Source organism: Sus scrofa, chromosome 1 (genome assembly GCF_000003025.6).
Source record: "Sus scrofa isolate TJ Tabasco breed Duroc chromosome 1, Sscrofa11.1, whole genome shotgun sequence".
Classification (NCBI taxonomy): domain Eukaryota; kingdom Metazoa; phylum Chordata; class Mammalia; order Artiodactyla; family Suidae; genus Sus; species Sus scrofa.
This window is the reverse complement of record NC_010443.5, coordinates 67,212,590-67,789,305: the sequence shown is the minus strand read 5'-3', so window position 1 is coordinate 67,789,305 and position 576,716 is coordinate 67,212,590. Positions and strand designations below refer to the sequence as shown.

Here is a 576,716-nt window from a genome sequence, read left to right as displayed (position 1 = left end):
AGGCAAGGACAGCTCACACGTCAGACTTCATCCTGGAATCTGATAAAGGAAGAGAAAGGAAGTGATGCTTGGTACTCTGACCAGATCCCCTCTTCAGAGCAGAGACACCCATGCCCCGGCTGCTAGGAAGGTTACCGACAACGCACAGCTGCCTGCTCACTTGGAATGCCCTTGGCTGCCCTTGCTAGCCATTGACTCAGTGATGCAGGGACCAAGACTTGGCCTGATGCCCCTGTTGGGAACAAGTCTAAAGGGCCTTCTTCACTTTCTTATAGGGCTCTCTCCAGAGACTCTCCTCATAAACCAACTTTCTCCCAATTGGTTCAATCTCAAGTCTGTTTGCAGAGCACCCATAACAACTCCCTTTCCGGGGGCAGGGGGGGGGACTGAAAAGAGCTCAATTACAGAAAGGAAAAAATTAAGTTTTATAGCAAGAAATAGAAGGTTGGGATCCAGGACCACTTTGAATAAAATACCATTAGTAGATAGCACTTTGCCAGTTACTAAAGACACACATATATTCTCATTTGATAATTACAATAGCCTGGTGAAATGCATTTTACTATCACCATTTTATAACTTAAACATCTGAGAAAGTAGACTGAATACTATGATTTATGGAGAACTTTTCAGTCCTACTCTTAAGATTCCTCCTCTAACCCACTGACTCTCTCTAAAACTCTACGGTTTATCAGATTCCTATAGAAGAGTTAAGGAAATGTCTATTAATTTCTTTAGTGTAAATTATGTCACTTTCCCCACAGTTTCTGAGAGGTAGTTTTAATGGGATTTTTGGGGAGATGGTGGAGGGAGAGATCGGAATGAAGGATAATCCTCTCTCCCCAACCCCTGTACCTCACAAACTGGGACATCCTACATCTTCAGTCTCAACCTCCCACCATGCCCCATCTCATAGCCAGGCTTAAACTCTGCTCCTCAAATATGTCCAACTCCACATTTTACTCAGGAACTTAGTCTTCTCTGTGTGGAATGCACTTCATACCCCTTTGTGCTTAGAAAACTCCTATTCACTATTTAAGAGTCATTTTTTGAGTTCTTTGGAGTACTTTTTCCTAAATTTTCCAGATAGAGTTGATCTCTTATTTCACTACTCCCATTCTTTATTTTATCTCTCTGTTCCTTATTCATTCTCTGTTATGGCTCTGAAAACATAGTCTTGGAATTATCTGCTTAAATGCCCAATCCAACCATTAAACTCTGAGGGGGCAGAAGACAATCTCATTCGTCTTTGAGTTCCCAGGGTTTTGTTCATTTTCTGGTAGGTAATGTGTTCTCAGTAAATGTTTACAGAACAAATGAATGAATAGGGACTGGGGTGGGTAAAAATCCACAGAAGGATTGCATGGAGGCAGTTTAAAGGATTAAACTGGGTTTTGAAAAGTTAGTAGAAATGTTAGGGTGACGAGGATAATTTTTAATCACATGGTTTATATTACCACATTTTTCTTTATTAATTTTAGTGGTTTTGAAGTTACATATAAGACATATAATGCATCTGAACTTCATAAAGTAGACAGAGAAGGAAAGGGGGAAAATGAAAGTCAGACAACAGTAGAAGGTACTCTGTCAATAGGCTACAGAAGCTCCATCTTATATATATCCACAGCCAGACAACAGCAGTGACTGATTTACAAAAAAATTACCTCATATAAGAGTGACTTTTTAAAAGTTTGCCATAAATTTAACTCTTTATGATTACAAGAGGTTAGAAACATACAACATTCAGAATTGACTTTGGGAAAAAAATGATCATAAGAAAAGGAAAGTAAATAAAAACTAAATAGAATCTTTTAGCAGAAATGTATAGTAGTTTCTTCTTCAATTCAAGACAAAAAAGAAGATAAAATTACCATTAACTCCAAATACAAAATTAAGCTTCTGACACTTAAGAAAATATTTTAAGGTGTTATCATACTGCTAGATTCTATAGATGAAAAATTATATTTTAATATATAACATGTATGTGCAATTCCATGAAATATCTGAATTGTGTGTGCAGTGTTTTTCTATTCCTTAAATCAACCTGTTCAGAAAAATATCAAGGAAATTCAACATTTGATAATTATTATTTTCTCCTGAATCTTGCTTTAAGTATTGCTTGGATAACACTTTAAGAACATTTTAGTAATCAAACTGTTAGTTATTATTCACATGGAAAATATAAAAGTTAAGTAAAATATCCATTTGCTGCTATAAATTAATGGTTTCTAAGTAACACAATTTGAAGTTCTAAAATTAAATTACAGGAGGAATGTGTTCAATAATTAAAGAAACACTTTGAAAGTAGCTGTATTAGTCTAATTCTCTTGAGCATAGCACCAACTCATTTTTATAATCTAAGATTTATCCCTTTGTTTCATCACATTTTGCTAAGTATAACTTAAGACTGCCACTATCTATATATGAACCAACCAAAATGTCTGCACAACTTTGCATAATGATTAAGCCATGCCTAACAAAGCTACTGACCTTGGGAATGGTACAGGAGAGTGCTGTGAAAAATGTACCTGTAACACTTCATCTTAGCTAGTGTTAGTATAACCCAGTTTACTTAACTCCTAACCCACTAAATCTGAGGAGCTTGGTATGAGTTTACCCCCAAAAGGCTATGGCTCTTAAGTTAAAAATCAGTGACTCAGGAGAACTGAGGATCATTAATGAATCATGACTTCTCTATTGCATATATAAAGTACAATTTGGTCATCTTTAGGACATCATTCTAAAATACAGTTGACCCTTGAACACAGGTTTGAACTACATGGGTCTCTGTAAGTTTTTTTAATAGTCAATACCACAGTGCTACACAATTTGCAGTTGGTTGAGTCCAAGGATGAGGAAACAAAGATATGGAAGGCCAGCTATAAATTACATGTGGACTTTGATTTCAGAGAGTGTGGGCCCCTAACCCCAGCACTGCTGAAGATTCAACTGTAATTATAAAAATTTTTTGGCAACTTAAATATTAAGTCATTTACATTTAAAATATGTAATCTTATCAAATTCACCTTATTTACTTCATGGAAACACTAAAGAACAATGCTACCTTTGCACTGTCTCAAAATTTATGGTCCAGTGCTAAATAGGGAGCTGAATTTCCTTCATTTGCTTTCTCCTCCCTCCTCCCAGGTATGTTCCCCATCCTTCTCCACCATGCTCTGTGACCTCTATCCTTTGCCTTCTAGATTCTGCTTGGGTTTGGCTAATGAAAAGCACCAGTAGCCAATCAGAGGGTGGAAGGAAAAGGAGATGAGGGTATTCATTCCCCTGGGCCCCTCTCTGCCAGGAGCATGGCAGCGGTGGCTCCATTTCTCTGTCTAAGCCCACAGCTCATGCTGGCTCCCTCCTCTTCAGCTACAGCCCTCAGGATTCTGGTAACGACTCCTTTCTTTACAGATCCCCTACGGTTGTTAGCCTTGTTGATTTACCTTAATTTTGCCCACATGTTACAGTCTGTTCATTAAATGAGCCCAATTACTAGACTGCCATTTATTTCCTGACAGTATCCTAAGTACAAAGTAATAAAGCAGAATACATACGATTTTAGAAAAAAGAAATATTTCCTTCCCTGCTTTCTTCCTGTTAAACTGAGTTACCCTTTTAGATACTATTTCAGTTTATTAAGGAGAAACAGTACTTTTAAGAAGAAACTATATTTCTCAAACATAGGGGACCATGAATTCTATTTCTATGGTAAACTGCAAGCATCGTAGTCCCCTGATTCCTAGAGATGAGTATAGTAATGTGCCTCTATTAGACAATCAGTGAATGGTCATTGGTTTCAAACACTGAAATCTAACCTAAGTAATTTGTATAAGTGATTATTTTATGATACCAACTACCTCAGTAATGTTGCCTGGGATAAAATTAAGTAAATCATTTGGCCAAAAAAAATTTCATATTATCAATCAAATAGGAAAGCACACATAGTAGTTTCAAACTCAAAGCTTTTAAAATATCTGGACCACCTTTGGGAATTGTCAGTGAGATTGAATACGACAAGTGTGTGGAAAAGAGATCACAGTTTTTAATCAAATACAAGTCTAGTAACTGCATATGTTTACTAATGGACAGAATTTTAGTTTTTAGGTGTGAATTAACATTATATATGTTTTTAAGAAAAATGTGTTAAGAAACAGTTAGATCTAATTAAAACAGAGCCTTTTAATCTCCTGAATTTTTTATTATCATTAGAAAATTACACATGGCTATCTTCTTTCAGTAATTATAAGAGATAAATTGGAAGGGAAAAATATACATAAATAAGTCAAATAATGTTATTCCATAGCAGATTCAAATAAACATTGAATTGTTTTTCTTATTCATCATTCTTATCAGCTAGGTTATAAAAACTTATTTGCACAGCCTAAAAATAGAAAATCTGCAGAAATCGAATCTTGCAGAAATTTATTTAACTTTTCATTATGTAAATCGAAGAAGCAGAGCACCCACACATTTGACAAATGAAGATTAAGTACCCTATTTGTTTTGGTTAGTTCACTCTTTCACAAGCCATAGTCCTACAAGTGAGAAGGGCCCCATTCCAAGTGGAAAAACACTTTTAAGTCCAGAACAAGTGAATCTGTCCATCTACAGCCTTGCTTTACTGAGGAAGTCCAAGAGACAAAGAGACTGCCAAGCCTAGGCTATTAGGACATATGTTACCCCAGATGCATTTGAGAAAGTCAAGGACATAAACCGTCTGAGACAATGGAGAAGTTTTATAACCTGGTCTATGAATAATAAGAAGTTACAATTGGGAGTTCTCATCATGGCTCAGTGGTTAACAAATCCCACTAGGAACCATGAGGTTGCGGGTTTGATCCCTGGCCTTGCTCAGTGGGTTGAGGATCCGGCATTGACATGAGCTCTGGTGTATGTCGCAGACGCAGCTCGGATCCTGCGTTGCTGTGACTCTGGCATAGGCTGGGCGGCTACAGCTCCGATTCGACCCCTAGCCTGGGAACCTCCATGTGCCACGGGAGTGGCCCTAAAAAAGGCAAAAATACAAATTAAAAAAAAAGTTATAATTAATTACTCTATGACAAAATACTCAAGCCCCAGACCTTAGAAATGTTATATTCTGGCTTACAAAGTATTATCTTATGAAAAACAAATATAGAGATGGGATTAAGATGAAGGACTGGAGTTCAACTTCTCTCCTAAAAACAACAAAATTTACAAGTAAAGGCTGAGCAATCTCCACCCAAATGGACCAGAAACCTTAAAACAGATATCCTACTCCAGAAGACAAAGAAGAGGCCGTAGGAGGAGCGACTACAAAATATAAACAACCCTGTGGGAAGCCCCACAGACTGGAAACTAACTGGTTCACAGAGACTCACCTACAGGAGTGAGAGTTCTGAGCCACACATCAAACTCCCACATGTGAGTATCTGGCACTGGGAGAAAAAGCCCCCAGAGCATCTGGCATTGAAGGCCAGTGGGATTGTGCACAGGAGCTCCACGGGACTGAGGGAAACGGAGACCCCATTCTTAAAAGGCGCACATGGACTTTCAGGTAGACTGGGTCCCAGGGCAAAGCAAACTCCATAGGAATCTGGGTCAAACCTGACTGCAGTTCTGGGAGGACATCCCAGGAAAACAGGGGTGAATGTGGCTTTTTGTGGGGGAAAGACATGGGAAGAAAAGCTCTTGGGAATATTCAGCAGCATGCCTTTCTCTGGAAGTGGCCATTTTGGGAAAATCTGGCCCCACCCATCAGTGCTAAGAAGCCTCAGGGCAAACAACAATCCAGGTAGGGATCACAGTCCCACCCTTCAGTAAACAGGCTGCTTAAAGACTCCTCAGGCACCCAGTTGCCTCTAATCCCATCCAGAGACTGAACCCCACCCACCAGAGGGATAGGAATCGGCTCCACCTACCAGTGGGCAGGCATCAGTCCCTCCCATCAAGAAGCCTACAGCAAGCCCCCAGACCAGCTTCAGCCACAAGGGGGGCAGACACCAGAAGTAAGAAAGGCTACAACTCTATTGTCTGCAAATAGGACACCACACCAAAAACACATAAAAGATGTTCAACATCACTCATTATTAGAGAAATGCAAATCAAACCCACTATGAGGTACTACCTTTCACCAGCCAGAATGACCATCATCAAAACGTCAACAAATAATAAGTGCTGAAGAGGGTGTGCAGAAAAAGGAACCCTATTACACTGTTGGTGGGATTGTAAATTGGTGCAACCACTGTGGAAAACAGTATGGAGAGTCCTCATAAAACTAAAAATAGAACTACCATTTGATCTAGCAATCTCACTCCTGGGCATCTATCCAGAGAAAACCATGACTTGCAAAGACACTTGTACTCCCATCTTCATTGCAGTACTATTTGCCAAGACATGGAAACAACCTAAATGTCCATCGACAGAGGAGTGGATCAAGAAGTGGTACATATACACAATGGAATATTACTCAGCCATTAAAAGGAATGAAATACTGGCATTTTTAGCAACATGGGTGGACCTAGAAATTATCATGCTAAGCGAAGTCAGCCACACAATGAGACACCAACATCAAATGCTTTCACTGACATGTGTAATCTGAAAAAAAGGGGTGGGGGGATGCACTGGGGTTATGGGATGGAAATCCTATAAAATTGGATTGTGATGATCATTGTACAACTATAAATGTAACAAATTCATTGTTATAAAAAAATTAGGAGTTCCTGTTGTGGTGCAGTGGTTAACGAATCCGACTAGGAACCATGAGGTTGCGGGTTCGGTCCCTGCCCTTGCTCAGTGGGTTAACGATCCGGCGTTGCCGTGAGCTGTGGTGTAGGTTGCAGACGTGGCTCGGATCCCGAGTTGCTGTGGCTCTGGCGTAGGCCGGTGGCTACAGCTCCGATTCGACCCCTAGCCTGGGAACCCCCATATGCCGCGGGAGCGGCCCAAGAAATAGCAACAACAACAACAACAAAGACCAAAAAAAAAAAAAAAAAAAAAAAGACCAAAAAAATAAATAAATAAATAAAGAGAAAAACAAATATAATAATTGATAGAACATTGTAAATCAACTATAATAAAAAATTTTTTAAATATATCATAATAAAAATCTTCAGAATGATGAATCTTATCCATTTTGGAGTCACTAAAAAAGGAGTTTTCCTTACATGGTGGAATCTAACTCATCATACAAAAAACAATAATTTCTTACATTAAAAAGCTGTCAGAATTCTCAAAATTCTATAATATAAATTTGTATTGTTTTGCCTTTTTAAAGCCACACCTGCAGCATATGGAGGTTCAAAGGCTAGGGGTCTAATTGGAGCTACAGCTGCCAGCCTGTGCCACAGCCACAGCAACGCAGGATCCAAGCCACGTCTGCGACCTACACCACTGCTAGCAAGGCCAGGGATTGAACCCACAACCTCAGGGTTCCTAATCAGATTCATTTCCAACTGCACCACGACAGGAACTCCAGTAATATAAATTTTCAAGGTAGACAATTATATTCAATACTGAAGATTGTGAACATTAATGCAGAGAAACATTTCAAATGTCAAATTGGAAAAGCATTTGTTCTAAGATAATTCTTTAAAACTTTCTAATGAAAATGTATAGTTCTTTTTTTCTCAATCTGTAATCCTGGAAAGCAAATTCTAGTTCAAGAGTTAATAAAATTGTTTTATAGTGATATTTTAAAATAATATGTATTTTTTGATAAAGTAAAATACAGAAAAATGTAAAGAAGGAAAGAAAAAAATCTATAACAAACCAACCAAAGACAGCCACTGTTTACATTCCAGTACTGACTGTGCCATTTGAGTCCTGTCTTATTTAACATCATATCATCAGTATTTTCCTATGAATTAGAAATATCATAATTTAACTATTATGTTACACCTTAATTTGTAACCAAAGTTTTTTAATTAAAGTTTCGTCTACATTTTGAAAATCTCTTTACAATTGACTTATAATACTGATAGAAGGAAAAGTAACATTTTTAGGATACTTGATAAAAGCGGTGATTAATGCTCTTAAAAGAAACACCCCTTGTTTAAAAAGATCATTTTCTGTGATTTTATATTTCAAAATTCACAGGAAAAAAATAAAATATACTCAAAATACTGAACACTCACCATAAGAACAAAGTTTACAGGATAATTATTAATTAAAAAGCACTTTTAGGAGTTCCCGTCGTGGCACAGTGGAAATGACTCTGACTAGGAACCATGAGGTTGCAGGTTTGAACCCTGGCCTTGCTCAGTGGGTTAAGGATCTGATGTTGCTGTGAGCTATGGTGTAGGTCGTAGATGCGGCTCAGATCTGATGCTGCTGTGGTTGTGGTGGAGGCTGGCAGCTGTAGCTCCCATTCAACCCCTAGCCTGGGAAACTCCATATGCCATGGGTGTGACCCTAAAAAGCAAAAAAATAAAAATAAAATAAAAAGCACTTTTATTTGAAAATCATTTCTGAATTATATATTGGCTATTCTTGGCAAAGAAAAATTACACTGGAAGGAGTTAAACAGTCAAGAAAGAAGAATTTATTCAAGACTAATGCAATATAGGTGAGAGGTTGAATTTGACCCATCCCTCCACACCCCAGACAAAACGCAGGAGAGTTTTTAACTGCTGGGGTGAACTAGTGGCAAAGTATTGAAAGACATCAGAGGAGAGGTGGTCAATGAGATTAGGCCATGTATATCTACCAGTTGGTACTTATGGAAGGTAGGCTCCTACCCTCCCAGAGAGACTGAGATTTAGAGAACCATCTTTTTAAATAATTCCATTCAGAGATGTGGTGCCTGGGTCCTTGAGAAAGGCAGTCCTCAGTTGTAGGTTTACATCTCAAAGCGGCAGAGAAAGAATTTACAGTAAGTTGTCTAATGTAAGCTCTCTGAGAAAAGGAAGGTTGAGAGCCCAGAGTCAGGAAGAAGCCTGTGTAAAGTTAGCTCAAATTGAGGGGAATCTTAATGGCATCTGGGTCACTATCACCAATATGGACATTCCCCATTGGACTGGATGGCTGGTTTTAAGGATATGAAAATCCAAGAGGAAATATCTGTCTTGAATAATATCAGTTCCTATTAGTTTTTTTCTTATGACTAAACAACAAGAAAGGACATTGAGTAGCTGTGGTGGACTGAATCCTTCTAAAGATGTGTAAACACAACCAGAACAAAGCACTTAACCCATTTCTACTGGTGATCTCAACTACATGGGATAAAATTCCCATAGACCACCACTGATCTGTGATGTGAATAAGAAATAAACCTGTTGTGCAATAAATTCTACATATTTGGGGAGATTTTGTTACCCAGTAATCACCCCCTCCTTCTTTAGCCTGGAAGAATTAGTAGTAATTCAAAAGGTGAACACAAAAAGAAAGAAATACACTCTCTAAATTTCAAGGCAAGTTTCCAGTGAAATTTTCCACTACAAGGACCACCAGTTGCTTCTAAATTAAATTATTAAACCAAATAATATTCAAAATCTAGAACAAAAGGTCTATTTTCCACAGCTGGTAACTAGCCATACTTTAGAAAGTAGATCTTTATCATGGGCTGATCATTCCAGTTAGTGAAACATAAAAATAGTTGTACAGAGGAATAAATGCTGAGGGAGGGGAGGTAAAACATTCGTCCTATATATATAAATTAGATGTATAATATATATAAATGTATAATATATATATTCAGAACCAACATGTAAATATATTACTTAAAATTCCTCTAATTAAGGACTCATAATTGTAAGTAAAATTTATCTTTCTTAAAATAGACTGGTAACATTTTAAAAACAATCAAATTTGAATAGTGCTGGAGTCTTCTACAGAGTAAAAAGTAAATAAGGTCTTTTGAAGTCTTTTGAAAATATTAAGAACTTTGTTCAAATGTCTATTCATGCAACAGACAATTCTCTTTAAAAATGTCCATCTAACCACATTTTACCAAACAATTCACCCTTTTGCCCAACTTTATGACTTTAGCTCTACATAAAAATTTATACAATTTTCTTGGAGAATTCACCATTATTAAAAGAGTAAAAACATGCTATAAAGAATTGGGTAGTAACATACAGGTCTAGCCTTTCAGAAATCTATTTCTTTTGAAAAATCCCTTTTACAAAGCATACTTTGATTTATTATTATAAATCATAACATGGCCAGCGAGAGTTAAAACTTATCTTTTTTTTAAAAAAACTATGCTTTTTAATGATCTAGGAAAGCTAGGCCTCCAAGATATCCAAAACCATGGTAACCCCATGTAAATTACTAATTATACCTCAAACTCAGGTATCCTTATCATCTTTTCTCCAAAAGCCTTTTCTTTTTGGCTGTGTTCCATCTTTAAAAATGGCATTGTTATCTTTTCAGGTATCCCCTTTACCTCAGTCACTCTGCTGTCACCCCCTCATAGCCAAGCTCCAAGTCCTGTTAAGTCTGTATATGTTATGTCATCTCCCCACTCCGATCCATATTACTATGTTATCTCTCTTTAAAAAAAATACAAATTGAAATCACAATAAGCTATAATTCTGGACCCTCCGAAGGATAAATAAGGACGAAATATACCAAGTGCTTCAATGATGTAGAGAAGCCAAAACTTATACAAAAACTGGTGGAAGTATAAATTGATACAATGTGATTAGAAGTCATTTTGTCGTCAGTCCCACAGCTAAATAGGTACACACTCAGACTCTTCACTCAAAGGAATATTCCCTAAGTGGCAAGGAATTTGTTCACATGTAAGTTTCTTTGCTCTCTGAGATAAGCATTAACAGATGAGAAGTAACCATTAGAAGTAACCATTTTTTTTTTTTTTTTTTTGTCTTTTGTCTTTTTGTTGTTGTTGTTGTTGCTGCTATTTCTTGGGCCAGCACCCGCGGCATATGGAGGTTCCCAGGCTAGGGGTTGAATCGGAGCTGTAGCCACCGGCCTACGCCAGAGCCACAGCAACGCGGGATCCGAGCCGCGTCTGCGACCTACACCACAGCTCACGGCAACGCCGGATCGTTAACCCACTGAGCAAGGGCAGGGACCGAACCCGCAACCTCATGGTTCCTAGTCGGATTCGTTAACCACTGCGCCACGACGGGAACTCCAGAAGTAACCATTTTTAACTAGGCTACCAAAAGGACTTAAAAATATACTTTTTATTTCTTCAACATACTCAGAACTGTAGTATAATATTTTGATTATATTCAACTGTAATAAACTGCATTAAATACATAAGCTATATACATCCAACTTAATTTAAAATTAGTACCCTTCTGCACTTCCCGTTGGCTTTCTGGAAACTGCTCAGGCTATTATGACTAAATTGCTTGTGTTCACTACTTTATTTTTCTACTTTTGTCAGTATCCGGGGTTTTTTTCCCCCGTCTCAATTTCATCTATTTACCAGTTATTTTGTATAGTTTCCTTTTACACCAAGATAATTTATGTGTAAAGAGGCAGAATGTAAAGTTAAAGTAGCTCCTTATTTTTGCTGGAAATTTTAAAAATAATTTAAAAGGTAAGGCCACATTCAGAAAAAAACTAATAGATGTTATACTATAACCAAAGCTTTTATTTCTATTCTAAATAGATTAAAAACTAGCTTTTTTTGCAAATCAGTATTTGTCATCATTTGGATTTTTGTAGCTTCTTTATTCATATGAATATAAAAATTCTTATAGTTTAGCATTTGATCTTAGCTCTAATCTTCATAAAATAAGGTGAATCAATATACAGAAGAAGGTTGCCCCAGAGGCAGATGCCTATAAATAAACCATCTCTTTTTTTTTTTTTTTCACTTTTATCACAAAACACAAAGCATCTCTCATAGCTGGAATAATTTTCATTTTCATTGTCATGATGTACTTATGCATTAGTTTGAACTACTTGTGTTGAAAGTAAGTTGAACAAGGGGGTGGGGTAAAAAAAGAAAGTTGAACAATCTTAAATGTATCAATTCCCCTAATTGTGACAGGAAGTCAAATAACATTTGCTTTATTGCAATGGGATAATCCAGGATAATTTTTTTGTCAACACATCCACTGCAAAGAACAGATTTCAGTTAGAGTACTTTATCTAACTGCTTTTGTTTGTAAGCATTCTGAAAGTCACACGACATTTCACTGTCAGATCATTAATCTGTACTTTTCCTTAATACTCATTACAGCTCTGTGAACATGTCATAGCTCATAAAAGATACTGCATAACAAAAAAGCATAGACCACATGAAGACCTGTGTTAACTGCATGTTGTAGTCAAGGGCATAGTTCAGCAAGCTTCCCTTAGGTCTCCTCTGTGTACCAGGGACAGTGCTGATGCTATCAGAGAAAAATGAAAAAGAAGCAACAGTTTCTGATCTTAAGCTACCAACAGCCTAGATGAAGAATGACAATGAATTACAAAGCAATGAAAATGTCCTCAAAGGGTTACTTGCTGGAGGGCCCCAGAGCAAAAAGTGACTAACTTGGGTGATTTGAAAACTCCCTGGAGATAATCTGCAAGGTGGGTCCTATAAGACTGGCAAGGTTCCTTGCACTAGGTCCTCTCTTAGTTCAGAGAGAGGAACGGAGGTTCCAGGCAGAGGAAAGACAGGGCGGATCCCCCAAAAATGGAATCTCCAGATAAGAAAAGAGTATCTTGTTCTAACACAAAATATCCCACAAAGGATAACACTTTTTTAAGTTTGTAAATCAAATAATGGCAGCAGAGCACTCCAGTAATTCAGCATGTATTTGGATTGGAGAATTCTGAAGGAATTTATCTCCTGCCAGAAAACTGAATTTATTATTAAAGCCATTAAGGAGAGGCGTTTAAGCAGAACAATTGCAAAGTGTGTCTGTCAGTGCACTTTGAAAGCCGCTAAAGGGCCTTTTCCTCTGGGCTTAATAATCCAATTAAAGGCTACAGAGTTAGACCTCATGGAAGGAAAAAACACGTTCTTCTTTTTGTTCCAATTTTTTTCCTTTTGTCCCACACTGATATTTCAAGTCCATTTATGTTGAATACAGGATGGTCTTAAGTCTCTTCAACTGTGTGATTGGCTTGGCCTAAGCATGAGATGAGGGTAAAAGAGTTGGGGGTTGAGGGGCAGGAAGCTATTTCCTGTAGCATTTCATTAGCTGTTTTTTATTTAGGCTGAGTTATTTCTTTTTAAAAAGTAGCCAATGTTACTGAGAGCAAGTTGTCAGTAATCTTTCACGGTTTGTGTTCAGATGGGGATATATTCGAATCCTCAGTGAATCACACCTGATAATATCTTCCCCACTGAGATTTCAGCAACAAATGCAAAATGTGTTTGGTATGCAACATTGCACAGCATTAGTATAAGAAAGGACTAGGTTATTCACCCCAATATGGTGTGTTCAGAACACTTCTTTATTGTTCTTAAATCTAAAGTTATTTTTTAAACTATAGAAATCAGAATGTCCATAATGATAGATTTTAATAGTTTTTTTTTTTTCCTTTTTATGATTAAACCTGCAGCATATGAAAGTTTCTAGGCTAGGGGTTGAATCAGAGCTGCAGCTGCAGACCTATGCCACAGTCACTGCAATGCCGGATACGAGCCACATCTGCAAACTAACTCGCAGCTTGCAGAAAGTGCTAGGATCCTTAATCCACTAAGCGAGGCCAGAAATCAAACTCCCATCCTCACAGAGACTATTAACCCACTGAGCCACAATGGGAATTTTGTTAATTCAGTTTTTAGGTAAGTTCACAAAGACAGTGTCCCTAAAACTAACACATCATCTCTTCTTCCTGGGGATCCTTATGCAGAAAATACCATACATATAGGCATAATCAAACTGTCATATTAGGTAACACATGCTACAGTACTATTTCCCTGATTAGAACTTGAAACACTCCTACCTGCCTCTCCTAAGCAGCTCCAACATTATCGTGAACCAATGTGTCCCTTATTCAGTCTCACTACTTTTCTGTCTCTTGAACACACTGAATAATCCCCACCTCAGGACTCTTGTACCTACCATTTCCTTTACCTGGAATAATCAGATAATCTTTCATCAGACTCCCACCCCCTCACACACATACTCCCTCTGTGTGTTGTGGGGGACAGATCCCCCTTGGAACTCAATTGCCATATGGAATAAAGTGTTCCAATCAACAGTCCCAGCAAAGGTCGCAGCCAACAGCCAGCATCAACTGCCAGACACACGAGCAAGTCTGCAGATGATTCCACTTTCCAGCCTTTGAGCCACTCCAGATGATGCCAATTTGAGCAGAGATAAACTATCTCCTGCCCAAATTGTGAGCAAAATATATGTTGTAATCATTTTAAGCCACAAAGTTTTCAGGGTAATTTGCTATGCAGCCATAGCAACTAGAACAGAATTTTGGTATATACATTGTACAGAATACACACACACACACACATACATGTACTGTGTATATATAGAGTCAAACACATAGCCATATACACATGTGTGTATACAAAATAATTAAGCCACACAAGAAACACATGATTGTTTTTGTGTTTTCATAGACAATACAGTTTTTTCCTTCAGTATTCATATATTCAAGTATTCTTCCTTTCCAGTGTTCTGTATTTTCTCCTTCAGCTTCATGCTTTCATTTATGATCATTTCTTTTGCTTAAAGAATATCCTTTAGTATTTCTATTGGTTTACTGGTGACTTTTTTCACTTTTTTTTTAATGTCTTAATTTTTGAAGGACATTTATTGAGTACAGAGTTATTGATTAGAAGTTATTTTCTATTGAGAACTATGTCTAGATACTCATGTTGCAACAGAACAAAGGGTGGGGGAAAAATGTAATTGTAATGTATACATGTAAGGATAACCTGACCCCCTTGCTGTACAGTGGGAAAATAAAAAAAAAAAAAAGTTATTTTCTTTTAGCACTTTGAAGAGACTATCCCACTGTCAGTCTCTGTTGAAAATAATATCCCTTCTTTCTCTAATTGCTTACAATATTGCCTCTTTGTCTTTGGTTTTCAGCAGTTTAATTACACCACCAAGTATGATTTTCTTTGTATTCATTCAGCTTAGAGCTGATTGAGGCTTCCTGAATGTAGTTTAAATCTTTTTTAGTGATTACCTGTTCAAATGTAACTTTTGCCTCATCCCGTCTCTCTGTGCTCACTCTGGGACTAAACTTAACACATGTATTGAAACTTTTCATCATGTCCCATATAACATATATGTTCTTTGTGTTATCCATTCTTTCACCTGTTCTTCAGTCTGGATATTTCCTTCTGACCTATCTTCCAGTTCATAAATTCTCTCTTCTGCTGTGACTAATCTAATGATAAACCAGTCATCAACTTCTTAATTTCAGTTATTGTCTTTTCAAACAAGAATTTCTAGGAATTCTACTTATTATTTTTCTTACAATTACTACTTCTCTTTCAAAATACTCACTTTAATATATTTAACTTATAAAGCATATTAATTATGTTGCTTTAAGTTCCAAGTGTTATAATTTCATAGTTCCAGTACTTGAACTTTCTGTAGGTATGTTTTGTTGTCTATTATTTTTTTCTCTTGGCTTTCATTCTGTTATCTTTTTAGACATCTAGTTACTTTATTTTTTATTTTTTAATTTTTTTTTGCCATTTCTTGGGCGGCTCTTGCAGCATATGGAGTTTCCCAGGCTAGGGGTTAAATCGGAGCTATAGCTGCTGGCCTATGCCAGAGCCACAGCAACGCGAGATCCAAGCTGCATCTGCGACCTACACCACAGCTCACGGCAACACCAGATCCATAACCCACTGAGCAAGGCCAGGGATCGAACCTGCAACCTCATGGTTCCTAGTTGGATTCATTAACCACTGTGCCACAACGGGAACTCCCAGACATCTAGTTACTTTAGATTGAATGCTAAATACAGTGAAAGTTCTGAATGACATTATTTTACATCCAAGAGGATTTACAATTGCTTTTGGCAAGTGACTAGGCTAGAAAGAAATTCCATAATGTAATCAGGCATTGAGCTAATTTAAAATTGGGCCTCCATTATTTTGAGGAATGGTTTATTATTAGCATACCATTTTTAGCCCTTTAGGGTTCCAACTAAAAACCCTGAGCATTTATCAGGGCCTCTCCTCCTTCGAGAGGTTCAAACTCTACTAGCACCCAGAGACTAAAATCTGCCCAATTTATCCTCTAAGCCAGGATTTTAACTTCAGTTTCTCAGCTGCCACTTTTGAATCAGCAAATGCCTCAAGGGGAAAATTGATTCCAAATGTTGGATTAATTTCTAGATATTTCCTTATGCATCTTCACTATCTTGATATTTCTCTGGTGCTATTAAATATATTTTTTTATTTATTGCAACTTTATAGTTATTCCCAGTGGGAGGGTTGGTAGGAAACAAATTAGACAGTCATTACTGAAAATTGAACACTGGATGACTTATTCTTAAGTATTAAATGACTGCAAAAATAATACTCTGCTCAGAGAGGACTTATTTCACCACAAATTAACAAAATCACCTGATTCTTATTCCTTTACTTTTTATCATATCAGCTTGTTTATTTCCTTTATAGCATATATCACAATCTGAAATTATCCCATTTAATTATTTGTGTATTTATTAATGATTTTTAAATGATATGTTTTATCCCAAGTAGAACACAAATTCCATGATAAGAGAAGCATGACTTTCTCTTCTTTTTTATTGGGGGTGGGGCACTGCACCCACAGCATATGGAAGTTCCCAGGCTAGGGGTCAAATCAGAGATGCAGCCACCAGCCTACACTACAGCCACAGCAATGCCATGCGAGCTGTGTCTGCAACCTACACTGCAGCTCATGGCAACGCCAGATCCTTAATCCACTGAACGAGGCCAGGGGTCAAACATACATCCTCATGGATACTAGCTGGGTTTGTTACCACTGAGCCATGATGGAAATTCCAAAACCTGACTTTCTTGATTATTTCTATCCCCAATGCCCAGCACTATGCCTAAAATACTGAACATTATTATTTGAATGAATAAATAAATGAATAAATTACTTGATAATCAGCCAGGAGATTCAAAAGGTGCTTAATATATAGATAACTATGTATGCATGTACATATGCAAGGGGATAAGGAGAGGGACAGAGAGAATTAAATAGCAAGGACTCTGAAATATATTGTTAATGAATTCACTCTAAATAAGCTGAGGTACTCAATCTGCCTGAATCTCTGAACCATGCTCAAGAGGACAAGGACATTTAAATGAAGTTTGTTTTTACCTCTTCTAATATTCAGGGAGAAAAATGTCCTGCAACTAGCCTGAAACTGTGTGTGTGTGAAAAATGCGAAGGGTCAGTTCTTGGAGTCTGCTTACAAAAGCCGTGTCAGGGTGGGCTGTATAGCTGGTGATAAAGCATTTCAAATCTGTGCTAGGTTGGTGCCTCAGTGAACCTCTTCTCCACACCAAAGGGGAGGTAACATTTAAGTACACCACAGCTACAATTATTTCTAGGTATTAACCAAAGACAAGTCTTCCAGAATGGGGATGTTTTACTTTACTGTTCTCTTATATCTCAATGAGTAACAAAAAGATGTTAGAGCCAATCTAATATGTACTGATTACTACAGGAAGGCTGACGGAGGAAATAAGACATAAAACATCTCATCTTTCCATTATTCTCTTCCAGTCACAAAATCCACCCTCAAACCTATTAAAAGTAGAGCTTGAGCTAATGCCTGGACATAAGCCAAAAATCAAAATTTTAGAATAGAGGTCATAAACTGGCAACCTATGGACTGAACTGACCCACAGGTATGTTGTGTTTGACTGGCACAGTGTTCTTAAACATTTGAATTCAATGCCTTTGCATTGGAAATGTGTCCTTCATTTTTCCAAATCTCCCCTACTGCCTAGTATTTTATAGCAAGCATGAGTCACTCAATTATGATGCATGCCTGGCCTCTACAGGCATTTCAGATTGCAACCTCAATTTTAAAAATGTATGCACTCAGGGTTTTTTTAAAAAATAAATGAAATTATCTTTTAAAAAAGAAGTGCACTAAATTAGTTTGCAAAGTATTCAGACTGAACAATAATTATTATAATTTTTATTCCAAAGGAAATACTCAAAATATTCAATCACTTAGATGCCAAGATAACTAGAAATACACGACATTAAGTTAGAAGATGGATAACTTGGGTTCCACTTTGTTTTTGTCAGATTGTCAAAGTCCTCCAAAATCATAAAAGTTATACACACTATAATTTTTATCTTTATGTCTTTTTAGGGCTGCACCTGCAGCATATGTAAAATCCCAGGCAAGGGGTCGAATCAGAGCAGTAACCTCTAGCCTACACAATAGCCTCAGCAATGCAGGATCCCAGATGTGTCTGTGACCTCAGCAATGCAGGATCCTTTAACCCACTACATGAAGCCAGGGATCAAATCCACGTCCTCGTGGATACTAGCTGGGTTCATTAGCACTGAGCCACAATGGAAATTCCCACATCATTATAATTTTTATTCTAATTTAGTTTTATCGTTTATCCATAAAATAGGAATAACAAAACCTCCAGTGGAGTGCAATAAGAAACATTTGTGGCCAAGAGCCTGTGGGATGGCTGGCTGATGCTCATGATTTGAGTGAGCTGGGCTCAGTGGGGCTCAACCATGTGTCTGTTGGAAGGTTAAATGGTAACAGGCTGGTTTAAGATAATCTTAGTTAAGACAACCAGTCTCTAACATGTAGCAGGGGCCCCGAAGAGAAAACAGAATAACACAAGCCTTCTTGAGGTTTAGGCTTAAGGGCTGAATATCACCCCATCATGAAATTGGCCAAAGTAAGCCACAAGGCCAGGCCAGATCCAAGGGGTAGGGAAATAGACTTCACCCTTTGATGTAAAGTCACATCTCAAAAGTCACATTCCAGGAAAGGATGGAAAACTGAGGCCATTTAAAAAATTGATCTACCGAAGTAGTCTTTTCTAAATCTTTTTCCAATATACCATGAGATCCTTAGAAATAAGCAATGCCCTCAACCCACTTCTTAGGAATGTTTTCATGTTTAATAGCATAGTATTTTAATGTTGCTTTGGAGTCCAAGGTTCATGTTTTAAGAATATTTGAGATTTGTAACTTTGAATTGCACATTATATAAAAACTAGAGAGGCTTAGAAAACAAAACAATTTTGTGGCAGAACCAGAAATAGGTATTTCTGCAGCTACCACTCTGATTTTCCTTAAGCCTTCTTGGGGGTGTGTGTGTGTTCATAAGAAGGTTATGTTCCACCTGGAATATAAGAATTCCTAAGAGCTCTTCCTGCTTCCAATCTGGAAACCCCTCTGACACATCTTGCACACAACTGCCAAAGTGACCCTTAAAATGATACCTGATTATATAATTCCACTCTGTAAACTCTTCAATGATGCCCATTCCCTTAGGATAAAGTCCAGATCCTCTGTTCAGCATTATACATATGCACACACCTCTCACCACCCAGAACCATCTGGTTTCTTCCTACACCTAACCTCATCTCCTGCTATCTCCACATACTCCTTATGTTCTAACTGCACCTCAACATTCTAAGTATGTGCTATATTGTATCAAATCTTTCAGTCTTTGTGATGCTGTTCTCAATTCATTGCCTATGAAATTTATGCAAGTTTTTTAAATGTCTAAGATGCAGAGAAAGAGATACTTAAATACACCTGTTAGTAAAAGTCTAAATTATTACCAACTTTCTGGAAAACAATTTGGCAGTCTATAAATCCTTTAATTTTATATTAAAATATAAGATTTTCCATTTTTAGGGGGAGGGCATTATAAACCTTGCTCTTCTTGCTTCAAATTCTACTCTAAATATTAGAATAGAATGAGAATAAAGGGAAATTAACTGAAATTTACTGGTAAGAAACATTATTAAATAAGATTCTACATAATTAATGCATATTATATAGTCTAAAAGTCCAGAAATATACATTTTTAAGCACTGAAAAACTTAAGCTTTACTCCTAAAAATGACATTTTTCCAGTATCTCTTCCAAGCATCAGAACATATATTAAAAGAAAGCTAAAAACCTTGTAACCTATATGAGCAAGAAATGGCCCTAAAAAGCCAAGCTATTACCAGAGATGGCCTTCGAGCAATCCTGTTCCTCCTTGGACCCTCATTAAAGTTTATTTTTTATAAGATGCACATTGAAGGTCAGTCTGCTATACCAAGTAAATTGCATGTGGATGCCTATTCCCACTTGGTTGTGAGGCAGACTTGGACCAATCCCCAAAATAAAACAAGTTCACTGTTTTTGAGAGGGGAAGGAATGTTGCTTAGCATCTAAGTGAAGTCTGCAGTTTTGCTGCTGAGTCCCTTCTGATGAGTCAGGTGGACAGGATGAGCTGCAAAAGTATGAGTGATGGGCAGATGATGAACTAATATGACCAGAGTACTCAGAGAGAGACGGTAAGGCATCTGCTGACCCCCTGGCTTGGTTCTTACAAATCCATGTGTTGTCAGCTAAATGGGGAGAGAAGGAGCTGACTCTGCCTACTTTCTGAACCTGACCCCACACACCCTCATTCGCCCCCCCTACACTCCATGGGGTGACCTACTTAATCAACCCTTAAAACATGTCTGTTCAATGAAACCCTTGGATGATAGACGAACAAAAAACTATTTTTAGGCAAGACTTAAGGGAAGTACACACTCCAAAGTTTATTCAGATCAAAGAGAAACAAGTTGCAGACCTACAGTTGGCATTGATTTTTTTCTATACTTTCATGGTTTTATAAAGCACTTTTCATAACTATAAATAAACAATTCACTTTGGAATATACGCTATGAAGTGTGGACATTTGAGGAAGGCACTTAACAGATAAATAATTTACTTTTTTACTATTAGCCAATGTATTCCACAGTGTTGAGAACTAGAAGTTAAGAGCTTAGGGACCAAATGTAAGCAGCAGATTTCTTAACATAGTGTCTGACTTCAGATATACTCATATAGAAAACCATTATTAATTATATGGCAAAGTATTAGTAGTAGTATTATAAAGGGATATCAAAAAAGGGGGGGGGAATACCTCTCTACTCTCAGAGAAAAATGCACCAGTATGGGTAGACACTAACTTAAAATACGATTAATGTTAAAGAAAAAAAAAAAATCACTGAATGGCGTTTAGAAGGAAAAAAAAACCTAAAATCTATTCATCTTATGTATAGTCTATTACCATTTCTATTTTTTAGAATTAAATAGATTTTCCATTACCAATGCAATTTAGGACTCATGTGATTTTTTTTTTTTAAACTCTGAGGATAATCTACTATGTATTTAACTGAAGTTGGAAATAGAGCCATCCCAAAAGCCTTAACAATACTCCAGAAAAGCTGGCCCAATGCAGAGGAAGCCCAGCTCACTAAATTTGGCTGTAGGATTGTTTTCTCTATTTCTGAGTTAGGGCTATGTATTAATCACATATGAGGAAAATACAGCAGTTAAAATTATTCAAAGAGGGAAAATCTTCCCATCCATATATTTCAATATTTTTGGCATTATATGATGTTTGCTATTTTCAATATTTTAACACAAATGGATACTCCTGTTCCCCAGTGTAGTAGGCAGAATTCCAAGATCAGCCCCCAAATCCCACCTGCTGATATGTAATACTCTGTATAATCCTTTCTTTCAGTAGAAGCAGGACCTGCAAATTTGATATGATATCACTCCTGTAACTAGATTATGTTATATGGAAAAAGTGAAAGGATTTTGTACATGTAATTAGGGTCCCTAATCAGGTTAATTTCGTCAAAGAGAGGTTATCCTAAGTGGGGTTGACCTAATCAGATGAGCTTATTATTAATGAAAACAAAAACAAAACAAAACAAAAAAAACAGAAAGTAGAAATTTAAGACAGGAGAAATCAGACAGTCCAGCTGGCCTTGGAGAAGCAGACAGTCATGATGTGAACTGGATTTGGGCAGAGAGTCTCTGGGAGCTTAAGTCCTATGGCTGCAAGTCATGGAATTCTGCCAGCAACCTGTATGAGCTTGAAAGAGGACTCAAGCTCATACAGCCCCAGCTGACAACTTGATTTTATCTGGGTGAGACCCTAAACAGATTAAATTCATACCTTCACTCCTAATTCACATAAAATGTAAAATTATGAGGTATGTTGTTTTAACCCACTAAGTTCGTAAGTGATTTATTATAGAACCATGAAAATGAATACACCCAGTAACCTATAGGTTGAATTCCATGGTATATTCTTGAGGGGAAAGGACATGAGAAATCTAACTTTTGGGGAGTTCCCATTGTGGCTGAGAGGGCTAAGGACCCAACATAGCATCTGTGAGGATGCAGGTTCAATCCCTGGCCTTGCTCAGTGAGTTAAGTATCTGGTATTGCCACAAGCTTTGGTGTAGGTCACAGATGTAGCTTGGATCTGGTATTCCCATGGTTCATGTGTAGGCCTCAGCTGCAGCTGCAATCCAACCCCTAGCCAGGGAACTTCCATAGGCCTCAGGTGCAACCATTAAAAAGAAAAAGAAAAAAAAAAAATAAGTCATCTTACTTTGGGGATTCAAGGATTCTTCAATACCTGCAGATCAATGAGTGTATTATATAACACATTAACAAATTGAAGAATAAAAACCATATGGTCATCTAAATAGATGGAGAAAAAACTTTTGACAAAATTCAATTTTTTGACAAAAAACTTTTGAAAAAATACCATTTCTGATTAAAAAAAAAAACTCTCCTGAAAATAGGCATAGAGGGAACCTATATCAACATAATAAGGCCATATATGACAAACTCACAGCTAACATCATACTCAACAGTGAAAACCTGAAAACATTTCTGCTAAGATTCTGCATAATCTTGGAAGTCCTAGCCACAGCAATCAGAGAAGAAAAAGAAATAAAAGGAATCCAAATTGGAAAAGAAGAAGCAAAACTGTCACTATCTGCAGATGACACGATACTATACATAGAAGATACTAAAACTATTAGAGCTCATCAATGAATTTGGTAAAGTTATAGGATACAAAATTAATACACATAAATCTTTTGCATTCCTATTCCCAAACAATGTAAGATCAGAAAGAGAAATCAAGGAAACATTCCCATTTACCATCATATCAAAAAGAATAAAATTCATAGGAATGAACTTACCTAGGAGACAAAAGATCTGTACTCTGAAAACTGTAGGATGCTGATGAAGGAAACTGAATATGACACCAGCAGATGGAAAGATATGTCATGTTCTTGGATTGGAAGAATCAATATTCTCAAAATGGCTATACCACCCAAGGCAATTTATAGGTTCAATGCAATCCCTATCAAATCACTAATGGCATTTTTTACAGAACTAGAACAAAAAATTTCAAAATTTGTATGAAAGCACAAAAGATCCCAAACAGCCAAGGCAATCCTAAGGAAAAAAAAAAAAAAATGGAGCTAGAAGAATCAGACTCTCTGACTTAACACTATATAGCAAAGCTACAGTCATCAAAACAGTATGGTACTGGAGCAAAAGCAGAAACATAGATCAATGAAATAGGTTGGAAAGCCTAGAAATAAACCCACCCACCTATGGCCAATTAATCTTTGACAAAGGAGTCAAAATGTACATTGGAAAAAAAGCAGTCTCTTCAGTAAGTGATGTCAAGAAAATTGGACAGCTACATGTAAAACAATGAACTTAGAACATTCTCTAAAACCATACACAAAAATAAACTCAAAATGCACTAAGGAACCTAAACATAAAGCCGGATACTATAAAACTCCTAGAGGAAAATAGGCAGAACACACTTTGACATAAATCATAGCAATATCTTTTTAGATCCACTTCCCAGAGTAATGAAAATAAAAATAAATAAATGAGACCTAGATAAACTTAAAAGCTTTTGCCCAGCAAAGGGAACAAACAAACAAACAAAAAACCAGGAGAAAATCTTTGCAAATGAAGCAACCATCAAGGGATTAACCTACAAAATATACTTACATCTTTATATATAAAAAAATCACAATCGAAAAATGGTCAGAAGATCTAAATAGACATTTTCCAAAGAAGACAGACAAATGGCCAAAACTCACATGAAAAGATGTTCAACATCAATAATTATTAGAGAACTACAAATCAAAACTCTAAAGAGGTATCACCTCGCACTGGTCAGAATGGCCTTTATCAAAATGTCTACAAACAGTAAATGTTGGAAAAGGTGTGGAGAAAAGGGAACCCTTCTACACTGTTGGTGAGAATGTAAATTGGTACAACTACTATGGAGAACAATGTGGAGTTCCTTAAAAAAACTAAATATAGGGAGTTCCTGTTGTGATGCAGCAGAAACGAATCCAACTAATATCCATGAGGATGCTAGTTTGATCCCTGGCCTTGCTCAGTGGGTTGGCAATCTGGCATTCCCAAGAGCTGTGGTGTGGTTCACAGACATGGTTCAGATCCCATGTTACTGTGGCTGTGGTGTAGGCCAGCAGCTACAGCTCAGATTCAACCCCTAGCCTGGGCACTTCCATATACCATGGGTGCATATGAAAGCAAAAAAAAAAAGCGAAAACAAAACAAAAAACCCAAAAACAAAAACCTGAAAAACTAAATATAGAACTACCATATGATCTAGTAATCACAGTCCTGAGCATAGATAATTCAAAAAGAAACATGCACCCAAATGTTCAGTGAAGCACTATTTACAACAGCCAAGACTTGGAAGCAACCTGATCATGGACAGAGGAATGAATAAAGTGTGGTACATATATACAATGGAATAAAAAGAACAAACCAATGCCACTTGCAGCAACATGGATGGACCTAGAGATTATCATATTAAATAACATTAGTCAGACAAAGACAAATACCATAGGATATCACTTACATGCAGAATTTAAAAAGTGATACAAATTCACTTATTTACAAAATAGAAACAGACCCACAGACTTTGAAAACAGACACATGGTTACTCACTTCAAAGGGTTGGGTAGGGGTAGAGATAGCCTGGGATAGATAATGGCAAAGGCACAATTTTGTATATGGAATGGATGATCAATGAAAACATGGGTTGCTAAAAAGGTACCTGCTGTACAGCACAGGGAAATCTACTGAGTGTTCTGTGAGCATCTAGATGGGAATGGATATTTGTATATGTATGCTGACTCATTTTACTGTAAAGCAGAAATTAAAACAACACTGTAAATCAACTATGCTTCAATAAAATTAAATAAAAAAGGAATCTAACTTTTCATCCAATTAGCTATATAAATACTTTCCTGATTAGAGAAATTAACTTCTCCTTGTTTCCTTGCCTACATCTTTATAATTTACAGAAGGACTGCATATGGCTTTAAGGAACAGTTCCCATAGTCCATTCATTTCTTCAGACATCCTTCACATGCTTGAGAATATGGCCAGAACCAAGATGGGCAGAAAGTGTTTTGCTGGCACAAAGTGGTCCACTTTTCAGTGCATAGCACTACATGGGACTTAGGTACTGTTGCCCAGTCTAAAAGTAGGTTTGAGATTTAACCATCCAATTTAGCTCACTAGGATGGATACCACTGACCAGGATTGAAACAATGGATGTAGACATATTCTAGACAGTCATTTCTAAATAGAAGGTAATGTACAAATTCATATAACTTTGAAATGGGCGTCTGAAGTTGTAAATGTAGATTCTGTCTTTGCCACTAATTCACTGTGTCATCTTAGGCAAGGCCTGTATCTCTGTACATAATTTATACAGCTGTGCTAATTAGTAAAGAAAACTCTCCAACGTCCCTTCTAGGATAAATGTTCTAAGAATACATTAGTTCATACCTATTTCTTTAAGTAGGGTTGAGCCTACACTAGCTCAGATGATTGCTTTGGTCTACCCACTGGAAATACTGTTTTATTTTTATTTTATCTAAACGAAGAGCATCAATGATGAAAACAACTCAGAGAAGTGCCATTATGGCCACTTTGGCATCTACCCAGCTAGTATCCCAGGTCATAGTAGAAAGAAAACATGGGTTGCTAAAAAGGAGAGGTATGTAAAGACACCTAAAGAAGAGAGGAAATTGGGGTAAAAAGAACATAGGCTGTGATACAGCACTTATAAATGTAAAGTGCAATTTCTACCAATTCCCCCAATCTTATTTCCTACCAGAGAAGGAATTCCAGAAATGAAATTATTCAAGAGACCCATAACAGAGGCCTTTATGTAGATCCCAGTATCTAAGAAACCTATGAACAGGCCTCTAGCCTACCTATAAAATTGAATTCAGAGTGTCCCTGGAAACATCTATGGGATACGGAGAATCTTGAAACATCAGATTTCTCTTACAAGAGAAGGATTAGTCTCTGAGAGATGCCTTGAAATGATAATTTATCACCAAGATCCTAGAAGGCAGAGTCAATGTTTAATATATTTTTTACATTATCTAGAATACAACTGCATAAAATATTAGCTCCTAATAAATGCTTTTCAAAATCCTACTGTAGACAACATACCATTTAATAAGAAATCTGTAAATAACCCAGGAAAAAACAATTCGAACATCTGTCCCTTAGAAACATCAGTGAGCATCTCCGTAAAAGCCTTAAAATAAGTTGACAGTGAATGCCTAGGGGGACATAGGGTAACTATGATGTCCCTTAAAGAAATCTAACTCCCAGGATCCTTATAGATCTCAGGGTATGTAAACCAAAAGCAAACTACCTGAAACTTTCACTAGCACCAATTTCAAATGATCTGGTAACTAAAAGTGAAATAAATCTATTTATATTAACAAATGTTTTAACCCAACACAAAGTCCATTGAAGATATAATTCATACCTATGACTTTAGAGTTCTTGGTGAGATAAAGAGGCAAAGGAGGGGGGAGTGTCTAAGGCACAGATACTAACAATATTATGAAGAACTAAGACAAAAATTTTGAATTTCGTAGTGTCAATCAAAAATATAATTCAATAGAGGGAAAGATGTTATTTCCCCCAGATTTTAGCCTAGCTTTCTATAGTAGATAAAAGTAAACGCTATATTGAGAAACTCTTTTGTGGAAGAAGGTGCTAAATCTCCAATTACATCTCTGAGAGGGAAAAAAAAAAAACCTCAATAGTTACTCATCACAGAAAATGACACATATTTTGAGATCAAGAGTCAGCCACCTGCCTGGTACATAGAGTGAGAGAAAGATAAAAAAATCTATCTTACAGTCTGTGATAATGTAAGTTTGATAAGAAAAATGACAGAAGATTAATACATAGCATAGCTGCATGGTCATAGCTAAAATTAATGGCCTTCAGAGTTCTTTTCTGACTCTCTCATGAGTGTCCAAAAAAGTCCTTTTGAAATCTACAAAGTTTCACATTGCATTTTGGAGTCACAAGGCAAAAAATTCAATTATGAAATGATTTTGCAAGCCATCTTAAATTTTATAGAGTACAAATCACATGTATATGTGTATACAGATATGTGTGCATTCATATGTGTAAATAATTTTATAAAAAATTCTTATCTTTCATACTCCACTCTTTTAATCCTTATGGTCTTAAGCTTTGAATATCATGATAACTAATCATTAAGAGTTCAGCCTGTGAATATAGAGACAACAAAATCCAATGACAAAGATAAACTGCAGGAAGACTAGAGAAGGATAGAAAACTATTTTGAAAGCAAAATTTAATGAGAACTAGACATCAAAAGGGGAAATAAAATGATCATTGTATATATTTGACAGGAATATAAAGAAGATTATACATGCTCATAAAGAATCTGAACTCTAAGAAAAATGCAGAGAAATCTGGAAGCTGAATGACAAGGATTTGCTGAGTTTGTTTGTTTGGCTGCACGCACAGCATACAGAAGTTCCTGGGTCAGGGATCAAACCTGAGCCTCAGCAGTGACCCAAGCCAAATCCTTAACCATTAGGCCACCAGAAAACTTCTAGTTGTTCATGGTATACACTTTCTTGCCAGTAGAGAGCTATCTTTAAGTGAACAGAATAATTAATGAGTCATAGGACATTATACTTTGAAAGTTTATCAATTTAAATGCTTCAATTAAAACTTTAAGTGAAAGGAAACAGTTTTTTGATTCATTGCTAAGCCGACTTTATGCCTACAAAAGTGTACCACCATTCCTCCTTTGCAAGATTCTCATCAAATAAATATATGTATTTACAAGCAGCGCCTTGGAATGTTACCGAGGAAAAATTCAGTGGAAAGGAAAAGGTTAGGAACAAAATGGAGGGTGTGTTACCATTTGTGGAAAGAAAGCAGAGCATATGTCAACATGTGCCAAGACCATCCTAAGAAGGAGTTATGAAAAACTAGATCTAGCAGATTAGGGATAAAAGCTGCAGGGTGACTTACTTTAACTGTATACACTTTATGTTCCGGCCTAATGTTTTACCATGAGTACACATTACTTTTTCAAACAATTAAAAAGAAATAAAATGGTATGTCTCTTACATGCAGTAGGGATTAGGAAGAAAGCAGAGTGTACAGACCCACCCCACATACAACTATAGAATCACATCTTTCATCAGGAGGTCTGGATGCCCACAAAACTCATGTACCCAGACACAGTCTTTATCCCCAAAGTGAATGAGGCAGAAAAGGCCTCTGGATTTGGCTGCAGCTTCATCATAACCAGCTGCCAGATCACTAGGTCCTCACCTGTAACCTGTAAGCAGACATTATCTACCTCATTCTCACAAAATCCCTGCAAGGTAGGTATTCTTTTCCGCCTTCTAAACAGAGGTTTGGTGAAGTAAAGACACTTTCCCAAGGTCTCACAGATCCCAAGCGGCAGAATGAAGAATCCCTCAGGATATCTGGCCCCAAACCACCACGCTCCCCTGCTGCTGGGGAGATGGGGGTGCAGGTATTAGGAGCAGCACACCAAAAAAAAGTCAAGGTGGAAGCTGACAGCCAACAGGCTGGAGTGGAGAAAGAAAACAACTTCAGATTCATAGCATCCTTCAGAGCTCAGCATGTGTGGCTGCATGTGTGGCATGTTTAAGTTCCCAGGTTAGGGTCTGAATCAGCTGCCAGCCTACACCACAGCCGCAGCAACATGGAATCCAAACCACGTCTGTGACCTACACCACAGCTTATGGCAACACTGGATCCATAACCCATCGATCGAGGACAGGGATTGAACCCCCATCCTCATGGACACTAGTCAGGTTTGTTACCACTGAGCCACAATGGGAACTTCCTATTTTCTTATCTTTCTGGAAGCCAGAATCCAAAATGAGTCTCACCAGGCTAAAATCCAGGTGTTAGCAGGGCTGCATTCCTTCCAGAGCCTCTCGGGGAGAATCCGTTTTCTTCCTTGTTTTACAGTCCCTTCCATCGCCAAGGTCAGCCAAGGTCAGCCAAGGTCGTTGGCATCTCTCTCTTGCTGCATCACTCTGACCCAACTCTTCTGCCTTCTGCTTCCTCTCATGATTATATTGAGCCCACCTGGATAATCCAGGCTCATCTCCTTATCTTAAAGTCAGCTGTTTGGCAACCTTAATTTCATCAAGTGCCCTTATTTCTCCCTTACATAACAAAAAACACTCATAGGTTCCAGGGATTAGAATGTGGACAGCTTTAAAAGGCCATTATTTTGCCTACCACATGTCTTTTTAGGAAAAAATTTCATCAGTAATGTTAACATGAAGTAGCTATCAGCACTTTAATTATATGGAATATTTACATAGATTCCTTGATGGTGCTGGGGTAGGGGGGAAGCATTTTTTTGAATATTAGGTTTATTTTGAAAAAGAAAATCTATATTGTCTATGATAGTACTTACATATTTGGGAACCTGGCTAAATTATATAAATCATTATAAATAATACTATGTGATGGGTATTGTAAATGTTTAAAACTTCACATTTTCCTGCTGCCTCAGCATCCACATGAACAGGCTGTGAGCACCCCATCCAGGGAACCAGGTGCACTAGTACAATGGGCTGGCCCCTGCACCAGACTCCCCTTCCTTCCCTCTCCTGACTGTGCAGAGGGACATTCAAACACCAATGAAATCCCCTTATGCCTTTTATTTGCCTGCTCCACCTTGAGCCACAATAAAGGCAACTTGCCCGTGGAGGGCTCACTCTCTTACAACTGCCCACCTCCTGGGCTGAGCCTGCTCCCTCAGGCTCCCCCATATGATCCCCTGTGTGTGGCATGTGTGCTTCCCTTTTCTAGGACCTGGAAGTGTAATAAATCCTTTAATTTCATTTACTTCTCCAAGTGTAATGCCCAGGGATATATTGGAATGATCCTTAAAGATCTCACAGGTGGGAATTTCCTATTTACAGAACAGGGACTCCTTTATAACATGCCTCTAATGTTCATAGCAATCAGTTGAAGAATTCACTTTATAAAATAACTGGCACTGATGTTGTCACTTTCTCCATAATTTTACCTGTGTACATCAGACATATTCATATGGTTGAGAAGTCTCTTCCAGGCTTACCCAGAATGAAGGCCCCCACAGGCTCACACCTGTTCTCACATCATCACTCTAGAACTTCCTGCCTAGACCCAACAAATCTGTTTCCACATATTGGTAGAAGAGCTCAAATATTTTAAAGGTCCAACTGGTCAATGGTTCTATATTTAGTTAATTGACCATCTGCCCTTATAGCCATCTGCTAAAAGACAAAATGGCACCAAAGGTAAAAGAAAAAAATTGACTAGTGGGAAAATTTACTTTTTAAAGCATCTAGGCTCTATTAAAGATAAAAAGTGAAAATATTTTTAACCTGACATAGTGTCCATGAGGATGCAGGTTCAATCCCTGGCCTCACTCAGTGGGTTAAGGATCCAGTGTTGATGCAAGCTATGGTGTGGGTGGCAGATGCAGCTCAGATCTAGTGTCACCATGGGTGTGGTGTAGGCTGGCAGCTACAGCTCTGATTCCACCCCTAGCCCAAGAACTTCCATATGCTGTGGTGCGGCAATGAAAAGAAGAAAGAAAATATTTTTTAAAGATATAATAAAATCATCAAAATTTGTACTTTTATAGCTAAGAAAAATGGCTAAAGAGATGGCAGATGATTGATCCCAAAACAATTGAAAAAAAAAAAAAGATCCAGTATGAGTATTTAGTATATGCATGTGTGTTCCAGTTACAGCAGTTTGCCTAAACACTAAGATATGCAGCAAATCACAATTTGTCAGGTGTGGAACTGTAGCTTACAGTTATTAGTTTTGGTTCAATGCTTATAACCTTAGGAACAAAGGCATTACATTCTATGCACATTTAAAAAGCAATTTCATAAACTTAAAATGCCAACAGTTTCTCATAAATGTTGCTGTAGTTATTTTAAATCACATAACAATATTCCAGGAAAAGGGTGACTTAACTGTTAAGCCCAAGTCCAGTTCACAGAAAACAACAGCATGACCCAGAGCTGGGAGACTCTTTCTTAGTTTTGTTTTTGTTTTTCAATCAAGATGTCTGTTGTTGTTCACTTATTATTACGGTTTCCAAGAAGCCATCTTTAGGCAGGCATAAAAAAAAATGATTCAATTGATTTAAAGAATACCGACTAATGTGGACAATTAATAGACTAGGAACATATACAAAAGGTTTCTAAAAAATCTCCAACCTGATTCTTACCTACCAGCATAGGAAAATAGTAAGAGATTATTTTACATTCAAATTAGTTCCTATTTCATTGTTAGCCTGTATACCGCTTCCTTCAGGAATCCTGTTTTCACAAGTGAAAATGAGAAAATATGATCTATGCAAATATGAAGAAAGCCTAAAATAATAATCTGCTAAAGGCTTTTTTCATAAAAGCTTCAGAATTTCTGAATAAGCAAACATATTTTCCTCTCCAAACAATCAAGTTTTTTTGTTGGTTTGTATTTTGTCCTTTATGAAGTATTCTTATTACCTAGGTCTACAGTGACAGGGAAATGAAATGTATTTGGATAGCTTTTTCGTGCTGTGCATAAGAATCTCACCTACAATGATGCGCTGTACTTTCTATAACCAGCCCCATTCTTAGGTACTGGCCATGGTATTTGGGTTTGCAGGGTTCAGGAAGCCAAAGAACAAACCACTTCAGTCCCCAGCCTAAGCTCACTGGGTCAAGGTATACTAGGTAAACAAAATGAAATCACTATTTCATAAAGAAATAATTGAATACTATTCTTCAAGTTTTACCATATATTTGAAATTTTTCACAATCAAATGTTGGCACAATTAAATATTGGCAAAAAAGGGTCAAATATAAGTATATTCATATAGTTCACCTAATAGCGTTTCCTAATTTCATACCTTTGTATTTCTGAAAGTAGACTCAGCCTTCTGTGCTGTGATCCCTAAGTTCTAGCTACTTCTGCTTAATGAACCAAAGCTGAGATCCTTTCTGGTGGCATCTACCATGCTACTACCCCAAACCTGTGTAAAACATAGCAGTGAAGTTGAATGGACAGGATCTCCTTGTGCCTCCAGCTACATTGGAAGCCACACATCCTTCCAATTGACTTCCCACATTTCAGAAAAACGCCACCTATGCTTCCTGTGCTCAAGGGGCCCCTGATCATCAGTACAGAGGACATCCAGGCTTTTGTTGCTAAGTACAAGCTCCGCCTGGTAGTCTCTTCACACAATTATCTAAATGTGTTGGATCTACCTGGTTCTCGGTGTGCACCTCCTCTTCAGCTTAACTCTTACACTCCATAAAGTCCCTAGAACACAACCTCCAAACTCTCCCCAGTTCAGTCTTTCCTTCTGAAGTAGCACTAGCTTTATGATCCTTTTAGATATGCCTGTTGATTGTGAGGATTTGTTCAATGTATCACTGCACACAGAGTTGAAATAGGTATATCATCTATTTTGAGAGGTTATAGTCCATGTTTTCAAAATGGCTGCACCAACTGGGGAAAGGGAAGATAAGCCAACTGGACTATTTATTAAACATTCAATCCTTTATTGAGCCAACAATCTACTATGATGGCTTGTCAAAAAAGCTAGCTTATCCAGAGTTCCCTAGTGGTTCATCAGATTAAAGATACAGCAATGTAACTGCTGAGGCACAGGTTTGATCCCCAGCCCTGGAATCAGGCACAGCCAAAAAAATACCCAACCAAACAAACAAAAAAGCTAGTTTATCCTCATAAACTTCTGAGGATTCTTAATGAATTCCAAAATAAGGATTTCTTTCAGTTAAAGTACAAATTTCAATTTGTAATTTTTACTTGTTCCATTCACATTAAAGGTGAATAATAATATTACAAGCCTTCTAATAAAAATTTGCAATCCCTAACTCAACACATTCCCCCCTTAAAATTTTCAACAAAAAGAGGAAAATTCTGCCAACTGTCTTTGCTGATTATTCTATAATTTAAAAATACAGTGTTTATTTTAGTGAAAAACTACTTTCATGATGCTTACTACATGCCAGGAGCTTTCTAAGTACTTCACAATATTCATTCATTGAGTCCTCATAATAAGCTATAAGGCAGTAATTCATACTTTCTAGCTAGGAAATTGAGCAGAGAAAGGTCAAGTAAGTTTTGCCCAAGGTCACACAGCCAGTAAGTCATGCAGCAAGGATTCTAACCCAAGCAAATCTGGTTCAAACCACAGTTACGACCACAACAACGCATATATATTTCTAAGCAGTAATCTTAAACTGCTATTTATTAATTTTAACATTTTTGACAATATTGATTTTCTACGATGAAAAATTAGGATAATTTTTCACACAAAATGTACACAGGAAACACAAATACACACACTCACATACACACTCACTTCCCCCCATCCATTCTCCCAATACAAGTATCATATTTTTCTTAAATTACTGTCTAGTTTACTTTTATTTTATTTATTTATTTATTTTTAGGGTCGCACCTGTGGCATATGGAGTTTCCCAGGAGAGAGGTTGAATCTGAGACATAGCCATCAGCCTACACCATAGCCATAGCAATGTCAGATCCGATCCATGTCTGTGACCTACACCACAGCTCACAGCAACACCAGATCCTTAACACATTGAGCGAAGCCAGGGATCGAACCTGCATCCTCATGATGCTAGTCAGATTCGTTTCCACTGAGGCACGACAGGAACACCCTAGTTTACATTTTTATAACAGCTGATCATTCAGTGCCCATTGATTACATTTCCTATTTTATTTTTTATTTTTTTAAAGATACAGTTTTATTTTATGTATATTTTTTGGCCATGCCCACAACATACAGAAGTCCCCAGGCCAGGGATTGAACCCATACCATAGCAGTGGCAATGCTAGATCCTTAACTACTAGGCCACCAGGGAACCCCCTAACTTGACTATTTTAAATGTGTACAGTTTGAACTGGGTTTAACATGTTTTGACAAATGAGTAAACATATCTTGGAAAGTAAACTATTAATTATAAAACAAATCTACAAATTTCTTGAAAAAAATCTTTTGTAAATAAAGTTTCCCTTAGTTATACTGTTTATTTCCTTAAAAACTTATGTTTCAAATAAACTTCCATCTAGCCTGCTTCCTAATAAACACAAATCCTAAATCAGTGAAGTCTGTAGTCATAACACTACATTAAAATGACTACAAGGCGTTAAAATATTTTAATTAATAAGTTCACATATCAACTATTCATTCCTTCTTTCTCAAAATCACTTTTCAATTTTCAACTTCAAAGCAAAACATGAAGTAAGTCTTAAATACATGTTGATAAAAAAAAAGTTTAATGTTATATTTCCTTATGTCAGAAGTTATCCAAACTACAAATCCCAACATTTTATTTATAGATAATTTTTTCTAGACCATGTTATTGTAAGTACCTCACCCACTGTGGAAAGGTTCAGTAGAATTGAATCTCGTATTCAAAACCCAGTGTTCCTGCGGTGCAAGCTTTGAAAATATTAACATTTTTCCCTCAGTATCAGCTCAACACAGTAAGGGAAAATAAACCACATGGCATAATTCATTCTGTCAGGAAGAAATCCATCAAGTCATCCTGGACAGTAGAGATTCAGCAATAGGGCATGAGTAATTGATCAGGCTCAGGAACCCACAAAGAAGGTTTAAATCACACTATATATAGCAAATTGGCATTTAAGGGGGGGCAGCCCACTGACAAGTACACTATCTATACATGTATTCTGTACCCTCTGTATAGACTGTAACTTTTAGATATAGAGGGTAAATTTAACAAATTTATCAAAAAGAAAAAAAAAGAAAATGCGAGGACTTGATTCAATAAGTTTTTAGCAACTAAACAAATAATTTTAAAGTTTAGTCACCAGCTCTGGTTTCCCCACAACTACCTAATTCTGATCCCTAAAACTAAATACATTAACATGTTTCATAGGCTTCACCAGCAGACACAGGCCTAAAAGGAATAGGTAATATACCTTGTGAGGCTGGTACCCTTGATGGAGATATAATTACAAGTTCAGAATCAGTGACTCAACAACAGCTGCATGACTTCAGGTCACCTTGTTGTCCTAGACCTATCCCACTACCAGGTTCAGTTTTATTTTTAGTTAACAGACTTGGGACCTGGAACATGCATCTGAGTGAGGTTGTTCTTCTGAAGTGTGTCCTACATAGCAGTGGGTGGGATTCTGACAAGTCCTGGGGTTCCATGTTGCCAAGTTTAGCTTGGCAATAAATGGAGAAGCAACTATTCAAATGACCATTCTTAAGAATTTGATAGAATTACTCTGAATATTTATATGCATTTCTTTAAAAAGAGGAATTGTATGTAACTTACAAAAACACTCAAATGTAAAGATAGGTAAAGAATTAACTACAAGGATATGAATGAGGTTTCTACCCTGATTATAATGGAATAACACAGTCTAGATTCACCTTCCTAATGTAAATAACTAGAAAATGGGACAAAATACTTGAAACAACTTATTGGACAATAAGCAGCACAGACAACAGGAAATCTTCTTTAAATTTAAAGACATGATAAATTAAATAGAGAAAGATATTCAGGGAGTTTTTGGTTATAGTGCAGCAGAAATGAATCTGACTAGGAATCATGAGGTGGTAGGTTCAATCCCTGGCCTCGCTCAATGGGTTAAGGATCCTGCGTTGCCATGAGCCTGTGGTGTAGGTTGCAGACGAGGCTTGGATCTGGCATTGCTGTGGCTGTGGCACAGGCCCCCAGCTGTAGCTCTGATTTGACACCTAGCCTGGGAACTTCCATATGCAGAGGATGCAGCCCTAAAAAGCCAAAAACTGGAGAGGCTGTTTTAGTACCACATGCAAAAGACTTATGAACAAGGATTTTTATTTTCTCTAAATGAAGAGTAGCACTGATGAAAACAACTCAGAGACATGCTTAATAAGTTCTTTAACATAAACCCAGTCAGTATCCCAGGTCATAGTGAAAAGAAAATATGGGCAGCTAAGAAGAAGAGGGAGACAAAGGCACCAATAGGATAGAGGAGAGAGGATAAGAAGAACAAAAGCTATGAGACAGGAATTATAAATGTAAAGGGCAATGACCATCAACTTCCCAATCTTACTTCCTTCCAGAGATAAAATTATTAAAGGCCATTATGTAGAATCCCAGTATCTATGAATAGGCCTCTCCCTTACCTATAACATGAATTCAAAAGGTCCCCAGAAACAACTAGAGGAAGCACAGAATCTTAAAGATAACTCAAATTCCATTTATATTAGAAAAGACCACCCATATGAGAGAAATACTGAAAAACCAGTATATCAAAACATGTGGGATACTGCCAAAATAGTGCTTAGAGGGAAACTTAAAAGCTTTATGTAATTATATTAGAAAATAGGAAAGGTCCAAAATATATTACTTAGCCTTTCACCTTTAAAAATGAGAAAAAAGGAGTTCCCATCGTGGCTCAGTCATTAACGAATCCGACGAGGAACCATGAGGTTGTGGGTTCGGTCCCTGGCCTTGCTCAATGGGTTAAGGATCCGGTGTTGCCATGAGCTGTGGGGTAGGTTGCAGACGAGGCTTGGATCCCGCATTGCTGTGGCTCTGGTGTAGGCCAGCGGCTACAGCTCTGATTGGACCCCTAGCCTGGGAACCTCCATATGCCACAGTAGTGGCCCAAGAAATAGGCAAAAAGACAAAAAGAAAAAAACAAAACAAACAAACAAAAAATAAATAAATAAAAATGAGAAAAAAGAAAACCAAATTAAACCCAAAGCAAAAGTAAAGAAAGAATGCAAATAAGATCAGAAATTAATGTAAGAGAAAAGGTACAAATGACAAAGAAATTTACTGGACAGAAAACTAATTTTTTAAAATATTCAATGAACACTGGCAAACACCTAGCAAAATTGATTAAGAAAAAAGATTAAAGACAATGATCAAAATCACGCAAAAAAGTAGGGATATCACTATAGACTGTACAGCTATCAAAAGGATAAGAAAATATTATGAACAACTTTATGACAATAAATTAACAACTTACATAAAATGGACAAATTAAAAAATATCTTACCAAAACCGACTGGAGAAAAAATAGATACCTAAGTAGCCTGATTTGTATTGAAAGAATTAAAAAAATTAATAAAAGCTTCACACAAAGAAAAGGTCCAGGTCTATTAGATTTTAAGGGCAACTATTTTTTTAATTGTCTTTTTTTTTTTTTTTTTTGTCTTTTAAGGGCCACACCTGTGGCATATGGAGGTTCCCAGGCTAGGGGTCGCATCCAAGCTGCACCCACTGGCCTACGCCAGAGCCACAGTGACTCGGGATCCAAGCCATGTCTGTGACCTACACCACAGCTCATGGCAACGCCGGATCCTTTAACCCACTGAGTGAAGCCAGGGATCGAACCTGCGTCCTCATGGATGCTAGTCGGGTTCGTTAACCTCTGAGCCACAACAGGAACTCCTAATCATCAAATTTTTAAAATTTCTACCACTCAGTATTTTTTTTTAATTCAAGGAGGGTGATAAAGGGAAATGTTAGTCAAGCTGAAAACTCATGCAAATAAAAGAGTGGTATATGATGTAAAAGTTTTTTTTTCAAGTAAAAAAACCAAAATAGAATTCTGTTAAACATAAAACTGTTACCTAGCAGTTATTTTTTGAAATTCCTTCTCCTTCCTCAGTTAAAAGCTCCTGAAAGAGGCTCTATCTTTCCTGTCTTTTCCCAGCAGCATCCAAATGAGTCATTTGTGTAAAGTTGGTAATCAATTAATATTTCTTTAACAGAATAGAAAATTGCTGCTAAACATTAGAGAAGAGCTGGTGAAACACTGCACCTTATCTGTCATCTAAAAGCACAAAAACCTGCTAATTTCATTCATTTAGGGCACCTCATGCTACTTAGTGCACCTTCTGCTGGCATAGTTGTTAAAATTCAAATGAGCCATTAAGTAACTGCCACTCAATTCCTTTTTACAAGAATGTAGTGCTTTGGTGGCTTCACATAACCAAAGAACTATAGCAGTTAAGTAAAGCAACTAGAATACTTTTGTAAATAGAAAAATATAATTATCAGTATTTCTTTTTTTTCAACTAAATATTTGAAAAACTGTAGTTCTGCTACCAAGGGAAATACTAAATGGAAGCCTCAAAGAATTATGCAATATTAGAAGCCAAAACAAAATTATACAAGTATAGAGACAGGTGATATAATTTTTTTTTCTCCATTCATGTCACGGATCGAAAGGTAGATAACTTTGAGAAGTTTATCAGAAATAGAACTGGCTCCTTCAAAAGCTAGAAAAAAAGAAATCCGTTATTTATGAGGAAGTTAAGATTAAAAACTCAGCAGATTGTGCCAAACATTTTTCAAAATATGCTTTTTAAATCACTATTCTGAAGCACAGAATTTTGGAAAAAATTGAAAGAAGATTCATAAGAAGATCCAGCCTTTCCCCAATAACATGACATTTCCAAATATAGTGATATCCATACTCATTAACTGTAAAGATTAATTTTCTTTACATTTGATACTGGAATCTTTCTGACTGATGTAGATATTATGTACATTTAAAATTGGCTCAATATATAAAATAACTATATGTCCCTGCATTAACATTATACCTTGTACATACCCTCTTGACAAGCTTAGACACCAGTAGTTTCTTGTTAATATAGACCAGAATATTTTCTGGAAGAGAAAAAATGCAAACATATCCAGTACCTAGCACTGTTTGTAGCACATGGTAGTCACTCAGTAAATATTTGCAGAAGGAAGGGGGGAACAAAGAGGGAGAGATAGAGGAAGGGAGGGAGAAAGGAAGGAAGGGAGGGAAAGAAAGAAGGGAAGAGAGAAAAAGAAAGAAAGAAAGAAAGAAAGAAAGAAAGAAAGAAAGAAAGAAAGAAAGAAAGAAAGAAAGAAAGAAAGAAGGAAGGAAGGAAGGAAGGAAGGAAGGAAGGAAGGAAGGAAGGAAGGAAAGAAAGAAAGAAAGAAAGAAAGAAAGAAAGAAAGAAAGAAAGAAAGAAAGAAAGAAAGAAAGAAAAAGAAAGAGAAAGAAAGAAAGAGAAAAAGAGAGAAAGAAAGAGAGAAAGAAAGGAGAAAGAGTCAAATAAATCTTTCTAGCTCTATTCAAAATAGATGCCTTGCAGTTGTAATGGTAAGTTATAATCTAAGTAAAAATGAGTCATTAAAAATGAAAGCAACTTTTTAGAATGAAGGCAAATTCTTCACTGAAGGCATAAATTAATTACTGCAATTTTATTTTAGATTCCTCTAAATAATTTCTTTCCAGTCTTGAACAAACTTCCATGGGTTTAATTAAGACTTTTCCCCCATTTTTAAAACTTCCTTCCTTAATTATAATATTTCCCTTGGTTTTCCTTACAGGTAGTTCTGGAACTGCAAAATTTTAGATTCATGTATTGCCTATCACTGTTACACAAATAAGTGGTATTTGTTGGGAGGACCTCATCTTCCAATGACAAATTATTTTTATTTGATTGATATTTTAAAGTTCTCTTTGGCTCAACCAGTCTGCCTCAAGCTTTTAAGACAATCAGGAATAAATTTATGTGAACTTTGGATGTTACCAAAACTTAAAGGGAAATTATAATATAAGCGAAGAGTTTAGAGAGAAATGAGGCTATTCTGTATACAGATTCAAGTAGGTCTTTCTTCTTAGACAGTATCTGGCCCTATACTGCTGCTGCTTCTTTTTTTAATTTTTTTTTATTTTTCCTTTTTTTTTTTTTTTTGTTTGTTTGTTTTAGGGTCTCCCGTGTAGCATATGCAAATTCCCAGGCTAGGGGTTGAACTGGAGATGCAGCTGCCAGCCTACGCCACAGCCATAGCAACACCAGATTTGAGCCACATTTGCAAGCTGCACCACAGCTCACAACAACACTGGATCCTTAACCCACTGAGCTGGGCCAGGGATCAAACCTGCATCCTCATGGATATTAGTTGGGCTTGTTACCACTGAGCCGCAACAGAAACTCCCGGGTCTGGTCCTATTAAGAGAAGTTTCTCTCCATGGCCTTCTTCCTGCAGCTCTGAGACTGCAAGCTCACTTAGCTTTCCAACCTAAATGCATTTTCCAAATCATCTTTACAGGAAATACAATACACTGACTGGCTTAAGTTAATATTAGCTGTAGCAATAGCAATACTATCTCTCATTGTAAAGGACCTAATTTACTTTCTGGTGCACATTATTCTTTTGTAAGGCTGAGGGTCTATAAGTTTTGTTCTGGGACTGGTCACTTGTCACTGGCTATTCAAATTTCAGAGCAGCAGAAAAAAAGAAAAGAAACCCTGAAGGACAGAGAAGTAATACCAGGCTTTCTTGACCATCAACTTATTTCTCACTAATACAGTATTTGCTTTACCTGTGAGAACTAGGAAAATTTACCTCCCACACATCCGTTCTTGAGGTTATACTTTTAACAAAGTAAGGAGTTCAGGAAGTGGTGGATCCAACTGAGGAAGCAGGAAATGGAAGCTCCAGGGTAATCAAGGCTTTAGGAGCAATTCAAATAGATTGTAACTAAAAGACCCTGAGAAAGAGTGGTTTCCCAGAAAAAAAAAAAAAAAAAAAAAAGGAGACTTTGTGCAATAGGCACTATAACTGAGAGGCTATTTAAACTCGAGGACATGGCAAAGATTCAATTTTTTAAATCAACAATAAAAAAGAAAGCCATCGGAGTTCCCGTCGTGGCGGAGTGGTTAACGAATCAGACTAGGAACCATGAGGTTGCGGGTTCGGTCCCTGCCCTTGCTCAGTGGGTTGAGGATCCGGCGTTGCCATGAGCTGTGGTGTAGGTTGCAGACGCGGCTCGGATCCCGAGTTGCTGTGGCTCTGGCTTAGGCCAGCGGCTATAGCTCCGTTTCGACCCCTAGCCTGGGAACCTCCATAAAAAAAAAAAAAAAAAAGAAAGCCATGTAGGAGTTCCCTGGTGGCCTAAAGGTTAAGACTCAGCACTGTTACTGCTGTGGTGTGGGTTAGATCCATGGCCCAGGAACTTCCATGTGCTGTGGGCAAGGCCAAAAAAACAAAAGAAGAAGAAGAAAGATGTGTAGATTTTGGGGGAGGGGGATCAAATATGTACAAGAAAATAAAACATGGATATTACACAATTGTTTGAAGTGTTAAAAAAATAATCGATTTGACTTTGTGGCTGGGGAACATCCTCTTTTGAGTAATGCAGGAGTGATCATTTTGGATTCATAATGAAAGATATAATCCTTAGCGATATTTAAATTATTAAAAATGTAAACATTGTGTACTGGATTTTGGTTTTTATTCATTCATTGGCTCTATTCCAGGCACCATTCTAGGAACTGATTATAATCAATTTTTTAAAAACCTTTAGAGAAAGCATAGAAGACTTATTTTGATTACAGAACTGAATTAAATGTGACAGTGCCATAGCAATTACAGCTAGAGACAGTGGGAGATGTATTTGATAGGGAGGGAAGGTAAAGAGAAACTAGACGGGACTCTGCAATGATTAAGGTAGGGGAACAATAAAAGGAAGTAAACATATACTGTTTAAAATTCCCATAAGTAATAAAATCTGGAGTAGGAGAAAGAGGGGAATGTAGAATTTGGTGGATTAAATACTAATCATGCATAGGAGAGAGTCTATAGCTACTGTCTTGATCAAGTTGATTATCAAGAACAAGAAACATAAGTATGTTACTTAGAGGTATAATTAGAGGTTTTCCAAGTTCCTCCAAAGGACTGCTGAGTTGTTCATTGATTTTTGGATTGAATTTGTAAAATCGTCTAAGACTAATGACATGGTTTTCAATATGAATTGTATATCCATGAATAAGATATATATTTATACTGATTCAGATATTTTTGTGTTCTTTCATAGAGTTTTTCAGTCTTTTCCATAAAGATCTTGTGCCTGAGGGCCCTCTGGGAGTCACCACTGTGCTAAGAGCTAAAAAAAAACCTATTTTATCCTATCATTCCCCACTGGTTGTAGGATCTCCTAACCAGCTGGCTGGCCAGGGCAGGGTAACATGTTCAACTTAGAGTGATTGCCATTTCAGGGAAAATGAGAATATCTGTTCAATTTCTGTTTTGTATATTGCATGATATTTACTTGAGTTTCATTAAAATTAGAGCCATGGTCTACACTTTGCCCTCAGAATCTGATCTACCCAAAAGAGAGCCAGGGTCCAGGTCTGAATTTATTTTCATTTATCATCTAGTCTCTCTAGACACAAAAACTGGGGAAGAAAGTCCTGATTAAAATAAATTATCCTAAGGGAAGAGAAGGAGTCAGGATCTAGGGGAGAAAAAGAGGAGAGGTAGGGCTGGATTCCAGCCCTTAGGGTGTGGTGGTCTCCACAGCTCCAGAATAAAGGCTGAGCATTAAACCTGGAATATTTCCCCAAAGCACAGCCCCCCTCACTTTTCCTCAGTGGTTTCTCCAACCCTATTCTATTCTAAGAACACTATACCAAAAACCTCAACAAAAGATAAAAGTCCAAATTGGATCAAATGGCTAATCAACATAAGAAAAGATTTTCAACCTCTTTAATAACTTGAGACCTTTCCTAAGGGTTTTAGGGGATTTTTTTTCTCCCCTAAGGGTTTTTAACAAGTGAGGAAGGTAGTCAGAATCATTTTTAAGTGAGGGCACATAAATTCAAAACAAAATTGTAATTCAGCAGATATTCTTGAGTAGATCTCAAGATGTAAATGCATACTTGAGGATTTTTTTAAATACCAGAAAAGAAGTTATTAAACACACACACACACACACACACACACACACACACACACACGTGCATTGTTATTTCAGCCCTTGAAAAATGGCACAATATAACACAATATAAAGACTAAAACCGTATTTCATTAACAAAACCCAGGTGTCACCAACCCAGCATCTTCTCTGAGCATATGCTGCTCAGTGCTCTGGAGCTTCCTGACCCAGCTCAGGCCTATTCCAGCCCTAAGTATTTGGCAGCCCTATACTTTCCAGAAAGTAGCATCCTTTCCCTCAAGCTTGAGCCTTACCTGCATTGTCTAATGGCAATCTCTATTTAAGAACTTGTTTTGCAGGCATTTTCCACTCTAAAACTGATGTTTTAAATAAATCAAAAAACCGACTTTGAAAGTAGCTCAAAAACCAAACTTTGAAGTTAGTCTGGCTAGAGATTGGTCTAAGGACTCTGGGTTGTGCCTGCCCATCTCGGTAAACTGAATGGCAAGTTAAATGCTAAGGTCACCCTGACATTAAGACCTTGAAACCCCTACATTCCACACCAAACATTCTTTTCAGATCAGGTGGTAAAGTGGATTAAGGTCACTGGTGTAGTGCTGGTTCAGTCCCTGGCCCTGGAAATTCCACATGCACATAGGCAAAAAGAAAAAAAAAAAAAGATAATAGAATTTTTTCAGACCAGCTAGCCTTTTGTAGTACTTAGAGATGGACAGGATGACTATTACTATGTAATTTAACTATTTTTAAGTATTTTAAGTATTTGAATATATTGAATACTTTAGAATGTATCCCTCTGTATTTTTGTTCAGTGATATGAGGTGGGGAGAGCACATCACTATATACTTATAAAGTAAGTAAAATAATTAATATTATGGACCTATTTGTCCTATTATTATAAAGCATCTTTGGTCTCTGGCCACTGAACAGACCTTAAGAAATATTTTTTCCAGATATTGCAACATTAGAATTAAGAACATGAAGAATAGTACAAGACATGAGAAAAAAAGTAAGCAGATAAGTGAATAAAAGTGAGAAGTGAGAGTAGGTGAAGAGACATCCAAGAGGGTTTCAAAAGATAGAATCAGAGAGTTAAAAAGAATAAATAATTTAGAGAGAATCCAATACTTTTGGCTTGAGCAAACACTTTTTGTGTACAGCAATACCACAGGTAAAAATCTATTCAGAAACATAATTTGGGGTGATGTGTAAAGGAAATACATTATTTAGTTTTGAGTAATTTCGAAATGGTTGTGGCCCAGGTAGGCAGAAATATCTTGTAGATAGTTAGAAATGCATCTATAATTCAGGAAAAATTGGGTTTAGATAATTTTTTTTTCAGTTTGAGGTAGATTTTACAAACCATAAATTCAATCATTGTAAATGTATAGTTCAATGATTTTTAGTAAATTTTGCAATTGTGCAATCATTGTGACATTCCACTTTTATAACACTCCCACCTCTAGTCCCCCACACAGATATTGATATTATGCAGGCTGTATAGTTTTAGAAATTTCACAAAAATTGAGTCACATAAGATGTATATTTTTGTGTCTGGCTCCTTTCCTTTAGCATAATTATTTTATTGTTCATCCAGTTTGTTTCATGTGTCAAGGAGGAAGAAATTTTCCTCTGCCCTTCTAGGTTATTCTGACTGCACTAAGAATTAAATTGAGGAGTTCTCATTATGGCTCAACAGGTTAAGGACCCAACTTTGTATCCATGAGGATGCAGATTCAATCCCTGGCCTTGCTCATTGAGTTAAGGATTTGGCATTGTCACAAGCTGCAGGTTGCAGATACAGCTCAGATTTGGCCTAGTTGTGACAGTGGCATAGGCCTACAGCTGCAGCTCTGATTTGACCCCCAGCCCAAGAATTTCCATATGCAGGTGAAGCCGTAAAAACAAAAAAGAAAAGAAAAGAATTAAATTGGTATGTGGCAGATTAACGGGAGAAAATCACACAAAAGTTGACTAGAGTGGGTACATGGGAGAGACCCAGGGAAATTGAATAACTTGCTAAAATGACTGAAGTCTTCACTTCAAATACCATCTTCAGCTAAAGACAAAAGAACATGTTGGGGACAGTGTTTTGGGGCTTTAAAGGGAAGGCAATCCATATGGAGATGGAAAAGCAAATGTTTGGTAAATAAACATTTGCTGGGCCAGGCAGAGACAGTGGGACACAGAGAGGAATTGACAGACCTTGCTAGGTTTTTCTCTGTCTACTACACCCAGTTCATATCAATAGTTATCCATGGAAATAGCTCCTTTCTTGGAACAGTCCCTCTCTATATAGTCTTTTAGGGAGTTAGGAGGAAAGCCAAAGTTTCTTCCTAAGTCTTTGGGGCTTTGAACATGTTCAACTTGAAATAATCCACATGCCAAAAAGAGATATTTTGAGACAGCAAATTCTGTTCCTCTGAACAGGTATTCGTGCCTTTTCATTGCTGAGTAGTATTTCATGCCATAGATATAATGATTTTGTTTATTCATTCCATGTTGATAGACATTGACTGTTTGGTTATTATAAACATTTGTAAAAGGTTTTTCTGTGAACCTACATCTTCATTTCTCTTAAATATGTAGGAGTAGAGTTGCAGGGTTGTATAATAGGTGTCTGTTTGACATTTTAAGAAACTTCCAAATTGCTTCATTAAGTTATTGTATCATTTTACATTCCTACCTATAAAATATGAGGATAGAGATATACATTGGATTGTTATCGGTACATTAGCAGTAGTATAAATATGGATGTGATCACCCAGCATACTGGTCATAACACTAGCCTTTTGTAATGCTGAGAACAAAAGGGAATGTAGCAAAGTAAAAGCTGTTTTTTAAAGCTTCTGCCTGAAAGTAACATATACCAGTTCCACTCACAGTTCTTTGGTCAATCTTGTCCCATGCATAAGCCTGACTTTAATGACAGGGAAAAGTACAATCCTCCTCCCACGAGGGGAGAGGAAACAGATATTGGTGAAGCTGAAGTATATTTTACCACATTTGGAGAGATGATAAATAGCCAGAAATGAACAAAGACAAAACACTGTGGAGTGGGGTTTGTACCCCCAAAGGGTTCCCCCCCAACCCTACCACACTGTGGCCTTGTGGTGAGAGTGGCAGCCCTATTAATCTCTAGGTCACCTTTGGGGTCCTTCTTCCCATGCCTTGAAGAATAGCACAAACTCACAGCTGAATGGTTCTATGGTCTGGTCCTTCAGGGTCTAAGAAACCCAATAGTCTTTTTCTGCACAGTTTTTTTCTGTTTCCTTTTCCCAGCTGTCAGTCTTTCTGTCACTATAGTCTCCTCTCTATTCCTGCCTTTTGTTGAGATGGTTGCTAAAATCCTTAGTTCTCACCCATACTAATCTCCATATCCAATCTATCATACCCTTAGTGTTCTCTTCTGAATAGCTTTCTCATTTTTCATAATATGGGTAGGTTGAGAACTTGCAAACCTTTAAGGATCTAATTCCTTTTTGCTTACCCAGTTCATCTTTAGTTTATTTCCTTCTTCTCATGTTTTACAATTAGCAGTCAAGAGGAACCAAGCTACTCCTTCAACACTTTCCTTAGAAATCTCCTTTGTTAAATATTTCACTTCATCACTTGCAAGTTCTACCTTCCACAAAAGACTTAAAAAAAGAAAAAAAAAAAAAAAGAACACAATTCAGCCAAGTTCTTTGCCACTTTATAATAAGGATTGCCTTTCCTCCAGTTTCCAATGATATGTTCCTCATTTCTGTCTATTTCATCAGAATGGCCTTTATTGTCCATATTTCTACCAACATTCTGTTCATGGTTACTTAGGTATTCTCTAAGAAAATGAAGCTTTTCTCTACAGATCTCCTCTTTTCTTTGTGAGATCTCACCAGAATCAACATTAAAAAATCTGTTCACGGCAATTCAGGCTATTTCTAGCATGCACCTCAAAATTCCACTTCTTACCTACCTAGGTTTCTACTTATTACCAGTTCCAAAGCCATGTCCACATTTTTACAGCAGCACTCCCACTTCTAGGTGCTAATTTATTAGTCCATTCAGGCTGCTAGAACAGAGTCAATGGGTGGCTCATAAACAACAGAAATTTATTTCCCAGTTCTGGAGGCTGCAACTCCAAGATTATGGTCAGGTTCTGTGAGAGCCCTCCTTTAGGTTATAAACTGCCAACTTCTCATTGCATCCTTGCTTGGCAAAAAAGAAAGGGAGAGAAATCTCTGGGGTTTCTTTTATAAAAGCATCAATTCCATTCATAAGGGCTCCTCCTTCATAACTGAGTCATCTTCCAAAAGTCCCATCACCTAATACCATCACATTGCGGGTTGGGATTTCAACATATGAATCTGAAAGTTGGGGGAGGTAACACAAACATTCAGTCCATAACATCCTGAATTGTTTTCCCCATCTGTAGCAATAGAGAAATTTCTATATCTCATGAGATCCTATAATGATCAGTATGGAAAATATCATTAAAATTCTCTATACTAGAGGACTGAAAGTATGTTTTTCTAATATAGAATAGAAGCAGTTTTATTATATCTTAGTAAAACTTGCAGATTTCTGTGGGATTGCTTAAACTTCAAAATATACCAGAATATAGCCCTAATATATGGTGATACCACAGTACATGATTCCTGATTCATATAGTGTTAGATTTGATTGGGCATTAAATAAGCTGAGGACCATTTCTGATAGAAAAAATTTGTCTTCCATTTATTTCTCCTCCAATATCCAGAGGTTGTCAGTTTGTAACACTCTGTTTGAGATAAACAGACTGAACTAGATGATTATCCCAAAGATCTGGAGTTAGAAAGACAAGGAGTCATGATTTGAATGTTCAAAGCATTAAAAGCCCAGTAATTACTACATAAAAGAAACATCATTTTAAAACTCATCACTGGCTCAGTGAAATACACTTAAGAATCGTTTTCTACACTACTCATGTTTGAACTTGCCTGTGTAGGGGAGCAAAATTTGCCACCCCAAAATGCATCTCTTTGGCACAAGTATTAATTTAGGCTGACTTTTTTTTTTTTTTTTTTTTTTTTTTTTTTTTTTTTTTTTTGTCTTTTTGCCTTTTCTTGAGCTGCTCCCTTTGCATATAGAGGTTCCCAGGCCAGGGGTCAAATCGGACCTGTAGCCGCCGGCCTACACCACAGCCACAGCAACATGAGATCCGAGCCGTGTCTGCAACCTACACCACAGCTCATGGCAACGCCGGATCCTTAACCCACTGAGCAAGGCCAGGGATTGAACCTGAAACCTCATGGTTCCTCGTCTGATTCGTTAACCACTGCGCCATGACAGGAACTCCCCTAGGCTGACTATTTTTAAGAAAAAGAAGACTCAGAAAGTCTTCCTTTTTAGGGGTTCCTGTAGTGGCTGAGTGAAAATGAATCTGACTAAGATCCATGAGCATGCAGGTTCCATCCCAGACCTCACTCAGTGGGTTAAGGATCCGGCATTGCCATGAGCTGTGGTGTAGGTTGCAGATGCAGCTCGGATCTCATGTTGCTGTGGCTGTGGTGTAGGCCGGCGGCTACAGGTCCGATTTGACCCCTGGCCTGGGAACCTCCATAAGCCATGGGTGCGGCCCTAAAAAGACAAAAGCAAGAAGGGAAGGAAGGAAGGAAGGAAGGAAGGAAGGAAGGAAGAAAGAAAGAAAATAATAAAGTAAAATAAAATACATTACAAATGTCTTCAGCCTCTCCAAGAAAATTAGTTTAAAAAGGAAAAAAAGTTTTCCTTTTTATCTCTGCCTTAGCTGCCTAAAGAATTCAGATAAAGGGTCTGTTCCAGGAATAGAGCCATGCCAGAGATATCTGCAGAGAATGTGGGCTAGGTGTGGTCAGAGAAACTCAAAGATCAGAGTCTGCTCTGTATCCCATTGTCTCTGCCTGGCGCAGCAAACACTGGTTTACCAAACATTTACTTTTGCATTTCCTTGCCAATTGCCGCTCCTTCCTTTGTCATCTGAAATGACTACCTTCTCAACTTTCTCTTTTGTTTTTAACTGAAGATGGTTTCTAAGGTGAGGGTTTCAACCATTTGGGTGAGTTACTCCCTGTTCCTGGGTCTCTCCTATGTAAACATGTTTTTTTGTTTTGTTTTGTTTTGTTTTTCATTTTTGTCTGTTTGCCTTTTGTGGGGCCGCTCCCGCAGCATGTGGAGATTCCCAGACTAGGGGTCTAATCAGAGCCACAGCCACCGGCCTACACCACAATCACAGCAACGTGAGATCCGAGCCGCGTCTGCAACCGACACCACAGCTCATGGCAACGCCGGATCCTTAACCCACTGAGCAAGGCCAGGGATCGAACCCGAAACCTCATGGTTCCTAGTGGGATTCGTTAACAATGGGAACCCCCATGTATACATGTTTTTAAACTTTTGTTAAATTTTCTCCTGTTGGCCTGTCTCGTGTCAACATAAGACCATCCGGAAAAAGCTAGAAGGGTACAGGAAAATCTCCTCCTCCCTGACACCTGCATCATATGTGGACTTTCTTTGACATTGCTTCTCACCTATACAGATAGAGTTAGTCACTGATGCTAGTGAAAAGGAGATATTTTGTTTCGAAAACTGTGAGGTGCCATTTTGAATATCACCGCATTTAGAAATGGAAAAAATTGAAGTCAAATGCCTGAATATGATGAACAGACCACCCACCTTCCATCTTTGACGAAGGAGTCAGAAGTCATTTGCAACCAAGTACCATGCTAGGCAATTTCAAAATAAGAAAATTAGTATATATTTCATATCAAACCATCTAAATATAGAGTCAAATACACTCTATGTATAGGAGATTTCCGGCAGTTGTTAGCCAGAGACTTGGGGAGAGATGTCCATTTTAGTCAGTCTTATCCTGTGACAATGTATGTACCAAGATGGGAAAAGATACAGCTGAATCCCACTTTCCTGCTGATTTACTGCCACTCACAAAGCTGACAGGACATTGCACTCAAGGCATCAATATTAATCATTCCACGGCTGTTCTCAATTTACCTCTTGAGTGTCCCAAAATGTTAATAGCATATACTGGTCCAGAATGCAAAAAGGAAAGTTTGGAGTAAAGATTTAAATATTTATTAGGAAAGATAAGATATTGATGATATTATAAGTTACAAACCAAAGTGAAAATGGCCTTATATATAAAAAATGGACTTGTAAGACAATTATATTTTTAAATGTCATAAACTACGTAGAGAACTACAGTGATTAAATAGCATTCTTATATGTATCAGATGCTGCTTATAAGAATTTGTATGAGTATTTACATGAGACTGAGGAAATTCTTTGACAGTTAGTTGTTACAAGAATAATTCTGCAAACAAGTGGAAGTTTATTATTGCACCGGTTAAGAAAACACAGCTTGATTTGTGGACTTAGACCTTCCCTATGTACAAACAGTAAAGAAGAAAAATGAAAAATTCCTTTTCCTTTTTTTAGAAAATGAAATAGTTTCCTATTATCTCCATTTGTTCGCCTACCTAAATTTTCTTTTAGCAATGGTGGATAAGTGTTAAAAGAATAATTTTACCCCAAATTACCCACATGAAGACTGGAAAAGAAAATTCAACACAGACCACTCTCTCTCTAGTCTACAGAAAGTTTATTGGCCCCCAAATTAATTTTGGATACAAAAATTGATTATCTTCCAAAGCGGCTTTAAAAAGTCTGAGGGAAAGTAAAATTTTGGATGGTAGATAATTCACTTAATCTGCTTCTGAGCTTTTTTATTTTCCCACATTCACAAAATAAAAATAATATTATCTTTTTCATAAGAGCTGCTGTAGGATTAAATATGATAACATATATTTTTTGATTTTTTAAAATGTTTATGGAAATCACGGCACCTAAATGTTATTATTATTTTTAAAACATTTATTTATTTATTGCTTTTTAGGGCTGCACTCATGACATATGGAAGTTCCCAGGCTAGGGGTTGAATGAGAGCTACAGCTGCTGGCCTATGCCACAGCCACAGCAACGCTGGATCCAAGCCATGTCTGAGTCCTACACCGCAGCTCAAGGCAATGCAGGATCCCCAACCCACTGAGCGAGGCCAGGTATCAAACCTACATCCTCATGAAAAATAGTTGGATTCATTTCCGCTGCACAACAACAGAAACACCTGCACCTAAATATTATTAACTATAAGACCAGGATTGTGTTAAGATACACTGAAAAATAAATTACATCATATAAATATGACAATATATATTTAAAAAATCTGTACAAATAATGCTCACCTTGTCTGGAATAAAAAGTATGGAGTTAGAAAGAAGAATAATTCCTAACAAGAATGTGTATGGTGATGGCCTAGTTTCTCTGCTTGTTGGCTACCTAGTTGGCTGACTGAGGGGATAAATGGATAAAAGGGGATAAATAAACTTCACTCTCCTCACTCCTTTGACCTCCTACTGGGCTCCCATTGCCTGACTAGAAGTCAAAGGACAAGATGGTCCATGGATGTCTCCATATTAGATCAGTCCTGGGTTAAAAGAGAAAGATAAAGAGTGAATTTAGAAGGACAAATGGAAGATACTTGATACATTATATTTTTCATTGATGTTTCTTAAACACCGTGAAGATGGGATACAGCTCAGGAAAACTTTTTTAAAACTCTTTATCCTCTCTCCTATCAACCTCTCACACAACAACTCCTACCATGCTACTGTCTCCCAAACTACCAGAAAAAAAGGACTCTGGAAATTCTGCCTGCCTAACCCCATTCAGACTTTCCCTCTTCTCCCTCTTCTGCCTCACAACAGCCCAGGAGTCCAGCAATGGCAAAAATCTCCCCAGAAGAGATGGACTTGTGTACCTTTCCCCTCTTCCTCATGAATGAATGGAGGATGAGAACCATGTTTTATTCACTTGTGTTCTTGAAAATAAACCTCATATACAGCAAGTACCTACTAAGTATTTCTGGAGTTACAGTGAATAGCTTTCCATGTGCTTAAAAAGAGATGGAAGAATATACTTCTTTTTTAAAGCTTAGGGTAAAAGAGTTGGTTTAGGCTAGGAAAAAGATATTTGCTGAAACCTCAAGTTCTGTTGCTATTCATAAATAAGAAAATTTGTTCAAATTTATTTTATTAAGTAATTTACAATACAATTAATTCTAAGAATTAAAACATGAAGCCCTCTAGAGAAGAAAAACAATGACAGCAGTGTCTGGGGTAATTGGGGAATGTAATTGTGAATTTGCACAATAGACAAATAGAACTCCTGAAGAAATTCATCCTGCTAAATGTAGTTATTAGCAAAGCACATATTAATCTTCTTGTGCCAGATAAAACTCCATACTTAAACCTCTACCTAGTTGATTACTTAGCTGACAGAGTTGTAATTACGGTTGCAAATTTTTAAAGAAATGTCAAGATATTGAAGTGGCCCGGTCTAGAAGTGTAAAAGTTATTTGTTTAAGTTAAGCCATTTTACTAGGTAATGCCCTTTTCAGAGAAAAAGAGTGACAATGAGAACAGTACATCTTACAACTAAATTTCTGGACTCTTTTCAAATATCCCCTCAACCTAAATCTGAACTTCCAAAGGGAAGGGCATCTAATAGCACCTAACACTAGGTTCTCTAAGGAATTGGGGCTCCCTAATAATTTAGCCCCATTTTAACACAGCAATATATATTTCAGGGTTCAATGACACTATTTTTAATTCTCCAGATTAAGTCTGACCTTTGCGCCCTGTTCTTTTTGGTCACTCTTACACCACCACCATCCACAGAAGAATAGGATCAACTGTGTTAATTACTGCCTGTAAGAAGACATGAAGATTATTATTTCCTATGTCTTCAATGTCTATTTTTATACAAATGTATATTGTTCAGAGTAATAAAACAGGCTTGTTTTATAAGTACACTGATGACCACAATAAGGTGTATTGAATCATATATCTGAATCTGGCTACATGGAAAATTTGTACAAGCATAAGGACACATACAACATCACACACACAAAAAGGAGAGATCCTATAAGTAAAATGTTTTAGGTAGTCAAACTGTTCACAGATCGTGAGAAAAATGATCCCTTTCTCATAAATAGGCCTGAGGATGTGCATGATTCAGTAATTATTCAGACACAGGATTAAGGTGATAAGGTTGCAAGTCCCGAAAAGGGTTCCTCCAGGTGTATGACCAGTCATTTATAACGCAGGGTAGCTGCTGGCTACCAGGGAACATGTTAGTCACAGTTCTAGCTTTAGACAACGCTGGCTTATTATAAATGCCTGAGTGAGAAAGAGAATTTCCACTTGGACTAACCATGAAAATCTCCAAAATTTAACCTTAGGCTGTCCCAAGCAATTATGGATATATATGGCTATGGATTTATTCATTTTTAAAAAAAACAAAAGTACAAAAAAACATCATCCTCAAAATTAGTTATTTGACACTAGTGAAGGTTAAACCACGAGAGAGGAGTTGATAAAAAATAATCAGAATCACTAAAAAAAAAAAAAATCACAGTAAAAGTGAAAAAGTCCATCCCAAATCATATATTTTTATATGTCTCTAAAGAATGATGATGGTGCGTGGGGAAACATAATTGAAACATAATTTTGAAATACAATTGAAAACTTGGGCCCAATTCCACATTTTCTTGTATTTTTCCCCACTAAAGATTTTTGGTTGAGTTCTGTTTCCTTTGCTACTTTCTCCCGCCTGAAGTCATAATCTTCCAATTGTAACATAGAAAATCTTTTTTGTAAAAACCAATTGTGATACCTTAAACATAGGACTACTCTTTGAGATTTGAAAAAGCAGCAGGAAATGACAGTCAAAAGTTTATTTTTTAAAAATCCCGCAAAGAACTAAGCAAGAGAAATTCAGAGAATATAATGTAGAAGCAGAAATGACCTTCCAGAGAATGTCTAATTTTCCCAAAAAGATTTCATGGGTTCTGTTAGGCCACTTTCACAAAATATAATCAGCCAGGACTCATCTTGGAAATAATGACAAAGCTTCAGAATGCAGAGAATTTAAGGCCCAGGAACTGTTTAAAACTCACAGGTCTAAAGAAGGGCACTGTTCCAAATAGAAATTTCTCAGAACTAATTTCTTAAAAATGACTGAGTAAATATTAGTAAGTCAAGCTATAAGGTAAATATTAAGGAATTAGACTACCAACAATAGAAATGTTATAAGCTTTCATGAAGATATAGGCTGCCTCTATTCAATGTTTTTTTAACAGTTATAGAATTGGCAAACCAGGAAACAAAAAACTGACCCATATTGAACTATGCAATAATTTTGAAATGAAGAAACATTTAAACTATGTTGCTTGCATGACACAATGAAATCATTTTTAAAAGTCCCAAATTAAAACTATGTGATATCTACTGCTCAAACATGATACAATCCAAGTTATTCAAGAGAACAAGATCATTCGAACACACACACACACAAAATATATATATAGATAGATAGATAGATTGTTGTGGAATTAAAATTAAAATATACATGAAAGTACTTTATAAATCTGAAACATCATTATTCACATGAAATGAATTGTAATAATCATTTTTAGGGGGTTGACACAAGTCATCACACAGCAGCTTCTGAGGTATTTCATACAATCACCTTATTTTGACTCTTTCAATCCAAATGTGTTATATTCTCTTTTGCTGATTGGCTCAGGAAATTTTCTTTTTTACTTTTAATACACTGTCTTGGTAATATTTTAAGGATGTTACACTAGAGGGGGGAAGATCTACTTTTTTTAAATTAAAGTATAGTTGATTTATAGTGTTGTGCCAATTTCTGCTATACAGCATGGTGACCCAGTTGTACACACACACACACACACACACACACACACACACACACACACACATATATACACACACACATTCTTTTTCTCATACTATCTTCCATCATGTTCTAACCCAAGAGATTGGACATAGCTCCCTGTGCTATACAGTAGGACCTCATTGCTTATCCATTCTAAATATAACAGTTTGCATCTACCAACCCCAAATTCTCCATTCCTCCCACCCCCTCCCCCCTCCCCTTTGGCAACCATAAGTCTTTTCTCTATGTCTGTGAGTCTTTTTCTGTTTTGTACATAGGTTCATCTGTGCCATATTTTAGATTCCACATATAAGTGATATATAGTATTTGTCTTTCTCTTTCTGAGTTACTTCACTTAGTATGAGAATCTCTAGTTCTTATCTAACTCATCTAAAGGCTTACAACTCTCTTAGTTTAGATTTCCCTGAAAATAGAATCTGAGATGAGTGCCTGTATACAGGTGAATTTACTATAAAGAAAAAGTAAGACAGGGAAGGACTGATATAGGCATCAGGGGCTCCGTTACACCAGCATTTCTGGGAACATAGATGCCTGCTTAAAGAGCACTAGGCTGGAACTTTAATGACTTGAGCCTCCACTGCTGTGCAACAGTTAAGGCTATGTAGGATTAGGTTCCTATTCCTGTGTAATAAATTACCACAAACAGAAACTTAAAATAACACCTGTGTGTTAGGCCACAGTTTCTGAAGGTCAGAAGTCCAGGCATAACTTGATTCTTTGCTCAGGGTCTCAATGGACTGAAATCAAGGGGGTGACTGGGGCTGTGGACTCATGGTCCTCTTCCAAGCTTACTGGTCACTATCAGTATGCACTTCCTTGTAGTTGTAGGACTGAAGTCCCTACTTTCCTGACAGCTGTCAGGTCAAGACTGTTCTTGGGTATAAGAACCTGCCCATGTCTCCTTTCACATGGACCCTCACTAGGCAGGCAGCTCACCAGATGTATGTTTGCTTTCTTCTAAACCAGTAAGAGCACATCTTTCTGACTTTTCTGCCACCAGTGGCAAAAACTCTTTTTTTTTCTTTTATGGCTGCACCTGTAGCATATGGAAGTTCCCAGGCCAGGGATCAAATCAGAGCTTCAGCTAAGGCCTACACCACAGCCATGGCAACACAGGATCCCAGCCCCATCTGTGACATACACTGCAGCTTGTGGCAACGCAGGATCCGTAACCCACTGAGTGAGACCAGGGATGAAGCCTGCATCCTCACGGAGACGTCATCAGGTCCTTAACCCATTAAGCCACAACTGGAACCCTAAAGACTGTTTTTAAAAGGTTCATTTGATGAAGTCAGACAATATCCATGTCTCAAGATCAACTGATCAGGACTTTAACTATATCTGCAAAAATCCCTTCACAGCAGCATCTAGATTAGCAGTTGATTGAGCAATTGAGAAAAGGTATGAACGCGAGGGGCCAAGCCCTTGGGGAGCATGTTAGAATTTTGCCCACCTCAGACTGAACTCACAGGTTAGCTGAGGGGATATGATGTAGGATACCAAAATCATCTGCTGTGGCAATTTTTTAAAGTGAGTTTGTTTTTTGCTTAACAGTTTAAGTAGAGAAGCCAAAATCTAGCTAGCAAGGTGGGTCTCAATTAAGAAGCATCTCCTTAAGTCTGGTTTAGGGAATTAATTGATCAGACTTTTCTGATACTTGAATAAAGAACTAAGTAGGGTAGATGTCAACACCCATCATAACCTAGGTTTTCAATTATTTTCTTTGATATTTTCTACATGGGTGCTTAAATGACTATACCTGTTAAGTAAGAACAATGTCATAAAACTGATTGCTCTGAAGAACTGTGCAACTAGTAAAGAAGGTAAAGTGGGAGATTTTTGAAGATTTACTTCTCCTTTATCCTGTATTGTGAGCATTATTTGAATGAATTACAATGGACTCAATTTTTTCATCCATAATTGTTACATTTTATCTAGCTTATTAAATCTAACATTTAAATTAAAAAACCCAGTTACTATAAATTAAATATCTGCCAATTTTATGGCTATGAGCACATGCTAATCTTCTTGCTGGAAGATGAGTGGTGCAGATTGCAAGAAACCAAGCTATATTTAGAAGCACATTACTAGAGCTGGATATTTAAATTTGAGCTCTGCTAGATTTTGTATGAAGTTCTTTTCCATTTTGTAAAAAGTATGTTCAACAGTTCCTCTGATTGCATAATTTAACTCACGAGAAGCCTAAGTGGCATTCCCTAATTCTATGCAGACAATAGCAATGTTGTGTTTGTAGTTTCTGACACAAAATTGCAGCCCTCCGATTTTTCTGAATTCATTTCCAGCTGCACGTGGCATCTCTGGGAATCTCTCCTGTGGCTTCCTGAGCAGCTCACTGACTTAGTGAGGAACAAGAGAGAAGCAAAGGGAAATACCAAACGCAGAGGGCTGTCTTTACTCTCTCTGCACCCTGATCATTCTCCTGCTTCCTGGCTTGAAAGAGGGAGTGTCATGCATATGTGTGAACACTTAGTATATGCCAAGCTCTATGCTGAGACCTTGATTCATATGTTTTTCCTCATTTAATCTTCATAAGAACTTTAGGATATAGGCACTAGTGATAACCTCATTTTCCAGATGAGGTTACAGAAGAGCTTATGTGACTTGCATATGGCTAACAACACAATTGCACAGCTAATAATAAGCTAATAGGGCTTCAAACCCAAGCAGCCTAATTCCACAGCTGGTGTTCTGAACCTCTATGCTATACCATTAAGAAGATGGTGAATATGGAGTTTGCTTGTGATGCAGCAGGTTAGGTATCCAGCATTGTCAACGCAGCAGCACAGGCCCCAGCTGTGTGGGGTCAGTTCCTGGCCAGGGAACTTCCACATGCTGCAGGCACAGCCAAAAAAAAAAAAAGAAAGAAAGAAAAAAAGAAAAGAAAAAGGAAAAAGAAGGTGTTTAACAGATTAATTTTCTAAAATTGCTGCTCAAGTTCCAAAGAAATTAGTAAATTTTTCTTCAGGTCCTAAAAGCCAAGATGACTGGAGGATACAGATTCACAAAGTATTATAAAATGCCACACATAAATTTGCCACCAAATGCACTTTAATATGATGCATTTGAAGATCCCGAGGCTTCTTTTTCTCTTATACAACATGCCATTTACTGAGCCATAGGCAAAACTTTTATTATCAAATGTTGATTTCCCAAATGGAACAATGAGTATAGAATTATTTTTACCTTAAAATAAAATAATGTGACTACCAGAGTAACTGTCTCAAGATCAGAATTTATATTCTACCCATTTTTTCCCTTAAATGTCAGTTACTTTTGAAAAATAAGACAAAAGTTGTCTCATATCTCATGTATTCATACCTGAGAAGTTCTCAGACCTCTGGGTCCTTCTTTCCCAAGCTCACTAGCCAGGTCCCATTGCCTTCACAGAGGCAGGATTCATGATGACTTTTAAGGGTACGAAGGCAAAATGATAGAAAACTACTGATGTGTGCATTTACTATCATTTGTCAGAGAAATTTTCGTCTTGAAAGTTGGTTCTTATTTGGAAGGAACAAAGTGTCCAGAATTAAAAGACTACCAAATGGTGATTCAGAGTCCAAATGTCTTGATTCACATACTCTAAAAGCAGAATGATAAGCAAAGTCTTAAAATTCCCCATATGGATTCTGTAGGCTAAATGAGGTTCACAACTGAACCACCAAATGCATCAGGGATAAATTTCACCAAAAGAATTGCTTCCAAATTTAGTGTTAGAAACTTCCAATTCACATGTTATACAATTTTGCATAACATCGCGGAACCAACATTTGAGCTCCTGAATCTCTTTTTTCTTTAAAGGATCCTGATATCCTGGGACCGTAAGGGATAGTCCCATAGCTGGGAAGGATCACGCATATTCTAATGTGTCATTTGGTTCAACCCTCACTGAGTTCTCAGAGCTTCTCACAAAGTTCAAAATCATTCACCTCCTTTCTCCTTTTGCAATGGATAAGTTTTACTCAGTATAGATAAATTTGGGGGCTTAGTGTTAATATACAATCATAATGTAGGAATAGAACTTTTCATTTCTCCCCCAGACTGAGTAAAACATATACACATTCAAAACAAAAAATATGGGATCAGTGAATTAAATATAATATTTAAGATACTTGCAAATTAAATGCTTAGCATGAGTGATCTGCATCATACCAGAAAACCATAAATGCACATAATTTGTGCAATTTCATTTTATTGGTTCTAAGAGAAACAGTGAGTGTAAGAAAATGATCTTTTTGTTCTTTTTCTTTTTTTTTGTTCCCACAGCATGTGGAAGTTCCCAAACCAGAGATCAAACCAGTGCCACAGCAGCAAACTGAGCCACAGCAGTGGTAATGCCAGATCCTTAACCCGCTGAGCCACCAAGGAACTCTGACAATGATCTTTTAAGAAATTATAATCTACAAATAAATCATTAATACCATAATTCCATGAGAGTTATATATAAGAAAATTTCTCTTAAATTGCAGAAAAAGTTGTTTTGTTGAATTTTTTATTCTATTTATTCTTTAGAGTAGCAATTCAAAGTGCAAAGTCTAAAATATTATAATCTCAGGTATTACAGTGAAATGACAAACCATATATCAAATTTTAAATCATAGAAGGATGCCTGATATACTACAATTTGTTGCATTTTGGATAGAGCAAAAGTCTTTTTCTGTAAAAGATAACTTATAGGCAGTTTTCTCATTTGGTTTAGTGTTTATACATTAAGTATAATTCTGATATCTTTATTATTTGATGCCATATTAATCCTTATTTGAGTATTTTTCTGGAGACCCCTGAATCATGAAGGAGTCATACTTCTGATTCAAGCTCCCATCTAGAAACCAAGGAAACAGCCCAGCAAGCAAGTCCAATTGGAATATGAAAGAAAAAATAAATATATACATAAAATAAATATATGTAATATATATTTGTATAAGATATATAACATCGTTATATAAAAAGATAAAAGGCAAATTGAACAAATATTATATTTTCCTCACTGGACAGATAATCCAGGGAAGTGGGAGATGCAGTATTTGTGACCCTGGCTTTAAATGACAGGCCTAAGTTTAAAACAGGCAGGATGAAAGAAAGTGCTTAGCTATAGGGTCTGGCAAGTACAGGCCCCATTTCTGCCACACCCCAGTTTTGTGACCTTGAGCAAGTTAATTAACTTGAAAAACCTCATGTGAAAAATGGAGAATAAAAACAGATTCTACACAAAAGATTGTATTTATCCAAAGCAGGGTTTTCAAAACTTGCCTAGTGATAAAAATCACCCGGAACATAGTAAAAACATAGATTTCAAAACCCTTCTTCTGGAGAACAGGATTCAGAAGGTCTGAGTCAGGGCTCTCAAATCAATATTTTTTAGCTAAGTACCTCATATGATCAGTATCATCAGGCAAATTTGGGAAATATTGCTATATTGTACAGTTCATATCCCATTCAGTTAATGTTAGTGCTTTTCTGTTTATCAAAACTGATGTTCTAGAGACCCACAGGGAGGAAGCTGGGCACACTTCCTGGTCACAAGTCAGTTTTCTCTTCCCAGTCACATCCCTGAACTACAGTTCCCAGGTCTCTTTGCTTCTCAGTGACCTAAGGCAGAAACAATTTGTCTCTTTTTTTTCTTCATCTCCTTCCATCCAGTCTGATGGCTGTGTATACTCTTGAAAGGTAATCTTGAAACCATAAGTTAAAGATGTCAAACCCAAGTGGATAAAGAAGATGTGGTACATATACACAATGGAATATTACTCAGTCATTAAAGGAAAGAAATAACGGCATTTGCAGCAACATGGATGGACCTAGAAATTATCATGCTAAGTGAAGTCAGTCAGACAATGAGACATCAACATCAAATGCTATCACTTACATTTGGAATCTAAACAAAGGACACAATGATCTTCTTTGCAGAACAGATACTGACTCACAGACTTTGAAAAATTTACGGTTTCCAAATGAGACAGGTTGGGGGGTTGGGGGATGCACTGAGGGTTTAAGATGGAAATGCTATGAAATTTGGTTGTGATGATTGTTGTACAACTATAAATCTATAAATGTAATAAAATTCATTGAGTAATTTTTTTTTTTTTGTCTTTTTGCCGTTTTTGGGGCTGCTCCCGCAGCATATGGAGGTTCCCAGGCTAGGGGTCCAATCGGAGCTGTAGCTGCCAGCCTATCCCAGAGCCACAGCAACGCTGGATCCGAGCCTGGTCTGCAACCTACACCATAGCTCACGGCAACGCCGGATCGTTAACCCACTGAGCAAGGGCAGGGATCGAACCTGCAACCTCATGGTTCCTAGTCGGATTCGTTAACCACTGCGCCACGACGGGAACTCCTCATTGAGTAATTTTTTAAAAAAGAAGAAAAGAAAGGATTAGCCAGCAGCAGGGAAAGAAAATTTACTTGCGGAAAAGTAAAAGTAAACAAATTGGTAAAAAGAGTTCCTACTACCATGTTACTGCAAATGTGAGTCATGTTATTCATCAAATAAGGAAGTTTTAAAATGCACGTGGGGAGTAATTTTTGAAGTTTTATAAATATTTACATATTTCAAAAAAAAAAAAAAGTCAAACCCACAGTTTACAAATTACATGGGTTTGTAAACGGTTTTGAAGCATGAGGTCCCCTACAAGCCCACCCTGGACTGCAACATGAAGAGGAATAAAGCTTTACTGTGTCAAGCTGCTGACTTTTGGAGCTGCTATACAACCAGCATCACATATCTAACACACCCACAGTACATCATCTAGGATTACTGAAACTACCCTTACCTCCTTCATTCAGGTTTCCAGTCTCGAAAATCCAGCTTGCATACCACTGCCTGTCACTAATCTTAAAACCGCATTTTCCTCACCTCACTTACCTGTACAAACCTACATTAATGACTTCTTTGATTTACCTCCTCAGGTCAAAATTCCTCACTTTTGTTTTAAAGACCCTGAGTATCCCATCCTAACTATCTAAACTTTATTTCTAGAGGATGGGAAAAAATTAAATGCCTAAGAAAAATATAGAGAACTAGGGAGATATAAAGAGCATTCTTTCTTTGTTTCACTTGGTGCCAGAACCATGCAACATAACATACCATTTTTCTGTTATCTTGCATAAGATAGCTCTATTTCTTCCCCTGGACAATACCATTAAACGTGAGGTCCATGCCTCACACTTCCTTTTTATCCAGTATAGTCTCTGGCACCACGCTAAACACAGTAGGAATTTGATAAAACCTTCCTCCTGGATTGTTGAGCCAGGTTCCTAAGATTTTACACCTCATTTCTTAGTTGAAACTATGTATTTCTGAAACATAGTACCTTACTCAAAGTGCTGGGATAATGTGAGAAACTGGGAGAAAGTATTCTAGTGAATGGCAGGCAGTGGAGTCAAAGCTGGGTGGTTTCTTTGACTGCAGATGCATACTGAGCTGGTCTGCCGTACAAAACACATTTTAGTTCCAAGTATTCTGATAAGCAGTTATTTGTTCCCAGTTACTTAGAAGTTTTGGTACCAATATAGCAATTACCCAAACCCTTAGAATTTTTAAAAATGGATTTTAGAGGGGAAAAGAACCTTAAAAATGATCTAATTCATCACCTTCATTTTCACAGATGGGAAAATGGCATGGTAGAAAAAAGGTCTGACAAAAAGCCATGTATCCATGTTCTGTTCTCAATCCCACATATGTGGTTTGAGCAAGACATTCAGTTTCCCCCAGCCTCAGTTCCTCATCTAAAAATTAGGGGAACAGGATGATATTTAAAGCCACTTCTAGGGTGTGTGGTAGCTCAGTAGATTAAGGATCAGCATTGTCACTGCTGTGGCACGGGTTTGATCACTGGTCCCAGAACTTCCACATGCCATGGGAGTGTCCAAAAAATAAAAAACAAAAATAAAACCCTTTCTAGTTCTGGGATTCTATCCCAGATTCTATTAGATATGCTTAATTTGTTTATTAAGCAATTTTTTAAGAAAAGAAAAATGTTAATTTATAAATTCATATAAATAATAAGATTTCTCTATTTACACAATAGATTTGGAAAATGTCTTAATACAAAGATTTGAAAAACTCATACAACATGCTGGGTTAATAAATATACTAGGATATTCTACTTAGCAAAAATATGGCAAAACTAAGTTAATGAACCCTTAGTTTAAATCAATAAAAATGAATTACAACCAAAACTGAAATTATGGACTGTTCTTTTAGAATTTGCAGTAATAGATTTTTGCCTGTACTGCTATATTTAAATCTATTTTTGAGCATATAATGAGTGAGCTTTCCCTAGTACCTAGGTTATGACATGGACATAAATTAGGTCCATAAAGAAAACAAACTTTTGCAAGTCATCACATAAGTACTTAGTGCATAGAGTAAATGAAATCACAAAATGATACCCATAAGATTTTTGGAGGGTAAAGTATGCATCTTGGGGTTTTTGTTTTTTGGGGTTTTTTTAAGGGCCACACCCACAGCATATGGAAGTTCCCAGGCTAGGAGTTGAATCAGAGTTACAGCTGCCAGCCTATACCACGGCAATGTGGAATCTGAGCTTCATCTATGACCTACACCACAGCTCACAGCAATGCAGGATCCCTGACCCACTGAGTGAGGCCAAGGATCGAACCTGCATCTCTGTGGATACTAGTCGGATTTGTTTCCTCTGTGCTACAACGGGAACTCCCAAGTATGCACTTTTTATAGTGACTTATTCCAATAATATTCCCTACAAACTAACTCCATATTTAATATAAACTGTATTACTCAGGTTTCTGCCTGAACTCTTCTACCCCTTGAGATCTAAGTAAAATTATCCCCCAAGCCCCTCTCCTGATGCTGCAGCCGGTACAAGCCCCAATTCCTCCTAAGGTTTTCTGTGAACAAAATCACACAACCTTTGCCTTCTCACAGGTGGACTCTGTTTTGCTTCCCAGCAACCCAAATGTGAAATTCAACAGCCATTTCACCCATTTCCACAAAAGCTACATCAAAGCATTAATGAGACTTGACACCTTCCTGAGGATCAGGGATCCTGAGGAGGAATCACACAGCAACTTTAAGATCTTTTACTAGATATTCTTTTCCCTTCAACCAACCTGACCTCAGAGAGCCTCCGTTGGCAATTCAAGATGAAGCATACTTCTCTCATCTTTCTTCATACTGAAGAGCCACAGCAACGACAAATATCTATTTCCTCATCCCAGAGAGAGCAACTCAGCCTCCTTTTCTAAAACTTTCTTCAATTCTCAAGGCCTTGGAGCCTATCAAGATATTTTTCCAAAAATAAAGGTTCTCTTCTCTTGAAGACAAAATTCTTTTGGTTGAAAGTTACTGAAAGCAATAAATTAGTTTAAGCCGCAAAGGGAGAGTTATTGGCTCAGGTAACTGGGAAGTCGAGTGGATTGCAGAACTTAAATCAGTGCCATTTAGACTTTCCCACTGACTCCCTGGCTTTTTTCTGGATGTTGGTTCTGTTCTCTCCTCCTGCCCATGCTATAGGAGATTTGGCAGCTGGCAGTGAGGGTTCATTTCATGAGGCCTCAAAATTTAAGAGAAAGAAGAGACTCGTTTACTCTGTTATTGCCATTCTTGAGAGGCAGTATGTATCCAGACCCAAAGTTTGAATCAGGCGTTAAGACTGATGAACTCCCTTGCCACCACAGACACACAGACACACAGGCTTCTCACTTATATAAGGAAGCTTTCTAGAGAGACCAGGGCTGACTTTCCATGCCAGTCAGAAAATGGCTTGAAAGAGCCAAGAATGGAGGCTGGCTTGAGGCTTTAATTGTGATTAGGAGATGGAACCAGAATGAGGCTGCCTGTGCATGGGCAGGTGTTTGCCTGGTTTAAATTTCCCACCAGCACCAAAGAAGAAGCACTGGCCTTTCTTATCATCTTGCCCAGATGTGAAGCACAAGGGATGAGGAAGGGGTAGGCTGAAAACTTTGTCAGCAGTTGAACACCAATATAGGGAGTCAGACTATTTATTACAATATATCAACTTAAGCCACATGTCCAACTATCAGAATCACTGCTGCATCTGGAAGGACACAATTCTATAATAGATCTTATGCTCACATCTGTGGCCTTGGGAAAAGATGTGGAAATTGACAGCCCCACAAAATCCAATGTAATAGGTAGTGAAAAAAGAGCAGATCCTCAAAGAAAAGATATATACTCTTTCTATAAAAAGTTGAGGCAGCAGGCAGAGCAGAATAATGATAATAATAAGTCCATACTAAATAAAGAGATTGTAGTGCTACCTTATAAGATTTTCAAAAGTCCCTACCTTGTGATGTGTGATTGGTTGCACAAATAATCAGCAGAAGTACATAATGCAACAGCACTAAAGTTTGGATTTAGAATGAATTAGTTAGGAATGTAAAACCATTCATTAGCTCTGGGGACTTGGGCAAAAGTAAAATAAGAAAAGGAAAAAAGGAAAAAATTAAGATTTTTAGAAAGTGCTGAGTAAGTGCCAAGTGGCATGCCAACTGCTTTACACAGATTACCTCGTTTAGTCTCCCATAAGAATCCCATGATTTGAATACTGTTATAACCTCCACTTTATACACATAAAACTGAAGGTTAAAAAAGTTAAATAACTTCCCCCAAGTCCTACCACTAGAAAGCTTTGGTTCCTGATATTACTCAAGTGCAAAGCCTTCAGGATTAACCACCATGGCTTAACTTCTCTAAACCTCAGTTCATTCCCCTGCAAAATGAATAATGAATAAATAAAAAAAAATTAGCTCTGAAATCTTTACTCATCAACCAGTCCTTCAAATTTTAAAGAGAAACTTTGAGCTTTTTTCATTATATTATGTAAAGTAGATTCCATCTCTTCTTCATTCCCTACTGCCAGCTTCAGTCTGGTTCCCAAAGATCTCACCTTCAAGCCCAAACACTTCTCAAAGCATATTTTTCAAATTATGATAATTCCCTCCCTGAGAACTGTGCTTATCATTTTTCTCTTATGAAAAAATGATCAAAATTAAAATGATAAAGAACAATGGCATTATTATCACCCTCTCACATATGTGACGATGAAATCAATTTTTTACAATAGGGTTAGGCAAAATCAACTAATCAAAATGACCATAAAAATCCATCTGAACCGCCAATTGGGACTGACATTTAATTTGTAATGTAGTCAGTCCAGTAGAGTCAGATCTTCCATCGACACTGAAAGATACCTCTTTTTTTTTTTTTTTTTTTTTTGTCTTTTTGCTATTTCTTGGGCCACTCCCACGGCATATGGAAGTTCCCAGGCTAGGGGTCTAATAGGAGCTGAAGCAGCTGGCCTACACCAGAGCCACAGCAACGCTGGATCCGAGCCGCGTCTACAACCTACACCACAGCTCACGGCAACGCCGGATTGTTAACCCTGAGCAAGGGCAGGGATCAAACCCGCAACCTCATGGTTCCTAGTCGGATTCATTAACCACTGCGCCACGATGGGAACTCCCTACCTCTCTTTTTGATTGAGTCAAGTGGAATACTGGGCTTGTGTTTAAAAAGTCATGTATGAGTGGATCAAGAAGATGTGGTACATATACACAATGGAATTTTACTCAGCCATTAAAAAGAACGAAATACCAGCATTTTTAGCAACATGGATGGACCTAGAAATTATCATGCTAAGTGAAGTCAGCCATACAATGAGACACCAACATCAAATGCTTTCACTGACATGTGGAATCTAAAAAAAAGACAGACTGAACTTTGCAGAACAGATGCTGACTCACAGACATTGAAAAACTTATGGTCTCCAGAGGATACAGTTTGGGGGGTGGGGGGATGTGCTTGGGCTCTGAGATGGAAATCCTGTGAAATCAGATTGTTATGATCATTATACAACTACAGATGTGATAAATTCATTTGTGTAATAAAAAATAAATAAATAAATAAAGGAAAAAAAGTCATGTATGAAAAATACATACCTTTAGTCACTAAAATTACACTAAACACAGAAACAAACTCACAGTGTGAGAGGCATGAAGAAATTAGGATTCGTTGTGGTAAGAGGAGATTCAATGTGCCTTAGAATAAATATGAAAGAGATGAGATCATATGGGGATTTTAGAAAGACTGTTGTTTCAATGTGGGAAACAACTGAGAAGAAAGAGACCAGCAGGAAAACCATTGCAGAACTTCAAATAGGAAGACAATGGCAGTACAAACTCAAGTAGCAGCAGTGGAGGCAGAGAGAAGGAACTGATTCAAGTGTTCTTAAGATAGAAGATATGATAGAACTTGGTATTTGACTGGAGGTAGAGGTTGAAGGAAAGGAAAGAGTGGAAGATGAAGACTGGGCATTGGGATGATTTATGTGTAATACTACCAACACAGAAAACACTGAAACAATTACTTGCTATGTGCTATTGCTCTTTTGATACCATACTAATCGTTTAACCAATAAAATTCATAGGTATTCTTTTATATAAACTTCTGCCAAGATAATGTATCCCAATCCTTTATTTGGTACACAATTTTTTAACCTCCTGTTCCAAAATGTGGCGGTTCTCAATTTTGATGCTTTCATTTGAAAATGTGTGAACCATAATGAAATATGAGAATGGTTAAATTTATGGATAAATTTAAAATTTTATAGTCAGTTCTTTTTTTCTCTTTTAGTATAGATAAGTCCATCTGTCATGTGGATGAGGGAATAGAAATTTGTACATGACTCCATGGGGTAGAAACAAGACTGAAACTATGAGCTACAGGAAGATCAATTTTAGCTCTTATATAAGGACAGCTTTTCTAGTATTTGTAGCTATACGGAAATGGAATGAAATAATAAATGTTCTGTCTCTGATGGTGTTTAAGAGGATTTAAGCACTGTCAAAAGAATTAGACCAGATGATCCTTCCAAAAGAAATATTAATGATGATGATGATAATAGTTAGCAATACTATACAGAAGCCAAAATATACGCTCTCATTAAGGTGTGCAAAAAAGAAAGTCTTTGCTTACCATAATTTGACATTATCTTCCTCTAGAACTGAAATCCTGATGATGGCATTCAGTTTAATAAAATTATCTTCTATCACATTCTTATCCTCTTTGAAAAAGATTCTCAAACTTCACTTTCTTAACGTTATGCTAGAGATATAGCTGAGCATAAAAATACACAGAGAAGCAGGGGTAGGGAGCTGCTGCTTCTTGTGCGTTCTCCCAATTCTCACTGGACAAAGCAAAGATATCCCTAATTGGGTCTGATTATCAGGTGTCCACAGTGACAATCTATGATAGGTGGGTACCCTCTGCTGGCTTTGGTAGAAGACCATTGTACTCACAACTGCAGCTGAAATCTATGGTCCTTGTCATATTCTCCTGTCACTCTGACATCTCTTTATCCTTGCCCTAAGGTATCTTCATGTCTACTAGTTCTATCCTGGAACATGTGGATATTCTGGCTGCCTTGAATGTCACATTCAATGTCAGGGTGATTTAAAGAGAAATCTTAGGACCATACAACCTGCATCTCCTTCCACTGATGTTACTTTACTGCTCCTGTACCATGTTGGCTGCTACACTGCACTAGAAAGAAAATTTCTCATGAGTTCCCCTTGTGGCTCAGCGGGTTGAAAACCTGACTAGCATCCATGAGGATTCAAGTTTGATTTCTGGCCTTGCTCAGTGGGTTAAGGATTCGGCATTGCTGCAAGCTGTGGCATAGATCTCAGATGCGGCTTGGGTCTGTCGTTGCTGTGACTGTGGCATAGGCTCCTATTTGACCCCTGGCCTGGGAACTTCCATATGCCATGGATACGGCCCTAAAAAGGAAAGAAAGGAAGGAAGGAAGAAGGAAAAAAAGAAGGAAAACTTCTCTGTGAAGCTTGCAACCTCCCTAGGATACACATGAGAAACTGAAGCATTAGTCTGAAAATTTTTGGATTCATACAAATATATCTGGAACTTTTACCTGCCTCTCCCCATTCCCAGGGTTTCTCTAAGAATAGTCAAGACCTTGCTTCTTATCTTTGCTCTTCTGACCTCTTTCTGTTTGGCTCTTTTTATCAGTCATCTGTTGCCACAGTAATGCTGTGAGGAAGTCATTTCAAAAACTAAAGTGACTTAACCATCACATGTTTTCACTCATGCACTAGCAGGCTAGGAGTTGGGAATTGTGGAACCTAGACAATTTTGGATTGTGGAACCCAGCTTAACTGTCCTATCTCCAGGCTGAAGGTAGATCCAAATCAGTTCCTTCTGTTTCTTACCCTCATTGGTACAGTGGACTATCCAGGTCACATTCTTCTCAGGACCATGGCAGAGGTTGCAAGACGTCAAGCTCAACCACATGAACATATTTCAAGCTTGTGCTTATGTTACAGTGGTTAGCCTTTGCATTGGCCAAAGTACTTTCTGCCTCTATGCGGCCCAATCAGGTCGCATGACCAAATCCAACATGAGTGAGGTAGTGATGAGAACTCCATCCATGGATATGAGGAAAAGGCCTGTAAATATATGTGAACACTAATCTAAGAGACTACACTCCTCCTTCCAGCAACAGAGAAGTTCTCTATTTCCTCTTTCTGTCTGACAGTAGGAAACAGGAAGTGACTCAACCATAAAACATTGACCCTCTCATTTACTTTCCCATGGAAGAACCCCACTGGATCACTGAGAAAAGAAAAAGTACTGGGTAATATTTCAAATATACTGTCCCCAAAGCAACTGCTAATACTATTTAGTCCAGGTCTTTGGTAATCCATTTACTACTTCAAATCATTTAATTATTACCACAATCTAGTGTAACAATTTGTTAGTCTTTATTTCACAACTATGCACAAGGATAAAGTTCAGAAATCTGACCAAGATCACCCAGATGAGTGAAAGAAACAAAACTCAAACCAAATTCTACATGACTCAATCATCTGTTACCAGCAAGAATTCAAGTTCAGCAGGAAAAGCCAGCAAAATACTTTGTAATCCCTGCAAATGTGCCAGTTAGAGAACTCTAAGTCATTAGACTTGAATGGCTAAATCTTAACATTTCCTATAGACTTACTGTTTCATTGAGCATTCATTATATTGCCTTAATGGTCATTGGCATGCCGCACATTTGTTTTGCCTAGTAACCTCATATTTTGCTCCAAAATTCATGGTTCACAAGTCAGAAACTAGGACATCTCTTTATTTAGCATCATGTAGTTTCCAGATAAGAGGCATTGCCATCTGTCATGGTAACTTTATATCTTAATTTAGGAAAATCAATAGGAGCAATAGGGGCAGAAGTTCTAGCAGTAACAGAGATCAGGAGTGAAAATGTACTTGTGTGAAACAAATAACAAAAAGGCCATCCGCAAGACACACACTCACACACCATAAATACCAGAAGTCCCCAAATCTTCCACCATAACTTACTGTTATCATGAGGTGTGAAATCAGTAATGACAACAGCAATGATTCAAGTTAATTGAATTCTGAGCTCCCTTATTGTTATCTTCACACTCCAATAGGTGCTCAGGCCTCTTTCTCTGACTGAAATCACTATATAATACCTTCCACTCTCTCCTTCCAATGTGCATAATACGTAAGAAATCAAATCAAATCTTGTGCCCTTTGCTCACTTTTTCTGCAAAACCATCATCCTCACTTCAAAATAGTACTTTTCATGTTATGCATCAGGTATTGACCTAGACTCTGGAATAAAAAGGTGAACAAGAGAAACAAGTCATTGCTTTGCAGAGTTCATATTCTAGAAATACACTCAATAAACAAATGAAAGATAGTCTCATGTGGCAATAATTGCTATAAATTATGTGATGATGGTTAAGATGGGAGTAGCAATGTTAGATTTGGACTAAGGAAAGATTTTCTATGAATGAACATTCATGAACACAGCCAATATTCTTCTTTGGTAAGAAATGACTCCCAAATCTCAGCAGGGTTGTTTGCTCCAAGTCAGAACAATCCTCCAAGGTAAATGAAATTTTTACAGTGATTTAACAACACAGGCTAGTGGGGTCTCTACTTTCCTGTAACAGCACCATCTGTCTTTTTTCTTTTTTTTTTTTTTTTTTTTTTTTTTTTAGGGCTGCACCTGTGACATATGGAGATTCTCAGGCTAGGGGTCAAATCAGAGCTACAGCTGCTGACCTACACCACAGCCACAGAAATGCAGGATCTGAGCCATGTCTGTGACCTACACCACAGCTCATGGTAATGCTGGATCCCCAACCTACTGAGCAAGACCAAGGATTGAACCCACATCCTCATGGAGACTAGTCGGGTTCATTAACCACTGTGCCATGAGGAGAACTCCAGCACCTTCTGAAAGAGCCCATTTCTTCACCTGATCTGGCAGGGAAAGGAAGACTGGAAAGCAGCACAGTCAATGGTTTTTCATTGTCATTTCCCCTTATAGCGCTTTGGCCAGAAAATAGTCACAGAGCCCTTCCCAACACCAACCATCACTGGTATTCTGCCCTCAAGATGTACCCTTTAACTTGGTACACAAGGACCAACTTAACTATGAACTCCCTTGTTTATCTCCCCAACCTCTGCCCCTCTTAAAGCAGAGGGGAGGCATGTTCACTTCACACTTTAACTTCTAATTCCTAAAACTCTTCCTGTTACCATTCACCTCCCTCACTTTACTCTGGGATAGTTTTTTATTTGTGTTTCATAACCCAGCCTACTTGTCCTCTCCTCTGGAGACTCTTTTCTGACTCCCCCAAGTTGGGTTTGTATCCCCACTTGTGTTCCTAAAACTCTACACTTACCTATTGTCACTTTAATACTTGAATCTCTCCTTGGCTTTCTATCAGATTACAAATTTATGAAGCACATAACTGTGTCCTCCCAATTACTCTACCCCAAGACAGTTTCTTAAAAACATGAGTTAGGAGTTCCCGTCGTGGCGCAGTGGTTAACGAATCCGACTAGGAACCATGAGGTTGCGGGTTCGATCCCTGCCCTTGCTCAGTGGGTTAACGATCCAGCGTTGCCGTGAGCTGTGGTGTAGGTTGCAGACGCGGCTCGGATCCCGCGTTGCTGTGGCTCTGGTGTAGGCTGGTGGCTACAGCTCCGATTCAACCCCTAGCCTGGGAACCTCCATATGCCGCGGGAGCAGCCCAAGAAATAGCAACAACAACAACAACAACAACAACAAAAGACCAAAAAAATAAAAAAATAAAAAAAATAAAAACATGAGTTAGTTAAATAATTACTGAAGAAAAAACGAGGAGAAAAATACACTAGTAAAAGATGCTGGATTTTTAAGTCTCATTCAAGAAAAAAAAAAAAAAAAGGAAAGAATCATGAGAACAAACAAGAAGATTCAAGAAGAAAGAGAACTGGAATTTTTTGAGTGCCTATCATATGTCAAAGTACTGAGCTAGAAATACTATAGATGTACAGTTGAGGTTTGAACATAATGAATTTGAGATGCTATTGGAATAATAATTAGAATATATGCAAAAGACAGTTGAAATTGAAATCTAGTTGTCACGTATGAAGACACGTAGATTGAGATTCATCCATACTAATGGCAGTAGGACCCAAACAGTGTGGATCCCTGTGTTTCAAACTCTGTATAACAATATTTGACAGAAATAAAGTCTAGTCAAGTCAACGGCCAGCAAGCATTGGGTGATAGTAAAAAAATAATAAAATAAAATAAAATAAAATAAAATAAAATAAAATAAAAATGCACATCTGACATCTTAAAGCAAGATATAGTCTAGAATTCCAAAGTATATATTCTATGGCAAATGAGAGATAATGGGAAAAGTGTGAGACTCAGATTAATTCTGTTACACTTTTCATTGATGTTCATCTTGAATTTACTGTCTTGAATATGCCCCATACCACTTTTACATTGCCCATAATTCCATTATGTATTAAAGGTATCACCTTTTCTTTTCTTTCTTTTTTCTTTTGCTTTTTAAGGCTGCACCAGCGGCATATAGAAGCTCCCAGACCAGGGGTAAAATAAGAGCTGTAGCTGCTGGCCCTTATACCACAGCTGCAGCAACACTGGATTCGAGTCACGTGTGCCACCTACACCACAGCTCACAGCAATGCCAGATCCTTAACCTACTGAGCAAGGCCGGGGATTGAACTCTCATCCTCATGGATACTAGTTGGGTTTGTAACCTGCTGAGCTGCAATGGGAACGCCCAGGTACCACCATTTCTGAAAAGAGTCAATCTTATCTTTATGAAAAAGAGAGCCCCTTGTGATCCTCAGGGTTATTTTTGACACTCCTCTCCGTTGTACCACAGAATAACATTGTTAATATCCAAAATATTTTTTTTCTTTTTAGGGGGCGCACCTGCAGCATGTGTAAGTTCCCAGCCCAGGGATCAAACCTGCGTCATAGCAGTGACAACACTGGATCTTGAACCCACTGAGTCACAAGGAAACTCCCCCAAATATTTAATTAATGTCTCTTGTAATTAAAATAACAGCTTTTCCAAGAGCTTAATTAGACCATGAAATAAAGAGAAGCAACCCACTACAAGAATGTTCAGTCTTTCAGAGTCATTGACTACCAGACGTCACCAATGAGAATCACATGCAAACTGATAAAGATTTCCATAATGGATCAATCATAGGTAATAAAAGAGTACCATTTATTAGAAACAATCCATCTACTTTATGGCTACAGACAGCAGCAAAACAGTAGTTTATCTAAGAACTCTAAATAGACAAATGAAAAGGAGTAGCTCTTGGGTATAAAACTGCTTATTGTGAAAACGTACTAGTCTCAAAGGGCATGCTGTATTCATATCTAGACTTTATTTATTTATTTGTCTTTTGTCTTTTTTTTAGGGCTGCACCTGCGGCATATGGAGGTTCCCAGGCTAGGGGTCTAATTGGAACTATAGCTGCCGGCCTATGCCAGAGCCATAGCAACTCCAGATCCAAGCCATGCCTGGGACCTACACCACAGCTCACTGCATCGTTGGATCCTTAACCCACTGAGCAAGGCCTGGGATCAGACCCACAACCTCATGGTTCCTAGTTGTATTTGTTTCCACTGCACCATGATGGGAACTCCTCATATCTAGACTTTATACATACAGGACACCAGATTGCTTGTTTATGGTTATAGATTTTTCATACTACTCAGTGACGTAAAATACCTAGTGTTTCCAGATATTTTATATAGCATAAAAGCATTGTAATTCATGGATCTTGAGTTACAAAAGGAAGATAGCTCTCCTTTGGTCTTTTAAGCAGTAATTGGCCATGTTTCAGCTAAAAGCCACAAAACCAGAAATACTCAGACGGCTTATTTAGGGTAACAGAGTACAGGGTAGATTTTGTCTGCCTCAGTGATTGTAAGGTCCTGAAGACTTCATACGGTTAAGTCTCATCTGGCAAATATGCTTATTGAGTCTCTGAATTTCTCTTCAGGCCTTCTTCAGTAATTCTCGGATTCCTTAAAATACTTCTGTAATCTGTCTATTTTAGGAGTACATAAAAAACGAGATAGTGTATATTTTTTTAACTAACATCTAAAACCTCTACAGAAACTCTCATAGGATTCTTCCCTGTAGCCAAGATTCTCAGCTGGAGTCTGTGGCAAATTCTTTCCAAATGATTTTCCTGTTGGAAAACTCAGGCAGCTAAAAATCTTAGCAAAACTTCAGGCATACCCCCAAAAGAACTGTGTAACTCTGCGCTTGAGAGCTTGATATCCTTTTAGAATAAACCTAAGGAGGGAATTTCTGCAAAACTTTTGACAACCATGACAACAACAACAATGCTGATATCCAATATCTATTGAATGCTTATTATATGCAGGCATTGAGCTAAGGGTCACAGGGTTCCCTACACTATTGATATAACCACCTTTGAGCGAGGTACTCTGATTTTCCCCTGAAGAACTATCGGGGGGAGTAACTTACCCAAACTCAGCCTGCTAGTATTGGTGTAGCTGGGGGTCGAACAATCTAATTTCAGCTGCACTTCTTGCTACATGTACTGATTCTTACTTGTGAAGGAGCTAAATCCCACTTATACCTCAAAATCAATTCAGACTCCCCCAGTAATCCCATCTGCATCGTGTTCTGGATCTAAAACTTAGCTAAGTGTCCCTCTTCTTTGTTTTCCCAAAGCACATTTGCATTCCCCATTTACCATAATTTTTCTCATTTTTAAAATTATCTATTAATTTCTCAGTGTCTCCCACTAGATTTAAATTTCTTCAAGCCAATAGCCTTAACCTGGAAGTGATTTTTGCCCCCTGCCCCCAGGGCACATTTGGTAATGTCTGAAGACACTTTTGTTTATCACCAGTGGGAGAGATACTGGCATTTGGTGAATAGAGGCCTGTGATGTTGCTAAACACTTTACAATGCACAGGACAGCCTCCTGCTAGAAATATTTGGCCTCCAATGTCAATAGTGTTGAGATGAAAACACATCTGTAAGGCAGGACCAACTGTATATTATTAATTTTTTTAAGGTTTTTATTTTTTCTATTATAGCTGATTTACAATGTTCTGTCAATTTCTGCTGTACAGCAAAGTGACCCAGTCATACATCCATATACATTCTTTTATTATTAATATTTTTTCATGGTCACGCTCGCAGCATGTGGAAGTTCCTGGGACAGGGGATCAAACTAGCACCACAGCAGTGACCCAAGCCAGAGCAATGACAACACTGGATCTTTAATAAGCTTGTACCACCAGGGAACTCCTATCTTATTAATCTTTGTATTCATCACCCAACATGATATCTGATACATAATAGGTACTCCATAGACGCTTGCTGAATAGGGCTCAACTGTGGTTAGAAAACGATGCTCCATTTTCTATTAATTTGAAAATGCCTTCCCTAAACCTCCCAGATTGAGTTGGCTCTCCATTCTCCACAAGATATCATTATCTTAAGTCAACTACCATACTGAAGAAAATCTCTCTGCTTTTACATATTTGTTAGATGGTAACCTGTTATTGGTCTCAGATATCTTAGCATCTTGGTCCCTCCTTATACAAAGCAGTTTTATTTTATCTTATCTTATCTTATTTTTGTCTTTTTAGGGCCGCACCCACGGCATATGGAGGTTCCTAGCCACTGGCCTACACCAGAGCTACAGCAAATCAGATGTGAGCAATGTCTGCGACCTATACCACAGCTCATGGCAACACCGGATCCTTGACCAGTTGAGCGAGGACAGGGATTGAACTCGCAACCTCATTGTTCCTATCAGATTTGTTTCTGCTGCACCACGATGGGAACTCCATACAAAGCAGTTTTAAAAGATACTAAAAAAAAAAGAATGTATAGAGAAATACTTACCATAATTAGGTGACTTGGCATCTCCCTCCCAAGGATATGTAGTCTCCTCTTCCAACATTCTCCAGGAACGCAGGCACAAGGAGACCTACAGTCAGCAGAGGGCAAAATCATTTGGGGTGAAGGCTGGCCCTGATGTGCGGTACTCTATTTTCTGTTTTTCTATTATGTAATCTGCAACATCCTGTTGTATATAAGCTGCAACAGCGGGCCCTAGTTAGGTTTCTCTCAAACTGACGTTGCTCCCCATTGAGGTTGTGATTTTATATTTACTGTTTTTCCCAGATCTGAAAAAGCCTGTCACCAAAACTGGGGTCAGGACACTCTGCAGTAGGGGCTTTCTTGGCTTTTCTTGCAGAGGTACCAGAGTTTAAGCAAACATTCCCATGAGAACCTACTAAAGAAAAAGCTGTGATTTTTTTCTCATTGAAAAAAAAGTGAAATAGGATCAAGGGCCATAATGGGAAGCTCTTGTTCAAGAGTAAGAAAGTGAGTCTTATAAAAGGCATTGAAAAAGTGTCTGTTAAATCTTACTGGGTTATTAATATAACCTACTCAGCTTCTTCTCATTGATGTTTTGTTTGATAGCAGTCTAATATTCTAATATTGGTAGAATAATGGTAATCTCACATCCCTCATATTTTTTGATGAATTATGACCTACAGTACTTTTTCCTTAGCTTAATATCTCAGTCTTCCATGTGCTGCTCAATCATCCTTTCTGATCTAAGACTTAATTAAGATGTTACTTTGGTGTTTTTAAAGCACTTTTAGATAAATGACCATTTGTCATTAGATTATTCTTTACATAGAAGAAAATGCCATTACAACTTCCACTTTTAGTTACAACAAAGTAGCTACTAGGAAATCAAAATTCATACCAAAAGCAACCAGAAAAGCTGGATAAAACATTTTTAACAAAGATTTTGAAGGTATTGAAGGGCTTCAGAACAGCCAGGACTGGAGGGCACCAAGCATTCAAAGAAACAAGATGCTTATTGGAATGAGTTTGACACCTGGGCTCAAGTTTTCTCCTTTGAGGTATTTTCCAAATCTTTAAGACTCTAGAGCAAGAAACATGAGGCTCGTCAGTAAAGAAGCAGAAACCAGCTTCTGGTTGCAAGAAGCTGGGGGAATAAAACTTTTGAGTTCTGGTCTGACAAAGAAGCCAGGACTGAAGGGACCAAGAACCTGTATTGAAGAAAGAATAATTTTAATAAATGGTCCTGTAACTATGGCATACCTGTATGAGAAAAAAAAAAAGAGAGAGAGAGAAAGAGAACCTTGAAGTTTACAACATACCATTAAAAAAATCCCCTCTAGATGTACTTTAGGTTTAAATGTGAAGTTTAATACTAAAAGCTTCTAAAATATAACATAGGAAAATTAAGGATGGGAAAAAAATTTTAAGCACCTCAAAGGCACTAACCATAAAAGAAAATATTAATCAACTGGACTACATTAAAATTAAGAACGTCTATGTTTTTCAAAAGACACTTTTAAGAGAGTGAAAAAGGTTTAAGTCACAGAGTGGAAAAAAGTATTTTCAATTCATATATTCAAAAAGGACCTGTATCTAGAAAATAATAATAGCTCCTACAAATCAGTAAGAAAAAAAAAAAAACAGACAACCCAATTTAAAAAATGAACAAAAGACTTATACAGGAGCCTCATAAAAGATGATATCAAATGGAATAAACATGACTATATATCAAAATCATGACTTATCATGGAAATGCAAAGTAAAAGTGAGATAACAAAATGGTTACTATGTTTAAAAGATAGCACCAAATGTTCGTGAGATTGTGAATAACTCAAACTCTTTACATTCTGTTCTAAAAATGGGAATTGGTGCAACCACTGTTTGGCAACATATGCTAACAATACTACATGCATTACTCATGATTAAGTACTTCTACTCCCATGTATACACACTGCAGAGATGCAAAAATAGGTTTCTCTAAAGGCACTCATGATAATGTTCATTGTAACACTATTTGTAATACCCCAAAACAGGAAACAACACAAATGACTTTTAATAGTATAACTGCTTAATAAATTATAGTATCTTCAGATAAGGTAATAATAAATAAGAATAAGAATGAAATACTGTAATATTAATAATAAATAAGAATAAGAATAAAATACACACAACAACGATAATCTGAGTGAAGGAAAGAAAGCAAACACAGGAAATACAGACCATGCAACTTCATTTATTTAAGGTTCAAACATGTACAGAATTAGTTGGTGGCAAAGATGTCAGGATAGCAGTTTGGATGTTAGGAACTGGAAAGAGTGCAATGGAGGATGCTGGGTAATATTCTATTCTTGACCTGAGAAGTAGAAGTGTAACCACTAATGAAAAAGTTCACTGAGCTGTACACTATATTTTAGCACAAAGTTTATGCTCTAAAAATTCCATTTCACAAATCAGATGACAAAACAATGTTCATATCTTAGGAAAAGCTCAAAGAGGCTATATTAGGTAGTCAGGTTGCAAAAAGAAATGCCGCCCTCAATATAATATTTGTTTTGATTAAAAGAAAATCTTAATTTCTTTTTTCTACCACATATTTTCACCACTTGACATTACATTACATACTAACATTTATTGCCTGTCTCCCCTGACCAGCATGTAAACTACATGAAGGCAAAGATTTTGTCTATTTTATTCACTGCTGTATAGTCAGCATCTAAAATACTACATAAAAATTCCTTAATAAATCTTTGTGAAGGAATTATGGAATCAAACTTCTTATGGCCATTACTAGTCATTGATGCTTTCACTTAATTTTTCAATTTCACACACATGGAACCTTACAGAAAGCCCTCAATAATTCCAGGTCTTCAACAACTTTCATGAGGAGGGCAAAAAGTGCTTAAAAATTTAAACATTCTGGAAGATAACATTTAATCCTGCTTTATAGCTACAGTGAAGACACTATAGGAAGACCAGAAAGCATTATAAAACATTCTTTTGGTTCGAGGGAGTTTCTTGCCAACCAGATTCTTCTCTACAAGATTTTTAGTTGTTTAAAAGGAGAAAAGAGTTCATATCATTCAGATAAGAAGGAGGAAAATATGGCTTAATGGCCACTGGATAATGTAATGACTGGGACTAGTGTCCAGAGTGATGGGACCATCTGCTGACTAATATACATCCCTACCTAAACCACAGACGAAAGGTGAGTAATGGTGGAAATCAAAATAACATCCTCTTTATTAAACAGGTGATAAGAGTCCTCTCCTTAGACTGGGTGGCCCCAGAGCATGTGAGCTCTGGGCTCAGATCAGCAGCACAGAAAGGAAGCCAGACTGCTCAGAGGAAGTCTGTGCAGCCCACCAGGCCTGGGGTGAGCCTGGGAAATTGGCCCTGGATGGGTGAGTACAGACAGAAAAAGCAACAGTGGACATGGCATCACAGGTGACCATGAGTCATTTAATATCCAGGATAAAGGTGAGAAAAGTTGGAGCAGAAAGAGAAAGCTAACAATTAGAGCAATTGCAGGAGAAAGGGGAGATAAACATGCGTCCATCTGTATCCAGGGAGACAAAGCCCACTTACATAACTGGGATCTGTAAGGATAAAGAGAATAAAGAGATAAAGAGAAGGGGGAAGAGAAGAGGAGAAGGAATGAGGAATTCAGCAGGACAAATGCTAAGGCAGCTACCCTCATCAAGGGGGCAGAGCTAAATGCATGTTTATTGAACATTACAAGATCACTGATGTTTAGGTCAGCTATTTCATAAATTCAGTAAATAACTTCATTTGTGAAGCTAATTTGAAAGAAAATTAATAAGTCTCCAAAGAGATTTCTAGAAGAGCATTAGATTATATGGTTTTTATTTTTTTAATTTTAGTTGATTTATAGTATTGTGCCAATTTCTGCTATACAGTATAGTGACCCAATCATACATATATTTTTTTTCTCATACATTCTCTTTTTATCTTCCATCATGTTCTGTCCCAAAAGATTATACATATTTTCCTACACTGTACAGTAAGACCTCATTGCTTATCCACTCTAAATGTAAGAATTTTCATCCATCAACCCCAAACTCCCTGTCCATCCCACACCCTCTCCCTTCCCCTTGGCAGCCACAAGTCTGTTCTCAAGTCTGTGAGTCTGTTTCTGTTTTGCAGATAGGTTCATTTGTGCCATATGTTAAATTCCACATACAAGTCATATCATATATGTTTTTTAATTACTAAATTCTGGAGGACTGATGCCCAGTAAGCTTGTATGGCACAAGGCATATACCCTCCCTACCCAGAAGAGAGGAAATGGGAGTGTTACATGGAAAATTCCCTAAATAAGGGTGGTTTAAGGAGTGCCCATGATTGGGTCGTGTTTGACTGATATCCTGCACTACACCAGCAGAGTAAAACCTGATACATAAACCTACTTCATTTGTACCCTGAGTCCATGCAGTTAGGGTTTGGTCTTTCTTCATAGCATAAATATGGCTCAAACTCAGTATTGGAAATTTTGTTGGGTCAATAGACACTGCTAAGAATTCAAAATTAAAACTAATATCAGGACCTCTTAGAGGCTTCCTTTTTTAAAATGCAGGTTCACGTAAAACATACCCTAGGTAGGTTATTAAAGCTCTAAATGGGATTTTTTTTTTTTCCAGAGAAGCTAAAATGTTAATGAAATGTCATTACCAGGGGCAAGGGAAAGGAAAGGATTAAACAAACTACTGTTGTGTAACTCTGACTTAAGGGACAATATCCATGATGAACCTATTATCTCTTTTTCCAGGCAAGATATTTACTGAATCCACTTTTTAAACCAGCCAAAATTGCAAAATGCAATTCATTCTTTAAATAATTGGAAATCAGTATTGTGAATGGATTTTGATTGCTAGAAAAAAATGTTAGCTTTTTCTTATTAGCCAAGCACAGCTGAAAATGAAGATGGAAGACAAATAAAATATGGACTTGTTAATGGACCCTGGAAAAATAAATGAGCTTTTCTTAATTTCTTAGTGACTGTGGAGAGAGTGTTTATGTCACAATGAAAAGACAGCTCTGTCAAAGCTCTGAAAAGTAAGTAGGAAGCAAATAGAAACAGGAATTGAATTAGGTTATTTTTTCTCCCTAGGACTTTTCTAAAAAGACTTAAAAATAAAAAACTAAATAAACCCTGTATTCAGATGTGATTTTGCTTGTATTTGTTGAAGTCTTAAATATTCAGGAAATATACAGGCTCATTGATTTCAGAAGCAAATTGACTTTCAAGTTTTATAATTTGGTATAAAGAGTTGAATCTTAAATATAGAAATAGGAGTTCCCGTTGTGGCTCAGCAGAAACGAATCTGACTAGGAACCATGATGTTGTGGGTTTGATCCCTGGCCTCGCTCAGTGGGTTAAGTATCTGGCATTGCTGTGAGCTGTGGTGTAGGTCTCAGACACGGCTTGGATCTGGTGTTGCTGTGGCTGTGGTGTAGGCTGGCAGTTGTAGCTCCAACTGAACCACTGGCCTGGGAACCTCCATATGCCACAGGTACGGCCCTGAAAAAAAAAAAATCTAGAGATAGATCAAAAGGAAGAGCTCTGTTTCAGAATCAACCTTTAATTGTATGTAGAGATTGGAGTTGGTTCCTTAACTCTAAGCATTCATTTACTCATTTGTAAAGTAGAGGAAATAATAATATCTGACTCAATACTCATTGTGAAAATCAAATTAGATAACAAAATGAACAGGCTGTTGAAAGTGATTTTCCCTGTTTCTAGCATCTCATTCACTGGCTGAACATTTGCTGACTTGCAGGGGCTTCTATGCCCACCACTGGGCTGCCACCTAACTGAAGAATGATGAGGCTGTATACTGGTCAGGCTTCTCCAGAAAAGCAGACTAACAGATCAGTCAATCAATTGATCTATCTATCTATCTTTATATACATAAAAGGAGATTTATTATGAGGAATTGGCACAAATAATTATGGAGACTGAGAAGTCCCATGATCTGCCATCTGCAAGTTGAAAACCCAGGAAAGCCAGTATAAATCCTAGTCTGAGGGCAGGAGAAGATGAGATGAGATGTCCCAGCTCAAATAGTGAAACAGAAAAATAGGGACAAATTCCTCCTTCTTCTGTCTTTTAAGTCTGTTCAGGTACTCAACAGTTTGGAGGGTGCCCACTCACATCAGAGGGGAATGTGGTACTTTAGAGCACACCAATTCAAATGCTAATCTCGCCTGGAAACTGCCTTACAGACACACCAAGGAACAAGGCTGAATCCGGGAACCTGTGGACCACTCAAAGTAACACATAAAATTAATTATCACAGACTGATACTGAAAGAACTAGGCAACAGTCCCCCAAGAGACTGCAACGGGCTTAAACACAAAGGCTGGTGCTTGCTTCCTGCTTGGAGAATTGTGAATACAAAAGTCTGGTGAGAGAACCATAAGGTCCAGGCAAGAAAGAAAGTCACAGTGGGCAGTTTCCTGTAAATCAGGAGAATACCACAAAGGTACCAGACTTAAGCTGTCTCTAAATTATATCCTCCCAGAGGGTGGCTAGGATTAAGATGCTGTAGAGTACTGGAACTTAAGAAAATGCTTCATACCAGGTCAGTGAAGGAATTCGTCTCTGCTTCTGGGAATGATACTGTCTTAGTCCATTCAGGCTACCATAACACCACCACCAACAGCAAAAACAACAACAAAAACATTGACTGAGTAGCTCATTGGCTTATAAACAACAGAAATTTATTTCTCACAATTCTGGGGGCTGAAACACCAAGATCAAGGTGCCAGCAGATTCAGTGTCTGGTATAAGCCCACTTCCTGGTTCACAAATGTGCATCTTTTCTCTGTATCCACACACAGCAGAAGAAATAAGGAAGCTCTATGGGGTCTCTCTTACAAGGGCACTGATCCCATTCATGAAAGCTCCACTCAAGACCTAATCACTTCCAAAAGGTTCACCTCCAAAAGGTTCACCTCATGATATCATCACATTGGACATAAGGATTTTAATATGAATTTTGAAGGGACACAAACATTCATCTGTAGCAGATGCAACACAAAAGTGCCTTCTTCAGGACACACACAAATGACCAATGAAAATGCCCACACGTGAAGGCTTACCACACTGGGGACATTCACGATCTGATTGCAATAGTTCCAGAATGTCAGAAACTTGATGATTTTCCACTAATCTGCTCTTCTCTTGCAGAAGGAACAGGGTAGGAAGAGGAGTGAAGAACAGACCATCCTCCCTGCCCTCCCTGACCCACCACTGCAGAGTCTCTGCCTAATAGCCAGGCCTGAGCTAGGAAAAAAAAAAAAAAAAAAAAAAAAAAGGAAACAAAGAAAGAGAGAAAAAGAAAAGAAAAAAATCCTGGAATAGGATGTGAAATTAAAACTTCTTCTTGAACTATATTGGACTAGAAATCTTTAGGATCTGCTAATGATGGTGTCACAAATCAGGAAAGAGAAATCTAGTATAAGTGAGTGATTGAGGGAAAAAAAGGATCATTTATTCCATTGAATATAGTGGCCAATAAACTGGTTACATACAATAAGATCCTGCTATATAGGGCAGGGAACTATATCTAATCACTTGTAATAGAACATGATGGAGGATAATGCGAAAAAAAAGAATGTATATAAATGTATAACTGGGTCATTTTGCTGTACAGCAGAAATTGACAGAACATTGTAAATTATAATAAAATTGTTAAATAAACTGGTTACATAGATTATAAATGTATTTTTCAATATTAAAAGCATTATAGAAATGTTAAGATTTATATTTATTTGTGTTTGTAGTTATTATCACTTCACAAACACAGGTATAATGTGTGCTTACACTTTCCTTTAACTTTAGAAAGTGAACTACTATCAGTAAGCAATATTTACCATTTCAATCTTATCATTTGTCTTCCAAAAAATTTTTTTTTTTTTTTTGTCTTTTTGCCATTTCTAGGGCAGTTCCCTTGGCATATGGAGTTTCCCAGGCAAGGGGTCTAATCTGAGCTGTAGCCACTGGCCTACACCAGAGCCACAGCAACACCAGATCCGAGCTGCATCTGTGACCTACACCACACCTCACAGCAACGCCGGATCCTTAACCCACTGAGCAAGGCCAGGAATCGAACCCGCAACCTCATGGTTCCTAGTCGGATTTGTTAACCACTGAGCCATGAACCCCTGTCTTCAAAAATTTTAAGTGGATTTTCACATATATAAAATTTGAATGAGTTCCTTGTTATTTAAAGATGAAGCATCTTATCTTCTCACTTAGTAACTTTTTCATTAACATTGCTATCAACTATAACTATTACACTTCACCGGCTTTAGACTTCTTTAAGAAATAACTTCATGAATTTTTTCATAGTTTGCATTTATTACATGAAAAATAAAACCTCCCCTGTTTTGCAATTAATTTTTTCTGGCCTTTGATTAATGACATATACCTCCTTCGTAAAAATATCCTTCTTATCTTCATTCAATATTAAATCTCAGTGACACCTGGAGTCTTAATGTATGAATATATACTCTTCCTTTCACTACCAGGTACTGTCTTCAAGCAGAGGGAAGAGGGGCCACTGGTCTGAACCCTGCAAATGTCTTTTCCCCAGCTCCATCCTCCCCAGAGCAGACTATCCTGCAGGTGTGCACACCACACACTGAGAAGTGGCCAAGGGTGGGCTGATTGTAGGGGGTGTGTTAAGAACTTGGCTGGGAGTCAAGCTGACCACATGAGTGGGTCTAAGACTTTCATAAAGCCAGAGAAAGAAGAGAAGGAAGTGGGTCATCTCATTGGAATGCAGAACTTCACAGAGCCTGAAATTTCTAACTTCAAATTTAACTTTCCAAATCATTATGAAGGTCCGTTTCTCAAAGGAAGAGGATAGAAATCATTTCATGTAACAGTTTGTTGGGCTTGATTTGCAACTTTAAACAGTTAGCTGTTTGATGTATGGGCATCCATTTTTACTCTTTCCCTGGCCACATGATGTTAGGGGCAGGAAGGACTACCATCACCCTCCAAGTCACATGCCAGAAGTCAAGCTAAGGGGCACCCAGAGAGGCCCACTGAGAAGCAACAGTTCTTTTACTTCTTTTTCTTAAAGATATAATTTTTCTTACATTCTTGAAAAGCCAAGGAAATCCAAGTAGATATCATTCAATTTCACATAACAACAACTAAAAGGGAAAAGTGAATTCAAGAATTAACCATCCTTTTCATTTTTTTTCCCCTATTCCCTGAGTCCCTCTATTTACTGCTTGGATCTTTCACATTTCCAAGGAAATTCCTATTCTAATGCCATGATATCTTGTTCCAGATCACAAAGAGAAGTAGTGGTAAAATACAGCATATTCTCTTTGTCTTGAATTTATTTCCTCTCCAGAGTGTTGCCTAACCCACATTTAGGTAACTGACAGTATCTAATTAAACTACCCATGTAGTTTTAATTTGTTATGGCATTTTTCAATGTTCCTACCCACTCAGAGTTGGATGAAATGTTTTCCAAGTGTATCATTTTGTAAAGCTCTTCAGAGTGAAACACAAAATTAGTATAAGGTCATAAAAGTGTGATGGTAAACACGAAGTCCAAATTTATATCCAAAGTTTCTCAAATGATTTGAGAAAAATACTTTTGTTAATGTAAATTGTGCTTAGTGAAAATGCATGTCATTCAAACTTTAAAAAATTATTGTTGGAGTTCTCGTCGTGGCTCAGTGGAAATGAATCTGACTAGCATCCATGAGGAGGCAGGTTCAATCCCTGGCCTGGCCAGTGGGTTAAAGATCCGGCACTGCTATGAGCTGTTGTGTAGGTCGCAGATGTGGCTCAGATCTGATGTTGCTGTGATTGTGGTGTAGGCCAGCGGCTACAGCTCCGATTTGATCCCTCACTTGGGAAACTCCATATGCTGTGGGTGTGGCCCTAAAAAGCAAAAAAATAAAAATAATTGTTTAGGGAATTGCTTAATTGATATTATTTGCTTTGATTTTACAATGCTTCTGTTAAATTTTCAGGCCCATCTCCAAAACAGATCAACCAGTCGTTTGCTAATCGGTTTCCCTGTCAGTGACTGCCTGGTCTAAGAAATGTGGGTCCGACAACCCCTACTGAAGGAGCAGGGGTCCCTCTGACCCCTTCCCTTGGCCTGGCTGCCTGGGTAAGGATGATCACCTGACTCGAGCTGAACCAACTGGGATTTCTTTCAAAAATGGGTTTAAGAACTCAAGAACTCTCGTTAATCTCTGTTGGGCACCTGGCCTAATACAGGATGCAATGCCAAGGTGGGGGTAATGATGTTAGTCATGAGCAAATGGACCAAGGAAGTCTATCTGCAAGCAGAGAATCATGAAGCAGAGAGACACAAAGAGATCTCAGCAGAGCGCCCTTACAGCCCACATGACAGAAAGAGAAAAAAGACAGAAAGAGAAAAAAGAGAGTTAACTGCCTTGATTTCTGCTACACTCCTGATACTATTTCCACACCAAGTGACTGACAGCTACATTTGCTCCTTTGGGTTCTAAAAAGATTCCCTTGTATATTTACAATAAATTAGACATTTTACTTCTACTAATTTAAGTGGTATCTAAGAGCAATCTTCTTTCAATAAAGAAAAGATTTTCCCATATCTAATTCAGTAATTCTATGATGACATTTTGTATAACTCATATGTGGAAATGAAGTTAAACCAATCCTGCATAAGGATCCTATGATATAGGTACTATTAGAATTGCTACTTTTCAAATGAGAACATTGAGGGATAAAGAAGTTAAGTAACTTGTCCAATGTCATTCAACTGATATTTAAGGTCATTCAGTTAAGAACCAAACAAAGACTCCAGGATTCACACTCTTAAGAACGATATGATTTATAACAGATCAACCACTTTTCTATGATTCAAATAATCACATCTTAGAGAGGGCTGGTGGTAACTCATAACTTATTTAGAAATTGCATTAAGTAGAGTAAATAAAACAGTACACCCACTAGAAGCAGCCTGAGAAACTATTAGCATTTGGAATTATGTTAGATATGCAAATTAAAGTCATAAAACCTTTAACCTTCCTTTACAGAATGCCTCATTGACCACCCTTTCTCTGAGGAGTTACAAAGAAGACTGATATATGACAAAATCATTATGAAAATTAGGATATTTATTTAAATTTTCCAATGAATAAGCAAACATGAACTAGAGGGTAATAAGACCAAATATTTATTAAGCACTTAGAGCTTGAGTAACAGTTCTTACACTACTGAGAATCTCTTTCAAGGTAAAATAATTTCTATATATAGTCTTCCTTCATCTATAATATATATTTATTTAACATGAGATATAAGACGTTAAAATTACTGTGGGATTAAGGTGAAATTTTTAAAGTTTGTGTTTTGTTTTGTTTTTACTAAAATGGATGCCATTTTAAGGTAAAGCCAAATATAATCTCTGAAAGTAAGTTTTAAAATGTTAACGACCAAGAACATAACAATAATAAGCAATGCTATGTTTTGGATCGTTAAGAGTTACACAATAGGGGAGTTCCCATCGTGGCACAGTGGTTAACAAAGCCGACTAGGAACCATGAGGTTACGGGTTCGATCCCTGGCCTCGCTCAGTGGGTTAAGGATCTGGCGTTGCCGTGAGCTGTGGTGTAGGTCGCAGACGTGGCTCAGATCCTGTGTTGCTGTGGCTCTGGCGTACGCTGGCAGCTACAGCTCTGATTCGACCCCTAGCCTGGGAACCTCCATATGCTGCGAGAGCAGCCCAAGAAATGGCAAAAAGACAAAAAAAAAAAAAAAAAAAAAAAAAAAAAGAATTACACAATAGGGAATTCCTTGGTGGTCCAGTGTGAAGATTTGGTGCTTTCACCGCAGTGGTCTGGGTTCAATGCCTGGTCTGGGAACTGAGATCCCACATCAAGCTGCTGCAGAAGCAAGAAGCAGCCAAAAAAAAAAAAGAAAGAAAGAAAAAAAGAATTAGACAATAATAATCTGTTGTTTATAGTCTCAGCCCAACTCTGTGAGGTACAGAGAAATAGACAGCAAAATCCTTGCCAAGAAGAGTGTACAATCTGGCTTGGAAAACAAAAGGGACTTGTATGACACAAGCACAGATTTATAAATGATGCCATGTTTTGTTATTTATTTATACTCCCAACCCTTTAAAAATATATCTTGGATCAACTTCATATAGCAGTTTATAATCCCGCCATACATTATGTGGTACAAAAGAAACATCTAACAGGGAAGGGTGCAAATGGGGATGCGATAGTCAAGGATGGTATCTTGTAGCACGAAGGTAAGTCTTTACCTTATCCTGACAAGATGAGAAGTATTTCAAAAAGCAGAAAGAAGGGAATAATTCATTCAATTCCAGAGAAGCAGCATAAACATGTTTGGAGACAGGCAGTATTATACCATGGTCATCTTTCCAATAGCCATTCTTGCTGCCATGTAGGTTAGAAAATAATGTCTCCAGTTCCAGGAATGCACCAGGCCCCAAGCAACAAGGACAAGCCCATCTTTTTTTTCCACAAGTCACTGGTCCAGATTATCCAGGCCTAAGCCAATCAGTGAATGTTATCCACTGGTATAAATGGTTCAAAAGAGGACACAATTTTATTGTGAGAAGGGATGCTTTCTCACATTGGCCATAGTGAAGCTTGGGTCTCTGGTTTTCACAAGTATTAAGTATTGAAACATGAAAACTGTGTTTCTTCATAATCGTGGGAAATAGAGATGTTTTCTACTGAAGAAATATTGCCAGAATGTAATACCACTGATCTGTGATTCTATGCACAGTCCTTAGAATGTGATATCTATAAAAGGAGTTTTGTTTTCTGGTTGTATAATATTCTTATTGATAACATACATTAACAATAATGAAAATAGAGGGATTTTTAAAACACATAGTGGGATCTACTGTGTATAATACTGTCCGATCTTATCACTTCATTAAAAGTGAAACATAATTTTTTTGTCACTCTATCTCACAGAGATATCTTGAGTCAGTGTCTATAAAAAGAGTATGTTGTGGTGATGCACAATAAGCTTTTAGGAGAATATAAGCATAACTGAACTAAAATGAAAATCACTACTAAGCCAGTTAATGGCCAAATTTACACTCCTTTTCAATAAATATATTTTGTTAATGTGTTCCAGCTTCTAAAACATTCAGAAGACTAGTTATAAAGCTCAATAAGTCAATCAGAGTACCTCTGAATCATTTTCTTTTCCAACATATTTGAAACATTTGGAACAGCCCAACATAGACACAATAAAAAATAAAAGAATAACTTTATACAACTCCTAGTTCAAATAAGGAAAAGTACAATGTAACTCAACCATATTCTTTTGAAAGTCAGTTACAATATAACTTTAAATAGCTAAATTTCTTAATTTTCTCTTGAAATCTAAATAGTCCTTTCATAACGTACAGTCAGTGATTTTTAACTGAAATCTAGGTCACCCAACTGTCCTCTTTTTTTTTCCTATTCCAGTTTCCAAATCTCTGTTTCATCATTTCACTTTCAGTCAGCATAATACACAAAATCAATACTCAATTTGACAGATATAGGACTAATTTTAACAAATATTATCTCAATCAAACCTAACCTTATTCCATGGAGTTCCCGTCATGGCTCAGTGGTTAACGAATCCGACTAGGAACCATGAGGTTGCAGGTTCGATCCCTGGCCTCGCTCAGTGGGTTAAGGATCCGGCGTTGCTGTGAGCTGTGGTGTAGGTTGCAGAATGTGGCTCGGATCCTGAGTTGCTGTGGTTGTGGTGTAGGCTGGCAGCTACAGGTCCGATTAGACCCCTAGCCCGGGAACATCCATATGCCACAGGAGTGGCCCTAGAAAAGGCAAAAAAAAACAAACGAACAAAAAAAAAAACAACAACCTTATTCCAAATGTTATCTTTATTTTAAATGCCCTATATTACTTACTGTTTTGAAGTTCTTTTTATTTCACTCTCAACATCTCTCTGTCCTCACAACTAAAAGCGTATCAGATTTCCTTTTCTTTTTATTTTTTTCTTTCTTCGGCTGCTCTTGCAGCATACGGAAGTTCCTGGGCCAGGGGTCAAATCAAAGTGGCAGGCCTACACCACAGCCACAGCAATGCCAGATCTGAGCCACATCTGTGACCTACAACACAGCTTGTGGTGACACTGTATCCTTAACCCACTGAGTAAGGCCGGGGATAGAACCCACATCCTCATGGATAATAGTCTGGTTCTTAACCCACTGAGACACAATGGGAACTCCCAATCTTTTCTAATTTTTGATTTGGAAATTTTTGCCATTGAAGAAGCAGCAGCAGCAGATGATTATTTTTCCATCTCAGTTACATCTTTCAAAAAAGTTTGAAATGCATGGAAATAACTCCTTACCTACTGAAAAGAAGATTAACTAACCCTCATAGACCAACAGTTCTGGTTTATTAGACTTCCATAATATACTTAGATTTGAGGCAAATTTTAAAAGAAAAAATTTTAAAGTCAATAATAATTTCTTTCAATGTCTAAAAAATTAGTTTTCCTACTTTCTAATCTCCTCAACATGAACATGAAATCTAAAACGTTATAAGGAAGAGAAATCCTATTTTTTTAAAAAAGTATTTGTATAATATCTTACTGACCACCCCCCCAATATCACCCAACAACCTGTTAATAAAACCAAACCAAATTCATCCAGACTCACCACACTAAAGGAAAATATCAGCTCAACAAAGAATCTTAGCAGTGTCTCAGAAGAAGAATGTCAGAAGTGAGGTATTTATAAGACTTTGAAGTTTGAGGGCAAGTGGCAAAAGGTGAGTCTTTCAAGGACAGGGAATTATAAAAATTCAATTAAAACTGTGATATAATAGCATAGGATTGGTAGACATAGCAAAGTGAAGGTGTTGGAGAGACTCTTGGAAAGTAAACATCTGTTGGATAAGTGAGCAGTTTCCCCAGGTACACAGATTATTGTCTCCAATAAATTTATCTATAGGAAATTCCTGAAGCAAACAGTGAAGTTGTTTATTCATTTATAGCCCATAGTTCCCTCAGGCAAAGTTTTCTTGGAACAAACAACTAAGTCAGATTGATATCATTGGTTTAAAATCTTACTGAAATCCAGTTGCTACAGATGGTCTAATTCTCAGTGTTCCCGTTTGATCATTCTTCAGCCTGATCTGGAGTATGGATGGTTATTATAAGAGGAAAGGATTAAATACATGCTTGTAGAGCTATCATTATATATCAGGGTTCTGCTCATAATTTCAACAATTACACATATCATTTTTTCTTATTCTTTTTGTTGGATTACCATCTGATGAAACAGTGCCTATGAAAGAGGACTAAGATTCTAAAGGCATTATACAATGGAATATTAGCCATAAAAAAGAACAAAATAATGCCATTTGCAGCAACATGGATAGACGTAGAGATTATCATATTATATAAGTCAGACAGAGAAAGAAAAATATAATATGCTATCACTTACATGTGGAATCTAATAAAAATGATCAACTTTATAGTTACCAAAGGGGAAATGTTGGGGGGGGGATAAATTAGGAGGGATTAACATATACACATTACCATATATAACATAGATAACTAATAAGGACCTACGATATAGCACAGGAAAATCTACTCAATATTTCAATATTCTTTAATAACCTATATGGGGGAAGAATCTGAAAAAGATTGGATATATGTATAACTGATTTGCTATGCTGTACACCTGAAACTAACGCAGCATTGTAAGTCAATTATACTCCAATAAAATTTTTAAAAAAGAAATAAAGAAAAGTAAAAAAAAAAATTCTAAAGGTTATATATTTGAACATCAGAACACAGTCAAATGCTAATACCATGATCAGATTCTATAGTCTACACCTCAGCCAAAAGCCAAGGGGGGGGGGGTCTGAGGAAACCAAAAGAAGAGATTATATTTAACAACAACAACAAAACAAACCTCAAGCTAGATATGGGTGTTTTAGAAAATTTTCCTAATCTTAGAACTTTCTTTCTTTGTTTCCTGGAACTTCTTAGTAATATTAAAATTCTCAGGAATATCTATATGAATCTAAATGCAATATCCTTTTCTTCAAGTGGTACTTATAATACTTCTGTAGTTCAGTTAATTCAAGAGAAGGAGTTCTATGGATTTCTGATTCCCCTTTCAATCTCTGAACAACAGGAGGTTAAGATTTTCTTCACCACCCATGCCTCTAGCAAAGAGTGATATAAAGTGGCTTAAGGACAGAAGAAAAGCATCCCTAATTTCCCTTGAGTAGTTAAGATTTCAGATTTCAATAGAAGTTCAGTTTTTCTCCTTAAAACAAGATAACTAATTATCTCCTTTTCTAAGAGTGTCAACAGTGGAACAAAATATAGGAGGAGCTTAACAGAGACTACTGACTACCCTGAAACAGGCACCAATTCACTATGTTAAGATAAACCTGTCCAATTTGTTGGTAGTAGTCAGTAGGCTTTTGTGCCTCAAATTCAATACCTATGGTAGGGGGCTACCCAATAACAGGTTCTTAGGCAAAACACATGTGTGGATGCAAGTCTTATTATACAGTTTTAGCAGTATTCAAAAGGATTTAGGTGGGAAAATATAAAGATGTCATGAAATACATGAATGTTATATCTTATAACAAGGTCCTACAAACCTTGTTTGTAAGGTCTGTAAACATGAGGGGGTGGTGTTAAATAAATTACACAAGTTCCCTGAGTCTCACCTCTGTAAACATTCAGTTATATAGAAGTGTGCTCCTATGAGCGACACCTGAGTAATACAGAATCTCCCCTTTCTATCTTCCTAGGTATGGGATATCAGGGTGTTTTAGTTTTTGGCCATCTGCTTGATGTGTTACCCACCACAAACCCACACACGCAAAAACCAACAGGATTTCCCATTGTGGCTCCGCAGTAATGAACCAGGTTAGTATCCAAGATGATATGGTTTTGAGTTAAGGATCCAGTGTTGCTGTGGTGTGGGTCACAGACATGGCTCGGATCTGGCATTGCTGTGGCTGTGTATAGGCCAGCAGCTACAGCTCTGATTTGCCCCCTAGCCTGGGAACTTCCATATGCCACGGCGTGGCCCTAAAAAGCAAAAACAACAAAAACAAACAAAAAAAAATCCAACAACAATAACAACAAAAATCATACATTAGTAACTGAGTCAAATGACTGACTGAACCAAAATTTTTATTATAAGAAATTGGAACTAAAGGGAGCATTTTACCTAAATCCAATTCATGAACAAGTTGCATTCAGGTATTAGACTTATATTTAGGATTGAATAAGATTGCAGAAAACAATATTGATTGCAGAGAACTCATAAGTGACATAGTTAAAAAATAACAAGTGTGTTTATTTTTTAATTTTTATTTATTTATTTATTTATTTATTTATTGCCTTTTCTAGTGCCGCTCCCGCAGCATATGGAGGTTCCCAGGCTAGGGGTCTAATCGGAGCTGTAGCCACCAGCCTAGCCAGAGCCACAGCAACACGGGATCCGAGCTGCGTCTGCGAACTACACCACAGCTCATGGCAGTGCCAGATCCTTAATCCACTGAGCAAGGCCAGAGATCGAACCCACAACCTCATGGTTCCTAGTCAGATTCGTTACCCACTGAGCCACGACAGGAACTCCACAAGTGTGATTCTTTAAAATTCAGAATTTTAAAAGGAAAAAAGGCTTTAAAAAATAACAAAAGCATGCAGATTAAAGAATGACAATCTGTAGACTCTGATCCATAGGTCTGGAGCAGAAGCTGTCCCTTTCATGAAGTTTCTGAATAAGTTCAAGGCTTTACAAAATTTTCTAATAGTCCCATTAAAATGGGTGCCTCTATCACTGGAGAGGTGGACAGGAATTCCCAGGTTAGGAACATAAAATCAACAATGTGTTTGCTACTATAGGAACCACAGCTCTCCAGGAAGGAAATATTTCAATCCATTCTAAGAATAAGCAAACAGTGATCAGAAGGACATATTAAAAACCCATAGAAGGGGGAAGTTATTTGAACTCCTTTAAAAATGTTCACAGGGAGTTCCCACTGTAGCTCAACCAGTTAAGAACCCGACTAATATCCAGGAGGCTGCACGTTCAATCTCTGAACTCACTCAGTGGGTTAAGGATCCGGTGTTGCCATGAACTGCAATGTAGGTCGAAGACATGGTTTGATCCCCCAATGCTGTGACTGTGGTGTAGCCTGGCAGCTGCAGCTCTGATTCGACCCCTATCCTTGGAACTGCCATATGCCACAGGTGCAGCCCTTAAAAAATAAAAATTTCACAGGGATCTAAAGGCTTGTCTGTGTCCCATTTTTACACACATGTACTAGAGATTCCTCAGCAATCTCAGTAAAAATTTCTTTATCAATGTTGATTGACTGCAATGGTCAATTTTCCTGCTTTTGGTAGGCAATTTCACATGAAATTTTTAAATAAAGTCCAAGTATCACCACGTATCCACTGTGAAGTGTCAGAGATGATCTTCACGCAATTTACAAGTGGAATTTTTCCAGTAACTCTTCATATTCTGGAGCCAGTCCCTGAATTCCATAAAAGCTTTCTTCAACATCTCAAATGAGTTAGCTTCTAGGACTATTGTGGGAGCTGGAAACTTAATGAGGCATGCTTGCCATATTAATTAGCTAGGCCTTTGGGGAGGGGGCTCCATGCTATCTGTTTCTGCATACCTTCAATCTTTATGACAGCCAATCCCTTAGAAAGTATGAGAGCATTTAAAAATTATTTAATCTGTTGGAATTCCCATCGTGGCGCAGAGGAAAAGAACATGACTAGGAAACATGAGGTTGTGGGTTCAATCCCTGTCCTTGCTCAGTGGGCTAAGGATCCTGCACTGCCGTGAGCTGTGGTGTAGGTCGCAGAAGTGGCTAGGATCTGCCATTGCTGTGGCTGTGGCGTAGGCCAGCAGCTGTACTCCAATTAGACCCCTAGCCTGGGAACTGCCATATGCCTCAGGTGTGGCCCTAAAAAGCAAATAAATAAATAAATAAAAGTTACTTAATCTGTTAATCATTTTTACTGAGTTAACTGTTAAAATTAAAAAAAAAATCCTTTGTTGTTACTACCTCACATTCCTTAGGGATGTGGCCATGGAAAATACACTGCAGCAGCTTAGGTCACTGCTGTGGCCTGGGAACTTCCACATGCCATGGGGTGTGGCTGAAAAAAATATGGAAAGTGCTAATGATGTGAAGAATTTAGAACCCTTGTGCACTAGTGACAGGAATATAAAATGTTGCAGGGATCTTCATACTTTATGTTTATATTAATACATTTTCCTAAATGTTATATTACACTAAGTGAGGTAAGCCAAACACAAAAGAAAAAAAAAAAAACAACAACAAAAAACATTGCATGGTTCTGCAATATGAGGTACCTAGAATAGGAAAATTCATAGAGACAGAAACTAGGATAGAGGTGACTAGGGCTGAGGGGAACAGAAAGTGAGGAATTACTGTTTAATGGTGATATAGTTTCTGTTTGGGATGATGAAAAAGTTCTGGAAATAGATCATAGTGATGGCTGCAGGCACCTTGATCTTAAACTTCCTAGCCTCCAGAACTGTAAGAAATAAATGCTTGTTGTTTAAGCTACTCAGTCTATGGTATTTTTGTTATAGTAGCCCAAATGGACTAAGTTCTATGTGTATGTCTGTATATAAACATAATTACAATTTTTAAAAGTCTCCTTTATTTCCAAAGTATTCCAAAATCATGAACCACTCCAAAAGCCTACCTGCTATGGGTGTATATATTTAAATTTGTTTTTTGCCAGTTGGCAAGCTCTGGCAAGGACAAAAAATTTGACCATCTGAGCTAAATTTACTTTTTTTTTTCTTTTTTGTTTTTTAGGGCCGCACCTGCAGCACATGGAAGTTTCCAGGCTAGGGATCAAATCGGAGCTACTGCTGCTGGCCTACTCCACAGCTACAGCAATGCTGGATCCAAGCCTCATCTGCAGCCTACACCATAGCTCACAACACCACCAGATCCTTAACCCACAGAGCAAGGCCAGGGATTGAACCCACATCCTCATGGATACTAATAGGATTCATTACCATTGAGCCACAACAGGAACTCTGAGGCAAATTTACTTCTGATAAACAGTCAGCTCCTAGGAGTGAATTGAGATCTGTCATGACATATCTTGCCTAATACCTCCCAGTTTCAGAAGTAAGAGTTGACTCATCAACAAACAATACTAAACCAGGATTTTCTAGAGATATTTATAATAAATGTGTTGAAGGCGCAGTCAGTTCTTGAACAGACTGTAGACAGTAACAGGATACCCTTTTTTGGGCAATAAAGATGAGTAGAATTTAAAATACTCCAACAATGGATACAACATGTGAAGAAAACATGATGAAACTGCAAAGGAAGTAAGGCTGCTTGCTGAATAATGTCACCTATCTTTAGAAAGTAGTAAAGATTACACAGCATGAGATGCCATCAAGTTTAAGGAAGACCCTAAAACCAAGTGAATATAATGCTCTACTTGTTTGGTTGCTGCTGCTTAGACAAGGAGATAATGGGTCTAGGGAAAGGGTGAAATAAACACTTGGTCTGTGATGATTCCCATAGGTTTGCATCAGAACACTAAGGGATTATCCCAGGGCACTGATGTATAAATAGGTAGAAAGGTTTGTAGTCATGAAGACCCAGCGTATGAGACTTTTTGAAGAGGTTTTAGACTGTAGATGTTTTGCCTCTCTCTCTCTCTCTCTCTCTTTTTTTTTTTTTTTTTTCTTTTCAGAGCTGTATTTGTGGCATATGAAAGTTCCCAGGCTAGGGGCTGAATTAGAGCTGCAGCCATTAGGGCCTACACCACAGCCACAGCAATGTGGGATCCAAACCCCATATGTGACCTACACCCCAGCAACGCAGGATCCTTAACCCATTGAGTGGGGGCCAGTTAGTGAACCTGCATCCTCATGGATACTACTTGTGTTTGTAACCCACTGAGCCACAACATGAACTCCCTTTTTTTTATTTTACAATGTTGTCTACAATAAGCATGTATTTCATTTATGTGGTAAAATAGATTGTTTTCTTTCATTTATTTTAGGATGTAGAGCAATCATCCAAGTGATGGCTTTCAGGTACTGACTTATCACAGGGTACAATGAAATGAAGTTAAAAGACAGAGCCTGTTCTCTGATAATCTTTTCAAAACACAGATTAAGAATAATAAATTCAATCAGCATGTTATTTAAGAAAACTAAATCAAGTGACACTTTCCAAAGTTTTATGAGAATATATTTTTAAGCTTGGGTTTGGGAGTGGAGGGCCGATGGAGAGTGGATCAATGAACTTTCCTTTGACATTGGAGGATAAATGGAAAACATGTATGGTTCAGTAATGGGTTGACTAATAGGTTTTTAAGAAAAAAAATAGAGGTAGTTTTGTTCAATCTTCTCATTTTATGGATGGACCATATGAGACCTTACTACTATCCCCCTGTTTAAAAATCTACTAATTCTAGCTAGTTACTATTTTCTATTCCTAGATTAAGAACACCCACCATAACCCAGAACTTCATTGAGACTTGGGACATCTGTTAGCTATTTGTTGTGGTAAAAAAAGCATAAAGGGATGCAAAGGCAAACTGTACAATAATAGATGATGGTCACAAATGTGGCCCAAAATATGTCTGGATGAGCTTGTGATAGTTTTATTGTTAGAAACCTGCTCCCTTTCAAATTATGCCTGAGTGAGTTCTGATAATTTTCCCAGGTGCTCTCTCCCATGTGCCCTCATGTCCTCTCCTCAGCTTCTTTCTCAGACCAGCTCTGCTGCTTTGATGTTGATGACCTTTTTAAGATCACTTAACCATTGGTCACGATGCCCTCATCCAATGGCTGCCTCCACTACCATCACCTGGTCTCAGAGAAAGAACCCTGCCCATTCACTGTTTAGTTTATCATAAATGCTGACCAGGTATTTTTCTTTAATTCCCTATAGCACACCATCATCCTCTCATTACATAAGAAACTGGAATTAGTGCTATGTCTTTATTAAAGGTTCAGGGAGAGAAGGGATCTCTTAAGGGAACATACAACTGCCCCAAACCATCATTTGAGTAACTCATACAAAAGTAGTGCCACTGAATTTTTATTACAAAAATAAGAAAGTGAGGGGCTGTTAATCACATAACTCTATTTCCCCTACACCACTGCGTACTCTAGTGAGCAAATAAGATATGCTCTTTCCAATTGTCCAGAGTCTTATTTTCTCTTGGAGGCCCATTTCTTTGTCAGTAATTCATCTAAATCTTAAAATCCCTTTAAACCTGAGATAAAAATGCTTTTCCCACCACTAGGTTTTACTACTGTGGCTCCCTTCACATTCGCCATTTCAGAATTGTTTGAACATTTACATTTGCAACACTGAAGAATGGGTATTATATTGCAAGTTCTTACCTTACTTTGTTTCATTTATCTCCACAGCTAAATGGCTAACATTTCAAGGACAGGAACCACTATATTTCTTTTTCACTTCCCATAATACTTTGCACAATACCAGACACAGAGTTAGCTTTTGATACTCAAAGATTTGACTGAATTTGACTTATGGAACTGGGATAATTTGAGATTTGAGTTATGATGGCAACAGTATTCTTCAAATGTTTTTTTCTCTTTCTTTGGTGATTTAAGAACCTTAGCCCCAAATATAGGAGCGAACATAAATCACTGTAAACATTATCAGGAAACAATAAGGAATGGAGTCCAGGATGAAGGAGGAAATAACTATGTATACATATGATTAATTATTTGAATTTTTAAAATCCTATGTTATTTTCTTTCTTTATATAGCTTGCTTAAGCTCTTAATGACAAAAATCATATTTGAAAAATTTATTCTACTTTATTATCAGTCCAAGAAAACACATGGATCAGTAGTATCCTAAGCACATTAACCTGATGACTAGGGATTATCTTAAAAAACAGCAAATCTAACATTCATTCACTGGAACAAGGACAAATAGAATAGAAAAACTGTTCACCTCCAGATTCAGGCAATTAGTTTTAAATATGTCTAGATGAGTGCTGCTATGAGAAATAAATGCACTGAATAGTAAGTGTGAAAAAGATAAATTGCAGAAGAAGCTGAGGTGTAAGTAACTACCTTAACAGAAGGCACTTGAAACTAAATCCTTGCTACTATTATTGGAGGGTTCAAAATATAAAGATATATTAAATTTTATTTTTGAACTTCTATAACTGTCCCCATGGTAACAGTCCAGGACAATTCAGCTGGAAAATTTAAATTAAGAACCATAGGTTGGACAGAAAGAACAAATGTCCATAAATCCCTGACCTAATTGAGAAAATGAATTCTATCATTCATGTTAAAAAAAATAGCAATAGGCCTTCTGTCATGATTAGGAGATGGGGTAATCTGAAGACAATCCAATAACATTGTTTAAAAATGTGACTATAAAAATACAATGTGGCAAATATTCTTAAGATAATGCTTATCTTTCCCTGGAATAGCAGATATTCCTTTCTAAGTAAAAAGCCTTTATTTTGCTATTGCTACAAAAGTAATACATGCACATAGAAACAAAAAAATTAAAAACAGTGTGGTTTAAAATGAAAAGCAAGTCCTTCTTCCTGCCTCGCACTGCCAATTCTATTCCTCATAGACAACATTTTTTTTTTTAAGCTTTTTAGGGCCATACCCATGGTGTATGGATGTTCCCAGGCAAGAGGTCAAATTGGAGCTATATCTGCCAGCCATTGCCACAGCCACAGCCACGAGGGATCCAAGCCAAATCTGCGACATACACCACAGCTCAAGGCAATGCCGGATCCCCAACCTACTGTGGGAGGCCAGGAATCAAACCTGCATCATCATGGACACTAGTCCATGTGCCACAACAGGAACTCCCAATAACAATCTTTTAATACCATTTCTGGCTCTTGCTCTTCTACAGTTTACCTTCATTATCTTCCAAATAACAAGGACTATCTAGATTCTAGGTTATCTTCTAGAGGTTATCTATATAAGCATATAGCAATATTGCTGATATTTCTTTTATCAGTTGTTCTAACAGAAGAAAAAATGAGAAATTAGCTCATGCTTTCTGTTCTTTCTCTTCCCCATTCAGTCTTTTATTACATTATGATTTTAGTAGGTTTACTTGAAAATTTTAAGTAATCTGATTAAACATCTCATTCTTTAATTTATATTTCCTAACTCTTCACTATAAATATGAAAAATGTTAGTACTTCTGCACCTCAATCTACTTCTTTAAAACTCAGTCAGATATACTGTTATTTTACTGTCAAGGTATATAGAATTTGTGTATTATTCTCTAACAAAGATTAAGTCTTTCACTCTTTGTTTATAGCTTGATTCTGAAAACTGAAAATCAATAGAAAGCATTTCCATTATCATTCATTACAGAGTCACATTTTATGATTGGATTTAGAGAAAAACAAATCTAATCTAAAAAGTTGAACCATGTAAATAAAATATTTCAAGAGTATGGATCAAATGGATTCTCATGTTTACTTGACTCCGCCTCAAAACATCTGAAGAAATAATGAAGTTTTATTTTCCAGACTTTTTTAATTTTATTTTTTTTCTCTTTTTGCCATTTCTTGGGCCACTTCTGCGGTATATGGAGGTTCCCAGGCTAGGGGTTGAATCAGAGCTGTATCTGCCAGCCTATGCCAGAGCCACAGTAACTCGGGATCTGAGGCGCGTCTGCAACCTACACCACAGCTCATAGCAACGCCGGATCCTTAACCCACTGAGCAAGTCCAGGGATTGAACCCACAACCTCATGGTTCCTAATAGGATTCGTTAACCACTGAGCCACGACAGGAACTCCCTCTAGACTTTTTTTTAAAGTGAGAGACCTCAGATTGAAAGGCCCAAAAAGTACCAAAGAGAAGAAACAGGGAAAATCCAGCTTGAGACATATCAGAGTGAAGTTTATGAGCATCAAAGACAGAGAATATTTCAAAAGCTGACAAAGAGAAAGTACAGAGAATATATAAAGGAATGAGAATTAAACTGACTTCAGATTTTTCAATAGCAGCACTGGATGAAAGAAGATGATGGAGAAAAGTCTCCAAAGTATTAAAGGGTAAGAATTTTTTTTTTCTGGCCACGTTCACAGCATGTGGAAGTTCCTGGGCCAGGAATTGAACCTGCACCACAGCAGCGATTCAAGCCTCTATAGTGACAACAGGCAGATCATCAGCCCACTGAGCCACTGGGGAACTCCAAAGAGCAGGAATTTAGAATCTAGAATTTTCTCTGTAGCTATTAAAATGTAAAGGCACGATAAACTATTCTCAGATCTATAATACCTTGGAAACTTTGCTGCAGGAGAAATTTTCTTGAATTCTCAATTCTTACCACAATGGCTGATGCAAGGTAGGCACTTAATGAATACACAACAAAGAAAGGAAAAGGGTGGGAGGCAAAAGGAAGTAAGAAAGGAAGAGAGTAAGAAAACCTGAAAGTAAGCCCAATCATTAGTTTTCATGAAAACACAGAAACACTATTTCTTATGTGATTGAACCGTATTCACTACGTAAAGACTTATATTAAAAACAAATATGGACCTAAATAAGAGGAGAGACGTTCAAAAGATGTTGCAAGAGAAATCTGAAGTAAAGGCGATAAGATACTTTGGTAAAATTTATTGTTGCCTTTTTAAAAATCACTGAAACAAAAAAAAATCACTGAAAAAAAATCATTGAAACAAAAAAAATCACTGAAATTATTCAGCTGTGAAAAAAGCCTATGCTACGCACAAATGAACTTTGACATTATGCTAAGTGCAGTAAGCCAGTCACAGAAGAACAAATACTGCATGAATCCACTTATGTCAGGTATCTAAAACTGTCAAACTCTTAGAATCAGAAAGATGAATTGTGGTGCCAGGGGGTTGGGGGAGGGAAAAAGGGGAAAAAGAGTTTCAGTGGAAAAAGAGTTCAGTGGAAAAAGTTTCAGTTTTGCAAAATAAAAAAAATTTCTAGCAGTCTCTTGTACAACAATGTGTTTTCAGGTAACAATACTACACTCCACACTTAAAAATGGTAAAAAAAAAAAAAAGTAAATAGCACATCTTTTTTACCACAAAAAAAAAAAAAAAAAATCTGAAACCAGAGTTTTGTCTCTGCAATTCACTAGTAACATAAAATAGCTGACTTTTGAGTTCCTTAAGGAACACATGTTAGCTACCAGTTTGTTGTTGTTGTTGTTTTTAAATAACCAACAGTTTTTCTCCTATCTTCTTCTGGGTATTGATTACTCTTTCCTCACTATTTTGACTTCTGTGAGCCTAAACTAAGCCAATGAGACTTCCTTTCTCAGAGTTATGGACTTATCTATGCCCGCTTCTCCCCCAGTCCACCAAGTTCCAAGTTCATAAGTTGAAGCCCTAACATACAGTACCTCTGAATGATTCTATTTGGAAACAGTCTTTAAAGAGGTAGTTAAGAGTTATAAGACCATAAGCATGGGATCCTAATCCACTATGACAGGTGCTCTTAGAATAACACTCCAGGGGTGCACATGCACAGAGAAAGTTCGTGTGTAGACACAGCCAGAAGGTGGCCACCTGCAAGAGACAAAACCTACTGACACCTTGATCTTGGACACCTAGTCTCCAGAACATTGGGAAAATAAATTTATTCTGTTTAAGCCACCCAGCCTGTAGTATTTTGTTATGACAGCCCTAGCAAACACACTCAGAAATCATTTTGCCTTTTTTTTTTTTTTTTTTGTCTTTTTGCTATTTCTTTGGGCCGCTCCCGCGGCATATGTAGGTTCCCAGGCTAGGGGTCGAATTGGAGCTGTAGCCACTGGCCTACGCCAGAGCCACAGCAACGCGGGATCCGAGCCACGTCTGCAACCTACACCACAGCTCACGGCAACGCCGGATCGTTAACCCACTGAGCAAGGGCAGGGACCGAACCCGCAACCTCATGGTTCCTAGTCGGATTCGTTAACCACTGCGCCACGACGGGAACTCCAGAAATCATTTTGAACGAAGCCACAAACACCGAAGTTATTCGGCCAGATAGAGCAGCTAACATTCTAGGCTGGGAGGTGGGGAACAAGACAATACATACATATAAAACTCAGTGTCAAGAAGCAGCCAGTCCTATGAAAAAAACTGCATGAGAATAAGAGACTACAGTGATGAAGGATGAGGGCCTATTTTAAACTAGTTAGGGAAGTAAATATTGAGAATTGTGTTCGTTATGTGTTTTTCTACAAAGCCTCAAAGGAAGAAATTCTCTCTAGTATCAGCAAGAATTTTATGTACCTTTATGAGCAACTGGTTCATTTTTACCATGTTAAAACCATGACACTTGTAACTGTTCACATTACCCATCTAACATTTGTGATTTGCCCTTTTCAGCCAGGGTTACCTACAAAGGAAAGACAACTGGACATGCAGCAGACAATAGAAATGATGGAAGGTAGAAAACAGAGGGACAATATTTTCAAAGTGATGAGAGAAGAGATAATTGTAAGGCTGTTTGAAGTCATACCTTAAATGTAATTCACCTGGACCTAACAGCAGGTGTGCCCTTGTTATGGAGACGGCTAAATCAGGTTACTGATGTTGAACATCTGAATCAGGATAATAGCTGATAAAAGTACCATCTGTTTACAATACATATATAATCTCTAATCCTCAAAACAATCCTAAAAATAGGCTTTATTATATCTGTTTTATAAAACAGAACCAGAGACTCAGAGAAGTTAAATTACATAAAACCACTCAACTAATCAAAAGATCCACTATTATATTTCAGAGCCCACATTCTACACATTAAACCACTGACCTTTCCTAATTTGCTCTAAATTTATGTTCATCAAGCGAATTTCATATTATAACATTTATTCTTACATAAATTTTCTCTTCAGGGAAAAATTGCATACTGCCTTTTTCATAAAATTCACATAAGAAATAAATTTGAAATATTAGGGAATTTACATACATTTTATTTACACAAATATTTAGAAGCATGTCTATGATCAAAAAATTAAATGTGTTTACATTTACAGAGGCATGAATCTTAACAAAACCTGCTTTTTAATTTTATGCGTAAAATATCATATTTAATATATGAAGTACTAACCTACTAACCTATCATCAGAAAGACATGAAGACTGGGATTTTTCTCAGTAGAAATGAAATGTTAGTACCACTCCGCCTTGCTTTTTTACTTAATTTTTTTCTAATGCCTCTCCCACCTCCCACTTGCAAGATGGCTGGTCATGATTAAGCATTTAACTAAGCCATAGAACATTCTGATCCACAAAAAAATCAAAAGTCGTGTCCTTGGCCTTATTAGAACAGTTTCACAAATCACCATTATCCAAATTCACCTTTTAAAAATTCCAATAGCAATTATTATCTGTAGAATCCCTTTGGTAATTAATCATGTACTGCTTTGTGACAAACTTATTGTTTTCTTGAACTGTTACTTAACTACTTTGCTATTTATCTTGATGCTATAGTCCATCTAAACCATCTTCCTAAAGCACAGATGTTATGATCATGTCATTGCCCTGGCTCAAAAATTAAGAAAGGCACATTCTCAGGACTCCCTCTGGTGTCAAGCCCCCTGCTTCCACTGGATGGGTGCACTTTACAGATCATGACAGTGTTCTACCCACACTTTCTCTTTTCCTCCACAGAGCAAAGTCATGGACCGCCCCTTGCCCCCAAATGTCACATACTAATCCCCAAAACCTGTGAATATGTTACCTTGCATGGGAAAAGGGACTTTGCAGTTGTGATTCAGAATCTTGAGGAGTTCCCATCGTGGCACAGTGGAAATGAATCTGACAAGGAACCATGAGGTTGCAGGTTCAATCCCTGGCCTCACTCAGGGGGTTAAGGATCTGGCGTTGCTGTGAGCTGTGGTGTAGGTCACAGATTCGGCTCAGATCCAGCATTGCTGCAGCTGTGGCATAGGCCAGCAGCGTAGCTCTGATTCCACCCCTAGCCTGGGAACTTCCATATGCCATGGTGTGGCCCTAAAAAGACAAAAAAAAAAAAAAAAAAAAAAAAGAATCTTGACATGAAGAGATAAATCTGTATTATGTGAGTAGGGCCAATAAGATCACAAGGGTCCTTATAAGGGAAAGAGGAAAGCAAGAGAGTTGAGAGGCCAAGTCAGAGAAGAGGTGACAACAGAAGCAGAGATCAGAAAGAGAGATTTGAAGACTTGACGCTATTAGCTCAGAAGGTGGAGGAAAGGACCACAAGCCAAAGAATGTAGGAAGCCTCTAGAAGGTGAGAAAGACAAGGGACAGATACTCCCCTAGAGCCTCCAGAAGGAACCAGTCCAGCTGACATTTCATTGTAGCCTGTAGGACCCAATTTTGGACTTCTGACCTCCAGAACAGTAAGATAATAAACTTGTTGTTTTAAGCCACTAAACTTATGTTAATCTGTCATAGGAGTAATAAGAAACTAACACAGTAGGTGCAACCTATTACATTTACAATGGATAAGCACTGAGGTCCTAGTGTATACTGCAGAGAACTATACACAATCTCTTGGGATGGGCCATAATGGAAGATAATAAAAGAAAAGGAATGCATATATATGGATGACTGGGTCACTCTGCTGTACAGCACAAATTGGCATGACATTGTAAATCGACTATAATTTTTAAAAATTAAAATAAATAAATAAAACCTATTGCCAAAAGAAAGAAAGAAAGAAACTAATACAAAGCCATTTGAGGAAATCAGTCCCTTTTCTCATCTTGTAAAACAGAACTCCCATAACTGCTTAGGATTTGGGGCAGCCGAGCAAGGAGTTCACATATCAGAATAATGAACATGAGACATCTTTGCTTTTAAAGATACTCACCTACACTTTTTTTTCCCCCTCTCTCTCTGGTGTGCTCTTTCCCCTTTCCTCAAATTCTTATTTATCACAAATAGAAGCTAAGCTTTTCCCTTCATTTGTTTGACTCCTGATAATCCATGCCCTTAGGATCTCATTTTCCATGTCAAGTGATTTTTATCTAAGCATTTCCTCAATAAAATCAAAGGAACTCCAATACCAGCTGTTAAGATAACAGTTTTTTACATCTCCCTGTACAAAGTACATGAAACAGATATCTTATATATAATTTGTTTTTATCTCTCTGGATCCTTTCTTAAGAGTAGCTCAGCACATTTTTCTTTTAATTTACTTGAGCAGAAGTGCTATTATCTGAATTCAACATTACATTTTAGCTACATATATGGTTAGATAACCTTCTGCTGAAGGATCCTGGAATTGCCTTTGAATTTCCTGTCAGGAAGAGGGCAAAGGATCTAAACTTTGTAAGATATTACTTTTTTTTGCACTCTTTTAGTGCTGATAGTTACACAGAATTACACGCAACCTCACCAAATACTCTCTGTGACTAATGGTATATATTTTTGAAATGTTTGCCCATAATTTTGTTTTCTGCTTTTTTTACTTCCCTTATAAACTGAAACAAACAAAGCACTGTGAATTAGAATTACACCATGATCTAGGGTTTTTTTTTCAGATTAAGAGATATACCTGAGACTAAGAGACTACACTAAATTACACCAGCCTACGGGCCTGGGAAGTGATGGTTAGAAAGTCAGCAACAAAGCATGTGGTCAAAAATCATGCACAAATATTGGCAAAGTGTCAAGAATACCACAAGATACTATCATTAAGCCAATTTCTTGTCCTTATTTCCTAACTTTGTATAAAGCCAACAGCAAAACCATTGACTCTGATCAATATGAGGCAAGTCTAGGCTGCCTGGAGTTATTCTTATCTTTTGTATTTAGAAGAAAAGTGTGTAATTGGTTTGACAGGAAGAAACCAAAAATGTTATGTGATGTATACTACAAAGGAATTTATTTTATAAGCAGCTCTTTCCAACTCACGGTGAGGAAACTATGGCACAATAAGCCAAAGTTTGCATTTGATTTTATATTACCTGGGTAGGAACATCCTATATCAAGAGAAGGTTTTCTAGTATTTGATGCTAACATGCCCCATTCAGAATGGAGTTTTATTTTTGAGATTTAAAGATTGGAACAGTTGAAGCATAACTAATAGTAGTTAATTTGATACTCAAAATTTCAAAGGGCAGAGATAATATTTAATCATTTGCTTAAAATCCCATAGCTCAAGTAAATAGTAGAAGATGGCAAAAAATTACTTATTTCCAACTCACTTCCACAGCAGAAGACTCAAATTACATATAAAGGGCATCAGTCTTTTAAAGCCCTTATTGAAAAACTGGAAAGTTTCAACTCTTCACCAATTCCTCACATCTAAGCTCAATGAACACAATATAGAAACATGAGATTATTATCAAGATAAAAGGAAAGTCAATAACACAGAAAATATTCAATAGACATATGACAGTAGATCAAACGCTCTCAAATGAGCACATCTCAATGTTATGTACCACTTTGTGTGAAAATATGCTATATAGCAAGCATGTCCCGGCCTAAGTTACAGGGCCCTCCACTGGCATGCTCCACTGAAGCAACCATTCTCCTGTGCCAATAACCTATTTTTGGCTTTGGCTGCTTTCAAAGGGTTTTGCTTTTTTTTTTTTTTTTTTTTTTTGAATCATCTTCTACTCTATTGTCTCCTGTTTTCCCCTGCTGGGGAAGCAGGTATCACTGAGCATAATTCCAAGCGTGGTGCTGAGGAGTATGCTACCATAAGATAATTCATATTTTATTTATTCATTTACCTTTTTATAGGCATTAGAGCAGTTTCCAAGTTTTAGCTATTGCAAATAATCTTGCTATGAACACTTGTGTACATATCTTTGTGTGGATACCTGTTTTAATTTCTTTTGGTAAATTCCTAGAAATGAAATCACTGGATCATATGGAAAGTATATGTTTAATTTCTTAAGAACTGTCAAGCTGTTTAAAAGTGGTTGTATTATTTTATATACCCATGAACAGTATATGAGAATTCCATTTTCTATACACCTTCACCATATCATTCTTTTTAATTTTATCCATTCTAGTAGGTGTATAGTGGTTTCAATTTGCAATTCCTTAATTACTAATGATGTGGAACATTTTTCATGTGCTTCTTTTCCATTTATAAATCTTCTTTAATAAAGTATATTCAAATGTTTTTGCTTATTTTTGTGATTTGCTTGTTTTCTTACTATTAAGTTTTGAAAGTTCTTTGCATAGTGTGGCTATGTCATTTATCAAAATATGATTTGCAAATATTTTCCACCCAGCCTGTTTCATCTTTAATTCTTCAAGAGCTATGTCTCTTGCAAAGCAAAAGTGGTGAATTTTGGAACCCGGTTTCTCAATTTGTTTGCTAATGGATGGTAATTTTGTTATCCTAAAAAAACTCTCATGTCACCCAGTGTTTTCTCCTATGCTCTTCTGTATCTACTGATATAATTATATGATTTTTCTTATTTAGTTTGTTGATGTGGTGAATTATATTCATTGGTTTTCTTTTTTGTCTTTTTGCTATTTCTTGGGCCGCTCCTGCGGCATATGGAGGTTCCCAGGCTAGGGGCCGAATCGGAGCTGTCGCCACTGGCCTACGCCAGAGCCACAGCAACGTGGGATCCGAGCCGCGTCTGCAACCTACACCACAGCTCACGGCAACGCCGGATCGTCAACCCACTGAGCAAGGGCAGGGACCGAACCCGCAACCTCATGGTTCCTGGTCGGATTCGATAACCACTGCGCCACGATGGGAACTCCATATTCATTGGTTTTCAAATGTTAAATCAATTTTGTATTTCTAGAGTAAGCCCCATTTGATCATGATATGCAGGCATACCTCAGAGATAATATGGGTTTGTTCAGTACCAGACCACCACAGTGATAAAGTGAGTAATGTGATAAAGTGAGTCACATGAATTTTTTGGTTTCCCAGTGTATATAAAAATTATGTTTACACTATAATGTAATTAAGTATGCAATAGCATTAAGTCTAAAAAATATATAGACCTTAACTAAAAAATACTTTATTGCTAAAAAATGCTAAGCATCATCTGAGCCTTCAATGAGGCATAATAGTAACATCAAATATCACTGATCATAGATCACCATAACAAATATAATAATGATGAACAAGTTTGACATATTACGAGAATTACCAAAATGTGACAGAGACATAAGGTGAGCAAATGCTGTTGGAAAAAATAGTACTGAAAGTTTTGCTTGATGTAGAAGTGTCACAATCCTACAATTTATAAAAAAAAAAAAAAAAGCAATATGTGGTGTGAAGCACAATAAAAAAAATCAAGTGCAATAAAATGAGATATGCCTGCATTATCCTTTTTACATATTTTTATTGTATTTGCAAAAATTTTTGTTTATAGTGTTTCAACTATATTATGATGAATAATTACATGTAGTTTTCTTTTTTGGTTAACTTTCATTTTGTTACTAGAGTAATTTTTGCCTCATAGGATGAATTGGGAAATCTAATTATCTCATTTATTGGCATACAGTTGCTTTTTTTTTTTTTTTTGTCTTTTGTCCTTTTAGGGCTGCACCCCCCGCCATGCGGAGGTTCCTAGGCTAGGGGCCTAATCGGACCTACGACTGCCGGGCTATATCACAGCCACAGCAATGCCAGATCCAAGCTGCGTCTGCAACCTACACCACAGCTCACGGCAATGTCGGATCCTTAACCCACTGAGCAAGGCCAGGGATCGAACCTGCAACCTCATGGTTCCTAGTCAGATTCGTTTCGACTCTGCCATGATAGGAACTCCTCCAGCATACAGTTGCTATTAACTTTTAAATTAGAAATAAAAGCAAAAATAAACCAGTGGGACATAATCAAACTGACAAGCTTTTGCACAGCAAAGGAGACCAAAAGACAAAACCAAAAAGACAACTTACAGAATGGGAGAAAATAATTTCAAATGATGCAACTGACAAGGGCTTAATCTCTAAAATATACAAACAGCTTATACAAGTCAACAGCAAAAAAGCCAATCACCCAATGGAAAAATGGGCAAAAGACCTGAACAGACATTTCTCCAAGGAAGATGTACAGATGGCCAACAAGCACATGAAAAAATGCTCAACATCCCTGATTATTAGAGAAATGCAAGTCAAAACTACCACAAGATACCACCTCACACCATTCAGAATGGCCGTCATTAATAACTCCACAAATAACAAGTGCTGGAAGGGGTGTGGAGAAAAGGGAACCCCCCTGCACTGTTGGTGGGAATGTGAATTAGTACAACCACTATGGAAAACATTATGGAGGTAACTTAGAAATCTATACATAGAACTGCCATATGACCCAGCAATCCCACTCTTGGGCATATGCCTGGACAAAACTTTCCTTAAAAAAGACACGTACACCTGCATGTTCATTGCAGCACTATTCACAATAGCCAAGACATGGAAACAACCCAAATGTCCATCGACAGATGATTGGATTAGGAAGATGTGGTATATATACACAATGGAATACTACTTAGCCATAAAAAAGAACAAAATAATGCCACTTGCAGCAACATGGATAGAACTAGAAACTCTCATACTGAGTGAAGTAAGTCAGAAAGAGAAAGAAAAATACCATGTGATATCACCTATAACTTGAATCTAATATCCAGCACAAATAAACCTTTCCACAGAAAAGAAAATCATAAACTTGGAGAATAGACTTGTGGCTGCCAAGGGGAGGGGGTGGGAGTGGGATGGATTGGGAGCTTGGGGTTAATAGATGCAAACAATTGCCTTTGGAATGGATTAGCAATGAGATCCTGCTGTGCAGCACTGGGAACTATGTCTAGTCACTTATGATGGAGCAAGATAATGAGAGAAAAAAGAATGTATACATGTATGTGTAACTGGGTCACCATGCTGTACAGTAGAAAATGGACAGAACACTGTTAACCAGCTATAATTAAAAAAATAAAAATCATTACACAAATAAAAAATAAATAAATAAAAGAAAGAAAGAAAAGAACTGTCAAAGGTCAGAGATCTAAGTTGCTATTTGTATTTTTACGTAATATGGTAGGTTTCTTGACCTTGGAGAAATGGCCCTGGGCAGGTGGCACCCTATGCATCTTAGCAGTGCACTCCTCTCTCATCACTGAAGCTATATGCTTTAGGGGTTCCCCCTAAGATGGTTAAGTGGGTCTTTCTGTTGTGGTGGTCTATGTGGGCGGTCTAGCAGGCTTGGTTGGCCCCTGCCTCGGCTGGCCTTTACCCAGGTTGGTTGCCAGGCAGTATCCCGTGCAGATCATCTTGGCTGCTGTTTAGTGGGGCCTGGTCACAAAGTGGCTGGTTGCAGATTCCTAGGGGGCCTCACTGGTGGGCGGAGTCAGAGTCCTGAAGACTCTGGAGTTATTGCCCACCCATTGGCAGGTAAAGCCACATCCTGTGGTGAGTGCCTACTGGCAGCAGAGCTGGTTCCTGGAGTCTAGCTGCACAGTCCAGGGGTCCCAGAGCACATTCCAGATCCAGTTCCTGACACAGTTGGGTATGAAGTCTGCGTATTCCCCAGGTGGTATTGGCCTGGCAGTGGACAGGACCAGGGCCCAGATAGCCCCAGGATACAGTCTGGTCTGCATTGCAGGATAGTAGTTTCCTTGCTCTGGTTTCTTCCTCCTGGTGGAAGGTCTAGAGGCCTGTGTGGCTTCCTGGCAGGAGGGGCCGGTGCCTGCTCACTGCTGGGTGGAGATGGGTCTTGGCCTTCTGGTGGGCAGGACTGTGTCTAGGGGTATATCCAAAGGTGGCTGAGGCTCTTCGGTGTTTTTTGTTCTTTTTTTTTTTTTTTGTCTTTTTGCTATTTCTTTGGGCTGCTCCCACGGCATATGGAGGTTCCCAGGCTAGGGGTCTAATCGGAGCTGTAGCCACCGGCCTATGCCAGGGCCACAGCAACGCGGGATCCGAGCCGCGTCTGCAACCTACACCACAGCCCACGGCAACGCCAGATCGTTAACCCACTGAGCAAGGGCAGGGACCAAACCCGCAACCTCATGGTTCCTAGTCGGATTCGTTAACCACTGCGCCACGACAGGAATTCCCGCTCTTTGGTCTTTAACAAGCCCATCTGCTGATGTGTGGGACTGTGTCCCTGTGTAGTTGGGTGTTTGGCCTGAGGCGTCCAAACACTGGAGCTGCAGGCTGTTGGTGATGCCAGGTCTTGGCGCTAATGAGCTTAGATATCAGCCACCAGCAGCAGCAGGGTGCACATGGCAGGATGCATTCCCTTATGAAATGTTTATTGTTCTCTTAGGCTATAATTTGTTACGCAGCAAAAGATAACTAATATAATAGAAAGCATTCCTTCCACCAATATTCCATTGGTGAGAATTGAGTTACTTTGACCACATATAACCAAGAGAGTCTAGAAAGTGTAGTTTGTCTGTATACACAGTAAGAAAGGGAGACCAGCTTTTGGTAGACAGCTGGCATTCTTTGCAAAACACATTCTAATATCTGGACATTATCTGACCTGTGTTTCAGTTTCTCCAACTGTATTGTGGAAATGGAAACCCAAATTTTAGTGACAGCTACTTCTGTCATAGCTGACTCATGTTAAATGCCCACACTGGAACCAAAGAATGGAGGCCAAGAAAGCAGATTAACTACTGCTAGTACAAGGGGCAGTCATGGTACATAAATGGAGGACAGGGAAGCAGTTCTCAGGAGATGTGTGGATAGGAGGGCAAGGTAAACAATTGCATAGATATACACTCTTTCTCAATAAACATCTTTAGACTCAATTAATTATTAAACTGGACTTTTCTACAAATTAAAATATAAAACTGTTAATGAATCTGAGATAGATGCATATATCATGATATGGCTATTAAGATACTGTTAAGTAATAAAAGCAGATTACAGAATAGTCTGTATAAAATGGCTCTATTTATAAAAGCAAATGAATATAAATAAATACATATGCATGAAAAACTCTTGGAAAAAATGTACCTCAAACTGTTAACAGTTGTTGCTTCCAAGGACATTCACTTCCTCTTTACAATTTGTTATTGTTTGAATTTTTCTACTATTTGTTTTACACACACTGCATTATTTAAATTGGTTACAATAAATATCCATTACTTCTATAGGGATATGAAGTAATAAAAAGCAAAAAGAGCAATAAAAATATATTCTTTGGGGGAAAAAAAAGCAAACTTCTCTCTAAAATGCTTCACAAATCTTCTTGTCTCCATTGCATGCTACTTCCCTAGTTCAATCCTTTACCATTTATTACTTGAACCAAGATTCAGCAAACTCTTCCTGTTATGGGCCATATAATAAATACTTTACATATGCAGGCTATATGCTGTCTTTCACATCTACCAATTCTGCTGTTATAGCTTGAAAGCAGCTGTAAGTGATACCTAAACTAGGGGGTACAGCTGTTTTCCAATAAAACTTTATTTACTAAAACAAATGGTGGGCCAGCTCATGGGCCATAGTTTGCTGACCATTCACCTGACTACCTCAAATTATATCTCTGACTCCAATCCTTCCCCCTTCTCACTCAGGTTCTATAGATGTCCCATGGTTTTGCTTAAGTCTCATCTGCCTGGAAAGTCCTTAGATTTTTTTGTGAATCTGGATCATTTTTTAAGACCCTAAATAGCCTTCATGACCCCATAAATAAAATCGACTGTTCCCCTTCAGTGCTTTCACAGTCTCTGCACATACCTTGATTGGCACCTTGTATTGTGATGCTTTCCATATGTGCCTCCCAGTCAGACACAGGAGGGCTGAGACTATGCTTTTGAATTCCTGGAACCTAACATAAGACAAAGCAGAGAGTAGGGATTCAGAAATGTTTGCTGAGTGAATAAAGACACAGAGAGAGGTATCTCTTTTTGGCCTTTTCAGCTTTCAAATTAGGTGCAGAAAATTATTCCTTCTAGCAGTCCTTTTTCCCTCAGCAATCAGAGCAATCAATACTTGGCAGCTTGGATCTTGCTTCTTTCCTTCCTTTTTATATTTCTGTATGATTTAATGTCCAGACAAATAAAACCATATAGGTAACATCAGCTTTCTGAATCTAATTTGTCACCTGCTCCAAAACAATACTCTAAGCACTTACAAGTAATATCATTCAAGGGATTGGTTCATCTTTTGTCCTGTAGCTCAACTTACAAGGACTCTCCTCAAACCTGGTTTATCAGATGGTGAGCAACTTGACTACGGGGAGTATGTTTTTGAAAAGCTTAAAGATATTTAGTGTGTAAATGAATTTTCCTAGGGCACAGCCAGCAAATTTAGAATTTGCTTGGGACCTTTTCACAGGGCTTTTACATAGGAAAAATCCTACTTACATACAATCCACTATCACAAAGCCCCATATATTTATTACTCAACTTAATCCCCCTCAGCTCTTTAGATGGCTATTACCAGCAATTTCCTGATGAGGAAACTGAGGTTCAGGGTTGTTAAGTATCTCACCCAGTGTCTTAGTGAACAAGGGAGAGCCCTTTAGATTTAAATTGTATGTCCTTTTCTCATATGTGACTTACCCTCATCTTCCCTTGATTTCTAACACTTGTATGAAAACCTTTTGCATATCATTTAAAATGAGCTATTGAACTTCGCTGTCCAGTCCTGCAGCCTTTGCAGCTGACTTTCTGCTAAACAATATAGTTAATTATGCAAACCATTATTAAAAGTTTGCTTTTCAATCATTTTAAGAATGTTTAAAACAGACAATTAAGATGGTTTTAAGCACCACACTATACTGAGCTTTGTTGAGCTGTCCCTGGATCTTGGCTGACAGTGACATGGACTAGAGTGAGATAACCTACATTTGAAGACAGAATAAATATCCATCCACAGTCAAGGCAGGTGAGCAGCTAGACCTGAGCAGCCCAACATGGTTAGGGAAAGTTAACATCAGTTGCAATACTGCAAAATTCAACAAGAGATGGGAGGTCCAGTCCACGTACAGAATATGATCAAAGATCCAGAGCTCTACCCATCCTCCAAGATATCCCTAAGATAATAAGAGAAATCTACTCTTAGAGGTAGAACTGAATCAAGGAAAACCAAGTATGAAGCTCAGCTCCATGGGAGATAGCATACCCTTCTTAGGAAACAAGGCTGAGACTCAGGCACAAGGGAACCAGACAACACAAGGGGGCAAGAAAAAAGGCTGCCAAGTTAAAGTGACAGCAGCTGACTTGCTGTAGAGCCCCTCCCATTCTCTCCTCCTAAAGGCAGAGATGTTCCAGGCTGTCATGTAGGCTGAACTTCACAGGTGATGGATACAACCTTCCTGCTATGTAGATAGGAAAAACGAGCAGGGATTATAGTACTCATCTGTACTACTGTCTCTTCCAGGACACTCATCTCCTTATATACATCCCTGTACTTCCAGTTTGCTCTTGCCTGCCTCCCTTTACTCTTTCCTCCTCACTGTTCAAAGGCTTTGAGTAACCAAAGTATATTTTGGAGTATTTTTCTTAATTATTAAATAATGTTTATTGTTCTGAATTTTTAAAATAATTGACTATGTTATATTTCACTATGAAAAAATATAATTCAAATTATTTTTTTTCCTTTGGATCAACAGCTCTCTATAGAATTCCTAACCATGTATTAACCAACTTTTTATTCACCAGACTAAAAACTGCAACTAATTTAAATTGCACAGATTAATGGGATTTTTTTTGTTTGTGTTGTTTTGTTTGTCTTTTTGTATTTTAGGGTCGCACCCACGGCATATGGAGGTTCCCAGACAAGGCGTCTAATCAGAGCTGTAGCCACCAGCCTATACCTGAGCCACAGCAACGGGGGATCCGAGCCGCATCTTCGACCCACACCACAGCTCAAGGCAATGCCAGATCCTTAACTCACTGAGCAAGGCCAGGGATTGAATCCGCAACCTCATGGTTCCTAGTCGGATTCATTTCCTCTGCGCCATGACGGGAACTCCAGATTAATGTTTTTAAAATGTCTCTACACTCCACAAAAATTAAGAGTATACATGCTTCCTAAATATTCACAAATGATGAAAGTCTTATTATGCATTCACTTGATGAATTATTATGCACTGACAAAAATATTTTAGAATGCTGAAGCCAAGTATACAAATGTTCACATTTTAAAAATTAAAATTTGGGAAAGTTCCCGTTGTGGCTCAGTGGAAACGAATCTGACTAGGAACCATGAGGTTGTGGGTTCGATCCCTGGCCTTGCTTAGTGGGTTAAGGATCCGGTGTTGCCATGAGCTGTGGTGTAGGTTGCAGACTCGGCTGGGATCTGGCATTGCTGTGGCTGTGGTATAGGCCGGCAGCCGCAGCTCTGTTTCGACCCCTAGCCTGGGAACCTCCATATGCCAAGGGTGCAACCCTGAAAAAGACAGAAAAAAAAAAAAAAAAAATTTGAATCCATAACAAATTTTTATCATCACCTGGGCAAAAATATTAAGAGAGTATGGAAAAACAAAAATATGGTTTCACAGAGAGGCAAAAAGACTAATGGCGAATTATACATTATTTTTTTGGTGTTAACCAATGTTAGTTATGCAATTAATCATACTTTTAAAAATGAAATGTATATCCCTCACCTGTATTCTTTTTTATGTTTAACTTTTAATTACTTGAGAAAGTGGGCATAGAGGGAACCTACCTCAATATAATAAAGGCCATGTATGACAAACCCAGAGCTAACATCATTCTCAATGGTGAAAAGCTGAAAGAATTCCCCCTGAGATCAGGAACAAGACAAGGATGTCTGCTCTGGCCACTACTATTTAACTTTTAATTGCTTGAGATGAATGCATAAGCTCACATAACATGTAGTTGGTTTTACAGAGCCGCTACCCTAAAAATGCTCAGCTGTTTCACTGTGATGCTTCTAAAATAAAGCACTTCAAAGAATATAGTATCTTTGGGAAATAGAACTTCGTGTATCTAAAACAAAACAAAAAAGTATTTCCATGATAGATATGATAAAGGAAGGTGTCACTCAAAACAGATAGAACAGAGTATGTTCCAGGGAAATCTCTGTGACCTCCCAATCACCTCTATCTCCTAACTCTACCCTGCCCCATCCTCCTGCGATTTTCACTGGTGATTTGAAATTTTTCTTCAATCCTCAGTATTCTTGCACAGAATGCCAAAAGGCTTTTTTGCCCTTCCTCTGCTTTCTGATATGCCATTTTTGGCTTCTAATTTGAATGCACTTAAATCCTGCACAAAATTAAATTCCGATTATGCATTCACTTACCTTTTATTCCTTAAAAGTAGTTTTTCTTCCCCTGAGTTTAGAGTAGCAGGCTGATAAAGGCCTGCTTACATCTGCAATTTTATTAAATTAATACATATTCAATGGAAACATTCAGATATGATTATTTTACTATTCATAATACATAATTTGTTTCCTTTGAGAAATCTTTTATTCTTCCAACAAATAACTTCAATAAAATACAATAACATGAGATTGAATACATGGATAGACTTTTTTCATTATGAAGAAATATAAATGCTTATTAAAAATATGGTCTTTCCCCATAAGAACCTCTTAAACATCAGTTCTAAAATGATGAAGTAAAATAAACTTTTATAATAGTATTAAAATTTGTGGAAGCTTAAACTGGAATAAGATTCTAATATGAAAATGGTTATTTTTATTGTTTTTATCTTCATAGTCATTGCCAACATATTGTTTTAGCTGCTAGCTATGGCCTTGTTTTTATTTGTTTTTATTTGTTTTATATTTTTTATCTTAAGGCAAAATACAAAATGCTGACAATTTCTTTTAAATAACATCAAAGACTTTTGTATCGATACTAAAAAAAATCTGAGTGTTAATGAATATAAATTTGGAGTGTCAATTCTGAGGCAGGAACTTGCTTCATGTATTCAACAATATCAAGGAAGCAGCATGAGTAAAGCAAAGAGAGTGAAGAAAGTGGTGAGTGTAGAAGGCAGCATCTAAAAGATAACCAAGGGGCAAGACATCAGGCTACAGAGGTCTTCAGATATTATATATGTGATGAGAAGCCATTGTATTGAACAGGATAGTGATGTCTTGTTTTGTTTTCACAGGCTCACTCTGGTTGCTGTGTGGTAAGTAGACTGTAGGGTGAGCAAAAGTGGTATTAGGGTAATGAGGTAGCTTTGAGGTAAGTTGTTTTGCATGGGCGCTCAGGTATGGTTAGATTGTGGAGATACAGAAACCTACAGATAGACCCCTCATCAGGTTCGCATGTTGCTAATACTATATTCTGTGTATTTTATCATTTCTCTCTCTCAATCCTAATTCAAACAGTTCCTCTGAACTATCTGAGAGTGAGCTATATTCATCATACACTGTGACCCTTTACTTCTAAATTCTTCAGTGTGCATTTCCTGAGAGGGATCATTCCTAACCTTACATAACCACTGTAAAAATTCAACTTCAGTGAATTTAACATTGATACAGTATCTAACTTTTTCTAATTTACCATTCATATTCCAGTCTGGTCAACTGACCTAGTAATATCCTTTATAGCACTGTTCCCTTCCCATACAGGATCCAGTGTTATGTTTAGTTGTCCCGTTTCTTTAGGCTTCTTCAATATGGAACCTTTCAGCAAACTTTGTCTATCAAGAATATATCTTTAAGGTAGAGCCAACTAACAGGACTGAAAACATACAGATGGACGGATGTGGACTTTGAGGGAGATGAGGATGCCTCTAAGATTTTTGGCTTGAGAAACTGAATGGGTGTCATTTATTGTGATAACTAACACAGCAAAGATTGGGGAGGCACATAGTAGGAACAGAAACCGCTAAAGAGGTGCCACCTCTTTGTAAAGAGACTTACAGTTTTCACTCATGTCTTATTCTCCTCTCCTGAACACACTGGAGGATTTTACTTCCCCACCACCTTATACCTACCTATGGCTACATGATCAGTTTTGACAAATGGGTTATGTTAAAAAATTAGAGTTGGGACCCTCATGCCTTGTGATGATACCAGAGCTCAACAGGAAGAAGGCTTTCTTTCCTGACAATGAAAAATTATAAACTCTTAGTTTCCTATCACCCTCCCAACTTCCTTTTTTGTCTATATAAAGCATTCTCCTTCCCTCACCTTGTGTCCAGGGACATACACATGGCTCTCTGTGGTTGCACACCTTGAATTGCAATTCTCCGCTTTCCTGAATAAATCCATCTTTGCTGAAAAAACATGCAGCCATCTATTTGTACCAGGTCAGTGGTTGTAAGCTGCAGTGAAGCATTCTGTTCTCCTGTCTCATTGCTCAAGGAGGCTGCATGTTTTGTGTGGTGCAGCTGCAGGATCATGGAGGCGGCTCCATCATTCTGGATGGTTGAATTGCCACATGAAGAACACTCGCCCTGGAGAACTACCCAGCCCCACAGCATATGTTGTATGAGTGAATAGATATTTGTTATATTAGTCCACCAAGATCTGAGGGTTGACTGCTACCTCACCTGTCATGACTATGGGGTGGTAGGGGTGGTGTGAGTAGGTGTAACCTTCCAAGTGTGGTAACTTTCTTAAGTGAGGGTATTTTTCCAAAGGGTGCAGTTATGAGCACTTGGCATCCAAAACTCACAGCAGCTGGGGAAACATACACCCACCCAAGAAAGAAGTTCTGAGCAGGACATCAGCATCTTTTGTTTGTTTGTTTGTTTGTCTTTCTGCCTTTTCTAGGGCTGCTCCCGAGACATATAGAGGTTCCAAGGCTAGGGGTCTAATCGGAGCTGTAGCCACCGGCCTATGCCACAGCCACAGCAACGCGGGATCCGAGCCGCATCTGTGACCTACACCACAGCTCAGGCAACACCAAATCCTTAACCCACTGAGCAGGGCCAGGGACCGAACCTGCAACCTCATGGTTCCTAGATGGATTTGTTAACCACTGAGCCACGAAGGGAACTCCAGACTCTTCTCTTGAATGTTTTATTAGTGCTGTATGCCAACCTGATAGCTAGGCATAAACTGAGAAGAGAATTTAACCAGCCTTCAACTAGATATAGTCAATGACTCCATTTAAACAGACGAAATATAAAGTCTTACACATCATTGACTAGAATTCTCCTTGTTTGAAGATGAAGGCAGAAAAAAAATCGACATAGTATTTATGAAAGGGATTGCAGCAAACAGAAAAAACATTACATTGAACAAACAGTGGATCACTGAAAATCGTTTATTACATACAAAAGAACTGGTTGATTTTAATAGTTTTGAAATATAATTATATATCATAAAATTCATTGATTGAAATAACTGAATAAATGCTTATATTTGCATACACAACCATCATCACAATCTAATTTTTGACCATGACCATCATTAAAAAAGGTTACATCCCTACATACAGTCATTTCCCATCCCCATCCCCCTGCCCCCAGCACAGGGCCAGCACGTTGTATCACTTATCGGTATGTTTTAGCTCTTCTTTTTATTGCTTGTTACTAGTGAATGGTATCCAATTATAATTTTTTTTTTTTTGTCTTTTTTGCCTTTTCTTGAGCGGCTCCCGTGGCACATGGAGGTTCCCAGGCTAGGGGTCTAATCAGAGCCGTGTCTGTGACCTACACCACAGCTCATGGCAACACCGGATCCTTAACCCACTGAGCAAGGCCAGGGACCGAACCTGCAACCCCACAGTTCCTAGTTGGATTCGTCAACCACTGAGCCACGACGGGAACTCCCCAATTATAATTTGTTTACACATTTACCAGTTGATGAACTTTTGAGCAGCTTCCATCTTTTGGCTATTGTGAATAATGCTGTTATGAACATTCATGTACAAGTCTTTACATGGATTTTTACTTTTCATTTCTCTAACGTAGATATCTAGGACTGAAATTGTTGGATTATATATTAACTCAAAGCTTAACTTTTTCAGAAATTGCCAGACTGTTTCCAAAGCAGCTGCATCATTTTACCTTTCCATCAGCAGTGTATGAAGGTTCCACTTTCTTCACATCTTCTAACATTTGTTATCATCTTACTTTTTTTATTATGGCCATTGTTGTTTATACCTGTTTTGCTTATATATGTATTTGTAATTACTTGCTGTGTCTTTGTGAAAGCTTAAAAGGAGAAATTTTCCCATAGAGTGTATATGTCAGAATTTTGTAAAATTCACTCCAGTGATTGTTATATAACCAGGTCTGTTCATAGTTGTGTACATCTGAGACTTCACATTCAGGCAAGAACAATTGTTTTCTATCATTGTCCATTGATTGTACCTAGATTTAAAATTTTTAAATAATGCATTGATGAAATAAAAATCATACTTTAAAAAATTTATTTATTTATTTATTTTCTGGCCATACCTGTGGCATATGGAATTTTCCAGGCTAGAGATCAATTCCAAGCTGCAGCTGTGACTTATGCAGTTGCCTGCACCACCTCAAAGACAATACCAGATCCTTAACCTGCTGTGCTACAGTGGGAACCCCAACATTACATTTTTAAAGAACTTATTTTTAGGCAAACTTATTAAGTACTAATATACTAAAATTAATTATTTATCTCTATTTTTCTACATTCTTCTGCAAAATAAACTGACAATGTGAAACTGAGTCTCTCCTTCAGGTCTAGAAAATGCTATAATTCTAGATGACAAGCAATTCAATAAAGGGAATGAGGTAAACCCTTGACTCCTTTGTCATCGGTCCCCAGGTCAAGTCCTTCTTTATGAAATTCCACATCTTGCCAAAAGGTGGGGCTCTTGTATCCAGCACAGAAACTGAAAGTGACAGGATATTTTTTCGAATACTAAGGAATTATGTTCACTACAACCGGCATGGGTCTTTTGCTAGCAAGAAAGCTTTAGAGAGGGGGCTAGAGGCCTTTAGACAGTCTCTTCCAGTTAAATCGTCAACTTCTTAGAGACTCAGTTTCTTACCTGTGAAACCTAGTTAATAAAAGTGAGAATAATGGAGTTGTAGAAGAAGTGCTTAGCACAATGCCTCGCAAACAGGTGGTAATGGCAATGAATGTTAGCTATCATCCCTAAAAACCAACAGTGTTTGTCTTGCTGGCTGACCTGTAGTAGGTGGTCAATGTACAGTATATCAGTTGAATAAAGGTTGAATGAAACTTCAATCTACAGCGTTAGCTAAACATAGCTTTTAGTCCAAGCTTCTTGAGCCTAAGAAATCAGAATCTTATGCCTGACTTGAACCTTGTATTTTCTAACAAATGACTCTATACTACTGGCCCCACCTGTGATTTGATTGACTTCAATTGCTCTGGTCCTGCTAGGATGGCAGGCATTTCAGTTTCCAGCCTATTTCATCAACTTAAGTCCTGTGTCTTACTATATCTTAACTAGAAAAAATGACAACAAGATTCTAACTCATATTAAACTATGAATAGAGCTAACCCTATCAAAATAGTAACGGATATTTGAAATTCATAGTAAGTGGTACCTTAACCTCTCAATCTTTTAATTTCATTTTAAACCATCATGGTATTAGCTCCTCAAAGATGATTTCTCAACACACTCATGTAAAGAGAAAACTGTCCAAAATATAGAGAAATTTTAGATAATTTCATTCCTCTTTATGGAAGTTTTGAGGAAGAATTAACATTCTTTATAGGGGAGCCTTGTATACTTACCCAATCCTCAAGCCTCTAAATCACAGAAATGTTGCTAACTCAGCCTTTTTTTTTAGTCATTGTCAGTTCTGACAATATAATCACCCAGAAAACTGTTTTATTTTGTAGTTGTTGCCCAACTTTCAAAAGAATGCACTACAAGTCAGTAATCTTGGTAGAACCCTCGTATTTATATATATTGGACAATTGTGGGAAAGGAAAATGTGTAGTACTTCTGCTCCAATCTTAACTCTCTTGTCAAATATGTTTCACAATAATTCAGAATATTTAAAAAGATAAAAACTCATGAAATTAATCATTGAGAAACAATTTTTTGAAGAAACAATTTAATTTTAGGTTTTAGAAATAACACATTCTCCAGTGAGAAAAGATTGGCTTTTGCCCAAAGAGAAGGCCTGGCCTTTGCTGCTGTTTGCCTGAGGGCCTTGCGTAATACCAGCTAATCTAATAATACGATTTAGGGTGGGGCCAGGCCACATCATATAGTCTTAGGTTGAGGCCTGGCCACACCCACATAGTCCAGAGGGCGAACAATGTGACTTAGAGTGGGGGCTTTGGATCACATAGTATCAGTACACCAGAAAACTTGAAGTAAGTGGGCAATCATGCCTACATGATGAGCACCCGCCCCTCACCACCCCCCAAACAAAACAAAACCAAAACACTCAGGACACCAACCTCATGTGAGCCTTCCTGACTGGAAGCACTCTGTGCATGTTGTCACACATCAGTGCTGTGACAGTACTATGTCCTGACTCCACAGCTAGAAGACAACTCAAACTGCATTTGAAACCCTCCTAGACTCTGCTCTGTGTGTACCTTCTTTTGACTAATCTTAATCTGTATCCTTTCCCTTTAACAAACCTTAACCATGAGTATAACAGTTTTCCATGAGTACTTTGACTCTTTCTAACAAACTATTAAAACAGGTAGTTTGGGAACACCCTCCCCCGACCCTTGCAAACTTGTAATTAGAGTCAGAGTGAGGGGGGTTTTGAATAAGGACTGTGCCTCTAACTCTGTAGTTGACCTAAACTTCTCATAAGGGATCCCCAGATTTGTTTGAGTAAAAAAGTCACAGCAAGTTAACTTGACTGCCATTTTGGAAGTATCAAGCCGTACTAGGTTAATAGTACAGGATGGAGTTATACTGGCCTTGTCTACCCTTAAAGTAAGCACAACCTGTCTTTGAAGTTTAAAGATCAGTGACAACTCTGGTATATATTACTACATAATAAATGTCTTTTCTATATGTTTATAGGGCTTTCCCATAAGAAAAGACTTTAGATGGTGGAAATATCTCCAAATATCAACAAGCCTCACAAATTAAGGCCAGGGTAGCAACAACCTGAAAAAAAAATGTTAAGTAACATACTCTATTAATTTATTTATATGAATTTCAAAGCTAGGAATATAATCTATGTTGATAGAAGTCAGAATAGTGGCTCCTTTGGAGTGGCTGGAGTGGGGGGATGGGATTTGAGTACTGACTAAGAGAGTCATAAGAGTCATAAGAGTATTCCAGGGAGTTCTTTGACTTGACTTGGGTAGTAGTTGCATGAGGTGGTATACGACACTATACAATTAAGATTTGTACACTTTTGGTACATTTCTAGTTTTTCAAAAAGCTGTACCTCAACAACAATATGAAATCCTTAGCCACATAATAAAAGAAACACTGAGGATACGAGAAAAATATTTACTTGGTGTCTAATATGTGTCAGGTATCCTGTTAGTATTTGGGGATACAGCATAAAGTAAAAAATAGAAATGACACCTGCTTATAGATGACTGAATCAGCCATTTTTAGCCTTTAAGCAATTATCAGCAACAGCTTGCACTTTAAGATTCAACATGTCTTTATCCTCTAGGATCAACTCTATAAATAAACCTTTCATGATTTTGCATATGAAAGGTTTTATAAATAAATTCTATTTATTTTTATTTGTCCAGTTCAATCTATACAATTTCCACAAAGGTTTTTAATGTCTCACAGCCAGTGGTGTCTTATCTATACTTTGAATTCCTTTTGACTTACAAAATAATCACACAGCACAGCATTTAACTGTTCTCAAACAGTCTGTGGGTGTTAAATTTTTCCTCTACCCAAACTGTAAGTTCCTCTAAGCTCCTCGAGACTAACGATCATATCACATTTTTCTTTGGAAAGTTTCACACTGCTTAGCAAAGTGTGGGTTTTGTGATATATGCTTAATTACTTGTGGGCAAAAGGAATGAAAACTTCACTTTAACCATATTGAACACACTTAAGAATAGTTTAAACTTCAGGAAAAATTAATCCTTAAAGTAATTACTATTCAGGATTTCATTTTCCCATTTTTTTACTAGCTCACTTTTTACATGCTAGAAAGAGATAAAAGTTATTGTTGACATATTGTTCTGTTCCCTGTGGCTCAGTTCTGATAAGTGAAGAGAAGCTATTCTTATCTCTTTAGTACCAGTTTTTTTGCTTTAATGGAACAGGAAAAGCATTCTAGGTAAAACATTTGTCTCCAACAGTTCTTACCTCCTGATTATTTAACTTAGTATAGAGTTGTCTAAAATAAAAACTACATTTCCCAGCTTTCCTTGCAACTAAGTATGGCCAGGTGACTGCGGTAGGTGTACTTTCAGCTGTCTTTGGTTCCTCCTCCTCCATTGGACTGCTACTTGGAATAAGGTCATGACTGTGAGTCATCTTGGACTATTAAGTGAGGACAACACCCTAGAAATGTCAGATTAATGAGAAGGTTCCCATGTCCCTGGATGAATAATACATCAAGAAAGGACAATATTTCAGGATACCCATGTAGCCTGTAAGATGCTTAAGACATCCATTGTTTAAGCTACTGTTATTCTGGGTCTCATTATATATATAGCTTAACCAGTTCCCCACCTTATCCATGGGGTAATCACAGAATGGTGACATTTGGCACAGAATGATTCTTCCCTTCCCACACAATACTTTAAGGAATAAACCGTGTTTGGTTCCAAACTTTGGGTAGATTACTTGTTTGTATAAGAAAACCAAACCTAGCTTCTAATATCAAAAGGCTAGTTAAAAATGATTTGTTTTGAAGGTAACTACCTCTAATCTTTCCCCCCAAAGTCCCATTCACACACACAAACATACACTCATATGCATACTCACACTTAATCATGGAGTGTTACCTGGCATTTGGGTAATCAACTGGATGTCAAGTTAAAATAACTAAAAAGAACTGTGTGACTAGTTTTCATTACATATTTTATATTGACTTTGAGTATTGCTGCTTTTTAATATCTAATCTTGACTGCCTCCTTGAAATTGGCTTTTGTCTGCACTTTGTAATATTTTCTGAAAATTTAATGTATCTAATTATACTAAAGAGTTAAAAATATTAATCTACTGAACAATAATTCATAATTTCAAGGCTGCCAAAATATGAATAACTTTTATTTTATATATTCAACTTTGAAGTTTATATGGCTATACATATCTCAATACCTTAAACTCTTCCTGTATATTCAAGCATTCTATTTCTGTCCTCACAGAAAAATGTCCTTCTATCAGGGTTAAGAATAAACTTACCCATGTGTATCTTCAATATTATCTTACTCATCTCATCTTTTTCTTAAAGGTTCTTTCCTTCTATCACCCCGTCCTCCTTCTATCTCAAAAAAACACACACAGGCAAAAGTCTTTCTTGGACATTAATATTTCTTCCATGCATTTCTCTGCTTTTTTTAGACAAAAATGACTATTATCAGTGTTTTCATTTTCTCATTTCTCATTTAATCCTTACTTTATTCCTTACATGTGTCATGTGATTCCATCTTTATCAGGTTACTACAAGTGCTTCCATTTCACCAGTCACCTAAATCTCCAAGGACATTTATTCAGTCTCCACTTTCCTTGACTCTCTAGACATGCTGCACAGTCCTCTTCTGGGAATTTTTCTTTGCCTTTTTTTTTTTTTTTTTTTTTTTTTTTTAGGATTGATACCCTTTTCCAGAATTCCATGGTTTCCTCTGGTTTTTGCCCTTATTTTGACGGAGTGATATGGTAACTTCCTAAAACATCACAGAGAGAGGAAAGTGTTCCATTGTTTTTCATCCTACTTGATCTGAAAATATCTTTACTTTGCTCTTTTTGGTAACTGACAATTTGAATGAGTACAGAATTCTAGACTAAAAAAAATCTACCATTAAAACTTTGAAAATATTCTGTAATTGTCCTCTTGTATCCAATGCTGCTGATAGGTCTGATTTTTGTTCCTTTGTTGGTAAATGCCTTTTATGTTTGGAAACTTTTATAGGTTTATTATTATTATTATTATTATTATTAGTTTTTATTCTTGATTTTTTCTCACTTAAAAAAACAAAAACAAAAACAAAAAAAACCTCTTTCTCTTCTCCTGACTGAATATTAGTCAGCTGGATTGGCCCTGCAATGACTCCTTCTTTTTTTTTTTTTCATATTTTCTGTTTCTGTCTTTATATCCTCTGTTTTATATTTCTTTGATTTTTATCTTCAAAATTTCCAGTGAATTTTTTATTTAAGGAATCATATTTTTAGTGTCTCAGAGCTCTATTTCATACTATGGTTGCTCCTTTTTCAGAGTACTTTGTTTCTTACAGATCCAATATATTCTGAATACTGGAGTATATAAACCAGGGTGCTTTAAAAGGTTTTTTTTTTGTTTGTTTGTTTTTTAGTTCATGAATTCCGTTAACTGATTCCTTTAGAGTTAGTTATTCTGTTTGTCTTCCTCTTTCACAGTGGTGGTTTTCCTGATTTGCCTGTTGATTCTTCATTGCATATTCATACATATAAAGGACTCATCACTGATGTGGTTTTCCTTTACTTTTAGCAAGTAGGATGTCTTCCAGGTTTCTCTGCTGCGTGGAAATTGTGAATAGCTAGCTAGCTTAAGGAGGGCAGGGCCAGAAATGCTGAATATCATGTTTCACTTTAGGATGGGTAGGCAAGTAGTTGCTCTCTGGATGCTGGCCCTGAATGCAAGAATGATAGTGGTTTTGCTCTGTTTGCCAACATAAAAGTTTTCACTTCTCTACTATTTGTGCAATTAATTTGGAGGAGACTTTGGTGGCTTTTTGGTTTCTGTTTTTGTCTACAGGCAGATTTGTCTTTGCCTGATCTCAGTGTGCATGGATAAAAGAAAGAAATATGTGGTGATTGACTCAATTGTACCGTATTTAGAATAGTATCTCCATTTTAAGCCCTTATTCTCACTTCTACCCTTGCCATTCCCCCACTCAACTCACTTGTAGCCTCTTCACTAAATTCTTTTAGGCCATAATTTTGGGTATTGTTACTAGTCATATCACTACAATTATCTTTGTTTTCCAGGAAGTTACTGAAAAATTTATTTTCCTTCCCTTCTCCACCTACCATCTTCTCCCTAACATAAGCACCTATATACAAAGACATGTATCTTTTTTCTTTTATTTGTTCCTTGGTTTTTCTACTTCAACATTTTTATTTCAGGAGTGTCTAGGAAAGAACAGTTGGCAGATTTTATGCCAAGTCCACCATCTTGAACAGTAACCCAAGAATAACTCTCTATATTTTATAAGCATATATTTTGCCATTGGGTAAAACATATCACAGAATCCTCCCTAGCTGACCATCCCTTGGTCACATGACTACCTCTACAACATTCTTGTTAAAAGGGAAATAGAATCTCTACTAAGGTAATGGGAGTAGCTCACATTTCTTTAGCTTTTTTTTGGTACTCAAAAAATCCATTTTATTAATTAAGGAAGATAATAAAGGTAGTAGTTGGGTTGGCAACCAATAGTGTGTTCCAGGGTAGTGATTTTTTATTCCTTCCCAACATAGTTCATTAAAATTTTAATGAAGCTTATTTTTATTTTTTATTTTTTGGGCTGCACTTATGGCACGCAGAAGTTCTGGGCCAGGAAATAGAACCCATGCCACAGCAGTAACCAGAGCCACAGCAGTAATAACATCGAATCCTTAACATGCTGAGCCACCTGGGAACTCTGGGAAGCTTTATTTATTTATTTTTTTGGCCACGTCCAGGGCATGTGGAAGTTCTAAACCAGGATCAAACCTATACCGCAGCAGCTTGAGTCGCTGCAGTGCAGTGACAATGCCAGATCCTCAACCTGCTGCACCACAAGGGAAATCCCAGGGAAGCTTACTTTAGAATTAAGTCTTTTATTTATTTATTTATTTATTAAAAAAAATTTTGGCCAGGCCCACAGCTTACAGAAGTCCCAAGGGTAGGGATTGAACCCACACCACAGCTGCAACCCAAGCCACAGGAGTGACAATGCCAGATCCTTATCTCTCTGTGCCACCAGTGAACCCCAGAATTGGGTCTTTTATTAATCAGCATTCCCCAGCAGTAAACTGTCAGCCCCAAGTAAGAGACTGAACTGGGGTGTAGTTTAACCCCCCGTGTTGCAAGTGGGGGTAGGGAAGAAGCAGGATAATGAACTGAGAATAGGTAAAATCAAAAAAGGCCTATAAGCTAAGGCTGTGGGATGCTAGTGAGCTGAGCAGACCTAGTGATCTTACATACTGAGATACTAAGAGGCTGATGGGCTGTAAATAAGTCTGGACCTTATTTATTTACTTATTTTTTGACTGCACCCACAGCATATGGAGAGTCCTGGGCCAGGGATCAAATCTGAGGAGCAGCTGCAACCCAGCCTCACGGGATCCTTTAACTCATCGTGCTGGGCCAGGGATTGAACCTGTGCCTCCACAGCCCCGGTCGCTGCAGTCAGATTCTTAACACACTGTGCCACAGTGGGAATTTCAAGTCTGAGCTTATTAATACATCCTGTCTCATGAGGTGACAAGGCTGAGAATGAAGGGCTAATATGCTAAGGATGATGGAGCATAAAGAAGAGTGAGCCAAAAACCTGAATGACTTTGTTGAGCCACTGAAAATATGTTGAAAACACTCCATCCACCCTGAGATTTTCTGTTTTTAAGACAATTTTGAAATAATTAAGGCAATTTTAGTCAAATGATCTAGTTACATACATACACGTATTGTACATCTTGATATGTTTTCACATCAAACAATACAGATTCCACTTTAGAGATGCTCTGTAACTTATTTAAATCAACCTCTATTGAACATTTTTTGGTATAATACATTTTTATGTAAAATGAATTTTAATTGGTTGACCAACTACCCATTAATTTTACACTACTGAACTCAATATTGCCAAGATAATCATACAGTCCCATTTTGTCACTGTCAAATCCTGATTGTCCACAAGACTAAATTCCTTAAATTTAAAATTAAGTCTCTCCTTACAGACTAGTGTGTATTTAATTTTAATTTTATTGTCACTACCTTCTAGTAAGAACCTTCTACTGTAGACAAACAAGTTACTCACCTTAGAATGTACCCGCAGTCTTGTTTCCCTGTTTTTGCTCATGCCATATTTTCTGGATCATCTCCTTCTCTTCAGGAGAAAGCTTTTCATCAGACTGTCTTTCCATTAACATTTTGGAAAATTGACCAGGCACTACAAAGGGTACAAAAAGAGTTCTTAAAAATTCAATGGGAGTCCCTGTCGTGGCGCAGTGATTAACAAATCCGACTAGGAACCATGAGGTTGCGGTTTCGATCCCTGCCCTTGCTCAGTGGGTTAACAATCTGGCTCAGTGGGTTAACAATCTGGCGTTGATGTGAGCTGTAGATCAGACCCCTAGCCTGGGAACCTCCATGTGCCGCGGGAGCGGCCCAAGAAATGGCAAAAAGATAAAAAAAAAAAAGAATTCAATGAACTATATTTCCTTATAGATCAGGCCAGCCTAATAAATAATAAGATGCAAGGAAGCTATGTAATTTAAAATTTTTCTAGTAGTTACATTAAAAAAGTGAAAATAGGTAAAATTAACTTTAATACACTAACTCAATATATACCAAATATTATCTCAACATATCATCAACATAAGAATTAAGATATTTTACATTTTTTTCTTTGTACTAATTCTTTGAAATATGGTGTGTATTTCATATTCAATTTGGACCAGCCACATTTCATACTTGGCTAGTGGCTATCCTACTGAACAGGGCAGTTCTAAGTATAGTCTAGATGTCCTTCTTGTCCCTTAAGCCTCTGAACTGTGGTGAGAACAATCTGTCATGTGAGTTCTAAGAACATATTGTTAGTATCTCTCATTATCATATGACATCCCTAAATTATTTACTTTTCGATGCATTTGTCTTCTCTCATAGCTAACCTGTAAATTCTTTTAGGGCTGGAATCATGAACTAATAAACTCTCAAGGTTGTAAATATTTTTAACAAAACCACCAGCTAAGTCTTCTCTTGATTCATGGTGTCCCTGCAACTAGTTCCTCTTAAGTAAGCCTCTGGAATTTACTTAAAGTCAAATCCAGTCGTCAAGGCCTCCAAGCAACCTAAAGCAGACAACTTCTCTGGCTAGTGCTAGTAGGGCATCTTCTTTTTGGGATCTGAAATCATTTCTCTCAAGTCTGCATCTCTTGAACTCACATGAAACAAATCTATGCAACGTGATGAATTTTTAGTATGTGGAGATAGTCTCAGTAGCTTTCTCTCTTCTATGCGACTCTTCCCAAGTACAAAGAGTACTTCATCTGCCATGCTTTTGAGTGCTCCTCATCATTTTGCTCCTCTCTGAAATAATTCCCACTTCTCTGAGGTCTTAAGTGTTTGATCTAGAACTGAATACAGAAATCCAGAAGAAGTTTGGCCAGTGAAGCGGATAATTGGATCCCTATCGGCTACTTCACTAGAAAACAGGGTTCTACAGGGCGTCAAGACAGTCCATATGAGGGCAATGGAAGAGAAAAAGGGAACCATGATACATTGTTAACTCATACCGCCTCTGCATGCCATGCTTTAGTCTAGAACTGTACTCACATACACCACACAGTTCTTGAAGTGAGGTTTCCTTAATATCATCTTCCTGATTTTCAATTGAGCCAAGGAATTTTCAGGTTTTGTTTTTGTGGGGTTCATGTGAGAAAAGGACCGGCTGGAAGAGGAAACTTTAAACTCTAAAATCAGAATTTAGAAAGCTTAAGGAAAGTGGAACATGAGACCAAGGAACCATGTATAAAGACCAGCAGCCAGGATTTCTGGCTGGTGATGACGATGGCAATTACCCAGTTCTTCATTCACACTCAGGGCTTTCTCTCCTTTAACTGTAACAGGAATTACCTCCTCCACGTCTCCACTTTACAGAGAAGGGCGGAGAGAAGATGCAGCCGACTCAAGTAATTGCACGGAAAAACGCTCAGGTCCGACCTGGTGGGGGCACCCAAAAGACTCGGAGTCCCTGGAACGCGCGCGCACGCGCCCAATGCCCGTCCGGGGGCGCGCCCTCGCGGCAAGTCTGCTTCCTCTCAGCCTGGTTCGGCGGGCGAGAGGCGGGTCGGCGGCGCGCGCACCCGGGCGGGGTGGGGCTTGGGGGAGCCGACGTGCCGACGTTGGCGCCGCTGCGGGCGGGTGACGTGTAGGCGCGCGCCTGCCCTGCCCCCTCCCTCCTCGCCGGGGCTGAGCGTCTGTCCCGCGGTCGGGCAGTCCTCGCGGACCCTGCTGGGTCAGTGGGAGGGTGCCGGCCATCCCGGCGTGGGGTGCGGACGAGGACGTGGCGGGACAGCTTCCCGCTGGCATCCTCACCTCTGCCTTCCGCTCCCCAGCCGGCGTGGGAAGTAAAGATCAAACTGAAAGGGAGGAAGGCGCGGAGGCAGGAGCTTGCGGAGTGATGGGAAGCCCATGAACCAGGGCCAAAAGGTGAGGAGGTGGCACTGGGAGAAGGGGTGCAGTGGCCTGGGGAAGCCGGTGGCAGGCGGAGCCTCGAGGGCACGCGACGCAGTCGGGGTACCCCTCGGGCGATTCTCCTGCCCTGGAGGCAAGCCCAGACCTGTCATCCCTCTCGGGACCGAAGACTTGTCCGTGGTCTCCGATGGTCTCGTCCTACTCCTGAAATTTGTAGATGGGCCTGGGGATCAAAAATGAACCCGAGGCAGATGTTGCCAGGGTGTTAGGCCACAACGTGATGACCAGATGGGTGATTTTTTTTTTTTTTCCCTGTGCATGGGCTGTGTATTTTAATTAGGTTTTTTTTTTTTTTTTTTTTTGGTTACAAAGATGTGATAACTTTTTCGCTTTCTTCCGGTGGACTTTGGGAGTGAAATAAGCTTCCTTGTATTTTTTTACTTACACACTGAAAAGACTGGGTAGGGAGTGACCCATAGTGAATTGTGGGTGAATTTAGCAACCGAGGAGTCTAGAATGTTACTTTGAAGTAAGAGTGTTCTGTGTGCGAGTGTGCTACTGAGGTGTTGTGGATACCTGGGCATTTCTTTTAAATAGGCTTTTTGTGATACATTACTTTATCTGAATGCAGTGTGTTCATGTATTTTGCTATTCTCTGGTTTAAAAGAGGCTTCATTTTAGCAGTAACTAAAAGTTTGGTAAGTGGTATCACATGTGCAGTTCAAACTGGTAATCATATTTTTGTCTTTCTTGCCCTAAGTAAAATGAGCGTGAATAGGTGTTATCTGCCTCACCAGATTTCATATTTCATAGATGGAAATCATTTTTCTGATTTTCGAAGTGTTCTCAAAAGTCGAGAATTCAGTTTTTGATTCCTCCCTGTACTGTGCTCCTGTTCATGTATCTTTTATTTTGGTTGTAATAATATTCTTATTTATTTATTTTTGTCTTTTTGCCCTTTCTTGAGCAGCTCCCTTGGCATATGGAGGTTCCCAGGCTAGGGGTCTAATCGGAGCTGTAGCAGCCGGCTTATGCCAGAGCCACAGCAACACCAGATGTGAGCTGCGTCTGCAACCCACCCCACAGCTCACCGCAACACCAGGTCCTTAACCCACTGAGCAAAGTCAGGGATCAAACCCACAACCTCATGGTTCCTAGTTGAATTCGTTAACCACTGCGCTACGACGGGAACTCCTATAATAATATTCTTTTTTGTTTTGTTTTGTTTTTTGCCTTTTCTAGGGCCGCTCCGCGGCATATGGAGGTTCCCAGGCTAGGGGTCTAATCAGAGCTGTAGCCACCAGCCTACGCCAGAGCCACAGCAACTCGGGATCCGAGCCGCATCTGCAGCCTACACCACAGCTCACGGCAATGCCAGATCCTTAACCCACTGAGCAAGGCCAGGGATTGAACCTGAAACCTCATGGTTCCTAGTCGGATTCATTAACCACTGTAGCTCCACGGGAACTCCTATAATAATATTCTCGCGTTAAGAATGGCCCTTAGGGAGTTCCCATTGTGGCTCAGTGGTTAACGAATCCGACTAGGAACCATGAGGTTGAGGGTTCAATCCCTGGCCTTGCTCAGTGGGTTAAGGATCCCGCATTGCCATGAGCTGTGGTGTGGGTTGCAGACGCGGCTCCAATCCCACGTTGCTGTGGCTCTGGCTTAGGCCAGTGGCTACAGCTCCAATTAGACCCCTAGCCTGGGAACCTCCATATGCTGAGGGAGCGGCTCAAGAAAAGGGCAAAAAAAGGAAAAAAAAAAGATGGTCCTTAGAGATGCCAGTTAAGTGTAAGCTAAATATTTTAGTGAATTGTTATTTGAGTGAATTAAGTTTTCATTGCTTAACTTTGTGATCCCTGCTGAATAGATTTAGCTTTCAGTTGTCATTCATTTACTCATGTCTTCACATCTACTGGGCATTATGCTAGGCCTAGGGATTTGAGAGATGAGGATGTCTGTACTTACAGAACTTTTGATAGAGAATTCTAACTAGGGTTCCTCTTGGTGCCATGGATTGCTAGTTGACCTAAGCAGTCTTTTTGCAATAAGTTATTGTCAGTGTTTATATGTAAGTGATGTTGAAAGAGGAGCAGATCATTTTACTTACTTGAACACCATATCTTGATTTTGCCTTTGACCAAAAAGATACTTGTATTTTGCTAGTTAAGAGGAGTAAGTTTTCTTTTTGCGAAGTTGGCTTAATTAGCTTAATTATAAAGTTCACAGTTGGAAATCAGTTTCTGCCTGAAAAATAATACTTTGTTTCCAGTTTTACATTGGTCTGATTGATTTATTTTTTAATAACTTGTAATTCATAAGAGGTCTATGCCCAAAGCATATTCATCAGGAAAATGTATAAACTTGTTGATTGAAGTAAATGTGTTGCCCTATAGTACCTTCCATGGGGAGGTAGTTAGCATAAGCCCTTTCAGTACGGAATAGTGCCGATGTAGTATGGCACAGTTTTCAACTTTGAGCAGATATCTACCTGAAACTGAAATCTTAGTAAACACACATTTATGGAAAGAAAAAATGCATAATTACAAAGGAGGAGTGAGTAAGGTATCTAGTATGTATTTAGTAAGCATCCGAAGGCAAGCATTACGTGACTATAATCCTACATTGTTCTCTAAAGTTACCTGAAGTAGGGATTGGATCTTATTTCTTGTCTCTTTTGCCTGGTTTAGTACTAGAACACAGCTGACAGACCCATATAGATGTTCATTCATTCAGTATGTTCCATCTCATTTGAGTAGTATTTTGCTTGTAAATGGGCAAGCATGTATGTTTGAGTGAGTTTGTCTGCAGTTTGTCAGTGTCATTTTCCTGCTCTCCATTGACTATGATAATATCTTCTAGATTGTCCTAATTTATTTCTAAAACTATGTCCCTGTGATTCAGAGTTAATAAAATTAAATTCATGTTTGATTATTTTAATTTAATTAGATTATTCTGCTTGAAAAGAGCATTAAAAAGTCATTTTGTAATCCCTCATTTATAAGAAAATTGATACCTCAAAAAGTTACTGATTTTTTTACCATCAGACAAAAATTGGCATGTAAACTAATTTTATTTTTATTCTTCTTCCTGCTACATTCTGCCTCATCATTGTTATTTGAATAGAATCATTCTTGGGGAGCTTTATAAATTAAGGTAGATTCCCATTTTATCTTCCTGGTTTTGGAGTTTTGGGCTAGTTTTCCTCCACTTCCCTCTTCAAAGAAAATTCTTAGGAATTGCATTCATTATCAAAGATTTGAACCGACGTGGAAACTTAGGGTGGAATTTGTTAATTAATTAATTGAAAAATGTAATATGTAATAAATTTACAGGTTACAGTAAGCATTCTCAGGATATGTTTTAGTGAGATAATTGGCAAGAAATATTTATTTATTTATCTTTTTTAGGGCCGCACCTGCACCATATGGAGGTTCCCAGGCTGGGGGTCGAATCAAAGCTGTAGCTGCTGGTCTACACCACAGCCACAGCAGTGCCTGATTTGAGCCGCATCTGCGACCTACACCATAGCTTATGGCAATTCCATATCCTTAACCCACTGAGCAAGACCAGAAATCTGACCTGGGTCCTCATGGATGCTAGTCAGATTCCTTTCTGCTGAGCCATGACAGGGACTCTGAAATTTTTGTATTTGAAGAAGAGAGTTACATCTAGTTGTATAATGACTAAGCCAAAGATTGTCAAATTAATCATAATTTCTGGGGGTGGTGCTGTAAATGTAGTTTTCAATCCCATTCTTGGGTATCTATCCGGACAAAACTCTACTTAAAAGAGACACGTGCACCTGCATGTTCATTGCAGCACTATTCACAATAGCCAGGGCATGGAAACAACCCAAATGTCCATCGACAGATGATTGGATTCAGAAGATGTGGTATAGATGCACAATGGAATACTACTCAGCCATAAAAAAGAACAAAATAATGCCATTTGCAGCAACATGGATGGAACTAGAGAATCTCATCCTGAGTGAAATGAGCCAGAAAGACAAAGACAAATACCATATGATATCACTTATAACTGGAATCTAATATCCAGCACAGATGAACATCTCCTCAGAAAAGAAAATCATGGACTTGGGAGAAGAGACTTGTGGCTGCCTGATGGGAGGGGGAGGGAGTGGGAGGGATCGGGAGCTTGGGCTTATCAGACACAACTTAGAATAGATTTACAAGGAGATCCTGCTGAGTAGCATTGAGAACTGTGTCTAGATACTCATGTTGCAACAGAAGAAAGGGTGGGGGAAAAATGTAATTGTAATGTATACATGTAAGGATAACCTGACCCCCTTGCTGTACAGTGGGAAAATAAAAAAAATTATATAAAAAATATTTGGAACGGAAAAAAAATAAAAAGGAAAGAAACAAATATAAAAAGTAGAAAAAAAGAAAAAAATGTCTGTTTTCATGAGACTGCCCAGCGAGTCCAATATCACCAATTCATATTGTTGAAGAACTTTTACATTAAAGCATATGAATTCAGGAGCCTTTTAATTTTGGAGAATATCTATTCTGTTAAGCCAGAACTTTTTTGGGGGGGGGGCGCTTTTTGCCTTTTGTAGGGCCGCTCCCGCGGCATATGGAGGTCCCCAGGCTAGGGGTCAAATCAAGCTGTAGCCACCTGCCTACGCCTGAGCCACAGCAACAGGGGATCTGAGCCGCGTTTGCAACCTACACCACAGCTCATGACAATGCCATATCTTTAACTGAGCAAGGCCGGGGATAGAACCCTCAACCTCATGGTTCTAGTGGGATTCATTAACCGCTGAGCCACGGCGGGAACTCTAGTTAAGCCAGGACTTTGAAAAGAGGAATGTAGTTTATCTCAGAATTATGGAGTAGTTAGGGAAGCAGTTGCTAATGTTTTCCAGTGTTTTTCAAAGACTTGCTAGGTCATTTTCAAATTCAGTGACTAGCAAGTTACTCAGTTGTGTATAGCTAAGAAGCATGGCATATACATTTGATAAAGGAAAACTTGGAGTTCCCATTGTGGCTCAGTGGTTAACGAATCCGACTAAGAACCGTGAGGTTGCGGGTTCAATCCCTGGCCTTGCCCAGTGGGTTAAGATCTGGCATTGCCGTGAGCTGTGGTGTAGGTTGCAGACGCGGTTCAGATCCCGCGTTGCTATGGCTCTGGCGTAGCCTTAGCAGCTACAGCTCTGATTAGACCCCTAGCCTGGGAACCTCCATATGCTGCAGGTGTAGCCCTACAAAAGACAAAAAAAAAAAAAAAAAAAAAAAAAAGAAAACTTATATTCCATATTCCATTCCAAGTGAGGATATCCTTGTTTACTGATGAGGCTTCTACTTGCCTTTGTAGGAAAATTCTTGAAAGTGAATAAAATGCCCAACAGGCTAATCAGATGGAATGATATAAAAATACTAGGAGTTCCCTTGGTGGGCACAGCCAAAAAAAAAAAAGTGGAGCTCCCTTGTGGCTCAGCAGGGTTAAGGATCCAGTGTTGTCACTGCTGTGGCACAGGTTTAATCCCTGGCTCCAGAGCTTCCACATGCTGCAAGTGTGGGCAAAAATGTTAAATTCTACTCTTATTTATAAAAAGAAATAACTAAGTCTTCATCTTGATTTTAAAAACTTAATTATAAAGTTATACATAAATTATTTATAAGAAATTAATATGAGCACAGTACTCAGTTTGCAGAAATAATTTCAGTGCATCTTTCCCCAGTGTGCTGCTGTTCAAGAGTGCCTTTATAGACCATTTCCATCTACTTTCTCTGTAAAGGCTAGTATTCCTCCATCTTCTGCTATCTTGTCTTAGTCTTGCGGAAGTCAGTTGTGGTTCCTGCCTCCTTCCCGACCACAAATAAAAATAATCTAAGTCAAATAGATTTGATTGAATTACCTGGATTTCGCCACTTTTCTCTAAATCACTGCCATACTTCAATTCAGGAATCCACTGTCCCTTCTTTATCTCTTCTCTTGGATTACTGTAACAACCTCCTGGTTGGTATCATTCTGCTTCAGGTCTAATCTTCCTGTGGTCCATCCCCTTCACTGCAGTTATAGTAATCCTTATCAAACACAGCCCAAGTCAGAAACTCTTTGGGAAATTTTTTATTATCAGAACAATTTTTTTTAATTAAAAATTTTTTATATTACTCTGAATTTATTGCATTTATAGTTGTACAGTGATTATCACAACCCAATTTTATAGCATTTCCATCCCAAACCCCCAGCGCATCCCCCCACCCCCCAACTTGTCTCCTTTACTATTAGAACAGTTGCTGAATAACATGGCTTATAAAGCCATCCATGTCCTGGTTCCTATCTGTCCAGCTCATTTGTCACGTTACATAATTCTTGACGATGATGTTCCAGTCTCTTCAGTTCCTTGAATGTGAAATGTTCCACCCCTAAGCTGGAATATGTTGTCCTTTTTACCTGACTTATTCTTCATCCTTGAAGCCTCAAGTAAAAAAGCTGCTTTTCCTTCCAACCCCTTTTCTTGGTAGGCTAGTTGCACCTGTTTTGTGCTCCAATAACACTCATTACTGCCCTCCCTTCTTTTTCGCGTCACCTGCGGCATATGAAAGTTCCTGGGCCAGGGATTAAACCTGCACTACAGCAGCGACCCAAGCTGCTTCAGTGACAATGCTGGATTCTTAAGGCACTGTGCCACGAGAGAACTCTTTGCCCTCTTTTATAGCAGGCTTCTTTTGTATTGAGATGGCTTATTGGCTTGTTTTTCCCACCAGACTGTGAGCTTTACAAGGGCAAGTACCAGATTGATTTTGCTCACTATGGTCACCCAGTCTGGGGTCAAGCATGTAGGGGAAATGCTACTTAAGAAATACCAGTTCAATAAGTGAAAGTTATTCCTGCATTGTTCTACCATGATTTTCCTGCTGAGCCTTCTCTTACCCTAGGGTTTCTAACAACTACTAACTCCTCTTTTACCCTTGCTTTTGCTTTTCTGCTGTATTAAGTTGAGATTTGAAAAAGCTTACACAAATACTTAGAATTAAATTTTGTATATGTATATTCTTAGTTCTTTGAGAAGAACGGCATCAAGAATTGAGTAAATCACATTAGATTTTGATTTCTTTTGTGTTTGAGAAAATTTACTTGTTTGTAAAACCTGTTATGTCTTCTAATGATTTGAAATAAATCAAATCATTAATTTCTATGAAAAAATATTTTTTAGGTATTGAAATAAAGATGATAATCAGCTTAAAAAAATAAATGTGTAGGAATCCAGATCTGTACATACTGCCTTTTTTTGTGTGTGGAAGCTTTGGCCTCCCTTTATCCTTCCTGTCAGACCAGCCAGTCAACCAGCCATTATACAAATAGTTACTGAGAACATACTATGCCCCAGGCACTGTTTTAGGTGATGTAGATACTGCAGTGGACAAAACGAAGTTCCCACACTCCTGGGACTCTTATTCTATTGGAGGAACCTGACAATAGACACAGAAAATATGTGTCATGTTGTTAAGTGCCTTGAAGTAAAGTGGATCGGGTGGAAGAGAAGGATGAAGGGAAGGGTGTGGTTTTATACAGGGTGGTCAGGGAAGGTTTCTATGGTAGAGATGTTGGAGCAACGACTTGAAGGACGTGAAGGAGCTACCTATGTGGCATCTGGGAAGGAGGGATCTGTTTTGTGTAGGCCAGTGTGGCTGCCTACAAATGAGCATGGAGGAGAGTTATAGGGGATTGAATCAAAACGTAGGAGAAAACCAGGTGCCTTGAGGTTTTTGAAGTTAGCTCAGAGATATGGGGGAAACTTTTGGGGGGCATTGTGCAGAGGAGAGCCACAATGTTATTTGTTTTAGAAAAGAATCATTCTTGTTTATATGTGGAAACTACATTTTTAGGGAATAAAGGTGAAAATAAGGAGACTGGATAGGCCACGTCAATCAACTGGGAAGAGACGGCAATAATGAGGAGTGGTCAGGTCCTGGATGTATCTTGAAGGTAGAGTTGGGAGATGTTGTCGATGAATTGGATGGTAGAGCATAACTCCAAGTTTTTTTTGGCCTGAGCTGCAGTCAGAGTCGAGATGTGATGTATTAACGTGAGGTAGACTGCAGAACGAGGTTTGCAGTAAGAGATTAATTTTGACATTTTTAAGTTTGAGCTAGCTATTAGACATCTGAGTGGAGTTGTGGAAGAGGCAGTGGGTACCCAAATCTAGAGTATAGGTGAAATGTGCAGAATGGAGATAAGAATTTGGTGTTGGTTAGATTTTAAGTGATACTTAAAGCTTTGAAAGTGAATGGAAAGTGCCAGTAATGTAGGAGAAAAACCAATAGAGATTGTTGTCCTAGATGGCAAGTAAAACTACTGTCTAGAAGGGCTGGATCAATAACCCCTAAAGGAGATCAAATAAAGACTGGGAAGTAACAGTTTGGCAAGGTTGAGGTTATTTGTGACCTTCATAGCTCTTTTGGTGAAATAGTGGAGGTGAAGGCCTGATTCAGCTGGAGTTTTTGCTAGAGATAGGGATCAGACAAGTGAGGTGTTAATTGAAGACGGCTGTGGGATCAGCAGAGGTTTTTAAATATGGGAAATGCTATAGCATATTTTTAGGTTTTGGAAATCATCTTACTAGAGAAAAATATGTTACTAATAAGGAAAGAAGGGACAGTTCTACTCCAGCAACTTTATCACTATATCCCCACTTAATAAAATTTTCTTGAATGAATGAGTGATTAGATAAAAATATTTTTACCAGATGCGGTATTCTTTTTCTTTTCTTTTTTTTAAATCAGTGCTGAATAAGAAAGTGAGATAAAGAACACTTCAGTTAACACCTTTTTCAGAGCAGTTTGGGGGTTGATTAGGTTTCAGCCTTCCTTGGTTAGAGTAATTACCATCTTGAAGTTTACTTTTTCACTCTGGTGAATCAGGTGTTTCTCAAGTCTTTGCAGCTGCCTTTACAGATGGTCTGTTAAGGTGTGTCATCATTATGGACTGGTTTAATCTTTGCGTTCATTTTTTCCATTTTAACTTTTGAAAAGTTGATACCTATTTCAAAAATTTAGAGACCTCTTAATAGCTGTTACCCTTGACTTAAGAAGATACAGTGTTTAACAGAAGAGTGATGGAAGACAGATTTTTGAATATTCAGAGTAGGGTTGACAAGTAAAATACAGGATGCAGAGTTAAATTTGGATTTCAGGTGAACAACAAGTAATTTTTTTTTTTTTTTTTTTTTTTGGCCGTGCCTGTGGCATGTGGAAGTTCCTGGGCCAGGGATTGAACTTGCTGCAGTGACAACTTCAGATCCTTAAACAGCTGCGCCACAAGAGAACTCTAACAAGTAATTTTTTTTTAGCTTAAGTGTATGCCATTTAAGTATGTCCCAAATGTGCATGGGACATATTATACTAAAAAATTATTTGTTGTTTACTGGAAATTTCAGATTTAACACTGCATTCTGTAGTTTTAGTCTGCTAATCTGGCAACTGTAATTTAGAGAAAAGGATTGTATGATTGTATGATTTGTGTCTAAACACAAAGGTATCAAGTTTGGGTCTCTTGAAAATATAATCTTCATGGTATAGTCATACGTAACTCTGATGATCAAGAAGAGTGAGGCATCGTAAGAAACTGATGTTGCTGTGCCTGAATATTTTTAAAAATATCAGTTGAATATAGAGAAAGAGTATACAAACCAAGGACAAATAAAAGAAAATAGAATTTGTAAAACCTGTGATCCATCTCCTTGAAGAAACATTAAGGTTAGTAAAAACAATTTTTAAGCTACATTAACGGTGTGTTTCTTGGGGCAATTGCTAGGATGTTAAAAGAGAAAATAGGTTTATTTAACTATTTTATCTGCTGCTTTTATGCTAAGGAGAATGGAGAATGGACTCTGGATTGAAAATGGCAGAATAGATTGAGCTAAATGGAATTGTAGCACATTATGGGTGGTTAGTATTGAAAGAGCACCCAGATGTTCAAAGGTCAGTCGCTCAAAAGCCTGAGGATTTTCAGTAGTGTTTTCAGAACCTGCGATTTGACCTACATTCAGTTTGATTCTTTCATAACTCTTATCTCTCTTATTAACTTATGTGTTTATTTAAAACTTAATTAAAACTTAATTGTGGAACACTTCCAGAATAGAGGAAATTTCAGAAAATAATACAACAACCACTGATATACTTGACATGCAGATTTAACAAGTATTAATTTTTGTCTTACTTGCTTCAATTTTCTTTTAAAAATATTGATTTTTTTTCACTTTTGTCATTTTATTTAACTATTTTATCTGCTGCTTTTATGCTAAGGAGAATGGAGAATGGACTCTGGATTGAAAATGGCAGGATGGATTGAGCTAATTACCTTGAAGCTGGTGTAGATTGTTCTCGTGGATGTTTCTACATATTTCTATGTGACAGGATATAGACCAAGACCAAAGAAATGAGACTGATTAGCTTGGTGAAGAAAAAACTTAAAGTAGGGTGACAGGTTTCTCAACTATCTGGAAGTCACTCATGTGAAAAGAGTGCTTAAATTTTATAATTTACTATCATTAGGCAGTAGGGGTAGTTTTTTAAAAAGAGCTTTTAAGACTAGAAAGCAATATGTACTAGTTAGTGGCCCAGTTATTTTATGGTCTATACTTATATGGAAATTTAAAACATTAAAAAAATCATTGTTCAACTTATACAGATATATTTTTATTAAAAATCAACAAATATCATAGTTTTCCTGCTATCTTTATTGTAAAAATGGTTAACTAGGATTCTTCAGAGAAATGACTATATTACCATTTAAAAATTTGTTAAGGGCTCATGCTGTAATATTTAAGACATCAGGGAAGGTTAATTTTTAAAGTGTATTTCTCATGTCTGATGCTTTTTGAAGCATAGTGTTTCTTTCAGTCATTAAATTCTAAAAAGGTTGGAGGTGTCATTGACAAAACCTGATTTTCCTCTGAATTGTAATATATACATTTTGTTATATTTGTAAGAAAAATGGCTTAGAATTTAGAATATAAGAAAAGAATTGAGAAATATGGGCCTTTCAAATATCTTTCCGTTTAGGAAGCTGTGAGTAGCAGAGGATAGAGTCTGATAGGGAAGTGAGAGTTCAGCTCAGAACAAGGCACTGAAAAAACATTCTTCTGAACTATTTGTCAAGGTGCATTTCTGACTAATGGAAACAGAGAGTCCCCAGTTTTTGCAAGTAATTAAGTTTTTATTTATAAATACTGAAATGCACAATTCAGACAAGAATGTTAAGTAATGGTCATGGCAATACATTCTTTCAGAAAGAATAAGTAAAACATGTATTAATGTAATATAAAAGCATTTTAAAATTCTTTCTGTGTTTGTTCTAATTCATAATGCCCAATGAGTTAGTAATTTACCTGTTTTTATATTTCTTGTTTACCACATAATTTCATTTGAGCCCTGATTTTAGTGTCTAGATTTTCTGTACTTGAGAGAGATGGATAGAGATTTCATCTGCTCTTACCAGCTATGTGCCAACTCTTTTACATAGAGTTGATGTTGGGGTTATTTAAGAATTTCCTCTGCTATGCACAAAGCAATAAGTAAAGATCAAAGCTATCATCCCCTTTGACAAATACTTTTTTTGGATTTGGAGCATATAATCCTAGTTGTTTGGGTATAAAAACTTGCATCAGATTTCTGAAAGGTCACCAGTTGCATAGCTCATATTCAGATATGTAATGGTGCTTCCTGTAATTGTGATACAGAGGAACATGCACGTATACAAGGTCAGGAAAATCCTTCCTCTCCAAAACAGCTATGGCTGGCTCCAGAGCATCACTTGAGTTTTGGTTTGATGTATGAGGGTACTCTTGAGAGGAGGAAGTATTCACAGTTTCAATTCAGATTAATCTCTTCAAGGCTTGAATTCCTTGGGTCTGTCTTTCAGAGACTCATATATTAGGGTGTATTGAGAATTTTGCTTTTCTCAGACAATATGGGCCAGGACCTTTTCCATTAGAATTAAATGTGTGCTTCCTCCCATGTAGTGGGTCTGTTCCATGTGTTCTCTAGAGTAATGCATGTGATTCTTTGTTGCTTGTGGAGTGTTCTTTCTGACTGTTCCCCACAAGGATCAGCTCATAGCAACACCAACTAGTATCCATGAGCACGCAAGTTCCACCCCTGGCCTTGCTCAGTGAGTTAAGGATCCGGCATTGCTGTGAGCTGTGGTGTATGTAGGTCACAGACAGAGCTCCATTTTATTCTTAACAAGCCATCATAGATTTTGATTTATATAAAATGTGTATATGTATATACTTCATTATCTTGCCCTTTCTTTGTTCTCTGTGCTCCATGTGTTTCCCGACTTGATTGGAAACTATTAAGTGCAGTTGCTTCTTTCTTAAGAATGTGTTAGGCTCTAAAGTGACTTGTTGAGTGGAAATTATGAATAATTAAAATTTCCCTTGAAAATCCTTTAGGAGGACACCAGGTTGTCACAACATACTCTCAGTATATTGTGTACAGCCATGTTTCTCCCCCAAACTTGGAACATGTCACAATTTCTGAGGATGAAACAGGTGAAAAAGTTGGCTTGTGTTTAATGGCTATGTTATGTATCTTAAAATTTATTTATTTTGTCCATGCCCATGGAATGTAGAAATTACTGGGCCAGGGATCAAACCCTTACCACAGCAGCAACCCAGGCTGGCAGTGCTGAGTCCTTAACCCAGTGAGCCACATGGGAACTCCCATAAGGTTTTTTTGTTTGTTTTGTTTTTTGGCTATGCCTGTGGCATGTGGAAGTTCCCTGGCTGGGGATTGAACCTGAGCTACAGCAGTGACAACACTCAGTCCTAAACTACGAGGCCACATGTGAACTGTATATTTTTTTAGTTTTAAACATTGTAGTCATGCAAGATTTTCACAGTACAATATGCCTGTAAACAGACTAAGTGTGCACCGTATTCTCGTTGCTCATACCCATTCACTCTAGAGCATGTATTGAGTGTGTAAGGCAGGATCTCTAGTATTATTATGTCTGTCTCTATCTTATATTTGGACTGTTGTGTTTGAGTCACGTAATTGAATGCTTCTATGATATGACTCCAGTAAATTAATTGGTGGCAATAATGTACAATATAAGTAAGGAGTGCAAGTTCAGTGCAAATAAATACACAGTTTCTTTAGGATTTACCATAAAAAAATTGCCCTTTTTGAAATGGCATATTAGAGGATTATATACATATAATGTTTTACATATAATAAGGCTATTAATGCTGATGATGTTTTCTGAATTCTGGTCTTAACAGTATTAACTGTGTCACAACTCAAATTTTTTTTTTTTTTTTTCTTTTGGCTTTTTTTTAGGGCCGCACTGAGGCATATGGAGATTCCCAGGCTAGGGGTCCAATCAGAGCTATGTTTGCCAGCCTGAGCCACAGCCACAGCAATGCAGGATGTGGGCCACGTCTGTGACCTGCGGCACAGCTCATGACAACAGCAGATCCTTAACCCACTTAGCGAGGCCAGGGATCAAACCTGCAGCCTCATGGTTCCTAGTTGGATTCATTTCCGCTGGCCACAATGGGAATTCCTTAATTTTTTAGACAGGTGATTTAAAATATAAATATTTCAGCTTTTTATCTATTTTTATTTTTATTTTTTGTCTGAGCCATAAAGGAACTCCCAGCTTATTGTTTTTTTAAAGATAAGGTTTGTGGGGCATATAATTCTATTTTAAATATTGAAATCTTGAATTGTAATTTTTATTCCATTCACAACATACTCTATCTTTTCAGTCTTTTTCATCTCTTACCTAATTATACCACCCTCCTAATATTTACCTGGTATCCATGATCACAAACAAGTAATTGCTTGACTTTATACTCATTAGGAAGTATAGCTTATCTCTTCTGGAGCTTTTGTTATTTGTTTATACTTAAAAATACTGTAACTGTATTTTCCTAAAGTTGCTGTCAAGCAGTTGGACTCTTTTTAGAGTTGAGAAACATAGGTTTGGAATGAGAAGGAAAATCTTACAATTTTTAGTGTAGTGCAACAGAATAGTGTATACTAGAATTCTAGCTTACTGGTCATTGGTTAATACTGTTTCACAAAGGGGAATGTATTTTTGTCAGATTTTTTTCTTCCCTGTTTGAATGTTAAAAAAGGCAGTTAATTCCTTCAAGGCAGTCTCTTTTTTATCTGTACATACATCTAATCAGTACTAAAAATTCATTCAGATAACCATGGAGGGTACTTCTGGCCAACAGAAAAAAATTGACTTTTGCGGTTTTAATCTTTTAAGAATTATATTTGTTCTGAGGGTTTCTTTACGTATACATTTGTCATTTAGTAGGCTGTACTAAATGTGGAATAAAAATTACTATGGTAACAATTGCTTTGTAGGCCAGTTTATCTTGATGAGCATTCACTGTAGTCTTAAACATCAGAGATTTTAACCATGAGCATTATGACGTGTCTTTAAGACCTCCTAGTTGAGTGTCCTTTCCTTTCGTTTGGATCAGCACTCAATCATTGCATTATTTAGGCTCCACTGTCCTCCTACAGTCTCTGTGTTATAAAACCTTAACATATATCATACCAGCCTTTGCTTCTTTGCCGTATTGTTGCCATTCTAAATGTATGGTTTCCAGTATCAGATGAGCATTCATTTGCTACTTGAAAAATTCTTTTCTAACTTGTTAATCAGTTTCCTCTCATTATTGGTGATAAGGTCAAACTTTTGCCTCTGTCTTCAAAAATTCCATCTCATTTTTTGCATAGTCTTGGCAGATCTCAAAGAAAATAGGAGTCATTTTGGTAGAATTCCCTTTTTACCATGTTTTTTCTTTCTCCGTTCACCTTCTGCTTCCCAAATTACAGATGTATCTGCACTTCCACTCATCCATCCCTCCATGCTCATCCTTCTGTCCAAATCTTATCTTTAGACCCATTCTTTTTTTTTTTTTTTTTTTTTTTTGTCTTTTTGCCTTTTGTAGGGCCGCCCTGCAGCATATGGAGGTTCCTAGGCAAGGAGTCTAATCAGACCTGTAGCCACCGGTCTATGCGAGAGCCACAGCAAAGCCAGATCCGAGCTGCATCTGCAACTTACACCACAGCTCACGGCAACGTCATATCTTTAACCCAATGAGAAAGGCCAGGGATCGAACCCTCAACCTCATGGTTCCTAGTCGGATTCGTTAACCACTGTGCCACGACAGGAACTCCTTTAGGTTCATTCTTATCTCTCCTGTGTTCTCAGGGATCCTACTTGCTTAAGTCATAGTCTTTCTTCTGGTTATTCAACCTTTCTCTTTCTCTTGGCCCTTCTCTGATTATAGAATTATGTCACCTTGTTTCTGTATTTCCCAAAACTCTCAACCCGTATATTTCACTATTTTTTTTTTTGCCTTTTCTCTTTTTCTTCTCAGCCAAGTTCATTGAAAGAGTAGCTAATACCCATTTTATTTCCCCATTTTCTCCATTTCCATTTATCTTTCAACTCACTGAAATTTGCTTTCTCCCACCATTTTTTTGGAAACTATGTTTACTAAAGTCATCTGAGACTTGAGGGTGGTTGTGTACACTGGACTCTAGCATAGCATTTGAAAGTTTCTCTTTTCTCATGATACCACTTTCTTCATGACAGCTCTTTGCTGATCTCTTCCTTAGGACTCTGTCATTGGCTTTCTACTGTCTACCATGAAGAAATTTTTAGGAGTACATAGATGGATTTCGTGACATTCATGTAGCCTCTGAAACGAATTACAAAAATGTTTTTATGTGTGTATGTCTGTTTTCTTAGGGAGAGGGTCCCCAGGTTATATATAAATAATTTAATTTAAAGAGTTCATCTGTGCTTTTAACTACATTGAAGTGATAACACTAAATTCTGTATTTCCAGCCGAGATCTCTGAAAGGAAACCCCAAACTGTATATCCCACTTGGTGGCCCACCACCAAAACTTTCCAAAGCAGAATTAGTCTTCTTTCCTCTTCCAATATGTGCTCTATACCTACATACCCTACTGTTCTGCCTCTCCTGAACCAGAAATATGGGGGTCCCGCCCCTTTCTCCTTTATTGTCACTTCCTGTCCTTCAACTATATTCTCTCTCAAATATAAATATCTCTAAAATCCATCCATTTCTTCTTTTCCCTGCCTCAGTTGTATCCGGTATTTCTTGCCTGGTTATTGAAATAAATTAGCAACTGCTGTGCTTTTCTCTAGTTTGAACCTGCCTTTAATCTGTTCAGTACACTTAAATCGTAGTCATTTTTCTGTAGTGTGTTTTTTTTTTTTTTTTGTCTTTTTATGGCTGCTCATGTGGTATATGGAAGTTCCCTGGCTAGGGGTTGAACTGGAGCTGCATCTGAGACCTGTTCTGCACCTTGTGGCAACGCCGGATCCTTAATTCACTGAGTGAGGCCAGGGATTGAACCCACATTCTCACGGATACTATGTTGGGTTCTTAACCCATGGAGCTGCAATGGAGAGTCCAAATTTTTAAATCAGGATAAGAAGTCTTAAAATGAGACATATTATTGAGTCTCTGCTTACTTTTTTAATATTTCGTTAGTCTCCAAATGTCCTATTACATAGGGGTTTTTAAGCAATAATCTGTTATTTTGGTTTTCCTCTTAATATAAAGATGTATAATTAATATATGTATCTTAATATACCTTGTTATATCCTATACATATCTCTTAATACATATTATATATCTTATATATATCTTAATATATCTACATATATATAATCTTAATATATCTTAATATAAAGATATATTCCAAGGTAAAGAATTTTTATAAGCAATAATCTATTGTTTTGGTTTTCCTCTTAATATAAGGAAATATATAATATAAGGAAATATCTTAATATATCATAATATATCTTATATATATTTAATATATCTTTTATATATAAATAAATCTTAGTATAAAGATATATTCCAAGGTAAAGACTTTGGAAGAACTTTTTCTTCATTTTAAGGCTAACTCATTCAAGTCCTTTAAATCTCACCTTCCTTCTTAGCTACCTTCCTTCCTATCTTCTTATGTGTTTTTCTCTTGCCTTCCCACAGTTACCTGCATAGTTGTTACAACTGTTTTTCTTTCTTTTCAACTAGACTGTAAACTTGTAATTTAGGGCAACTGCAGTAATACTAAAAATGCTTTTCTTTTTTTAATCTCTAGAACCTTACATTGTTATCTGATATATAGTGGGTGATCTATAGATATTTGCTGATTAAATGAATAACCAAAGATTTAAAATTTGTTTTCTGAGTTTGACCATTATGCATTTGAAATACCCTTAAATATTGGTCATCTTTTTACTGGTACAAAATACAGTAAGTTTTGGAGAATAGAGTTCTGCAAACTCTGTCTATACCTAGTACCAAGCACAGTTCCTGTTAGACAGGAGATACTCAAATGTTTGTGAATGATTTATAGATGACTATGAGGAAATGAGCTGTTACATTTTACAGTGTTAGTCATTTAACTGGAGAAAGTAGATAAAACCAAATTAGAAAATCAGGTAATATGCTTGACTTCATTTTTTTGATAAGTATAGTTCATACTGATTATTTTGATGTGTACTCAGGGAGCTTTAAAATTTCTTTTTCTAGTATAGTGTATAACAGTGTACATGTTTTCTACTAGTGTAGTGTATAGCAGTATGACCTCATTCCCAGGCTCTACTGTTAGGTCTCAGAGTTTGGGTGTCAGAAGAACCTTGGTTTTTTAGGATTTTCTAGGTTTGTGAATTAGAATAGAAATCAATGAAGTCTTACTCCCTGCTTGTTTAAGAGAGGGACAGGGCATTCAGACTACTGTGAGGTATGTCAAAATGATGAAAGTCGTGTTTCCAAATACCCTATTAATTCCTAAGACTTTGCCTGAGGCAGAATATTCAGTATATCTTGTTCTGATGTTACATTTGAAAGCACTAACTGTGTGGTAAAAGGTAGGTTCAGAGGCAGAACATGGTTCAATTTAGTGTCAAGACCTTTCTTTAAAGACTTCTGACTTAATGTCAGTCATCATGAATAGGGTTCTAGTCTCTGCAATCTCTCAAACTAGGTAGAGAATTTAAACTCCAGTGCCCTAAGGCATCCACTGTGTGCTTTACTTCTCAATGGAATATATATATATTTTTTATGACCATGCCAGCATTTTTTTTTTTTTTTGGAAGTTTCTGCATTTTTCTTTTTTTTTAATTACTCAGTGAATTTTATTACATTTATAGTTATACAACAATCATCACAACCCAATTTTATACCGTTAGCATCCCAAACCCCAGCCCATCCCCCCACCCCTAACCTCTCTCCTTTGGAAACCATAAGTTTTTCAAAATCTGTGAGTCAGTATCTGCAAAGGAGTTCATTGTGTCCTTTTGTTAGATTCCATGTAAGTGATAACATATGATGTTGGTGTCTCACTGACTAATTTCACTTCGGATGATAATTTCTAGGTCCATCCATGTTGCTGTAAATGCCGTTATTTCTCTCCTTTTAATGGCCGAGTAATATTCCAATGTGTATATGTACCACATCTTTACTCACTCCTCTGTTGATGGACATTAAGGTTGTTTCCATGTCTTTTGTACATAGTGCTGCAATGAACATTGGAGTACATGTATCTTTTTGAGTCATGGTTTTCTCTGGATAGATGCCCAGGAGTGGGATTACTGGATCGAATGGGAGTTCTATGTTTAGTTTTCTGAGGAATCTCCATACTGTTTTCCACAGTGATTGCACCAATTTACAATCCCACCAACAGTGTGATAGGGTTCCTTTTTCTCCACACCCTCTCCAGCACTTACTGTTTGTAGACTTTTTGATGATGGCCATTCTGGCTGGTGTAAGGTGGTACCTCATAGTGGTTTTGATTTGCATTTCTCTAATAATGAGTGATGTTGAACATCTTTTCATGTGTTTTTTGGCCATCTGTATGTCTTCTTTGGAGAACTGTCTGTTTCGATCTTCTGCCCGTTTTTTGATGGGGCTGTTTGTTTTTTTGGTATAGAGCTGCAGGAGGTGTTTATATTTTGGAGAATAATCCCTTGTCAGTCACTTCATTTGCAAATATTTTCTCCCATTCTGTGGGTTGTCTTTTCGTTTTGTTTGGGGTTTCCTTTTCTGTGGAGAAACTTTTAAGTTTAATTAAGTCCCATTTGTTTATTTTTGTTTTTATTGTCATTATTCTAGGAGGTGGATCTGAGAAGATATTGCTGTTGTTTATGTTGTTTGGCCTATGTTTTTCTCTAAGAGTTTTATAGTATTCAGTCATATATTTAGGTCTTTAATCCATTTTGAGTTTTTTTTTTGTGTGGGGTGTTAGGAAGTGTTCTAATTTCATTTTTTTCCATGTGGCTGTCCAGTTTTCCCAGCACCACTTATTGAAGGGACTATCTTTTCTCCACCATGTATTCTTGCCTCCTTTGTCATAGATTAGTTGACTGTAGGTGTGTGGATATGACTACACCAGTGTTAAAGTTCCTGGACCAGAAATTGAATCTGAGCCTCAGCTGTGGTCTACACCACAGCTGCAGCAATGCTGGATCCTTTAACCTACTGTGCTGGGCTGGAGATTGAACCCATGCCTCCACAGCAACCCGAGCTGCTGCAGTCAGGTTCTTAACCCACTGTACTATGGTGGAAACTCCTTAATGGATGGTATTAACTGTGTTCCACCCATGGGGGAATTGAGAAAAAAGTCACTTAATTCACTTTCAATAAGACTTAATTTTCTTAGATCCTCATTGAGAAAGACTACTGCAAAGCAGATGGTGCACCTAACTCAAGCCACTAAATTCTTAATATAGATGGAAACTCTTTGATTACTATTTATTTGAGGCAAAATTGAATGGTGACTTCAGAATAAAAGATACCACCCAGTGGTTTTGAGTCTCGTCTTGACCTGTACATCACTGGAGAACTTGTTGAAAATATAAAATTCGTGTGCCCCATATTAGTACCATCTGATCTAATGACTCAGAAAGTTGGTGGTAAAGAGTAGGATGGTGGGGCTCAGCAGTTTGAGAAGCCCTCCGGATGACTTTGATGCACACTATAGTTTGAGAATCTCTGGGCTGTCCACTGACTCCTGCTTTTATTTCTTCTTCCAAAGGCTCCAGAAAGTATGTTATCTAGTGTTAGAAAGATCTAGATGTGATTCCCAGAAATGCTTTCTTAAATTCATTCCCAATGTGTAGTTGAAATTTATAGTTGAAATTTAAAGTCAGCTAGCTGGGAGTTTTTTGCAAATGGGATCATTTTACTTTTTTTTTTTTTTTTAAGGAAATTACTTTTATTTATTTTTATTGTTTTACAGCAAACTAATTTGGTCATCCTGAGCCCAAGAATGATTTCTACACCTTTAAAAGTGTTGGTTTTGTAGTCGTTGTTGTTAAAAAGGAAAAGAAAGCAAATATGTAACAGAGACTCTGTGACCTGCCAAACCTAAAATATTTACTCTGTCTTCTTCTGCAAAGTTTTTGGTCCTTGATCTATATGATACTTACTTTTTGACATTTGTTGAGATTTACTTTATGCCCTAGTATGCATAAACCATTTAAAATTGTCACAAATATACTTGCAAAAATGTTTTCTAATCATTAGATGCAGGTGTGTGTGTGTACCCATATATATGCACATGTATCTGTATATTAGGTTAACTAGTAATTTACTAATTTTAGTGCTCAAGTTCCTATTTCTTTGAATTTTTTGTTGATTCAGTCTGTTGAAAATTGATCAATTATTGAACTTTTTACATTATTCTGGAAGCTTAATTTATTTTGAGGCTATTTCATAGGGGAGAATATATAAATATATTAGAGATAATATATAAATAAGATAATGTCAAATTTTAATTAGTGCCTGTAAAGAGGATTGCAATTTTGTACTTTGATAGACAGTAACTGGGTAGCTGCCCTGTCTTGGATTGAGTGGTTAAGAAATGTCCCATCTCAGGAGATATCTTTTAAGCCAAGATCTCTGTGTTTAGGAGTCATTTATATGATCCTCAGAAGAGTATTCCAAGTAATGCAAATGCGTGAAGGTAGAGATATACTTGATATTTTAAGAAGGGAAAAAGCCAGTGAGACTGAAAGCAAAGGGTTAATGTGAGATGAAATTAATGGGCATAAAATAAAATTGCAGAAAAAGATGGGCAAGTGCTTTCATCTCTCTCATTATTATTGGCTGTAGTAACATAATATTTGAGGCCTATATTTGGGAATCTTTAGTATTCATTTGGAAGTGATATTAATAGTAGTACCCACATACAAGTGGTTGTTTTTGTTTTTGTTGTTTTTTTTTTTTTTTGCCACGTTGTGTGGAAGTTCCTAGGCAAGGGATCAAACCCTTGCCACAGCTGTGATCCACACTGCTGCAGTGACAGTGTTGGATCTTTAACCCAATGAAGCACAGAGGAGCTCCAAACACGTGGTTTTTTTTGTTTTGTTTTGTTTTGTTGTCTCTCTCTCTCTTTTTTTTTTTTTCGTCTTTTTGTTTTTTGCTATTTCTTGGGCCGCTACTGCGGCATATGGAGGTTCCCAGGCTAGGGGTCGAATCGGAGCTGCAGCCACCAGCCTACGCCAGAGCCACAGCAATGCGGGATCCGAGCCACGTCTGCAACCTACACCACAGCTCACAGCAACGCCGCATCATTAACCCACTAAGCAAGGGCAGGGACCGAACCCGCAACCTCATGGTTCCTAGTCGGATTCGTTAACCACTGTGCCACGACGGGAACTCCTCTTTCTCTTTTTTTTTCACCTATAGCAAGTATATTATAGCTAAACTACTTGGGTAGAAAATGCGTCAAGAGAATTTTTCAACATTGGTAGCAATTGCTTTTTAACTAACTGGTTTCTTTTTTTCTCGTACAGGCCAATCTGTTGAGTTTGATTACATCTCCCACCTCCTACCTTCAGATAAATATCATCTTGTTTTGTTTTAGTTTCAGGTTTCTCCTTGTATGGATCACTGATTGAATAATAGATGGCTTTGCCACGTCTCACAGGAGCCTTGCGCTCCTTTTCAAATGTCACCAAGCAAGATAATTATAATGAAGAAGTGGCTGACTTACAGGTAAATTTTTTAGATGACAGCCATTATAAACATGAAATATGGGCAAATATTTGACATCCTTTTTCTCAGTTCTGCATGTATTTTTAAAAATGTTAAGTTTTATCTTGTTTGGTGTTACAACCAAGAAGGAGAATGGGTGTATTGATATTTGCTATGGAAGTACTTATCTTAAGCACTTAAGACTAAGCTGTCAAAGAGAAGAAGCAGAACGATGATATTGAATCCTTGTTACTTTTTCTGTTCGAAAGGTTCCTACCTCAGTTAATTTGATCCAATAATTTAGTCTGGATCAACTGAATAAGTTTTTAGGTCTGGTAAAATTCTAATCAAACAGTCAGAAACAGTATATGTACTGTACCATGACAAATATGAATATTAATCTCTTAAACTCAGTGGCTGTCTTGTAATTGACTTCTGTTTTGTCCTTATCATTGATTGTGAATGTTATAGGCCTAAAGGTTCATGAACCTTACATATGAAAGAATGAGTCTTATAATAGAGTAGATGAAGAAACCGGCCCTATGCTGTTTTTTTGTTTTTGTTTTTTTTTGTCTTTTTGCCATTTCTTGGGCCACTCCCGTGGCATATGGAGGTTCCCAGGCTAGGGGTCGAATCTAGCAATGCCGGATCCTTAACCCACTGAGCAAGGCCAGGGATTGAACCCTCAACCTCATGGTTCCTAGTTGGATTCATTAACCACTGTGCCACGATGGGAACTCCTGCAAGAGAGCTGTTTTTTAAAAAACAGTAGTCACTTTGCTGATTCCTCATTTGACTCTACTGTAGAATATTAATACTGTTTCCTAGCGGGTTGGAATTTTATTACTTAAAGCCCTTACAGAGTTTTATCATTAGTGGTTTTACTTAAAGATTGATACTAGGAAGAAAAGATGTGTAACAGTCTTGAGGTAGATTTTTTTCCTCTAATGATGATATAGAATTTTGTTACACACAAAACAAATTAACCTTCTTTATGATTGGAACTATTTTACATTTTCACAGCAGTTAAAATAAGGATATATTATATACAACCAATTAATATATGCTATCTTATTTCCTTTCTTCACCTAACACCCTTTACAAGTTATTTTATGTTAGAGATACAACAGAAGATTTTAAAATTTGAAAGTATATAAGGACTACATGCTTGTCCTGTGTCATTTTATTTGATTCTTGTAGGCTTTTTTTTTTTTTTAGGGCCACGTATGAGGCACATGGAGGTTTCCAGGCTAGGGGTCGAATCATAGCTATAGCCGCTGGCTCATACCATAGCCACAGCAACTCGGGATCTGAGCCATGACTGCAACCTACACCACAGCTCACGGCAACACCGGATCCTTAACACACTGAGTGAGGCCAGAGATCAAACCTGCATCCTCATGGATGCTAGTCAGATTCGTTTCCGCTGAGCCATAACAGAAACTCCCCTTGTAGGCTTTTAAACAGTTCTTTTTCTCTTTGAGGAAAGAAAGTGGCAGATATAATGAGCCTTATTTTAATTTTTTTTCTTGGGAATTTCCAACATATTCAAGAAAGAGAAAAGTAGCATGAACCTTTGTGTACCTACCTGTGACCTATCATAACAACTTAATTCACCCTAGAGGCCAATCTTAATTCATCTCTACATTTGCCTATTTTCTTCTTCCTGGACCTAGATTAATTAGCTCTGTTTGAATTTAGAAAACTGAGGCAAGGAAAAAATAGAGAATTATAAAAGTAATAGGAATGTTATCAGTACAACAAAGAGGAAAGTTACAGTTTTCTTTCTGACCCACAACTTTTCCTTTGATCAAAGGACAGCATGAAGTTTAATCCATGGCCCAAGTCCATTGATATGAAGTAAACTTTTTATTGCTTTCTGTGTCAGTTCTTTTTTTTTTTTTTTTCTTTTTTTTCCCCTTTTTTGGCTGTACCTGTGGCATATGGAAGTTCCCAGGCCAGGGATAAAATCCTAGCTGGAGCTGTGTCCTGGGTCACAGCTGTAGCAACACTGGATCCTTAACATACTACATCAGCCCAAGGATTGAACTGGTGCCTCCACAGAGACAAACCAGATCATTAACCCACTGTGCCACAGTGGGAACTCCCCTGTGTCACTTCTTGAGAATTTGTAGTCTCAAGAAAGTGTATAGATAAGAATCTGTTGGATGCCTAAAGTGTTTTAGAATCAGACTTAGGAAAGCAGTGCTGATTTGAGTATGTTGTACTCATCATAGGAATTTTATTTTCTTTAAATGCCTTTCATTTAAAGCATGATATAAAACTTTTTTTTTTTTTTTTGTCTTTTTTGCCTTTTCTAGGGCTGCTTCCAAGGCGTATGGGGATTCCCAGGCTCGGGGTCTAATTGGAGCCGTAGCCACCCGCCTACGCCAGAGCCACAGCAATGCAGGATCCGAGCCGCGTCTGCAACCTACACTGCAGCTCATGGCAACACCGGATCCTTAACCCACTGAGCAAGGGCAGGGACCAAACCCGCAACCTCATGGTTCCTAGTCGGATTAGTTAACCACTGCACCACGACAGGAACTCCAATATAAAACTTTTTATACAGTATGGTCTAAGTTATGTTAAAAATGAGTAGGAGAATGGAAAAGAGGTACATGAGATGTTACCAATTGTTATCTGGATGTTGGACTTCCTGCCTTTTAGTTTGCTGCATTAAAATTATTTCATAATGAATATTCATTATGATTAAACAATACAAAAGAAGTTCTTATTAAATTTTTAAACAAATGGGATTTTTTAAAATCATATTTAAATAAAAATCCTCTTGGGAGCTATAAATTTGCATGTGAGTAGATACAATTTTAAATTCTTGTGTGTGGTGCCAAGTTGTATAATATAATGCAAAATATATATAATGAATGATAGATCTGAGAAAATTTTTAACCAGTATGTCTGTATTATGCTGTCTGTTTCAGATGAAGCGGTCTAAACTTCATGAACAAATTGTAGGTTTGGACCTGACATGGAAGAAGATAGTAAAATTTTTGAATGAAAAACTGGAGAAGAGTGAAATGCAAAGTGTAAATGAAGACTTAAAAGACATATTGCAGGCTGCAAAACAAATAGGTATAGTTATGTTTTGCTATTTTTTTTAAACCACTAAATTAAAAAGTAGATTCCTTTTAAGCTATTTACTGTATAACGAAAGGTTAAATTTTCCAGGAACGTATTCATAATTATGAGACAGTCTTTTCTATAGAAGGAGCTTATGATTCAGGGAGACAGAAGTAAACCAGTAATTATAATACTTTCAAACCTGAGGGATTTATAGGAATTTAGAGTTTTAAATCACTGTATTTATGGCAATAAGGATAAGGTAAATTAAAAACTTAATGTAATTGGAAAGAACCTTAAACACTATGTAGCTCAGTCTCCTATGGATTCCTGCCTAGCACACAGTGAAGGCTAGTACTAAAACTCAACTTTTCTTCAGTTCCTGTCACACATTAACATTCTCACCAATTGATTATATTTGAAGGACATTATAATTAGAAGTTATAATACCTATGCTTCACACAGGTTACTTCCCCAAGGTTGGAAAGAGAACAGAGCAAAATAAATGACTCTTTAATAAAACATCTGCGTTTTTTCATTGAAATTCATTGTTTCATTCCAGACTTTTTTAACTTAAAAGCATAGTTAGTGCTTCTGCTGGTCTAGATTTCAAATTCAGGTTTGTACTTTCCAGAATTCAGACAGATAACTCTCATCCTATGTGATTTGGCCATCACCTTTCTATCCTCAAGTCATCCTTGCTTGTGCTAATGGTGCTACCGCCACATGGCCTTTTCTTACCTCCTTAAACCCACCAGATCAGTGCCTATTTGGAGGTCTTTGTTCATTCTCTTCCCTGTGCTAAGAATGTTCTTCTGTCCTAATCTTAGAGTGGTTAGATCCTTTCTTGTTCTGAGCTTACCTAAAATTATTTCCTTAATGAGACCTTCACTGACCATCCAATCTCACGTTGTTAACCAGTCATTTTTTATCTTGTGACCCTTAGTTAACATTTTCTCCATAACATTTATTATCTAATATTTTGCTTGTTTGGTTATTGCCTGTGTTTTGCTACTGGGATGTAAGTTTCATGAGAAGAGGATCTTATTTTTTCTTGTTCAACACATTCCATCCCCAGTGCTTGAAGTAGTGCTTGGCATACTTTAGAGTCTTAATAAAAATTCACTTGATAAATAAATGAAAAAGTCTTAGGTGATTTCTTGGTAGAAGGAAGATTTAGATCCTTACCTTACCATATGCTGATTGGCAATTTTCTTCCTTTCACCAGCTTTGGAAGGTGTTCGTATTATATCTCATACACTTGAAGACTTTTTATTTATGATCATCAAATATTAGAATTTATTATTTGGATATTTTGACTTTGATGTATCATTTAATTATCACTGGTTTGTAATACAGTATAATGTTGAATTTAATGTTCTCTTAATTTTATTTTTTGCCACATTTTGTAGTTAGATGATCTTTTGAAGTTTAGGGGCTTAAGTAAGAATTGAGTTTTTCGAGCCTAGGGAGTATAGAGCACACTTTGATGCAGTTCGTGATAGCATTTGCTATAGAATCATACTTTATATCTTAAGAATATCAAGGAAGTTCATGTTCATTAGAAAACAGCAAAAATGAAAAGTCTCTCATCTACCTAGATTACTTTAAGTAAGATCTTAATCCTATTGGACTTCACTATCTCCATTTCTGAGGTGTTAGAATTGTTAGACAAGAGGAGGGGGTATCCGACTCAAGTACTTTTCAAAAACTATGTCCTTCCTCTTCTTTAATTCCATTATAAAAATAACTCAGAACACTTAGCAAAAACAGTATAAAATATTGAGCTTATTCAGTACTGTGACTAAGTTATTTCTTAATTAAATGATGTGGAAAGTAAGATTTTTAAGAAATAAGTTATTCTTTACATTACTTTCCCAGATATCTCTGATGAGTAAAAAATTACAGTTTTAAATAGCTAATTATTAAATGTAATCCCAGGAGTTTTGCCTCTTAGCAAAATGTCTGATTCATATTCAGGGACTAATCTATTGACTAATATGTTGAAGGAACTGATTATTTTTATTTTTTTAATTAAAAATTTTTTATTTTATATTGGAGTATAGCCGGTTTAGCATTGTATTAGTTCTAGATATACAGCATATTGATCCAGTTATACATACGTATATCCATTCTTTTTCAGATTCATTTCACATTGAGGTTATTACAGAGTATTGAGTAGAGTTCTCTGTTGAGTAGAGTTATATAGAAGGTCCTTGTTGATTATCTATTTTGTATGTAGTACTGTGTATATACTAATCCCAAACTTCTAATTACTCCCTCCCCCCGTCTTTCCCCTTTGGTACCATAACTTTGTGTTCTTTTTTTTAAATTTATTTTTTAAAGTATAATTGATTTACAGTGTTGTGCCAGTTTCTGCTCTACAGCATAGTGTCTCAGTCATACATATATATTCATTCTTTTTCTCATACTGTCTCCCATCATGTTCTGTCCCAAGGGATTGGATATAGTTCCCTGTGCTATATAGTTGGACCTTAATTGCTTATCCATTCTAAATGAAATAGTTTGCATCTATCAACCCCAAATTCCCACTCCCTCCTTCCTCCCACTTGGCAACCACATGTCTAAGAACTGATTATTTTGGGATGTAATGTCTCAAGAGAATATTTTCATGACAGATAAAATCTTAGGGTTGAATTTAGGGAAGTGCTTTGTATTATCTACTTTTAAATGGCACGTTTAAGTTGAATAACTATTAACTTTTGTAAACTAATAATTCACTAGTAGTCATCCACTCTCTGAATGAACATACTGCTGATACTGGAAATGAAATTAAAACTAGCAGCATTGGAAAGATTAGTCTTACGGAAAAATGTCTTTGTGATTTCTCATTACCTCTTTTACACAGGTAATGTTGCTGTAATTGTGTCAAGAAGGTGGAACAAGAGAAAAAAGAAAAAAGAACAAGGACTTAATATTTCAATTGAGTATTTTAGTGTGAGGCACTTGTTTAAGGTCATGTATATTGACCAGTTTGAGGAATAGTTATTTTAAGCTGGAGGGGGTGTCAGGAAACATCTCGTCTAATCCCTTCATTCTGTATGTGAAGAAACAGGGTACATGAAGTTTGAGTGAATCTCTTGGTTGACTTGTAGCACCGATAGGCCTAGATCCAAATTCTGAAATGGAGACATGATGGAAATCCTAGATTCTTTCCTTTTAGTCAAAGGTTCTGTTCTGTCAAGCCCACTTTTCAGCTATTTTTTTCTAATTTAATTTTTATTTTATATTGGAGAATAGTTGATTTACAGTGTTGTGTTAGTTTCAGGTGTATAGCAAAGTGATTTCAGTTATATATACACGTATATCTCTTCTTTTTCAGGTTCTTTCCCCACATAGATTATTACAGAATATTGAATAGAGTTGCCTGTGTTGTATAATAGGTTCTTGTTGGTTATCTATTTTATATGTAGTAGTGTGTATAGGTTAATCTCAGGCTCCCAGTTTATCTCTTCTTCCCCTCAGCTGTTCTTAAATTGTCTCCCCCTCATATTTGCCATTGCCCTAGGGCTTTTACGTATCATGTCTGAGCTACTGCAGTAACCTATTGCCTGAGCTACTGCAGTAACCTGTTGCCTCAGTCTTCCTCTCTTATTTCAACTTTTTCACTGTCACTAGACTGATCTTTGTGAAAAGCAAAGTTCCTTTTGATCTGTGCTTTACTCTTCATGACAAATTTCTTATAATGGGAGAAATTCACCTTTAATGAAGTGAAATAATTTACTTTTTCACCTTATAATTCCATCACGTGTAACCTTTTTTCACCTTATGATTCCTAATGTTTACTATCTTGCCTGAGCAGCACTCACTGTTTTTTCTCTCTGTCATTTATGTATTAGAATAACTTTCCCCATTATGTCCATCTAGTAAATGCTTCTCATCTCTGAAGAAATGACTTAGGCTTCATTCATGTCCTCTGTTACTCCTTCGTAATGTTAGTAGACAGTGATTTACTAGAAAGTCGTCTAGGAGTTCCCATCCTGGCTCAGTGGAAATGAATCTGATTAGCATCCATGAGGATACAGGTTTGATCCCTGGCTTCGCTCAGTGGGTTAAGGATCCAGCATTGCCATGAGCTGTGGTGTAGGTCACAGATGTGGCTTGGACCTGGCATTGCTTTGGCTGTGATGTAGGCCAGTGGCTACAACACCGATTTGACCGCTAGCCTAGGAACCTCCATGTGCCACGTGTGCAGCCCTAACAGAAAAAAAAGAAAGTCATCTAGTTCAAACATTTTTATAATACTTTCTCACTGGTTGATAATTATTTACCTCTTTCCCTTCCTTGATGGACTATGAATGCTTTGATGATACAGGGATTCCAGGAATCACAGTGTCTTTGTACTCTAGTACCCAGTATGGTGGAAAGGATGCAGTTAGATGCTCAATAAATTAATGAAGTTCTAAGAATCCAACTAAAAGTCAACTATGGTCTCTACTACCTCCAATGTTGGCAATGTTTTATAAGTGGCAGTTATAAAAAGTTTTTATAAGTTTTTAAAAACTTTTGTAATTTTAAAGCACTTTTCGTTCTCAGATTTACACTTAATATATTCCCATAATTTTTTACAATTTTATTCTCCCCTCAAGATTATTTTAATACTAAAACTTAGCTTGAGGGAGAAAATACTATAAATTATTTAAAAATAGTATTCTTGGCCCTTAATCTTAGTTTTTTTAAGTACTCATTGTAGATATAATGATCCCCTCCATGGACTTTGAAGGATAAGCACAGTAATATTAACTACAGGATAATATATTTCTCTTGGTAATGAAACTTTGTCAATACCTTTTGTGCTCTAAATAAAAACATTTTTGAAAATAAAGAGGTCAGCATTGAGAATGACAATAAAATGCATCATGTATTAGGCATGTATCTCTGTTACTTAGAGTTTTAAATGATCATTTCAGGAGACTTAAGATTTTTCAGAGTAGGTAGAAACTAGGATGGGGGTCAAGACTGGTGGAAAAGTCAGTAAAAGACCGGACAGTTCCCTAATAAGCTTGGTAATTATATCTCTATCCTAGGGTCAAACAGAATGATCTAATGACTTTACTTTGAATCGTGAATACAGATCAGGACTCAGCCTGCACTGTACTAATGAACTAGTTTTTGTTTTGTTTTGTTTTCTTTCAGTGTTCAAATTCTTTTGCTATACACAGACCTGTTTGTTTTGCCTTCTCTAATTTCTAACCCCTGCTTTATTTGGGTTTTGATGTTTTTGCTGTTTTTGAGAAAAGTATGAACCAAAGGGTAGGTTGAACAGGAGTAACTTACAAAGTGTGGTTTAGGGAATTTGGGTATCCATTATGTTTTTGAGTTGTCAACAAAATAAGATTTTACTATAAAAAATGAGGAATCAGGAGTTCCCATTGTGGCTCAGTTGAAATGAATCTGACTGGTATCCATGAGGTCACAGGTTTGATCCCTGGCCTCACGTAGTGGGTTAAGGATCCAGCGTTGCTGTAGCTGTGGTGTAGGCCAGAAGCTGTAGCTCCGATTTGACCCCTAGATTGGGAACCTCCATGTGCTGTGCATGCGGCCCTAAAAAGACAGGGAAAAAAAAAAAAAAAAGAGGAATCAAAACTGAGTGTGGAAAGCAGTTTATAAAGCAGTGACTAGAAAAAGGAGGTATAAGAAGATATTAGCAGGATCTGGCAGTTCTGTTTATGGAAGCGAGAGTAGGCATTTATAATAATAAAGGCCATATCTGGATATGGCTGGAGATTTTCAGAAGTATTTGTGGAAAACAGCTATCTTAAAAATTGTAGATTCCAAAGAAATTGAATTCTATTTCCCAAAATTTGGAACAACTCTCTGCTGAGAATAACTGGAAAAACTATAAAATATAAAGTTTGTTTGACTGCATCAGAGTACTACCAAAGCAGTGAAAAATTATGGGTTCAAGATCTGGAAGCAGAAATAAACTCTGAAAACATGATCCTGGTTTGGACCACTTTTTTCTAAAGGTGACTGTCCATTATGGAGGAGGAAGCCAGATGGAGAAGAGGAAGATAAGATGATGCCCAGAGTTTCTGATAGATTCAAAGGACCAAGATAACAAAAATGACTAAAATGGACAAAAGAGGAAATAGAAAATCTGAATATTTGAGTATTATAGAAATTGAATCTATGATTAAAAATCTTTACACAAAGAAATCTATATGCCTTTTTGGCTTTATTGGGTAATGTCATTTAATGCAATTTAAAAAGAGGGTATTGTTGATTAAAGGAGGTTACAGACATAAAATAATCAAATGCAATGTATTGTAGTTGATTAAATCCTGAATCAGAAAAAAAATCGTAGCGATATTTTGGGGGCCGTTGTAGAAATTTGAATATGTGTTGGGTATCATTGGGTAATGTAAGTAAGGTCTTAGGTGAGATAATGGTGTTTTGGCTGTGTAAAAGAATATCCTAAATCTCAGTGTTGATAATGAAATGTCATGAAGACTGTAATATACTGTTTGTGGATCCGCAAAAAAAGTACACGTGAGCTATGTGAAAGAGAGGGGATATAAGTGCATGTGAGTGAAAAAAATGTTGACTATTGGATTATTAAATGGGAAAAATAGTGTGATTCATGTAAAGCAATAAAAGTTTAAAAATCATGATTTTTTTAGTAGATGAAGAAAAAGGATTTTATGAATATCTAAAATCCAATTGTGATTAAAAAAATTCTGAACTAGTTAGGAATAGAACTTCCTTAATTTGATAAAGTACCTATTAAAAAAAACCCCTACATCAAACATTATATTTAATGATGCAGCATTATATTTAATGTTGAAAAAGATTCTCTTTTGAGATAGGGAACTAGAGAAGAATGCCTGTCATCACTTAAGTTTCTCACTGTATTAAAGGTCCTTGCTAATGTAATAAGGCATGAAAAAGAAAGAATATAAAGACTGAAACTTCAGTGAGTCACATAACCGTATCATTAGAAAATCAGTTTAGCAAGGTCAGTATGAAAATCAGTTTTATTTCTACTTACCAGCAGCAAATTTTTTTTTTTTTTTTTTTTTGTCTTTTTGCCTTTTCTAGGGCCACTCCCGCGGCGTATGGAGGTTCCCAGGCTACTAGGGGTTTAATCGGAGCTGTAGCCACTGGCCTATGCCAGAGCCACAGCAACGCAGGATCTGAGCTGCTTCTGCAGCCTACACCACAGCTCACAGCAATGCTGGATCCTTAACCCACTGAGCAAGGCCAGGGATCAAACCTGCAACCTCATGGTTCCTAGTAGTTGGATTCTTTAACCACTGCGCCATGACGAGAACCCCAACCAGCAGCAAATTTTAAAAAATGCCATATACAAAAGTATTAAAAATCGTCATATACCTAGAAGTAAACTTAACAAGAGGCGGATTTCCTCATGGAAAACTAAAGTATTGAGAGAAATTAAAGAAGACCTAAATAAATACAGGGATTGAAACACTCACTTTTACCCCAATTGATTTACATATTCATTGTCATCCCTCTCAAGATCTCAGCATGTTTGTGTTTTGGAATGTTTGTTTGTATGTAGAAATTGACAAGGTAATTTGAACATTACGTGGAAATTCAAAGGTAAAGAGTGACCATGTCAACCTCGCAGAACAAAGAGGGAAAACTTACTCTCTGGATGTTGACTTATAAAGATAAGTAGTCTGGGTAGTGAATTATTGATCCAAGGATAGACAAAATAGACCAGAGTGAAGATTTCTAGAAACTGACCTATGGATATTAGGATACTTGATTTATCATGAAGGCTTTCAAGTTGTGAGACACGGCTGATTTTTCAGTACATGGTGCTAACTTACCTGGGTGTACATATGAAAAAAATGCCTAAACAGAAATGAAATATGAAGCTCAAAACAGTAAATCTTTTTGGAATATGGACCAATTTATTGAACAAAAAACAGCATTCATAAAGGGAATTATTGGTAAATTAGACTGCATTCAAATTAATGCTTTTTATTCTTTCAGAGTTAAAAAGCAGGTCATGGAGTGGAAGGATATAGCTTCAACATAAAACCAAAAAGAGACTTGTATCTACATTAAATAAGAACTCCTATAAAGCAATAAAAAAAGGACAGATAGTCCTATATAAAAATGGGCAAGAACCTTGAACAACATTTCAGAGAAGATAATTGAATGGCTAATAAACATGAAAAGATAGATGCCCAGTCTTGTAACTAATCGGGGATATGACATTACATGCCCATGAGAATGGTTAAAATTGAAAAGACTGACGTACCAAGAATGTGAAGCAATTTCATCCACTGCTAGTAGAGTTTATTTGTGTAACTGCTTTGAATAACCTATATGATTGGACACGTGATATTTAGATCTTGGTACATATTACTCAGTGATATGTCCATAATTATCCAATATCAGTGTCTGCTCATGCACACAAAAGACAATGTGCATTCAAGGCATCATTATTTTTAGTAGCTTTAAAATGGAAACAACCCAATTCACTGTTAAGTAATGGCATAGATAAATTATGATACACAGATTACCTTATAGCAATAGTGAACCATAGTAAATGTGTAACATTGTAAATGAATCTTCATGTTCACTGAAAGGCAAACACAAATGAACAGATAGTATGATTCTATTTATATAAAATTAAGAACTAGGCATTACTAACCTCAGGTGTCAGAAATCAGGATAGTGGCTTCTTTTGAGGCAGTGGGTAATGACTGGGAATGCATATGGGAGAAATTTCTGGGAAGCTGATAATGTCCTATTTCTGGAAGTAGTTACCCAAATTATATAAGTGTGTTCAGTTTGGGATAACTCTTTGAGTTGTTTTGTATATATATCTTTTTATATTCAATAAAGTAAAAATTGTGGCTTTTTATGTTATTTTCAAGAAATATTTCAGACTGATTAAAATTTTAAAATATATAACAAATACTTGTGTAATCACCATTCAGCTTAATTAACGCTTGGCTATCTTTCCCTCGGATTTTTCTTTTAAAAAAAAATAAAATTGATATGATCAGAACTCCTTATATATCTTGTTCAGTCTTAGTAACTGATACCATAAAAATAATAAATTGGTATTTATCATTCTCATGCCTATTGATGTATTTTCATTACATAATTATACATTCATAAATATATGCTTTAGGAAAGAAAATAAATATAAATATCAAACTAAAGTTGCAGAGGCCAAGTAGATTTATTTATTCATCTGACAGTCTACCTCTAGAATTTACTAGCTTTATAATATCAGGGCTTAAGACTGCTAATGGCTTGGTCTTTTCTTCATCTTTGTTGCTTTTTTTTTTATCATGTCTGCTCCACTTCTAGCCAACATGTGTATTCTCTAGAAGAATCTGCTTTAGTTTTTTGAGAGTAGATTATGTTGCCAGATTTTCTGATAATTGAATCATCTTTGCATTCCTGGAATAAATTCTACTTGCTTTTAGTTTATTTTTAGATATACGGATGGCTCTAGTAAGCTAATATTTTGTTTAGAATATTTGTAACTATATCTTTTGTACCATCTTTGTTTTGTTTTCAGTTTTAAGTTTGTTGTCGTGATTTTTTTTTTTTTTCCTGGCTTTTTAGGGCCCCATTCGCAGCATATGGAGGTTCCTAAACAAGGGTTCAAATCAGAGCTACAGCTGCTGACCTATACCAGAGCCACAGCAAGGTGAGATCTAAGCCACATCTGTGACCTGCACCACAGCTCATGGCAATGCCATATCCTTAACCCATTGATTGAGGCCAAGGATCGAACTGGAAACTTCATGGTTCCTAGTTGGATTCATTTCCACTGCACCACAACAGGAACTCCCTCAGTTTTAGGTTTGAATAAAATTATTATCTTTATAGCCTATATAATTTCAATTTATCACTTAATGTATGTGGTACAAATTCAGTTCTTTCATTTACTAATTTATATCACTAAGCCTGTTTCCTCCTCTGTAATAAGGTGAAAGTAATTCTTTGAACAGTTGTGATGTGAAGCAGTGCTGCAAAGTGCCTGGTAAAATGGCTGTCAATGAATAATTCTGTTAAAACCTAGTTGTACCAGTAGCCGTTGATAAAATAGTGCACTGAGTGGTTAAATGTTATGATAGAGGTATGTTGCCCCAGTGATGTGGTGCAAAAAGGTCAGGAACTTCCTAGGGTAAATCAGGAAGGGATTTGTAAAGAGGGAAATTTGGGACAGAATTAGTTTGTGTTTTGAATGTTAAGGGACAGAAGTGTGTTACATTTATGTCCATTTCACAAGAGAAATTATAAAATAAAAGAGCTGAGTAGCTTAATGAAAATCATAAATGACTTTCCAAATATATCAGCCATTTAAACAGGTAGTTCAGATTACTTGGGAATAGGACAAAACAGCTATAAATTAAATTGCTCTTGTAGCAGTAGCAAGAGTTGGAAATAAGATCACTTCTTCACAGTTTGCTTTATCTTATCAATTTATTTTTCATTTACGAGTTATTATGACTCCCTAAGCATAAAGAAATTTTTACTGCATTCTTTGGTAGAGGCACTTTTAAATTTGCAGGTAAGTTTCTTTATAGTATTACCAAGTATAATATTACTAAGCACCTGATAAATGGATGTAGCACTTAGGTGTTTATCTTATTAAAAAAATTTCCCCTTGGAATTAAAAAAGTAAAAAATGTAAGTTTCAGTGAGCTATGAGATTTGTTCAAAGATAGAATTTCTATTTCTTGAGTGATGCTCAAAATATGGTTTTGTTATAGAAAGCTTTCGTTAGCCATTTGGTTGCTTGGGAAGTCAGGTTGTAATTTGATGCAGGATTTTTAGTAGTAGAAATTGCAATGTAATGACTGAATGCTGACTTAAAGTTTACACTATAAGTATACACATTTTGTAATGAATATATGTAAGATTAAATAGATGACTTTAAAACATGGAGACATGCCTTGGTCTTTGTTAAAACTCTTGTATTACTACTCTTTTTCTCTACCAAATATGTTTCTGTTTTCCTTTAATTGTTTGCTCACCCTGAAAGCAATGATTTTTTTTTTTTTTTTTTTTTTTTTGTCTTTTTGCCTTTTCTAGGACCGCTCCCATGGCATGTTGAGGTTCCCAGGCTAGGGGTCCAATTGGAGCTGTAGCCACCAGCCTACACCAGAGCCACAGCGACGTGGGATCTGAGCCACGTGTGCAACCTACACCACAGCTCACAGCAATGCAGGATCCTTAACCCACTGAGCAAGGCCAGGGATCGAACCCTCAACCTCATGGTTCCTAGTCGGATTCGTTAACCACTGCACCATGATGGGAACTCCAAAGGCAATGATTTTTATATCAGCGTAGGCGTAATCTTAACATTTAAGCAACTCCTTCAAATTACTGTATTGAACATTTCTTAAAACACTTTACCTACTTAATGCAATGTTTTGATGGAGGTACTCTGATGCAGAGTTATAATTTTAAAATAAATGAAACTCATTATATTACATTTCTTAGGCAATTTAAAATTTATATCACATAAATTGTTCAGTTTATTTCCCAAAAAGCCATATGGTAAATGCTTACTTACTTCTGTTACATCATAAGTTAAGATAATTTGGTGATTACTTGAAAGATGGTATAAGGCAAAAAGAAAAAAATGGTCCTGACTGTTATAGTCTTAGTATGTTATTTAACCTTTCTGTATCTGAGTTTCTCTATAAAATGAGTAAAATACTTATAAAGTTCATGTGACAATTTTAGATAATATACTTAGAAAAAATACATTACTGGGTATTGGAGGCAAATATGTAAGAGGGAAAAAATGATGAGGATATAAGATAGTGTATTGTTTAAATTGAATCTTTTTTTTCTTTCTTTTTTGGCTGCTCTGCCATATATGGAGTTCCCAGGGCAGGGATTAGATCCAAGCCACAGTTGTGACCTATGCTGTAGCTGTGCCAGACCAGGGATCAAATCTTTGTCTCTGCACTGCAGAGATGCTGCAGATCCCGTTGTGCCACAGTGGGAACTGACTCCAGTTGAATCATTTTGTACTGTTTAGTATGTAATACTGTCCTAGGAAAGTTGCTGGTGCAAGTATTTAACATATTGTAAAATAAACCATCGTGATTATCAGTTAAATCACTTAGTTAATCTATTCGAATATAAAATGTTTATAGTTGCTTGCCTGCCTTGCTGGTATTTTTAACAAGTGGAACGAACTTAACACTATGATGCAAGGTTATAATACTTTGGTATTTTCAGTCGCAGATCAAGTGTCGGGGTAAAAATGGACTTTTAAAATTTGAGCATAGCATGAAAAAATAAATTTGTAAGTTACTTTCTCTTACACATTGAAGATTTAACTGATCAAGGCAGTCATTTGCTGACAATTTATAAATTGAATATTTAGCAATATTAAGGATGAAAACAGTTGGTTCAATTTTTAATTAAAATTTCCTACTCATCCTTTAAAAAGAATTCTTCAATGATTATGGTAGGGAGTTTTATTTTATTTTTTTTTAATAGGAGCTGACATTTAATTAGCACTTACCATGTGCTAGACCTTGTTTTAAACATGTTATGCATATGAACTTTTTTTTTTTTTTTTTTTGTCTTTTTGCCATTTCTTGAGCCACTCCCGCAACATATGAAGGTTCCCAGGCTAGGGGTCGAATTGGAGCTGTAGCTTCTGGCCTACACCACAGCCACAGCAATGCGGGGTCCGAGTGGTGTCTTCGACCTACACCACAGCTCATGGCAACGCTGGATCCTTAACCCACTGAGCAAGGCCAGGGATCGAACCTACAATCTCATGGTTCCTAGTCAGATTCATTAAGCACTGAGCCACGACGGGAACTCCTGAACTCTTTAAACACTATAACCCGCTTGTTATTGTCCATATTTTGCAAGTGAGGAAACAGGCAGAGGGACTGAAATGCATACAATAGAGCCAGCATTTGATGGGGTGTGTCTGACTCAAGAGACCATATTCTTTTTTTTTTTTTTTTTTTTTTTTTTTTTTTTTTTTTTTTTATATATTATTTTTTTTTGGGGGGGGCCGCGCCCACGGCATATGGAAGTTCCCAGGCTAGGGGTCTAATCAGAGCTACTACAGCTGCTGGCCTACACCACAGCCATAGCAATGCAGGATCCGAGCTGTGTCTTCAACCTACACCACAGCTCCTGTCAATGCCAGATCCTTAAGCTGTTGAGCGAGGCCAGGGATCAAACCCCCGTCCTCATGGATGCTAGTTGGGTTTGTTAACCACTGAGCCACTGTGGGAACTCCAAGATTATGGTAGGCAATTTAAAATTATACTTCAGAATCTTTTAATTTTAATATTTTGGGATCAAAAGGAAAATATAAGTAAATTGTTGAGGATGATCTAAGATTATAGTCATCACTAAAGTCTGATTTTAAAAAATTGTTTTATGGAGTTCTCCTTGTGGTTCAGCGGGTTAAGAACCCAAAGTAGTCTCTGTGAGAATGCAGGTTCAATTTTTGGCTTCGCTCAGTGGGTTAAGGATTCAGTGTTGCAGTAGGAGCAGGCTGTGGTGTAGGTCACAGATGCAGCTCCGATTTGACCCCTAGCCTGGGAATTTCTATATGTAGCAGGTGTGACCTTAAAAAGAAAAACAAATTTTTTTTCTGTTTCGTAATGGTACAGTAATCAGTTATACTGATCCTTATACTTTTCACATATATCTCATTTACTCCCAATATAACTGTAAAGCGGGCAGGACAAGCATTTATTATTAATAAAAAGTGTTCTAGTGACCTTTAAGCCTATTTGTTTAAATGTATTGTGGTTGAAATGCCAGTTTTCTGGTTTACAGCCCTAGTGTTTTATGGATAGAAAATTAGGTGTTTAAGTAGTAAGCACTAGACTAGCTTCCTTAAAAGTTTGGAGATCTTAAGTTTCATTCACACTTTTAGTCAAATGATTATTTGTTGTTTATTTTATTCTTTACTGAAACCTTATTTTGAGGACAGAACTAAATTTCCTAAAATTCCTATTCCTCTTATAAAGATTTGCAGTCTCTGTTGTGAAAGGAAAAGCTTGAAGAATGGGGAGCAAATGTTAACTGACCAACGAGTTTCAGCCTAGTAAATAATCATTTAAAAGATTACTTGTTACCAAACTGTACTTAAAATATAAAGGGAAATGGTAAACAGCAGGTTATTTGTGAACAAGATCCTCACAGTTAATCGAACAAGTTCAGTTTTTGTAAGAAAACAAGAACACAGCTATTTATGACAAATTTCCACCCTAGAAACATACCATGTGGTTTTTCCCAGGCCTCCCTCCTCACAGAGTGGTCCAGTCCACTGATTCCATGGACTGATGGAGAAGCACAGAAGTGTTTAGGTTTCTGTAGGTTTCTCTTGAAACTGCTTTGTTGAGAGAAGGGCGGCAGCCTGCCAGATGTTTAACAAGTCAGACATCTGATTGCATTCATTCTCTTCAGATCTTTTCTGTTTTACCAACACCCTTCATATATTTCAGTCACCAAAAAGATCGCTTAGTCGTGGGCTGTACTAGCAAATCGGGTGCTCCTTTTGTCGCAACCCTCCCTGGGCCTATAGTTCCTGCTCCAATCCTGAGCTGTCTTCTTGTCAGGGGTCCTCTGACAGCCAGTCTCTGTGGTGACAACGTCATCACATGCAAACAAAGAGCCACAGGTGTGTCAGTCTGGGCTGAAAGACATGCGTGTGCGGTGACCGGAACATGGTGCAATGTGTGGGCTTCAGATAAGTACGTTAGTTTAAGAATGTGGTAGTCTCGTTCTTTATGGGAGAGCGAACAGTGGCAGTAAATGCTGTTTGCTAATGTTTCTCAAAAGCTGGAACTTCCAGACTCATGTAGCACAGTTGAGGAGATTCACTTTTGAGGAACCGCTTTGTAGTGTGGACACTTGTCCATTTTTAGCACTGCAACTCAAAGATGGGGTAGAGTAGGTTGTGCAAAAGGAGAGTTAGTCATTAGGCAAGGATATTAACACCATTACCCAACTAGGCTTAGAAGTTTGAAAGTATTTGTTATTTTTGAAATTTTATAGGTGTTAAGTCAGTACTCAAAAATTTGAAACCTTGAGAAAATTATTTTTCATGTTAGTAGAAGTTTCCATGAATCTGCATTTATTTTCTCTTTCTTCAAAATGAACTCATCACTTACTTTTTTCTCACCTAATATATTGCTCAATATATTTCTCACTTAATATATACTTTATGGCAAGATATATAGATCCACTGTATTATGTTTAGTGAATGTTATATATGGCTGTGATTATTTCTTTATTAAGTGAGAATTAGAGATAATTCACTTTCCAGGAATTTACAGGGAATCAATGTGGTATAGTAGAAAGAATTTTGTTTAGGAGTTTGAAGATTTCTTTGAATCTTGTTTAATGGCTAAATACCTGTTTGACCTCTCCCATACTTAATTGAGTCTATTTTAACATCCATAAGATGGATATAATTTTGTTAGGAAGAATTGAGATCGTTTAATATAAAAGTCCTTAGTAAGTAGTTAAAGGAAAATCCCAAGATGCAAAATGATAATATCTTTATCAAAGTTTACAGGTTAGATGTAGAATGAATTTGTCAAGGTGAATTCCATTTTTACTCAGACTCAGTAGTCCCAACCCTGTTGAATTATTTGTAGAATTATCATAATCCCTAAATTACCCAAAAACCAGAATTCGTAGAGCATCTTATGTAGACTGAATAAGTAAAATGTACACAAATGCCATTCAGTTATTTAATTTAAAACCATTATTTGATTTATAGAAGATTTTTGTGATGTATTCTCCTAAATACTAAAAGAATATATGTCAGGTGATATTTTAAAAATTTCTTATAGGAGTTTCTGTTGTGGCACAGCAGAAACAAACCCAACTAGTATCCATAAAGATGTGGGTTCGATACCTGGCTTCAATCAGTGGGTCAGGAATCTGGCACTGCCATGAGCTGTGGTGTAGGTTACAGATGTGGCTGGGATCCCGATTTGCTGTGGCTGTGGCGTAGGCCATCAGCTGTGGCTTCCATTCCACCCCTGGCCTGGGAACCTCCATATGCTGTGGGTGCGGCCCTAAAACGACAAGAAAAAAAAAAAAATTCTTTATAATCATAAAAGTAGACTACATATTTGAAGAATTAAATAATGGACATACATTGTAAAATTGCATATCTTCACTTAGTCTTCTACCCACATGTGTAAACATCAAATACAGTAAGTTACTGAGGCAGTATGATGCAGTGTAAAAACACTAGTCTAGTGTCATTGACACCTGGGTTCAGTTGAATTCAACAGTTTAAATTTCTGTGGAGATTAACATCTCTGTCCAGGCACCTATTTTGGCTAGATACAACAATGTTCTTAATATTCTATTTACTGTGAAAGAGGCAGTTGAGTTGGATTCTGAAACATGGGTAGGATTTGGATAATCAGAGGCCTTGGGGAACATAAGTAAAGGTATGGAAACAGGCCTTTAGGACAGGAACTGGATTTTGGATGTTAAGAAATTCTTATTGACTGGAGCAGAAAAGGTCTGTTAGCCAGCTAGAAAGCTGGGGAAAAGAATGATGTAGCTCCTGGCTTGACTTAAAAACAGAGTGTAGGAGTTTGGCTGGAATTACTGAGTTATATTGTAAGCTGCTCAAGTTTGTGATTAATGATATAATTGGAACCATGGTTTCAGGAAGATATTGGTGTTATTTATATTATTACTGATTTTACCAATATTACTTTAGTTAAGTCACATTGACTTTGGGGGCCTTCTGAAGATTGAAATTCTTTTTTTTTACGTTTAAGAATATTCTTTGAATTCTGTGACCTGATGACAGGTTCTCTTTTTATTTGAGAGAGTCAGATATGATCAGTTAGTGTCTTAAAGAAATTAGAGGCCACTCCTTTTTATTTCCTCTTACTCTGGTAAGGAATTTACTTCTGGCCTCCTCAGCAGCAGGATTAAAACAAATTTATAATATGGCTAGGTTTATCATAAAAGATTCTATTCATATTCATCCTTGATATTAAATGTTTATTTTTTAGTGGAAGGAGAGTTGATTTATATATTAAATGCTTTTGAATAAAAACTATGTAAATCTGTTTGTTGTCATCTTAGATTTACAGTACCTGGAAAGAAAGTTATGGATTTGTGAGGCTTTCTTCCAACTCCAAAAGTCTGTAATTCAGGGTTTTTTTTGCACCTTATTTATTTAACTGGTGTCTCAAATCAGTGTTTTTATTTGTTTGTTTTGTCTTTTTGTCTTTTCTAGGGCCTCACCCAAGGCATACGGAGGGTTCCCAGGCTAGGAGTCTAATCGGAGCTGTAGCCCCCAGCCTATGGCACAGCCACAGCAACGCGGGATCCAAGCTGAGTCTGTGACTGACACCACAGCTCACAGCAACTCTGGATCCTTAACCCACTGAGCGAGGCCAGGGATCAAACCCACAGCCCCATGGTTCCTAGGTGGATTCATTAGCCACTGAGCCATGACGGGAACTCCTCAAATCAGTTTTTAGAATTTAGTTTTAAATAAGTTTTAGCTAATGTCTCAAATTATTTTTAGGAATAGGTAAAGGGTTGTTATAGGTAGTTTCTGTACTTAGAATAATTACTATTAGATAATGGGTTATCTACCTAATATAATTCTTTGGAACTTTGGGAATGGACTTAAAGGGATTTTCCTATTCCTAAATCGGTTATCTTATACCGTGTGTGTGTGTGTGTGTGTGTGTGTGTGTGTGTGTGTGTGTCTATTTTCACATGAATTTACTCAAAAGAATATTTGTAGTGGGTTTTTTGAAAGTGGAAACTCGAACCATTTGAGCTAATACTGTTTCTTTTGTCTTTGAATAGTTGGAATGGATAATGGGAAAGAAGCAGTTGAAAGTGCGGCTGCATTTCTCTTCAAGACCTTTCACTTGAAGGACTCTGTTGGTCACAAGGAGACAAAGGCAATCAAGCAGATGTTTGGTCCCTTTCCATCGTCATCTGCCACTGCAGCCTGTGATGCTACTAATCGAATTACTTCTCACTTTTGCAAAGACAATCTTACTGCTCTTATGCAGATGACAACAGATGAATCTGGTGACAGAGTTTTATTTGGTAAAAATTTAGCATTTTCATTTGATATGCATGATTTGGACCACTTTGACGAACTGCCAGTAAATGGTGAATCCCAGAAAACTATAAGCTTGGATTACAAGAAGTTTCTAACTGACCATTTTCAGGATCATTCCACCCCAGACCTCAAGCCTGTGGAAAAAACAAATGATTCCCTTTTGTGGTGTGAAGTTGAGAAGTACTTAAATGCAACTTTAAATGAAGTGGCGAAAGCAACAAGAATGGAAGATCTTTGCTGTACTTTATATGATATGCTTGCTTCTGTTAAAAGTGGTGATGAACTTCAAGATGAGGTATAGTTGAAATTATTGCAGTTTTATTTCAATGTGAATTATTATTTTAATGAAATAACCTATTTAAAGGGTGGCTGGCAAAGAAAGTGCTTCTTTGGTATTGTGGTACAATGGTCAAATATGTAGCCAAATGGCTTTGCATAGTAGGTATGCATATCTTTCCACTGGGTAGTGGCAGTAAGACTGTGAGTGTAATGAATTGCAGAAGAGTATAGGGCAATAGTTAGCATTTCCACATGTCCTGGTTACTGGGACAGTTCTGGTTAAATCTGTTGTTACATTATAATAATTAGTAGTGTCCCTTCTTCAAAAAGTGTATAGATTTGAATGATAAGTTATATGACTAATCTGGTAATAACCATTAACGTTTGTACAGCAGCTTACATTTCTAAACTCTTTGATGAAAATATAATAAGCTTCAAAACATTAGAAATTTTGTCTATGTATTGAAAGACTCTTTGATTTAGAAAAAATATTTTTGACTAGCTTCTTTGATTGAAAGACTAAGCTTTGAAAAGCAGACTGATCTAGAAATAATTAGACTATTTTATATTACTTGTTCAAAAAAGAATTGTCTTTATAAGTGTTTTACATCCCACAAAGGAAACATTTTAATTCCTTTCTATGCTGCCATTTGGTTATATTATTCAAAATGATGAATTACTCTTGTGTTGCATGAAAAGTTTATCTCGAAGGGTTTAGTTATGCTCTCGATACCAGCATTATATTCATTACCTAGTATAAATTTAAAATAATAGCAACTCAATTTTAGTATGGGATGAGTAATGTTTGATGAAGGATTAGGAGAGGTGGCATATTATTGTAGAAAGGGCAGAAGTGGAGTTCCTGCTGTGGTGCAGCAGGTTAAGGATCTGGTGTTTTCTCTGCCGTGTCTCGTGTTGCTGTTGAGGTGGGGGTTTGATCTGCTGCCCAGACTTAAAGGAATCTAGCATTGCTGCAGCTGTGGCATAGGTTGCAGCTTCTGCTCAGATTCTGTTCCTGATTGGGAACTTCCATATGCTGTGGGAGTGGCCAAGGGAAAAAAGAATGAAAAAAAAAAAAAATCAGAGTCTTAGAAGGCAGAATTTTTTCCTTTCCATTTATTGGTAATATGACTTTAGATAATTGGATCTCCTAGAGGCTGTTTTCTTGTTGGGCTCTCTCAAGAGAAAAAGAATATGCAGATTTTAGAATTGGTATAAGCCCTGAAAGAGATACCATATGTGAAATGTTAAGTAGCATTTGATTAACACTTATTACAAGGTAGCTGTGATTATTTTTGGTTGTTTTTATTATTATTATTGGAATTAAGAATTTTAAAATCACATGGAGTATAAGGAATATAGAAAAAAAAGCTAGTTTGTTTGTTTGTTTGTTTTTTCAGAAGAGAACTAATTTAGTGAATTAGCCAAAATAGGTATTGGAGTACTAAACCCATGGTAGTTGCTAGTATTATGCTGATTAACTTCAGCTTCTAAATAACAGCAAGTTATCATGCTGTTAATTCTTTGATCAGTCTTAATTTACCTTGAATGTTTAATTTATATCAGATACAGTCCATATTCTAAATGGATTTCTCTAACATCCTGAAAATAGTAATATTCTTTTAAAAATTGTGATTTATAAAGAAAATTTCACTGGTATTTGCTTATCATAATTGAATACACAGCAGTTTTGCTATTATGGTTATAGTCAACTGAAACTTATAAACTAATCGAAATTTTATTTTTCTGAGTGAGCCATAAAAAGTATTCTTTTTACTTCAGAATAGCTAGAGTGAAGTTTGTGTTTCTTAGTTCTTCACCACAATTTTTTAAGTATGCGACTGCATCTGATTGTTGGAAGAAGGCCATTTTCTTTCTCGAGATTGTTTTCATTGATCACGGCAAGGTCAAACAATTTATTCATCTACCCACTTATTGTATATTGTAGCACTAGATACAATGCTAGTTACTGAATATAAAAGGAGAAATAAGATAGCATCCATGCTCCCAGGGAATTAATTGTTTGATAGGAAGAGATAGTTATTATATTACTATATACAAAGAAAAAGCAGGCATGAAAAATCCAGTCATAGCTCTGTATAAGGGTTGGTATGGTAGGAAAAGTATTCAGAGAAAGGTAAGCTTGGGTCAAGTCTTAAAATATGATTAGATTTAACTTCTTCCGGTGGACCAGAAAGGTAGGGAACATGTTTTAAATGTGAAAGAGACTGTGGTGTGTTTAGAGAGCTGCAGTCTCTACAGTGAGGGTGCAGAATGCAAAGCAGGTGTGGCCAGAGACAAGGGTGGGTAGATGAGGGCCAAATAAGGTAAGGCTTTGTATACCTGGTTGAGGTATATTTTAAGCCACTCTAAAACCTGTCAATACATCTTATGTGATCTATGATTTTTCAACTAGGGTTATTTATTTACTGGACAGTTGAACATGAAAGGGAATATTTCACATTCTTCCATTGGCTTGAGTGGTAGAGTGGTTCATCCCTCAGTTTTTGTTTTTTTTTTTTAAATATGTGAATGAAAATAAACAATCATTATGATTTTTTTTTGTTTTACAATGTAGTATATACTTTATTTATTGGATCCTTTTTTCAATTATATTATTTTGATGACATTTTCCTTTATAATTTTGAAGTAATGCTTCAAGAGAAAAATGTTGTTTCAGGACATTGTTATTTTCACTTTAGGGTATGCTATATATCTTATGTGTTGTCTGTTTACTTTTAAATTCCTTCTTAAGCCTGGAAAGAGTGTAATTAGTCTAATCAGTTTATGTGATAGCATAGTTCATTTCCTTTTGTTCTGAGCTTTTAGTTGACTCTGTGGAATAGTGGTGTTTAAATAACCATGCTCTGTGCAGTTACAGAAATTTAGCAGAATCATAGAAACTTATTTTTACATATAACATGAGAAGTATACAAAAAACTATCCACGCTGAAGTTATTTTTGCTCCTTACCATATGATTTCCCATTTCTGTTTTAGTTTATTGACCTAATGACTGATGATAAAGCTGTTTTTAAGGGCTGGCTATTGAAAGACTTTAAATAGCCTCTGTGTTACTATTGAACTGGAGTTGGAAGCAAGAGAATAAAAGTGTATGGATATGATGACATTTACCTCAAACATGTTTGTAAGAGAGCTTTTTGTCTAAACATAGCGAGAAATAATTCTAATAACAATAGTAATAATGGCTACTCTATTAAATAAGACATTTTGTTTTTTAAGCGTATCACTTCGTTTAATCCTTAGCATAATACTTTGAGGTGGGCAGTACTGGATTAAAAGCTCTTATAGGCCGTAAGCACTGAAAAGGTTATACTCTAAGGTGTTTCTTTTCCTCTCCTATAGTAATTTTTTTTAAAAAAAGCATACTGTAGGAAATATAAGAAAGTCTAATAGAATTTTATTTTTACCCTTGTGGCTAAGTTAATGTCTTTTTCAGACATCACATTCTTATAAAAGTTTTTTTCATTTTTTGTTACTCCTGCTTTGCTAGTACTTGAAGGAAATGTTTTGTTGGCCTCATGGATTATTGCTCACTGGAGGACAGGTATTTTATAGGGATGTTGGGAAATTTGCTAAAGGTTGCAAGATAAGTAGTGAATCAAGGATTTAAATTCAGACATACTGACTCCAGTATGTACTTTCTTTGCCGAGAAGTAGATCTGTATGTTATCTTATATTTGATGCTTTGAAACATCAAGCATTTCAAATGTGCTGAGGAATCTCTAGCATTTACTCTAATTTATAATTTCTTTAGAAACAATGTCCATTCCTTATAGAAAATTCCAAGTATTAAACTGGCTGAAATAAGAAAAGGGATGAAATCTTGAGACCCTGTTAAAGATGTTTTAAAATTTTTTCAGGGAATTAGTTGCATTAAAGTAATTCTCTGGTTTTGTGGATGTTGAACTAATAAACCAGCTCACTTAGGTTTCCCAGTACCATCTTCTTTTCCTTCCCTACTTCACACCTCAAAGTTGCTGTCTCTTAAAGGTCTTTTCTTCTTTTAAACTCTAACTCCTAATTTCTCTGTTGCTGTTGTTGTTGTTGTTTTTTTTTCTAATTTCTCTGTTAAGGCTGTTGTTATTATGATTAAACCTGAGTCTTTCAGTCTTTATGCTCTTTAGATTTATTTACTTTTAAAAATTTTTATTAAAGTTAGTACATTTTTCCACCAGAAGCAAATAAGACTTGAACATTACAAGTTATTTTCTTGATCAAGATTCATCCATTATTGGTACAGACATCTTCCTGCTGCTGCTCTTCTGTACTCAGAATTGTAGCAATAGGTTAGTCCTACTGTGATCGAATAGTTAATGAATTTTCAAAGGAAGCTTTCCCCCTAGAAAGTAGTAATATTAGTAACAGCAAAACTACCATGTTTTGAGTACCTGTTATGCATGGACCTGGACCAGTTTCTTCATGGTCCTGCAAGTTGGGGATGGCATCCTCTATATAAAGATGATTGAAAAACAAAAACAGGAGTTCTCGTTGTGGCTCAGCGGAAACGAGTCCGACTAGGAACCATGAGGTTGCTGGTTCAATTCTTGGCCTCACTCAGTGGGTTAAGGATCCAATGTTGCTGTGAGCTGTGGTGTAGGTTGCAGAAGCTGCTCAGGTCTGGCGTCGCTTTGGCTGTGGCTCTGGCTTGCAGGCCGGTGGCTACAGTTGTGATTTGACCCCTACCTAGCCTGGGAACCTCCATATGCCAGTGGGTTCGACCCTAAGAAAAAAAGCTAAAAAAACCCCAGAAAAACAATAAAAACCCCTGCAGCCCAGTTTGTTTCCCAAAGTCACAAAATAAGATTTTGGTAGAAATTTTGGACTTCTTTCTCAGCATAGGCCTGCTGTTTCTATCCAGTATGACACTGGATTCTTTGAAGAGAAGGGCACTTACTGACTGACAAGGCTTTTGGAAGGAAATTTTGTCTCTATTTGCTTACCTATTGTTACTATGAGCAAATTACCCAGCCCTAGTGAACCTCAGTCTCTAATTTGTGAAATATTTGTTTCATGGTGGTGGTGTGAGGATTTATGAGATAATATATATGAAGTACCTAGCATAATATTTCACAAACTGTAGGTTCTTGAGTGTAAATTTCTGGCCTTCAACATTAATGAAGATCATATATTTCCACATATCAAAGTTTTATTAGAATGTATACCTTATATTAATTTTGATCTATTCCTTATATGTGGACGTCTCAAGTAACTAATAAAATGATAAAAGTTAGGTCTTAATTCAGAGAATTATTATTTTTACCACTGTTTTTTTTTCCTGTTTTGCTTTTTCAAGACTCACTATTCTACAGGAAATTCTGAACTCAGTTTTTGAAGTGAGTTCTGATTTTAAAAGTCTTTGGTAAAATTAAAGAAGTGTTAATAGGAAAACACTTGAGAATACTAGAGTTATGTTAGAGATGGAGTATAGATATTTCTTGATATTATCTCAATGTTAAATACTATTTGCAGAGTTATTAATATTGATGTAAATATTGACGGAGTTATTGTGTAACCAGTTTTTAGAAAAAGTGAATTTTGCATTATATTGATATTATCAGAGTTTGCTTTTGTGTAGCTGGGGTTCATTCTTTTTTTTTTTTTTTTTTTTTTTTTTTTTTTTGTCTTTTTGCTATTTCTTGGGCCGCTCTTGCAGCATATGGAGATTCCCAGGCTAGGGGTCCAATCAGAGCTGTAGCCACCGGCCTACACCAGAGCCACAGCAATGCAAGACCCGAGCTGCGTCTGCAACCTACACCACAGCTCACGGCAACACCAGATCGTTAACCCACTGAGCAAGGGCAGGGACCGAACCCACCACCTCACAGTTCCTAGTTGGATTCGTTAACCACTGCGCCACGACGGGAACTCCTGGGGTTCATTCTTTAGAGAATTTCTGATTTGACATTTGCTGCTACCATCATCTCTTAATTCTATGTAAATGGTATTACTTGATCCATGTACACTCATTTCTGAACCCAGCCCTGTTCCAGATGTATGTCTGATCCTAAAAATTGGGATTTATTTGATTAGAATGTCTTCTGAGCAAAGACTATATTTTAGTGTTTATTTGTGTTATAGATGGTTCTAGCATCCTTTGAAATTTTGGTGTTTATTTAGTACAGTGATTCTCAAACTTTTTATTTTTAAAACTTCTTTACGCTCTTAAAAATTACAGAGGATCTCATGGAGTTTTTCTTTATGTTGCTTATCAATGTGTTCTATTGATATTTATTGCATTAAAAATTAAAGCAAAAAATTTAACATTATTAAATACTGTGTTTACTAAGTCATTTAAAATAATATTTAATCTATTAAATTAATATAAGTAATTGTATTATTACAATAAATACTAGTAATACTAAATCTGTTACATTATTATAAGTAACATTTTTATAAAAAAACTTTTCTAAAATAAAAAATGTAGTATGAAGAATGTCATTATATGACATTTTTCAACTCATTTCAATGTGTAGCTTAATATAAGACAGGTAGATTCCCTTATGTGCTTCTGCCTATGTCTGTTTTGATATGACACATTATGTAGCATCTGCAAAACTCCATTCACTTTATATTTGTGGAAGGATGGGTGTGGAAGAGAAATATTTTATTTATTTTATTTTTTTGTCTTTGCCATTTTTTGGGCTGCTCCTGCGACATATGGAGGTTCCCAGGCTAGGGGTCGAATCAGAGCTGTAGCCACCAGCCTACGCCAGAGCCACAGCAACATGGGATCCGAGCCATGTCTGCAACCTACACCACTGCTCACGGCAACACAGGATCCTTAACCCACTGAGCAAGGCCAGGGATCGAACTCGCAACCTCATGGTTCCTAGTCGGATTCACTAATCACTGAGCCACGATGGGAACTCTGAGAAATATTTTAGAGTTATTACGAAAATAATTTTGGCTTCATGGAGCTTCTGAAAGGATCTTGAAGATTCCAGACCACCCTTTGAGAAACACTGATTTAATGTGTATACTACAGTTTGACAAGGAAGCCCTAGTGATGTTTTTTGGTATCCAGAGTAGGAAATTTAAAATGTTATCAAGCTAAATGACTAACATTAATGCTTCATGAAAAGGTTTTTTGTGTAGGGTCCTGCACATTCTTTTTGGTAGTCTTAGCACTGCAGAAATATAAGGCCACCAACATCAGCCACATTGCAATTAAAATAATGTACCTTCATCTGTGAGGACCAAATAGGTGTTGCTTTTTCTATAGCCTTTCCACCAGATAATTAGAAGAGCCCTTCCCCTGCCCAAGCCTGAATAGACAGCTGCCATGGTTAAAATTATATTTGTATCCAATATGGATATAGTTGTTCAGTGCTCCATGAATCTAACAGTATTGACAGTTAGAATGCTTTCATCATCTTGTCTTCAAAGATAGCACACTTTCAGTTGCTTTTTCAGTCTAAGAACAACTAACCTTATCTCATAGGAAAAAGAATTAAGACTGTTTCGTCATGATTTTACTTGTGAATTCTGTTCTTTGTTCTGTTACATTTTCATGTGCTGCTATTACATTAATTTTCAGAATGCCTCATTTTTATCATTTCCTTTTTAAATCAGAAGTTTTGCCTTCATCTGACATTTCTATTTTCCTTCATTATTTCTTAGATAGCAGTGACTCTGTAAGCAGTTTTTGAACCTTGGAATATAATTAATCAAGGTCTGAATACCTGAACTTATTTGAAGAAGCTAGGTGACTCCTTACTATTTTCTCCCTTACCATAGGTAGTATTCAATATTTATGCTATTTGTCCTGCTCTTTCCTGTCTTAAGCTAATATTCCCTTTAGGAGAAGGTGTATACAAAATGAGAATGGACTTGCTTCCCTCATCTTCACTGGGGAAGAACATATGTCCTGGTTTTATTTCCTTGCCTCAAGTTTGGTAAAAGGACTCTCTGTTATTTCTCTTGTTTTTATATGCCTAGATAGTTTTAGAGATTTCACCTTTATGGATGCTGCTATAATAGGTTATAAAAATATATGGGTAAATATGTTAGTTTTTATTGTGAGTTTGCTATCATTTTCTCTCAGGTCCAATTTTTTTGGTTTATATTTACTACCTAACCATAGTATTTTATCAGAATCCATTGTTTTTCTCTTATTTTTTTCAGGATTATGGTAGAAATTTCAGTCTTTTATGGCATTTCTTAATGCCAACTATTCTTTTTATGCAACTTTATTTTTCCAGTTTTAAAATAAAATTTAGAACACACTTATACATAAAATGTAGGAATGAAATGACCTGTATTCTCACTATTATCTAGTGATAGTCTCTGCAAATATTTTGGAATATATATGTAAAAAATATAAGTACTTGAAAATGGGTCAGATAGTATATGTTATGCTTTTTTGTTACTTAACATTTCTATGCATGTTTTTTGTGGCCGTAAGACATGCAAAACATTATCAATTGTATGTATATTTTTTATATTGAATTACAGTTCATTTACAGAGTGGTATTAGTTTCAGGTATAGGGCATGGTGATTTGATTAATGTATAATAATTTTTAATGGCTACATTTATCATCATATCCTAGTTTACTAAATTAACATTCTGCTATTGAAGATTTAAATTAAATCTAGCTTTTCTCTATTGTAAATAACATTGCAGTGAAAACTCTTAAACTAAATATTTGCTCATATGTATTTTTCCCTTGAATATAACCTAGTACTGAAAATTTTGCACCCAAAAGTATGGACAAAATTCTCTCCTGAAAGACTCTACCAGCGTACATTTCTACATGAGGTGTACAAGAGAATCCCTATACTTATATTCTTGCCAATATTAATTTACAGGTACATATCTGAATTTGTCCATATTGCATACTCTAAAGTGATAGGACTTTCTCCCAAGTTTCTTGTTACTTCAACATTGACTGCCATCTTAGGTTGTTTATTCCTACTTTTACTTTATAAGGGATGAACTTTTCATGAAGAAAACTCAAGAATCTATTTGTTCTACTTTTAGCTCAATGTAAAATTTAGAAAAGGTCAAGATAGTTGAAGCGTTTTACCTGCTATAAGTTCTCTTACGTTTTATAGTCTGTACTGGGAAGGCACTCGCCATATTTTTTTATTTATATTGATTGTTGCTTTTATCTCCTTTATGGATCTGACTGTTAGAATGATGGGCTGCATATGTCATGATAAAATAGATAAATAGAAGTTCATATACTTGTCACTAGGAACACTGTTGATTTTATATAGGTAGATGTAGTTTAGCAGGACCATTTGGAGAGAGTAAATTCAGTGTGGGTCAGCCATGGGAACTGCAAATTTAAGTAGTTAAGAGCACGGACTTTAGGTTACACACATGTATGAATCCTAGCTCTTCTGCTTATAAACTGTTTGACTTTGGCCAAATCACTTCTCTAAGGTGCAGTTTTCTTAATTATTATGTGGAGAAAATGATAGGCTTATTATATAAGTTGGCTCTGAAGATATATTATATAAAGCACTTAAGCACTTAGAATAGTGCTTACCAGATAGCAGGTATTCTATATGTATTGTCTTTTGTAAGTAGTGTATGTAGCTAGCTAACAATATTAATTTTAATATTAAGAAAGTACAGTTTTATACATCAGTTATGACGATTCAGTTATTTTTGTGCTCTTCAGGCTGCACTTGGCCTCTTCACTTTAAGGGAGTCCTGTGGAAGATATATGCAGGAGAGTGATCAGGTCAGTGAAGGAAGTGGAAATAATATCTTATGAGGAACACTTGAAAAAACTGCAATTGGTTATTCCTTTAAAGAGAAAGCTATGGTAGGATAAGAGGATTGGCATATATTTGAAGATCTGTACATGGGAGAAGGATGTCCCAAGAGTTATAATTAGAACCTCTAGGTAGAAGGTATATAAAGACAAATCTCAGCACAGGCAGACCTTTTAAATTTTCTGAGTACTTTAAGTATAATGAGCTCTTGTGGCAAAAAATAAGATCTTTTACTGGAATAAAATAAAATATAGACATGTATGCTAAATGAAGACTTTGTTGGAATTTGTAGAAGATTAGAGTGTGATGACTTTTAAAGTAACTTTCAACCTCAAGTGTTCTTGAGGTCGTATATCATCTTGTTATAGATGTAGAGAAAAAGATATTAATATGTTAATGTAAACTCACAATGAAGACTTAAAAGTGCTTTCTGTTTTCAATTTGTGGAAATAACAGGCTTCAAACTGTTTTGCTTATTGTTGGAATGATTATTCAAAGAGTAAGACATTTTGCCAAATTTCATACAGTTTGTCTTATTCTTCTCCATTTGTTACTGTTCATTCTCTTATTTGTCCATCCTCTACTGTTTGTCAAGTACTCTCAAGTTTTGGGAGACAAAAAAGAAATGTCACAAAATTTAATTAAACCATTCCCGTTCCCATTATCTTCCTTTCCTAAGTCTCCTTCTCTTGGAACTTTCATACATTTATTTAAAAGGAAAATGGGCAAGAAAATTATATTTGATATAATGGATGTTGTTATTACTAAATTGGAGGAGCATGTGGATTTTATGCATTGAGAAATATCTGTAGTATATCAATATAGGAGAGAAATAAGATCAATACATTTAATTAGTAGAATAAGGAATCAGTTTCTGTGTTTTGATAGTATTTGAGATGAATAAAAAAATTCTAGATAGTGTCTGACATTAAACATAAATAACTATGACTGTTACATTTAGAAATTTCTGTAAGCACTTATTTGAATATTTAAAATTTAATATATTAATTTATTCACCTTTATATATACTTTTGCACACATATATATATACATACATATGATGGCCGTATATTTGTTTTCTCTAAGGCAGTTACAAATCAGCATATTTTATTTTTAAGTATCAAGGAAGCTATCAATTTGCCATGTGCAAGAAAATGTAAAGTAAGCTTTTAAATAGACGATGGTACCTAGCTTTAACCTTACTTACTATACGTGTAATTAATTACAGTGTGTGAGGAATAAATAGTGTTCACATTCTAAGTAGTTTTAATAAAGTTGTAAGTGACCTTGGTTTTAGCTTTGTTAAGTTGTATTAGATTAAGTACCTGTAAATAATGAGCATTAGTTATTCTGAAAGTATAATTCATCTAATTCTCTGTAATGGGCAACAATTTGCATAGCACATTTTTCTTGAGAGAAAGTAAACACTAAATAAGTGCTGTCCTAATTTTCACGGTCATTTTCTTTTGTTTAGGACTTTATTTTGGAATGTATGAATACTTAATTTTTTTATGCCACAAACCAAACTAAGAATAATTTACAGTGTTATAAATAACATACTTTGCTTTATGTAATTCTTCTGATACTGAGTTCCACATGGACTATAATTCAAAACTTTTTTCAGAGTTAGTTAACATTTTATCATACTTCATTATTCTTGGTTTTTAATGTGCATATCTTTTTCATTTCATGTACAAATCTAAAATTGTTTATTATCTCAAAGGAAGACATTCCTAAATTGAATGTAGTTTCTCTTTGGATGCCATGCTTACTATAATGTATAATGTATGCTGTTTATTACATCCAGTAGAAGTGTAGTTACAGCTCAAGAGTTTTAAAATACCCCTCCATATAATTAAAAAAAGAAATACATGGATTTCCCTTAGTTTAACTTATGAGAATCAGAACCCTTTTTTTCTTTGGGCTTTATTGTATATTCACTCATTTATCACATGATTTTTCCAATCCTCATATTCCACTCGGAATCCTATAGGCTGAATAGAGAATTTGTAAATCAAGCTATTTTAACACCTAAGGTTATTCTTCATAAAATAAAACCTCTGGAGCTTTCCTTATATATTTTTTTTAAAAGTTTCTGTAAGAAAGTGATTCTTTAATGAAAGTTGATGCTAGTATACTTGTAAAACTGTCTCACCTTGTGTTTTTTGGAGGGCAGGCATTACCCATTCAGATTTTCCGGTTGGTTTATTTAGATTTTCAATTTCTACTTAAATGCAATTTGATATAATTGTATTTTTCTATGAAATTAGCCATTTCATCTGAGTATTGAAGCTTTTTGCTCTGAAGTTACTCATAATGTCTTCTTATTTAAAAAAAAAATTGTAACGCTAGCTTTTAGTCAGGTCTTTCTATCTATACTCTACTTTCTACTTTTTGGTAGAGGACTGTTTGTTTTCAGAGAACCAGCTTTTGATTTTGTTCCTCTTCTCTTTTTTCTTTTTCCTACATGTATTTATAGCTTTTATTTATATAGCAGTTTTAAATAATAATACATCTGGGAATTTCTCAATCTTTAGATACAAAGGGGTTGGGACAACCCTGATGGCTGCCTAGTAACATTCAGTCATAGGAAATGTATTTGTTTCACAGTGGAAATGGATTATCTTCTTTAAAATTTTTAGTCTGTTTATAACTACTTTCTTATGCTATCAGTAATAATCATAATAATGTTTAAAATAGATTAAAAATATAAAGTGACCTCAAGGACATTTATTATATCTGAAAAATAAAATAGATCCCAATGAGAATTTTAAAAGAGATATGTATTTTATGACCTGATAACTAATGCTGGTAGAAAATTACCTCATATTGGTCATTAATTTCCTCTTTTCATTACTTGTTTTCTTCAGAAAGATTTCTTAAGCATCTTTTTTATATCTAAGGCATTTTTTTAGGTGCTTTTTGCTTAAACCACAAGTTATGATTCTTTAACTTTACAAATAACTTTACAGATAACAGTAGAACAATCACCTTGATTGATATAGCTTTAAAATTCTTTTTTTCTTGAATCATTTATGATATTTTAAAAAAATTAATAAATTCTTTAAAGAGCAGCTTTAAATATACAGAAAAATTGAGCAAAAAGTATAGAATATTCCAATACACCCTCTTTTGTTTTTATTTCATAAATTCTTTTAATGGAATCACCTGCTTTGTTATCACTTTGAGCTTTGTAACAGTACTTATTTGAAAGTTACCACATTGTTCCACATTAACTTCTCCTGGAATTCTGTTGTTGATTTCGTCATCTATCATTTTTGGTTTAAGATTTATTCATATTGTTTAGAATTTTATTCTTATGCTTATATTGATTTGTAGCATCTTCCCTCCACATTTCCCCTACTCCAGTCTTAGGTTACTGTAGTAGTTGTAACTCACTTTGACAGTAGTTCTTTTCAGCTCCTTCTTATGAACAGGGAAACCCCATGCCCATGCTCTGGCTTCAGCTAAACCTTGCTCTACTTCCCACGTTGTTTGGAGCATTTTTCATCTAGGTTTTCTCATAGGAGCCCAAGTCCTGGCATTGCGGTCCAGAACTGGAGTCAGCTTGTCACGATAGCCCTGCTCAGTGTTTTACTTTTTTGCTCCATTTCTGATCCAGGAAGAGATTTTTCTTCTTTTCAAGTTTGGAGAGTATTTTAGGTTTTTCTCTTTTTCTATCTTACTAGAGGAGGTGCATTCAAGTGTGAATTTTATGCCCTACCTTCTTTTTCATGTTAATCCCTAATACTTGTTTTCAGAAGGCAACCTCCTTCATTTCTTAAGCTAAAAAAGGAAAAGTTGTTTTCTGTGTGTGTGTGTGTGTATATAAATATATATATATATAAATATATATATATAAATATATATATATATATAAATATATATATATATATATATAATTTTTTTTTTTTTGTCCTTTTAGGGCCATACCCGTGGTGTGTGGAGTTTCCCAGGCTAGGGGTCTACAGCTACACCACAGCCACAGCAACACCAGATCCAAGTCTCATCTGCAGCCTACACCACAGCTCATGGCAACCCTGGATCCTTAACCCACTGAGCGAGGCCAGGGATCGAACCTGTGTCCTCATGCATACTAGTCAGATTTGTTTCTCCTGAGCCACAATGGGAACTCCTGTTTTCAATATACTTTAAAAAATAAATTTAAAATTAAAACATTTTAGTTAAGTTTTTTTAAAAGAGAAATGACTGATTATTCTTGTGGGATCATTTTTTAATTGCTATTTGTAAGCATTCTAAAGCTTGAAAAAATAGTTAAATTCAGTATATAGAATGTCAATTGTACTGTCATAATCAGAGACCAGTAAACACTTATTCAGCTGTTCTTTCTACTTAGGATTAAAATTTAAATATCAAGTTTGCTTAAGGCAGTGGAAAATTAGTCACAATGGTTATGTGGTTAAAAGTTAACTATAACCTTTACCAGTATCTTGATGCTTTTAGCAAAAAGACCCCAAACCAGGAACTAATTGTTACTTATATTATTGTTAAGGTTTATTTATATTTTGCTTTATTTTGGTACTATTAACTCTGTCTTTAGTTTTATACAAGTACCTAGTTCTCATTACTTCACTGCTTATGCATTTTATATGTTAATTGATACTCAGAAAAGTGATGTGTGGTATAACATTCTTGGGGATTCAGTTTCTGTACAGAGTTTAGTGTCTTGCAAATACCCCACTTGATAGGTCCCCTGATAAAGGCTGTGATTTTTATTGTCTGTGCCAATAAGGAAAGAGGCTAACCATTATTGCTTGCATATTATCAGTCTACCATGAAACGTAATAAATAATTCTCATACCAATATTGAATGTATATTTGAAAAGTTATAGGTATTAATTTCCTTTTGTTATCCAAGTAAATAAGCTTACTTGAAGAGTAATTCCTCACACACTTGCTCCATTTTGTAAATCTGGCCATTTAGATACTCAAGTAAATTTTAAATTTCTATTTGCACATTTCTATTCCTTTCCGTAACTAGGTTAATTCAAAATGCCATCAGGGCTTTTCTACTTAAAAAGAATATAATGGACATTCAGCACTTACTGCATCTCTGTCCCTCTTAAGTAGTTCCAGTTGAGTATTAGGATAAGGAGTTTACTTATTAACTCAAATGATTCAATTGTAAAAACTTTAAAAATTGCTGTTATCAAGTAATAATAGTTATAGTATTAAAATTACTGAAACTGTTTTTTTTTTTTTTTTTTTTTTTTTTTTGGTCTTTTTGCCTTTTCTAGGGCTGCACACGCTGCATGTGGAGGTTCCCAGGCTAGGGGTCTAATTGGAGCTGTAGCCACCGGCCTACTCCAGAGCCACAGCAACACAGGATCCGAGCCGCGTCCGCAACCCACACAACAGCTCACGGCAATGCCTGATCCTTAACCCACTGAGCAAGGCCGCCTGGGATCGAACCCACAACCTCATGGTTCCTAGTCGGATTCGTTAACCACTGAACCACGACGGGAACTCCCTGAAACGGTTTTTGTGGTACGATTTTTTTAGAAAATGGTGTATATTAGCATGATTCCTATGTGTTTAAATTGTGTTTGATTAAAAAAAGTTTTTCATTTGAAAAATAAGATTTGATAGAGGAAATAAAGTTTAAATTATCTATTCATTGGTCCTTGTAGTATTATTATATCAACTGATTTTTCTACATGATAAGGAGTTTTTTGGTTTATATAATTTCTGGTGTTCATTCCAAATATGCAAATGTGTGAAAACCTATTTTATTTATTAATTTAGTGATGCTTTGTGTCCTTAGCAGAAGAAAGTTAAAAAAACTTGTAAATTAAAATCTGGTTTGTATTATTTAAAACTAAAATAAAACCTTTTCTGATTAAGTTATTGTAGAAAGGTTGGAAAATAAAAAATAAGAGGAAATGAAAATGTTCAATTTAGTGATATTCTTTCAGCATTTCTCTATAGGACTTGTTTGCATGTTTTTTTGGATTTGATCATTTTAGTAAAAAGCAGAGTTTATCGAAAAACAAAATAAAGAGGTAATTATCAGAAGCAAACAAAATATCCTTCAATAGGGAAATAGATAAACTGGTATATCCATATGATGGAATGTTATTCAGTGATTAAAGAGAATGAGTGATCAAGCCATGAAAAAACTTAGAAGAGCCTTAAATGGTTATTTCTAAGTGGAAGAAATCCATCTGGAAAAGGTTCATACTGTTTGATTCCAATCATATGACATTCTGGAAAATGCAAAATTTTGGAGATAGTCAAAAGATCAGTGGTTAAGGGGGGATTGGGGCGAAGAGAGACCGTGATGAATTAGTGAAGCATGGGGGATTTTTTGGTCAGTGAATCTCTTCTGTATGATATTGTGATGATGAGACATGTTACTATAGTCAATAGATGTGCTAAAACCTATAGACTATATAACACAGAGTAGATAAACTCTGGTGTAAAAGTATGAGCTTTTAAACAATCCAATTTGGTAGCCAGTGTGATGCAACTAGGCAGATAGATTATACTATATCAACATCTATCTAGATCTCAGCAGAGTATTTTACAATATAATCAAAATATCTTCTAGACAAGTTGTCTGTTTTGAGATGATTGAAATATTGTTTGTTCTTCGGCACAGTAGCTCCTAGCTACATATAGCTGCTGAGTTCTTGAAATGTGGTTAATGTGACTGAGGAATTGTATTTCACATTTTGTTTAATTGTAATTACTTGACATTATAAATAGCCTATGTCTAGTGGCTATAATAATAGACAGTGAAGAACCTACATTAGCAAGACGAAAATGTCAGATAGTGGTTAATACAATTAAATGGAGTTAATAGTTGATTGAAAAACCTTACTGTAAATATTTGTTCATTGCAAATTTGGGGTCAGGCCTTCATTCTTTATCCTGCAGTTTTTTACATTTGTCTTGTTCTTGTGCAAAGAATACAATAATTTGTGTAAAGACACAGTTAAACGATAATTTGTGTAAAGGCACAGTTATCAAATTTGTGTTTGGGAAAGAATCAACACTGATAGTATTTATTGATATGATAGATGCCAGAATCTCAATTTTTAAAACTCTCAAAAGACTGAAAAAAAAAAAGTAACAGAAAAAAAGTAAAATTTATAAGGGACCCATTTGAAATTTGGGCTTGAAAATTATTATATAAAATATAAGATATGAAAATCTTCATCTACTAGGAATTGATGTGGGAAAAAAACCTAAAATCAAATGTTTTTACTTGGTTACATGTTCAACTTGAGCCAACAATGTGATGTTTTTACCAACTTCCAAAGTTTTTTTAATCTCTGTGATCTACCCTGATCAAAGTATATTTGAAATATTATGTTCAGTTTTGGATGCCATTTTAAAAAGGCTTAGTAAAAGATACATTTTAAAGCACTTTCACATTTTTAAGAAGAATCATTGAGAAACCGAGTTAGGAATTCCCGTCATGGTGCAGTGGTTAACGAATCCGACTAGGAACCATGAGGTTGCGGGTTCAATCCCTGCCCTTGCTCAGTGGGTTGAGGATCCACCTTTGCCGTGAGCTGTGGTGTAGGTCGCAGACGCGGCTCAGAATCCCGTGTTGCTGTGGCTGTGGCTGTGGCTGGCAGCTACAGCTCCGATTCGACCCCTAGCCTGGGAACCTCCATATGCCGCAGGAGCGGCCTAAGAAATGGCAGAAAGACCAAAAAAAAAAAAAAAAAGAAACTGAAACTGAGTTATATGACTAATAGTAAGGACTTAATATATGTTTACCCGGGAAGGGAAGAAGTTGTGAGTAAAGTGTTCCTAATACTTTACCTGGCCTTATCTTTAATTTTTGAAGGGCTGTCTTGTAGAAATCTTACTAGTAGCATTTTCTATGACCCCAGAGGGCACAGCCAGACTGATAGGTGAAAGTGAGACTGCTCTGGCTCAATATACAGAAAGGTTTTTTTTTGACAATTAGCATTCTTTAGCAAAGGCATGGAGAGAACATGGAGTGGAAGTAGGAGAAAGCCTGGGATTAAACCTTTACGGAACTCCAACATGTACTTGTCAAAGTGAGCCCGAAGAGGGGATAGGAATAGGAATGTGGAATACATAACAGAAGAATGGTATATCAAGGATATCAAAGGAAGAGTGTGTTTCAAAAAGGATAAGAGGTAGTTAGCAATGTGGAATGATGCATGGAGGAAGGTTAAGAAAGATGGGACCAGAACAATATTCCTCATCTTTATCAAATTTATAAATGAGTATTCTTCAAACAGAGGGAATAATAATAACAGATCTTCTATTGAAGAAGTTTGAATAGCTATCTTATTTTTACTTTTTTTTCATATTCTACACTTTAGTTTTTTATTGTAACCTTAAAAAGTATAGATTAGAATTGAACTCAGCATGCTAAATATGTTTCAATTAATATAATATTCACTGAGATGCTAAATAGGAATTTTGAGATACAATATTACTATTAATAAATTTATTAAATTTAAAATTTTCCCCTAACCTTCATTGCATTTTTTTTACTCATATTGATCCTGCAAATAACCAACCACTTTCAGGATTTTTCTTAGGAATTTATTTGTGGGATAATGTTTCCCTATCTTGTACAAAAGTACACAGAAGTTTTTTAAACCTAACTGTAGAGTTTTGTATTTAGCTCTGTTCTCCTTAGGTCTGGCCAGGTTATAGCTGACTATTTAGGAAGTTTTAAAGTCTTGAGTCTATCATGAACCATATTAACACTTTAACAAATTGGATTAACTATGTCTTCTAGTTTATAAAATTTTGAACAGGATAGAGAGCCATGGCCAGTCTTTGAAGAACCAACTTTAATGGGTGATCTCATTATTACTATATTGTTGTCTAAAAGGATAACATCACTCACATCAAGGTATTATACCTACTATGCAACACTGGCCATTTTTCAGAATGCTCACTGACCATTTGATAAGAAGAATGATTGGTCTTTCTTTTTAGAACTTTAGATACGTTTATTTCCAACTTTCAATTAATTTTTTAATATTGACTGGATGGAAACAGAAGGGAACTGACAAACCTTTTATAAATATAAATTTTATTTTCGGAGTTCCCGTCATGGCTCAGTGGTTAATGAATCCGACTAGGAACCATGAGGTTGTGGGTTCGATCCCTGGCTTGGTCAGTGGGCTAAGGAAGGATCCAGCGTTGCGGTGAGCTGTGGTAGGTCTCAGATGTGGCTTGGATCCCGTGTTGCTGTGGCTGTGGTGTAGGCAGGCAGCTACAGCTCCGATTAGACCCCTAGCTTGGGAACCTCCATATGCCGTGGGAGCAGTCCTAGTAAAAGGCAAAAAGACAAAAAAAAAATATATATATATATATGTGTGTGTATATATATATATATATACACACATATATATTTTTTTTAGTTTAAAGCCTGTTTTAGTGATTAAATGCTTTACTTGTTCAGCATTTTTTGACTAACCTGAAAGGAAGGGTTTCAAGCAGGACATTAGCATGACCAGAATTATGTTTTACTTGGAAATGTTTTGCCTCTAAGTCTTTGAGTAAACCTATAATGTAGGTATATTTATTCTGTGGTTTCAGAGACACTCAGCGTATCTCTGCATACCCCAGCTTGAGAGCAGATTTACAGTTCTTATTTAGGCCCATTAAGCCCATTATAGCTCTTTTTTTCTTACCAATTTTCGTAAAATTTATAGTATAATTTCCAAGGTTTGTTATTTAAAGGTTTTCTTTATTTTATCTTTTGCTTTTATGATGATATAATATCTGTGATTCATTTGATACTGTGTTGGGAATATAGCATTATTCCTATTGGAATAAAAATGATATAACAATATAGTGAGAGTTGGAGATTACCTTTCCTGAGATATTCACAAACCGTTCATCTGTTAAGTGTAAGAAACAAGAAAGTAATCCTGTTTTGTCTGTACATGTTCTGAAATAATTTTTTTTTAACATCTGTGGAATGTCATCTGTTGGTTAACTTTTACTGTCTGAATTATTTTAATGTAATGAAGAACTACTTTAATTAGATAATTCAGTGTGATGAAAAAGGAATTTTAATAATGAGAACTCTAAGCACCTTTGTCTATTGAGGACTTCCTTAATAGATAATAATGGCTTTAACAAAATCTACCAAGAAAAAGATGTTACCTGTCTATTCCTATTGTGTTTCCTTTAAATCTCATACTGCTAATTTATATATAGTCCGGGTGGTGAAACTTGTATTTTTATTGTTTGACAGCTGCGTTCTCTTTTTTTTTTTTTTTTTTTTTTTTAATTTTTAAACTCTATAGTTGATGCCTGTTTCACTACCCCCATAGCTGACTTTTCCCTCCTTTTTTTTTTTTTTTCAATGATAGCTCCTGGAACTAGTGTCAGTGTACAGAGCAGTGATCCAGACAGCTGTACCTTTACAAACAGTCATTCTTAGTGCCAAATTAGTTTGTAGAGCAAATCTTGAGTGAGAATTGCACCTGCTCTCAATGTAGATGAAAATGGCAAATGTTAGGGAAAGCATAATTTGGGATTGCTTTAAATCTGGTGGCAGCTGATCTCAGAATTCTCTAGGGCTTCTTCATTTTGGAGTGTGGAAGACCTACTATTCAGAACAAAATACTCTTGTCTCTTTTGCTAGGTCTTAGGTGTGTTTATTTTATCTTATTTTTATTTTATTGGAGTATAGTTGACTTATTCCCTTATCTGAGTTATAGTTCTCTGCCTTTTCATTTTTATAGGTTTTTGGTGTGGTCTCCTTTTTGCAGACAGTAGAGTTGGAGCCTCTCTTATTTCTGATGTCTGTCCCCCTTGTGGCTGAAGTTGGTACAGAGGCTTGCTGTAGGCTTTCTGACAGAGGGAGGGACTGGTGGAGCTGGTTCCTAATCCCTCTGGTGGGTGGGGCTTTGTCTCTGGGTGAGATTAGAGGCAGCTGTGTGCCTCTTTGTTATAGAGAAAATGGGTGGAGCTGTTTACTGATGGGTGGAGCTGTGATCCCACCTGGATTTTTGTTTGGCCTTGGGCCAGTGCTGATGGGTGGGGCCAGATTTTCCCAAAATGGCCACCTCTAGAGGAACGCACTGCTGATGAATATTCCCGAGACCTTTGCCTGCAATGTCCTTCCCCCACAGTGAGCCACAGTCACCCCCTATTTTCCCAGGAGATCCTTCAAGAACTGAAGTCAGGTCTGACCCAGATTCCTGTGGAGCCTCTGCTTTGCCCTGGGACCCAGTGCACATGAAAGCCTATGTGTGCCTTTCAAGAATGGGGTCTCTGTTTCCCCCAGTCCCATGGAACTCCTGCACACAAGCCCCACTGGCCTTCAATGCCAGATGCTCCTGGGCTGTTTCTCCCAATCCCAGATCCCCAGGCCTAGGAACCTGACATGGGGCTCAGAACTCTCACTCCTGTAGGTGATTCTCTGTGATACAGTTACTTTCCAGTCTGTGGGCTTCCCACCCGGAGGGTATATGGTTGCTTATATCACGTAATTACCCCTCCTACCATCTTGATGTGGCCTCCTCTTTGTGTTCTGGAGTAAGATTTTTTTTTTTTTTAAAGTTTCCAGCCGATTGGTTGAAGGTTTGTTCAGCATTTGGTTCTACTTCTGTTGTCTTTATGAGAGAAGCTGAGTTCCAGTCCTTCTATTCCGCCTATCTTAATCCCGTCTTCAGAGTATAGTTGACTTAGAAAGTTGTGTTTATTTCAGGTATACAGCAAAGGAAGTTAGTTATACATACACATATATACATTTCTCTTCTGATTCTTTTCCCATACAGGTTATTACACAGTATTGAGTAAATTTCCCTGTGCTATACAGTAGGTCCTTAGGTGTGTTTATATGTAGGAAATAATGTCTTTATGTTGTGTTTCTACACATAAGATGTTACATTAGAAGTTTTCTTCCAAATATAGTTTCCTAAAATTATATTGGACTAAAAATTTCTGAATCTCTAATTTATCATGTCAATATTGTGTTTCAAATAACTTTGAGTAGCTGAAATTATGTGTAAAAGTAACTGCCATGATAAGAAATTTTTGTTATAGAGAAAATGGTCTCAATCTAAGAATTAATACATTCTTTGAGAGTTGATAAGGTATGAGAGACTTATGCTGTAGAGAGTATTTCCGACTGCAGTTTGTTTCCAGTATGTATGTATTACATTTATTTTTTTTTAATTCACTTGTTCTTTAATATCACCCTTTCCTTAAGCATGAAGCTTGTGTCTAACAGCAATTCACAGTATTCACTTAAAATGCTTATTAGGAAAACTATAGTTATTTATTTATATGAGCCACAACCATGGCGTCTAGAAGCTCCTGGGCCAGGAATAAACCTACACTAAAGCAGCAACCCAAGCCGCTGCAGTAATGATGCCAGTCCTTAACCCAGTGTTCCACAAGAGAACCCCTAGAAAAATTATATTTTATCTTTATCTTTTAACCTTAATCAATTTATTGGTTATTTTTATAGCTAAAGTCATTTTGGGTCATAACTTTAAAACATAGCTTCAGTGATATATATTTCATATATAGTTCACCCATTTAAAGTGTATAAATCGTTGTTTTTTAGTATTTTCATAGATATGTGCAACCATCACCACAGTCGTTTTTAGAGCTTTTACAACACTTCAAAAAGAAAGTCTAAGCCTTTAGCTTTTATTCCCCTACTCCCCCAGTCCCAACCCATAAACCCTAAAACAACCAACCACTAGCCTGCTTTCTGTCTCTAGAGATTTTCCTATTTAGGACATTTCATGTAAATGGAATCATACAATACATGGCCTTTTGTGACTACCTTCTTTCACTTAGCAAAGTATTTTGAACTTTCATCGTGTTGTATACTACATCATTCTTTTTTATGGTTTAGTAATATTCTGTTGTACGGATATATCACACTTTGTTTATCCATGCATGAGGTGATGGACACTTGGGTTGTTTCTGCTTTTTGTCTATACGAATAACCATATTTGTGTACAAGTTTTTGTTTGGACACATGTTTTAAATTCCTTTTGGTATATATCTAGGAATGGAATTACTGGGTCATATTATAATTCTAGGTTCAACCTATTGAGGAACCAGAAAAATGTCTTTCATGATAGCTAATTAATTTTGTATTCCTACAAACAATGTATGAGAATATCAGTTTTTTCCACATCTTTGACAACATTAAATTAAAATGTTTCATTAAAATAATAGTCTTTCCATTATTTTTCATTAAAATAATAGTCTTTCTAGTAGTTCTTTTTGTTTTTTTTTTTTTAAAGAAAGCATTCTTATTTATTTATTTATTTATTTTTGTCTTTTTGCTATTTCTTGGGCTGCTCCTGGGGCATATGGAGGTTCCCAGGCAAGGGGTTGAATCGGAGCTGTAGCCACCAGCCTAAGCCAGAGCCACAGCAACGCGGGATCCGAGCCACGTCTGCGACCTACACCACAGCTCACGGCAACGCCAGATCGTTAACCCACTGAGCAAGGGCAGAGACCAAACCCGCAACCTCATGGTTCCTAGTGGGATTCATTAACCACTGCGCCACGACGGGAACTTCCTAGTAGTTCTTTTTGTTTTGATTTGCATTTCTTTGATGACTAAACCATCTTTTCATGTGCTTATTTGCCATTTTTTCCTTGAAAAAATTCAGATCCTTTCCTTATTTCTTCATTGGTTGTCTTTTGTATTATTAATAAGAATTCTTTATGTATTCTGGATACAAATCCCTTAACAGATATATGATTTGCACATATTTTCTCCTATTCTGTGAGTTGTTTTATTCACTTTCTTTTTTTAATTCAGTGAATTTTATTATGTTTATAGTTGTACAACCATCATCACCTGATTTTAGAACATTTCCATCCCTAAACCCCAGCCCATCCCTCCCCCTCCAGCCTGTCTCCTTTGTTAACCATAAGTTTTTCAAAGTCTGTGAGTCAGTTTCTGTTCTGCAAATAAGTTCATTGTATCCTCTGTTTAGATTCCGTATATAAGTGCTAGCATATGGTGTTTGTGTCTCACTGGTTAACTTCACTTAACTCGGTAATTTCTAGGTCCATCCATGTTGCTGCAAATGCCATTGTTTCATTCCTTTTTATGACTGAATAATACTCAGTTGTGTATCTGTACCACATATTCTTCATCCACTCCTCTGTAGATGGACATTTAGGTTACTTCCACGTCTTGGCTATTGTATATAGTGCTGCAGTGAACATTGGGGTACATGTATCTTTTCGATGGTTCATGGTTTTCTCTGGATAGTTGCTCAGGAGTGGGATGGCTGGTCAAATGGTAATTCTATTTTTAGTTTTTTGAGGAATCTCCATACTGTTTTCCATAGTGGTTGCACCAGTTTACATTCACACCAGCTGTGTAGGAGGGTTTGCTTTTCTCCATACCCTCTCCAGCTTTTATTGTTTGTAGACTTTTTGATGGCCATTCTGGCTGGTGTAAGGTGGTACTTCAGTAATTTGGATTTGTATTTCTCTAACAATTAGTGATGTTGAACATCATTTCATTTGATTTTTGGCCATCTGTATGTCTTCTTTGGAGAATTGTCTGCTTAGATCTTCTTTTAATGTCTTGCTAGATTCAGTCTGCTTTTTTTGTTGAGGATTTTTGCATCTATGTTCAGTAGTGATATTGGCCTGTAATTTTCTTTTTTTTTTTTTTTTTTTTGGTATCTTTGTCTGGTTTTAGAATCAGGGTGATGGTGGCCTCATAGAATGAGTTTGGGAGTGTCCCTTCCTCTGCAATTTCTTGGAATAGCTTCAGAAGGATAGGTGTTAGCTCTTCTCTAAATGTTTGATAGAATTCGCCTATGAAGCCATCTGGTCCTGGACTTTTGTTTGTTGGAAGTTTTAAATCACAGTTTCAATTTCAGTACGTGTGACTGATTAGTTCATCTTTTCTGTTTCCTCTTGCTTTAGTCTTGGAAGATTGTACTTTTCTAAGAATTTGTCCATTTCTTCTAGGTTGTCCATTTTATTGCCATACAGTTGATTGTAGTATAGTCTCTTATGATCCTCTGTATTTCTGTGATGTTCACTGTAACTTCTTTCTCTCTCTCCTTTTTTTTTATCTTTTTAGGGCTGCACCCATGTCATATGGAGGTTCCCAGGCTAGGGGTCAAATTAGAATTTCAGCCTCTGGTCTATGCCACTGCCACAGCAACGCCAGATCCAAGCCTCATCTGCAACCTACACCACAGCTGAGCTTAACCCACTGAGCAAGGCCAGGGATTGAACCCTCATCCTCATGGATACTAGTTGGGTTCTTTAATGCTGAGCCATGACAGGAACTCCCTCTTTCATCACTTTAAGTATATTATGCCACTCACTTCTGGCCTACAGAGTTTCTGCTGAAAAATGTTATATTCACTTTGATGGTGTCCTTTGAATCAGATAAGTTTCTTATTTTGATGAAGTCGAAATTACCTGTGTTTTCTTTTTTTTAACTCATGCTTTTTATGTCATATTTAAGAATCCCTTACCAAATCTGACTCCATTAAGATTTACTTCTGTGTTTTCTTCTAAGATTTGATAAGTTTATTTATTACATTTAGATCAATGATCCATTTGATTTAATTTTTGTGTATGGTATAAGGATCCAACTTCAGTTTATTTCATGTGGCTAGCCAGTTGTCCCATCATTTATTGAAAAGACTGATCTTTCCTCACTGAATTGTCTTGGCATGCTTTTTGAAAACTTACTTATTAGTTCAAATAGTATTTCAGCATATTCTTTAGTGTTTTATACATAGAGAGTCATAATGATCTACCCATAAAAATAAGTTTACTTATTTATGCATGGTTTTTGTCTTGTTTCTGTTCTAAGTTGGAAAGTATCCAATGTTTTACTATTAAGTTAACTGGGATTTTCAATGATGCCTTTATCAGGTTATGGAAGTTCTAGTCTTAGTCTTAGTTTGTTGAGTATTTTTCTCATGAAAGAATGTCAGATTTTGTCAAATGCTTTTTATGCATCTGTTGAGCTGATCATGTAATTTATGCTTTTTATTCTTTGTATATAATGTATATAATGTAATATATACACTGATTTTCTTAATGTTCAACTAACCTTGTATTCCTGACATAAATCTCACATCATCATGTTGTGTAATTCTTTTTATAAATATGATGCATTTGATCTGGTTTGTTTGTATTTCGTTGAGGATTTTTGTGTCTGTATTCCTAGGAAATACTGGTCTGTAGTTTTCTCATCATGTGTTTGGTTGTAGAGTCAAAGTAATAGTGACCTCATCAAATGAGTTGTGAGAGATTCTTTCTTTGGTCTTTTGGAAGTATTTTTGAGGAATTGGTACTTACTTTTTAAAATGCTTTATAGAAGTCAGCATTAAAGCCATCTGGACCTGGACTTTTCTTTGTGGGTGGTTTTTGATTACTCATGTAGTCTTTCACTTGTTTTAAGTCTATTGAGTTTGTCTGTCTGGAGTTACTTTTGGTAGTTTGCGCCAACTAGGAATTTGTCCATTTCATCTAGTCTGCCACCTCCAGGGCTTGTTATGATATTTATTTGTTTATTTGTTTAGTGACCAGCTGGGTTATTTTAGTGTAGACAGTTCCTCCTACCATCATTATGCAGCACTGAACTTCTGATGTTGTCCCCTGGGAGGGACACCTTTGAGTATACCCAAAGACACTGAATGAAGGTAGTTTTCTACACTACACTCGGTTGTTAATCTTTACTGATCACTAGACTGTTCTGTTATTTGCAAAAATGCCCTGGGGCATAAATTGCTCCACACACTAATCCAATAAATTTGTGGCCCCTTTGAAGGGATAATTCCAAAATTCAGTGTTGCTGTTTATTCTCACCTCAAGAGGGCTTCTTCCAGTTGTCTCTTCCCTCAGTTCTCTCCTGCAACCTAGCTGAATCTCTAAATCATCTTCTAATTCTGGCTCACCACAACCTCTGCTGTTTTTACCGTAGGGCTTAGGCTTCAGCTTCATGCCTTGGTTGCAGATGGGGTCAATTTGTTTGGAAGAGCTTGGGATATTTCTATTTTTTTTTTTTTTTTTTTTTTTTGCTTTCTAGAGCTGCACCCATGGCATATGGAAGTTCCCAGGCTGGGGGTCAAATTGGAGCTATAGCTACTGGGCTCCACCACAGCTACAGCAACCCAGGATCCAAGCCACATCTGTGACCTATACCAAACTCACAGCAACACCAGAGATCCTTAACCCACTGAGCTAGGACAGGGATCGAACCCCCAACCTCGTAGTTCCTAGTCAGATTCATTTCCACTGCACCTTTTTTTTTGGGGGGGGGGATATTTCTGTTTTATGGTTTAGTTTTACTGCTAGGCAGAATCTCCAAAGCCGAACTCAGAAGCTAGGAGTGGGGACAATGGAAAGCTTCTGAATGACACTCCTGCTTTAGAAGCTGAGCACTTGATGGAAGGTATAGGCTGTAGCCTAAATTCTAGGCTTGCCTCTCCTTGGGTGGAATCACTGCCAGTCAGCCAAGGTGAGAGTGATTGAATGGTCAGTATTTTTGATGATGTTTTGCCCAAAGGTGGAGCCTGTCCACACTTGGGGGCAGGATAGAAAACCAGTGGCCTTATGTTTAGGTAGTATTAGTAAAATGAATATCAAAAAGAAATTTTCTAAATATTTAATACCATATCTATTCAACATAAAGCTCTATTTTTAATGATGTTTTTATTTGTGTGAATTCTCTGAGAACAGTTAGAGTGTGTTTAATATAAAATCTTATGTCAAATTAGACTATTACATAACTGGACAATAAAAAAATATACATCCCCAAACCATACTTGAAGAAATCTAAAGTTATTTCATACAATTGTGTAATTGAAAGTCTATAGATATTTAATCTGGCTCTCTGAGGGAGTTCCCAGTGTGGCACAGTGGAAACAAATCCAACTAGTATCCATGAGGAAGTGGGTTTGATTCCCAGCCTCACTCAGTGGGTTAAGGATCTGGCATTGCCATGAGCTGTGATGTAGGTCACAGATGTGGCTCGGATCTGGCATTGATGTGGCTGTGGCGTGGCTGGCAGCTGTAGCTCCGATTTGACCCCTAGCCTGGAAACTTCCATATGCCGTGGTACAGCCTTAAAAAGCAAAAAACAAACAAACAAAAACTGGCTCTCTGCTCCAAGTCCATGATTTTCTTTTCTGAGGAGATGTTCATTTGTGCTGGATATTAGACTTGGGGTTGCCTGATGGGAGGGGGAGGGAGTGGGAGGGATCGGGAGCTTGGGCTTATCAGACACAACCTAGAATAGATTTACAAGGAGATCCTGCTGAATAGCATTGAGAACTATGTCTAGATACTCATGTTGCAACAGAAGAAAGGGTGGGGGAAAAAACTGTAACTGCAATGTATACATCTAAGGATAACCTGACCCCCTTGCTGTACAGTGGGAAAATAAAAAAAAAAAAACAAAAAACTGGCTCTCTGGACTCCAGCAGCCACTCTGCATAGGAGAGTATAGTATGCATAAAAAACTTTTGATAAAGTTACATAAAGTACTTGCAGTACTGTGTTTCAGAAGATATTAAGCATTAAAATTTACTTATTACTTAAGCATTAATAAAATAATAAAAATACAATTTAACAAAAATAATTATTAAACATTACAACTTTGGCATATCATGATTTATTAAAACATTCTTTTTTTTTTTTTTTTTTTTTTTTCGTCCTTTTGCCTTTTCTAGGGCCGCTCCCGCGGCATATGGAGGTTCCCAGGCTGGGGTCAAATCGGAGCTACAGCTGCCGGTCTACACCACAGCCACATGGGATCTGAGCTGTGTCTGCAACGTACACCACAGCTCATGGCAATGCCAGATCCTTAACCCACTGAGCGAGGAGGCCAGGAATCGAACCTGCAACCTCATGGTTCCTAGTTTGGATTTGTTAACCACTGAGCCACGACGAGAACTCCATTAAAACATTCTAATGGTTTTTTAACTCTAAAATAATAGCTCTTATGAAATAAGTTGTAAAAAAAAATGGTACTCTGCACTCTACTTGGGAAAACCAGAACTGTATGTTAAAAATCAAAGTAATTTTAGAATTTTACTTGTTTATACCAAGAAAAACCAAGTGTAAGAATATTTTATTCTGTGATTTAGTGTTTTATGTATAGATCATAATTATTTTAACATTTGGATCATGCCCTTTAGTTATATAATTACAGATAGCCTTATAAAGATGAGAGCTCCTTAGCAATGTGAAGAGTTAATTTTCTTTCCTAAGTTATTATTTTTTTACAGTTCTTTTCTAAGTACTTTTAAAGGTTCTTCTGCATTAGGTTACTTCACAGCTCTGTTGAGTAGGGTGTTAACGACTTGGAAAAGTTAATTTTGAAGTAACAGGTTGTTTTGATTTTTCGCTTCTCATAAGCTCTTTGAACTGCTGGGACCTGATGGACTTGAACTTATTGAGAAACTCCTGCAGAACAGAATTACAATTGTGGACAGATTTCTTAATTCTTCAAATGATCATAAGTTTCAGGCTCTTCAAGGTAAGAAAGTATTCAGTGATATTTTAATTCAGAAGAAAAATTCACTGGTTAACAATCTTTTTAATACATTTATATCCTTTGGTTGATTATATAGCTTACTGATATTGTTCTCTTAAGTAGATTTTAGATATGATAGACTATGAAACAGATATCAATGCCCTAAGTAAATGTCAGAGATTCTTTTTATGTTTAGGTGTAGCATTTTATTTTTGCAAAAGATTTGGATAGACAAAATTTTTTTTAAACCAAATACATATAGTGCTTATTACTATGGGTCAAGTAGTGTTAATATTTATAGCCACATTTTTTTTATTTTGAAAACTTTCGAACCTGTAGAAATGGTGCAGGGATAGTGCAATGAATGCTCAAGTGCTCTTCATGTAGATTTGCTGGTCATTAACATTTTGCTTCCTCCACCATTCTCATTTTCTAGACATACACGCACATATACACACTCATAAACATGTATACATACACACATATCTATGTTTAAAATTTCTGCACAATGACTGGATGTTTTGGACACCATAATACTTTAGCTATAAATCCTCAGCATACGGTAATAGCCTCCTGCTTACCTACAATATAGTTTGTACACCCAACAAATTGAACATTTATATTGTCCTGTATTACATATATTTGTAAACCTGAGAAGAATTAGAAAGATTTGTTGAGGCAGCAAAAATTGACTTTAAAAAGCCTGACTTATTGTGAGACAACTTTTGCCACACTTTACTCAGGTTTCTTTTCCAGCCTTAAAAATATTTTAGAATTTTTAGAAAGTGCATGAGTGTAATAAAGTAGACATCTTTCTTCAAATTAGTCCACATTTATCTTTTAGGTAAGTGATGTCACATTTTCCTTACGGTTAGGAGTATGGCACTAAATGTAAATTATAAAACAGTCTTGATTTAAATCCAAAATTTCTTGTATATTTTCTTTATCCTACCCTTTGATTACGATAGCCACCTTGGAGTTGCTTTGAGATTTCGTGAAACTTTGAAGATTGTCTGTCTGCAAGTTTCTTGGTTGTTTAAGTATACTGAACACTTAGAAACTTCCTTGCTCTGAGAAAACTCTTACATGTTAAACAGTGCTTAGTCAGACACAGCAGTATAGGACCATTTAAAATGAATATCTGCCAGAAGAAAAAGAAAGGATTTAAATATCTCGTCTTGCAATGGAATTTCTGAAAATTTGTTATTTGTCAGTCTTCTCAGAGCTCATGTAGATTCTTGATTCCATCCTTTAATGGTATTAATGTGTTACCAAAAAGTTCAGAATGAATTCAGTTTCACCTATTTTTTAAAGAAGCTATAGACGATGGGTTAATGTAGTCTTATAGTTTCATTGTAATGTTTGCTTTAGAATACCATTTATACACACATTTTACTCTACTAGGATAACTTTTGAGAAGCAACACACTTTTAACCTAAAACTAAATGTTAAATTTCAATTATTAACCATCCATCTGCCCTGAAATATTTTCTACTCTTCTCAAATGATTTTTACTCTTGTAGTCTATACTAGATCATTATTAATGTTGCTACCAACTAAGAAATAATAGTTAAACTATAGTAACTTTGATGTGTTTAAACAGACTGACTTTCTCCAAGGACTGTGGTAAAGAAGCTGATGAGGAGCATATTTTGTTTCCCTTTTTTTAATAGAGTTTTTTTGTGTCAGTGCATTAAAAATGATTTTCCTTAATTTTTTTTTTTTTTTTTTTTTTTTTTTTTTTGTGTGTGTGTGGGAGGGGAAGGAAGTACTCTGGAAGAAAGAATCACTGAACTCTCATTACTTTATTGCTATTCTCATCCATTTATATCTTTTTTATTTTTTTGCTTTTTAGGTCCATAGGTGAGGCATATGGAAGTTCTGAGGTTGAATCAGAGCTGCAGCTACCAGCCTTACCACAGCTATAGCAATGCCACATCTGTGACCTATATCACAGCTCACAGCAATGCCAGATCCTTAACCCACTGAGTGAGGCTGGTGATTGAACCTGCATCCTCATGGTTACTAGTCGAGTTCATTAACTCTGAGCCACAATGGAACTCCATCTGTTTATATCTTTTGATTTAATTTTGTGTTAATGATCCTTCAAAATTCTCTTAAAACTACCAAATTGTGTTCTTTATTAAGCTACTTTAGCCTGACAACTCTATCCTATCCTTTTTTCTGTTCCACAAAATCATGGTTTAGAAAGCAGTAGCTTCTTGCCATTAGCATTTTCTAGCCTTCATTCTGATTTTCTTTGAATTTTTTATCCAGTTTTATATATGCATATACATATATTTTATATATGTGTCTCCACCCTACTTTATTACTTTCCTTATAACCAGGAAATGTAAGGTAGGTGAGAAGTGGGTGGGTATAGTGTACTCACTGCTATGTTGAGAATAGTTGTAAATTAAATTCTGTTTAGGGGGCTCTTGTGGAGAATGTTTATTATGGGGTGTATCATAACATAAAAATTAAGTTAGCTCATGTCATCAAGTTATATTGTTTTAAGTTATACAAGACTTTTTTCTGTTATAATAACATTTTAAAGGGATACAAGCTCTACATGTTGTTCAGTAAAATTTTATGTTAGAATTGCTGTTAAGTTTATTCTATTCACTTCTGCTTGTCAGTCTCTACAGCTAGCTGATCTCATCAGAGACCTATGCACTTAAGTATTTGTGCTTTATAACTTTTTTTTTTTTTTTTTTTTTTTTTTGTCTTTTTGCCATTTCTTGGGCCGCTCCCGCAGCATATGGAGGTTCCCAGGCTAGGGGTCTAATCGGAGCTGTAGCTGCCAGCCTACGCCAGAGCCACAGCAATGTGGGATCCGGGCCGCGTCTGCAATCTACACCACAGCTCACGGCAACGCCGGATCGTTAACCCACTGAGCAAGGGCAGGAATCGAACCCGCAACCTCATGGTTCCTAGTCGGATTCGTTAACCACTGCGCCACGACGGGAACGCCTATAACTTGTTTTTTTAAATCACGTATCATATTCAGTCTTACAGGATTTCAGTATAATTCTGATTGAGACCTTATAAAGCTATCAATGAGGTAGACGTATTTTGTTATAATTTCCTTATTTTGATATCATAAATTGTCTAATAGTATTTTATTAACTGACACATTCATTTAAAATGTTAATGATGTTAGCATAGAATTTAGTATGTCACCCAGAGTATTTTAGTTTCAGACAAAATCTTTAACATTCATTTTTAGTAATATGTACATTGCATTATTTACATTGAGAAAAAATTCTAGTTAATATCTCTTGTTGATTGTGTGACTTTCCAACCAGTGTAATTTTTTTCATAGTTCAGAGTACATTTGAAAACTCAGTATGCTGCTTTCTTTTTCCGTTTTTTTTTTTTTTTTTTTTTTTCTTTTTAGGACTGCACCCACAGCATATGGAGGTTCCCAGGTTAGGGGTCTGACCAGAGCTATAGCTACTGGCCTACACCACAGCCACACCAACGAGGGATTCGAGCTGTGTCTGTGACCTACTCCACAGTTCATGGCAATGCTGGATCCTTAACCAACTGAGCAAGGCCAGGGATCGAACCCGTATCCTTGTGGTTACTAGTCAGATTCGTTTCTGCAGCACCACAACAGGAACTCCTGCTTTCTAACACTAAGAATTAATTGGTTCTAAATTCAATAATCATAATAGATCTATAAAGACATACAAAGTAAGATATATAAGACTTAGAAAAATACCTTTTTCAGAACTGTAAAATGTAGAACTATAAAGTCTTATATAAACAAGATTATGTATTTTATAGTTTTGATAGTAATGCATCTTTACTTCTCACTTTTCTTTTTGAGATTTATAAAGCCATTATACAAAAGGGGTTATTTTATGTGATAGAGAGTTGAAATGACTTATTCAAAGTCATGTAATGAGATAGTGACAAATGTCTGAGAATTATGAAGGTTTGACTTAGAATAAATTAGAAAGCTAATTTCCCTCTCTTGATACTATGCTTAATTCCTTCCTTGTTCTGTATTGAATCTTAGAATTTGATATAATAGCCCATGTTATGCTCCATCAGAGTTTGGACCAATTCCATTCTTCATTATCCTCCTAGCCTAGCAGCAGTGCCTTGAACCTAGTAGGTCTTCAATATAGTAAATGTGTATTGACTTGGGTTTCTCTCAGTGACATCGCTATCACTTCCTTTAGGGCTGTAGTAACCCAAGATACTACTACTTGGAGATATTTAATTGAACAAGAAGGTAATCATATTAAAAGAAATTTTTTTCTGAATATTAAGTTGGCAATATATTGTACCTTTTAACCATGAGCTTTTATTGACATGATTCCTTTTAGTGTTCTAGGGTTTCGTACATTAAAAAAAAAATGCCTTTCCCGAATCAAATCAAAATGCATTTTTCAATGAAATATCACCTCACACCAGTCAGAATGGCCATCATTAAAAAGTCTACAAATTATAAATACTGGAGAGGATGTGGAGAAAAGGGAACCCTCCTACACTGTTGGTGGGAATGTAAATTGGTACAGCCACTATGGAAAACAGTATAGAGGTTCTTTAGTTCCCTTGAAGAAACTAAAAATAGAGCTGCCGTGTGATCCTGTAATCCCTCTCCTGGGTATAAATCCAGGGAAAACTTAATTCGAAAAGATACTTGTACCCTAGTGTTTATGAACACTATTTACAATATTTACAACAGCTGAGACATGGAAGCAACCTAAGTGTCCATCAACAGATGAATGGATAAAGATGTGGTATATATGCAATGAAATATTCCTCAGCCATAAAAAGGAATGAAATAATGCCATTTGTGGCAACATGGATGGACCTAGAGATTATCATACTAAGTGAAGTAAGACAGAGAAAGATAAATATTATATGATGTCACTTATTTGTGGGATCTTAAAAAATGATACAAATGAACTTATTTACAGAAGAGACCCACAGACTTAGAAAACAAACTTATGGTTACCAGGGGAAGGTGGGACAGATAAAGATTTGGGGGCAAGCATATATATATAAAATTATATATAAAAACAGATAAACCAAAAGGACCTTCTGTATAGCACAGGAAACCATATTCAGTATTTTGTAGTAACCTGAAATGGAAAAGAACCTGCAAAAGAATATTTGTGTTAGACACATATATGCATATATGTGTGTCTAACAGTCACTTTGCTGTACATCTGAAATTAACACATTGTAAATTAAGTATACTTCAATTTTAAAAAATGATTGAAAAAGATCCCTGCATTTCCATGAAAAGATGGACCATACTCTTTCTTTATTTGCTTTGGTCATCTTCTAAATATATCCTGAGCTATATTTAATTTTAATCTTATTTCATGTATAAATTAGTAGTAGTGACATATAAATAGTTTAACAGAGTAAGGCCTACTACATAAGGAACAGTTCTATCTTATATGTGAATACATTTATTATGATGTTAACACTACATGCTAAATGGTATCAGTAATTACTGCATTTATTGAAATTATATAAACAGATTATTTCAAAATTATGAAATAGAATTTTTATGTTCCTGATGTTATATCCAAGAATTTGTAACATTTAAATTTATAACCATTAAGTCTGTAGGAAGGTAATACTGGCTAACTTTTCTTAAGCTACTATGTAATATCATTTAGAAATTGTGATTTATAAAAACTCCTTAAAACACATAATTGAATGAATAATTGGATTCAGTTTAAAAAAATGAATTCTTAGAGCATTCTCTTATCTTTATGTTTTGGCGAGATGGAAAACAGTGGTTTTCATAAGGGTTAAACTTGTAAAATATGTTCTTAAATTTGCTTTGCAGACAGTTGCAAAAAAATTTTAGGAGAAAATGCTAAGCCTAATTATGGTTGTCAAGTCACTATTCAGTCTGAACAAGAGAAACAGTTAATGAAACAGTATCGCCGAGAAGAAAAAAGAATTGCCAGACGAGAAAAAAAGGCTGGAGAAGATGGAGAAATTGCAGGAGAAGGACCCCTGTGCTTTGATCCTAAGGAATTGCGCTTACACAGGTAATAAAAATTAGCAGCTGAAAAATGCTTGTGTTGTAATTGCTGCTCTAATGTATCATTATCATTTTTAAATTTATTTTAACAATTTAGATGATTCTAGCTCTAGTCACATTTTCTTACAAGAATAGAATTTTGTTGTGTGAAAACCTAATTTTCTGAGATAAGAAAGCAGTGATCTGCTTAATTAGCATATTCTTAGTTATATCCATGTAGGTGAGAGATGTAGATTATAGAGGTAAATTGTTTTTAGGTGCTGTGCACACATCACCAGTTTAAGCTTTGTGAAGTGTATAGAAATTTATTTTGAGACTTTGTTTTCTTTCCTAGCATAGTGAATATTTTTCCCCATGTTGTCATATAGAAGTAGCAAGGAAAAAAATGAAATAAAGGCATAGTTATACATGGTGTTTAAATATTGAAACCCATTTTTTAAAAAAGGAATTTATACTTTGTAAATATCTTTGGATTATGACAAAGAAAATTATAAAGAACAATAATTCAAACTTATCAGATGATGCTGTCTAAAAATAGTACCTAAAAATGTGTTGTGCTTACATAGAAAATTTCATAATTGCTAATAGCGTCCTTCGTGTAGTTTAGTTTCTTCTCTTTTATAATGGAAGGCTACCTGAAATAGTTATTTTGACTTTGTTTCAGTATATACTTTACTTTGCAAAATAAAATTATAGATTTAGCCTATATTTTTGTATTTACAGAGAACAGGCACTTATGAATGCTAGAAGTGTTCCAATTCTGAGCAGGCAGAGAGACACGGATGTCGAAAAAATACGTTATCCTCATGTTTATGATTCCCAGGCTGAGGCCATGAAAACGTCAGCATTCATTGCTGGTGCAAAGGTATGCCCACCAGTATATGACCACTTTTGAATGATGTATCTATTCTGAAGTATTGACATGTATATTTTCCCTTTTTCTTTTGTGACTCTAGTACTAGTTGACTGTAATGTGCTAAATTATATTTTTAAATATTGGGAAAATGAGATAATGCAGTTTATGTAAAGTTCTTAACACATGGTAAGTATTCAAAACATACTTGTTCTCCCTTTCATTATTTATGTACTTGTATTTTCAAGAGTTTTAGCAGTTGCATCGCTTTGCGGCTAAACTTTACATGTATGCTTGCATATTTCCCCTAGCAGTGTGACTACATTTGTCTTCAGGAGTACCATCTAATCATTGCACACTTAAAATTCATCAACATAATATAGTTTGTGTGTTATATGAGATATCTGACTCATGAATGCTTTGTGTGTATATGTGGTTTTTTGTTTTTGTTTTGTTTTCTCTCGTTTTCCTTTCAATTAGCGGTATTTACCAGTGCTGTATCATAGAACCAGTAGTATTCTTTTTTTCTCTCATTAATCCAAGAATCTTTACCAGAGAAATTGTTTTATTTTGCATTAGTATTGAATTTTAATTTTTGATGCTTGTAGATGATTTTACCAGAAGGAATCCAAAGAGAGAATAACAAGATGTATGAAGAAGTAAAGATTCCTTATAGTGAACCAATGCCCATTGGCTTTGAGGAAAAACCGGTTTATATCCAAGACCTAGATGAGGTAAGATTATCATTTTATTAAGTTGATATTTTTGATGTTTGCTATGTGTTTGAATGTATTTGAATTGGAAAAATTATTTTTAAAAATTAGCTAATATAGTAAAGAGATACATGCAGTTCATTACTATACAGTAGGGGAGTTTAAGTTTAGAAAACACATGTATATATTTTTCTTTACATTTTAAACATATTTATATATATTTTTGTATATATATTTCTATAATTATACATTTATTTGGGTTATTTTAGCTAATATTTGTTTTAACCCCTCTAAGCTGACTTAAATAAGCTGTTTTAAAGGATTCATGTATTGTATTGTTATATCAAATGCTCAGCCTACAATAATATAGAATATTACTTGGGGACAGGACTAAATTCTAAACTATAATTAATTTTCCCTCAACTTTTAAATTTTGAGTAATTTCAGACCTATGTAGAAAAGATGCATGAATAGTGCCATCCTTAATACCCTTTGTTTCTATTCACCATTTGTTAAAATTTTGCCTTATTTGCTTTATCTCAAAATAAAAGACTTTTTCATTTAGTTTAAAAATACATATACAGGAGTTCCCGTCGTGGCGCAGTGGTTAACAAATCCGACTAGGAACCATGAGGTTGCAGGTTCGATCCCTGCCCTTCCTTGCTCAGTGGGTTAACGATTCGGCGTTGCCGTGAGCTGTGGTGTAGGTCGCAGATGCGGCTCGGATCCCGCATTGCTGTGGCTCTGGCTTAGGCTGGCAGCTACAGCTCCGATTCGACCCCTAGCCTGGGAATCTCCATATGCTGCGGGAGCGGCCCAAGAAATGGCAAAAAGACAAAAAAAAAAAAAATACATATGCATATGTCATCACCAAAATGAAATGAAGTTGTCTTATTTTAACATACACGTCATATGAAGTCATTCAGAAATGTCAAATAGTATAGGCAAGCAAAAGGAGCAGCATAAAGAATAACCAGAGCCAATCAGAATTGACTCTGTTCTATACATTTGTGTGCATGTGTGTTTTATTTTACAAAAATGGAATTATTTCATACTACATGTCGTTCTCTGTGTGTTTTTATATATGTGCTTGCAAACATCTTTCTGTGTCGGTAGATAAAGTTCTACAGCATCATTTTAAATCACTATAAGTATTCCATTTTATGTGTTTATTACTTTTAAATCTCTTTCTTATTTTTACAATTTTGTTTCCTACAATCAGTTTTCATAGTAAACAAATTATAATTAAGTCTTATGTTACTGGGTTTCATTCTGTGCATCAGAATTACCTGCAGAACTTTTTCAAAATCCAAATGGCTTGGTCCATGTTAAATCATAATCTCTTGGGAAATGCCCAGGTGTCTGTGTTTTGAAGATTATTTCTAGAGCTCTGTAGATGATTCTGCAATGCAGCCAGTCCTGAGAGACTATAGAATTAAATAATTATATACGTAATTCTTTTTAAACCTTACCGGTCGTTATAAGGATTATTATGATAAAAATTTATTTTGTTTTTACATATTAAATATTAACATTTTTTCATGTAAAATCGTCATTGATATTCATTGTCCATATATTGAATGAACCAGGCTTGTTTTTCTTTCATACTTATTTCCAAATAAATGCTTTTCGTTCATTTTAATTTAGAATGTAAGAGTAAGAGTCTTCTAAATGGATTAGTGCCATCTGCATCCTTCATGTTTCTTTGCCATGTAACTTACATTTATGGGTTCCATGGATCGGGATGTGCACATGATACGGGATCATTATTCTCCCTACCACATATGATATGGATGACCACAGTTTAGCTATTTACCTATTGAAAGTCATCTGCTGTTTGTAGTTGTTGGTTATTATGAATTGTATGAGTCTTTTCAGGCTGCCGTAACCACAGACCAGACAGTCATTTTTTCAGTCTGTAGGTTAGGAGTCTCACATCAAGGTGCTAACAGATTCGGTTCCTGGGAGGACCCTCATCCTGACTTGCAGTCAGGTGTTTTCTCACTGTGTCTGCATGGTCTCACATGTCCTTTTCTCTGTGTGTCCAGAGAGGGAGGGAGAGAGATCTCTGGTGTCTTTTCCACTTCTTAAAAGGATACCAGCCCTATTGGATTAGGGCCTCATTCAGATAACCTCATTAACCTTAATTATTTCCTTTAAGATTCTGTCTTCAAATATGGTCACTTTGGGACCGCTTTGGGTCATTGAAGGCTTTAATTTATGAATTTTAAGGGAACATTATTATATCCATAACATGGATAAAGCTGCTCTAGACATTGATGTACATGTTTTTGTGTGAACATAAATTTTCATTTCCCTGGGATAAATTCATGAGAGTTGAAATGCTGGGTCATATTGTAGTTGCATGTTTGGTTTTCTAAGAAACGACCACAATTTTTTCTAGTGTAATATTTCATATTACCACCAGCATTGCAGCATGATCTAGTTTCTCCACATATTCACCAGCATATGGTGTTATTTTCAAAATTTTTATTTTAGCCATTTAAATTTATGTTTTTATGTATTATTTATATTTTTATTTTAACCATTCTGATAGTGTGTAGAAAGTACTCATTATGGTAACAGAATGTTAGTTTTAAGTAGATGTTTCTGTTGGTTTGGATCTTTTGTATACAAGGTAGGATCTTTATGTATCAGGGAAAATTCTCTTGAAGATGACATCTTTCCCTTTTCAATGAGATCATAATCATGTGCTATTACTGACAGTCCTGTGGCACTATAGATAAAATGCTCTTATATACTGTCACTGACTAAATGTATCATCGGGTAAATTTGTCCAGTCTTCTTAAGTTACTTTCTGTAATTTGATTAAAAAGATTGGAAGAACTTTAAAATTCTAAAAAAAAAAAAAAAAAAAGGATGGGTTTCTGTATTAGGACGCATTCAGTTGGAAGTTAGAGAAATCAAAGTCGAAGTAAGTTTTAGTAATGAAGACAATGTGTTGGCTTTCCTAACCAGTGTGTCCCAGAATAAAGTTGCCTGTGTGCCCAGGTAGCTGTATAGATTCATCATGAAGTCATCAGATCTCTTCCTCTGTTTCCATCTCTTTCCCTTTCTCTATTTCCCTATTTCCTTCTCTGTTCTCTTTCCCTTCCCCCTGATTTCCTCCTCCCTCTCCTTTACTCTCTTTCCTTCTCCTTTTATTTCTTTGATTATTCTCATGCTGACTCCTGGATATGTTTTTTCCCTATAATCAGGGAAGAATGTATGACTGTAGCTACAGGCATATCTGATTCTTCCTTCCTTAATTCTAAAAGCAAGAGGGTTTTTCCCACAAGAAACACCTCGGATGAGCTCTTATCTTCCTGACTTGGGTCCCTGGTTCATTTCTGAACCACTTTCCCTGTGGTGGGAGTGTGGGGCTCTTATTGCCCATGCCCACTCATTTGTGTATCCTCATCCTCAGCTTCCTGTGAGCCATCTAGAGTCAAGGAGAAGTGTCTCAAAGGAAAGATGAGTGCTGTTATTTCCTTTAAAATGAGAATGAAAAAGATGCCCGGCAGACAGAACTGTGTCTTTGATATTTTGGTTTAAGATCCAGGTCTGCTTTTTTTTGGAGTTAAATAAGTTGACTGCTATCTGTTTCCCCAGTTGGGAGTTAAATTTTTTTAAATAGTCACTAGAGTGTTATTCAGCAAAATTGGAAAACTGACCCAAACGTAATATTTGGGTAATATGAAAGATGCACAAAGTGTTTCATTTGAGAATTTAAGAAAGTTGAGTCCTTTAATATCTGAATATAGAGAATTTGATGTTTTCTATGACCTTATTATTGAATCCCATGCTTGTAGGCTAGGTTCTGGAGTAAATGATAAATAGGACATTGTCACTGATCTTAAGATACTCCACGTAGTGCATCTGCTCCACACCATTTCCATGAAAGTGATTAATACAGTAGGGGTATGTTGTCTAAATTTCTATGGCAGCACAGAGAAGGCAGATTGACAAGTTCACAGAAGAAGCCTTCATGAAGGTGAAAGGGCATAGGATTTGCCAGATAGACAAAGTAGGTCAGGAGGTGTATTTTAGGCAAAGGATGCTCCATGAAATGGTTTTTAGCCTCTTATAAAAAAAGAATTTCAGTATTACTAGCAGGTAAGGTACATGTGGAGAGAGCAGCAAATTTGTCCAGAAAGAGACTTCATAGGACACATGAAGGACTTTGAAAACCATACAAGGCTTAGACTCAATATTGTGGGAAATACTACTTCTTAAAGGTAAAAGTAAGTGATCCCAAGTATTTTTTTGGGGTGTGATTTTAAAAGATATTTCTTTATATTCCTTTTCTGAAATTTCATCGTTAGTATACAAAAATACAGACAACTTCTAAATGTTAGTCTTGTATCCTGTTACTTTGCTGAATTCATTTTTCAGCTTGAGTAGTTTTTGTGTGGAATCTCTAGGGTTTTCTGTATATGGTATCATGTCATCTGCATACAGTGACAACTTTATTTGACCAAGGAGGTGAAAGATTTATACGAAGAGAACTATAAAAAACATTAATAAAGGAAATTAAAGGGAATTTTTTTCTTTAAAATGGAAAGATATCCCATGCTCTTGAATTGGAAGAATTAATATTGTTAATTTGGCCATATTATCCAAAAAAAACTATAGATTTAATGCATCCCTATCAAATTACTCATGACATTTTTCAAAGAACTTGAACAATTAACCTCAAAATTTATATGGACCCATCAAAGACCTAGAATTGCTAAAGCAATCCTGAGGGTAAAAAACAAGGCAGGAAACATAACTCTCCAGACTTCAGACAATACTGCTAAGCTATAATAATCAAAGCAATGTGGTATTGGTACAAAAAACAGGCATGTGGATCAATGCAACAGAATAGAGAGCCCAGAAATGAACCCAGACACCTACATCAGTTAGTCTTCAACAAAGAAAGCAAGAATGTAAGATGAGAAAAATATGTCTCTTCAAGAAATGCTGCCAGGAAAGTTGTAGCACTGCATGTACAACTTTTACAACTCAATAGCAAAAAAAAAACAAAACAACAATCCAGTTGCAAGTAGGCAAAAGACCTGAATAGACATTTCTCCAAAGAAGATATACAGATGGCCAATAAGCATATGAAAAAATGCTCAACATCACCAGTTATTACAGAAATGCAAATCAAAACTATGAGGTACCACTTCACAGCAGTCAGAATGGCCATCATTAACAAGTCAACAAATAAAAATGCTGGAGAGAGTGTGGAGAAAAGGGAACCCTCTTACATTGTTGGTGGGAATATAAATTGGAACAACCACTATGGAAAACAGTATGGAGGTACCTCAGAAAACTAAATATAGAACTATCATATGACCCAGCAACACCACTCTTGGGCATATATCTGGACAAAACTTTCATTGAAAAAGATACATGCGCCTATATATTCATTGAAGCACTATTCACACTAGCCAAGACGTGGAAAAAAAATGCCCCATGGACAGATGAATGGATTAAGAAGATGTGATACACACACACACCCACACACATCCACACACCCACCCAACGGAATACTACTCAGCCATAAAAAAGAACAAAATAATGCCATTTGCAGCAACATGGATGGAACTAGAGATCTCAAACTAAGTGAAGTCAGTCAGAAAGAGAAAGACAAATACCATATGATATCACTTATATCTGGAATCTAATATACAGCATAAATGAACCTTTCCATAGAAAAGAAACTAATGGACTTGGAGAACAGACTTGTGGTTGCCAAGGGGGAGGGGAAGGGAGTGGCAGGGACTGGGAGTCTGGGATTGATAGATGCAAACTATTGCCTTTGGAGTGGATAAACAATGAGATCCTGCTGTATAGTACTGGAAACTAAATCTAGTCGCTAGTGATGGAATGTGATGGAAGATAATGTGAGAAAAGGAATATATATATATGGACAGATGAATGTTTTAAGAACATGTGATACATATATGCAATGGAATACTATTTAGTTATTTACAAAAAGGAAAATTTGCCATTTACAGCAACATGGATGCAACTAGAGATTCTCATATTAAGTGAAGTAAGTCAGAAAGAGAAAGACAAATAGCATTTATCACTTGTATGTGGATTCTGAAATACGGCACAAATGAACCTATCCATGAAACAGAAACTTATGCAGACAAGGGAACAGACTTGTGGTTGCCAATGGTGGAGAAAAGGAAAAGGTTTGTGTGTGTTAAGTCTGGAAGGCAGTATACCATGTTGGTGAAGCAGGGCCTCTGAATCCAGGCTGACTGAATCTTGGTTCCCCACTTTCTAGCTATGAGATTTGGGTCAAGTTACTTAGCTCTCTGTGATCTAGTATTTCATTTGTGCAGTTGGGGTGATAGTACCTACCTCTTAGTTTGATTGTGAGGATTAAATGAGTTAATATATGAAAAAGTTGAGTACTTAAGACATTTTAGATAACATGTTACCTTAAACTGATAATGTAAGGGGAATTCCCATTGTGGCTCAGTGGGTTAAGAACCTGACTAGTGTCCATGAGGATGTGAGTTCGATCCCTGGCCTTGCTCCATGGGTTAAGGATCCAGCATTGCCGTGAGCTGTGGTATAGGTCGCAGATGTGGCTCAGATCTGGCATCGCTGTGGCTGTGGTGTAGACCAGCAGCTGCAACAGCTTCAGTCTGACCCCTAGCCTGGTAACTTCCATGTGCCACAGGTGCAGCCCTAAAAAAAAAAAAAAAAGCCAAAAATGCGGAGACCAGCTCAGCAGGATGGGGCTGAAGAACGGGTGCTGTAGAACTTAAGGAAAAAAAGTTAACATAAAACAAGACACAGAAACATTTATCTTAAGTAAAGGTAGGAACTGGGGTACTCAAGGTCTCAGGGACCAAGAGCCCTGCCTCAAGAAACCACACTGCTTTTATTGTGCTCTAGTGAAAAGGGGGTTGTAGGTGCAGGATATAGGGGCTTTTTTTTATTATTATTATTTTATAAGTTCTTTTAGTATTTTAAAAGTCATTTAGCTGGTAGATGGTTAAACTTTTACTCTAAACTTTAGGCATTTAAGAATCATTAGCATTTGAGTTAGCTATCTATGCATAGCATCTCAGAGAATCCTCACTGTGCTTCAGCAAAATGGCATGCCTATTTGCGGCAACCCTGTGTGCCTAGGTTTGCACCTTGGTTCTCTTTGCTAATGCATATTCTGCTGACGACCACTCATAAACCACTTGGCCATGAGGTTCCTCTTTCTCTTATTCTTTAGAGGACATATCATGCTTGTGCAAATGGCATTCTAATCTGCACAGGTCTAGAGTGCCTAGACCAATGTATTATGTCCTCATTCAGCTGATCCTAGGACTAACCCATGCCTTTAGGTCTTTGTTCTTAAGCTTAAGTCATTTACCATCACCATGACTGTTTCTCAAGCAGGAAGAGGGGACAAAGTAAGGAAGGATAAGATGGAGTTTTCAGCAAAGAGGCTAAGAAAATATTATAAAAACATGTCTTGCAACACAAAAAGGCCAAAAAAAAAAAAAAAGATAATGTAAAGTGACACTGTGAGGTCAGAATATGGATACAATGAAAAGACTTATTGTTTCTTTGGAAGTTACATTTATTAAATAAATTATTTCTGGGTTCATTTATGCTAATCAGCTATGCTTTCATCCCACATAGTCACTCTATTAAGACATAGAGTAGTGTCCAGTTAATTGATAGAAATTAAAGAAAGCAGTCTTTATTAACATTTATGGTTATCTAAAGACTTATAGTTTAGGGAAAGGGAAAAAGAATAAGTATTTAAAAATGTTATTTTTCCTTTGGTTTTACTTTGTTCTCTGAGCCTAAATTTAAGGAGTTTATTGACATAGTTTGATTAATCAAATTACAAATGCAAGAAAGCTAAAGAGGCACCCAGAAAAACACTTCAGAATGTAGATCAAAACTTGAACAGGATAAAATGTCACTAAAAACCTGGAAATACGCCCAAATAAAAAGGCTTCTCCTGAAACATCCCATGGGCTGCTTTTTACACTGTCAAGCATATTATCAGTTTCATCAGAACCATAGTCTTGAATTACTCACTGCCTTTTTAAGAGGTGGCATCAAGAAATAATAACAAAATATAAAGTTTAAAACTGAAAAATGAGTTTACAATCTTTTAGAGATCTTAGCAAAGAAGAATTTCTTAAATTTCATGAGGAAGTAAACAATGTGGCAAAAATTAAATTTCTAATGATTTTTAACAAATCTTAATTTCCCTTCATACATGCCTAACCTCACTTGGTAATTAGAGCCACAAGTATTCTCATTCTATTTGCTGATATATATATATATTTTTTTTGTTTTTGTTTTTTTTTTGCTTTTTAGGGCTGCGCCTGCGCGTATGGAGATTCTCAGGCTAGGTGTCCAATCAGAGCTTCAGCTGCCCACCTACACCACAACCACAGCAACCCCAGATCTGAGCTGCATCTGTGACCTACACCACAGCATCACTGGATCCTTAACCTACTGAGGGAGGCCAGGGATCAAACCCGCAACCTCATGGTTCCTAGTCGGATTTGTTTCCGCTGCACCACGATGGGAACTCCTACTGCTATATTTTTTAGCACTTATAAATACCTAAACAAACATAGAGAGGTAGACTCCTTCAAAATCTCTTGTAATCTCCACAATACATTGTCATTCTTTTTTACTCAAAGTCTTTTTAAGATGAGACTTAAGATATGTAAATAATAACCAAAAAAAAAAAAATTTATACTTGTGTTCCTATCTGGAACCCTTTATGCCTTTGTCTAAGTAAATCCAGATTTTCATCTGGTATTTATTTCTTATAGTGCAGATCTGCTGGTGATGAATTTTTTCAGCTTTGTATGCCTGAAAAAAAAAAATCTGTTTTTGTTCTTGAAAGGTATTTCATTTGCCATGGAATTCTACGTTGACATTTCTTTTGTAGTACTTAGAGATATAGCTGTGTTATCTTCTTGCTTATGTTGTGTCTGATGAGAAGCATGCCCTCATTTGTAATCTTCCTTTTTATGTAATATGTCTTATTTTTCTGGTTGATTTAAAAAAAAAAATCTTTTTTATCACTAGTTTTAGACAGTTTGATTATGATGTGATTTTATATTAGCTTTGTGTTATTGTACCAAAGTATTAGTGAATTAAAATGTTCATTTTATTATCTCAAAAGTTCTGGAGATCCTATTTGGATGGGTTTGACAGAGTTCTTTGTTCAGGCTTTCACAAGAGCCAAATCATGGAATTGGCTAGACTGAACTCTCGTCTGGAAGCTCTGAGGAAGGGTTTCCTTTCAAATTCATTCAGACTGTGGGCCAAATCCATCTCCTTGCACTTGTAGAACTGAACTCCCCATTTCCTTGCTGTCTGTCATTCTCAGCTATGAAGGCTGTCCACATTCTGTGGTATGTGGCCCACTCTATGTTCAAAGCCAGCATAGGAATATCAGATCCCTTGTATGCTTAAAATCTCTGACTTCTTCTGGCAGCTGGAAATAAAAACAAAAACGAAAACAAAACCTCTCTGACTTTAAAAGATTCAGACCCACCCAGACAGTCTTCCTAAAGCCCAACTGTTCCATATAGCATAAACTGAATCAAAGAGATAAATCTATTATAATCACACTTCTGGAGTTTATGCAGGGTATTTACACTGTGGAGTGCTGGCAGGAGGAAATCTTGAGAGCCAAGTTAGAATTTTACCTACCACTACCTTGGTGTGGTTTTCTTCGGTTTTGGTTGTGTGTGTGCACGTGCATGTGTGCTTTGCATTGGTTAAACATTTTGAATCTGTGGGTTTATAGTTTTCACCAAGTGTGGGAAATTTTCAAGCACTATTTTTTTCAAAAATTTCCTGCCCCTCTTCCCCCTTTTCAGGAATTCTTGTCATAGGTGTATTAGAGTTCCTAAAGTTGTCACGCAGCTTAATGATGGTCTATTAAGTTTTGTTTGTTTTGTGTTTTTCTTTTTTTTTTTAATGATTTTTACTTTTTCCATTATAGTTGGTTTACAGTGTTCTGTCAGTTTTCTACTGTACAGCAAAATGACCCAGTCACACATACATATATACATTCTTTTTCTCACATTATCCTCCATCATGCTCCATCATAAGTGAGTAGATATAATTCTCAGTGCTATACAGCAGGATCTCATTGCTTATCCATTCCAAAGGCAATAGCTTGCATCTATTAACCCAAGACTCCCAGTCCATGCCACTCCTTCCCCCTCCCCTTGGCAACCACAAGTCTGTTCTCCAAGTCCATGAGTTTCTTTTCTGTGGAAGGGTTTATTTGTGCCATATATTAGATTCCAGATGTAAGTGAGATCATATGGCATTTGTCTTTCTCTTTCTGACTTACTTCACTTAAGTATGAGACTCTCTAGTTCCATACGTGTTGCTGCAAATGGCTGTTTTGTATTTTTCTTTTCTTTATGTTTTATTTTGGGTAGTTTCTGTTGCCTTGTCTTCAAATTCACTAATCTTTTCTTCTGCAGAGTCTAAAGTGCTGTTAATCCCATCCAGTGTGTTTTTCATCTCAGTCGTTGTGATTTTATCTCTAAAAGTTCTCTTTGTGGCTCAGTGGGTTAAGAACCTGACATAGCGTCTGTGAGGATGCAGGTTTTATCCCTGGCCTCACTCAGTGGGTTAAGGATCTGGTTTGCCATGGCTATGGAGTAGGCCTGCAGCTGCAGCTCTGATTCAACCTCTAGCCCAGGAACTTCCATATGCCACAGGTGTGACTGTAAAAAAATTAATTAAAAGTTTGATTTGAGTTCTTTTAATATCTTTTATATCTCTGTATACACAATCATTTCTAGAGCTTAGGGGACCGTCATCAAACTTTTTCTGTAAAGGAGCAGATAGTAATTATTTTAAGCTTTGTAGACCACATAGGTCTGTGTTCCATATTTATTATTGTCTTTTTTCTTAGGATACCCTTTCAAAATGTAATAACTATTCTTACTTTATAGACCATAAAAAACAAAACAAATAGATAAAAACATGCTTCAGGCCAGATTTGGTCCATAGGCCATAATTTGCTGAATCTTGCTCTAGTTTCTTAAACAGTGTCATTTGTGTCATTTCTGGATTGCTTTTAATTGATCCGTTTTTCTTATTTCTTATGATAATTTTTTTCCTACTTTTTAGTGTGTGTTACCCTTTTTGACTGAATGCCAGACATTGTGTTTTTTGAGTACTTATTTGAGTACTGGATATTTTTTTTTCTTCTAAGTATTGCCCTCCCCCCACCTCCAGGGTCATAGTTAAGTTACTGTGGGTTGGTTTGATTATTTCAGGTCTTGCTTTTGAAGTTTCTTAACTTTAAAAGAGCAGCATTTTAGTCCAGGGCTAATTTTACCCCACAGCTGAGGCAAAGTCTTCTGAGTACTCTACCTAATTCCTAGTTAATTAGGAAGTTTTCTGCTATGGCTGGTAAGAACAGAAACCATTCCAGTGTATGGTGAGGTTTGAACTAGCTTCTTCAGATCCATTCAGAAGAATGGATTGTCTAGTTTTCTCTTATATGTATGGCTGGTAAGAACAGAAACCATTCCAGTGTATGGTGAGGTTTGAATTAGCTTCTTCAGATCCATTCAGAAGAATGGATTGTCTAGTTTTCTCTTATATGTATGGCTGGTAAGAACAGAAACCATTCCAGTGTATGGTGAGGTTTGAATTAGCTTCTTCAGATCCATTCAGAAGAATGGATTGTCTAGTTTTCTCATATGTGTGTGTTGTTTATTACTCACCTAAAGATTTGAGGGAAACTTCTCTGCAGATCTCTGGAGATGTCCACTCTTTCTCTCTTATGATTTTTTTTTACAATAAAGTTATTTTCCCTCAAAGGAGAAACTCAGCTCTAATGAACGAAGTAGGATAGGAAGCTGATAGAGTAGGATATGAATCTTCAGTGTTTATGTGTGGATTTTATTTTTCCCTGTGAACCAAAAGCAGCAGATAAATCTGACAATTGGAAATTATTGAATTTCCCCTTCATGTATGTGGGTTCTGAATTCAGGAATTCAATCAACTGTGGATCAAAAATATTCAGAAAAAAAATTCCAGAAACTTCCAGAAAGTAAAACTTGAATTTACTGCATGTCACCAGCTATTTACATAGCATAGGAGACATGTATATGTTATAAATAAGTGCTGTACCGTTTCACATAAGGGACTTAAACATCTGTGGATTTTGGTATCTGCAGGGGTCTTGGAAGCAGTCCCCCTCACACACTGAGAAATGACTGTATTGCAAAGGTGAAAGGTATGTTCTGGCTCTTCTCTCTGAAGGAGGCTAATCACTAATTTCATTCCAAGATAAGTTGTTATCAAAGGAAGGAAAAAGTCATCTTCTCACAGTTAAATTATCGGAGATGTGAGGTCTGTCCTCTCAAGTAAGGTTTTAAATAAAATGAGAAACGTAAAAGGGGTTGGCCCTTCCCTACCTTTTCCATTCTTTTCGTACAACAGCAGTTCTCATTCGGCAGTGTTGCTGCCTCCCACATCCTCCTCAGGAGACATTTGGCAATGTGTGGAGACACTTGTTTTTCTCAACTACTGGTGCTACTGGCATCTAGTAAATAGAAGCCAGGGTGCTGCTAAACATCCTATAGTTCACATGACCGCCTCTCATGAGGCAGTTACCAAATGTCAATAACACCAAGATTCAGACGCCTCAAAGGAACTGAGCTGTCCCTCGGAACATTATGCCTTCCATAGTTGGATATCTGGAAAGTTGGTCCTCTTTCTTTTTCTTTCTCCTCCCTTCCTCCCTCCCTCCCTTTCGCTCTTTCTCTCTCTCTCTTTTACTTTCTTTCATCTCTTCTAAGCATGGAGTAGACCTAAAACTATTATAAATACATTTATTAAAACTTTTTAACTCCAGTCACTTCCTTCCTAATTTCTTTGATGTTGTAGTCACCTTGTTTTAGGTTTTACACTATACTGTCATTGTTGTTATTATTTAATAGTTGATAGTTATTTGGATTCCTTACATATTTAGTTGGTTTTTTTTTTTTTTAAGCCACACTTGCAGCATATGGAAGTTCCCAGCCTAGGGGCTTAATCAGAGCTGCAGCTTCAGGCCTATGCCACAGCAATAGCAACACCAGATATGAGTTGCATCTGTGATCTTTGCTGCAGCTTGTGGCAATGCTGGATCTTTAACCCACTGACCAAGGCCAGGGATCAAACCCTCAGTGTCATGGACACTATGTCAGGTTCTTAAGCCACAACAAGAACTCATCATTGTTTTTTAATTTTATCCAGTTCTTTCATATTCTGTGACTTTTTATCGCCTAAATTTTCTTTAGGGGGAATCTGGTTGATGGCAGATTAAGATTTTTTTTAACTTTTGTTAATATAAAATACATTTATCTTACCATTATTCTCGAAAGATATTTTTGTTGGTAATTGTATCCTAAGTTCATAGTAATTTTTTAGCATATTAAAGATATTACTCTATTGTCTTCTGCTTTTCATTTTTGCTTTTGAAAAGTTTGTGGTCACTCTAACTATGATTTGTTTTAAGGTACACTTTGTTCCTGGCTGCTTTTAAGATCTTCTCTTTGCCTTTGGAATTTTCCAGTTTTACCACGTTTCTCGATAAAACTTTCTTTTTAATTTCTTGTTCATTTTCTCATTCTATTGTTGGCTTAACATCAGCAGGCAAAAAGAAGGAAAAAGGATTTTAATGTTTTTCATGCACCTAAAACTTGGCAAGCAATGTTAGATAATATTAAAAAGAAATCAGCAAGGTGTTTCCCTTCTCTTTGGTCACCTTGCAGCATAATTGGGGGCATAAGATGGTGTCCATATTGAGTATTTACCATTAATATACTATGGAATGTACTAAGTGCAAAATCAGTAATTTGAATTTATTGTAATATTGTATATAAGGAAGAGGGATCAGTGCAAGTTATAGCTATTAATGAAGATTTCTTGGAGAACTTGAGACTTGAGTTATTTCTTGACTGCTGTAGTCTGAGGGGAGTTGGGCTTTATCTGAAGTGACAGTAAACTTAATGTTTTTCACAGCAGAGCTGGTGTAGAGTATACAGAAAAAGGACAGTTCTTGATTTTGTATTGAAAACTGTATGTAGACCTGGTATAGAATATAGGAGCTTATGTCTTATCCACATTACTTTTTATATAGAAACTTTAAAATGGTATTTTTGTTATAATAATTTGGTCACTGTCATGAGGGCCATTATTTTATGTATTCAAATATTATCTAAAGTATTACTATGAAAACTGTAAGGAAAATCTTTAAAATCCCTCAGCTTACTCTCAAAAGTAATTAGAATTGGATTTTGATACATTCAGTATGCTATGTGTGAAAGTATGCTTTTGGTACTGTGTTATAATCTATTTTAAGAGTCAGTAAATGGTTAATATGTAAAAATTTGATCCATTAGATAAGCTTGCTTATAAATAAGGTATTTTTATTTATTTTTGACTCTTAACAGTTATTTAAATGGTATGATTAAAAAGTAATGTTTACTTGCTATGAAAGTGCACTACAGTTCAAATATATGAAATAGCTAGGTCTCATTTTAAGAGAAGGGCTATCTGTATTTTCTTTTCTGCAAAAGAATTTTTTCTGTATTCCCTGAACTTTTTCAGGATTGCAGTACCATAAAGTCTACTGGGAACACTTGAACCAACTAACTAGGAAAAGGGCACCAGCTGCTTGAAAAATACCTACTAAACTGGAGGGAGTTTTAACTAACATCTGCTTCTAGCTAGAAGTACTCTAAAAAAAAAAACTTTCTTTACAACCTATACTTTATTGATTTTACAGGGCAGGAAATTAGAAGAGAGATAAAAAGCTTAAAGGCATATTGAGCTACCCTATAATGATAATTTTAGAATTCACATGAATTTAGAAGTCTAACTTGTAATGTGGGAATTTCAAGTTGCTTTAGAAATTGAAATTCTTGTCATGGCTTAGCAGAAAGGAATCTGACTAGGAACCATGAGGTTGCGGGTTCGATCCGTGGCCTCGCTTAGTGGGTTAAAGGATCTGGCGTTGCCATGGGCTGTGGTGTAGGTTTCAGACGGGGCCCGGATCCTGCATTGCTGTGGCTGTGACTCAGGCTGGCAGCTGTAGCTCGGATTGGACCCCTAGCCTGGGAACCTCCATATGCTGCGGGTGAGGCCCTTAGCAAAACAAACCAAGTTGCTTTAGAAATGGACTTTGCTCATATCTTCCTACATATCTATGTATTGTGGTTATACAGGCCTATCATAATAAACAGAAATATTGGATATGATTGTATTGCTACTATAAGTTTTCATTATTTGTCTCTGAAAATATGTATGGATTTGTTATCAGTCATCGGAAGTCATTTCTTATGTTTTTGATTGATGCAAATCATTGTGCTAGGAGCTGCAGTGAATACCAAAAGGCTTGGAAGTATGATCATGCCTTTAAGGAACTTACTTTACACTTAGGCAAGTAGAACTGATGTTTACGTCCGCAGCTTCACCATTTGCACATTTTGTATATGGATCAAGTTGCATAGCCCCTAAGTTTCAGTTTCCTCATCAGACTCTTTATTTTGAAGATTACACGCATCAGTCCACAGAAAATGTATAGCAGTAGAGTGTCTGTGATATATTTTGGGACATTAGCCACCCACATTATAAATTGCAATCCTGAAAAATTTAAGGGCATACTTTGAATCTTTCTGTTGAGTTATTAATAGGTGAAATTAATTTGGTGTAAATAACATTAAAATTCTTTAGAGATGAATATTGAAGTAGGAAGACAGCTTTAAATTAATAATGGTAAAGAAAAGGAACTTGCATGTCTAGATAATAGTGTGCTTTTCTTTAGGCATCTTATATTGCATTGTTTAACTTAATCCCCTTGTATAACCCCCGAAGCCAGTTTTAGAGAGGACTAGTTTAAATTTGATCCACTGGTTCAAATATCAAAGAATGACTAAATAAACATAGGTTACCTTGCTTTTTATATTCTCAACAAACTCTTAACATTCTTAGTAAACTTCAGAGGTGTATGAAAATAATTATGTAATTTTGGGGTAATTTTAAATGTATGGAGGAAATCTAATATATAAAGAAATCCCAGTGAATTCTCAAGCAGTCTGTATAACATGTTTTATTGCATAATTTTCATGATTTCTTCTTTTAAATAAGTTTTACTTATCCTTCAGATCTTAACAATACAATACAAGAAGTTCAAGTAAAGCATTTATCTTATAGGGGTCCCCTTATAAACCTGTCCCTTTTAATTTGATACCTGTTCAAACAGTTCTTCTGACTAAAACGTACTTTGTTCTTCCCAGAGTAGGCTGTGTTAAATTATGAAAAAAAAAAAGATGACTAAGAAAACCTTAATCACTATGTTGGGAGTGGGTAGGGAAAATTCGGGTAACAGTTCTAGTCTTGCCTGTACTTGATAATCACGTGGGGGACTGTTAAGAAATGTCCAGATGACTTTTCCCCACCCAAGCAAATAAATAAAAATCTCAAGGATTGAGCCCTGAAAATCTGTCATTTTTCAAAGCACCAGTACTCCCTACCTCAAGTATGAAAAACGTGTTCTTGAATCACTGGCCTCCTCAGCACATCCTCACCACGCTCTTCCCCAGCAGCCTTTGGCTGGGCCCTTCCCTGACTCTTTTGAGCGGTGGGTTCAGTGTATTTGGAACCCTTCCATGTGAGCTTCAGATCTCACCTGGGGAACAAGTGGTAAATTTCAATTTAAGGAAGCATTTTAAGTCCTGCTTACTGCTTATTTTCCAATAAATGAAGAAAATTCTGAGATCCACTCTTTTATGGAAATGAGTTAATGACATTAGATTGTGTTTTTAAAATACTGGAAAATTTAAAAGGTACCATCTTAAATAGACATTTCTAAATATTTATTCTTCAGGAAACTGATATCAAGTCTGCTGTTAAAAATTGGAATATTTGAATACACATGTGAGTGTGTGCACATTTATATACTGAACTGACCATTCTAAATAAGTCAATACTTTCATTTCTATAACATATTTATGCTATATCATTTATATTAAATAGATTCTTGACCTGAAATTATAATAGGTTAACCAAGTATTGTTAGGTTAGTTAGTGAAAATAGTTTCTTATCTTTCAAAACAGTTTGATGAGGATTCTGTTAATAGGCAATTTTCTTGTATAAGGAGAGATTTAAAATGACGTCTTTGCTTTATTTGATTAGTTTTGGAAAATTTAAAGTCATTTGTTCTGCAACAATTTTTTTTTTTTTTTTTTTTTTTTGTCTTTTTGCCATTTCTTGGGCCGCTCCCGCGGCATATGGAGGTTCCCAAGCTAGGGGTCAAGTCGGAGCTGTAGCCACCAGCCTATGCCGGAGCCACAGCAATGCGGAATCCAAGCTGCATCTGCAACCTACACTACAGCTCACAGCAATGCCAGATCCTTAACCCACTGAGCAAGGCCAGGGATCGAATCTGCAACTTCATGGTTCCTAGTCGGATTCGTTGACTACTGCGCCACGACGGGAACTCCAACAAAATTTTAAATTAAGAAATTACCCATAATTTAACAACGGTAATTTTTTGTGTGAGCTTGACCATGTCAGTACCCAAATACTTGATCCTCTTTAAAGATTTAGGAGTTCCTGTCGAGTCTCAGTGGAAAGGAATCTGACTAGTACCCATGAGGATGCAAGTTAGATCCCTAGCCTCCATCATTGGGTTAAGGATCCAGCATTGCCATGAGCTGTGGTTTAGTTTACAGATGTGGCTTGGATCCCGTGTTGCTGCAGGTCCGATTCGACCCCTAGCTGGGAACATCCATATGCCGTGGTCATGGCCCTAAACACACACACACACACACACACACACACACACACACACAGGTCCGATTCGACCCCTAGCTGGGAACATCCATATGCCGTGGTCATGGCCCTAAACACACACACACACACACACACACACACACACACACACACACACACAGGTCCGATTCGACCCCTAGCTGGGAACATCCATATGCCGTGGTCATGGCCCTAAACACACACACACACACACACACACACACACAGGTCCGATTCGACCCCTAGCTGGGAACATCCATATGCCGTGGTCATGGCCCTAAATACACACACACACACACACACACACACACACACACACACACATTTGAAGATTAAGCAAGCTAACGAAAGTAATTCAAAAGTTAAGGTCAGAACCAAAACCAGTTATTACTCTAAATATCAGCCAAGAAACTGAAAATGACATTTTCTTTGTGGAACTCAACCGAATTTGACAGAGACTCTTTGCTTCTATTAGAAGTGCAGCTGTTTATTAGAAGGAAGATCCCTCAGTTTGGGTCAAAAAGACTGTAAAACCAATTAAATAACAGTGTCTTACATTTTTAAGATATAATACAGAGATGTCCTAGAGGGATATTTATATGCATGTCAGGATAAGTTCATCTCCCATATGAAGATAATTTATTAACTTAGTAGAAAACCAGATTCTTTGCCTCCAATTTTACTTCTGCCTTTAAACATCTGATCTTTGTATTATAATCCTGGTTTTGTGAATCCAGCCTTTACTTATTATGTTGGTTCTATCTGAAGTCAAGCATACCAATCCCAGCCAAATCAAACCCATGACTGAGGTTTAGCCATGTCTTTTACTGTCTTCTTGTGCATTGGGAATGTTACTCTTAGCACAGCACCTTAGTGAAGGTGTTTCAGAATGACATTTGACATGCTGTCTTGTTAATGAGTGTGCTGGTGGAAACCCACATGGGCAGTCCCCACGGTTTATTCGTGGAGTTTGTTACTGTGCAGCCAGAGTTTTTTTTTTTTTTTTTTTTTTTTTTTTTTTTTTTTGCTATTTCTTGGGTCGCTCCCCCGGCATATGGAGGTTCCCAGGCTAGGGGTCGAATCAGAGCTGTAGCTGCCGGCCTACGCCAGAGCCACAGCAACTCGGGATCCGAGCCACGTCTGTGACCTACACCACAGCTCACGGCAACGCCAGATCCTTAACCCACTGAGCAAGGGCAGGGATGGAACCCGCAACCTCATGGTTCCTAGTCGGATTCGTTAACCATTGCGCCATGATGGGAACTCCAGCCAGAGTTTAGTGTGTCTTTTAAAATACCCCCTTGAGAATTTTTCTTTAGTTTTCTTACTATTTAAGCCTTAGCTCAAACCTGGGAATCAGGAGTACCTTCCTTTTCCAGAAAGAGGTTAATGCTCCTTCCTGACTCCTCTTACTCCCTAAGTGCTCATTAAATGTGGCAATATTGCTATTACTCATTTTCTCTCCTTGTATATTTCTCTTCCAGGCCAGTGGTAATAGCTATTTATTTATCATTTTGTTATCAAGGAATGCAGTGTATTTAGAAAACGCATCTATTTACTTGGGTTTTTTTTCATTTTTGTTAAATAGACTGTCTTCAGGATGAGAAGATTCTTAGGAATTGACTCATTAAGGCATATTGAGCATTTTTGGTTACTCTTTAAAATGATGTAAATGCGTTCCTTTAAATAATATGAAAGGATTATGAATTATGCATTGTGATTTCTTATTGCCTTTTTTGTGTGTGATAAAAATTGGCTCAGTTTCATTTTAGACAATAACTAACGTACCTGATTTTCACAAAATCTTACAATCTCATTTCCTTCAAAGATTTAATAGTAGATTACTTTCCTGAGGCCTTTTGTTGCTAAGACTTAATTTCCTCCACCCACATTGTCTGGTTCAAAATGAATTTTTACCACGAAACATTAAAACATACGACTCTTTAGTAAAGAGGAACTAAACAGTGGCTATACACTGTTTTTCCTATCTTTTTTTTTCTTCTTCCTCTCAATTAACAAAATTCAGTTATTTTTCAGTGCATTTTAAAGTGGAAGTACAAATTAGAAATTTGGGGTTTGGTAAAGATGTATAATTCTATATATAACAATGGGAAAAGGAGTGAATCAGTTACTTTGTAATGACATAAATATGTTAGGTATTTATATCTGTAAGGAAGAAATTATTATTTTTAATACATTATAAGACAACACAGAGTAGGCCTTCCCCTTTTGTTTTTTTCTTGAGATAAATATTTTTTATCTAAACAGAAAGGCGTTTTTTGTAGAGCTGATGATAACATCTGTTCTTAAAAAAATAATATCTAATGTAATTTCTAAATTTATAAAATATAAAGTAAAATTCATTTATAGTCCCAGCTCCAATGGAATGGTTTGATATAGCTTTCCATAATAGGTTTTTGTATTAACAGATTATATGTAATTAGTTATGTTCCTGTTTTATGGCATGCTTTTTTTTCCCTTTTAGATGTTTTCCTATGAGCATATATATCTTCCTTATCCTGTTTGACCACTGTAATTCATAAAGAATGTATCACAAACTACTTATCTCAGACTCCTATTTATGGCCATTCAACTTGTATTCATTTTTTTAATTATAAATGATCTTTTAGCAAACATCTTTGTGCTTATTTATCTGGCATTCTTGTTCAGTTTAACTTGGATAAATTTTTGGAAGTGGAATTTTTAAATTAAATGATATGTAAATTTATTAATGTTAATTATTTAAAAGCAAGTTACTTGGTTAAAAATTGGCATAAGGAATAAAAGTGTAAAGTAATGAAATCATTACTCTTTTCAAGTTTTTAACTTGAATTTTTAAATTTGAACTTGTTCCAGTCCTTGCTGTGTATTTCTTTGCTATTTATCCTTGGGCAAGTTTTTTAATCTCTCTGTGCCTAGTTTTCCCATATTTAAAATAAGGATAATAAGAAAGACCTACCTCATGGGTTTTCCTCAAATATCAAAAGAAATAATCCCCTTAAAGCATTTAAAGCAAAGCTTTCCATGAAGTATGTGTTCAATAGAAAAGCTAGTTAACTGGTACTATTATCATTAAGTAGATTAGTGAAAAATTTACCTGCGGACTTAATAAGGAATATGTTACTTTTTTTTTTTTTTTTTTTTTGTCTTTTTAGGGCCATGCCTGTGGCCCATGGAAGTTGCCAGGCTAGGGCTCAAATCAGAGCTGGAATTGCCAGCCTACACCACATCCATATCAATGCCAGATCCGAGCCGCATCTGCAACCTACACTGCAGCTCACAGCAATGCTGGATCCTTAACCCACTGAGCAGAGCCAGGGATTGAACCTCATCCTCATGGATAGTAGTCGGGTTCATTACCACTGAGCCACAATGCCAATGCCAGGACTATGTTATATTTTGTATTTATCTCCAATTCAAGAGCATTAAAGGTAACATTTTAGTTTTGTTTTATAACATATTAGTCTACTGATCTTGTCACAGACCATCAGTTTGGGGTTGGCAGTCTGTGAAGAACTATGCCAGATCTTCCCCGGTTTCTTTAAAGGTTTGGATGTGGAATTGTGTAGTAGCAGAGGTATAATTGGGTCCACATTACAGGCTTCTGGTAGTCCACACTCACCCACTGCATTGTGAGCTCTTGAAGACAAAGAGTAAGTCCTCAAGGCTGGGCACTTGGTAGGCAGAGTTCAGTGCGCAACAAATGAATGGGAGGGTACAGTTTAGATAATGGCAAGGTGTATCATGTGCAAAACTAGGCTTTACATGTAACACATCTAGTCTTCTGCTGAAACAGAATTTTGGGTGAGGTCCCAGGTCTAATGCTTTAAGTATTGTATATAGGAAACCTACTGTTTCTTCACTTCCTAAACTTTTAATTGAGAGATGCTTTGAGGAAGTTGACTTATTATGACCAAAAAAGTGAATTTGTTGAGGAGGACAATGAGTGGAGGGATGTATGACTTAAAATAATCTGAAGGACCTTTAGAAGAGAAGCTCAGTTTACCTTTTTGTCTCTAGAGGGTAAAACTCTAGGAATAATAACTTTTTAATATGAGATATTTTTGTAATACTGTAGAGCTTATTTATGCATCTCCACTTAATCAGACATTTCTCTAGTTTTTCTGTTTTTTAATGAATTCAGCTGTATATTTTTGTGTCTTTTTTTCATTGTTCATAGGTACTAATTATCACATTTTAAAAACTAGAATTTTTTTTTTTTTTTTTTGGCCACACCTGCAGCATGCAGAGGTCTGGGGTCAGGGATTGAACCCGTGCCACAACAGCAACCCAAGCAACAGCAGTGACACCTTAACCTACTGAACCACCAGGGAACTCCCCAAAACTGACGTCTTTAAATAGTAAAGTCTCTTAATTTATCTCTGTCCTCTATTTTTTCAGATCCCTACTTTCTTCTATTAAAAACTGCTGTATTAGGTTTTATGTATTATTCCAGATATAAACAAATATAGACATATTTTAATATTAAACATATAAATGATAGATTCTTATTCCCTGTTCCTCCTGTCTTACCAACTTTGAAAAAAATAGCATATTATGATATTGTTATGCATCTTGCTTTTTTCAAATAACAAGATCCTTCCATCTTCATAAATAGAATCCATTCTTACATTGTTTTATGGCTACATGGAATTCCATTGTATGGATGTGCCATAATTTATTTGCGTAGTACCTTATTGTTAACATTGGATTGTTTCCAATTTCTGGTACCACACATAATTTTGTGATGTATAATCTTGTACAAATACATTTTTGCACTTGGATACATTCTAAGAAAGTGGAATTGCTAAGCCCCAGGTAATATGCATTTGTGAGAGAAAGATTTTTGTGTTCCCAAAATGAAATAAGCCATGTTGTGAAAGAATTCATTGGTGCTCGCTGGAAAATGTTTGTCTGATAGCCTTGGGTTTCACACTTTTTTGACTGCAGCTCACTGTTTAAAAAAATTATTTTACATTGTGATTCAATACACCCAAATACAATTTAAAACATTTTCCTTTATCTTATGTGATGCACTGCATTATTTTCTTTTTCTTTTCTATTTTGAGCCTAAGGTGCATGCTATCTAGAGCTAGAGGAAACTGTGAAAATTACATATATCTTTGGTATCTATATGATTTTTTTCTAATATATACTGAAATTGTAATGTTTACTGTTAGAATATTTAAAACTTAAGCTTATGATATGGAAGGGATGACATGGCCCTCGCTTCATCTTAGATGCCCAGTTGTTGCGTTTTAATTGACTGGCAGTATAAGTATCTACATTTGACTATTGTAAACAATTAATGCAGTATGTTTACTGTAAATTTTTGTTCATGAAGGTAAATAGTATCATCTAGATTATTTTTTAAAATAAAGTATGCATTGGACAGCAGCCTGTGTGGCTAGTATTTGATAAAGGATATTAGAAGCATATATATTTTCTATGGAATTGCATGAATGAGTCATGTCATTTCTGTAAGAATAGTAGTTTGATTAATCTAAAATATTTATAGACAAGTGGATTTATGATGAGGCATCTGACATTTTCATCTGCTGATTCTGATGTTTTGAAAATGCTTGGTTAAAACTAACTAAAGGGAAAAATGACTATTCTAAACATAAACTCTTTATGATAAATTAGCCATCAGATACTCAGTTTTCTGTTTAAGAGCAAATACATGCTAAGAAAAATAATTGTAGTTTAACTTTGTATATTAATGTATAAAATCAATGTATATGTTTCTTCTAGGTTAGAAGAATATCATATATTTGGAAGCCATGATTGTTATCACCATTTAATTAGATATTAGGGTTTTTATGAAATGTAAATGAAACAATGAATATTATTACTACATAGTCCTAAATTTGAGTAGAATTTTGATATACACTTTTTCTTCCTCTTGAATCTTTTGTTTTCTTAAGATATTTATGAATACAATTTGAATACAGTTTAAATACAAGAAATTCTTTATGCATAATAAACTTTAACTTAATTATCTTATGTTCCAGTAGCTCATAGTCAAAATTTGAAATATACTGAATTCTCTAGTGATATTTTTTCAGTACTGTTACAATTGCTGTCTGTATACAATCCTTTTATTTTTTTTACCAAGCTTATTGATGAAAATTGTTTCATTAATTTTTCTAAATTTAAAATGGAAAACAAATAGAAATGGGAGGCAGAATGTGGGCTTTTTGAAGTAATTGATAAATTTTTGTAGGTTTTTTTTTTTGGTAACTTGCTGTTTCTTAGCATATTCTGCTGATAGTAGAGTGTATATATGCAACAATATTTTAAGGATTGTTTTTGCAGTGGTTTTGAAATGAATGCAGAGACTTATTAATTGGCAAAATAAATGATCATATGGTAGTATTTTAAACAGTATGTTTGGTGGTAATTTGTATTTGGAGCTAAGACAAACACAGTTCAGATCTCATCCCTTCCACAATTTATTAGCAGTGTGGACTTGGATAAGTTGTTTAACTTCTCTAGGTCTTGGTTTCCTCTGCTACCCTTTGGTCTTTTAGGAAAATCATTAGAGACAGAGGAGGCTCTATGGTAGTCTGGTCTTCATAGCCTGGTCATGGCCTACTTTTCTATCTTCATCATCTCTGCTACCCCTTCCTCCCATCTCTGTCACAAAATGACTAACTTTTAACTAGTTCCAGGTGTTTTTTTAATGCTCAGTTCCTTCTTGAAATAGCCTTCTTAGTGACTCCTTGCCCAGATACCTCAGCACATACATCATATCTTTATTTTAGACAGCTGGAATGATGTAACATAATTTTATCATCTTTTTTTCCCCCTTAACAAACTAATCTATTATAAGGGTCATTTTAAACACTTTCTACTTATATTAAGAAAATGAATATTTATATCAATGTAAGTTCTTAGTATAGTAATATTTATACAAATGGTTAGTGACTATTGAATGGAATAGAATGTTATAAACCTCCATCTGTAAGGTTTGTTGGTGTGTTCTTCTGATGTCTTAGTTTACTTCTTTTTTTTAAATTTTTTTTAATTGTTATTTCCCCAATACAGTTTTTTTTTCCTACTGTACAGCATGGTGACCCAGTTGCACATACATACATACATTCTTTTTTCTCACATTATCATGCTCCATCATAAGTGACTAGACATAGTTCCCAGTGCTACACAGCAGGATTTCATTGCTAGTCTATCTCAACGGCAATAATCTGCATCTATTAACAACAAGCTCCCAATCCACCCCACTCCCTCCTGCTCCCCCTTGGCAACCCCAAGTCTATTCTCCAAGCCCCTGAGTTTACTTCTTGATTGAGCTGTAACCTTTAAGAGCATAAAAAAATGTTTCTTATTCATGGTTGAATATAGGGTTTTTTCTGGAACTGCTATATATTTTGTTTAAATTGAGTTTACTGTTTCTTTGGAAGGTATTGTGTATAAAGTACATATCTTTTTAAGACTTTTCCTCTCATTTATCAATTGATTTATCAATCAATAAAAATTTATGTTTCTAGCAGTTGCTTAGGTACTTTGGTGATGCAAAGAGTAATAAAACTGAATTCTTAGTTTCAATCCAGTGGGCTGGACATACACATAAACAAATCACTTCAATGTTTGTGGTTAAGAATCATAATGACAGTATGTAAAGGGGTGTTGAGAGAAAAGGGAGTTCCTTAAATTTTTTGAAATATGGAAAAGTATAAATACATAAATATAATAATTGCAATGGAATTGAAGAGGACAAGAGATTTGAACTTGAATGATACTGAAGAGTTTCTCAAGATTGGGAAAGGTATTATAGGTAGTGCAGAGGCACAAAGAATGTTCAGAAGGTAGTATGTATAGACAGTGGTAGTGGAAGATAATAACAAGAGTTCACATTTTGAAGAGTCCTGTTTACTGTACCTTCTGTGCCTTGAAATATCTTATATGCTGCATAACCTGTATAGTGAAAGTTTACAGTGAGAAGTCTCAGAAAATCTTCAAACTGGAATGTGACATGACCAGATTTATAATTTAGGAATAATGAACTCTGTATTTCTTATCATGAGTCTGTAAAGGCTAGAAATTGCGCATTCATTTACAATAATATTTTACTGAGTTCCTTGGTATCTCAGCGGATTAAGGATCCAGTATTGTCACTGCCATGGCATGGGTTCAATCCCTGGCCTGGAAACTTCTGCATGCCACAGGCATGGCCAAAAAAAAAATTTTTTTTAATTAAAAAAATATAGCAGTATTTTAAAAGCTTCATTATAAAAAACAAAGATGATACAGTGATGACAGTAGATGCTATTATGTCATCTTAAATCTAAATAAATAAGGCTGTAGTCATATAAAATCAAAAGGTACCTAATCTAATTTTGTTTCATTACGTTATTAATTTATTATTGTTTTGTACTTAGGAATGTGTACAAAGATACAATATAGTCTCATTGTCATATTTTTCAAATTGAGTAAGCTGCAATTCCCAGATGCATTAGAATTGTTGTGAATTGTTCTTGACACATCTACTTAGTTTAAATATAGGACACATGGGGAGATTAAACAAACTAGTTTGTTTGCATTTAATGTTTTCTATGGAACCTTCACTATTATTATTTATAACAAGTCATGTCTTTTTTAGATTGGGCAACTGGCTTTTAAAGGAATGAGGAGACTCAATAGAATCCAGTCAATTGTGTTTGAAACTGCCTACAACACCAATGAGAACATGCTGATTTGTGCCCCCACTGGAGCCGGAAAGACTAACATTGCAATGCTTACGGTTTTGCATGAAATTCGCCAACATTTTCAACAAGGTGTTATCAAAAAGAATGAATTTAAGGTAGGAAATTAACAAGTCAAACATCACCTTATTAAATTTTAAAATTTAAAATCATTCTGTAGTTGTACACATTACATGAAATCTGGAATTTTTAAGGTTATTATATGAAGTCATGTAAAGAATACTGCTTATTTTATTTCTTTACTTTTTTAAAATTTTTTTATTATAGTTGATTTACAACGTTCTGTCAATTTCTGCTGTACAGCAAAGTGACCCAGTTATACAAATACATGTGTTCTTTTTTTTCACATTATCCTCCATCATGTTCCATCACATATAGTTCCATGTGCTACACAAGATTGGTACTTATTACTTTTAAGAAAATCCCTATTTGTGTTATGAAAAGCCCACTGCTCTTGTGAGAGCTATGAAAATACACTTAGCTTTGAAGCACCAGTTCTCATAGTGATGAGGCTGTAAAGCAAATTCCATTGTCCTTTAAACAGCTGCACAGTTATCCAACAGCGATAAGTACTTTTCATATATCACTATTAAGATTTTTCACTCCAAATAGCTAGAATCATATTTCACAATAAATAGTGACTTGTATTGACTGCTGTGAAACAAATGACATTGTAGTTTTTGCTCATTCATCATGTGGTGTTTCTTTGGCACAGATTGTATATGTTGCTCCAATGAAAGCCTTGGCAGCTGAAATGACAAATTACTTCAGCAAACGTCTAGAGCCACTGGGCATTGTTGTGAAAGAATTGACTGGTGATATGCAATTGTCAAAGAATGAAATTTTACGAACTCAGGTATGTTGTATACTTGAAATTTATTGTTCTTGTTTAAATACCATTCTTTTTTTTCGGGTAATTGTGAAAATTGTTAAACAACCATACCTTAGGTAACTGTAAAACATAATATAAATGTAACATAATGAACTTTTATTTGTAACCACATTTATCCTCTACAGAAGAGGTTTTTGCTGGTACTTTGTTCTATTATATCTATTCTAACTTCATGGTTCTTGCTGTAACCTTGGATAGGTTACTTGTATAAATTTTAAGTTATTGACAGTAAATTTTGTTCTTTTAAAACAGTAGCCAGTTTTAAAGAACAGGAAAATATATAGATCTTTAAATGATCCCACTAGCATTCTGAACTATTCCATAAGGATGGTTTAATATATAAAAAAGTTTTAGTCATTCATTATTTTAGCAGATAGGAAGCTATTAAATCATGCATTGTATAAGCATTATACTAGGTGAAATATATGACAACTAAGGCATTTAAGATACAGTTTCTATTCTCAAGTATCTTATATTATGACTGAGTAGACAAAACTGTATTAGAACTACAACCAGATTATTATTAATGGCCACAGAGGTATAAATTTCAGAAAAAAATATAGGAACAACTCATTATATTAATAGAATTATGGATTATATGGAATAACCGATATTTTATCAGGGTAAACACTTACAGTAGTTATGTCTGTTGGTGGAATTACGGAAGATTTTTTTCTCCTGCTTTTTCTACTATGAGAATTTGTTACTGTTATAATCTTTAAAGTATATGTAATTTTTCTTTTACTTTGGTTTAGGTAGTATAGCGTTTTATTCAGCATAATTATTTTTCTTCACTGTAGTTGTTTCCCAGCCTATCACTCAATTTTTAAAGGCCAGGGAAAGGAAACTAAAATTAATAGGACACCAGTTATCATGGTGCTCTTATCACTGTGATGGTTGCTTTACAGACATAACATTGCATTTTTGTTGGAGAGACTGAGGCTTACTGAGGTAACAATTCCTTCATGAGGTCTCATTTCCAGTAAATCATGTAGGTAGGATTGGATTCCAGGTTTTCAAATTTCAAAGTTTGTGATAGGTTTCTACAGAAATATGTCACATCTGTCCATCATTTATTCCACAGTTTGTTGTTGTTGTTGGTGGTGGTGGTGGTTTAACCTACCAAGATATTGAAGGAGCTTGGATTTATTTGAAAGAAAATCAGTAAAATGAACATTTGTATATGTAAGAAAAATATGTCTGTATCTACAGATGTTTAATTTTCAAGTCAAGTCAGTTTAATATGTATAGCAAATATATGAAATAATTTTTAAAATTATTGGAAATAACATCAGTTGAAAATTACTTTATTAATTTTAGTTAAAGTAATTAATAAAGACCTTACATTCTAATCAGGTTTTTAGAATCTGACCATATGTCAGAGTTATGCAGTAGCTAAAACTTACAATGATAGAATTATAAAAATAATAATTTGTTTCACTACTCAACTGTAATCATGGATAAAATAGTACACTAAAGGAGTATTTGTTATAATAAATGCATAGAATATTTTACATTAATAATACCTCAGATATTAGAATTTAGCAATTAAAATTCCTAAATTAACAGTAATGGAAATACATTTTACTTTTTTTTTTTTTTTTTTCTTTTTATGGCCGCATCTGTGGCATATGGAAGTTCCTGAGTTAGGGGGCAAATCAGAGCTGCAGCTGAGGCCTACACTATAGCCACGGCAATACCAGATCTGAGCCATATCTGAGACCTACACCACAGCTTGCAGCAATGCTGGATCCTTAACTCATTGAGTGAAGCCAGGGATCAAACCCGTATCCTCACAGATGTTCTGTCAGATGCTTAACCTGCTGAGCCACAACAGGAACTCCAGATATTTTAAATAAAAAAGCCGTGTTATGATTTTATTAAATTTTTCCTTCTGTCTCTTTAAAATAGAAAACCATTTTTCAATTTACAGATTTTTTAAAAACCTGTCAGATAGCGACATATTCTAAATGTTAATGCTTTCCTATAATAAAAAGGATATTAAAAATAACCAGAACTTGGAGTCCCCGCCGTGGCTCAGTGGTTAACGAATCCGACTAGGAACCATGAGGTTGCGGGTTCGATCCCTGGCCTTGCACAGTGGGTTAAGGATCTGGCCTTACTGTGAGCTGTGGTGTAGGTCACAGATGCGACTCGGATCTCGTATTGCTGTGGCTCTGGCTTAGGCTGGTGGCTACAGCTCTGATTCGACCCCTAGCCTGGGAACCTCCATATGCCGTGGGAGTGGCCCAAGAAAATGGCAAAAAGACAAAAAAAATAGATAAAAATAAAAATAACCAGAACTGGTGTTCCCGTCGTGGTCTGGCGTTGCCATGAACACTGGCGTAGGCCGGTGGCTACAGCTCCGATTCGACCCCTAGCCGGGGAACGTGCATATGCTGTGGGAGTGGCCCAAGAAATGGCAAAAAGACAAAATAAAATAAAATAAAATAACCAGAACTACACCCTTGATCATTGCTTTTATCTACTGACCTTTACTGAAGTAGGTTCTGGTCCTCACTAATAAATTTTTAAAGTCTAGTAGTATTAATTTAAAATCAAATACAATATTTAAAATATTTAATAGCCAGTATGTCACTTTTTGCTAGTGAGGCAACACTTTTCCCTATTCCCTTTTCTGTAGTCATAGCAGTGGGTGTGGGAGTTATACTCTTGAGTCAGAAAGCTGCAAACTGGTAATTTTTTACCCCTTCCAGTTGCAGTTTAGGCATTACATTCCTCTGGTTTCTTTCTGCTTTTGGATGTTTTCTGTGTCTTAAAAATTTTTTTAAATTGTATCAATATTTTGTAATTATCTGCAGAGGTTCCCTTGGTCATTACTAGAGGTCGATTCTGATATCTAAATATACTTATTATTGAGTTTGTTAGTATTTAAAAAGCACTAATTGTCTTTTCCTGGCAGCAAAAGCAAGAGGTATATTTTAAAAAACAAACTGCTTTAATCAAAGGATTTTCTCTAAATTTCTAATATTCTCTGTGAAATTTGAGTGATTTAGGTATCATTTCAGCCTTTTCCTTGAAACGTTCTAAATTTGATTTTGTTAAAGAAGCTATGGACTTATCAGCTAAAAACAGAAGTAACAATTATTTTTGCACATCATCATTTTAATAAATTTTTGTTTTTTAAGTATTTATATTTAGCACAATGAGCTAAATCATTTTAAATTTTTTTAGTTTATACAGTAAAGAGAAAGAAGCTTTACAGATCTGTATAACACAGTAAAATATTATGTATAGTTTCTAAATTTATGAATACATCAGATTCTGCAAGTTTGTTCATGCATTTATAGATGTAGTGTTATATTTGATAGGTTCCAAGGCTAACTCTCATAGCTGGCTGAGCATATAATTCCAGAGATCATATCTGAAAACTATACATCAGGACAGGTAGACTGATAGATTTTTTTTTAGTGTATAATCTTTACTTTCATAATGTCTTATGAAGTCATATACATGAGATAGAAATTTGACGGGTAACAAATTGTCTTTATTGAAAATAAAATTTCCTGAAACTGGAACCCATTCTGGAACATCTGAGAACATACCTATGATAATAGCTTACCTAAAGAAATGAGTTTTTTATCCTGGTGGGTACCGTGAAGGTAAGGGAAGAAATTAAATCAGTTTGTTCTTTTATTACTTGCAAGTCTAGCCTTAAGAAATTTTCTTTTGGAGTTCCCATCATGGTGCAGTGGTTAATGAATCCAACTAGGAATCATAAGGTTGCGGGCTTGATCCCTGGCCTTGCTCAGTGGGTTAAGGATCCGGTGTTGCCGTGAGCTGTGGTGTAGGTTGCAGACACTACTGTTACAATTCCGATTAGACCCCTAACCTGGGAACCTCCAGGGAAGCAGCCCTAGAAAAGGAAAAAAAAAAAAAAAAAAAAAATTTCTGTAAATGTTGAATTTGGCTTTGGTGATCTTATCTCACTACTGTGCCAAATCCAGGGCTCTTCCTCTGTATCTTTCTGCTTTAGTCTTTCTGCATACCATTAACGGGCTTATTAAAAAGAAATAAAAACAACTCTGCATTGATTCAGTCATTTGCATTGCTATAAGGAGGTGGTTCTCAAAATTGATATGGGGACATGCAGGGTTTGCTAAGACTTCAGGGGATCAGTGAGGTTAAAACCAAGGGAAAGCTATTTATATAGGGCGATAAATTCTCTTCATAATCTACATCTAGCCGATTTTCAACCTTGCATTCCCAGCTGCTTTCCCATATAAACTTCAACCAGAACATTTTTACTTTTTCTGAAATAACAATACTCAGCATTTCCTCTGATGAATGTTACTGTTTAATGTTTCATCATGCATTTTCTCTTTTTCAGTGTCTGTCTTTATCCATTGACATTTGTCCAGATCTTAATCTATTTTACAAAACTCAGTTTGATCCCTTAAGTACTTAATTCCTTTTGCCTGAGTCCCATAGCACCATCCATTTATATTCATAAAATAAGACCTAGTCCATAATGTCTTTGCTTTTAGATCTGGTCTTAGAAATCTGGGCCACTCAAATAATACATAGATTTGTATGTTGTATCTTCAGAAGCTTGATGAGCATCTCTTTTTCCCTTTGCTCGTCTCTGTACTTCCCTAGATCTGTTCTGTATCCTTTGGAAATATTTGTTGACTCTCTGAGGGCAAGGACCATGTGCTTGGCCTCAGTTATAGTTTATAAATGGAACCTCCTATTTTGTGCTTGCTCTTTATTCTCCTCCAGTGTACCCATACTATTAGTGATGCTAACTTTTGTAAACCTGACATTATAGTTATCAACCTCTTCACCCTGTCCTTCTACCTGTCCTCACAGATTAATAGCCTGTGCTACTATCATTGCCTTTGCAATTGGTAGAGAGAATAAACAGGAATATTGCAGATCATTTGGGAGTACAGACAAACTCAACTTTTACCTTCGAATTTTTTTTCTGGCCATGCCCATGGCATGCAGAAGTTCCCAGGCCACGGATCAAACCCAACCCATAGCAGTAACCCAAGCCATAGCAGTGACAACAGCAAATCCTTAACCACTAGGCCACTGGGGAACTCCTATTTCCTGCTTTCTCTACTTTTCCAACTTTTATAATTTTTAGTAGCTGTTTAATGATTCCTATAGTATATTTCTTTTGGTGAGTAAGTTCCCCAATACTTAGCACAGTTAAATATAGCACAGTTAAATTTTCCCTGACATTTAAAAAATATTTTCAGCATTGTTTATCTTTTTTTAGTGTAGGAAGAGAAATTAATTTCATTTGCAAATTCTGTCATGCTGTTCTGATTGTATTATTTCCTTGCTCATAAACTTTCACTGTCTCTTTATTGCTTATCCAACTACCTAGCTTGTTAAAAATCTTGTATAAATTAAGTATAATGTGAGAAGTAATCTGTTTTGTGATTCACTAGGGATTGTCAGGTCTAGCTGCAGTTATGATTTTATTGAGGCTTGATGTTAAATTTCCTTTTACAGGAGAAAATTATATAATTCTAAGATTTACTATCAGGAGAAATAGTCTGTGAGGCAACAGATACCTCTTTGGTGTTCAACTAAAAAGCTTTTGAATGATATAGTAAGTTTATCATCAATGAAAATACAAATCTACTTTCCTGCCCTTATTTTTTCATTATTCTATGTCTACCATTAATTTCAAAGTTCTCTCCCCATGTGTATTCTCCTTCAAGAGTTGCTACTTTATAATATTCATTTTGCCTTTTAGTAATTCTATCAAGCAATTGTGCTTTTTCTTATACTCTTTCTTTCCTCAACTCATATTATCCTTCTGCATTCTCTCCTAATACAGAGTCCTTTGAATCTCAGTGAAAATAGTGGTCAGAAATTTTAGAAAAGATTTCTCCTCTCCTGACAGTAACTCTGTATCAAAATGAGGCATTTGCTCTGAGTTCTGAAATCATTCTCCTTTTTAAAAAAACTTGTTTGCTCATCCTTATACTGGGCTGAGTTTACCTGTGAAGCTTTGGGAGTTGAGGTAGGTATTTTCAGGTTTTGGTTTTGTTTCTATTCTGGCTGGGGTTGGAAGGAGATTCTCTTAGATTCAGCAACAGCAAAGGGAACCCTGAATTTCCATTGTGTTACTCTGTTCACCCAGAGTTTTATCCAGTAGGCTTTGTAGGGAGGGTGTGTGTGTGTTGTGCACGGACATGTGCTTTTGCTATACTCAGTGTTCCTGTAGCACTGTCCCAATTTACTCTTCTCTCAAGGGGATTCTTCCTATGGTATATATCTTATTGATTACTTCACTGAGAATACGTATATATGAAAAAAGGGGAGAAGGAGGGATGGGCTAGAGATTACATATGCTCAGGTTGCAGTTTTATCTGGATATCTGTGTATATGTTTCATTTAATATTGCTACCTTTCTGTATAAAATCTGAGGATATCTTTATTACATCTCCATTTCTAAAAGGTATTTTTGCTGGATATAGATTTGTCAGTTAGAAGTTCTTTTCTTTCACCACTGGAAAAATGTGCCACTTTTTCTGGCCTCCAAGGTTTCTGAGGAAATACCTACTGCCATTCCAACCCTAACCCTAACCCTAACCTGCTGAGCGAGGCCAGGGATTGAACCTGCATTTTCATGGATACTAGTCAGGCTCATTACCTCTGAGCCACAACAAGACATCTATAACCTAAAATATTTTATTTTATATCCTTTTCCATGAAACACATAACTCAAAAAAGAATAAACTTACTATTAGTAACTAAGAAATTCATATGTACTCTATTTATAATAAAAATGAATTAGTCTTGTGACTGAATTAACCAGATCATTTTATAACATTATCACTTGACCTAGTGCTTTTAGATAGAAAATGTAAAATGTTTTGCAAAAAGAATGCTAGAGGAGTTCCCATCATGGCTCAGTGGTTAATGAATCCGACTAGGAACCATGGGGTTGTAGGTTCGATCCCTGGCCTTGCTCAGTGGTTTGGGGATCCGGCGTTGCCGTGAGCTGTGGTGTAGGTCGCAGACACGGCTCGGATCTACATTGCTGTGGCTGTGGCGTAGGCCGGCAGCTACAGCTCCAATTCGACCCCTAGCCTGAGAACCTCCATATGCCGTGGGACTCGCCCAAAAAACGGAAAAAAAAAAAAAAAAAAAGAATCCTAGAATTGAGTTGTAGCAAGGCTGATGGGTTTTTTTTTTTTTTTTTTTTTTTTTTTTGGTTTGTTTGTTTTGTTTCTTAGGGCCACACCTGTGGCATATGTAAGTTCCCAGGCTAGGGTTTGAATTGAAGCTGCAGCTACCGGCCTCTGCCACAGCCAAAGCAATGCAGAATCCAGCCACATCTGTGACCTACACCACAGCTCATGTAGCATCAGAGCTGAGCGAGGCCAGGGATTGAACCTGCATCTTCATGGATACTAGTTGGGTTCGTAACCCATTGAGCCATAACAGGAACTCCAAAGCTAATGTTTAAGGGTCACCTTTGAGGTACATGGAAAACCATCAACTAGCTCTTTCCTGAGTTATGGTCTTGTGTCTCTAAAAGCATCTTAATCCTATATGCTTCTAGATGAGTAATTTGTTGTGCCTCATTAGCAGTTTGGAAAGGATTGGTTTATTAGTTTAGCTGACTTTAAATGGGTCTGGCCTGTGTAGAAGATGAGAGAGAATGGCTCTCTGAGGACTGCCACTGTGGACATGAGGTGTCGAGCGGTTCAGTGCCTGGGGAAAGATACTAGTTGTGGAAAGAGCTACCCTGAAGTTTTATATGTGCCAAAGGTAAATTTTGCTGCATACTTTTTTAATGTTCAGTGGTAGGTATGAGTTTTATGTTAAAGCTAAAACAGGAAATATATTAATTTAGTGATTTCATTAGTTTTTTTTGTTTTCTTTTGTTTTCTTTTGTCTTTTCTAGGGGCTGCACTTATGGTATATGGAGTTTCCCAGGCTAGGGGTCCAATTGGAGCTGTAGCTGCTGGCCTATGCCACAGCCACAGCAATGCCAGATCCGAGCCACGTCTGCGACCTACACCACTGCTCACGGCAATGCCAGATTCTTAACCCACTGAGTGAAGCCAGGGATCAAACCTGCAACCTCATGTTTTCTAGTTGGATTCGTTTACCACTGAGCCACTACGGGAACTCCCATATTATTATTGCTTAGGGAACAAAAATGAAAATGACAGGAATAATTTGAAATTTTAACTTTAAGATTGTCCCAGTATATGTGTGGCAGAACAGTATTTGGGGGGAGGGTGCTGCTGCTGAATGAATGATAAGAGTTCTGTGGTCAAATAGTCAGACAGTCTATCCCTGTGAGAGACTGATAATCCTATTAGTATAATAAAAACTTAGATACCTTGCCAGTGAGCTTTAACTTTGCATTTTCCAAACTTAATTGAACACAGATCATTTCTTTCACAGAGCAGTTGTTACTAGAACTTGCTTTGAGAAATGCTGCCCTGGAACGTTTATACCCATTCAGTGAAGCCATGTTCCAGGGGGAAGAGTTAGTCTTACTTTTGGTAGTTTTAAGAAATCAACCTCAGGTAAATATTCTGTGTTGCTCTCATCTTTGATTTAATGTATTTGGTTCAGACCAAACCTGAATATATTAAAAGTACTTTGTTTTAAACCACACTTTCTTTTTAACACTTACAACTGCTAAAAATATTTTGTGGATAACTATACTTTTAAAATTTTATAACGTAAATACAGTTATTCAAGAAAATCATAGTGATTGTTAGTAGTAGTTTGCAAAGTATTCTTTTTTTCCTTAAAACAAATTTCTCAAATACATTAACCATAAAAGGAGTGTGAATTTTTAGCACAGTCACTGAGTAGTTGACTATTTGGAATTTAATCATGATCTAAAACTAATGGTAAACTCTTTAGATCTTCCTGAGAAATACTCAGAAATTGCAGTAGCAAAGAATGCACAGATTTTTAGAAATGTCAATTATTTTGAAATTATACATTGTGTACAGAGTGTTTTATGTTTGATATATGTTTCATTAGGCCTGAAGATTATGACTTTCTATACAGTGTTGCTCTATGTCTAAACAAAATCTCAAAAAGAGATGTCTTTTTTTAACATAGTGTCTTCTTCACTGATGTTAGAATTCTCTTTTAGAAATGACGAAATACCTTAGAGTACTGAAACTTTCTCCTCTAGATAGAAGATCTTTTTTAAATTGTCCATTTTTCTGTGCCCTTTTATGACATTTTACACAACCTTCTTCCATTTCACGTCAATTTAATTTTAATGCTGGTAATGTAGGATAGCCAATAGCCATTTTTATTGTGAGAAATTACAGTGTTTTGTTGTTGACTATGTTAGCAACAAACTACTTATCAGAGATCTTGGCCAAATTCTGTCAAATTTAAGATATTAATTAAAATACTTAATTTTTCTTCTCTAATTTTCAATTTCAACTTACAAGATGTTTATGTATCACCAACTATATTTTATTTATACTACTTGAGACTTAGGTATAAGGGTACAAGCTGAATAAGATATAATCTTCAAAATGTTAGATTGTTAAAAGTCTTTGATCAGAAATCTTAGATCAGAATGATTTATCAGTAAAGCCCAGGCCCAAGTTTATAGACCCTCCCAAGTCTGTGCTTTGAAGCAGGCCCTTTCATTTCATACTTATTTCCTATTACACAGAAGGAGAATAAGCAGAAAAATTGCTTAATAAATTTTGTATTTATTAGATCATTTTCTTTCATTGTTCCCATACTAAACTTCACATTTTCCCACATTTGAGTATTTTGCATTTAAACTGATATTTTGGATTGTGGAAGGAACAATAATTTTAAAAAATTGTCTGCTTAAGCATATTCTGAACTTCTTAGGTAGAGTGGCTTGAACTTTCTGTTGCTTAGGTTTTATAATTTGATCAAAATCTATACAGTGGTCATTGGATAATATAAATAGAATTTAGTCCATTTAACATTCTGGATATAGTTCTAACAAGTTGGAGGATAAACGGATATAATACACCAAAATAACATTTTCCTAGCAGACAGTTTTGAACCTGAATACATGGTAGGACAAAATAACTTTTTATTAGAAGAGCAAGTTTTGTTTTAAATATGTAGAACGTGAAAAGATGTCTGGATCAATTATATTTTAAAATAAAATAAAAGATGTTTTCTTTGGTATTTCAATATGGTACCTTGATTCTCATTGTTATGTAATTTGTATGTCATAAATAATTCCTTTATTTTAAAGAAATATTAAACAATTTGTCTATAGCATGGCATAGTGCTTTGCATTGAGGAGTCAGTTGTTTTTTAAGGTAGGGTCAGAATTCAAAAGCTAATGCTCTGTGAGAACATATTTGGTCTTTCCTGTTGGCCTAAAAAACATTTTCATTGTGTAGTGCTTTGTTTCCTCAAGTTATAGAAGACTAAAAACATATTTTAAATGTTTTTACTGTTATTATTTGATATAACGTATAAAAGGTACTTTGAAGTTAGTTCTTTGCACATAATTGAGCTTCAGGAAATAAATGTTCTTTCCTTTATGCATCTTCATTGGGTTCTTTATACTGCTCATAATCCATTGCACATCATGTGAAATAACCCCAGAGTATACACTTGATGATTTATGCTACATTGACTCTTGTCACTGGCTGTGACAGTCCAGAAGAAAAGAAAAGAAAAAAAAAAAGATGGTTCCCCCCACCCTCCCCACCCCCGTCCCAGTTTTAGAAGCAACATTATAGTTAAGTGTGAGTAGTGCTTATTTGGCAGTAAGTAGAGTATCCTTTTGACATACTCCTTTGGCAGAATGGTTATCTGTGAAATTAATTCCAGGAGAAAACCTTTTGAAGGCTTGGTTTGAAAGAAGGCTTTTATGTTAAATTTGATCCTCTCTTTTTATAAGAGAATAAAAGCTACTCATTCCTAAATTTGAGACAATTCTTACTAGAAAGGAAGATAGTAATCAATTATATTCCAAGGAAAGTACTAGATACTACCACATGTTACATATAATGCATGCATTCTGGTTGATCTTTAAACATTTTGTTTCAGCCTTATTGAGGTATAACTAATGTTATACTATAAAAAACTGTACATATTTAAAGAATACAATTTAATGAGTTTTGACATATGTGCATACTAGTGAAACCATCACCACAATCAAAATAATGAATATATTCATCAGCCCTAAATGTTTCCGTACATCTCTTTGTAATCTATCTCTCACCATCTGCCACTCATCCCCAGGCAACCACTGAACGCTTTCTGTCACTGAAATAAAACTTTATTTACATTAAAAAATTTTATGTAAGTAGGATAATACAGTGTATGCCTTTTTACCTGACCTCACTCAATATAATTATTTTGATATTCATCCACGTTGCATGTTTTAGTTTTTTATTCCGCTGTACTGCTAAGTAATATTGTGTTGCATGGATATACCATGAATTGTTTATCCATTCAGTTTTGACGAATATGTACCGTGGTTCAGGTTTTTGGCTATTACAAGTAACAATGCTGTGAACATTCTTTACAGTCATTTTTGTGGACACAGGACTTTCATTTCTGGATAAGTGCCTAGGAGAAGAGTTGCTGGGGATATGGTGGATGGGTATTAAACTTTTAAAGAATCTACCAAACTATTTCTAAAATGGCTGAAAAGCTTTACATTCACACGAGCCATATATGAACACTCTTAATTCTTTCACATCCCGTTTAATACTTACTTTAATACTTCCTAATTTTAGCTATTCTAGTAGATGTTCAGTGGCATCTCATTGTGATTTTAATTTGCATTCCCAATGACAGTGATGTTAAGCATCCTTTCATGTGTCTTTTTGGCATCTGTATGTTTTCTTTTGTGATATATCTTTTCAAATCATTTGCTTTGTTCAAAAGTATTTTAAGTGGGTAGTTTGTCTTACTAGTGAGTCATAAGACTTTTGTATGACTGAATACAAGTCCTGTGTTGAATATGTGCTTGGCAAATATTTTCCAGTTACTAGGCTTGTCTTTTCATGTTTTTAACAATATCTTTTGAAAAATAAACCCCTTAAATTTTATAGAGTCATAACATATTGACTTTCTCTCTTAAAGTGAATATTTTTTTGTGTCCAGTTTAAATATATTAACCAAACCCTTGATAAATAAGAATTTTTCCTGTGTTTTCTTCTAGAAATTTTTATAGTTTTAGCTCTTAGTTTTAAACCTTTCTTAGTTTTAGGCTGCAATTTTGAGTTGATTTTTGTGTAAGATAGAGGTAGTGGTTGAAGTTCTTATTTGTTGAAAAGGTTACCTTTTCTCCATTGAATTATCTTTGTACCATTACTAAAAACAAATTGATCATGTGTGTGACTATTTTTCTGGATTCTGTTGTTTCATTGATTTGTATGTTTATCTTTATGCCGGTACCACACTTGTAATTACTATAACCATGTAATATGTCTTAAAGCAGGTAGTATAAGTTCTCCAACTTTGCTCTTTTTCAGGGTTGTTTTGGTTGTTATAGGTCTTCTCTCTTCCACATAAATTCTATATATTTTGGTTGATTTTTGATAACTTTTTTTCCATCTATTACTATGCAATTTTACTTAGTAACTATATAGAGAGAATACATGAAAGTGTTAGTTGGGGGATTGTAGCTGTTTGTTTTTAATTATTTTGCAAAACTTAAGCCTCCTGAAAACATTTCTTTAATGGCAATGGAAACTGTAGTGACTAAAATAAATTAGAAATACTTTGAAAGTAGGAGAAATTATCCACAGCACCCTAGGATTTATAGTTTTTAAAGTATTTAATTCTTTTTAATATTTTAGTCTTTATTGTATCTCTTCTCTTTTCAAAGCATATTCTTTCATTGCAGAAAAAATTTTAAATAGACAAACAAAAATAACATAACACATCCAATCAAAGTTATTGTAATTATATACTTTGAATTTCTCATTTTTGTACCAAAATATATTATATTCATATATTTAAATGAATGGTAGTATGCCATAGTGATATGTGGAAGTTAATTGATTTTATACATGTGAAGTGTTTAGAACATTGCTTGGCAACAGTAAGTTCTTAATAAGCAATAGCTATCTTTTAAATAAACCATACAAACAAGCTGATTTATATTCTGCCTTTTTTATTATTTAGCAAGGTACCATGAACAGCCAGCCAGCCATGTCAAATAGGTATATGTCTACAACGGTTTTTATGATACTATCCAACTGAACAGGGTGGATTACTGATTGTTGGAAAAGGACTCCACACACAAACCTGCCATGTATTCCTCATTGATTAAGTTTAGAGTATAGTACAATCCTGTTCAGTATAGTAGCCACTAGTCATGTGTGATTGAATTAAAATTTAATAAAATTAAAAGTTGTGGGGTTTTTTTTTTTTTTTTTTTTGGTCTCTAAGGGCCATACACCATAGCCACAACACCACCAGATCTGAGCCCCATCTGCGACCTACACCACAGCCCACAGCAACGCTGGATCCTTAAGCCACTGAGTGAGGCCAGGGATCACACCCGCAACCTCATGGCTGGTTCCTAGTCAGATTCATTTCCACTGCCCCACGACGGGAACTCCAAAATTAAAAGCTTTTTCCTTCATTTGTACTAGGCTCATTTCAGTCACTAGTGGTTACCAGATTAGATAATTACTGCTATCACAGAAAATTCTATTGGACAGTGACAGTGTAGTTCTTAAAGGAAACCTTGTGGCAATATAGAAAACAGAAGCTGAGGCAGTGTGCATGCATGTACCTGCATTTTCTTTTGTTATGGGACATACAGTGTTCTAGTATACAAAAGGTTGAGAAAGAAGCCAGGTGTCACTAAACCAATCCCCTTTGTAGAGTTCAGACTTAAGAGTCTCTGGGCTTCAGCTTAGGGGAATATTTACAAACATCAGGCTTTTCTGATTCTGAACCAATTTTGATTCAGTTCTCAATTGTACAGTTGAGAAATCCCTGCTTACAGCTTCCCAGGGTCCTGCAGAGCCTTCTCCTCATAGTAATATACAAAATTGGATAGATATTTTACGTTTTATTTCACTCTTGCTTGGGTGTTTGTTGACAGTGTTTTCAAAATTTTCCTATTAGAAAAATCAGAGTGTGCATGATTAGCTAAAAATTCTACTGCTAAAAGGCAAAGCATAGAGTTCCCTGGTGGCCTAGCAGTTAAGGATGTCATGTTGTCACTGCTGTGGCACAAGTTTGATCCCTGGCCCAAGAACTTCTGTATGCCAAGAAAAAAAAAAGGCATATATAATAGGAAATAAAAGCCCAATAAGTTTTGAAAAATTGGCGTAAGTGCTTAATAAAACATTGAATCTTGCAAAACAACCCTGTGGAGCATCTGCCATTTTAACACATTCAACTTAGTAACCAGAAATGGCTTTTTCATGAATTTTTTATTTCAAAAGTTATCATTACAATATTATATTAGTATTATTATTATTGTCTTTTTAGGCTGCACCCGCGACATATAGAAGTTCCCAGGCTAGGAGTCGAATCGGAGCTATAGCTGCTAGCCTACACGACAGCCACAGCAGTGCGAGATCCAAGCCACATCTGTGACCTACACCACAGCTTATGGCAACACCAGATCCTTAACCCTCATGGATATTAGATTCCTTTCCGTTGAGCCACAACAGGAACTGCTACAAAATTATTTTTGATGTTATCCTTTTTAAAATCATTATCTATAGTCAGAAACTAGCTTAATTTACTGTTCACATCTTTTCTATAACATCTAGGCATTGATTGCCATATCGCTATGTTAATGATATTTTATAGCTCTGGAAAATACAGCGTTGTTTTACAGCTTACTTATAATCACCATCTAAATATTCTAGGTATTGACTTAGTTTAGAAATTAGTGTGGTTATTTATATTTGTTATAGTGTTGCATCATATTTCCTTAGTTGTCTTCTTTGTTGATTTGTTTTTCAGTACTTCAGAAGCAGAATAAAAGACAACATTGTTTTACATTTTGAAGGTGATTCTTTACTGCTTAAAGCTTAATTTTTCAAGTGACTGCACAAATATAATTAGTGTGCTTTTGATGGTAGTAATAATTTTTCATTTCTTCATAAATCTAAACATTTGCTTTTTCTAATTTTTTAATTTGAATTTCCAATTTTATTTAATTAAACAACTAATAACCAAAATGAATTTTTTAAACTTTCCTTCATTAGGAGAGAAAATGGGAGTAGAACCTGAATTATGAAAGATTTACTCTCTAAGAAGAACAGTTGTTACTAAAAGGCTTGGCTAGGTGTTTATACATTATGGAATTAGAAGGCTACCACTTTCAAAATCCCCTGATGAAATGTAAATATTATTTGCCAGGGTAACTATTTCCTGAATTGAAGACATGCCATTAAGAAGTAATGAGAGTTCTATTTTGAAGAATGTCTCATTACTTTTATTAGCTATAAATTACTTGAAAGCATCGTGAAGTTCTTTGGGTTACTTATTGATTATTTTTACTTTTGTAAGGTTTAACAGCCACTCATAAAATACATTAAAATGCTTTGAGTAAAAAAGCCCATTTCTATAAATAAACTAATGTTTTTAACTGTTTTCTTCTTCTTAATGTACTTGGGTTGAAAGGGGTAGTGAGAGAGCTATAATTTTTGATACATAAAAATCTGTCTGATGAATGCAAATTATGTATTATGTGAGATCCCTTTCTTAGAGTATAATTTAAAAGCACTCAGGAATCTAACTATCTTTGCTTTCACTGAAAACAATTTAGAATAACAACTTTGCCTATTTCATTAGTATTCCTCTGCAGAAAAATGCCGTGTTTCATAGTATTAGAGGAGTGAAGAGAGGAATGAGGGTCATATTCTATTAATGGTTTATTTTTTTCTTTTGCTGTATTTGTTTCACATCAACACTTAGTTGACTTTTTTTAATTTTATTAAAGTATAGTTGATTAACAATGTGTCAATTTCTGCTGTATAGCAAAGTAACCCAGTCACACATATATCTACATTCTTTTTCTCATATTATCTTCCATCATGTTCTATCACAAGAAATTGGATATAGTTCCCTGTGCTATACAGTAGGATAGTTACTTTTTTAGAATCATGTTATTGTTTCATATTCTTATGAACATTTAAAAAAAGCAAAGTAATTAGAAAATTTATTTTTAAATTAGTTCTAGAACTCTGCTTGCAAAGTCTATCATGCTAACTTATTGAAATACAGATCAAAAGTCACTAGAAGGTTCATTATTTTCTTTTTCCCAGGCAAAAAATCAGAATGCTTTCTATTGTAAAATTATAACACAATACGTAGCATCTTTAGAAACAATCTGGTTTCTCTATGAACAAGGACATAAAAGTAAATGTTGAGATATCTATGATGCTCATCCCAAGTATCCTAGTTATTAAAGTGCAGAAAAATCTTGCCACCAGTAAGTCATAGATGGGAACTCACTAAACACAGATACTAGTATCATTTTGAAAAATTACTTCTCGTTCTCAGAAATGTGTCATGTTATCTCTGTGGTCTATCATAATTGCAGATCCCTTAAAATAAGTTTGTTAGATTGTAAGAAATAGAAAGGAATGGAGGGAAAAAATGTAGAAAAATATATAACTTCACTCAGTTCTGCACTGTAGTCATATTGTTGATACATGTATAGTTTATGTGTGGTTGTAGGCAGATTCGGTGGCAGTTGCTTGAACAAGGTTAACTGCCTCCTCATGGGTGACCTTTGTATTTCATAAATTGCATGAAAGAGAGAGTTTAGACCACATTTCACTTCTTTGCTATGTTTTCTCCTTGAAGTATAAGCTTCTAAATTTGCCTTTATCTTGTGTTCTTAACCAGAGGCAAATACCTGAGGACATTGTGTTGAGTGAGTTAATCACGAAGTTGAGAGGTTCTCCCCCCCGCCTTTTTTTTTTTTTTTTTTTTTTTTTGCTTTAAGTAAAGTAGGAAGGATCCAAGTAATGGAAGTAGGTATACAGTAAAGAGAACTCCTTTCCTCCTTTCCTTAATTGCAGTCATTTTCAGCAGCTTACATCCCGCCATAATTTCTTCATAAAATTTTAGAATCCTCCCTTCATTTGTCTCTTCTTCCTGATAATAGATCTCAAACAAAATTTTGATTAATTATTCTTGATTTAGTAGAATTTCTTAGTATTGAATGTCTAGAATTAGTTTGAAGGGATGAAATTGGTATTATTTTGGTATTATCATTTTATGAAGAATACATTTTCTTTAGCTCATCACATTTGAGGTTTTAGTGGTTTGGTATTATAATATGATACTTTAATTTAAAGTGTTTCATTTTAGTAAGAAATTAATCCTAAAACTCAGCTCTGCACATGGGGCAGGAAAGAGGTGGTGACTATTAAATGTTCAAAATCATGTGACAGAGGATTCTCCCCCCCCCTTTCAAAGAGTACATATATCAGTTGTCTTTGGGGTGGGGGGGAACCCTACTTTATAGTAAACCAGGGAAACCCATTCTCTATGAGCCAGATCCCAATTGTACAGGATAGTATTTACGACAGGACTGGTTGTTACCACAAATTAGCCATATTCAAGAAACTATACGAGTGAGCAGAATAGAAATCATTGTATCAGACCCTCCCTTTGAGACTTTAATGGATGAAACCTGGGGTATTATGGACAGGCAGAGTGACAAGAGCAAGGTCTTTGTGTCTTATACACACTGCAATATAAGCAATTTTGTATTCTTCACTATTGTGTGTAAATAAATAAGTTCTAGGGTAACCAGGCATTGTTCACATACTTATGTTGTTTAGTATACATGTTCTGGGATTGTTGAAAAGTGTTTTAAATCAATAAAAAGAACTACAGAGATTATTCTACTCCAGTTATAAACACATGTAATCTAGAAAGTATTTTCTTAAATGTTCAATTTTGAATCATGGAGCTTTTTCTCTCTAAACTCCCAGCATTCCATGCTTTGTTCCTTCAAAAGCATTAGGATTTCTTATTGAATTGTATTATACAGACTATCATACAGATTGTTTTTTTCTAACATGAAAATGCCAAGATACATTTCAGATTACCTTCTTTATGCCTTAGCTTGGCCATATCTTTACTATCAACAAAAATATTCATAAGAACACTTTTGTACTTGAAGATTTTCCAATTAACTTTTATATTTTCATTTTATAATTGAAAGCTGTGGTCCTTGACATAAATAAATATAACTAGCTACTATAGAAGACTTTGTGCTTTATATGTATGAGTGTGCACTCATGCAAGTGAATTGGTGGGAGAGGGAGGAACATAAAAAAAAGTAGAAAGGGAAGTAGTTGGAACTAACTGATTTGTTGCAGTGTCCCAAGGGGCAGGTATAATCTGCAAGCTGTCAGGTTCCATTACAGGGGCAGTTGCCATCAATCAGAGCTGACATTTATATAGCAGAGGTTAGTATAACTGTAATTATATGTATGTTTGTGGAATTTAAGCCATGTGACATTTTAGATTTAATCCTTAAATTAAAACATTCGTGTTATTTATAAACTTGTTGGTTGAGTAAGTGTGTGATTATGTATTTTAAAAAGGAAGATAGACTTCCTAACTCCTGTAAACTGTTGTGTTGTACATCTAAAGCATTAGAATATGATTTGTAACAACTCTAGGCTGACTGTTTTCAATGCAGAAAATGTATTAAGCAAGCATTCTTGAATATTCTTCTTTAGCTTAGTTAATAGATCTCTCACATTTTCAACTAAATGTGCAATATTTCATCAGTTGTAAAACACTTTTTAAAAATTTATTTGGTAGTTTTTTGTTTTTTTTTTTAACTTCTCAATGACACCAAATGATGATGTGGCTTAAAATCAATAGCTCTGGGAGTTCTTCTTGTGGCTCAATGGAAACAGATCTAACTAGCATCCATGAGGATGCAGGTTTGATCCCTGGCCCTGCTCAGTGAGTTAAGGATCCATCATTGCCATGAGCTGTGGTGTAGGTCGCAGAGAGCGACTCAGATCTGGCATTGCTGTGGCTGTGCGTATAAATTCTTCTTTGTATTTTGGTAAAATTCACCTGTGAAGCCATCTTGTCCTGAACTTTTGTTTGTTGGGAGTGTTTTTATTACATATTCAATTTCGTTTCTAGTGATTGGTCTGTTCAATTGATCTATTTCTTCTTGATTCGGTTTTGTCAGACCGTATATCTCTAGAAAGTTGTCCATTGCTTGTTTTGTCAAATTTGTTGGCATATAATTTTCATAATATTCTCTTACGGTTTTTTTTTTCATATTTCTGCAGTATCTGTTGAGATTTTTCCTTTTTTTATAATGATTTTTATTTTTATCATTATAGCTGGTGTACAGTGTTCTGTCAGTTTTATGCTGTACAGCATGGTGACCCAGTTACACATACATGTATACATTCTTTTTTCTCACATTATCATGCTCCATCTTAAATGACTAGATATATGTATAGTTCCCAGCACTACACAGCAGGATCTCAATGCTTATCCATTCCAAAGGCAATAGTCTGCATCTGTTAATCCTAAGTTCCCAATCCATCCCACTCCCTCCCTCTTCCCCTTGGCAACCACAAGTCTCTTCTCCAAGTCCATCATTTTCTTTTCTGTGGAAAGGTACATTTGTGCTGTATATCAGATTCCAGATATAAGCAATATGGTATTTGTCTTTTTATTTCTGACTTCACTTAGTAGATCACAGACGTGGCTCAGATCCCACGTTGCTATGGCTCTGGTGTAGGCTGGCGGCTACAACTTGGATTCAGCCCCTAGCCTGGGAACCTCCATGTGCCGCAGTTGCAGCCCTAAATAGACAATAAATAAATAAATAAGTAAATAAATATTTGTCTTTCTCTTTTTGACTTACTTCACTCAGTATGAGAGTTTCTAGTTCCATCCATGTTGCTGCAAATGGCATTATTTCGTTCTTTTTATGGCTGAGTAGTATTCTATTGTGTATGTATACCACATCTTCCGAATCCAATCATCTGTCAATGGACATTTGGGTTGTTTCCATGTCTTGGCTATTCTGAATAGTGCTGCAATAGGTGCATGTGTCTTTTCTAAGGAAAGTTTTTTCTGGATGTATGCCCAAGAGTGGGATTGCTGGGTCATATGGTAGGTAGATTGGGAATTTGAGGTTAATAGATGCAAACTATTGCCTTTGAAATGGATAAGCATTGAGATCCTGCGTATAGCACTGGGAACCATATCTAGTCACTTTTGATGGAGCATGATAATATGAGAGAAAAGAATGAAAACATGTATGTGTAACTGAGTCACCATGCTGTACAGTAGAAAATTGACAGAACACTGTATACCAGCTATAATGGAAAAAATGAAAATCATTATAAAATATAAAAGATAGAACCAGCTCTTGGTTTTATTGTTAGTTTAAACAATTAAAATTTTTTTATAATCTTAAGTACCAAAAATTTCAATATCAATTTTAAATATTATAAAAATAAATAGTATGTTTTTTTAATTTCTTATATTCCTTTGAATTTAAAATATTAAGCATTTTCAATCTGGTTTAATTTATAGCCAGCTACCTCAAGGGAAAAAAAAACTGCTCCAAAAGTCAAAATGAGTTTTTTTGTGTTTTTTTTTTTTTTTTTTTTTTTTTTTTGTCTTTTTGCTATTTCTTGGGCCGCTCCCGCAGCATATGGAGGTTCCCAGGCTAGGGGTCGAATCGGAGCTGTAGCCACCGGCCTACGCCAGAGACACAGCAACGCGGGATCTGAGCCGCGTCTGCAACCTACACCACAGCTCACGGCAATGCTGGATCGTTAACCCACTGAGCAAGGGCAGGTTCCTAGTCGGATTCGTTAACCACTGCGCCACGACGGGAACTCCCAAAATGAGTTTTAAAAACAGTTAAAATTCAGTGTGATATCAGTGTGACTGGTATAATTTTTGTTTTGTTTTGTTTTTGTCTTTTTGTCTTTTCTAGGGCCGCTTCCGCAGTATATGGAGGTTCCCAGGCTAGGGGTTGAATCAGAGCTGTAGCTGCCAGCCTACGCCAGGGCCATAGCAACGCCAGATCCAAGTTGTGTCTGCGACCTACACCACAGCTCACGGCAACGCCGGATCCTTAACCCACTGAGCGAGGCCAGGGATCACACCTACATCCTCATGGATACTAGTTGGGTTCATTAACTGCTGGATACCAGTTGGGTTCATTAACCGCTGAGGCACAACGGAAATACCCGATTTTGTTTTTAAATAGATAGCAACAGGGTACAAAGTCAACATGCATAAATCTGTTAAATATCTATAAACTAACAGCAAAAAAAAAAAAAATCCATACACAGTAGCATTAAAAACAACAAATACTTAGGAATAAATTTAACCAAGGGAGTGAAGGATCTATACACCAGAACTGTAAGATACTGAGGAAGTAAATTGAAGATACAAATAAATGGAAAGATAGCTCATGTTCATTCACTGAAAGAGTCAATATTATGAAAATGTACATATATTCAAGACATCTCTGAATTCAATGCATCCCTATCAAAATTCCATTATCATTTTTCACAGAAATAGAAAAAATAATTCTAAAATTTGTATGGAAACACAGAAGACCCCCAAATAGCAAAATAGAAAAAAAAATTGATACTATTATAAAAACAGACACATAGACCAATGGAATAGAATAGATATCTCAGAAATTAACACACAAACATATATCATCAACAAATATTTGACAGTTGAGCCAAAACCACTAAACTGGGGAAGAATAGTCTCTTTGATAAATGATATGGAGAAAAGTGGTTTACCATATGCAGAAGAATGAAATGGCTACCTGTCTTGTATTGCTTACAAAAAAATTAACTCAAAATGAATCAAAAACTTAAATGTAAGACCTGAAACTGCAAAACTACATGAAGAAAACACGGGGTAAAACCTTCATACTGCTCTTGGGAATGATATTTGGATATGACACCAAAAGCACATGCAGCAAAAGCAAAAATAAGCCTCTGCACAGAAAAGAATCAATCAGCAAAATTAAAAGGCAGTCTGTAGAATGGGAGAAAATATTTGCAAACCATCTATCAGATAAATATGTAAGGAATGTACAACTCAATAACAAAAAGAAAAAAAAAACAATTAAAAAATGGACAGAGGATTTGAATAGATATTTTTCCAAAGAAGACATACAAATGGCTACCAAGCACATGGAAAGATGCTCAACATCACTAATCATCAGGGAAATGCGAGTCATAATCACACTGAGAAATCACCTTAGACCTGCTAGAATGACTTGTTACCCAAAATATGAATTGGCAGATATTGGTGTGGATGAGGGGAAAAAAGGGAAGCCTTGTGCACTGTTAGTGGGAATGTAAATTGGTACTGCTGCTATGGAAAACAGCTTGAAGTTTTCCCAAAATGTTAGAAAAAGAACTACCGTATGATCCAGCAATTCTACTTCAGGGTACATATCAGAAGGAAGTGAAATCACTATTTTGAAGAGACAATTGCTCTCCCATGTTCTTTGCAGCATTATTCACAATAGCTAAGTCATGGAAACAGCTTAAGTGTTCACCTCACCAAGTAATGAATGGATAAAGAACATGTGATCTGTATGAAGAATAGAATATTATTCAGCCTTAAAAAGAAGGAAATTCAGCCTTTTCCCATAACATGGATGGATCTTGAGGTCATTAAGCTAGGTGAAATAAATCAGACAGAGAAGGATAAATACTGTGTGTTCTAAATTATGTATGATATATATGCCATACTCAAAGAACTATAAAGTAGAATAGTGGTTGCCAGGAACTTAGGGGTGGGAGAAAGGGAGAAATGTTGGTCACAGTATATATAAACTTTCAGCTGTAAGATGAATGTGTTCTGGGTGATGTACAGCAGAGAGAGTATAGTTAACATTCCTGTATTCTTAAAAGATGTTAAGAGAGTGGACCTTAAAAATTATCACACCACACACATAAACACACATAGATACACACACGGTAATTATGTGAGGGGATTGGTAGTGTTAACTAACCCTCTTGTGTTATCATTTTGCAATATATATGTGTATCAGATCATCACATTTTGCACCTTAAATTTGTATCTATCACATGTCAATAATAACTCAGTAGAGCTGGCCAAAAACGGAAGTAGAGTGATTTTCCCTAGATCACAATGTTTTAAAAGGCAAAAGATAATATTAATGTTTAAGTGAATTACCAAATGAAGTGATTCTGATAAGTCTTAGTCCTTCCTTTGGTTTAGCTTTCAAATGGATGGAGCATTTTAAAATTGAATACTACAAATTGTTGGCACAGTGGTGGTGAATAGCATCTCAACTATGCCATTTTCCCAGTGGTCAGACTAAAATTGGAACAGTTTGGAATAATGATTTTTATACTCCTGAGGGAAATAAGTACATGTATTAAAAGAAATTTGAGTTGACAGTAAAAATATTGACAGTTAACCTATGCCCTGCTACAAGAGCAGATGGAAATATCTTGCATGAGTTCCAATTCATTAAGCAAATATGACACTTTATTTTCTAGCCATTTTTGTTCAGGGAATTAGAGTAATGAATAGTAATATAAATGAAGCTGCTTCTCAGTATGCTGAAAGTAAAGTATAGAAAACAAAATGCTAAAATGGATTTTTAATCTTTGGTAGCATGGTTTTCTGATACCTGAAAAATTTGATTTTACAATTTAATTGTTACCATATCATCTTTGAAAGTTAATTGTAAGAAAGTGTTGGCATAGTATTCTAAATTCATGATGAGTTAGGTAGTCAAGCTTTATATTATAATTTAGTAGTGTACTTTGTAGCTTTCCTAATGTTTATTAATAGTAAGCTTACTTATTTTATATTTTAATGTGTCATGAATTGGCAGTTTATGAGAATTGCGGTTTTTGAAAACACATAGGCATGTTTTTTAGGACTTTGAGTGAAAGGCTTGTTAGGAATATTTATAGGTATATAAATAGGTATATTTATAATGATATATCTTGGGTTATTTTAAATTTGTCATTTTTTTCAAAGTAGAAGTTTTGTTTAAATTATTGGAATATAAAAGAGATGTTAATGCACAGTGAGTGTTTCAACCTATTTTGGATTTTAAAATTCATTATACATCGGTTTATACAGTAGGATATTTTTTATGTAAAATGTGATGTGATCTCAACATTGCCATTTAGCTTTAGCAAATTAACTTTGGATTGTAGTATTTCACACCTTAGATATGAATGCCTTAATCTGTTTCATTATAATTTGTCAATTAATGTTGGGTTGAAGTACAACTGCTAAATTTTGTGGTTGATATAGTTCATTTCAGAATGAAAGCAGTGATATATCTAATAATGCAATAGGTTATATTGACAAACTTGGATTATGTATTTGTTGAGAATTTGAAAACTAAATAATTATTTTCTTTCTCATAAACAACTTCAAAACATACATGAGATAACATAACAGAAATGTTGAGAGAACAATTTAACCCCCATCCCATTTAACCTTTTCAAAGCACATTTGAGTTTTGATTATCATCTATAATCTGATACACTAGCTACGAAGAGCTTTGGTTTTGATTTGTTACCTCTGGTGTTCTTTGAATTACCCACATTAGAGCTTATTTCCTAGAGTAATATTACTGTAGTAGAGGGTTTATTAAACTTATCTTTTTCTCTGCTACTGTATGCTTTTAGAGGATATAAACTATTCAATTGGAGAAAGCAAATAGATTTATAATCACAGCTTCATGTCAAATGGTCTCTTCCAAGAGCCTAATACAAATACCCTGGACTTAACTCTTGTTCTAAGTGCACTGGCTCTCCAGTGACTCATTGTTTGCATTGCTATTATGTACTAGTTATGCTGTAGTATATGTATTGTTTTTTAGTACAAAGTCCTGAATGTACTGGTTGATATTAAAGGGTGGTTTTTAAAAGCTGTGTATCAATAATGAAGTTTCCTCCAGATTTGGAAAGGGAGAGACAGGTGACCATTCCTGCAGTGGATTCTTGATCTCAAATTTTCACTTCCTTTTGATGCTTCATTCATTTATTTGTCCCTTTCCAAATAAAAGCCATTATCATTATACATATGTTTAAAAGACAGTGTCATTTTTTTTTTTTACATTGTAAGGCTCCTTTTAAATAAGCTTGTGTTATTTTATACACTTTACAATTTACTGAAGAACTACCTTCCATGAGTTTTAAACAGCTCCTTAATATCACAACTTAAAGAAAGGTCTTCTTGAAATGACTGTTGTCTACAGTGAATCAGACATCATTCTGGGATATTTTTAACATGTCTTATTTGATCTGTAAGTAGGTGGTCAGTCATATTTCTTTTTGAATGACAGAGTGGAAAATGAATATGTGACCTTTGCCCCTTTTGAATTTGATTTTTTTTTTTGTCTTTTAGATGCTTGTGACCACACCAGAAAAATGGGATGTAGTAACAAGAAAGAGTGTTGGGGATGTAGCTCTTTCCCAAATTGTAAAGCTCCTAATTCTTGATGAAGTTCATTTATTGCATGAAGATAGAGGACCAGTATTAGAAAGCATTGTGGCACGTACTTTACGGCAGGTAAGAGGAAGTTATTTGTAGCTTATCTTGAAGGATAAGTTTTTAATTAATTCATTTATTTGTTTTGTCTTTTTAGGGCTGCACCTGCAGCATATGGAAGTTCCCAGACTAGGGTTTGAATTAGAACTGCAGCTGCCGGCATACTCCATAGCCACAGCAATGTGGGATCTGAGCAGCATCTGCAACCTGCACCACAGCTCATGGAAATGCCAGATCCTTAACCCACTGAGCAAGGCCAAGGATCAAACCTGCGTCCTCATGTATACTAGTCAGATTTGTTTCTGCTTAGCCACTATGGGAACTCTGAAGGATAAGTTTTTAAACTTAAATGTAACATTCAAAGAAATATTATATGTGTTGTTCATGGGGAAAAAAGCTAATTTTATTATGGAGAAATCTTTAGCTACTTTATTTTTATGTTAAAAGTACCCTATTTTTCTTTCTCCCCAGTCTTATTTTATTGAAGTCTCTTTAAATTAACCCAAATAAATACGGGAAAACCTCAGTTCAGCACCTGGAGGTCCCCAGGCTAGGGGTCTAATCGGAGCTGTAGCCACTGGCCTACACCAGAGCCACAGCAACTCGGGATCCGAGCCGAATCTGCAACCTACACCACAGCTCTCGGCAACACCGGATCCTTAACCCACTGAGCAAGGCCAGGGATCAAACCCGCAACCTCATGGTTCCTAGTTGGATTCGTTAACCACTGCGCCACGATGGGACCTCCTTTTTTTTTTTTTTTTTTTTTTTTGCCACATCATATAGTGGCTTTCTGTGAGATCTCAATTCCCAGACCAGGGATTGAACCTAAGCCACAGCAGTGAAAGGAGCAAATCTGAACCACTAGACCACCAGGGAATTCCCCTAAACCTGTTTTTTAAAACTAAATCTAATATTAACTAAGCAGTATTAAAAATGGTAGATCATAAGAAAATATTAGTGATTCATCCACTTCTCTCTATGCCTGTCATTCCCCTCTGAAAAAACTCTGAACATGATTTATATTTACCTGAAACACCAGATAAAATGAAATATTATCACCTAATGTACATAAGATTAATTGTTATTTTTTAAAGGAGACATGTACATGTTGTCTCAAGTTTTGGACCTTTGTGGTTATTAATTGTCCAAACCAAAGTTGATAAATTCTGTCAGCTCCTCTTTTCATTAAGTGAAAAGATATCTTAGAATACCCATGAGTATTAAAATGACATTTGTTGGTATATAGTACATGTATAGAAAGTAGATAAACACTGATTATCTAATTCCTTGACTTCCCATCTATTATTGTCTTTGATCTATATTCTACTGGATTTATTTTCTTTCTGAAATAGCCAAGACTCCATGACCAATTTTTCTTTTGTCAATAATCTTAACTTGCTTAGCCTCTGACTATCTGGTGAAAGTCTAGTCATAAATCAGTTGAAGAGTGTCTCTGCCTCCAGCCGCATTGCTAAATACAAGCTGCGATTACACAGGGGTGGAGGCAAAGGTCTCCATTCACAGAGTCTGATTTCACCTGGATCATTGGGATTATCTCCTAACTTGTAAGCAGCTCTCCTTCTTTTTCTCAAGCTTCACCAGACTCCTCCCTCATTCTTCCCTACTTTGTCAAGCCTCATTCTTAGAAGATAATACTTTTTACTGAGTGGAAATAAAGCCCTTCATGCTCGAGCTCCCTCAATTTGTGCCCAGAAAAAAACCATCCCCAGCCACCCAGAAAAAGCCTCAAACTCCTCCCCAAATCTGTCCTCATCATTCTTTCCCTCAGCCCTTAACTACAGGCTACTTCTCCCCTTGTCTTAGACCCCATTTCTTTCACTCTATAAGTTACCCACTTTCCTTCTCCCAGGTCTTTAACTTTTCCCTCTCTGTGAGCACTGTGCACTTAAACTTAAAAGAATTGCAAAATGCTACCCATCTTGACCAAAACCTATCTACTTCCAGTAACTTCTGCGTATTAATAAAGCTGTGTTTGCCACCTAGCTTCTGGAAATATTAATCTATATTCACCTTCCCTTTTGCCTTCAAAACCACTGCAGTCTGGTTATCGTTCCAACCAACATAGGTCATAAATTTTTTTTTTTTTTTTAACCAGGATCACCAGTTACTAAATCCAAAAGATAGTTCTCAAAGCAATTCCCTTTTTTATTTTTTAACACTACTCATTTTTGATATTTGATATAACTCATTACTTCCTCAATCTTGAGACTTTTTTCTCTGTGACTCCTTGCTCCAGTCCTGCCTTGGTCTCCTTCACTGGGCTTTTTGTCACCTGCTTAAGTGCTCCTTCTCACGTTTCCTTGCCATCTTCTTTTCTCACCCTTGAAATGTTTACATTCTCTAAGATGTTGGTTTGCAAATGCCCTGTACACAGAGAGCAAGGAGAGACTGAAGAAAGAGGCAGATCACACCAGACAGTTTTAATAAGCAAAGGAACTTAACTTTGAGGCTTGTCTTGAGTGACTGCAAGATAAGTAGATTTCCACACCGCCACCAGAATCTTAAAAGTTTATTTAGAGGCTTTAATTGGCTTAGTCACATAAACCATCCAGACATCTCAACAACACATTGCTCTCTGAAGGCTGCATCCTTAGGGCAGACTTTGAGGTCAGGGAAGGCATGTGGAATGCACATTCCAAGGACAGGGAAGGAGGTGAGGATCCTCTCATTGCCAAGGTCAAGTTCAGGGATTAACCAGCAGTTACATCCTCCTCTAACACAGGACTCTCACTTGCCATCTTCTGTTTTCCTTCTAAATATTTGCCCTGGGAAAATAACACTTCTTTATCTGTGTCTAAATCTCTGCATATAGTCCAAACCTCCACAATGACTTGTAGTTTAACATCTCATGTTAAACAGGTCAGAAACTCTGTCATCTTTCCTGTGTATTTATCTATGGCATCACAATCCGCTTGGTTCTCAAGCCCAAATTGAATGTGTGGGAGTCACACTCAAGTTTTTCCTTCTTCCTTAACACTCTCCCTCACCCCTAATAAGTAGTTAGATATAAGTTCTTTTATCTTTCGTATCCTGACTAGTTCTCATCCAGACCTAGGTACGGGAATTTAATGTAAAAAAGAGTATAAAACTTTACAAGCTATATTGCATTTTAAAATGTTTTAAAATAATGTGTTTTCATCTTATAAAGCCACCATAAAATTCTACATAAATTAATTATTTTAATTCATGCACTGAGCCAAACTCAGTGTATTAAAGAAAATGTAAGAGAGCATTTTATAAATAATTTTGGGGTGGAGATCCTCTAAGCAAAATGCAAAACCACAAAGGTTGTAAACATATGGCACATTTGGATATGCAAATATTAAAAACTTCTGACATCCAAAAAGTTAAGATGTAAAACAGAATAACCGAAGTTATTTGCAGCACATAAAATAAAGCTTAAATGTCTTTATAATGAAAAGTTATTGTAAATTAATAAGAAATGTTTTTTAAAATTTTGGAAAAAGCACCTAACAGTAGAAATAAAAATACTGAGAATCATAGAAAAGGTACTTAAAAGAAATCCAAATGAACATGAGACAATTCTCTTCCATTAGATTGGCAAAAGTGAAAAAATGGATGTAATTTGAAAACACTTGCTAAACTGTGTTTTTACTTCTAGAAAGCTGACCTATGGAAATAATGGTATGAACACATAGGTTCATTAACACCAGTATTCACTGACACTTTCTGGTTAATGCAGAATATGTTTGGAAACAACTCATACGTACAACAAAAGAAGAAATGATTTAATTCTATTACATTCATAAAGTAAAATGCTACTTTGCCATCTTTAGAAAGAATGAAGTAGAGCTGTGTGAACTGAGCTTAAAAGATGTCCATGTTAGATTCTCTGAAAAGGCAAGCTGACCTGTGTATATAGCACAGTCCCATTTGTGTGAAGAAGAAAACATACAGTATATTTATATTCTCATTCATTCATTTTGAAAACTTTTATTAACCACTTCCTGTAGGCCAACTACATAGTTCTAGGCCATGGATATAGTTAACAAGCAGAGTTCTTATAAACCTTTTGATTTTAGGCAGGGGGAGTGTAGGGTGCATTTATGAGGAAGGATATACAACATGCTGTGGCAGCTACAGCTCTGATTAGACACCTAGCCTGGGAACTTCCTTTTAGGGCGGGCGTGGCCCTAAAAAGACCAAAAAAAAAAAAAGTCATTTTATAGTTGGGATGGAATGGAAGGGCTTTTTAGGACATGTTCACTTTTTTACCATACAAATTAAAAATATGTGCATTCAGGAGTTCCCGTCGTGGCACAGTGGTTAACAAATCCGACTAGGAACCATGAGGTCGCGGGTTCGGTCCCTGCCCTTGCTCAGTGGGTTAATGATCCGGCATTGCCGTGAGCTGTGGTGTAGGTTGCAGACACGGCTCGGATCCCGCGTTGCTGTGGTTCTGGCGTAGGCCTGCGGCTACAGCTCCGATTCGACCCCTAGCCTGGGAACCTCCATATGCCGTGGGAGCGGCCCAAGAAATAGCAAAAAAAAAAGACAAAAAAAAAAAAAATGTGCATTCACACACACAGAGATACACATACATAAAACACAAGGGTTGAAATATTCAAAGTAGACACAAAAATCAGAGACTTTGGCTAATATTCAACTTAATAATTTCAAGGATACAGGCAATTGTGAGGCAAAGGTGATACATAGAAAAATCTGAAACTGCCATCACTGCTCTCCTTTCTTGCCGCAGTGGGATCTGCTCTAGCACAGGTTTTACTTCTGAGGCCTTGAAAAGGAGCATGCAGGGCATCATTTCACTACAGAGAGCTCTTATGAACATGAGATGTTTTGATTTGATTTGATTCGAATGTAGTCTAGTGATGTTTTTTTCAGGCCATATGTTCTTGGTTTGTTTGCATTGAACCACTTAGAGATCCACCTTCAGTTAAAAGCATTACAAAAATAAGGCTTTCCTGCAACTGTAGAACATTAGTACTCAAGTAAATACCATTAGTACATTTGCCAGGAGATCTGTCATCAGCATGTTTACAAGGGGATTTGACCAGGGTGTCTTCTTGAGCATTTCCAGTTAAGGAAGAAAATAGACTGTAGACCTGCTGCTGATGCTTTCTGTAGGTATGTACACAGACACACATGCATTATGTACCATATATATTTTGAAGTAATCATTATAAATTTATAAATATTTTGTAAATTTTGTTTGATTATTATATATAATATTACATTAATAATGATATAGGAATATATAATATGGATATGTGGTATGCAAATATATAGTAAGTCCTACACACTGGCATATTAATAATATAATCAAATTCCAGTTGTATAATTTATCACTGCTATGCTCATAAGCCTTTGATGACTTGCTGTTTGTTATCTTAAGAAAAAAGTTTAAATTATTTAACTGGCCATTAAAGAAGCCCTGATCCATTTGTCTAATTTTAGCTTCTCCATCATGTTCCATAGCTGCCCTAGGTTCCAGCCACACAAAACCATTCATTCCTTCCCCACTTTCTTTCCAGTACCATTGACCCTCTTTCAGAGATAAAAACTAATTTTACCTAAGTTAGAGTGTGATGTTAGTTATGAGATTAATATATATATTATCACCCCACACATCCATCTGTTGAAAACCTACTGTTCTTTGAATCTGCCAAGTATCACTTCTTCTATGAAGTGTTTTCTAGTTCACTTAGAATGAATTATACCTTTTCTGTGTTCCCTCTGTCTAGCACTTACCATTCTTCCTTATAATTTCACAATTTGGCTCTGGATAATTCTATCTTCACTTGTGGCCATCACTATACTCTAATCTCCTTGATGGAATGATCTATATAATTCTTCTCGTATTTCCAGTGTATTAATACAGTGCTCATAAATAGTTTCATAAAAAGCATATGTTCCTGTTTTTATTTGTTCCCTGTAATTACCAGACATTGCCAGTAGATGGCAGTATTTCACACAGCACTTCAACTTTTGTAACTAACACAGAAACACCATAGGGAGCTATTCTAATGCAGTGAAGATTCTGTTTAGGTTCTGAAATTGCACTGTGGTGTTAGAGACTAATTCACAACGCCCTTGGCATGACTGAGAGAAATCTGGAAAAGAGAAAAGTATAAGAAAACCCAAATTTGTTGTATTTAATGGCATTGAACTAACATTATTTGTCCTAACTAAATGTACTTTCAGTGAATAGGGAGACTTTGTCCAAACTTAGATTTTATGTGAAGAAAAACATCATAAAAATTGACTGCCTAGTTTTTGGATTAATGACAAAGAAGAAGCTGAAAAATGTTAATTTTTTTATAGTTTTCAGATGAGTATGTAGTGCATATAGCATCAAGATTTGGTTCCAGGAGTTCCCATCATGGCACAGCAAAAATGAATCTGACTAGGAACCATGAGGTAGCGGGTTCATTCTCTGGCTTCGCTCAGTGGGTTGAGGATCCGGCGTTGCCATGAGCTGTGGTGTAGGTCGCAGATGCGGCTCGGATCCTGCGTTACTGCGCTCTGGTGTAGGCCGGAGGCTACAGCTCCAATTGGACCCCTAGCCTGGGAACCTACGTATGCAGTGAGTACAGCCCTAAAAAGAGAAAAGACAGAAAAAATAAAAAATAAAATAAAGATGTGGTTCCAGACATAAAGGTCCAAATTATCCCTATTTAAAAGAAAATATTTCTTATACAGGCTTAGCTATATTGAGAATGATAGGACAGTTTTTTAGGTTAAAAAATACAGTTTTATTTTATTTATGGACACGTCTGCAACATATGAAAGTTCCCAGACCAGGAATTGAATTCAAGACACAGCTGCAACCTACACCATAGCTACAGCAATGCCAGACCCTTTAATCCACTGCATCAGGCCAGTGCTTGAACCCACACCTCTGCAGCGACCTGGGCCCTGCAGTTAGATTCTTAACCCACTGTGCCACAGCAAGAACTCCTACCATTGTTTTAAAATGAAGTTTTAGCATAAAAATATCTCTAGTGTTTTCAAGGTATCATGTATTTAACATCAAGAAACCTTAAAAATATACTCAATAACTTTTGTGTTATAAATAATGATTTTAAAACAAAAAAGTCACTCTCATTTCCTTTAAATTTTCACCAGTAAGAGTTTAAAATTTTAAATTAAAAGGAATCATTTTAATTACCATAAAGGGTATTCTAGTCATAACATGTAAAGGAAATTTATTAAATAGGAGGTAGGATCACTGTTTACTCTTAGAGCACCTTGGTTTGGTACCAAATAAGCCCAGCTATAACCCATAATGATGAGTAAGCAGATTCATTTCTGTCCTGCTTACAGAATAAGTTTGGAAGGCACAAGGCCACATTTTCTCTTAGTGCCTGTAAGTAACATTTGTGTCAGGGAATGAACTTGGACTTTCTGGCCCATGTATAGATATATCCAAGGAGAAATCCAGCTTCGGGAACTGCTCACTTATGTATAATAACTTGAAGATATCAGCAGGCAAGTTTTGACTAAAAAAAAATAATAATAAAAAAAATAAAATGAAATTTAAATGAGAGACATAAAAAACTGGGGAAAAAATTAAAATATTTACTGTGGTAAATATATCCCATGAATCCCCTTATTTTACTTATGATACCAAAAAGATAAGAATGACTTAACATTCTTAGGTTTTAAACAAATAATAATATTGTATAGCCTTTTATTAAAGATTGAGAATCTTTTTATATGCATTATCTCATAAAGGAGTTTGGTCTTAACCTAATTAACTTGCCAAATTCATTCTAAGTCATGTGTACTTTTAAAAATCACATCAGAGGTTTTCAAACCTTTTGCCAAGTAAGAACCCTTTTTAAAATCAGACTTTTACATGGAAACCTAGTATGTAAATATAAGAAAGCAGGCAGGATTTGAAAACTCAGACAGAAGGGCTGTTATAGGGACTTGGGGCTGCAGAATGTCACCCATAGTGGAGAGAAGCCCTAGGATTTAGGTGTGAATGGTCCCAGGCTGTCATGGTGATCATATAAATTATTTCCCTTCATAACATTTTGCATCATAATTTAAAATGGGAAGTTTGTGTGTGATTAAAGAATACTTTCTCCTGGCAAATACTAATAACTTCCTATATTGTTAACATAGAGAATTTTAAATATATAATTAATATGGTAAACTAGTCAAGCGCATGGAATTGTATACCCTAAAAATAGATAAATTATGTTCCTCTCAGGTCTCCACGGGACATTTTTTCCAAGCAGAAATTGAAAAGATCATAGTCTTTACAGAATACAAGAGAAATTTTGAAGTAATTCTAAATTCTATATAATAAAATTCTACACACACCCAAATGTACATCTATATATGTATGGATGTACTGTGCGTATGTATATACACATACATATATACATACATTCTACACTTTTGTATTTGATAAAATGAAGATTTAAAGCCCAAGTACTTAAAAGGAAAGAGCAGTCTCCCGACAGAGCCCAGTAAGTGGTCATGAAAGGAAGGAAGGGAAGAAGAGCATGAAAACATTGTTATTAGAAAATAATGAAAGCTTGTCAAATACAGCCAGAGTTGTAATTCAGAGTAAGAGTTATACTCTAAAGTGAACAGGAATGTAGAGACTATAATTAGTTAATTATTAAATTTTAATTGATAGATAATTTTAAACACTATTCTAAAGAAAATAATGGAAAAAAAACTGAAAACAAAATTAAATACAAAATAGGAAAACAGTAGAATTAGGTTTATTAGCTAGAATCCTTCTATAAAAATATTTTCAATGCTAGTTTTTAAAAAGCTAAAGAAGTTTCGAAAAACATCTAACCACAAATAAGTAAAAAACCTTTGAATAAACAAAATTAGAAAGGACACAGAAGTTTTACAAGATTTTAAGAAATAGAAAAAGATGAGAATGCTATAAGGTTTCATCATGAAGACGTAACAGAGAGAATGGAAGACTGCTCTGTGCTCATGAGCAGTAAAATGGATAAACACCTTGGCACGCAAGATTTCTCATGATCATTTCTATATTTCTTCATATCTTTTGTCACCTCCGCCCGTAGCCCATGCCACTCGTGTTGCTAAGTGCAGGACTTAAACACCATTCTTCATGGCCTATCTGCCAAGACACTGTTCTCTTCGAACACCAGCAACCATCACCTTTGTGTGCCTTCCCTGATTTACCCAAATTTAATTAGTACTCTCTCTTCATTGTTCTTACGGTTTTTAAAAGGTACTACTAATAATTGGACACATTCAGTGTTTCTGTGATTTTTAAAAACTCTAAACCCCTGCTCTAAATGGCACTGTGTCTGTCATTAAAACTTAATAAATAATTGATGAACATATTAATCAGTTTTATCAGCATTGTTCAGCAACAAAATTAGAATACTACACCACACCAATGAACACAAATAATGCAGCTAAATACATTCTTTGAATAGTTTGTGATTTTTTTTTTCTCCCCTAAATTTTGGCTGTTGTTCCACACCTTTCCTTACACAGTGTATCATTTTAAATTTAAACTTGCAAAACACTGGAAATATCTACCTTAATTATTTTAGACTTTTTTGCCTTTGTGTTCAAAATGAATTTCAAATTATTAAAATGTAGAATGAAGAGCATATACTTTTAACACTTGACATTACAAATTGGTAAAACTTATACTAAAACCTAACATGTCACTTGCCTTATTACATTTTTAGAGGGATTAAAAAAAAAAAGAAACCATTTAACTAATGGAATTTTCCATTTCAAGAAATCTACTAAAATCACATCTTTAATCATTTTATATCTTCCTACATGCCAGATTAGACCAGTTTCATATTATCTTTTATTTATGTATGTATTTATTTTTCTTGTTTTATTATTTTAATTTTTTTCCGCTGTACAGCATGGGGACCAAGTTACTCTTACATGTATACACTATTATCTTTTAACTGTGTGTTGTTATTCTCTTTCTTCAGTGATCTTTTTTTATTGTGAATATTTCATACTTTATACTTACTAAAACTAATTTTAAACTTAGTATAAATCCAGATGGGTTGCATCTATCTCATACATTAATTAAAATAACCCCTATAGGTTGAATCCACACAGAGTATGATAAGAATTCTCGGACTCTCTGCAACCTTACCCAACTACCTCGATGTTGCTACGTTTTTACATGTCAATCCCTGCATTGGACTTTTCTACTTTGATGGCCGTTTTCGACCTGTTCCTCTTGGACAGACATTTTTGGGAGTTAAAAGTGCAAATAAGGTAAGTATTCATTTTTAAAATTATACTTTTCTAGAGATGTTTTTGTCGCTGTATTATGTGATACTCGTTTAAGATTAGAGACTCCTGAAGACTGTTTCAGTCGCATTTACAAATACAACACCCTAGAAGAAAATGTAGCACACTTCCTCAGCTACATACAGCAGAGTATTTCCTGTGCCAAAAAATTGTATGTAGTAATTTGCTTTGTTACCATCAGTGTATATTTTGTATTCTAAGCTAAAAACACAAGTTATGTATAAGACTATGTTTCAGAAAGTTATTTTGATATAGTTGAAGGTCAGTGTGAAATAATAAAGGGCTTTAGTTGAATCAGTAATATATATTTTGATATAACATTATTCATCTGAAATAAATAATACCTTATATGCAACTGAAAAATAATTTCATAATAGCAGCTATTAAGGAAGCTGCTCTATTTAACTTGTAATATTTTATAATTGTTATGTTAATTATATAAGTGGCATTTCTGAAATGTTTTGCAGTGTTTAAAAAAGCTTATCTAATTCCTTAAATAATATTACCCATGTACCATTTGCATGATTAGTGTGTTTATTTTAGGCTTTTATAATATCATGAAGGAATACTTTGCTTAAAATGTATACATTTGTCATTTTTTTTAATGACATCTTTCCCCCCTGTGAAAGAAGTAGCTTTAGGAGAAGATTTGAAAGCCATATGACTCCTTTTTAGAAGAAAACATGATAGAATCATATGCTACCACATCAACCTTGGTCTTTAATGCATTACATTACTTCTTGTCTAAAAACTTTTATTAGTAAAATTGGGTCATTTTTTACCTTACAGTACTGTAAATAAAATACTCAGTTCAAAAAATACCAGAAGTGAATGTCACTGCAACAGTTAGTATACTCTATCTGCACTGCATAAAAGTAAGATGTGTTTAGAATTGTGAATGGGGATCCATTTCAGATATATACACAAAGGGATAGCTCATGACATGGTAACAGTTATGATGTGACCTTTTTGTTTGTTTGTTTGTTTTTGTTTTTTTGCCTTTTCCAGGGCCGCTCCCGTGGCATATGGAGGTTCCCAGGCAAGGGGTCTAATTGGAGCTGTAGCGCTCGGCCTACGCCAGAGCCACAGCAATGCGGGATCCGAGCTGCGTCTGCAGCCTACACCACATCTCTTGGCAACACCAGATCCTTAACCCACTGAGCAAGGCCAGGGATTGAACCCTCAACCTCATGGTTCCTAGTCAGATTCGTCAACCACTGCACCACTATGGGAACTCCAGTATGCACCTTTTACCTTTATTGTTTCAAGTGCTTTTCAGTATTACTTGCTCCTTGTTTTTTTATTCATATCTTAATATATATTTGATCAGTTTATTTTAGTGTATCATTAGGACAGATGTAGAGCTATTTATAACCTTAGATTGTTCTTTAAACTTATAATTTAAGTAATAGCGGAGGATTATCACAGAAAGATGTAGAGAAGAAAATATTTTCAGATGCCTGTCAACCATCTTAAAGCTTATTTTCTGTTAGTTTCATTATAGAAATTGGTAAATCACTTAAAGCTAATTAAATGCAAAGTATTTTTAACCACAACATGTTACATTATAATCATAAAAAGAATGGTGTGAGATATTGAACTCACTCATGATTTTTTGAGTGTTTCAAACTGTAGCAAAATTTTTAAAAAACCTTTTACAAATCTTATGTAATATAAATAGTAAATTAATTACATATATTAGTTATAAATAAGCATTTTTGTCTTACAAAATTGTTGTTATTACACTCAGCTGACATATACAGTTGGTAACCATTAAGCACTTCCCTTGGGTGTCATTTATTATATTCTAACCATTTTGAATTTTTCATTTCATAAGAAATCCTTACAGGTTTCTGAGAGTTTCATTCAGAAGGGTTAGGCTTAGGGTTAGGGTTAGGGTTAGGTCAGTTGTTGTAGAAGAACATGGGAAAATGAAGTCCATTGCATGTCTAATTTGAAATAATGGCTTTAACCAGAATTCAATCTAAAATTCACAGGAAAAATTATTGGGAGTTTTGTTTAGAAGAGTTTTTTTTTTAATAATTAATGAAGAGTAAATTATTTTAATCATCCTGCTTAATCACTATAAGTCATGAGTTCCAGAATGCTAAAGTGTTTATTGAAACAAAAAATCTAAATCATAATCTTTTCAGATGTGTAACATTTTTATCCCCTCCAAACTCTGAATAAATGTGGGTTGGGTCGCATGCCTACTCTTTTGAGGTGACCATTTTTCCTTTTTGGTTGGAAGCTATCTCATTCACAGGAAAATGACATCTCTTTTGAAATTAAATTTCTGATTAATCTGAAAAAAATGTTTATGTAGAAAAATGTCCATCTCCAGATACATTACAGAAATAATGTTTCCTTAGATTTTAGCTTTATATGCCATAACATCCTATTAGTACTATTCTAGTGTTTTGAGAATTACACAGGAAAGCTTTATAGTATTATAGAATGAAGTGGAAGAAAAACAGCCTGAAGAAAGGGCTCCTCTGGAGAAAGGAATGAAAAGAACTTGAAAATTATTTTAAAATTTCTGTAACTAGTATCTTATTCTTAAAATTGTTTTCTTTAAAAAAGTTGGTGCTCTTATGAAGTTACTACTCTGAAAGTATTGCATGAGGTATTTTATTTGCATTTTGTAATTACCTCGTGTTTATTTGGTTTTGGGTTGTTATGATAGATACTTAAATTGAGTTTGTTGTTTCTGTATTCTAGCTAGTCTGAAAATAAAAGGAGATATATCATAATTGCTAAAGTTTTATGTGTAGTTAAGAGGTTTATAATTGCTTCATTTAATTTTTTCATGTTTCAAAAACTTTAAGGTGCAGCAATTGAATAACATGGATGAAGTATGCTATGAAAGCGTCTTAAAGCAAGTAAAGGCTGGACACCAGGTACACTTTATGTTATCCTGTTTTTAGAGAATGCCCAGTGGTTAAAATTATTAATTTTTATATTCCTAAAATTTTGCTTGAATTCTGAGATAATGACTCGCAGATTTTATTTATTAGTAGTTTTTTTAGCCCAGCGGATGCCGTGAGTCATAAAATATTCATAGATGACACTATGATTCAATATTGATGATCATACTGTTTTGTTTGCCATTTGTATTAAATAGAAAGAAGGATTTTATCCTTTACACTTCAGGTTTTGTTTGTTTTTTAAAGCACCAACTTTCTCTCACACCTCAAAATTTTTAATTTATATTTTTTTACATAACGTAAAAAATTTAAATGTTATATTATTCCTACCATTGTCTTGAAGTAGTAGAATATATATAAAATAAAGTTTTATATATGACATATATAATGTTTTATTATATATAACATATAATAAAATATATAACCAGTATCTTATATAGTAATATATAATAGTTTCACATTATTATACATTGAAACTATTATATATAATAAATATATGTTATATTTATACATATAACATATATAATAAAGTTTCATCTTGTGAAATTTATAATATAGTTTCATATTATTTGGAAATTAAGCACTTTTACTTCTAAATTCCAAGGTTCAAAATGCTCCAATCATGATTGTTAAATAAAAGTGGAATGATAATTTTACTTACATAAAAGTTAATCATTTCTCAATTGTATATAGTTCTTTGGATCACTTTATTATGGAATTTTTTTCTATGTTGTTAGATTTTCACAACACGTAAAATTAAATATTTTCTGGTTCTTCGGTTTTAAAATGTATTTTAAGATGAGTAAAATCCTTTTTTCAAGGTAAATCTTGTTTGGAACTCAAATATATAAAACAAATCAAAGATGATTTGGAATTGAAAGCATGGAACACTACTCACTGAGCATCCTTGATGTATTTTGCCCCTTAGATAAGACACTGTTATAAAATGCTAACCTCAAGAGAATGTCCTTAGTTTTAAGAAAAACTTTTAAGGAAAAGAAATTGTAATTAAGTTATAAAGTAAAATTGATAACTTACTTTCTTAGTGATCAGTAAATACTTTGATAAAAATTTATCTTACATTTATTATCTCATTGAATCCTCTCAGCAGCCAAGGAGACAGCCAGTATTATCCTAATTTCTCAGATGAAAAAAAAAAAGTGAGGTGGTATGCCAAATAAAGCAACACATTGCCTTTGTTTTACTAGTGTGCTTAACACAGGCCATGTAGTATCTTGGCTAATCCTCATCTCATGTCACTTTACTTGGATTTATTTTATACCCATATTCTTCTGTGATCCTCATTAGAAAACTGGTTTGTGGGTTCCATTATTTAATCGTGTAAGAATTAAGAAATGTAAGAGATTATTATTCTTTAATCCAAAAATATTACTGAGTATTCCGGATTTATTCTTAGGAGCCAGGGAACTTTTCTGTAGAGGGTCATACAGTGAATATTTTAGGCTTTGTTGGCCTTATGTTCTGTGTTGCAGCTACTCACCGCCATGTGCTGTTGCAGCATGAAAGTAGCCGTGGACGATATACAAACACTTGGACATGGCTGTATTCCAGTAAAACTTTATTTACAGAAACAGGCAGCAAGTGCATTCGACTTGCAGGCTATAGTTTTCCAACCTCTGTTCTAGATTTCCTTTTGAGATTTATTTGTAGTGAATGTCTGATGATCCTCAAATGCTATCTTAAGAAACTTTTGGCAGCATTTCAGAAGAAATCTTAACAGAAAGAAATGTGCTGCATAGCCACCAATGTTTGTACCTTCTTTGTAAAAGAATAGGATAAATTCAGTATTATTAGGTAGATGTTACCACCATGGACATTTATTTCCAACTTTTATATTATTATGTTGTAGGTAGTTAAAAGTCCAAGTAAACGTAATTTAAAGGCTCCTAGGAAGATTATATCCTCTTCCTCTTCTGGCCTAGTTCCCTCACTGTTAACAGGGTCTAACATGTCCCTCTAGAAATCATGATTTCTAAAGTTCACATGCTGGCTGAGAGTGTTCAGTTGGTAGAGATTAGATCTTACTGCCAGCCCTTTCATTCTTAGTGTAAATCCAGTCATTGCATTACCTTTCAAAATGAACAGCGTGCCTTAAGGCAGGCACTTGTAGTAGTCAATTCAGACCAGGCAAAGTTTGGATGAACAGTTCGGTTCACAGAACTCACTCCTGTTTAGAAAGGACAGACTAGGTTAGGAAACCCCAGGGGAGGCTTCGGGTGGTCAGGGGCTGGTTTCTTTAGGGCAGGAAGAACCCGGGATTGAGAGTGTGCACACAAGCTTTACCTCCCCACCTCTTGAATGCATGGCATGGCATCTACCATTGCCAGTTTTCTAATGATGGGTGACCACCAACTATCTCCTTTCCCTGCACTTTTGTCTGGGGAAAAAGCACTGTGTAAAGTATAGTTACACAAGAGCCCTCTGAAACAGTGTGAGATCAGAGTTCCTATCCAGATCTGTGCTCAGCCCTCTCTCCAAATAAGAATTAGAGCAGGGTGGTTGCCTGGTGGTCTTTAGGCTCTGCACCCTAAGAAGTATGATTTAGGCTGTAGGTCTCCCAGTTTCTCTTTCAGTGATTAGTGATGATTTTTTTTTTCCATAATCATAGGACTTTCCTCAGTTCTCTAGAAATACCTTCGTAGCTCTTTACTTTTTTTAATTATAAAAGTAAAATAATATTAAGAAAAACTTTCATAGTTCTATTGTTTTACCACTTTAACATTATTATTGTAATTTTTATACCTATCCTGCTGGTCTTTTTTTCATCCATTTACACATGTAGCATTTAATTTTGCTCATTCAGACTTAATTATTAGTTATAGTCCATTGCTAAATTCTAATTATACTGTATATGCAGTTTTATATTCACTGTTTTCCTCAAAGAATACTAAACATTTTTTTATTGTTTCCCTATGGTCTTCACAATCTTAATGTCTATAAGAGAGAAAAGGGAGTTTTTATTCAGGTTCTAAGTTTCAGATGCCATGTAGATCACTTTGAACTTTTAATCTTCAGAATCCTCTTGACACAAGCATTATCTCCTTTTGTTAAAAGAAAAAAATGAACCTAAGATATGTTAAGGTCATACAGCTAGTAAAAGGTCACACCAGTATTGACATACAGGTCTGTGTTGATCAAGCCCATGGCATAATTTTCCAAACTTTGTATTGCTCCTTTGCCTATTCACTGACATTGGCTGTTTATTATTGAGTGCCTTAAATGTTTGCAACTTTCTACTACTTAAGATAGTGCTTCTATAGTGATCATCTTTCTGCCTGTATGTTGTCGTTGGAACATTTACTTTGGATAAATAAGATTATGGTAAAAATGGCCACATTTTGTGTTCTTACCACATGATCCTATAATGCATTCCGAATGCTTTATAACATTGTTGTCAGAGCAGACCTACAAAGGATTTTATAAACAAATGTATGCCATGTTCTCTGATCAGATTTATCAGTGTATCATGTTGTAAGGTTATGATCTGATGTGTTTGTCATTTTGAATTTATCTTACAATTTTAAGATGCATAAGACAGAGTGGTGTCTTAACCATTGAAATTTTTTAAATGGTAACATTTACCTCTAAATCATGACTACAAAAACTCATGTTTTACATACCAGATTGTTCATGCTTTGCTTTGGGTGTGCACTTACTTCAACTAGAAAAACCTCTTCTCTATGTTTTTGCTTCATATGTGACCCTGTGGTCTTTGGCCTCTATAATTTAAAATGTTTAAAATAAAATATGATAAAATAAAGGAGACCAACCAATAGAAGAGTTTGAACAAATGTAACACTTGGGCACACCAGAAAGAGAAAATGAGGGGGAAAAATCAGTATTAATTGTACTATTCAGAGATAGTTTCAGTTGGTATATATATGTATGTCCTTCTTTTTTTTTTTTTTTTTTTTGTCTTTTTGTCTTTTTGCTATTTCTTTGGGCCGCTCTCGCGGCATATGGAGGATCCCAGGCTAGGGGTCGAATCAGAGCTGTAGCCCCGGCCTACGCCAGAGCCACAGCAACGTGGAATCCGAGCCGTATCTGCAAGCTACACCACAGCTCACGGCAACGCCGGATCGTTAACCCACTGAGCAAGGGCAGGGACCGAACCCGCAACCTCATGGTTCCTAGTCGGATTCGTAAACCACTGCGCCACGAAGGGAACTCCTGTCCTTCCATTTTTAAAAATACATTTTATTCCCTTACTTTCCTATCTTTTTCCCTAATTATTTCTGTAGTTTCTCTGTTTTCCCTATCTAAAAAAATATGAGAGAACCATAAATAGAAAAAAAAGATATAAATAAAAACTTAAAGATGTCATATTATAAAAATTTAATCAGTGTCTTCTTTGCAGTGTTGCGGTTTTGTTTTATTGGGTGTTTTTGGTCACACTCTTGGCATGTGTAAATTCCCAGGCTAGGGGTCAAACCTATGCCTCGGGAGTGACAATGTTGGTTCCTTAACTGCTAGACCACCAGGAAACTCTGCAATATTGGCTTTTTAGGTTTTGTGTTCCAGTAGAATAGGTCCTACCAAGTAAGACTGGGTTATAAGGAAATATTGTTGGTTCAGTTCCTAGTATGGAGTCATGTACGTGGGGACTCTGTGGTAAATAGAATTTTGTTGTGATGAACTGCTCATCTTCAGAGATCCTTAGTGAGTTGGGGATGTTGGGAAATATGAAATACATCAAAACTGTGGCCCGTTAGTTGATGTTTGCCTCTAGTCTTGCTAGTATTACAAATGCTCAGGCTAGTAGTGCCTTAAGATTATAAGTACTGGTTGTTAAGGCAGCATCTTAATGTAATCTTTACATTAATATAATCATCTCAAGTAAAAAACTCTTTTACAACATAATTTGAGAACGAACCTCTATGTTTTTCATTTCTTTAAATTATCTGTATTAAATATGTAACTTTGGTAAAGTCGCCCAAAACTAAAATCTTTTTGTGTTTTAGTCTTTTCAAAGAGATCATTCTGTCTGTTTAAATCTTCTATTTGCAAGTTACTCTGCCAAGTACTATTTGGCCTATAAGTTCGGTTAGCTTGATACATGGCAGCGTCTGCTGATTGTCTTTATAATATGTCCAATACTGGAATTGCAGTGTAGGTACTTAGAAGGGCAGACTATTATACATTTTGTTTTTGGAAGTTGATGCAGATACCTATTTCAATAAGGCTAGAAATCTTCTATTTAATCTATCACAGAAGAATTGCTACTTCACAGTAGTCTGATTACTGATGCTCAGGTGGAAATTTGTTTTCAGGAGCTTAGAACCCCTCATTGTATTGGTTTTCTCTTTTTTATCTCCTTGAAGAAATACCTTCACTCTGCTTTGGTCCTCCGCTTTTATTAGAAGGTTAATAAAGAACTCCCCAATAGAATAGAGTTTCTGAGTTTCGTTTTTTCCCTCATAATTTAGATTGAATATAATATTATCCTAGTCACTAGCTGTCTTTGTGTAAGATTCCAAGTGATAAATTTCAACAAATGAATTTGTATGTATATATATCTGTCAGAAAATGAAAAAATAGATAATTCAGTAGTCTTTTATCTTATTATCCAAATTCTTCAGTTATTTTATTCTGCTGACTGTAATAACTGAAAGGTCTAACTATTTGCATTTCATTTTAAGATACTCTTCTGTATAAATGTTTTGTTGTACATATAAAAGTACAGTAAATTAGATATGTCTCTGTGTGTATACATACGCAGAAAGAGAGACAGAGACAGAGAGAAACAGGGAGACAGAGCTTTGTTCTGAATTTCATTTATAATTTACTGTACATTAGTGCATTGTTGTTAAACAGCCAGCTGTATATTTGAATGTGCTTTTACTTTTTATTAAGGGAGCATGAATTATTTCTTGTAGGGTTTTATTTTAGCTTTATTTTGTTGCCTTTTAAATACATCTTAGCAGTTAGTGTGTAGTAGCAACAATTGTAATTCCTATTTCACTCCAGGAAAGACATTGAATTTTCCTGGCTAACACCTCATGCCCCAACCCCGCTTCCTTCCAACTAGTTTTTTTTTTTTTTCTTTTTAACAAAATAAAATACATATATTTAAACACAGTTACAATCACACAGATTATTATATCATGGATATTAAGAAACAGATTAAGTGACTCCCTCTGGAGAAGTGGAATGGAAAATATGCTGAGACAAATAGTAAATTTATTCTATACTTTATCTCATTTTGTATGGCTTTCATCTTTACTATTTAGTATTATCTATTACATTTCAATTTTTCTTTGAAAATTAGCATTATATTAAAATTGTATACATTATGCAACTAAAATTTATAAGAAGAAAGACTTATATACCATTAAATATTTTATATAGCATAATAAAAAGAATAACAACTGGTAAGAATAACAAAAATAATATACTCTCTGAAAATAAGTAAAATATAAAATGCATAAATTGGTTAACAAACAGTGTAACTATATAAATATGTCCTCACAATTTGTTACATCTTATTGATTCTTCAATAAAGGCATTACACCATTCTAGGTGATGTGATAAACAAGACATTATAGACTTTACCCTTCCAGCTAGTTAAAAAAAAAAAATTCTTTCAACAAATATTCCTCAATTTTGTTTGCCTTTAGGTTGTATAGTATTTTGGATTTTTTTTTTTCTCTCTAGTTGTGGTTTTCCTAAGTAATTTTACTTGAGCAGCTACTTTCAGGCCATTATTAAGAAGATTAAAGTATGTGTCCACTAAAAAAAAAAGGGGGGGGGAACTATACCTTAGGCAAATAAGTACTTTTCATGTTAAAAATTAAGGTTCCTCTTAAATGTATAAACGAATTAATTTTGTTTGTCTCCGCTGAGATTAAATTAGAGTAGAGCAAATTTCATGTTCAAAAGCCATGCTGATGTTCTCCGATCATACTCTTCTATGGGTTTTAGTATACCAATCAACTAAACTCGTATATTCATGTACTTAATAGATTTCATGTGCAGCTTTGTTTTAAAAGTATTAAAAGCAGTAGGAGGCAGTTGTGTTCCACTCAAGCATGTGTGATGACAGATGGAGAAAATCTTTTCATGTTGACTTTTCAACAGTCATACTCTGCAAGACTTCAAACTCTTCTTGGCTATTGGGAAATTAAAAGTTGGCGATTCAGCCTTTAATTTTGATCCATCTGCTCAAACTAATGAGACGTCTCATTTGTAAGCTTCTCTTTCCGTTACCAAATGCAAGTACAGCTTTATCATTCCTGTTAATAATTCCCCTCCTCCTGTGTAACTCGCAGAATGGGAAAATAATTGATGCCTTAACCCTATTGAGATTTTTCTTGTTATACAAACTTTGTTACACTGATAGGAAAAGAAATTAGAAACTGCCTCAGAGATTATGGCATATTTAGTAAGTTATCTTGTTCTTTTTCCACATTATCAAACTATTAAGATCCTAATCAGTAGCTTCTTACTCAGAATCTACCTCCAGATTCAAGAATAAAAGGTTTTGCAGTGTTAAAGAGAAAAAAAAAAATCCTCTTCAATATTGGGTTGATGCTAAACATCCAGGAAAAGCTTTTCCTTATTCATACATGTGAATATATGTACCTTTTCTCTTCATTGTTTATAAGTTTTTAGTAGATGTTTGACTAATACAAAACTACCTTTAAAAATTGACTAGAAATTATGGATTAATTTATTACTATCTGAAGGGCATTATTTTTGTTCCTTGGCATTGTTTTTTCATTCAAATAAAAGTAATTATGTACAATTGAAGGAAGTTTTACCATGCATACTACTTTAATAATAGGACCATGCTAACTTTAATAATGGAAATTTTTTCATTGGCCCTTTGCCAAAAAAGTTTTCTTCGTCCAGATACAAGAATCTCTGATTCTTGGCACTCATGTTTCTGTCATATCAAACTTGTCTAACATGAATTTTATTGGTAACTTATTTGAGAGCTTCTGTCTTTTCTGCTTTCTTTGCTTCCCACCTCAGTCAGAATATGTCCCATCTAAGACATAACCCCAAAGGAATATAAGAACAAAGGTTCTTAAGAAGTAGACATTTTAACAACTATGAGCACAATAATTAAAGATTTTCCTATATCTTTGCTGCTAAGGATGGTACTACTAACAAAATATTTCAGGTGTTTTTAAGCTGTAGAAAATCTAAAGGAAGCAAACTCTTAAATCTCTACCTTTATAAAAAGGCCCCCAACCCACAAGAAGAAAAGCTCTGATGAGTCTTCTGTCAAATTGAAATTTCCTTATTCCTCCATATTTCACAGGCAGAAACTAGTTTTTAGTACTGTTTAGTTCTGTATTTTAGTTTCTAATTAGTATCAATAGCGTTTGCTTAGATTTTTTTATCTTCTCCCCATGTAAGATTTCTTTAGTATATCTGTGTACAACATTGGTTAAAATGAAGGCCAAAACAGAATATTGCCATCATAGAAGGAATATCTGGTATGATGTAATGAAAATTCATAATGAAAATTAAATTATAATTATACATTTAGCAGTCAAAAAATTTTAATGAGGCAGTATAGTTCAGGGGCTGTAATTTCTTAGCACTGTCGGTTGCTGGTTTGATTCTGTGATCACTGTACTGCATATTTTGGTCATGCCTAATTCAGGAACGTGGAAAACAATGTCAGCCTAGGCATTCTGCTTCTCTCCCCTGCCAAAGGCCAAAGCCAAAGAGCGTTTCAGTTAAATATTAAAGCAAAGCAAACTTGATTCATCTTTATAAAAGATTTGGGGTTTTTGTTTTGTTTCTGTTTTAAGGCAAAACTCCCTTATGGCGATAGCTCATCGTTGGGAATAAAATAACCAAGGGATTCTAGGGAGTTTGTAGAAGTAGTGGCAAAATGCCAGTTTTTCTTTGTGCTTTCTCTTTCCTGGTTCTGGTGATACAAAACTCTCTTTGCTTTTCTCTATCTTCTAACCTTTTGGGCCATCCTTTTTCTTTCTTTGTAGCCTTTTCGTCTCTACCTGGCTTGTTCCTAGACCTTTTTTAAATTTAGCACTCATTCTTGTATTATTCCAACCCAGTTATGACCTTTATAGAAATAACACATGTATTTATATTCTCAACCCAGACTTCTCTGAGCCTTAGACCTATATTATCTCAGCTGGCCTCTCTTCCTGAATATCACGAATGTAAAATGTCCAAATAAAATACATAATTTTTCCTCTAAACCAATGGTATTTCATCCATTATTCATTGGTTCTGTGAATGGCATAACTATAGATTTAGTTCCATAAGCCAGAAACCTAAAAGTCACCCTTGTCTATTCTTTCTCCTGTGTTCTCATTTCTGATCCCTCATTTAAGGTGTGTCCTTTTAACTTAATGTCTCTCAGCTCTGCCCATTTCTTTCCTCCTCCTCCTTTTGCACTATCACCATCACTACCTAACCCAGGCAAGCATCACATCATCCATGACACCCTCTTAATTGCGCTGCATCCTCTTTACTGTTCTATCTGAATCCATTCTGGCCTTCTTCTAAGGTGTTCTGTACGGTGCAGCTAGCTAGAACGATCCTTTCAAAATATAGCTCCAGAATAAAACACGGATACTTAAAGCTCCGTTAAAGGGCCCAGGGGTTCCTATATTGTTTGGCCATTACCTTCCTTCATCATCACATTTGTGTCTCTCGCTCATTTCCCACCTCCCATCTTCTTGGCTCTCTTGCAGACCCTCATCAGAAAGATGCTCTTCCATTTAACTCTGAGACTCTGCACAGCTTATTCCCTCTGCCTCTCACATTTTTCCTTATTCTCTGTTTATTAAATCCTTTAGATTTTACCTTTTTTAGAGAAGCCTTTTTTTACCTCTATGATGTTCACCTCCGTTATAAATTGTGGAATAACATAGCATGTCATCTATTTCTTGCTATAGTTTTATAATTTTCCTGGCTGTTTTTGATTAATGCCACTCTTCAGTAGAAGATCCGAAGTTCCATAGGAAAGGGGCTATCTCTGGTTTTGCTCATCATCATACTATCAATGGCCTCACAAGCATCTGGGGCACAGTTGGTGCTGACTTTGCGTGTGATAAATAAATGAACAAGAGATGTGGTTATCTTCGTACATCTGAATTTAAAAGATTAGGAGGCAAACAACTTCAAAGAAACTCAAGAAAATAATAATTAGTTTCATTCCAGTAAGAATGTCCAGGCCAAGGGAAACTTTATCCCCCTGTAGTCTGTAAAGATCAATGAAAGAATATTGGTATTCTCAAAAGTGTTTCATTCTAGGGAGTTCCCTGGTGATCTAGTGGTTAGGATTCAGTGCTTTCACTGCTACAGCCCTGGTTCAATCCCTGGTCTGGGAACTGAGATCCTATATCAAGCCACTGCATGCTGTGGCCAAAAAAAAAAAAAAAAAAGTTTCATTACATGCATTTACTGTTAATACAATTTCATCCTAGATATAGTCTTTTCTGTTAGAAGTTAGAAGCATTAAAATATCTCATGTTTCTCCTAAAATAAAATAACTATCTGACTTAGCTATTTTTTATGATCTACATAGCCTTCATCCTACCAGTTAAGTTAATACGTTATTTCTTTCTTTTATTTCCATTCATTAAGCCCTAGAAGAGTAACTCTTGAACCATTTTAAAATTTTACATTTTTAAGAGAACAAAGTTCCATTTTTCTGAACTATAGTTTACCATAAGAGTACTCAATTATATTCTTGAAATTTTATGTATGTTTCTTTATTAACCTTGTAATGTTCTCTTCATTTGCAAAGAGAATATTAGTATTGTATTTTTCATTCATTGCTCTTAGCATTACTTTTTTCCTAAGTCTTTGAGGATCTTCATTACTGAAATAACATTCTTACAACAAGAGAATCAATACAAATATGTAGAAAGAAAAGGCTAAGGAATTACTTTCTCTTCTCCTCATCCCTCCTCACCTCCAGGACGCCTACCCCTGAGTGTGTCCAGTTTTCTTCTGGCACATACAGACTTATACAAGTAGGTACATATCTTTAGGCATTTGAGGTTTTTGTTTGGTTGTTTACTGTGTTTTAAGCATGTGGTAGTTCATGGGCCAGGGATTGTACCAATACCACAGTTGTGGCATGAGCCACAGCTGTGGCAACACCAGATCCTTAACCCACTGTGCCACAAAGGAACTTCCTAGGCATTTGAGCTATTTAAAGCTAGTAATCGATGGTTTCTGTAATTATAGTACAAATTGCTTGAGCACATGAAACAGTTTGTCTCAGAATGATGTTTAGACATTTTTGATGATATAAGCAAAGTTTAGGTCTGTCCCTGTACAGATCTTTAGCCAAAAGAGCAAAAGAAAAATAGTGCTGTGCATAATCTTGGAATAAAGTTGGAAGCAACATAAGTTGTTTTATTTTCCTGAAACTGGTTTTCTTCATGTTAGATGTATTGTTGAACACCAAGGAACGTGTATAGCAAACAATTCAGACCTAGAAACTAAAGCCTATGCTCTATCCATTTCATATCATCTACTTCATCTATTATATAGTTGTATATTATCTCTGTTTTTAAACTGTCAGGTCAGTATAACTCCCTTATAGAAATAATCACCATTTCTATTCATTCCCTCATTCTCTGTGTCTTCTTTCATGTCCTTCTTCATATTTTAAGTTGCAAACTGCAAAGATAGTAGTCGTTGCTTTGCTGTCTTCTTGGGTACTATTACCATATCATTGTATAATTTTCCTCTCAGTTTGTTCAGTTTCACACCTCCAGAATGCCTTGCATAAGAACTATGACTATCAAGGTTTGTATGTATGCTTTATTCATTGTAGCCAATGCCTAAGAAAATGTTTCACAGGAAAGGTAAAGTTAAGTAAACTGTGTATAATTTGTTAAAAGGTTTGTTGTTTGAAAATTCTGTATAGATCCACAGCTTATTTAAAGCAAATATTCCAGACTTAGGAAGTGAATTTGATTAGTTGGTAATTTATTGATGCAGTTTTTTTGTCATCACCATATTAAATTATAGTAAATATATAATTATCAGGTTAAATAATATAGAAGAAGCATTGAATCTGTTTTGTGGTATTTACTTTTGTCAAATACTCTGTGTATGTGATATTTTCACTAATTCTGTTGAAAATAAAACCTAATTTACATACACGTAAGAGAGGAGTGGGAGAGGAATAGGGAGAAAGGAAGGGAGAGAGGAGACAAAGAAGTAGACCAGCTGACCTGCCCAAGGACCTTCTCTCTTTGACTCTGGAATATAAGAAGATCCTCTTATGAGGAAGGAGGAGGAGACCTGGACCCTGGAATGTAAGCAGTTTTCTCCCTGAGTAATAATGAAGGAGGCTCAAGGCTTTATTACCTACAGAAAGATAGGAGATGGCTCTAGGGGAGAGGAGACTTTAAAGTGCTTGCCTTTAAAGCACTTCAGTTTTCATTGCTCAGAAGGCGCAGACCATGTAGGATCACCAAAAACTTAAGGGAGAATTCTTTTCCAATGTGACCTAAAGGTATCTTGAAAGGACATGTACTCTACTAAACCATCCCAGTAAGACGTAAAAAGCTTTCTAACCTTACCTAGATTGCATGTTCTCTCCAGTAGTCCTTTTGTCCTGTTCTCTGTGGACTTTGATCTCATTTTTTTCACTATGGTATTTGATTTGCTCTGTCTTGTAGCTGTATTTTTGAAATCATATGGAGAAAAGGTCAAATAAAGTGACTTAATGGATGGTCAAATGGCAGTGTACCTTTTTTTTAAAAGTGTGGTGTAACTATCACAACTTGAGTTTGTAGAGGTCTTTTTTTCTTGTTTTTCCTTTCTCTTACTTTTTTTTCCTTAATGAAGAAAGTCAGTTAAAGAGTATAGTACAGATTTATGGAGAATTGAGGTATTTTCATTTAATAAACAAAAATACGAAAGCAGACTAAAAAAAAAAAATGGAGACAGTTAAGAGCCAATCTAAGAGGAATTACAGCTTTGTGATTTTCCCTTTATAGCAGTACAGTTTTAATTAGTCTAGCTAGTAAATTTTATTGAGAGTGTATTGGCTTAGTGGGATTTCTTCTGCTCATGTAAGATTAAAAAAAAAAAAGGCATATTCTTTTAGGGAGAATCTAGTCAAGTGTGTTACTTAAGAATATTAAGTGCACAGTTGGATGTTTAGGAATTATAACTAGTGATTATTGCCCAAGAAAATAAATGAAAAATACTGATAGAAATCTTAAAAATACATTTTTATGTTGTTATTTTACTGAAATTAGATTCATCTTATAACATTGAATAATAATAGGCCTTCCAGGCCAACAGCATCTGTAGAAATGAAATTGTTAGCTCACTAATGAATTTTATTTGCATAGTAATAGACTAGCTGGTCTTGCTTAATTTGCTCTACAGAATAGATGTTGCTATTTTGGGGCTGTCAGTAACAAATGTCAATGCAATTCGGACTGTCATGGAGGTCAGTAGAGTATTTTTCTATATGTGATGCTATGATGTATTAAAACATTATTTATTCTGTCTTACCAGTCTTTATTGGATGGACCTAGTTTTTAGCACTGAATTAAGTTGATCCACATTTGTACTATGGGGACTCACTAGGAGCAGTGTGGTTTGGGGCAGATTTTAGTCATATTTGAAAACATCTTTGACAAAGCATCAGTTCAGAATGGTTAGATTTTTAGAACTTCATCACTAAATTCCTTCGATATTAAATAAATCATTACAAGTGGGTTGGCCTCAATATGTTTCTTCAAAGTTTTGCTTATGTGGGGAGTCCATATGAACTTTTTAAAACTAGTGATATTTATTAGTAATATTTATAATCTTTTAATACTTAAATGTAGACTGAAATTTTAAATGGAAATACAATTTTAGACTTAAAAGCTTACTGAGACTGATTCATAATATGAGATCTCTTTCTGTAGCCTATAGGTCTTGTTAAGGTAAGAGCTACAGTGGGTAGAATGCCAAATATAGAAATGGGTACACTTTTGTTGTAGCACTTGAGCTATATCCAAGTCATCAATCTTAATATTGGATATTGAACAGAATGGAAATTTTTTTTTAAGACTAAACCATCTCAGTACTGTTAATATTGCTGTGGTTTATTCCATCAAGTATTTATTGAATAGCCAGTGTGTGCCAAAGACTGTGCTGAATACAGGAAACAGAAAGATGCACTCTGCATTAGTGTTGCATACAATCTGATAAGAGAACCAAAGGTTAATTAAATAATTACGCATAAAATGTAAATGTACAGATTTCACAATAAACTTTCACCCACTCATTTTAGCATCTAGCACCGTCTTTCCTTTTATTCCATTATATGTAAGAAAGGGCTTCACCCCCATTTAAATTCATTTTTTTCTCTGCTGACGCAGATTCTTACTTTATTCAAAGGGTTATAATCCATTGTCACAGTATTTACTTTGATATTATTTACTTTGATATTATCCCAAATTTGGCAATTAGAAGTCTCTTCAAGCTGGCTTCTTTGTCATTTTAACATGCTCATGTCCCCAAATTGGAATTAAATCATTTCTGATGAATCATTTATGCAAGCAAATCCAGTATTTAGAGACCAGTGAAAGTATTTTACTTCTTCAGCGACTATTTCCACTTATTTCTTTCCCCAAATATTATCCAGAAGAATGAAAGAGATGTTGGGTTTTTAGAATTTTCCACATTTTAATGAAAAGGAAATACAATTTTGAGCAGTTCCTTTCCACTAGTAGAGTTCCTGTCACTGCTGTTATTGCTCCAGCATGCTCCAAGGGACCATGGAAATCGTTGGCAGGAGCTTGGAAGTGGTGTGCTGCTTGGGAAGGAGAAATGAGATTTGGAGCTCTCAGGTCCACTTAGGTTGCTTCAGTCTTTATATACATATGTATTGAGCTCTTGCAAAAGACTGTGGTGCAAGAAAGAATTCTACAGCCAAAATAAGTTTTTAAACCATTGTCATTCAGCATTAACTTCTCAGATTTTCCATAAGGATCAGTAGTTTCTGTTCTTGTGGAGATTCTAGGAGGACCAGTCTTTCATATAAAGGTGGGACCTAGTCTTCCACTCTGTCATGTGTATACTGGACTAAGTGAAGCAGTAGTTTTTTGCTTATGGTCCTTGAAAACCAAGTAGAATCTCAATTGGGTATACCGGCTGAATGGAATAGCCTGGAGGTTTTCAAATGTAGGGTCTTTTCTTCACCAGGCAACTGTGACTCCTCCATGCTCAAATCAGTTACAAAGTAATGTATGTGCATAGATGATAAGACAGGCCTGTGGCTGAAAATGTTTCACCACCCCTGCAACTAGGGCCAAGCCGGAAGGGGTGCACCTTTTCACAGCCCCTTAATACTTAAGAAAATATTCTAAATTATGTTCAAAAGTTTATAGCCAGGAAAAATACATTTAAAATACCACTTTAAAATTATGTTTTCAAAACTACCTTTTTTTTCTATTTATTATAGTCTTCATATTATAGAGACCATACTGAGATATAACTGTCTTACGCTTCTAAGTATATTGTAAAATGTCCTATTATATCACAAACATTGTAAGGTAATATTTTTTACAGTGTGAGCTAGAAATATGATGATATATATTTTTGCTGTTATGATACATAAGCATATTAAGTCCTTCAAGTTTTTTTAATTGTTATGCATTTTGATACCAAGTGTCTCTCAGGGTATAGAAGATGTAAAATATTGTGGATTTGTACAGCAGTTAAAGCACCCTACAACTGAAACATAGAAACTGATAAATATTAAGACGATTCCTTTAGAGAAATTGATGACGAATATATTTCACATTCAGGGTAATACCCTAAATGTAATTCAGTAATGATAACCTGAATCTATTTATCACTTAAAAAGCTTAGGTTTCTTGAAAAGAACTGCAAATCCTCAGCGTGAGAGTCCAGAGGTGGCTGTGGACTGCCGAGGGTAGATCTAATTACACAGCTTGGAGCTGCGGAACCACTTCTCTTTACCCCAGATTACTTTCTTTGGTTTATTTGCATAATTTAATGCATGAAGACTAGTCAGTGAATTATACAGTTTTCTGATATAAATTAATCTTATTTGAGGCAGTTTGTATACCTGATAAACCTTTAACCAGGTCTTTTTAAATTAAAAAAATATGCTTTAGTAACGTAGTTGTTTGGCAGGAATACCTGATAATAAATGCTAGTTGTTAAGTGCTAGTTGTTAGACTCAATGATTAATAAAATAGAGGATTTTAAAATGTATTGTTTTAGCTCAATTTTTTTAGTAATTGTAGTTTTATTGGTGTAACCCAAATAAGTAGTGTCAAAATTTTCCACCATTATAAGACATAAAAATGCTTTCTGTATTCATATCCATTGGTAATTCATGTCATCTTGGTTCATGAATCTAAGTAATTTCATTGATTGTAAATATAAGTAGCTTTGATTTAGTAACTTTCTGACCTCAAAGTTGAGAATTTGGGAGTTTTGTGGGTTTTTGTTTGTTTAAGATGCTTTCAAAAATAGTTTATTATATGTTTTCTTTTTAAAGTCCAAATTTTGAACTTTGCAATGGCATTAAAATATGTGGTTGACCCTTGAATAATTTGGGGGATGGGGCGCCCACCCTCCACATGGTCAAAAATATACCTATGCCTTGTAGTCAGCCCTCTGGATACAAGGTTCCTTCACAAGTATGGTCCCTCTGGATCAGGGGTTCCCCATGGGATTCAACCAATAGTGGTACTGTAGTATTTACTATTGAAAAAAAATCTGTGTTTTAAGTGGACCTGCACAGTTCAAAGTCATGTTGTTCAAAGGTCAAGTGTATACAACAGTATCAAAGACTAATCAGTAGCACTTTTAGTTATTAAATATCAGTGGAATGTTTGCTACTAAATTTAAATAAAACTATTCAGGAAAATTAATTATCTAGGTGAATAATTGGAAGTTAGCTTTCTATCCAATATTCTAATAAAAGGTTTCAGTACAAGTTTTAACTTAGCCTACATCCTGTGATGATTTATAAACTTTTTTTGGGGGGGGGGAGGGCACACATGCGGCATATGGAAGTTCCCAGGCTAGAGGTTGAATCGGAGCTATAGCTGCCGACCTACACCACAGCCATAGCAATGGCAGATCCTTAACTTACTGAGCGAGGCCAGGGATTGAACCCGCATCCTCAAGGATACTGGTTGGGTTTGTTTCTGCTGAGTGACAATGGGAAATCCCTATAAATTTTAATTCATGTCCCTCCCCAAAAATATGTGAAAAATAAAATTTTTGTGTGAAAGCTGACCATTTTTAACACTGGAATTTCAGCAGTCATGTATTGAGTGCCTAATGATTGGCTTGATAGCAGGGAGAGTGATATGGGGATAACAAGGAGACCTCAAAATTAGTAAGATGTAAACATGTCCTCAAGCAACATGCATGGAGGTGTTAACTAACAGTATTGTGGTAATCATTTTGCAATATGCATGTGTGTCAGGTCATCACATTGTACATCTTAAATTTATATCTATCACATGTCAATAATAACTCAATAGAGCTGGGCAAAAAAAGGAAACAGATAAAGTGATTTCCACTAGATCACAGTGTTTTAAAAGGCAAGAGATAATAGTATTAATGTTTAAGTGAATTACCGTATGAAATGATTCAGACAAGTCTTAAATTTTGACAAGATAAACTCGTCATTTAGATCAAAAACACTACCATCACCTTTTAAGTTCATTTAAATGTGTTCTTTAAGTCTTTAACACTGTAAATCCCTTAGTACTAAAATAATCACATCTGGAGTTCCCATCTGGCTCAGTGGTTAAGGAATCCGACTAGGAACCATTACGTTGCGGGTTCGACCCCTGGCCTTGCTCAGTGGGTTAAGGATCTGGCATTGCCATAAGCTGTGGTGTATGTTGCAGACGCGGCTCTGATCCTGTGTTGCTGTGGCTCTGGCATAGGCCAGCGGCTACAGCTCCGATTAGACCCCTAGCCTGGCAACCTCCATATGCCATGGGAGTGGCCCTAGAAAAGGCAGAAAGACAAAAAAATAAAAATAAAAAAATAGTAATCACATCTAGTATGCTAGTACTATAGTATATTGTAAGAATACTATTACAACCTTGTCATCACTGATGTTTCCTCCTGTTCAATGTACTTTTTATATATTTAGTTCTAAATCTGTTGAAGCTTGTGTCTGTGGGGGAAGACAAGCCTTACATGACATACAAAGGAAACATCTTTTCATCCCGTTCAATCCCATTTTCATTTGTTAGGTAATTAATTTGGCAGATATCCATCCGTATCTCTCCATCTTTAAACACATACACATACCCTTTAAAAATACTCAGGATAATGCAATGAAAATTGTTCTTCAATTTGGTATTTTCTCACATAGAATTATATTGTGGATGTCTTTGCAGATGTTTTTGCAAATCTATGTGTATGTGTGTGCAAGAGCAAAATGCAGCTATTTTTGCCCACTGTTGAATTTCTACAATGCTACAAAGTTCAGCACCTTTTCATATGTTTGTGATTATTTTCACTTCCTTGCCTATGAGTTTGCCAGAAGTCATAGAGAAAAGTCATGATAGATTTAAGGAAGAATTAGCTATTTCCATACTGAATAAGATACCATAAGCAAAGTCAAAAGGTAAAGCATAGACAAGAACAAAATATTTGCAATACAGAAAAAGATAAAACACACAAAACTTTTATTATTATAAGGGCCCCTACAAATTAATAAGAAAAAAAATGCCCAATAATGAAAGAGACAACATTCAGAATAGGGACATAGTTCAATGATCATATATGTACTTTGACCCAACAATATCACTTCTCTGAAAATATTCACAAACATGTGAAAAGACTTGTGTACAGGGTTATTTATTATACCATTGCTTTAAATATGAAAATATTGGAAACAACATAAATGTCTGTTACACAAGGACCGGTTAAATAAATTGTAGTTCTAAGTAATAGAATGCTATGCAAATGTAAAAATAAATAAGGAAACTTCAGATGACCTGAGAGTACTTTAGCTGGTCAGTATTGGCAGACTTGAAATGATATGTCCTTCTTTCTTTTGAATACGCTGAAACAATATGAGTTACTTTAGCATTTTGGTTTTTTGAATGATCATTGTCTGAGCTTTTACTTTTTATTAATCTTAGCAGCATCTTATTTGCAGAACATTTTCTTTGACAAGTCCAATAACTGGACCAGAACTCAGATGTGCATACTCTCTTTTCCAGTCCAGGACTGATTCCATCATACATTTTTAAACTAAATGGCTTTTTAAACTAAAAGTAGGTATATAAAATATTTTAATCGCATTAACCCAACAAACCTCAAGTAAAAATTTAAACAGTTTTATCAAACAATTATAATTTATCAATTTTATTGTCTTGAATCTGCTATTCTAATCTTATTTTAACAACACATGCCCATTTATCTGCTATTGGTTACCAGCAGCATTTCTAAGATTAATTTGGAATTATTTGTGCCAAATGAAACAGTGCTGTCCTCTCTGTTAGTTATAATTTTCATAGAGTCTATTTAAATTAATTAACCAAATTAACAAACCATAAAATCAAGTATGTTTATAGGGACCCAAAACCTTGTAATGGGTTCTGTTGGAGCCTCTAGACAGAATATTCTTATTAAGAAAAAGAGTTTATTTTACTGAACAAGACATGATGGATTCTTTAATAAAAAGAAATTGCTACTTTAAGTTGTAACTAATATTTCTCTTGGCTACAGAAGAAAATAATTTGCAAAATGATAAGTTGACAAGTCAGAACGAAATAATTAATGAAGATTTAGGGTCATATTTTATTTCCCCTTATGTTCTCCATATCTGTTATTTTAGCAGGATTTACATAATGTGGCATTTGAATTATGGAGAATAGAAATCTGGTTTTACTATAAAACCCTAGCCCATCTGGAAAATGATCTTGGGGCTATACTGGTTATATAAAATATCTTAATAATCCCGGATATTTCATACGTATAGTGTAAGAAAAAAGATAGGTATTAGGGAATCTTTGTAATGGTGGTTTATGTTTCCTTTTAAACTTAATTTAACTTAGAAGAAGAAAACTAAGTTGGTGGTAGTTATTAACTAATTTCATACAGTAGTACAGTGATGATCTCAATAGTTGTTAATAATTTAATTTTTAGACCCCACTGCTAGATAATTTTACTCAGTTGGTGTTAGTGGAGGACCCAGAAGTCTACTTTAACAAGCCCCCGAAGTGATTCTGACAAAGTGCTCCCCAGACTTCAGTGTAAGAAACTGTGAAGGAGAAGAACCTGTTTTTTCAAGTTAACACGCTAAAATTACCAAGGATAAATAATCAACTCCTGTAGCCTCCTCCTTGCAGACTCTTCTGCTTTTACAGCCAGGTTGGGCTGATTCCTAGTGAGTCATTCTTGCCAAAATAGAAGTGTTCCTATTTGGTGTCTTGGGACATATTTATCATTGTATCCCTGGTGCTTAGACCACTGTTTGGCACACAAAAGATTGTGTAAATATCTTGGTATGGATGAATGAAGGAGAACAGCTCGCTCCATATTTAGTTTTCTGTGTCAGCCACACTCTGTCTTTTGGAGCAGCTCCCTAAATTATGCCTGCAATTTTATCTCCCTCTTTAAATTGTATAGAAGAAGGCACCACATCTTATCTATCTTTAAAAGAGATCCTTTTAACAGTATTTTACACACACATGGCCAATGAATATGTATTAAGTAAAAAATATTGTATGCCTTTATGAGGGCAGGGACCTTGTCTTTCTTTTTTGCAGCGGTTTTCTCAGTGCTTGGTAGTGGTTGCATGCTCAGAAATGTTTGAATGATTGAATAAGTTAATAAAATAATAAGTAACTTCATTTTCATTGAGATTTTCTTAAAATTTAGTGTTGGGGTAAGTGAAGTTTTGTGCGTGATCAAATTTATTTATATATAAAATAAAGAAATCTGCATTATCCTTTAAAAAGAAACTCGTAGTTGAAATGTCCCTGCCTCCCAGAAAGACAGGATAGTAGAATTTGACAGATTCTGAATTGGTGAATTCAGCAAGGCTAATAATATGGTTAACAGAATTTTCTGTCTGACTTAGTATTAAACAGCTTATATCAGTAATTATGAAAATATCATAAGGAAGTTAAATGGCAGTCTCTTGACATGCTGTGCAGTAAGGTTGATTCCTCAGAGCTAGAGAGCTTATGAAAAGCAGATTTGGGGGTTTTTGTGGGGTTTTTTTTGTTGTTGTTGAAAATAAGAAAAACAAAAAAATTTCAGAGTATCCATGAACTTTCTGAAATAAATTTTATTAGTGTACTCTTTAGAAATTCTCTTATGATCATATTTCTTTTCAAATCATGTTACTTATCAGAAAATGATTTAGAGCACTGATAAAGTATGAAATCTGAAGCTTTATGTCCTTGAAGGCTAAAATTAACTTATGTTAAATTTCTCTAGATGACTTACAATATGTGTTTTATTTTCTCTAAACACACTGGAAGATTTTTCTTGAGAAACTTCTAGTCTTTTTGAGACTGTCTGCCTTTGAATATATCCTAAAAGAATATTAAGTATTCCAGTTTCTTGAATGATTGTTACCTGAGATTTTACTATACTGTGAATTTTATCAGATCCCATATGTGTAGACAAGTTTACCATGGGAAAGCATGTGCTCTAGAGCTATGTCACTTTGTCTCCTTTCTGGTCAAATCCCAGGACTTCTTACCCTTTTCACTTTGTTCATCCTCAAAATGATCTTCTCTTACTCAGGTCACCTCTCATAAGCCTATTAGTTCCTTGACTAAAAACTATCTGTGGTATATTTTTCTAAATGTGTAGCCTGCAAGTAACAGCAAAGTTCCAGCTGCTGCAAAGTCACAATTGACCAAAGAATATGGAGAGAATCTGGGAAGAGAGGCAAGAATTAGGAATTAGTAATGGCTCTTCGGGAGGGCTGGGGTTGAGCTGTGGAGAGAGGGGATGAGGAGAAGCAGCAGGCCCTAATGAGCAGCACATGCAGATTGCTCATCACCCCCTTAATTTATTCTCTTCATTTGCCTTCACATTTCTGCCTGACCGCTGTCTCTAAAAGGACTTTCTTCTACTTCCTTTTTTTTTTTTTTTTTAAATTTGCTTTTTTTTATAGCCACACGTGGAGCATATGGAAGTTTCTAGGCTCTGAGTCAAATGGGAGCTGCAACTGAGGCCTATGCCACAGCCACGGCAGCACTGGATCTGAGCTGCATCTTCAACCTACACCACAGTTTGCAGCAACACCAGTTCCCTAACTCACTGATAGAGAACCTACATCCTCACAGAGACTACGTTGGGTCCTTAACCTGCTGAGCTGCAACGGGAACTCCTTTCCATTTCTTGACAAAGCATCCAAACACTCATCTTCTTTCTAATCCAGATTTCCACAGTTGCTTTGTGAAGAAATTCCACAAGAAGGTCTACCAAAACAGAAAATTCCAGATACCTCTCTAGAAGCTTTTTCATCCCCAAAAGTGCTCTAAATTTTAAATGGTTGTTCTTGGACATGATTTTTGTCCCAGGAAGAGTGTTCTTTATTGTTTTCAATTTATTTAATCATCTTTATGATACAGGCAACTTCATTGACTATGGAGAAATAAGGCTCTTGTATATTTTTATATTCTGTCCTCATAAGATCTGACTGGGCTAATGAATCATGTCTTCAGAAGAGAAATGTACAAATTAAATCCCACATTTTAGATAATCCATTAATTTCATTCTGACTTCTATTATTATAGCCTAATAATAAAGTCATGTTACTGAATTTTACTTAACTTGCCTCTATCTTGCATACATTTTGTTCTAAAATAAACAAATGTTGGAGAATTCATAAGTTGGGGATTTTATTTTGAAAAATTAATAGTTTATCTAGGGTGATTTCAAGACTAATTTATTAAGGCATCTTTTAAGGAATTTGATGATTAAATAAACTGCTTTCCTTTATTTTAGGTGATGGTGTTTGTACATGCTAGAAATGCCACTGTAAGAACAGCTATGTCTTTAATAGAAAGAGCCAAGAATAATGGCCAGATTTCCTACTTTTTACCTACTCAAGGACCTGAGTATGGACATGCAGAAAAACAGGTAAGGAACAAATGACAGCACAATAAGAAAACTAAAGCACATAATGTGCCAGATGTACCAGATATTTTATATATGAAAGATCCATGGTCTCCAGTTTCCAGGAAGCTAATTTTACAGATTTATCATGTTACATACATTTTGTCTTTTTTCTTCACTTTCAAAGCATCCCAATTCGTGATGTGTTCAATTATCAATTTTTTTATGTATGATTATAATTGTTGTGTTTAGTCCTGCTCTTTAAAATGTAAAGCATAGAGTTAAATTTTATAAAATATGTTAGCATCTAATGAATTATTGTTCTCTTAAAGATATAGATGTTATGTTTTTTTATTTCTAAGGTTTACATGGACAGATGTATTTTAAATAAACAAAAGCTCTTTTTGAGAGTGAAAAATGTGAGACCAAAAAGGTTCAGAACAACTGTCTTGCTACTCAGTCTGTGCTCAAAGGACCAGAAAAGTCTGAGTCCTCCTAGGAACACAGAACCTCAGACCCCACCTGAAACTCATCATATCATAATCTGCATTCTACCTGATCCCCAGATGACGTATGCACATTACAGTTTGAGAAGCATCTGTCTAGGTGATTTATTGTATTGATAGTACTCTAAGATTTACGAAAGGTTTTATTTATGTATCAAGTAATGATGTAGATCAAGAGTAGGTGAACTACATCCCAAAGGCCAAAGGTGCCAACTGTTTTTGTAATTGGTTTTATTAAGAAGTAGTCAAAGCCCTTCCTTTATTTCTCTTTATTTTTTTCTTTATAATTATATTTCTTTTTTAATAATGATTTTTATTTTTTCTACTGTAGTTGGTTTACAGTGTTCAGGTATGGTTGATTTATATTGTTGTACCAATTTCTGCTGTACAGCATAATGACCCCGTCATGTGTATATATATATACATTCTTTTTCTCACATTATATCCCATCATATTTTATCCAAAGAGAATGGATATAATTCCCTGTGCTATATGTAGTACCTCATTGCCCATCCATTCTACTAATCCCAAACTTCCAGTTCATCACACTCCCTCTCCCCTCCCTCTTGGCAACCACAAGTCTATTTGCCATACCTGTGAGTCTGTTTCTGTTTCATAGACATGTTTATTTGTGCCATATTTTAAATTCCACATGTAGGTGATACCATATGGTATTTATCTTTCTCTTTCTGACTGACTTCATTTAATATGAGAATCTCTAGTTGCATCCCATGTTGCTGTGAATGGCATTATTTCATCCTTCTTTTAGTTTCTACTGCTGCTTTTTTATACACAAGGGAAAAGTTGAGTAGTTGTTATAGAGATTATATGACTCACGAAGTCCAGTGTACTCTGTCCCTTTGCAGAAAAGTTTGCCCTGATTTAAGCTATAAAAATAAATTTTCAAATAAAAAAACTACATATGGGCATAAAATAATAGTAACTTCAAAATATTTTATATGGATAATGTAAGATTTAACTGATTCGTTGAATAGCTACCAGGCATTGTGCTCTGAACCTTTGCATTTACCATCTTAGTAAAATGTATTTAGTTGTTAGGCTTGTGCTGTAAGTTTCACCATTTTATATTGATATTTTAAATTCTGACCATGATAATCTGATGCTAGTTATTTTGAATGTCAGATTCTCTTTCACTTTAACTATAAAATGTGTTCATTTTCTTCATTTTTCCCTTTATAAAATTTTCTATTACATGCCACTTATTATGTAGCTTTGTATCTTCCAGTTGTTTATTAATTATGAATTTATGAGAGTCTTTAAAAAGTCAGATCAGCATTCATAAGACTTCTTTCATTTCTTTGGAAATACAAAGCAGCTCTATTGTGTTTAAAAGCCAGGCCTTGAGAGCCACCTTGTGGATTTCTGGTTATTTCATACCTCTCAGTTCTGAGAGTTGTTACTAGTCTAAATCATATAAGATTATTGTTTAATTGTTATAACAGTATTATTTAGTATTAATCAAAGGCATTGTTTTTATTGTTTTCTGTAATTCGTTCAGTAGTCATGACAACCCATTATGTAGATTTGTGCTGTTATCATCTCTTGATGTGGCATATGTGTGAATAATTCAAATACAGCATGAGATGTACTAAAGCATATAGAAATAATTTATGTACAGACATTTTCAAATGATATTTATTCAAGGTAACCTCACCAAACACATAATCGCAGATCACTATGCTGAAAAAATGTAGAGAAATGGAAAGTCTTAATACAGTTGAGTAGACTTGAAAGTTATTGAATTTTACTATACTTATTTTTGATATTTTAACTATACTTGATTTTTATTCTGAGCCATCTGTTATTATTTGGTTTATTTTTTAAAGAAGATTGTATTCCATAGCCATTTATTAATAAGTATATGTTTTCGAGGAACATTGTCCTGTTCGCCATCATATTCTTTAATATAGTACTTGGCTGATAGTAGGTACCCCAAAATTACCTTTTTTTTTTTTTTTTGCCTTTGTTCCTCAGAGACAACATTAAGAGATGTTCTCACTTTAATTTTCTCATTTGATCTCTATCACTGTTCTGTCCTTTAAAGATTCTTATCCTCATTTTATAGATAAGGACACCAAGAAAAGAGAATAATTTTCCCAGAGACACCCATGTAATAAGCAGAGCTTTGGTTTGAACCATTCTGACTCCAAGGTGTACCCTTTTCACTGCAGTGCATCCTGTTTGTTTAAAAGCAAACAGAGCAAATCCAATTTGTGGCTTTCTAAAACCTTTAGAGCTTTGAGTCTTTTTTTTTTTTTAATAAAATGAAAGGGTATTTCTTCAGCCCAGCTATATCCTTCATTTCACCTAAAGAGGAATTCAAAAATGGCCCCTCCATAGTGGAAATCATTTTATAACAAAAGGTAATCTTTCTGAATATCTTCTTGAAGCTCTAGAATTTTAGATTATTCTTCCATTGCAAGTTGTATGTTTGTACTTATTTGTTGAAGTGCCATGTGAATTTGAATTGTATTAATATTCCGTCACTTCTAAGGAAGCTATTACCATGATGGAGGGAGATATTTCTCCTCATGTTTTTGAAAAATAGGAAATTAAGTACTCAAAACATTAAAATAAAATTAGAAGGTGAATTTGCTGTGGTAATACATAGAAATTTAGCCTCATGACTCCTGTTAATGAAAATAGAGATAAATCCCTACCGTGCCACAGGGATGCTTTACCCTAAGTGGTTAATGTAACCATCTCACTTCCTGACTCACCAAGTATGGGTTTTAAAAGCATTTCTTTACAGTTTTATTCAACACACCATAACTTTATTTGTATAAACAATAAATAAAACACCATTAAGGGTTGCTTTTCTGTATGTGTGGCGAGGGAAAGGGTGGTATGTGCGTATGTAATAAGGCTATTTCTATGCTGTAGCCACAGCTGAAAATGAGTCTTTTCTTTCTAGTGAGTCACAATTATACTTCAAGACTCCTCATTCCATTCCCATCTCTGATATCAAATTCACTCCCAGCTGAAAAACCAGCTATGTTTTCAAATTGCCCATTGAAACAGGAAAATAAGGAAAGGAAAATACCCCGAAAGAAGCCACTCATGTGGTTCAAATTTTTAAGTATATTAGTAATATTAAGTTTTTGTTGGTTTTTTTAATGGGTAGATGTGGTCTGTCTGTCATGAAGCAAGCCTTTTGAAAATAGTTATTGGGAATATCTATTAAACAAATGAGAACACTAAGAAAAATCCAATGATAAGATCTATTACTTAGATCTCCAAACTAGGTTACTTTTAGCCTATGGCTCAGTTATTCATTTCAAGGTAGTCTAACATATGCCTCACTTTGAACAAGTGCTACTATAGATGCCTTTCCTCAGTCATGAACTCAGTAGAAAATCAAATTTTGGGTGTACAGTACATTCGTAGTAACTTCGAATCCTCATTTCTCCAAGATCTTGTTTGCCAGCCAAAGACAATAGTGAAGATGGTTTCTTCTTCATTTCCATTGCCTAGATCTTACATGAGTGCATCTGATAAGCAGAGTGGATTTTTTTATCCAGTACCCTGACAAGAGATCTGGGAAATTATAGATTTTACCTTCTGGTTCATGCAGTACAGGAAGGCCTCACTGAAGGAGGTGGAACTTGGCATGCTGATCAATATTTTTGCATTAATTGGGAATGGAAATGTATTTAAGAAAAAAATAGCTATTCCTTTATTCTTATGGAGCTTGTATTCTGGCTGAACAGAAAGATTAATCAACTAATTAAATAATTGATTTTAATTACATCTTAATAAATATTAAAGAAGAATAAAGTGCTAAAAGAAAGTAAATTGGAGAATCTAATCTAGACTGATGGTATTAGAGGAGGCTAACACAGTGACATTTAAGCCTGGATCTGAGTCTTTGGAGTTCACAAAGCAAAGAACAGTGGAAGAAAATACTAGGACAAGTCTCTAACACCGCAAAAACAATAGCACATTGAAGGAAGTAGATAAAGTCAGAATGACTAAAAAATGTAGAGAATGATGAGAAGTGGCAGATGGCAGGTTTGTAGCATGAGTCTAATTTACAGGCAAGGCCCAGATTGTGAGATCCTTGTGTTTCATGTCTGTACTAGCTATTTTGGAAGCAGTACAGTTGTGGATTGACAACAGGCTTAGAATACAATCCTTGGTATGGCTGAAATGGGACAAAGGAGCTGCCACTGGAAAGGAGGGTGTCAAGGAATTGAAGCGTGTGGATTTTAGATGTCCACATGGAAAATACTGTCATCAAGGATCATGACAGGAAGTGGGATGGACAGAAAGACTTAGGAACCATGGGTGGCAAGTCTTCATTGGATAAGGTAGGGTGACAGTTGACATAGCCAGATGTACTGAACCTTATAGGAACAGGTTTTGGTAAAAGGTAAGTCCATGCTGGTCTGGAAATGGTGATGGAAAAGAGAGACATCATCTCCCGCCACTGGAAAGATATGCATAGAAAACAGAATCCCTGGAAAAGGGTCATATTTCAGTGAAGACAAGGTAGAAGATGAGGTTGATGTAATTTGCTGATCTTTGAGTGGCAGTTTCATAGAGTAAAGAATTTCCTACCCAGGTTGGAGAAATAGAGAAAGTAAAAAATTGAGTCAAGGCAAAGAAATACCAAGTATAGTATACCAAGAACCATAGTAGGACGTTGGTTCCCTGTTACCTGTTACCATGCCAGCTATCAGAATCAGAATGTCTGAGACTAACTTTAGTCTGAGACTAAAATTTTTTTTAATTTATTTATTTGTTTATTTTTGGTCTTTCTGCCTTTTCTAGGGCTGCACCCACAGCATGTGGAGGTTCCCAGACTAGGGGTCTAACCAGAGCTGTACCGCCGGCCTACGCCAGAGCCATAGGAACGCCAGATCCGAGCCACGTCTGCGACCTACACCACAGCTCGCGGCAACACCAGATCCTTAACCCACTGAGCAAGGCCAGGGATTGAACCCACAACCTCATGGTTCCTAGTCAGATTCATTAACCACTGAGCCATGACGGGAACTCCAGAGGCAAAAATTTTTAAGTGAGCCTCAGATATTCTGATCATAGCCAGGTTTATTGATCATGTGAACAGGTGACTAGTAGACCCTGAGAACAGGATGGGAGGTATGATGCATTTTCTTCTGAAAGCCTCATGGAAGAAGAGTATTTCAGGTCTTGGCTCTCTTGGTGTAGATGCCAGAGGACCAATTTCTCAGTGATAGGGTTTAGAGTGGATGAAGAGCTTTAAAAGAGAAAGAGAAAGGGTGGGGAAGGATGACACAGTATAATCCTGAGATCTCTAACTCCCTTGTCAGAAGATAAGCCAGTTACTGGTTTATACTCCTAATCAGTAAGCAGGTCCACTGGTTAACTTTATAAACTTGAGTGAAAAAATAGCACCTACCAAAGATGAGGACTTTATAATGTTTTTTCCAATGTTGATAAGGCATACTTACTGGTAATTGTTCAGAAGAATTGTATCATTTGGGAGAAACTATTTGCCTCCTTCTATAAAAATTTTAGTTTTTATAAAGACAATTAAGTTATTCCTTCCTAATGGATTTGAAATTATCCATATTGAAGCATACCTTATGAAGATGAATTACGTCAGAAGGCTTACAAAGGTCACTAAATTATTTATGCCATTTCATTTTGCTCTTTCGTTCAGGGTTTTTATCTGAGATGAAGATCTTGCATTACTTCAGTATAGTCTTTGGTTTTTTTATGGGGGGGTGGATATCCCCATTGCTTGCTGTCAGTCTTTGTTCTTTAATCAAGTGTTTGGGGTAGTTTGAAGTCATTTCAGGAAGTGGTTACATTTCACTCTTATTCCTTTAGAAAAGTGCTCACACTGATTTTCCATATCATGGGTTGGAAGAAGATATCTAAAGTCATGAAAGGAGCTCGGTGTGCGTTCACTGGGGGAGAAAATGCAGTACCCTCTGTGGTAGTGGATTATCTTCGCGGTTGTATATTCTAATTTTATTGATATAAAGCCCTATATGAAGTGTTCATCGTGACAAGTGGAAATAGAAAGTCAGAGCTTAGACAATTCTACAACTACACACCTGACTCCCTTTACCTTTTCATGACTGGTGTTCTTTTGTGCTGAGTTTCCATGTATAGAGACACTTTATCCAGTGAGTATAGTATTGGATCTCAGATGACTTCCTTAGAGAATCCAGTGCTCTGTTCAGAGAGGGTGAACAAGATGAATGATACCTCTCCAGCCCTGAAGAGGATAGCAAAACCTGGACTCCAGGTAGCGCTCACCTTGAGAAACTAGGTGGAAGATAACAGCTGTTCTAGAACTTGAGAAGGCAGCAGACATCCTGTAATAAACAAGTTTAGCTCTGTAACTTATGGTCTTAACCACCTTTCTCCATTCATTTCTCCAAATGAAATTCCTATTAAAAGCTTCTTACATTTATATTTCTTTTAAGGGAAGATTTTGTGCAATTACCGGTGTGTGTGTTTGCATGTGAGTTTCAGTATGAAAATTGGATCCTGTTAAACACACTTCTGTGTCTCTCGTTTTTGGTTTTGTTTTTTATTTTCATTCAGTAATACATCATGGAGATCTTTCCAAATCAACACAGAATGATCTGATCCATTCTTTTAACAACAGCATAGTATATGTCAACGTTGACATAGTCTTATTAGTTCATTTACCCAGTCTGACTTGATTGTTTTGTTGTTTCTAATGATGTTTTATTGTGAACAGTGATGCAGTAAACATTCTTGTTCATACCGTTGGTAGTTGTAACAATGTCCATTGGGAAAATTCCTAGGCATTGAATTTATCTATCAACACAGTATATGCATTTAAAATTTTGGCGAATGGTCCTGAATTGCCCACTAGGGAGGTTGTTCCAACTTAAATTTCCCGGGAAAGTAACTCCCTCCCATCTGACTTCTCCAGTACTGAGCAGTGTCAGAGTTTTTGAGTCTTTGAACAGATTAATAGACAAAAAAATGTTACTTCATTTTTGTTTTCGTTTTTTTTGGCTGCACCCATGGCATATGGAAGTTCCTGGGCCAGGAATCAAATCCAAGCCACAGTTTCAGCCTATGCCACAGTTGCAGCAATTCCATATCCTTAAGCCACTGTGCCAGGCCAGAGATCAAACCCACACCTCAGCAGTGAGCTGAGCCCCTACAGAGACAATGCAGAATCCTTATCACACTGTGCTGCGTGAGAACTCCAAAAATTTATTTGACCCACTTTATTTCTTTTCCTTTGGTCACACCCAAGGCATGCAGAAGTTCCAGGGTCGGGGATGGAACTTGAGCCACAGCAGTGACAATGCCAGATCCTTATTAACCTGCTAGGCCACTAGGGAACTCCTGTTTTGACTGAGATTTTTTATTTATTTTTGAATATTTTTACCATGATGAGATTTTTTTTTTTATCAGTTTATTTTTAGTCTTTGGGCTTTGTCTTGCTTAATAAGGCCATACCCACTTCATCCATGATTTCCTTCACCTCATTTTAAATTAGTTTACATTTTTATTATTAAATCTTTGATCTGTCTGTAACTTTTCCTATATAGTAATGGTATTGGTTTGCAATCCAATTAGGACCTGAGTGAAATCTGAAACTGACCTCCACACAAAGAGGCAGACTATGCCAGACTGGTGGGTAGCAGGTTTAATAAGGGAACTTGTAAACAAGTAGATCATCACACCTACCCACCACAGTCTTAGAAGTTTACATAGAGGCCTTAACCCGAGTTTAGTCACTTACACAGTCAATGCCATGTTTCTGTCTCAAGGCAGCCTCTAGCAAAGAGAAGGCAAGCAGAGTGCAATTTCAAAGACAAGAGAAGGGGAAAGGGTGGGGGCCTCTGCTTGTGGGTCAAACCAGTGGCCACTGATTCTTGATGACCTCCCCCAGCAAATCCATTTCCGAATACTTCCTGTTTATTCTTTTTATTTTAAAATTTAATAGGACATACAAAATTCTCACATTTGCCTGAACTTTCTCTTCTGTTTCACTGATCTCTGTTATCAAACTGTTTTACTTATTCTGTTTTTTATATTTTTAATACCTGACTGGGATAAGCATCCTGATTATTCTTCAATTTTTCCTGGGTAAATATACAGATTTACTTTTCAGGATGAACTTTAGTATCACTTCCAAAAAATGATAGTCATCTTTTAGTTGAGTTAGTGCATTGATTTTATGGATTAAGTTAGTGAGAATTGGTATTTTTACTAAATCAGGTTTTCCCATATCTCAAAGGGAAAGCATATCACTTCATTTTTTGAACATCCTTCAACAGTATTTTAATGTTTTCTTCATGTAGATGCTTCCTGTTTCTTGTTTTTTCTGTTTTTGATGATAGCTTTTATAAATGCTATGTTTTCTTCCCTTTTATTTTCTAACAAGTTATTATATACAGAGGGTCTTGTTTAAAGTACTGATTTTGTGGACTGTCACCTTTCTGAATCCTATTGTTATTATAGTCAGTAGTTTTTAATCAGTCCTCAGTTTTAAAATTTATTTCATCTGCAGCTAGTAATTGCTTTGACCTTTTCTATTCCAGTATGTATACTTTTTATTATCTTCTCATGTCTAATTCTATTGTCTAGGACATTGGTAAGCTGATTGTAAACAAATTTGCCCTGTTCCTAATTTTGATCAATAATACTCCTAATGGTTTATGAGTCACTGTGATTTGAGATCAGTATTGTCACCTCTGCTCATCAAGATTGAATGTAGTCTTTTGTGAGATTTCAATGCTTAGAAATGATCATAGTTTTTTTTTCTTCCTTTGATTTTTTAATAAGTATGTTAATATAATTATATTTATAAGTATAATGCCCTTGATTCTGGGGTTTAATTTTACATAGTTATGGTGTATCATTTTAATGCATTGGTGAATTCTCTTCTCCAGAGTTCTTTACTATTTGGATTAATATTCTTAAGAGAGATTTCTCTATTGAATTCTGTTTTCTGCTGTTTTATCAGGTTTTAATATCAGTGCTATTATGTTGCCTCTGTAAGATTAATTTTTATACTTCTATTTCTGTGCACAAGGGCCTCTTAATTACATTAGAATTAATTTGTCTTTAAGAAGTTTGGAAGCCTAGATATTAGATAACCCTAAAATTTTCTTCCATTGCTTTTATTATAATTTTCTATCACTTTTAATATAAATATTGGTAACATATTTTCCTAGAAAATCATCTGTTCCAGTTTTAATAATGGAGTGTATTAAATTGTTCAAAGTACTCTTTTCTGATTCTTTTAATTAGTAAAGTATTTCTGAAACTTCTTTTTTACATTCTAATTTTGTGTCTTTGTGCTTGTGCTCTTGTGTTTGTGAACAGCTTTTATTTAAAGGCTAGGCAGTAAATATTTCAAGCCTGTGAACATACGGTGTCTGTCACAATTCCTCAGCTCCCCTGTTGTAGCTCAAAAGCAGCTATAGATAATATATAAACAAATACAGCTGTGTTCCAATAAAACTTTATTTACGGAACAGGCAATTGGCACATAATTTGCCAACTCCCGCTGCCCAATAATAGCCATTGTCTATTTTTGTTTATTTTTTCTTTTAAAGTAAGAGATTTTTTTGTTTACATATCAATTTCACGTTTTAAAAATTAGATTCTCTTTTAACTTAGGACATTTATTTTTCCCTTAGTTTTGTTATATTTTTTATTTTTATAACTTTCTAAATTGGATGCTTAATTTACTTATTTATTATACTCTTCCTTAGTTATGTAAGTATTTCAAGTATGATACTTTCTGAGAGCACAACTTAACTCTGTGCTGTAAGTTCAATGTGCAATATTTTCATTAATTTTTAGACTTATGCAGTTTTAGTTTTTATTTCTCATTTGTTAAAAAAGCCAAGACAAGCAAGATACTTATATATAGATTTGTACATAAATCCACATTGTACCACTCTATTACACATATGTAGATAAAAATATCACTACAAGCATCTTCCTATAAGGAACAGTGGTCTTTAAGCTTTTGTGTGCAACACAAAAGTGATTAGAACTGTTCATTGAAGAACATGAAAAGATATTTATTTCACATCATTAACCATTAAGGAAATACAGATTAAAACCACAGTGAAATACTGCCACATACCTATTAGAATGACTAAAATAAAAAATAGTAACAATATTAAGTGCTGGCAAACATAGGAGGCATCTGTTAGGTACTCTCATGTACTGTTGTCATTGCAAAATGACATAGCCACTCTGGAAATGATTTAGCAGTTTTCGTAAAGTTAAACATAGCTTTACCGTATGACCCAGCAATCCTACCAGTATCTACTCTAGAGAAATTAAAATGCACTCGCACACATGTATACACACACTGTATACTAATATTCATAGAGGCTCTATTCATAATTGCCCAAACTGGAAACAACTCAGACATCCTTTATTGGGTGATTGGATTAATAGTCTGTGATATATCTGTCTATACTATGGAATACTGCTCAGCAATAAAAAGGAATCAACAATTGATACAATCTCAAAGGCATCAAACTGGGTGAAAGAAGCCAGTCTCTAAAGTGTATATACTGTGTGATTCCATTTATATAATATTCTTTTTTTTGTTTTGTTTTTTTGTTTTTTTGCCTTTTCTAGGGCCGCTTCCACGACATGTGGAGATTCCCAGGCTAGGGGTTCAGAGCTGTAGCCACTGGCCTACACCACAGCTCACAGCAATGCCAGATCCTTAACCCACTGAGCAAGGCCAGGAATCGAACCCACAACCTCGTGGTTCCTAATCGGATTCATTAACCACTGAGCCATGATGGGAACTCCCCATTTATATAATATTCTTGAAGTGATAAAACAATAGGGATAGAGAACAGATCAAAGGGTGTCAGAGGTTGTAGGTTAGAAGGGTTTAAATATAAAGAAATAACGCAAGAGAATTTAGAGAGGTAAAGAAACTGATTATTATGGTGGTTTAAGTTTGAACATATGCTAAAATTTATATAACTGTACATCAGAAGTGAAAAGAATTTTACTGTATGATGATTTTTAAAATAAGATTTTTAAAGTGCACATCCCTGGGCCTCAGCCCCAGGATTCCCAGTTTATTTTTACTGCAAAGTAGGTTAGATCACAGATGGCAGATTCAGATTCAGGACTGAGGATGAAAAACTGGGTCTTATTTTAAGATTGTTGTCACTTTAGTTTCTCTACTTCACTAATAAAAAAGCAATGTACAGGAAAGGAGCAGTAATAGAGACAAAGCAGAAGTGACCCACCTACCTCTTGGTTGCTTACAGAGACCAAGTTGGTTGAATCCACCTGATCAGAGGTGGAGGTGCTGTGTTAGCCCCTCATCATCTGCCTGCTCCCTTACAAGAATATCTTCACCGCAGTCGCATATTTCCTATGTTCAACTCCTTACTGGGTCACTGGTGTCACAAGCCAAGTCTTACCTCTCCTGGACTTTGACTAAAAAAAAAAAAAAAAAATCTTCATTTGTAATGAGCACATCGGGATATTTCAGTGCAGGGCTCCATGGACAGTAGATTCACCAGAAACAAACAGCAATCCAGCAGTAGTATTTGTTCAGAACAGCTCCAAGCGGTAATCTTTAGTTTCCTCTGTTAGCTCTGAATGTTCACTCATGAATAGTAGTGAAAAAAATGCAGTAATTGAAATGTTTTTCTTTCCCTATTCTTGGCCTCTCAAAGGAGCTCTGTTATATCCTAGCAAATACTCCACAATGGACTTTATCCCAAGTCATTCTACATTCATAAGATTGACAATAATTCATGTCTGAAAAGATGAAAATTAAGGCAATATGATCCAATAAAGTATATATATAAAATTATTTCTAAGAGGCTGACAGAAATGAAATATAGATACCCTCTGTACAGAAATGAAATATAGATACCCTCCCCCTTGAAATTTGAAGAAGATAGTCTTTTTGTGTATACATCTATTTTGCTTGGGACTCAGAAAGGTGCAAATTTTAAGTTGTTATTTCCTTGGCTGGCCACTAGATGGTGCGGTTTATTAACGTATTCCCTTCCATTTTATATTTGAAGCAGATTTCATGGAGCATTTTTTTCTTAGGTCACTTTCTTAGTTAATTATTACTAATTTAGACGTTTATAATTTTAAGTGACCATAGAGATAATCAATATGACAAGTCTGTACTAGAACCCCAGACCCAAAATCCCACTCCCTGCCAATGTAATGCCCCTCACATAAAAACTATGGAAAATGCTGTTTCAAAGAAGCTGTGAAGATGTTGACCATGAAATTTTCAGAGCAATAGCAGATAAGCACATTATGTGATGCCCAAGCAGAAGCTTTGACTATCTGAGCACTTATATTAATCCACAGTCTAATTTTGCAGGAAAATTTTCTCCATTGTACAGTGAGCTGGCAGTGAATTTTCTAAGATCTGCTATAACACTTATATAGATTGCAGATAAGTGGACCAAACCCCACATCTGTGCCCAGACCAGGCCACAGAGCAGACCCCAGAAGCAAAGTTTGTATATTCAGGACATAATGGAAAGTTGAGAAGCTAGAACAGGTGGTCAGTGCCCTTCTATCAGGGATGAGCAGGAACACAAGCGTAGGGGAAGCACAGTTGGGTTTATTGGCTAATTGCTGTGAGGAGGAGCACAGGCTCATGAGCCAGAGGCATCTTAGTAAGGGGGACAGGCTTCTATGACAGTAGGCGTGGAACAGGTAGTATAAAGACCCCAAGGCAGGTGTGGATTTGTGCCTCCCCCACCCCCCACCCCCCTGCCAAAAAGGGGGCTTAGAGAAAAAGCCAGACTTTGTGTCTGGCATGGATACGTGAGGTTCAGGGATTGGAATGACTTCTATAGGTCTTACATGGTAAGGACTCTGGCCTTTACTCTGAGTGGAAAGCCACTGAGTTTTATGCCTTTTTTTTTTTTTTTCTTTGTCTTTTTGCCTTTTCTAGGGCTGCACTCGTGACATATGGAGATTCCCAGGCTAGGGGTAAAATCCGAGCTGTAGCTGCTGGCCTACACCAGAGCCACAGTAACACGGGATCCGAGCCGCACCTGCAACCTACACCACAACGACAACACCAGGTCCTTAACCCACTGAGCAACAGCAACGCCAGATCCTTAACCCACTGAGCAGCGGCACCGCCAGATCCTTAACCCACTGAGCAAGGCCAGGGATCGAACCCGCAACCTCATGTTTCCTAGTCAGATTCATTAACCACTGAGCCACAATGGGAACTCCTATGCCTATTTTTAATAAAGTATTTTTGAAAGGATAGGAAAGAAGTAATACTGATTGATTGCAAGAAGAGGACACCTGGGTGAAAAAGACACTTGCTTTTAAGTTCTTTCCTTTTAGATTTTATGTCATATTCAGGGTACCTATTTTTTCAAAATAGGTGAAATATAATTTTTAATGATTTTGTATAAGACATTATATAGCAAGACTTAGTAAAACCTTAAGATGCTTTAAAAAATTTTATGTTTTCCTAGATAAACTCATTCAGGAGAAGTGTAACTAACAATTGCTTTTAAATGCTAAATAACACTTTTATGTTTTATTGATATCTACTCTAGGTGCAAAAGTCAAGAAATAAGCAAGTGCGAGAATTATTTCCAGATGGTTTTAGTATTCATCATGCAGGAATGCTTCGGCAGGACAGAAATTTGGTTGAAAGCTTGTTTTCTAATGGGCATATTAAAGTCCTAGTCTGCACAGCTACTTTAGCCTGGGGTGTCAATCTTCCTGCTCATGCTGTTATTATTAAGGTAAGATCCTTTGCACATGGGTTTGTGGTATCTTAAAACAAACCTTTGGATTGATTTATTTAGAAAAATATTGTGGCTTGGCTGTGTCATTGACTTTGAATGTTATTTATGTAAGGTCAGAATTATTTCCTCCAAAAGAATCTAGTTTATATTGTGAAAATTTAACTCTGTCACAGATGATGAAAGGATTAGTGAAAGTACACTTCTAAGATCTTGCCATATTTGTCTAATTTCAGCATTCTGCTCATCAGGATTATATTTGTGTGTGTTTATGTAAATTTTTATTAACTTTTCCTCATCCAGGGAACACAAATATATGCTGCAAAAAGAGGCTCCTTTGTTGACCTTGGAATTTTAGATGTCATGCAGATATTTGGTAGAGCAGGAAGACCACAATTTGACAAATTTGGGGAAGGAATCATCATAACAACGCATGATAAACTCAGCCATTACCTCACTTTGCTCACTCAACAAAACCCAATTGAGAGTCAGTTTCTGGAAAGCCTTGCAGATAACCTGAATGCAGAGGTAAGATCTACTGATTAAAAAGTTGGAATTGAATCATCAGCTTCAAGAATGACCAAGTAAAGTAAAGGTTGAGTTGATTGCTATTTTATAATACTTAGTAATACATTTTATGTCAAACATAGTTATAAGAAGCAAGAGATTTAATGGCAATGTAGTTGATTAGTTCAGAGAAGTATAGAGTGCAAATAATAACTGATAATAACTCATTGCTAAAAGACTATACTTTTATTTATTTATTTATTTATTTTGTCTTTTTGCCATTTCTAGGGCCGCTCCCGCGGCATATGGAGGTTCCCAGGCTAGGGGTCTAATCGGAGCTGTAGCCACTGGCCTACGCCAGAGCCACAGCAACGCGGGATCCGAGCCGCGTCTGCAACCCACACCACAGCTCACGGCAACACCGGATCATTAACCCACTGAGCAAGGGCAGGGACCGAACCCACAACCTCATGGTTCCTAGTTGGATTCGTTAACCACTGCGCCACGAAGGGATCTCCAAGACTATACTTTTAAATCCTGAGGTTTTATTGTAGGACAGAAATCTAATCAAAGCTATACAAACTAGGGAAACAAAAATGACAATAACAACAACTCTTCATATTATACTTTTATGAAGTTTATTATGGAGTATTTTATAGAGCTTTTATAAAATTTCTTAAGATCTGTCTTAGATCACTTGATTAACCTGATTATACAAAATATGATTGCTTAAATTAAGCTATAATAATTTATTTCATGTGTGATGTGTTTTGTGTTAAGATTTAAATAGCAGACCCTGGAAGCTTACGTAATATCTTAACTGGTAAAGAGAATAAACATTCTTCATTCAAGAGTCTGTGTGTCAGACGTTTAAATGAGATTTTTCTCTTTTCATGACATTTTTAATTATTGCTCTGTCATCCAACACTTTTCCCACTTCTGTATCCTTTCTTACTGTTAAATTTGATGTATATTATTTTTGAAAGTAGGTGGGGTATAAATATTAAATAGATGAATAAATGAAGTACTTGTAAGGAAATATTACTTTCAGAAATTTTACTTGGATTCTATTCATGCTATTTACAAGTCGTTTTAGAGGATGAAACACACTCACTATGCAATTTCCTCTGTAGTCTAAACAGAGAGAAAAAGATAACCAAAACACAGTGCAATAGTGTTGATAAGCAATAAGTTCTGAAGAAGGATTCAGTAGAAGGAGAAAATACTTTTGACCCCAGCCTATGAGGAAAGGCTTTTTGAAGGTGGTAAAACTTGATCTGGGTTCAGAAGGTTAGATAAGGTTTAGCAAGAAGCTCTGGTTGAAAGTTAGAAAAAGTCATGAAAGATGCTGTTTTCTAGTAGCATAATTACAAGAAAATAAAAATGATTAGGAAATAAATTTCAACTCCAAAGGAAATATGATAGCTCAATTTCAATCTTCATTACCTGTTATGATGGCTTGGTTTAAATAATTAGGTCTCAGGTCATGGGTTACCACATCCTTGATGGAATAGCCTGTTGTGCAAAGATAGTAATAGTGGACTGAAGGTCTGCTACCCCGCTGGATGCTTTTTGCATATTTTCTCATTCTCTCAATACTGCTGCTCATTGTCCTCAGAAAAATACATAACTGACCCAAACATCATTCAGCTACTAGTTTTTGGAACTAGTATTCGAACTCGGGTCTGTTTAACCACAAACCTGGTCTTTTTATTATAGCCTAGATTTCTGTTATATAAAATGTAGTAAGTTAAAGGTGAGTACATTCCTTTATGTTAATACCTGTCATGTGCCTTCATTGAAGACCAGGACTAAATATTTTCCAAAATGGTGGTAATATTTTCTCTGACTTTTATAAAAAGAAAGGCTCTTTTATACAGTTTTTTTTTTAGAATGAGTGTATTTTCAAGGAGGATTATATTTTTGTAAACTTGTAATTATTGTCCTCGATAGCTTTTTATAAGTCATAAACACAAGGTGGTAATATTTTTATGCAGAAGATATAAATGAGTAAAATACTTCTCTTGATAAATGAGTAAAATACTTCTCTTGATAAATGAGTAAAATACTTCTCTTGTCATCAAGGAACTCTTTTTCTTAGAGACTATAAAATACCATGAGTGAAACTATTTGGTCAAGCCCTGAGAAATTTAAAATGAATTTTAGTCCATAGATTCACCTCATATTCATAAAATACTTATTAAGGTTTGTCATTTGCAGAAATGTCAACTAACTGTAACCATAATTCCATTTAATGTCATAAATGGCATTGAAATAATGAGACATATACTTTGAAATTTTTAACTAATATAGTGAAGTATAGCCATTGCTAAAATTTGTCATATTTTGTCTACTAGAATAGTTCCCAATTAAAGTAAATTTTTTTCTTAAGGAATCAACTTCCTTAAATTATAGCTGAGTATGAAATTAAATTTGGAAATCTGTGGAAACCAAGTGTGAAATTAGTTTATAAAATGAATGTGTGCTGTGTTCTTAAGGTAATGGATTTTTTAGTCTTTAGACTCTTGAAATCTTTGCAAGACTGTACAGCGGCATTGATCAACATCAAGGTCATGTTTGATTAGGTGTGTTGCCTATACGAATATTTTTGATAACACCAGAAGAACTGGAGAAAGTATTATATTAAGTAATTGTTTTAATGCAAACTTTTTATGAGGCACCTTTGCTGATTGATGCCTAGTGGGGCTGACTCCATAATTAATGCCAAAAGGTCATAAGTCCCAACCCTTTGCACTTTTATAAGCAATTATAAAAGGGCACAATTAATAAGCTACTTAATTTTGCACTGAAACATGTTTGAGGCTTATTAAAATTTATTTATGAGACATTAGTGGGTACCTATTCTGTGCTAGTCTCCTGTGGTCCATACTTTAAAGTACATTAATCTATAGCTGTACATACATTCTCTATATAGAGCCCCTCCCATCACCACAGGGCACAAAACCTGGTCCTTTTATTTAAGGCCTCAGCAGTCTGACAGTCTTCCCAAATCTGTCTCTGGCTTCTTTCCAGCATAGGTGTTCTGATTTAGATAGGTTTTCACTCTACTCACCTCACCTATAAAGTGCAATGTGTAAAATAGTAAAATATTAACAATATCACTAAATTGTTTTAAAATTTTAACAAGTTTTGAGAGTTCCCATTGTGGCTCAGCAGTAACGAGCCCGATTAGTATTCATGAGGATGTGGATTCTACCCCTGGCCTCCTTCAGTGGGTTAAGGATCCAGTGTTGACGTGAGCTTGGTGTAGGTCGCAGATGCAGCTCAGATCCTGTGTTGCTGTGGCTGTGGTGTAGGATGGCTGCTGCAGCTCTGATTCAACCCCTAGCCTGGGAACTACCATATGCCACAGGTGCAGCCCTAAAAAGCAAAAAAATTTAAGAAGTTGTTACTCGGTACAAGATTGTACCACTTAAATTATCTAATTGATAGTCCCTTTATACTCAACTCTAGTACTTAGTACCTGAACTTAAATTTTAGTGGAATAAATAAATGAATAGTGAGTGGCTTAAATGATGTTTTCATAATTCACTAAGGGGTTTATATGTACAAGTATTTATATATAAATGTGATGATTATATTTGCTTGTTTAGTCTTATATGATTTCAACCAGCTTTTTAAAAAAACACGCATTAATAAACAACTAAGATAACTTTGACGACTAGAGTTTAAATACATATATTAGATGCAAACTTCTGAATTACCAAATTTGGGGTGGATTATTTTTTCCTCTTTGACTTAGCACATGAAGTTCTATTACACTGTATACCAATGGCACTTCTACAAGTTTCACATGTTAGGTGTTTTTCTTTAAATGCATTTTTGAATACATATTATGTGCAAGGCACTGTGGATGATGTCGTCTTAGTTACACGTGTCTCACCTATAAGACTAGGAACTTCTCGTGACCAGGGACCATGCTCCATTTCTTGCCATATCCGTTGTCCTTTACATGGTACAGTCTTGTTGCTGACTTTCTGTATGATTATTGATATGAATGGACACGTTTCAGAGAGATACTAAGGAAGATGCTTGTTTTGTAGAAGGCTTCTGTACAAAAGTAGCCACTAGGAGATTCCAGATATTTATAAGTAAATTTTTACTTTTGTCACTAGGTGGCATTCAAGGATTAATCTCACAATGTGATGTACCATCATAAATTTACATTGATTTTCTTAGGTAGTCTGTTCCTTTTTGGGGAACATTGAGAAAACTTGCACTGTTTGATCTAATCTTTGACACCTAATTCCTCTTTTCCTTTTCTTATCACTACCTAGCAATAGGTAATTATTATTAATTTAGTGAATCTGATTTTGAAAGTAATAGCAAGCTCATTTTATCCTTTGTAACATTTTTCTACTCTTAGGAATTGTGTGATATTATTTTAAAATATCTGTATGTCAGAAAAGAATTAGCACAGTTTGGCTGTCAAATAATAGAATCACTAATGGAGGGCACTATCAGATATTTAGCCATTTCCTCAAACTGGTTTGCTTTACCTAAGCAGACTAGAAAACGTTTAACTGTGTTACTTCTAAATATTTAGGAAGTGTTGTAGAATTCATTCCTTAGCTAAATTTTTGTTCTTGTTACTCTTCGTTTTGTGGAAAATCTTTGAGAGTTCACATTTTAGGAAATGTATATGTTTACCAGTATTGCAGATTTAGTCATTTTTGCATATATTAATGTAGATTTTTTTCAGCTTTATGGAGATTTAACTGATATGACATTGTATGTTTTAGGTATACAATGCAGTGATTTGACATACACATGTATTTTTGAAATGTTTACCACAGTAAAGTTAGTAAACACATCCTTCACCTCACATAAGCATTTTGTTGTTATTAAGATGAGAGCATTAAAGTTCTGCTCTCATATCAGCTTTCAAGTATACAGTACAGTATGATTAACTGTAGTTGCCATACTGTGTATTAGATCCCCAGAACTTACTCATCTTACACATGAAAGTTTGTACCTTTTAACCATCATCTCATTTCCTCCACCCCTCAATCCTGGCAACCACTGTTCTATTCTTTGTTTCTGTGATTTTGATGTTTGTAGATTCTATATGTAAGGGAGAGCATACGGTATTTGTCTTTCTCTGTCTGACTTACTTCCAGAGAGTACAATTTTTAAAGTAAGTAGTCAGAATCTGCTTTATCATTTATTAACTTTTGGGGTTTTTTTGTTTGTTTGTTTTTTCCTTTTTTGGGGCTGCACCCATGGCATGTGGAGGTTCCCAGGCTAGGGGTCGATCAGAGCTATAGCTACCAGTCTATACCATAGCCACGGCAAAGCAGGATATGAGCCACATCTGTGACCTACACCACAGCTCTTAGCAACACCGGGTCCTTAACCCACTGGGCGAGGCCAGGGATTGAACCCTCAACCTCATGGTTCCTAGTCAGATTCTTTTCCACCAAGCCATGATGAGAACTCCAACTTTTGGTCATTTTTTAAAAGTGATATAGCATGATGTAATATTACGATGATATTTATAAATTGCTCTGTCTCATCTTCAACTAACGAAAGATAGCCAAGCATCCACATACTTATTTTACAAAATTAGTTTTACAGAATTTAAATTATAATATGGGAATAAAGCAAACATTAAGGTTTATATTTTCTTTAATGTTTAGTACTAAAATCAGAGGACTTCTTTTCCCTTCTTTTCTCTTAAAATTTTATCCTTCAGGTAAGGAACATCACTTCTCCTTTGATTAAAGTATTAAGAGATGGAGTTCCCGTCGTGGCGCAGTGGTTAACGAATCCGACTAGGAACCATGAGGTTGCGGGTTCAGTCCCTGCCCTTGCTCAGTGGGTTAAGAATCCGGCGTTGCCGTGAGCTGTGGTGTAGGTTGCAGACGTGGCTCGGATCCCGCGTTGCTGTGGCTCTGGCGTAGGCTAGTGGCTACAGCTCCGATTCGACCCCTGGCCTGGGAACCTCCATGTGCTGCGGGAGCGGCCCAAAGAAATAGCAAAAAGACAAAAAATAATAATAATAATAAAATAAAGTATTAAGAGATATAAAATTTTTTTTTCAGCTATAGATGAGGGAAAAATTATACAACTAGAAAGTTTCATAACTTAGATAAATTTTTAAATTAAAATGAAAACTCTAAGTAAAAGAAAATGACTACCTGTTGATCCAGTGGCTAAATATATTTTTAGGAAAACTTGCCATTGCAAGTCTGTGTTAAGATCATTTTCTAACAATTCCCTTTAATAACAGATATTATATGTTATTGTTGTGTTTTAAAATTATTAACCTTTGGTTTCTTTAAATTAATCTATAATAAAGCTACATTTAAGTGCTGTGTTAAAAATTATATTTCCTTTTAGAATATAATCTAAAGAATTACCCAGTTTTTACTGTCATTAAGATATATGAATATCCATAGGTTAAGTTTACCAATAAAAAATTCAAATCACTCCCTGTTCTTATATGATTTTTTAAAGTATATGTATTAATATATATAAATCCTAATAAAATATGATTTGTTTTGGGCAAAAGTTACTGCATTTACCATTGTATTCATATTATATATTTATACTAGCTGTGCGGCAAATGGGTATCTTTCAAGGAAAAAGCCCTTTGTGATATTTGGTAATGACGATATAGAGAATCTCTAGAAAGAGAGAATCATTATCTGTTATGACTCTATCATATGTTGTGTTTTTTTGGTTTTTTTTTTTTTTTTTGTCTTTTTTGCTATTTCTTGGGCCACTCTCACGGCATATGGAGGTTCCCAGGCTAGGGGTCAAATTGGAGCTGCAGCCACTAGCCTATGCCAGAGCCACAGCAACGCGGGATCCGAGCTGCGTCTGCAACCCACACCACAGCTCACGGCAACGCCGGATCGTTAACCCACTGAGCAAGGGCAGGGACTGAACCCGCAACCTCATGGTTCCTAGTCGGATTCGTTAACCACTGCGCCACGACGGGAACTCCTCATATGTTGTTTTGATTGTGGTGTGCTTACATTTAAAACTGTTGCAGTGTCACATAAAATGAAAACAATTTTGTAAAGGAAAAAAAGGAAAAATTAATGAATACCAAGAATGTTTTTAATACTATATAGAATTGAACTCAAATAGTAAAAATAATCAAATGCCATAACAATAAATAAGGTCACTTTTAGAAGATAGCATTTCTAATGTACTGTTCTCAATTAAATGAGGCAGAACTGATTTTTAATTAATTGGAGAAGTGTCATGCCCCATAATTGTGCTTACCTTCTTTTAAATACAGCATGGTGATGTATTTTAAAAACAGCTTTTGACAAAATGGTCTTTGATGAAATGTTTATATGCAACTTTAATGCATTAGTTTAATTTTTGTTACATTTTTGATTTGCAGATTGCTCTGGGAACAGTTACTAATGTGGAAGAAGCAGTGAAGTGGATAAGTTACACTTATCTTTATGTACGGATGAGAGCAAATCCATTAGTGTATGGTATCAGTCACAAGGCTTATCAGGTAGAAAACTCATTTATTAAAAAAAAAAAGTCAGACCTCCTTTTTGGTTCTGTAATCTTTTTATGATATGAGGATAAATATTTGCTGCTTCTGTCCCATCTGAAGAGAGTTAGATACCTGGAAAAAAAACAAAGTGCTTTAATCTTTTTTAGAAAGTATTAAGGAAAATTAAATTTGTCCCCTACAACTATTTCCCACTTTCTTTATATCTCTTTTCCATTGATACTAATAATCTTTATTATTATCAATTTACAATTCATATGTTTCCATTTCATATTAATATTTTGCTGTGAATTTTTTTTTTTTTATTCTTTTTAGCTATTTCTTGGGCCGCTCCCGCGGCATATGGAGGTTCCCAGGCCAGGGGTCGAATCGGAGCTATAGCCACCAGCCTTCACCAGAGCCACAGCAACGCGGGATCCAAGCCGCATCTGCAACCTATACCACAGCTCACAGCAACGCCGGATCGTTAACCCACTGAGCAAGGGCAGGGACTGAACCCGCAACCTCATGGTTCCTAGTCGGATTCGTTAACCACTGTGCCACGACAGGAACTCCTGCTGTGATTTTTAACTATATTTTTAAAATTTCATTTTTGGAATAAATCAGACATGAGGAAACTTAAAGGCTACTTTTAATGATAGGCTTATGTTATATACAGTATGTTCTCTCATCAAATTCTTCTAAGCCCTTACTCCTAAATTAGAATATAGTATTAATGAGGTATATTATCTTAACAGTTTGGAGGCTGGGATCAGTTCTGTTGTGCACGTAGACTGAGAATGGATGCATGTGGTCACAGCTCTTCCTTTTGAACTTCATGGCTGTGTGGTCCACATTGCTTACAGGTTCTGTTGAGATTTTGTCTTTTCTTTAGAACTCTGCTTTATACATTGTAAGTGCTTCCTCATTACAGATAAATCCAGTTGTCTAATGAAAATACTGTTTTATCACCATAATATTGATATTCAGTAGTGTTAAGTCAAAATTAGCAAAGAAGTTGAATTTAACTCAGAACTATAGTTTTCTTCCATTTACTAATACTGATAACTGTATATATATTACTGTATAATATATATTTCATTGTGCTATCAGAGCAGTTGCCAGTCTTTTTTTTTTTTCCCTTCATTTTTCCTTTTCATGTACAGTAGATTTGACCATGGGGAAATTGAAACCTAAGGTTTAGGAGGAAAAAAAAGAAGAAAAATAGCAGCAGCAACTAATTATAAAACTGTAAATCTGAAATCACTCGATATTTATACTTAGGTTTACTGTAGATGGGCTTCAACTACCTTTCTTCTCAGTTAAAATCTGTGCTGATCTTCAAATGGATGTCTTTTATGGACAAATTGCTCTACTTATAAAATGTAACCAGTAACCTGATACATTTTAAAGAATATCACACTAGCTATTCTCATTAAAAATATGGGCTTTGTGAAAAGAGTAAATGGCACCATGGAAATATTTTGTAGGAAAACAGAATACAGCATGTATTTTCATGGGCTAAGGCATCTCAAATCTTGGGACAAATGTTAATTGATTTTTTAAGTACTAGGCTAATGTTGGAAGTCATTTTTGTATGATTTTCTAATATAAAAAAACTTTCTTTCTTTTGATATACATTGTTTTACACCCTTCACAGTTCAGAGAATCTTACCATTTTTTTTTAAATCTATGTGTTGTTACTACTCAACAAGAATTTGTAGCAAGCCACAGAACTCATGTGCACTAACACAGATCATGTAGTTTAATTCTTTTTAATGGTTTAGTAATACGTGATTAGTAAAATGTTTTCACTCATAAAATGTATGAACCTGATACATACAGTATATCACTTATAGAAAATATTTAACTTAAGACTTTTTGTATTTGCTGATATGACTCTTGACTCCATCTTACTTCCCTATAGTTGATTTTTCCTTATTTTTCTGATTTTTTCATTTATTTTAGGTATATTTGGTTCATGAATAAGCTGTCATAAAAATCTAAGTTAGAAAAATGGTAGGAGTATTAACTCATTATTTGATTTCTAAAGTATTTTATACTTCTCCCTTCCCGCTTTAAAGGTCATACTTCACTGTATGGCTTGTGACCAGACAATGATCTTCAGGACTTGATCTTCAGGACTTGGTTTGTGTGTGTGTGTGTGTGTGTGTGTGTGTATCTACATATATTTACACACACATACATCATGGTAATAAGAATGTTTGGTAATATCTTGTGTTAAAGGTCCTTTCCGCTTCAAAAAGTATTATAATACAATAATTTCTAAGCTATTCCAAAGTAAATTGTCACATTGATTTTACTCTTTGCTTGTATTATCATTATAGGCAAAATGGCTTTTCCCATCCACAGTTATGAAAACTTCTAGGACACTAAAACCATGCTTCTGAAAGGATAATTTTTTATTTATTTTTATATATCCTTACTTTGACAGAAGAAAGCATTTTCCCACTACCATTTTTCTAAATAAATGATGAAGTAAGACTATAGTTGATATTTTAAAATTCTTAATTATTTTAGTGTGGGAGAAAATGATTTTTTTTCTTATATCTAATTTCTAGTCCTTATTAGTCTTTTTTTTTTTTTTTTGTTATTTCTTGGGCCGCTCCCATGGCATATGGAGGTTCCCAGGCTAGGGTCGAATCAGAGCTGTAGCCACCAGCCTACGCCAGAGCCACAGCAACGCGGGATCCGAGCCACGTCTGCAACCTACACCACAGCTCACGGCAACGCCGGATCGTTAACCCGCAACCTCATGGTTCCTAGTTGGATTCGTTAACCACTGCGCCACGACGGGAACTCCTAGTCCTTAGGAGTCTTAAACTTTATAAGACTGTATAGAATTTTAGCTTCCAAAATATTGCTCTTTGAAGATAATATATAGATTGATAATTTTAATTAATTTTAAAGACTTCTTTATTTAATGGAATAAAATATTTTCTAATTATGTCCTAACTTTTTAAAAATCTACTTCTTTTAAAATTATAATAAAATTTTACAGTAACTAAAGCATCAACAAAAACATTTAATTTTCATAAACAGGTATATGTTTGTAAATGACAACTCTTTGAGGAATTTTTCAAATGTTTATTTTTTTTCCATAGATTGATCCAACATTAGCAAAGCATCGAGAACAGCTGGTCATTGAAGTTGGACGGAAATTAGACAAAGCTCGGATGATTCGTTTTGAGGAGCGAACTGGCTACTTTTCCTCAACTGATTTGGGTAGAACCGCTAGCCACTACTATATTAAATACAACACTATTGAGGTATTATACTGAGTGGAACAAATAGAATAACATATTTGTTCTTAAATGCAAATATTTTCTAGATTTCAAAATATGGTATTAATGCAAAATAAAAAAAGCTACTGATAGAACAAAGTGCATTTAACTTATATGAATTCAACAACATACCCTCGATAAAGATAAAGAAAAAATAGGACTTTAAGTATTCAGAACCTTTTTGCTATCGAGTTCAATGAGTATATCCCAAGCAGTAGACAGACTCAAGCCTAAAACCATGGAGCATAGTGGCAAGACCTCTGGAATGAAGACCCGAATGAAATCTAAGCTTTGTACTTATTAACATGTGTTTATGCATATAACATGTTTCTGGAAACATTTTTGTGCAATTAATAACTCTTCCTCGTCTTGCCCCACATAAATCTTATGTTTGTAAGGCACTTTCGGTTTCTTCAGAGTCTTTTATCTCACTACCGTGATCTGATAGTTCCTCAACCTGAAACATTTTCCCTAACCCTCTGCTGCTTCCATCACTTACTCATGTCCACTCATTTTATCCATCAAGTTACCTTTTTCATCTGTAACTTGGTAGTATATTGCTGGCAAACTACATCTTAGGCCTGTTTGCAGCTCTCTTTGAGGATCTCTAGCCTTTTCTTCAGCTTTGTTTTTATTCTGTAAGACCTCTTATGATTTTTTTGTTTCCAGTTTCCTAAATTTCTATATGCCCTCACTTGCAATATTGTGCTATCTTTGCCAGAATCTTCAGGTTACATATTGTTAGTTGTTATTCCTCTCTGAATTTTATGTGATGTATGATCAGCTTAAAGTTGCTGAATGGTGCAAATTTCCATATGCCAATGCTGAAAATGAGCCAGGACCAGAATGTTTTGCTGAACATTTTTTCAGATATCTAATGTAGGATTCATTAACTGATTTTATTGCTCTTTTCGCTCCTAAAGGTCTTCTCTAGATAATTATGTTTTAGGAATATTTTCTAGTCTTTGGTAAATTTGACAGTGTTTAAGTGATGATATGGAACAGTATGCTATAGATATTACTATGCTGCATAGTCAAGGGTTCAGATGTTCTTTTAAAATGTGTGATTTAGGAGTTCCCATTGTGGCGCAGCAGAAACGAATCCAACTAGGAACCATGAAGTTGCAGGTTCGATCCCTGGCCTCACTCAGCAGGTCAAGGATCCGACGTTGCTGTGAACTGTGGTATAGGTCATAGACGTGGCTCAGATCTGGCATTGCTGTGGCTGTGGCCTAGGCCAGAGGCTACAGCTCCAATTAGACCCCTAGCCTGGGAATCTCCATATGCCGTGGGTGTGGCCCTAAAAAGACAAAAAAAAAAAAAAAAAAAAAAAGGTATAATTTATAGTCACATTTTTAATTTAAAATATTTTACTGAGCCTTCTATTTTAATCAAATATAACACTTACTTTGACAGACCTTCAATGAACTCTTTGATGCTCACAAAACAGAAAGCGATATTTTTGCTATAGTCTCCAAAGCCGAAGAATTTGATCAAATCAAGGTAAGATTACTTGAAGCTTGAATCAAATGCATATAACGTGTGGACTTACTCATTAATAAAAGTTTACAATTAATTGTTATTCCTGATACAGTGTAAGCTGTATGACACTTCCCATTTGACATACCAACGATGTTCTTCCATTTATCAACAATTTCCACTATACTCGATTTTGATAATATGTCATACCTGACATTCTTTCCTCTGTACTGCAAATCAAATATAATTTAAGTAGGTTTTGCATTAATGAAACTATCGGAGAATGTAGTATGTAGATTTTGGTTTATTTGCAGTATAAGGTTCACTGTAGAAAATGTAAAAGACAGGCAGGACTCAAACTTAGATATGAATATTGCTGTACCCGTATTTTAATTTAATCTTATTAACAGTGAAAACTTTAATACTTTGAGTCATAGTACTTCATAGCTTTAAGCTATGAATGTGTTACATCATATAAAAATATATGACTGTAATGAATGCATTTGAAGGTAATTCAAGTTTGCCCTAATCCATTTGGTTAGAGGTTTTACTCTAGTCAAATAAAATATGAAATCTCATCAGTTGAATGATGGTGAGGTCAGAAGATTTAATTTTTGTGGCATATCAAATTTTTATATGTCAATGGCAACTTTAATATTGGTGATGAATAATAAAATGTAATTGTATGAGCCTCAAGATAGTTTTCCATTGTGTTTTTTAACTGCCTATGAAAAATTGCTATTATTTTAATATGCAAAAGGAAAATGTTGGGTTATAACAAATGGAAACTTTTAGAAAACATGCAAAGTGGTTTAACTTCAAAATGAAAAATTTAAATAAATCAGCCCAAATAATCCTATAAAAACATTGATTCTTCCAGGTCAGAGAAGAGGAAATAGAGGAGTTAGATGCCTTATTAAACAACTTCTGTGAGCTCTCAGCTCCTGGAGGAGTAGAGAACAGTTATGGGAAAATAAACATTCTACTTCAAACTTACATCAGCCGAGGAGAGATGGACAGTTTCTCTCTTATATCAGATTCTGCGTACGTTGCACAGGTAAGAATATTACGCCTTTCCTGTTTTCTCTTTCTTATTTACTTTTAGAGATTCAAGTAATTAATTCATGCTATAATGTGAATGCATTGCATTGTGACATGTTGTAAAATTACCATTTTATCTTAGAACTGGTTCTGGTTCTCTTTAATATGTACATCTTTTATGCCATCTATACTATTAGATCAGGAACAGGGGTGGGATTTGGTGGTGATTTGGCTTTTTTTTTTGATGTTGCTATTGTTTACATGTTAGAATTTTAAAATATCAGTATCTGATTTTTCCTGTTTTAAATGATAAAGTCCATTTCTTTTACTTAGAAAGGGCAGTAATACAAGAATATTTAAAGCAAAAAATAAAAGATTGTGGAGCCTTTGTAGCTTTCCCCAAATGTTATAAATACAAACAATTTTTAACCATTAAAGAAGGCTTAGTAAATATACTTCATACCATCTATTCAGTATGATACATCTCTGATTAAAAACAAAAAATCATCTTTCTTTCCTGCTGTTGATACTTACAAATTGAGGACTGAAAGAAAACTAATGCTTAAATTACTGGTCCATTAAATGTTTAAGTTTTTTAAGTTAATATAAAATATGTTTTTATACTCAAGCCCTCAAGTGATGTAAAGTAGGTGATTTGTTGCATTATTTACCTTTCAAATGAGACATACTCTTTCTAAAGATATTTTTTATTTATCAAGAATACCTTTTTCAGAGTTCCCCTTGTGGCACGGTGGAAACGAATCCGACTTAGGAACATGAGGTTGCGGGTTCTATCCCTGGCCTCATTCAATGGGTTGAGGATCCGGCGTTGCCATGAGCTGTGGTATAGGTCGCTGGCACGACTCAGATCCTGCGTTGCTATGGCTCTGGCATAGGCTGGCAGCTGTAACCCTGATTCAACCCCTAGCCTGGGGAACCCCCATATGCCTTGGATGTGGCCCTTAAAAGCAAAAAAAAAAAGACCCAAAAAACAAAAACAATACCTTTTTCATTATTTTTATTGAGTAATGCCTCCCCTAGTTTAAGGAGAAATAAAAGCTTAATCTTACTTTAAATATAGAAACCATTCCACTACATATTTATTTCCATGAATACCCTAGAGTGCTTTGGAATAATATAAATGTGAAATATTTACAAACATAAACCAAGATATGTTGGTAAACAATTTGAATGAATGCAGTAATTTAATCAAAGTAACCAAGAAACCAATTTCATAAATTATATAAAGTAAATGTGGATGTAGTGAAAACATTTTTTTTCATTTCGGAACACATATGTTTCTGTCATAGAACAATATATATATTCTCTGAAGCTTAAAGCCTCTATAGGAGCCACTGTTTTTAAAGTCTTTTGTTTTGAAAAAATAATATTGTCATTTTGAATTATCTAATGATTTTATATTGAAATAGTTAATGATTTAAATAAAAAGCAAAGTTTACTGGGTTCTGCATAAATAATCTTGCCACATTTCTCCTTAATTCAAGATTATGAAGAAATTATTAGAGACTGATACATGAATTGCTTTACAACATAAAACCTATGGTTCCTTCCTTCATGACTGGTACCCAGAAAGTCAATCTTAGGAGACTGAGGATATATCTCAGAGCAGCCTTGGTTTTTCTTAAGTAGCTGTTAGGAGTTTATCATTCTTGAATGCATTGGATACACTATCGTTGAGGTTTTTTAAGTTCAGGCCATCACCCATCGCTGGTTCCACAGCACTCTCTCAGCGCTGTAAAATGGTTCTTCCTCCTATATTGTGCAACTTTATTCTCTTAGCCCCTAAGATAAATGCTTAGCTTAGATATTCTATGATTTTATAAAAGAGCCTGTGTTTATCTTCTACATGTTACAGATTTTAATCATTCTTCCCATCTAATTTATAGCATTCTAGATTAATGTCCTGTTTGTTATCTTGTCACATGGAGTTTCTCCTTCCATTTCTTTTAGCTTTTAGGGAACAACTATAGTTTCTGAAATATAAAAATAACATACTTTCAAATGCAGCTGGGAAAATGAGTCTAGTAGTTTTTTAGAAGAGTAACTGGACATGATGTAGGAAGACATATTTGATAGCACTAGTCATCAAAATATTCATTTTATTCGTCATTTTCTGGGCCTACTGAGAACCATCCTGTTGTTTTTAATGGATATTAGAGCAGTCCTCATACTTCTAAATACCATTTTTGTTTTTAAATTTCTAATACTGAAACAAAATAGTCAAATATATCAAAAGACAACACTTGATAAAAAATGTAAAACCAAAGCTCTTAACTGTTATGGTCATTTTTCACCTCACAAATTCAAGCCAGGTCACATGTTGGCTATTTATAGTCTTATTCTTTTTTTCATCTCTTTTTATGATTTTGACCAGATTTAACATTCTTTCTTTTTAAAATACAAGTGTCATTAGATATTGTAAGGTGTCTCTAAGCTCATGATTTTTAAAAATAATCTTCCACAAAGTAATCTGCAAAGTTAATGACAGAGTGAGGAGGCAGAACAAATGGAAAGTAACTATAGAGATGTGAAAAACAACTTCAATCACTTAACTTCCTATATGTCTATTAATGAAGTTATCCTCAGATCCCTGAATTTAGCACCTTGGAGTTAGGTTTGAAGTTCTTTAGACCTGGCTTTCAGTGGGTACTGTGGCACCAACTATCCTGGTCAAATTATTAACCTTACCAAACTTCAGTATCTTCATCTATAAAATCATAATATCAATATCAATCAAGTGCAGTTGTCATAAATATTAAATGAGATAATATATATGAAGCAGTGAACACATTGCTTGTTTTATAAAGGGTATGGCTAGTTGCACTTATCAATAATTTTTTGTCACTCTTCTCTCACTAATTTTTCTCTCTGACTGGCTCCCGAAGTCTTCCTTATTTCTCTAAATAACCTTTTAAGTTTAATCCCTCCACTGTACACCCAAGGGCATCCTCGGTTGTCTCAGATTCCAAATGGCCTCAACAGCCTCCTGAATCCTTTGTGTGCCTTTTGTCTCTTCCTACTTCATTCCTATTTAGGGAGTGTAAGAGGGAGCTTCCTAAGGACATGGAAATGAAGCTACTCTTGGAGAGTTAAACTGGATAATGCCCACATATAAAGGATGTAATTATTCTTGTGTAGAGTAATAAAGATAGTTAGGGTTATATGAGGCTAGGTTTTGCCCACAATTAAAGGAAGCAGTTTGACGTACTTTTGAAACTGAGTCTGAATAATAATTTTTTGTTTGTTTTTTAGGACTGCACCCACAGCATATGGAGGTTCCCAAGCTAGGGGTTGATTCAGAGCTGTAGCTGCTGGCCTACGCCACAGCCACAGCAACACCAGATCTGAGCTGCATCTTCAACCTACACCACGGCTCACAGCAATGCTGGATCCTTAACCCACTGAGCAAGGCCAGGAATCAAACCACATCCTCATGGATACTAGTCAGGTTCTTAACCCACTGAGCACAGTGGGAACTCCTGAATAATACCTTTATTGACAAATTTAAAATTGCGTTAGACCTAAAAAAAAAAATTACATTGGACCTAACCACCAATCCCCCTTTTCATTCTTCAGAACGCAGCTAGAATTGTCCGTGCTCTTTTTGAAATTGCTCTGAGGAAACGTTGGCCTGCCATGACCTACAGGCTCCTGAATCTTAGTAAAGTCATCGACAAGAGGCTTTGGGGTTGGACTAGCCCTTTGAGACAATTTTCAGTCTTACCACCACACATTCTAACAAGATTAGAAGAAAAAAATCTTACTGTGGATAAGCTGAAAGACATGAGGAAAGATGAAATAGGTAAGAAGGAGGCAAAAATGTTTTAATGTAGTGTTCTGTGCAAATATTTCACTATATGTAAATATGTAAAAGACAAAGTATTGTGAATTTCCGTATTACGAAACAAAAACTTTTATAATTTTTATGAAATTTCTTTCTCATCGACCTAAACTCAAGCAAAGTATATCAGAATTTAATGAAGTTACTCAAAAGAATTAACAGTTAAAATGGAGTTTAGATTGTCAGACCCTCTTTGAATATCTCACAGATACACTCTTAGCTATAAAAGATGAGAATTAGTCTTAATTTATTTCCTAATATTTAATTGATTCCGTAGTCTTTTGTTGTCTGTATCAGCAGTATGACACCAAAAAAATGTATGTCAACGTTAAACTCTACATTTCTTCAGTTTCTAAATGACTATCATTACGCATATATATCTTTAAATATAGTTGGCATCAGTGTATAAAAAGCATTAGGTTTTCTACATTTTACACATAATATTGAAAAGTTATCCCTACATACATTTCCATGGACCTTGACATTGTTTTGGACAAACATTGATTAGGCAATATTTCAGATTTGGAATAGGATAAACATTACACATGAAGGGAGTTAGGCTGAAGAGAAGAAAGACTTGGCAAATGTCCACAGATATAAAGAGAGGCTGAGATAGTTATTTTACTTGTGTAATAAAAAGATTTCTTCTAAGACAGAATGGAAGAAGGGAAGTATCAATAAAAATAGAAATTGAGAACATTAGCTAGGGGACATGAGATTACTTACATTGGGTAATGTAAATATTTTATCAAAATAAGGAAAACCACTTTATTTTCAAACATGGATGAACATAAAACATTTTGATTTATTTGTAAATATGCTTTAAAAATTACATTATGAAGAGCCAAGACATAATAAGAAATATTAACACTATAAAATATAAACTATTTCCACTTAGTTGCTTGGAATAGAGTAGGCAACATATAGTTATATATGTTTATGACCCCCACCTCCCCCACCCGGGTACTTTCACATATATCTGCATTTCAGAATCTGATCGTTTGTGAAGTGGTTAATTTTTTGCTAAGTTGCCCAGATTTTATGTTTTATCTTGGGGAATGGATAGGTTAGTAGTGTTTGATTAATAAAGCATTTTCCATCATGGTTATAGTGTTCCGAAATAGGCCTTGCATAAAGTAAAGGCTATTTTCACAAAATACTAAACATTTCTATAATGTGTCTAAAACTAACTAGGAGAAAAGTGGAACTGTTTATAGTAGTTTAAGCGCTATCAAGTCTCAGTAATTTTAAGAACCCTATTAATAGCTGACAAAAACCTTGATACTGCTTTTCAGAGCTATGAATTGCTAATTCAAGTTAACTATTACAAAATATTCAAACATGCCAGGTCAAGAATGTCAGCTATTCTACATAGCAAATCATAAAACAAGCAATAAAATCACCTTCTCTGAAATCCCATTTACAAGTCAGATTATATTGCTTTTTTTCTGTCTGGACACATTTACTCTAAGTGATGTTTTCCTTTCAGGTCACATTCTGCATCATGTGAATATTGGGCTCAAGGTCAAACAATGTGTTCATCAGATTCCTTCTGTTACGATGGAAGCATCTATTCAGCCCATCACAAGGACAGTCCTAAGAGTGACACTCAGCATCTGTCCTGATTTCACTTGGAATGATCAGGTAGAAATGGAAAACACTGCAGGTTCAGCTATACCTCCTTATATCTGTCCTCAAGGCATTTAGAAAATCCTTTTAAAACATATATATATATATATATATATATATATAAGAATCATTTAAAGCATTGTAGTATTATTTACTCTTATCCTCAAGAAAAACATGGTATAATATATTAGTATATGTCAACCAATGAGACCCCTTCAGAGCATCTTAGGAGATCCAAAATTTCACATTCAGCAATGCTTTAGTGGATTCAGCTCCATAGGGACCTTACTTAATTCGGTCTTCTTTCATTTTCTCTATGTGGTCTTCATTTTTTCCAGCTCTACTTCCTCTTTCGTCTTTGCCTACTAACTAAAAATTCAAGATTCTCCATGCTAAAGGAAACCTTTTAAAATTCTGCTATTCCTCATACTGTCATTCTTTTCTTTACCATTAGGCTTGTAGAAAGAGTGTTCTACATTTCCCTCCTGGTCACTTGTTTCCTGCTGAGACTATCTCCTCAATGATCACCAAAGACTGACTGATTGCCATAATGAATGGCTTTTTCTTAGTTATCAGCTTTACCTCTCTGAACACTCTGTCCTTTACATTGTCCTTCTTGAAAATGTCCTTCCTTTGCTCCCATCACATTCTTGTTTCTCTTTTTACCCCTTCTTCTGTTCTTTTGTCCAAACCTTAGGTGTTACTGTATACATATGTGAAAATCCACTCTGGATCCTCTTCTGATTCAGTCAGTAATTCTTAAGGTTTTTCTTTACACCAGTTAACCATGCAAAGAGGAGAGTAGAAAAGAAATTGTAGATACACACAAGTCTCAGTCCTTTCTTTCAAGAAGCCAGTGGGAGAAGACAAGTAAATCAGTAAATGTAGTATAGCAATGCCTACATTACATGGTTATTATAAGGTTCTAGCTAAGTATAAGTAAATATCTCATGCATTACATGACATTAGTATATCTTTAAAGTGAATACATTTTATTCAGCAGTGTACCAAATAATTAGCCAAATCTACCATTGGTCTTGTTGTGTTCTAACAATTCATTCCTTCAATTTCTTCATCTAAACATGTATAATAATAATAATTATCTTTCTCACAGAATTTCTGTGAGGACTAGATGATATAAAATTACATTTAATATTTCGATAAATATGAAATTTTACATAAAATGTAAAATTGCAGTTATCTGTAAACATAGCAAGGTTTTATATCTTGAAATGTTTAAAAGTTTTTAAATTTTAACCCTAATTTCTTCCATCAATATCCATCATAAATCTCTCACAATTTGGTTTAATTCATTAGTAGAATGGAATACTCTATTGTTTTCATAGTGTTGCTTCTATCAGTTAAAATGCTGTTGGCTACAAGAACAGCAAATATGATTTGTGTCAAACTGACTTTAGTAAAAGAAGATATATTAGGTTATATAATGAAAGGTCCACAATAGTCCCTAAAGATGATAGAGTCTTCTGTTTAGCGATACTATTCTGGGCCCCGGGATCTTTCCATCTTTTTGTTCTGCTGACAAGGTTACCTTATTCCCAGGTGTTTTCATGTGAAATTCCTTGTTCACCTTTAACAGAGAAAAGGAACAATCCCCCTCCCCCTTTCACCAGGCCAGAGCCTGGATCAGAAGACCTTTTCTTCAGCCTAACTGGGCTGGGATTAGGCATGTGCCTGTCCCTCATCACAAGCCATTGTAAGGGGGATACCATAAGCTGATTAGTTATGCTAACCAAAATTATCCTGGGAGATGGGATTACCTTCTCCTAAGTTATGTGAGAGAGAGGAACACTGAACAAGACTAGGCTTTGTTAGTCATTTAAAAAGAGAGAGGAATGGGGGGAGTTCCTGTCATAGCTCAGCAGAAATGAATCTGACTAGTATCCTTGAGGATGCAGGTTCCTGGCCTCGCTCAGTGGGTTAAGGATCTGATGTTGCCATGAGCTGTGGTGTAGGTGGCAGACATGGCTTGGATCCGGCATTGCTGTGGTTGTGGCATAGGCCAGCAGCCGCAGCTCTGATTTGACCCCTAGCCTGGGAACCTCCATATACTGCAGGTGCAGCCCTAAAAAGACAAATAAAAAATAAAAAGAGAGAGGAATGAATACACAAAATATGGTGTATCTATCCAATGAAATATTACTTGTTCATAAAAAGGAATTAAATACTATGTCATGCTATAACACGAATGAACCTTGAAAACATTATAAGTAAAAGAAGCCAGTCACAAGAGACTGCATGTTATATGATTCATGTATATGAAATGTCCAAAACAGGCAAATCTATAGAGAAAGAAAGTAGATTGTGATTGTCCAGGGCTGGAGATTGGGAGGAAGGGGGGCTGTAGGTAGAGTACAAGGTTTCTTGGGGGATGATGAAAAATGTCCTAAAATTAGATTATGAAGATGGTTGCAAAACTTTGTTAATATATTAAAATTATTGAACTATATCTGTTGGGTAAACTTTGTTATATAAATTGCATATCAGTAAATCTATTTATTTAAAAAAGAGAGGGCTGGGTGCTGAGGATGTAAACAACAGTATCCCTTACTTAAGTTACCATATATAGTATTACAATACTATTTTTCTTCTAGGTCCATGGGACAGTAGGAGAACCCTGGTGGATTTGGGTAGAAGATCCCACAAATGATCATATTTATCATTCAGAGTATTTTCTAGTTCTAAAAAAGCAGGTAAGTATGGATAAGTGGCTCTGTCTTTGCTATGTTGCTATCATTAAGAAGAAAAGATAGGTGTTCCCATTGTGGCTCTGTGGGTTAAGGCTCCAGTATTGCCTCATCTGTGGCATAGGTCATAGCTGTGGCTTGGATTTGATCCCTGGCCTGGGAACTTCCATATATCACGGGTGTGGCCAAAAAAGAAAAAAAGGAGAAGAAAATATAAATGAAAAAATCTCTATTTTTACTATTTCTCTACAGTTTCATAGTGCCATTAAAGCTTTATTTATAATCTCTTTATATTTGTTTGGTTTTAAAAGAAAATAGTAATTAAATGTTACAGTATTCATATATTCAATGTGATTTTCATTTGAGAAATTGAATTATAATCTTTGTAATGGCTTGCAGAGGGATGGAATATGTCAAATGGGTGGGATAAATAATATTTTTTAATCAAATAAATAAAAAATAATAACTTCAGGTGTTACATAAACACAGTGTTAAAGAGGATTGAGGTATTCCTATTGTGCTTCAGCAGGTTACAAACCGACTACTATCCATGAGGATGCTTGTTCAATCCCTGGCCTCACGCAGTGGGTTAAGGATCCAGCATTGCTGTGAGCTATGGTGTAGGTTGCAGATGCAGCTCAGATCGCAGGTTGCTGTGGCTGTCGTGTAGGCTGGCAGCTGCAGCTCCAATTCAATTCCTAGCCTGGAATTTAGGGTGTAGCCCTAAAAAGCAAAAAAAGAGTATTGAATCATATTGTGAAAAAGGCATTCTCTTTTAAGTTCTCTGTAAATCCGAAGAGAAAAACTCAAATTGATGAAAGCTTCCTTTAACTGTGATGCCTCATTCCTAATTCCCCTTTAAAGAAATAAAAAAGGAAGAAAAAACTTTAGGCTTGAGTGAGCAGCCATAGAATTTTATAGCAATACTTTATTTTCTTTGCATTTGTGTTCATGTTTATCTTCTCTTTATGACAAGTGTTCTGTTAATTCCACTTACCGCAGTGACAATATTATGTAAATAATTTGGTAAAAATTAGAAGGTAAATAATTGAATAGTGAAGTTTGGGAAATTCTGATAATGAGTCAGATTGGTAACCTGTTAATACATGATGATATGCCTATTTAAATAATATAAATTGAGTATATGTTTTTCCTTCTGTAGTATCAGGTATCTTCAAGGGAACCACCTACAAGTTTCTGAAGTATCTGACTATGTTGGCTATTTAGAAATCCAAGATATTTTCTTTATCTTTAGTACTTATTGCTATAGATATGATTGTTTAAAAAAAAAAAAAAGACTGATAAGGCCTTTATGCTGTTAGAATAGCCATGTTCATTTTAGACTTTATTTCACATTAGGTCATTAGTAAAGAAGCTCAACTGCTGGTATTTACAATCCCTATTTTTGAGCCATTGCCTTCCCAATACTACATCCGAGCAGTGTCAGACCGATGGTTAGGAGCTGAGGCTGTATGTATTATCAACTTTCAACATTTGATTCTACCAGAAAGACATCCTCCTCATACAGGTAATATATGGAATAGTAATTGAATTACCGATCTTCCAAAATTGTTGTTTTAGTTACTATTAAAAAGCATCTATGCTTTAAAGTTGTCTGAATCTGAATAAAACTGCAAGTTGTCCATATAGTTTCAAAAGAGACTTTTCAAAATCAAATCTATGTAGACCCTAATGGCAGACCTTAATTTTTTTTTTAATTTGAGTTCTAAAAACATTAAACTAGACCTACTTCAATTCTTATATTCTAACAAGAATGAAACTCACTTTTGGTATAACAATGCCTTCATGTCTATTTTTACATACAATTATTATAATTTATCCATATCTCCTTCCTTTTTCATTGCAAGTATTGTGATTTAATCTGTGCTGTCTGTGAAACTTTTGAAATATCCTTTTCCCTTGTGTATTACCATTAAGCTTATTTCTATTATGTTAATTAAAGTGATTTGTAGGATTTTTTTTCCTCCTTATAGTGCACTTCTATGCAACAAAAGTGCTGATGCTAAGGCGTCAGGTTATGGTATCACTACAGAATGGATTCATTTATACCTCAAGTCATTTTGGTTCTTAGAAACAACACAAAATCTTTATATTAGTTCTTTTCCTTTGCACTGGCATTGTGAAAGTGTATATGGTGATCCAGAATACCATGTAACAGTGTTTTTCATTGTCATAACTGACAAAAATTGACTTTAGATTTTCATAACATTCTATTTTGACTTGACACAGAAGCAAAATTTCATGATAAATGTTTATCATGAATCATTTAATGCTCTGTAAAATATTCTATTTCAAAAATCCCCAGAGACTAATCAATTAACTAGTGTATTAAGTTTATTTCTTCTCATCGAGAATCCATAATAAGTATAGATTTCAAGAGGCCTTTCCTTAATTACCTTTATAGAAAAATGAAAGGCAATTTTCTTTTCCATGTAATTCTTCCAAAGACAGACTCTTTGTTTTCCTTCAAAATAAAAATGCTAGTTTTTACAACTTTTAAGAAACAAAGTATTTGATAGTCTTTTGGGACTGTAAAGAGGCATTAATGTGACTTTAATCTTTGTCATATTTGTCAAATGTGTATCTTGATCATTATCCTAGCAAAATCTTAGATACTTTAGACCACAGCTTAGCACCTCTTTGATATCTTGAAAGAACAAAACTAAAAAGTTTGTCAACATAGAAAAATGAGATTTCGGTATCTGCTGATCTACTCATTGAAGAGGGCTCTTCTGGTTTTCTTTCATCAAATATGCTTTGTCACATTATCATGCTCCCAGTGCAACACAGCAGGTTCTCACTGATAAAGTGAAAAAAAAAGAATGTATACATGTATGTGTAACATGCAGTATAGTAGAAAATTGGCAGAACACTGTAAACCAGCTAAAATGGAAAAAAATAAAAATCATTATGAAAAATATGCTTTGGGTTACATACAATCTCAAAATAAAGTATATAAAAAATGTTTGGTGCTCTAATTTAAAATATATGCTACAGAGTTCCCATCGCAGCTCAGTAGTTATCAAACCCAGTAGTATCCACGAGGATGCGGGTTTGATCCCTGCTCTCACTCAGTGGATTAAGGATCCCGTGTTGCCATCAGCTGTGATGTAGGTTGCAGACACGCCTCGGATCCAGCATTGCCTGTGGCTGTGGCACAGGCTGGCAGCTACAGCTCCGATTCAACCCCTAGCCTGGGACCCTCCATATGCTGTGGGTGAGGCCCTAAAAAGACAAAAAAATAAAATATATGCTACCAACATCACTACTAGGTCTCTTTGGATGTAGTACCTGATTTTAACATGTATTAACATATTTTTATGCTCATTTTATCACTTCATTGTTGAATGGTCAAGCACATAGCACCCTATTTATATAATTAGCTGATTTTCTGACTGCGTTTTTAAAAGGAATAAATGTACCCTGCTGACATATCAATTGATACTAAAAATGCATGATGTAAGCTCAATAGTTCCTAGTTCTGTTTGGCTCAAAGTATATGCAGAGGCATCCCACTGAGCCCAAATAGCCAAGAAAAATCTTCATATCTCACAGAAGTAAAACATCTTAATTTAGAATTGTCAATAAATGCCAGAATGTTTATTTCATTAGACTTTATTAAGAATATGTCTGCTTTGTTTAGCATTTAAAGTTACAACTTCCTCCCCTCTTGATTTTCATTGCTGCAAAAAATATAGGGGGCTGTGATCTGGTATAGGAAACATAGTTCTCAATTGCCTTTACACACGGAATAGCGTAGAGTAGTGGGACAGTGATAATATTTTTTATTAAGTTTTTTTACTTTTAAATGACACTTTTTGAGAAGAGAATTCTCCATACTTTCCAACTTGAAGATCTAACCCAGGATACAGACCACCATGTTACATTATTGGGTTTTTTTTTTCCTTCTTACTCAAATTTTGAGTGAGTTAAGTCATCCTCCATGGGATAATCCTGAGAGTAAATCTGCTTTATGGTTTTCCAACTGATACCTTTCTAGATTATGGGAAAATGAAATGACTGTCAAGTTCAGGGGTATCTAGGTATAACTGTTTCTCTAAATCATCTTAATTTTCTAATCTCCTAAACCCCTAATCTACAAAATGATTTACAGTTAAATCTAATTTCCTTTGATGTTTTTTCAGCACAGTTTCTTTTTTATTTATTTATGTATTTATTTATTTATTTATTTTGTTGTTGTTGTTGTTGTTGCTATTTCTTGGGCCGCTCCCGCGGCATATGGAGGTTCCAAGGCTAGGGGTTGAATCGGAGCTGTAGCCACCGGCCTACGCCAGGGCCACAGCAACGCGGGATCCGAGCCGCATCTGCAACCTACACCACAGCTCACGGCAACGCCAGATCGTTAACCCACTGAGCAAGGGCAGGGACCGAACCCGCAACCTCATGGTTCCTATTCGGATTCATTAACCACTGCGCCACGACGGGAACTCCTCAGCACAGTTTCTGTTTAACAAATCATACTCTGATTTAAAACTCCCACCTAAGTTTCTTCTTGGAATTATTTTGAGTCCATGTTAGTTTATATTAGCTAGAACAACAGTTCACTCAATCACTCTCTTTTGTCAGTTGTCTAACAGATGAAAAAATAATTTGTTATTAGTAACCATTCTAGTACTGAAGTTTGCAAATGGTTTTCCTTTTTCTACAGATTGGGGTAGATTTAGTTTTCTTCTATAACATGCGTATTTTCGTATACCTGTCATTCACATTACTTTCCTGATTGGAAAGGAATAATGTACCATTATAGCTGTCTTATAGGGCACTCCCCTGGAAAAGTATCCAGTATGTCAATATTATAAGTGTAGTAATGGGGGAAAAAGGTCTGTAAGTAGTATATAAGATTTTTTAATGCATTTTCCCTCTAAAAAATTAAGGAGTGTTATAGTTTATTTCTAAGAGATAGTATTCAATGTTGTGTGTATTTTCCAGTTATTGTATGGCAGTACCTGTTGAATCTTTTCAGAATTACTGGATCTTCAGCCTTTACCAGTCACAGCTTTGGGGTGTGAAGCATATGAAGCGCTGTACAACTTCAGCCACTTTAACCCTGTGCAGACACAAATATTTCATACGCTGTATCACACAGACTGTAATGTTCTTCTTGGAGCACCCACTGGATCAGGAAAGACTGTTGCAGCTGAATTAGCCATTTTCAGAGTTTTCAACAAGTACCCTACTTCAAAGGTCAGTTGGAAACAATCACATGCTTACATTCAAGTAGAAAATAGTTCATAATCTATAAACTAGCCAGCTCTAAATATACCGGCAGGACTCAATGAATTGATTTGTCACTATCTTGGTAAATTCTCCAGGGGTGGCCCACAGCAGTATTAGAATAACTGCCACAAGAAAATTTATATTAAACTGTAGAGTCCTTTATTTAGATTTCTAATGTACATATCAGTGTTCACATATCCTTTCCTCATTGTAAGATATCTATAATTCATAGGCAATTTCATTGTAAGGGTAGCTAATTCATAGCTTTATTTATAAGAAATATAATGATTCATAATCATCAGTCATAATCAAATCCTTTGGTTCTGAAGGAGCTACTAATACTTTAACAAATATAGCTTGATTACACTCAGGAAATATAGAGGCAGCTTCTCCAAATGACCATGATACTGTTATTTAATGTAAAATAATGTGTCAAGTCCAAAAAAGTGTTGATTTTAAGCTTTCTTGAAATGTGAAGTACTCAACTTGAGAAACATTTTTCAAGAAAGCTAACTCATATATTGTCATTGGGATTATGTACTCTTTTCTTCATTTTGATTTTAGAAATGTTTTAATTTCCTTTTTCAGTGATTTACAATTAGTAGCTGTTCTTTCCAGTTTATACGTTTTCCCACTCTTCAGTCTGTTATATGGTTCTTGATCCAACAGGAGATATAGTAACACAACAGTAGAGCTCTGTTCTAAATTTGAAACATTTTATAAAGGAAAGAATTTTTTTCAGTGAATAATCTTGTTATTTTTAACTTTTTCTTTTTTCCTGGTAGAAACACCGAAAAGGCATCTGTATCTTCCATAAAATCTGCATTAAAATTTTAACAACTAGATTATTTATCTTTAGAATTTCAAAACTAGTACTTTTTTTCATGAAACAGTTACAACTCAGATAACTCTTGATCATAAAAACTGTTTTCATCAGAACCCTAATTTTCTTTATGTAATGTAGTAAGTTATTTTTTTTTTAGTTTTTAACATTATGTTAAAAAATAATTTCACTGTAAATTACCTAAAGAAAATACCACTGGTACTTTAAAATATATATATTTAAAATTTTCTATATTAATATTTTTATGTTGTATTATATACATGTCTTAATTTAGGTAAATGGAGTTTCAGTTAATGACTTTTTTCCATTAAATTTTCCATTAAGTTAAAATTTTAAGTCTTTGAGTATTGAAAGTTACATTTTAAAAACCACGGTTATATTTTGATAAATTTTATTGAGTATACATTTATTTGATAATGATGTCACTATTTTCATGAGATTTTTTTTGCACCCCCATTTTAGGCAGTATATATTGCACCCTTAAAAGCCCTAGTACGTGAAAGAATGGATGATTGGAAAGTTAGAATAGAAGAAAAACTTGGTAAAAAGTAAGTTTATACTTTTTTCAGAAGATATGCGTTGACTAATCTGAAAGGATAAAAGATTTGCATAAAACGCTTAAATGCTTTTGCAATGATTTTATAGTCTTCTTATTCAAAGGTATTGTAATTAAAATGTTAAAATGTTGGAGTTCCCGTTGTGGCGCAGTGGTTAACAAATCCGACTAGGAACCATGAGGTTGCAGGTTCAGTCCCTGGCCTTGCTCAGTGGGTTAAGGATCCGGTGTTGCCGTGAGCTGTGGTGTAGGTCGCAGATGCGGCTCAGATCCCGCATTGCTGTGGCTCTGGCGTAGGCCAGTGGCTACAGCTCTGATTAAACCCCTAGCCTGGGAACCTTCATATGCCACGGGAGCGGCCCTAGAAAAGGCAAAAAGCCAAAAAAAAAAAGTTAAAATGTTATCAATATTTGCATTGTTTTAAGATTGAAAAATGAAAGCCCTTAATTTATTTATACCTTTATTTGGCAAGATAATTTTCTCAAAATTGTTAGATTGAAAAACAAAAGAAAAATATCTTTTTATTTTTCTTTAATGTCATTCAGGATAACTTCCAGAAACTGCTTAGAAGCCATTTTATATGTAAATAATTTACTCAAAAGTAGAAATTCATTTAAGAACATGACTTTTCAAAAAAAACATGTTTTACTCTTTACCAGGTTACTTATTGTTTGTAATAACAAGATCACATGTAACCTGAGTGACTAGTAGAGCATCACTAAATAAATTATACCACATTCACACAATGCAAAATATTGTATTACTCTATAAAAATGAGAAAGTCTTCAGATATTTAAATGATTTTAAGTATCCCATCTTTTTTTTTTAAATGGTAAAGAGTATAAATGTATAATTATTGTAGAATGAAAACTCAGTGAGTAGAGAATATACATGTTACAGAGACTTTTAAAATATTCTTTGAACATCTGAATGTATTACCTATCACAATAATAAATAGAATGTAAAAAAATTTTTAAATAAGTAAAAGCTTTGGAAAGGCCATTCCTGGAGGAACTAACTTTGACTTTTTTATGTGTTTTGAATATTTAAAATAGATAAAAATTTAGTGATTAGTTGAAATTTGGAGTTAACCTTCAGATTTCCTTCTTTCTCACTATAAATTTGGGATCTATCTTCTCAGAGTAGAGTTGCACATATTTGCCCCAGCTTATCTTGTTTGTGTCCTAATATGTTTGAATTTGCCTATAATATCTATAGAAGATTTCAACCTGAGAAGAGAAATGAAGCTTACACATAATGATATTCTAAATGAAATCCTCCTTTTGTCTTAATAAGTTAACACTTTTCCTCATTAAAAGGTGTTTATTCCAACATATGGAGGAGGTGTGAGTTCAACTCTATAAAATCACATAGGCAGAGACTTTGTAAACATAATCAAAGTTTGACACCCTTGCATATCTGCATAAAAGTTAGACTTTAGTGATTTGCTTTTATGCATTCTTCATTTTATGTGAGAAAATTATCTTAGAATTATTAAGGAACATCTATTTTGGACTCAACTCAAAATTTCAGCAATCAAAGGGAAATAAAATAGTTTTGAGCATAGTAAAATTTTACTTTGAAGGTCATAATTGTGCTTCGGTACCTGAAAAATTAAAGGCATTATTTTTATTCTTCTCTAGAGTTATTGAACTAACAGGGGATGTAACTCCTGACATGAAATCCATTGCCAAGGCTGACCTCATCGTCACTACACCAGAGAAGTGGGATGGAGTCAGCAGAAGCTGGCAAAATAGGAACTATGTAAAGCAAGTTACTATTCTCATCATAGATGAGATACATCTGCTCGGTGGGTACCGCTATCTGAATTCGGTGGTTTACAAACTTCAATTCTTCATACCTGCAGCACCCAGCATCAGACTTGTTAAATGATTAACAGGTATTAAAAAAAAAAATTAACAGGTATTATTCCTATTTCCTAGGGGAAGAAAGAGGCCCTGTTCTAGAAGTCATTGTATCTCGAACGAATTTCATCTCATCTCACACAGAAAAGCCTGTTAGAATAGTTGGACTGTCTACTGCATTAGCCAATGCCAGAGACCTTGCTGACTGGCTCAATATTCGTCAGGTATGTGGAAGCTTGATAAATCAGGTATTTCATAGTGTGGCTTAAGGCCATATTAAGGAGGCACTATAACACTATAAAGTATAAAAACTGGAAATGGTTTTTCTCTCATTTTTACTCTAGATGGGCTTGTTCAACTTCCGACCATCAGTACGTCCAGTTCCTCTGGAAGTTCACATTCAAGGCTTCCCAGGTCAACATTACTGTCCTCGTATGGCCAGTATGAATAAGCCTACATTTCAGGGTAAGCTTCAGGTTCTTACAATGAAATGCCAGCCATTTTGTCTGGTAGCCTTTAATACATTCTAAGTGCTTGGAGTGTCTTTGAAAGGATGATACGGCTCCAATTTCTAAAAATATCCAAAACTATTTGCCTTCACTATTAAAAGATATAAATATATATTGAATTAATTATTGAAAATTAGATTTCATAAGTGATAATGTCTTTGTGATAGAATGTTACATCGATTTTTTTAAATTTATCAGATTATTCTTAAAATTAATTTATTAAGATATGACCGTAGTAGCTGGAGCAAATGATGAACAGAAGATACGTTTTAAAAGTCACAATACTAATTTTTATCAGTAATCATCTTAAAAATTTCAATACTTATTTTTACAATGCCTCTGTTAATGTGTTTGGTTTTTTGTTTTCCCCTTTCTAACAAATTAGGCAAGCAGGAAAGATTTAAGAATAACACTCCTATTTTATTGGAGCATGTTTTGTTTAGGCTGCATAAGGAATATTTATTATATCAATTAAAAACAACCTCCAAAATAAATTCTCTAATGTGAACTGCTGTTGATTGTGAGGTGACAGTTGCGAGGTGACTTTTTAGCTGCTATAATTAGCCTTATGACAGAAGCAAAGTATTGATTGTGAACTAGAGACCAATCTAGGCAGTTCAGATTATTTACACCTCCACAGAAGCATTGTACAAAATCACTAATGAACAATAAATCTGCCGTGAGCTATTCAGCCACACCTGTTCTTGCAGCAGCAAAAATCCATTAAATGTTGAAGTTTAAAACAGAGGCAAATTCATTCATGATTATGTGTATAAGTGATACCAATATTGTACTAATATGTGTATTTTAATATCTAATACAATTTATCAAAACATTACCATTTGCATTCTACAAATTCTCATAAGCTGTGAGTATATTCATTTTTCATAGTATGTATTGTAGATGGCTCATATTTATTTAGGGAATGGCTGCTTGCATAGCAGTGATCGAAATGAAGCATCCTGTGTTATGTAAATCAATACTAAGTAACCTATACCTGTACTTCTCTGGATACGTTACCAATACAGTAGCTATCCTTGTGAGAAGTTTATTATACCTATAGTGGAGCACTGTATTTCCTTGAGCTTAGATTTATGAATTTATGATAGCTTTATTTCTCACTTTAGGGTGTAAATATAGTCAAGGTCATGTCAACATTACCATTTATGAATCTTGTGTTTTAGCCCATAAAAAAAAATTCTGCAGCTCACATTTCAAACAAGAAATTACAAAGAGTTAAACTTTTTATATAAAAATTTTAAATATCTCCAACTGTTTTAAGAGATCTGTGTACACCTAAGTATAAATTCTACTTGTGCCATCTTGTCAGCATTTTGGAGCCTATGCATAGCAAGGAGACCTCATCTCCAGTTAGGTCAAGTGATTTATGTAGCTCTTTAATTTTTTTCAGTCTTATTTCCGAGTTTTCAAACTACTGATCTTCTGTGTGTCTGTTCCTGTGTGCCATCACTTAAACACTAGGCTTAAGCATGGTGTTTTCATCAGCTCGCTTCTTTTTTCTATTAACTTCCCACTTGAAAGCTTACACATGTGTTTTTAGAAAAACAGGGAAAAATTCTTCTGACTTACCTCTGACTAATTTATTGATACAAACTCTCTTAATTTTTCCATTACTGGCAACAAGACAAAAATAAAAGGAATTTTTTTGTGGCTTTTCATCATCCTGCAGGACTTTGTCTCCAGACCCCAGGGCCAGTTAACTCTGCAGGTTATCATTGCTCAAACAGTAGAAACACTACTCAGAAACTGAAAACCCAACCTAAGAGATAACATCTATATACAGCTATTAATGGAGAGTCTCAGCCTTTAAGTCTCCTTGGAGAGCTCAGAACAAAACCAGGAGTCAAGGGAGTATACTGTCCTGGGCAGTAGGTAGGACCTTTGCTTTCTTATCATTTCTACCACAAATTCAGGTAGTACCTCAAATAAGGCTAAATTTCATGACCAAATAAAGAATTCAGTTACATTATTTACACCATTAGTTTCCAAGTATCCATTGGCTATCCTCATGTAATTCAGATTCTGGTGTAAGTGGCTTACCATTTTATTTTCCATAACTTTTCTACAGCAATTAGAAGCCATTCTCCAGCTAAACCTGTGTTGATATTTGTCTCATCAAGACGTCAAACTCGTCTGACTGCTTTAGAATTGATAGCCTTTCTGGCTACTGAAGAAGATCCAAAACAGTGGTTGAATATGGATGAAAGAGAGGTAAGCAATATATTTTATTTCTGCTTCTTTTTTTTTTTTTTTTTTTTTGGTCTTTTCTAGGACTGCTCCCACAGCATATGGAGGTTCCCTGGCTAGGCTAGGGGTCCGGTTGGAGCTGTAGCTGCTGACCTACACCAGAGCCACAGCAACTCGGGATCCAAGCCACGTCTGCAACCTACACCACAGCCCACGGCAGCACTGGATCTTTAACCCACTGAGCAAGGCCAGGGATCTAACCTGAAACCTCATGGTTCCTAGTCAGATTCGTTAACCACTGCGCCACGACGGGAACTCCTATTTCTGCTTCTTATACATGTAGTATAATGGAAATTACAGAGATAATTATATTTAGTTTTAATCTATATTGAGAGTTTAGTAAACATTACAGAAATGTGGAAAAAATAGAAAATGCATAATACTGCAACCTTAACATTTTAATATTTTGATGGATTTTCTTCTAGTATTTCCCCACTAAGTATGTATTTTGTATATCCATATTTTTCAATTTAACATTATCACCTATGTATATGTCAATATTCACCTAAAAGTTTCCATAATATTTGAGTGTTCACTGCCCTCAGGGAATTAATAATCAATTTTGCAAAATTAGAAGAGTTCCGTGATGGCTTTGTGGGTTATGAACTTGACATTGTCACTGCCATGATGCAGGTTCAATCCCTGGCCCAGGAACAACTGCATGGGAGGCACAGGCAAAAAAATAATAATAATTTTCCAAAATTAACCTTTTATAAACTATGTAACATGACCATTTTCAAAATATAGAAAACACTGACAATTATGTAAAAGTTAGAAACTTGTTATCCTTTAAGTAATAAACATCATTAAAATTTTTATGTCTCTATAATTCTGTTATGTGTTTGGCTATTCCATTGTACTTTTGACCTGTAATTAAGTAACCATTTGTCTTTATTCTAAGTTTTTCTTCAGTTAGAATTATTTCCTTATTATAAATTTCTAAATTTAAAATTAATAGGTCAAATAATGTGGACATTTTTATAGCTTTTCATATTCACTGATAATTACTTTTCAGAAGGACTATACCAGTTGTGTTTATCACCGTTAATGTAACAGAATTATCAACAGTATATGAGAGTAACAATTTCACTACATGCTCATTTGTTGTAATTTATTGGTATAGATTAAATTTTTTTGTTGTTTTAGTGTTTTAATGTGTCCTTTAATTTTTTTGTCATTGAACATCTTTTTCATATGTTTGTTTTAGTTTTTCTTCTTTCTTGTCCCTTCCTTCCTTTGTGCTTTTATCTGTTGCTGTACAGCATTTTTCTTACAGATTTATATGAGAGTCTTACCAAATTAAAATACACGTACACACATATGAAACTTTATACCAGCATATCTTGGAGATGTTGCAGGTCGGGTTTCAGATCACTGCAATAAAGCAAATTGCAATGAAGTCAAGCCACATGAAATTTTTGGTTTGTTAGTACGTAATAAAAGTTATGTTTACACTATGCAATAGTCAGTTAAGTGTCCAGTAACATAGGTTTAAAAAATTGTACATACCTTAATTTAAAAAATGCCGACCATCATCTGAGCCTTCAGCAAGTAATAGTGGTAACATCGAAGATCACTGATCACAGACCACCAGAACAAATATAGTAATGATGAAAAAGTTTGAAATATTGCAGGAATTACCAAAATGTGACACAGAGACATGGAGTGAGCAAATGCTGTTGGAAAAATGATGCCAATAGACTTGCTCAACATGAGTTGTCACAAACCTTCAATTTGTTTAAAAAAAAAAATAATGTCTGCAAAGCACAATAAAATAAGCTATGCTTGTACGATATCACTTTTTCCATTTATATGTAATAAACATATTAATTTTTCATCTGATTTATTAGTTAATTCTAGTTCACTGTCTTTTTATCTTAGTTGTTTTTTTGAATAGCAGTTTTTGCATTTTTTGTGTTATAATCTGTTAATATGGTTCTTTGTGATTCCTTCTAATACTTCTAAATGTAGGTATTCCTCTTCCCCTTCATAGATGTATAGTGATTTTCCAGTCTAATACTTTCCCAACTTTTGAAAATACATTCCTAGTTGGAATTATTATAAGAAAAGTAGATGAAATCAATTAAGTTGCATTGTCTTCCTTCTGTCTGCATATCTCCCCTTTCTCATCTCATGCAGCTTGAAAAAGAGCATTAACACAATGCTCTAGCCAGCAAGTGCCAGTCTCAGCAGCTTGCATATTTCTCCCCATCCACTTCTCACTACTCATTTAGGGTTAGTAGCCAACATCCAACAGGATGGCACTGTGTATATTATTGTAATACATTAACTAATATCAGGTAACTAATAATAGTTAATATTTCAGAATACTCTTGCATGGAACCACAGATGACCTTATTCACTAATAAGTAATAGCAGACCACCAAATGAGCTTCATGTAAATATATCACATGACTCTGTGAAGTAGAGTGCAAGCTATCACTTTATTTTCACGTTTTATCATTCCTTCTTTCATGTGACTTGCAGGTGTACACAAGGTGTATAATTCAAGATAATTTAAAATCAAAATGATTTTGTCAAAAGTCCCTAGGCCTGTGTTATTTAATTATTATGCCCAAATAATCACCCTGTTGTGTCTAAACAGTATTTTGACTTAGAAGGCAGATACTGAAAAATGGATGTATGGAATATTGACAGTTTAGTTTATGTGCATGCAGTGTCTGTGTAGGCTTAATTTTATTTTGTTTCTTTTGTGTCGTATCCCTAAAAGTGTTCCAAATGAAGACTTTTCTTTGAAGTCAAGGTACGTGGTACCTACTTATTGAACACATTTTGGGATGTTTGCTCGAAGTGTATGTATAAGAGCTATGCATTTAGCGCATATGTGACTCACGTGAACCTCAAATGTGAACCGCATGTGCTCCTTCCAGCTATAGTAAAACTCTACTATTTTATTTTTTATTTTAAGGTATGAAACGTAAGGAACCGTGGCCAGCTGAGCCACTGTATAGAACTGCTTTTCTGTTTTGTCTTTTTATCAGCACAAAAATCTATCACCAAGGCTCATTAGAAACAATAGAATTTATTTGTATAGTTTCTGCTGTTTTGTAGACTTTCATTGCTAAAATAGGACAGCTCAAAATTAGGTCAATTTCTGGACATTTTTTTCACCAAGTCTATCTGAAGAATACGAACCCAGGCTTTGTTTTTATTCCTGCCTCTAAAAGCAGTATAACCTTTAAAATTGAAATTTCCGGAGTTCCGGTCATGGCGCAGTGGTTAACGAATCCGACTAGGAACCATGAGGTTGCGGGTTCGGTCCCTGCCCTTGCTCAGTGGGTTAACGATCCGGCGTTGCCGTGAGCTGTGGTGTAGGTTGCAGACGCGGCTCGGATCCCGCGTTGCTGTGGCTCTGGCGTAGGCCGGTGGCTACAGCTCCGATTCAACCCCTAGCCTGGGAACCTCCATATGCTGCGGGAGCGGCCCAAGAAATAGCAACAACAACAACAACAACAACAACAACAAACAACAACAACAAAAAAAAAGACAAAAGACAAAAAAAAAAAAAAAAATTGAAATTTCCGAGGGTTTACAACTGATTGTTTGCAAATTCACTCTGATTATACCAAAACCTATATAAAGCGGGTGTTTCTGTTGTTGAATCCCCTAAATTATTAAATTAGGGGCACTTTTTAAAACTGTAATTTTCCTAAGAGTTGCTTTCCAAAATATCCTAGGCTAGACACTTAGTGTCTGTTCCTGTTGCTTCTCCTTGGACAGTGTCAGATTGGTGGTCAGTAGTAGGACATGGGTACTCTGGTTAGGACTCAAGCATTTGAAGGAGGCAGAGTAAGGCCAGGAGCAGTTATCCTGGCAACTCTGGAGCAAGGTGCCTGAGGAATAAGGCAGCATCAAAATCATTCTGCCATTGAATGGTGTGAAGCCAGGAAGTGTCCCTAGATATAAAGGTAGAAAGAGAGAGGATGGAGGTGGGGTGGGGTGTGGGTGAGGAAGAACTAGGCCATATCTGAAGAGGATGGTGAGAGAGAATGTAACCAAGGAAGAGTGGTCTGTTTTTCCAAGTGGTCTGTTAGCTAGACTAAATTTTCCAAGTGGTCTGTTAGCTAGATTGCAGAAGACATCAGCACACATTGACTACTTAGTTCCTGAAACTGTATGTTCTAGCACCGACAGAAGTAGTATCATTTAATGATTACTTAGTTCAGAACATACACCTCATCCTACAAAATAACACCCCAACCTTGCCAAAGTAATGCCTCTCCGCTGCCGTTCTTTGTCATTAATCTATAAAGCCAGCTGTTTCTGGGCAATGAGAGAAATAATAAGAACAGTGGATCCCATAGCATCCATTGTCATAATCTTTCTCTATGAAGTGAGCTCCTTTGTCAAAGTCATTATTATACAGGATACCATGATGGTAAGGTGTTCGGTAATCCTGCTATTGAGACTACTGATGGGCAGGAAAGAAGAATCAAAATTCAAAGTGTTCATTCTAGATATCATCTCAAATAGCTGTCCCTGCTGTGATATCAAGCGTCCAGTATAATTTCCTTACCACCAAATAGTCCTCTATTCCCACAGGTAAGGTATTTTATAACAGGCCCAGGGTTATTTGCGTTGGTGGCATCTTAGGCATTAAATTTGGGGTCTGCTTGAGGAAACAGGAGTCCGTGTTTAGCCATAATTTTCATCTCTTCCACCATGGAGCCACTTAGTACATTAACCCGTAGCTCAAAGCCTTGGGGCCTAGGAGAGAGACTGTCAGGTACCCAGACGCCCACTTGACTACTAACAGTATTTTCCACACCTCTTTTAACTTTTTGGCAAACATCTTCATGGGATATGGGTAGCTGTTTATTCTAGGGCCATTCTAAAAGTTCATCCACATAAAGTTTCTGCCTTTCTTGATACCCATCCTCCTACAGCACTCTTACCAAGCTCCTGAGCATTTGGCTAATCTAGTAACTGCAGAGCAAAGTGTGGATTATGAGTTCACATCATCTCTACTTTGTAGTAAAGGAACAGGGAATTACTTGACAATCAGCTTCTACTTCTTTTCGTAGAGTCATCCATGAAAGGACTGTAATGCCACGTCAGCATTCTTCATATGGTGCCACGGTCTTATTCAAAGTGTTTGGAATTTGGATTTTTTTTTTCCCCTCAGCCAATTTGACGTAAGAAATGCTCAAGGGGCCTAGATAGATAGGTCAAAGTGAGGATAATATGGTAGGAATAGGCACACACATGGAGAGTTCATGGATTACTTTTCAAGATAGTCTTCCATCAGGTCCTTTTATTTCTGCTAATGATGACTGCTGCTAGGCACATCCAAATATATAGCTGGATAGTTCACATAACCTCCAGTTCATGATAAGCAGCTTCCTTTGCAAGGTTACCTGGTATTACATAGTCAGGAATTCTTACTCTTCCCCCACCTCAAAAATACCCATTAAACAATCCTCTAACTTAAATCAGTAGCTAGGTCTTACTAGAATTTGTAAAGTATTCACTTATTCACCATATATCTATTGAACGTCTACAACTTACCAGGTGTGTTATCTTACTGATCTCAGTTCTCAAGGAGCTGAAGTGAAGAAGATAGAAATTTAAATATACAGTTATATTATTAAACAAATAATACCATAGATATAAAATATATATGATATCAAATTATGAAAATTACTATGAAAGAAACTAATAAGAAATGAAATAGAGTAAGAGAATGGTAAACTTCTTTAAATAGAGTGGTGAGAGAAGACATCTCTAAGGAGGTGACACTTAAGCTAAGAATCAAAACAATAAGAACAAGACAGCTACACCAGAAGGAAAAAAAACAGCATTTCAGGTAAAAGGAACAGCATGTTCAAGGAACTGAGAGATCAGTTCATCTGGAGCAAAACAAGCTAGGAGGAGGGTGGTACAAGTTAAGTTTGAGAGGGGGCAGGAGCCAGTTCATTCAAGGTCATAGACCCTTGGTTAGGAATACTTGAATTTTTATTCTGAGTAGTAAGACTTTTATTTGTTTATTAAACCAACATTATTGAGCTCCTTCTGTGTGTCAGATAATGTCCCTTTCCTTAGGGAATTAACATTCTCATGGGAATGATGATAGGTAATAAGCAAATATGTCAAGTTGTGATAATTCCTATAGAAAAAAAAAATGCAGGGTAGAGGGAATAAGGAATGCCACGGATGATAGTGGAATGTTGTACATTAATATACGTAGAGAAGGCCTCCCTGATGAGGGTACCTTTGAATAGAGAAGTGAAAGAAGCAAACTAAGTAGTTATCTAAGGCATTTAAAGATTCTAAGCTAAACAAAGGACATACATCAGTTTACATTTGAAGATCACTTTTGCTGCTGAGTGGAAAATGGATTGCAGTGGAAGTAAACTTGGAATTAATGATGATGGTGACCTGGGGGCCACCTAGGGTGGTGACAGCAGGAGTGAAAAGACATGTTTTGGGCTAGATTTAATAGGGCTTTCTAATGGTTAAGGAATGGAGATTGAGCAAAAGAGAAGCATCAAGAATAGTGCCCTGGGGAGTTCCCACAGTAGCAGAGTGTATTAAGAATCTGATTGCAGTGACTCTGGTCACTGCAGAGGTGCAGGCTGAATGCCAGGCCCCGTGCAGTGGGTTAAAGGATCTGGCTTTAGGTCACAGCTGCGGCTCAGATTTAATCCTTGGCCAGGGAACTTCTATATGTCGTAGGTGCAGCCATTTAAAAAAAAAAAAATGGTACTCCCTTCCCTCTGTTATAATTCTAAACATCTGAGTAAATAAGAATGTCATGCATTGAAATGGGGAGGGCTGAGAGTATAGGGTAGAGGGAAAGGAGGAAACAGATTTGAATTAAAAACAAAAAAAGAAAAAATGGTTTTATTTTGGATGCATTAATTTGTATGGCCAAAACTTTCCAAGTGCAGACTTCAAGTTGCTTAAATGTAGGAAGTCTCTAAAACCCACAGAGAATATGTGATGAACATATGAACTTGGGAGCATCTGCATAAAAGCAGTATTTGAACCCAGGTGAACACTTGAGACCCTCCATAGAGAGTATGAAGACCAGAGGGTAGGCCCTGAGGGACTCTCTCATTGTGAACCTAGTAGAAAATGAGGAGCTGGCAGAGGACCCTGAGAAAGTGGTGCCAGTGAGGAAAGACAGTGTCTTAGACTCTGTAAGCAAGAGGGGTTCATGAAGGAAGGCATGCTTGACTGCATCAGATAGTAATGGGAGTTGAGTGAGATGAGAGCAGAGAAACGCCCATGGGTTGAGCACTTGGATGTCCTAGAGGAACTTGGCTGCAGTGTCAGTGATATATTGTGAGCATAAGCCAGTTTGGAATAAGCTGAGGAGTAAATGGGTGGGAGGGAAAGGAAATGAAAGCAGATAGCATACAACTCCTTCTAGAAGCTTTGCTATGTAATTTAATTAATGTTATAATTTAATGCCTAACAAGTATGGTTCATTGGCTTCCACCAGATATTACTCTGCAGCTTGGTCCCACGTGCAAGCATGGATGTCTGGGATCTGGATAGTTGCCAACCTGTTCTGAAAGATAAAAGGGCAGAGGGAACACTCTTTCTTCTGAGCAGGTTTAATGATTGAAAGCTCAGAATACTGTGCTTATTTCATCACTCACACCTTGGATGAGATGCATATCTGGGATGGGAAAGCAGAATCCTGGCTAAAGATTAGACTTTATTCTTCAGTCTCATTTACGTTCTCTTCCTCAGCTCCTCTCTTTGTCTACACAGTTAGTGGTGGGGCTGTCCCTTTCTTCTTCTGTCCTGTTAAGGTCCAGGTAGCTAAAAGAAAAGCCCATCAAAGAGAGCTGGCTATTCTGTTGTTGTTGTTGTCTTCACGGATAGGAAGAATTCTACAGGTTTTTTTGCCTAAAACCCCTGGACCAAAAGTTTGCATTGTGTTCTAAAGTCTGCAGTACCCCTAGAGGGTAAGTAGGGAAAAAGGGAATCACTTTCTGACTAAAGCAAGATATGAAAGGAATCCAGACGTGGGTAACAAAAATCAGAGGAGTATGGAACGTAAGAATTCCTTGGAACACAGTATAGTTAAACCTTGCTAATTCAAATTAATTGACAAGAAGACTCATATAAATGAAACAGTATTATTAAGAAAATGTAATTTTCTTAATTTCTCATTGTAATTTTACACAATGCTTCAAAGTGAATTCATGAAAAACTGTAGCACAGGTGCATAAGAGGAGCATGTTCATGAAAAATAAGTTGGTGCTTTTTTTCACATACTTAATACTGAAGGAATTTTTCAAGTCATTTTAAGCTAACCTTAACTCATCCAGCCATATTATAAGTAAAGTTTTCACAGAGTTAAAAAATGAACAATAGTCAAGTTTTACGCAAAATCACCACAAGTTCGGATTTGGTGGAGTTTGTACTACTGACATTTCATTATAGCTTTTTTTTTTTTATTATTCTTGTGCTTCCTTATTCAGCATATACACATTGACCTCTTCTATAGGTAAAGAACTTAGTACCAGGCTTTGAAAATGGACTTTGAGATTGTCGAAAATCAGAAAATAAGTTGAGCTTAGTGCAGGATAACCACATTTTCAAACTGAAGGTTCTATTTTATCAAACAAAAACAGATTTATCTCACAATACAGAAGTCCCAACACAGGTGCTTTTTGTCTTGATCAGGCATCAGACCTCTTAATGTCTGACCAGTAAAGAAAACTATTAGGCTAAGACTATTAAGTGTCAAAACAGATATTATCTATAGATTTGCAGAGCAATGGACCTATGAACTGAGCATTAACATTTTCTTTCTTTTTTTTTTTTTTTTTTTTCTTTTTTGCCTTTCTGGGGCCGCTCCCAAGGCATTTGGAGGTTTCCAGGCTAGGGATCTAATAAGCTGTAGCTGCCGGCCTACGTTATAGTCATGGCAATGCGGGATTTGAGCCTCGTCTGCAACCTACACCACAGCTCACAGCAACGCTGGATCCTTAACCCACTGGGCAAGGCCAGGGATCGAACCCACAACCTCATGGTTCCCAGTCGAATTTGTTAACCACTGAGCCACAATGGGAACTCCAGTTTTAACATTTTCGTGGAATATTTGTGTTATTAAGAGCAGCTATAAAATAGGAGGCTACTTTTTATTTTGCTGTAGTTTATATCATACATATACTATTGAAGAAAGAGGCAAAGTTCTTATTATGCTTAGTAATAATTGCTATATTTCTAAAGTGCTTTATAGTTCACTAAAGTCTTATCTCATTTAATGATGGAATCTGGGAGGGTTGTTCCTGTTATCCTGGTTTTACAGATGCAGAAACTGAAGCTTTGAAGAATTAAATGATTTGCTCAACAACACAAAGCAAGTAAGGGGAGCATGGGAATTCAAAACCAGAGTGGCTGTCTCAGAGCCTCTGTTCTTTTACTCTGCCACACAAAATAGAATCATTGACAATAGATTGACTAGAGAAGATAGAAAAATCAAAGTGAGGGTGTGTGCCATTTTACCAGGACAGAAAAGTTAGTAGCTAAAATATGAAATACAAGCAACCAACAAGAGCTGTTCCAGTCTCAGTCATGAGAGGTGATAGTTTAGAAAAGAAGGTAATTGTAGATATTCTTCATTTTGAACCATAGGAGTAGAAATAATCAAATAATAAAGAAGAAATAGTTTTGCAGATCATCTGCCTAGAGTTGCCCAGCTGTGTGAGTCTAGGAAATTATTCATAATTTCAAATCTTATCTTTTTTTTTTTTTTTTTTGCATACAGTTTAAAATAATGAGACCCAGCCCTGAGCCAAGTGAATGCCAATGATGTCATTACTTCAAATAGTTATTTGAAATAATCATCTCATTTTATCTGGTGATTAGAGGCTGGCATTGTGGTTGAGAGCGTGGACTAGAGCCAGGCTTCCTGGGTTCAATACTGACTGCCCACTGCAAGCTAAATGACTTTGGTGGGTTGAATTTCTGAGCCTCATCCTTTAATCTGTGAAAGGATAATAATAATCCTGCCCGCACAAGATTATTATTGTGGGGATTAAATGTATTTGTGCATGCAATGTACTTAGAACAGGCCTGGAACAGAGTTAAATGTTGAATAAATGTTAACCAATTATTACATTGAATAATACGTTTTAAACATTCTTTTTGCTGAAAGCTCAGTGGTAAAATTTGATCATATGTTTATAATCTTTAGCTTGTGATCCTTTAGAAATTAGTTCATATTAATAGTATTCATTCATTTAAAATTAAGCTACTTTAGAAAATTAATCCTATAATGTAACTTTCATTAGCTTCCTCTGCATTTTAAAAGCTTTTCAATGTATGAAAATGCTCTCCAGGAGTTCCCGTCATGGCGTAGTGGTTAACGAATCCGACTAGGAACCATGAGGTTGCGGGTTCAATCCCTGCCCTTGCTCAGTGGGTTAACGATCCTGTGTTGCCATGAGCTGTGGTGTAGGTCGCAGACGTGGCTCGGATCCTGCATTGCTGTGGCTCTGGTGTAGGCTGGCGGCTACAGCTCCGATTAGACCCCTTGCCTGGGAACCTCCATATGCCGGGGGAGCGGCCCAAGAAATGGCAAAAAGACAAAAAAAAAAAAAAAAAAAAAAGCTCTCCAAGCATGTTTTGGGATTTGATCTTTCCAAAAATTGAAATAAGCGTAAAATATATATTCAAAAATAAATAGGAAGTACTTACACTGAGGTTTCCTATCAATAGCATAGTGAGTTAAATTAGAAACAATAATAAGGAAGTATTTGTAATATCTCACCCTATAGCCCAGATTTGATATTGCTATTATTATAAATCAGACCAAGCTAAAAGCAAACATTGAAAATAGTATTGTGTTTATTTAGCTGACATAGCAAAGATTTACATGTTATTGTTTAGATTTCATTTAAGGATTCATTTTCCATATAATTGCATATTTAATCACATATAAATATATTTACATATTAATACTATAATAAATTATTTTGAGATGTAATTGTTTTAGGTTTCAGAAGGGACAGCAAGAGAATATGTTTTGAGGTGTATTGGTAAAGTTTGGAAATTTACTACCTTTATTTTTTCTTTCTTTTCTATTAACAGATAAGAGAATATTCTAGTGTTTCTTTCATTTTAGTTTCTATTCTTCAGTCTGTGGAGTTTATCATATAGAAGTATATTTTAAGAATAACACTTAGTAATTATGAGGAAATGTTTTAACTTCATTTAACATCTGTACCAGATGTGATATATTTGATTATTTTTGTAAAAAAAAGAAAGTCTTTGTAACTTTCATTATCCTCCTGTATGGTGAATCTTTTATTGAGCGTTTTATACAATTGATAAGCATTATTCAGTGGCATATGGTCTGAGTCTGACGTGCTTTGAAAAGAGTACAGAGTTCTGATAATGAGGATTCTGTGAAAATGGGAAAACCAGCACAACAGATATGCTTTGAGAAAGTATGGGTTTTTAGCATCTTGAAACAATATATCACACTCAAAGGGACAGAACTGGGCTGCACAATCTGTTAGCTCATTCTTGTCCAATCTGGTCTCCTCCTTTCTTTTGGAGCCAGCATTGTCATCAACTCACTGAGTTATATTCTGCCTGGAATGTATTTCAGGCACAGAGTAATGTATCTACTTAAATGGAATCCTATCTTTCTACAAAAGCTTTTTGAGTATAATAAATTTAAAATATAAAAAAAAATTTCTATTAAGTTAAAGTAATTGGTTCAACAGTTTACATATGTGCCTCCTCCCCTACCACCCTAAAAAAACACCACTGCTTAGAGGAGCATAGATGTATTTTTCTTTTATTTATAGTATTGAAAATATTTTCGGTTTAACATACAGTCAGACATATTTCAAAGACCGTTTATTAGAAAGATACCTGTACATTACAACAAATGTTACTCGAACAGAAATGAACTGTGGAATTAAAACATCCTCAATCAAAGTTTTTTACTTATCATGTTTTTTTTTTAATCCCATGTAGCCTTTCTTAACAAGAATTAAACCTTAATGGCCTAAGGTATCCATTATGTGTGATAAATGAACTTTTTCCTAACCATTTAGAATGGTAATTCACATGTTTTTTTGTGGGGCTCAATGCTCTCATGAAACCAAAATTGAGAAAGACTACTATACATTACTCCAGATCACTGTCTTTTAATTTGAAGTATAGAGATTTGTATAAATGATTTGGATGTTACATTAGAGCTGTATTACTTTATGTAAAGGATTAAATGTGATAATATTTGTAAAGTGATAAGTACAATTCCTGACACATAAGTACTCAACAGATACCAGTTATCATGTTTTAAGTTTTCATTATCCTAAATTCCTGAAAAAATTTTGCTTGTGTTATATTGTTTCGATCAAGATGAAACTTACTTTACGTATAGTGATAAAGATGTATAATCCAATCAAAAATTATATTTTCAAATTTAAACAGGCTGTCCTGGTAGCATTTTATGCTAAATGATTAACATTACTATAAATTTTGCTTTTTTTATGATGTACATACAGATAGCTCAGAATTCATCCACAGTAACCTTGTAATAAATGAAGTTGTTTTTTGTGATTGTCCTCATGAGGATTTTAGGTCTTTACCAGTTCAGATGGGCAAATAGTTTTTTAAATGCATTGATTTATGTGAAAGTGGGGGCAGGGGAATGAGAAATAGCTAGGCTTCCCTGATGTGAAAGGGCAAGATAACTGCTTCACCAAACCTCCTGCCATAGGATTCTTCAGCTTTCCTGTGGTAAATAGTACATTACTTTTTGGATATAATTGTCATTGCCATGGAACACTTTAAATTATACAAGTTATTTAAGTTGTGAAACTGAAAAATCCCTGAACCTAATTGTCAGAGCAAAAGTATCAGTGAATTAATTCTTGATGGTGTAAATTGAAGATATTTTATGCAGTGAACTATTGAACAAAAAAAAGGATAACAGGCTGTCACTTGAAAATAGCTAACATAATTTATGAGACCAGACAAGCACCTTTCTTTATAGCATGCATTTGTAGTCAGCTTACTTATCCTGTGCTAATTTTAAAGGTAAAGTGGATTTATGTTAATACGTTTCCATATTCTTGCTAGACAGTTTATAAAGTAAATAATGGAAGAATGTCAGGTGACTATACTGTGACTATGAAATAGAATGAACTGTTTATATGTTGCATTCAATTCAGGGAAAGTGGGTAAATGACATTTCTGATGTGTATGTCATTAAAATATTACCTAGTCTATGCAGTGCTATTTATACATTAATAATTATTATAAAGCCAAACTTCATCTTCCCTTTTTTTTTTTTTTTTGGATTATTGGTGTAAAACAACTTTTTCCCACATTAAAAAAAAAAAAAAAAAATTGGAAAACTGGAGTTCCTGCTAGGGCACAGTGGGGTAAGAATCCAACTGCTGCTGCTCAGGTTGCTGCAGAAGCCTGAGTTCAGACCCTGGCCCCATGTACTGGGCTAAAGGATCTGGTGTTGCCACAGCAGCATGGGTTGCATCTGCAACCTGGATTCAGTTCCTGCCTGGGAACTTCTTTATGCCGCGGGATTTTAGTTTAAAAACTTGGAAAACTTTTTCAACCATTGAAGGTAAAATTAGTAATAATGAAAACAGTTGAAATGCTTCATTATATGAATGTTTGTCTTAGGCATTTTTACCAAATGGGAATAGCCTCCTGAAATTTCTCTAAATGGAAATTTTGTGGGCTATTTATTGGTTTATGCACAGCTGAGAGAGTACTGTATTGTACTTGTAAATCTCCATGGTGATTTTACAGAGGGATAAAAAGGAAATCTGAAGACAATGTCAGTTTTTGAACTTCTTAGTCTTCAGCATATAATAGTCACACATGAACTTATTTCCAAGTTTCTTCTCCACTGTTGTTTACTGATGTCATTGTGAAGCTATAGACATAACTGAAATATATCCTTCTTCTAAATGCTCATATATTCTCAAACCACTTAATCTCTGCATTACTACCCTCGTGGAGTTGCCCAAAAAGGTGTCCAGGCTGCACCTAGTATATCCTTTTCTTTAAGGACAAGTAGAGGTCTGTCATTAAACAAAAAGAGATTGGGTTTTCCATTTATTTCTTTACACGGAGTAAGTTTTATAAGAAAATAAGATTTTCTGCTTGTTGCCATAAAGTCTGTGTTACATTAAGTATATTTCATGTAGAATGGAAAGTGATAGAATATTCAGAAATTATTTATAAAATATGAGTTTCAGAAACCGTCTAGACACATAAAATTCAGTGAGCTACACTGAAGCTGGAAATGAAATCTGTTTTAAAATGCAAAAACTGGAATGTATAAGAATGCTGAAAGTAATAACATTAGCATTTAAAATAAGTAAGGTAAGGAATTATGTAATCAATATTGCTAAAATAATTATTTAGAAAAGATAAATTTAAATTTCTACCATACTATTATAAAATAAATTACAAAATAATTATTTAAGTGTAAAAAATAAAACAGAACTTGAAGAAATAGTAGCTGAATATATATTTGATCTCAAGATGAAGAAAAGGTTCCTAAGCAACATAAGGAGACCAATTTAAAATGTTAAGTCAATAAATAAATAAAATGAAGTACAAATAAAACCAGATGGAAGTACTATACCATGTGATGGACAGAGGGTTGATACCCTTAATATATAAAGAACTATCATAAACCAATAAAAAAGGCTATTATATTAGATCTACTCAATAACTGAAAAGATAATTTACAGAGAAAGCCAGACAGTAGATATGAAAATATTTAACTACACTATTGAGCAAAGAAATAAATAAAACAAAAAATATACCAGTTTGAGTTTTTAAATGAGGAAACTGAGGCTCAGAGAGGTTATATGACGTGTTCCCAGGTCACTAAGTTCAGGGAGAAAACCTAAATTTGAATAATTACTATTTAGTAGGATTGTAACTGATTTTTATTTATTTATTTATTTATTTATTTTGTCCATACTTTCTAAATTGTTATCACTGAACAAAAAAAATAGAAGTCTTTTCTCTAATGAGACAGACAGAAACACTGAATCATTTTAGGCAACATTACATCCCTTTTGGGAGTTCCCATTGTGGCTCAGTGGTGACAAACCCAGCTAGTATCTAGGAGGATGTAGGTTCAATCCCTCATCCCAATCAGTGGGTTAAGGATCCAGTATTGCCATGAGATGTGGTGTAGTTCGCAGACATGGCTCAGATGTGGTGTTGCTGTGGCTGTGGCATAGGCCAGCAGCTGTAGCTCCGATTAGACCCCTAGCCTGGGAACCTCCATGTGCCACTGGTGCGACCCTAAAAAAAAAGACATCCTAGTTGTTACTCATTAAGAAGTAACATTTTCTTCCTTGGTACATTAAAAAAGACAGCATTTAAATTTTAGTTAATTTAGAATATACATCCTCAGTAGGTAGATATTCTTGTCTTTTTTTTTTTTTTTTTTTTTTTTTGCTATTTCTTTGGGCCGCTCCCGCGGCATATGGAGGTTCCCAGGCTAGGGGTCGAATCGGAGCTGTAGCCACCGGCCTATGGCAGAGCCACAGCAACGCGGGATCCGAGCCGCATCTGCAACCTACACCACAGCTCACGGCAACGCCGGATCATTAACCCACTTAGCAAGGGCAGGGACCAAACCCGCAACCTCATGGTTCCTAGTCGGATTCGTTAACCACTGCGCCACGACGGGAACTCCAAGATATTCTTTACAACTAATTTAACTTCAATCATAACTGCACTTGGGACCTATATTTTTATGCCCATATAGCATAAGACGCACAAAACAAAATTAATCAAATGCATTCTTAATACAAAAAATATAAAATTAATTCACCTACACCTTGTAATTGTGTTTTTATTTATAGATGGAGAATATCATTGGAACAATAAGAGATTCCAACCTGAAGCTGACGCTTGCTTTTGGAATAGGAATGCATCATGCTGGATTACATGAGAGGGACCGGAAAACAGTAGAGGAACTATTTGTAAACTGTAAAGTTCAGGTATATTTTTTTTTCCATGAACAGATATTAAGAAGTAACTTAGAAGTTGTATTTTGGTTAAATGTAAGATATTTTATTTTTTAGGTTCTTATTGCTACAAGTACACTGGCCTGGGGTGTAAATTTTCCAGCTCATTTAGTAATTATTAAGGGAACAGAATATTATGATGGAAAAACGAGACGATATGTGGATTTTCCCATCACAGGTAATTTTTTTAAATTTTCAAGTACATAAAGCTTTTATATTTACCTTAATAATTTGATTTATTTTTTTATTATTATTATTATTTTGAGCTATTCTTGCAGCATGTGGATGTTCCAAGGCCATAGATCAAACCTGAGCCGTGGCAATGATAATGCCATATCCTTATAACTCTCTAGTCCACCAAGGGAACTCCTAACCTTAATAATTTGAATTTTCATAAAACTTTTAGAGAATTGGACACATATGATGAGAAAATTGTAAATGATGAGCAAATTATAAATTTTTTTGTTTCTACTAAAAATATTACTCAGAGAATTAAGTTGTTTTATTTACTTTTACTTACCCAGTTTGTTAATGAATGCCAAAAACTAAAATAATGGTTTTAAATTCATAAATAGATAAAAGTACTGATTAGTAGCTATTGGTGACTTAATAAACTATAATTAAACATTATGTTTACTTTTAAATCTGTTTCATTAGACATGGTATTTCCATTGAACTTCTAGAACCGAAGTGCTTATTCCTGTAATTTGTGTGTGAACAGTCTATGAACATACCTTAAAACTTTATAAAAGCATTTTCAGTGACTTTTGAGCAGGGAAATATACCACATGTGTATTTCACCTCAGTGGATGCATATAAAACTTGTATCATTTCTCAGTCATTACTTATCTCAGAGAGTCCTTCAGTATGAAAGAAGAATTTTATACCATGGGTGGGAGGAGAATAGCGCCTAAATGTACCCATTATGCATGGGGAAAAAATAATCAAATGACTCTGCTAAAGAGGTTTTCCTATATTTTACTTTTTCTTGTTTGATTACAATAGTTAAACAAATAGAATTTTTAAACATTTAATAAAAGGAACATTTGGTCTTTCTTACTTTTACAAACAGTGAGAATCTGTTGGGGACTTAAATTTCTGTCATAATGAATTGATTATTTAATTATTAGGGAACCCAGTAGTAAGCATCAAAGGTACCATCCCTGCTCTTAAAATATTCTGTTCCTTTGTTATATTGTTGTGTTGTAGAAACATGCCACAATCCATAAACATTTCTTATGCTCCATGCCACATTGCAGAATACCTATTGTTCTCTTTTATAGATGTACTCCAGATGATGGGGCGTGCTGGGAGGCCTCAGTTTGATGACCAAGGCAAAGCTGTGATTCTGGTTCATGACATAAAAAAAGACTTTTACAAAAAATTTCTTTATGAACCTTTCCCTGTAGAATCAAGGTAAATTTTGCTGTAAATTAAGTTAAATGGATTATGTCATAGCAGGTTGATATTTTTGTAGTTATATTTTATTAGATAAAAATCAGTAAAACTTATAGTTCAAAATAATTATTTAAAGTCAAACAACATATTTATCACAATAAGACAACATTAAATTATAACTTTCACTTAGAAAAAGCTTTTTATTTTTATTCATTTATTTATTTATTTATTTATTTATTTATTTATTTATTTATTTATATGTCTTTTTAGGGTGGCACCCACAGCATATGGAGGTTCCCAGGCTAGGGGTCAAATCGGAGCTGTAGCTGTTGGCCCACACCACAGCCACAGCAACGTGGGATCTGAGCCGTGTCTGCAACCTACACCACAGCTCATGGCAACACTAGATCCTTAATCCACTATGCAAGGCCAGGGATTGAACCTGCATCCTCATGAATGCTAGTCAGATTTCCACTGAGCCATGACAGGAACTCTGAAAAAGCTTTTTTAAAAAGGCAGTGTGGTACATTGTTCAGTCACATTGACTCCAGAGCAAAACAACCCAGGTTCATATCTGAGCTCTCCACCACTTACTTTCTTGATCTTGAGCATGTTATTTAATCCCTCAGAGCCTTAGTGCACCCGTATGTATGATGGAGATAATAGCAATATTGGCCATCTCTTAAGGTACTTGTATTGATCAAATGTATCATGCCTGGAACAGTATCTGTCACACAGCAAGCATTTAACAAAGTATTAGTTTGGTGTACATTTTTTAATTATAGTTAATAAATATCCAAAATGGATTGGTAAAAATAGGCTCATGGCCTATTTCAGAATGATCACATACTTCTTTGTGGATCTAGTAACTACCACCCCTTTGACAAAGTCTTCCTTTGTTTTCTCAGCCAAAAATATCCTTTTCTCTGTCAGATTTATATATTTTTCGTTTTTAACACATATGACTTGCTACCTTTTTATCAGAGTCTTTTTAATATACTGAATTTCCTTTACTATATGCTAACCGCAAATGTCAAAACATATTTCTAATTTATAACCCCTAAGTAGTTATTGGGATTTTCACTGTGTTAGAAGTTCTACTAATGTTCTTTTTTTTCTAATTTGGAAAATATAAAAACATTTAGTATTGTGGGAGATAGCTAACACAGTGCTCAGAGAAAATTTATGACCATAAATATGTATCTACTAAAAGAAAGAATGAAAACTGAATTATCAAAATACCAATCTCAAGAATTTGAAAAAAAAATTAGCAGATTGAACTCAAAAAAGATAGAATTAATTAATAAAACCCAAACATACATTAGTTAAAAAAAAAAAAAGAAAAAAATCAACAAAGCCAAAATTTGGTTATCTGAAAAGAAGAGTAATATTGATAAACCTTTAAGTCTGGTCAAGAGAAAAAGAAAGAAGGAACAATACAATATCAAGAATCAAAAGATACAGAAGAAATTAAAAAGATAATAAGATTATGAAAAGTTTATGCAAATAATTTTTAAAATTTAGTTCAAATGGTAAAATTCTGGAGTTCCCATTGTGGCTCAGTGGGTTCAGAATCCAACTAGTATCCATGAGGATGCAAGTTTGATCCCTGGCCTCACTCAGTGGGTTAAGGATCCCATGTTGCCCTGAGCTGTGGTGTAGGTCACAGATACAGCTCTGATCTGGTGTTACTGTGGCTGTGGCATAGTCTGGCAGCTGCATTTCTGAGTTGACCCCTAGCCTGGGAACTTACGTAAACCACAGGTGCACCCTAAAAAGAAAAAAAAAAAGGTAAAATTCTTTATTTGATCAAATCCACACCATAACAGCAACCCAAGCTGCTGAAGTGATAATACCAGATCCTTAACCCACTGAACCTCAAGGGAAATCCCAAATGGTAAATTCTTTTTTAAAAAAACTTATTAAAACTGACACAAAAAGAAATAGAAAATTTAAATAATCCCTTACATATCAAAACAGTTGTATCTGAAGTTTAAAATCTTTCAACAGGAATTCCCGTTGTGGCACAACAGAAACGAATCCAAGTAGTATCCATGAAGGTGCAGGTTCAATCCCTACCCTCACTCAGTGGGTCAGGGATGTGGCATTGCCATGAGCTGTGATGTAGTTTACAGACATGGCTTGGATCCTGCCTTGCTGTGGCTGTGACTTAGGCTGGCAGCTGTAGTTCCGATTTGACCCCTAGCCTGGGAACTTCCATATGCCATGGGTGCAGTCCTAAAAAGCAAATAAAATAAAGTTAAATTAAAAAAATTTTTTTAAATAAAATATTTCCACAAAGAAATTTTCTGACTCAGATGCTTCGCTAAAGAATACTTCCTAACATTTAAGGCAGAAATCGAACTCATGAAATTGAACATGCACTCTACCTTTAATAGTAGAAGAAATAGGAGTATTTACCAACTTATTTTGTGAGACTAGAATACCTTGATACCAAAACCCGATAAGAAATTTACAAGAAAAGAATGTTAAAAATCTGTGTCTTTCATGAATATAGATGTAGAAATCCATTAGTAAATCAAATCCAAGAATGTATAAAAAATATATTAATTAATTATGACATAAATGCAATGATGACTTATTACTTGAAAATAAATGGCTATAATTCACCACATTAACAGAAAGAAAATGAAAAAAGTGTATGATTATTTCATAGATATGAAAAAAGCATTTGATGAGATTCCACACCCATTCATAATAAAAACTCTTAGCCAACAGGAGTATAAGGGAATATTCTTAATCTGATAAAGAGTATCTACCAAAAATCTACTGCAAGCATCATGATTAATGATTCAGTATTGAAAGCTTTTCCCTTTGAGATAAGAAATGATAGAGGGATGTTGTTCTCACCACTGCCAGTAAACATTGTGCTAGAGACCAAGCCACTGCATTAAGGTAAAGAAAAGAAATAAAAATCACAGTATCCTTTTGAGCAAGAGGAGTGACTGAGAAGCACAAAGAGAAGACTTTTGGGCCACTGGTAGTGCTTGGTCTTGCTTTTGGTTACACAGATGTGTTTTTGCATTGTGGAAATTACTTGAGTTGTACACATATAATTTATGTATTTTTTTCTTTGTATACTTCAGTGAAAAACTAAAAATTTAAATTTGTACCTTGATATGACTACTATTATTATTTTATCTACTACAGAGTATATATATGGATGATATGTATTAACTTCTCTGTTAATGGGCATTTAGAATGTTTCCAATTTTTTCCTCTCACTTATATTGCTGCAGTGAAGTATTTTGCTTCCCTATCCTAACAAGTGATCATGAAAAAGTGAAGTTACTACGTCATAGTAATTGTTCAAATAGCTGTTATCAAAATGCCCTGCAAATTGACTATACCGATTTATACTCTGCCACTGGTGACTGGCAGAGTAAAATTTCATTCAATTTTATATGGCCATTTTCTTATATCTTTAAAAACGTTCTTTGCAAAAATTGTTTTTAATACCCATGTACTTTTCCATGGCCTTTTCCTTTGTCGGACATTGCTTCCTTTTTTTATATTTTACATAAGAAACTAAAATGTACATTTTGTTATGCCAGTCTTTCAAGATTGCTAATCATCTCTGTATATTCCACAACACCTAGCACATTTCCATGTTATATAACTGAACTTAATATTTGCTGATTGAATGAAGGGAATATCCTGCTCTATCATAACTATCACCCCTTTCCTTCCAACTCTACTTTCTTCTGCCTCAGTATTATTCCATACTTACCCCAGTGCTCTATAAGTAAATTCTTCTCTGCTCTTCAAGACATATCCTCTCTTGTCTGCTCTTGATCTTGGCTCTCATCTTCTCCTGACAGCCCCGTTCCTGTCAGCCTGTGTTTATTTCCACATAGCAATCCATTTCCCCAAAATTATATACAAAATATGCAAATTATACAAAACACATTTGCTCTGTATCTTGAAACATAAAATCTGCGTCTTGACTGTTTGAGATAAAGTGCTTTTCATTTAATGTTCATGTATGTTTCCCATGTCTTGTTCACTCCATAGCTTATTAGGAGTGCTCGCTGACCATTTAAATGCAGAGATCGCTGGTGGTACAATAACATCTAAGCAAGATGCAATGGATTATATCACCTGGACTTATTTTTTCCGACGTCTTATCATGAACCCCAGGTAAGCACGGGCCTGCTGTTTATCTTTCTTTTTTGCACTGAAAGAAAATATATGTGAAAGTAGTAATATCTAAATCCAAGTACATAACAAAAAAGCCGGAATATTGGACTTCCTAGGTATATGAATTTGCCCAGAAAATCAGATGATGTCTCTCATATGATCACAGTTATTATGATGTATTAAAAAATAATTGTGTACATTTTATTAGCTGATTTTAGTTAACTTAGAATATGCTCAAGGCATTCTCTCTGTAGTTAGACACCTGAAGTCATTAAGAAATGTGCTTAATTAAATTACATTGAGTAATTTAATAATGACTGACTTGGGTACAGTTGAGTCAGAGAAGAGTGAGGCCTATGAAATTGTAGGGGGAGGAATTTGTGATGTATTTGTAAGGGTTAACGGGAACCCTGCAAGAGGAATAAAACTGGGGGAGTTGTAATAGCATATCTTTTACTCAAGACAGGATAGATTGTACCTTCATTCAGCACCTATTCATCAGATGTTAGACTAGATACTGAGCATGAAGATGAGTGTATGTCATCCCTTATCATCCAGCACTTATCTTTTAATGTGGAAAAAGACATAAACTATTACAATGTAAATCATAAATGCTCTTAATGGACTATTTGTAAGCCTATGCGAATGAAAGCTTCACAAGACTAGTGATACTTCAGCCAGATCTTGAATCTGGAACAGGAATAGAAAAGGTGGAAGACATAAAAATACTAGAGGAACAAAGACCCTCAAGACTTAAAAGAGTCTCTAGAGAATGAGAAGTTTGATGTAGACCTTAGAGGGTACAGTAAAAAAGTAAATAAGATTGTCTTGACCAGAAAGTGGGCCAAGTGCCAGAGAATATAGGGCCTATATGCCATGCTAAGCAGTTTATATCTGATCCTATTGGCTGTGGTTGGAGGTTTTTATTGTTTTTTGTTTTGGCCACACCCATGGCATGCAGAAGTTCCAGGAGCAGGGATCAAACCTGTGCCACAACATGACAACACCAGATCCCTTACCCACTGCACTACCAGGGAACTCTAGAAGTTTTTAAAAAGTATTTTAGCATCACCAAATTAGATTTTTGTTAGTGTCATTGTTGTTTTCTTTTTACCTTTTAACTCTCTTTACCCATTCTTCCCACCCTTATCCTCCCACCTCTGGCAGCCACCAATCTGTCCTTTGGTATTTTGTTTTTGTTTTGGTTTTTGATTCTAAATGTAAGAGAGATTGTATGCTATTTGTCTTTCTCTGACTTGTTTCACTTAGCATAATATCCTAGTGGTCCATCCATATTGTTGCAGATGGCATAGTTTCAATTTTATGGCTGAATAATATTCATTTGTATGTCTGTACCACAATTTCTTTATCCATTCATCCACTGATAGATACTTAGGTTGTTTCCATGTTCTGGCTATTGTAAATAATGCTGCAGTGAACATGGGGGTGCATGTATCTTTTCAAATTAGTGTTTTCATTTTCTTCTGATGAACACTGGCTTTCTTTCAATACTCATGGCACTATGGTAAGGAGTGAGCTGGAATGGGGAAATATTTATAGCAGGGAGACCGACTAGGATGCTTTTTAACCTTTGACCAAGACAGATACGACCTTAACAGATGCAGAGGGAATGGAAGAAAGTCAAAGATAAGAGATGTTCCTGATATGAGTAAGAGGAAATACTAAACCATTTTATACTATCTTGAACAGAGAGATCATTATAAACCTGATGAAATGAAATTACTAAATCTTTTGGCACTTTAACAAATTTGTCTCCCTTCAGCCAACATTTCCGCTTAACATAGGTAGGAGTTTGAGAATAAGGTGACAATTTGCTCAGTTTCCTCAGCTATTAGGGCCTCTGGATTAGGTACAAAATATCATTTGAGAAAATGACTGAAAAACTAATGAGCTAACTATACAATACTGCAGACTTTCCATAGTAAACAGATTCTATGATGGGATAGACGTACATGTACCCTAGTCCAACCTTCCTGTTTGATAGTGAGGAAATGGAGCATGGAAACTTAAAGTGACTTGTTTTGGATCCCATAATTACCTTTTTTGTTGTTTTTAGTTACTCAAATGAATTTATCACCTCTATAGTTGTATAATGATCATTACAGTCCAATCTCACGGGTTTTCCAACCCACAGCCCAAGCACATCCCCCCACCCCCCAAACTGTCTCCTCCAGAGACCATAAGTTTTTCAATGTCTGTGAGTCAGCATCTGTTCTGCAAAGAAGTTCAGTCTGTCCTTTTTTCAGATTCCACATGTCAGTGAAAGCATTGGATGTTGGGGTCTCATTGTATGGCTGACCTCACTTAGCATGATAATTTCTAGGCCCATCCATGTTGCTAAAAATGCTGGTATTTCTTTCATTTTAATGGCTGAGTAATAGTCCATTGTGTATATGTACCACATCTTGATCCACTGCTCTCTCGATGGACATTTAGGTTATTTCCATGTCTCAGCTATTGCAAACAGTGCTACAATGAACATCAGAGTACATGTGTCTTTGCGAGTCGTGGTTTTCTCTGGATAGATGCCCAGGAGTGGGATTGCTGGATCAAATGGTAGTTCTATGTTTAGTTTCCTGAGGAATTTCCATGCTGTTTTCCACAGTGGTTGCACCACTTTACAATCCCACCAACAGTGTCATAGGGTTCCTTTTCCTCCACACCCTCTCCAGCACTTATTGTTTGTTGACATTTTGATGGTGGCCATTCTGGCTGGTGTAAGGTGGTACCTCAGAGTGGTTTTGATTTGCACTTCTCTAATAATGAGTGATGTTGAACATCGTTTCATGTGTTTCTTGGCCATCTGTATGTCTTCTTTGGAGAACTGTCTGTTTAGATCTTCTGCCCATTTTTTGATGGGGTTAGTTGTTTTTTTGGTATGGAGCTGCAGAAGGTGTTTATAAATTTTGGAGATTAATCCCTTGTCAGTCGATTCACTTGCAAAGATTTTCTCCCATTCTGTGGGTTGTCTTTTTGTTTTGCTTAGGGTTTCCTTTGCTGTGCAGAAACTTTTCAGTTTGATTAGGTCCCATTTGTTTATTTTTGTTTTTATTGTCAATACTCTAAGAGGCGGATCTGAGAAGATGTTGCTGTTCTTTATGTTAGAGAGTGTTTGGCCTATGTTTTCCTCTAAGAGTTTTAGAGTGTCTGGTCTTATATCTAGGTCTTTAATCCATTTGGAGTTTATTTTTGTGTATGGTGTTAGGGAGTGTTCTAATTTCATCCTGTTCCATGTGGTTGTCCAGTTTTCCCAGAACCTCTTATTGAAGGGGCTGTCTTTTCTCCATTGTATATTCTTGCCTCCTTTGCCATAGATGAGTTGGCTATAGGTGCGTGGGTTTAATTCTGGGCTTTCTATTCTGTTCCACTGATCTATATTTCTGTCTTTGTGCCAGTACCATATGGTTTTGATGACTGTTGCTTTGTAGTATAGTCTGAAGTCCAGGAGCCAGACTCCTCTAGCTCCGTTTTTCTTTTTCAGGATGTCTGGCTATTCTGGGTCTTTTGTGCGTCCAAACAAACGTTAAAATATTTTGTTGGAGTTCTGTGAAGAACGTCCTTGGTAATTTGATAGGGATTGCATTGAATCTGTAGATTGCCTTAGGCAGTATGGTCATTTTGACAATATTGACTCTTCCAATCCATGAGCATGGTATATCTTTCCATCTATTTGTGTCATCTTTGATTTCTTTCATCAGTTGCTTGTAGTTTTCAGAGTATAGGTCTTTTGTCTCTTTAGGTAGGTTTATTCCTAGGTACTTTATTCCTTTGGATGCAATGGTAAACGGGATTGCTTCCCTAATTTCTCTTTCTGATCTTTCATTGTTAGTGTATAGAAATGCCATTGATTTCTGTGTATTAATTTTGTATTCTGCAACTTTGCCAAATTCATGAATGAGCTCTAACAGTTTTCTGGTAGAGTCTTTAGGATTCTCCAGGTATAGTATCATGTCATCTGCACATAGTGATAGTTTTACTTCTTCCTTTCCAATTTGGATTCCTTTTATTTGTTTTACTTCTCTGATTGCTGTGGCTAGGACTTCCGAAACTGTGTTGAATAGTAGTGCAAGAGCGGACATCCTTGTCTTATTCCAGATCTCAGTGGGAATTCTTTCAGCTTCTCACCATTGAGAATGATGTTTGCTGTGGGTTTGTCATATATGGCCTTTATTATGTTGAGGTAGGTTCCCACTATGCCCACTTTCTGAAGGGTCTTTATCAGAAATGGGTGTTATATTTTGCCAGAGGTTTTTTTCCACATCTATTGAGAGGATCATAATGGTTTTTATTCTTCAGTTTGTTAATGTGGTGTATCACACTGATTGCTTTGTGCATATTGAAGAACCCTTGCTTTCCTGGGATAAATCCCACTTGATAAGAACATACATATCAATAATTACCTTAAATGTTATGAACTAAACGCCCCAACCAAAAGACATAGACTGGCTGAATGGATACAAAAACAAGATCCATATATATGCTATCTTCAAGAGACCCACTTCACTCCTAGGGACACATACAAATTGAAAGTGAGAGAATGGAAGAAAATATTCCATGCAAACAGGGATCAAAAGAAAGCTGGAGTAGCAATACTCATAACAGACAAAATAGAATTTAAAATGAAGAATATTTTAAGGAACCACGAAGGTCATTACATAATGATCAAGAGATCAATACAAGAAGAAGATAGAACAATTTCAAATATCTACACACCCCACATAGGTTCACCACAATATATAAGGCAACTGCTAACAACCTTAAAAGGACAGATCGACAATAACACAGTCATAGTGGGGGATTTTAACACCCCGCTTACAGCAATGGACAGATCATCCAGACAGAAAATCAGTAAGGAAACACAGGCTCTGAATGAAGCATTAGACCAGGTGGACTTAATAGATATTTATAGGACATTTCATCCAAAAGCAACAGAATACACATTCTTCTCAAATGCACATGGAACATTATCTAAGATTGATCACATCCTGGGCTACAAATCAAACCTCAGTACCTTTAAGAAAATCGAAATCATATCAAGCATCTTTTCTGACCATAGCGCTATACCACTGGAAATCAACAACAAGAAAAAAACTGCAAAAACACAAATACGTGGAGACAGAACAACTTGCTGCTAGGCAACTAATGGATCACTGAAGAAATCAAAGAGGAAATTAAAAAATACCTAGAAGCAAATGACAACAAAGAGACAACACTCCAAAGCCTATGGGACTCAGCAAAAGCTGTTCTAAGAGGAAAGTTTATAGCAATACAAGCCCACCTCGGGAAACAAAAAGCTCAAATAAACAAGCTAACTTTACATCTAAAGCTGCTCGAGAAAGAAGAACAGACAAGACTTAAAGTTAGTAGAAGGAAAGAAATCATATAGATCAGAGCAGAAATCAATGAAATATAAACAAAGAAAACCATAGTAAAGATCAATGAAATGAAAAGCTGGTTCTTTGAAAAGATCAAGAAAATTGATAAACCCTTAGCCAGACTTCTCACAAAAAGAGAGAGGACTCAAACCAATAAAATTACAAATGAAAAAGGAGAAGTTACAACGGACATTACATAAATGCAAAGAATCATAAGAGACTACTATATGTAACTATATGCCAATAAAACAGAAAACCTAGAAGAAATGGACAAATTCTTAGAAAAGTACAATCTTCCAAGATAATCCAAAATGAAACAGAAAAGATGAATGGACCAATCACAAGAACTGAAATTGAAACTGTGATTTAAAAATTCCAAGAAACAAAAGTCCAGGACCCGATGGCTTCACAGGTGAATTCTATCCAACATTTAGAGAAGAGCTAACACTTATCCTTCTGAAACTATTTCAAAAAATTGCAGAGGAAGGGATACTCCCAAACTCATGAGGCTGCCATCACCCTGATACCAAAACCAGACAAAGATACCACAAAAAAAGAAAACTACAGGCCAATTTCACTGATGAACATCGATGCAAAAATCCTCAACAAAATACTAGCAAACCGCATCCAACAATACATCAAAAGAATTGTACACCATAATTATTTTTGATAGAGCCAGGCCTTAAAAAACCTAGGTTTTCTAACTCACTCCTCACTCCTTTCTTATCATAAGAATAGAGGCAATTAATGTGGTAGAAAGAATTTTGACTTGCAGTCAGAACTCTGATTCTTGTTTCAGCACTGCCCTTTGTTTACTTTGTGACCTTGATCACTTCACCTCTCTTAGCATCACTTTCTTCATCTGAAAAGTGATTAATAGTACCTCCTTTACAAGATCCTGTTGAAAATCAAATACATGAATTAAAGTCTTTCTAGGTTTTGTTTTAATTATGAAGAACTTAATGTTGATTAGTGAGCCTTTACTCCTGTACTCCCTTCCAGTAGTTTTACTGGTCTAGACCATCCTAAAGAGATCGTTAGATACTGCCAACCTAGTCATTTCTTTCACCTTATCTGATTAGTAAATAGGAGAATAATTCTCTGAGACAAATTGCATTCTTTAACAAATTATAGTTCATTACTGAATCCACAGATACATTGAATTTTGTGTACCTTCTTAAAAAAATTAACTTTTCATTTTCAAAAATGTGAGACCTTAAAAATTGCAAAAATAGGACAAACAAGCACTGTATACCCATCACCCAGCTTCCTCAAGTATTAACATCTTACATGACCATAGTACAGTTATCCAAACCAGGAAATTTACTTTTATGCAATAGTATTAACTAATCTACAAGCTTTATTCACATTTCATCAATATTTCCACCAATGTTCCTTTTCTGTTGAAGATCCAATTTAGTATCCTGCATTGCATTTAGTTGTTCTGTCTCCTTAGTTCATTCCAATCTGTGATGCTTCCTCAGTGTTCCTTTGTCTGTCATAACCTTTACACTTTAGAAGAATACTGGCCAATTATTTTGTATAATTTCCTTCAGTCAGTATTTGCCTAAAGTTTTCTCAACCATAAATTCAGGATCTGCCTTTAGAGCAAGAAGACTGTAGAAGTAATGCTGTCTGTGCTCTTCTCAGTTCATAATACTAAGTAGCCTTAGGCCTAAAGTCACTGTCGTCGGTGTGTAGAATGGAGAGGGCACTGTCCATCTCAACTCCCTCTTATCAGAACGAACCCCGGGGGACTCCCCGCCTTTGCTGGGGTTCTGTATTTAAAATATCACCTGTCTGAAAGACCCCCTCCCCCCAAATGTGTTACTCCCATCTGCTTTCCATCAGTTTACAGCCTCATTTCTCCACCTGCCCTTCTGAATGTTGCCACATGGACTTCTCACCACCATTTCAAATTCACGTGTCCAAAACTGAATCATGTATCAAAATTTTGCTCAGCTCTCACTTTTTTACTTTTGTTAATGTTATCACTACATCTATTTATGTTTTCTTCAACTGTCAAATTTACTTTTTAATTTTTTTCTTCCCTTACTTCCTTCTTTCTTCACCTGCTTAACCTGCTTTTAGTCTAGCCTAATTTGCATGCTGTCAGCATATTGATCAGAAATTACATGTATTATATTGAAGGTGGGAACTAGATAAGGTTTATTTAGTGGACATAGAATACCTTGAGTCTTTAAATTCAGATAATGAGTAGGAGATTGTCCAGTGTTACATGTTTCCAGCCATGAGTATGAGATGAACCAAGAGCACACTTGGAGACCCCAGTCAGGTTACAGGTCCCACTGACAGAGGACTTGAGGAAGCATCACTCCCTTTTACTCTGGTTACAAACTGCCTTCTACTTACGATGAGAGGGCAGAGATCGAGTTGGCAGAGTCAGAGGATGCTGAGCTCACCCACCCTCATGAACACATCAAAACTAAAACTTCATTTGGAGCACCTCTCACTGAAAACCTGGAGACTAGCAGAATGGCTCTTCTACAAGCAGGGCTGTAAAGGAAGATTCACAGGGAGTCTAATAAGAAGGGAGGAAAAGCACCCTGACAGGAGACTAGAGGAGGGGATGTCACAGACTCTGGGATCCTCCTTAGGGAGCAAGGGATTCAAATGACATATTAGGCACCCTAGCCCTGGGGTCCCACACCATCATCGAGATGAGCTGTCTTAGCTGATCTGAAGACCACAGGGTTTAGTAGAGGGCTATAAGAAACTGAAATTCTGCTCCTGAAGAGCATGCACAATCTTTCCTAATCCTAGTCGTAGCCTGGGAGCCGCAGATTGAAAGCTGTCTGGGATCATGGCTGGCTTGCCAGGACTGCCTCAGCATGCCTTGTGTTTCCTCCTTTCTCTCCATCCTACACTCACAGCCCTACCCTAATCCAACGCATGACATTTGTATTTACTCAGTTTTGTTTTTTGTTTTTTTTGTTTGTTTGTTTTGGTTTTTTTTGTTCTTTTTGTCTTTTTAGGGCCACACCTGCAGCATATGGAAGTTCCCAGACTAGGGGTCTAATCAGAGCTGTAGCTGCTGGCCTACGCCAGAGCCACAGCAACACAAGATCCCAGCCGTGTCTGCGACCTACACCACAGCTCACGGCAATGCCAGATTCATAACCCACTGAGCAAGGCCGGAGATCGAACCCGCGACTTCATGGTTCCTAGTCGGATTTGTTTCCACTGTGCCACAACGGGAACTCCCTTTACTCAAATGTTTAGATTTAATAACTGTGGTGCTATTCATGATTCTTTTCTTTTGCACAACCTCCATCCTCATCCATTAGAAAGTCTTATTGAGTCTAGCTCAAAACATATCTCTTCATTCCCGTTGTCACCACCCAAGGTGGCCCCTGGATCACCACCATCATTAATTCCATGCTCACTTCCACTTCAATACATTTTCCACTAAGCAGCAAAAGTGATCTTCACATGTAAATTGATGTATGTCATTTGTTTAGCTTAGAACCTTTTAATGCTCTGGAACACCCCTCCCTTATGTATCTGCTTAGTTCGCTTCCTTCATCTCTCTGTTCAATGGTACCCTTAATCAGGGAGGCCTTCTCTACTTGTTAATGTATAACATTTCAGTACTATCCTTGCTACTCCCTACCCCCTCTACCCTGCTTATTTATGTCAATGGAAATTGTCATAACTTGACATACTTGCTTAGTATCTGTCATTCCCACTAGAATGTTAATTCCCTAAGAGCATGACCTTTACTTGACACACAGAAGGAGCTCAATAAATGTTGGTTTTATAAGTGAACAAATGACTGTCTTAGTACTTAAAATAAAAATCCAGCTCCTTTGTAAACAAATGGGACCTAATCAAACTTTAAAGCTTTTACACAGCAAAGGAAGTCATAAATAAAATGAAGTGAAAACCTACAAAATGGGAAAACATATTTGCAAACAATGTGATCGACAATAGATTAATATCCAAAATATGCAAACATCTCATACAACTCAATACAGATAATACCAACAGCCCAATCAAAAAATGGGCAGAAGACCTAAATAGACATTTCTTCGAAGAAGACATGCATATGGTCAGCAGACACATGGAAAGATATTCAGCATTACTAATCATCAGCGAAGTGCACATCAAACCACTAGGAGATATCACCTGATAGAACTGCTGTTACCAAAAATATAAGCAAATCTATACTGGCGAGAAAGGGGAATCCTTATGCACTGTTGGTGAGAATGAAAACTGGTGTAGCCACTATGGAAAACACTATGGAGATTCCTCAAAAAATCAGAAATAGAACTACCATATGAGCCAACATTACCACTTCTAGATATTTTCCCCAAAAAATGGCATGACAATTGAAAAGCTATCTGCACTCCCATTTTTATTATGGCGTTATTTATAATAACCAAGATTTGGAAACAGTAAGCTTCCATCAGTGGATGCATGAGTAAAGAAGTTGTGATACACACACACACACAGTGGAATATTATTGAAGCATACAAAAAGAAGGAAAATCTGTCACTTGCAACAACATGGATGGACCTTGAGGGCATTATGTTAAGTGAAATGTCAGGCAGAGAAAAACAAATACTATATAATCATACCTATATGTGAACTGTTAAGGAAAAAAAACTCGTAAGACACAGAAAATAGATTGGTGGTTTCCAGAAGTGAGGGGCACAAACAGATAAAGTGGGTAAAAGTGGTCAAAAGCTATGTACTTACAGCTGTAATTATATGTACTTTACAGTTATAAATAAGTTCTGGGGGAGTTCTGTCGTGGCGCAGTGGTTAACGAATCTGACTAGGAACCATGAGGTTTCGGGTTCCATCCCTGGCTTTGCTCAGTGGATTAAGGACCTGGCATTGCCATGAGCTGTGGTGTAGGTTGCAGATGTGGCTCGGATCCTGCATTGCTGTGGCGTAGGCCGGTGGCTACAGCTCCGATTGGACCCCTAGCCTGGGAATCTCCATACGCTGCGGGAGCAGCCCTAGAAAAGGCAAAAAGACAAAAATAAATAAATAAATAGTTCTGGGATCTAATATATAGCATGGTGACTATAGTTAATAATACTGCATTAGTTTTTGGGTTTTGGTTTTTTTCAGTGTTGACATCTAAACAAAGACTTGAAAGAGGTGAAATGGTTGACCACATGAGTATCTAGCGAACGTTCAGGCCAAGGGAACAGGAGAAGATCTAAGGCAGGCATGCCTGCTTTGTGGAAGGCATAGCAAGAAGTTGTAGCTGAAGTGGAATGAGGTGGGGTTAGGGATGTGGGTGGTCAGTGGTAGTCCTGGTCATGTGACACCTTAGTAGGAACTTTCATTTTCATTTTGTATGAAATGAGAACCATTGTAGGGTTTTGATCAGAGGACTGACAGAATCTATGCTTATCATTAAAAGGTCAGTTATAATCATAAATGTTACAAAAAGTTTAAACTTCCCCTGTTGAAATAAATTCTCATATTTACTTTTTAAACCCCAATGAAAATAACTTGAAAGCAACATATCAAATCAAAATGACATAGAAAAGATGAAAATTGGGCATTGAAAAAAGATAGGAAGGAGAATAACAAAGAGAAACCAATAGCAACAGAATTAAAATCAAGCAAAATGAAATTCAAGGCAATAGTTGGGGAGTGGGGAGATGCGCTGGGGGTTTGGGGTGGAAGTGCTATAAAATTGGGTTGTGATGATCATTGCACAACCACAAATATAATAAAATTCATTAAAAAATAAAAAAATTCAAGGCAATAAAGGTTGAAAGGACAATAATAAATGGTTATAGTGATAATAAGCATAATCACTAAATGTTATGTAGATTGTACATTTTTAGGCAGCTGGAAATATAGCATCAAAATATATAAAGCAAAAACTGATAGATGTCTAAGACATTAACTAAATTATAGCTATGTTGAAAGACTTTTAACACATATCCCTCAAAAATCATGCCAAAGAGATACGAAGTATTTCATAAAAGATTTGAATATCACAGTATCCTTGAATATGTGTGTCTTTGTAGTTCCCCTCTGAAAGAATGTGCCATACTTACAAAAATAAAACAGAAATAAACACAAAAAGGAATGACAAAAAAATCTGCTTGGCATTTAAGTACTTTGTTCTAGTGGAAGATAAATATACTTATATACTAGAGCTATACAGAAATAAAAATGTTTCAGAACAAAACCTATGGATTTCAATCAAAGCACAATTCCAAGGAATATTCTTATCTTTAGGGCACCTACAGGAAAGTATTGAAAATACTGAAACGGGGATCTCAGGAAACTAGATGAAGAACATTAGCAAAAGATAAAAACAAGAAAAATTTATAAAAAATATAAATTGAAATTAGTAGGAAACAAAAACTATACTAATATTATTTATTACGGAGTGTCTGCTATATTTGGGATGCTGTTTCAAGAGCATAACTCATGTATTCCTTGTGACCCCCTTTTTATAGATGAAGAAACAAGCACAGGGAGATTAAGCAACTTGCCCACAGTCAGGCCACTGGCAGAGGCAGCACTAGAATCCAGTCATTCAGGTTCCAGAGGCCACATCCTCCATCCCTGGCCCATTATCAGGGCCAGAATTCAAATCTCCATATACTCTATCCACTTCTCTTTTCAGTCCTTTGATGAAAAGTGTGTTCTCTTTAGAAACAATACCAGACTAATTCTGAATGTATAACACTTTTGTTCATTTGATGCAAAAAAAAAAAAATTGTCTTTAATGTCCATACCTTTATATCTGGATAAAAAGGGGAAAAGTACCTAAATAAAGTTTAATAATTTTTGCATATTTTTTGTTTAGTCAGCTTTAGTCCTGCTCTGTAGTTTTATTTCTGATTGGCCCTTATATCTTATTATTGCCTTTGTGAAAATCACCTTTCCACAAAGATAAAGGAAGGAAAGGCACAGGAGTTAAGGAAATTTGTACATTTTTTTTTCCTACTTATATATAGATCTAGTAAAAGTTTTGAGAAGGCTAAAAATCATTGTCTCAAATGAAGAGCTTGTATTATGTATGGTTTTACTGTAAATTTCATACTTCCTGTCATCAGTGCCATAAATTGAGATTTGAATTTTCTTTGAGTGGGAGGGGCTTATGTGCACACTTGTGTGCATGGATATATGTGTAACAAAGAGAAACTGAGGTTTATTTAGGCAAAAACCACTCTTGAAATAGTCATATATGGATAAATAAATATGACCCATTTCTCCAAACCTCTTCGTTTAATCATATTGCTGTAAAGTGTTCCCAGCACACCACCAGCAAAAAGAAAATTGATGTTGAGAAAGATTTCACTTCCTGGGTTGTTCTATGTCTGTGTATAGTCCTATGTTTTTGATATGTATATGTATGCAAATATATACATATTAAGATACATATTTGTCTGTATAAATATATATGTAGACACATACATATATGTACATTAGGTTGTTCAAATAGATATAAACATATGTACTGGTGCATCATGAAATATAATATATTTCAAATTGAGTTCTGGATTCAATTTGTGTGTTCAGTTTGACTCTCTGTTTTCCCCTGAGAAAGCGTCTAAATATTTCTGGGCAAAAAATGTTGTGGTAGTTTCAGCTGTCCCTACAACCACTTTCATTATTTGTGTCATTATTACTGCTGCATAATCTGAACATAAAAAAACATGGTGCTGTAACAAATGACTTCCCAGTACTGACAGTTATAGCAGCAGCATTTCAATACTGATGAAAAATTTCCCAGCGAGATCACCGGCCAAGTTTACATAAACCAAACAGGAAATAGCTGCTACTATTCACATTAAATCCAAACTGTTTGGTGTAACTTTATCTATGTTTTACTTTACAATAAAATCTCTTTCATTTTTCAGCTGGTGAAATTTTATCCTTATTAAGGTTAGAAAAAGATAACTTGAGGGTTTCATGTGTGGTATTCTTGTTTGTTCTTTGATAAGATCTTTTAAAGATAATTTTTTAAAAAGTTGTTTCACTTTTTGATTGTTTACATTTAATGAACTTTGTAAATTTTTATGATAGGGAGAGGTTTGTTATGACTTTTTCCCTACTGACTGCTAATAGAAGTCAGCTTGTCTTGCCCATGTGCTAGATGCTGTCAGTATCAAACTGCCTTTGACTTTCACATCTCTCAAGGGACTAGTAATTGTTGTGTTCAAACAGCCTGTAATTGTGATCCCGCTGGCTTTCTCAGTACGCTTCTGGCTATTAGAATCATTAAACAACTCAGCACCTGTTAACAGCATTGTAAATATTCAACCCTGCTTGTGTGCAGGTTGAGTCCAATATAGAGAAATCTTACAGAGCTCAGCCTCATAAATTAGAGCCTCTGACAAGTCAATTATTGTGAAACTGGGTTTCTCTGTGAAATAAATGAAATAGCATGCTGACAAAAAGGTAGGCTGTCTGTTTATGGCAAAGAGAAGATAATGACTTGATGATTCAATGCAGTGAACATGAAACTACATTGTATCCTTTATCCATAATTAAACAGTTGTATACTATTTCTGCTTTAATAACCAATAAATTATAAATTTTGTGCTGTGGAGAGTGCCACATGAAAACAGACCTTTTTATTTAGCTGTTGTACGCTTTTTCAAGTTAGTAAAGTGATTATTGAAATTAATGATATGTAATGTTTTAAGCTAAATACTTATAATTGTTTAGGCTAGAAATTACACAGTGACTGAAAAGTTCACATATGAGAAGCGAAGGCCATATAATGCTAATGAAGATCATGTAAATATAAACTCCATCCTTTATTCATGTTGAGAGAATATATTCTCTCAAAATTTTATGTCACCTAAAAGAAATTCCAATTACATTTAGTTATATACTTTATTGTGTCTTGTAAGTTATATATCTAATTAAGATGTAGCAGTATCTTACTTTTTAAAGGATTTGAAAATTTTTACATAACCTTAGTATCTCAGTTGAAATATTAACAAAGACTAATACTTGGTATAAATCAATAAGGTCATATAACTAACAAAAATAGATACATTTTAGTATTTGTGTTGGCTGTATAGGGAGAAAAGTTTTTATTGATTGAGATTTTACTGTATTCAAGAATGTAATATTTTAACTAATACTCTATTTTTAAAGTTGTCACTTTTAAAAAATAAAGTTTTCACATATTCCAGAATATCTGAAGAAAACTATTTTAGGGATTTTTTTAAAATTCTGATTACCCTCAGATATATTATAAAGGTAAAAGTTTTGATATTGAATAAATCAAATGTCAGTTCAGTTACTTGAATAGTTCATTTCTTCTCATATATAAATCATTAAGAATGTTGGTGAGCACATTGGAAAAGAACAACAATATAATGCAATATCAGTGGAAGTTTTAAGTTATTCTGCACAAAAAAAATGCATTAATTTTTAGCCAGTTAGATTGTGAATAATATTTGAGTATAGTTACCAGATAATTTGTTGCAGTCTCAGAGCCATAATTTTACTTGATTTTTTTTTCTTCTTTGCAACTCATTTTAAATGTTTAAAAAATGTTTACTCTAACTGCACTTTATCTGGATAAAAGCCACAAATTTGTCTAAAAATCTTCCCAATAGATTTAAATAAACTTCCAAAGAGATATTAGTCTGTCAAAGTGTATCTTGTAAATATGTAAAATAGTAAGTAAAATAAATATAAAAGAATGTTTAATTTTTGGAGAAAAATTTTTATCATTAATAGTTTTAAGTATTACTTGTAAGTGTACCAAATTATTTATTAAAGCATAATATAGTAAAGTTGGCATTCCAGTTATTTATTTTATAGGGGAATGGCTTGTGGTAATCAGTAGCAACAACCTTAAGTTTTTTATGTTTTTAAATGGCCTAATAAATTTAAAGATATAAGTGGAGTTTTAACTTTTTCATTTTTGTGGTAATATTGTTTTCATAATGTCTTCCTTCTGTAATTTTAATTGCATAAAAAATAACTTAATTCTGTTAGCAAATGATACTATTTATTCAGTATCCTGGGCACATTTTCACTAGTTTTTTCAATTTAAAAAAGACTTTATCAACTATGCATTAGTCCAGACAGCTGAAAATAGTGTTAGAAAATTTATAGGCTTAGCAAGCCAAAAGAATGTGAAATATAAAGTAAGCACTTACATTGCAGAAAGTTTGGCTGATAAATTTCATTTGTTGGGGAAAAAAATAAAAGACAAAAAAATATTATTCATAATTTGGGAAAGCTTTGGGGATCTGTCTCTTTTATGGGGCTTTGAATGTCCAGAATTTTTATTTTCACCTCTAACACAGAATAAATTATTCTAACAATATACTCCTTCTTAGTCATAGCTCAGGATAAAGGAAATATTTATTTTATAATGGTTTCTAATGCTGATTTTTCACCTTCACATATGTCTGGTTAGATGAAAGTCAATACATTTTGTTTAAGTTAACAACAGCACTGATCTGTCTGGAATTTATCTGTTCATTGATAAATGTTGCTTTATTTTGGACTATGAAATGAACTTTTCCAGGAAAGGCAGTGATTTCTCTGCAGACTAAAATTTAAAATAACTACTTCTTTATTTGTAAAAATTAAAATCCTCAGCATATAACTATGATTTACAATTATTTTCTCAAATACATAACCTATTATTAATCTGTACTCACTGAAAACTCTCATATTTGTGTGTACTTGGCCATTTCAGCTAACTTCTCTTTCTAGTGAAAATATATCTTGCCATGGTTTAAGTCCTGCTTTGTGTATTTCTCAATAAATTTTTATAGCATCTTGGCCCCAGATCCTTCCTTTTGGAAGAAAGGGAAATTTTCCTTTCCCATTGAAGAAAGAGGAAAAAAAAAAAAAATCATCATACTTGTTAGGTTAGACCTCTCCCTTTTGAGATTGTTAACACTTTCTTCCCCAGGCTCTGACTGCCTCCTTCCTAGTCCTGTACAAATGTTAAACCCCCATGCTGGGGTTTCAGTGATGAGAGTCTGTTCTTGGAGGACACACTTTCTACTCCTGTTCCTTGATTTGGATGGAGGTGGGGCATGTAATTCCCCATGCTGACTAGGGGACAGGGGTCACTCAACAGGAATTAGACATCTGCCATGACTGTGGGGGCAGCCCCCCACCTCTTGGATCTGTTCCCAGACACAGATTCCTAGTGATCTTAGGGGATTTGCCAAAAACCTCTTTAAGCCACAGGGAGGAACATTCAGGTGAATTGCATGTCCTTAGGCTTTTTACTTAGAAGATATATGAAGCTGAAGCTTTGTGTTTTCTGTGTACATGAGCTTAGATTGCTTTTTTTATTAGCCTGATGATGTTCCTACTAATTTTAGGATATTTATTCCTTAAGCATTAGGGGAATGGCAGATGACTAAATGTCTTAAAAGAACTCATCTACCACCCAAATCAGTAGTTCTTGGAGTTTTGTAAAATTACTGAAGATGAATTTTTACATATAAAGAGGAATTATATATTTATATATAATACGCTTCTCACTATTTCAAAAACTAGCACTTGAGTTTAGTTTGCTGTAGATATGTAACCTGAAATAATGTCAGTTGTATCTGGAAATTTAGTACCTTTTAATGTGATACTGAATTTGATCTGCTTATCTTACCTATTTTTAATGTATTGCCATCGTTCATCAGTGTCAATAAGTCTTAGTATGGGGATTTTGTTCTGTAAAATGGAAATGGTAATTGTAGTTGCTTTATTTCTTTGATTTGTTATAAATGGAATAGTTTCTTTTGAAATTCTGAAAAGAATGATGTGAAACTGGAATGACAGTTTTAATAGGAAATATCTTGAAACAAATAATGACCTTGCTTGTTTTCTAGCTACTACAATTTGAGTGATGTGAGCCATGATTCCGTGAACAAGTTTCTGTCCAATCTGGTTGAAAAGTCTCTGGTTGAATTGGAACAATCCTATTGTATTGAAATTGGAGAGGTACGACTTGGTCATACATGTTGCAATTGAAAAGATTGCCCAGTTCTTTAACAATAGGGCTTTTGCTTCTAATGATACCAAAAAGTTTAATGAAGCTGTTGCAGTAGCAACCTGCATTATGAATTATTAATTTTATGAATATATATATACTTCTACTGTACTTTTTATTTATGTTATTTTATCTTTCTTTCAAAATAGGATAATCGGAGCATTGAACCTCTGACATATGGCCGGATTGCCTCTTATTACTACTTGAAGCACCAAACAGTTAAAATGTTCAAGGAGCGTTTGAAACCTGAATGTGGTACCGAAGAATTGCTTTCAATTCTGAGTGTGAGTTTCATGATATTATTGCGTTGTTTTTAATATAAAGAGATTATATTTTATATATTTCATACCTTCTCTTTTAATTTGGGTCTTAAGTTTGTTGCCATCTAGTTCCTCTTGAAATTTGGCAGGAACTGTTTTAAAGTTTTTTCCTCTGTCAAACAAGATCACTACAAAACAATACATCTGGATCAAGCTCCCCATAGATAAGGTGACCACATGATTTATCATCCAAACTCAGGTGAGTCTGGGTACCAAGATACTAGGTGCAAACTGAGCACTCCTCAGCAGCCAGGTGATCACCCTATCCTTCAACGTAATAACCTCTCTGAATTATAATTGAAAGCTTTTCTTACTGTTTTTTTTTTTTTTTGAGTAGTTCTTGTTGAAACCATGATATTACTGATCTTTCTTTACATAAGGATCCACATGATTAAGTTCTCTTAGAGTTAATGCCAGAAAAGTTAACTCCTCCCATCCCTCCTTCCAAAATATGTACAATCAAATATATCACATGATAAAAAACTGTATTATGTTCATTTTGCTTTTTTGCCAGGAAGCTAAAGGAAGGACTGAATTTAATATTGAAGTTAAAATTACTGTTAAGAGTATCCTCTCCACTTCTTTTCTATGTATATGTGCATTACTTTCTTCTTGGCTGACTCTAAGTGACTCTAAGTTTTACCATAAAACTTTGTGGGGGCATTAGTCAGGATATATGTTACAAGTAAATACTGTATTTTACTTTACCTTTGAGATGTGTTGGTACTTTTTTTAAAAGTTAACATTCATTGGACTGTAATGTCCTTAAGGCCCTTCTCTTATAAATTCAGTGATTCTACTGTAGTTCACTTATTAGCTTTTTTCCTACCTCTCCGATTGCTTTGTCACTCTCAGTAGGTGTCATATCCCATTCACAGTTTTCCAATTTTAGTGTTTTCCCTTTAAGAAACTAGTGTATAGATTTTGTGTGTGGCGTAGGGCCAAATACATTGCAATGAGTCAGAAAAAATTGTTAATGAATCGATGGGTGGGTGAACAAATCCTGTTGAAATCATTTTCCCACTGTTTGCTGTATAGAAGTAAGTAGAGTGTTAAAGAATATGAGGCAGCTATCAAAAAAATGATTTTATTGTCAAGTTAACAATTCATTTTTGAGGTGGGAATATATATATTTGTCTTCTTAGGGCTGCACCCATGGCACATGGAGGTGCCCAAGCTAGAGTCGAAACAGAGCTGCAGCCACTGGCCTACACCACAGCCACAGCAACACAAGATTTGAGCTGTGTCTGTGACCTACACCACAGCTCACAGTAATGCCGGATCCTAACGCACTGAGCGAAGCCAGGGATCGAAATCGCAATGCCATGGTTACTAGTTGGGTTGGTTACTGCTGAGCCACAACAGGAGTTCCAAGAATATTTTTTAAAATGAAGAATTTTGTTTAGATTTCTAATAATGAAGTTTTTATCATTTCCTGGACAGAGATTCATAAAAACAGGATTTATCTATGAGAAAGACATTAAATAATGGTAAATTAATTTCAGCAAGCACTTTAAACTAGAATCTGTTAGATTGGTGGCTCAGCAGGTTAAGGATCTGGCATTGTCACTGTTGTGGCTTGGTTTGATGCTGTGCTGTGAGTTGATCCCTGGCTCAGGAACTTCTGCATGCCATGGGCACAGCCCCCACCCCCCAAAAAAGAATATAATATTTCTTTCATATTTACTACCTCGATATATTCACCTAATCGAGTATTTTACAGTACCTGGGAATACGTAATGATAGCTAACACTTTTGAGCACTTTTCATGTGCCAGGCTCTATTCTAGGAACTTTACATTGATAAATGGATTTAATACTAACAAAAGCACTCATTTGATGTTGAAAAACATCCCATTATTATTCCCATTTTACTGATTAACCAACTTGTCCAAGGTTGCACAGCAAGTGAGTATTTTATAGTCTAGCACCTGAGTGTAGGTTCTTACCCACTGCACTGTGCTATGTCTCATGTCACACACACACACACACACAATGAGGTGGAAAACACTAAGGCAGGAGGTGCAGAGTATGTCATATTGACACTAGATGCACATTGTTTTGTGGAAGTTTATGAAAACCATATGTCTATTACATTCTTCCCCTTCTATCCCACTAAAAAAAGCCCCAAATGTATATAGTACCAAGGAGTTCAATCATTATTCTCTTTGATCTTTTCTATGAAAAGGCATTGGTTAGAACAAGAGATATGTTCATATCCTTTCAACAGTCTGTTTCTTTCCAGCATTACACTGCCAGCAACACTGATCTCATGGTATATCTTTATTAAATAAAGTCAATCCTTTTGTGAATAATATACCAAGCAGATAATCTATGGATGTCTCTATTTATGTATCTATCTATGATAAACTACAGTGTAGCATATTTATATTATAGAAATACAGTGTATTTATATAGTTCAGCATACCCCCTTAATGATTTCCACAGCAACAATGATAGAATCTGCTCATCCCCTGGGGTTTAGCGCAGAAAATTCTCAGCTTCTGCTGGTTAGTGTCTAAGTCTATAATAGCTAAGTGAGACTTTTTTTTGTTTGTTTTTAATCTCCGTTTCATTTTTTAAAGTTTTATTGAAGTTTGGTTGATTTACAGTGTTGTGAGTAAGACTTCTAATGGGGCATTAGAAGTGTAGGACTCATTTGGAGAAGGAGATCTGCAAGTACCGCTATTTTGCTAATTTCTTATCAAGAAATTATTCTCTGGAGTTCCTATTGTGGCTCAGCAGTAATGAACCCAGTTAGTATCCATGAGGACGTGAGTTTGATCCCTGGCTTCTTTCAGTGGGTTCAGGATCCGGTGTTGCCATGAGCTGTGGTGTAGGTCACATACGCAGCTTGGATCCTGCATCACTGTGGCTGTAGTGTAGGCTGGAAGCTACATCTCCAATTCTATCCTTAGCCTGGGAACTTCTTACTCCACAGGCGTGGCCCTAAACAAAACAAAACAAAAAACAAAGAAATTACTCTCTTTGTTAGAGAACATATTTGTAACTAAGAGAGAAACGTTAAATAATAAAGCAGTATTGTGTTTGAAGTACTTCTAGTAAAATTTCTAGGAGTCATTCTTTCATTAGGAAGTATTTTTAAATTTTTGGGACCACAACAGGGATTCCTAAATGACTCACATATCTTCATTATCTTCTCCACTCTCACATCCAAAAATATACATTAATGTCCTTGTGATTTTGAAACAAGGAAAAAGAAGTAGTCAAGCAGACGCTACAAAGAAGAGAATGACAAATACAATAGGGCCAAGAAAACCAGAGTATGTGAAAGGCCTCTTTCTATTACCACTGCTTTTGTTTTTATAATGCTTAATAATGTCAGATTATATTTTTGAACAATTCAATGTTATAACTTCATAAGATATAGTCAGTGATGTTTCTAAAGTCATGTTTAAACTTTTTAAAAATAATGTATTAATTATTTTAAAGAGGAAATTTCAGTACTCCTGAAAAGATCACAATTGAAAAACTTCTTTTCTCTTGAATATTACTTTGAATTCAGTATAATATTTTCATCAGTTTAATTTTGTCAGTGAATAGAGTTTTCTCATTATTTCTTAGTATATATATTGTATTTAACTTTTGGGCTTTGTTGTTTCTGGTATTAATGATAATGTAGAAATTATATTCATTTAAGATTTTTATTTTAGGTATTATGAATATTTTTTAATGTAATTATTGTTGATGCAGAGAAAATGAACTAGCAGGTAACCATAGAATGAAAAAAGAGTAGAACAACATTCATTGACTTTCAGCAAGCATTTGAAAATACATAAGCTTTTAAGTAAAGAGACAATTTTATATATATATGATTAGGTTTTTTAAAAACTAAAAAGAAAAAGCCATATAATCAGGTCATTTCATGGTGCAGCTTCTTTCATAGTCTTTTTGGCCCTTCAGACCTCCCTATTCCACAGTGTTCCATGGCAGAAGTCAGGTTTGGTTTAAAAAAAAAAAAAAATCCATACATTAGGTACATTTATACCCTATCTTTTAAATTCTGTCCTTTTTGTTTTTTCCTCTGTCAGTAGGCTGGTTGAGGTCCATATATTGTAGAACAGTATTATGTTGACAGTTTCCTTTTGGATGAAAGACAACAGGAAATTGGAGAGTTTAAAGATGAAAACTAAACTCTTCCAAATAGTAAGGAGCTAAGCTAAATGAATCTGTCTTAAGAAGTATCTTAAGCATATGAAGTATGTATAATTTAGATAGTTACTCTACATGTATCCATATTAAACTCCATCCATCATGTTACTACCCACAGACCATACATTGATTCATCCAAAAAATAATTACTTTGTGTAAAACACATACAATATGTAAGGCTCTTTGTAGGGGCAGGAGATCAGATAATGAACATTAGTGACAAATTGTGTGTATGTGTCTGTGTATTAAATTATGGGCCATGGTAATAAACCATGAAAGACACTTGGGTGTTGCTCCTGACTGAGGTCACCAGTTCAGTGTGATGCTCTAAGAATCACAGCAGAAGGTTGCCCATCATCAAAAAGAGCCTCTAAAAACAAAACAGGATAGAGTAGTCTGTCCTTGGTGTTAATCTTCCCTATGCACAAGATTTGCTATATACATTTCTGCTGGCCCCACATCAAAAGAATATCATGGAGAAAATTTAAATGGGCCCAAATGAGCCATTTAAATGGTAGAAGAAACATGATTGGGGCATTTCAGTCTAGAAAGGCGCAAAGACTTGAATCAGGTAACATGCTAAAGCCATGAATTGTATCAATGGAGGCCCTCTTAGGTTGTGAACACAAGTGATGTTTTTAATTAAAAGGCAGTTCCATCTGATCCTGCAGGTAATAAATTCAGAGAATTTATTACTTCACTTGATGAATATAATGTAGGGCAAAAATATAGAGATTCAAAGAGCACTGAAAAGAATTGACTAATGGTAAAAATACTAATGAACTAAAGAAGATGAAATTGCGCCTGTCATATTTGGTGTGATAGATGCTGATCATTCTATTGCAGACCAGGGAAGGCAGGGACTAAGACAAGATAAAAGTGTGTCATCTGTATGGTATTTTTCTCTTGACCCACTAGATATCTGGAATATTTTTTATCCTTCAGAATATGGGGAAGGAATGGTATTTGTTTTTCTAAATGTGACAGTCTGTTTTACGTTCAAAATCTAACTCCTGTTGATTATTAACACCATTATGTGTAAGTCTGTATTTCAGTCAACACTGAAAAAGAAGACATACTTCCACTAATGTTTTTTTCTCTACTAACACCTCTTTTGAGACTTCCAGTTTCACTTATCTTCTTCCCAAAAAAGTGAACTGTTTCTGGCTTACATTTTCAGATGTCATTGGCTTTACACAATAGTAAAACACTCTATTTTAGGTGTGAGACTGAAGATTGTATTGAGACTATTTTTCTTCACTTATTCTGTGATAACAACCCATTTATTTAAATCTTGCCTTTTCCATACATTTATTAAAAAATAATAACTACCTTTTATGGAGCACCTACTATATGCCAGGCACTTAATATATATTGTTTAAAATCATCACACAACATGTCATGGTAACTGTTAATATATAGAAAATGAAATTGAGGTTTAATGAGTTTTCCCAGGCTCTATATAAAGTAGGTCTTTAGAACTCTTTTCCCTATACTTTACTTCCTCTTCTAGACATATTTTATCTTTATCCTATGATTTAATTCCAGCTGTAAAAAAATTTTAAAGCAATGAAATATAAGCGTATATATTTTTAAGTCAATTAAGAAGCAGAGTTAGTTTCAAAATTACGTGTGACCTTGTAACTTAGAATTATAGGTATTAAATGCAGATGTTAATTACTGGAAAAATAATTATTTCAACACCCCTTATTGAGAACATGTATTTTAAGTTTTAAGCAATATGATGCTATTTGGAAAGGTTAGATATTTTATAAGAACTCTTGCCAAGTTTTTTTTTAACACCATGAATTAATAAGCTTCATAATTAAGGCAGCTGCTTCACACATCTATTGTTAACCAGTGACATTACATCTGTCTTGCTCCATTGCTGGCCCCCTCCTACTTATTGAAGCATTTAGCAGTTTTGGCAACAGGGATTACATGGCATGGAGTAAGTAGTCTAATTAGATATAAGTGAAAATCCTGAGGGAAAAGGACATTTAAAAAGTAATTTGAAGAATCTCTTAATGATGTTGGCACTGAAAGCCAAGTCGAGAGTAGGAAGTGCCTGTCATCATGGCAAATAAGGACACTGATTTGATATGTTCAGTGGATTTTTAGAAGGTAGGTTATTTTTAAAAAGTAATAGAAATGGAAAGATTCCAAAGTTATGGGAAATTTATCTGAATGAATTTTTTGTTACTATGCTTGCCATAGTATTCATAGCTTTGAAAAAAAGCAGAAAATGCCTCAAATATGTTGTTTCTAAATTTTCAATAGTTTTTTAAAACCATTGACTCAGTCATTAAGTTTTTTGTGACTAAACAGAAACATGAGATTATATATCAAATATCCAATTTTAAAAGTTGTGAAGTTCTTATTTTTCCACACAGCCTTGGATATTGACCAAAAGCATGAGTTTCATGTTTTAATGTAAAATAGAAGCATTCCAAATGTAGAAAAATACCAGAGCAATAAGGTTTTTATATGTTAATAAATTTCCAGGTTTGACAATTCACTACACTGCTTTCTTTGCTGTGCTCATATAAAGAACATTTTCAGTAATAAGCATCTTTAATGCTTGAATTTTGTCCTCTCTGGGATATAACCCACAAATCTTTTGGTTGAAAATTACAAACATATCTTTCTTAAATATGGAATTTTTTAAGAGAGAAATTTTAAATGGAATAAATAAAGAGGACAAGCCATATATAAATACTATTGGTAGGGGACCCAGCATGTAAAATTAAAGAGTTCATTAAAGGAAAAATGAAAGGAAGGAAAGGTTAACCGTGTAACAGTGAACATCACCAACCTCATGGCCTTCCATTTCCAAATAACCTCCTGACAATCACAGGATCCCATCTGCTACTCTTTATCATCCTAGTGGGGAAACCCAATGGGATATCTTTAGGGTTTGTGAGAAGAGCTTTCCTAACCCTCAGTCTGGGAAGCTGCTTGGCATCTTTTGGAGAGGCACAGATGGCAAATGTCTTGAAAAAAAGTATCTTTCTCCTTGTCTTGGTCTCTTTCCCTTGAGACCTCCCTGTTCCCCATTATTTCCTAGTTTCCCTTTAGCTTTCTGCACTTATAAGCTTTTCTCAGCACAGAGAAAAGTCATATATCTTCCTGGTAAAAGTCTTCATTCTCAGATAATCTTGGGAAGATTCTGAAGGTTGGTGATTAAATAGGGTTGTTAATTAAGAAATAAGTTTAGATATCAAAGTATGAATAACCTCAATATTTCTTTCATTATCACCTGGTTTAACTTTCTCATTTAAAAAAAAAAAAAAAGAAAAGACCTGGTCTTGCCCAAGATGACACAGTCAGTATGGAAAAGAGTACAAAACTTAGCTCCCAAATGGCAGAGTTGAAATTAGAATTCATGTCTCCCAACACCCTTTTAAATTTCCTTCTTTATTTTCCCCTTTGCTGTTCTGTGCTTTTCCTTTTCTTCTTGTATCTTATTTTGCCCTTTTAATGAAACTTACACAGCAAGGTATATAAAAAGGATATACCATTAACCTTCTTGGCCTTAGCTATCTATAAAAAGTACTTTTGGTTTGTCAGTAATTATTCTCTGTCTGTCTCTTCTGCTGTTGCTGCTTAATATAGTTCTACCTATGCATGAGAAGTGTTAGTCCTGCTTATCACCTTCAAGGCAGAAGAGTTGTTGATGTTGGCCTCAAAGTTAGAGTTACCACTCTGGCTGAGGGGCAGGATTGGATCACCAAGGTTCTGGGGCCATGTTAAAAGCATTTGCAGGAGTTCCTGTGGTGGCGCAGTGGTTAATGAATCCGACTAGGAACCATGAGGTTGCGGGTTCGGTCCCTGCCCTTGCTCAGTGGGTTAACGATCCGGCGTTGCCGTGAGCTGTGGTGTAGGTTGCAGACGTGGCTCGGATCCTGTGTTGCTGTGGCTCTGGCGTAGGCCAGTGGCTACAGCTCCGATTCGACCCCTAGCCTGGGAACCTCCATATGCTGCGGGAGCGGCCCAAAGAAATAGCAAAAAAAAAAAAAAAAAAAAAAAAAAAGCATTTGCAAAGGGAAACTGCATTTAGACATTTTTAAATTACAAATAAAATCACAAGTGGTTTTATATAAATTAAGTCATATTTATAGAACTCCAGCATAGTTTGATTTTTCAGGGAACCTTATCATGATTCACTTAATTTGGTTTTAAATATAATTTTGTTTATCATTGGTAGTAACTCTTTGCTTAATGTTATCATAACTATTTAGAATTGTCATCACATATGCAGTCACATTGGGGAAATTAAAATGTAATGAAAATAATATTGAAGATTATTATCTTTCTGGGAATAAAATCTCTTCCCTAAATTCTAATAATCATTTGTCTCTTCATTCTACTTTGAGTAAGCAGAGCATTGTTTTGACTATAAAAATAAGTGGAAATTAAGTAGAAATTTCAAAAGTGGATAAATCATTTTAAAATATCATTTTTATATGCTAAAAATTGGTTCCTGTCAAAATGTTTCTAATTGCATCCCAATAAAATGTAAGTACTCTAAAATTCCTGTTAAGGTTTCATTGGCCCAGCAGGTGGAGCAGTTCAGAAATCAATGCTAGCTTCTTCCTCGATTAGTAATGACAATTAGAAATATTTCAAAAGGTTCATGGTTCCTGTCCTAAATATCTTCCCAATAGAAATAATGCCAAAACATTGCCTTTTATTTTCAAAAAGTAGCCAAGTGAGTAAATAAGTGTGATCATTCCCAATGCTTAAAGCCAACTGAATGTACTTCATTATCATTTTCTGTGTAATAGAGCAAAAGAAGAATTAGACCTCCTAAAAGAAAAATCAAATATCCTTCCCAACCCCCTATTGGTATAATCAAAGTCCTTTAATATTACATTGTTTTAGAAACATAGAATTTTAAAAAAAGTAGAAAAACTTCCTGATGCTGAGGGATGTACAGCCCTTTAGGATAACTAATATGCCAGGCTTTTTTTTTTTTTTTTTAATGTAATAATACAGAGAAACACAACAGAAACACTATGTGCTTAAAAATTTTTTAACAGTTTCAGAAAAATGTTTGTAAATTCTGTTATAAATTATGCTAAAGTGTATCTTAATGTGTGTTTTAAAACACATCATTATATTTGGCCATCTTGTTTTATTGAATCTTGTTTTATAGATAATACTGCTTTTATAAGTTTGGGAGGGTTAATGAAAACAATAGTTATTCTTTTTTAATTTATTTGTTATTCCTAGCTATACTTCTTTATACTTAATAAATCATGGATTTTTCTCCCACATTGGTCATTATCAGACCACCACTAGTCCTCACATAACAGCAATTATTTAGTCTGTGTAGAGATTTATATCTCCTAATCACTTTCTCACAAGACCGTTTCTCATCAACTAATCTTTCTGAGTTGTTCTTTTCAGGTTATTGTATTTTAAAGAAGAGAGCCCATAGTCCAAGTTCAGAATGATTCCATAACTATCTTGCCACCGATCTCACCACCATAAGTACCTCCTCATGCAATTATTGGGGAGATTAAATTAGTCAGTATAGGTAAAACACAGAATAATCCTTTGCTCATTTTTAGTACTTAATAAATGTTAGCTCTTTTTATATTTAATAATATTTATTGAGCACATAGTGTTCTAGGCATGGAGTACACTGCAGCAAGCTAGGCAGATGAAGTTCCAGTACTCATGGACCCTATATTCATAGTGGGCTTGGCAAACAAACAAGAAAACAAATAAACATGTAATAAGTTCATATGTTTAAAGTGAAATTTTTTTTTTTAATAAGGCAGGAGTCTGGAGATAACTAGATAAGGAATTTTTTTTTTTTTTTTTTTAACTTTTCAGGGCCACACTCTTGGCCCATGGAAGTTCCTAGGCTAGGGGTCATATCGGAGCTGCAGCTGCTGGCGTACGCCATAGCAACTCAGGATGCAAACCACATCTGCAACCTACACCACAGGCAGCAGCCAGATCCTTGACACACTGAGTAAGGCCAGGGATCAAACCAGCATCCTCGAGGATACTAGTTGGGTTCATTACCACTGAGCCACAACGGGAACTCTGAGAAAGCTATTCTTCATAGAAATGTAATGGAAAGCACCTCTGAAGAGTTGATATTTGAACACAAAACTGATTAACATGAAGGAGCAACTTGTGAGAAAGCCTTGTGGAAGAAATTTTGGGCAAAGGGAACAGCAAGTGCAGAGGTGATGAAATGGAGCTGCTTGTCAGGTTCAGGGAATAGCAAGAAAGCATGGCTAGAGTGGAATAAGCACCAAAGGACATGGTAGGCAGGACCGAGGTCATCTTTGGCCTTGCTAAGGGGTTTGGATTTTATCCTTATTGTTCAGAGGAGCCATTGGTAGAATTTTGATCAAAAGAATGATGTGATATCATTAATTCCAAAAAGACCACTCAGGCTCGCTAGTAGAGAAATGATTGTTGCAGAAAGTCCAGATGAGAGGAAGTGGCCTGGATAGAGTGGTCGGAAATTGAAATGCTGTGTAGTCATTGGACTCAGGATGTTTTAAAGATAGAACCAACAGAAATTGGTAGATTGATTATAAGTAAACAGAGGAAATAAAGACAATGCCTAGTTTTGGGGCTGGAAGAACTCAATGGGAGAGAATACTTTTATTGAGGTGAAGAAGGCAGGGTGAAGAGTGACGACCTCTGACTGTGTTTGTGTTGGGGGCCGCTGGTGACAGGCATATATCAGGGAGTATTCAAAATTTCAGAGTCCAGAGGTGGGTTGAGATCATCTGGGCAGTGAGTATTGACAGGCAGTCTGAAGATTGCCCTCCGGGAAATCTAGCTTAATGAGGCTGGGGAGAGAAGAAGGAGAAGGTGAGTCAGCAGAAAATTGAATGAGGGATGATAAGCAAGAAGGAAAACTTCCAGGAGTGTGCACTTCCCTGAGCCAAGAAGAGAAGAGTATCGCAAGAAAGAGATGGTGATTAATTGAGTTAAAACCGTTGATATGAAGTAGATGAGAGCTGAGGTTACTCATTCGACTCGATGTGATAGAGCTCCTAGATGTCCTTAGTGAGTAATTTTAGTGGAGTCATAGGAGATAAAAGCCTTATTTGAGAGTCCTCAAGAGACAGTTTTAAGAAAGCAGAGACCACAAATACAGCTAATTCTTGGATGGAGCTAGGGAGGGGAGATGATATGAAATCAATTTCCTTTCTTTTTAAAAATTTTATAACATATTTGAATGCTGATAGAAATGATTCTACAGAGAGCAGGGGAAATGACATAGGAAAGAGAAAAATCCTTAAGATTACAGAGGGGTAATAGGAATCAATTACATAAATGGAAGAATTAGTCTTGAGCAGAAGAGACAACCACTGTAACAGAAGATAGAGTGTGAGGGTAGAGGTGCAAGGAGGATGGTAATAGGTGGTAGGATAGGAAGTTCCCTTCTGTTTGCTTTAATTTTTTTCATGAACTTAGAAGTTAAGTCATTAGCTGAAACTGAGGAGGTTGGGAAAGACCTATAAATGTGAGTGAATGGCTGTTAGTAGACTGAGGTAGCCCTAGGGTGGGAGAATGAATGTGGTATTTGAATTTAGGAAACAGGTCCAGATCTGAGCATGGCCATTATAAAACATATAAGTGGTAAGTCATTTAATCTCTCTAAGCTTCAGTTTCCCCATTTGTTAAAAGATGTGCAAACATACCTGCCCTCCATATCATCACAGGATTAGTGTGAAGATCTTATAAGGTAAAAGGTATGTGTTGGAACATATCTTGATCTAAATAGATTTTTTTGTTTTGTGTTACATTGAATTTAGGTTTATTATTTGTATATTGCTTTTGTTTTGCATTCAAAACTGCCTCACTCTCGATACCTTTAGGTTCCTTAGGGGTTTAGGGTACTTAGTGTCAGAAAGGCTGGCCTTATTGGATTTACTACAAAATTTTATTTCATTATTAATATTTGAAGGAATAGAGAAGAGTACAGAATCTGGGTTTCCTTATGATCCCTAAGAAAACTTTGCCCTCACCCTAGCATGTATCCTTTAGTGAATTTTAGTACTGCTTTGTATTTTTTTCCTTAAAGAACATATGGTAACTTCATTTGAGAGATCTTGGCATTCTTGATCACAGGGTCCTTTTCTGGTTTTCTCTCTTAGTTTTTTCTGCCCCTATTCCCTTGTTCCCTCTGTCTTTCTCGCCAGGTTAATATTTTTCTAGAGGCCATGGCTCTGGGTTTTAGTGTACCACGGGGAGTGACAAAGTCTATAAGTAAAGATTCCCCACTGCCACATTATCCTACCTCTAAATAAAAAAGCACTACGGTTCTTTAATGAGACATTCCCCTGGCTTCCAGACCAATGTCTGTGCTCCTAAGAGTGCTCATCTATTTATAGTTGTTAAAAACCACTTAGTAATTAGAAGAAATCATAAAGTAATTATGATTCGTAATAGTGATTATGGCTGGGTGATTACTCCTTCACTAAGATGCTTTGCAAATGGATTAGCACTTCTTTGAATTAGGAACTTGGGCTTGAAATCTATGAGGAAGCTATATTAGTTTAAAAAAAAAATTGTTCTTTTTGGGGGGGACTAAGCAGAAAGCTGTAAAACAGCCAGGAGGCTATTGGAACCTGGCTGAAAGAAAAATCAAGCAAATAAAGTTGGCCATTTTATTAGGCATATATTCATCTGGAAAAATTCCCTTCATTCTTGCAGTTAAAGCTCTGGTCAGTTTCATTAGTAATGCCAGCTCTAAGTTGGGCTGTGATAATTTAGTGGTTTCTCTTTCTGAATAATTAGTTAAATATTACATAGCTTCACAGGATACTTGGTGGGGGGTGCATATTTAAAGGCTAGGTACTTGCTAAATACAGATTTTCAAAAATTAGCATTTTTGATACACAAAGCATTGCTTCATTTTAATTTCTAAATTAAATGTCCATTTCTTTTACTATCCTGCACTTTTCTAATCTCTTCCTTCCTCTACTTCAGTTTCTTCTCTGCCTTCCTTACTAGTTACACTTTCTCTTGTTTGTCCTTCATTTTCTCTTATTTGGAAGCTATCCTACAGATATTCTTAAACACACATCTTCAACAGGCCAGCTCGTATTTATTTAGCACCTACTGTGTTAGGTGCAAGAGGACAATGATAATTAAGATAGGGTTCCTATCTTCAAGAAGGGAAAAGGCCTATGTCTAAGAAGTAATTATAATTTGATATTAACTATTGTAAAAGTGTAATTTGTAACAGCATGTCTAGAGTATGTAGAAAGTCTGGTTATTAAGAACATAGGCTTTAGAGTATGTAGAAAGTCTAGTTATTAAGAACATAGGCTTTAGAGTCACACAGACCTAACTATCATTTTCTAGCTATGTGACCTTGGGTTAGTCGCTTAATCTCTCCAAGCTTCATGCTTCTCTATAAAATAAAGGGGAAGATTAATAAAATAATATGTGTAAAGTCTCAGTACATTATCTACCATATGATAATCATTCATATCTGTTATTGCTAGTTTTCATTAATAATAATATTTTAATATTGACAAGTTCTGGTTGTTGATGTATTATAATTTACATAAATCATATCAACATAGGACAGATATCATTATCCCCATCTATTCCAGAAAAAAACCTTTTAATGTAAATTCTGACTCTTTAGTATGCCACATGAGATTGTTCTGAGCCTAGATCCAATAAAGAATGGAGTAAAAATAGCCTCCAAATACTCCATCTTCAACTACTCTTTCCCTTTTGCCTCTGCAGAGCTCCTGCTGCTCCATATGTCAAGAATGCCTCCCTCCCCACCTCAGCCAGGATAGTTGTCACACATTGGTCAAGACCCATCTCACTTATCTGTGTGAAGCACTAACCAAAGAGAAAACATTATAAAATCATTGAGTCAAGGGTAGTTTATTCAACAAATATTGTTGGTTAAATTATAGAATGTTTTGGAACATTAGATCCACTAGATTCTAATTTCCTAGCATATACCAAAATAAAATTAAGTCAAATTAAGGATTAAAGCCAAGAAAAATGCTTAAATCTCAAAGAGGAAGAGGGGAAGAACAAAAAGCATAAAGGAATTGAAGAAGTTATAAAAGGAAATGGATGGCTTTGCTTATATAAAAATATAAAATATATGCATGTCTCCAAGATTTTAAAGCATTAATATATAATTGTTTTTAATTATATCAAAAGGGTAATAAATTTTAATTTTTTAAATTAAACAACCACTATGATTCCAGTGATGAAAAGACATTAAATAACGACTTATAGAAGAATAAACTCATTTTCTGAAATATAAAATATCCTCAACCTTCTCAGTGATCGAGGAAATAGGAGTTGAAACAAAAAAACAGGCATCTTTTTAGCCTATTAAATTGTTAGAAATTCAAAAAAGATAACACTCATTGATGGTGAGTGTGCTATGGGTTGCAACATTCCCAGACACTGCTAAATAGAGTCTGTTCATCCAGACTTTCTAGAGAGAAATTTGATAATATCTGTCAAAGTTTTTTTTTTTAAAAAAAAAGGCTCTAAAAAGTTTCTACTGCTCCGTGGTGTTGTAATTCCATTTCCAGAGATCTATCCTAAGGAAACAAGTCAAGATATATATACAGAGATGTTCACTATAGTGCTACTCATAATAGAAAAAAAAAAAAACTGGAAAACTTTTCTTAAAAGACCAGTATCTATTTAAGAATAAATAATCTGTGCTACTTAAACACAAACTTAAGTTTTTGAAAGTAAATCAGTGGGGGAAGTGGTGTTTGTCTTGTTTTCACATAGCCCTATATGTAGTAAATTCTGGTCACTGAGGTAGTTATGCTTGCATTATCAGATGATAGAAGATAACTTACTAATTAAGTGAATAGTTTTGAAAAGCTCTTTCAAGAAAAATATCTAACTAGTGCTTAATAATTATTAGCAAACTATAGTCTTCCTGCTGTGTGAAGGGCTAAAATGAATACTTTTATGCCGAGCCATTATACATATGGCAAGCCTAGGGGAATTTCCTTTCCAGAGGTATGTTATAAGCCAAATATCTTTTGATTTCTCCACCCAAAGAAATGGATATTCCCCATTCTCATGTATTCTTAAAATTTGTGTTGTAACTACCAGATAGAATACATCGAAGTGGTCTTTATTACAGTAGTAGTATTCACACCATCTGCATTTTATTTTAACATTACATTCTCCTAAAACAGAACTCCACTTATATTACAATGTTTTCCAGCTGACAGTCCAATAGAATTTAAGCATGTCTCAGAGGTTTGATTATGTCAGAAAGTTAGAACCCACTTTGCTTTATAAAACAAAACAAAAGAAAAAACTGGAAGGTGAGGATTTCCAAATGTCATTCTCCTCAGATACATGAAATTCTATACATTCTTATATTCTAGACATTATTTTGTATGTTATTCAGCAGACTAATGCAGTTTAGCACAAACACTATAATCTGTTTTAAAGATTTCCATTGGCAACTGAGAATTTTTTTTTTCTACTGTACAGCATGGGGACCAAGTTACACATACATGTATACATAATTTTTCCTCCCATTGTTGTTATATATACTTCCTTCAACTTATTAGACTATAGGTCTTCCATTCCATCTCTGTAGGTTTTCTGTTATTTATTAAGCAGTGTCAGCAAATTTCTAAGACAAATGCCAAACAGGTGTCATCTTCTACTGACAGATGAACAAATAAACTGTCTTACAGAACCAGTGACTAAGGTGGCCGTGGACCTCTGTGCTGGACTGAAGGCACAGAAACTGTTGTAACTTTGAACTACTTTTACTTTTTTTTAATCAGTGAAGGAGGAAGAAAAGTGAGAGGGGAAAGAATCAGTAAGATGTCAAAATAACCAGTGAATGCAAGTAAAATCAGCGAAAAAAGAAAGATGATTTAATTGCCACTTGAAACCCCCACCAAAGTCATGTGGGTAATGCCAGACTAACTTAAAAGCAGGATGGGCTTTTTTTCTTTTTCTTTTTTAAATTATGTGATGATTATTTAAAATGCTTTTGTTAATAAAATATCAAGGAGTTCCTGTTGTGACACAGTGGGTTAATGATCTGGCTCGTCCCTGTGGCATTGCCAGTTCGATCCCTGGCCCACACAGTGGGTTAAGGATTCAGCATTGCTGCAGCTGCAGAATAGGTCGCAGATGCAGCTCAAATTCAGTCCTTGGCCCAGCAACTTCCATGTGCTGAGAGTGTGGCTGAAAAAGGGAAAAAAAAAATTCTAAATACATATCTTATATGGATTTCAGAATTCAAAGAACTTTAGTGCTACAGAATACTCGTAGAACTGTGCCAGAAAAAAATGTTTCTTTGATCATTCGGAAGACCCATAAAGATCTTTCAGAGTCTTGAAGCCATCATTATAAACATCAGTCATCATTACGTTATGGATATATTAAAATGCTAGAGGGCTCATTAAAAAAGAGCTAGTAGAGTCCTGATAAACTGAATTTCACTATTTGTAGACCAAGAGCAATGGTTCTTTCAGTTTTAGAGAAAAACAAATGTCCACAGATATCCACTCTATCCATGTGTCAGAAAATAAAGCCAAGTGAAATCAAAGGTTTCCCTGTGTAACACTTTATTAGAACTGATTTAAACAGTCTTACTTTTCTTTTTGAAACAAATAGTTGGTTGCTACATCTGAGAATCTGGAAATGTGTATATGCCTGCTGTATTCTCATACTGTACTCTGAGAAGTTTAATTTCGAGTTAATCAGCTCTACAGAAATACCAGACTTAAGAGACATACTTTATAAACTCTGAACCTGTACTTTGCTTTCCAACATTTAAAGCACCAAGGAAATGTAAACTAAGTTGAGGAATTGGGTTAATTTAGCTTACAGTGATTGCCTGTTATTGAATAGGGAGAGAGGGAGGGATGGAGGGAGATAGATATAGATATTCCTATAAGATGTTATGGGGTTTGAATATGACTTTAGCCGTAAGAATGCATGTTTGCTTTCTTTTGATTCACACAGAGCAGATGGATGCTTGACTGCCTGCTAATCCACAGCTGGAATGGTTTCAGCAGTTTCCACGTTGCCGGGTTAGAGTGGCTTTTCTAGTGGACTGAGAGGGCAGCAAAAGAGGGATATCATTATTCATCAGTATCCCAGTGGGAGCGCTGCCAGCAGAGATTAATTTTTTCTGTTATGCTTGTAAAACAAGCTCAGGTGGAGTCTCTAATCCTCAGGGCACGGGTGGCAGATCAAGGAAGATGCTACAAAGCTAGTTAATTTTCTGATTCTGGGGGAAACAGAAGCTCTGTTAGATGTATAAATACATGATTGCAAATTTAAGTAGCTCAAATCCAAATGGGATCTTCCCAGACATCTGGTACTGAAAATCTCTATTTTTCTTTGTTGTCTTTAAATAAAACTTCTTCGAAGTTTGCCCTGGAGCCAAAAATATTGGTAACTCTAAATATGAGGAAGTAGTTAATTTTGAGTGAATAACAAAACATTTAATTTTTACAAACATGAGCAAAAGCAAAGCTTTCTGCCTAAACAGACTCAAAGTTAGATGCCTAAAGTGCCCACTTAAGTATATTACCACCAGAAAGATACGGCATTAGCTATCTGATTGGCAGAACTTGTTAAAACATGTTTATCCAGTCTATTTTTTGATGGTTTTATTTTTATTTCTCCCAATAAATGATTTCCATGTGACACCTGTTCCCTGTATCTTATTATGTGACCCATCAGTATGGTCATAGTTTTGAGCAGTTATTCTTCAAAATAAGATTAGGTGACTTTTTAAATAAACATTAACGGAACTTATACCTCCAATAATCTAATACAGTTAAAAAAAAAAAACCTGATATCTTCTTAAGATGGTTTATCTTTAAAAGCTGTTTATTACTAGATTTATTTGAAAAAAAATATTAACTTCTTGTGGGCCCATGGCATGGCACTTTCTATTGATTATGATGGGTCGAAGAGATATTCATTAATGATACTTTTTTTAATGATTTTTTTTCCATTACAGTTGGTTTACAATGCTCTGTCAACTTTCTACTGTACAGCAAAGTGACCCAGTCACACGTACATTTGTTTTTGTTTTGAGGAAATAGCAGGCAGTCATTTAAAGCCTAGTCAAAAGACTACATTTGATTAAGTCAGACAGTATAACTTTCGATTGTAAAATTGGTTGTGACTACAAGGTAATGTGTAGTTCCTAAAGCTCTGACTGTTTTGCCACAAAAGAAGTTTCAAAATGTTTGGAGTGAAGAAAGCCTTATTGGAAGGAATTTATAACCTCTCAGATTAGTCATTTTGAATAGAATGACATATATATGTTCTGAGATATTTATTTACAATCCTCCCATGAGTCTAGTCACACCTTAGACATTTTCTTTTAGTTAACTTATGGAATTTTGCTAATAATGAGTCCAGATCTTGTTGTTTTACCAAGAACATTTTGTAGTTCAAGAAAAGATACATATTTTTAAAAAACACTAAGTAGAAGGCAATAACTAGCACTTCATGGAAGAGGCTCCTACAAAATGCAAGATTTGTTACGGTCAGGAAGGCTTTCCAGTTATGAGGATCTAGCCAGGGGACATAATATGGAATGATAGTTAAGCAAATCTCAGAGGGACTAGAGAACTAACTGAAGAGTTAGGATGAAGCCCAGAGCCATTTGTTAATAATGTTTGAAGTAGTAATGACTGCTAATAAATTTAAGTAATTGTTCCCCAGCCTGTACCAAATAAGCCAGCTCTTAATGTCAGTTACCTGACATGCTCATAAGAAAATAATAATTTAAATACTATACCTAGCCTAAACAAGAACCCCAAACACCACAAATCTATAATTTCTTCATTCGTCTGCAAATCATATGATTAATTCCATAGTAGCACTTGACTTTCCATAACGAACATTGTTTCAAGAGAGAATGGAAATTGTTTGTTGAATCAATCCTTAATTTTAAGCCATACATTTTTTAACCCAAAGAGAAAACTAGAATACTTATCAGAATTTTTCAGAAATTTTAGAGATATCCACATTTTTCTTCCTAATCAACACAAGGCTTTGCTTCTTGATGGAATGGTTCATGCATACAATAATATATGCAAGCTACCATTTTTGTGAGTTTCCTCTGAGAACCTAAATTTTTGTATTTCAAATAAATCAGAAGTTCCCTTAGGCTGTTTCTAAAGATTTTAGAAAAGGAACTTTCTACTTAGTGAATAAAAAGCGATAAAATCGATTACATTTGGAGAAACATCTGAGCTGTTTCTCCAATACCAGTAAGAGAATAGGACCCATCCAGTCAGTATGCTGACTTTCTGGCACTCTAGGTGCTAAGGCACAGGTGTCTCATTTCCAGACTCTGGGCCTCAGTGATTGGTTTGTTGATTAGACATCTAGGAAGAGAATTTTTTTGAAACTTACAAGGCTGCGTATGAGCACTGACTGACCCATTTCACAAGTTTACTGTATTCTGTTACATGTATTCTTTGTAGTTGTTAGTTTCTTGATGTTGGCAAACTATCCTAAGGAGCAACTATTTATAAAAATTAAGTTTATATTTGTATTAATAATGATAACACCATCTACATAGAATTTGTGGTACATTTGAACATATTCAACATATAGTCAAATATGCAGATCTGTACAGCTCATTGTAGCTTGAAATTCAGATTTTTACCAATGATGCCATGTACTCCCTCTTAGAAAACTGTGTTGAGACTTTCAGGTCACTGAAATAGAGATTTAGCATAACTTTTTTATACAGATGTATAGAATTATTCCCTTCATTGTGAATTTGGAGCCTTATAAATAATCGTATTTTTTTAAGGCACAGAATTTATGTCACATTCAAAAATCTAATTAATTGGGGGCTTTGTTATACCATTTGCACTAAATAAGATTGAAAGAGCCAAAGAAGGAGCAGTATTAAAGAACTGAGGATACTGGTCCCTGAAAGAAGCCACTAAAATTTAATCTCCTTTAAAGAGAGCCTAATGTTTTATAGTGAGTGATCAGAAAGGTGACAGTTTAATTGAAGAAAAAAATTTATCTTAAAAAAAATAAAGCTGTGGAGAAAGGTTTATTTAATTTTATATTAAACAAAATTTGAACTTAAAGAATATCTCAAATCAGTAACCTAACCTTCTAAGTGCTAAGAAGCTAGAAAAAGAAGAACAAGCAGAAGAAAGCATAGAATAAAGATTAGCATTGAAACAAATGAAATAGAAACTATAAAATCAGTAGAGAAAGTCAATAAAAACAAAATGGACACATCTTTATCAGAACTAATCAAGAACAATAGAACATTCAAGTCACTGTAACTGGTAATGAAGCAGATTATTACTAGTGACTTCACAAAAGTAAACATAAGGGAATACTATGAACAGTTATATCCCAAAAATTATATGATGTAAATGAAATGGGCAAATTCCTAAAAAGACACAAACTACCAAAATTGACTCAGTAAGATATAAAACACCTAAAAGTGACCTATAACAGAAAAAAATTGAATTAGTAACTTTAACATTTTCTACTAAGAAAAATCCAGGCTCAGATAACTTTGTGCTGAAATCTACCAATCATTTTAAGAGTTAATATCAATTCTGCATAAATTCTTTCAAAAATATGAAAGAACACCTCCCAACTCATTTTATGAGGCCAGCATTACCCTGATACCAAAACCAGACAAGGACATCACAAGAAAACTTTAGGCTAATGTCCCTTGTGAATATAGATCCTCAACAAAATACTAGCATACCAAATCCTGCTGCTGAGTAAAAGGATTATAAACCATGACCAAGTGGAATCTATTCTACCAAGTGGAATGCAAGGTTGATTTAACATCCAAAAGGCAATTGATGTAGTTCACAGTTTAATGGAATAAAAGTAACCACACAATCCAGTAGACAAAAAACTTCTGACAAAATCTGGCACTCTTTCATGATGAAGATGAAAACACTTAACAAAGTAGGAATAGAATTGAACTTCCTCAACCTGACAGAGGGCATCTACGAAAAACCCTTAGCTAACATCATGCTGAATAATGAAAAATTGGATACTTTCTTCCTAGTACCAGAAACAAGATGAGGATGTTTATTCTCACCATTTTATCTAACAGCATACTGGATATTGTACCTAGGGCAGCTAGGGAAGAAAAACATATCAAAGGCATCCAAATTGGAAAAGAAGAAGTAAACTATTGCCAAATCCAGAAGACGTGATCTTAAATATGAAAAAGCCTTAAGGAATTCACCAAAATAGTAATAGAATGAGTTAAAAAGTTTAGAAAGATTTCAGGATGCAAGATCATTATACAAAATTCAATTGTGTTGCTATACACTAAAAATGAACAAAATGAAATAAAATGAAAAAAAATTCATTTATAACTGCATCAAAAAGAATAAAATACTTAGGGATAAATTTAACTGAGGAAGTGTAAGTCCTATAAACTGAAAATTACAAAATACTGTTGAAAGTAATTACAGATCTAAATAAATGAGATATCCCATATTCATGAAATCAGAAGACTTAATATTAAGATGGCAGTACTCTTTATATTCATCTACAGGTTCAACATGATTCCTATCAAAATCTCAGCTGACTTTTTTGCAGAAATTGAGAAGCTGATACTATAGCTCATATGGAAATGCAAGGTAAATAGCTAAAAAAGAAAAAGAAGAGCAAAGTTGGAAGACAAAATTCTTGATTCAAAACTTGTTACAAAGCCAGTCTGATCAAAATTGTAGCAAAGGATAGACATATTTATAAATAAAATAGAATTGGGAGTCCAGAAATAAACTCTTATAGTTACAGTTATTTGAGTTTATATCAGGCTACCAAGCCATTAAAATGGAGAAAGAATAGCCTTTTCAGCACATGCTAAGGAGATAATTTGATATATACATACAAAAGAATAAAATTGGACCCCTCACACCATATGTAAAAGTTAAGTGTAAATTGACCATAGACCTAAATGTAGTAGCTGAAACTAATACTCTTAGAAGAAAACATTGGTGTAAATTTTTTTCACCTTGGGTTGGATAATGGCTTTTTAAGTAAAACACCATAAGAGCCAGCAACAAAAGAAAAAAGAGCTTAAATCGAACATCATCAAAAAAAGCTCTTGGACTGCAAATGATACTATCAAGAAAGAATATATTTGCAAATCATATATCTGATAAAAGACCTGCATCAAGAATATATAAAGAACTTTTTAACTTCAAAAATAAAAAGATAAATAGCTCAATTTAAAAATGGGCAAAGGATCTAAATAGGTATTTCCCCAAAGAAGATATAGAACTGGCTGATGAGTACATAAAAGATGCTCACTATCAGCAGTTATTAGAAAAATGCAAATTGAAACCACAGTGAGATACCACTTCACATGCTAGGATGGTTATAATCAAAAAGACAGACAGTAACAAATGTTGATCAGGATATGGAGAACTGGAACACCCCCCACCCCCATACATTGCTGGCGGGAATGTAAAGTGGTGTGGCCACTTTGGAAAATGGTTTGGCTGTTCCTTAAAATGTTGAGCAGAGCTAACGTATGGTGTACCAGTTTCAATCTTAGGTATATACCCAAAGGCATTAAAATATATTCACACAAGAACTTGTAAATGAATGTTCATAAAAGCATTATTCATAACAGCCAAAGAGTGGACACAACCAAAACTATGAATAAACAAAATGTAGTATATTCATAAGATAGGTAACAGTTGATTCGCACGAGATGGTTCTCCCTCTCGTAACTGTTTTGATGTCAAGTATTCTCAGTAGATCACTCGATATTGTTTCTTATAAACCTTAAAACAATTTTGTAACTTTAGCTTTAAAAAAAAAAAAAAAAAAAAAAAAGCTCTTCTAAGCATGTATAGGTCACCCTTAGCCTTGGAGAAGAAACCACTTTATTTGCTTTTAACATCCTCTTCAAATTACCATCTTACTTCCTTTCTCCCATTCACTGCCAAAATAAAAAATGAAATCCCATTACTTGTTTCTTTTCTTTCCATCCATCTATTCATAGATCCCTGTAATCTGGATTCCTATTGTCCAAAATTTTCAGAGGTCTCCCATCCAAGTACTAACCAAGCCCAACCCCACTTAGCTTCCGAGATCAGATGAGTTCGGGCATGTTCAGGGTTGTACACAATGGAATACTACTAAGCCATAAAAAATGCCATTTACAGCAACATGGTTGGAACTAGAGATTCTCATACTAAGTGAAGTAAGTCAGAAAGAGAAGACATACCATATGATATCACTTATATCTGGAATCTAATATATGGTGCAAATGAACCTTGCCACAGAAAAGAAAATCATGGATATAGAGAACAGACTTGTGGTTGCCAAGGGGAAGGGGGAGGGAGTGGGATGGACTGGGAGTTTGTAGTTAATAGAAGCAAACTATTTGGAATAGATAAACAATGGGATCCTACTATATAGCACTGGGAACTATGTCTGGCCACTTGTAATGGAGTATGGTAATATGAGAAAAAAAAATGAATACTTGTATGTGTCACCTTGCTGTGCAGTGGAAAATTGACAGAACACTGCAAACCAGCTATAATGGAAAAAATAAAAATCAAAAAAAATTTTTTTAATTTTTAAATCAAGAAAAAATAACTTTTTCAGAGGTACCCCTTGCCCTCCTAATTATCCAGTGCTCGGGTCTTTTCTTAGTGCTTGTTCTCTTTGATCTTTTTGTAGCACTTGACAGCATGGGTTACTACTTCTTGATACTCTCTTCATCCTTAGAAATGCACTTTCACATCTTATCTAGTTCTTTTTCTTAGAATTTGACACTGGCTTCTCTTCCTCTGTCTACCTCTAATTGTTCTCAATATTTTTTTCTTACTTTCCTATGTACTCACTTTTCAGGTCATACCACAGTTACAGTTTAAAGTGTTACCTTTAAATAGATGAATCTCATAGCATAGTCACCAATCTTGACATCTCTCGTAAACTACACTTTCAACTTCTCCTTACTCAGTGGACATTCCCACTTCATTGTGTCTCTGTGACCCAACTTCAAAATGTCTTGAAGTTCCCATTGTGGTGCAGAGGAAATGAATCCGACTAGTATCCATGAGGATGCGGGTTTGATCTCTGGCCTCGCTCAGTGGGTCTGAGATCCAGCATTGCTGTGAGCTGTGGTGTAGGTCGCAGACATGGCTTGGATCCCACGTTGCTATGGCTGTGGTATAGGGTGGCAGCTGTAGCTCCAATTCAACCCCTAGCCTGGGAAGCGCCATATGCCAAGGGTATACCACTAAAAGGAGAAAAGCAAGAATGTCTCAACCTTGCTCTTCATTATTCCCAGAATTCCTGTCCTTGTTTAGACTGTCAGTTGTATTTGCATCCTTTCAGACTCCAGATGAATTCCTTCAAGTAACCTATGGCTCCTATTTTCTCCTTTTTAACTACACATATTATACAAGTTATCAAGACTATTCCTTCATCATTTTTTTTTCTCATTTCTCCCCTTTTTAAAGAATGTTCATTCTTCAGCTGTTTGGGTTCTCATCACGTCATTCCTCAATAGTCGTGCTATACAGTCTCCTAAATGATCATCCTACTTTAGCTTCTCTTTCTTCTTTAATCCACTCAGTGCATCCCTGACAGTTTACCTGTTTTAAAACACCATTGGCATCATTCCTCCCCTCCAGAATCTAAAGTTAATGTACATAATAAGGTGTTATTTCCTTAACCTGGCTATCAAGGCCCTCTACGGCCTTCCTTTTTTATCCGAACCTTCTTACTCTCACCTTTAAACATGCTGTATACATGGCTCAACTGCATTTGACTCTGCCTATGACTCCCACCTGGACAACGTGTCTAACATTCATCCATGCATCTTGGCTCATGTCCTTCTTAAAATAGTCCCTTATTCAGATGCAGTGGTTATTACTCTTTCTAAATTCATGGCACCGGTGTTTGTTTCATTAATTTATCCATCACTCCTGTGTTATCTTGTAATATTTCTTGTATATTGGCCTATTTTGATATTCCACTTTTAAATTTATTTTACTTTTTGTATATGTGTAGCTTAAATCCTGGAAGAGAGATATCCAGTAGATATTAATTAGACTACATAATGTGTTTTAATGTTTCCAGTTTGGGTTTTAGTTTTTAGTTCTTTGTTTTGTTTTTGTTTGATGTAATCTCATAGACTATAGAAATGCAAATTAAAAAGCAAGTCACTCTTATTAAAATAAAAATACAAAGTTTTAAAGATAGAAGCAAGGTGGTTAGAAAAAAGTTTGTTTAGCTTTTAAAGATAGATTGCAGCAATTCCTGATGTGGCATAGTGGATTAAGAATCTGACTGCAGCGGTTCAGGTAGCTATTGAGGCTCAGGTAGCTATTGAGGCGCAGGTTCATTCCTTGGCCCAAATGCAGTGGGTTAAGGATCCAGCATCGCTGCAGCCATGCTGTAGGTCAAAACTGTGGCTCAGATTTGATCCCTGGCCCAGGAATTGCTGTATGCCATGGATGCAGGCAAAAAAAAAAAAAAAAAAGGATTGCAAAGTGTGACATTTAACCAAACACAATTATTATATATTACTGCTAATCTCAGTTCTTCCCTTTTAGGATTTAAACTGGATAGCCTTGAGATTTTTATTCTTAAGAGGAAAATATCTAAACATTGTTAAGCTATAGACATTTTTATTATATCCTTGAAAACTGAGGAATTTTTTTAAGTTTCATCAAAGAGCAATTTTTTTAAGGACTTAACTATAAATCCTGGAAAATAGAAATTTCTAGTGGAATTCTTACCACTGAAATTATTTTAAGTACAACAGACCCTTTGGTACCCTATTGTAAGATCCCTTAAAATCCAGCTATCAACCAGGTGGTCATTCTTACAATGGAAAGAATAGGGTATTATTTCTTGTTCATATTTATTTTTGGCAAATGATTCTGTGCTTGCCACAATTGATTGAAAGCCAAACATATGTCTATAAGTTTAAGACAAATTGGACACATGTACTCTCATAAGCCCTGACAAGAAACACACATAGATATATGAGTAATTACAGTTATATCGGTCAGCATTTACGTTTGCCATCTGCATATAATAAAAGTATTCAGATACTTTATTTTAGTAAAGCAAATGATATGCATATTAGAAAAATATTTTATTATTGCTTAACTAGATCTTAGTTTTATCATTTTCCAATAAATGTTTTATGACCAAGGGCTCTTCTTTTTTTTTTTTAACTTGTAATCTTAAGTTCATTCCAGTATACTTGCCACTTCATTTTAAGGTTGTCATAAGTTCTGTGTAAGTGTAGTTTATAGCAGTCTTTTATTTTAGAGATATAGTGTGTTCATTATAGTAGTAAGTGATTTATTCAGTTTGAATAGATAACTTTAATAAAAGTACAAATCAGAAGTGTTAGAAACAATACTAATTATGTATTTATGTATATATATATTTGATTTAAAAAACAAGTGTCAGTTATTTAGTAGAATAATGATTGAATAAAAAGTAATCTAAAGTAATAAAGATAAAAATATGAGGCATATCTTCTTACCCCTTAATGTATCTGGACTTGGTTCGGTAAATGCCAGATTATTTTTCAATTGTTATAAATATATATAATATACAATTAATTTAGTAGTTCAGAAAGGCACAGAAATTAAACAGGGTTCCTATCAGGGAAATTTACTGAAATGCCTTTTCTACAGCTTCAATGGCCAAAAGACAGCACTGGAATGTGAGAAACTAATTTTGGTTTGTTTTAACGCCTCAGAATGTTACAAATTAATCAAGTGCTGCTTAAAGTCTACAACTCATTAACTTTATAAGTTTTGCTTTTCCCATGACAGAGATCAAGTTATAGCATAAAGCTTCTTTAGTCCCTCACCTTGATGGGGTTGCTATCCCCACTGTCCAAGTACCCTCTTATCTGCTACTTAGTGAGTTTGGTGTAGGCAGTGATGTGTGCAGCGACGCAAAAGTACTAGTTTACAATTACGTAATCCTTGCACAGGACCAGGCATGAACCCATGCTGGCTGCTTCTCACCTCAGTAATTTGCTTAGGTAGAGCAGACTCTTATAGTTACTGCACCTAGAAGAAAAAGAAAATATGCATAAACACACTCACAAACACATGCACACACTGAAACAATTCACTTGTTCACATACTTTCACTAAAGAGAAAAAAAAAGTAAATGCTGAGTATCTAATAAGCTTCTCATTTTAACAAATCTAAAAGGTAAGCTACACAATCATCATATTTAAAGGCCACAAGGACATGTAAGACTTATGTGTTAGATAAGCTAACAGAGTCCTAACTAAACCCAAGTGCCAGCTAATCTCTGAAAGACATACCTCAGCAGTGTAGAGTACCAGATTGTTCTTCAGAGAACAAGCAAATAAGTTGGTGTTAACAGTGGTGTGACTAAACCATTATGTAAGGGTGTATATCCTCAATAAACTAAAATCAGTGTAAATATGCTAGCCAAATGTAGTAGCATACATATATATGTTTGGGGTTTTTTTAATTTTTTATTTTATATGGACTAGCTGAGTTTATGGCATTTGCAGAACAGATTGAGGTTTGTGATGAAAAGGGAAACAAAATGAAAACTATTGGGTGAACAGCAGGGCCCATTTGATGTGATTATGAAAGATGTTTCTTTATTCCTATTTCTCTTTTGCAATCTGAAAACAGTAGCAGGGGGTGGCAGGCAGAGTTCGTCATAGGTTGTCAATCACTGTCATTCAACATTTGCAGGGAAGATGTCTTTATTCAAGGACAGCTGGGCAAATCAGAAACATAGATTTGCAGTTAGTAGCCTGTCCAGCCAACACTAAATAAACAAGGACAGGGCAGACAAACCAGCCTCTCACATAAAAATATAATGGACTCCACTGACCTCCCTGCCCTCCATTCAGCTTCAATCCCAGTTGCATAAAAGCTTCACTGCCCACTTTCAATTTCCTTTAATTACCTACATGATGTAGATAAGAAAATGAACCTCACTTATATTCAGTGATCACACACAGGAAATTAACTAGACAAGTTGTTTAAAATTAGAGGAGTAATTTGGAAGTAAATAGAGTGTCCTACTAAGGAAGAAGTGGCTAGAAAGGAGTTTTGTTTGCTTGTTTGTTTTTAAGCAGGGATTGTATTATTTTACTAGCTCTCTTTTTTGATCCTGGGCTTGCTGCTTTTCTTATCAGGCTAAACTAAGTTAAAAAAAAAAAAATCTCCTTTGTAAGTATTCTGAAACACCCAGAATAAAATACGTGAAGGAGATAAGAGCTAAGCTAAGTGGTGAAGCAAGCATGCCACATTCGAAAGAGCTCAGGAAAATTGTGAACTCGAATTCCAGGAATAAATTATTGTGGTTTTCACAGGAGGGTCTGGCAGAGCAATTGAGGGTTAGCTAGTAGTATATTTAGTGGGTCTTCATTTTACATTGCTTCTTGAATCCATAATCAAACCACAAAAAATAAAATGCTGCTTAATGTTTGTATTCTAATTGATCTAACAGACAGTGTTTTCTGTTGCATTCTAGTGGTTCATAGCATTTGAATTTTAATTATAAAACACTATGGGGTTACAGAGTACTATAACTCTCCATAGTGCTTTTTCTTCAAAAAACTTGCAACAAGTATAATTTTGAGTTAGTTAACTAAAGGGCACTGAAAAGAGCATCTTTTCTTATCACATATTGATGTACTTTCGTAAACATGTAATTAATATGGATTTAAAAGAAACCTAATTGCAGACTGGAGACTAAAACCTGAAGTATCAAACTTGTAATTCAAGAAGCTGTAATTTCTCAATTTGTTTATAATTTGGCTGTCCCTTGTATTGAGAACATTGGTTTTCAAAGAAACAATATTTTCTATAACAGTTATAGGAAAAGTGTATGATTACCTGCATAAAATGAATGTGCCAGTCCTAGTGAAGTATCAGTAAAAATAATAATCTTGTTTCTTTGAATAATGTTTTAAAAAGTAAATTAACTAAATGTCATTTCAGGTAGGGAAGTACATTTACATAATTGTATACAAAGATTTACAGCTGAAAAGTATAGAACAAAATTCAAATAATTGAATCTTAAGCCTCAGTTAACATTCTGTATGGTATCAGATGTAGGGATTATTATTATAGTAATAATGCCCAACATTTATACCAAGACTTACAGCTTTTAAGCATTTTCATAAACACTATCACATTGAATCTTCACACCAAATCCCAATGTAAGATAAGGAATTTGGGACTTAGAGGGTTCAGTTACTCTCAGAAGGTCACATAGTGTGTAAGTGGCAGCGCTGAAAATCCACCTGTTGTATTAATTCCCAGATCCAGTGTTCTCTCCACTGCCTCACACATACATACCACCATCCTCCTGGTCTATAACGTTTCTAAGGAGAAGAATTACTTACTGCATTCTTTGAATTCCCCATTAATTCAAATACTGGAAACAGAAAGGGAGAGATCCTTCCTTAAAGGAAGTCATAGCTTTCGATGAGACCTCATTTAATTACCGATAATTTTTTTTTTTTCCCCTTTTTAGGGCCACCTGTGGCATATGGAAGTTCCCAGGCTAGGGGTCAAAATGGAGCTACAGCCACTGGCCTATGCCACAGCCACAGCAACACCAGATCCGAGCCACATCTGCAACCTACACCTCAGCTCACAGCAACTCCGGATCCTCAACCCACAGAGCGAGGCCAGGGATCAAACCGCATCCTCATGGATCCTGCTCGAGTTCGTTAACCACTGAGCCACGAAGGGAGCTCCCTATGGATAATTTTTAACTGTAGGAACTATTATTCATTTGCTATTTTATAAATATAAATCAAATATCAACTCTTTGAAGATCTCAAAAACATTGCTTGTGTCAAATTTAATAATGAAAAGGGTGTTATTTATCAAAAGAATATGTTAAATAATAAAATCTGCATAAGTATTCTTTTTTTTTTTTTTTTTTTTTTTTTTTGTCTTTTTGTTTTTTGTTGTTGTTGCTATTTCTTGGGCCGCTCCCACGGCATATGGAGGTTCCCAGGCTAGGGGTTGAATCGGAGCTGTAGCTACCGGCCTACGCCAGAGCCACAGCAACGCAGGATCCGAGCCGTGTCTGCGAACTACACCACAGCTCACGGCAACGCCGGATCGTTAACCCACTGAGCAAGGGCAGGGACCGAACCCGCAACCTCATGGTTCCTAGTCGGATTCGTTAACCACTGTGCCACGACGGGAACTCCCTGCATAAGTATTCTAAAGAGCGTTTTCCTGTAACTCATTACAGTCTGTGTCCCTCTTGCTCAAGTTTGAACCTTAACCTATCATTTCTCCTTTATTTACCTAAAATATATGTATATATGTAATTCGTATATGTATTATGTATATTTTATGTATATATATATATATATTATTTTTTACACTCTTTTGGCTTAGTTGTAATCTCTTCAAAGATACCTTCCCTGACCCACTGTTATTATTTGTACCCCTCCCTCCTTATGCTTGTCCCGTTGTCATTTTACATTTATTCATGGCCCGTTTTGATTGAAGTCTGGCTCCCCCACGTGACTATGTAGCTTCGTGAGAGTTGAGGGTGCGTCGGGGGGTGTTATTGTGGCTTTGTTTTTCTTCACCATTGTATACCCAGCACTAGTAGTTGCTGAAGAAAGATTTAGTAAACATCTATACATCTTCCTTAGAAACATGTCTATTCGGGTCTTTTGCCCATTGGATAGTTGGCTTTTTTTGCTGTTGAGTTGTATAAGTTGTTTGTATATTCTAGAGATTAAGCCCTTGTCAGTTGCATCATTTGAAACTATTTTCTCCCATTTGGTAAGTTGTCTTTTTGTTTTCCTTTTGGTTTCCTCAAATGACTCATCACACTAAGACCTTGTCCATTGTAGTTATTAAAACATTTTTCATCTTTTTTTTTTTTTATTTTTTTTAGGGCCACGCCAGTGGCATATGGAGATTCCCAGGCTAGGGGACCAATTGGAGCTACAGCTGCCAGCCTACACCACAGCCACAGCAACACCAGATCCTTAACAACTGAGCAAGGCCAGGGATCAAACCTGAGTCCTCATGGATACTAGTCAGATTCGTTTCTACAGAGCCACAATGGGAACTCCTGAAATATTTTTCATTATTATTATTACAGTCTATGGATTTTGCGAAGAAATTAAGGAGCCCTTAGTTTAATTAGTAAAGGAAACCCTGTATTGCCTTTATGCAGAGAAAAGGCATCACTGAATTCAGTTTTTTCAGTAAGGTCACTGTCTTTGGGTAATCTACATTAAAGATCTTATTGCTCCCCTATTTGACCTAGAAGGATCTCTCTACTGCAGAGCATTTTTTCCCAAGCTAAGATGTACTCAGCTGTTAGCAGACACATTTGATACTGATACTGCTGGCAGTGAGCAAATTCACAATCCTGGTGAAGCAGGGGATTAAAGCAATAAATCAGGTAATTCAAGCAGAATTGGCATGGTTTGGAAAACAGTGGAGTCACATCTTACATAGAGTTTAGATTCTAAAGTAAAAAAATACAATAAAAAATACTAGTGAGCAAATTTACCTGAAAATAACTCCAAGAGTACAATAAGCATAATAAGCATAATTGTGAGTGGCCAGTCCCATTCAGACACACCACTTCTCAGTGAGTTTTCCCTCAAGTAGTGGAGCAGATCATTGGTTCTTTAGTTTAGCACCAAATGAAATAGTTGGTTTGCATTTAGAAATCATGCTCTGTGGGAAATGTGTGTCTTTGGATACTGAAATCATTTCACAGAAAGATGTTCCACTCTTTCCAGGGATATTTGGGAACTAAGACTAGGAAATGGCTAGTTAATGTTGTTGCCTCCCAATGAGTCAATCAATCAATGTCTAATCAACCTACCTTCCTCTCTATCTCTCTCTCTCTCTCTCATACACATACACACACACACACACACACACACACACACACACACAGTGTGAGGAGAAGTGTTGTGTAATGTATGTAATCAAATTTGAACAAGTTCATACTGAGGGAAGTAGATTACTTAGATAATGCTATTAATTAGTGTTTTCAGCCAAATTCCTACTTTCCATGTAATTTGATTTTAACTTTTCATAAGTCCATAACTAGGTAAGACATATCTAAAACCTAGAGGACCAATACAGTTTGCAGTATTAAAACAGTTATTCAATTATCTTCTGGTAAAAGGTCAGAGGAAGTTGATTTTATGAACAGTAGAAATAAATCTAGATATGAATAAATTATAAGTTGTAAAACAGATTTAAAGCTGATTTCATCTCCCTATACCTCTGCCCAACTATCTGGATTGTTGCCCTCTCTTTAACTGTATTTTGTATGCTTAACAGAAAGCGCCTGCTCACTGCTTCTTTGCTATTAATAGCATCATCATTCTCCTCATCCCTGAGGCTTAAACTGTAGACCCCTCCTTGTCCGTTTTTATGGATCTGTGTGTACTATTTTCTGTGCCTGGAATGCAAGGAATCTCTCTCCCTCTCTCCTCTTCTACAAATTGCTCATAGCCTAGAACAAACACTCTCTCCTTTGGAAAACTTTCCAGTGCATCCAGTTCACTTCAGTGCTCTTCTCTGAATAACAGTGTTTTATTCTGCACCTAAAATAATTATTTATATAAATATTTTTCCCCAATAATATTTTAATTTCCTTGAAAGGAAAGGTCATGTTTTAAATTTCTGAACCGTCTTTTTCCTCTTCTGCTGTTAAACGTTTCTTTTGTCAAGGCTAGGATAGGTAGACAGGTGTTGATGGGGACTTGAATGGAGCCCAGATATGACGTTGAGATGCATCAGGCATCAGATGAGAATACTGCAGTCTTGACGTTCACCTAAAATCAAAAATAATAGCAACGCCATATATAAATGGCCCTTCTTTGGCAAATGACTTCAGGGAGAACAGGAAAAAACTGAAACAATATAGGAAGAGAAAACCAAGATGACACATAGAGGCAAAACGTTGACCGTTGTTATCAACAGACACTTCTTACCTAAAGCGGTACAAAATGCTAAAGACACTGTCCAAAATAGTATAAAGTAGTTGTGATATTTTTGACTATTGCAGGACAAAGTAAGACAAGAGACATAATTCATGACTGAGAGGATATGTAATGGTTATTTTAATATCTCTATTAAACATATTTAATAGAATTAAATTATAAAATTTTATATTATAAAATTTAACATAATATGATGTATATTATAATTTTTTATTTATTTGTTCAGTTAAACAGAATGTTTTAAATATTCATTTAAGAGTTTTTTTCAGATATTACATCAATTGAAATTATTTTTAGATAACATTTTTCAGTCTCTTGGACTCAACCATTTTCCCTCCCATTACAAGGCCTTTGCATACACTACATACTGTTCCTAGAACACTGTTCACTTCTTCCAGCATTCCCATTGTGCATATGTTACATCTTTTGTAGTCATCCCATGGTCCTTGGATGTTCTCTTGTGTTTTTTCAGTCTCTATTCTCTTTGCTTTTCTATTTTCAGAATGTCAATTGATATATTCTCTCGCTCAGAAATTCTTTCCTCAGCCATGTCCAATCTACAGGAAGCTCACCAAAGGCATTCTTCACTTCTATTACAGTGCTTTTAGTGTTTCTTTTTGGTTCTTTCTTAAGACTTCCATCTCTCTCTGAAAACTATAAGACACTGATGAAAGAAATCAAAGATGACACAAATAGATGGAAAGATATACCATGCTCGTGGATTGGAAGAGTCAATATTATCAAAATGACCATACTGCCTAAGGCAATCTACAGATTCAATGCAATCCCTATCAAATTACCAAGGACGTTCTTCACAGAACTCCAACAAAATATTTTAATGTTTGTTTGGACGCACAAAAGACCCAGAATAGCCAGACATCCTGAAAAAGAAAAACGGAGCTAGAGGAGTCTGGCTCCTGGACTTCAGACTATACTACAAAGCAACAGTCATCAAAACCATATGGTACTGGCACAAAGACAGAAATATAGATCAGTGGAACAGAATAGAAAGCCCAGAATTAAACCCACGCACCTATAGCCAACTCATCTATGGCAAAGGAGGCAAGAATATACAATGGAGAAAAGACAGCCCCTTCAATAAGAGGTTCTGGGAAAACTGGACAACCACATGGAACAGGATGAAATTAGAACACTCCCTAACACCATACACAAAAATAAACTCCAAATGGATTAAAGACCTAGATATAAGACCAGACACTCTAAAACTCTTAGAGGAAAACATAGGCCAAACACTCTCTAACATAAAGAACAGCAACATCTTCTCAGATCCGCCTCTTAGAGTATTGACAATAAAAACAAAAATAAACAAATGGGACCTAATCAAACTGAAAAGTTTCTGCACAGCAAAGGAAACCCTAAGCAAAACAAAAAGACAACCCACAGAATGGGAGAAAATCTTTGCAAGTGAATTGACTGACAAGGGATTAATCTCCAAAATTTATAAACACCTTCTGCAGCTCCATACCAAAAAAACAAATAACCCCATCAAAAAACGGGCGGAAGATCTAAACAGACAGTTCTCCAAAGAAGACATACAGATGGCCAAGAAACACATGAAATGATGTTCCACATCACTCATTATTAGAGAAATGCAAATCAAAACCACTCTGAGGTACCACCTTACACCAGCCAGAATGGCCACCATCAAAATGTCAACAAACAATAAGTGCTGGAGAGGGTGTGGAGGAAAAGGAACCCTATGACACTGTTGGTGGGATTGTAAAGTGGTGCAACCACTGTGGAAAACAGTATGGAGATTCCTCAGGAAACAAAACATAGAACTACCATTTGATCCAGCAATCCCACTCCTGGGCATCTATCCAGAGAAAACCACGACTCGCAAAGACACATGTACTCTGATGTTCATTGCAGCACTGTTTGCAATAACCAAGACATGGAAACAACCTAAATGTCCATCGAGAGAGGAGTGGATCCAGAAGATGTGGTACGTATACACAATGGAATATTACTCAGCCATTAAAATGAACGAAATACCAGCATTTTTAGCAACATGGATGGGCCTAGAAATTATCATGCTAAGTGAGGTCAGCCATACAATGAGACCCCAACATCCAGTGCTTTCACTGACATGTGGAATCTGAAAAAAGGACAGACTGAACTTCTTTGCAGAACAGATGCTGACTCACAGACATTGGAAAACTTATGGTTTCCAAAGGAGACAGTTTGGGTGTTGGGGGGATGTGCTTGGGTTATGGGATGGAAATCCTGTGAAATTGGATTGTTATGATCATTAAACAACTACAGATGTGAATAAATAAATAAATAAAGTAGACTTTAAAAAAAATACTTCCATCTCTCCACTTATACTGTCTGATATTACATATTAATCATAGTTGTTTTAAGTTCCTGATCTGATGGTTCCAACATCCTTGCCATGTCTGATTCTGATGATGGCCCCATTTCTTCAAATTGTGCTTTTAGCCTTTTGGTATACCTTGTCATTTTTTTCTGCATAGATGGATGTAATGAACTGGGTAAAAAGGACTGCTGTAAATAGGCCTTAGGTAATGTGGTGAGCTGGGGCATGGCAGTATGGGGAAGTATTCTATAGTCATGTGATTAGGTCTGCTTCTGAATTGTGAACTTCACAGAGTTTTCCCTTTTTTTCCACTCTCCCGCCTTAGATGAGAAAGGATGGGCAGGAATGGGGTATTTCCCTTCTCCCATGTGCATAGCTAGAGCTGGGTACAGTTGGGTATTTCCTTTCCCAGGGTTAGTTAGGCTCTGATAATACCCCAGCAGGTTAGGCTCTGCTTAACTAGTTTCTCCTGAAAGCAGGCCTTGTTAAGGACAGGGTGCTCTGGAGTATTTCAGAATGGTTCTTTTCCCCTCCCTTTGCTAGAAGCCCAAGGGGATTTTTCTCTGATATTTACTGTGGGAATCTGGTGGAGCTCCTGTAAGTAAATCCTGCAGTACTGTGGAGCCCCCTATGACTGGGTCACCCTGGAGTTTTGAGCTCTCAGAGTTGTCTGCACCGAGCCTCCCACAGTGCATCAGTTTCAGCTCAGGTTTTCTTAGTGACACTGATTGTCTTGGCATTTTCTGCTTGTGAGTATCCACTCTTAGCCATGACTCCCTGCATTTGCCTGTTTCCTGTGGTTGTATGTCCTCCTTTCTCATATGGGTCCAAAACGAGTTGTTGATTTTTCAGCTTTTTACTTGTTAGGACGGAGTGCTGATTTCTAAGCACCTTGCATGTGGAACCAGAAATCCTCAAGTTTGAACAGTTTTGTTTTCATCTAATTTATTACAGTAAATCTTAAGTTAATGATCCTGGTCTTCACCCTTATCTCACCAATCCTCTTCTCATCCTCCTTTCACCCAGCCATGCCTTATTTCTTCCACTCATCCTATAGATCTTCACTTAAACATCTTTTTCCAAGGAGCATATTTTACCTGACCTAAATTAAATAAGTCCTCAAACTGAATATCCATCCCTTCAGCACCCTGTACTTACCATATCATAGCATTCATTTCCACTTTGTAGAGCTTATTTGTCCCTGACAAACTCTGTTTCTGGTTCATTGCTGGAGCTCAGTGTCAAGCATAGTGTTTGATGCCTAGTAGGATCTGTATTGTATTTATTGACTATATAAATAAAAATCACATTCAAGAATTTCAGATGTGTTATACATGACCCACTTTTGCTTAATATTAATTGCTTAAAATATTAAACCATGTTTTAACTGTCAGTAGTTAAAGCTAAGAAGTACATTAACTATTATGGTTTTGATCCAATATATTACATATCTATATGGGTTGGTTTGTTTGGTTTTTTTTTTTTTTCAGGACGCAGAGGAATACACAGATTTGCCAGTAAGACACAATGAAGATCATATGAATAGCGAACTGGCAAAATGTCTTCCCTTGGAATCAAACCCTCATTCATTTGACAGCCCCCACACGAAAGCACATCTCTTACTGCAGGCCCATCTCAGCCGAACCATGCTGCCATGCCCAGATTATGACACCGATACCAAAACAGTGTTGGATCAAGCTCTCAGAGTATGTCAGGTATGGAAATCATTCCTAATTACCTACATTTTCTCCTCTTCTTTCTGGGGTTTTTGTTTGTTTTTTCCTGTTTTAGAATAAAATCTACTTTCATTTACATATTTTTAATATAGCGTTGTTGAGAAACACCTAGTGAATTAAATCAGGAATCCTCAAAGGAAAAGCAAGTAGAAATGTAATAGGATGACAATTTCAGCCATCCATCCATTCAATTGAAATTTTCTGATGGTAAACTAAGTGCCAGGAACTTTTCTAGGTTCTGAGCTTACAGCAGTGAACAGGACAGAGGAGAACCTGCTGTAATGGGCTCTCACTAGAGATGGAGAAGACACAAAATTAAAAAGTGTTAGGTGGTGATCAGTGCTATTTTAAAGTAATAATAATAATAATAATAACATATAAGAAAGGAACTATGGAGAAAGATGGAGGGTGCTGTTTTGTACTGTTTCTTTAATGTGGCATTCAGGGACTATCTTGCTTGTAAGGTGTCATTTAAGAAACGAAGGGAGTGAGCCATAGGGCTACCTGCGAGAATGTGTTCCAAACAGTAAGAAGAGCTAGTGCTTTTGATTTATGTAGGAACTCACTTGGTAAATTCAAGAAAAACCAAGGAGGCCATTATAAGAAATATGAAAAGGGGGTAATTATAAATGAGGTTAGGAAGGGATGAGAGTGGAGATTATAGAGAAAATGAGGTCTGGTCATGTAGGGAGTTTGTAAACCATGTAAGGATTTTGGATTTTACTCTGCATGAGAGGGAAGCTACTAGAGGAATGGTTCACTAAATGGTTATGTTGGTTGTATCTATGAATATTTACCATATCTGTTAAAACTGAGAAATTCTCATATTTATTATTTCATTTAAAAATAACAATAATTAACTCATTATATGTTAATGATTTTTCAAGAAAAACAACTTTTCCAAAGCAATAAAACATTAGTGAGAAGTGCATCCTGTGTTTTACATTTCTGCAAATATCTGTAACATCTAGTTTAATATAACTCAACTAAATTAATTTGTTGCCTTTTACAAACAGTCTGTTACAATTTGATGTTTTAGTTGAAGTATATGAAAGAAACCCAGCCTCCCAGGAATAATGTAGTTTAAAGGAGAAAGAGTATTTTTATAGCCTTTTCAGAAAATTGTGTATGTCCTTGGATACTGTATAAAACCTTGACATGTGATATTTCTTACTTAGTTGCAATGTGAAATCTGAAACCATATCCATGAACGTTATACCTTGAATGCTCTAAGGCTAGGCAAGAAATGATGGTGGTTGGACCCAGTTGGTATGGGTGAGTTTGGTGAAAATTGGTTGGATCCTGTGTACTTCTTTAAGGAGAACTAACCGAATTTGCTAGTGGTTTAGACAAGGGTTTTTTTAAGGAAAAGTGAGGAACTATAAGATGATTCCAAAACTTTTCTCCAGAGTAGCTGGAGGACTGGAGCTGCCATTTGCTGGGAGGTGACTATGAGAGGAGTAGGGTAGGAGAAGCACCAGCCCTAAGAGTTGGAGGTTATAAGAGCTTTTGATTTTCTGTATCATGCCTTTTTGGGCATTTCTATAATAAAAAACAATTTTTGAGATTTTCAAAAGATTTGCATTGTTCTTAAAAGTAGGGAGTAAATGAATCTGTAAAGATCTGCATATAGACATTTGCAAAATTAAAGACAGAAATAACCCAAGCATCCTTCAGGTTATAGAACACTGCAGAATATTACAATTCCATTTACGAATTCTGCTTCTGTGTAGACTGTCTACATAAATATGTGAAAATATATCTAGAGAGAAGATCCAGAATAAGTCTGTAATAAGCATGTAAATTTTCTTACACCCTTTTTGTAACTAACATGTGGTTTATCTCTCTAGGAAGATGATTTGCCACTCCTTATTAGTCACACTTTATAAACAAAGGTTAAAGTTCCTAAAGTTTTAGCTGTGACCCTGGATACTCATTTGTGTTTCCTTTAGCTGCTTTTTTCCCCCTCAAACACTGACCTGTTAATGAACTCACGGGTCAGGAAGAGTGGCAGAGAGGTTGCAGGAGGAATTAAATTTTTATACTTATTATACTTATAAGTATACTCATAGATATACATATTTGTATCATATTTAAAAGCTATAATGTATTATCAACTCATTCATACTTTCTTTTTTACCACTAAGTCAGCAATGATTCAAAGGCTGTATAGTAGTAGTAATTAGCAATTTCACATGGAGTCTATTTCTAAATTTGCTATAACAGAAAAGGATTCGGTCAGGTACTTTTAGCCTTTAGTAGTTATTCTTGTATAGAGCTTCTTAGGATATTTATATTTCTTGAGTAGTTTTTGCTTCTTCTAAATAATATCTAGAAAGAAACAATTTTCTCTTTAATTATAAAAGTAATACACTTCTTTGTAGAAAATATGGAAAAACAACATATTAAAATGAAAGTCATTCATAGTAATTATATCTTCACCTCCATGAATATGAGGCTCTTTTCTTTCTGTTAATGAATTAAAATTTTTTAATTCAGAAAAAGAATTTTTAATTTTTTTGTTTTGAACTAACCCCAGATTTAGAAAATGTTTGTAAAAATAATACAATGAAATTTCCATATATCTGTCACCCAGCTTGGTAACACCTTGCCTCAGTACTGATCTAGTCCTATTAACTAATCTAGAGACCGCATTCCAGTTTTGTCCACTAGTATTTTATCCCACTAATGTCTTTCTCTGGACCAGGATTCAGCCAGGATCCCACATTCCATTTAATTGTCATGTCACCTTAGTCTTGTTAACTTTCTGGATGTTGGCACTTGTGAGTAGTACTGGCCAGGCATTGTGTAGAGAGCTCTCCTTCAGTTTGAGTTTACCTAACATTTCCTCATAATTACTGAAGAATACCACAGAAGTGATGTTTTGCCCTCTTGGTATCAGGCCTGTGACATGGATATGTGTTATTACTAGGGGTGTTAACTCTGTGCTCTTGAGATGGTGTCTGCCAGGCTTCTCCACTGAGAAGTTACTTTTTTTTCCTTTTGTAACTAATATGTTGTAGTGCCATACTTTGAGATTTTGTAGGTACCCTGTTTTTCCTATTTTCCTACATTACTTTCATCATCCATTGGTGACTTTTGCCTAAAACAATTATTACTGCTGTAATTTTCTGTTTCCATCATTCCCAGAGTTCCACTGTTAACGGAGAATTATTCATTCTCCTCCATTTATTTATTTACTTTATTTATTTAAAGTGTATGGAGTTCCCGTTGTGGCTCAGCGGAACTTGACTAATATCCATGAGGATGCAGACTCAGTCCCTGGCCTCACTCATTGGGTTAAGGATCTGGCGTTGCCATGAGCTGTGGTATAGGTCACAGACACAGCTCAGATCGGTGTTGCAGTGGCTGTGACATTGGTTGGCAGCTGCAGCTCCAATTCAACTCCTAGCCTGGGAACTTACTTATGCCGCAGGTGCGGCCCTAAAGAGCAAAGTATAAGCTCACGAGTATTTGTTTTTATTGGTGAGGGCTTTAGAGACTAAAACCGGGGTGCTTGTTGACTCCTATCGCTAAGTTGGTACCTTTGCCTCTAGGCCCCTCAGTGGACAAAGCTAGAAAATATAAGTATGACACACAGACATCTTATATCTATTTGTATATCTTCTTATCTGTGTGTGTATGTGTGTGTGTGTGTGTGCTTGGGTGTTTGAAAAATATTTGTTTTCATAAAACCGTGAGTTCATTCTAATAATGCCAATTCCAATTTAATACCAAGTGTTCACTTTTCACTTGAGTCTTCCCCCTTTTTTGAATTATAATTCTTCTCTTCACCTATGAGAAACTTGGCCCTCATTAATCAAAATATGTTTACTTGATTCCTCCATCCTAGCCTACTCCTGATGACTCCTGCAAAAAATTTTTTTAAAAAAGTTTACTAATAGTTACATATAGTTCTTTTTTGTCTTTGGAGATGCAGAGGCTCTTTTACTTTGTACATTTACACACATATACACTTGCTGTCTCACTTTCTTCCTTTGCAAATTTTTATCGTGTTATTTTATCATCTTTTTTTTTTGTCTCTCCCCCCCTTAGGGCTGTACCCATGGCATATGGAAGTTCCCAGGGTAGGACTCAAATCGGAGCTGCACCAATTTGAGCAGCCACAGCCACAGCAACACGGGATCCAAGCCACTGATGGCAACACCAGATCCCCGACCCATTGAGCAAGGCCAGGGATTGAACCCCTATCCTTATGGATACAGTTTGGGTTCGTTACTGCTGAGCCACAAGGGGAACCCCTATAATCTTTTTCAACTTAGTAATTTATAACATTTAATATTCTTCTTAAGAGTAATTTCTGATGGCTACACTATATTTCTTCAGAAGTCATAATTTACTTAATTATTCCCTGTTATTAGACATTGTATGGGCAATTTTCCTGTATTATAAATTATAAGCATTATAATTATGGTTATAAATATGGATTTGACTTTTCAGAAGCCACCTAAAAAGCAACTTAGTTGTGAAGCGGGGTTCCCATCATGGCTCAGTGGTTAATGAACCCAACTAGTATCCATGAGGACGCAGGTTCCATCCCTGGCCTCACTCAGTGGGTTAAGGATCCAGCATTGACGTGAGCTGTGGTGTAGGTCACAGGTGCGGCTTGGATCCCGTGTTGCTGTGGCTGTGGTGTAGGCTGGCAGCTGTAGCTCTGATCACAACCCCTAGCCTGGAAACCTCCATATGCCATTGGTGCTGCCCTAAAAAGACAAAAGGACAAAAAAGAAAAGAAACTTAATTGTAAAGAGATGGCAACCAGCTTCACATCCTAAATCGTCTCATTCTTGTAATTTCTTTTTTTTTCTTCTTTTTTTTGTCTTTTTGCCATTTCTTGGGCCGCGCCCGCAGCATATGGGAGGTTCCCAAGCTAGGGGTCGAATCGGAGCTGTAGCCACCGGCCCACGCCAGAGCCACAGCAACGCAGGATCCGAGCCACATCTGCGACCTACACCACAGCTCACGGCAACACCGGATCATTAACCCACTGAGCAAGGGCAGGAACCGAACCCGCAACCTCATGGTTCCTAGTCGGATTTGTTAACCACTGTGCCACGACGGGAACTCCTCATTCTTGTAATTTCTTTCTAAGATTGTGATAAAAGTAAGCCATCAAAAAGAGGAATGAATATTATGGTTGTTAATGGAAAATTTGGGGAAAATCATGGCTTGATAAAATTTTCCATGACTGATTGACAGGTTTCATTACTGTGCCCTATTGTTCTAATTTGATATGCAAATACTGTTGGCCTAGAAAGCATTGGTTTGGTGTTCCAAGCTGTGGCCCTGCTGTCTGATTGAAAATTATACTATTGCCCTCATGGGACATTAGCGTGACTTTGTGTTCTGTGTATGGGACTCAGTGCCACCAGCTCTTACTATAAATTCAGCTCTGCTCCTGTCTTAGTATAAGGCCTTAGGCAAGTCACTTAACCCCTGCTGTCTGAGTAAAAATAACACCTTACAAGAGAGGGACATTAGTTAATGTTTATAAAGTAAACAATGATTTGAAGACTCAGGGAACTAGGTCTTACTCTCCTCATTCTTAGTAATTCTCTTATTTTCTTGCTTCTTCATAGTCTTTTAACTCTATATTTTTTATTCCCTATAATTTTAGAAATATACCTTTTTCATGATTATGAAAACTCTGTAGTTTTGACTCCCCATGTCCTGGAAGATCATTCACAAAAGAAAAACATATTGCTGTAGTTCCGCTTTGGCTTGAAGTCAGAATGTACAGTTCAGCCTGCCTTCTCTTTTTGTGTCCTTTTGAAATTGTGTACCAAGGACATTTGTGTCGTTTTTTTGTTTGAAGATATTTTTATCATTGTTCCTTTTATTTGGGGGGGGGGAGGTTTTAAGGATGTGTTTTTTTAATGCAATTTAATTTTTATTTTATATTCAGGTATAGTTGATTTACAATGTTGTGTTAGTTTCAGGTGTACAGCAAAATGATTTAGTTATACATATACATATATCCATTCTTTTTCATATTCTTTTCCTATGTGAGTTATTACAGACTATTGAGTAGAGTTCCCTGTGCTGTACACTAGGACGTTCATCATGGTTCCTTTGAGTATTTTACTGCTGCTATCATTTCCATCCCACCTAACAAAAACAAGAGTAAAATTTTATGTACATATCTCAGTTTTTTAAACCTGCTTAAAATGTTTTAATTTTTTAATTGAGCAGTTAAGAAATTGATTATTCTTGCCATTATATCCTCTTCTTGATTATGTTAACCCTAAAATATATTTGTAAAATGTAGTAAGTGACATACTTTGTGTCCCAGATGTACCCAAGAAAAACCATGGTAGCTTTTGTGGTAAAATTACGAATAAATATCAAAAACTTAGGGAGTTTCCACTGTGGTACAATGGGTTAGTGATCTGGCTTTTCTCTGTGGAGGTACCACTTCGATTCCAGACCCAGTGCAGTAGATTAAAGATACAGCGGTTGCTGTAGCTGTGGTGTAGGTCAAACCGCTGGCTTGGATTCAGTCCCTAGCCCAGGAACTTCCAGATGCCACAGGTGTGGCCAAAAAGGAAAAAAAAAAAAAATTTAATGCTTGCCTAAATTTTTCAAATTTGATGACAAAGCCAGATCTGATGGAAAGTGTCTGATGTTTTGATTAGCTCTCTGTCCCACGCTGCTTTTGTATCAAGGAGCAAAGAAACTGGTTTTTAGAGAAGTTAAATAACTGCTGAAAGGTGGTTTGTTGAGGCAGTTTATGCTGAAACCAAATGGCGATACCAGGACTTTTAAATCCTGCTCTAGGTGTTCCCACTGTGGCAGAGTGGGTTAAGGAACCAACGTTGCTGCAGCTGTGGCATAGGTCTCGGCTGAAGCTCTGATTTGATCCCTGGCAAAGGATCATGCTGTGGTGTGGCCATAAATAAATAAAGTCCTGCTCTAATAGCCCTGATCATTTCTGAGAAGTGCTGTATGTCTTTACATTAAAATCACCTGCATTTAAATGCAAAATAATTAAATACAATACTAAGCCAAATAATGTAAGAGTACAAGTTTATGTTTTTGCCACTCTTACCACCTTCTATTTAGTATTTGCAGCAAAACTTCCCAGTAATTGGATGCTTTCAGGTGTTAAAGGGAAAAAGGGGAACCATGGCTGGAGGAGCTGACCCAGTGAGCTGAAGACCAGAGGGCTATGTGCTTGTGCTGTCACTCTGCTGGGTTAATTTGGGAAAGTTGCATTCAGATATAGTAGAGGCCATTTTTACCCTTCAGCTAATGCTGTCTACCCTGCAACCTGAATTTAATAGATTGCAATATTTGTGTGCATTTTAAGATTTATTTTAAAGAACTTTAGCATCAGTATCCTTAAGAACTACAAGATAATGCTGTGATCTCATGCAAGGAGAACACACACACAAAAGTGTGGTAGTATAGATTGATTAGAAAGATCTCTGGAAACCTACGCTTTCAGATTTAAATTGGAATTCATGTATGTTAAATGCCAAGTTCTACCAGAATATTTGGAAAACTGCATATCATCTCCATATCCCACACTAAAAAAAAGAAAGAAAAAGAAAGAAAGAAAAAAGAATTGCTATTTAATGACAGTCCATAAGACAGACCATCATTAACAGTGGTGCTGGTGAATGTTTATTGAGGATTTTCTTTGTACCAGGCTCTGTTCTCATTTCTTTCCATTGCTTGGACTCATTTGCTGTAACAGTCCAATGAAGTAGTGCAGTTATTATCCTCATTTTACAGATAAAGACTAAGTAACTTCCCCCAAAATCTTTTTCTTGAAAGAAAAGCAGTTTTCGGCATTCAGCATAGGTTGGATATGTAATAAAAATATATCTTATTGGGTTCCTTTTGACCTATAAAGATAGCTAAGAATTGTATTCATGGTCTAGTCAGGATTTATTTTAAAATATGAGAACTTTGCAGGATTTTCTACTTTTCTTTTGACCAAGAATTCCCACTAGAACATGAATACTATTTTTTAATTAATCCCTTCTTTTTAATGTATATTCAAGTCACCTCCCTTTAATTACTCCAGTTCCCCTTCAACAGTCTACCTATAATTACTTTAACCAGTTTCTAAGAGGGACTTGTTAATATGATTGATATTTGTAATTGGGCTTTATTATATCACTCTGCAGTGTCCAGTTGATGTGCTGTTTGCCAGTTGATATGTTTTTATGTCAATTGCTTGTGAGCCTTCTCAAGGTTTTTATGTTATGCTAGGTAGCCCAATGAATTAACCATTTATTTCCCCACATTCTCCCCTAAAACTACAGTAATTGGAAATAACAGAGGAAAGATCAGACTGCTCATACAACCACAGGAGGAAAGAGGAATGCCGTCATAATTATAAGATACCCCTATAATAAACAGTGATGCACACTATAATAATTGTGTGTAGGTTCATTATTAAAACACATGCACACACACGTTAATATTTCACTTTCATTCTTGAAGGTTTGCTTTCTCTGCTTATGTTAGATTCTTGGCTTCTTTCACTGACCCATCATCGCCGCCACTAATGGGGCTCCCCTGGAGATAGCCTTTGTCCATCCATCCCCCTGGTCCTCTTTGAGAAACTTCAAATTTCTAGTAGCAGTAGGCAATCTCAGCGATTCCTGGTCCCAAAATACAGAACTACCAACTCCCCCAAAAGATAACAAACATCCCTATTGAGGGAGAGTATCAAGTTCTATATCCTGCATACCAAGGTGCATATGTATTTAGGTTGAATTTGTGTTCCATAGCATGAAAGCTGGCAATGGTAAACCAGGAGGCCGGCTTTGAAAATAATCCTGGTGATTCAGTGCCCGTAAGGAAAACCTTTGAGGAACTATGTTCCGATGGGTAAGTTTCCATTGTTTTGAAAGTTCTTGCATCTAACATTAATACAGGAGTTGTCATTTTACATCATTTCCTTTAATGTCCAAGTCTTTTTTTGAACAACTAAGTTTCCAGCCTTTTTTTCTTTCACTGAAGATAATAGGTAGCTCATATACCACTCAATTTAATGTTAACCATATTCTAATAGGATTTATCAGTTGTCACAAAAGGTGATCGTCAAAAAGATAACTTTAATAAGCTGCATAAATAGAGAAAGGGAAGGAGAGGTATGAACTGGCATACTTTCCTCCATTCAGAAAACCTTAAATTTACAAAAGCAAATCCCTAAAAGTTTGTTGGTAAGGTTGTTGTTTAGCCCAAACTTCAAAACAATAATTTGACCTCTTTATCTCTGTAACAATTTCTGATAAATTTAATGTGCATTACATTTCAAATAACTAGTTTATTTGAACATTTCAAATAGTTTTTCTGTAACCCGTAGCTATTCTGAAACACACTGCATCTTCAATCTATTTTTTAAAGTATTTTAATTGATAAGCTCAAGATATGAATATATGCATGTATCAGAGTCTGAGAATGAGAAAAAAATAGGACAAGATAAAAGAAGATACAATGATATGAGTATTTTTATTGACCTAATTATTTTAACTGAGAGATACTATGACTATGATTGGGTCTATATTTCTATTACCAAATGATTCTCATTTGTAGCAGATTAAAAAGCATGGAAATATTCGATAATACCAAGAGACAGAAGTACCATTGAGCAAGGTTAACGTAACCTTTGAGGAGTGTTTACCAATGTCTGCACTAAGTACAGGCTTAGCAGGATGTAAATGTATTGAAGAATGTCAGTGTCAATTAAATGACCAAGTTTTAGAATCATAAAGTCAAGTATAGTTAGCAGCAAAAATAGTCCAGGTACTGTCGAGCTTAACAAAAAAAGTACTTGGTCAAATCCTTAATCCAGTACTTGTAAGAAATGTTTTGATATAGTAAATGGTAGATAAAATCTTCCATATATTCTTAGTAGAATCCTTTCACATTTTAAAGTGCTTATGAATAGTTCAAGTGACAGTCTTATCTTTACATAGACAGTAAAATACAATACATTTCAGAAAGTGTCTTCAGATCATTTTGAGAAAAAGATGGATGGTTGATAAGTAAATAAATTCTAGACTTTCAAAATGGGGTTACCCATATTTACTAATCTACAATTTAAAGAGTTAATTTCTGCAACTTAAAATCTTTAAAGGATTCTAAGATGAAAAGTACACTATTAAGTTTTAAATATATCTGATTTATGGATATGTTTCAAAGAATATTAATCCCGTGAGCATACATTTGTATCATCCAAAATATGCTGGAACCTTATCAATAACTATTTATAATGCCACTGACTGTTAAGGTGACTTGGGCATAATTCTTGGCACATAATAGATCTCAATGTATCATGGATAAATGGAATGACTAAATATTTCACTTTTTCCTTTCTAGTTCTTTCTTAGGAGAGAGTTGAAAGGGAGATTTATTGTGTGTGGAGTCTCACAATGTTTTTAAAAATATCTGCCAGATCTGAATTGTCTACGAACAAAAGTATTCTGTTTGTGGCAAACATTCGTGTGACCTTATCAAATTCATAGAGACAGGGATGTCTAATTCAGGCTGCTTTCCTGGCAAGACTGCCAGGAGCTCAGATCTTACCATAGAAGCCTCTTATTAATGGATGTCTATTTCAAAACAAATAATTCTACATGAACTTAATCCTGAGTGATTATTCTTCCAAATGCAAAGATCCACACCATGGTGCAGAATCATCATCCAGCTAGTGCAGCTTTTATCCTGTATCACAGTTATATTTTAATTCCATGATAGAATACCCAAATTACCACCTTAAAAAAAGCACCGTTCCCCATTACAGATGCAACACAGAGCTAAAGCATTTAGTGTTTCCAAAACTAACACAAATGTGTGGGTTTTGAGGTGTAAAACACCTTTACTTACTCTTGTGGATTTACAGGCAATCTCTCTTCAAGGACTATAATATAATTTGGAAAGCTGTTTCCCCCTGGGTGGCTCTACCTGTAAGCTTTTGTATGACAATTTGGTGGTGGTTTATTGATGATATGATGCTATTATGAAGGATCCTTCTACCCCCAGCTCCTCTCCTCATACCCACATAACAACCCTTTTCCCGGTTGGGGCTGAAGGAAATGAATAATGCTTAACCCATTTGTGTGATCAATTCACTTAAGCAGCTACTGTGAAATGTTAATCACAACTTTAATTTGTACTGCATTAGCATTTTGATTAACTTGTAGGCTTGCTAGCACACTTGAAGCGCTTTTACTCATAGTTACAGCTCGGAAATGACTTTTTGATTAATTAAGTTTGTTAGACAGCAGCTGAGCTTCCTGAATGCTAACCTTCTGGGGGTAAAAGTTCAGGAGAAAGTTACTGTGAACAACTGTTGCTATTGAAAAAGATTCTTATAAATGTACTTATAGCATTTTAATTATTGACAAAATATTGTATCATTACTTGCAACCGACCTGAACCTTTAAAGAGTGTGCCTTTCTGTCAGGAAGGCTTTTTTCAGGTTTTCCCATCATTGCAAAACTTCTGGGAGCTCTTGAATTTCCAGCAGATGTCTAACAACTAATATTTTAACAGGCTGCCCAGAATGAATTTCCATAGCTTTTTGAAAAATAAACTTTGTAGTTTAGAATCATCTTAGAAGTTATAGAGACAGTACAGAGCTTTCCTATATATTTCACACTCATAGTTTTCCCCTGTGATTAACATCTTAGGTTAATATGGTATATTTGTCACAATTGATGAGCCTTTATTGATATATTATTATTAAGTCCATACTTATCTATGTGGGAAAAGAATCTGTGAGAGAATGAGTATGTTTGTATGTATGACTGGGTCAGTTTGTTGTTCAGCAGAAATTATCACAACCTTGTAAATTAACTATACTTCAATGAAACTTTTAAAAGTCCATACTTATTAAGAATTCTTCAGTTTACTCAGTGTCTTCTGTTCTAGGATTCCACTCAGGACACCACATTACATTTAGTTGTCCTATCTCTTTAGGTTCCCTTAGGCTCCAACTCCTGGGAGTTTCTGAGATTTGCATTGTTTTTGCTGATCTTTCCATAGCATTTTGCAGTCTCATGATATTCCATAAATCACAATTTTTAAATAAATTGAAATAAATAACAGCGGTTGTTATAAATAAATGAAAAGGTTTTTTCCTCACTCTGGATTCAATAAGCCTGTCTCTTCAACTCTAACAGTGAATTATGTTTATGTCATTAACTTTGAATAGATGTAGTTATCTAGCCATTTCCATCTTTCTCATAAGCTTATTTTCATGTGATTTTTGCAGTCCCTACACTATCACTAGAAACTTTAGGAAGATGGGTGGAAAAGGAGAAAGTTTCCTTGAAGAGGAGAAAGGATAAGGGGAGGACGAGAGGGTGCAGGTCATCAGCATGCCTGGAGGGACTAGGGATCCTATTCCGTATATAGACCCAACAGTGACAGCTGGAAGACCTGAGGACTAGGTTCACAGATTTTGCAAACTGAAGCTTAGAAAGTTTTTAACAATGGATCTTAGAGCTACATCTGTTATTCACCTGTTAACTTACCTCTTGGTGTACATGGACCGGTAGTTTTTCTTTTAGTGACCTAAATCAGAGATTCTTTTTCCTTACAATGAAATTGACTTAATTCAGTCACAGTACTCTCAGTTCCAGTTTTACCCCTGAATTATTTAAATCCAGAATTCAGTTATGTTTCAAAAGATATTTAATGCCTGCACATCAAATAATAAGCTGTCATTATAACCAAATGGTGGGTTAAAGTTAATTCTGAAATTTTAGGTTTTCAAAACTCCTAAGGAGGAAGAGTTCCTGTTGTGGCTCAGTGGATTAAGAACTTGACATACTATCCCTGAGGATGCGGGTTCGATCCCTGGCTTCCACTAGTAGGTTAAGGATCTGGCATTGCCTTGAGCTGCCGTGTAGGTCACAGGTGGGACTCAGATCCCATATTTCCATGGCTGTGGTGTAAGCTGGCAGCTCAGCTCTGATTTAACCCCTAGCCCCGAAACTTCCATATGCTGCAGGTGTGGCTATAAAAAGAAAAAAAAAATCCCATTGACAAAATTTATTCAGAGACAATAACCAATTAAATGCATAATAATTTTGTCTGGACTCTGTATTTTTCTGTTATATAGGAGAAAAAGCATAGATGTAAATAAACCACTTTACTTCAAAATAAGACATGGTATATACATAAATAATTTAGAGGTTGTGGAAGAAGTGTGGTGAGCAAGGTATGAAGTTAGAAAACCAAGATCAAGTCTTAACATCACTTTTCACCAGTGTGATCACACAGTCACTGAACTTATGTGAGCTTCAGTTTTTCCATCTGTGGAAAGGAGACAGACTAATGTCTGCCTCATGCTTGGTATTGTTAAGAGCTATTTACAAAAGTGTTTTCTATCTCTGCACTATTATACCAATATTTTCACTACACCATATTTTTGCAGACTGTCTATACAGTTTGACCTTATGTATTTTACTGTTTGCTACTTTTTGCAGTAATTGAACAAAATGTATTTTGTTTGGTACAGAACACAGAGATATGTTGTCAAGCTTGCATTTTTAAGTATAATCTACAGTAACAGAAAAAGAAGGAAAGTATCTATAGATTTGGACAAATCTATCCTTTGCAGAAATAGTTAACATCACTATGAAATGTGGTTGAGTTTAACTCCAAGACCAAGTTTGATATGCTTAGGGAATTCTTGAAATCAATCCAGAATAAATGTTGAGGACATGAGGTGTAATCAAGTCAAAAAGCATGCCATTGACTTTAAGACCCCTGCAACCTAAAACATTTCCTTCCAGATAGTGTTCATTTTCAAAAATCTAGTTCTTTTTGATATGGGGGATGGGGGTGGAGTTGGTTTTGGTGGTCATGCTGGTGGTAGTGGTGGTGGTGGTTTTACCTTTACGTAAAGCCAAATATCTCAGAAGTTCTTGAGTTTGCCCTGTGGTTTCCATGTGAGGATGAGGATGTGGTTAGTATGTGTGCCTCTCTTTGTTTCTGCCTTTCCCTCTCTCCTCAGCCATCTCTCCTTCCTCCCTCTCTTCTTCCTTCTCTTGCTTTCAGTTAGACATAGGCAAACACACACACCATCCCATTTCTACCTTCCCTTTGAAAATTCCTGCACTTGCCTAATTATTCTTGTTTCTCAGTAACAAAAGTCTGCTACCTTAAATCTCTCCAACCATGTCTTTCTTCTCAGAATCCTCCTTCTTTTCTCATGTATGTTTTATTTTCGGAGTCTGTATGATTTCTTTTTCAACTATGTTCCAAAGTCTAGATCTCTTTGCCACCTCCCTCAAAAACCAGTCCATAGCTTTCAGCTCCATTCCAGTTCCTGCAGTCACCAGGGTGACTTCAGCAAATGACCTTTCCACACTGTAATCACATGTATTCCATGCTCCTCTGCTCTAGTAATTACTATATCCAAAACCACTTTAGCCACCACCTCTGTGACATCAACTCTGACCACAGCTTCTTTACCCATCACCTTGACTGAACATTTCTGATACTCATCAGACCTGGCGTCTCTCCTCCCCTCCCTCATCCCCCTGTCTAGGCCCCAGACCCTGATGACTGCACCTGACACCCGAACAGCATTGGCCCTAGAGTTTCCACTTCCACAATGATGTCAAAATTTGAATTCTCTGCTTTCACGCCCAAATTAATCTTACTCATCATTGCCAGAAACAATCACAACGGATTGCTAATTTCTATAATTTCTAATTGTGTCTAAAATTTCTATAAATATTGTTTCAAAGTCATGCTCTTGAAACTCACCACTGCTCTAGTTTTTATTCACATCATTAATTCCCCCCAGTATTATTCCAAACATTTTCATGCTGCTTTACAGCACTTTTCTCCAAGCAAGAGACATCACCTCTAATTTACAGAGGTGATTGAGACCCTGTGAAATGAGTGCTGGCAATTTCCATTCTCTTCCTTCAGACCCTCCCTCTCTCCAGTGACCGGGTGGGTGAGGTCTTCAATGTCCCACTGAAGCCTCTCCTCTGTGAGGCTTTGCTCACACACCCAGCAGTGGAAACTCATCTTCTTCTGATCCCAAGAGGGTCTTTTCTCTCTGTACCTTATTCTGTGCTTACCGTATGCTGCCTTCTTTTTTGACTTAGGTTTTTCTGTCCCTAACTCCAAGGGTATTACAGTCTGTTTGGAAAAATAGAAAGTGAACTTTATAAAAGCAAATAACAAAATAATGTAAGTATGTTGGCATTTTATTGATGAAAGTTTAAAGCATATTTTTAGATGAAAAAAACAAATGCCAGCAGTTAAGTCATTTACCTAAGGTCTTACAGTGACTTTAAAGGCACAAAACCTCTAAACGCTAAGGCCAAGTCTCTCTCTAGTTATGTCACACCTTCTTCAAACTAGTGTCAAGTGTTCATGAATTATATGTCTGTTTATACTTCATCCAAACTTACTGTTTGCTTTAAACACTCTCTTGTCAGGAAACTTCGTCAAAGTCTCATTTTATCCAGTAGCACATTCATCAAAGAACCTTCCATTCTAATCTAGAATTAGAATCCCAAACACTTACCTCTCATCTTGAACTTTATAGACAATGTCCTATACTGGTTAGAAGCAAGCACTTTGGAGTCAAGCTCCCCAGAATTTGAATTCCATCCACACCCATTTACCAGAGCTGTGCCATTTTGGGTATATTTCTTTACCTTTCTGAGCTACATTGTCTTCATCTGTAAAATGGGTTTTAATTCAGTAACTTTTATAAAATGGTTGGTTATTGGAGCATTTGACAAATTGTACATGCTTAACCAGTGACCACTGGAATCACAATTATCTCAACAGTGCCCTCGAGAGTCCCTTAGATGCCCTTAGCCCTTTGTTCTTTCCTGCCTTTCCTGATCTTATCTCCACATAACTGCCCCTCTTGCCATCTTTGCCTCTGCTCCAAAGATGCTCATTGTAACAGTTTTGGCTGCCCAACTTGTTCCCAGCATTTCTGAATCCACATCCATAGCCCATACTCTCTCTCCCAAGCTCATTATCACCTGGGCTTCTCACCTGGCTTCATAGTGGCACCTCAGTTACCATGAGTTCAAAACCAAACTCATCACCTGCTTTTCTATAAATAAATGGCAACCTCACAGTTTCTGTTAATTGCAATAAGGTTTTAAATATAGTTTGATTTTATAAGTGAATGCAATGCTAGCAATCATTTCCACTCTGTCACAGCTGGAAATGACGAATTCTGAGTCAACAATCAATTGAAGTTGATTCCAGCTTAGTAGGAGAAAGTCTTATGCCTGCAGTCAACCCCCACCCATTTTTCCCCTAGACTTAGAATCACCCTGGCCTTGCCTGATAGGTAACATGCTCAGTAGAAGATGAATAAGAGGTAAAGGGGGATTTGCCTAATGTTAATGCTAAGCCTGTGAAGAATGTCCAGAGGTTTTTCTCCTCAGTGTACTATAAAACAGCCGTTTTCTATTTGAGTATTAGATCTCTGTAAGGGGCTTGTGGTATCTTGGGGAATTGAGCAATAATCTCCAGCTATTACCAAAGCCAGCCCCATTCTATGGAGGAGCATGCGTCTATTTGTTCTTTTTTTAAAATATAGTTTTTAAAGGTTTCACTCTATTTACAGTTACTACAAAATATTGGCTATATCCCCCATGTTGTACAATACATCCTTGAGCCTGTCTTACCCCCAGTGGTGTATACCTCCCACTCCCCCACCCCTATACTGACCCCTCCTCCTCTGGTAACCACTAGTTTGTTCTCTGTATTGGTGAGTCTACTTTTCTGTTATATTCACTAGTTTGCTATATTTTTTAGGTTCCACATGTGATATCATCTAGTATTTATCTTTCAATGTCTGAGTTACTTCACTTAGCATAATGCCCTCCAAGTCTATCCACATTGCTGCAAATAGCAAAATTTCGTTCCTTTTTATGGCTGAGTAATATTCCATTGTATGTATGAACCACATCTTTTTTAGCCATTCATCTGTTGGTAGACACTTAGATTGAGTCTATTTCTTGGCAATTGTAAATAGTTCTGTTATGAATATTGGGGTGCATGTATCTTTTTGAATTAGTGTTTTCATTCTCTTTGGATACCCAGGAATCGAATTGCTAGATCATATGGTAGTTCTATTTTTAGTTTTTTGAGGAATCTCCATAATGTTTTCCACAGTGGCTATGACAATTTACATTCCCACCAACAGTGTATGAGGTTTCTCTTTTCTCCACATCCTCGCCAACATTTGTTATTTGTGTTCTTTTTGATGATAGCCATGTTGACAGGTGTAAAGTGGTATCCCATAGTAGTTTTGATTTGCATTTCCCTGATGATTAGAGATGTTGGACATCCTTTCATGTGCCTGTTTGCCATCTGCATTTCCTTTTTGGAGAAAAGTCTGTTCACTTCCTCTGCCTATTTTTTAATTGAGTTGTTTGTTTTTTTGTTATTGAGTTGTGTGAGCTGTTTATATATGTCGGATATTAACCCCTTGGCAGTTATATCATTTGCAAATATCCTCTTTCATTCAGAAGGTTATCTTTTTGTTTTGTTGATGGTTTCCTTTGCTGTGCAGATGCTTTTAAGTTTAACTAGCTCTCATTTATTTTTGCTTTTGAGAAGAACAGATCCTAAAAATATTGCTTCAATTTATGTCAGCATTCTGCCTATGTTTTCTTCTAGGATTTTTATGGTATCTGGTCTTATATTTGGGTCTTTAAGCCATTTTGTGTATATTTTTTGTCTGTGGTGTTAGAGAATGTTCTAATATCATTCTTTCACATGTAGCTGTCTACTTTTCCCAGCACCACTTATTGAAGAGACTCTCTTTTCTCCATTGTGTGGTCTTGCATGCTTTGTCAAAGATTAATTCACCATAGGTGCATAGGTTTATTTCTGGGCTCTCTATCCTGTTCCATTGATCTATGCATTTTTGTGTGTGTGTGCCAGTACCATACTGTCTCACCTATTGGTTCTTATCTACCAAGAAGATTGCTGTAAAGATAGTGAGATGCAGGGAGTCTGTCTTGGGCTCAGTCATGCAGAGATGTATCAGGATGACCTACCAAGCCCTCAAACCCATTTACCTGGACCATCCCTTATCCTTAGCCCCTTCAGGTATGTACCTGAGTAGTAACATGGACTTGTCCACTCAAACTGAGAACCAAGCCCATGTCCTCCAGTTAGGCATGAGCTGCAGGTTCTGTCTTTGGCCTTGTCTGTCCCCTGACTTTCTTGCATTTGCTCACCTCTCCTGATGAACAGTTCTGCACATTCCATGCATTTGCTTCTATCCTTGCATGCCCTGTTCCTCGAAGCCCTGTACTACTCAGTGCAAAAATCAACCCCAAAAGTTCCAAAGGAGGTCCCTCTTAGAAAGAATTGTTTGTTTTCAGATGTTCTTTTCATATCATCATAGAGGAATATTAAAATATGTACCTATTTCTTGAGACCTACGTGTTCCAGGCAGTATAGTAGATATCTTCCACAGTACGTCACTTCATTTTACCATCATAGCACCCCTGTATGGATGTACAACACCCTTCTATCAATGAGAGATCTAGTGTCATAGGTTGAGTTCTCCAAATTTACACACAGTAAGTGGGGCAAAATTAGGGTTCAAATGTATGTCTGACAGCAAAGCTTGTGGTTTCTAGGTTTTTTTCCCTACACGGTACTGCCTTTAGCAGATGTGAAGGAACTTAGGTGGAACATTTGTTATAATTCTTGTAATTGCATTTTTTACTAATATTCTTTCATAAAATGAATATTTCTTGAGTGCTCTGTGTTAAGGCTATAGCTACAAAGAATATTTCCAGAATATTGCCGTCAAAGAGCCTATATTTAATGGGCACGTGTATAAACAAAGATTCATGGTAGGGTAATGGTGGCATGCCAAGAGCAGCAGACACATAGGAAAAGAGGTACCTACAGTCCATCTAAAAGACTCAGGAAGCCTTCACAGGAAGAAGGAGCATTTGAGCTTGACTTGAAGGATGGCTAGGAATTTCCCAGGTAGACTAGGTCAAGCAAGGGAGAAGTATTTGTAAAAAGAGAAACTGCAGAGAAGTGTTAGCTTTTGTCCTCTACACAGCATGAAGCCATTGAAAGAAGTCCAAGCAGAGGAATGACGTGATTAGTTTTACCTTGAAAGTTTACTGTGGTAACAGTATAAAATATGAGTTGAAGAAAAATGAGTGTGAGAATAAAGGGGTATTTATAATAGTTATAATATTCCAGGTGAGAGTTGATGAGGGTGTGCTGCACTGTGGCAGTAATGGGAGGGGCAGAGAAAACACGATGCACAGAGATGTGTGGCAACGTTTGGTTCAGCACATTTGTGTACTCACAGCCGTCTACCAACCCAGGTTCTTGGTCTCCCAACCTGCCTTTTCTCTAAATTAAAACAAGGTAAATAATAGTTTTCAATTCATGATACCATTTTTTCATTTACTTCGCTTAAGCAATCACTTTGTGTGATTTTTTTTTTTTTTTTTTTTACATTTTCACATCTGGATCATACAATGAAAGATTGTGGCGAGCTCTCATAAATTTTATGAAATCTTTCAACTTCATCATGAAAACTTCAAAGTTAAAAACATCTGGTCCATCCGTCCAGCTCTTCTAGTATGTGAGCTTTGGTCTGGAATTTATTTCCAGTCAAGTTGTAATGTAAAAATCACAAGTAAATTCGCCATAGTTAACTCTACATTACAACTTCTAGCATCATCATGATCCTGCATTAGGTATAATTATTCATTTCTCTTTCCCTTTTCTCCTCCCTCCCTTGCAGAATTCAAGAGTTGTGACTTGTGAACTAATACTTTTATTTTTGTCTGAGTAGTGTTCCTCATGAACAGCTTGTCTCATACACTTCAAAGGCAATGTGTTTTAATCAGCTATACAGAGAAACAGACAGAAGTGGATTTTCCCTAGGTTTTTGTTTTGTTTTGTTTTTGGGTTTTTTTGTTTGTTTTTTTTTGTTTGTTTGTTTGTTTGTTTTTTGCTTTATAGGGCCACACCTGCGGCATGTGGAGGTTCCCAGGCTAGGGGTTGAATTGGAACTGTAGCTGCCGGCCTACACCAGAGCCACAGCAACACAGGATCCAAGCTGTGTCTGCAACCTACACCATACACAGCAACGCCAGATCCTTAACCCACTGAGCAAGGCCAGGGATGGAACCTGCATCCTCATGGATGCTAGTCAGATTCGTTAACCGCTGAGCCGCAACAGGAACTCCTCCCTAGATTTTTAAGTACACACATTCATACATGTAAACACATTCATATGTACACATACACATATACATGCATATAAATATGTCTCTTCTCCCAACAGTCAGGCGTCATGATGTACAATTAGTAGACTCACTAAAGATCAATTTGATCATTCCATCACACTAACCATAACATACATCCATAAATGTCCATCCATTTCCCTGTAATGTGTATGAAAAGACCACACATTGGTTTGGCCAGATGGTTTTTAAACTATTTTACTTTTTGTAAATTAGAGAACCCAGGATAGGAAATTCAAAACTTAGAAGGAAAGTGTGTCTGTCTCAATAGTACTAAGTAGTATGGCAAACTAATTTTATTAGCATAATAGACCTTCAAAACCATTTCTGAAAATGTACTGATAGATTTTGTACATTTTATAAGTCATCAGTGAGATGGAAAAATATCATTTTAGACATTTACAATATACATCTGATTTCTCTTACCTTCATCTCTTCATTTACCAAAACAAGAGAGTACACTCCTAAAACTGTATAAAGTAGTTGCCTCAGATCATGATGTTAACTTAGGTGTCTTTAAGTCAGTATTCACTAGAATCTAATTTAATTGAAACAGCTTTGCCTGTGTAAACTTCTCCTTTGTTTAAGTAAGATTTCACTGTTTAGTTTTGCCTTAAGCAAATGCAGCCGTTTGTTTGTCCATAAAACATTGGATTAAACATATAGACTAATATGAATCGCTTCTCATCATTGCACATGTACCACTGGTTCCTGCCCCCTTTAGTGTGTGGTATATTATTTTCATTGAAAACCAGGGCTCTGCTTTCAGCCTGCCCTCTAGGGAAAATAAATTTTTGGCAAGAAGACCTCCTATCACCTTACCATTATTGATTTTAAATTTGGAAAAGGCTCCCTGAGATTTACTTTTTAAATGCAGCTGCTAGTGCTCTTCATACACTGAATTATGTAGGTATTTGCTCTCATTCAAGTACACTCGGTTTTTCTCTTTGTTTTATTGCTGGATGCCAATATTACCGGCCTATCTTTGCTGACCTAAAAAAGCTAAATATTTGGCACCTTGTAGGAAGTAATGTGCAATAAATGCTAGGAGACAGTGTGTCCCTCTAATCCAACTATTTTGAGTTATAGCAATTTAGAGGTATAATGCTGGGGGTGGGGGTTGTTTTTTGTCAAGGCTAATGTCAGGGTCTCCCGTGCAAAGGGCAGGTGCTGTGGTATTCTTTTTTTTTTTTTTTTTTTTTGTCTTTTTTTTGTCTTTTTGCCTTTTCTAGGGCCACTCCCACGGCATATGGAGGTTCCCAGGCTAGGGGTCTAATCAGAGCTGTAGCCGCTGACCTACACCAAAGCCACAGCAACGTGGGATCCGAGCCGCGTCTTCGACCTACACCACAGGTCGCAGCAACGCCGGATCCTTAACCCACGGAGCAAGGCCAGGGATCAAACCTGCAACCTCATGGTTCCTAGTCAGATTCGTTAACCACTGCGCCACAACGGGAACTCCATGTGCCATGGTATGCTTATAACGTGCACGTTGTCTCTGTTCAGGCAATGCTGGATGTGGCCGCAGACCAGGGCTGGCTGGTGACTGTCCTGAACATCACCAACTTGGTACAGATGGTGATCCAAGGTCGGTGGTTGAAAGACTCCTCTCTTCTTACGATACCACACATAGAAAACAACCATCTTCACATTTTCAGGTAGTTATTTTACTTCTCAATGTAATTGTTTCTTTTTTTTTTTACCTCACAAAATTATTTCCTTTACCTGTGTAGTCACTTGAATTTCATGTTGTGCCTAAAATATAGATTCCTTCAGTCAAAATGCCCATTTCGCATAGGGAGACGCAGGCTAGTGACAGAGTACTCTCACTTGGAATTTGGTCATCGGGCTCCAGCTGAACCACAATTCCTTTTAGCCTTCTATTAAATTGTTTTCCATTCGCAACATCAAATACATTTTCATTTTAACTGTGTTTATTCCTTTACAATATCAGCCTTCATTATAAAATATGATATTGATGTACTTTGTGATCTAAAGTAAAATAAATGACCAATTTCTGTTATTGCAGAATACATTTGAGGGGTCAGAAATCTATTATCAAAAAAGTGTACAAAATGTCCAAACCTGAGTAGCTGTATATACTAGCAGCTGGAGATATAACCTGTGCTTAAAAGAACAGTTTATATTATCATGAAATTATTCAGTTCTTAGGTCATATATATAGGGCTGCAAATATTTGTAACTAAGAAAAGAACAGTACATATTACAAGCAGGGTTGGCAGTGTTTAAACAAAAATGTTTCACACCAGTTGAGAGAGAATTTGCAGCCAAAATGTTGGTTCACAGTCCTGTAGACAAGCAAAACAGTCTGGCTGTGCCACCGTCATGCACCCTCTCCCTCTCATCAGCTGGACTAAGAGTGGCAGTCATTTAAGGCATCTAAAGATGTACGCCAACCAGACATGGGGTCTCCTCAGGAAAGTCCCTCGGTTTCGCTGAAGTAGACTGAGTTCCAGGGCAGTTGTTTCCATCATGCTTGAGTCCCCACCACAGGATGTCCCTGGAAACTAAAAGGCACATTCAGAGAGTAAGCCACACTAGCAGCACGTGGGGGAAAAGCTGATACCTCATATGTCAGCAACTCAGCTTCAGGAGCCCTTTCAGTATGGCCCTAGAGGTTATGGGAGTTGGGTTTCAGCAGTAAAGGAGACACATAAAAGTAGTAATCCAACACAGCACATGGGCCTGGTGTGGAAGCTGGCTGGGGCCTGAGAGAGTCCATCCAATTCTTTGTTGTTAACCAGAAAAGTGCTAGTGTGTGTCTAATTGCAATTATATTTTTCGTCTTGCTGTGTATACAGGAAATAGCAAGATTTAGGTAGATTCTGTTCCTGGTGATCTGGCACTATGTATGCTATGAGTCTCAGATATTCCCAAAATGTACTTTGAATTGTATGCTCTCAACAACTTACAGTGAGAACCATATTCAGGTAATTATATTAGAGACCTTTGCCTGCTTGCATTAAAAAAGCTCCAGTTCAGTACTTTGTCCATGTGGAAGCATTAGCCCACGTCCGTGCCTTCCTAGAGAAAGACACCACCTGTCTGTGAACCCTAATTGTCTGCTGAGCTCACATATGATTTACAGATTTTATATGATGGTAACGAAACTGCCTTGGATTAATATCTTAGAGAATGCTGGCTGATTTTGAAGCTTAACAGTGGTGGCCTTTAAAAAGTCATATAGTTGGGGATATGATTTAATTGGTATATTTAGTTGGGCGTATGGTATAATTTCTGCTGTACAGTAGAGTGACTCAGGTTACTATACAGCAGAAGTTATCACAATATTGCAAGTCAACTAAACTTCAATAAAATTTTAAAAACTCATAGTAATTTTTTTAAAACTGTTCTAATTATATAAATCATCATTGTCAGAAAATCTCTTGTACCATGAAAGGATTATTTGGTTGGTATTGATATTATTTCCTAGGAAATGGAGCCCAGGTGTAAAGGGCCCACGTGCTGGACACCATGGCTTCATCGAGTGCCTCCCTGAACTGATCCATGCCTGTGGAGGGAAAGACCACATATTCAGCTCCATGATAGAAAAAGAGCTACCAGCCACAAAAATGAAGCAGGTAAGGCCATCGGTTCCACAGTTCAAAGCTCTCTCCCTCTGTGAGTCTGGAAAGTTATACCAAGAGTTTTCCAACCTTAGAGTGCTGCTTTCAGAATCAGACTCTCCTGGGTTTAAATTCCATGTGCCTTTTACAGACAGTGATTATGAACATAAAGACATTACACCGGTCTCCTGAAGTCCTTAGGAAGATTAAGCAAGATGTTATTATGTAAACTGCTCTATGGAGTTCCTATTATGGCATAGAGCTTAATAAGTGATATTAAAAATAATGATAATAACCATAATCAGTAGTAGCACTGGCATTACTAGAAGGTTGTCTTAGTATAATGCAGTTAAGCTGACTGAGAAAGGCTTCCTATGACTTGCCCATCACTGAGCTGCCTTGCTTAGGAGCTCTTCTAATCCCCTCTTCAGAGTGGGTTTTTTTTGGGGGGTGTGGGGGTGTTAATGCTTAGTATATTTTCTTTTTCTTTTTTTTTTTTTTTTCTTTTTAGGGCCATACCTGCAACATATGAAAGTTCCCAGTCTAGGAGTCAAATCAGAGCTGAAGTCGCCAACATGCACCAGAGCCACAGCACAGCAACTCAGGATTCGAGCCATGTCTGTGACCTACATCACAGCTCACAGTAACACTGGATCCTTAACCCACTGAGCAAAGCCAGGGATCGAACCCACATCCTCATGGATACTAATTGGGTTCATTACCACTGAGCCACAATGGGAACTCATTTAGTATATTTTCATGCACTTCCCTCAATTACTTTTTTATGCCCTCCCATTTTAATCAGTTTGTTTTTCTTAGATTCTGATGTATTCCTTCAAATAAACTCCTTATTGTATTACCTATAGCTTAGATATAGATCAAAATCTTTGTTATGAAAGACAACATGACAGAAAAAGATCATGACAACATGGTAGAAAAAGACTGTCTTTGGAAAGATGAAAAATATGAATGAACAATGCCAGAAATATTTGGCAAATATAGACTTCTGAGTCTTAAGCAATTTTACCTAAACATGTCAAAGTAAATGTTCAGGATTTATAACATAATTAACATATTGACTTGCAAATGCAGGTATTAAAATAAAGAAACTTCTAAACCATGTCATTTTTTTTCCAGTGGAACTTACTTTTGAGCAAGACTTGGAAAAAGTATAACAGGCATTAAAATCTGATTGTTCAATTTCTGTTGAACCCAAAATTGGCACCAAAAAAACCTATTTAATTATTCATAATAAGTGCCTACCTTTCCAACTGAATTACCATCAAAATTCTGAATAAAAACAATATATTTAAATCAAAACAAGGCTTCTGTTAGCAGCAACAGATTTCTAACATAACATACAGTGATTTCAAGCCAAGTTTGAGATGTGATAAAAAATTAGAACATTGTTATAATTAGTTCAGGGAGAACTCAGAAGTAAACTTAGTTAATTTATTTGCATAAATTGCCGTTCTGTTATCTTTAAAACCAAATGCAAATTGGCTCAGTCTGATATGATGATGGTTATTTGGCTCAAAAGTGCTTCAATTTGCAGAGCAATCTGGTGTCGGCTCTGCAGTGAGGCGATCCCAGGTAACATACAAATCCTGAATTATTCCAGAAATTAGTATGTTGAAAGCATCAATTTAAGTGCTAATTGCAGTAGTAATGAGAAAAAGCAGTACGACTGTGCGATTTGCATCTTCTACCCCATCAGTATGCCTGGAACGGCTGCTGACTGGCAGAGGATTTGGCTGCTAATTAAATAATTGTATGCATGGCAGTGCTTTTGCCTGATTCAATAGATGAAGATTAATCCTCAGATAAATATGTTTGGCTGGTATTGAAATGTCTTAGCAATTTCTTTAAAAACCAGCTCATGTTTTATATACATATATATGTGTGTATATGTTTGTGTATATATGTACAAATATATATACACAACCAACAAATACATGTATATACATTGAAGACTGAAATTAATAATACTAAGTGCTGTGAAAAGATTACAGATATATTAAAGACGGATCTGCCTTTGGGAGGCTCTATAAAATAAAATTCCAAGAAGTTGCTAATAACTCTTTTTAAGACACAAGTAAAGAAACAAGTGAAGTCTTGCTTCATGTGGTAAATCACAATTGTGTTGTCTCAGGAAGTTAAATGCTTTATAGAATTTGTGTATTTGTTGACCACTTACATCCAGAGGTACGGCTTCTAGACTCAATGACTATTGATTCTAGCAGGGGATCAGCCATCATCTGTTAACTTGAAGCACAGTGTAGGCCCTTCTGCAGCCTGACTATTTCAAGATCTATTCCAAACATGATTTCAGATTCACAAACCAAGTGATAGGTGTGGATTTGGATTGAAAATTTGCATTGGATTTACAGTTTTGGACCTAAGGGACAATTTGATTCATCAGGGCTTCTTCATTTCAATTAGGTGGTATACTCAACAGCAATAAAGTCTTAGCAAACAGGAAATCAAGGACTATAAGGAAAACTATAGTGTCTATTAAATAAAAGGAAAACCAAAATTGAAGTATTCATGTAGCTTTACAAACTTAGAAAGTAAAACAGATAAACAGCCACTATAGAGAGAAGTTTTCTTGACTGATAGTGATATGTGCCACATAATTATAAACGTTAGAAAAAGATGACAATTAATTATCTGCAGACATCAAGGATGCTATTTTGCACACAAATAAATGAGTACAAGAAAAACTAGGAAATCCGAACAAGAGCTGTGGGTTGTATCAATATTAATATCCTGGTGTTAATATTGTACTTTAGTTTTGAAAAATGCTATCATCACTGGGGGAAACTGGGGATATGGTGTTCAGGTTCTCTCTGTTTTACATATAATCTTTTTCATATTTTTCTGTTATGATTTATTGCTGGATATCGCTTATAGTCCCCTGTGCTATACAATAGGACTTTGTTTATCCATCCTATATGTAATACTTTGTACCTGCTAATCCCAAACTCTCAATTCTTCTTTCCCCCATCCCCCTTGGCAACCATAAGGCTGTTCTCTATACCTGTGAGGCTCTCTCTGCTTTATTTCTTATAACTTCATTGAATCTAGAATTAATCTCAAAAAAAGAGGTCGATTTTTTTTAACTCACCATTTCTTAGTTTCACATTATTATCTTTTATTTCTTTTTAATTCAGGCATGGAATTTCTTATCTCATTTGCCAGTGATAGATGTTGGCTTAAGTGTCAAAGGCTGGTGGGATGACTCAGCAGAAGGACATGACGAGCTCTCTATCACAACTGTGACTTCGGACAAACGCAACGACAACAGATGGGTCAAATTGCACGCTGATCAGGAGTATGTGCTTCAAGTCAGTTTGCAGAGAGTCAACCTTGGGTTCCACAAGGTATAGTGTTTGGTTTCCATTCTCAAATGCCTCACACCAGTTACCAACATGCGCCAGCACACGTATCTTTCATATTTCTAATATGTCCGTGCCATTCATGAATCCCAGTTCCTCAACTGGCCTTAAGCAGTAAGAGTCAGCCATCTGAAATTAATCAGTTCTGCTCATGGGCCATTTTTCCATTCCAGATACCTGCATGACATAAGAATATAATGCCTAGAGTCCTGTCCTCAAATTATGGTCCATATATTCAGTCCCCCAGAATGTCCTGGAGTACCGTTAAGAGCACAGATTCCTTGTCCCTGTGCTAGGCCAACTACATCAGAATCTCAGGGCCCTGAAGGATTCTCAAAAGCTAGACTTCTCCTAGCGCCCAAGTGAGGAAGACACCAGCTTATTGTGCCTCACTTGCCACACCCACCTGCTTCCTTCATGAGGATGCACAGGAGAGAGCTTTGCCGACGTTCACATGGGCCAAATACATACAGTATTTTTATTTATTTTATTTTATTTTATTTTATTTTATTTGTCTTTTTGCTATTTCTTGAGCTGCTCCTGCGGCATATGGAGGTTCCCAGGCTAGGGGTCTAATCAGAGCTGTAGCCACCGGCCTACGCCAGAGCCACAGCAACACGGGATCCGAGCCGCATCTGCAACCTACACCACAGCTCACGGCAACGCCGGATCATTAACCCACTGAGCAAGCGCAGGGACCGAACCCGAAACCTCATGGTTCCTAGTCGGATTCGTTAACCACTGCGCCACGACGGGAACTCCAAGTTTTTTTATTTTAAGTTTTTGTGCTCTTTTCTATTGCCTGTGACACCAAAAGTAGTTATTGGGCCCTCTAAGAATATCAGGACACAACATGTGGGCAGATTGGTTTTTAAGATCCTAATAATCAAAATAAGAATTTGAAAGTCAGGGGCTTCCCCCATATCTAGAACTAGCACTCAGGAGTGAGGTTGTATTTCGTTAATAGTGTACCCTCTGTTTTCATGCAAAAAATGGTCAGTAACTCTCTGTTGTTACAGTGTCTTTTCAGGACTATGCCTTCAAGTCCCATCTCATTTGACTGCTAATTCTAAAAATCAGTCACTGTTGGTATGAACTGATTGGCCTCTGGCATTTCAGAGGTTTTAATTTGAGCATTTTTATCTCACTTATGTATAGCAACTAACAAAAAAAAACAAATACAGTAATAATCATACAGATAAAATCACGAGGGAAACTTAATATTTTTTTTGCATAGCTACCTTGTGAGGAGGTGTGTTTCCCATTTTACAGAATAAGGAAACTTAGGGAGTTTAGGAATTTGCCAAGGTCCTAGCGTTTAAAAGCATGAGGGCAGGGTTGGAGCACAGAGTTCTCTTGTTACAGTTCCTGTCCTCTGTGCACCTGCCACCTGCAGACCCCCTGACAGAAGCCAGGCCTGTCACATAGCTAAACAAGGTACCCCAGCCTCAGGGGGCTCCAGTCTCAACAAAGAGACACTCAGGCAACTTATCACAGTCCCCTGAGAAGCACCGTGCTGAGGGCTGTCTGTGGTACTCTGAGAGCACTAATGAGGGAGAACTTTATTTTTAAGCCTTTGCAAATGTTTCTGACAATACTGTAGCATAAGATTTTTGTACCTTATAGTAGTACCTTTTTTTACCCTAATATTAAACATTAGATTTAATCATGCTAGAAAAACTCTAAATTTTGTTTCTAAAGTTTGTAAAAAAAATACCTTACTCTCTGACCTCTTTTTTTTTTTAAATGCCTTAAGTGAAACAACTCCCTCTAGAATATTGAATGAAGTCTGATGGAGAGCATGCCATTATTAGTACATGTCATTCATTATTCGTGCATTTTATACCATAAACTCATTGTCTTAAGGAATCTCTAGAATAATCTTATATTTTGTAAAATCAATCTAAAACAAAGACTTCAAGTGCTGTCGTTATGGTGATATCTAATCTTGGATGGAAGTGATTAATATATTTTACAAATTGCTTAGCTTACAACTTCTCATTCCTTGGAAAAAGGAGAAAGGACTTTTTAATATTACCACAGTAGAGTATGTGCTTTTTCACGTGACTTTGTCTTTTTTTTTTTTTTTTTTTTTGTCTTTTTGTCTTTTTAGGTCCACTCCTTGAGCATATGGAGGTTCCCAGGCTAGGGGTCTCATCGGAATTGTGGCCACCAGCCTATGCCACAGCAGCATCAGATCTGAGCCAAGTCTATGACCTACACCACAGCTCATGGCAACATCAGATCCTTACCCCACTGAGTGAGGCCAGGGATCAAACCTGTGTCCCCAGGGATGCTAGTCAGATTCATTTCCGCTGAACCACGACAGGAACTCCTTCATGTGAGCTTGATTCTTGAGTTGGGGGGAAAATGTTTATACAGCAGAGTACTTATTATCTCAGTGTCCAGAATCTAGCCTTGATTGACTTTTTTCCCTAAGTATCAGTTTTTTGTAAATAAGACTTTGGAAGATTTGATTAATTTGGTTGTGTCTCAATTTATTCATCTGAAAACGGAGTCTTAATTTCATTTATAAGAATGTTATGAGAATTTACTAATTTGGTAAGCTGTTCTAACTGGCCAGATAATTCTAGTGGTTATAGTCAAACAATAATAGTGGTTAAATAATTACATAGTCAAATAATTATAGTGGTTAAAGTAGTGTCTATAATGTGCTTTGAGAATCTTGAAAGAAGATAGATGATAGCATATCAAACAAGCAAACCAGAAAATTAAACACGTCCCAGATGGATACATTAAACCATGTAGACGTATGGCCTTAACATAGCCTTTTAACCACAACCAAGGAGTAGTATAGAAGATCTAGCCATTTTTAAGGCGCTTCGTTTTTTGTTTTTGTTTTTGTTTTCTGGTTTTCAGGGAAAGCAAGACAGCCATGCCGTCACCCCTCGATTTCCCAAATCAAAAGATGAAGGATGGTTTTTGATATTAGGAGAAGTGGATAAGAGAGAACTTATCGCTTTGAAAAGAGTGGGTTATGTCCGAAACCATCACCTTGTCTCCATCTCGTTTTATACCCCTGAAGTCCCAGGAAGGTAAGCAGACTCTTACCCCCAAGTTCAGGGAGAAGTAACCGCAGCTGTGATGAGAGTGGTGCTTTTACATTTGTGTTCCTTTTTTACACTTTAGGTATATTTACACACTGTACTTCATGAGTGACTGCTACCTTGGCCTGGACCAGCAATATGACATCCATCTCAACGTCATACCAGCCAGCGTTTCTGCACAGGCCGACGAGGAACTCTCTGATGCCCTGGCTGACCTCAAAGTAAAATAACTTGACCTGAAGGATCCATTGGAAAGGAGCAGTTGAGAAGCCTGACGGTGCAGTCATCTGGACAGAGTCAAATGACTTGATGTTTGCCTTGGGAGACTCAGCTTCCAACCCCAAGACACCGTGGAAATCAGCAGTGGCTGCAACACTGACTCCAGCCACCCAAAGTCAGCTGCAGGGGCCTTTCACCAAATGTTGCCTTTTTATAATGTTGTCTTCATGGGTCTCTTGATGTGTAAAATGACTACACAAGTAGGAGAACCTTTTAATTTATGTATATTGAGATGATATTTAGATATTATTAAATTTTACATTTCACAAAGGTTTACAGCAACATTGGCTTCTCTTTTTTAAGGAAAACTACACAGAAGCGTGACAGTGTTAAGATTTGTTATAACAGATTTCTAACCCTGCAGCATAAAATATATAAGGTAAATCTGTACACTGATATACAGGGTGTCTTATTAGCCAAATTTATACTCTGATCACACAAGAGATGTAATTTCAAGAATTTCTTATTGTCATCAATGTTAATAATATATGATGTAAACTTACATTACAGAGCCCAATAATGATTTAAAAAGAAAATGGTATACTGAGCTCAGAAAATGTAGATACTTTAACTGGTGGAAATAAAATATTCAGCGTGCAACTTCAAGAAAAGCTGTCTATTTATTCTCTCTGCCTCCTTCCATTGGAGCCCCTCTTATTCTTCTGTTCTTTTCGTTTCCTTCTCTTTCAAGACTTCACTTCTGTACACTTTCTGGTATATTTATTTACACAAGGAGAGAAGTACAATCTAATTCATACAGACCACAAAGTACAATTCTTGGTCTCTGTGTGCTTCAGAACAGGCCTGAGACAAACGTAGAAAACTATCAACCCCTACAGGTAGGTTTTCACCTGTGATAAGAGGAAAATCTCTATGTCCAAACAATTTCCACCTTGAAAAATACTTTTTTTCGTGGAAATAGCGGTTGGATTCAATGTCCATATAACATACATTCCCGTGAAATGAAATTCTATCTTAGCAACATAATTTCAGTTATTCCCAGTCCTGTGATGCATTATTTTAAAATACTTTCCATTATAATCACCACAGATACTAGAATTTCAAAGTTTCTCAGAAACTGGAACACACTGCTTGTGTGTACCTCCTTTTCCATACCAAAAAAAAAAAAAAAAAAGAAAAGAGAAAGAAGGAAGAAGGAGGAGAAATAAAAGCAGGATGGAAAGGGAAGTTCCCTGGTAGCTCAGCAGGTTAGGGATCCAGTGTTGTCACTTCTGTGGCTCAGGTTTGAATCCTGGCCCCAGGTACGGCAATTTAAAAAAGGCGGAGGGGGGTTCCCGTCGTGGCTCAGCAGAAATGAATCCAACTAATATCAATGAGGACGCAGTTTCGATTCCTGGCCTTGCTCAGTGGGTTAAGGATCTGGCATTGCCGTGAGTTGTGGTGTAGGTCACAAACGCAGCTCAGATCCCATGTTGCTGTAGCTGTGGTATAGGCCAGGGGGTACAGCTCTTGATTCAACCCCTAGCCTGATAACTTCTGCGGTTATGGCCCTAAAATGACAAAAGTGGGGGGATGGGGAGAAGCAGGCATTCACTTCTCTAAATTAAATCTAAATAATGATCATGAGCACACAATAAATAACGATTGTGAGTACAGTGGGCATGAGGTATCTGAAGAGCTCTAATCTCAGAAGTTTACTTCATATAAAGAGGTCTTTCTGCTCTCTCTCTCTGGAAGCTTATTTTCTAATTGCAATTCATACCTTAACCACTGTTTTAGTGAAATTAAAAGAAAATGAAGACTATATATAGACAATCAACAGCCCATACAGGAAACAGAAAAGAAACAATCTCACTGTCTTTATGTTATCAGTCTCATTCCTTTTTGTTTAGAAAGCAGGCGAGTTTGGGGAAGTGAATCTACTTCACTGGACATGCTGCTGAGGACATAGGCACAATGAGAATGAATTTCTGTTGCATCTATTGCGAGAACAGACAATGTGATAATTTAATTTTAAAATTAAAAGTGATTAGTTCACCATAAGCTGCTGAAGATACTAGGAAGGCCAGGTGTGCTTGGATGAAAAAGTTCGTCTTCTTCCAATGACCAATGCCATTTGTCTAAACTTTATCCTCACTCATTGCTCAACCATTTCACATTTTCCTGGATTGTATCAACTCCACATAATGGACATTCCAGTCAGATATTCGTTCTGGGTATGATGTTGAGTGCTCCGGTATTCACGTGAATCAGAGACATGTCCTCCCTCAGACAAGGTAGCCTGGTGATGAAAGAAGATGTTGATAACTAATAAAAGGAAGTCATTGCAGCAGTGAAGTACTTAGAAAAGTCATGAAGGGACATTGAGGCTGAGTTTTGAAAATGGCTAGAATTACAAAGGTGGAGATGAAGGAAGAGCCCTCCAGGTAAAATAGCATTGACCAAGGCTCTGAGAGAGCCCGGGGTGTCCAGTTAGTCTGCACTTTCAGAGACATGAAAGGATTGACAGACAAGAATGGAAACGTATGTGAAATGCCCTTGAATTATAGGGTAAGAACTGCACATCTTAGGAGAATGCAATGGAATTCCTTGGCAAGGCTCCAGAGACGATGACAAGAAAGTCTAGGAGAACAACAGAGAACGAGTGGAGATGGGAGAGTGTGCATCCGCACCTGTGATGGGGAACAGGTACTAAATACAATATTAAGCCTCCTCCCAATTCCCATATTCCCTTCTGGTGAACTGATCCAACAGCCTTAGAAAACTACACATCTCTTCCCGAGCACACACGTCACACCGTCCTCTACCTGCTCAGGCCATAATGCTTAGAGTCATCCTGGAAGCCCCTCTTGCACCTCATGCTGCTCCCTCAGCCTGGCTTTTCCCCAGACACCTACATGTCTAACCATCTGAGTTTAGGTGTCAACCCACCCAAGCTCACCTGTCCCCCATCCCCCTTTCCTGTTTTTTTCTCCATTGTTTTTATCACCACTATAAAAATTATTTTCATACTTATTATTAGTCTCTCCTAAGCTTCCGGATTAAGCTTCAGGAAGGGTTTTTTATTTTATCGCATTTGTTCACTGCTACATCAGCCAGGACCTACAGCATCACCCGGCACATGGTAACTGCTTGATAAATCGTTGCTGAATGACTCAATGAACAGAAACTCACATGGATTCTAAAATGCCACACACCCACCTCAGCTGACACCTCCTCTTCCAGAGATGGCACCTCCTCTCAGACTCACTAGGAGCAAGGTACTGGCCTGACCCTCCTGTCAGCTGTCACCAGAGCAGAGGTATCCTTAAGCTAATTGGTACGTCTATTGTGATGATGTTTATGGGATATTTTTAGATAGCAGTGGATCTTGGGTATTACAGTTGCTTTAAACCTTCACATTCTCCTAAAATCTTTTTAACCTGAGCTTTTAGCTCTCTTTTTCTCTCACCGAATCCCTTTCTTTCCTCCATCACTGCTGCTAACTATTCACAGTAAAAAGATCCCCAAACAGAAACTCCAGACATTTGAAGAATGTGAACTGATAATAACTTCTCTTTTTCAGAAATAATTGAAAATGAGCAAGCAAACATTATTTCATGAGCTAGCTTCTTATAAAGAAAAACCTGAATTAAGTTTTAAGTCTTTCAACAAGTATTACCAAAATACAGCTTGGCTTCAAAGATGTATAGTGAGCCCCTAGATTAGCTTTCTTTTTTTGCTTTCAGGAATCTAAATTCTAAATCTAAGATTTGCAAGGAGATAAAAATGTTGAGTTTAATGTGTTCTAATTATATTACTTTAACATCCTCAGTAAAGCTCAGAATGGTAGTTGATTCCAGGTTGTCCTGGAAGCCTGCTTTTTGTTAATGGAGGATGGCTGGAGTGACTTCAGGAAAGAGTTTTTCCCACAGTCTCAGGCTTAGTTCTTTCACTTTTCATTATGGAACATTCTGTCCTATTTCTGAAAAATAAAGTCCTTCAGATTTAAGGACTTTAAATGAAATTTCAAAGATTTTTCTTTGCTTGAAACTTCTTCCCAAGTCTTCTGCATGTTGATTTGAGGAAGATGTTGGGGTGCTATTCAGATATTAGGTCCAGTCTCATCCAAGGTCAAGCTTTGGGCCCCGATGGCTACATCTGAATAGATGCTTAAATTTTTATTATTACTCTTCAATTGACCTGCAGTTCAGGAAATATTTTTAAATACATTTGATTAAAGTTTCACAAGTAATACTGTGTCTCTAAATTAATATAAAGCAGTTTTTTGTGGAGACTTCCTGAAGGACAAAATGGACCATAAATCAATCCAGGATGTTAAGCAGAATTATAGCACCTCCTTCTAATTAAAAGTTCTTGAATCCCCAAATGCTTGTCTCCTTACTTATTACTTCTATTACTTGCGTGTTCTTGATTTTATTTGGACTAGTTAAACCTCATAGATGCCATGCCAGTCCATTGAAAACAAGTACTAATGATCTTGAATGATTGTACCCTTTGATTCCAAGTTATGTTGGAAGCAGTTTTTAATGATTTGAAGATCACCAGGCTGATTCAAGATGAATTTTATATCTTAACTTTCATCCAAGTACAAATGGCTCTTGGCATCAGAATACTGCCCTTTGCAGGGTGTGGATTGCTGTAGCCATAGCCCATCTTCTCAAATGGTCTCAAAGTCACCAACTTTCAGAGGGGAATGGAACCTCTGAAGGAACCAAATAATTCCTGCAGGTGAGATGACTAGTAAAATTGAGTAACGCTGACTTCCATAAAAGTGAAACACCAAAGACAATCAAAAAATAGCGATTTTGAAAAAGTTTTTCATGGCAATGTCAGAATTGGTACATATTCTCCAAAAGCAACAGTCTAAAGGGAAAAAAATTATTTGGATGTTAAGTTCTAACCCACGTGGGCCAGCCAAACATAAAATGGGGCGGTTTAAATTATAGAAGAAAGTTTGAATTGCAACAACACAACAATAGCCAAAAAACACCTTCACAGCATGATTATAAAATAATGTATAGCAGGGCTACCAACAGAGATCTTCATTAATCTAACATTCTCTGTCTCAACTTCATAGCTGTCTCTCCACTAAACCCCACACTGGACAGCTTCACATACTTCCTCTTTAAGTATCTGAAGCTGATACCACCACATGAAAATTTCCAATAATCATTCTTTTTTATTTATTTATTTATTTATTTATTTATTTATCTATCTATCTTTTTAGGGCCATACCCAAGCTTTGGGCCCCGATGGAACTTCCCAGGCTAGGGGTCAAATTGGAGCTGTAGCTTCCAAAATAAGCCACAGCCACAGCAATGCCAGATTGTAGCCACATCTGCAACCTACACCACAGTTCAGGGCAACGCCGGATCCTTAACCCACCAAGCAAGGCCAGGGATCAAATCCACGTCCTCATGGATACTAGTTGGATTCATTACCACTGAGCCACGATGGGAACTCCCTCTAATAATCACTCTTTAAAAAAAAAAATGCCAGTATCTTCAACTGAGCTTTCAAATAAGCCCTTCTAATCACAATACAAAAATGGCCTAATTATATGAGCAGTTTACCAGGAATGTGCACCTTTATCTGTGTTACATTAGCTGGGTATTATCAGCAAACATGTTCTATCTCCTATGACAACCCACTTTTACCAGAGATCTGGAAGGAATAGACATGGGTTAGAAAGAAAAGTTGGGTTTTGTATCAAGAGAAGTAGTTTGGTTTTAAGGGTTTTGGTTATTGTTTTCTTTTAATGCTATCTTACCCCTGTGTTGGACTTGGCAAGCCAACCCATACTGGAAGAAATTAGGATAATAGATCCATCTGGTCAGCTCTCTTCTGTTCCTATTTCCCCACTTCCAGAAAAGAGGTGATACCTAACCTTCCTCTCATAGTACTTGGCTCCATGATGTTAAGAAGGGCAGCCATCTTCATCTCTATGGCACAGCAAGTATTTTACCAGTTTTATTGAACTAATTATTTATGTGAAAATGCCGAGAAGATGATAAGGAGCTAGAAAGAGAAAATAATATAAGTGAAATATTTCACTTATAAATTGTAAGTGAAACTCAAAGGTGATAAATTATAAATAAACTCATCCTCAGGATTGATTTTGTATGGCAGTGGGCTAAAAGCCTATCTCATCATTGCTACTCCCACCAAAAATAGTCAAACCTTTCTGCCCAGAAAGGGATGCACTTGTGTTCCATTACTTTGTGCTATAGTATTTCTACCTCTGCAGATGCAAATGCATGCACACTTTCCATTGAAGCTCAGCACATACGTGGGAATGGGTGGAACTTCAGGGGAACTTTTCTGAGGATGCTTCCTGGCAGCTTGCTTTGACAGAGAGTAAAGAGTAGACAAAAGCCCCAGACAGTGAAGAAGTCTGACTGCCCCATTTCTACACCCCCTGGGTTCTGAGCACCACCTTCACCACATCACAACCTTGCCAAGGCCATTTCTGATGTCCAAATGAGCAGAAGCAGGGACGATTCTGGAAGCAGAACACCTTTGAGAGCAAAAGCATTGTGGGCACCTCACACTTGGACCAAGTGTTTGAGTTGCAAGATATATTACAAACCGAATGCAATGATATATTCAAGTAAATTCTAAAAATATTTTAAAGGCATTTGTGTACTTTGCTCTTTTTTTATTAAAGTGTAGTTGATTTACAATGTTGAGCCAATTTCTGCTGTACAGCAGAGTGACCTAGTCATACATATATATATACAATTCTTTTCTTATATTATCTTCCATCATGTTCTGTCCCAAGAGATTGGATATAGTTCCCTGTGCTGTACAGTAGGACCTCATTGTTTATCCATTCTGTCCTTCCTATTGCAAGCAATACCCACTCTGTCCAATCTCCCTGGGATTCGCATTGCTCCCCGTGCTCATAGAAGCATGAAAATCAATTCAAGTATATTCAGTAAAAACCTAAACCCTTTCCTTTTAAAAGCAAATATTTGACTTTTGTTTTCAAAAGTAACTATTTTTACACCATTTTATCCAACTTCTGAAACCTAATTCTAGCCAAAAATAAGAAGGAAAAAATGCCACTGGCTTCTAATATGGTATATTAGAAGCAATGAGAATAATATAGACATCTTAGTAAAACCACAGTCTTATTTTCTGATACTTTAGAAAATGCATTCCTCTAAAAACACATTACCCTTCAAGTGGCCTTTGGAGAAACTGAAACATTGAAGAAATCCTTGGATTGCAGCAAAGAACATTCTCCATGGACAGTTCTAATCAATTATAGAAACATAACTGTACCCAGATCATATAATATACCACAGCGATGGTCCTGGCTTCTGTCCATGTTATAAAGTGCTGCAAGTCATAAACACAGGTCCTGCTGCTGTTTGCATCTCTCTAACCAGAAAGATTTACTCTCAACTGATTGTTACTTTTCATGCCGAAAATGATTGTACATCTGCACCTTTTATTTCAGTTTTGTCATTTTGTTATCTTTGCCCACTGTGTTAATTATTGTTGGATGCTTCAATCCTATCTCCAAACAATATATTTGAAACACTCATGGGGCTGCATTGCATAAATATTGAATGTGTTAAAGACAGAGTCTGAGGTAATTCAGAATGAATTTAAGTAAATTGATTGGAATCCGCTTTTATTTAGAAAGTCTTCCAGGAACAATTGTGACATATTTAAAATAACTGTTCACAGAGATGCAATCTGCATGTGCATTCCGACAAATCCATGAATCAGCAATCAGCAGAAATACATGCCTTTAAGATGCCAGAAAACTGCCAAAAAGAGCATCAAAAAGTCAATACTGATTATGGTAATAGTATACCTGGGAAAATTCTTCAGAACAAAAAGTGTTTTAAAATCAGATAAAAATAATGTAACAATGATGAGGCGTTAAAATTAAAAGGGGAAATGTAAGGTACACCCGGTCTGTAATTACATATGTGTTTTATAGGTTCAGTAGACAGAAAAATGAGATCTGTTCCACCCTGGTGAACAATGAGGGAAAGAGAAGTGGCAACTGTAATTAAAAGTCAAATGTCTTGCATTAGATTTGGCAGTGATTTCTTGGATATGACAACAAGGGCACAGGCAACAAAAGAAAGAACAGACAAATTGGACTTCATAAAAATCTGAAAATTTTGTGCATCGAAAGACACTGTATATAAGCAGTAAAAAGGCAACCCACAGAATATGGGGAGAAAGTCTTTTCAAATCATATATCTGATAAAGGATTCACATCCACAATATATAAAAGAGAACTCCTAAAACTCAAAAACAACAACAAAAAACCCCAACCTGATTTAAAAAGTGGGAAAAGAGCTTGAATAGATATATTTTAAAAAAAGATATGCAAGCAGCCAATGGTGGCCCACATGAAAAGATGCTCAACATCACTAATCACTAGAGAAATGCAAATCCAAACCACAATGAGACACTGCCTCACATCTATTAGATTGGGGCGGGGGGGGGGTTCCAGGAAATAACAAGTGTTGATGAGGATGTAGAGAAATCGGAACCTTTGTACACTTTGGTTGGGAATGTAAAATGATACAACTATTATGGAAAAATAATATGGTCAATCCTCAAAAAATTAAAAATGGAATAACCATATGATCAATCAATTTCACCTCTGGATATATTCTCAAAAGATTTAAAAGCAGGGTCTCAAAGAAATATCTGTTCACCTGTGTTTATAGCAGCATTATTTATAGCTAAAACCTGGAAGCAACCCAAGTGTCTATCAACAAGTGAATGGATAAGCAAAATATAGTATGAATACATAATGGAATATTATGCAGCCTTCAAAAGGAAGGAAATTCTGACACGCTGCAACATGGGTGAACTTTGAAGATATAATGCAGAGTTAAATAAGACAGTCATAAAAAGACAAATACTGTATGATTCTACTTACATAAGATACCTAGTATAGTCAAATTCATAGAGACAGAAAGTAAAATGGTGGTTTCTAGGGGCTAGGAGAAGGGCGTAATAGAGATTTAATAGATATCATTTCAGTTTTATAAAATAAAACAAATTTAGGAGATGGTGGTAACAATTGCATAACAACATGAATGTACATAATACCACTAAACTATGTACTTAAAAATGGTTAAGATGGTAAATTTTGTGTGTGTATATCACCATAAAAAAGAAAAAGGTGTTATTTTTAAGAAGCCAAATGTCTTGGATGAAAGATGAATTATAAGAAAACCAAATGACATTCAAAATGTTTATTAAAAGTTCAGGACCATGCACTATGCAGTCAGAATACTTATACAGGTAAAAGTAAACATTCCACATGGAAAACTCACCAGACCATTTTACCAGTTTATTCCATTGAAAATATATTTCAAAAACTTATATATTCAAATATATTCAAATGCTGGGTCTAGAAATCTTTGTTTCTAAATATTTTTTAAAAATTAAAAATGACAGGAGTGGAGCAACTAATTTCCATTCATACATCTTTCCCTACTTCTTTTCCTGCCAGAATCCATTCCCCTGAATTAGGTCAGAGGCAGGTCTTCACGGAGTGAGAGCACATCCACATGCCCAAAACTTAGCCCAAGACTTTGTACCTACCACATGCTAAAAAGTTATTGGTTGCTTAAATAGTGGCCCCTTTGTGATACCCACACCTCCCTTCAGGTAAAACTGGTAGCCAAAAGACAGGCCTTTTTCCCTCTCCTCTGTCTCCCACACGTATGCTTGCGAGGTATTTGAACCCCATTCTTTGAGCCCACAAGGAAATAGAATGAAAAGTTTTTAATTATTCGTATTTTGCATATTCTTTTTATTATGAAATATTCCAAACATTAGAAATGCAGACACCGTAGTTCTGCAGACACTGTGGCTCAGCGGATTAAGAACCTGACTGGTGTCCATGAGGATGCAGGTTGATTGATTCCTGGCATTGCTCAATGGGTTAAAACATCCAGCGTTGCCATGAGCTACAGTGTAGGTCTCAAACACCGTTCAGATCCCAGGTTGCTGTGGCTGTGGCATAGGCCAGCGGCTACAGCTCTGATTAGATCTCTAGCCTGGGAACCTCCATATACCACAGTGTGGCCCTATAAAAAGAAAAAAGGGAAAAAAAAGAAATGCAGACATGAATATAATGGATATCCCTGAACTGTCTCCCACATTTATTGAATTATAACAATTTTCCATACTTACTTTTTAAAAGAGAAAGAAAACATTGAATATATATATATAGTGTCCTCATACACCCTCTCCAAAGCCTGCTTGCTTCTTCTAGCCCAGAGCGAATCCTTACCTCAAATTATTCTTTCATGAACATGTTTTTCTACTATTACTGATATAACTACATAATTTTATGACCTGTTTTTACACTATTTTCACATATATCCAAAAACAGTATTCAGCAGTTGTGGTGGGCAGGCTCCAGGATGGCCCTCAGTGACCTCCTCGTGGTGTTCACACCGGGCAACTCCCTCCCCTTGAATGTTGACTGGACTTAAAAGACTAACTTTTAATGAACAGAATATGGCAGAAGGGATGGGAGAACACTTCCAAGCTTAGATTATAAAAAGATATTGTTTTTGAGATTTATCTGTGTTGACATAGTTGCTTACACCGTATGAATATATCACTGTTTATTTATTCACTTTAAAGTTGATGGGCTTTTATATGTGTTCCCAACATGTGCTACCACAAGTAATTGCTGCAACCAATATTTTTGCCACTTCTTGTTGAATTATCTTTAATTTCATAAAAATGCACATAGCTGAATAATATTCAAGGGAAAGTTTTAGGTCAGGAATCAAACGAATTAGACACAAAGAATTTATGATTTGCCTAGACTAGCATGACATGTTTATATTTTTAGGGCAAAATGTAATCTACCATGAATTTCTCCACAAAAATATATCTGTGGAGGTGATGTTGAAATTGTAGAATAAAGGCAGCCATAGAACCAGATTCCAGACCCAGGCTGATGGAGTACAGGCAGCCGTGTCTCATGATTCCCTGACTTTGTATAAATAGATGCAGTTAGCATGCATTTTCCTTTTCTGCTGTTCTTTTAAACTTAGATTTAACTTCAGAATTTCCCAATGGATGCCTCTTTAGTGCATCAGTGGGAGGTGTCCTCACAGGTGGGTGTTCCAAGGCATCACCTAAAGAAAAGTCAGGAAGCAGAGCCACTGTTTTCACAGCCCAGCTAAGCAGGGATCCAGGGGCTCTGCCCAGTGGGCTGTGTCCAGAGGCTGAGGGCAAGACCTGTGGGGCGGGCACTTCTCCTTCCCGCACCACAGGAGTTAAACTGAAGTTGTAAACCTCCTAAGAAATGGGAATATGCCCTGTGGTCATCTCTCCTGGCAAAAGAGGACTGGATAAAATGTCATCATGAATTAACAGGCATGCCTGCATGCTTCATGATGTGACAGAGGTCTTAAAAGGTTCTCTTCTATTTTTGATTTACAGACTTCCAAAGATGACATTAAAAATTATTTCACCCATACACGTATTTGGTCAAAGGCTATCACTTTTTTGGATAGGCTTGGTTATTCACATTAAATGTATTTCTTTATATTTCCTATCACATGTGGATAGAAAATGAGATTCCTGCAGACTCTTGCCTCCCAGTTTTAGCTAAAGCTGTGGCAGCCACCCACCCCCAACATCAATACCACTATTCAGACATGAAAGTACTATGTGGAAAAAAGCCGGCTTTAATTCAAGATGCAAATATAGTAACGCCCAATGTTGAATGGCCTTGAATAGCTGTTCTAATGCACACTGAATAGGTAATCTTAAAGGGGTGTCAGGGAGTTCCTGTTGTGGCTCTGAGGTAACAAACCTGCGGGTTTGATCCCTGGCCTCACTCAGTGGGTTAAGGAGCCAGCGTCACCTTGAGCTGTGGTGTAGGTCACTGATATGGCTCAGATCCCTCATTGCTGTGGCTGTAGCGTAGCCTCCAGCTGCAGCTCCGATTCGACCCCCTAGCCTGGGAACTTCCATATCCCACAGGCGTGGCCCTAAAAAGCAAAAAATAAAAAATAAAAATAAATAAAGGGATGTCAGACAGTCTAAAGAACTTGAGTTACCGTTTCAGCACAACGCAAGATATATTCAAGAAAAAAGAAATCACATTTAAAAATTCCTTCATTATTTGAATCATTTTCAGAAGAAATTTCTATCTCTCTCGGAATATATATATTTTATTTCATATTCATCAACTGAAAAAATACCTATGAAACACAACCTTCACCCCAAATTGAGCTATGCCAGGGGCTTCAAAACACAAAAGGCAACAAAAATCAGCCACAGCCAGTCTCCCCAGCCTTGAGGTCTTGCGACTTCCACCGAGCCTTGGGCTGTCTTTGCCCTAAGCCTCCTTTCCTGACCCCCAGGGCATCAGCCTCTCTCCTGGTATTAACTAGCTCAGCATTAACTAGCTCACCTTAAACCCTCACCTGCAGAGCCCATGGCCTCACACGTGAGAAGCGCTTGAGCGCTATCTGTGGCACAAATATAACTTAAAATAATAGACTGAAGGATTGTTTCATACGGATGATGAAACTAACAGAGGAAAGTGAAAGGAATAAGGCTTCTCCAGTGTCCAATCCTCTCTTAAAGGATCGAGTGAGGCATCCAGGTGAAGGTCAGCAGAACAAAGTGAGGTTACAGAATATCCTTCCTGTTTGCAGATCATTAGGCAGACAAATGCCTTCCTGTCCTGGGAAAGATGATCTGAAAGAACTAAGTAAGCAGAGAATTTAGGAAATTAAGGTATTTCTTGGGCAGGGGGTTCAATAATAAAAGTCCCTGACGTCTAACAGCCCAGCTGGAGAATATTTTACAGCCTCCACCTCAGACTGCCCTTCACTTAACTTGTTTCCAACCAAATGTGCACCTCCTCAAGACCTCAGTGCCCTCCATAGAATATTCTGGAAAGCTATACAAGGAATTTATGAACGGCAGCTTCCGAGCAGGGGACTGGAAAGAGAGACTTCATGTGTCATTTATTGCACTGTTTGATTTTTTTTTTTTTTTACCTTGTGCTTACACAGTATTTTTCCATTGAAAATAGTTGGTTTAAAATGTTTGATAAAAGGAAAAACACTCAAAATTATAACCTGCTTCAAATGAACCAAACCAAACCAAGAAATTGTGCTTGGTCTTTCCTTTACAAACTGACTCACGAGTTATACCTTTGAGGGAGTAGGGGTTCATGGAGGCTTAAGGGAAAAAAACAACAAAAAAAACCCTTTAATTTCCTGTTGAGGGCCACTTGGGGAGAAAAAGGGTGATTTCTGGTTCACGCCTGGGCAGGCACCCTCCTGAGAGCGAGCTTGGGTCCTCTGGCATGTTTACTGTATGTGAAAATGGCACAGCCAGTGCCAGAGCCCTCATCTCCTCCATGAGGCCCTGTGAACCTGAGAGGATGGTCACTAGGATGCTCTATTGAAGGATGATTAAAAGAGGGAAGATTCAGTGTTTTATTTAGGGAGAAAAACTGAGGTTTTTCTGGGGGAGGTTTTTTCTTTTTGTGCTTTTTCTACTTCAAAAAATCTCAAGATGATCTCTCTCCTTTAAATCCTATTATGGGTTGAATTGTGCCCCCCCTCCAAAAAAAAGATGCGTTGAAGTCCTAGCCCCTAGTGCCTCAGAATGTGATCGAGTTTGCACACAGGGCCTTTACAGAGGTCTTCGAGTTAAAACCAGGGCCTTAGGGTGGGTCCTTCTCCACTGAAACAGGTGTCCTTATTAAAAGGGAAGTTTGAAAAAGAGACAGACACGTGAAGAGACACAAGGAGGATGCCTATGAAGAAAGAGTCAGACACTGGAGTCAAGGAACAGGTGGATGAGGCCAGAAGCTGGAAGAGGCAAAGATGGACCCTTTCCTTACAGGTCTCAGAGGGAGCATGGCCCTGCCGATGCCTGGCTCCCAATGGATTTCTATTGTTCTAAGCTGCCTGACTTTCGTACTTTCTTTTGGCAGCCTTAGGAAACTAATACAAACCTTCCCTGTATATTCTGGGCTGACAGGCCCTCAGTGACCTCTGCAAGGTCTCAATGCCTTTGGCCTTTTGCTTCAAATCCGAGGCCTTGAATTTTACCTCATTGCTTTTTGGTTCCTTCATGCTGCCTTCACCTCAGGCCTTGGCCCAGTCGGTCCCCATGCTTGGAAGTCCTTTGGGGGCTCGGGGAACCTTCCTGGCTGTACACCTCTCACTCATCCTCAAGTCTTAGCCCGGAGGCATCTCCTGGAGGTGGCGAAGCCTCCATTTCCTGCCTTCCCCTCTCTGGTCCCTCCCTCCATTTCTGCACCTGCCCATTTTGCAGGAAGTATCTGGGGGTCTGTCTGGCCCAGGGAGAATAACTCTCTCCAGGGCAAGGACCATGTCGTCTTCATCCTTTACTCCCCAGCCTGCCGCAGCATCTCACTTGTAGACATTCAGTGAATCGTTCCTGAGCTGAACTGCCCCCTGAGGAGTTATCATTGGTGGAACCCTGTCAGGAGAGGCACTGTCTTTCCAACCACCTTCAAGTGATAGCCAACGCCCAGAATCTCAGCAGTCCTATGGTAGGCTAGAGAAGGACATCATGACAGGGAGTAACGACAGCGTCTGGTCTGTTTCTAGCACTTCTGCAACTATTAGATCCCCGCTTAGAGGCCCCATGATATAAGAGCCCAGAGCAACAAAGAGGGCCCCAGTTGTGGCATCTGTCCTGGGCTATAAATCTGTGCTGTTGGGCTGTTTTTCCCCCATTAACTCTCACTTGTCTGCTTGTGCATCCACCTTGATTGCATCTGGCAGTAAATTCCTTTAGGGCTGTAACCTCCTCTTTAGAGAGTATCATTCAAGGTTCTCTGGCATCTGAAGAAATGATGGCTGGATTGAAACTGCAAAACCGGGAGACTGAACAAATGAATGGACATGAAAGAAGGTTCTGGAAGAAGTTGATGGCCTCATCCCCCTACTTGTTTATTATGAGGCCAAAGAAACAGGTTTAAAGAAGTAATGATTTGGAAGGAATAAAAAAAGAAAACTGGGAAATAAAAGTCCTATTTTTCTAAGGAAAGAACATTTTCTCTTGATCATCCACAAATTATACAACGACATACATTAGCATGCTATTTCATTAACAAATTACAGTCCATTCTCCGCTGCGGATGAATAAAGAAAAAGTTCACCTAATAAGAGAGGTTAGCTCCTAATTAGGATCAAGCTGCAGAATTTGCCGAGTGTAATTTTCCACTGCAAATTGTTCTCGGGTTGACCTTGGCTGGTATTAAGGACATGGGTTTGAAAACACTCCTTGCCTTTGCCAGCACGTCCCCACAAGGCACCAGTGCCTTCCACAGACCATAACTGTCTCCAACCCCCTCGCCTCCTGCTCCCCTGTTGCCCTGCCATTCCCTCCAGTTTTGAGATTATCTTCTTGACAAGAAATTAACATGGACTGAGTGCCCTGGAGTGGCAGAAAAGACACAGGACTTGGCATCAGACAGTCCTGGCACTGAACCACGTCTCCACTACTTACTACCTCGCGGCTTAATTGACTTTGGTTCCCAGCTCAATGATGAAACGATGGCACCTACTTTCAGAGCTGCCACAGGGCTTCAATGTGAGGGTGGTACCAAGATATAAAGCAAGTGCTCACACGTTTCCTTCTGTTTCAGGTCCTGTCAGCAACTCTGAGAGGCTGGCATTCCTCCTCATTCTGCAGCTAAGTCACCCAGAGATGCTAAGTCAGCCTCTCAAGGACATGCAGCCCATACACAATGAGGCCAAGATTTGAACTTCTGATCCCCAAAGGGTCCACCTCAGCCACAGTGTCCACCCAAGCACAGTGACCTTGAAGATTGGCTGATCAAGCTCCAACAGGGAGTGAAGGCCCCGAAAAATCTGGATGCTACGCATGGTAGCTGTTCATGCCTTCTACCCTTAGGGGCTCCAAAAGTGAGTCTGAGGCAGGGGATGGGGTAGCCAAGGCTGTCCTGGGTACAGATCTCCTCCCTTCCTCCAACCGGATCCCACTTACCTTGCTACCTAGTGGCTTCAAAAGAGATCATGTAAAAAAAGTCTTGAGAGAGTAATGCTCTTTATTTCCAAGAAACCACCACCACCCTCTCATCCTGTCTCACCTCCTCCCTCCAAATACCTTGTGAGGCCCCAGGTGTGCGGGATTGCTGTGTGACAGAGGTGGTTTTTTCATAATGAGGCAAGGATCAGAGCTTTATACAATCATTTCATCCATATTGATTGCTTCACTGCATGAAGAGGAAACCCGTGGAAAAGTTCTGTAAATGCACACCAAGCAATCCAGCTCCTCAGTCAGCACTTTGGAAAACTTTGGGGCTTTGAAATTTTTCCAACGGTTCCAGAGCTGCCAATGTGACCTTCAGAGACAGGACCATATGGTGGGAAGGAGGGAGAGGTGGAGAGAAGATGGATTTCAAGCTCAGGTCAATTGTGCTCTCATATGACTACAACAAATAGGCATGCAGAAAATTTTACCAGAAAAGGTCTTGAAAATAGAATTAATAGAATCTCCTTGGACTTCATAGCTTCCTTGATTCCTTTTAGGATTTGTTGTCTCTATTTGCCCTAAATGGGCCCCACTTTGGGCTGCCTGAGAGCCATCATTAAGAAAGGAATGTCAAGAAAAGCAAAATCAGTAAAAATCCCTAAAATTTAGAGAGCCAAGATTGCCATGGTTTGTGGAAGAGAGAGTGGAAAGAATGAAAAATGAGAATGGGAAAATAATTCTTCTCAGCCAGTACCTATACACATGGCAATGGTGTAAGTTCTCTTCATAAACACAAGAATCTAAAAGCATGGTTCTTAACATGCCAGTGCATTTTATTTTATTTTGGTTTTTTTATTTTTACCACCGCACCTGCAGCATATGGAAGTTCCCCAATTTTCCCAAATTGGAACTGCAGATGCAGACCTATGCCACAGCCATCCCAATGTTAGATCCGAGCCACATCTGTGACCTATACCAAAGCTGGCCGCAATGCTGGATCCTTAACCCACGGAGTGAGGCCAGGAATTGAAACCATGTCCTCAGAGATAACATCAGGTCCTTAACCCACTGAGCCGCAACAGGAACTCTGCCAGTGCATTTTAAAGCAGGAAAGACTTGTCTTTTCCTTTTGTGTCATAAAGGGAATTGTACAAATTTCAACAATCTTCCTTTGGTCAAAAATGATTTTCATGAATTTGTTACACAAATACTCAAATTTACAAGTAATGGTTGTAAAGCCATCTGACTTTTAGCAAATCCCCAAAATAGCACCTGAATGTGTATTATTTCCTTCCAAGTAATCATCTTGGTAGACTGCTTATTTCAACAATGCAGTTATGTCCCACAAGTTTTTGAAACCCCCTTTCAGAACTCTCTTCAGAACCCAAGGTGATTTTCTCCTCAGTGGTGCCAAACATTTGTTCTCTGAGAGAAAATGTGATTTTTGGAAATGACCAGAAATTAACACAATCACTCTAAGGCAAAAATAGCCTTGGTCAAAAACAAAATGAGACAATGATTCTGGAGTAATTGAGTTTGGAACCAGTTCCCAAAGAGGATTTTGAAAAAGTGTTTTACACATGGCATCCTGTTGGAATAGGAGTCTGCCCGCCCAAGATCGATGCTCACTCAGCTCTACGAGTCACTCTTCTTTCCTTGAGCCTACATCCCACTATTGAGTTTTTGGTAGCCGCTTTTCGCACAGTTTTAATTAGACACATAACTTGATACTACTTCTCCTTTCACCTAGGAGCAGTCATTTTCTCATTGCTGGTGTAGAAAATTAGTTCTCTTGGAGCCCACAGAACTAATTAGCTAGTGGAGGGGCCACTGTGCATTTGTTCATTAGATTTACTCTTTAGTTTGACACATTTTCTGGCATTCATAAGCTGTTAAGATTAGTGCTAAATTGTAGCTTTACCATGTTTCTGATGCCCATAGCATGTGGAGGTTAGCTTTGCCTCCTCCTCTCTGTCATTTAGAAGCTCATTAGAAGACATTTATTTACTTCAAAAGAGCATGACCATCAAGGTCAAGTGCTAATCTCTGCCATCCCATCACTAGGACCAAGGAACTAAATCTTTCTACACCCACAAAGTTTATAAATGCCTTTTGCTTAGTTCCCATGTCAGTTTCTCCATATTCTGGGGAGTGATCAAGAGTGGTACATATGGGAAGAAAAAGGATAAAGTTGTTTCTAAATGATGCTCCCTCTGCGCTCACTGGAGGCATCTGTGTACCTTCGTGTGGTCCAAGCCTGCTCCTTTCATCCAACTGAAAAGAAAGCACATGAGCATCTTCTCTTTTTTCCAGTGAATGGTGTGGCTCAGCCACAGGGGCCGAGATGGGATCCTGGTGTTTGGGAACACAGTGGAGTCACCCGGGCTACCAGGGGTGCCTGTTCTACGGAGGTCAGCTGTCAGCAGCTCGTCTGAAATTGGCATCAGGCTAAAATAGGGTGTGTGTTCCCTTGGGCCATATCGGGGAAAAGCACTCAGAGGAGGAGCCTCAGGCATCTTAGAAAACTCCAAGGGGCGCAGGGACTTGCCTGCAAAAAGCCTTTCAGATGACAGCTCTGAAAGGCAGATGTTCCACCTACGGACCCAGCCTGATATTTTGGGACTGGGGGAGGGGGTCCAGGTTTTCCCATCCCTGGACAAGAAGGAGGATGAAGGACTCTGTGCTGGTCTACCATTAATGTGAGTGTTTACCTTTGTCACTGATGTTTACCTGGGGATTTTTATTTAAGTCATATAACCTAGTTATCAACATCATATATGTAAGCTGAGCTCTGATGTGTTTATTCTTTTGTTTATATAATCAAAGCTTTGTGCCTCTAGATTAGAAAAAGGAGTCATATTTATCCCTTTTTCAGTGGTTGTCTGGAATTACTAAACACCCAAGATGGCTTACAAAATGGAAAGTGAAGACAGGTTATTCTCCTAAACTGGGATCAAGTGAATTATTTGCCCAGGGAGATGAAGAATATAGATTCTGGGAGTTCCTGTAGTGGCACAGCGGAAACAAATCCGACTAGGAACCATGGGGTTTTGGGTTCGATCCCTGGCCTCGCTCAGTGGGTTAAGGATCTGGCGTTGCCGTGAGCTATGGTGTTGGATGCACATGCGGCTCCGATCTGGCATTGCTGTGCCTGTGGTGTAGGCCAGCAGCTAAAGCTCCGATTCAACCCCTAGCCTGGGAACTTCCATTTGCTGTGGGGTGTGGCCCTAAAAAAAAAAAAAAAAAAAAGTTAGATTCTGAACTGAATCCCTAAGTTCTCAATAATGTTTGTATAGGGTACATTCTGTTGACAAATTTGATGCCATTTTGAAACACACGGAATCTGCTTTGGAAAATGGGTTTTGCCTGGAGTCAGTGTTTTCCTGTAAGATCACGTGGCCTGTGTCTGGTGGTTGGCTGCCTAAGAGGTAAAGAGAAGGAACCAAAGAAAATTCAGGCTACACTAGAAACATTATACCCTATGGTCCTTCCCTCCTCTGCCCCTCTGTTGCTTTATTTCTCAGTTCTCATTGAGAAGCTGGCAGTAACTTAAATAGATCTTGTTTGTATAGACAACTCTAATAATTTGTCACAGTATTGTCAACAGGGAGTAAGTTTTATTGAGAGAAATCTGCTCGCAAAATACCTCTCCTCCCACTCCACCCACCTGTCAAAACACCCTCTGTCTTTGACACATACGAATGTGACTTTAATAAGGGAATAAAATACAGACTCGCCAAAGCACCCTTTTCCTTTCTCCTCAGCCTCTGTCGTGCTCTCTCTCTCTTCACTTTTTGTTTTTGAATTTACTAGTTTGTTAGGGAAACGAAGGGGTGGTAGGTGCTATGTGGAGACAGTAGCGATGAAAATCTCTAGCTCCTGAGTGACACAGGTCAAATTTCTCCGTCCACTGGCAAAGAAACCTGCAGTCACTGCCAAAACCACAGAGTAAAGTCTTCTAAAAATCCCCTCAGACAGTGATGTTTTAAGAGTTAAGCCTTTTCATTTATATTTGGACAACCACCTGTTGACTTCTACTGGAGCTTTCAAGGGCAGAGAGTTGGTGGGAACCTGGAGCAGAATTAGCCCATTCAGAGGGCTTGATACTCCGCTTTGAAGACATTGCCATTGTTTTCAGTGGAGCCTAGTCAAGGCTCATAAGATCAAAACACGAGAAACAAAAAGGAAAGATTTTACTTGGGGCAGGGTCTGGCTCTCCTCTTGTGATTATCCTGGCATTCTCAGGCCATCCTCTTTAATCCAGGAACCAAGTGGGGCAGTCTGCACAATGCATTTCCCAGTCATGAAATGCAGCCAGTAAGAGCCAAAGTCCACGCTGGACGTGGAGCGCACAGCAGGGCTGGTCTCAGGTCTCCTGCACACCTTCCAGGGCAGGTTCTGCTACTTTCGTGAAGAAAGAGGGGAGGATGAAGGCACAGCCAGAGGAGAGGGAACAGAGTGCAAAGTGCACTTCGGTTAAGAAAGTCTCATTTAAACCAAACCTCAAGTCTGGGATGGGGAAGTCAGGCACCACGGGACCGCATCTTTGGCAAGATGCAGACAGTTCTAAGCACTGACAATTGCCTAATTCTCAAGCCTGCCTTGAACAAACCACTTCACAAGTATTGTGGGAGCATTTACTATACCCTAGGCCTTATAACAAGTCAACCAGGAACCCTCTGTGGATCCTGCCCGAATGAAAACATTTGTTGTCAATTATACTTAACAATCCCTAAAAAGAGAAAAGAAGACAAATTTCAAAACTGCAGGCCTATTTTCACTGAATAAACCATTCCAGGGTCTCTTTCTGGAGATGATTCCTTTGCCAGTTCAGCAGCATGAACAGTGGATGGTGTCCTCCATTTACCAACACATGTATTGTGTAACACTGCAGATCCAGAATTACACCAAGGACTGAGAACCATACAGGGAGCTCAGGTAAGAAAGCCATCCTTGCCCTCCTTCTGTGAGCGCTGTGAGATCTTGGAAAGGACATGATGTCAAGCTAGCTCTACCAGCTTCCTCCTATGGCTTCCCTGTCCCTCCCACAAGCCACCCACTTATAAACCATTTCTTCCCCTCAACTGCCATGGACAGGGGCTCTGCCACAGCTTAGAATTCGTGGCCCTTTGCTCTCATCCACAACTACCCCAGCCAAGCCACCCAGGTACCCAATGGGCTCCCTCAGGCTCTGGGCTGGGCTCTGGGGAACCAAGCACAAACCCAGATGCTTTGTATCTGCCCTCAAAATCAACATGGTCAGTCCTGAATTGAGGTGTCTGTGAAGTGCTAGGGGGACCTGGAGGTCGTGCATTTGATTTTGCAGAGAGAGAAGCAAAGATGTCTATAGTCCCTATTAAATCCAGCATCAGCGCAACAGGATCTGAAGCACTGCTGAAGCAGGCAAAGCGGCATCAGGGCTTCTGTGCTGCTATAGTTGCTTATCAGATGCTCGGTTCCTGGATTTATCTTTCCATTTCTGGTCAGCTAAAAGCAGCATTTGGCTTTCAAAGCAGAGATGAACACACGTGTCCCCTCAACAGCATAGCCAGGAACAGGGGTAGACACTCCGCCCAGCAAAAGAGAGTGTTTCCAAATGCTTGCCTCTTCTAGCCCAGTGTCTCATCTACACTTTCTCTCCAGGTGGAACCCATCTCACTATCCACCTTGACAGCCACTGCCAGATTGTTCTTTCCAAAAGGCCAGGCACACCTTGTGCTGGCCGACTCTACTAGAACATACAGGGTTGAACTGAGAAGAGTTCAATGAAGGGACTGTGCTGTATAGGACAGGGTTTTGGAGGTGCCACCAAAGGATGATGGAGCACTTAGAAGCTAGCAAGAGTCAGAAGGCCTCAACCATGTCCCAGGTCTAAGAGGACAAGGGTAGAGAGGGCTGCTGCTGGAGAGGAGGGTCTGTCCACCAGAGCTGGAGCCCAGAGCAACACCACCACCCCCAAGGCCTGATTCTGATCCTGATCCTGATCTTGATCATGGCAGGAAGAGGACAAAGCAATAAACAATTCAACTTTCCCTCTCCCATTCTCCAGTGGCTAAACACTGGTTGAAGTCAATCAGAAGCTGAAGGAGCCCAGCTTCCCTCTGGAACACCGAAGAGGTTCAGTGCTAGGGAGAAGAGAACAGGGTCAGAAGGGGAAAATAACCAGCATGGAGTTCCCGTCGTGGCGCGGTAGAAACGAATCTGCCTAGGAACCGTGAGTTTTCAGGTTCGATCCCTGCTTGCTCAGTGGGTTAAGGATCTGGCGTTGCTGTGAGCTATGGTGTAGGATGCAGATGGGGCTCGGATCCTGCATTGCTGTGGCTGTGGTGTAGGCCGGCAGCTGTAGCTCCGACTGGACCCCTGGCATGGGAACCTCCATATGCCTTGGGTGCAGCCCTAAAAAGCAAAAGAAAAAAAAAAAAGAAGAAGAAGAAAAGAAAAGAAAAGAAAAGAAAAGAAAAGAACCAACACATAGCTACTCTGAGATTGTCCAGAAACCTTCAATCCAATGGATATTTGTTGACTCTCAAGGATGCATGTTGCCATAATATTACTTCTGATTTACACTAGAGCCCTGAGCAAGGCTGTTACATACATGATCTCATAACCCATTTTACAGATGGTGAAATTGAGGTTCCATTAGCTTATGCATCTTGGCCAAAGCCTCACAGTATTAATGATGGAGTCAGGATTTGAGCTCAAGTCTGCCTGACCCCAAAGCCTGTGTGCTTTAGCTGGGGAAGATGTGTCTATGACAGGACTCAGGGATTGGTAGGGTCTGCGAAAGGAGCAAGAGGGGAGATCTATGTCTTTTAGAGGTTGACCTGTGAGCCTCAAGCATATTTGGGCCATGAGCTGAAATAGGACAGACAAGCCCCTCAAGTAAGCAACTGCTGGTGTGTGTGTCAACATATAGCATGGATGTGGATCTAGTGAGTATCTGGAGGTCTCAAAGCCAGGGAGAAACAGTATGGCCATGGGACTGGGTGATGGCTGACACCCTGGGGTAAAGGACATCGCTTGGGGAGCTTGCTGGGCAAAGATGAGGCAAAGACCCCAGCAGGGCCTTCCAAGACCCTGCACTGAGCAGATCCTCCTTATGTATGTACGTATGTATGTATGTATTTTGCCTTTTGGGGCCACACCTGCAGCATATGAAGGTTCCCAAGCGAGGGGTCAAATCTGAGCTGCAGCTCCTGGCCTATGCCACAGCCATAGCAATGCCAGATCTGAGCCATGTCTACGACCTACACCACAGCTCTTGGCAACACCAGATCCTTAACCCACTGAGCAAGGCTAAGGATTCAACCCATGGCTGGTGGCGTTGGCCAGCAGCTTCAGCTCTGATTCAACCCCTAGCCTGGGTGGGAACTTCTATATACTCAGGTGAGGCCCTAAAAAAAAACCAAAGCAAAGCAAAAAAAAAAAAAAAAAAAAAGTTGATTTAATTCCTTGCTTATTTTGCATCTTTGTAGACAAAGGGCAACTTTCTTGCTTCATTCACATTAGCCTTACAGTTTAGACTCGTTTGTTATTCCTAGAAGAATGCTCCAAAACAGTTGCAGCAGCATCACTGGAATATGTGGGTAGACTTCCAAACGGACTATACAATAAGGACAACACTTATTTACAAATATATTACAGTGACCAAAGGCTGAGGAATCAGATTATCCATGTTCAAATTCTGGCCCTAGCACTTACTTCCTTGCAATCTAGAACAAGTTACTTAATCTTTCTAAGTCTTTTTCTTCCTTCCTTCCTTTCTTCCTTCCTTTCTTCCTTCCTTCCTTTCTTTCTTTCTTTCTTTCTTTCTTTCTTTCTTTCTTTCTTTCTTTCTTTCTTTCTTTCTTTCTCTCTTTCTTGCTCTTTCTTTCTCTCTCTGCCTTTTTAGAGCTATACCCACAACATATGGAAATTCCCAGGCTAGGGGTCAAATCAGAGCTGCAGCTGCCAGCCTACACCACAGCCACAGCAACTCAGAGATCCAAGCCAAGTCTGCAACCTACACTGCGGTTCATGGCAAGGCCGGATCGTTAACCCACTGAGTGAGGCCAGGGATCAAACCTGAATCCTCATGGATACTAGTTGGGTTCATTACCACTGAGCCACAACAGGAACTCCTAAGTCTGTTTTCTTACTTGTAACAGTGGTACCCATTTCATAGGTTTGTTAGGCAGGTGAAATAAGACTGTGCCTAGCCCAAGGCCTTACTATTAACATAGTAAGGGCTTAATAAACGTTCGATATCACTGTTATAATTACTTTTAGCCCATAGAGTCTAGCTCGTTGAAGCTAGAAACAGCTGTATAGAAATTCTAGTCCCATCACTTCATTCATAGATGTGGAAATGGATGCTCACAGGTCAGGCCACGACCCGGTAGAGCTCAGACATCATAGAACAAGGCCTGGGGTTTTCCTCACTGCCCAGCATTATTCAAGTGAATGGATGATGGTTTATACTTGTTCAGGTCCACTTATAAGTAGTGGGGCAGAGTGATCTCAATTTTTTTTGTGTTTTTAATTTTCTGAAGATCACTGGCAATCCTGTGGGAACACTGAAAGCAAACATGGAGAGTATAGTTGGAGTAGAAGTCATGGGGGTGTTTTGTGCATGACTGTTTTCGTTTTTGTTTTAGACCACTATTGAGGTCACAGGCAAACACATGTAATGAAAGTGTCCACCTATAGGTGGCAAACTTATACTGCTGACATGCTGACCTTGCGTGTCCTTGCAAACAAACGTCACTGAAGATGGAGATGAAAGTGAAATTTTAAAAAAGAAAATAAGAAACTTAAATGGATCCAGAAATAAAATTCTCATGCAAACGTGCAAGGAAAAGAAACCCACATAATTTCCCAGAACACTTTGATTCATCTACCAAAACGCCTCGTGGAATTGTACCAAAAGCATTTATTTGAAATCTATTTCCAGAGTCCTTATAGCATAGCACCCCCTGACTTGCAGTGAAAAAGACACACATCACAGCTATGACAGCCCTGACTGTCCAGTGACCTTCCACACACAAAGCACTTTCAGCGACAGCTCTCGTTTGGCCAGAGCCATTGTTCCCAATTTCACAGATGAGGAAAGAGACACCGAGGACAGTGGCAGGTGGAGAATGGAGCCCAGCTCTCTGGATTCCAAGTCCTAGCTCTGCCTGCCACTGTATGCTGCCCCCCACCCCCAACATAAGAGCGAACACGATGAACTCATCTAGGACCTGGGGGTAGGACTAATTCTGGTTGGGGTTTATCATTCCCATAGGAGCCCCACCTGGTTCTTCCAGAGACTTTCTGAACAGAGGATCCGAGTGGCCCCACTAACCTAGACTCGCTCCCTAACTGTGAGGGGAAGAGCTATTTCCCCAAGTGCAGGTCTGGACCTCCTGGGACCTCTAAGGAAGGTAATGAAAAATCTAATTAATTAACAAGAAAAAAATTCTTCCTTACTACTTTTAAAAAAACGTGGCTATAAGTCAGTCTTTTAAAATTTGTTTAATTAAGACAATTTAAACATGGAAATTCTTTTAAAGAATTTCGTACATATTATTCCAGACCTATGACTATGTATGCACAGAGATGTGGCTGCATAAGTGTGCATATGGAAAGAGTTTTCTTTACCCATTTCATACATCATTCTGCCACTTGTTTTTTTCATGGAACAATGTAACTCAGACAGCTTCCTATAGATATGTGTCACTCGGTTTAATGTGGCATGGTGATTTATAGTTTGGATGTACCATAGTATATAAAATATTCCCCTACTGGTGGGTATTTAGGTTGTTTCTGCTGTTCACTTTTACAAATAGTACTTTTACATATAAATCCTTTTACATATGACTGTGTACATGTGCAAGAAGCCCTGAAGGATACATTTCTAAAAAGGAAAATTGTTGGAGCAAAGTCTATATAGATTTTACATTTTTATAAATACTGTTAAATTGTCCCTCAGGAAGGCTGAACTCACTTTTCTGTTGACTCTTCTCATCCTTTTTTTTTTTTTTTTTTTTCTCTTTCTTTCTTAATTTTCTAGTCTCTTCCTATTCGCTGGGCCACTTTTATCCTATGTTCTAATTTTAAGTCTTCCTCCTCCCACACCCATTTATCAGAAAGCCCTGCGGGATATACCTTCAAATATGTCCGAAGCACAAGCCCTTCTTACCCTTTCCCCTGCCAGCACCTGGTGGAAGCCACTGTCATCTAGCTTCCTACACATCCCCCTGTATTTGCTTTTGCCTCCTTCAAACTATTGTCAACACAGCAGCCACGGTGACCTTGCTAACACTGAGTCAGACAGAGCGGCCTTCTGGTCAACACCCCCCAGTGCTCCTCCGTTCACTCAGTGCTGCCACACGGTGGCCTCCATAGCCCACTCGCCTCCCTGATCCACTCTGCTCCAGACATCAACCTTCCACCAGCACTCCACGCCTGCCCCCACTTCGGGTCTTCGTTCCAACTGTCCCCTCCCTCCAGGCATTGCTTGACCAACTCCTTCATCCCCTTCAAGTCAGCTCAGGCTGCACCTTCTCAGCAAAGCCATCCTGACACTTAATTCATCTTGCAAACGCCCCCTCTGGCTCCCTGTCTTCTTTGCTCGCTTTTCTTTTCCCTCAGCATTTACAACCCTCTTACCTACTATGTATCTAACTTTTTATCATGATCATTGTCTCTATCCTCCCCCCACGTGAATGGAACAACAAGATAAGGGAGCCTTGTAGTGATGTTATAGCTCTGTATCTTGATGGTGATGCCTCCGCTAAAGTACATGTGTGACAAAACTGCATATAACTACACATACACCAGTGCATGCATAACTGGAGAAACCCAAATAAGCTCTATTGACAGTAAGGCAGGCTGGGTGAGTGTATGAGGTCCACTGGACTTCCCTGTACATTTCTTTTTTTTTTTTTCTGACTTTTTAGGGCCACACCTGCGGCATATGGAGGTTCCCAGGCTAGGGGTCCAGTCGGAACTACAGCTAACAGCCTAAGCTGCAGTCACAGCAACACAGGATCCGGGCTGCGTCTGTGACCTACACCACAGCTCACAGCAACACTGAAGGCTTAACCCACTGAGCGAGGCCAGGCATTGAACCTGCGTCATCATGGATACTAGTCAGATTTGTTTCCGCTGAGCCACTATGGGAACTCCTTCCCTGTACATTTCTTTGAAACCTCCTGTAAATCTATAATTAGTTCAACATGAAGAGTTAAGAAAAATTGCAAGCAGAAATCCAGGCCAGGTAGGAAGTGCCTCTTATCTCAGCCCAGAGATGCTTCTGCTTCCTTGACTTTATGAAAGGGATGTTTGCCCCTTGGGTTACTCTCTTTATTTTCCATATACCTCGCCCCTCTTTACTTGAGCTGGTTCTAAAAGTTTCAATCACTTTTCAGAAGAAAGTCTGGAAATACTTACTCAGATGAACATTACTCCTGTGGGGTTCTGAGAAAGTTACTCAGCTTTCTGTTCTTCAGCCTTCCCTTTGGAAATCTGGACCAATGGCATCTGTCCCCTTCCTCACAGGTATGCTGAGGTTAACAAATCCACAGAAGTTCCAATGAAGTCCTGAAATCAAGGCACGAGTGAGAATCCCCTCCAGCGAGCGCCCTACCCATTCTCCTCACTGCACAAGTGTTCCTATCACACTGTCTCCTTGGTCAGGTGTCAGCTCATTCTAGAAGGACGTGAGGTTCTATATAAGCTACAACATTGCTGACCACTGGATAACTGGTAGTTAATAATACTACTAACTATTCTGGGTCTGTCCTGGATTTATATCCTTTCCCAAATTTCAAATTTAGTCAAAGCAAGTGTGATTTTTCAAAAGCTACCTTAAAATGCATCAACGTACTGTTTAGTAGACAGACTTTTTAAAATATACATACTCAGCTACTTTAAAGCATATCCCCTCTGAATTTGGCCAATAGATTTTCAAACCATTTTGTGCATGTCGATGTCAATATTTTGGCTAAATTCTCCCCTCAATACGTCCCCCTCATACATGTTCCTCTCTTTCTCTTCATCACAGTAACCTTTCCTTTTCATTCCCCTACTTCCTCTGGGACATAAATTTGCCGTGTCACTTCTATTCTTACACTCCCCTGAAGTATTTGCTGGTTGCGCTAACCAGCACTGGCAGCTGGGGTTGACCACTGAAATCCCTGCATGATTGTTTCCAAAAGGTCATAATAAACATTTCTTGACATGTGCCTCATGGCCTAGAATCAACAAGGAGGGCAGTGTCAGCCCTGCAAGAACTATACCACATCGAGCCTTTGTACAAATTAGAAAAAGGTGACCTCCCTGGGTAGACAAAGGGCTGAGTCATGGCTGAATTTCAATCTTGACTTGCCCACATAGGGCATGCCCTCCCCAGCTGAACCCAGAAGCGTGAGACCAAGTTCAGGCACACAAGCTCAGCTCCCTCTGATCATTGCCCTGACTCCATCATTGACTTGCAGTGTCTCTAAGAGCAAGCTCTTGACCCTTCTGTGACACAATTTTTCCCTGGGTCACAGTTAAAATTATAAAATACTTAGACACAAGGTGTTACAAGTTTTTTTTTTTTTCTTTTTTTCACCGTGATACCAATGCTCATTGGGAGATCAGCATTTCACTCAGCTCTAGGACAAGCTCAGACTGTTTGGGTTTCCTCTAATGAGGGTGGGAACTCTGGCTATTTTCATCCTTGTTCCATTTTCCTCTTCCAGTGCAGTGGTCTGTGCCCAGCATTTACGACCTGCTGGCGGGGGCCTGAGGCGCACATTTTCTTGAGTTGAACAAGAACATTTAACACTCTCTGTCTGTCAGTTTGCAGTGGAACACACCCCCCCCCCCAGATTTTCTACACGATGTGATGCCAGCTCTGGACACTTCTCACTCAGTGTTCATCCCTGCCAGCTAGTCTGAAAATTGGAACCAGAAACACTTGACAAATCACTGGCCACATTATGCTTACAGGTGGTGACCTATTGCTGTGCCGCTGCTGCTTATTCATGAAACCAGAGGTTAAGACTCCATTTCTGAGATGTAAGGTAGGGAAAGCCCCACATAAAGCACTAGCGTTGGACAGAATACCACATAGACAATTTCCCACTGAAATGCCGGTTATTAGAAGTCATGTGGAGTCAGGAGTTGCCATGGAATCCATTTGTTTCTAAACCAGCTCCTCCTACTGGAATAGTTTTTCATTATCCTGTCTTTCTCACTGGGGGGAGGGGGAGAGGGACAGAGAGAGACAGACAGACAGACAAGCAGATATGCAGATGTTATCTGATATAAAACTATGTTATAATTCTAAAACACTCAAGCCCTAAAATGAATAATAAATGTAAACATTTAAGAAAGGTTCATATCAGCCTTAACACATGCTTATATCACTGTCTGGTTTGGAGTGAAACAGTCACATTGCCATCACACGACTTCTGATTATTTAGGGAGACTATGCGGTGGTGTATCACATGACATTTATCTTCACAAACAAGTTATCAGATCTCCAGGAGTGAAAATAAATATCAAAGCAGATCTAAACCACCATAGGCTGCACACTTGTTTTTCCTGTTTTCTCCTATGTATCATTTTTACTTAGATTCTTAACCAGATCAGTACAGTTTTCCCTGTGAAACTACTGCCAGGATCAATCTATCCCCTTATTCCTCCAAGTTATTTGCTTAAATTATGAGAAGTGATTGGCTGGCATGTGTTAATGCTTGAATTATTTTTTGGTAAAGTTTCCACATATTTATAGGTAAAATACAAAAACAAGTTGTTCAAATATCAACTTGGGACAACTGAATATCAAAACATTTATGGTTAGCCCACTATTTTTAACATATGTACAATACAATTGACTGTAATTAGTCAGGAGATTGGTTGGATGAAGACACATTAAAATTATATTTGTATATTTATATTTCATGTTTTGCACTAAAGAATATTAATTGTTTCAATGAGGGGGGAAAAGTGTTGGTAGATGACTCTAGAGCCTCAAACCTGTATTTCTGACCATCTCCACTTCCCAGCATTCTGGTGAAAACCTCTCCCCCCAGGGATTCAAGAAACCCTCACCTCCATTAAAAGCCAGATCCCAGGAGCTCCCTTGTGGCACAGCAGGTTAAGGAACTGACGTTGTCACTGCAATGTACTGGGTCACTGCTCTGGCCTGGAAACTTCCACAAGCAGCGGATGAAACAAACAAAAAAAACAAACAAAAAAAACATGTCACGGCTTCCTCTAGCCCTGGCACTTTAACACTGTCCAGAGCCAAGAGGCCCTACCCTCAAAAGACAATTCAGAGGAGAGCTATTCAGAAAGTCCTTAAGCAGGGAGTTCCCAGCAGGGAGTTCCCATCCCGGTGCAGCGGAAACGAATCTGACTAGGAACCATGAGGTTGTGGGTTTGATCCTTGGCCTCGCTCAGTGGGTCAAGGATCTGGCATTTCCATGATCTGTGGTGTAGGTCGAAGACGCAGCTCAGATCTGGTGTTGCTGTGGCTGTGGTGTAGACCAGTGGCTACAGCTCTGATTAGATCCCTAGCCTGGGAACCTCCCATATACCATGGGTGTGGCCCTAAAAAGACCCAAAAAACCAAAACAAAAAGTGCTTAGACATATAAAAGATGTTCAACCTCCATAATAAAAGGAAAACAAATTAAAAGTAGACTGGTTTTGTTTACCCATCAGATTGGCCAAAGGGGTGGGGGGTGAGGGAGAGGGAGTTATAATGTACTTCATTGCAAGCCTATGGGAAAACAACCACCCTGGCGCATTGGTGGTGTGAGTGTCAATTGTCACAATTTTTGTGGAAGGCCAAATGGCAATATCTATTAGGAGTACAAATCTACATACCCTTAACCTAGCAATTCCACTTTTAGGAATTTGTCCTGTGGTTCCACTGGTACACAGGTAACTGTCATGTATAAAGTGTTATTCACTGCTGTATTGTTTGTGATAGCAACAATGGGGAACAACCGAAATGCTCTCAGTGGGTGACAGGTTAGATAAATTATACTGATATAGTCTCAAAATAGAAGGCTGTACAGATGTTTAGGAAAGACAGGATGCTATAGCTGTCATGGAAAGTGAAAAATTCAAGGTGCGGGACCGTGTATAGAACATCAATCTTAATGTTTGCTTGAATATGCATATAAAGTGACTCCAGAAAGATGATAAAAAATTAAGTAGACGTAAAGCAGTGGACACCGACTGGCAACCCAAAGCTGCATTTGCTTGGTTTGCACGGTGTTTTCAAAATTGGATTTCACTTAATAATCTGATATCCAGGTAAAGAAAACAAGTGAATCAGGCCAGGTGTTACGATAAGAAGTGGTGCTGGTAACCTCATCTGTTTGGATTGTCCACCCAGCTTTAGGGTCATACCTCGGACATCACTAAAGCCTGGTGGAGGGACTCTGCCTTGAGAGCACTGAGGAGCTGTCGAGTTTCATACCTGGAGTGGAGCTGCGACTCACAGATAAATATCCTGGCCCCAAACCTCTCTCCAGGTTTCCTAAAGAGGCTTGGGAGTGGCCCCTGGGAAAAGCTACACCTAGAATCCCCACCCTCCCAGGTGTGCCATAAGCAGCATTTGTCACAACAGGCCCAGGGCCTAGGGGCCATGATAGTTTGAGAAGTGCCCTAAATGTTTTAATTTTAATCTCTTTTACAATCAGAAGAAAAAAATACATAAGAATAATGAAAACATGATAACGAATTCAGCCAGAATTACATTAATCTCTGCACCAATCCAGTTGTAAAATATAATCTAATAATTTTTTGGGTGGAGGAAGGGGCCCATAAACATGACAAAATTGCCTAAGGACTGACAAAGTCATAATTTGGTAGCCTAACCCTGCACAGGAGGGAGCATGTGCCATGTGAGAGGAGGCCTAGACCACCTGGACCCCAGGAGCCCAGTCCAGGCCTCTTCCTCCAAGGACAGATCCACTGCTCCAACACCACATGCACCTTGGGTCCTTTATGTTTAAGGAGTCTGGCAAAATTAGGGAGTTCCCTGGTGGCCTAGCAGTTAAGGATTCACTGTTGTCACTGCTGTGGCGCAGGTGCAATCCTGACCAGGGAACTTCAGCATGCCGTGGGTGTGGAAAAAAAAATATATTAGGGAATGATTCCAAGGCCAAAAGAAGAACCAATGCTTATCTGCTATTTTTCCAATGTGTCCTGCCTAGGTGGTTTGACCCAAGCCCTCTGGCCTTCTTCCCCAGCTACAAACCTGGAAATCTGGAGCCTTCTAAAAATGTTCTGAGCACTTCCCTGCCATTTTGAGGTTAAAACTCCCACTGAAAGGTGGCCTGGCTGGGTTCCCCCTGCCATGTCTTCCTCAGAGACCCCACCCTATCGTAGCCATGAGGCTCATACCAGGACCTCATCTAGACAGTCATATCATTTAATGCCATATGCCCAAGGTCCTACAATAGGACTCTCACTTTAAATGTTTCCTCCTGACTGTCTTGTCCAAAGACAAGCTGAGAAAAAGCAGAGAAAGTAGTGGTTCTCAAAGTGCACCTCTGGGACTGGAAGCATCAGCATCACTGGGAACTTGTTAGAAAGGCAATTTATTGGGTCCCATCCCAGATCTGCTGGATCATAACCTCTGGGAGTGGCGACCAAGCAATCTGTTTTCACAGGCCCTCCAGGCAATTCCCATGCAAACTTAAGTTCCAAAACCATGGATGCCCAGATTTTCCAGGGCAGATTCCCAAGTCCTAAAAGCAGAGGTGATGGAGTAGCCCAGCTAGAGTGGGAATGTGCCCAGACGCCAGAGGCACTTGGTTTGCCTCCAGGCGAACACAGAGGTACTTTGCTGGGATCCTGGGGTGACGCCTGAGGGCAGGAGCTGGAGGCAGCTCCTCCAAACTTCAGGCCGAGTTAAGCTGCAGCGCCTCTGGGCGGGGGGAGGGGTGAAGGTCCCAACAGAAATCGCCCGCGTTGGGAAGCGGCAGTCTCGCCTCTAACTCCGAGCTCGTCCTAACTTCTGCTTCCGAGGCTCGCCAGCAGCCTAGTTACGCGCACAATTCCCCCCGCCCCCCATGCCTTATGAATGCCAACTCAGAATTCAACAGGAATTTCCCATCCTAAATCAGAGTCGGGCCTGAGGGGCTATATTTAAAAGCCGCGCTCATTCAATAACTCCACCCTAGGGGACCCCAGGGGCTCAGCCAGATCTGGAAGCCCTTTATCTGTTTACGGATTAGATTAGAGGGATCCGCCTCACGGAGAATGCCTTACCCACTCCGTCTAGAGAGTGCAAGACTAGGGGGGGTCCTTTCCAGACCCTCCTGGCACACAGATCCCAGGAGCTAGACTCAAAGTTGGGGCTCAGGGAAGGCGAAACTCTCCAGAAACCTAATCCAGAGGCTCTCAAAGCAGGATAGTGAAGCGCAAGCCCTCAGGATCCACCTAATTCTGACGCCCCTCGCCCTTTTCGAAGCCACTGACGCCTCTCCGCCCTCTTCTGGCCACCTCGCCCCCTACTCCCCCCATCCCCGAGCGCATCCCAGCAACCCAGCCACCCACTCGCGCCGGACTTGGCATGCGCTCTTGCAGTGCACCGGGAACATGATTTGGCTTCGGAAACCGACTTAGGAATCAGTGTCTTTCCACCTCAAGCGGCAAACCAACGTTCAGTTTCAGTTTTGAACACCTTGGTTGTGTTCCTGTGCCCGGCTTTGCTGAATTACACACATACAGCATCTGCCACTCTGTTTCTGGAAGGGAAAAATGTGAAAAGTGTTGGCGCCCCGGTCCTGTCCTCAGAATGCGCAGCATCAGTTTTCAGCGACTGTTAATGTTTGAAGCATTCAGTTCTTTTAAAGTGTGTACAGTTTAAGAAGCACTCTTGTTTCTCAGCCACCAATTCAAGGTTATACTAGACCACGGTTTCAAAATATGAGTGGAAAATATTTTCCAAATATTTAGAAAAACTTACAGTCCTTACTTGCGTTTGCCACTCTCGTTTTTCAAGTTCTTTCCCCTTTCCTTCCTTCCCTTCTTTCTTTCTCTCTTCCCTCCCTTTCTTATTTTTTTCAGTGTGTAACCACTGAAGCTACTATGTGGGACATTTTAATAGTGAATTCAGGCAGGCATATGAGTAGTACCTCAGAAGAGGGCTGTTTTGTGCATAAAATAACTTAGATTCTCCCAAATGTCCTGATCAAACAAACAATATTTACCATAATTTTTAAAAATATGTCCTTTTTTGTAGATTCCTCCTAGACTGTTTTCTAGCAGACTGTCTCCTCTGGGTCAAAATTATTTTATTTTATTTATTTGCTTTTTAGGTCCATACTTGTGGCATGTGGAAGTTCCCAGGCTAGGGGTCAAATTAGAGCTGCAACTTCCAGCCTACATCACAGCCACAGCTATGAGGGATTCAAGCTACTTATCGAGGCCAGGGATTGAACCTTCATCCTCATGTATACTAGTCAGGTTCATTTCCACTGAGCTACAATGGGAAATCCCAGGTCAAAAGTATAAGGGGCTCTTGCTTCTGCCTCAAGATCACAACGTTTAAATGTGCAAACAAAAGGAGGATAGAGTAGATTCACTTACATGGAAGAAGAAAAATGTTGATTGTTTCACTAGACATTAATATTGCCTGAGATAAATTCTCTTTTCTAGTGGTAGAGAGTGAACATCTTCATATCACATACTGAGATATTTAAGTGACCATCTTCAGATTTTGCATCATGATTAAAATATATCCTTTAGCTTGACCTTGGCCATTGAGTTAAATCCGTGCCTGTGTGCTCTGTACAGTTGTGCGTATGTGATATGGAGTGTAAAAGTACATGTGTGAGTCCCTAGGAGTCTTTCATTTTTTTTAACGTTATAGGAGGTGATGTGGAAGATAGAGATCACCTTGGTTTTTGATAAGATGCTGAAGTAGCAGGGCGCGAAAAGAGTCACCAGAGAAGGGACAGAGGTCTGTGCCCGAAGCTGGGGTCGGGGTCGCTCTGCTGAAACCCGGCTCACGATTTGTACCAGAATTCCTCAGGGCGTACCCTCCTTTTACAATCTAAGGGTTCAGCTTCTCTTGTCTGGTCTCCAGCTGACGTAGGAGGAGGCGGGCTGCACTTAGAAGGCCCACTCCTTTTGGACTCCGCACTCACAGGCATGTAGGTTCTCGGCTCTGGGCTTGGCTGCGGCGGGCACACTTTGCCGGCAGAATGTGAGCCCTGGACCCCTGAAAGTCTTGGAGTCCAGGCCTCTTGAGGGCGGGATCCATGCGGGCAATACCTGGGGTTATGCCAGCGGGAGAAGAGGCCAGGGTACGATGCTCGGTCATTCTAGTCTGTGTGCCCTCCTAGGTGGGGAGGGGCTTGGTGTTGCCAGGGAAAGTCTTAGTGGCGAGGGAGGAGGAAGGTATCTGTTTATAATTCCGCTCCTGTTGCCCCACCCCCCGCGTTGGGATCATGTTCCTGGGCCGCATAGACAGTGCCTGAGCGTCTGAGGGCTGTAGTGTGAAGCACCCACGCAAGGAGGCGGCGGCCTAGCTACTCTTAGGGTTCCAGTTTGGTGTTGGTGGTTCGCGTGTGCCTGTCTTTTTCCTTGCTGGGACTTTGCCCCTTAATTAGCAAAGAGAGGTGGATAGATTTAGAGTCTCAGCGTCAAGAAACTGATGTAAATTTTCTCCTGCTAGAGGCGAACAGCGATCCTCGGAGCACGTGGGAGGCACCCGAGGTTCCGGTTCCCGCCCCGCAGGCGCGGTGCTCGCCGGGCGGCGGGCGGGGCGGCGGGGAGGGTGCGGGGCCCGGCCCGCGCCGGGCGGTGGCAGTGACGGAGCCGCGTTTCCGCACCAGCCTGGGTTCAAAGATTAGAAAAACAGGTGTTACATCGCCATGCTAATTCACTCTTTCGGTAAACGCGGCTCAGACAGTTGTGTGCGGAGGACTTAGCGAGGGGACAGTCACCACATGGCCGGGCATTCATTTTGTTTATTAAAGGACACCCACTCGGTTCATCGACTGCTGAGCTTCACTGCGAAGCAGGAGCAGCCTTCCTGGCCCCCACCTCCGACGTCGTCTTTGGTGCGACGACATCCATACTCATTTTGCCCATCTATCTTGCTTCTGATTGCAAAACACTGGTTTTCCGCTCAAAACGCACTCTGTATGGGGAGCCTGGCACTGCCTGACCACTCAGAGTCCCTGCCCCCAGGCAAGGGTTTCAGGCAGAAGAAAAGCACTGACACACCTGCACTTTTGTTTGAAGTAGAGATAGGGTTTACAATAACCATCGACTTAAATTAAAATCCTTTCTAGAACACAGCTGGAAGAGAAAACTGCTTTGTACCCCTGAAGTGCCATTGCTTCGTCAGGCCCCTCCATTTTACCCTTAAGATCTGTCCAGATTGGGGGTCAGGGGGTTGGGGAGAAAGAAGGGTCTCCGGGAAGGTTCTCCTACCCTTTCCACCCTCCCCTCCTTTTCTTGTTATTAGTAAACTTGATCTTATCTGGTCTTTCTGGAATCCGGTGTATGAGGGAGCCACAGTACACTCCATATCCCTCCGCATCTCTTGTTGAGTGCATTGCTTGGTTGAACTGCCCAGAGCCAGGTTTCTAAGTGGCAACAGCTTCTGGGGAAATGACTCCTCTTTCTAGGTTAGAGCCCATTCTCTGGCTTCCAGTTTGGGAACACCTACAAAATCTCTGTTTAGTTCTTCTTCTTCTTCTTCTTTTTTTTTTTTTTAATCTTTCTATCCAGAACGTTCACCACCTTCTCCTGCCAGGTGTTTCCCAGATGTGTAAATACCCCCCAAAATGTCCTTCTGGGAGCTTACGGCCCTTGGGCAGCAAGGAGGTGGCAGATGTATGTCTTTTTGAACAAATGCTCTTAAAGTTGTTCGGAATATCGTCAGGATGGCACACCATCCTCTTCAGAGTATATGTTTTCTTAGAGGCAATTAGCGGCACAAATGATAGGAGTGCAACATGACTGGTATTTTCACTCTTTTATCGCTGATGAAACAGCTACCTCCAAGTCCACCTCCAGGAGCAGAATCGTGGTTATCAGCAGCACCAAAACCAAGCAGGGAATCGCATCTGTATGGAATGATTCGTAAGCAGCTATAATTGTCTTCCAGGTCGAGTGAACTTTTTCCGTTGCTATCTGTTGTCTATCCTCAGATGACAGAGAAGGCGATTCAAATTAGAGGTTCTCTTAAATATAACTTGTCAGCAATCATACTTACTAGCGTATTTAATTGGCTCCCATAAAGGAATGCTGTAAATCCATTTATGCAGGCTGTATCCTTTCTGTAAGGAATATTCACATTGGACTTTTGTTTCCTAAAACAAAACCCAACAAAAAGTCTTCGCTCACGTTTAAGATAACGCATTGTTACGAGATACCTACTTCTCTATCAACGACTCTATCTAACCCTATTTTGACCTGAATCGTAACCTCTTTTTCCCCTAGTGTCCCCTATCTGCTCCCATAGGAAAACTCCATGACTGAGCTTTCAACGATGAACAATTTAGCCCCCAAATTCGACCCACTTCGAAAAAGACGCTCCTCTTTGGGATTAATTTAAAAACAATTCTCTGGCGATGAATTCGGTGTCGCTGTGGCTTCAGAGAAAGGCGAAAGAGGAAATATAACCTAACACCGGCCAGCGCACGCTGTGGGCTCCGCGACTTGCCCTCGGGAAGGACGCGGCCGCCTGGTGGGCCTTTGGTCGAACGCAGCGCGCAGCCTGGCCTATTCCTGCCTCTCCTGCCGGGCGCCCCAGGCACCGGGCCCAACCTCTGCGGCCCCACGGCCTCTCCGCCGCTTTGGGAGACCGGCACTCAGGGCTGAGGGCGCAGCCGCTCGGTTCACGGGAGCGTGGGGAGCGCGGGTCCTGCACATCACCCTCGGGCCCGGGAGTTTGGGAACGGCAGCGGCTGCGGGGCAGCGCAGACACCGGTGCCCTGGTCTCATTAGGAGCGCCGCGGCCACGCGGGTAAGCAAGCAGATAGCTAGGAGCTCCGGAGGGCGGGATGGGGGGGAGGAGCGGGGCTTGCTCGCGTCACTCAGCCTGGTCAGCCAATGAGCGTGATGCCCCGGGACGCGCCAGGCCAATGGAAAGCAAGGAGGTTTGTGAGTGGCATCAAGGGAGGGCGGGAGAGAAGAAGCCCGGGAGTGAAGTTGAAGCTAAACCCCATAAGCCATAAAGAAGTTACAGGGGGGCGCTTTTGGCTTCCAATTAGGGATAATATTGGCTTCGTAGCAACTACCAAGGAGGAGGACTCTAGAACCACCTCAGCCGTCCCAAAGCCAACACCCTCCTCCTTCTCCCACGCACCCCTCCCCCAATTCATGACCAAGAAAAGAAAAGACAGTCAAGGCGCGCTCTGCTCCTCTCTGCGGGTGGGAAGCAGAGAGGCCCGCGGAGTGGCTTAGTTGGACGGTAGGCATGAGTACAGTTAAAAGGTGGGCGCCTCCGCACGCCTTGCCGCCAGCGGGGACTGAAGGTAGGTGAAGCGGAAGACGCCCTGCGCCCGCCCGGCGGCGCCCGCCCGGCGGCGCCCGCAGCTCTACGGCGGAGGGGTGAGGCCGGGCGCCTCCCACCCCGCGGTGCCTGTGAGGGGCTGTTGTGAATGTGCCACCTGTTAACCTGGCGCTGCCGTGCCCCGCGTGTTGCCGCCCCTGCTGGGCAAGGAGAGCGCGGGGTCGCCTCCTCGGCAGTCCCGAGGGACTTGATGTGTAAGTGCCACTTTTGAGGAATGTCCGAGACTTGAGACCCAAGTTAAAGAGCCAAGTTCCCGACCTGCCAAAGTGGGGGGACAGAAAGGCGCCCGAGCGCTCTGGAGGAATTCTGATTTGCGGAAACCTGCTTTCCTGGGATGTGCGCCTGGCCTGGGCGCGGGCACGGGGACCCGCGGCCGAGGGGGCTCCCGAGGGTCTTCCAAAATCTGCGTTTGGTTGTTTGGGCAACTTCCCAGGGGGCCGGAGAATGTGTCTGGCAGGGGTGAGAGAATGCGAGCAGTATTTACAGGGGGTTCAGTCTCGCTGCTGATTTCTCCATATCTTAGCAAAACCAACCAACCAACCAAAACACCAAGCCTGGCGAGGAAAGCCGAGGCGCGCTGAGGCCCTTCCCGGCCATTTTTTCGGAATTCGGGAAAGCGCGTGAGTGATTGTGGAGCTGCAGATCTCTTACGCTCTGATGTTGTCTTCACAGTGGCCTGAAAGAGCTGTCCGGCATTCCTGTTCTTCCCAAAGGGCCGCTTCAAAGGCCGTGGGACTGAGAGCAAACGTCGGGGATTATTATGTCGATTTCCCGAGGACCCGGGTTCGCCGCGAGGAACCGAAGAACAGGCTGGCTGTTCCGGCGTCCCGCCAACATTTGATACCCAGCGAAGCCTAGGATTGCCCGAATTGCCGTGGATCTGCAACTTTCCTCTACTCGCATCCCAGATTTTTAAAGAAAGTATTTTCTGGTCGCCGAGTTGGTCTTTTACCACCATCAGAACACTGAAGCAAAGACTTCAGTCTCACCAGAGTATGCTTTATGTTTTTGCCAAGTGTGATCTCTAATTGAAAATTTATTTTTGGTTTTGGATGAATCTGTGGAATTTATGTTGTAAGAAGAAAGGGGGAACGAGACACGATGAAAGAGAAGTCCAAAAATGCTGCCCGGACTAGGAGGGAGAAGGAAAACAGTGAATTTTATGAACTGGCTAAATTACTGCCTTTGCCCTCGGCTATCACCTCGCAGCTGGACAAAGCATCCATAATCAGACTCACCACCAGCTATCTCAAAATGAGAGTAGTGTTCCCAGAAGGTAAGTGACTTTGCCCAGATGGAATTTCAAAGGCAGAAGGGGTACAGGATTTGCCAGTGAATGAACCTACACCACTGGGCAGAGAATTACATTCACATTTAACATGCACACTCTCTGCAAAGAGAAGTTTAGCATGGCTGCCTAACTAAGGAGCTCTCTGGATTTAGAATTTCTGTTGCCTTTTCCTGGCTCTTTCTACTTCCCCATTAACACTTTCTCTTCAGTCCATCAGATGTGTTTGATTGGGAAGCAGCCCAACAGTGCTATTGTCAACACTTAGATATAAAGCTCAAATGAAAGTATACTAACTAATCCAAACATGACTTTCTTTTTTTATTACTTTTGTTAGAATTGTATTTAGCTTAAAGCAGGAACACCTCCAGATTCTTGTATTTTTCTTTTGTCTAGATAAACCCATGTACATGAAGCTAGCTAAGCCAGATATTTTCTTTATATGTCAGTAATTCTGCAGATGAGGAACAGGCATATCCATGAACAAATATGTCCTAAATTTACCTAGTCCTTTTACTACTTTTTAGTAAATTTATTCTGAGTTTTTGAGGTGTTTACAGATTCTGAAACTAAATCTGGGGCTTGGTGATTTGCAACTCTGGGCTTAATCCTAAGATTGAATTAAAATGACTAGACCACTTAGAAACTATCTTCTATGTAGTAGGTTGGCAAACAGATCTCTAGGGATATTGTCTTCTTATAAGGCCTAGAAATTAGAATAGCTGAGATGTTGACATGATTTAAAATGTATGTTTAGATTGTCAAGATTCACATGTGAGAACAGAGTAGCCTTCATAGAAAGCTGTCCTGTATAAAACAATTTATATTCACTAGGAGGATTCTTCTCTCTTCTATCTCCTTATTCTTTCCTTTACCCACATTTAAATAATATACACAGATTAAAAATATATTTTAGATATGTCTTTGTTGGGGAAGGGAATTTGGAGATGTAAAGGAGAGAATACTAAACAAACAAAAATCCAAGAGAAAGAACCCTGTTTGTGTACAAACAAGAACCTCTTATTTGACCCGGAGAGGTTTGTGTTATTGTTGATTTTGGAAGTTGGGAGTTTGTTGTTTCCTTTTGAGGAAATAGGGGGAAGGAAATAATCATTATGGGGCTTTGAGTTTCACTTTTTCTTCATCTTGACTGAAAGTTATTGTCTAAATCAAAATCTTGCAAAACATGCCTCCAAATTAGCCAGGGCCACTAAAAGAAAACTTTGAAATTATAATTCAAAACTACAAATAGTGTTGTAGTCATTTTGTCTAAAAGCAGGTCCCTGAACAATCTCATCTGACCCTGGAAACCACGGAGGAGAGGAATCAAAACCTAATGTACCTGAAAAGTTTAAAAAAAAAAAAAAAGAAAAGAAAAGAAAGAAAGGAAAAGGGGGGGGAAAGGAGGAACTTATATATTAAAAACCTCATTTCCTATTTAAACTGTGCTAGGAATTGCTGGTGGGGAAATTACTCTTAATGCTACATTGCCTTCTGTTTAAAAAAGAGATCTCGTTGTCTTTATACTGTCAGCGCCTACTTTATATAAATAAAGCTATTGTGAACTTCGCTGGCCGCTCTGTTCCTAACAGGATTATTAGCAGTGATTTGTCAGCCCCTGCGGTCTCAGTGGGTTCCCTTTCTGCGTGATTTCTAACGGGTCTCGTCAATTATCGGTGCCGATGTCGCTCGCTGTTTGATCAGGAGAAGCATATGTGCTGCTTGTGAGGCAGCGAGTAATCGCGGAGGAAAAGAAAAGCGGGTCGGAGTTCCCGGGCAGGAGCAGAGGGGGACCCAGAACACGGGGAGTCGCTGGGCCAGGGGCTCCTCTGTGTAGTGCAGACCCCGGGTAGGCGCAGCTGGAGGGAATCAAGTTGGGTTTGGTTGTTTGGGTTTTGTTTTTAAGAGAGTAAGCTTTCTTGCTTAATTAAGGGCTAACTCCACAAATTATACATCGCATGACAAATAAATAGGACGAGCAAAAAGTAAACTCTCTTAGCCAACTTCTCGTTATTTTAAAAAAAGAGCGCTGGTAAGATTCCTGCCAGAGTCCCCTTGGTGGCCAGGCCTGTCCCCTGTGGCTACTTTAAAGGTGACTGTGCTTTCTTCAGCCACATTCACCTTCCTTTCCGGCTCTGGGCCCCGGGCCCCTCCTTCCTCTCCCTTCCTTTGTGGACAGAGTGTGAGTTTATGGGGAGGAGGGGGTGGACGATGTGTGAACTCTGGGCACATCATTTATTTCTCCAGCTACTGTTGAGCTCATAACTCACCCTCAGCCTCCTCCACTGGGTGAGTTAGACAGGGCCATCCGGACAGCTGGTTCCTAGGGATGAGGTTTTAATTTTGAGGACATATTAGCCTCAAAAGTCCCAAACTCAGATACACCCCTTTAAAATATTAAAGAACTACAGCAACAAACAATAAAACCAACAGCGTCAAAGGAGTGAAATAATCAACAGCCTCAGAACCAGGCACAACCTGCAGAGGGTGCCAAATTTGGGTTCAGCTATTGACTGAAGGCAGAGGGAAGAACTTGATTGGGTCCATAGCTGTTTGGGGAAACTGCGGGTCATCTTTTTTAGTGATGAGAAATGGAAAGAATTTGTTTGAAAATGAAGTTCTTTTTACATCCATCTTGACACCATCTTAGCACATAGTATGTCTTCAATAAAATTTTAGGGTTGGGATGAAGGTAACTATTTCATCATGGGGGAAGATTTCTATCACATGTAAAATATGGATTTTGCTAGGCATACAACTAAAATAATTCTCAATCTGGTGATCTTAATTACAGGCATTACAATGACTGTAAAACTTCACTGGTTTTGCTCATATTCCATTTTATCTATAATACCCAGTAATGCCAAAAGTCTTACTTAAATCAACAAACAGAAATCCCTTCATACTTACATTTGAAACAAATTTAAAAATCCTTAAAATATAGCTAATTCCCTCCCTTATCATTTGCTGAATACAATTCCCACTCCCCTCCCCAGGGTCTAGTAGATTCCTTGTCTGGGAGCAAACTTCAGCTTTTATTTATCTGAGTAGATAAAATTGAGCTGTTAGGGGGCAATTGAGAAAGAGAACAGAGGACTAGGATATGGGTGCCGGTAATAATTAAGAATTAAGCATTAGATTGGAGATTTCATAGTAAAAAACAAAACTCTGGGATGATTACTGTGAAATCATTAAAACCTCATATCTCCCAACTGGTAATATATTCTAATATAAAATACCTCTGCAAAGGAAAAATTGAGGCATCTAGATATGTATAAGTCTTTGGTGTTATCAAAACCAGAAAAGCAGAATTTTTTTAAAAAAAGATATAACATTATTTGTTAACAAAATTGATAAAATTCAACAAAAATATGTATTTGTTATTCAACTCTAATATAGTTTTGACTGGAGGGGTAGTGGCTTGCAGAATAACCTTTGAAAAGATCAGATGTTTCCAAATCTATATCCATTCAGAATCTTGATAACATCACTACCATTTCATTGTCAAGATGTCTTGTGAAAATAAAAATTTAATGACAGAACTGAAATTAGTAACTGCAGGAAGGAGAGCCTCTACCAAGGCTGAAAGGAAAGGATGATTAAACCAACCTCCACAGACCCTTTCCATAATATTCACCTCAAGATTGAAATCCTTAATCACCTTTTATTTTTTGAGGCCAGGAACTGAAAGAGAAAAAGAGGCCCCATTTCCCACGTGGATAGGTGATTTAAGGCTGTTTTTCTTGCTGCTTGGGGAAATGATTGAGCATTAGGTTTCCATGTTTATTTTCTTACAGAAGTTTTTCTCATTTAAAAGCCTTTAAGCATAGTTTTACGCTCCACGCTGGTTTTCTCTGTTTAATTCTAGTTTTGATGTTGACTTAAAATGTAGAGTGCAGAACTAAACTCCGTGCAGAGCATTTGCAAGGCAGATTTATGTGCTAGAAATTGTAGATCACATCAATGAAAAGGGTACTTTAAAAAAAAGGGGGGGGAGTAATCACTAATGAGAACAATAACAAAAAAACAACTACAACAACAAAGTGTTATAAGCTATGGCAGAATACTTTTGGGCAGAGTACAATCGGCCATCTGAAGCTAAAATCAGGTTGAATTTCCCGAGGACAAATCTGATTTCTAGGCGTTATTTTTCAATTCTAGGGAAATCTTGGCAGCTTCGAGATTTTGCAGACACAAATGTGGACAGAGTTCCAGCCTATGGATTCGTGCCTCAGTTCTCTGTATGTTCAGATAGTTCTCAAGAGAATGAGGTTTAGATCCAGCTAAAACCTTATGATTTTAGCTGTTCACCCACTGCCAGTCTCTGATCCATGGACTTTTAAATTTTGCGTGGGGGCGAGAAACCCTCAATTATTTAGCGACAGACCTGCTAATCAGAAACACTTAAACAGGGTCTGAGAATTGAGGGGCAAACCTTCTTTCCCAGGAACTCCATCGGGCAGGCGGCTCCTGAGCGTAGTCACTCGATCTCAGTGGCTCGGACCAACCCTAGGACAGCGACCCTTTCGAAGCCCTTGCCTTGCTTCCCGCACGGCAGGCAGCATGCGGTAGGGAGAACCGTGCAGGCCGCGGTCGGCTACCCAGGGCCGTGCAGGAGGCCCATTCTCTTCTCGCGGCGGCGGCGGCGGCTCGAGACCCGCCGCCTCCGCTCAGATGGCCGCAGCCCGGGGAGCGCCCGCTCCCGGCCTTCGCACAACCTCCTCAGGCCCCGCGCGGGCCCGGGGCTCGGCCCTCCAGGGGCGCGAGGGAGTCTCCGTGAGCCGTGCTGAGCGGAGACCCGGCCGGTGCGGACGTGTGTCCGCGGCCACCGCCCCAAGGACCCAACTTCGTCCAAAACTTCAGCCAAGAGCCCACCCATGGGGCCGCCGCTGCGCGGCTGTCGAGTCCCAGCTGCCAAGTGGAACCGAAGGAAGATGCGCCGCGGCGCAGCCTTATCAGCCTCATTCGCGCTGGCCTTGGAGGCGGTGGCAACGCCCGGACCCGCCACCCTCGAAGGTCCGGGGTCTCGGGGAGACACCGCATGAAGCTCTCCGCCACCACTCAGGGCACCACTGTCAAGCCCTGTGCATGTTTTCCCCACGGATTAGTTGGGACCTGGCCGAACCCCGCCAGTCCCTCGTCCCTGCAGTTCCTGTTCTTCTGCGGCTCGGGCCCGCCCCCTAAGCCCTAGCTCTGGGGCCCCGGAGGCGACGAGGGCACCGAGAGGGAGACTGTCGCGGCAGTGACCAGCGGTCTCCACCCCAGATCTGCACCGACAGTACTGGACCCCCCGGGCGCAGCTGCCCAGGCGGGGGTAGGATCTCAGGGCACACACGCACTGTGGGGGACAGGCTGTTGCGCGGGACAAGCCCAGCCCCGTGCAGCTACGACGCTCTTGGAAGGTCGGCCACACCCGCCAGGTGGCCGAGAAGGCCGCGCCGGCGCCTGAGGTGGGCTGAGTGCACCTCGGTGCGTGAAGTCCTGTCCAGTGACCGCTCTGGGCTCTCGGTCTCAGCTAATTCGCCGGGTCTCTGTCCCTCTGTTCCCCAGAGAGGCCAGCTACTGAGACTCCGCGAGCAAAGGCCGCTCCGTTTTGGGCTGGGGAAAGGTTTGGCCAATGCGCGCTCTGTGAGGGCACGCAGGCCCTGTGGAAGGACCAGCTTGCTGAGACAAGTCTCCCCAGGGCCCGAAGTTAGGAGCGGGGTCTCTCGGAGGGCTTTTCCCTCCTCAGACACCAAGCTGTAGTCAGGTGATGGGACAGCTCCCCCAGCAACATCATATTGCCTAAAAGGCGATCCATCCAAGAGATGAAGTCTCAGAACCGACTACGAGGAGGACACCGTTCCATTGAGATATAGTGTTTATTTATTAAAAGTCAGAAAAAAAAAAAACAGTACAACATGCTCTTCTCCCCCTCCTCCTCTTCCTGTCTGAGTGAAGGAGGCGATGATGCCGAGTCTGTAATCTATATTTTGTCAAGCGTATGAAATTCATTCTGAAGGAAAAGCTCGATCAATTTATTTTTGCTGCTTGCAATAACACAGCTGGATGATGCTTTGAGCTCACGCTAGACTGGGACTCATCATTCATTCGCCAAGAACGGGCCTAAATTGTGCCTGTGGGATTAGGTCAATTTTAGTGGATCTACTTCGCCTCATTTGGTTACTAATTGGTTTCTTGTTTTATAAATCGAAATCTCATTTTCAGGAAATTACAAAACCCGTGCAGTCAGTCCATTGAGGTAATCCTTGGGTCAGGGGGTATTTAAATGGAAATGGCTCAACAGCGCACCGAGGGTAAAGCAACAGTGAAACTTCGCCTGAGGTTTCACATGAAATGTGAGCTAGCCCTTTAGATCCATAATAGATACATCCCTCCTAACACTACTTATGTAAATATGATAAACCAGACTTTAAGGGAAGAGGGGGGCGGGGAGAAGCAAAATTTATCTGCTAAGGTTAATGTGGCATATCTTGGAAATCTTCCAAAATAGATTATGTTTTCCTTTGTCTTCGGCCACTTTAGCTGAGGAAAATCCTTTTGTCTAAAACCCGATTTAGTTATCGCCTCCCTCACAGAGCTCCTTTTCTCTTTTGCAAAATCCCGCTCCCTCAGCCTCACCGAATTACAAGAGAATCTTTAGATCTTGTTCCCACTGTAATCCTGCCGCAATGGGAGCTGGTTTCCTCCTCATTTTAAACAGACAATCAAAGGATTTGCGAATTTTCTGCGGTAGGTCAAGTGCAGGAACGAAATCTCAGCTTACCCCCCTCGCCAACTGAAATTGGGTGCGGGAACGTGACACCACAGGCAAAAGGTGAGGGGGTCTCTGGCCCACCCCGGGCTTTTCGGAAGGTGGAACCCAAGACCAGACCCGGTCTTGGAAGGTCTCTTGGGCAGCCTGAAGGGCCACTTCAGTGCTGGTATTAGGTCAAGAACGCCTGCAGGTAGAGGAGGGCATCCAGTCTCTTATAAAACATTAACACAGACATAACCGTGTGATGGAGATTTCAACCCGGAACATAAGAGAAGGCAATGCTCCGTGAAAGCAAAAGTTTCCTTAAAGTGGGCGGGGGTGGGGAGTGGGGTCGGGGGTGCAGGAGAGGGCTAGGGAGGCCGCCGTCAACCTTCGCCAGCCCGGCTGTTTATTAACCTGCCGGGAAGTCTTATTTTCCCCTGGTAGGCGCATACTAATGAGGCCACAACCTGAGACCACAAGCGGCCGAGGCTAGCTCCGGGAGTTCGGAACCAGTACTTAACCCCAGCCCAGCTCCGGGGGATTTTCAGGTGATTCGGCTAGGGAGGCGGCTCCCGGCCGTCCCCACCCACCCTGGGGGACCTTCCTAAGTTTAGAATAAAGACTTTTGTTTGTTGGCTCTAAACGCAGGCTTCACACCCATTGGGGAGCTGCGGAAGGCAGGATACCAGATGCACCGTGGCCTCAGCCAGCTCCCCGTACATCCGGAGCGCCCTGCCCCTCGCCCCAGGGAAGCTGGGCCCGGATGTCCAAGGGCCAGGGCCACCCGCTTACCGGCTCTTCCAGCAGGATCCTTTCCCTTTTCCTCCCCTGCAACCTCCCTGGCTACCCCTTCCCCCCCTCTTGGGGGGGTACTTGTGATGGGGATGGAAAAATGAACAGTTTGTGCCAGAAACCAAAGAGGGTAGTTTGACAAAGACTGGAGGAGCAAAGGAAAGGTGACAGGGCGAAGGGGTGTGTACAGGCGGTCTTGGAGGCCCTCTCAAATGGTCCAGGAGGACCACAGGTATCAGGGCAGTGGAGTCACTCTGGGGAGGGAAGCTGGGGTGGGCTAATGAATCTGGAGGGGTTGCTGAGTGGAGAGGGAGGGGACAGGAGTCCGGGCGGGCCAGGGCAGGGAGCAACAGTGTTTGCAGAGCAGTGGGGAAATCGTTAGATTTATTTAGATGTGCAAACACCCCGAAAGACAGGATTTGAGCTTAAGGGGCGCTCACGGTTACTGGTTACCAGAGTTTTGATCGCCAGTTTTCTCGGCAGCTCCTGACCAACACTTTTTAAGTGTCCAACTGCTTGTTTATTTTTGAAAGATCTGTCCCCACCTGCACATTACAATGTGAGGGTTTGTCACTGGGTACTTCATAGTCCCTTAATGCAGTAAATCTCCCCACACACATTTTTTGTCATGTTAAACCTTGTTTAATGGGATAAGCATAGAAGAGTTTTCTTAGTTAAATTAATTTCAGGCTCAACTTCTTAAAAGATATTACCCATAAGTAGTTCAACCTTGCTCTTGGCAAGTTTCTTCTGCCTTATTTTTCATTTTCTTTCTGCTAACAGGTACTAGAGCAGACTCCATATTAATTTAAAAAAATCAGCCATGGGCATACTCGGGTATTATTATTTAGGCATCACCAGAGAAATGATTTGTGACAAAGCCTGAGAAGATCTTAATGAGAACATCAAAGAGAGGAAGGGGTTGTATTTGTTAACAGATGATACCTGAAAAGTAGAGATACTGAATGATTCTTTATACCCAAAAGGGAATGAAAATATTGTAAAATGGTGTTAGCACCTGAAAATAAGTGGCCTCAGAAAAGCCTGTGGGTTTTTCAGTGGTGGGTGGTGGTGGTGGTGTGGGGGCCTGAGGTTAGGACGTGTAAGAGGGGAGCTACTAGGAGAGGAAAGGCAGAGGAAGGATTGAGTAGAGTGTTTGGTGCTGGAAGCCATCCCCAAGCAAACGGATTTTTCTGAAGGGGATTAAAGTCAGAGGCCCAAGGGTAGTAAATGGCTGGAGAGTGCCGCAACCAATCAAAGCCCACCAGGGACGACCTGGACTTGGCCGGTCTTCTCAGGTCGCTCAGAAGGTCAGCAACTTTCGCCAGATGTATGGACACCCTCGGTCTCGTGATAAGGAGGATGATGAAACTTGGAGTTAGAAATAGTGTCTCTCACCCTTCCAAGCACACTAGTGAATCTACGCAAAAGTTATCGCTGTGGTGCGGTGTCGGGTGCCCCTTCTGGGCACAGCCTGCCTGGGGATGGGGGTGGGTGCACTTAGCCAGGGCCCCGCCCTTCCGGAGAAGCCCCGGCCGACCCCGCAGAGGACAAGGGAGTCTGACCTCCGCCCTATCCGGAAGCCGAGTGGGCAGAGCAGTAATTTATTCGCTCTGGTCCACGGGGAGGGAGCCCAGAAGGCACCCGGCGGTGTGTGAGAGCTAGCTTGTGTGACGACCGCTAAACTAGTCTCAAACTGCCAGCCGGGTCGGAGTGCGTCTTTTAAGGGTATCTCTGTGTCTCCTCAGGGCTCGGCGAGGCGTGGGGCCACTCGAGTAGGACCAGTCCCCTGGACAACGTTGGCCGCGAACTGGGCTCCCACCTGCTCCAGGTACTGACCTGGGCCTCTGGTGGCGCAGGTGCTTCGAGGGCCCGGGTGCGGGCGGGGCATCCAGGCTTCGTGTATCCCAGAAAATGGTCCGGTCCGGAAGTGGCTGTCTCGCAGCCCCTACAACTCCTTAGAAAGCTGAAGTGTTTAGCTCATAATAACCTCGCTGGGTGTGGATGGCACCTCGCGAGGCGGAGGGAGAGACTAGGTGACCGTCAGCGCGTTGGGTTTGGAAGGGAGCCCAGTAAAGCCCCAATCAGGACGGCTGAACAGAGGGAGGGGGCGCTATCTGACACCACTCGGCAGAGGGAACCCGAGCGCCCCAGCCAGGCTGCCCAGGCTGAGCTACAAAACCGTCCGAAATGAAGCATTTATCCAGGAAATAACAAGAATCTGGTAGAAATGCCCGTCAACGCTTTAAGCCCACACATCCTGGATCCAGCTGCGTCTGCAACTCTTTCCATCTCCTTCCTGTAGTTCCCTGGCTTCCTCTTCTCTCTTCTTCACGTGCCCTCACCCCGGGCCTGCTCAGGCCATGTACAGACCCCGACGTACACATACATACTCCTCCGCAGGTAATGAGTTTATCCAAGGTGGACGCGCCCATTACCGCGCTATTTGCAGTGTACACCGTTTTAAATTGCCCATTGCCCGCTTAAGTCGCCTAGCAAATATTTAAAAGAGTAAAACTCCCGGTGGCATTTTCAGGCTTGACACTTGTATCCTACCCTCCACCCTTTTATTCTTATAATTCAAGTCCACCGCGGGGTCCTCCAGTGGGAGCCTCAAACCTGAGCAGGGTCAGATTGGGGAACCGGTTTTCCCTCCTGGACCATGCAAGAGCAAAATCTCCTGGAGGGAGTGTCATAGCCTTTCCTGTCCCATGGGTACTCTGTCCCTCCCTCCATCCCAGAGGACAAAGAGATTTTGGTTTCATAGAGCAAGAAAAGGCCCGTGTGAGCATTCCCACATAGGTCTGGCCTCCCTGCCTCTGAATTTAACTAGAAAGGTGCTGTCTCTCTCCTTTCTCTGGGACACCTTCCATCAGTTGTCTCTCACAACAGACCCCTCCCAAATCTTTCCATACTCCCACCTAACTTCCCTCATCAATATAAACAAGAGAGAAAATCCAAACAATCTTTCACCGTCTAGTTCTTGCCCAGTCTTTTTCCTCATCTTTATCCTACATCCCTGGAAGGACTTAGTGATCTCTCAGTTTCAGTTGCTTGCCCTGCCCCACTCACTCCCACACCCCTGCAGTCAGCATCTTTCTCAGCATTTGTGCTCTGCAGAGGCTCCACTATGTTTCGATGTCCAGTATTAGATGCTCATTTATCCTACCTGACCTCATTCATTCCACAAATATAAGAGGCCCAACTGTGTGCCAGAGAGAAAGCCCTGCCCTCATGGAGTTGACATTCCAAGGCCAGCAGCCTTGCAAACCCACATAGGTGCCCTGCAGAGTATGACAGGTGGTGTAGGTGCCAGGAAAGAAAATAAGAAGGCCAAGGAGGAGAGTTGTGTTTCAGTGGGGCTGTATTAAATGGGGACTGTTGCAGAAGAACTCACGGGGGAAGGCGATATTTGGCCAAAGACTGGGTGGAGGTGACACTGCTTACCTGACATTCTGCCTCTCCCTCAGTCTTGAAAGTAGCATAATTTCCTGGATTCCTCTCTCTCTCTGCTTGCTCCTCTAGTTTTCTCCCCACAGTCTGGCTGTAAATGCTGGCATCTTCCCAAGATTCTAGCTCTGTTTCTCCTCTCACAATTTCAAGGCCTCCTGGGTTATCTCAGTCAAAACTACCACACTCAGTTCCTTTCCCCCATTTGCATGCCCCACTGGTTTCTCATCTAGACACCCTTCCAGACCTTTATTTCCTACTGCCAACCGGACATATCCAAATGGAAATATGCATATAACTGAAGTTTAGTACATCTAAGACAAGAATTCATTATCTCCTTCTTCCAGACTTCCATTCATACAAAAACTCACCAGGCCTAAATTTTCAATGCTTTCAAAGTCAGTTTCAGCTTCTCTTTCTGCCACCATGAATTCCACAATTGGCAGAACCATCTTTGACTTAGACTCCCCTCTCCCCTTGTCTTCCTCGTGACAACCCAAGTTCAGGCTTAACTATCTCTAATCTCCTCATCTCCACTCTTTTCTCCTATCAGTCACTGTCCACATTCTGCCAGAACACACACCACACACACACACACACACACACACACACACACACACACCACACCTCTAAGCTTGCTATTCTCCTGCTTAGCTCTCTCTGTTGGAATATTGATGCCCTCAGGAGCATCTCCAAACCTCTCAGACTGACATCTCAACCTCTCCAAAAATCTAGCACCAGTGTACAGTGTACCTCCTCAGCCTCATATCTCTGCCATACCAAAATCATCACCCCTGGATACACCAGATCCACCCTCCCCCCGGTCCCTGCTTTCTATACATCATCCCATCTGCCTAGGTTTCTCTTCCTCCATTCCCCCTTCCAAGCTTCCTCTTCAAGCCTCTGCTCAAACAGCTCTTCTAAGCCTCTCTGATTCTTCCCCAGGTCTCTGGCCACTCAGCTGCCAGGCCCTCACAGCACTGTCTATTCAGCTGTGTGGTCATTATATCCATCTTTAGGCCAATTGTTCCTTTTGGTCTTCCAGCTCTTTGAGAGCAGGATCTGATGGATCCTTATACTTCACTGTCTGGACTGAAGCCTCTTTCACAGAGATAAAGGAACAGTGAAAGTCTAAGACTTTTCTTCATAGAGAGCCTGTCAGTTTGATGCACCAATGTAAATATACACGTACACACTATAGCACCACTCTACAGACTTGCTGCCTGGAAAACCTCTCCTCTCCTAAATCCCCCTCTCCCAGACACTTCCTAGAGCCACTGGCCAGCTGCCTTCTATCTACAAACTTTTCAGACTGCCAGCCCTTTCACGTCTCCTAGTGTCTACTATTTTCCAAATCCCGCTAGCATGCTTTCCATTATAGGATGCTCCCACTAGGAAACTGTCCAAGACCAGCACAGGAAACCTCTGGTTCACTCAGTGACCAGCCCCCCCAAGAACCTAACCCATTTCCTATCACAGGCTATAATTTTTTTCACCCAGAATGTTTGTGTGTGTATATGTTATAACTCTGTTTGTATTGTCCATTTCGATGGATCCTTAGTCTTGGAGGGCAGTAGCATTGACCACCACTTCCTCTGGATCTCTCCCAGGGTGTTGCAGGTCCCAAGTTTATGAATTTGGCATGAACAAAAGAGGGACTCTTTTGGCTGGTTTTCTTTGCCCTGTTTCCTGTCTGCCTCTCTCTACTTCATCTCTCTGCACTTCAGGTGGAACAACTCCAACTTCTGTTTGCTGCACCCCCACCCCCAATTTCTTCCAGCAGCCCAGAGGGCTCTCTATTCAACTATTTCTATCTCCCCAGACCCTGGATGGCTTCATCTTTGTGGTGGCCCCAGATGGAAAGATCATGTACATTTCGGAGACAGCCTCAGTCCACCTGGGTCTTTCTCAGGTAGGTGAGTGGTCCACACCTCCAGCCTTCAATGTTTCCAGCCAGGGCAGGAGGCAGGAGGTGGCATCGTCAGTGTGTGTGTGTGTGTGTGTGTGTGTGTGTGTGTGCGCTTTCTCAAAGCTTTGGTATGTGTTTCTGGGACAGGAAAGTTCTCAGCTGGCAGGAAGTCTGGATCTCACCCTTCCTCTACTTATCCTTTAGCTTCCACCCAAAACCCTAAAATGGCTCCTTTTTTGAGTCGCCACCGTAAGCCAAATACCATGAGAGGTGGTTATGTACCTATGTCATGATGTCTTCACGAGAACATTGCCAGGGAGCTGCTGCTGTTACTACTGCTGCTGCTGCTACTACTCATCTTACTATTATTATTCTTTCCCCTCATAGTTAAGGTAATTGAGGCTTAGGCTGCAACATGTAGTAGGCAGCAGAACTGGAACTCAGGGCTGACTCTAGAGCTCTGGCTCCTGTCCTCACAGCCCTGCAGACCCCGTGGCACAATCTTCCAGCCCTTCTATGGGGCATTCCACCATCTGGGAGAGGGTGACACCCTCCTCTTTACAGGTAGAGCTGACCGGGAACAGCATTTACGAATACATCCACCCAGCCGACCACGACGAGATGACGGCAGTGCTCACGGCCCACCAGCCCTACCACTCTCACTTCGTCCAGGGTAAGCCAGACACGACACTCAGGCCCGGGTCCATAGAAGTCTGCTTGTAGCTCTTCCCCAATTAACCGAGGCAGGGTCCTTGGAGCCTCGCCCTCGCCGCCTGCCTCACGTCCTGCGCCCTCCCTTCCCCTCTCTTCCAGAGTATGAGATTGAGCGCTCCTTCTTCCTGAGGATGAAGTGCGTCTTGGCCAAGAGGAACGCAGGTCTCACCTGCGGCGGCTACAAGGTGCGTGGCTGAAAGGGGAGATCCCGCCACTCAGCCCCAGGAGGCAGGACAAGAAGCGCCAGCGGGTGGGAGGGAGGTTCAGGAGCTTTCCGCGCCGCCCGCCCCCTCACGTCTCAGAACGCCTGGGGCCAGGCACACTGCAGGGGGCCTTCAGAATCCCTAGGGACTACGTTTTAAGGTTATGTACTTCTTACTGGGTCCAGATACTGCGTGACCTCTGGGAATCTTAACTGGGGCTCATAATGGGCTTCAAGGGTGTGTAAAGCGTCGTCTTTAACAGGTCGGTAACTTGGATAGATTCCTAGAGTTAACTCAGAGCTGCAGATTCTGCCCCTTCCCCCCGCCAGGGTTAAGAACAAGAGCTTTAGCTGGAATCTCAGGTTTTCTTGTTTAATAGATTAGACATGATCACAATACAGATTCCAGGGCCCCACTTCGCTATTCGGTTGCATTGGCTGGGCTCAGGCCTCTGCATTTTTATCAGCGCCCAAGTGAGCCCGGTGGGCCAGTACTGTCATTCCCTTGAGTCCTCTGGGAGCACCAATAACTTTGGACACTGTTTCCTGGCTGAGGCTGAGTCTCACGCCCTGACCCTCCCCCAGGTCATTCACTGCAGCGGCTACTTGAAGATCCGACAGTACAGCCTGGACATGTCCCCCTTCGACGGCTGCTACCAGAACGTGGGCCTGGTGGCTGTGGGCCACTCGTTGCCTCCCAGCGCCGTCACAGAAATCAAGCTGCACAGCAACATGTTCATGTTCCGCGCCAGCCTGGACATGAAGCTCATCTTCCTGGACTCCAGGTGGGTGGTCAGGGCGGGAAAGGGTCACCCAGGCGGGAGGGCGGCCCTGCTCAGTCACAAGAGCGCCTCGTTGACCTTATGAGCCCATTCTGCAGATAAGGTGACTGACCTGGCTCTGCGAAGTGAGGGCCGTCGGGGGTGCAGGCACCCCCCCGCGTCCCCCCCTCATCCCACGGGGTTTGCTCTCCGCAGAGTGGCGGAGCTGACCGGGTACGAACCTCAGGACCTGATTGAGAAGACCCTGTATCACCACGTGCACGGCTGCGACACCTTCCACCTGCGCTGCGCCCACCACCTGCGTAAGGCACCACCTTGCCCCGCGAGGGATGGGGGACGGTCGGGGAGGGCTGCTGGTCATGGTGGTGGGAGAGGACCTGGGAGTGGCCGCTCCAGCACCCGCCCCACCTTATTTCCCTAGCCACCCGCGGGTCCTGACACAGCCCAGCGGGCGAGAGTTTCTGGGTGATCTTCCCCCAGGAGGGGTCTTGTTCTCCTATAGATAGGCCGCCCGCAGAGATGGGAACGGGAACCGAGGCTAAACTACCTGGCTCACCCGCATTGCTCATTGCGCATTGACTCGCTTCAGATTTTCATGCAGCTCAGCTTTGAGCTTAATCTCCAGGACAGGGAACGTGAGTGTGGGGGTCCGGCGGCCCAGACCCTACCTTCCGGTGTTAGAAAATCGAATCCGGGGAAGCCCCCAACCTTAAGTGTTCCCCTCTTTGCTAATCGTGAGGGGCCAGAGGACTTGATGCAAACTAGCAGGATAATTGGTTGTTTGGGGGATGTTGCGTTGTCCCTCCCTCAAGCCAGGGAGCAGTTATTAGGGCTCCAGGGGGACCCGCACTCCTCCCGCCAGGGATTGATTTGGGCCGGTTCAGAAGCAGGTTCATTTACCGTCAGCTGCCTTCTGTCTCTCCACCAGTTCTGGTAAAGGGGCAGGTGACCACCAAGTACTACCGGTTCCTGGCCAAGCACGGCGGCTGGGTCTGGGTACAGAGCTACGCGACCATCGTGCACAACAGCCGCTCCTCCAGGCCACACTGCATCGTCAGCGTCAACTACGTCCTCACGTGAGTGCAAGTCTGGGACTCCTTGACCCACTCCAGGCGACCCTGGTTTCGACGGTGGGCAAGGCCGGGTTAGGCGACTGGGGTCCACTGGGGACGGCCGGGTTTGACTCCGGAGCTCTGGCTGCTCTGGGAAGTGGCAGCTCCAGCACTTTCGTCCTCATAAAGAGGCTTCCTGCCTTATATTCTAGAAAAAGATTTAGGAGTTTTTCCATCCACAGTCCATATTTGCTTTCTACTCTCTCTTTTAACCTTGTAAGCAAACTCTGCATTAAACAAATAAAATTAAATAAAACAACGCGGCAGGGAGAGAGAGAGAGAGAGAGAGAGAGAGAGAGAGAGAGAGCCTGCGTGAGAAGGAGAAGGGTCCCACGTTCGGAGCCCTTTATGGTTAACAACAAACAGGACATCTGTTTCACTTTCTCAAATCTGGGTTTTGAAGTTCTTAATTTTATCCAGAGTCTCCAATCAAAGTTAAGAGTTCTGAGAGAGTGATTCTTTCCCTGAACCGCGAAGAGGGTTTAAGTGACCAGGAAAGTTTAGCTTTAAACTCCACAAAGCACAGGGCTTGAGCTAAGGCTGCAGGTCTTGGCGAGCGCCCAGGTCCCCGCGTTGCGCCGCATCACTGGCTGAGGAGCCGGCCTCGCGGTGCCACGGGAGGGCGGGGGCTGCTGGTTGGGCGCCTTCATGGCCGCATTGGAGCCTTATTCTTTCTAGAAACAATAACTGTTTCTGCTTGTCCGTGTTGCCCTGCAGACTGATCACGTGTCTTGCCGTGCTGCTGGCAAGCACATTCTGTACAACGTTTGTGAAAGTAGAATTGCTTAGGGTTGAAAACTTATGAAGAACCCTTTTGTGTGTGCAGTTACCTTTCTTTTTTCCTTTTGGCAGAGGTTGAAATTCTTGTGATTTTAGGGAACCTCAGTAGTTATTTACTTTGGAAGCGCTGACACACCAGACACTTAGCAGAAATGCTGTTTGACTTTAGGAAGTTGGTTAAAAGGTGCTCTTTGGAATCAGACTCTACTAGAGGCCATGAGGACTAGATTCATTCCACGTTCTTTTAAATTAACAAATTAAAAATGTAGTAGTCAGAAATATTATGCTTGGCAATAAGACTATTTACTCTATGCTCTGTTTAATAAGAAAATTTAATTCAATAGACTTGGAAAATCAATTTGGTTTAAATGAGGATTCAGTATTCAAGAATAATAGCTGGTTATTAGGAAGAATCTTTTTCTTTTTTTCATTTTAGGAAGCAGTATTAAAACAAATACTGTTAGATTTTTGGAATAGTAAGTGGGCTGTAGATTTTAACACACAGCAGAAAACATGCCCATATTTTGGGTACCATGAAATAAAACCATTTATTGTATGAATGCAGTTTTTCATATCATTAAAATAAACATAAGAGAAAATGGCAAAACATAATTCGTGAAAGAAGCCACTTTGTGAAGCAGAGGTATTAAAGAGTGAAAAATTATGTCTGCTTACTCTGGAAAGGAAACGAACATTCTTTAAGAAGGTGCTTTGTATGTCTGAGACATCGCAAGCATTATACATACACTCTGTTCTCTGGTGGGTGCCTGTGGTTCGTAATCATTTTTTATCAAACAGCAGGGTATATAGTCACACAGCTCCATATAAATGATCAGAGGGCAAGTTAGACCTCCCAATGGGTAAAGTTAATTTATGTTTAGAGTCATTTGGAAATATTCTGTTTTGTTTTCCAGTGGATAAGGGTACTTTCTTTCTTCTGTTGACTCTGTCATTCTTCACTTTATACACCTCTTCAGAGCTGCAGGATTAGGCTCCCAACTTTACATCAGATTAAAAAGATATAATGAGGATAAGTGATTTACGGGGGAAAAATAGCATGGCACATGTTTTTCTGAATGTTTTATACCTCTGAGTGAAAATAGAAATAAACACACAGAAGCACATATGATGAAAAGCTGAAATTGATTACCCTTTTATGAGTCTCGGTTCCAATTCTTTGTATAAAAATTCTTAGGACAATTTTTATAGCTGCAAATGTGGAAACTGCCTTAGATGGAATGTTATCAAGTGGCTCTATGTGTGTTGACAGGATTTTCATAATGAACAGGTTGCAGTTTGTTTGATGTGTTTATCACACATCTGGCTGGAAGTTACTAATTTACATTGTCTTAGCAAATTAAATAGACGGCTATTGATTCTCTATGGTAGCAGTGAACTATCACATACATTTATTTTCAGGACTAGTTCTCTATGAAGCCTGAGAATGATAAGTGAATTCTTTCCAAATATACCACCTCAAACAATATTTAAAACCACAAGCCCCCCCCCAAATAGTCAGATGTTTTCCAACTTTAGACATTTTAATAGCACACATTTTGAAGGAGTTTTCATGTCATGAAAGTAGAGGGAATTTTAAATAATCATTGGTTAAATGAAGGTGTGACATTTTGGTAGAAGCTGTATTTATAAGGAACACATTTTTCTAATTTCCTGATGGTAAATTTATTGTTGAAGTTAAAATATACCTAGAAAAAGCAGTCTTAATATCTAATGAAATCAGTGATGTACAGAAATATTCAGTAACCTTGTTTTAATAAGCAGCTGCAACAGTGAATGTAGGAATTTTGGAAGCAGGTGTGCTTTTACTGGCTTTTGTATGACCACCATACAAAATGTTGGTGTTCTGAAAATCTGGAGAAGAGAGAGAGAAGACACAATGATTACATTTAAAAAAATTCTCTTAGTTTTTCCCAGGTCCTTGAGGTTCCCTGAAGCTTGTGTAGCTCTTCATTAAAACTGCAAAAAACAAAAATCAAAAACAGAAAAAAAAAACCCCAAACTGACCAGCTCATGACTTTCTATAGACACACATAGCCTATTAGCTTAAAAAAAAAAAAATCTTTCTAATACACTTTGTGTGACCACAGGCTTTGAAATAATGGTTAAGTATGACAGACCCTGCTTGCTGATGATCTTCAAGAGGGGAGGTGAGTGAAGCTAGTGTCTAGTAATAGTGAACATGGGGAAAGTCCAGAAAAGTATGGAGGGTGAAAAAGAGCATACTGGGTAAAATCTAAGAACATATCTTAAATTCATATTTCCTTGAGGTTAATTAGTAGTATTAATTATTCATAGCTAGTTCAAAAGGAAAACACTGGCACTTAAGGTGAAGAAAGTTGAAAATGTGGAACACCCAATAAACTATGAAAAGTAATTTCTAGAAAAATGAAGAGACGTGATTCTTTATTTTTTTAAATTAAACTTTTAAAATCTACTTTTCATGATAAACCAATGACATAAAGAATCCCATTTTAAAGTATTTTAAGACATAAGTTTTTCAAACATACAAAAAAGTCGAGTCATCCAACGAATTTCCATACACCCATCGTCTATAATACAAACCATATTTTCCTTATATTGCTTTCTTTCTTATCTTAAAGTAAGCTACAGACATCCTGATACATCATCTTTAAATTATATTCTCCTACATAGCCACTGTACCTTTTATGACAGCACTTTTAAAATGTTCAAATTACTGTGTGTAAAAGGTTGCAAAAATATACATGAGATCTCGTTTATTGATGCCATTAAAGACAATCTGCCACTGAAATTCATCAAGTACTTACTGATGTGTGACATCACTTAAGCTGAATGGTAGACAATATTTTTGAGGGGAACTCTGTAAGATTTAGTTGTAAATGTTACTGTATTTTAAACTAGACTTCTAATGAGAATTGTAAGCTGATACAATGCTGATCTTTTGCCTGGAAGGTAAAAGAGAAGATTTTCAGACTCATTTGGTAATTTTGGAATCAGATACATTTAATGTCTTCAACCATTTGTTGTTGGTGGTGGTGGTGGTAAAGAAGCCTTCTCTGCTTGTTTCCCAAGTTTAGGATAGAAAGCTTTTTAGTGGAAAATCGCACATGCTGTTTTAGAGTGATTTACTGAACACATAGAAGAAAGTAATTTTCTGTGTTACAATTTCTATCTCAGTGTTATAGAAAGCAGAACAAATAGCGACAATTTACATTGTGGTCTAAATAACACTTGCTATCTACCAAATAATCCTTTGAATTTGTAGAAAAGTTGGGGCAAAAGCCAAAGAACACATACTTCCTTCATGGAAAGGAAAAAATAAGAGGGTATTTACTTTGTAATTATTGCAGGTCCCATTATTTTTGTTCTTGTTTTGCATGAAAACATTGTAGTTCTCACAATTTAAAAGGGTTTTTAAGTGCTATATTCTGTGAGTATAAACCTTATATATCTTTACCACAAAGCAGCAAACATTAAAATATGCTCATATTTGTTTGCTCTTTCAAGTATGTCAATAGTGCTGAGTTAATTCAAACTCTTAAATTTAAAAAATGTTTAGGTTAGTTTAAAGGCCCATTATATTACTATTATTGCTACTAGGAAATTTTAAAAACGTAACCAATAATATATATGGTCATAAAAATAGACTTTATTTTTCTAGATAGCAAAACCCTTACATTATAAATAATGTCAAATGAAGCACTTTTTGACTTAGCAAGCTACAGCAAAATATAAAATAATTAACTCTCATGTCTCAGATCTATGGAGCACTCATTGAAAAGATTTAATATTTTTGATCATTGAAAATAATAATCATGCATCAATGTAGACACATAAATTGTATTTGATACTTAATTATATTTAATTATGATTATGATAATAGTAAGCCTCAAAGCTCCAGTTGTCCATTTTAAATGATCTTTTATGTAGCTGAATGATCATAGAAACAAATTGAAACATCTTTGTATGGGTAGTAATTTATAACAACCAAAACTGTTAATAGTAATTAACAGTAATTTTATAACTACCAAAATACTTTATTAAACAAAAGAGCTGGGAGATCTAGTCTGTTTTACAGTACGTAATACCAGTACTCACTTCAGTAATCTTATCCTTCATATGCTTTTTATGTATCATAAATTTTTAATCAGAATGATTCGTTTTTAGTTTTGAATTCATCATTTACACTTAACATTTCTTTTTTACCATGCTGAATATATATTTCTCTTAAAGAGCTGTCATGCTCATTACTAATTTGCTATTTTGACAGCTCTGCACAGTGGTTGGGGCAGGGATCACACTGCCCATTTTCTAGGTTAGCAAACTGAGGTCAGATCTGCCAAGTAAGTGGTGAAGCCGGAGTTAAAGCCTGTGGTGTCTGCTGTATCTCTGGGTTCTCTGTAGAGGAGTTGGTGGTGGTGGCAGTGGTGGTGGAGAAAATGTCTGGGAGAGAGGAATGGGTTTAAATGAGTAAGTCTTACAGTAGTGTTCAGCCCACCAACTTCTGGATAAACTTTCATCTGACCTCATGGTGGACCATTAAAAGGGCTGCCTCTGTGTTCCTGCTTCACAAGTATATACATATATTGATGGGGTTAAATTAGCAGTGCTGGCTTCTCCATGACATTTGATTAAGAATGTATCTTTTTCTTCCCCTTAAGGCGTTTTCATTTTGTGAGAAAAAATGTGGCCTGCAAACATTCTAGTTTTTTTTTTTTTTTTTTTTTTTTTACTGATTTGCTTACCTTTAGGTTACACAGATACAATATTACTATTACTAATCACTTTATTTCTGCAACCAGATTTAACATTTTATATTCTTGTTAAACAAAAGTGCTACAACAAATATCAGTGAATTTGGCAAGCCAAGCCTTTTTTTTTTTTTTTTTTTTTTAAATTAGATAAGGCACCAAATTGCCTCCTGGGGCAGCAGGCTATTTCTAAGATGGTGTGTGTGTGTGTGTGTGTGTGTGTGTGTGTGTGTGTGTGTGTGTTTTGGGGGGTGGGGAGGGCTGGCATTGCCCTTTTCCTTCTTTTGAAAGAGAATGGCAGAAAATGTTGTCTCCTGGGGATTCTGTTTAGGGGCTGGGGATGGAGAGCTTCCCAGCATGCTCTGGGCAGGTGTGCCATCCTCTGGCCCTTGGGCAGTGCTGTTGCCTGACTGCTGCTGCTTTCACTGACCTCTCTGGCTTCCACTCCTTCCTTTGCTGTTGCCCTGACCTGGAGGGCACTGATTCACAGGACCTCCCCTCTACCTCCTGGGTCGAGGCTACTTGGTGTTTTCTGAATGACTAGCCTAACTACTCTGCTCTGGCTTTTGGGAGGGAAAGGGTTCTGCTCTTTGAGTCACAGTATGGAAAAAAGATGGGTTTTTACATTTGCGGGCAGGGACTCATCCATGTTATTGTGAGGGGATGGACAAATTCAAATGAGGCTTTACTGGAACTTCAGAGAAGCACGTTTTTGTCTTCTGACTTAATGTAGTCAAGGGCAAACACTTGTGTTTTGTATAAGATATGTGTTCATGTGTAGGGTGTGGGTTATGCATATCTTTGTAAAAAATTGAAGTAAAACTGATTTACTTTTTTTTTGGATTATGCAAATCTTGATAATTTAAGGCTGCTAACTTCATTCCCTTTATACAGAGCTTCCCTCTCTGTTTTCTGCTCTCATTGGCTTGTGATATCTTTCCAGATGAGCAGGTGGTGATAGAAAACTCATTTGGGTTGAAGTGCTGGTGTCTGTTTAAGGTATCATGCAAAAAGAATTGGTTGGAGTTTAGATGGAACCTGGAAATACCTGAGTGCCTATGAATGGAGGAATTTAACGTTCTGCCTTGTCTGAGGGAGTAACTTCCACACCTCCTTTCATTTCAAGGTCTAGGGAGATGACAGGGAAGAGAGGTGGTCCATGGTGAGGGCAGGGCTATGGGTATGAGAGGGTAACTTGCTTTTGTTAGGCATTGATAATGTTTGAAGTCTGACTGAGTCTGAGCCATCTGTTTACCATCTGTGACTTTTAGTCTGGGAAGTTGTATTGCACTGGGATCATGATTTTGTTTTCATAAAAGCACAGTATTACTTGAAGCAACCTATAAGGGAAAGGCATGGGCTTTGGTGTCAGATGAATCTGAGTTCAATTATGCGTTGCTGCATAATAGCTGTGAGACTTTGAGCACAACTCTACTCATTTGACCCTCTGTTTTCACATCTGTTAAATGGAGACATTTGCACACACGTTTTAAGCACTCAGGGTTAAATGAGATAATGAGCATATAGCACGGTACCTAGCAGAAAGCAGATGCTCAAAATACCTTAACTGTTTTTTATTAGCTCCTCCCAATTATGTAACACCAACTGAAATATTTTGGGAGGAGATGAATAATTCCCTCTTTAACTTGGACTTTAAAATCCACAAACTTAAGGGTTTATTTTCTTTCCCCTCCTAGTTCTTCCATATACACACCTCCAAGCATTGTGTTCTTTGTGTGTGGTGGCTTCTATAACTTGGTTAAGTCACCGTTTCTCACTGCTTCACTGTATACTCTAAAGGGAACTGAGATTTCTGCTTGGATGGAGGTAAGCCAGCATTTATTGAGTGCCTTATTTGTGTCAAGCAAGGTTGAAGGTGCCTTACCTGGTGAAATAGTGCTTTATAGGGAAAAGAGTGTTCTAAGAAACTAAGCTTTTATCAAATTTCCAGACTGAATTTAGTTGGAACCAGTGCTTTGTCAATTTTACAAGTCAGTAATTATAATTTAAAGGGAATAAAACAGGTATTTTTATAGTATTTTTATAATTTATTTATTTATTTATTTATTTTTGTCTTTTTTTGTTGTTGTTGTTGTTGTTGTTATTTCTTGGGCCGCTCCCGCGGCATATGGAGGTTCCCAGGCTAGGGGTTGAATCGGAGCTGTAGCCACCGGCCTACGCCAGAGCCACAGCAACGCGGGATCCCAGCCGCGTCTGCAACCTACACCACAGCTCAGGGCAACGCCGGATCGTTGACCCACTGAGCAAGGGCAGGGACCGAACCCGCAACCTCATGGTTCCTAGTCGGATTCGTTAACCACTTCGCCACGACGGGAACTCCAGTATTTTTATAATTTAAAGGGGATAAAACAGAGGAGGCTCTAGTATAATCTCCATCTCTCTTCATGGGCTGGGCATGGCTAGATCACTAGTGTTGTAGAGGGTGGCAGATTGCAGTGATTTATTGCAGGCACACGTGAAGCAGAAGTCTTGGCATCTCTTGAGTAGTTTATAGTTTAGTTGGTAAAATAAAAGTGCTTCGTTTAAATATTTAAGAATGTAGATCTTGACAAAAAAAAAAAAAAAAAAAAGAGAAGTTTCTATGGCAGCACAGTGTTAATGAACCCGACTAGTATTGGCGGGTTTAATCCCTGGCCTTGCTCAGTGGGTTAAGGATCCAGCATTGCCATGAGCTGTGGTGTAGGTCACAGAGGCAGCTTGGATTCTGCATTGCTGTGGCTGTGGACTGTGCTGTGGCTGTAGCTCCAAAACTAACCCTAGCCTGAGAACTTTCATATGCCGTGGGTGAGGCCCTAAAAAAAAAAAAAAAAAGAATAAAAAAAGAAAGGAGTTCCCTGGTGGCTTAGTGGTTAAGGATCCAGTGTTGTCACTACTGTGGCTTGGGTCACTGCTGTGATATGGGTGTAATCCCTGGCCTGGGAACTTCTGCATGTCATGGGTGTGGCTAAAAAAAAAAAGTGAAGAGCACAGATTGGCCTAGTTTGAAACAATACAGTACACTTGCACTGTTTGGTAAGGGCACAGAGTTCAAGGGTGCTTGAAGTGAGGGTGCAGCTATCAGAGTAGGAGGGAATTTCAGGGGTCGGAAGCAGAGGTAGTGTCTTTTGAGATGAAACAGGTACTTCTCCATGCTTATCTCACTGCGCTCATCTAAGGTGGGTTTCTTTCTGTCTCTACCTTTTTCCCTAAACTTCTCTGTTGGAACTGAGCATGTTCCATCAGGATTGGAAACAGTTTCCTCTAAGGCTTTTGCCTTTCCCAGATTAGTACTGATATATCTTCAACATGTCCGTCTGACTTTAGTAATAAATGTGTATTTTTTAGCATCTAGGCATAGAGCACAGTTTTAAAGTTTTAAGGGATTTCAGCATTGTGAATTGAGTATAAGATCACCTAATGGAAATGAATACACACAGTGGCACCACATGAATAATGGTTATACTTTAAAATTTATTTGTAGCAGGCAAAAATGAGCTATACATTAGGATGACAGACAGCAGTAGATTGGAAGAGAGGATGGTACAAAGAACTATATGGCTGACTCCAGATTTGCAGGACCAGATTTGCCTCCCCAGGGATGCTTTTGACATCCTCATCCTACTGTTAGAATATGATGTAGTCTAGTCCCTAGGCTTCTTACTTAGATGTTTCAAACTCTGGTAACCAAAGGGATGTTTTATAAGATATTTGAAAAATGTGTGGGGAAATGAAACAGCACTACATTTTATTATGCAGCATAGCATGTTAGTTAAGGGTTTGGGCTCTGGGTCTATTGCCTCTCCAAAATCCCAGTGCTTCCAGTGACTAACTTTGTGACCATGGGAAAATTGCTTAACTTCGCTGTCTTTTTAAAATTATTATTATTAATCTGTAAAATGCAGGTAATAATTATATCTACCCCATAAAGCTGTGAACATTAAATGAGATAATGGGATTTTTGAGTATTTTGTGGGGCTGACTTATAAAGGATTATGAACCTTGGCAAATATTATTTTATTTATTTTTTTCTTTTTAGGGCCACACCCATGGCATATGGAAGTCCCAGGCTAGGGGTTGAATCAGAGTTGCACCTGCTGGCCTACACCACAGCCACAGCAACACAGGAACTGAACTGCATCTGTGACCTACACCACAGATCAGAGCAGTGCTGGATCCTTAACCCACTGAGCGAGGCCAGGGATTGAACCTGCATCCTTATGGATACTAGTCAGATTCATTACTGCTGAGCCAGGATAGGAACTCCATGAGCCTTGGCAAATTTTAAAGTAAAGAATCTCTCTAGAGTCAAAATAGTCTTTGCAGATTTATTACCTTTTTAGGAAGGTTGCTGATTATTTTAGGCTTTTGTAATATTTTAAACTTTTCGGAGTTCCCGCCGTGGCTTAGCAGTTAACGAATCCAACTAGGAACCACAAGGTTGCGGGTTTGATCCCTGGTCTCGATCAGTGGTTTAAGGATCCAGTGTTACCGTGAGCAGTGGTGTAGGTTGCAGAGGCGGAATGGATCTGGCGTTGCTGTGGCTCTGGCGTGGGCCAGCGGCTGCAGCTCCGATTAGATCCCTGGCCTGGGAACTTCCATATGCCATGGGAGCGGCCCTAGAAAAGATTTAAAAAACGACAAAAAAAAAAAAAAAAAAAAAACAAACAAAACCCCAAAACTTTTCTTCTGTAAGGGATTCTTCTCAGGCAGCAGTGCTGCCTTGTCCTGGAGAGACTGAAAGATGACCGTCAGCTTTAAGCAGAAGGGGAGGTGGGAAACTTCGCTGTTTGTTGCCATGATTAGAAAGGCTGGGGAGACACAAGGATTCACATTTGAGGGGTGGCTACTTCATGCCAGGGCCTCAGAGAGACCAAGAGATTTAGCCAGTACAACACAGTTAATGAGGTGAGCATACCAACCCAGGCCCCCGACCCAGAGCCTACCTGATGTCCTCTTTGGCAGGCTGTCTTTCAGCTGGTAACATTGCACTAGGATGAACCACATGAAATTGCCATTTCCTACATTAAAATAGTCTAAAATTGACATTTCATATGGAAGTAATAGGATGTTTTGCAGAAATTTTTCAGCCTGTGGGTGCTTCACTCTCTTGTTCAGTATGGGGTCTTCATTGCTTTGAAGTCTGGATGTATTCAGAACCCATCAGCTGCCATGCAGTATGCTCATTCCAGGCCCTGGCCCATCTCCCCTTCACCGGTTTAAGCATCAACAGACCTGACATGTTCGCATAACAGCAAATCCATAAGTATCACCCACAGACCATTATTTTATTTAGAACATCTAATATTTTACCAGGATTCAAACATGAGCTGCTGTCTTTACTAGGAGGATATCTTTCCTTTGATTGATTGCTAAATAGATAGGGCTTGTGAAAGGATCTCTCTTTTTTTTTTCCCCGGGATTTCTTGTTCAAACAGAATTTGTTGTATCCACATCAGTAAAGCCGTGCTAATGTGGGCTGCTGGCCAGACTGTGGAAATAGCCTCATTATGTTGAACTGGATGTCATAATGGTACCCATTAAGGTGGGATTCTCTGTGTGTTTGTACTTTTAAACCCAAGTCCCTTGTCACTTTTTAACATCTCTCTGAGAATAGCAACATTCTCTGGTAATGCAATCTGAGAATGTACTGGCTCTCTCCTGCTGCTGAAAACCATGACAAAAATAGAATCCTGGGTTCAGAGTCTTTTTAGGGGTTTGTGGCTTGCTGCTGCTCCTCCATCATTCATTTTACTCTCTGGCTTGTGATGATTGTGATGTGTTCTGGTGGCTGAAGGACTCACAGGGTTATTTCTTTCCACATTCCCATTAATTGATGTTGGTGTCCAAATATACAACAGGAAAAGAGCAGCATTTTTTTTTTCCCCTCCAGGACTAACCCAATGCAACACAAGGCTTTTCATTTTAATTTTTATAAGCCATTAAGAGACTAATAGAATAACAGCATTTCTATTAGCTGGTGAAGTCTTACCTTAGTCCTAGCAAAGTGAAGTATTTGTTGTGCTGGGTTTGGGTAATGGACCCCTGCAGGGTTACAGCTCAGGAATGCTAGAAGGAGGAAGCCCACAAAGGGGAGGGAAGAATAATTCCTCCAATTAAAGCAGTTAAAGAAATAGCAAAGTGCAGGGTGGCATTTGGTGGTGAGGGCTAATTGAAAATCAGGGGAAAATATTTTGAGATGCTTCATGGCATTTTACATTATAATCTCTGTTCTATTTGTGTCTCATCTCGGTTGACTCAATAGGGCCTTCATTAACAACAAATTTCTGTCATTAGAATCAGCTTAATTTCTGCTGCTGTAAAAGAGGGTGGTAAGAAATGTTGTAAAGCATAGGCCTCTCTACTGAAGGCTCGGCATGGGTCTTGTATTCACTCAGCAAGTATTTCCCCAGTGCCTGCTACATGCCAAGTTCTGTGACTGGGATCTGGTAAGACCAAGACAGATATGGTCCTTATCCTCATTGAGCATACATTTTAGGGGAAAGAAACAGTACTTACAAACAAATAAATATGTTGTATAATGTCATGTAATGAAAAAAAAATTAAGTAGGACAAAAAGACGACAGTGCTCAGGGAAGGAAGGCCTCTCTGAAGACTCTTAAATAAAGGAGGGGGGCAGCAATCTTGAGCCTGCAGGGAGAACAGTTCAGCAGAGTGGGAAGCAAGTGCAAAGGCCCTGAGGTGGAAACCAGCTTGGTAATTTGATGAAGGGAGGTGATCACCATGGCAGGAGCAGAGAAAGGGATGGGAAGAACAGAAAAAGGCAGTTCTAAAATAGAGAATGTCAGATCATTGGTTGGGTCTTGAAGGCTTTAGGAAGCCGTTGGAGAGTTTTGAGCAAAGGCCTGGCATGAAGTAATTTAAGCTTTGAAAGGATCACCTGGCTGATGTGGAGAATAAAGTTTAGGGAGAGTGGTGAGTAGAGGCAGGGAGACTAGTTAGGGAATGATTATTATCGCCTAGATGAGGGGAGATGATAGCTTGAAGGCGGGAAGTAGTGGTGATGGATCAGATGCAGGATGCCTTGAAGGTAGACCAACGGGATTTGCACATGGACTGGATGTGAGTTGTGAAAAAAAAAGAGTCAGGAGCATCACCTAGATTTTTAGCCTGAGCAGCCTGAGTGAATGGTGGGAGGAAGCAGATTTTAAGGAAAGGGCAGCAATCAAGTGTTGTGTGTGGACATGTTTAGTTTGAGATGTCTGTTATTCATCAGAGTGGAAATGTCAGGTAGACAGTTGGATCTGGATGTATTGGAGTGGGGAGGACTAGGCAGGGATGGCGGGCCGTCAGCATATGGAATTTAAAACCAGCAGAGGAGTTGCCATTGTGGCTCAGCTGGCAACTAACCTGACTAGTATCCATGAAGATGTGGGTTTGCTCAGTGGGTTAAGGATCCGGTGCTCAGTGGGTTAAGGATCCAGTGTTGCTGTGATTGTGGTTGCAGATGCAGCTTGGATCTGCTGTTGCTGTGGCTGTGGCGTAGGCCGGCAGCTGCAGCTTTGATTCGACCCCTAGCCTGGGACCGTCCATATACCATGGGTGCAGCTCTAAAATAAAGCCAGCAGAAGGGGTCGAGATCGCTAGAGTGGATGTTAATAGAGAAAAAGCCTGAACACCAAGCCCTATGGCTCTCCAATGGTATAGGGAGGATTTACAGGAATAATACCAAAGAAAAGGCCGAAAAGATGTAAACAGTCTGGGGTGGGGATGGGAGTGGGTCAGTGAAATATCTGTAGTCAGGGAAGGCCCTGGGGAAAATGTGAATTTTGTCTTTGAAATGTTTGCTCCATTTTCAGTGGCTTTTCACCTTCTCTGTGGTGTGTGACTCTTAGTTTTTCTCATCCCAGATAACAACTGCTCTAGTTCTGATCCCTTAGCTGGCATCAAGGAGATTGTTAAAAAATGCAAATTGTGGGCTCCATCCCAGACCCCCAAGTAAAAAATTCTAAAAAGTGGAGCCCAGCAAGCTGTATATTAATAAAACTCTATGTTCTTCTGAGGCATGCTGAAATTTGAGTATCACTGCTCCATAGAAAGGAGCTAATAACCAATCAATGAAAGATAATAGATGAGGCTTACCCTATTATCCCGTTCTGAGTCATCTATCTAAAGCCATAGAAATAAATGTCTAACAGTAGATTTTAAACATCAACTGGTAGACTATTCTTGAGACATCTTTGTGGGGCCAAGGAAACTTCTTAAGCCATAAAAATCATAAAAACAGGCAGCTGCTTATTCTGTCTTTAGTAATGGGCTCTATAAATAATCATATATTCTGTGTAGTATTATATAAGCTCTCTGACTCTAAGTATGGAACAATGAAAAATTTAGCCTTTTAGTGGCAATTCAAAATCTCCAGCAACAATTCAGAATTTACTTTATAAAGGCAACTTATCTACCAGGCATTTTTTTTTTATTTCTTTTGTTACTATTTTATTTAAAACATTTTTTTTCTTTTATCAGCTGCACCCTTGGCATATGGAAGTTTCTGGGCCAGGGATTGAATCTGAGCCACATCTGAGACCTACGCCATAGCTGCGGCAAAGCCAGATCCTTAACCCACTGTGCTGTGCCGGATATGGAACCAGCAATGCCACAGAGACAAGCCAGATCATTAACCCACTGCACTGCAGTGGGAACTTCATACCAGGCAACCTTAAATAATATCTGAATGCCAAGGCACATAATGATGATGATGATGATGATGATGGTAATAATAATAACGGGACATTTTTTGAATTGTGAATTTTTATTCATAAAATACATTTCAAATTTATTTTAGCTGTTTAAATAATAGAGTTTAATATATATTTAGTTAAGCATTACAGTAGTAAGGACTTAAGGAGATTAGAAATAAATGAATCCAATTAAAGAACAGTCTGTGAGATTTGATATGTCACAGGTATGAATGAACTGTTTGCACAGCAACTGTAAAGAAACCATTAAATGATTAACTATCTAGAAAAGGTTTAATCAAGAATAAATGCTATAGGACATGTTTTAAAATATTTAAGTTAAACAAATGAAGACGTGTGCACTTGAAAACATTGCATTGTGCCATCCTATTTTGCTGCTGCTTTTCCTAGGGAGTTCAAAGTCTGAGGTTCAAATCTTCTGTTATCTGCAGAAATGCCAGTACCTTGTGTTGTGTAGAAAAGAGCAGAGCTTCCAGCAGTGCCATGAGGTTTGGCCTTGTGGGGCCTCCCAACACACTATAGGAAATTTGGGGACCCTGTGATTGAGGATAGGACTCAAATTTCCCAGTGTTGTGGGAAGAGTATTTATTTATGAACAGATATCTTTTAATGTTCCTGGATTTTGTGTGGAGTTGAGCATAGGAGGTATGTTCCTTTTACCCTCTCTTCCAGATAGTTTTAGGGTTTAGAAATCAGCTTTGTAAAGGTCAGAAGAACTAGTAAGAAAGCTCTTCTGTGAGAATAGAAATTTCCAAATACAAAGTATTAGGTGACGGTTTCCCCATTACTTACCTATCTTAGGTATTGGAAGAGTTCTAAAGAGAATGTGTGTTTGAAAAACATTAGCATAATAAATGACAGTGAAGGTGAGGGGAAAGGACCGAGAGGTTGGGGAAGTGAGAAAGAGGAAAGAGATGGAAAGTGGGGCCAGAGTAACGTGTACATTTTATTTATTTTATTTGTGAAAATTTTAAAAAGTAAGAAAAACTGGAGTTCCCGTTGTGGTGCAGTGGTTAACGAATCCGACTAGGAACCATGAGGTTGTGGGTTCGATACCTGGCCTTGCCCGGTGGGTTGAGGATCCGGCGTTGCCGTGAGCTGTGGTGTAGGTTGCAGACGTGGCTCGGATCCTGCGTTGCTGTGGCTCTGGCATAGGCCGGTGGCTGCAGCTCCGATTCAACCCCTAGCCTGGGAATTTCCATGTGCCGAGGGAGCGGCCCAAAGAAATAGCAAAAAGACAAAAAAAAAAAAAAAAAAAGAAAGAAAGAAAAACTTGGTTGATATTACTATCATTTTTCCTTTCTTATAGATTTGGCTTTTTTTTTTTTTTTTTTTTTTTTTTCCCCTCCAGAAAATTAGGGATTCTGATTGTGGAGGAGAGGAGACCGACTGTTTTTAATTTATGCCTTTGATGAAAGAGGCAGCACATTTTGCATTTCATTTAACTTTTAAAGACCAACATTTTATCTCTTACCCACACCTCATCCTAAGAAAGTAAGAAACCAAACAGCTATGAGAGCTATAGAATTTTGAACTTATACCAGGAAGATTCACAAACATACCTAAAACTTTAGTAGCTAGATATAGAATAAATTTCTGAGCAAAAAATTAAGTTCCCCAGGACAAGAAATGTGGCCCCTAAGTAGGGTTTAGGCCATTTAAGCAATGGCAAATATGCCATATATAACTCAAATGAAACTAAATTGTTTTAAGAAACTCCATGGAAAAATGTTCTTTTTTTTTCAGTTATAAGTAATAATTTAAGTTATAGTCTCCTAAGAAGAAAACATAAATTCCTGTAATTCACTGGAAAGCCTTCAGAGACAAATAATTCTATAAGATAGGAAGGGTGGAAAATAGATCAGAAAGTAAAATCTCTAGGTACTGAGACATTTAAAAATTATGAATGGGAGTTCCCTTTGTGACTCAGTGGTAACAAATCTGACTAGTATCCATGAAGACATGGGTTTGATCCCTGACCCTGCTCAGTGGCTTAAGGATCTGGCTTTGCTGTAAACTGTGATATAGGTTGCAGATGCGGCTCAGTTCTGGTGTTGCTGTGGCTGTGGTGTAGGCTGGCTGCTACAGCTCTGATTGGACCCCTAGCCCAAGAACTTCCGTATGCCACAGGTGTGGCCCTAAAATGACAATAAATAAATAAATAAATAAAATTACAAACGTGTGAGAAATTAAACCTATGGGAAAAGAAGTTTAGTAGTGCTTTCTCTTTTGTAATTTAACACTATTCATCAAGAAGAAAATCTTAAAATATAAAGAGAAATTGGGGAATAATATCACAATAGATAGGAGTGACTGAAATTTGAGTGTTCTTTTAAGAAATTTTTTTCTGATAATAAATGTCATACATGTTTATTATAGAAAAATTTAAGATACTGTGGAGTAATATAAAGAGAAAGAATGTCATTAATCTATTTTCCAGATATCACTATTCACATTTTAGTTTTTTCCATCCCACATTATTGGCATGCATATACATGCCCATACTGTACATGTTAAAGAGGTAATTTTTCATTTTATCAATAGTATTTTTCACATCATTGGAGTAAAAAAAGTTAATGACTGCATAATATTTTATCATATTGGTATATAAGTAATTCTTCTAAAATTGGTTCTTCCTATTTGATTATTTACAATTAACTATAAGAGATTATGTGGATAAGCACTCTAGTATATATGCTTTTGATACTTATCTCTGATTTTTTCATAAGCTATATTCCTAGAAGTGGAATTACTGAATTTAAGCTATGAATACCCCTAAAATTCTTGATAAACACTGCTAGTTTGCTCTCTTTCCAGTAGTATATAAAAATGCCCATTTATTTCACCTTATCTTCATTGAGGTTTATTATCATTTAAAACATATTTACCAATTTGAAAGGCAAAAATGACATTTGATAGCCACCTTAATTCACACAAGTTATTACTAGTGAGGATAAACCTTTAAAAATTGTTTCTCAGCAATTTATGAATTGTTTACATTCTTTTCATATTTTTCTTTTTCTGCTGTACCAGCAGCATCCAGAAGTTCCCAGCCCAAGGACTGAACCCAAGCCACAGCAGTGGCAATGCTAGGTCCTTAATCTGCTGAGCCATCAGGGAACTCCCCATTTCATATTTTTCTCTTGCAGAGATATTGTATTTGTTACTGATTTTTAGAAGCGTTTCTCAGAGTTCCCCTTGTGGTGCAGTGGAAACGAATCCAACTAGTATCCATCAGGATGAGGGTTCGATTCCTGGTCTTTTTCAGTGGGTTAAGGATCCGGCATTACTGCAAGCTGTGGTGTGCGTTACAGATGAGGCTCCGATCCTGCATGGCTGTGGCTGTGGTGTAGGCCAGCAGCTGTAGCTCCATTTGACCCCTAACCTGGGAACCTCCATATGCCTCAGGTGCAGCCCTAAAATGCAAAAGAAAAAAAAAAAGTGTTTCTCTGGGGGTTTAAAGCACTATTACTACTCACCCCTTCAGTACAACTGTAATCATTCTAAATAAACAGTTAAGTATGAAACTAATTTAGTATTATAGTTTGCCTCAGTATAACAGATACTATGCCTGAATTATAACTTGAAAAAACAGTGCATTTAATTAATACACTAAATACATAACACTAAAACAGTAGCATATGATTTGTTTCTTTGATTTAAGATCTCCACAGACCTTCAGAATGATCAGTATTAATTATAATCTGGGAATTTTAAAATCTCTCCCATGAATTCCCTAATTTAGCTGATATTTTCTTCCCAATTATGTAGAAAGGTTTGCCAGTTTTGTGAATTTTTGGTCATTTGGATTGGAGAGGAATGAAAGTTTATTGCAATGAGAGTTATTTTGTTAATCACTTGCAAGGTGAGCATCTGTCTCCATAAAATACCGTGCTAGAGAGTAAATAAGAGACTCAGAAGCAAAAACATTTTGGAGGTTGCTGTTGGATAGACTGTTCACTATAAGACAGAAGTGGGCAATGAGCCACAGGGACAGGGACGGGGGCAGGAGCTCAGAGGAGGGGCCATGAGAGACCACTGTGGCCAGTGGGGAAAGGAATCAGTCAGACACAGTATGGCGGCAGATCTGGATTTAGCTATGTTTCAACTTGTGTCATGGATTTGTATGAGGGTACTGCACAATCCCTGTTGTGAGGATGGTTGGTGTTGCCACATCACAAGACGTGACAGCTTTTTGACTTATTTTTTGTTTGTGATTCTTTGCCTATTGTTTACACCCCTGTCTTTCCTTCTTGAAATCACAATGTGATAGTAAACCTCATTCATGATCAAGTAATATTTACTCTCACTGAGGGGAAGGGTAAGCCATCCCTTACCTTTATGGGGTTGTCCACTCCAGAGCATGTTGGACGAAGTCTACAAAATGGAGGGGAAAGAGGTTTCTAGGCAGAGGCAAGGTTTACATAAAGCCCAAGACTTTGGGGGGAACTACTAAAATCACCAAATCAAATGGAGAAAACCACAAGGAGCAAACACAAATCCACTTATTAGTATGAGACTATTACATTTCCAAGGGTGCCTTAGCCTAATTTCCCAGCAGATTGTTTTAGTCTGTGAGCCCCTCGCAGTATGGAATCCTCCTTATCAGCTATCTCTGCTGGGCTCGGTGGGAGCCTGAAAATGAAACATAAAGTAGGTCTCTCTGCTGTGGAGGTTTACCCGGTGGCTAGGCAGTAACTCTGCCAGAATATAAAGAAGGTCATGCACTTCGTGTAACGGGGACTCTAGAATCCAATTAAAAAGTTTAGTATAAGGCACAGTCGTTCCCACTTAATCCGATCACGGTTTAATGCAATCCTCTGCTTATTTCAGTCAGCGCCTTTGGAGCTAAATCAATTGTATGTCTTTGTTTCCACGTTTTCCCCAGTAATTTGATCACCTTCAGCTGTTAAAAAAAACTCAATTGGGAAATCTGGCAACATCTTTTAAGAATTGCCACGTAATACAAAGTCAACAAACTCCAGAATGGCTAGCTCTAAAACTGACATGACAAAAGCAAAACTTCAGTGGTCTAAAATGGAGGCACAATAGGGCAAGGCAGGATTGAAGAGGAAGATTCTTGCAAAGAATCTGGACTCAACCTGAAGTGATCCAATACTGTTGATTGCTTCTCTGTACACTCATTCCAACTCCCTTGAAGGCTGTACTTATGTTGATTCTGGATTGGCATTGTGGACACAAACCTCCCACTCAAAATGATAGAGATGATATAAACACAGTTTTTTTTTCTGAAGTTGACAGTACCATTTGCCAGTGAAGACACCTTTTATTTGCTTTGTATGGGCATCACACTGAGTTTCCCATGTGGCAAGCTGGCATTTACCTTGTGAGTGGTTGTGAAAGATTGCTTAAGGAAAGGCTGAGAAGGCCAATGATGCCAAACCAGCCCCTTTTATTCTGTTGGAATTTGGGTAATTCCAAATATGTACATGACTATTATAAAGTTTAGAGTAGATTCAGATGGTTAATTCTGCAAATTGAATGATTTCTGACTGTCCATAATGGAATAAGAGGATTACTTTGGTCTGTGCAAATATGGGTGAGATTGACAAGCTGCCAGTCCTTGTGACTGCAAATTACCATTTCACATTGCTTTCAGAGCCGAGGTAACTGAGGATGTCTACAGCTCTGGTACAAGTCATTAAAGGGAGAAAAAAAAAATTGTAAATTGGTATCAGCCACTTTGAAAAATACGCCAAATGGCATATGCCATAGTTCCTCTTTCCATACGTGGATTGTACCTCGGAGAGCAACTTGAGCTGCCCTTGAGAGGGTTACCTATGGGGTCCTAAATGATCTAGTGGCCCTTCTCAGGAAAGCTTGAGGGCTGAGTCCTTCCTTTATTGAAGTCAGTTGAGTCAGGCTCTTCTCCATACCCATTTCAGACTGTAAATTCTGTGCACTCAGTGTTTCACCTTATCCCCCTTCTGCATGGGGGCACTGAACAGCTTTACTAGGCATATACCTGATTCTGAGAATGTGCATGCGTGATGCCAGAATGCATCTCGCTGAGGGAAGAGGGAGATCCAGACTCTTCTTTGTGTCTGAGTTTGGAGGAGGGAAATGGGACTCGTAATGGGATTCCAATCAGCATCTAGACTTTATACAAATGAAATACTCGATTTAATAGAATTCTAAAACAAATGCTTTGTTCTCAGCAAATCCACCATTCAGAGCTGCTCTTGGCAGCACATCAACCGCTCTTGAAATGTCTCTAAGTGGGTTTTTTTTTATTGTGGGTTTCATCCTAACACATTTTTTGAGCTGTTAGAATCTCAAACAGAGAAACAGGGAGGCCGAGCTCCTTTCACAGTGTCACTCAAAGGTCTTCATTTGCTGACGTAGTAATAAGGAACTTACCTTAATAAATATTTTGGCCACACTGCAATAGGATTTAGAGGCTAAAAAAGAACAGAGCAAATTAAAATGAGTTTGGGATGGAAAGGAAAGAAAAAACAGGTAGGTGTTTGTCATGAAATGTCTTACAGTTGTTACCAAAGTGAAATTATTGTTCTGAAGAAATCAGGTGCCAAAAATGCCATAGAGGGTGGAAGTTAGGAAATAATACTATTTATTGAGCATTTACTATGTTCTTGGCGCTGTGCTATGAGTTTTTCATATAATATTTCATCTGAACCTCAGCACATCCCTGTGAGTTCTAAAGAGGAAACTGAAGCCTAGCTAGGTTGTCACGCAGTAAGGGGCTCAAACTGTGATCTACCTGACTTCATGATCTTCTGCTCAATTTTGGCGGATTCTTTTTTGTATGTTTTGGTGTGCACTAAAACATTAATATTTTTATTGGTGTATCCAAAGCATTCGTATAACTCTTCTTATATTTATTAGTTTATTCATGTGAATATGTAAAATTTAAAATCATTTATTGGTCCTTCAAATTTCATTTAAGCCTATTTAATTTGGAGTATTTCTATCATTGGAAACAAGGCAGAAGTTTCAGACCTTTTCAGTAGTCGAGATGCATACTGTGGGGTGTGCAAGAGAAAAGTGAATCCTTGCTTACTCTCTGCTTGTAGTTGTGATGTTGCTGTGCTGAAATGTTGTGTTAAGAATGAGTTGGCAGTGTCTTGGGAATACTGGGACACAGGTTTAGTACCCAGCCCAGCACAGTGGGTTGAGGATCCCATTGCCACAGCTGCCTATAGCTGGGATCTGATCCCTGGCCCGGGAACTCCACATACCAAAGAGTGGCCAGGAAAAAAAAAAAAGAGGTGACAAGAATTCCAGTTTTCAGGGTTGCATCATTTTTGCTGTCAGTCTAGGCCCTGTCAGGTAGGGCCTGTGTGGATACTCTCCTGCCCAGTGGTCAGAAGTATATTTGACACAGAAGATGCCCAAGGATGGGGGCTCTACCTCTCAGAGCCCAGCTTGCTCACTGTTACTTGTATGTTACCTCAGGGCCAGGTGGGTCTGGGGACTCACAGCCCACAGGGGTCTTTTCTCACACAGAAAGATTGTTGGGTTACAGTTATCAGTAGTCATTGAAGACAATAATCCTTTCCTAGTTGCATTCTTGTCTTCTTCCTCTTCCATCTATAGAACTACTGTGCAATTGCTATTGGAATAGACAGAATATCTCTTCTTTTAAAATTATAGTTGATTTACAATGTGTCAATTCCTCCTGTACAGCAAAGTGATTCAGCTATATATGTACATTCTTTTTTTGTAATATTCTTTCCCATCATGGTCCATTCCAGGAAATTGAATATAGTTTTCTGTGCTATACAGTAGGACCTTGTTGTTTATCCATTCTAAATGCAATAATTTGCATCTACTAACCCCAAACTGCATCCAACTCCCTACCCTCTTCCCCTTGGCAACCACAAGTTTCTTCTCTATGAGTCTGTTTCAGCTTTGTAGATAAGTTCATTTGTGCCATATTTTAGATTCTACACATAAGTGATATCATAAGGTATTTGTCTTTCTCTTTCTGAATTATTTTACTTTATATGATCTATGTTGTATCCATGTTGCTGTGAATGGCATTATTTCATTCTTTTTTATGGCCAAGTAGTATTTTCTCATACAAATATATCACATCTTCTTTATCCATTCCTCCGTCGAATGCTAGGTTGTTTCCATTACTTGGCTATTGTTAATAGTCCTGCAGTGAACATTGGAGTGCATGTATCTTTTTGAATTATGGTTTTCAGACAGAATATCTCTTGACTGTAATCGTCAAGGAATGTAGAATCCACTAGGAAATATAAGACATAATTACTTGAAAAATAAGATTAGAGGAGGAAAAAAAAGCTTCTGGTCCCCTCCACAGTTCCCTAAGGAATTGCCTTTGTCATGGGGGTAGTGTTTAGTCCTTCTGTTTATTGCTGCCTCAGAGATATACCTCAGGGATACTTAGTAAACCCGTACTGAAGGAATGAATGGGTTTAACAGTCAGGAAGGGCTTCCTTACAGGCAAGTGGGATTTAAAACTGTTCTTTATTAAGAAGGGTTTTGTAAATATTTGTTGGAGGAGAGAAAAAGTCAGGAAAGTATAAGTTCGGGGGTGGGGGAGAACTATTTTTGAATGAAATAAAGAGCCAATGAAGGACAAATTCTGAGATATTGTCAGAAAAATAGGTGGGCTCCACATTTTGGAGAGCATTGAGTTTCTGACCAAGAAGTGCTCAGAGTCTGTACTGTGTGTTGTCCTTAGTGGATCTGAGTGGTATATTGTGATCAGATTCCCCAAGCCCAAAAGACAAATTGCATGTCTACCTTCTATATTTTTGTTACTCACATAGGAGAATTTTTTTTTTATCTGCACTAAGTAGATGGGCTATTAGCTATGAAGTCATTGTAATTTGATGACATCCATCATTGCACTGCACTTAGTGGAAGTGATATTATTGGACCTATTTTAGCTGGTTTCTATTCCTGGTCACTTGAGGAACTCCTTGCCTGAATTACGCTCTTGCTTCTGCCTGATCTCTCTGTAGAAGAACGGATAAGGAAAAGAAGGCAACTGAATATTTATGGGTCCATGGAAATCTGCCAGTCACTTTTACATATAAAATTTTGTCAATCTATTATATTTAAGTTCCCTATCTTAATCAGAAGAATATTGAACATACATGTGAAAATGTTTAAAAAGGTAAACACATTAGAGAAAGGAAAAATAAGAAAAAGATAAAAGAAAAAAATAAAGCCTGCCATGAGGACTCATACTTGCTAGAGGTGGTGACGCATTGGACTTGGGCTCAGGGCTTTTTGACTTCAGTGCACAGAGGGAAACAGGATGAGTTCTCTGATTCCCAGTGCTTGTGAGATAAAAAGAAATCAATGACCCCAGAGCAGCCCAGCTGGTTCTGGAACCTGAGAGAAAATTCTCCCACAAGTCCTCATAAAGAAGGCTCTGAAACATTTTATTTTGGCTGCCGGCAGGAAGGGTTGATATCCTCTTATGAAAACTGAGGAGTCAGATGAGACTCTGCTGCTTAGAAGCAGGCAGAGGTGGTAGCTGTGGGAGGGCCAAACCTTTAGTCCCTAAATACCTCAGGCAACATCTTTGCAGTGAACTCTCTGAGATACACTCTTTATCCCTGTCATATCACAGTCTGGAGTTGTTATGCTCATTTGTTTATTGTTTCTTCTCCTTAGTGGATTGTAATTTGCATAAGGGCAGGGGCTTTAAGTGTCTAATTTATCTTTTCATCTCCACATAGCACAAAGTCTGGTATATATGATCATGGAGTTTAATAAATACTGATGGAGTGGAAAGAACTAGTGGGAAAGTGAAACCTAAAGTAACTGAATTAGCCTGTGGAAAGGGATTTTTAACTACTTATAAGCCTAGATACACTAGTTTGCTAGCCATATGAATATCTGGAATATTTACCTGAACGATTGATCTTGGAGCAGCTGATAGAAGACATCCTTCTTGGAGTTCCCGTCGTGGCGCAGTGGTTAACGAATCTGACTAGGAACCATGAGGTTGTGGGTTCGATCCCTGGGCTTGCTCAGTGGGTTAAGGGTCTGGTGTTGCTGTGAGCTGTGGTGTAGGTTGCTGACGCGGCTCGGATCCCGCGTTGCTGTGGCTCTGGTGTAGGCCAGTGGCTACAGCTCCAATTAGACCCCTAGCCCAGGAACCTCCATATGCCATGAGAAGCAGCCCTAGAAAAGGCTAAAAGACAAAAAAAAAAAAAAAAAAAAAAGAAGAAGACATCCTTCTTGCCAATGATCAGCCAGCATCAAATAGTCAGTTTTCTGTTGAGCTCACCCCACAAAGAAAATTTTTAGAGTAGATTTTATAATCCATATTTCACCACTGAGGTCACCAAAGCTCAGAGAACCTGACTTATAGATTTATTTTTCCGCTTATATAAAAATAATGAAAAATTATTATTTTTTTTTAAATCAAGACCTCTTCACGTGCATATCATGTAATTTGACTGTGGTGCATGTGGCAGCTACATTCACATACATTGGTTAAATATCAGGCACTTCTAAAATCAAAGTGTTTGTGGAAACCAGCTATATTGATAACTTTTGCTTGCTTCCTTTTCAAATATGAATGCCTGTTCATGAGAAGAGAATATGTGTATCCATTTCCTGTGGTGGCCGATTAAGGGCTATGTCTTCCCACCCTGCAGGGACACGGAATACAAAGGGCTGCAGCTCTCCCTGGATCAGATCTCAGCCTCCAAACCAGCCTTCTCCTATGCAGGCAGCTCTACTCCCGCTATGACTGACAGCAGGAAGGGGGCCAAGTCCAGGCTCTCCAGTTCAAAGTCAAAGTCCAGGACTTCCCCGTACCCTCAGGTAGGTGCACTGCCATTTGGCAATGTCTTTCTCTGTGCCCTGATTTGGTCTTGCAGTGGAGGAAGTATTAAATCTGTTTGGAATTAGTTATCTGAGTTTAATACATTTAAAACTTCTATAAATCTGGAAAGCTTTCTAAAAATATCTTCTTCCTTCTTAGCTTCCTTTAAAATAACTGTGCTAGTAAAAATTGGGAGTGATCTTGTGGTTTACTGCTTTTATATGAAGGTTGTGAGAGGCTTAGTTGCAGTCAAAACCGTAACTTTATTTCAAGCAGTTTTTTTTCCCCCTACAATAGTGAACCAGAAAGATGCAGTCAGCATAGCAAACTATGGAAAACAAGAGCTTGATGTAGAAAAATTGAATCTTAGGACAGGAACTGAAGTAAAAGGATAAATGAAGAGGTGGAGGCAAAAGATCAAGGATACATTTCACCATGAGATTTGAGCACAGCTGGATTATTTATGGGGAGGTATGAAACAAAGAGCGTCTTCCAGATGGCAGCAGTGGTAGGACAAGCAACCCTCTTCTCATCTTTGCAAGGTGGTGAGCTGATGAGACCCAGAGGACATATTCCAGAAACACCGCAAGGTACAAAGATGAGTCCTGATGCTTGGAAGGAAAAAATGTTTTTCCTCCTCAGCCCCTGAGAGATAGAAGCTTGTCTGTGTCAGGATGTAGGCACATCCCTCTCCTGGCCTGAAGGAAGTAGGACAGAGCTGAGGCTTTCCCACTCCTGACACCCTGGGACCACCTCCATCCCTTGGGGTACCACATCCAGATTCCTGCAGTTCATTAGAGTAACTCAGAAGATGATTCCTGGGCCAGCAGAAAACCCAACGGGATTCAGAGACATTTCATCAGGTTTCATCTTTATCATTTATGTGTTTAAAGCATATTTTTTAAAGTAAAAATGGCCATCTAGTGGGTCCAGAAACTAGTTCCTTACTTATCAGAGCTGTGTTATTCTGTTGACTTCTCCATGTGTGTACTGTTTGAGGAAATGCCATTTATTGAACTAATGGTCACCAAGAAGCTACTATTTACCAGATTGTTTTAGCAGCTTGGTGAATGAAGATGAGAAGATCATGGCCACAAAAGGACTGAGGTCATGTGGTTTAAAATCTCATGCAGAGACCAGATTTCTTTACCTGGACAAGAGGGAGGGGAGTAGATATGTGATGCCTGGACATTTTTCAATGTACAGCTTCTGTTATGAAGACTGAGCATTTTGCTTATAAAGTGCATTTCAGTTCAAGTCACCATGGAGGAGGAGGTGGTTCTTTTTATAAAATATCTGAGAAGCTTTTCTTATTACTATCCTGTACCTTGGGGAAAGGGTCTTCTTATTATAAGGAAGGATGAATTACTCCTTGGCTAATTCTATCCTTAAATGAATAGGAGTGCTGGACACATAGATGAAAGAAGGATTTAAATTAGGATATACTAAGTTAAGAAGGGGTTTGACTATTGTTATACAGAAATTATGCCACCAAAACAAAATCTCCCCACTGGACTTCTAAAACCTAACTATGTTTTCTTTCATGCTCATCTAAGTCTAAAATTTCTTTAGTTTACTCTAATGGTAGACTACCTACACATTTTAAAAAAATGTTTTAACTGCCTTTAGACTGTTCCTTGCGTTTGTATGGGAAAGAGTTAATTTGAAAGTTGTACACATTTCAGTTTTTAGAAAAAGCATAGTTTTTAGAAAAAACAGTTTTTACAGAAGACTGGAAAGTAGAAAATCACCCACTCTTCTCTCATTTTCCCTTTCCAAAATGATCTTTTCTTCTAGAAATGCTCTATGATATATGAAAAACCACTCACATGCGCACACACATATGTCCACATGTCCATATGTCACAAAAATATGTCTTGATTTTTGTGTTCGTTTTTGTGATTAATACTTGTATGACTGCAGTCCTTGGAACTTTGTGCCTATGTCTTATTTGAAATCTTACAGTCATGAATTGTTTATGTGCCTAGTAAAGGTTATTCTTTAATTGAGTTTATTTTAGATAATCATGGTGCCAGGTCATTGACTGAGTTCCTGGTACATGGGCTACCAAAATATAGAGATCGGAAATGGAACACAGTCTTTCCTTATGAGGAGACACTCATGTAGACAGACAAGAGAACAGTCATTGGCAGTGAGTTGTCCTCCAGGGTGAGCAGAGGGCCCTCTGGGGGCACAGTGGAAAAACATGACATCTAAGGCAACTCCTCACTGTTTCCACTGGAGGAAAACAACTCAGTACCATCATTTTGGATTCTAAATCCTCACAAATTTTAAAGAAAAAAATTAGCTTCTCAAAAGTCTTACTTGGTCCAAAATGTCCTTATGTTATTAAGGAATGCTTAGTTTTCAATTTTCTTACATCATTGTTATTATGTGTCTTTGACTCAGTGAGGCCAGCTGAGCATCTGCATCAGAAAGATGCTATGCTGGCCATTGTGGTAAATGAAGGTAAGGGTTGGGGAGAAGATGCTAGAATATAAAGAAGTGGTATAAGAAATGCCCTTAAGTGTTGCAGTACAGTTGGAATAAATTATATACCAGGATAAGGAGTGTGTAGGAGATGATATATTCAAAAGGCTTTAAGAGTGGTGTCAGCCTGGATGACTGGGGAGGGTGTTGTGGGTGACCTGGCCTTGAGGGTAGGTTTCAGGCATGTGCACATAACGGAGAGGAGAGTACACTTCAGAAAGACCAAGTCTGTGAGGAGATGTAGGAATGCACTGTCAGTGTGAGTGGGCCTGGGGGTGAAGAGGGGAAGGATAGGTCCCTGTGTGTAAGGACAAGGGGTTTTATGTTTGGAAGCAATTCATTGATTGGTACCAAAGATCTATGAGGCCAAGGATTTTAGATTTTGTTTTTCAGAAAACCAGTACAGATTTTGAACAGGAAATGAGAGCATGAAAGTGGTTGAAGCAAGGCAAACTACTCAGGAGAGTCATTTTAATAGTCCTGGTGTGAGTATGGGAATGTTCTCAACCGAAGTAAAAGTCATTGTAGAAGAAGGATGGATAAAATTGTTTTTATCCTTGGCTGCTTGTACCTCTTCTCAGTAGAGATGTACTTTGATCATTATAGGTTTATTTTGAAATTATATTGGAAAGCTCACATTTTGTAGTTAATGACACACTTGTACTGAATTTCCCTTTATATATTAATAGACACATAATAAATGATTTTTATTTACTGAATGATCAAGCTTCTTAATGGCATTTAACTTTAAATACTTCTGCCTCGTCTCAAAAATAAAGAGAAGATTTTTTTTTATTATTTCCATGTTTACATATTTTTAGCAGGCAGATTCTCATCAGATTTTTCAAGAGGCCATTTCCAGAGCAACACTGAACTCATAGGATAATGGCTGGTGCCTTTTATTTGTTTTGAAAATGGTAATTTAGTGATTCTATCAATATTGTTAGGCTCTTTGCTCTAGATGTATTAGGCATATCTAGAAATTTCTAACAGATGTCTGATGAATGCAAACAGCAATGCTGCTTTCTAGAGTTATTTAGGCAATGAGACATGCACAAATTGTAATTCACTGCCACCACCCAGTTTGTCTGCAGTAGTAGATGAACTTTCAGCTCCCCTCCTGGTACAAGATGCCCTTGGAATGATTTTAGTCTTGATTATATTATAGTCACTTAATGAATGACTCAATCACCTTTGTACCTCTATGTATTACTCAGGACAAGAGAGGTCAAAACAGAATTATTTTGAATGGTGCTGGGAAAATGGTTGTGAGAAATATTATAGACCAAAGACTCTGCAGGCAGCTTCTGCGCTGCTCTAGAGCCATCTTACCATTATAACAGTTGTATTTTATTGTTATTGTGTTTATATTCATGAAAATAGCAGCTTATTTTTTCACAGTTCTGTCAAATTAGAAGTATTGAGTTTATAGAATGTATTTTTCAGACCTCATCTCTAGTCATTGCTCGCAGAGATCGCTGGTGTATTTTTCACCTGTTTTTAGGGAACTTGTCATGGCTATTCTAATACAGCTGGAAGTTTTCTTGTCATAGTTTAGCCATGTCAGTCATGACTAAATTGCCTCCTGATTCCAGTTTCCTTTTAAACCTCTCCTCTTGGTATGTTTATGATTGTTACGTTTATTAGCAACAGTAGGTGCCCTCCTGTTTTATTGCATCATTCTTCCCTCCTCTTGCTTTTCCCCCTGTCAGTAATAACCAATCCTCTATATAATTCTGTAATAACACTGCGTGCATAAAACCATGTATGCTTCTGAAATCTGAAAGTGTTTAGTCACTTGTTCCAGATACACTGTAACACTTGCAGGTTTAACTCCACATCTGTTACTTTAAATAATCCCACAGAATCCTCTTAATATTCACTGCTGGCAGTCTAGCTTCCTTTAGGTGAAGGTAGAAACTCTTCCTGCAAAGTTAGTTTATTTTTGGTCTCAAAAAAAAAAACCCCACAAAACTCCCCCAAAACCAAAAACATCAGTGGCTGCTATGCTGACTTTTTAAGCTATAGAGAAAAGAAGGACTAAGAATTTATCAAGCATAGTTTTCCCTTACACATATTATTATTTTTTCTTAAATAAATTTTATTGGACTATAGCTGTCTTACAATGTCGTGTTAGTTTCAGGTGTACAGCAAAGTTAATCAGCAGTACATATACATATACATTTATTCTTTTTCAGATTCTTTCCCCATATAGGCTACCATAGAGTATTGAATAGATTCCACTGAGCTATATAGTAGGTTTTTGTTATGGATCAATTTTGTATATACCAGTGTGTATATGCCATTCCCCACCTCCCAATCCATCCCTGCCCCCAGTTTCCCCTTTTGGTAACCATAGTTTAGTTTCAAAAAAAAATTTTTTTTTGGTCTTATGCTGTCCTGACCATGGGATTCCTTCCTTCTAGAAGCCTGTCCACTTTTAGCCTCACATTTCTTAGCTTTGAAATCAATTATGCAGTAAATAGAGCATTAAAATGCAAGACCATGTGTTTTCCTAAGAAAATGTAATTTACAGTATCCATGGGAATGATTATCATCAAACATGTAATGGCTTTATTTATTTATTTATTTTTAAATTACTCAATGAATTTATTACATTTATGGTTGTACAATGATCATCACAATCCAGTTTTATAGGATTTCCATCCCATAACCCAAGCACATCCCCCCACCACCCAAACTGTCTCCTTTGGAAACCATAAGTTTTCCAATGTCTGTGAGTCAGCATCTGTTCTGCAAAGAAGTTCAGTCTGTCCTTTTTTCAGATTCCACATGTCAGTGAAAGCATTGGATGTTGGGGTCTCATTGTATGGCTGACCTCACTTAGCATGATAGTTTCTAGGTCCATGCATGTTGCTAAAAATGCCAGTATTTTGTTCCTTTTAATGGCTGAGTAATAGTCTACTGTGTATATGTACCACAACTTATTGATCCCGTCCTCTGTCGATGGACATTTAGGTTATTTCCATGTCTTGGCTATTGAAAAGAGTGCTTCAGTGAACATCAGAGTACATGTGTCTTTGTCAGTCATGGTTTTCTCTGGATAGATGCCCAGGGGTGGGACTGCTAGATCAAATCGTAGTTCTATGTTTAGTTTCCTGAGGAATCTCCATACTATTTTCCACAGTGGTTGCACCAATTTACAATCCCACCAACAGTGTGATAGGGTTCCTTTTTCTCCACACCCTCTCCAGAACTTATTGTTTGTCGACTTTTTGATGATGGCCATTCTGGCTGGTGTAAGGTGGTACCTCAGAATGGTTTTGATTTGCATTTCTCTAACAATGAGTGATGTTGAACATCATTTCATGTGTTTCTTGGCCATCTGTATGTCTTCTTTGGAGAACTGTCTGTTTAGATCTTCTGCCCATTTTTTGATGGGGTTGTGTATTTTTGGTATTGAGCAGTAGGTGGTGTTTATAAATTTTGGAGATCAATCCCTTGTCAGTCGATTCATTTGCAAATATGTTCTCCCATTCTGTGGGTTGTCTTTTTGTTTTGTTTGAGGTTTCCTTTGCTGTGGAAAAACTTTTAAGTCCCATTTGTTCATTTTTGTTTTTACTGTTATTACTCTAAGAGGTGGACCTGAGAAGATGTTGCTGTCGTTTATGTCAGAGAGTGTTTGGCCTATGTTTTCCTCTAAGATTTTTATAGTATCTGGTCTTATATCTAGGTCTTTAATCCATGTTGAGTTTATTTTTGTGTATGGTATTAGGGAGTGTTCTAAATTCATTCTTTTACATGTGGCTGTCCAGTTTTCCCAGCACCACTTATTGAACAAGCTGTCCTTTCTCCATTGTATATTCTTGCTTCCTTTGCCATAGATGAGTTGGCTGTAGGCACGTGGGTTGAATTCTGGGCTTTCTATCCTGTTCCACTGATCTGTATTTTTGTCTTTGTGCCAGTACCATACAGTTTTGATGATTGTTGCTTTGTAGTATAGTCTTAAGTCAGGGAGCCTGATTCCTCCAGCTCCATTTTTCTTTTTCAGGATGTCTTTGTTTATTCTGGGTCTTTTGTGCTTCCAAACACACATTAAAATATTTTGTTGGAGTTCTGTGAAGAATGTCCTTGGTAATTTGATAGGGATTGCATTGAATCTGTATATTGCCTTAGGTAGTATAGTCATTTGGATAATATTGACTCTTCCAATCCAAGAGCATGGTATGTCTTTCCATCTATTTCTGTCATCTTTGATTTCTTTCATCAGTATCTTATAGTTTTCAGAGTACAGGTCTTTTGTCTCTTTGGGTAGGTTTACTCCTACATATTTTATTCTTTTGGATGCAGTAGTAAATGGGATTGCTTCCCTAATTTCTCTTTCTGATCCTTCATTGTTAGTATACAGAAATGCCATTGATTTCTCTCTGTTAATTTTGTATCCTACAACTTTGCCAAATTCATGGATGAGCTCTAACAGTTTTCTGGTAGATTCTTTAGGATTCTCTAGGTATAGTATCATGTCATCTGCACATAGTGATAGTTTTACTTCTTCCTTTCCAATTTGGATTCCTTTTATTTCTTTTACTTCTCTGATTGCTGTGGCTAGGACTTCCAAAACTATGTTGAATAGTAGTGCAAGAGTGGACATCCTTGTCTTGTTCCAGATCTCAGTGGGAATTCTTTCAGCTTTTCACCATTGAGAATGATGTTCGCTGTGGGTTTGTCTTGTATGGCCTTTATTATATTGAGGTAGGTTCCCTCTATGCCCACTTTCTGAAGGGTTTTTATCAGAAATGGGTGTTGGATTTTGTCAAAGGCTTTTTCTGCGTCTATTGAGAGGATCATAATGGTTTTTATTCTTCAGTTTGTTAATGTGGTGTATCACACTGATGGATTTGTGCATTTTGAAGAACCCTTGCATCCCTGGGATAAATCCCACTTGATCATGACATACAATCCTTTTAACATATTGTTGGATGTGGTTTGCTAGTATTTTGTTGAGGATTTTTGCATTGATGTTCATCAGTGAAATAGGCCTGTAGTTTTCTTTTCTTGAGGTATCTCTGTCTGGTTTTGGTATCAGGGTGATGGCAGCCTCATAAAATGATTTTGGGAGTGTCCCTTCCTCTGTGAACTTTTGGAATAATTTCAGAAGGAGAAGTGTTAGCTCTTCTCTAAATGTTTGATAGAATTCACCTGTGAAGGCATCTGGTCCTGGACTTTTGTTTGTTGGAAGTTTTTTAGTCATGATTTCAATTTCAGTACTTGTGATGGGTCCATTCATCTTTTCTATTTCATTTTGACTTAGTCTTGGAAGATTGTACTTTTCTAAGAATTTGTCCATTTCTTCCAGGTTTTCTGTTTTATTGGCATATAGTTGCATATATAGTCTCTTATGATCCTTTGTATTTCTGTGATGTCCATTGTTACTTCTCCTTTTTCATTTCTAATTTTATTGATTTGAGTCCTCTCTCTTTTTTGCTTGATAAGTCTGGCTAGGGTGTATCAATTTTGTTGATCTTTTCAAAGAACCAGATTTTCATTTCATTGATCTTTTCTAGGGTTTTCTTTGTTTCTATTTCATTGATTTCTGCTCTGATCTGTATGATTTCTTTCCTTCTACTAACTTTAGGTCTTGTCTGTTCTTCTCTCTCTAGCTGCTTTAGATGTAAAGTTAGGTTGATTATTTGAGCTTTTTCTTGTTTCCTGAGGTGGGCTTGTATTGCTATAAACTTTCCTCTTAGAACAGCTTTTGCTGCATCCATAGGTTTTGGAATGTCGTCTCTTTGTTGTCGTTTGCTTCTAGGTATTTTTTAATTTCCTCTTTGATTTCTTCAGTGATCCATTGGTTGTTTAGTAGCATGTTGTTTAGTCTCCACGAGTTTGTGTTTTTTGCAGTTTTTTTCTTGTTGTTGATTTCCAGTGGTATAGTGCTATGGTCAGAAAAGATGCTTGATATGATTTCGATTTTCTTAAAGGTACTGAGGTTTGATTTGTAGCCCAGGATATGATCAATCTTAGAGAATGTTCCATGTGCACTTGAGAAGAATGTGTATTCTGCTGCTTTTGGATGAAATGTCGTATGAATATCTATTAAGTCCATCTGGTTTAATGCTTCATTCAGGGCCTGTGTTTCTTTACTGATTTTCTGTCTGGATGATCTGTCCATTGCTGTAAGTGGGGTGTTAAAGTCCCCCACTATGATTGTGTTATTGTTGATTTGTCCTTTTAAGGTTGTTAGCAGTTGCCTTATATATTGTGGTGCACCCTATGTTGGGTGCATAGATATTTAAAATTGTTATATCTTATTCTTGGATTGATCCTTTGTTCATTAGGTAGTGACCTTCCTCATCCTTTAAAATTTCTTCCTTTTAATGTTTATTTTGTCTGTATGAGTATTGCTACTCCAGCTTTCGTTTGATTCCTATTTTACATGGAATATTTTCTTCTACCTCTCACTTTCAATTTGTATGTGTCCCTAGGAGTGAAGTGGGTCTCTTGAAGACAGCATATATATGGATCTTGTTTTTGTATCCATTCAGCCAGTCTATGTCTTTTGGTTGGGGCGTTTAGTCCATTCACATTTAAGGTAATTATTGATATGTATGTTCTTATTGCCATTTTATTAATTGCTTTGGATTTGTTTTTGTTGCTCTTTTTCTTCCCTTCCCTTGTTCTCTCCTCTTGTGATTTGATAACTATCTTTAGTGTTGTATTTGAGTTGATTTTTCTTATTTTTTTGTGTATCAATTTAGATTTTTGGTTAGCAGTTATTCCGAAGTTTTGATATGAGACTGTATACATATACGAGAATGTTTTAAGTTGTTGTTCTCTTAATTGCAAGTGCATCTCCTGTGTCCTACATTTGTAACCTCCTCTTCTCACAATTTCTGATTTTTGTGGCATAATTGTGTATGGATGTTTTCATGTCTTTACTGTATATATACCTTTACTGGTGAGCCTTGTTATTTGTGGTATTTTTGTTTCTGGTTGTGCCCTTTTCTTTTCTGCCTAGAGAAGTTCATTTAGTATTTGTGGTAAAGCTGGTTTAGTGTTGCTGAATTCTCTCAGCTTTTGCTTAATCTGTAAAGCTTTTGATTTCTCCTTCAAATCTGAAGGAGAGCCTTCCTGGGTAAAGTAATCTTTGTTGGAGGTTTTTTCCTTTCATCATGTTAAGCATATCATGCCACTCCCTTCTGGCCTGCAGAGTTTCTGCTGAAAAATCTACCGATAACCTTATTGGGGTTCCCTTGTATATTATTATCTTTTCCCTAGCTGCATTCAATATTTTCTCTTTGTCTTTAATTTTGGTCAGTTTGATTAATATATGTCTCAGGTTATTTATATGGTACTTGTTGTGCTTCCTGGATTTGAGTGGGTGGTTCCTTTCCCATGATAAGGAAGTTTTTGGCTATTATCTCTTGGAATATTTTTCCTGTCCCCTTCTCTGTTCTCCTTTGGGCACCCCTATGATATGGATGTTGGTGCATTTAACATTGTCCCAGAGTTCTCTGAGACTCTCTTCATTTGTTTTCAATCTTTTTTCTCTTTTCTGTTCTGTGTCCATAATTTCCACTAATCTGTCTTCCACCTTGCTTATTTGTTCTTCTGCCTCCTGTATTCTGCTGTTGGCTGCTTCTGATGAATTTTTTACTTCAGTTATTATATTTTGCATCTCTTCTTGCTTAAGTTTTATATCTTGTATCTCTTTGCTCAGTGTTTCCTGTAAGTTATCCATCTTTGCCTCCAGTTTATTTCCAATGTCTTGCATCATCTTCAGCATCAACAGTCTAAAGTATTTTTCCTGGAGGCTGAGAATCTCCTCATCACTTAACTGATATTCTGGTTTTTTTTCTTTCTCCCTCATCTGAGTTATAGTTCACTGTCTTTTCATTTTTATAGATTTTTGATGTGGTGTCCTTTTTGCAGTCAATAGAGTTGTAGCCTCTCTTACTTCTGGTGTCTGACCCCCTGTGGCTAAGGTTAGTATGGGGACTTTATGTAGCCTTCCTGATGGGAGGGGCTGATGCCTGCCCACTGGTAGGTGGAGGTGATTCTAATCCCTCTGGTGGGTGGGGCTTAGTCTCTGCATGGGACTAGAGTAGGCTGTGTGCCTGAGGGGTCTTTAGGCAGTCTGTTTACTGATGCACAGGGCTGTGATCTCACCTGGATTGTTCTTTGCCCTGGGGCTTCTCAGCACTGATGGATGGGGCCAGATTTTCTCAAAATGGCCACCTCCAGAGAAAGGCACTGCTGCTGAATATTCCCGAGAGCTTTGCTTTCAATGTCCTTCCCTCACAACAAGCCACATTCACTCCTGTTTTTCCAGGATGTCCTCCAAGAACTGAGGTCAGGTTTGACCCAGATTCCCTTGGAGACTTTGCTTTGCCCTGGGACCCAGTGCATGTGAAAATCTGTGTGCGCCTTTTAAGAATGGGGTCTCCGTTTCCCCCAGTCCCATGGAGCTCTTGCGCACAAGCCCCTCTGGCCTTCATTGCCAGATGCTCTGGGGCTCTTTCTCCCTGTGCCAGATCCCCACACGTGAGAATTTGATGTGGGGCTCAGAGCTCTCACTCCTATAGGTGAGTCTCTGTGAACAGTTAGTTTCCGATCTGTGGGGCTTCCCACCCAGGAGGTATGGAGTGTTTATATCAAGTAATCGCCCCTCCTACCTCTTGAAGTGGCCTCCTTTTTGTCTTCTGTGATAGGATATCTTTTTTAAGGTTTCTGGTCCATTTGGTTGAAGATAGCTCAGCATTTGGTTGTAAATTTTGTTGTTTTTAGGAGAGAAGTTGAGTTCCAGTCCTTCTATTCTGCCATCTTAATCTCATCCAGTTTCAAAATCTTTGAATTTGTTCGTATCATTTCTTATTGGATTTCACATATTAGTCTTTTTTTTTTTTTTGTTATTTCTTGGGCTGCTTCCGCGGTATATGGAGGTTCCCAGGCAAGGGGTCCAATCGGAGCTGTAGCCACCAGCCTACGCCAGAGCCACAGCAACGCGGGATCCGAGCCATGTCTGCAATCTACACCACAGCTCACGGCAATGCTGGATCGTTAACCCACTGAGCAAGGGCAGGGACCGAACCCGCAACCTCATGGTTCCTAGTCTGATTCATTAACCATTGCGTCACGACGGGAACTCTGATTTCACATATTAGTGATACCATATAATATTTGCCTCATTTAATATGGTAATCTGTGACTCCATCCTTGTTGCTGCAAATGGCATTATTTTGTTCTTTTTTATGGCCAAGCAATAGTCCACTCTACATATGTACAATCTTCTTAATCTGTTCTTCTCTCTAATGACATTTAGGTTGTTTCCATGTCTTGGCTATCATAAACAGTGCTGCAATGTACATTGGGGTGCATGTACTTTTATAATTACCAAGGTACACATCCCTTTATTTCATGTTTTATATGTTACATGTAATACTTGACCATCGGCAACAGCAAAAATTTTAGTGTATCTTGAAAAAAGTAAGGTTATTTTCTCAGAAATTATTATAGTATACAGACTTTTTTATATTTTCTGGCCATGTCTAAACTTCAGATGTCTCTTCTTCTATAGAAATATCAGATTATTGAAGTGGACCTTTATGGTCTTTTTAGATTGTCTTCATAAGTGATATTCTGAGTATTATTATTATTATTATTATTTTTTGCTTTTTAGGTCTGCACTCGAGGCCATGGAAGTTTCCAGGCTAGGGGGTGAATTGGAGCTACAGCTGCAGGCCTGTGCCATAGCCACAGCCAGAGCAACTCAGGATCCGAGCCACATCTGCTACCTACACCACAGCAACGCTGGATCCTTTATCCAGTGAGCAAGGCCAGGGATTGAACCTGCATCCTCATGGATATTAGTCATGTTCATTTCCACTGCGCTGCAACCGGAGATCCCTCTGAGTATTATTTTAGAAAACACTTTGCTCAGTAAGATGAGGCCTCTGTGTTACAGATTTGTACTTTGATTTAAATATCTAACTCTTGCATTTAAATATCTGCTATGTGCACTAAAATGCTAAAGGTAGGTCTTTGAGGAATCTTGTCCATGTCCCTGGTCTCACTGGAGAGGCAAGACTAACATTTCAGAGAGGAATTGTAAGATGTGGTTGTTCATGGGACCTCTAGGTCTAGCATCTGCCTTTTCATCCCCTTGGTATCTGGTTGGGGGTGGGGTAGACACGGCATTTGCTTCCCCACTAATCAAATCAGCTTCTTTATTCTCTCACATTTACCTATGAATACCTGCTTCCTTATCCTCACTCAGCACATGGGTTTCAGGAGGAACCTTGGGCCTTATGTGTAGGCCAGTGAAGTCTGCTATAAAGCACACACATATTTGCTAAGGGAATGTGCAGGGTAAAGGAATGGTCTGATTATGGGCATCTGCAGAGAAAGGTGACATTTTAGGAGATATAATAGAATGGGTGATAAGATAGGTGGAAATGACAATGGTGCTAGGCAAAAGTGGTTGTTTCTAGGACAGTCTACCTGCCATTATAGGGAACTTCTTTGTCTTTCACACTTGGGAGCATCATGGTATAATACAATGGTAAAGGTAAGGTAGGTATTTATGGTAGATAAACTAGGTGTGTGGAATTAGAAATAGGGCCATAGGATGATATACTTTTTTGCTAAGTAGCTTACTCAAGTGGGAAAATATTTTTTAATTTTTTTAAATTAAATTACAGTTGGTTTACCATGTTGTGCCAATTTCTGCTGTACAGCAAAGTAACCCATATATATATTTCCTTTTTACAATATTATTTTCCATCATGGTCTACCCCGCGAGATTAGATATAGTTCCCTGGGCTATACGGTAGGACCTTGTTGTTTATCCATTCTAAATGTAATAGTTTGCATTAACAGCATCTTAAATATACTGTTTCATTGGTGTTTACTAGAACATACAATATATTGTAATAATATATCATGTAAAAGGCATTCCTAATAGTGAGAATCTAATGATAACAAATCTCACAAAAATTTAAATAAACAGATGGCTGTGTTTAATCATGCTAGATTTATAAGTTGGGCAGCAGGACTTTATTGAATAAGAAAAGACTAATGAGAAGAAAAAATGAGAAACAGTGGCATAAATGAGGGAACTGGAAGGAGACTTTGCAAAAATGAGAAGATGAAAAGAGGAAACTTTGGGGGCAGTAAATGGGGACCCTAAGATCCATGAGGACGGGAGATGCTGCTCTTGATTACAGATTGCTTTGGGCACCGAAAGCCCTTAGGACGTATTGACTGAGTTGGTGAATGAATTGATGGAGGACCCCACCAAGGTGAAGGTGATAAGATAGGTTGGTAAAGAAGCAGTGGTGAGATGAGATGACCTGGGTCCACAGCCATCCCCCAGGGGGCTTACAGCTTCAGTGGGGGAGAGAGACATGCAAACAGGTAATTGAAACATAGCATAGTGTGTCTGTGATAAAAGCCTGCAGTGGCAGTGGTGGCAGCTGTGGTTGTGTGTGTGTTGAGGGCTCACCTGCCCTTCCAGCACTGGACTGACAGTGAGAGAACCAATGGCTTCTAGGCTTAGAGACTTCTGTGCCATGGGGAGTTTCTAGCATGTTCAAATTTGTTCTGGTTTGCAAGGTTTACAGAGTAGTTGCAGCTTGAAAGTTAATAAAACCCTGAAGCCCTTGGGTGCTCCCTCAAGGACCAGACTCATGCTCCATCTCCCAGTTGTGCTCTCCGCCCCGCCCCCCCCCACCCCCGTCACCCATTTACCCTTCTTTCTCCATTGCCTATGTCCCAGGAGCTTCCTTAATCTGGAGGACTGCAATGCATTTTAATTTTCTCTCCACTTTGGGAAATTTTCCTCTCCAGTCTTCTCTGCTTCCCAGATTGACCTTAAAAGATCACTGATCATGTTAGTATTTGGAGACTTGCCACAGTCCTAGCTGTCACTCAAGGTCACCTATAAGTGGGTCCTAAATTACCTGAACCTCATGATTCAGCCAGACTTCTTTGCTCACTCTTTGCTGAAGGCCTTGTCCTTTCCTACCTCCATGCTTGTGCTTAGCATTTATTTCTGCCTACATTGCCTCAATTTTTCAAAATTCCGCCTATCTTCTAAGGCCTGAATGGAATGCTACTTCTTTTATGAAATATAACTGAGTTATATTTCTCCTTTGGGCCTTTAGAATAATCTATCTTCTACTGCCTTCTAAATATGTCAGATCTCCTCTCTTGGACAATAATGTCTTAGAAAGTAGTAACCATATCCACTTAATACCCAGCTCCCACCTCACCCCAGCATGTAGTACATTGTCCTCCACACATTCACTCACTAAATGTTAATGAAATGAATGAATGGATAAATAAATATGTTAAGTAAGTATGTGGATAAGAGTCCCACTGTAGTGCAGTGTGTTAAGGATCTGGTGTTGCTGCAGCTGTGGCATAGGTTGCAGCTCTAGCTCAGATTGGATCCCTGGTCCTGGGAACTTACATCGTGGGTGTGGCCAAAAGAGAAAAAAAAAATATGTTAGTTGCCTCTGGAGACATAAAAACCACTAAAGAGAGAAAATATTTTACTACTATGGAATTTATAATCTACATAAAGGGGTAAAAGATACACATGCAAAACAACATAGGGATGGTTTCACAAATGCAAAATTCTGCCGTAAAAATCAAATACCTACCGCTGAGGAGGAATTAGATGTGGTGGAATCCAGAAGCTTTTAGAACTCTACGCAATATTCTGTAATAACCTATATGGGAAAATAATCTGGAAAATAATGGATATATGTATATTTATAACTGAATCACTTTGCTGGACACCTGAAACTAACACAATATTGCAAGTCAACTCTATTCCAATAATTTTTTTTTTTTTTTAAAGAGTAAAGCTTGGAACAAGCACTCAGAACCATGCACATCCTGTCCTGAGGTAGGCTTCCTGGTCTCCAAGTCTTTCCTGTCATCTCCAGCACAACGATGGAGAGATGTGACAACTGGCATTTTCTCTGTGTGCATTTTGGTTACAAAATAATTGCCTTGACATGAGTGTCTGTACAAGAAATGCCATTTGGTCGGTTTTCCATCTCCAGGACCTGTCGTTGTTATGGGCTCATCCCTAGTTCCATGCCCACTTCCCATTATCAATAGACACTTTCCCGATCACTCTCTTACTCCTTTAATAATCTGTGTGCATTTTTGGTGCTGTACCTTTTGTAGTGTTATACTCTAGGATGTATAGATTTCTTCCATAAGAAAGGGAAAAGTCTCTTAAAATTTTGGTTTCTTTGTTTGCATTTTGATCTTTGGACACAAAAAGTCTTGTGAGGGTCATGTTCCTTCATGATGCTTCTTGACATTTAGCTGCTCGTCTATCCAATCGCCATTGTCTTTGTCCAGCTCTAGGCTCTTTGGAACAGGACATGACTTTTAGATTGCTTCATCAGCCTCCTATTCTTTTAGTCTTGATTGTTGCTGCCAGATTAAGCTTCCTGAAATATCATTTTCATCATGTCGCCCCCCTCTCCCGCCCCCTGCCCTGACTTAAACACCTACAGAGGCCCTGTGTTGAATATAGTATGAAGTCTCATCTCCACGGTCGGCCCAAGCTATATCTTTGCCTCTGCTGGCCACCTCCAACCACCCCACAGAGACGTGGTCTGCTGTGTACTCGCCCCAAGGACACCTTTCCTGCTGAGCTTCTTAAGCCCTACACCCACCCACCAAAACACAGCTGCAGCCCACTTCTCACCACCACAGATCCCTGGCTGTAAGTCATAATTCTTGTTAAACACATCTCTATTTCATAATGTGGATGGTTTGTATCTAGGGGAGAGTTAGTGTCAAAAAAGAAATTGGGCAGCGGGCAAAGCAGCTGTGCTAAATCAAATGCAAAGCCCCTGCTTCTGGCTTAATGGAAATGATGGCTGGAATTTGCGATTCTGCTCCACAGCTGACCAGAAGAGAAGAGAGGAATGGCTGAATCCAGCATCAAAATGTGCCCAGGGAAATTTATTTTAACAAACCTATAAAAACAAATTTTCATAAAATGACATAGTGAAATTAAAGAGAGCAAATGTGTTATTTGACAGTTCTTGGTGGAATTTGACCCACTCATAATGGGAACTTTATAGGGTTAAGAAAGCTGGATTTTGATACCTTTGTCTAAGAAATTTAGATATCTTTAAGTCTTTCATCTTTCAAAGATTTTTAGGAAACTCCATTATGCGTGTTGTGGTGCACTGAATTGCAGTATTTTCCTGGAAGATCAAGGTCTGGATGTATATTGTTTAATAGATAGTTTATGCTCTTTTAGTTTTCCTCATTGTTTTAATGTGCTTGGCTTAGAAGATGAAAAGGTAGATCCATTCTTCTATTTACAGATAATCATTCGAAATTAAGTCAGTAAAGGGCCTTCAAATTTCAATTTCTTTTTAACAAAATTATAAATCTGATCGATCTCTTTCAGCATGCAGAAGGCTGGTAATATGCCAGCCAATCTGTTGGCCCAGTTCTAGGACACTGCCAAGAGCAGCTTTGTTCAGATCGGAAAAAAACCAATGGAAGACCAGACAAAGCTGTAGTAAGGGCTTGGAGCAGGTGGCACCACCTGCACCCATCTAATTCAAGCCCATCTAATCTGCCACTTATATGTGAAAAATCAGAGAGTGAGTCAGAGTATCAGTGAAAAGATGGAAGTGGTTCTGGCTCATGCTCAAAGCCCATCATGGAAGAAGATTACCATTAAACTAGTGCTACCGGTCCTGGAAACCCAGGATCTATCCCATGGGATAGAGGCCTTTCTGTATTATCTAGGCAAGTTGGGATATTCTTGATTATGTACAGCTGTGTATGCCAGAACACTAAAGGGCTAAATTAAATGTTTATTACTGTTTAAAATCTTCAGTGCAGTGAAGATGCCTGCCAGCCTTTAGGACTTTACCTTTGGATTTACAAAGGATGTGGATTGTGGATTTCATGGTTGGGAACAGCTCTCTCCATATGGAACCCTATAGGAGATTCCTTATAGAATTACACCGGAGGAAACCCAGCCTCTGGTTCTGAGTGCTGATTCCCTTCCAGCTGCACATCACCCTGACAGCTAATGAGATGTCGACTATGGTTACTTTCTGTGAGAAAAATGAGTGAAACAAATCCCAGGAACATTTTTGTAACTGTGGGGGGTGGATTAAGGGAAGGCCCATAACATTTCAAAACACATTTGAGGCATATTAAAAAACTTCCCATGTTTCTACTTTATGAACTATATCGGGAACCTACAGGTATGAAAGATTTCTCACCAAAATGTTCTTTGAGCTAATAACAAAATTGGGTGAAAGCTAAAAATAATGCCACAATAAATAACATTATAAGTGGGGCAAATCCAAAAAATAATGAGTGAAAATCTTGTGGAGCCATTCTTAAAAATTGATTTGAGAAGCTAACAATTTATACCATTTACTAAAATAAGAGGAGAATGGGCCAAAATATTTAAGTTTTTTTGATAATTGAATTTTGAATTAATATTTGCTTTCTAATTATTTGTAGTATAAATGGAAATATTTATTGCTCAGTTCTGCTAGTGAAGCCAATCTTGACTCTGGAATGTGACTCAAGATTGATTTGTATTTTCTTTTAAAATATGCTCTTGAGTTTTTTCTTGAAGGTTTTCTGAATCTTAGCTCTTTTGGAGCTATATGTAATTAAACTGCTTTTCATGAAAAATTTCATAAGGATTCTTTTCCAATGCTAAATATTTGTGAGATGTGTAGAAATCACATCATATTTAGTGTTTCTTCATGTATAGTCTCTACAGAATTATTCTTGCTGTTGGTTAATGAGACAATAAATTCGAAATGAAATAGCAGCAGAGAAATTCTACCTACCACTAGTAGGCGTGCAGGAACATAGCAAATACTGTCTACTTAGTAGCCTCTTAGCAGTTTCATTTAGTTATGATTTCTAGGTAGTAAAATTTTTCAAGTTGGAAACCGACTCTGTTATTTGACTGCTATTTAGTTACACTATCACAGGCAAGTGTTTTCAGTCAGCCTCCCAGATTAGCAAAATCAGTTGTGTAATTGTCATTTTAAAATGCATTTGATTTTGACGTTAGTTTTTCTCTTACCCTTATGTTTAGCCTTGAAAAAACCCCTGGCAATTTTCAGTGTGTGTAAGCCAAAGCCATTCTTTATAGTAAACACAACTCCTCTTCGAGGGCAGCATCCCCAGCAGTGGGGGTTATTTTAATGGACATGCTGTATTACTTTAATCTAACCCTTTTACCATCTGTTCTTCCCATAACAGTGAATGAAAAAAAAGGACATATTTTATGTTTCAGGGTTACATTAGTAAAAAGTAAGATAAAAGTGATTTAAAAGCATGCATATGTTCTTAGTACAATGCAGTCTGCATCTGTGATTTTTTTCTCATGGTTCAGACACAAATCAAGAGGAAAGCTGCTCAGGCCTGATAGAGTGAAAGTTTTTCATGGAAAACAGGACTTTACCATAAGAGGGTCTCTCTCTATATTTTATGGCTAAAAATGATAAAAAAAAAAACCTCAATGAGCTGCCAGAATAAAAATAGATAACTGTAACATCTATTGTGGGAACATCTGGCATTTTTCCTGACTTGGCTTGTTGCTGCCACATTCAGATGAATGCAGAGCACCTGTCTGGAACATGCTGTTGAGGCAGGAATGATGACTATTATCAAAAGGAAGATGTCTGTGGTGTGATTGTGGTGAGACAGCTCTTCAGGGCTGAGAGGACATCGCCAAGGCTGTGTGGAATTGGTCTACTAGAGGGTAGAGGTTGGAGAAAGCCCCCTTTGTAAGAACACGCTCGGGGACCTGAGATCCATTACTGCTCAGTGGATAGGACACTGCTGCTTCTGTTATCTAAGTACCTAAGTCTAGATGAGTCCGGGATCCTGGAAAGAGCAATGGCTCTGGAATTGCATCTCTCCTCTCAAACTTCATAAGCATGTGAACTTGGGGCAGGGTTTGTTTGTTTGTTTTTGTTTTTTAAGCTTCATTTGCTGCATCAGTAAAGGAATTAATGATAATTTTAAGAGGTGAGCATTATTTATTTATATATTTTTTATTGTTATTTCCCCCAACATACTTTTTTTTCCCCACTGTACGGCATGGGGACCCAGTTACACATACATGTATACACAATTTTTTCTCCCATTTGTGCTGTGTTGTCTCTATTCATAGTTCTCATTTCATTATCAGTATAGGGACCAGAGCATAGCAGGTGTTTGATAATAGCAGCTATTAGCTATTATTGTTGTTCCAGGCATTAGTTAGCCTTTGCAAATCATATGGTAAATTGCCTCTTAACCATAGCTCATTTTCCCTTCCTGAGCAGCTACAGTGTTAAAAGAAAGTAAGAGTTCCCTTCTTTGAACTCCTAAACTCTATTGTTTTTTTCTTTGTTCAGGCCTTTGCCATTTGCTAACTTGTGTTAAAGTTCTGTGCATTATTTATGCCCCTCCTACTGCGAACACCTTGAAAAAAGGGCTGTATTTCTCATATCACTTGGCACACTGCCTTGCAAATAATAGGTACTCAATAAATATTAGAATGAATCATAGAATGAATTATTATAAATCGTTCCCATTGAATGCATATAAAGCCCCAACAGATGGTTCAGACCTTTAGACTGAGACTAGATGAGGTATCAGTCTCTTCTAGAAGGAATGATTCTTTCATGAGCCTTCAATCTCAGAGGTGAGCTGGGGCGTGTGGCTGTCAACTGACATCCTTTTTTTGGCAGGCATCCAAGCTCTTTGCTGGTCAGCTTTAGCCATCTTTGGTGGGTGGCATTTGGTTTCATGTTTATTTATTCATCTGACTCATTTTTAAATTTATCAACATGATAGCCTGTTTTGAAAATTAAATTTTAAATAAGAAATAGAGGTAAATTAAGGTGCAGAGTATTCACATAATAACAAATTTTCTAAGAAAGAAAAACAGGTTTCAGCAAAATTAACCAAAAAATAGTTTCAGTGAAGTTTCTTTAATCTTTGATGTAACCTAGTTGAAATTGAGAATGGAATCATTTAGTTTCTTAGCTTTAAACAGAGGAGAAAGTGTTGTTACATTTTCAAAAGAAGACGAGCAAATATTCTTGGGCTCCTAAAACATAATTTTGTTTTTTGGAAATAGTCTAGATGTCCACAATTGCTGGAAGAACCTTTACTGGGTTGCCATATATTCTAATCTATCATGAGTCCCACTCTCTCTCCACCCTTAAAACATATATTTGGGTCAAAGTTTAAGTGATAAGAATCTTTGGTACAAAAGGGCATTTCAACTTTTAAAATCAGAGCATTTGGAAGAAAAAACCCTCGTGTTTAGGAGATTTGCTAGTGGCCTGATATCTTTTTGTAGGTGGGATATTTTCTTTCTTTTTAAAAAATTTTTATTGAAGTATAATTGATTTACAGCATTGCGTTGGTTTCAGATGTACACAAAGTGATTCAGTTATATATACATATGTATACATATTTTTTAGATTATTTCTATCATAGTTTATTACAAGATATTGAATACAGTTCCCTGTGCTATACAGTAAATCCCTGTTGCTTATCTGTTTTATGTATAGTAGTTTGTATCTATTAATCCCATATTCCTAATTTAGCCCTCTCCTTCTCCTCTCCCTTTGGTAACCATACAATGGTTTTCTGTTGGGAGTTTCCGTCGTGGCACAGTGATTAACAAATCCGACTAGGAACCGTGAGGTTGCGGGTTCGGTCCCTGGCCTCACTCAGTGGGTTAAGGATTCGGTGTTGCAGTGAGTTGTGGTGTAGGTTGCAGACGCGGCTTGGATCCCGCGTTGCTGTGGCTCTGGCGTAGGCCAGTGGCTACAGCTCCAATTAGATCCCTAGCCTGGGAACTTCCATATGCCGCAGGAGCGGCCCTAGAAAAGGCAAAAGGCCAAAAAAAAAAAAAAAAAAAAAAGGTGATTTTCTGTCTCTGAGACTTTTTCTGGTTTGCATATGGATTCATTTGCATTATTTTTTAAGATTCCACATATAAGTGATATCATATAATATTTGTTTTTCTCCGACTTAATTCATTGAGTATGATAATCTTTACATCCATCCATGTTGCTGCAAATGACAGTATTTCGTTCTTTTTATGGCTGAGTAGTATTCTATTGTACTTAAATTTTCTTAAATTTCAGTAAGTTTCACCACGTAGAAATATTATAAACAGCACTTTCTGACCACGATGAGCAATAAATAGAAATTAAAAACAATATTTTTCCACCTGAAAAAAAAACTATTAACTCCTGGGGAAAATTAAAACAACACTGAGATAGCATTTCTTAGTCATCAGACTAACACAAATTCAAAAGTTTGACAATACATTGTCACATCCTCTTAAATCAATCATCTATTGATGGGCACTTTGTTTCCATATCTTGGCCTATTGTAAATAGTCCTGCTATGAACACTGGGGTGCATGTATCTTTTTTTATGGTTGCACCCTGGCAAATGGAAGTTCCCAGGTTAGGAACTGAATCTGTGACTTATGCCACAGAGGCAGCAATGGCAGATCCTTTAACCCACCCTCCAGGTCTGGGATCGAACTTGTGCATTGCAGTGACCAGGGCCGCTGCAGTCAGATTCTTAATCCATTGTGCCACAGTGGGAACTCATCTTTTCGAATTAGAGTTTTTGTTTTTTCCAGATACATACCCAGGAGTGATATTGTTAGGTCATATGGTAGTTCTTTATTTTTAGTTTTTTAAGGAAATTTCATACTGTTTTTCCTAGCGGCTACACCAATTTACATTCCCACCAACAGTGTACAAGGGTTCCTTTTCTCCATAAGGGATGTTGGTTTCTTTATCCTTTAACAGATGTTTTATCTCTGATATGTTTGTAGGATGGGACCGAAAATATGCCCTCTAGATAATACAGTCTAGGGGAAGAATAATTTTTAAAAGATGGTGATATGATAACTATTCCTCCCAAGTGAAAAACATTAATCAAGGACCTTTACATGATACACACATATCTATAACATTTGCATTTTTAAGAGCACTTTGAAACATATTATGTATTTGATCTTCCCCACAATCCTATAATGCAGGTAGTCTGTTCCTATTCTGCAGATGGAAATATCAAAGCCCATGGGAAGTGATCTTTTGTACAAGTCATATTGGATGATAGTAGATCACGGTTCTCCCATATTTGAGTTGAGAGCTGTTTCTACTGGAATCTCTAGTTGATAGCATTAAATTACATTTTTATGCACAAAATATTAATCATAAGTAATGAAAACAAAGGCATTTAATTAAATTATCACTTTATTAGATAATGTCTCTATTTTTTCAGAAAAATGTCTTTTTTTAAAAAAATGGCCTTATCTGTAATCATTCTATAAAAATAAGTTTGCTATATAGGTTTTTTTTATTTTAAAATATTTATTTCAAAATGATTTCATACATAAAGAAAAGTTGCAGAGTTCCCATCATGGCTGAGTTGAAACAAATCCGACTAGGAACCATGAGGTTGCAGGTTTGATCCCTGGCCTTGTTCAGCTGGTTAAGGATCCGGCGTTGCCATGAGCTGTGATGTAGGTTGCAGACGAGGCTCGGATCTGGTGGATCTGGCGTTGCTATGACTCTGGCATAGGCTGGTGGCAACAGCTCTGATTAGACCCCAGCCTGGGAACCTCCATGTACCGTGGATGCCGCCCTAAAAAGACAAAAGACAAAAAAAAAAAAAGAAAGGAAAGTTGCAAGGACAGTATTTTTGCCTCCTAAACTTAGGTTCACTACATACAATGGATGCCTCTTTACTTAAACCTTAATACTTCAATATGTATTGCTTGGTGTAATGGTTCCTTAGAAGTGGGAAGTTGCAGTTTTTGTTAGCTATTGCCAAATTCCCTCTATAGAGATTGTATCAATTTGCATTTCCACCACTGATATGTGGGAGGGAATGCCTGATTTCCCATAATCTGTCTAACAATGTATTGTTAAGCTTTTGAATTTGTGCTAGTCTGTTTTAATTCTTCCCCAGGAGTTAACAGTTTTGCTTTTTTTTTTAGGTGGAAGAGTTTTTTTTTTAAATATTGTTCTTAATTTTTATTTGTTATTCAGAGGGGTCAGAGAGTGCTGTTTATAATATTTCTATGTAGTGAAACTTACTGAGATTTCCTTTGCAACCTAATATTTAATCAATTTTGATGATAAGTCATGTACACTGGAGGTTTATTCTTTATTATCATCATGTAAAATTTGATATATAGTCATAATATTTATGGTTTTGCTTTTTAAATCTTTGGGCAACTTTTCTTATTTTTAAAAATCTACTTTACTTCTCTTATACTAAGAGTGGCATATTAGTATCTTATTAGGATATTTCTCTGTATTTCCTATAGTTTCAGCTTTATATAGATGGTATTACCATGCATAGACAGAAAGATGGCAGAAAAACAATGCTTTTAAGCAAAAAAACCCCGACATGATTAGATAAGAGTTTAGAAAGATCTCTGAGGTGGGTAGGTTCTGGGAACCCCTAACACCAGGCCAGGTTTGGGGTTTCTGGGGCTCATTTGTTTTTCCTCTGTCAGGAAGACATCAGAAGGACTAAAAGCAGCTTGGTGGTTTTCAGGTGCTGGAGAAAATAGGGAGTTACTCTTCAATAAGCAGAGAGTCAGTTTAGCAAGATAAAGAGTTCCAGAGATGGGTGGTGGTGATGGTTATACAGGAATGTGAATGTACTTAATGCCACTGAATTGTACACAGAAATGGGTAAGATTGAAACTTCAGTGTTATGTGTATTTTACCACAATTAAAAATAATTTTAAAAAGAAAGGGAACAGTTAAAGAGGATCTGGAAGTAGGGAAAAATACTGCTATTTTTTAAAAATACTGCTATTTTTAAAAAATACTCTATGGGTTTTTACATGAATATAATTTTCATTTATCTGGAAAAAGCATCCAGGGTTGCATGTAGTTGTTGCACATTTAGGATTTTTTAGAAACTGCTAAGCTATTTTCCAGAGGAGCCATACTATTTTACATTCCCACCAGCAGTGCATGAGTGAGCCAGATGTCAGCATTTGGTGTTGTCACTATTTTTTATTTTAGCCAGTTTAATAGGCATGTGGTGGTATTTCATTGTAGTTTGAATTTCCATCTCTTTAATTGCTAACATGGTGTTGAACATCTTTTCATGTGATTATTTGTCATCTATTTACCTATTGGGCGAAATGTCTCTTCATGTCTTTTGGACATTTTAGTTTTTTATTGTTGAGTTTTGGGAGTTCTTTATATATTCTAGATACTATCCTTTGTTGAATTTCTGGTTTGCAATTTTTTTTTTTTTTTTGTCTTTTTGCCATTTTCTTGGGCCGCTCTCGCGGCATATGGAAGTTCCCAGGCTAGGGGTCTAATCAGAGCTGTAGCCGCTGGTCTACACCAGAGCCACAACAACGCGGGATCTGAGCCGCCTCTGCAACCTACGCTACAGCTCATGGCAACACCGAATCCTTAACCCACTGAGCAAGGGCAGGGATTGAACCGGCAACCTCATGGTTCCTAGTCGGATTCGTTAACCACTGAGCCATGACGGGAACTCCTGATTTGCAAATGTTTTCTACCTATCTGTAGTTTGTCTTTTGATCCTTTTAACAGGGTGTTTTTCAGAGCAAAGATTTAATTTTGATTAAGTCCAATTTATCACATTTTTCTTTTATGCATTGCACTTTTGGTGTCAAGTCTAAGAACTCTTTACCTAGTCCCAGGTCTTGACGATTTTTTTCTGTTATTTTTTAAAAGTTTTGTAATTTTACCTTTTACATTTAAGTCTGTGATCCATTTGAGTTAATTTTTATTTTATATGCGTTATGAGACATAGGTTGAGGTTCACTTTATTTTTGCCTATGGATGTCTAATTACTCCAGCAGCATTTGTTGAGAAGATTGTCTTTCCTCTACTGAGTTACTTTTTGTACCTTTGTCAAAAATCATTTGCTCATATTTGCATATCTGTTTCTGGGTTCTCTATTTTGTTCTATTGATCTGTGCATCTATTTGCCCATCAACACACACAATTGTGATTACTGTAGTTGTGTGGTAAGGTTTGAAGTTAGGTAGACATATTCTCTCACTTTATTCTTTGTTTTCAAATTGTCTTGAACAATTCCAGTTTCTTTGCCTTCTGTATAAATGTTATGTGTATTCTGAAGTTTTCTATCTTCTTTCAATCACTTTCTCTGAATCAATTTCCCTTTACTTTCTCCAAACAATTTTGTTTTCTTACATGTTTTCCAGCCTTCCTTCAACTCCCCTTTGTATATTTCCATTCAAATCTATTCTTTTCACAACTTGTGGTTTATTTAATTTCTCTGAACTTGGTCAGTCTTTATTGCTTTTTTTCCTGTTCTGTTGCTATTGGGTGTTTGGTTTCTTTGTTGGTCATTTCTTAGTTTTAAAATATCTGACTTCAGGTGTGTGCACACCTGTGTCTGTGTTTGTGTGTCCAAATACCTGTTGAGAGCACTTACTTCAGTATGGAATGTTGTCTTACAATTTTCTGTTGTTTCATGGTTGGTTATTTGATGAGAATTTTAATCAGCTGAGATGTTTGTATTTCCATTTTCATGTTTGTCGGTAACATTCATTCGCTGGACGGCAGAGGTTGCATATATTGCCTGGCTACCTTCCTGCCTGCCCTCTCTCTTTCCTCAAATACTTAATGAACATCTGAACTGTTTCAGATCACAGTACCGGGTTATGGTGTTAACAGAGTATGGTTCATAAAGGGTGGGTGTGGCTCACAGTTTGGTGCACACAGGTTCATATTTATAGGCCTTCTCCTTAAAAGCAAAGGTTTGCGGCTAGGCTTTTCCACAGTACCTCTAAAGCAGTGGGGGGAGGGGGGCACCCCAGCTTCTGCCTGCTCGGAGGGTAGTGCCCTTGCTGCTGTAGCTTCCTAATCATTGACAAGAGGCTTATCTATCAGATTCTTCTTTGGGTGCCCTTGAAATGTATACCTCACATGTGCCAGGTTGCCTTGTGTTGAATTTTCTTTGTCAGCGAAGGATAGAAGGTTCTTCTCTGCTGTGCCAATAGCACTTTTCCATATACACTCAGGGAAGGCTTTTTCCCTCTTAACAGGGCTCAAAAATCTTGACTGGAGTACTTCAGAAATAGGCCTGGTTTATATTTTTATAACAACAAGCAGAGTCTGGGCAATTCCTAGCTTGGAGTAGCACTGATGATCTGACTTTTTCCTAGGCGAGCACATGGATGGTGCTACCAGAGGGCAAATGGGTAGTACTCTGGTCCCCACTCAGTAAGGAGTGAGGGTGGCAACCCCTGCTTGGTAAAAGTGAAGGCGCTATCTTGTGAAAAGCAAGGCTGGTGATCATGGGGAGAAAAGGCGGGTGGCATGTGAAGGTAGTGAAATGGAGCTCAGGGTGCCTTGCTGTGCGCATCCTACAGGCCTGCAGGAAAGAAGTTGGATTTTCTATTTTTTTTCTTGATGAAATACGCTGGTAGCCCATATGGACACTTGTAAAATAATTAAAGTAATATTAGATATGGCCCTGGAGTAATCTTGAACCTGAAATTGCTTAGAACTCTGTCCTGAGCATGCTGCATTTATCAGTGTACTTCTTTTTGTTTTTGTTTCCCTTTTCTAGGGCCGCTTCCCCTGGCATGTGGAGGTTCCCAGGCTAGGGGTTAAACTGGAGCTATAGTCACCTGCCTACACTGCAGCCACAGCAACTCGGGATCCGAGCCTCGTCTGCGACCTACACCACAGCTCATGGCAACGCCAGATCCTTAACCCACTGAGCAAGGCCAGGGATTGAACCGGAAACCTCATGGTTCCTAGTCGGATTCATTAACCACTGCGCCACAGTGGGAACTCCCTATCAGTGTACTTTGGATTTGCCCTGGAGGAGTCTCTGTACCTCATCTCCCTGGCTCCTGGGGACCCTCAGAGAAACTGCCTGTTTGCACTGAGCTAGGAAGACCTGGGGTTCTTCCTCCTGATCAGGGTGGGCCTGGAGGGAAGGGGAAACTTACCTTGTCCTGTGAAGGTCTCATCATGGCTCAGATTTGCTCCACTAGCATGTGGCAAGTGAAGAACAATAGAGTCAAAGAATTTCTCCTTTCCACCCACCACCATGTCCATCCCTCTTTCTTCTTGGGACTAAGAAAGAAAATGTAGAATGGACTTATATGTTGGTTCCCTGAGACTGTAAAGCAGTTCCTGCCACTTTTCTGGAAAACTAATATTGAATCCTTTTTTTCTCTCCTCTCTTCCTTACCAGTATTTTCTCTCAAATGCAAAACCATGGTTTAGCATGCAGGTTTTGAGACCACATATATGGTGGGGTGGCTGTGACATCTTATTAAAACTCAGTGATACAGTGTCCTCAACTATACAACGGAAATATTTTTAGTGTCCAGGTGGCTCCAAGGATTCCCTCATGTAATATATAGTGAGTAATTAGCACCTTGCTGGGCATATGGCAACCTCAATAAGTGACATCTATTAATATTATAACAGGTAGTCTCTATAGGGTACCTAGAATTATGTTTGGCATTAGGTGCCAAAAACTAGTAGAAATGGTTATATTACTGATTTTAGTGGTTCTTAAGGGCCTTCGAACTGAGCATACCTCCTAGGGAGGTCTGTGAAGCCTTTCCTGTTGTTTTTCAAACACCTGACCAAATACTCTGGCACCAGGTGAGTAATGTGATTCCAACAAGGCACAACCTTGCCTGCAGCTGTGTTGTCCTGATGAGCCTGTGCATATTTGAAGTTTTACTTTGGAAAAGCAAGAAACACATCCCAGCAAACAGGCATAGTTTACAGGGGACAGATTGAGACTGAACTAGATTAAGCATTTATTGACGTCCTTGCCATGTATCCACCATGGCTGTCAGAGTTAACAGTCCAATGTGAAGCCTTAAAGCTTATTTTTGTTTTGTTTTTTAAGTGAGAAAAAAAAAAAGTGAAAAGCAAACACAAGTAAAACATGGTACTTTCCTGGACTCTCCCTTTGGCAATGCCGTTTGTCCCTGTGGTCTTGGGCAAATCATTTTACGTCTCAGTGCCTTAGCTTCCCTATCCATATAATGGGTTACTAATATCTCCATGAAAGTGTTTATAAGAAGTATGTGGCGTAATTCAGGTGAAGTACTTCCAGTAGTGCCAGGCATGGGCATTTAGTTCAGTCCCTGTTTGCTGTTATTATTCTTATCTCCTTCTTCTGGAAGTCAAAAGGATTTGCTTTTGAGGTACCATGACTGATTAGGTGATTTCAAGTCAAGGGTGTCCAGCGTGGTGCTAGAGTCTTTCTTCGGTGCCTTAGGCGCAATATGACCTTAAGGATGCTTTCGGAGTGAAAAGGCCCCCTTTCCTCCCTTTTATTTTGAAATGTACTTTTCTCACCCTCTCGGTTTCAGTATTCGGGATTTCCCACGGAAAGATCGGAATCTGATCACGACAGCCAGTGGGGCGGCAGTCCCCTGACGGACGCCGCCTCCCCGCAGCTCCTGGATCCCGCGGAGCGGCCGGGCTCCCAGCACGACGCGTCGTGCGCCTACAGGCAGTTCTCAGAGCGCGGCTCCCTCTGCTACGGCTTTGCGCTGGACCACTCCAGGCTGGTGGAGGAGAGGCATTTCCACACCCAGGCCTGCGAGGGCGGCCGCTGTGAGGCAGGCAGGTACTTCCTGGGAGCGCCGCAGGCGGGGAGGGAGCCCTGGTGGGGCTCTCGCGCAGCCCTGCCCCTGACCAAGGCATCCCCGGAAAGCAGAGAAGCCTATGAGAGCAGCATGCCTCACATCGCCTCGGTCCACAGGATCCACGGTAAGGGCGGGCCCCGCCACTCCTGCCTTCACGCGTTGCGCCCCTGGGCAGGTGTATCATATTCGAGGTTTGACGCCGAGATAACCTCCACCCTTGGAATTTATTATTTTTATTTTTTATTTTTTAGGGCCACACCCGCGGCATATGGAGGTTCGCAAGCTAGGGGTCTAATCGGAGCTGTAGCCGCCTGTACCACAGCCACAGCAACGCGGGATCTGAGACTCGTCCGCGACCTACACCACAGCTCATGGCAACGGCAGATCCTTAATCTACTGAGCGAGGCCAGGGATAGAACACGCATCCTCATGGTTCCTAATCGGATTCTTTAACCACTGCACCACGATGGGAACTCCTCTCCTTGGAATTTACAATCGGAAACTCGAACCAATGGGATTTTAAACAACCAAGTCCACTCTTTAGAAGTGCATTCATTTATTCAGCTGATGTTTGCTAAAAACATTTTTGACAGGCAAGTTAATATGATTCCCATTTTAACATTAAAAAAAAGTAGACATCAAGATAAAGTGAATTGTTAAATCTACTGAACTTGTAGTGTGTATGCATTCAAATTTCTTGTGTATTATTCTGTATTTTCAAGCTTCAGATGTGGACATGAGCAGTTTGGGGCTCATTTAGCAGGTTTCCCAATGAGGGCATTGTGGGCGTGTTAAGGAGGCCTATCTTTGTTTTATGGCCCATCACTCACATCACACCTAGTTCAACCTCCCCAGCCCTCTAGGCATTAAATGCTAGTAACAGTCCCCCTCCCCCATCATTACAACAACCCACAGCGTCCCCTGTGTGTAAAGGATGAAGGTGTGGAACAGATTTTCACCTTGGGATTATTCGTGACTTTATAAACACACAGAAATGGGCCCTGCAGTTAAAGCCTTTAGTGTTATTAATACCCCTTTTTGTCCATTTCAGAGTAAACTGGTCAGGAACTCATCTGTCCATTGCAACCTTGGGTCCAGGCAGGTCTTGAAAACCCTCCCCATTTCATTAAAAGTCGGTGACACTAAGATCAATCCAATGGCCATAATATTACTCTTCTTGCTAAGTCACTAGGATGAGAAATGTGCTAGACAGTGTTGTTCTCACCCATAAAAGTCTCCTGCAAATACCAACCAGACACTGACTGTTTTCTGTGAATGATTTAACTTTGTTTCCATTTTTACTTTTTCTGCTTTTGCGTTTCTCCCAGTTTGGTAGACTGGGATTGGAAGCCCAGGGCAAAGGGCAATTGCTTGCCAAGGAAAGGAAAATATTAGAAATAAAATAAGCAAAGGGAAAAGGAAAGCAATGAGCAGTGTGATCCAGGGCTTCTCTGCTGCATTAAGCAGTTTACAGCTTTCACATGTCCCTCTCTACTTCTCTCTTTCTATATTGACCTCAGACTGTTTTGAGAATAACGTAGTCTATGGAATATATTTTGGATGCACTCTTCATCCATATTATATCTCTGTTCTTGGTTCAGAACATGTTGTTGTTATTAACATTTAAACTATTTATTTACTCTTCGCCTTAGATCAGAAGCAATCTAGGCTATAAGAGTTACCTTTATGATTATGCGTAAAACTGAGATTTTTTTTTTTAACCGGTGGGTTTAAGAAGACATTATTTATATTTTTGATTGGGATGACATATATATATATATGGTCTCCATGCACACATATACTCATATATGTGAGTATGTGTACATATTTTTAATCCTCAAATAGTTTAAAAACTAACATTAGAATTTTATTGCAACTCTACTTAGGAGACATGTAGCAATTTTAACATTTTAGTTGATTTAGCTGGAATTGAGAAAATAGTCCAGGCTATCATCATCTTCCTCAAACCTCAGTGAAATTGTTCTCCATCAATCCAATGTAACACTTGCCTAGAAAATAACATAAAGACCAAATGCTACACATTTTTCTTCTATTATTTACTGTCAGACAGGTCTAGGGATGTGCATACATGGACAAGTATAAACATACTTAACTATTTTGCTAATTGGCATTTGCAACCCATGAACAACATTTAGCTTCTAGAAATCTTGTTATAAACTTCATGTGCACTCAAAAGCCACTAAGAACTATGAATTCCAGGACAATATATTGACACTGTATCTGTCACGTGAGCCCATGTCTGTTTCAGATATTGGTGCACATTAAAAATGAAAGATATAGGGTTTCCTTTACTAGGAAAAAAAATATACTTACAATTGTGGGAGTGAATTTTGAGACCACTTACTTGTTACTTTTTCTAACTTCTAGGGCGAGGTCACTGGGATGAAGATAGCGTGGTCAGTTCTCCAGACCCTGGGTCGGCCAGCGAATCAGGTGACCGATACCGCACCGAGCAGTATCAAAGTAGCCCACATGAACCTAGCAAAATTGAAACTCTGATAAGAGCCACCCAGCAAATGATTAAAGAAGAAGAGAACAGGTTGCAGCTAAGGAAAGCCCCCTCAGACCAACTGGCTTCCATTAATGGAGCTGGGAAAAAACACTCCCTCTGTTTTGCAAACTACCAGCAGCCTCCACCGACAGGCGAAGTCTGCCACAGCTCTGCTCTTGCCAACACTTCACCATGTGACCACATCCATCAGAGAGAGGGAAAGATGCTGAGCCCCCACGAAAATGACTATGACAACAGTCCCACAGCACTGTCTCGGATAAGTAGTCCCAATTCGGACCGCATTTCAAAATCCAGCCTGATCCTAGCTAAAGACTATCTACATTCGGATATGTCTCCTCATCAGACAGCAGGAGACCATCCTGCCGTCTCTCCAAACTGCTTTGGCTCTCACCGGCAGTATTTTGATAAGCATGCTTACACATTAACTGGATACGCTCTGGAGCACTTATATGACAGCGAAACCATTAGAAACTATTCCTTGGGCTGTAATGGCTCACACTTTGATGTAACTTCTCATCTAAGGATGCAGCCAGATCCAGCACAAGGACACAAGGGAACATCTGTTATAATAACCAATGGAAGCTGATGTTTTTGTAGAATGTTTTGTTCTTTAAGGAGCTCTGAAACATATTTATCATTTACTGCCCCATTACCAGCATTTACAATGCCACAGATTGTTAGAGTGGATAATTTAAGTTACTGGGTATTTGGCATGTGTTCCTGTGAAATCCAAGACAACAGCACTGGCATTCAGGGTTCTACACAGATAATGGAGCTGAAATGAATATACAAATTGCCCCTCTATTTATATGGGAACCAGAATTGATAAGTTTTGAATTGAAAAATACTTTAGATTAAATGAGCATATATACCACATGAAAGTACTGATGGATGGCAACAATGCATTATCATGATCCAGTAATCTTCATACACACAGAACATTATCCACAAACTGCTGTATATACTTTACATACAGAAATATAGACGCTATACCAGAAATATATCCCGAGTGGATAACCTTCCTTCACTGGCACGTTAAGAATCTTAAAGAAATTCCCATTACCAAAATAACTAAGAAAGAGAGAGATAACATCTTGTAAACTGGATTCTCCTTTGTGGCTTCAACCATCCAGCTCATTTGGTTCAGGCATAAATTAGGGAAATGGCTCTGGATATGATACGAGAATGAGTTTTCACCTGGTATCCATTATAAGCAATCAGGAAGTGGTGATTTTTCACCTTACTTTTGACTTAGACAAGGAACAGGATCACACTGACAGAGCAGTGAGGGTTGTTCTAAGTAAAAACATTGAGATATTGGGACCCACATCAAAAGCCTGGTGTGCCCAACTGGAAATAGGTTAGTAAAGATGGAAAGGCCAGAGGCAGAGAAAAATGAAATGATATTTCAAAACAAACAATTTAAGAGTCAGCATAAGTAATCAATATATTTGGGGCTTAGGAAGCCCCAAATAAAAAATTCAAGGTAATTCACCAAGAAAAAATGCTAATAAGTGCCAAAAAAAAAACCCAACAAAAAAACCAAAACCAAAATCCCCAAACTAAGGAAAACCAGTGAAGTGCTACATGACAGCAGTGTAAATGTTTGAATATATTACAAAGCACAGATGTGCAAATATGACGTGTGGAAAACCTCAGGGGAGAGTTTATGATAAAAGCTTGGGCTGATAGACAAGTAGTTAAAACAGAAAGAGTAGTACTTTGATTGAAAGAACAGATGAAGTGTTCATTTTCTGTATTGTTTGTAAACAACAAAAACAACAATCTGGCTCTTAAATTCATTCAAACAGTAGAAAGACCAGCAGACTAGATGCTGAGGTCTCTGGGTTCCAGTTCTGACCCTGCCTGTAACTTATTTTGGGAGTACAGATGTCTCGCTCACCACACCTGGGCCCCAATTTCATCCCTGTGTGGCAGTTCTAAAGTCCCATGGTTCTGTGGTTCATTGGTGCAGCAGAACTGAACTTGTTAACAGCTTGACTCTCTGCTGTGAGTTATCATGGCTTTTCTTCACTCATACAGAGGTCTAGATGCTTTGAAATAAGCAGGTGCATGGGCTCTTTTAGGCATGTATAGTACAGTCAACTTTCTAGTTCAGCCAAAGTGTAGCTGGTAGAAACTGATGAGGGAGAAGAAAAAATTAGTAAGGTTTATTGAATGTGCCATTCTCTAGTAATCAAAGCAAAGTGACAAAGTGTTAGGGAAGTTTCATAGAAAATATTTCCTGGAGTTCCCATCATGGCTTAATGGGTTAAGAACCCAAGCAGTATCCTTGAGGATGTGGGTTCGATCCCTGGCCTTGCTCAGTGGGTTAAGGATCCGGTGTTGCCATGAACTGTGGTGTAGATCATAGTCATGGCTCCGGTCCTGCGTTGCTGCGGCTGTGGCTGTGGTGTCGACCTGCAGCTGCAGCTCTGATTTGACCCCTAGCCTGGGAACTTCCATATGCTGTGGGTGTGACCGCCCCCCCCCCAAAAAAAGGGAAAATATTTCATAGGAGTCCCATGCCTGAAACTCTTGCCATAGGGAAGGAGAGGAATATAGTGGAATAACTTATTGTTTTTAAAACTGAACATAACATTGAACACTCAGGGATTAGTACTATATTTTCATCATTTAACACAGTTATTTGGCATCCTGAGGCAGGTGATGATCTGAATGATGGTAACCTGAGAGATAAATACTAGGTCGTTTGTACATGAAAAAAGAAGCTACATAAAATTAAATAAATACTTCTTGGTTATGATGGCAACATTTGTGCTGAAAATTGGAAAGAGAGCAAGTGAGTAAGAAAAATTAGTGGTTATCATGTATAATTTCAAAAGTCTTCAAAGAATAATAAAAACTAAATCTTGAACTATATGAGCAAAAATATTTGGTAATTTTGAGAAAAATATTTATGGAAACCCCTAGAATACTTAAAATGATTTCTGATCAATTTGCAACATGAAGTAAGGTTTTAGGAATGCTAAAGTTTTTTGCAGAATTCTGTAGATGGGAAAATGGTTCAAAGACACAAATATCTCAAGAATATGGTGCATTTTGGAAAGGAAATCTATACAAATGGGTTTTACTGATAGATACGCATTCTACCAAAAATGTCAAGGACAGATGCTATAAAAGAAATGGAATCTTATGAATCACAGAAAATGAACTGATCTGAAAGAAAAGACTGTCAACTAAAGAAATTTCAGTGGAATTTTTATATGGAAGATAGTTAATTGATGAAAAATAAATTATGAATTCTACAAATAGGAGGTAATCAGAAGGAATAATGCCCTTTAAAATGGTATGACCCATATTTTTAGGTGAAGATGGAATTAACTAAATTATTCCATCTTGATTAAACTTTTGGTAGATTGACCTAATTTTAAACACCGTTTAAAAGTCATTCGCTTAATTTACAGTCTAATTTGTGGTAGCAGCTTTATTACATTGCGTATAATGCCTATATATGTGTATGTATATTCCCAGTTAAACTTAAATTGGCTTTAGTTTTAATACTTGATTTCCATAACTTTGCTAAGTGCTGAGAATCATGATACTTGATTGACATAGAGAAGTGTGACATATCACTTTGGGGATTCATAAAAATGTGTCATATCCAATTACTAGTAAATATGTAGCAGTCCACTAGATGATACAAACCTCATACTTTCTAGTAATAGTAGGAGTCTATTTCCCATTTCACCTGTCTGCCCTACCTAATTTAAAAATTTGGATGACCAAAGAAATGAGTATTTCTCTATCTTCCTTGAGAAAATTTAGTTAAAACTATTATTGAGAGTATTCAGATTTGATATATTATTTTTGGATGCGTAATATTAATGTCACAGTCATTATAGGTCAGATATTTAGGTGTGTCTTTTGGCATACTATGCTGAATACAATGGGCTAGCTTTTTCTAAACAGTAATTACCTGATACAGCATATTACGACACAGGACCGATGTGATATTCAGAATGAGGGAGGATGCAAAAATTATTTGCCTTCAGTTTTGATACAGAAAACTCATTTATTCTTTCTTGATGATATTTTATAGGACTAGAATATTTTCATTGGTACTATTCTTTTTTTTTTTTGAAGAGTTTCCTGTGTTTTATTTATTTATTTTATTTTTTATTTTTGTCTTTTTGCCATTTCTTGGGCCGCTCCTGTGGCATATGGAGGTTCCCATTCCCATTGCTAGGGGTCGAATCGCAGCTATAGCCGCTGGCTTACACCACAGCCACAGCCGCGTCTGTGACCTACACCACAGCTCACGGCAACGCTGGATCGTTAACCCACTGAGCAAGGGCAGGGATCAAACCTGCAACCTCATGGTTCCCAGTCAGATTCGTTAACCACTGAGCCACCACGGGAACTCTTGGGTACTATTCTTAATTCTCTCTATACCCTGCTGCTGCATGTAGCCTCTGGGCAGAAAATCCCACTTAAACTGAGCTTTAATGGGATCTTCTACAAAAGGACAATATGCTCCATTTTCTTTTCTTCTTTAATTAAGGATGAGGATAGATTCGATAAAAGACCATTTGGGAAATATACATAGATATTTTAAAATAAAACAAAAGGCTTTCCCCCCCAAGACCTAGATCAAATACATTTGATAGAAGATACTACAGCTAAAGAGAACTTCTGAATACAGACATGATTATTTTAGAGTGAGCTTTCTCTTTCTTTCAAGAGCTAGATGTCCTAAAATGTTCAGGGCAATTCTGTTAGTACTAGCAGTAATTTGGAAGTGACAGAGTGAATGCCGATCTTTGAAAAACTAAGGACTTTGCTGTTTTGGAGTCACTTATCTTGCCTATGAGAATAGCTTACATTTTAATATACTCTCATTGATTTAAAAAATTTGAATGCCCAGATTTGGTTCCTTTGTTCACACAAATAACAGGACGGAAACATACATCTTGTTTTCTGAATGACTTAATAATGAGCATAAATGCTAGGCTTCTCCAAATAAGTGATTCAATTTTCATGTCAGTGTCAGCTTTTGTGAATAGGAATTTGACCAGAGACAGCAAAATCGATTGGTTAGTTCTTACTGGGAAATGCATCATGGATCAAACATTCATTTTCATTCTAAACTTTAAATGAATGACAGAACAGCTATGGACACATGCATAGGAAATTTCCCTGGGGAAGATTTCTGTGTGGGGCTCATTTCTTGTGCACAAGAGTTGTACGGGTAATGCTGAACTCAAAAAGTGAGATTGTGCTCATGTCTAAATAGGGGTTTGCTCAGAGTTCCTTTTACAGGACGGTATGCAAAAAGTCTGTGTGTGTGTGTATTACACACAACTGTAAAACAAGTAACAAATTTCTATTCTGCTGTGCTCCTAAAAACGGATAGTTCACATAAGAAATCCTAATTAATAATTTAAAACCCAACGTTTATCATTTTATTTATTGCAATTTTGCTGCATGGGACTTTGCTTTCATAAGCCTATATAGTGGAGAGTTTGTCCTAGTTTGCTGATCTGGAACACATTTAATCACAGTTGAATTTGCACCCAACAACCCTGGTGTGTTTACATTTCAAAAGAAATGAAATTGGCGTGGAAAAATTTTTAGAAGTACTGTAACTTTTTTCCATTATTTTTCCCCCAAAGGGAAATATTTCAAAAAAAAAAAAATGAAACATATGAGTAGGCACTTCAAAAAAGATAAAATATTTTGTTTGTTTTTTGAATGACATGCTATAAAAAGGATTATATTTGTGAAAGAAGATACTGATTGCCAATATTTCAAATACCATCTTGCAATGTATAGTTTTTAGTGACATCGTAGTATAATCTGTAATTTGAACTTTTACTTTGGAATGTAAAGTAGAAAATATTAGCTATGTCAATGATACCTTGGAAAGTGTTCCCATTTATAATTATTTATATTGTAAATAGCTTTCTGAAGTAAATTTGAAGTTAATGTGCATAAAATGTATTTATTATGTGAGGAATTTTTTGGTTTAAAATATAGTTACCAATGCAGTTTGAGTCTGAATTATTCATTGAAAGAAAAGTTTCTATAGAACAGAACAGACTGTCAACTAAAAGACTAGCAATGTGAAGAAATAAGCATTGTTTTTGGGCACTCTAGATTCTTTTGGAATGGGTAACACACATACACACACACACACACTTAAAAAGATCTAGCAATAGAAGCCTACACATATGCACGGTAACTATTAAGTAACATCTGATTTTTGTTTAGATACTGGAGAATGGTTTCTTTTTTTTAGTCTTTTTTAGGGCTGCACCCACGGCATATGGAGGTTCCCAGGCTAGGGGTCGAATCGGACATTAGCCACCAGCCTACGCCACAGCCATAACAACACCAGATCCAAGCCGTGTCTATGACCTATACCACAGCTCACGGCAACGCCTGATCCTTAACCCACTGAGCGAGGCTGGGGATCGAACCTGCAACCTCATGGTTCCTAGTCGGATTTGTTTCTGTTGCACCACAATGGGAACTCCAAGAATGGTTTCTTAATTTTTTATTACAATGTCTTAAGAAGGACTTCTTTCGTCTCTACCTTGCTAAAATAAAGTGAGAAATTTGAAAGTACAGGTTACATGTTTAATGTCCAAGAAGGGGAAATAAAACCTCTAATACTGAGATTATTTAAACTGCTTTAATTTAAAAACACACTGAAAAATATAACAAATAATTTTTATTTTGGAATCCAGAGTATTTTTAAAATTTAGAACTTAGGGTCAAGCAAAAAATAGATTGCCAGGTGATTCTCTCTTTTTTCATTTTTCATAGCACTCAACATGGTTTTTTCCCCCTTCCAGGGATTTCCGATTGATCTTAATGTATTTCATAAACTGTCAATCATTAGCCAATTCAACAGGCCTACATGATATATTTTTAATTCAGTGGAAATGTTATTTGTATTTCATAAAGCTTTCTGACAGTGCTGCATGAAATACCATTGCCATCAGTATTACAGCATTTATCAGATATTTTCCAATGTGATTCTTTAAGAACTTGTTTTAGTGCTTTTGTTTCTGAAAATAAAATTGTTTTCACCTACTTTATACTTCAAAATAACTGCTCTTCCAGTTTAATTCACATTTATGGAATCCGTATTATGCGTCCCGCCTGGGATAGATACCAAGAAACCTTTTCATCGTAGGACATTGTAGGAAGGCATATACAGAGGGTCTTTGATTTTCCCGATGTGCTTTGAAAGTGTAAATTCTTTAGATAATCATAAAAATGACAAGCATTTATTGAATCATCATGTGCCAGGCATCCAACCAAGCTCAGATGATCACCAAAGCCTGAACGGAGACCTTTACTGAGGGGAATAACACTATGCTTTGTCTCATTCATGAGGAAAGTGAAACAGCGTGGTTAAGTAGCTCAGTGACACAGCTAAGTTGGTAAGTGGTGGAGATGACAGTGGAACCCCGGCAGGTTTATTCTAAAACGCCACCTTACTTCATTCTGCTTTCTCTATGTAAATAAACAAATGAACAAGTGAAAGAAAACATTGTCAAAATGGTGGTTGCAGAAAGCAGATCCATCAGTCCAGTCAGTGGTGGCTCCTGTAGCCCGCTGCTGCGTGGGCTTCGGGCTGGGCTAGCTCATTCTCCAATACGACACTGCCAGTGTGATGACTGGCCTGAGGGCACAGAGGCCAAGCCCGCTGCTTCCTTACACAACATTTTGCCTTCCTGCTGAATGAGTGTTCTAATGTTTCTT

The 576,716-nt window shown here is 37.2% G+C and overlaps 2 protein-coding genes and 1 long non-coding RNA gene across 8 annotated transcripts; 2 read left to right on the top strand and 1 right to left on the bottom strand.

The window, feature by feature from the left end:
* On the bottom strand, positions 122,023-132,136 carry LOC110260404. The gene is made up of 3 exons (XR_002343650.1): positions 131,950-132,136; positions 130,133-130,264; positions 122,023-127,741 (listed from the first exon to the last, which is right to left on the bottom strand). It is a non-coding gene; the product is annotated as an uncharacterized LOC110260404 (long non-coding RNA).
* On the top strand, positions 132,226-457,367 carry ASCC3 (activating signal cointegrator 1 complex subunit 3). Of its 3 annotated transcripts, XM_021090356.1 has the most exons (42): positions 132,226-132,525; positions 154,432-154,562; positions 157,484-157,634; positions 175,443-176,002; positions 205,098-205,218; positions 211,040-211,247; positions 211,964-212,105; positions 212,702-212,827; positions 239,251-239,451; positions 240,069-240,209; positions 265,605-265,769; positions 275,835-276,011; positions 278,876-278,947; positions 301,934-302,068; positions 316,110-316,301; positions 316,605-316,829; positions 324,190-324,309; positions 327,417-327,581; positions 329,013-329,099; positions 329,956-330,132; positions 333,714-333,939; positions 335,468-335,622; positions 338,220-338,318; positions 339,672-339,840; positions 343,318-343,538; positions 344,878-344,963; positions 346,615-346,781; positions 346,915-347,060; positions 347,181-347,301; positions 349,435-349,577; positions 365,474-365,611; positions 365,696-365,816; positions 366,922-367,054; positions 371,072-371,197; positions 388,419-388,530; positions 388,729-388,863; positions 425,905-426,129; positions 447,936-448,087; positions 449,884-450,031; positions 453,190-453,399; positions 456,295-456,470; positions 456,565-457,367. In XM_021090356.1, the coding sequence occupies exons 2-42, from the start codon at positions 154,473-154,475 to the stop codon at positions 456,710-456,712; spliced, it is 6,612 nt and encodes a 2,203-aa protein (XP_020946015.1). In that variant the 5' UTR covers positions 132,226-132,525; positions 154,432-154,472; the 3' UTR covers positions 456,713-457,367. The 3 variants fall into 3 exon arrangements, with proteins under 3 accessions (XP_020946015.1, XP_020946025.1, XP_020946016.1); XM_021090357.1 differs by lacking the exons at positions 344,878-344,963; positions 346,615-346,781; positions 346,915-347,060; ... (12 more) ...; positions 456,295-456,470; positions 456,565-457,367 and having other exon boundaries at positions 132,241-132,525; positions 343,284-343,475; XM_021090366.1 differs by lacking the exons at positions 175,443-176,002; positions 205,098-205,218; positions 211,040-211,247; ... (34 more) ...; positions 456,295-456,470; positions 456,565-457,367 and adding an exon at positions 163,613-163,802 and having other exon boundaries at positions 132,233-132,525.
* Positions 494,851-575,621, top strand: SIM1 (single-minded family bHLH transcription factor 1). 4 transcript variants are annotated; one of them, XM_021089944.1, is made up of 12 exons: positions 494,851-495,207; positions 495,918-496,521; positions 505,813-505,895; positions 509,337-509,426; positions 509,988-510,096; positions 510,237-510,322; positions 510,925-511,124; positions 511,317-511,423; positions 512,050-512,197; positions 537,113-537,281; positions 566,168-566,570; positions 568,835-575,621. In XM_021089944.1, exons 2-12 carry the CDS (start codon positions 496,347-496,349, stop codon positions 569,563-569,565), a joined length of 2,301 nt encoding a protein of 766 aa, XP_020945603.1. In that variant the 5' UTR covers positions 494,851-495,207; positions 495,918-496,346; the 3' UTR covers positions 569,566-575,621.

Bases quoted from the DNA above. Each gene is read 5' to 3' on its own strand.
- SIM1 (XM_021089944.1), top strand. From the start codon at position 496,347: ATGAAAGAGAAGTCCAAAAATGCTGCCCGGACTAGGAGGGAGAAGGAA. The intron at 510,323-510,924 runs GTGCGTGGCTGA...ACCCTCCCCCAG, and splicing joins TCACCTGCGGCGGCTACAAG to GTCATTCACTGCAGCGGCTA. The intron at 566,571-568,834 runs GTAAGGGCGGGC...TCTAACTTCTAG, and splicing joins CTCGGTCCACAGGATCCACG to GGCGAGGTCACTGGGATGAA.
- ASCC3 (XM_021090356.1), top strand. From the start codon at position 154,473: ATGGCTTTGCCACGTCTCACAGGAGCCTTGCGCTCCTTTTCAAATGTC. The intron at 316,830-324,189 runs GTAAGATCTACT...TTTGATTTGCAG, and splicing joins CAGATAACCTGAATGCAGAG to ATTGCTCTGGGAACAGTTAC. The intron at 324,310-327,416 runs GTAGAAAACTCA...TTTTTTCCATAG, and splicing joins TCAGTCACAAGGCTTATCAG to ATTGATCCAACATTAGCAAA.